Source organism: Halichoerus grypus, chromosome 11 (assembly GCF_964656455.1).
Source record: "Halichoerus grypus chromosome 11, mHalGry1.hap1.1, whole genome shotgun sequence".
Classification (NCBI taxonomy): Eukaryota; Metazoa; Chordata; class Mammalia; order Carnivora; family Phocidae; genus Halichoerus; species Halichoerus grypus.
This window is the reverse complement of record NC_135722.1, coordinates 77,718,075-78,294,790: the sequence shown is the minus strand read 5'-3', so window position 1 is coordinate 78,294,790 and position 576,716 is coordinate 77,718,075. Positions and strand designations below refer to the sequence as shown.

The 576,716-nt window shown below is 35.2% G+C and overlaps 1 pseudogene; it reads left to right on the top strand.

Moving 5' to 3' along the window:
- The first annotated feature begins 324,752 nt into the window (after positions 1 to 324,752).
- Positions 324,753 to 325,308, top strand: LOC118528577 (HIG1 domain family member 1A, mitochondrial pseudogene; annotated as a pseudogene).
- Positions 325,309 to 576,716: the final 251,408 nt, after the last annotated feature.

Below are 576,716 nucleotides of genomic sequence, written 5' to 3'. Positions count from 1 at the left end.
AATCATGTCACAATATAATCCTGCTGAGAAAGTGAAAGATCTAAGTTTGTAAGGGGATTACACACCACAAGAACTGTAGGGCCTAACATATACCAGCACTTAAAATGCTCTGAGTGAAGGGGAGGCTGGATCTCTACATGAAAGGATAGTACAACATCTTTACAAGAGTATATAATAATGATTTATCCAGTTCTTCCTCAAAGGGGCCTACAGCTATTTGACCATTTAACCATAATCCAGGAAAGAAGATTACCCAAACATTGCAAAAACTGTTAGATGCAGGACCTGAGTAGACATTGTAACCTGGGGAAGTGAATTTTCATCATAGTCATCATCCCCACTAAGATCACCAGAGGGCATTATCAAAGGAATGTAGTAAATGGAAGCCATGTAATAAATGAAGCCCTTGATCAGGCATGGCTCACAGTGGCTAATATGTCTAATAGGTCTACAGAACTTCTTGATGGTGATTTCTCTGCTATCCAAATGTATAATACTTGGTGGTTTGTACTCCTGTTCATTTGCAGAATCTTCATATTGCTTCCTTGATTTGTAGGGTAAGAGATCCCATAGAAAAAGCTAAGTGCAAGCTGCAGAAACTAATTCTCTTTCCACAAAGATAGCAAACCAAGAGCAATAGAATATCCTGGTGAGAGTCGTAGAGATAATAGCCACTTTTTAGATCTAAAGGATGCTAAAATTGTGGTCTCATATCCCATTCATTCACAAGTCTGGTATCTACAAAAATCAGATATATCCCAAGAGATGAAAGTGTGTTATCACAAACTTAAACACATAGTAGCCTCAATTTCAGTAACTGTTCCACTTGTGTTATATGCACTAGAGAATATTAATACAGATTCCTGTAGTTTGTACACAGTCATCAACTGGGCTATATATCCTTTCTCATTGCAGTCAAGTGATTGAGAAGAAGCAGAAGCACTTTGCATTCACATAGTGTATTAGTTTTCTGGGGCTGCTTTAAGAAATCACTACAAACTTGGTGGCTTAAAACAATAAGAACTTAGTCTCTCACAGTCCTAGAGAACAGAAGTCTGAAATCCAGGTGTCTGCAGAGTTGGGTCTTTCTGAAGACACTGAGAGAGAAGCAGTTCCATGACTTTCTCCTAGCTTCTGGTAGTTACTGTAACACTTTGCATTCCTTGTTTGTAGAAGCAGGCACTGCATCTTCACATGGAATTCCCATGTGTCTTTGTTTTCTGTGTTTTATAAGCAAAGAAATCATTGAATTAGAACCTTGATACAGTTATGACTTCATTTTAACTTACTGATTATATCTATAAAGATTCTATTTCCAAATAAAGTAACATTCTGATGTTCTGAGTAGACATGAATTTTAGGGAGATATTATTCAACCTAGTACACATAGTATTATCCATGGAACACATCCTCCATGCTACCTTCTGTAAAAATCCAATACTAGGGGTGCCTGGGTGGCTCAGTTGGCTGAACCTCTGACTCTTGATCACAGCTGAGGTTTTGATCTCAGGGTTATGAGTTCAAGCTGGGTGTAGAGCCTATGTAAAAAAAGTAATTCAAACACACATTCTACATAAATCAGGATTGACTGTATTGGCAATATCATTTGCTAGATGATGACATCTTGCTGTGCAAGCAAGAAATAGTATATTGGAGTCTTTTATAATACACATATGCCTCATAGGGTGGAAACTAAGTGCTATAAAATTTTGTGGTGGTGTCTACTACTCCAATTATATTTTTTTAGGTTTTAGTCATGTAAGTAATGGGGGATGTAGGCACAGTGTGTGCAAAGAAAAACAGCAACAACAACAATAACAACAAAATTTAATTATTGCTTTTCTCAGTCCCCACTATAAGACACAATACAATGCCATCTTGAATTTTTTAGGTTCTGAGTTGGAACATACCATACTTGCGTGGATACCTCTAGACTATTTATCAAGTTTTATGGAAATTTATCTATTTTGAAAAGGCCCAGAGGGGGGGGGAATAATTCTACTGTAGACAAGTCTGTTGTGCAAGTAGCCTGCAATATGGACAGTACCACCTTGCAGAGATGGGCCTCACAACCAGTGATTAAGCAAAATATTCCCGATGCGCAAAACTCTGGGAGCAGCACCTACATCTACCTACATTATGTAAAAATAAATATGTTCCAAGGTCAGAATACACATAGACACATGAAAAGTGGGAAATAGATGAGTTGTTTGGTTAAAGGTCTAGAAGAAAAAAATATTGGAAGGTATCAGACACAAAATCTGGGAAAGAGAAATGTAGATAGACCAATGGTAAGGGATATGAAATATGAAGATCTTTGGAAGGTATGAAAAACCCATCAGAGAACATTACCTTCAAAAAGTGATTAAACAGGGGGAGCTTGAGAAGATGGCAGAGTAGGAAGACCCTAAATTGACCCTGTCCCACATTTACATCTAGATATCACTCACATCCCTGTGAATAAATCAGAGAGTGATCTAAAGACTGGCAGAACAAACTCCAAAACTAAATGTAGAGAAGTCATATCTGAGAGTTTCGAGAGGATAGAAGTGTTGTTCAGAAGCTACCCCTAGGAGGGAGGGAACTGTAGGCATGGAGAGGGTAAGGAAATGGTCCCTCACACCAGGGAGCCTACACAGGAAGATGAATCCCCATAATGTGAAAACCAGAGGGACTGAATTTCCTGAGTTTGTATAACCAGCAGGACATGGAGCCTGGAACTTTAAATCAGCTGACTCAAAACTGGGCGAGCCAGGAGGGTGAGTGATAGGTGGATCCTCACCCTTAAAGAGATAGCAGCCCACAGAGAGGCAGAATGGAAGAGACAATTTGCATTATGCTTGGGGCAAACAAAAGGAAGAGCTGTTTATACTGATTTTAGAGTTGTTGGGGGAATTTTCTAAGAACAAAGGTGCTGGCAGGCACCATTTTCTTCCCCTACCCACACTCCCAGTCATAAACACAGGGCCAGCTATGGGAGGCAGCACTGCAGGGAAACTTGCTACCTAACCAGCTAATAGTGTGCCCTGCCCACACATTCTCCTGAGTACTTGTCCACTCCAAGCCTACTGGCCACAGTCCTGAGCTCAGCCCAAATTTCTGTGCCCCCTCTTTGTATCATGCCCCCTGCAGCCACTAAGCTTCTAGGAATCCTGCCCAGGACCAGCTGCTCAGCTCAAACTTTGCTAACACCACTACCTTACCCCTAGGCTCTACTGCAGTTACATCCCCTAAAAACCTGCCTGCTTAGATTTCACTAACACCACAGAGAGAAAGCATAGCCCACAACAGGGAGACTCAGTTTCAGACCTCTGGACTGAAAGAAAAAGCAACTCAGACAAAATAGCAAGACATAAGCAGTACACTTAGAAGACCCCCCTGAAGTTCCACGTTCTGGAGAAAAGGGGACACTGCACTGCAGGGCACTGTAGGATCTCTTCTTCAAAAAAGCCACTATTTTGAAGAGCAGAAGACATAGTTGACTTTCCTAACACAGAGAAAAAGACACAGAGACATAGAAAAAATGTGGAGACAGAGGAATATGTCCCAAGTGCAAGAATAGGACAAAATCACAGCAGGAGATCTAAACAAAATGGAAATAAATAATATGCCTAACAGAGAATTTAAAGTAATGATCATAAAGATACTCACTGGACTTCAGGAAAGGGTGAACGACTTCAGTGAGACCCTTGAAAAGAGATGAGAACATAACATATCAGAGATGAAGAACTCAATAAATGAAATTAAAAATATAATAGATGGAATAAATAGTAGACTACAGGAAGTAGAGGAATGTATAAGTAACCTGGAAGATAGAGCAATGGAAAGCAATCAGGCTGAACCAGTGAGAGACAAACAAATCATGCATAATGAGGATAGACTTAGAGAACTCAGCAACACCATCAAGTGTAATGATATTTACATTATAGGGATCCCAGAAAGAGAAGAGAGAGAAAGTGTAGGGGGGCAAAAAATGTATTTGAAAAAGCAATAGCTGAAAACTTCCCAAATCGAGGTAGGGAAACAGATCCAGATTCAGGAGGCACAGAGATTTCCCCAACAAATTCAAATTAAAGAAGTCCATACCAAGACATATAGTAATTAAAATGGGGAAAAAAATAGTGATAGAGAAAGAATTTTTAAGGTTGCAAGAGAAAAGAAGACAGTTACATATAAAGGATACCCCATAAGGCTACCAGCTGATTTTTCAGCAGAAACTTTGCAGGCTAGAAGAGATTGGCATGATATACTCAAAGTGCTAGAAGGGTAAAATCTGCAGCCAAGAATATACTGTCCAGCAATGCTATTATTCAGAATAGAAGGAGAGATAAAGATTTTCTCAGACAAACAAAAGTCAAAAGAATTCATGACCACTAAACCAGCCCTACAAAAAAATTAGGGGGAACTCTGAGTGGAAAACAAAACCACAGGTAAGAGTAAGAAAAATAGGAAGCAAAAAGAAAAAAAAAAAGTATATCTGTAAAAATTACTCAAAAGAAGCACAAAATGAAAATATGTAAAATATGATACCAAATATCTGAAAAGTAGAGTGAAGAGTAAAGAATGAGTTCAAAATTAAGCAAACATCATCTTAATATAAACTGCTATATGCAGGGGCGCCTGCGTGGTTCAGTCGTTAAGTGTCTGCCTTCGGCTCAGGTCATGATCCCAGGGTCCTGGGATCGAGCCCCGCATCGGGCTCCCTGCTCCACGGGAAGCCTTCTTCTCCCTCTCCCACTCGCCCTGCTTGTGTTCCCTCTCTCGCTGTGTCTCTCTCTGTCAAATAAATAAATAAAATCTTAAAAAAAAACCCTGCTATATGCAGAAGATATTGTATATAAACTGAATGGTAACCACATATGAAAACCACTAATAGGTATGCAAAAAATAACGAGTAAGCAATCCAAGTATATCACTCAAGAAAACCAATAAGCCATGAAAAAGATAAAGAGAAGGAAGGGGGGGAAAAAAACTGCAAAAGCAACCACAAAACAAGTAACAAAATTACAATGAATACATATCTATCAATAATTTCCTTGAATGTAAATGTATTAAACTTATCAAAATACATAGGGTGACAGAGTAAATTAAAAAAAAAAAAGTGTAACTATATGCTGCCTATAAAAGACTCATTTCAGACCTAAAAATAGCTTCAGACTGAAAGTGAGGGAAAGAATAAATATGCATCATGCAAATGGATATCAAAAGAAAGCTGGAATAGCAATACTTACATCAGACAAAATAGACTTTAAAACACAGTCTGTAAAAAGAGACAAAGAAGAACAGTATATAGTAAAAAAGGGGACAATCCAACAAGAAGATATAACATTATAAATATTTATGCACCCATATGGGAGCATCCAAATATATAAAACAGCTAATAACAAACACAAAGGAACTATCAATAGTAATTAAATAATAATAGGGACTTTAAAACCCCACTTACTTCAGTAGACAGATCATCTAAACAGAAAATCAACAAGGAAAGAGTGGCTTTGAATGACACACTGGATCAGATGGACTTTACAGATATAGTCACAACATTTCATTTGAACACAAGAGAATGCATATTGTTCTCAAGTGTACATGGAACATTCTCCAGAACAGATCACATACGAGGTACAAAACAAGCCTCAGCAAATTCAAAAATATCAAAATCATACTATGCATCTTTTCTGACCATAATGCTTTGAAACTTGAAATCAACCACAAGAAAAAAAATCTGGAAAGACCACAAATATGTGGAGGTTAAATAACAGGCAACTAAACAATAAATAGGTTAACCAAAACAAAACAAAACAAACAAACAAAAAGAAATAAAAAAAAGGTACATGAAAATGAAAACACAATGATCCACAACCTTTGGGATGCAGCATCAGCTGTTTTAAGATGGAAGTTTATAACAATACAGGCCTACTTCAAGAAGCAAGAAAAATCTCAAATAAACAACCTAACCTTACACCTAAAGGAGGTAGAAAAAGAACAGCAAACAAAAGCCAAACAAACAGAAGGAAGGAAATAATAAATATTAGGACAGAACTAAATGATATATAAACTAAAAAACAATAGAACAGATCAATGAAACCAGGAGTTGATTTTTTGAAAAGATCAACAAAATTCATAAACATCTAGCCAGACTCCTAAAGAGAGAAAGAAAGGACTCAAATAAAGAAAATCTGTAATAAAAGAGGAGAAATAACCACCATCACCACAGAAATACAAACAACTGTAGGAGAATATTATAAAAAAAAACTATCGAACTATATGCCACTAAATTAGACAACCTAGAGGAGATGGATTCATTCGAAACATATAAATTATCAAAACTGAAGCAGGAAGAAATAGAAAATTTGAACAGACCCATTATTAGCAAGGAGATTGAATCAGTAACCAAAAAACTCCCAACAAATGAAAGCTTAAGACTAGACAGGTTCACAGGTAAATTCTACAAACATTAAAAGAAGAGTTAACACCTATTCTTAGACTATTCCAAAAAAATAGGAGAGGAAAAAAAACTTCCCAAATCATTCTATGAAGCCAGTGTCACCCTGATACAAAACCAGATAAAGACACCACAAAAGAGAGACAGAGAGAGAGAGAGAGAGATTGAGAGAGAGAGAGAACTACAGACCAATATCTCTGATTAATGTATATACAAAAACCCTCAACCAAATACTAGCAAATTGAATCCAACAATACATTAAAAAAAATCATTCACACCATCAAGTGAGATTTATTCCTGACTTGCAAGGTGGCTCAATATTCACAAACCAATCTGTCAGAGAAAGGATAAAATCATATGATTATTTCAATAGAGGAAGAAAAAGCATCTGACAAAATACAGAATCCAGTCATGATAAAAACCCTCAACAAAGTAGGTTTAGAGAAAACATACCTCATCATAATAAAGGCCATATAGGAAAAGCCCACAGCTAATGTCATACTCAATGGGTAAAAATTGAGAACATTTTCTCTAAGTGAGGAACAAGATAAGGATGTCCACTCTTACCACTTTTATTCAACATAGTACTAGAAGTCCTAGCCACAGCAATCAGACAACAAAAATAAATAAAAAACATCTAAATTAATAAGAAAGAAGTAAAACTTGATACTCTCTATATAAAGCCCTGAAGAATCCACCAAAAAACTACTAGAACTGAGAAATGACTTAAGTCACAGGATACAAAATCAATTTGCAGAAATCTGTTTCATTTATATATAGTAATAATCAAGCAGCAGCAGGAGAAATTAACAAAGCAATACCATCACAATTGCACCCAAAATAAGATACCTAGGAATAAACCTAATGAAAGAGGTGAAAGACCTGTATTCTGAAAACTATAAAATGGTGATAAAAGAAATTGAAGACAACACAAAGAAATGGAAGGACAACACCATTTGTTGAAGACATTGTCTTTTTTCCATTGGACATTCTTTCCTACTTTGTCGAAGATTAGTTGACCATAGAGTTGAGGGTCCATTTCTGGGCTCTCCATTCTGTTCCATTGATCTATGTGTCTGTTTTTGTGCCAGTACCATACTGTCTTGATGATTACAGCTTATGGTGATTAACATAACATAATAAAATAAAATTTAAAAAAAAAACAGAAATGGAAAGACAATCCATGCTCATGGTTTAGAAGATCAGATATTAAAATGTCTATATTACTGGGGGGGGGAGGAGCAAGATGGCAGAGGAGAAGGCAACCTAAATTTCATCTGGTCCCAGAAATTCAGCTAGATAGGGATGAAACCATTCTGAACACTTACGAACTCAACAGGAGATTGAAGAAAAGAATAGCAGCAACTCTCTGAACAGAAAAGCAAACACTTTCTGGAAGGTAGGATGTGCGGAGAAGTGAATCCATGGGATATTCGGAAAGATAGACTGCGGGGGGAGGGAGCCTCTGTCAGCAACTACCAGTAAGTGATAGAGCCGTGGAGCACAAAATTGCAACTTTTAGAAATCTCCGCTGAGGGACATCGCTCCAGTGGCTAAGCTGGGGGGTGGAAATCTCACTGGGACGGTGTGGTCTCAGGACACTCAGGGTCACAGAAAGACCAGGGGTGCCAGAGTGCGGCAGAGCTCCCAGGTATCAGAACTGGGAAGCCAGATGCAAAGACGGAGCCGAGGAGTGGGCTCTCAGCTTGGGGTTGCGATAAACCATGATCAGCAGCACAGTCAGGCCACTGCTCTTCCAGGAGGGACCCAACAAGTGGCAGATCCGGGGAGACTCCCCTTCCCTGGGAGGAGCAGCGCAGGAGCGCATCGCAGGAATCTGTCTGGTGACAGAGATGGAAATGCTCCGTCACAGGCCGGGTGAGCATGGAGTGTGGCCGGAGACCGGGGAGACAAGATTGATAGACTGCTTTTCTCTGGGGACACAATGAGGAGTGGCGCCCCGAGCTCTTGTTTCCATGGGGTGGAGATTGGGAGAATGCCATTTCCTCCAAAGCTGTAAGGCAAGCTTGCAGGGAACAAACCCGAGCAGATTACTAAGCCTGGACCTGGCAAGGGCGGGGCAATTCCGCCTGGGGCAAAGACATTTGAGCACCACAGCAACAGGCCCCTCCCCCAGAAGATCAGCAAGAACAGGCAGCCAAGACCAAGTTTACTGATCAAGGAGAACAGCAGAATGCCTGCATTAGGGGAATACAGCACATAGAATTCATGGCTTTTTTCCCCCTGATTCTTTAGTCTTTCAAAGTTAATTTTTTTATTTTCTTTTTTTCTTTTTCTTTCTCTTTTTCTTTTTTTTTTGAGTTTTTCTTTTTCCCTTTTTCAACCAACACCTTATCAATCACTTTTTTACAAAAATCTTTTTTATTTTTCATTTTTAGAGTCACATTCTTTCCCTTAATAGTAGTTAACCTTATTTTTGGTGTGTGTGTGTATATATATATATAAGTTGTTCTCTCTTTAAAATTTTGAGATAGTTTCTTCTAACAGACCAAAATATACCCTAAATCTCTAGTGTATGATTTGTTCTAGTCTCCTGCTTGATCACATTCTCTCATTTTTTTTTTTAATTTCTCTTCTTTCTTTTTTCATCCAACTTCTTATCTTATCAACTCCTTTTAAAAAATCTTTCATAATTTTCATCTTTACAGTCATATTCCATCCCTTCATCGTATCAACCCTTATTTTTGTACATATATAAGCTTTCCTTTCTTTAAAATTTTGGGAGGAGTTTCTTCTAACACACCAAAATACATCGAAAATCCAGTGTGTGGCACTGATCTATTCACCAGCCTGATCATATTTGATCATATTCTTTTTTTTTTCTTTTCCTTTTTTTCTTTTCCTTTTTTTTTCTATTTTCTTTCTTTCCCTTTCTTTCCCCCTGGTCTCAGATCTCTTCTGATTTGTTTAGTGTATATTTTTCTGGGGTCATTGTTAACCTGTTAGCATTTTGTTCTCTCATTCATCTATTCTCCTCTGGACAAAATGACAAGATGGAAAAAATCATCTCAACAAACAGAAAAAGAGGCAGTACCGACTGCCAGGGACCTACTCAATATGGACATTAGTAAGATGTCGGAACTAGAGTTCAGAATGACAATTATAAAGATACTAGCTGGGCTTGAAAAAAGCGTGGAAGATATGAGAGAAACCCTTTCTGGAGAAATAAAAGAACTAAAATCTAACCAAGTCAAAATCAAAAAGGCTATTAATGAGGTGCAATCAAAAATGGAGGCTCTAGGGGCGCCTGGGTGGCTCAGATGGTTAAGCGTCTGCCTTCGGCTCAGGTCATGATCCCAGGGTCCTGGGATCGAGCCCTGCATCGGGCTCCTGGCTCAGCGGGGAGCCTGCTTCTCCCTCTCCCTCTGCCTCTCTCCCTGCTCATGCTGTCTCTCTCTCTATCTCTGTGTCTCAAATGAATAAATAAAATCTTAAAAAAAAAAAAAAAATGGAGGCTCTAACTGCTAGGATAAATGAGGCAGAAGAGAGAATTAGTGATGTAGAAGACCAAATGATGGAAAATCAAGAAGCTGAGAAAAAGAGAGATAAACAACAACTGTATCACAAGGGCAGAATTCGAGAGGTAAGTGATACCATGAGACAAAACAATATTAGAATAATTGGGATGCCAGAAGAAGAAGAAAGAGAGGGAGGGGCAGAAGGTATATTGGAGCAAATTATAGCAGAGAACTTCCCTAATTTGGGGAAGGAAACAGGCATCAAAATCTAGGAGGCACAGAGAACCCCCCTCAAAATCAATAAAAATAGGTCAACACCCCGACATCTGATAATAAAACTTATGAGTCTCAGAGACAAAGAGAAAATCCTGAAAGCAGCTTGGGAAAAGAGATCTGTAACTTACAATGGTAGAAACATTAGATTGGCAAGAGACCTATGCACAGAGACCTGGTAGGCCAGAAAGGACTGGCCTGATATATTCAGAGCACTAAAGGAGAAAAATATGCAGCCAGGAATACTAAATCCAGCTCAGCTATCATTGAAAATAGAAGGAGAGGGGACATCTGGGTAGCTCAGTCGTTAAGTGTCTGCCTTCAGCTCAGGTCATGATCCCAGAATCCTGGGATCGAGCCCCGCATTGGGCTCTCTGCTCCACGGGAAGCCTGCTTCTCCCTCTCCCACTCCCCCTGCTTGAGTTCCCTCTCTCGCTGTGTTTCTCTCTGTCAAATAAATAAATAAAAGTCTTAAAAAAAAAAAAGAAAGAAAATAGGAGAGATAAAAAGTTTCCAGGACAAACAAAAACTAAAGGAACTTGCAAACACAAAACCAGCCCTACAAGAAATCTTGAAAGGGGTCCTCTAAGCAAAGAGAGAGCCTAAAAGTAACATAGACCAAAAAGGAACACAGACAATATACAGTAACAGTCACCTTACAGGCAATACAATGGCACTAAATTCATATCTTTCAATAGTTACCCTGAATGTAAATGGGCTAAATGCCCCAATCAAATGACACAGGCTATCAGATTGGATTAAAAAACAAGACCCATTGATATGCTGTATGCAAGAGACTCATTTTAGACCCAAAGACACTCCCAGATTAAAAGTGAGGGGGTGGAAAACAATTTACCATGCTAATTGACACCAAAAGAAAACTGGGGAGGCAATCCTTATATCAGACAAATTAGATTTTAAACTAAAGACAATAATAAGAGATGGGGAAGGACACTATATCCTACTTAAAGTGTCTATCAAACAAGAAGATCTAACAATTGTAAATATCTATGCCCCTTACCTTGGGAGCAGCCAGTTATATAAGCCAATTCATAACAAAAGCAAAGAAACACATTGACAACAATACAATAATAGTGGGGGACTTTAACACCCCCCTCACTGAAATGGACATATCATTTAAGGAAAAGAATAACAAGAAAATAAAGACTTTAAAGCACACACTGGACCAAATGGACTTCACAGATATATTCAGAACATTCCATCCCAAAACAACAGAATACACATTCTTCTCTAGTGCCCATGGAACATTCTCCAGAATAGATCATATCCTAGGTCACAAATCAGGTCTCAACTGGTACCAAAAGACTGGGAACACTCCCTGCATATTTTCGGACCACAATGCTTTGAAACTAGAACTCAATCACAAGAGGAAAGTCGGAAAGAACTCAAATACATGGAGGCTAAAGAGCATCCTACTAAAGAATGAATGGGTCCACCAGGAAATTAAAGAAGAATTTTAAAAATTCATGGAAACAAATGAAAATGAAAACACAAGTGTTCAAAATCTTTGGGATGCAGCAAAGGTGGTCCTAAGAGGAAAGTATATAGCAATACAAGCCTTTCTCAAGAAACAAGAAAGGTCTCATGTACACAACCTAACCCTACACCTAAAGGAGCTGGAGAAAGAACAGCAAATAAAGCCTAAACCCAGCAGGAGAAGAGAAATAATGAAGAAATCAATGAAATAGAAATGAAAGAACGGTAGAACAGATCAACAAAACTAGGAGCTGGTTCTTTGAAAGAATTAACAAGATTGATAAACCCCTGGCCAGACTTATCAAAAAGAAAAGAGAAATGACCCAAATCAACAAAATCATGAATGAAAGAGGAGAGATCACAACCAACACCAAAGAAATACAAATAATTTTAAGAACATATTATGAGCAACTCTATGCCAGCAAATTAGATAATCCAGAAGAAATGGATGCATTCCTAGAGATGTATCAACTACCAAAACTGAACCAGGAAGAAATAGAAAACCTGAACAGACTTATAACCACTAAGGAAATTGAAGCAGTAATCAAAAATCTCCCAACAAACAAAAGCCCAGGGCCAGATGGCTTCCCAGGGGAATTCTACCAAACTTTAAAGAAGAATTAATACCTATTCTTCTGACAGTGTTCCAAAAAACAGAAATGGAAGGAAAATTTCCAAACTCATTTTATGTGGCCACCATTACCTTGATCCCCAAACCAGACAAATACCCGATCAAAAAGAATTACAGACCAATATCCTTGATGAACATGGATGCAAAAATTCTCACCAAAATATTAGCCAATAGGATCCAACAGTACATTAAAAGGATTATTCACCATGACCAAGCGGAATTTATTCCTGGGCTGCAAGGTTGGTTCAACATCCACAAATCAATGTGATACAACACATTAATCAAAGAAAGAACAAGAAACATATGATCCTCTCAATAGATGCAGAAAAAGCATTTGACAAAGTACAGCATCCTTTCTTGATCAAAACTCTTCAGAGTATAGGGATAGAGGGTACATACCTCAATACCATAAAAGCCATCTATGAAAAACCCACAGTGAATATCTTTCTCAATAGAGAAAAACTGAGAACTTCCCCCTAAGGTCAGGAACGCGGCAGGGATGTCCACTATCACCACTGCTATTCAACATAGTAGTAGAAGTCCTAGCCACAGCAATCAGACAACAAAAAGAAATTAAAGACATCCAAATTGACAAAGAAGAAGTCAAACTCTCACTGTTTGCAGATGATATGATACTTTATGTGGAAAACCCAAAAGACTCCACCCCAAAACTCATACAGGAACTCATACAGGAATTCAGTAAAGTGCAGGATATAAAATCAATGCATAGAAATCAGTGGCATTGCTATACACCAACAACAAGACAGAAGAAAGAGAAATGAAGGAGTCGATCCCATTTACAATTGCAACCCAAACCATAAGATATCTAGGAATAAATCTAACCAAAGAGGCAAAGAATCTGTACTCCAAAAACTATAAAATACTCATGAAAGAAATGGAGGAAGACACAAAGAAATAGAAAAACCTTCCATGCTCATGGATTGGAAGAACAAATATTGTGAAGATGTCAATGCTACCTAGAGCAATCTACACATTTAATGCAATCCCTATCAAAATACCATCAACTTTAAAAAAAGTAGCATCAGCTTTTCAAAGAAATGGAACAAATAATCCTAAAATTTGTATGGAACCAGAAAAGACCCCGAATAGCCAGAAGAATGTTGAAAAAGCAAAGCAAAGCTGGTGGCATCACAATTCTGGGCTTCAAGCTCTATTACAAAGCTGTAATCATCAAGATAGTATGGTACAGGCACAAAAACTGACACATCGATCAATGGAACAGAATAGAGAGCCCAGAAATGGACCCTCAACTCTATGGTCAACTCATCTTCGTCAAAGCAGGGAAGAATGTCCAGTGGAAAAAAGACAGTCTCTTCAACAAATGGTGTTGGGAAAATTGGACAGCCACATGCAGAAGAATGAAACTGGACCATTTCCTTACACCACCACAAAAATAGACTCAAAATGGTTGAAAGACCTCAATGTGAGACAGGAGTCCATCAAAATTCTAAAGCAGAACATAGGCAGCAACCTCTTTGACCTCAGCTGCAGCAACTTCTTCCTAGACACATCGCCAAAGGCAAGGGAAGCAAGGACAAAAATGAACTATTGGGACTTCATAAGATGAAAAGGTTTTTCACAGCAAAAGAAACAGTCAACAAAACCAAAAAACAACTGACAGAATGGGAGAAGATATTTGCAAATGACATATCAGATAAAGGGCTGGTATAAAGAACTTATCAAACTCAACACCCAAAGAACAAATGATCCAATCAAGAAATGGGCAGGAGACATAAACAGACATTTTTCCAAAGAAGACATCCAAATGGCCAACAGACACATGAAAAAGTGCTCAACATCACTCGGCATCAGGGAAATCCAAATCAAAACCTCAATGAGATACCACCTCACACCAGTCAGAATGGCTAAAATTAACAAGTCAGGAAACGACAGATGTTGGCAGGGATGTGTAGAAAGGGGAACCTTCTTACACTGTTGATGGGAATGTGAGCTGGTGCAACCACTCTGGAAAACAGTATGGAGGTTCCTCAAAACATTGAAAATAAAGCTACCGTACGACCCAGCAATTGCACTACTGGGTATTTACTCCAAAGATACAAATGTAGTGATCTGAAGGGGTATGTGTACCCCAATGTTTACAGCAGCAATGTCCACAATAGCCAAACTATGGAAAGAGCTATGATGTCCATTGACAGATGAATGGATAAAGAAAATGTGGTGTATATATGCAATGGAATATTATGCAGCCATTAAAGGAATGAGATCTTGCCATTTGCAATGATGTGGATGGAACTGGAGGGTAGTATGCTGAGTGAAGTAAGTCAATCAGAGAAAGACATGTATCATACGATCTCACTGATATGAGGGATTCTTAATCTCAGGAAACAAACTGAGGGTTGCTGGAGTGATTGGGGGTGGGATGGATGGGGTGGTTGGGTAATAGACATTGGGGAGGTTATGTGCTATGGTGAGCGCTGTGAATTGTGTAAGACTGTTGAATCACAGACTTGTACCTCTGAAACAAATAATACATTATATGTTAAAAAAAAGAAGATAGTAAGAAGGGAAAAATGAAGCGGGGGGGGAATCGGAGGGGGAGAGGAACCATGAGAGACTATGGACTGTGAGAAACAAACTGAGGGTTCTAGAGGGGAGGGGGGTATGGGGATGGGTTAGCCTGGTGATGGGTATTAAAGAGGGCACATAGTGAAGGGAGCACTGGTTGTTATACGCAAACAATGAATCATGGAACACTACATCAAAAACTAATGATGCAATGTATCGTGATCAACATAACATAATAAAATAAAAAAAGTCTATACTACTGAAAGCAATCTAGAGATTTAATGCAATCTCTATCAAAATACCAACATCATTTTTCACAGAACTGGAACAAATATTCTTAAAATTTGTATGAAACCACAAAAGACCCCAAATAGTCACAGCAATTTTGAACAAGAAAAGCAAAGCTGGATGTATCACAATTCCAGATTTCAAGTTATATTACAAAGCTGTAGTAATCAAAACATTATGGCACTAACACAAAAATAGACACATAGATCAATAGAACAGAATAGAAAATCTAGAAATACATCCACAATTATATGGTTAATTAATCTTTGACAAAGCAAGAAAGAGTATCCAATGGGAAAAAGTCTCTTTAACAGATGGTGTTGGGAAAACTGTACAGCTGCATGCAAATGAAAGAAACTGGATCACTTTTTTACACCAAATACAAAAAAATAAACTCAAAATGGATTAAACGTGCAAATGTGAGACCTGGAGCCCTAAATATCCTAGAAGAGAACACAGTAATGTCTCTTAGCAACATTTTTCTAGATACGTCTCCTGAGGCAAGGGAAATTAAAGCAATAATAAACTGTTGGGAATACTCCAAAACAAAAGTTTCTGCACAGCAAAGGAAACAACCTACAAAGCCAAAAGACAACCTACTGAATGCGAGAAGATATTTCAAATGACATATCAGTAAGGGGTTAGTATCTGAAATATAAAAAGAACTTAATCTACTCAATATCCCCAAAAATGAATAATTCAATTAAAAATGTGCAGAAGACATGAACAGACATCACTCCAAAGAAGACACTCAGATGGCCAAAAGACACACAAAATTATGCTCAATATCACTCATCATCAGCAAAATGTAAATCCAAACTGCAATGAGATACCTCCTCACAAGGGCTAAAATCAACAACACAAGAAACAACAGGTATTAAGAAGTGAAGAAAAAAGGAACCCTCATGCACTGTTGGTGGGAATGCAAACTGGTGCAGTCACTCTGGAAAAAGCATGGAGGTTCCTCAAAAAGTCAAAAATAGAACTACCTTCTGAAACTACAATCACACTAGTGGGTATTTATCCTCAAAATATAAAAACACTAATTCAAAGAGATACATGAACTCCTAAGTTTATTGCAACATTATTTACAATAGCCAAACTATGGAAGCAGCCCAAGTGTCCATATATATGGAATCGTATTCAGACATAAAAAAGAATGAAATCTTGCCATTTGCAATATCATGGTTTGAGCTCAAGAGTATAATCCTAATCAAAATAAGTCAATCAGAAAAAAAAATATTATATGATTTCATTTATATGTGGAATTTAAGAAACAAAACAAAGAACAAAGGGGAAAAATTAGAGAGAAAGGGACAAACCAAGAAACAGACTCTTAACTATAGAGAGCAAAGTGATGGTTACCAGAGTGGAGGTGGGGAGGCATGGGTGAAATAGGTGACAGGGATTAAGGAGTGCACTTGTCATGATGAGCACTGGGTAATGTATGGAATTGTTGAATTATGTTGTACACCTGAATCTAATATTACACTGTATGTTAACGATACTGGAATTAAAATTAAAAAAATAATATAAAAAAAGTTGTTAAACAATCAAGGACACAGACATTTAATGCTGAAAAAAATGAGCTTCTTAAGAGAGTACCAAATCGGCAAGAAATGGAGGGTGTATATATGCCTGACAGCATGGCTCTTACTCTTTAAGGTTGATCTAGGTACGGCTGCTGCTGAATCTCCAACCAAATTGGCAGAGGCCAACTCTTGGAGAACAGTATGAGACAAAACAGGCACTTTTTGGTTAAATTACACTTTCTCCTGGGTAAGGGGCAATGATTTATCATAACTGGAATTTACATTTATGCGAGGTATGGACTTGGATATTTCACCCCTAGCCAACATCAATACCAGCCTACTAATTGTTTGATTCACTTATTGCTGGGACTCAGTTCTCTGTGGATTTCTCACTTTTCTGCATGTCTTGTGAGCAGAGGCACTGACAGCCTGTGTTTCAATCTACCCATAATAATTATGGCGTGAATACAACTGTAATAGGATTGTATTTCTCTCTGGAACAAAGGGCAGCCATGTCTAATGCTTATGCGGAAGAGAGATTGAAGCTCTTTATCCAAAATGAATGGTAATATTCTAATATAATATAGAATAATCTCTTCTTTGATTGCCACAGAAGAAAGTAGGTTGTTGAGAGTTATCATTTTCCCATAACCCAGTCAGTTGTTAATCTTTCTTTCCCCACATACCTAGTCATTGTCAATTCCACAAAAGTGTCACCCTTTGCAAATGTGAAAATGGCAATGTTAAGATGCTATTCCTAAACAAAATAAAATTCTTGTGCAATGCCATTATGTCCCTCTTTGCTCTTCCTCATTCGTCTATACCTTCATGCTAATGGACTACCTAGAAATGAAGTTCAGTATAGCTATTCTGTGATAAATACAGAAACAAGAAAGAAGAGACTAAGGATACTAAAATAGGGAAACAGTTTGGAAAATCTTTAGTTTTGAATCTATGAGTAAGAGAAGACCAGTAACAAACTTTTGTGGTCATACATCAATAATTTATGCACACCTACAATATCTTGGAGTAAGATGTAAAGCTTCTTTTTTCTCAGACAAAAATATCTAATGTTAAAATTGTATAATACTGTTTCTCCTCCACAATATTCTCTCCTGACTTCTTTTTCACACCACTAGTTTGTCTTTTATAACATCAAAAGGAATACATTTTTGGGGCACCTGGGTGGCTCAGTCAGTTAAGCATCTGCCTTCGGCTCAGGTCATGATCCCGGGATCCTGGGATCGAGCCCCACATCAGGCTCCCTGCTCTGCGGGGAGCCTGCTTCTCCCTCTCCTCCCCACTTGTGCTCTCTCTCACTATCTCTCTCTCTCAAATAAATAAATAAAATCTAAAAAAAAAAAGGAATACATTTTTGAGTGTGTGTGTCTGTGAGTGTGTAGAGAAATGATCAAAACAGTCCTTAATATATGTAGATAATAGGTTGGATAAATTAGAAAAATATTAAATATCAGAGACAATTTAGAAAAACATTTCAGTTATCAAGAAGAAAGAAAATCAAGCCTTATTTGTAGTGCAGAAGATTAGAGAAATCATCACAGTGAAAAATATTATCAAGGTTGAATTAAGCTGTTTGAAACTGAATGCTGGCAGCAAAAGGAGAGGGGGTGTATAAGGAGTTAAAAATTACTTTCGAGAAGAAACTGAGTAAAGAAAGCAAAAGGCAAAAAGGTGCTTACTCTACCTCTATCAGAATTGTTAATCATAGTTTCAGCACTCTCAGCTTTTATTTTTTACATGCTCCATCTTCTTATCTACCCTAAGCAGCATTTTCATCATATGTAAAATGCTGATAGAATATCTGCCTAACAAGGTTGGTTTCAGTAGGGATTACATGAGATAAAATACATAAAGTGCATATTAAAGCATCTGCTGATTATAAGACTATAAGATTTCAAATTGTTCCTTTCAAAAATTAATTTTAAGGCAAACGTAAATTTCCACGAAGGTGATCACTTGTTCACTTCTGGATAATGCCTTATTCATCTCATTCTTCCTGAATGACTGTGAACTTTTTTGACTTAATAGTATTTAGAGCTTTTAGTGTATATTGTGTCTCATTAATAGTTTAAACAGTTGTGCTATTTTATTCTATGGTCGTAGGTTACCATTCTTAAAGCATGATATCGTGGGTATTTTCAAGCTAGCTTTTAAATAGGGCTAAATATGAAACCCAAACAAAAACAATTACCTCAAGGAAGTATATACCTTTGACAGGGAATATTTATATTATCTTCAGCTGTGTAAAGTAAAACTAAAACTTATTTTTTTTAAAGATTTTTTATTTATTTTTTGACAGAGAGAGAGAGACAGTGAGAGAGGGAACACAAGCAGGGGGAGTGGGAGAGGGAGAAGCAGGCTTCCCGCTGAGCAGGGAGCCTGATGTGGGGCTCGATCGCAGGCCCCTGGGATCATGACCTGAGCCGAAGGCAGACACTTAACGACTGAGCCACCCAGGCGTCCCTGTTTTTGCTAAACTAAACTTATTATATAATAAAGAAAAAGGAAAAATTCAAAATGGACCCAAAGTAGTTGAACCAAGCTTGCCATTTTTAACTTTTTATTAAAAGTAAACAATGTGGGCCATAAATGATGAAAACAAAAGATGACCTTTCCAAATGTGGCAAAAGTGAAATACTGAAGAAACTGTTGCTATGGATACTATGTGCCCTTACTAGTCTGCTATTTCTCTAGTAGTTAAAAAGTTTCAACAGCCAAAGAGGAACAGCACTTCAGTTGTGGCATCGTCTTACTTTTGAAATTAAAGTTACTCCCACATTTTCCAAAGAAGACTAAATACATTGTTTTAATTGCTTTTGCTCTGGAGTTTAAACAGTAATATGATACACCTAGAGCCTGGCACCTGCTTTTTCAGCAGGTTGTCAGCAGCTGAAATTTGCAAGCAGGATTTCTCCCTTTCAGTACTGGCAGCGTACAAGTTATGTATAGCATTTCTGACCTGGTTTCCAAAGAAACTGGAAAAGCTGTTTTGTCTTATTTCATTTTGCTTTTCTTAGCCCTGAAATTTCATATACAGCAAGTTTATCTTAAATAATGTAAATATAAAAAAGAAGAGAAGAAGTATATACATCCTGTGGACTTATTTTTCTATGTTCAACTTTTCCAAAGAAAACTCAGTTTATATAGATTTTATGGAATTGTATAATTTTTATTTAGAAACTTGCAATTAAAGCAGATATTTGGTAGCAACTATAAGTGAATTTAAGGATGAGAAAATAAAACATATCTATATTCATGTGGCTATTAGAAGAGAGATCATATACATGATTTCAAGGAATTTTAAATGTGTACATCATGGTTATTACTTACACTAATTCAGATTAGGAAGAAAATATAAGAATATATATTGAACACTGCTTGAAAGCAATTGGAACTAATACAAATATGTTGTATGACATATTATGACATATACATCATATGACAAAAACTGATAAATGTATTATGGATATACTAAAGTACACTAAAGTATCTCCCCATCTATATATATCTCCATCATACTCGTGTGTGTGTGTGTGTGTGTGTGTGTGTGTGTGTTTACTTAGAGCTTATTACATTGGCTAGAATCTCTAGTGAAACATTGAATAGAAACGGACCACCTTGTCTAGATCTTGATCTTAGCAGTATTCAGCATTTTTATTTTTTGTTTTTGTTTTTATTCCAATGTAGTTAACATACAGTGTTATATCAGCCTCAGGTGTACAATATAGGAATTCAACAGCTCCATATATTACTCACTTCTCTACAAGGTAAGTGTATTTTTAAATCTCCTTTACCTATTCCATCTATCCCCCCACTCACCACCCCCTGGTAACCATCCAGTATTTTACCATTGAATATGATGTTAGCTCTAGTTATTTTGTAGGTGCTATTTATCAGGTTGAAGCAGTTGTCTTCTATTCCTAGTTTCCTTACGTTTTTTTTTTTTTTCCCCAAAATGGATATTGAATATTATCAAATGATATTCTATATTAATTCAGAAGACTATAAATATGGAGTCATTTTTTTAAAATTTGGAGATAAGTGATTTATTTTGATTGACATTTTTTACTGTTAAAGAACTTTGCAACCTGCAATAAAGAACACTTACTTATGACACGGTCTAATGTTTCCATATTATTTTATTCAATTTGCTGAAATTTTAGTACAAATTTTGATGCTATGTTTAAAAGGAATATTGTTCTGTTGCCCTTTTTTTTTTCTTTTTATAATGTATTATCTAGATTAGGTGTTAAAGTAATGCTGACCTCATAGAATGAGTAGGAATGTACTATATTCCCACATCTGGTACTGTTTTCACATCGTGAATTTCTATGCTGATTTTTATAATCTCCTTTCTTCTTGGAGGGTGGGTGGGGAATATTGTTTTTTATGCTTTGTTTTGCTCTTTTGGTTTAAGATAGAAACTGATCTTTAATGCAAGTATTTGGTCCTGTAAGTTTTCCTCTAGCTACTGACTTAGTAAATCCAAAAATTTTCTTATGTTTTATTTCTATTTTAATTCAGTTTTCAGTACATTTTAATTGTTATTTTTAGTTCTTTGTCCTTCACTTATTTAGAAGTATATTTAGTTTTGAAATATTTAGGAATTTTTCATATAATTTTGCTATTAATTTACAATTCAATTTCATTGTTGTCAGACTGCATGCACTTTGTATGATTTGAATAATGTTGAATTTATTGAGACTTGTTTTGTGACCCAGAATATTTTGGTAAATGTTCCAAATATTAAGAAGAATGTATACTTTACTGTTGCTGGGTGAAATAACTTATGAAGTCATTTAGCTCTTACTGATCGATAGTGCTATTCAAGTTTTCTACATACTTACTGATTTTCCCTCCACTTTTTCTATCAGTTATTTAATAAAAAGTGTTGAAATATTTGACTACAATGGTGGACTTGTCTTTTTTTTCCTTGATATCTAATTCTTGCTTTACACATTTTAAGTATTTTTTCCAAGGTACATAGGTATTTATGATTATTATGTCCTTTAGATGTAATGATTTCTGTATCATATTTAAAAGTCATTTACCTTCCTTTTTGGTGATATTATTTGCTTTGAAATCTATTTTGTCCAGTATCAATGTAGCCACACACTTGCTTTTGGTTAGAGCTATCATGTCCTAGCCTATTTTCATCTTTTTCTTTTAACCTTTGTTTGTCTTTGTTATTTAAAGCGGGTTTCTTGTTGGCCAGATAGAATGTTTTATTTTGTTTTCTTTTTTAAAATCTAATATGACCCTCTCTCCCATTTAATTATTAAATCACTTATATTTAATGTGATTATTAGTGTGCCTGGGTGAAATCTACTATCTTGCATTTTGTTTTCCATTTATTCCAACTGTTTGTCATTCTTTTTTTTTGACTTTTAACTTTTTATTTGTTTTGGATTAAGTGAGTGGTTTTATAGTGTTATTTCATCTCATTTGTTGGATAATTAGGTAGAAACATTTGCTTTGTTGATTTAGTGGTTGCTTTAGTGGTATAGCATACATCTTTAACACATTTCTACCTTCAAGTAATATACCATTTCACTTATGAAGTAAAAACTTTACAACACTGTGATTACAAGTTTTTTGTTGTTGTTGTTGTTTTTCCTCCTGGATTTTGGGGTACTGTTGGGATGTGTATCACCTCAACATTTTTATAAATCCCATACTGCATTATTGTTAGTTTTGCTTTAAATGTGCAATTGTCTCTTAAAGAGATTTAAATGTATCTTTTAAAAATGTTTTGTATGTGGGGCGCCTGGGTGGGGCAGTCAGTTGAGAGTCTGACTCTTGGTTTCGGCTGAGGTGGTGATCTCAAGGTCATGGGGTCAAGCTCTGCGTTGAGCCTCGCATCAAGCCCCACATCAGGCTCTGTGCTTGGTGCAGAGTCTGCTTGGGTTTCTCTCTCCCTCCTCCTTCTGTCCCCCCCTTCTCCCCGACTCTGTGCTCTTTCTCTCTGTCTCTCTCAAATAAATAAGTAAATCTCTAAAAATAGGGGCGCCTGGGTGGCTCAGTCATTAAGCGTCTGCCTTCGGCTCAGGTCATGATCCCAGGGGCCTGGGATCGAGCCCTGCATCGGGCTCCCTGCTTGGCGGGAAGCCTGCTTCTCCCTCTCCCACTCCCCCGCTTGTGGTCCTTCTCTTGCTGTGTCTCTCTCTGTCAAATAAATAAATAAAATCTTTAAAAAAAATAAAAATATGTTTTATATGTACGCACATAGTAACCATTATTTTTTTCTTCTTCCCTTTCTGTAGATTCATATTTCCATTTGATATTATTTTCTTTCTTCCTGAAAAAAATTTCTTTAACATTTATTGTACTGTAGGGTAATTATTCTTTTCAGATTTTGCATACTAGAAATGTCTTTATTTTCCTTGCTTGTTTGAAATGTATTTTAACCGTGTATAGAATTCTTAGTTGAGAGTTTGCTTTTAGTTTTGTTTTTCTTTCCTCATTTTTAACAATTTTGGTCCATTGTCTTCTGGCTTGTATGGTTTCTAGCAAGAAGTAAACAAGATAATTCTTATCTCTGTGGTTCTATACATTATGTGTTTCACTGCTCCACTATGCTCTGCCCCCTTTGGCTGTATTTTAGATTTTATGTTTATCATTAGTTTTGATGAATTAGATTATAGCATGTCTTGGTATAGTTTTTTTTTTTTTCCTTGTGTTTAATATTAATTGAACTTCTTGGATCTGAAAATTTTGAAATTTTGCTCTTCCCTTTCAGATATTTTTCTGTTCTCCCCTACATTACAAATGTATTAGACTGCTTGAATTTTTCTGTCCACTTACCAATATTCTATTAACTTTTAATTTTTTTAAAGTAGGTTCCATGCCCAACGTAGGGCTTGAACTCATGATCCTGAGATTAAGTTGCATGCTCTATAGCCTAACCAGCCAGGTGACCCTTAACTTTTCTTTTTTACCCCTATTTTCCTCTGGGTTCCATTTGGGATTGTTTGTGTGTGTATTCATGTATAGTAATCTTTTGTTTTGCAAAATCTAATTTACTATTGATTCCATTCAGTGTATTTTTCACCTGAGACATTTTAACTTTTGCTCTCAATTGAATGTTTGTATCCTCTTAAAATTCATATATTCATATGCTGAAGCCTAATCCCTACTGTAATAATAGTTAAAGGTGGGACCTTTGAAAAGTAATTAGGTCATCAGGATAAAGCACTCATGAATGGGATTAGAGCACTTTTAAAAGAGATCCCAGAAAGCTACCTTGCTCTTTTATCCACCATGTGAGGATACAGCAAGAAGATGGTTATATAGGAGCCATCAGAGGACCCCAGCCAAATACTGACTCTGTCATTACCTTGATCCTGGACTTCCTAGACTCCAGAACTGTGACAAATAAATGCTGTTTGAGACACCCAGTCTATGGTATATTCTCTCAAAGCAGCCCTAAGCTTTTAATTCCTAGAATCATGAGATGGGTAATTTTTATATATTCAGTGTCTTATATTCAATTTTTCCTTTCAACTTTTAAACGTGTATAATAGAGCTATAACAACCGCTAATGTCCTTGTTTAATTTTATTTGTTAAATTTGTGAGTCTCTTTCAATTGATTTATTTTCCTTCTCATTATGAGTTATTTTATGATATTTTCCTACTTCTTTATATGTTTTGTAATTTTCATTTTACTTTTTGGGGTGTAAAATATTTTTTATATCTATAAAAATAGGTATTTGTTCAGTGAGGTAGTTAAATCACTTGGAAATACTATGCTTCTTTTGGGTCTTGTTTTCATTTGTTTGTTTACTTTTTTTTAGAAATAATTTTAGGTTTACAGGACAGTTTCAAAGTTACTATAGAGAGTTCCTATTTAGCTCCATCTCATCTTCTACTAATATTAACATATTACATTATGACAGTATAATTATCCAAATTGAAATAACTTTTAAAAAATATTAACAAAACCACAGAATTTATTCAGATTTCACCAGTGTTTTCACTATTGCTTTTTTTTTTTTTTTTTTGCCTCTCTCTTCCCAGGTACAATTTAGTGTGCCTATTTTTGTTTTTAAGATCAGTTAGGCAAGGGCACCTGGGTGGCTCAGTCGGTTAAGTGTCTGCTTTCAGCTCAGGTCATGATCCCAGTGTCCTGGGACAAGCCCGGTGTCCAGCTCTGTGCTCAGCAGGGTGTTTGCTTCTCCCTCTCTCTCTGTACCTCCCTCCTGCTCGTGCTTTCTTTTTTGCTCTCTCTCTCTCAAATAAATAAATAAAATCTTAAAGAAAATTGGTTAGGCAGGACCATAGCAGAGATTAATTAACTAACATTTCCCAACCACTAGGTCAAAAGTTTTTTGAATACTCTGTCCAATAAGCCTTGATTTATGAGATTTTGCACACTGATTGGGGGAAAGAGAACTATATCTGTTCCCATGTGTGTCTTGAAGTTTGTTTTCTCTAATACTTCTGAGTTTCTCCCCCAGACTTTAGTAGTTTTCTCATATACATATGCTGATTAGTACTCAGCTGAAGACTTGAGGTGGATCCTTTCAGATCTCTGGAGCTTTCTTTCTGTGTAACTTTCTTTTCTTTGCAACTCTGCCCTATGAAACCTAGCCTTATTGGCTTTGCCAAACATCCATCTTTGTCTCATCATCTCAGTGAGAAGACCAGATTCCTTGGAATCCTCCTACACTGCAGACTGCAAACTCTCTCCAGGCAGGAGGCTTGGGCAATTTTAAGTCGCACATTTTTGTGTCCTATCTCTCAATGACCACTGTCCTCCATACTTGACATTCAAAGTCTGGGAAAATGTTATTTTGCATATTTTCATTATGTTTTAAGTTTTTTTTTTTTTTTTTTTTTTAAGATTTTATTTATTTATTTGACAGAGAGAGAGATAGCGAGAGCAGGAACACAAGCAGGGGGAGTGGGAGAGGGAGAAGCAGGCTTCCTGCCGAGCAGGGAGCCCGATGTGGGACTCGATCCCAGGACCCTGGGATCATGACCCGAGCCGAAGGCAGACGCTTAACGGCTGAGCCACCCAGGTACCCCATGTTTTAAGTTTTTTAAAAGTAGGTTGGTAAATCTGGTCCCTGTTACTTCATGTTTTAAAGAAGTAGATGTCTGATTTTTATATTTATATTCATCTAAATAATTTTTATGTCTGTCCATGTCAGGCAACTGAGAGACATTAAAAAAAAAACAAAAAACAAAAAACAAAAAAAACCCTGTAGATTATTTGAAACTAAATTAAAAAAAATATTTTATTTATTTATTTTGGGGGAGAGGGGCTAAGGGAGAGGGAGAGAATCTCAAGCAGACTTCCTGCTGAGTACAGAGACTGATGTGGGGCTCGATCTCAGGACTCTGAGATCATGACCTGAGCTGAAATCAAGAGTCAGATGCCTAACCAACTGAGCCACCCTGGCACCCTTGAAACTAAATTTTAAGCTTAGCTTTTTAGGAATGTACACAAGAAAATCAAATTCAGATGAAGATGTCTTCAGTATCTTCTTCTACGGGCCTTTGGGGGATACTCAGCATTAGAATGGGAGAGAGGTTAGTCTGGCCTTCCATCCTAGTAGTATCCAAATTTGCCCTCTAACTGTATACTATTTATTCTATTAAATTTTAATTCCATGTCATTTGGGATTGGATAATCACTGATGAAATTAATTAATTTTTCCTTGTTTATTTTCAAATTTAAAATTTTATTTGGAAAATAGCCATGTACTCTTATAAAAAAGACAAGAGATAACAAATGCTGGCAAGGATGTAGAGGAAAAAAAAAGAATGCTTGTACATTGTCAGTGGGATTGTAAGTTGGTGCAGACACTATGGAAAACAGTGTAGACTCCTCAAAAAATTAGAAATAGAACTACTATATACTCTAGCAATTCCATTTCTGAGGATATCTCTGAAGGAAATAAAAACACTATGGCCCCTCCATGTTCATAGCAGTGTTTTATTATTATTATTTTAATTTTATTTATTTGAGAGAAAGAGAGGGAGAGAGCACATGAATGGGGTGAGGGACAGAGGGAGAAGCAGACTTCCTGCCGAGCAGGGAGCCCAATGTAGGACTCGATCCTGGGATTCCAGGATCATGACCTGAGTGGAAAGGAGATGCATAACCGACTGAGCCACCCAGGTGCCCAGAAGCATTAATTATAATAGCCAAGACATGGAATCAACCTAAGTGTCTATTGATGGATGAATGGATAAAGAAAATGTGACATACACACACACAATGGAACAGGATGCATAAAAAAAGAAAGAAATCCTGCCTTTTTTCATAGCATGCTTGTACCTTGAAGGCATTTTGCTAAGTGAAATAAGATAGAAAAAGACAAATACTATTATGATCTCACTTGTATGTGGAAAGAAAGAAGGAAAGAAGGAATGAAGGAAAGAAAGAAAGAAAGAAAGAAAGAAAGAAAGAAAGAAAGAAAGAAAAGAAAAGAAGAAAGAAAGGAAGAAAGAAAGAAAGAAACTGATTTAAAAAAAGGAAAAAGATCAGATTTGTGATTACTGAACTTATTGTGGTAATCATTTTACAAAGTGTTAAGTCAAATCATTATGCTGTATACCTTAAACTTATACAGTGCTATAAGTCAATAATATTTTAATAAAACTAGAAAAGTAAATATATATAACATATAATATATACAATGTTTTTAATAGTTCTCGACAAGATGGATTCCCTGAATATCTAACCTGCCGTACAGCCCTAAATATATTTTATAATGCTAAGTCATCTTAATTCTGTGGGTGAGAGGTAAAGAACAAACTCATGGGTTGTGATAATTGGTTTTATTATATATACTGCTGGGTTTAAATTCCTAACAATTTGTTAAGAATTTTGGCATCTGTTTATACATATGTTTATACAACCATATTCAACTCTTAAAATGTTGTATAAGGTTTTATAAAGTAAGTACAGCATTTAACTTCAGTTTTAGAAAGAATTTACCTGAGGGGTTGCCTGGGTGGCTCAGTCGGTTAAGCGTCTGACTCTTGATTTTTGGCTCAAGTCATGATCTCAAGGTCATGAGATTGAGTCCCACATCAGGCTTCCTGCTCAGCAGGGAGTCTGCTCAATATTCTGTCTACCTCCCACCCCCCAACTTGCTTGTGCTTTCTCGCTCTCAAATAAATAAATCTTTAAAAAATTAAAAATAATTTGCCTGAAAATCCTCTTACATGGATTTCTTTTTACCTACTCAGTTTAAGGTTTATTGTATTAATTAAATTTTAAGATATATGTCTTTCTTCATAAGTATGCATATATCTTCATATACATATATTTATATATGTATATATTTATACATATATATCTCAATCTCTATCTATATATACTCTAGTTCTCTCTCCATATAAGCCTCTCTCTACATACATATCACACAATATATGTCATACATATACACAGTTTTATATATTTTTATGTTTATATTTTTATATAATTTATATATTTATATATATGTTCTGTACTAAACAGATTCACTTTGATCTAGCACAGACATTTTTAAATTAATATGACTATTACTAAACTCATCAACTGCAAATACTCCCTCCACTTATACACAATGATTTATATCTTGAAATATGACAGTAACTGCCCAGGAGAGAAATGTGAACATCTCTTTTTCTTTTCTCTCTTCCTCATATCTATGCTGTTGCCTCATTGTATAAATCTCCAAAAATATTTTTATAAATCACAACCTACAAATATTCAAGATCTTTGTAATTTTCTTTATTATCACTGCCACTTCTTAAGGTCCCCTTGCTAATTGCCAACTCATCCTTTACAGTATAATTAGAGAGATCTTCCAAAATGCAAATATCATGTCATTCATTTTGTTAAATTGTTCAGTTTACAAATGCTTTTATTTGAAGTTCTCTGTGATGTTACTCTGAATTACCTCTTCAGCCATACTTCTATGCTCCAGCTATTCTGCACATCTTATAATTTCTCAAATTTGTTATGATTTCATTCAAATTCTAGCTTTCCATCAAGTCCTTTCTCCTTCCTCTAACACTACCTCTTTAAACTCTATTTTACCTTTTTCTTTAGATGTCCTTAGAGAATTCTCTCTAATTGTATATTTATGTTTATGTTTGAATAATTTACATAATTCCCTTAGAATAATCCCAATCATACTTCAGCATTATTACTTACTTAATGTCCATCTTTTATGCTATGATGTGAGGTCTACAAATGCATGATGCATATTAATCCTTAACATTCTGTCTTCTATGCTTAAAGCAGTGCCTGGAATATAACAGGTACTTGATTCTTGAAGTAATAGGACATAATTAGTAACATAAAAGAAGCACTGTTAAATTAATTAAATTAATGTAATACTATTGCGGAAAGATTAATTCGGGTAAAATTCTGGAGACTATGCTTTTAACTGGGTGTTGAAAGATAGATTAGGCACGTACTGAATGGAGCACTGGGTGTTATACGCAAACAATGAATCATGGAACACTACATCAAAAACTAATGATGTAATGTATGGTGATTAACATAACATAATAAAATAAAAAAATAAAAAATAAAGATAGATTATGAATATGAGGACATGTGAAAATCTAGGAAGAGAACTTAAAAAGATATGAAGTCAGTATAATATGGTTTACGTATGACAATAAAAAGTTTGGCTGGAATTTGGAGGTTGTGAAAGAAAGTAGTTGAGCAGTGTAAATTTGGAAAAAAAAAAGATTTTCCTACACACTTTGGAGATTATTGAATAATTAAATAATGGAAAGGGAAATTAGAGGGACCAGCTGACTTTTTTGACAAGGAATGAATTAAATCAACATCAATTTAATGCTATAGAATACTAACACGAAACTATAAAAATCCATATATAATATATATATGCATATTAGGTTGTAAACATTACCCTTGATTTCTCTTTTGAGAAATAATCTATAGAATGTGTAATGACTATTTATATCCCTATAATTCTGCTTAAATTAACTATTTGTTTTTATATCTCATCTTCCCGAATTCCTGTGCAAACATATTTATAGATCATGAATATTTAGAACATACCTGCTCTTGCTTAAACAAAATATTATCTTAGAAAATAACCTAGTATCCTTCCAAGCTCAAAATATAATAAAGAAGTTTGAGGTGAAATATAGGAATAATTGGCCAATTCTTCACTGTAGGAAATTTCTCCTTAGTAAGGCATAGAGTCTAAAATTTCAAATTATTTGAACCATAATTAATATCTTATAGCATTGTACAGATAAATCCAAAAAAAGGGAAACTACCCTAGTGACTTCACTTTTTCTTGGCCAAGCAGGCTTTGGGAAAACAATTATCTTAATTAACTCAAATAATGGTTTGCAGGTGCCAGAACCTAAGGCAGGAAGGCTGTCCTGGGAACACTGTGGAGGCAGCAGTGTGTATTTTAACAAAAGGTTTTTAGCAGTAGGTGTGATAAGCAGAACCATGTTCACCACAAACATTGGTCAAGATAAACTAGGAGACTTGAGATCCATTCTTCAAGCTAACCATCATTTGATGCATCTAAATTATGATTCTTAAAATGTGACTTATGGTTACACCTCCTATAAAAGTTCAAACTATTTCAAAACAATAGCATATCTCATAATATGGTCTCTGATTAATTGGGATAATTATACACAATTGAAGTGCAGGCATTTTAAGCTTAAGAAAAAATACACTTTAAATATTTGTTTAAATTGATATTTCCTCTATGAGCTACTGAAATTTAACCATGATTTTTTAAAAACGTATTTATGCCTAACACCATCTAAAATGCACAACAAACAGGCTGTCTTTCACATAGTTAAAATGTCATGTAATTGTCATTTTCATTACTCTTTTCATTATTCTTTTTCTTATTTATTGTTACCTATTGTATACCAAGTTTAAAAATAGATTACATACTCACTATATAGATATCCTGTGTAAATTAAAGAATAATTGGCTAAAGACAAATCAGAAAAGTTATCTCTTCTTTAGGTGCCCAGCACCCTAAACTTGCCATATTATCATACTTTTTCTCTTCTTGGAGAAGGTAAGGTACTTGACTTCAAGCATTATATCCATCTTTGTAATAACTGCTTTCTCAATTCTGAGAGTATATCCTGGAAAATTACCATAGTTCAATTAATATGGTTGAATGAATGAAGTACAATTCTCCAGGTATGAGTTTATAAGAACCCAAAGTAAATAATGAACTAAACCAGGGGGAGTAGGCAGGCTTGATAATAAAATTTGACCTAAAGTGATATGAGAGTTGAAGGAAAGTAATTTGCCAAAGAAATGCAAGATTGAAAATATGAGTAAAAGTATAAGAATGATAAAATAGATATAATAATAATGGGAAAATGATTTATGGCATGGTGGTAGAAGAGTTGAAGACAGGGTTTGGGCATGTTGATTGGAGATAGTTGTGAAACATTTAGCGGAAATGCTCTAGATACACTTAAAAAGTAGGATTGGATTTCAGAAGAGAGGTAGGACAGAAAATACTAATTTAATTATTTTTATTTTTTAACATATTAAAGAGTATGTGAAGTTTAAAGAGACAGTGATACCTGATAAAAGAGTGTGTAGGGTTAACAATCAGGAGCCTTAACACTGGGTGGGGGAGAGTCAATATCCAAGGAGCAAAATAAAGGACGTAAAGGAGATGGGAGCATATATTGAAGAAATGGAGCAGATGCAGACAGCATTAAGTGGTTCTACTTGTCTCCTTCGGAAAATGAAATGGAGTCACTGGGTAGAAGGAGTTGGATTGAAAATTTCAAATATGATGATACTAATCATTTTGCCCCGGGCACAAAATACTTAGTGTCAATATTCTTGGCCTCACAGTCTGTCAGCACTTTTGTTTTCTTCAAGTACTAGGAATAGCTGAAGCAGGTGAAAAATAGAGAAGAAAAAAATTATAAAGACTACTATTTTGTGAGCTGAGCAAAATGACTTTGTTCTGGTTGAGTTTGGCATGAAATTTGCATTACTTTTGACTATTTCAATCTCATATCTTTAATCTTAAAATCAATGTGATATTGCAGCCCACCCTAAAGTTCTGATTGCCTTTTTCTCTTTTGTACTTTTAAGTTGCTTGTCTGTGGGGATTTTGTTTTAGATAAGCCCAAATTCCTTTAAAACAGACAGTGAATCAGTAGAATATTGTAAATAATGACATTGTAATGTGTTTGAACTTTGGAGAAGGAAATGTCTGGTTGCAGAATTTATTTTAAAAAAATCACCCTGAAAACATTCAAAATGAACTGCCATTCAGTCCCAAGTTATGACTTTAGGTCGATACCAGCTTCTTATGAAAATACTATAAAAATAATAAAAAGTAACTGCATGTGTCATATTTCAAATAAAGCTCTTCTAATTCATTTTATTAGTATGTCAGAAGTATAATGACAGTATATTTTTGTGTCAAAAATACCAAAAATAAAGATTTATGTTTTATGATTTATAGATTACTGCATAGCCATTTGTCATATATAGAAAATGGGTCTTAGGTCAATCACTCAGGAAATACCCTGATGCAGTCTTGTGTGAGGAGATGTTTTTGTGTGGTATTCTCAAAAACATCAGTGAGAAAGAGAAGGAAACAGGTGTGGGGAGAGGGAGAATCTGAACTGCAAAGTAGTTTCATAGGAAACTCTAGAATTGAAATTGAAACTCAGCATCATCCCAATTTGAGTTGGAGAAAGTCAGGCCTTTGTCTCCCACACTGAAAAGTCATTGGATGTGATCTGCCCACAGAGGGTTTAAAATTTGAGTACAGAGATTTCCCTGGGGAGCAATTCCTGAAAAAGAACTCAGCTGTGTGCAATCATGAGGCAGCATTTCCTGAAGCACCAATGAGGCTTTCCGTTTTAAAGGCCTCTAGATGGCATATCACAGAATCTACTGTAAAGGAAAGCTGATAACACTGGATTTTGTGGAAATATTTCTTGCCATTTTCAAAATCCTGCATTTTGAGTCTGTTGTCCAAGAAATTTTTCATTCATTTTACTATGTGGATTAAGTAAGACTGACAATTCTTTGACATTTCTCCCATTGAGAAGTGAGATTCTTTTTTTTTTTTTTTTAAAGATTTTATTTATTTATTTGAGAGAGAGAGAATGAGAGACAGAGAGCATGAGAGGGAGGAGGGTCAGAGGGAGAAGCAGACTCCCCGCCGAGCAGGGAGCCTGATGCGGGACTCGATCCCGGGACTCCAGGATCATGACCTGAGCCGAAGGCAGTCGCTTAACCAACTGAGCCACCCAGGCGTCCCGAGAAGTGAGATTCTTGTTCTCTCCTTAAATCTAGGGAGGGCTACGGCTGCTTTGACCAATAAAATACAGCGGGTGTGACACCATGCCAATTCCAGGCCCAGCGTTTAAGAAGATGGCAGGTTTTACCTTATTTCTTAAAGGCCTGAGCTGCTATGTGATAAAGACTTATCACTACTGCAGAAAAGAAATGAATACCTCATGGATACCCTGATAGCTCATAGAGAGGATGAGCAGCACGATTGAGGTAAGTATTCTAATTATCATCACCAGAGAGCAAAACATATGAGTATGAACTCCAGTGTGGAAGTGGATCCCCTAGCCCTAACTGCTGCAGCTAATTCCAACTCAGGTAGAGAAAATTGCCCAAAAGAGACCTCCCTGAATTTTTTTTAAAGATTTATTATTTATTTATTTGACAGAGAGAGACACAGCAAGAGAGGGAACACAAGCAAGGGGAGTGTGAGAGGGAGAAGCAGGCTTCCCGCGGAGCAGGGAGCCAGATGCGGGGCTTGATCCCAGGACCCTGGGATCATGACCTGAGTTGAAGAAGGACGCTTTACGACTGAGCCACCCAGGTGCCCCTAGACCTCCCTGAATTTCTTGCTCACAATATTGTAGATAAAATAAAACAATCTAAATTTATACTTCAAGAAATTAGAATAAACAAAACCAAGCTCAACCTAAAGTTAGTAGAAGGGAGGGAATATTATAGATTAGAGCAGAAATAAATGAAATATAAAAAATAGAAAAAAAATCAATACAACTAAGAGTTGATTTAAAATAAAAGATAAAATTGACAAAATTTAAACTACCTACCTAAGAAAATTAAAAAAAAAGAAGATTCAAATAAATAAAATCATAAATTAAAGAGGAGACATTACAACTAATGTCAGAAAAATGAAAAGGGTCATAAAGACTACTATGAACAATTACACACCAAGAAATTGGAAAGCCTAGAAGAAATTGTTAAATTTCTAGAAATATAAAATCTCCCAGGAATGACTCATGAATGGGGGTGCCTGGGTGACACAGTCAGTTAAGTTTCTGACTCTTGATTTCAGCTCAAGTCATGATCTTAAGGCTGTGAGATTGAGCCCCACAGTAAGCCCCATGATGAGCCCCACGTTGGGCTCCATGCTCAGTGTAGAGTCCACTTAAGACTCTCTCTCTCCCTCTGACCCTCCCCTCAGTCTCAAAAATAAATAAATAAATCTTTAAAAAAATGAATCATGAAGAAATAGAAAATTTGAACTGACCAAAAATGAGTGAAGAACTTTAATCAGTAATCAAAAACCTCCCAAAAACAGAAGGCTCAGGACCAGATGGCTTCACTTGTGAATTCTACCAAACATTTCCATAGTTAATGCAATCTTTCTTAAGCTTTTCCGAAAATTAAAGAGGAGGAAAAACTTCCAAACTCATTTTAAGTGGCCAGGGTTACCCTGATACCAAAAGCAAACAAAAACACATCAAGAAAAGAAAGCTAAAGGCTAATATCCATTATGATACATATGAAAAAATCCTCAACAAATTACTAGCAAACCAAATTCAACAGCACATTAAAAAATTATACACCATGATCAAGTAAGATTTATCCTTGGGATGCATGGATGGTTCAACATATGCAAATAAATATATGTGAAGCATCACAATAACAGAATGAAGGATAAAAATCATATCATTTCAAGAGACACAGTAAAAGCATTTGGCAAAATTCAACATCATATCATAACGAAAGAAGAAATATATGTCACCATAACAAAGGCCATATTTAACAAGCCCACAGCTAACATCATACTCAATGGTGAAAAATTGAAAGCTTTTATTTAAAGATCAGGAATGAGATGAGAATGCCCACTGTTGCCACTCTTACTCTACTACTGGAAGCTTTAGCCAGAGCAATTAGACAGAAAATGAAAATAAATAAAAGGCATCTAGGTTGGAAAGGAATAAGTAAATTTATTTGCAGATGACATGATCTTGTATGCAAAAACCCCAAAGTTTCCATTAAAAAAATTAGAACTAATCAACAAATATAATAAATTTTCTGGATGCAAAATCAATATTACAAAAATCAGTGGTGTTTTTAAACACTAAAAACAAACTATCCCTGCCCACAAAAAAACCAAAACAACAACAACAACAACAAAACAGTCCCATTTATAATAGCATCTAAAAACAAACAAACAAATAAAATGTTTAGGAATAAACTTAACCAAGGGAGTGAAAGACTTGTATACTGAAAACTACAAAACATAGATGAAAGAAATTAAGGAAGAACAAACAAATGGAAAGACATCACATGTTCTAGGATTGGAAGACTTAATATTTTTTAAATATCCATACTACACAAAGTGATCTACAGATTTAATGTTCTCCCAGTGCTAAATGAATTGTCCATAGGGGAGTACCATCTTCCACAATGATGCACAGGCCAAGGATATAAAGGAAGACTGTAAAGATTGTCCACCTAGATATGGAAATTGAAAAAAAAATGTTGAGGAAACACAATCACATGTTTTTATGCACAAAATGAAATGAGGTAGAAGGTGGATAGCAAATGAAGAGAGTCTAGGACAAAAAAATCTTCATAAGTAAGTTTGGAGAAATAGAACAGGAATGGAAATACAAGAAAATTCTGACTCTGCCTCCTTGCTTGTGAGAGAAATCAAGTATAGAAATATAAGTGGATTCTACTTAAATTAGGGTTTCAAAAGGACCTGTGCCTTCACATTACAGACAGGATTCAATTAAGATAAACAGTTACAAAGAGCACAAATTAAGAGATTGAAGATGGGATTAAATTTATGATTGAAGAGTCTTAAATCCAGCCCTCTCCTCATTCCCACCATGTTATTCTAATGATGAGCCAAAGCTATGGTCACTTCATTAGAGCAGGAGTTTTCTACTTTCACTGCACATTGCTGTAATCTGATGATGTTTGGTTCCCATCCCCAGATTCCTGCTTTAATTTGTCTGGGGAATAACCAGGATTTGAGAACCATTGAACCACATGTGAGTTCCTAGTGGCCGATCTACATTCTTAAGATCTACAACCTCAAGATTAATCATTTTCCTGGAATAAAAAAATCATTAAATATATATGCATGTGTTCTTTTTTTTTTTTTTTAAGATTTTATTTATTTATTTGACAGAGAGAGACACAGCGAGAGAGGGAACACAAGCAGGGGGAGTGGGAGAGGGAGAAGCAGGCTCCCCGCGGAGCAGGGAGCCCGATGCGGGGCTCGATCCCAGGACTCGGGATCATGACCTGAGCCGAAGGCAGACGCTTAACGACTGAGCCACCCAGGCGCCACCTATGCATGTGTTCTTGAAAAAATTATGCAAATCTAACCTAGGTGAACCCCCAGACCTAGTGTGTACTGAGAAAGCAATGGCTACTATGATTAATGAGATTGTCACTTTCTCCTTTGGATTATACTGGGTTGATTTAAGAGACTTTCTTTCACTCTATCAATATATACCTTTGAACTATTGTACTGGGAAATGTGTTTTAGTAGTTTCTGCCTAAAGCTAAAAGATTGGTTCCATCTCCTCAGCTTCTGAAATTTTGAAAGATGCACATTGATTGGAACAGAACTTGGCAGAAAAAAAAAAAAAAAATCATAGAACTTCAACCCAGGATCTATAGCATCTTATTACAGATGTTGCTTATTTGATATGATTATTTCCAAATTCCACAAAGTATGAAAATTATGTTTATATAAAATCTAAAGTCTAGAGAGACTTAGGTTAAAACATAGTGGACATTTTGCGAAATCACTAAGAACATGTATTTTAGAGTCAGACAAATGTAAGCTTAAATTCACCTTTTACTTTCCAGGAAGAAAAGTTTTGTCATATCTGAATCTTTTTTCCTGGCTTATAAAATGACAATATGGATACATTATTCATTTGACCACTTTGAAAAATAAATGATACATATGAAATAAATTAATATTGTGCTTAGTAATTAGTAAATGTTAAATATTAAATATGTATGCAACATTTAAGAAAAAGAGAAAGTCTAAGCTCTAAGGTCAAGTAACAGAATTATAACAATGTTTCCCAAAGGTTACTTATTAACTCAAAAAATATTACAAAGTATTTACACAAAATGCCCTGTTTTATGAAGCTAAGCTCTAGTGAAAAAGACAGAAAATAATCATGAAATCTTTGAAACATATGTATAATTATAAATTCAAGGAAAATACCTTAATGTAAGCAAAGAAAAATGATTTTTTAAGATTATATTTATTTAGAGAGTGTGCAAGAGTGGGGGGAGGGACAGAGGGAGAGAAAAAGAATCTGAAGCAGGCTCCATGCTGAGCATGGAGTCCAACAGGGGCCTCTATCTCACGACCCTGAGACCATGACTTGAGCCAAGATCAAGAGTCAGATGCTTAACTGACTGAGCCACCCAGATGCCCCTAAGATAAAAAGATTTCTATAATAGAAAATAACAAAAGAAACTGAACTAAACTATGTGGGGGTTGAATCAGAATATTTCCCTAAGGAAGTGATGCTCAAATTTAAAGTATAAAGACACATGAATTCAGTAAATAAAGGATTGAGTGTGTGTGTGTGTGTTTATTTAATTCATTTAATTGAGCTTCCCAAACAACCTGAAGCTTTTGTTTTCTGCAAAGTACCTTTTCATAATACACACACACATTCAAAAATAAAGTTGAGAAATCTTGAGTATGAAAATTCTTTATCTGTATAATTTCCATGATAAGAAAAGAAGAAAGGGGAGAGATCAACAGGAAATGGAAATCTTATTTGGAAAAGAGTTGAGAACATTTGCAAAGACAAGAGTATGATGTAAGTCTAAAGATAAGAAATATGAGGAGAGGAAAAACAAAATGAAATTCACATTGGAAAGTGCAAGTTAATGTAACAGCTGAAATGGTTTTAAACAAGCATTGAATGAATTTCTTCCAAATTGATGGAAACCAAAATCTAAATTGTAGACAAGACTTACAACTCTAACTCTACATGACCTGAGGATGAATATTTATCCCCATCATAATGTGAATCTAGCCATCATTTTCACTAAATCTTCATCCATGTCTTCAAAACAACTTAATTTTCCCTACTCCTTGTATTCAAGGAAACATTTTTATTATATAATAGAAGTCATTCAGGAAAACTATTATAATTTTTAAAAATTTTATTGTTGAATGGGTTAGAGGATACAGGTTTTGTACAAAAAGATTATCTAATATGCATAAGATTTTTTCCCAAGACCATTTATGATAATATTGATTTTTGTGAAAGCTTCAAATAAAGAAAGAAAGAAGCAAGGTCCATTTTCTTCATCACAAAATTGCAGCCATCACTGGGATAACATGTAGCAGCTGCTTAACAGCTCTGCAGACTGGAAACTACAGGGAGAAATTTGGCAGGTGGAAAGCAATTACCCAAACTGGACCTTATCCAGGTATATAAGGCAAACACCCTCCTACTCATACAGATTGCTTTCAAATCTTTAATAATCATAAAAAGATTAGTGATCTCACTTTTTTTGTCTCACTCAAAATATATCTAGCTTAGTCATATTGAAAGAAAATTAAAATTAGTTGTTTTGTGCTAAGAAATAAGGCTAATAATACTATTTTACTGTTGGAGTACACTTACATAATGAAGAGTAGACATGTGTTATGGCTTTAATTAATACTGATTCTCTCTCTCTCTATATATATATGACACATACACATATACACACACATATACACATACATATACATTTTCTGTGTATATAAATAGTAGATATAGCATATAATGAATTACATATATGCTCTCCATATAAAGACATGATGAATTACAAAGAAAATTTCTTTTTTTTCAGGTTGTAATATGAGCTACTCAAAAAAGTCATTACTTGCAAGGGATATAGTTATTCACCTGAGATGAATATAAAATAATGTGTTTTAACGTATATATTTTATAGTACAGTGAGATATTAATTTGGTTTTTTTCTTTTTTTATTGTTATGTTAATCCCCATACATTACATCATTAGTTTTAGATGCAGTGTTCCATGATTCATTGTTTGTGTATAACACCCAGTGCTCCATTCAGTATGTGCCCTCTTTTTTCATAGCTTGAGAGACTGTTCATGGCTTTATAATCAATTCTCCCTTTATGTACTGATTATTAGGGTAATTCTAATTTAGGAACCAAATCTCTGATGTCTGGATTTTGGAAGAAAATGTACTTTTAAAAAAAGATTTTATTTATTTATTTGAGAAAGAGAGAGAGCACAGAGGGAGAGTGAGAGAGAGAAGCAGACTCCCCACTGAGCAGGGAGCCCAATGTGGGGCTCAATCCCAGGACCCTGGGATCATGACCTGAGCCGAAGGCAGATGCTTTATCAACTGAGCCACCCAGGTGCCCTGAAAATGGACTGGTTTTGATGCAGCTTCTACCACAATGAGACAGGGATAGATTTTTCACATTTCCTTTCTTCTTTGCCGTGCCACCTCCTACATGCACTTTCAGACTCTCATTTTATGTTCTAAATTTGATAACTTGCCTATTATCAGAGGAAGACAGTCAATATATTTTATTTATTTTGATTTTATGGGCAACAGTAAATAAGTATTTGTGTTCAATAGATTTTTAAAGTATTCTTAGAAATTACAATAAAGAAAGATTTCATACAGATATTAGTTTCAGGATAGATTTAAAATCAAGTTGTTCTCTTTGTCTTTTTTTTTTAATTTTTTTCTCTTACATAATATCTTACTTGTCTGACCATACCTTATTTCTTCAGAGTGTCTTGTGCAGCTTTTAACCCTTTGTTTTATGCTCATTTAAATTTATGTTTCACATGCTTTATTAACTTGTACTTTCCCAATCTGAATTTCATTTTGTTCCTGTGATTGTATTTGCTATTTTTAGACATACTTACATCATATTTTTGTCCATGTCAGTGTTTTTATTTCTTCTTAATTTAATACTGTCTGAAATTTGAAACAGGCTTTTTACTCTTCCAGTTTATTATAAGAGGCTGGAAGTAAGTGCAAATTTGATATTATCACATCAGCAACTTCCCCAAAACTTCCTAAATTGACTTCATTTATAGGCATTATTATTTCTTGTTTATATTTTAATTCTACTTCTATCTCTAAAGGTATAATTTTTAATGCAGAAGTTATTTTAATATCTAGAATGATAACTGTAATGTTCAGAGTAAATGCATTACAATGTAAACACCATGAGAGTGGATGGGATGGTATTTACTCTGTTTAAATCTATTCTGCTTTTGTACCTGATACCTTTGTCCTATCTCATTCTTTTCTTTTTTTCAATGATTTTATTTATTTATTTCAGAACAGAGAGAGAGAGCATGGTGAGGGAGGAAAGGCAGAGGGAGAAGGAGAAGCAGGCTCATCAGGTGCTCCTTATCATATTATTTTCTTTTATTAAAATTTATTTTATTATGTTATGTTAATCACCATACATTACATCATAAGTTTTTGATGTAGCATTCCATGATTCATTGTTTGCGTACAACACCCAGTGCTCCATTCAATACATACCCTCTTTAATACCCATCACCAGGCAAACCCATCCCCCAACCCCCTCCCCTCTAGAACCCTCAGTTTGTTCCTCAGAGTCCATAGTCTCTCATGGTTCGTCTCCCCCTCTGAATTACCCCCCTTCATTTTTCCCTTCCTACTATCTTCTATTTTATTTAAACATATAATGTATTATTTGTTTCAGAGGTATATGTCTGTGATTCAACAGTCTTACACAATTCACAGCGTTCACCATAGCACATACCCTCCCCAATGTCTATAACCCAGCCACCATCCCTCCCACCCTCCACCACTCCAACAACCCTCAGTTTGTTTCCTGAGATTAAGAAGTCCTCCTATCAGTGAGATCATATGATACATGTCTTTCTCTGATTGACTTATTTCACTCAGCATAGTATACTCCAGTTCCATCCACGTCGTTGTAAATGGCAAGATTTCATTTCTTTTGATGGCTGCATAATATTCCATTGTATATATATACCACATCTTCTTTATCCATTCATCTGTCGATGGACATCTTGGCTCTTTCCATAGTTTGGCTATTGTAGATATTGCTGTTATAAACATTGGGGTGCATGTCCACCTTCGGATCCCTACATTTGTGTCTTTGGGATAAATACCCAGTAGTGCAATTGCTGGGTCGGACAGTAGCTCTATTTTCAACTTTTTGAGGAACCTCCATACTGTTTTCCAGAGTGGCTTCACCTGCTTGCATTCCCACCAAGGGTGTAAGAGGGTTCCCCTTTCTACACATCCCTGCCAACATCTCTTGTTTCCTGACTTGTTAATTTTAGCCATTCTGATTGGTGTGAGGTGGTATCTCATTGAGGTTTTGATATGGATTTCCCTGATGCCGAGTGACGTTGAGCACTTTTTCATGTGTCCATTGGCCATTTGGATGTCTTCTTTGGAAAAATGTCTGTTCATGTCTTCTGCCCATTTCTTGATTGGATCATTTGTTCTTTGGGTGTTGAGTTTAAGAAGTTCTTTATAGATTTTGGATACCAGCCCTTTATCTGATATGTCATTTGCAAATATCTTCTCCCATTCTGTTGGTTGTCGTTTGGTTTTGTTGACTGTTTCTTTTGCTGTGCAAAAGCTTTTTATTTTGATGAAGTCCCAAAAGTTTATTTTTGCCCTTGCTTCCCTTGCCTTTGGCAATGTTTCTAGGAATAAGTTGCTGTGCTGAGGTCGAAGAGGTTGCTGCATGTGTTCTCCTTTAAGACTTTGATGGACTCCTGTCTCACATTGAGGTCTTTCAACCATTTTGAGTCTATTTTTGTGTGTGGTGTAAAGAAATGGTCCAGTTTCATTCTACTGCCTGTGGCTGTCCAATTTTCCCAACACCATTTGTTGAAGAGACTGTCTTTTTTACACTGGACATTCTTCCCTGCTTTGTTGAAGATGAGTTGACCATAGAGTTGAGGGTCCATTTCTGGGCTCTCTATTCTGTTCCATTGATCAATGTGTCTGTTTTTGTGCCAGTACCATACTGTCTTGATGATTACAGCCTTGTAATAGAGCTTGAAGTCCGGAATTGTGATGCCACAGCTTTGCTTTGCTTTTCAACATTCTTCTGGCTATTCTGGGTCTTTTCTGGTTCCATACAAATTTGAGGATTATTTGTTCCATTTCTTTGAACAAAGTTGATTTTTTTTTAAGTTGATGGTATTTTGATGGGGATTGCATTAAATGTGTAGATTGCTCTAGGTAGCATTGACATCTTCACAATATTTGTTCTTCCAGTCCATGAGCATGGAACGTTTTTCCATTTCTTTGTGTCTTCCTCAATTTCTTTCATGAGTATTTTATAGTTTTTGGAGTACTGATCCTTTGCCTCTTTGGTTAAATTTATTCCTAGGTATCTTATGGTTTTGGGTGCCATTGTAAATGGGATCGACTCCTTAATTTCTCTTTCTTCCGTCTTGTTGGTGTATAGGAATGCCACTGATTTCTGTGCATTGATTTTATATCCTGCCACTTTACTGAATTCCTGTATGAGTTCTAGCAGTTTTGGGGTGGAGTCTTTTGGGTTTTCCACATAAAGTATCATATCATTTGCAAAGAGTGAGAGTTTGACTTCTTCTTTGCCGATTTGGAAGCCTTTGATTTCTTTTTGTTTTCTGATTGCTGTGGCTAGGACTTCTAGTACTATGTTGAATAGCTGTGGTGATAGTGGAGATCCCTGCCGTGCTCCTGACCTTAGGGGAAAGCTCTCAGTTTTTCCCCATTGAGAATGATATTTGCTGTGGGTTTTTCATAGATGGCTTTTGTGATATTGAGGTATGTACCCTCTATGCCTATACTCTGAAGAGTTTTGATCAAGAAACGCTGCTGTACTTTGTCAAATGCTTTTTCTGCATCTATTGAGAGGATCATATGTTTCTTGTTCTTTCTTTGATTAATGTGTTGTATCACATTGATTTGCGGATGTTGAACCAAGCTTGCAGCCCAGGAATAAATCCCACTTGGTTGTGGTGAATAATCCTTTAAATGTATTGTTGGATCCTATTGCCTAGTATTTTGGTGAGAATTTTTGCATCCGTGTTCATCAGGGATATTGGTCTGTAATTCTCCTTTTTGATGGGGTCTTTGTCTGGTTTTGGGATCAAGGTAATGGTGGCCTCATAAAATGAGTTTGGATGTTTTCCTTCCATTTCTATTTTTTAAAACAGTTTCAGAAGGATAGGTATTAATTCTTCTTTAATGTTTGGTAGAATTCCTCTGGGAAGCCATCTGGCCCTGGGCTCTTGTTTGTTGGGAGATTTTTGATGACTGCTTCAATTTCCTTAGTGGTTATATGTCTGTTCAGGTTGTCTGTTTCTTCCCGGTTCAGTTTTAGTGGTTGATACACGTCTAAGAATGCATCCATTTCTTCCAGGTTATCTAATTTGCTGGCATATAGTTGCTCATAATAAGTTCTTATAATTGTATTTCTTTGGTGTTGGTTGTGATCTCTCCTATTTCATTCATGATTTTGTTGATTTGGGTCATTTCTCTTTTCTTTTTGATAACTCTGGCCAGGAGTTTATCAATCTTATTAATTCTTCCAAAGAACAAGCTCCTAGTTTCATTAATCTGTTCTACTCTTCTTTCAGTTTCTCTTTAATTGATTTCTGCTCTGATCTTTATTATTTCTCTTCTTCTGCTGGGTTTAGGCTTTATTTGCCATTCTTTCTCTAGCTCCTTTAGGTATAAGGTTAGGTTGTGTATTTGAGACCTTTCTTGTTTCTTAAGAAAGGCTTGTATTGCTATATACTTTCCTCTTAGGACTGTATTTGCTGCATCCCAGACATTTTGAACAGTTGTGTTTTCATTTTCTTTGGTTTCCATGAATTTTTTAAATTCTTCTTTAATTTCCTGGTGGACCCATTCATTCTTTAGTAAAATGCTCTTTAGCCTCCATGTATTCAAGTTCTTTCCAACTTTCCTCTTGTGTTGAGTTCTAGTTTCAAAGCATTGTGTTCTGAAAATATACAGGGAATGATCCCAATCTTTTGGTGCCTGTTGAGACCTGATTTGTGACCTAGGATGTGATCTATTCTGGAGAATGTCCCATGGGCACTAGAGAAAAATGTGTATTCTGTTGCTTTGGGATGGAATGTTCTGAATATATCTGTGAAGTCCATTTGGTCCAGTGTGTCATTTAAAGTCTTATTTCCTTGTTGATCTTTTGTGTAGATGATCTGTCCATTTCAGTGAGGGGGGTTAAAAATCCCCTACTATTATTGTATTACTGTCGATGTTTCTTTGCTTTTGTTATTAATTGGCTTATATAATTGGCTGCTCCCATGTTAGAGGCATAGATATTTACAATTGTTAGATCTTCTTGTTGGATAGACCCTTTAAGTAGGATATAGTGTCCTTCCTCATCTCTTAGTATAGTCTTTAGTTTAAAATCTAATTTGTCTGATAAAGGGATTGCCACCCCAGCTTTCTTTTTGTGTCCATTAGCATGGTAAATGGTTTTCCACCCCCTTACTTTCAACTGAGGGTGTCTTTGGGCCTAAAATGAGTCTCTTGCAGTCAGCATATAGGTGGGTCTTGTTTTTTTTATCCAATTTGATAGCCTGTGTCTTTTGATTGGGGCATTTAGCCCATTTACATTCAGGGTAACTATTGAAAGATATGAATTTAGTGCCATTGTATTGCCTGTAAGGTGACTGTTACTGTATATTGTCTGTGTTCCCTTCTGGTGTATGTTGCTTTTAGGCTCTCTCATTGCTTAGAGGACCCCTTTCAATATTTCTTGTAGGGCTGGTTTCGTGTTTGCAAATTCCTTTAGTTTTTGTTTGTCCTGGAAGCTTTTTATCTCTCCTTCTATTTTCAATGACAGCCTAGCTGGATATAGTATTCTTGGCTGCATATTTTTCTCATTTAGTGCTCTGAATATATCAAGCCAGTCCTTTCTGGCCTTCCAGGTCTCTGTGGATAGGTCTCTTGCCAATCTAATGTTTCTACCATTGTAGGTTACAGATCTCTTATCCTGATCTGCTTTCAGGATTTTCTCTTGTCTCTGAGACTCGTAAGTTTTACTATTGGATGTCAGGGTGTTGGCCTATTATTGATTTTGAGGGGGCTTCTCTGTGCCTCCTGGATTTTGATGCCTGTTTCCTTCCCCAAATTAGGGAAGTTCTCGCTATAATTTGCTCCAATATACCTTCTGCCCCTCTCTCTCTTTCTTCTTCTTCTGGGATCCCAATTATTCTAATGTTGTTTTGTCTCATGGTATCACTTATATCTTGAATTCTGCCCTCATGATCCAGTAGTTGTTTATCTCTCTATTTCTCAGCTTCTTTAATTTCCATCATTTGGTCTTCTATGTCACTAATTTTCTCTTCTGCCTCATTTATCCTAGCAGTTAGAGCCTCCATTTTTTATTGCACCTCATTAATAGCCTTTTTCATTTCGACTTGGTTAGATTTTAGTTCTTTTATTTCTCCAGAAAGGGTTTCTCTATCATCTTCCATGCTTGTTCAAGCCCAGCTAGTATCTTTAAAATCATCATTCTGAACTCTAGTTCTGACATCTTACTAATGTCCGTGTTGATTAAGTCCCTGGCAGTCGGTACTGCCTCTTGTCCTTTTTGTTGAGGTGATTTTTTCCTTCCTGTTATTTTGTCCAGAGGAGAATAAGTGAATGAGAGAACAAAATGCTAACAGGGTAACAACAACCCCAGAAAAATATATACTTAACAAATCAGAAGAGACCTGAAACTAGGGGAAAAGAAAGGGAAAGAATGAAAAAAGAAAAAAAAAGAAAAAGAAAAAGATTAAAAAAAAAGAATATGATCAAATATGATCAGGCTGGTGAATAGATCAGTGCCACATACTAGATTTTGGGTGTATTTTGGTCTGTTAGAAGAAAGTGCCTCCCAAAATTTTTAGGAAATAAAAGCTTATATATGTACAAAAATAAGGGTAAATACACTGAAGTAATGGAATATGACTGTAAAGATGAAAATTATAAAATATTTTATAAAAAGAATTGATAACAAGTTGGTTGAAAAAAAGAAAGAAGAGAAATTAAAAAAAAAGAAGGGGAGAATGTGATCAGGCAGGAGACTTGATCAAAGCCATACACTAGAGGTTTAGGGTATATTTTGGTCTGTTAAAAGAAACTGTATCCCAAAATTTTAAAGAAAGAACAACTTATATATATATATATATATATATATACCCCAAAAATAAGGTTAACTACTATGAAGGGATAGAATATGTCTCTAAAAATGAAAAATAAAAAAGATTTTTTTAAAAAAAGAGATTGATAAGATGTTGGTTGAATAAGGGAAAAAGAAAAATTCAAAAGAAAAAGAAAAAAAAAGAAAATTAAAAAAAATTAACTGTGAAAGACTAAAGAATCATGGGAAAAAAGACATGAGTTCTATGTGCAGTATTCCCCTAGTGCTGGAGTTCTGCTGTTCTCATTGATGGGTAAACTTGGTCTTGGCCGGCTGTTCTTGCTGATCTTCTGGCAGAGCGGCCTGTTGCCATGGTTCCCAAATGTCTTTCCCGGAGGCGGAATTGCCCCACCCTTGCCAGGGCCTGGGCTAAGCAATCTGCTCTGGTTTGTTCCCTGCAAGCTTTCCGTACAGCTTTGGAGGACGAGAGTGAATATGGCAGCCTCCCAATCTCCACCCTGGAGGAGCCAAGAACTCAGGGCCCCACTCCTCAGTTAGCCCCTAGAGAAAAACAGTCAATCACTCCTGTCTCCCTGGTCTCTGGCTGCACTCCGTGCTCACCCGGCCTGTGACCATGCATTTCTGTCTCTGGCACACAACCCCATGTGGGGTCTCCAAACTCAGCAGATTCCTGCGGTGCCCTCCCATGCCACTCCTCCCAGGGGAGGAAGGGGAGTCTCCCCGGATCTGCTGCTTGTTGGGTCCCTGCTGGAAGAGCAGTGGCCCGACTGTGCCACGGATCACGGTTTATGGCAACCCCGAGCTGAGAGCCCACTCCTCAACTCCGTCTTTGCAGCTGGCTTCCCTGCTCCAATACCTGGGAGCTCTTCCTCACTCAGGCACCTCTGGTCTTTCTGTGACCCTGAGGGTCCTGAGATCACACGGTCCCAGCAAGGCTTCCACCCCCTGCTTAGCCACTGGAGTAATGTCCCTCAGCGGAGCAGACTTCTAAAAGTTCCGATTTTGTGCTCCGTTGCTCTATCACTTGCCGGTAGCTGGCTGACGGAGGCTCCCTCCCCCTCTGTCTATCTTCCCGAATAGCACCTCAGATTCACTTCTCCACATGTCCTACCTTCCAGAACATTGTCGCTTTTCTGTTCAGAGAGTTGTTGCTATTCTTTTCTTTGATCTCCTGTTGAGTTCATAGGTGTTCAGAATGGTTTGTTCTCTATCTAACTGAATTCCTGGTACCAGACAAAATTTAGATCTACTCCTCCACCATCTTGTTCCTCCCCCTATTATTTTCTTATCTATTAATATCTGCATCACATACACATTTTTTCCCACTAAAAAATGAAACTGGTTGCAGTTTTGTTAATTGTCAACATTATGCTTATTTCTGAATTTTCAAATTTACCTCAGAATTATATTAAGTGGTTCAAGATGTTTACTCATTCTCTTAATTTCCTAAGAATCTTGTCATCTGGACCTGGTGATTTGCATATGTTAAATTTCCCAAGTATTCCTTTACAGGATTTTTTGTCAAAGCTGTTTTGCAAAGTCTTCATTATTCTCTAATTGCTTTATTTTTTTCTTAGTTATTGTCACAAAATTGAATTGGCACAAAGTCATCATTTTTTCCAATCCTAACATCATCAAAATAGCTTTTATAATGCAAACTAATTTATGAATAATTGTAAATAACAATATTTTGTTTTTAAGTGACAACCTTTGAAAAATGATGAAGGTAAATGATTTTATATTATCATTATCTTATGAAATGTTTATAAAATATTGACCAGACCACTTTGGAATGAACTTTTCATTTAATGAAATATGAAATTACATTGTATACAAAGAAAGATCTCTGTATCATAGAAATATTCATTTAAACACTTGAATTGGGGTAATTTAAAAATACACCAAGTTACCTGTTACATTCTGTAGATTGATGAAGATACTGTTATTTATTTAAAATAATCATTTGACTGTAGAGGGTCTTACAGGAGCTTTCTGCTTATGAATAATTAATAAGTTAAAGATTTATTATTATCTATTTAGTATATTACAAACTTTCTACTAGTAGTAAAGACTCAGCATTGAAAAAGGCAAACTATTTTTTTCTTTATCCTATAGCTTTCATTCTCCTGGATAGAACAAATAATTAATAAATAAAAAAATGACAATATGAAGTTATATATGATTTATGTATGTATGTAACTGTATCTATGTCATTATTAACATGAGACTGTTACACACAATATCATTCTCTCAGATAGTATATCAGGGAAGGTCTCCCTGAAAAGATGTTATTTGCCTTGATGTTTTAAGGGATAGATGGAGGTTTTGAGATAGTGGAAATATACTGAATGTTCCTGAAATAGGAAAGAGTTTGATGTGTTCTCAGAACAATGGAGATGTTGGATATTGCTGGAGCTTAAAGTGATTGAAAAAAACAAATTTTGGAGAAATAGGCAGGGACAGATCAATCGACTGATTTGTATTTTAAAGTTAATTTTAACTACTCTTAGAAGATAAATACTAGGGAACAATACTTGAAGAGAAAAAACAAATTAGAAAACAGTGTAATCCAGATGATAGTTTACTGTAGCTTGGACTAGGGTAAAAAATAATATGGATATGAATTGGACTGGCAATTCTCTCTGGCAGTGGATAAGAATACAGTGGCCACTACCATCACTTTTATTCAAAAGTACTGGAAATTCTAGCTAGAGCAATCAGGCAAGTTAAATAGATAAAAAGCATCCACATCAAAAAGGAAAAAATAAAACTCTCTTTATTTGCACATAATACAACCTTGTATGTAGAAAATCCTAAAGACTCAATAAAAAAAAAAACTGTTGAAACTAATAAATGAATTCAGTAAAGTCATAGGAGGTAAAATCAACATACAGAAATCTGTTGCACTTCTGTGCACTAATGATAAAATATCCGAAAAAAAAATAAAGAAAACAATTTCATTCACATTAGTTTTAAAAATAAAATACTTAGGAATAAAGTTAATAAAGGAAGTGAAAGATCTTTACAATGAAAACTACAAGACTTTGATGAAAGAAATTGAAGCAGACAAAAATAGAAATATATCTCATGTTTATAGATCAGAAGAATTAATATTATTAAACTGTCCATACTACTCAAAGCCATTTTATAGACTTAATTCAATCTCTCAAAATTTCAATTGTTTTTCATAGAAATAGAAAAAAAAATCCTAAAATTTTTAGTAAACTACAAAGACTTCAAAGCAACTCTTAGAAAAAAGAAAAAAGCTAGAGACATACCACTTCCTGATTTCAAACTATACTACAAAGATATAGTAATCAAAACAGAATGGTATTTTTTTTAAACATATAATGTATTATTTGTTTCAGAGGTACAGGTCTGTGATTCAACAGTCTTACACAATTCACAGTGCTCACCATAGCACACACCCTCCCCAATGTCTATCACCCAGCTACCCCAAAAGAAGATAGTAGGAAGGGAAAAATGAAGGGGGGGATATTGGAGGGGGAGGCGAACCATGAGAGACTATGGACTCTGAGAAACAAACTGAGGGTTCTAGAGGGGAGGGGGTTGGGGGGGATGGGTTAGTCTGGTGATGGGTATTAAAGAGGGCACGTATTGAATGGAGCACTGGGTGTTATACAGAAACAATGAATCATGGAACACTACATGAAAAACTAATGATGTAATGTATGGTGATTAACATAACATAATAAAACAAACAAACAAACAAAAAAACCAGAATGGTTATTGACATAAAAATAGACATATAGTCAAATAGATCAGAATAGAGAGTCCAGAAATAAGCCTACGCATATAAAGTCAACCAATATTTCATAAGAGAATCAAGAATACCCAACCTGGAAAAGATGGTCTGTTCAATAAAAGGTATTGAGAAAATTGGATAACCACATGTAAAAAATTTAAACTGGCTTATCACCACTCACAAAAATTAACTTGAAAATGGATTAAAGACTTAAACATAAAAACTGATACTATTAAACTCCTAGAAAAAAGAAAAAAAAAAAAAAAAACAGGGAAGAGTTTTCTTTACATTGGTTCTGGCAAAAAAAAAAAAATGATTTGTCACCAAAGTACATGCTACAAAAGCATACACGCAGAAACATAAAGCTTCTGCACACTAAAACAAACTACCTACAAAATGTAAAAGCAGTCTGTGGAATGGGAGAAAATATTTGCAAACCACATATCTCATAAGGGGTTAATATCCAAGATATAAAATACTCATTCAATTCAGTAACAAAGAACCGAAAAAATGTGATTTAAAAATGGGCAGAGAAAATGGATAGACATTTTTTTTTTCAAAGAAAGCATACAAATGGCCAACAGGTACATAAAAGGATGCTTAACTTCATTAATTATAGGGAAAATGTGAATCAGAACTTCACACCTGTTATTATGGTTATCATCAAAGACAAGAAATAGCAAGTGTTGGCAAGATTACTGAGAAAGGTAAACCCTTGTGCACTACTGGTAATAATGTGAATTGGGTCAGCTACTATGGAAAACAATATGGAGTTTCCTCAAAAAACAAAAAATTGAACTACCAAATGATCCAGCAATTCCACTTCTGGGTATATATCCAAAGGAAACGAAAACAGGGTATTAAAAATATATCTGCACTCCTATGTTTATTGAAGCCAAAATATGGAAACAATCTTAAAGTCCATCAGTGGATAAGAAGATGTGGTATACATATACAATGGAATATTATTAGCCATGAGAAAGAAGGAAATTCTTCCATTTTGGACAACATGGATGGATCTTGAGGGCATTATGCTAATTGAAACAAAGAAAGACAATTACTATATGACATCACTTATATATGGAATCTAAAAAAAACACCCTCAGGGGCACCTGGGTGGCTCAGTTGCTAAGCGTCTGCCTTCGGCTCAGGTCATGATCCCAGGGTCCTGGGATCGAGTCCCACATCAGGCTCCCTGCTCAGCGGGAGGCCTGCTTCTCCCTCTCCCACTCCCCCTGCTTGTGTTCCCTCTCTCGCTATCTCTCTCTCTGTCAAATAAATAAATAAAATCTTTAAAAATAAAATAAAATAAAATAAAAAATAAAAAACACGCTCAGAAACAGAGTAGAATGGTAGGTAGAATAGGGATTGGGAGAATTGAAAAGATGTTCAAAGGATAAAAATTTGCAGTTAAGAAATGAATAAATTCTGGAGATCGGATGCACAGCATAGTCAACAATAGTGTATTCCATAATTCAAAGTTGCTAAGAGCCTGGATCATAAATATTCTCACTTCAAAAAAAATGATAATTTTATGATGTGATAGTAATGTTAGCTAACAGTATGATGGTAATCCTATTGCAACAAAAAAGCATCAAATCAACATGTGTCCACCTTAAATTTACACAATGTTATATGTCAATTCTATCTTCAGCACACACACAGACACACAGACACACACACACACAACAGGGGTTAAATGGATTTGCCATCTAATAAATGAATCTCAATGAGAAAAGATGCCACATTTAGATGTGTTAGTTGAGGAGACTTTAACAAGCATTTAAAAGGGTGTGGGCAGTGTTAAGACAAATAACAAGGATGCTGTGGGACTCCAAGGTTAGAAATGTTGGTGAAACTTTACCATCACTGGAGGGCCTAAGGAAGCAGTAGAGGCAGTATACTATATACAGAGTTGTAGCTGTAGGAAGCAATTTCATGGGAAATGTAGCTTAGGTAGAGGAAAGTAGTCTTAAGTAGAAGAATGCATACTAGGGAGAGTCCAGGAGAAACACTTAGTCTGTCCTCTCTTCTCATATTCTGATCTTCTTTCTATCGTCTTCCAATGGCTAACCTCAAACACCAACACTGAAAATAGTTCCACAAATAATATGCATTTTTAATACATTAAAAATTATAGCCTCAGGGCGCCTGGGTGGCTCAGTCGGTTAAGTGTCTGCCTTCAGCTCAGCTCATGATCCTGGGGTGCTGGGATTGAGTCCCGCATCTGGCTCCTCGCTCAGCGGGGAGTCTGCTTCTCCCTCTGCCTGCCACTCCCCCTGTTTGTGCTCTCTCTCTCTCTCCCCCTCTCTCAAATAAATAAATCAAATTAAAAAAAATAATAAATAAAAATTATAGCCTCACTCTACTTACTGGATTTTCCCCCCTAGTTACTATATCTATCTTATTTCAGGTATCAATCCTAATTCCAGGAATGTTCTATAGGTTGTTGATTGACTTTATAAATTACCACAAACCTTGAGACTTTTAGCAGTGTTACCTTTTATTATATGTTCTCAACAGATAGAGACATCCTTCCCTACCTTTTTTTCCTTTTATCTCTTCCTCTATCCTCTTTTCTCTCCTTCTTCTACCTCTACCTTTTCTATCTCTTTTTGTCTTATCTTTGTTTTTCAGTGTGAGAGAGTAATGTTAACCATAGGGAGTAATTGAAAAAATTTGAATATTATAGGACTCTGAGAAAAAAAAATGGGATTTTTTTTTTCCTGTAAGTCTGTCAAACTACAGCCATGGGAGTAATAGGCCCCAAGCCTTCATATTTTTTACTGTACAACCATTTTCTGATTGAGCTAATGGAGACTTTAGAGTGATGGCTTATTAGGTGAGCATATTCTTGCTACTTGTCAAGTCATTTTTATTCTCTAAAAATGCTACAGATTAGTCATCCAGTTTCATTTGTAAAATCAGTGAGAAGAGGAATGGTGATAATTTTGATTCATACCGAGAAAAAAGGATATGAATATGTAATATAGCAAGCTGACTGTGATATCCTCCCTCCAAAAGAGAAATAATGTAAATATGAAGCAATCAAATTAAAGTTGAAACAAATTTATCTCAACCATATTAAATAAAACTTCAAAAATCAAATATGTATTTTTAAACATGATATCAAAGTTTCTCTGTGCCTAATGTTTTCCACAGGACTGAACCTTGGTTGGAATTCTCCCTCACTGTGTAATTTTTTGAGAATAGGGTTGTGGCTCAAGCAAGTGTAAATGATTATCTCATCTCATGAAGCATCATTTATAGAAAAGTCTTCTTAAGATATCTTAATATAAAAACTTAACATGTATATTTTGTGAGTTCAATCCAAATTATAAATTAGCATTTATTTGTGTTGTCTCTAATTCAAGCTAGTGTTCAATATATTATTACCAATCTGGGTAACTGAAGAGTCTGTATGGGTAAAAGCACAGGAAATAATTAGCAGTGTCAGTGCTCTGATTCCTCCTACTCCCCATAAAACCTGCCTCAATACCTCTATGTTTTTACCTGCACTGAGAGCACACAAGATGTCTACTCACTTCACATTGTTCCTCCTGGTAAATAAATAACTAACGTGTTTTTGTTTTTCTAGGCTGGTTTCCTAATCTTTACCAAGTCTCCAAAATCACTTCCATATATGAAGAAATAAAATAAAATCACCAATAAACTTTAAAACACTCTCTTGAAAAATAAGCAAGTAATTTTTATTCCATGTAATGTTACAATACGGCCTAACATTTATAGTTAACTGTTCACTTGCCTACTAGATTCATTCACTGTATGTATACTATAAAAGAGACCTCATGTTAGGTACTGGTCAAATTTATAGACCAGAATATCCAATTGCATAAAAATGGAATCTTGATCTCTTCTTCTCTCCTTCTTTCATCTAATAAACTGAACTTGAAGGCTAACAAAAACCTTTGCTTGTACCTCTAGTTCATAAAAATAAAGATAAATATAAAACTAAATTACTGAATTCATGTACAATATCACCTGAATTATCTACCATTTTTTAAGTTTTTATTTAAATTCCAGTTAATTAACATACAATGTAATAATAGCTTCAGGTATACAATAAAGTGATTCAACACTTCCATACAACACCCAGTGCTCATCACAGCAAAAGCACTCCTGAATTCCTGTTACGGATTCCATCCATCCCCCCACCCAACTTCCCTCCGGTAACCATCGGTTTATTTTCCATAGTTAAGAGTCCGTTTCTTGGTTTGTCTCTCTCTCTTTTTATTCTATTCTCATTTGTTCTGTTTCTTAAATTCCACATATGAGTGAAATCATATGGTATTTGTCTTTCTCTGACTTATTTTGCTTAGTGTAATACTCTCTAGCTCCATACATGTAATTGCAAATACCAAGATTTCATTCCTTTTTATGGCTGAGTAATATTCCATTGTACATACCACATCTTCTTTATGCATTCATAAGTTGATAGACATTTAAGGTTGTATCCATAATTTGGCTATTGTAGATAATGCTGCTATAGACATGGGGGTGCAAGTATCACTTTGAATTAGCATTTTTGTATTTTTTAGGTAAATACCTAGCAGTGCAATTGGGGTTATCTACTGTTTAATGCTTATACAAGGATGACTGGAATTCTGACTTCATGGTTTTGGAACATATTTTACTCTCCTGGTATCTCCTAAGTCTGGGGACAATTATCTTAGCTAATTCTGCAGTCTAAGTTCCAGCTTTCCTTAAATTAATTATATTTATGAATCTTCCAATAATACCAGTTTTGCTGCCATTGCTCTGTTTTGAGTAGATCGATACCTTTCTTTAGTATCCCTATTTAATAAGCCTCAATCAAGACAAACTATTATATCTATGTGATAGCTTTACATTATAGAAATGAAAGAACCTTTATATTCAGGATCAGATATACCTGTTTCTAGATGATTGTTGGACTGTCCCATCAGCAAGTGTTCACTGGCTTCCCATTTCCTATTATTCCTCTGCTTTTCTGTATTAACCCTTCACCTTTTCACTATAACCATGCATCTTACTTTTCAGTAGCTTATCCTGACATATCCTAGAGAAAATTACTTCCATCTCACTCTAATTTGAAAGTTCATCCAGTTTTCTGTAGTCTCTAATCCAAAACACAGATTGAGGGACATATTTTTTTATAACTGAAATCTGCCAACATGCATATCTCATACGTAGGTAGCAACAAAAAGTAGCAGCAGAAACCCAGAAATTCCACTAACAGTATTTTTTGCATTACATATAACAAGTAGCCATAAGAATTGTTAGACTCAGAATAATAGCTTTAAAGATCGTTGCTGATTATCTGTCACCTAAATCTATTCTTTATACACTTTGCCTATTCCATGATTGAAATCCTATGAAATATGAATTATTCTCCTATTCATTCATTTAACAGATATTAAAGTGTGCCATGGCCAGACTATTAGGCCAGGAACTAGTGGAGTATAATACAGATGTAACACTATACAAATGCATTAAATCTAAAGAGAAAGAAGGTCATCAAAGGCAGTAATGAGAAGCTGGATGAGGTTTTAGAGACGAAAGTAAAGTCCTAAGGGAGTGTGTACAGGCACTTAACCTACTCTAGAGGTCATGGAAATCAAGGGAGATAGACAGCAGGGTCTTTTTTTTTTTAAAGATTTATTTATTTATTTGAGAGAGAGAGAGTGCACACATGAGCACACAAGCAGGGGGAGGGGCGGAGGGAGAGGGAGAGAGAGAATCTCCAGCTGACTCCACACTGAGCATGGAGCTATGGAGCTCAATGCAAGGCTCAAACTCACTCACGACCCTGAGATTATGACCTGAGCCAAAATCAAGGGTCGGACACTTAACCAACTGAGCCACCCTGGTGCCCTGCACTGGTCTTTTTATTGGGTGGAAGAACATAGAAAATGGTGATAGCTGAGTTTTCCAAATGTCAATTATTTGAGCAGCATCTTCAAAATTATTATATAATTATAATTTTCCTTATTATTTAATATTTTATTTAAATTAATGGACTTTTAAATTTTGTTTTATAGAAAGCCATATTATCCGTTAAATCATGAGAATCAAACATTAATTTTTGCAATAAGATGATTATATAACCATTAAAATAGTTTATCTGTGAAAGTACTGAAAGTATTTTTTTTGAAGATTTTATGTATTTATTTGACAGAGAGAAAGTGGAGGAGAGAGAGCACAAGCAGGGGGAGCAGCAGGCAGAGGGAGAGGGAGAAGCAGACTCCCTCTGAGCAGGGAGCCCGATGTGGGACTTGATCCCAGGACACTGAGATCATGACCTGAGCTGAGGGCAGATGTTAAACTGACTGAGCCACCCACCCAGGCACCCCATAAGTACTAAAAGTATTTTAAAATCACTATTATTACTAGTGCAAGAGAGTAGTAGATTATATTGTAGGACAATATGGTTGGTGTCTGACTGGGTTTAATGCCCTCTTGCTCCTGAACCAAGAATCCGAAGACAAACAGAGGACAAGTCATTAAAGGAGCAGAATAAATAATTTTGTCAGTTCTCCACTTAATATTTCCCTACCTAACATTTATGGTCTGTACACCTCTGGTAGGCCATGAGATATCAGTCCTCCTTGATATAGAAAAAAATAGAGTTCTTTGCATGAATTCTATAATTACCTTTCCCTGGTAAACCTGTTAATAAGTTGAGTTCAGAAAACATCATGCCTGGGGCACCTGGGTAGTTCAGACCGTTGAGAGTCTGGCTCTTGATTTCAGCTCAGTTCATGACCTCAGGGTCATAAGATCAAGCCCCCATCTGGCTCCATGTTCAGTGTGGTCTGCTTGAGATTCTCTCTCTCCCTCTGCCCCTTCCCTGATTTGCACTCTCTCTCTCTCAAAATAAATAAATAAAATCATTAAAAAAAGAAGAAAAGAAAACATCATGCCTGAGGTATGTATCATTAGTACCCATAGGGTAGTTCCTAAGCAAAGATCCATAAGACAATCTGAAAAGGCCAAAACACTAAATAATCATTATAAGTATTAACAGAAGAGACAAATTAAATTGCAGGCCATGAAACTTGACCAACAATCCAAGAATCAGATCAACCAAGGTGTCAACAGTGGAGCTGGAACTGGAGCAAACTTTAATTTAGAATATTGAAAAGGGGAAGTCTGAACCTGTAGGGAAAGATTAAGGTACCAGTACATTAATGAATTATGCAAGTGTAAGATTTATGTTGCTACTACTGATTTATAGAGACTTTGGTATTCTAGACCTTAGGTTGGAAATTTACTTGTGAATAACTGAGTAGGGAGAGGGTAATTATTGCACAAATGAAGTCTTCAAGCAACTACAGGCTTTGAAATTGGAAACAGGATTGTGTTCTTCAAAGCAGACTAATGAGTTTCATGTGAAGTATGTGACTTGGAGCAGAGTTTCAGGAGCGCTCAGTAGGCAGAGGAGGTTTAGTTTTGTTTTTTGTTTTGTTTTGTTTTGTTTTTAAGAATTTATTTATTTGAGAGAGAGAGAGAGATAGTGAGAAAGAGCACGAGGTGAGGGCAGAGGGAGAAGCAGGCTCCCGGCTGAGCAGGGAGCTTAATGCGGGCTCAATCCCAGGACCCCAGGACCATGACCGGAGTCGAAGGCAGAGACCCAACTGAATGAGCCACCCAGGTGCCCCAATGGAGGTTTAGTTTTAGGAACACTTCTGCATACTGAAATGTTTCTGTGAACTCTCAAGATTAACAGACTGGGAATAGATATAATAATACAAAACATATTGAGTAGCCTTGACGGTAATGGCTTTACCTGAACTTGCTTATCTTTCCATCATCTTTAAGTGGTTGACTATTACACATTTTGTTTATTGAGACTCTGATTGCTCATGTGCTATTTATCATGTATGCCAGTGCTAACTGCTCCTTGCCCCAATTGAGAATATAAGTTTCTTGAGGGACAGGGTACTCACATTTACATCCCTTTTGCTAGAGACAGTGCCTGCATTTATTAAAAATGGTAAATATTGAAAGAATGGTTTTGAATGCATGACAGAATGGAATGTTAATCCTACAACTGTTTCAATTAGGAACAGATCTGCCATTACATTTTGTAGGTATTTTTTTTTTCTGAATTCAGAGGAAATAAATGGTATTTTAGGCATTTTAAGACAATTATTTTAATCTGTTTCATCTCAAGAAAAATGAGTTTAACATTTATTATGAAACATTGGATTTTATAAAATAAATACTGAAAAAAGCACTGTTCATGTGAATAATAAATTTTCATATTCATATACTACAGATATGATACTAATGTCAAATGGTAGGAGACTTTATTAGAATGGCTTAGATAGTATTCTCAAGGTGATAATGGTGAAACCAGGACTCAGATGCAAGTGTGTCTGACTTCAAAGAGTATGGACTACTACGTTCCTGGTATGTTCAGACTGTTTTAGATATAGCAAACAACATTTGTATAAAAATAAAGAAATGGTTCTATGTAGATCTCCTCATTTATTGAATGATATTTGTTATAACTTGCCAGGACTTTGCTGTCTTCAGGAGGTCAGAAGCTCTCCTCTGAATATATTGTATCACTTTAGAACTATAGATTTCTGTAGCTAGTAGCTATATGAGAACTTGGATGAACAAATTATTTAATTTGTTAGTCTCTAGTTTCTTCATCCATAAACAAATATAACATTCATTAGAAGTGTAGTATATGTACATATAAATATAAATATATATACTCCTTTCTAATTCTTGCTTTTTCTCTTATATCACTTCTTTGTATTGAAATGAGTATTCTTTTTTCCTATTTTCGCTATTCTTTTGTCAATGTTATCCAGGAAATAGGAAAATAAGGAGACTAGTTATAATTATCAATGAAAAAATAGCATTTTGTGTGTGTGTGTTTATAGCAGCGATCAGTATGTAGCTAGCAGTTGAGTCTCAGACTTGTGATTCTTGGAATTGTATGTACCTCACTTAAATATGCTAATGGCTCATAATGCCATGAATCTGAGCAGAGTAAGTGATGTCAATAGGTAGAAAACATGGACAAAATCAACATTATTCTACAGTAAAGTAAAGGTAACTATTCTGATATATTTAATATTAGTGTAATTCTACTCTAAGACTTAAATCTCAGCTTTTTAAAAATCATAGTCAGAAACAAGCATGAATAATGTGTAGATTATATGTGCTTCATAGAATACCAGGAAAGAACATGGTCATGGACCTGCTTCTGTTTCTGCAGAATTAATCCCTTTTAGTTATGATATGTAATAATCCAATTTTTAGAAAATTATAAGCAATAAAAAGAGCTTAAGGAAGAAAGCAAATATTACATGAAATCCTACCACTCAGATATAACTACTAATAACAGGTTATTGATCACTTACATTTCCATAAATACACACACAGACACAGATAGTTGTTTTATTATTTTTGTTCTTTTTATTAGAATTTATATTTGCAATCCTCTTTTCTTTTCTCCCTTCACCCCTCTACCTCTCAAGTATATTAATGAACAAAGAATACTTTTTTCACAATTTCCTGTTGCCATATAAACACACACACCCCTAAAAAATTGTGAGAAAAAAATAAATTATTTAATAAATATATATTTAATATATAGGATAATACTATGGAATAGAAATTATGATCTTTCTAGTTCACTTTTTAAGATTATACCAGTATAGTTCTAGAAAAATTTAAGATCCTCATGCAAATTCCGTGCCATAATGTTGTTTGATCTGACGAAAGGAGATATGACTTAAAATATAGTCATGATAAAAATTATATCCATGACCAATTATATTCCTTAAAAAAAAGAAAAAATAAAGAGAAATTGAGTAGATAAAATAAAAATATGAGAGCAGTTAAGGCTTAATCTGGAAGTTGGATGAATTTTTATATGACTGAAGCTCAGGCTGGTACAAAACTGGAAAAGAACATCCCATGGGACTGGAAAAATATATTTTTACCTTTCTAAACACAGAAAATTGAAACAAATATAATCTGTTCTTTCCTTTCCCCAGGAGTCGTGAAAACTCTGAAAATGCTAAAGGGTAAAGAAAGTATATAATATATAAATAAATGATATATAATATATGGGAAATACATATATTTATAATATAATATATATATTCCCAAGGTAAGGAAAAATAAAACACAAAGGAGAGAAAATCACCAGAATATTTAGAGGTAGAAAATAGGTAATAACAGCTTGAACATCTCAGGAATAGGTAAAACTTATGCATGCAGTGAGGGATTCTAAAAGCTGATGGATTCACACCGTAAGACTTCAAATGGCTTCGGCAATTTAAGAAACCTAGAACTTCTGAAAATAGGAGTGATAAAAATGGGGAAGTGTATTTGTAAGTCTATAAAGGAAGTATCAGAATTCAGGCAGATTCTTCCACACCCTCTGTACCTGCATGACTACTTCTCATCTTGGAAGAAACAAGGTGTTTGGTCTCTGGAGAAGTGGAACATGAAGGATTGGAGGAATATGAGAGGAAAAAACACATGAGTACATCTGAAGGCTATGTAATCTTCTGGAAATGAACACATCAATCAAACCAAAGGATGTAGTTTTGGCCTGTGTCCTTTCTCCCTTTCAGCTCATCATCATACACCCATCTATGATCAAATGATGTGAACTGCCTACCAAAGCTATCAGGATATCTTTATATTTGAAATTTCTTTCAAGTTTTTTATCAAAAAGTTTTTACTATTGGATTTATTCACCTTACATTTATTGATCACCTATATAGGCAAAACTGGATAAAGAGATTTGTATTATAAAAAAATAAAAATCATAGGACATGATAGAATGTGATGTTTTGTCCTTGTGATTCTTAAGATATAAGTTAGAGAGAACTTAGGGAATACTAGTGTTACAAGTGCGGAGTGAATTTAAGAAGATATTTCCTAACAGTATTTCATCTCTTCTAAAGAAGGTATTCAGGAATTCATCCTAAACATTCCATTTTAAAATTCCTTTTAAAAAGAACAGGATATGGTCAGTAGCCCAGAGCCCCACAAGCATCCAGAAGTCCAACCTTTCCAGCAGCAGTCACTGAAAGAGAACATGTCAGCATGGGAAATCGCTACCTTCCTGTCAGTGTGGCTGTGAACCTAAAACATGTCTTAAAAAATAAAGTCTTTATTACAAAAAATTAACAAGTAAAGAGAAATTCTAGTGAACAGAATTCTATGAACAGAAAGAATAATGTACAGAGAAAAAAGGAATAATTATAGCATAATGAATTGACAGCAACAGAGTTTATATTAGGAAATACTGAGGGTTAATGGAGTCTTCTTTGCTGGAATGTTGCTTACTGTGGTAGAAGAACTGAAGTCTCAAGGTACCTGGGTGGCACAGTGGGTTCTGAGGGTCCCACTCTTGGTTTCAGCTCAGGTTGTGATCCTAGGGTCACAGGATCAAGCTCGCATTGGGCTCCACATGCAGCACAAAGTCTGCTTGAGACTTCCTCTCCCTCTGCCCCTCCCTACCCCAAGCATGCTATCTTTCTCTCTCTAAAATAAATAAATAAACCTTAAAAAACAGAACTGATGCCTCACTAACAACTTTTTTCTCCAGAAAAACAAAAACAAAAGCAAAAAGTTAGCAAAGATTTGATGTGTCCACCAAAGTCCTACATATTTAATTTTACATCAGATAATAAGACAATGTACTCATAAAGTCAAATTGCAAATTTATAAAAAATATTTGGAAACAACCCCTAAAAAATACTCTCAACAGGTTTTTGGTCCATGTATATATTGTTTATAGAACACATTTTTAAAATGTTATAATTATTTCCCCTCCAGCTAGAATACTATCTGGATAATAGGAAAAATGCTTAATGAGGGATGAAAAGAAAGTATTAACCATATAGCCACATGATTATCTGTCCATCCTGCTTTGGCAGCAAGTGAAAAATTTCAGTCCTCTGTATTCAACAACCTTAGTATGTCAATATATGTATGTGAGTACTTTCAGAAACAAATCTCCTTCAGTTTGGGAAATGCATAGCACTTTAAGGTCATGCAGAAGACACTCTGATCTTTTAACTCTGAGTTTATAAGTTATATGATAGGACTTGAAGCCAAAAAAAAAAAAGATGATTATTTTTAATCCCTTGTGTAGGAACAATGAATCTCAAGGGAGGAAAATATAGTCTTGTTCTGTTTCCATTGTTGAGGAAAAAATAAAATGGCCAAGCTAATAATTCCCAAAAGAATATTGCAGTGTTCCACTATATAGAAGCTAATGAACTCAAGAAGAAAACCCACTGGGTGTTATACACAAACAATGAATCATGGAACACTACATCAAAAATTAATGATGTAATGTATGGTGATTAACATAACATGATAAATAAATAAATAAATAAAATAAATTACAACACATAGCTAAGGTCTACATCAACTTGGCTGTATCTCATTAAAAAAAAACCCTTAATATTAATAGTTGTTATTCCTTCAAGGAAATGGCTCAGCCACATCACAATATAGCACATGATAAACCTGATGTATTCACACAAAGCATTCATCCAAATATCACCAGCCATTTAAGAAATGGCATTAACATCAGAAAGAGAGTAAAAGAAACAAAAGTGGACAGGAAAAAGAAAAAAAATAAACTTGAAGGAAATTTGTACATTGAAACAGAAAAGGTTGAGGAAACATGTTTTCTCATTTAAGAAATGACAAAATGGAGATGCTGAAAATCTCTCTCTCCAAAACAAAACTAAATGTTTTAGATAAAGTAATAAGAAAATACATTTTTTGTAAGAATAAGTGACCTTCAAGAAAATAAGGAATATTCTTTGAGGTTAAGAAAAGAGGAGAAGTAAAGAGTCCAGAAATGATAGTACTAAAGTTTTCAGATGTTTTAGGAGCAACTAAGAAATTTTAATGCCTAGAAGTTGATAAGAAATTCTATGTCTTTTGTTTCTTTGTGGTATATTCAGAGGAGAAAGTTTGTTTTAAGGAAAAAAAAAAAAACCCTCCATAAAAACAAGATACAGGATGGGATATGCTTTCCTGAAATACTTTGAAATAGATGGGGAATAGTCCCTAGAGATGCGCTACAAAGAAAATGTCCTGTCTTGGGTTTGGCTCTGAGAGGAGTTACACAAATGTTTTTCATGATAATTCATGAACACTGTGGATTGTGTAGGTGGTTTTGAAATTGTCTACAAAAATTTAAGAAGAGGAAAAAAGGAATATTTGTTTGGACTAACATGTAAAAAATTAATAATTGATTATAAGAAGAGAAAAAGCCCTAGGACTTGACCAAGTGTGACATCTGTTTTTAACAAAAATTCTTAGCAAGTGAGCAATAGAAGAAAACTTTCTTAATCTGATAAAAGCTTTCTCCTAATAGACCTTAACACTTAATGGTGAAATATCCAATTTTTCTCCGTGAGATCAGAATGAGGAAATCATGTCAGCTATCACAGTTTCTATTAGCAATGTATTTGAGATCTGAGTCAGTGAAATAAACCTTCATTATGCCTTTGAGGTAGTCAATATAACTTAAATGAGACACATAGAGACACATGTATTCCTATACACCTGCATAGATCTACTTAAAGACTAAAGAAGAGAAATAAAATCTAGCTATTCAAAGATGACATTATTTTATATGTTAAATGTCCAAAAAGAATATATGGGAGAGCTATTAGAATTAATAAATATATCTAACAAAGTCAATGAGTACAGGTAGTTTTCAAAAATAATTTGTAGTTTGGTATATCATTAACAAATGTTTATAAAACAACTTTGTACAGACTATATCATTTAAAATAACATCAAAATATTACATGCCTAGGAGTAAATTAAATGCCTAGGAGGAATATGCTGAATAGGAGCAAATTAAATACCTAGGAAAATATGCTGAAGGCCTCTGGGAAGGATTAAAATGGTCACAAATTATTTTGATACTTTTCCTATTAAGAGATGAGTTTATGTCTCCTCTCTTTCATTCTGAGCGTGACTGCTTTGACCAAATAAATTTGACAGAAGTGACATTTTATTAGTTTCCAGACTCAGGCCTTAAAAGACTGGCAGCTTCTAGTTCTTGTCTCATGGAACACTTGCTCTCAGAATCTAGCTGCCATGCGGGGAGAAAGACACAAAGCCCTACTCATTTAAAGCTGAGAGTAACCAGAATCATAATTTATAACATCTTAGGTTTGTGTTGAACAATTTTAATCATTAAATAATGGAATTGTGTGTCTTGATTTTTAACTGAAATTGTACTGAATTTATAGATCCATTTGGGAAGAATATTGTTATGATATTGAATCTTGAAATGTTATTTTTTCTAGTTATCTAGTGCTGCATAACAAATTACAATAATTTATTTTGCTATGAGTTTGCAACTAGAGTAGGGCTTTGTGAATACAACTTCCTTTTCCTCAGTGTAGCTTCAGTTGGAGCCACTTCCAAAATGGTTTGATCACATTGTTAACAAGTTGTTGATAACTATCAACTGAGTACTTGGCTAAGGTTCTTGGCTCTGGGCCTCCCCATGGGGCTGCTTGGTCTTTCTCCTGAATAAGAGCTACACAAATGTTAAACTTATTATTTAGTGTAATTTTTCATAATATTAAAACATTTCATAGTTAAAAAAAAATGAGATGAACCTGGGGACTCAATGTTTGAATTGTCAAATAATTTCAACTAACAAACTTGGTGCATTCTCAACTCTAGCCCTGAATTTGAGTGCCCATTACTATATTACACACAAATCTTTATATGTTAGACAGCTGGCAATACTATAGTAGATCTCATAGATCTTGAATTTCTTTATTTTACTGCTGTGAATGAAAAAGGAAGAAAAGACCAAGATGGAAGGTGTCTAGATAGCTTCATTCTCTCAATCAGCTTGACTAGAATCCTTCTACTGTCCTTTCTCTGTTGAAAATGAAAGAGAAGAGACTATCCAGACATACTTCTCAAACAGGAAATTAGTAGCCTTGTGCTGTTTTTTTTTTTTTTTTCATGATCTGGAAGACAATGTTGTTATTTTTTCTTTCTTTTTTTTTCAGTTTTTTAAATTTAAATTCTAGTTAATTAACATAGTGTAATATTGGTTTCAGGAGTAGAATTTAGTGATTCATCACTTACATATAACACTCAATGCTCAACACAAGTGTTCTCCTTAATACCTATCACCCATTTTGCCCATCCCCCACCTACCTCCCCTTCAGCAACCCTCTGGTTGAGTTTCTTATGGTTTACTTTCCTCTTTTTTTTTTCCCCTTACCCTATGGTCATCTGTTTTGTTTCTTAAATTCCACATGAGTGAAATCATTTGGTGTTTGTCTTTCTCTGACTGAGTTATTTCACTTAGCTCTATCCACATTGTTGGAAATGGCAAGATTGGTGGATTTATTCCTGGGCTGCAGGGGTGGTTCAATATTCTTAAATCGATACAACACATTAGTAAAAGAAAGGATAAACCATATGATCCTCTCAATAGATGCAAAGAAAGCCTTTGACAAAATACTGCATCCATTCTTTTTTTTATCCATGCATTTTATTTATTTATTTATTTTTATTATTATGTTATGTTAATCATTATAAATTACAACATTAGTTTTTGATGTAGTGTTCCATGATTCATTGTTTGCATATAACACCCAGTGCTCCATGCAGAACGTGCCCTCTTTAATACCCATCACCAGCCCATCCCCCCACTCCCCTCCCCTCTAGAACCCTCAGTTTGTTTCTCAGAATCCATAGTCTCTCATGGTTCATCTCCCCCTCCGATTCCCCCCCTTCATTTTACCCTACCTACTATCTTCTTCCTTTTTTTTTTAACATATAATGTATTGTTTCAGAGGTACAGGTCTGTGATTCAACAGTCTTACACAATTCACAGCGCTCACCATAGCACATACCCCCCAATGTCTATCACCCAGCCATCCCATCCCTCACACCCCCAACCACTCCAGCAATCCTCAGTTTTAAGCTGGATAGTGGTAGGATCAAGAGATCACATTGGTTACTATATGAAAATAGTGACAAGTCCTAAATGGCACAGAATGCTTGAGAGGTGACGTAAGTATCTAAGGGTGATCATATTCAGAAAGCAGATTTTTTTAATTGACTTCTGTTAAATTTACTTTTCTATTGTTCTCCTCTTATTTTTTTCTGTTATTATTTTTTTCTTTTCAGTTATCAACAGCTTGTCTCACTCCATACAAAATTACTATTAACAAATAACTAAATATTAGAAGAAACAGTGTTGAAAACCTAAGCATGCAAGTCCCCACTTACTTTCAGCATGAGCCTAGTTTTTTTATAGATCCTTCTAAAATCTACCTTTTCAGCATATGTGGTTGTATATAATTCATACAATATAATATAATGAAAATGTAAGCAATGCTTGTCATATCAGGTATTGAAATTCACATTAGTTTTTATTCTTTCCTAAACATCTTATAACAAGAATAACATTGGGAAGTAAAATCAAAAGAGACTGCTTTTAAAGTCATCCTATCATAGGTAGCCTACCAATCAGAGGTTTACTACACACTTGCCAGTGGTACTAAAAGGATTAGGTCAATGTAATTTGATTTTTCTCCAGGCTCTTGACCAGATATCTGCTCTAGATAAACCATCAATGAGAAAAGAGCTTCCTCCTAAAAAGTGTTCAATGCTCTGGTGGTTGGAAATGAGTATAATGAAAACTAGGTCAATTTGAGGGCTTTTGTTTGCATTTAAAACATATTTAAGACTTACACAAAACAGCATTTTATATAAGAATTTAGCATCTCAGGATTATTTTAGTAGAGCTCAGTTGAAAAAAAGTGATTCACACAAAATATTTTCTTGATACAAAATATGGAATTCAAATTACATACCCACATGTATCTTGTAATTGTTATAACTGGTTATGTATAGGGTTCCTTTCATTATCTAAAATATAAATATATATATATATGTATTTATATATATATAATATAAATAATTTATAATTTTAAATTATGTCATTGTTATAAAATTATTAAATGTATACTTTTATATTATGATAGTCATATAATTTTTAGTTTATAAAATAAAATGCCCCACAAATCAAACTAGAAATGACTAAATGAACAAGGCAGTAATGTTTTAACTTATATTAATTGTTCATCTCCCTCACCCAGCCACCCCATCCCTCCCACCCCCCACCACTCCAGCAACCCTCAGTTTGTTTCCTTAGATTAAGAATTCCTCATATCCGTGAGGTCATATGATACATGTCTTTCTCTGACTGACTTATTTCACTCAGCATAGAAAAACAAACTGAGGGTTCTAGAGGGGAGGGGGGCGAGAGGATGGGTTAGCCTGGTGATGGGTATTAAAGAGGCACGTTCTGCATGGAGCACTGGGTGTTATACACAAACAACAAATCATGGAACACTACAACAAAAACTAATGATGTAATGTATGGTGATTAACATAACAATAAAAATAAAAAAACATATTAATTGAATACAAAATAGTTTAAATATACTAAAATATTCAAATTAAACATTTCTCAAAGAAAGTTTTTATGTAGAAAATAGCACAGATGTTATGGTGAATATATTGTACATACCTGAAATTTCTAGGCTGTTCACACAACATAACTTTTTCTACTACTGAATTTGCCTTCAATTCAGACTTCTGCATTTTGCTGTTTATGACCAAATGATTTCCCTTTACTTCCACATACAGTTAAATGTGTGGTAATAAAATGTAATGAGGGAAGAGCATGGTAATTATGAATGAGTAGATGTAATAGACAAACCAACTAATTGCATATGTATTTGAATGGATTATAACCAGACATGCAGTAATATAAACAGTTACAAAGCACTTCTAAAAAACTCTCTATAGATATTTGTATACTTCTCTGAATCAAAAACTATTCAATTTATTACATTTATCATGAATTTACGGAGATTGTCATATATCTTCCTTTTCCTTTATTATGCTCATTTTGATAAAAGTTATAACTTCATTTACTCATAGTCTTAAACCAAGTTGATCTAAAGTGGTGAAATCTGAAGCATTTATTTTAATCTTTCAAGCTGAATCACTCAATACTTTGTTTAAATATTTATGAGGTACATAAGAACAGTGTTTCATTAGTAAAATAATTTTTCCATTGATATCTCTATGGATTTATAACTTGGGAATGCTGTAGAAAAGGTAATTGGTTCTATGCTGAATCTCAGGTGATTAAATATCAAGATTTTGGTGACAGATAAATCCAGGTTCAAATTTCCATTTCTTCATTTTCTACTGTGTACTCTTTAGCAATTTACCTAAATTCCTTTCCTCATTTTTTCATCTGTATAAATGGGGTACGTCCTAGATATAGCAATAAGTGAGAAAAAAACATTAGGCATTCATATAGGAATGGAAGAAATGAAATTATTTCTTTTTTTTAAAGACTTTATTTACTTAAGAGAAAGAGAGAGAGCACAGAGGGAGAGGGAGAAGCAGACTCACTTCTGAGCAGGGAGCCCAATGTGGGGCTTGATCCCAGGACTCTAGTATCATGACCTGAGGCGAAAGCAGATACTTAACTGAGCCACCCAGGTACCCTGAAATTATTTCTATTTGCAGACATGATTTTCTAAATAAAAAACCCCAAAGAATCTATAAAAAGTAAGTTTAGCACCAATAATGAAGTTTAATAAGATTATAGATATCATAGTCAATATACTAAGCCCAAATTTATTTATATACACTAGCAATGAGAAATTGAAACTAATATCACCAAAAGCATGAAATACTTATAAATATAACTTGATTTTTGTTTATTAAAACATCAACTTGAAGAAAAAATGCATGCCTATATGTGCATGAGTGTGTGTGTACATACACACACATAGATTATCAGTACCCTCTTTACTTTCATAAATTAGGTCTTGGTGCTCTCATGTTTAGACATTTCTTATCCACTAAGTGAAATATACACAAGTCATTGGGGAAGATAAACTATTTTACTTTCCCTAAGATGCATCATAATTCATCCAGCTAGGGTAGTAAGATGTGAACAGAAAAGTCACTGATACATGGCATCAACATGTCGTAATGAGACCCTCCACAACTCTAGACTCAAAACATCTGATGTGCTCCAGATTTACTTACTTTGTCACTGTGTAAAAGTGTTCATATCTGTGGTATAATAGAGGTTATGCAATATTTACAGGACAAATAATCTCTTGGAAGAGTTTTGCATAAAGAGATTCCCTGCTCCTCCCATCTCAAATTCTGACCTAAGAGGAATGAGATGGGGAATCAGAGTCTGAATTTCACTGCTTGTGATTTGGATGAGGTATTCTCAAGACCACACTTTGGGAAACAATGAGCTAGTCCAAAAATGGATTTTGAATATGCATCTCTATCTCAATTATGAGCTATATAATAATCTATGAACCAATAGGTTTTATTTGCCATTTAAATATCTGACTTTCTGAGCAAGCATCAGCTAATTATTCATTTATTTTTCACAAGTACCTAGCATGTACCTTCCATATACTAGATATATAGCATATGTTTGCTAACTTATATTTAAAAAAATTTCAACTACACTGAAGAGCATTAATAAATATATAAAATATTTTAGTGGGAAAATATTAGTTATGATTAGAGGACTATGGAAAGATTTGTGGAAAATTTGAGAGAATGATACATATAGGATGGTAGCTAGAAGAGTTACTTGGGGAGGGAATTTTAGTTGAAGTCAGAGGTTGTGAATAAAACAAATCAAAGTGGTGCGCGCCTGGGTGGCTCAGTTGGTTAAGCGACTGCCCTCGGCTCAGGTCATGATCCTGGAGTCCCTGGATCGAGTCCCGCATCGGGCTCCCTGCTCGGCAGGGAGTCTGCTTCTCCCTCTGACCCTCCCTCCTCTCATGTGCTCACTCTCATTCTCTCTTTCTCAAATAAATAAATAAAATCTTAAAAAAAAAAAAAACAAATCAAAGTGGTAATCCATATTCAGAAAACGAAAACATAACATGGTTTGAAAGTAGCACATGAATGGCAAATAATGGTAGTTGGTTACAAAAGTACATGTCTATAACAGACGATAAATGACCTCAAATGCTAAGTAAAGGAATTTATGATCCACTCCATTAGACAAAGTTTTTGAGCTGGAGAAGAATTTCAGCATTGACATCCTCTATTACAAAATCCTTGGTAATTTAGAATAGACTTCAGAGCATCTCATGGTGGGAAAAGAGGGTTAATAGGTGGAGCCTTAAACTGTTGTAATTATAGCCATAAACAGCAACAAATAGGTTTGTCTTGCACTTATAATTTATAAAAGCATTTTACTGCAAATTGCCACGCTGCAAATTCATACAGTAGATATTTTTCAAATGTATTTTGCAAAGAGATTAAGTGACTTGCTCAAGGTCAAAGAGAATTAAAATGTCAAAACAAGGATGGACGCCCGGTTTCTCATAAATTTTCCTCTAATGTGTTTCCCATATCCATGGACCTTTTCATCACTCCTATATTTTAAGATTTATTTATTTGTTTATTTGAGAGAGAGAGAGGGAGAGAGTGAGTGCACGAGTAAGGGGAGGGAGAGAGGGAGAAGGAGAGAATCTTAAACAGACTCCATGCAGAGCACAGAGCCCCATGTGGGGCTTGATCTCATGATCCTGAGATCGTGACCCGAGCTGAAATTAAGAGTGAGTCGCTTAACCAACTGAGCCACCCAGGAGCCCATCGTCACTCCTATTTTTTAAAGAGAAGAGTATAATCAATCCTTGATTTTGTTTTGCCTTAAAATCTATATTTGCTTTTCTGATAAATGTTTCCAGAATGGAACTCTTGCTTCAGTCTTTGTGGTAGTACAAACATTTGTATTCTTCATACAGTATGGCTAGCTAAGTATTTCTGCCAAAAGTCCCACAGACCAGCTGCCTTTCACAGGCTGGAGTGTGGTAACATTTGTAGAAAGAAAAGTGTACAGATGGAACAATACAAACATTGTCAGAAATACTGTTGCAATCAGGATGGCAGTCAGCATTCTCCCACAGATAATTCCTGTACCCACTGAGTTTTTTTTTTTCTTGTAATATAATCTCAAAGTACAAGTATATTAATTTTTTAAGTTCTCTGTGGAGGAATGGAGAAAAGGGGGAACAACGTTTGTCTGAATTCATTGCTGACAGTGTTAAAAAAAAAACTATAAAGTACCTTTGGTACTGTTTCATTTGCTATTTGTGAATTTCTTTTTTTTTTTTTTTTTAAAGATTTTATTTATTTATTTGACAGAGAAAGACACAGCGAGAGCAGGAACACAAGCAGGGGGAGTGGGAGAGGGAGAAGCAGGCCTCCCGCCGAGCAGGGAGCCCGATGCGGGACTCGATCCCAGGACCCTGGGATCACGACCCGAGCCGAAGGCAGACGCCTAATGACTGAGCCACCCAGGCGCCCCTATTTGTGAATTTCAATGTAAATGCCAGTTGAATTTCAAAAGTATTTTTTTGAGAACTAATATCTGTTGAAAGCATTAGTCATAACTTTTCATTTGCTTGGATTTCCTTCTGGAAAATATCACCTCATCATTTTATATTTCTTATGACAAATCTTTTGAAGGCATTTTCCCTAATCAATTGTGAAAAACATTGTAATTCAATATTATCTTGGCATAAATATATTCAAGAAAGGAAATTAAAGGACAGATTCAGAACACCTGCCAGATTGTGATAAAGATAGTAAAAATGATTTAGTCTGACTCATTACCTTCCACTCAGGCCTATATAACTCAGAGCTAGTCAGCCTACTTAAATATAATTTGAATAGTCAGCCAAATGGAGTCTGACACATTACTTCATTTTCTATCAAATATTATTTTCTTCTTTCACTGTCATTCTGTAGACTTCTCAATTCTCAGATTAATCTTCATTACTAAAACACACCCATTTCACTGTTTTGTGTGATTATATAAAAACTTGCAATTAAAAAAAAAACTTGCAATTAAATTGCCCAGTCACAATAATTAACATTAGACATTATTAATTTGGTATAGGTATTTTTTACTATTAAGCAGATGTCTTAAGTTCAGTAGTCTCTCCTCTCCAAGTATAGTTGGATATGTAAGTGATTGTTAGCAATATATATGTGTGTCTATATATACATATATGTATATATATATATATGTATATACACATGTACACAAGTGATTGTTAAAATATAGTGCTAAATATCTTACAAAATATTTTAAGGAATCATCTACAATTCATTATAATTACTAGAAGTAGGCTTGTTTTTCTCTCTTACAGCAGGTACTAGCTCTTTACCACAAGTAACAGAGTTATGCTATAGAACAACAGATTACAAATGTAGTGAAGGATAAGTAATAGTTTCAGTGTGTGTGTATGTGTGTGTGTGTTTATGCATATTTTGAAGCTTCAATAAAAACTGTATATCCAGTGCCCAGTTCAGTGCTTTATAATTTCACAGACTATTGATCAAAATAAGAGACACTAAAGGAGAGCAAAGTAAGTAAATAAATTTTAAGTCTCATGCAGAATATTTTTAGTGTCTTATCTGAAATATGATCAATGCAAACAATATGACTGGGGTGGAAGTAAATGATCTGATTGAATATAATTTTCTACTCCAGGAAAATTAGGACATTCATAGAATTTTTGGCTATTTGGGGAGAAAAGGGGACATTAATAGATCTATATGGTATAAACAAGAAGAAAATGCGGAGAACTTCTTCTTTTATTTACTGCCTATTGAAACTAAGCATAACTAAAAGAAATAAGGAGAATTTGTAAAAAGATTTTCAGTGTGTCATAACTGTTTTGAATATGGTGTGACTGCAAGGGAACCATGGGGTTAAATATTTATTTCTTGAATTATAGCTTTCTTCCTTACATCGTGTTCCTTTAGACAAATACGATCTAATTTTAGTATGAGGCTTCTATTCTATTTTTTTCCTTCAGTTAAAACTTGAGAAAGAGAAAGAGATGATGGTCTAACTAAATGCCTAAAATAAGGGAAAAAAATGAATAAAATTATCTAAATAGAGATTTAACACTTCCTTAAAAATAGTTACAACAGCAAAGTGCTATAAATGTTCATATCAAAATAAAAAAACCAATAAAAATTTAAAAGAACAAATGCCATCCACTTCAAATTCTAATTTTCATCATTAGAACAATGAGGTTTGAACAATATGCTTTCTCCATTTACTTATAGTTATTAGAATCTGAAGTTGCCAATCATAGAAAAGTAGATGGAAAATGTGTACACTAACAGACAATATGTCAGTCATTTATTAGTTTTAATATTAGGGCCCAGAAAATTACCAGACATTTTGAGATCTAGGAGAAATATTATTATTAGAGAGTAAATGCAGGTCCAAATTAAGTAGTTGACTCTCCACATAGGATGGTGAAAGTTCTGGAAATAATGACTAAATTTCTCCCAGTATAAAGTACGTATGGCCCCCAACTTAGGATGATTTGACTTAGGATTTTTCAACTCTGTGATGGTGCAAAAGTAACATTCATACAGTAGAAACCACACCTTCATTTTTGAATTTTGATATTTTCTCAGGCCAGTGGCATGCGGTATCATACTCTCTCACGATGCTAGGGAGCAGCCGCAACCTCCAACTCCCAGGCAGTCATGGGATCATGAAGGGACACACTTATAACTATTCTGTACCAATATACCCATTCTGTTTTCACTTTCAGTACAGTATTCAATACATTACATGAAATAGTCAATACTTTATAGTCTGTTAGATGATTTTGCCCCAGCTATAAGCTAGTATAAGTGTTCTGAGAACATTTAAGGTAAGCTAAGCTATGAAGTTCAGTAGGTTAGGTATATTAAATGCATTTTCGAATTCAGATATTTTTAACTTACAATGGGTTTATCAGGACATAAACATACATTTTACAAACATACACATGCACAACACACAAACATGCACAGAGTGAAAAGTCTAAATGTGGCATATCAATGTAGGTTAAATGGGAGTGGAAAGGGGTTCATTTAAGTTCCTGAGTCCCATAAAATCTGCTAATTCAATTTCTCCTCTTAGAAGAATGAATTAGGGGTGCATGGGTGGTTCATTTAAGCGTCTGCCTTCATCTTGAATGATGATCTCCAGGTCCTAGGATTGAGTCCTGCATCAGGCTCTCTACTTAGCGGGGAGTCTTCTTCTCCCTCTCCCTCTGCCCCACCCCCTGCCTTGTGCTCTCTCTCTCTTTCAAATAAATAAATAAAATATATTTTTTTAAATGAATGAATTAGAATATCTTAAAAAATCTTAATTATAATACATACATATTACATATACAACAAATTAATATTTGTGATTTCTTCTTGTAAAGACTAAGACACAATGGTAAAGATAAAATCACCATTATGTTTTTAAAGTACAATGAAAACATAAAATCATGTGGAATATTATGAAGCCTTTAGTAATGATGTTTACAAAAACAAGAAATACCATGGAGTTGCTTTTGAAAATTAAAAATATACAAGATACTTAAGTAGATGTAAATATTTTTCATCCTTAAGAAATACTCATATAAATAAAATAATTTTGAGGCATTAATAAGTCAACAATAATTGTATTTCAGTGGTTGGATCATGATCAGGTATCTTTTCCTTTTTTTTTTTCTTTTATGATATATTTTGTGATTTAAAGTTTATCTTCTAACTTTTAAATGTTTACATGTAATTTAATAAGAGACAAATTATTTTAAACAATTTAGGGTAAGATTTCTTTATATTTTCCTTTCCCTTCCCATTCCAGAGTCTAGTCTGTGTCAAATGCAAAAATTATTTCATGTGTGTATTACTTTTAATTATAATTTTTACTTTCTTAAGCAAATATATTTAGACCTTTCTTTAGGTCTTCAATATGCTACTGGATTCTGGGAAACAACATTTTGCTATTTATTTGTTGTCTTTTTATCAGAATTAAATGGGCATTTTCTAGCTCTTTTTTATTTGATTATTTATAGGTTTTTCATAACAGATAAATGGGTATTAATAATAAAAGAGAAGGAGGGAGACAAAAAATAATAAAGGACAAATGAAATTGAGACCTTCTGGAAGTAATGATTAGATGGATTATCTTTCTGACTTATGCCTTCCTGTTTATAAGCAGTTTGTTTGTACAAGGTTAAATGTTCTTTTAAATTGTTATGCTCATTGAGGCATAATCTTCCCTGCCATTGTTACTGAGACCAGCTCTCCAGAAGCAGGTCATGAATAGGAGTGAAATAAAATACACAACATGGTATGCAATTACAAATTCAGAATCATTAATATCATTAGCTGTTCTAAAAATTCACCAGCTAAATTTCACTAAAGTATAATGGTCAATAGAGAAACAAAATTGAAATCTTAATTAGATTTTGATTCAATTGATTGTTCATCCCATGAAGGAAGTGAATTCTGAATTAGCTTTTTCCTAATAATAAAAGCAGAAGATAGTTATATCTCCTTTGTGAGTCATAAGGGTTAGTAAAAATACCCTTAGTAGTCAGAAAGAAGCTTATGTAGATTAATTCTTCTTAATATTAAAGAATAGTTTCCTTGAGGTTTTCAAAATATTGTACAAGATGCTTATTAATTCTAAAAGTCTAATATATAGTTACTGCATTTCTAGTCTGTATTTTTATATGTTGAAATGATGAGCTATTATAAGGAGACTGTTTTGGCAAATAAAACCAGAAAAGAGATATATATATTTTCTGAGTATTTGCTGATGGTAGAATAATGGAGGTTGTTACACCATTCTATTTTCATAACTATCTGAAAAACACCATTCAGTTTCTCACTTCTGTGTCTTTCACTGGTCTTCCTAATGGAACACGATCCTCCTCCTTACCCTTGGCACTCTGTTCACTAATGTCTATTCATATCCATTCAGTCAACAAGAAGCAATTTATAAATCAAGAGTACTAACATGACTCCCACATCCCTCTTCCCTACTTTAGCTGATAGTTAAGAATATTTGCCCTGAATTCTCTATTGCTAGTGGAAGAGCATTTATCACTTGTATTAAATTAATCAAGAACCAGGGGTGCCTGGGTGGCTCAGTTGGTTAAGTGTCTGCCTTCAGCTCAGGTCATGATCCCAGGGTCCTGGGATTGAGCCCTGCATCGGGCTCCCTGTTCAGCGGGGAGCCTGCTTCTCCCTCTGCCTCTGCCTGCAGCTTTCTCTGCTTGTGCTCTCTCTCTGACAAATAAATAAATAAAAGATTAAAAAAAAAGAAGAAGAACAATTACTTGTCCATCTCTGTATTTCATAATGTTTAATGGAGTATATGGCACACAGATGCTTATTTACAATCGTTGAATCACATTGTCCTTCTTAACTAGACAATGGATATTTTATCACAGTCTTCCATCAGTGTTATGGTCTGAATTGTGTTCTCCTCGAATTCATATGTTGAAGACCTAACTCTCAGTAATTCGGAATGTGATTATTTGGAGATAAGGCCTTTAAAGAGGTAATTAATTTAAAATAGAGTCATAATACAATCCCTAATCCAAAATAATTAATGTCCTTATAAGATGAGATGATTCGGGCACAGAGAGATAACCACGTGAAGATACAGTAAGAGTGTAGCCATCTACAACCCAAGGAGAGAGGCCTCAGAAGAAACAGAACCTGCCAACACCTTGACCTTGGAATTCTAGCCTCCAGCATTATAAGAAAATAAGTTCCTCTTGTTTAAGCCACTGTTCTGTGCTATTTTGTTATGTCAGCCCTAGCAAATTAATGTAATCAGTTAGGTCTTCACAGTGTTTAAAATAGAATACATTATTCTGTCATAAAATTCCCACTTCCTGAAGCAGGATGATGCACTAAAACTGGTCTAAGTATCCACTTCCTCACTTATATCATTGCAATAATTAATTATAACATAGCATGGTTTTTCATATAAATAATATAAATGTGCATAATGGAATTAGTTCATTGGTTGTCACCTAGTCATTTTTCAATAAATATGACCTGTTTCCTGTTATCACCTTCATGTTTATTCACATGTAATTTATTTTGGTATGATTGATATGTTTTTGTTCTTTGCCCTCTTTGTATTGGGTGTTGTTTTATTTTATTTTTTGAATTATGAATGTTCTTTGCATATTAGAAAATAGAATAACATCATAATGTTTTAAATATTATCCCATTTTTCATCTTCTAAATTTAGTCATATTTTTACTTTTGTTTTTAAAATTTTTGATAACTTATTCACTGATCAAAAATTGTGTGCTACTTTTAAATATTAGGTATCATTGTAGGCACTGGTGATATCACAATGTCTTCACCCATACAGTTTGTGCAAAATACAGAGAAATAACCCTTTGCAACACCATGTAATAAGCCTATTGTGATAGGCTGTGTAAGGAAGAGAACACAAAATGTGTAATACAACAAAGAATAAAACCTAAGAAACATTCCTTAAGAAAAGCAGGAATATATATTATTCCATAAAAATATTCCTGTCACTTCTGTCTTGTAAAACTGCATAACAGGAAGGAAACCTCTGGCTCAATGTTCCTCTGACATTGAGTATCTTTCCATCCTCATTTATCATAAGGTACAGTGATTGTCATCTGTCAGATGTTCCCTCATGAGGACATAGGAGAGTGCTGGTGATATGGCACCTGCTTACTTATTTTTATCTGTATTTCATATATCATTTGCCCTTTTTAAACAGTTAGACATGTCAATGCATGATGGAAAGATGAAAGGAAAGAATGGAAGGAAAGAAGAGAGGAAAGAGGGGGAAAGGGAAAGAAAAAAATGGAAAATTGAGGAATATAAGGCATCTAAAATATCTCTGAGAGAACATCTACTCCTTTCTTGAGTAAATAATATTAAAGTTAGTATACAAATTAAACACATTATCTAGAAATTTTAAAAGAAGAAAGTTATTGACAAAATTCATAATTTTGTAAGGTCCAGAAGTGGTAGAAAGCTCATAAGATTTTTTAAAAATCAAAATGACTGAAGTATTTATTGTGAAGTAACAGGAGGCAAAATATGAGACTCTGATTAACATGATCCCCATTTTCTTGCTCTCTTATTTTTGTTCCTTCTACTATAACAAACTCTTTAAGAAGGTAAAATTTTCGACTGTCTTGTTCACTATAATATACTTCTCTCATGGTAAAGTGCTAAGACATGGTTAGGTATTTCTATGGACAGTACTTATTTCTACCTCCTCTCTATATATTTACATATTTTTGTAACAGATCCTACAGGTACATATAAAATTTACTCAGGGGATAGAGTGAGGAAAAGTAGTAATGCCTTTGGGCTTAAGTAACTTCAAAATTTAACAGCTCTATAAAAAAAAAAAAAAAAATGACCAGAAAATGGGAAAAAGAAATTAATGGATAAAAGTCTTGGAACAAACCAAGATTTATCATGGAAGCCAAAGAAGAATGTTTAAAGAAAGAAAAAAGCTGAGCAATCTTAGTACAGATAAAAGATAAAGTAAGAAAATTGTGAAAAGGAGGAGATGAACAGAGAATTAGAAATAAGAGATGAAATAAGATGAAATAAGAGATTGAATATATATGAAACTATTGAGGAATAATATTTTGAATATTCTCAACTTATAGTATAATCTACTGATTCTTTTGTATATAGATAAAGAAAAAAATTGGGTAGTTGAGATAATATAGGGTTGAAAATTTTGGCAAATGCACTTTAAACAATGAAAAAGAGTCTAATAACACTGAAACACCTGTATAAAAAGGCAAGTGAGAAAAATACCACAAATGGATTGGAAATAAGTAAGAACTGTCAATGAATTTAAGGTTTAAATAAGTAAAAATTGATTGAATGAGTTTAAAATGGTGTGGGAAGAAGCATCATTCACCAATAGGAAATTCATTATTTCAACTAGTGATTTTCCAGTCGAAGGCATTGTAAGTAATGACAAGGTCCAATATATGATCATGAGAATTAGGGACCAATGTGTAATGTAAGATAAGGTCAGTATAGATGAAAACACCAAGCAACTAGAAGTTCATAGGGAATGAACTGTATGGATTTTGCAATGCCTCATGATTGTATTAAGGCTAGGGTGTAAAGGCCAAGTGAAGATGAGTAAAAGAGATCAGCAGATAACAACAATGAAGTGTTTTGAAGGTGGGATAACTCTACCTAAATTGTATTAGCTGATATTAGCCTCAAAGGAATCTAAGGAATAATATATATAATAATTATATATATATGTGTATGTGTGTATATATATATATATATATATATATATATATATATATATATATATGACTTTTATGGAGACCTTTACTTCTGGAAATAGCAAAACAAAACTATCATCAGCTACACTTCCTAACATTGAGTTATATGTAGCATAAGAAAATGAATGCAGCATAAGATGACTAGAAATGAACTTTTTTCTTTTTTTGATGCTAATATAAATAAGATCAATTTATTTATTTCTTTTTCAGAAAATTTCTTCTTAATATATAGAAAAGTATTAATTTTTTTTTTTAAGATTTTATTTATTTATTTGACAGAGAGAGAGACAGCAAGAGAGGGAACACAAGCAGGGGGAGTGGGAGAGGGAGAAGCAGGCTTCCCGCGGAGCAGGGAGCCTGATGCGGGGCTCGATCCCAGCACCCTGGGATCATGACCTGAGCCAGAGGCAGACGCTTAACGACTGAGCCACCCAGGTGCCCGAAAAGTATTAAATTTTGTAAGTTAGTTTTGTATCCTGCAACTTCACTGAATTCATTGATTACATCTAACAGTTTTTTGGTTGAGTCTTTAGGATTTCTATATATAAAATTATGGCATCTGCAAATACAGATAATTTTCATTCATTCTTTCCATTTTTGATAAATTTAATTTCTTTTTCTTGCTTGATTATTCTAGGTAGGACTTCCAGTAATATGCTGAATAGGAGTGGTGAAACTGGGCTTTGTATGCTGCATACTTTTGGATCTTTTTTTTAATTGAGCTATTATATGTCTTTTAATTAGAAAATTTAGTCTGCTTACATTTAAAGTAATTATTGATAAGGACTTACTATTGCCATTTTGTAAACTGTTTCCATTGTTTTGCAGATGCACTGTTCCTTGTTTCTTATTCTGTTGTCTTTTTTCATGTTTTGATGTCCTTTGGTATCAGAATGATTGAGTTCCTTATCATGTTCTTTTGGGTATTTATAAGAGAATTTTCCCTTGTGGTTACCATAAGGCTTGGATAAAATATCTTAAACTTATAACATCCTATTTTAAATTTATAACAACTTCAATAGAATTTGTGAACTTTACACTTTTACTTCTTCCTCTCGTGTATTAGATTATTTGTTATAAATTACATGTTTTTTATATTGTGTAACTAATAATAGATTATTGTAGTTATGGTTATTTTTACTCTATTTGGTTCTTTTGGAACTTTTAAACTAGAGTTGTAAGTGAAATATGAACCATTATTACTATATTGCAGAATTTAACTACGACTATATATTTAACATTACCAGTGAGATGTTTTCATAATGTTAAAGTTCCTTTACTAGCATTTTAAGTAATGCCTTTAGCATTTCTCATTAGGCAGATCCAGTGGTAAAGAATTCCCTCATCTGTGTTTGTTACAGAAAGTCTGTATCTCCCCCTCCCCTGCCTTTGCTTCTGAAGGACAGCTTTGCTGGGTATAGAAATCTTGCAATTATATATTTATTTTAGTATTTTGAATATGTCATTCCATTCTCTCCTGGTTGTGAAGTTTCTGTTGAGAAATTCACCAATAGTATGGAACTTTGGTTTTTTTCTTGTGCTGCTTTTAAAATTATTCCTTTGTCTTTGACTTTTGACAATTTAATTAAAATGTGTCTTGATATAGCCCTATTTAAGTTTCAACCTCTTGGGGTCCTTTGGTTCTCATGAATCTGAATGACCATTTCTCTACCCAGGTTTGGGAAGTTTCAAGACATTATTGCTTTAAATATACTTTCTATCTATTTCTCTTTCTGTTTGTTTTTGTTTTGATGGTTGCTATTTTCTTGACAAACTTCTCATTTTGTTCATGTGCTGTTTTTCTAATTTTATCTAATGTCTATTTATGTTTTTCCTTTTGTTTTGTTTTGTTTTGTTTTTTGGAGTTTACTAATCCTCTTTAAAAAGATTTTTCTGAATTTTTTTCCTGACAGTTCATAGATCTTTATTCCTTTGGGGTTAGTTATTGGAGCTTTATTAAATAGTTTCTTTTGATGTTGTCATATTTACTTGATTTTTCATGATCATTGCATTTGAGTAATTGGGCTCCTCTTTCAGCCTTTATAGATTTGTTTTTGCAGAGACCATTTTCACCAGTCAGCTCAGTTTGGGTTTCCAGGTATGTGTGATGGTAATGTCCTTGGGCAGGTGGGATTTATTATTATGGTATATTTTTGGGTGAGACCACTGATTAAGCTTTGAGACAGGGGTGGGGTGTGTGCCTGGCTTAAAACAGTTAGATAGAATTACTGGCTTGGTCCCCTACACAAGTGAGGGTCTAGGATAAGCTCTGTGGTTGCTTGGATTCTCTTACAGATGGTAAAGGCTGAGTACTATATTCAGTGATAGATAGGGCTATGGGTTAGCTTCCCTGCTATAGCAGGGCAGCAAGATGGCACCCCGGGCCTATACAGCTCATTGTTTGGGGACCTGTATCAGACCAGACTGTGCACTGAAATCCCTGGTGAGGTGAGGCCACTGGTTTTGCTCTACAGATGGGGGCAGCCACAGGCTGTGCTCTCTGTTCAAGGGCCACTGTACCTCAGGTTATTGAATGGCCTATGCAGCTTCCAAAGTGCTCTGGTTAGGTTTCTTGGTTGAATAGGCTAAAACTTATTTTCAGTAATGAGTATGATTTTGAATTAGATTCCCTGCCCACACTCAGTGGGAGAAACATTTCTAAGGATGGTAAAGTCCTTTGTTTGTTGTTTTGACTCAAGCCAAACCATGCCCCAAGTTCCCTGGTTGAACACAACCCCACACCATCTCTGTTTTGCAGATGATCACACCACCTGCTCTTCTCTAGGCTCAAGCACCACTGGGCTGCACAACTTTAAGAGCTGTCCCTAGCCCTTCTGGTTATATGGGGCCAGAAGACACTCTCCACTGTGGGTGTGACTGTGGCTCTGTTCCTTATGTGGGCATAGGCAATCGAAGCCCTAGTGCCAGGTGGCTCTCTACTCAGCCATGTTCCCCAGTCAGAGCGTGCCCCTGACTTGGCTGTGCGGGTGAACAAAACCACTGGTTGGGATTACTACTTGAACACTGCAGGTACGAATTCAGTCCATCAAGATCCATGTGCTGGTTGTTGCAAGTCCTCCCCCTCCATAGCTGCCACAGTCAGATTTCCCTGTAATCTCATTGTGTGGAATATAAGTAGAGGCTTCCACAAAGGGATCCCATGGCTTGGGGGGGGGGGTTGACTGTCCCCCATGGGTTCTCTTTCTCCACTGGAGGAATCAGAGGCTCAGAGGAGACTTCTTTATGTGCCTGGGAGAGGCACAATGTGATCAATCTCTTACCCCTCTAATGCAGTCTGTCATGGACTCTTTGGCACTGGGGTGTGCTTCAGGATTCTCTCAGTAGTGTCTTGTTTTTGAATAGTTGTTTTTCTTGTGAGGAGGAGCAAAGTCAGGAATGACTTGTTTCACCACCTGGTGACATCACTACCTAAGATTAGTATTTTTAAGGCTGTGTCAAATACTTATAAAATGTTATGTTTTCAAGAAATAGGGGAAATAAGAAAAAGAAAGGGCTTAAGGGAAAGATCATTTTGTCTTAGACAGTAAATTTGATATGATAGGAAGACATTTAAGTAGAGAGTCTGGGAGACAGACTCTCTGAGTCTGATAAGGGACTAGACAGAAAGAAAGAGGACAGAAATGAGATTTTTTTCTATCAGTGTAGATAGAAAGCTGAGGAGGAAATGAGAGCTTTAACTATATGATTATAGAGGGGTAAGAAACCTGAGAAAAGCCCATAAAATATAAAAGAAATTACCAGTGGCGCCCACCAAAGCAGACTTTTTGGTACTAATATCATTTGTATAGCTTTTTGCAATTTATGAAAAGCCTTCACATGCATTATATAATTGCAGTAATGTGTGTAAGAGTAATACTTATCATTCTTTCATAGACACTAGTGGTCTGGTCTATTGATTTACCAGCTATGTTTTTAATAGAGCATAAATGTCTCCGAAGAGTTTTTAGACTTATCCACTCAAGAAATATTATGATGGGGGAATACATTTGAATGAAGTTTCTACTACTTTTTTCTTTAATTTAGCATCTGCCTCACCCAGGAAAACAATATGTTGAATGTCCTCATGTTGTCTACCTCTTAGCCTAAGCTTCTCTGTCCACCTCCCCTATAAATACTGCCAAATTCCCCTAAATTTCTGAGCAAGCCTTATTTCCACTGATCCAAACCTGTCAATAATAATAATAATAATAATAATAATAACAAACAATTATATAACAATTGAATGCCATAGGGCTATTTTATGTTTTGTTTTGTTTTTATAGAGAATGAATTATGTACATCTCACAGCAACATACGAGTAAGAATTATTATTATTGTCTTTTATTAGAAGATGAAACCACTGCATTGAGAGAATAGTGATTTTTTTTCCCAGGACATATAGCTGGTAAATGTCAGAACTGGAATCTGAAACTAGGTTTTCTGTGTGCATGTATGTCATTGAGGGATGGTGGTTCTTTAAAAAATGGGCAGTGATTTATTGATCAATAATTTAAATTTTGCTTTCATAAAAAAACAAAGACTCATTTATTCTAGAAATAACTTGTAACCATCTATTATGTGATGGATATTCTTCTACACAGAGTAAATATAGTAGTTAGCAAGACAAAATCTTGTTTATCGTAGGTCTAATCTATTCTATAAAAAGACCCTGAGACCTTTTAACTAGTTGGTAACTAACTTTATTGCGGATCACTTAGCACATTTTAACATACAAATATAGAATAATTATGGTGTACACCTGAAACTAAAATAATTTTTATGCCAACTATACCCAATTAAAAAGGGGAATTCAAATAAACTCCCTAAAAGGATTTTTAGTACATGTACTAAAAAGGAGAAGAGCAAAAGAACTAACAAACACTTCACAAAAGATAACATAAAAATGATCAGTAATCACAGAAGAAAATGTACTCAACATCATTAGTTATCAGAAAAATTCAAATTAAAACCACAATGAGATGTCACTTCACTTTCACTTAGAAAGGTAAAAAACAAAACAAAGCTGACAAAAGCAAATGTAGGTAAGGATGAAGAGCAATTGGGATCCTGATACCTTGATGGTGTGAGTGCAATAAATAATGACTTTAAATAATGGTTCATGAAGAGAAAGCAAAATGAATGATAAACGAACAAAACAAAACAATACTTGAACTGGAATTCATACAGCACATTTATTCATGGGATCCAAAAATTGGAAATGCTTGATATGTCCATCAGCAGATTAAATATATAAATTATAGTGTAGCCAATACAAGGCAAAATTCATCAGCAATTAAAAAAAAAACATAAAACATGTGCAAAATCTCAAAAACATTATGTAAGCAAAGTAATTCAGAAAGATAAAAACAAATATATTATTCAGTTTACATGTAATAAAAATACAGGCAAAATTAAAACACTTTTGTGCTTATCAAAATCATATAGTTTCTGGGGAGTATAGAGATAGAATAGGGATGGGGGAAATAGAACACTAACAGGATAAGGAATTGCCTGTGGGAAGAGCAGAGAATCTTTGGAAAAGAGGAGATGGAAATATTTCACATTTTATTTTAGTAGCCATCACTCAAAATATAAGTATATATAATTGCCAAAATATCAACTGAGCATTTAAGGTCAATATATTTTGCTGCATATTGACAATATATGAACAAAGGACAACTCTTCATTCGTATTACATAACTTCATAAATTTTAGTTTAATTCTGATTAATAGCCTGATTTTTCCTCTGTTACTGAGTTCCTTAGATTAATTTTTTTCACCATAGTTATGAAGTTAACTATACCACTACTTTCTACAGTTCAGAGTACTACGCTAAGGAAATTGGTAGAGCATGAGACATGTATTAAATTGACATTGATTATAAGCTACCAATAAAGTCAGAACTATAGAATGAGTAATAACACTGCCTATAGAATGCAGATTTCCCATTAAAATCCCAGTGCTTAGTAGTGTGTAATCTTTGGCAAGCTTCTGAACTTTCTATGCTTCAGATTTCCTTACATGTTAAATGGGCATAAATATATTTTTTCATAAGATTACTAAACATAAAGATTCCTAAACAAACAAGAGTTTGTGTAAATTGACACCGTTACATGATCAATCCAGCCTGGCTATCAAGGATTTTTGTACTTTTAGTTCATTCTGTATTGACAATTCTCTTTTTCTTCATTTGTAGATGACATAATCTTAAACATATAAAACCCTGAAGAATCCACCAACAAATTATTAGAGCTAATAAACAAGTACAGCAAAGTTGTAGGATACAAGAATAATATACGAAAATAAGTTATAGGGGCACCTGTGTGGCTCAGTCATTAAGCGTCCTTCTTCGGCTCAGGTCATGATCCCAGGGTCCTGGGATCACCCCACATCGGGCTCCCTGCTCTGTGGGGAGCCTACTTCTCCCTCTCCCACTCCCCCTGCTTGTGTTCCCTCTCTCACTGTGCCTCTCTCTGTCAAATAAATAAAATCTTAAAAAAAAAAAAGAAAAGAAGTTATATTCCTAAACATTAACAATGAATAATCCAGAAATAAAGCTAAGAAAATAATTGCATTTATAATAACATTGAAAATAAATTAAAATACTTAATAATAAATTTAAGTAAATAATCGCAACACTTGTACATTGAGCAGTATACAACATTATTGAATGGAATGTAAAAGGATATGAAAACATGGAAAAATATCTGTGTTCATGGATTGGAAGTCCTAATATTGTTGAAGAGCCAATATCCCCAAATTCATCTGCAGATTCAATACAATCCCTATCAAAATTTCAACTACCTTCTTTGCAGAAATGGGCAAGCAGACACAAAAATAACATAAGAAAATTAAATACTAAGTAGTTAAAAGAGTCTTGAAAAATGACAAATATGGAGGGCAAATATGGAGGACTCACACTAACCAATTTCGGGACATATTGTCAATTTACAGAAATCCAGACAATGTGGTACTGACATAAGTTTAGACATGTAGATTGATGAAATAGAATTGAGAGTCTAGAAATCAACTCATACATAAATAAATACTTAGATTTATGTCAATTGATTATCAACAAGTGCCAAGACAACTCAATAAGGAAAGAACAGTCTATAACAAATGTTTCTGGGAAAACTGAATATCCTTATGCAAAAGATGACATTGGGCTACTATCTCAAACCATTTATAAAAGTTAACTCAAAATGGATCAAAGACTTAACACATGAAAGTATAAAATTCTTAATAGGAAACCCAAGTGTACATCTGTATAATCCTGGGTTAGGCAAAGATTTCTTAGATATGACACAAAAAGTACAAGCAATACAAAACAAAATAGATAAGTTGAACTTTATTAAAATTAAAAACTCAAAGTGAAACTCTTTTTAGAAGGAGCACTATGGTCAATGGTTGGGTATATACTTAAGAGAAATAATTTTAAAATATCCACATGACCAAGCAGGAAGATGGCAGCAGAATAAGAGGATTCTAGGCTCACCCTTGTCCCATGAAAATAACTAGATAATTATCAGATCATCCTAAATACCCTAGAAAACGACCTGAAGAATGACAGAACAAACTCCACAGTTAAAGGGAGTAAAGAAGCCACATCAAAGAAGATAGGAAGTGCAGATATATGGTTTAGGGGTAGCCATGATCACAGAGAAGGGTGAGAAAGGGAGAAGCACATGGAGGAATGCTCAAGGAGAACATTTCTCCTAAGCCACTGGCTTGGAAAATGAGAGGGGCTGAAAATCAGCAACACATGAAAGAGAGAAAGACAAGCAAGGATCAGAGAAAATCTCTAGAAATAATCACAAAACATGTAATAAAATGGCAATGAATACATATCAATCAATAATTACTTTGAATGTAAATGGACTAATGATCCAATTAAAAGACATAAAGTATCAGTGTGGATAAAAAACAAGACCCATCTAATGCTGCCCATGAGACTCATTTGAGATATAAGGACACCGGCAGATTGAAAGTGTGGGGATGGAGAAACAAGTATCATTTAAATGGAGGTCAAAAGAAAACCACAGTACTAATACTTATCTTGGACAAAATAGACTTTAAAACAAAGACTGTAACAAGAGACAAAGGAAGGCAATATATAATAACAAAGGGGACATGCAACAAGATATGTAACAATTGTAAATATTTATGACTCCAACATAGGAGCACCCAAATATATTAAAAAAATTATTAACAAGCATAAAGGAACTAGTTGATAATAATACAATAATAGTAGGGGACTTTAACACCCCACTTGCATCAATGAACAAATTATCTAAACAGAAAATAAACCAGGAAATAATGGCTTTGAATGACACACTGGTCCTGATGGACTTAACAGATATATTCAGAACGTTCCATCATAAAGCAAGAGAATACACATTGTTTTCAAGTGTGCACATAACATTCTCCAGAACAGATCACGTTAGGTCACAAATGCTGTGAAAGTAGAAGTCAACCACAAGAAAAAATCTGGAAAGACCACAAATACATGGAGGTTAAATAACATGCTACTAAACAATGAGTGGGTCAACCAGGAAATTAAAGGAAAAAAATGCATGGAAACAAATGAAAATGAAAACACAGCAGTCCAAAACCTTTGGGATGAAGCAAAAGTGGTCCTGAGAGGGAAGTAATTAGCAATACAGGCCTACCTTAAGAAGCAACAAAAATTCAAATAAAAAACCTAACCTTACACCTAATGGAGCTAGAAAAAGAAAAAAAGTGAAGCCTAAAGATAGCAGAAGGAAGGAAATAATAAAGATTAGAGCAGAAATAAATAATATATAAACTAAAAAAGTAAAAACAATAGAAAAGATTAATAAAACCAGGAGCTGGTTCTTTGAAAAAAATTAATAAAATTGATAAACCCCTACTGAGACTTATTAAAAACAAAAGAAGAAAAGACCCAAGTAGATAAAATCACAAATGAGAGAGGAGAAATAACAACCAATGCCACAAAAATACAAATAATTATAAGAGAATATTATGAAAAACTATATGCTAATAAATTGGACAACCTAGAAGAAATGGGTAAATTCCTATAAACATGTAAATTACCAAATCTGAAAGAGGAACAAGTAGAAAATTTGAACAGGTCAATAACAAGCAAAGAAATTGAATCAGTATTAAAAAACAAACAAATAAACAAACAAAAAACTCCAAGGAACAGATAGCTTCACAAGGGAATTCTACCAAACATTGAAAGAAGAGTTAATAACTATTCTTCTTAAACTATTCCAAAAAACAGAAGCAGAAGGGAAGCTTCCAAATTCATTCCATGAGGCCAGCATTGCCTTGGTACCAAAACCAGATAAAGGCACTCCATAAAAAGATAACTATAGAACAATAGCTAATGAACATTGATATAAAAATCCTCAACAAAATATTAGCAAACCAAATCCAACAATACATTAAGGAAACCATTCACCATGATCAAGTGGGATTTATTCCTGGGATGCAAGTGTGGTTTACTATTCACAAGTCAATCAACATGATACATCACATTGAGAGAAAGGATAAAAAACATATGATTATTTCAATAGTTGCAGAAAACTCATTTGACAAAGTGCAACATTCATTCGTGATAAAAATCCTCAACAAAGTAGATTTGGAGGGAATATAACATAATAAAGGCCACATAGGTAAAACCCACAACTAACATAATCAGTGGTAAAAAACTGGCAGCTTTTCCCTTTAGGTCAGGAACAAGATAAGAATGTGCACTCTCACCACTTTCATTCAATATAATACTGGAAGTCCTAACCACAGCAATGAGAAAAGAGAAGGAAATAAACAGCACCCAAATTGGTAAAGGAGCAGTAAAACTTTCACAATCTGCAGCTGACATGATACTATAAATAGCCCTAAAGACTCCACAAAGAAACCACTAGAACTCATATATACATTTAGCAAGGCTGCACGATACCAACTCAATATACAGAAATATGTTGCATTTCTATACACTATAATGAAGTAGCAGAAAGTGAAATTAAGAAAATTAACCCATTTACAATAGCACCAAAAATAATAAGATACCTAGGAATAAACTTTACCAAGGAGGTGAAAAATCTGTACTTTGAAAAGAGAAATTGAAGATGACACAAAGGAAAGATATTCCAAACTCATAGATTGGAAGAAAAAATAAATAGTTTAAAAAATATTGTTAAAATATTCACACTACTCAGAGCAGTCTACAGATTCAATGCAATCCCTAACAAAATACCAATAAGATTTTTCACAGATCTAGAAAAAATAATCCTAGTATTTGTATGGAACCATGAAAGACCTGGAATAGCCAAAGCAAACTTGAAAAAGAACAAAGCTGGAGGTATCACAATTCTAGATTGCAAGATATACTACAAAGTGATAGTAATCAAAACAGTATGGTACTGCACAAAAATAAACACAGAGATCAATAGAACTGAATACAGAGTTCAGGAAAAAAAACACAATTATATAGTCAATTAATTGTTGACAAAGGAAGCAAGAATATGCAATGGAAAAAAGACAGTCTCCTTAACAAATGGTGCTGGGAAAACTGGACAGCTACATGCAAAAGAATGAAACTGGACCACTTTCTTACACCATACAAAAAAATAAACTCAAAATGGATTAAAGACTCAAATGTGAGCTTAAAACCAAAGATATCCTAAAATAGAGCAGCATTTTCTATGACAGCAGCTGTAGCAAAATATTTCTAGATATGTTTCCTAAGACAAGGGAAACAAAAGCAAAAATAAACTATTGGGACTACGTCAAAATAAAAAGCTTCTGCACAGCAAAGGGAACTATCAACAAAACTAAAAGACAACCTACTAAATGGAATATGATGTTTGTTTAATGAGATATCTGATAAAGGATTAGTATCCAAAATATATAAAGAACTTAGACAACTCAACACCAAACAAAACAAAACAAAACAAAACCAATAATCCAAATATAAAATGGGCAAAAGACACAACTCCAAAGAAGATATACAGATGGGTCAACAGATGCTTACAACAGATGTAAAGATGCTCAACATCACTCAGCATAAAGAAAATGCAAATCAAAACTACAATGAGATATCACCTCATACCTGTCAGAATGGCTGAAATAAAAAACATAAGAAACAACATGTGTTGGTGGGGATGTGGAGAAAAACAAACCCTCATGCATTATTGGTGGGAATGCAAACCGGTGCAGCCACTGTGGAAAAAATATGGACGTTCCTCAAAAATTTTAAAATAGAACTATCAAATGATCCAGTATTTCCACTACTGGATATTTACCCAAGGAATAAAAAAACACTAATTTGAAAATATATATGCGCCTTAGCATTTTTTAAATAGCCAAATAATGGTAGCAGCCCAAGTGTCCATTTTCAGACGAATGGATAAAGAAGAGGTGATATTCTGTGATGTATAATAATATATTATTATATTATTTTTATATATAATTATATGTAGTTATTATATATCACAGAATATTACTCAGACATAAAAAAGAATGAAATCTTGCCATTTGCAACATGGATGGATCTAGAAAGTATAATATAAGTGAAATAAGTTATTCAAAGAAAGACAAATACTATATTATTTCACTCATATGTGATATTTAAGAACCAAAACAAACAAAGAAAAAAAGAGACAATCCATAAAACAGACTCTTAACTATAGAAACAAATTGATGGTTACTAGAGGGGAAGAGGGTAGGAGAGTGGATGAAATTGGTGAAGGGGTTTAAGAGTACATTTACCATGATGAACACTAAGAACTGTTGAGTCACTATATTGTACACTTGAAACTAATAAACACTGGTTTTAAGTATTGTGAATAAAAAAAAAAACTATTGACAGAGATTAGAGAAAATTGCTTTGCTCCTGTCATGTTGTAGATACTTAATAAATAATTTATACATTATCATTGTCTTATATATTACAAATCATTCTGAAATGCTTTTCATATCATGAAAAATGTAGCAAAATGTAGCAAACTACATTTGTTAAGTATTTGTAGAAATTTAATAAGATATTGATATAAAAATAGATAATACAACAAATGCCATATGATTTCATTCATATGTGGAATTTAAGAAACAAAACAGTTGAGCATAGGGGGGAAAAGAGAGGCAAACCATAAAACAGACCCTTAACTACAGAGAACACACTGAGGATTGCTGGAGGGGAGGAAGGTGGGGTGCATGGGTCAAATGGCTGATAGGTATTAAGGAGGGCATTTGGGATGAGAGCTCTGTGTTGTATATAAGTGATGAATCCCTAAATTCTACACCTGAAACTAATATTACACTGTATCATGACTGACAGGAATTTAAATAAAAACTTGAAAAGAATAGATACATTTTTTTCTGTAGAAAATTTAATTTTGATGTACAATAATTGAAACATAGAGTTATTTAGCAAAAATTTCAAATAAAAAATGAAATAAATTATGTGAAAGAGAGTTATGATGAAATTGTAAGTAGAGAGGAATTATAACCCCTGATTAGAATTTGGGAAGTTCTGGGATGTCTGGTTGGCTCAGTCAGTTAAACATCCGACTCGATTTCGGCTCAGGTCCTGATCTCAGTGTTGTGAGATTGAGCCCCATGTTGAGCTCATGCTGGGCATGGAGCCTGTTTAGGATTCTCCCTATCCCTCTCTCTCTGCCCTTTACCCCCACCCCCTCTCTCTCAAAAAAAAAAAAAAAAAAAAGAAAAAGAAAGAAAAGAAAAAAAGAAAATGTGGATAGTTCTGAAAATAGTCAATATAATAAATAAAATTTTTTCTGCCAGAATATTTGTATTTGATTCCGTTAGTTAAAAGTCTACCCTATGTCTTCGAAAGAAGCAACATTTATTTTTTAATTGAACGTTCAACCATCTATAGGTGGCATGATATATAAAGCACAATCAAGTACTTATTATCAGTAAAGACAATTTTAATTAGCTAGGACTAGGATCTGTGCAGAAGCTCTGTAGAAAGACTGTGTCAGCTGAGAATTCACTTAGTACCTGAAACAGGTGATAAGTTTACATTGTGGACATATCTTAATCTGACAGAATAAACACCTGCCATTAACAGGACTGTGGCACCAAAAACCTGTGCAGGTGGGTTGTGGCCTCAATTTGGCCTCTTAATGAAGCTAGAGACTTCAGTTCAGAAACTGCTGAGTTCTGTCCCTGACCCTGTGAACAATAACATTCTATAACTCACATTCCATCTCAAAAACACAGTCAATTAACTCTTAAGAAAAATGAGGGAGGTTTTCGACCTCAATTCCACAAGCACTTTCACCTTATTTCTGAAAGCATCCCACAATCACCAGGCTGGCCACATGTGTGGCAGCCGAATTCCCTAGCAGGTGCTTTATGGTGAGCTAAAGCCTGGCTGGTAAGTTGGAGAAGCAGTTTAAGGGCACTAAAGCAGAAATTAAAGTGGCACAGTACAGTGGCTTGTCTGCTGGGAAATAAGAGAGTAGCAGATGGAACAGACTAGAGAGAGGCAATCAAAGCTGTGTACTATCGGAAACCTGGAGAAGATATGATTCAGAGCAGGGAGAAAAGCAAATTTTGCCCGGCTCTGCAAAATGTGACTAGCATCAATGGACAATTCTCATGGGTTCTTTTGAAACTTTATCCCATTGATTATGTTAGCATAGCATTACACAAATAGATGGGGAAAGGCTGTTTGAAATCCTATTTGGTATTTTAAATGCAAAAGGCACTATGCTAGGTTTTGGAAGGAATCAAAATAAGCAATCTATATTCTTTTATTTTTAAGATTTTATTTATTTATTTGAGAGAGAGAGAGAGCACAAGCAAGGGGAGGTATAGAGGGAGAAGCAGACTCTCTGCCAAGCAGGGAGCTCGACACGGGACTCAATCCCAGGACTCTGGGATTAGGGTCTGAGCCGAAGGCAGACGCTCAACCAACTGAGCCACCCAGGCGCCCAAGAAGCAATCTATATTCTTAAGTACAACCCAAAAGAAAATGTATGGCTTCCACCAGACTATATTCAACAACTATATGGATTATTTCCTCATCTATATGCTTAGATCAGTACTGATAGGAAGGGCTAACATGGAACCATGTTTCAGAAAATCTGATATACCCTAGCCACCACACTGAACCATTGAAGGAGATCTGGCTTCCTGGGAATAATTATGGAGACAACTATGGCTATATAACTGGATATCTGTACTAAAAACATATCATACAAAACATAGGCAATAAAGATTACTCTTAAATATGTGCACAACCATTTTTAGGGACAAGGAGGATAAAATGAGGATAAATATATCAGGGTCTAGTTCTAAGTGAATACAACATTCAGTGATAGATATGGAAAGAATTACAAGAGAGCTATAGGTGAGATTTGCTCAATATAGTTAAAAAGTATAAAGCAAAATAAATTTGGAAAGCATAGAGATAATTTTTTAATAGACCTTAAATAATGAGCAGCAATTTGCCAGGCAGAAAAGAGAGGATAGCCTTCCTGGCATACCTAACTGTAAGTAGAAAGACACAAAATGTGGGCTGAATGACACTGTCATTCAATTCTTTGATACGCTTCTAAAATACTGCACTTTCCTAACATTTTTTTTTGTAGTTCATGTTAAGTTTTTTAAGCTCATAAACTCTCTAAACTTTATAAACTCTCTAAGGCAAATGTATCACTTGGATCTAGTACAATGCTTCTCATGCTTAGTAAATGTTTTCATTGATAAATAAGATAGTGAAATTTTTGTATAGTTATTAATGTTTGCTTGTGTTATGATCCATATGACAAATGCTCGTTGCTCTAGTGGATAAATCTCTAGATATCAGTGGCTTCACACAAACTTTGGTTCTACTCACATCACACATTCCAGAGCAGGTGCACCTTATCCCACAGCTCACCTCCAAGAGATGACATAGAATTCAGGCACGCTCCATTTTGTGGATGTTTGCTAGCTTCTGCTCATGGTTGCCAAGGTTATCCTGAGGATTTAATTACATTTCTGCCAGCTAGAAGAGGGAAAGGGAATGGTGGCCTGTGTGAGATTTTTTGATTGAGAGGATTAAAATTAATGCATATTCAGTGGTGTGCTGAAGCCAGTTTATATAGGCTCATGGACTGTAAGTGGGGATGATATCAACATGCTTTTTATCCCCAGCTTCTGACTGAGCTCAGTGAATTGGAGGAAAAGGTGGGAAACTGAAGAATTAGTTCAGATCAGAATACTTACTCCTTGCCAGGCCTTCATTGTTTGGTTCCACCCCCTCATGGGGGGCCACGATCCTGCCTGGACATACTTTGCATAAAACTGTCATGAGATATTTATTTCTCCATTATACATAGTGATTAGTGAAAGTGTTTAGGTCTTCTCCTATTTTTATGACTGGTTTCATCTGCTCTGCTTATTTGTATGTGTAGTTTTTGAAAGTTTGATGAGATTTAGAATTGAGTGCCCACACATGCACTTCACACTGTGTGGCTGCTTTGTGAGTAGCTTGCAAGTTCTATACAAATATAGTCTTTGGCTTCTGATGTGTTCAAATATATTTTGGGTTTTGATGACAAAAATGGACTTTTAGTAAATTATAATGCTTGGCAAACTGCCATAATTTAGATGGTAATTTAATGTCTGTAAATAAAAAGATGAAATGGAGGCAAGTATGAACCCTAAGGATGTTACTTAAAGTTATTAGTGAAATCCTCTGTCTTGTTATTGAGTCAAAAAAAAAAAACTTATTTTTTTATCAATAACTGCTCTAATTGTGCTTGAAAGTTTTAATAACTTGAGTTGGAAAACCAGTATCTTATTCTAAAATAACTATTGATATTTTAAGCAAGATGTACAATGGGTTGATATTATAACATGAAATTGATATTTTTTTAATTTTTTATTATTATTTTTTTAAATTTTATTATATTATGTTAGTCACCATACAATACATCATTAGTTTTTGATGTGGTGATCCACAATCCATAATGTGGCAGGAAACAAAATCAATGCACAGAAATCAGTTGCTTTCTTATACACTAACAACGCAACTGTAGAAAGAGAAATTAGAGAAACGATTCCATTTACAATAGCATCAAAAACCATAAGATACCTCAGAATAAACCTAACCAAAGAGGTAAAAGATCTGTACTCTAGGAACTACAAAACACTCATGAAAGAGATTGAAGACACAAAAAGATGGAAAAATATTCCATGCTCATGGATAGGAAGAATAAACATTGTTAAATGTTAAAATGTCTATGCTACCCAGAGCAATCTATACCTTCAATGTGATCCCAATCAAAATTCCAATGACATTTTTCAAAGTGCTGGAACAAACAATCCTAAAATTTGTATGGAATCAGAAAGGACCCCGAATCGCCAAGGAAATGTTGAAAAAGAAAAACAAAGCTGGGGGCATCACGTTGCCTGATTTCAAGGCTATATTACAAAGACGTGATCACCAAGACAGCATGGTACTGGCACAAAAACAGACATATAGACCAATGGAACAGAATAGAGAACCCAGATATGGACCCTCAACTCTATGGTCAAATAATCTTTGACAAAGCATGTCTGCTCTAATCTTAATTATTTCTCTTCTAATGCGTGGCTTAGGCATCATTTGTTGCTTTTTCTCTAGTTCTTTGAGGTGTAGAGCTAGTTGGTGAATTCGGGATTTTTCTATTTTTTTGAGTGAGGCTTGGATGGCTATGTATTTCCCCCTTAGAACCGCCTTTGCAGTATCCCATAGGTTTTGGACCGATGTGCTTTCATTCTCATTGATTTCCATGAATTGTTTAAGTTCTTTGATTTCCTGGTTGACCCAAACATTCTTGAGCAGAGTGGTCTTTAGCTTCCAAGTGTTTGAATTTCTGCCAAATTTTTTCTTGTGATTGAGTTCCAGTTTTTTTTTTTTTTTTTTTTTTGAGTTCCAGTTTTAAAGCATTGTCATCTGAGAATATGCAGGGAATAATCTCAATCTTTTGGTATCGGTTGAGACCTGATTTGTGACCCAGTATGTGGTCTATTCTGGAGAAAGTTCCATATGTGCTCGAGAAGAATGAGTATTCTGTTGTTTTAGGGTGGAATGTTCTGGAAATATCTATGAGGTCCATCTGGTCCAGTGTATCATTCAAAGCTCTTGTTTCTTTGTTGATTTTCTGCTTAGATGATCTGTCCATTGCTGAGAGTGGAGTATTGAGGTCTCCTACAATTAACGTATTGTTATCAATATGACTCTTTATTTTGGTTAACAGTTGGCTTATGTAGATGGCTGCTCCATGTTGGGGGCATAGATATTTACAATTATAGATCTTCTTGTTGGATAGACCCTTTAAGAATGATATAGTGTCGTTCTGTGTCTCTAATTACAGACTTTAGTTTAAAATCTAATTTGTCTGATATAAGAATTGCTACCCCAGCTTTCTTTTGAGGTCCGCTGGCCTGGAAGATGGATCTCCATCCCTTCACTTTCAGTCTGGATGTATCTTTAGGTTCAAAATGAGTCTCTTGTTGGCAGCATATAGATGGGTCCTGTCTTTTTATCCAATCTGCAACCCTGTGCAATTTTATGGGAACATTTAGGCCATTCACGTTGAGAGTGATTATTGAAAGATATGAATTAATTGTCATCATGTTGCCTGTGAAGACGTTGTTTTTATAGATTGTCCCTGTAAATTTCTGTTGTATATGACTCTTGGGGTCTTTCTCCTTTTATAGAACCCCCCTTAATATTTCTTGCAGGGCCGGCTTAGTGGTCACATATTCTTTCAGTTTCTGCCGGTCGTGGAAGCTCTGCATCTCTCCATCCATTCTAAATGACAGCCTTGCCAGACAAAGTATTCTTGGCTGCATGTTCTTCTCATTTAGTACCCTGAATATGTCTTGCCAGGCCTTTCTGGCTTGCCAGGTCTCTGTGGATAGGTCTGACGTTATTCTGATGTTCCTCCCTCTGTACGTAAGGAATCTCTTCCCCTTAACTGCCCTTAAGATGGTTTCCTTGGTTCTAAGATTTGCAAGTTTTACTATTACATGCCGGGGTGTTGGCCTGTTTTCCTTGATCTTGGGAGGGGTCCTCTCTGCCTCTAGGACGTGAATGTTTGTTTCATTCTCCAGATTAGGGAAGTTCTCAGCTACGATTTGCTCAAATACATCTTCTAGACCTCTCTCTCTCCACTCCCTCTGGGATTCCAATTATTCTGACATTGGAACGCTTCATGGTGTCACTTATTTCTCTGATTCTATTTTCATGGATTCTGAGTTGTTTTTCCCTGGCCTCCTCTTTTCCCTTTTTATCTCTTATATTTTCTTCCAGGTCACTTATTTGTTCTTCTGCCTTACTTACCCTAGCTGTTAGATTACCTAGGTTGGATTGGATCTCATTGATAGCATTTTTAAGTTCTGCCCATTCAGCTTTCATTTCTGCCCTTAGAGACTCTATGTTGCCATTAATTGATTTCTCCATTCTAGCCATTGTCTTCACAATTGCTAGCCTGAATTCCATCTCCGACATCTTGGTTATATCTGCATCCATTTGTAAATCTGCAGCATAACTCATAATCTGAGTCTTTTCTATTTTGGGGGTTGCTCCTCCTAGTCATTCTGTTGATGGGTGTTTGAGGGAATGTATAGAGTCCAAATTATTGACCAGAACCCAAGCAAGATGCACCTGTTTTCTTGGGACCTTATGGTTGCTGGCCTCTTGTTTTCCCAGCCTGTCTTCTTGGGGAGGGGCCTGTGGCGCTGTTACTCAGGCAACTCTGTTTGGGCGGAGTTGCCCTGCCCCCCTGTGGCGGGGGATGGGCTCAGTGGGTATCAGTTTTGGGGGCTTTTGTTCTCTGGTGGCTTTCCCTGGTGGCTTTCCACGTCTCTTCCACAAGTCAGAGCAGAAGAGACTGTTTCCAACGCTCTGCCTCAGAGCAGAGAGACAGCAGTCTGTTCTTCAGTGAGCTCTCCAGGCCACACTGTCTCCATTTCTGTCTGTGCTGCTATAAACTGCAGCGTCCTGGGTTGTGCGCCCCTCCGCAGCGCCCACAGTCCTGCCTCCAGGTGGGAGCACATCTCTGCCCTTTGTGCTTCTAAAACTGCCAGCTGTTCCCAGTTCACATGCATGACCCCACCGCTCTGGGTTTCCGACCCAGAGGCTGCCCCAAACTCCTTACCCTGCCACTACCGGTCTGCGAGTCTGTGCCCTGTCCCCAGCATGCAAGGCTGTCACTCACCAGCAGTGTAGGATCCCCATGGCCAGGCTCCCTCCCGCTGCCATTTATCCTCCAATATCTGCCCATGGAATCAGGTCTCCCCATTTCGTACCTCAAAACCAACTGCCTGCGATATTCTGTTTGTAGAGATCCAGATCTTCTTACATCTCAGGCTGGTTTTGTGCATGCTCAGAGTCGTCTGGTAGATGTCCAGCTCAATTTTGGGGACCAGTTGATATAGGGTCCCCTACTCCTCCGCCATCTTTCCTTATCCCCAATCCGAAATTTTGATTTAAATTAGTCCTCAGCTTCAATTAAAAAGCAATGTTTGCAGCCATATTTCTGACACTTTTTTTATTCAGAAAATAAAAACTTAATTGTTTATGAAAGTACTACATTGAAAGAAAAGATTTGAAATTCCGTATTAATAGTTAATCTAAAATATAATCAGAAAGACTACACATCAAACTTTTATAATATAGGCAATCTATTCCTTATATCTGACTAGACTTGGATATATTTACATACTCTAAAATTTTCTGAAATTTTTGCCAGAGACTTGAAATAAAATGGATTAGGTGGTCTCCAAAGAAAATAAGATTCTAATAACTGAGAGTATTCAACCATAAGCCTGTGACCATTGTAGGGAAGATACTTCATGGACAGCCCAAATGTTAACCATTTTGTTGGTCTTAGCTATTTTTAAGTTTAAGCCATTAAATCTTGAATTTCTTGAACCCTACTTCCATGGCCCATATGTAAAATTTAACTGGCATTTGAGTAGACATTGCCAATCTTGTAAAGATTCATTCAAAGGCATTCAAATCTAACTTAGATAAAATTTATAAAGGCACAAAGAAAATATTAAATTACATATTCTGATGATAAATTCACTGGAAGACAGCAAAATTTACCAAAAAAATATGTGAGAAAACATGAGGTGTATTTTTTTTCCAGTTAGGCTTAAAACACACATAACTTTTTCCTATTTTGAATTTTGATTATCTGTGCTTCTATATCCAGCTAGTCATTTAAACTGTATTTATTGAAAATATTGTGTATACAATACACTTTCTGAGTTCTGTGTATATTTTAAAAATAAACAAGTTACATACCTTTCTCAAAACATTCTTCCTCTATGTAAAGGAAGGTTTAATAAATATAGCTCAAGAACATATTCACTAGGAAGGCCTCATATAATTTCTAGGATGGAGTAAGCAGCTTTATTTTGTGCTTCAAAATAGCTTACTCATAGTTCTGTGATAAATTTATTGTATTATAAGGAATTATTTCTTTGTTCTACCAACTAACCTATTGGTTTCTAGAAGAGAGGGGATCTATTTTTTTTTTTTATTCCAATTATCTAGAACAAATGATAAAATATAGCAGGATCTAAATAAATATTCATTTCTTTTTATTTTCAGGCTGATCTTTTGTATTAATCATGTTCAGGCAGAAAGAAAGATATCACATTTAAACTGGATAATGTCTAAGGTGCTGAATCATGGGACAATTTACAAAGCTGTGGGTAGACATAAGGAACCTAACAAGGGTTAGTGCAGCACCTCGGGACTGGCAACAACAGTTGTTGTACCCCTCACTACCCAACCCCCAAAAAATAACTCTGTGGTGAGATTTGCATCATAGGAGTTGTGAACTAAAAACCAGAGAAATAATATCTTTATGTGCCTACAACTCTCAGTTTCTCCGCAATTCTTTGCATTTGTTGTATCCAAATGAAAGCCAGAAAGCAAGTCTGTTAGGTCAACATTTTGAGGAAAAGAGCAAAATGAACAATGGTAAAATGTGAATATATATAGACATTAGAAAATATCCATCACAATAATATGGTAAATATGCTATGTAAATGTCAAGATAACCCAAGATTATTAGCAAAAGAGGAAAGAAATACTAATACAAAGTTAAGGATATTAAGACATGACAACAAAAACAAAAACCTATAACGTTCTTTAAAAAACTATCACTGTAAGCAATTATTTTTTCTTAATAAAAAAATCATGTTTGCTAGCTCTAAACCCTGAAAGGCTTAGAAGCCATGGCGACCTAGCATCAATGAAGACCCTAATGCCCAACTTATCATCTTTAATACCATTTCTTAGAAAGAAGTTGGGTTCCTTAGAAATTTGACTGATTTCAGGCATGATGCACAGAATACACCAGATGAAATCTGGTCATGTTGTTGGGCCAGAAAACACAGAAAGAAAAGATAATTGAAGTTTTGTAAAAAGGATACAAGAAATAAGATGGATGGATTATGTCAATATCAGTTTCTTCATTGTGATATTGTACTATAGATATGTATACAATATACAATGCTGGTAGGCATTTATGGCAAAGAAAAAGAAAAAAGAGAAGAGAGAAAAAACAAGAACTTGATTTGAATGAACTTATTTAACAGAAAGAGGATAGTTTGAGCGTCAAAAAAGAATCACACCTGCAGTTTCTAAAAATATATGAAAGCTCTATAAATCCAATGATTATGATTCATAATTGAGGCACCGATTAGAAAATTAATAAATAAAATGAAAAATTCAAATATTTATACTACTCTCCTTGGTAAATTGTGTTTCAGTTAAGTAATTATATTGGGAAAATGTTTTCTAGATAAAGGAATTGGACCTAAAAATGGATTTTTTTATTATAATTTTGCAAATTATAGTGAGATAATTGACACATGCAATGATCAATGTGAACTAAAACTATTGGGAAATGGTTGTTGGGGAAATTTATTATAAATCAATCAGACTGAATATATGATACTATTAATAGGACATATGGCAAATAACACTGTAGGACTTCTGTTGTTATAAATAGAATGCAAACCCCCAACTTGTGGATTACTTGTCAAATAAAAGAAATCTAATCAAATAGCTACATCTAACTTCTTATTTCAGAGAAATAAGAGGTTAGTGGTGGAAAAAGTTAAGCAATTCTTTGAGGGAATCAGTTACAGTTTGTGGGAAATTTTGACACCAAAGGCCATTTTTGCCAGGACATGGATGGCATGATAAAAGGGAGAGATTAAATTGCTAAAATATTAGAATAACATAAGATCCATATCAACACAGTAAAATGTATGAGCTTTTTAATATTCTGATTATAACTGTGCAAATGACTGTATTTGATTTCATTTGAACATTCTATAATAAAAAGGGGGGAAAATTAAGAAAAATAAAACAAAATGTGATGTAAAGATGAATTGTAACATATTTCAAGCAAGGAAATTGGGAGTTACTGCAATCATCTCAAAAAACAAAAGAGAGAGGTTGGGAAAAAAGGAAAGAAAGAGAAGAAAGATAAGAAATAAAAAGAGGAGGAGAAACCTAGCAGAAAAAACAGTATGTACCATATAACTAAAGTTCAGAGTTTAGATATATCCTTGACCATTCCATTAAGGCAAAGACTTAATTCATTCAAGGTGAAGTGAATTTACTAGATGAAATAACTTTTAGTGACTTTGGAGGAAAGAAGCTTGCTCTTTACTATAACTTTTCTTGCTTTTGGATTTTGGAGCAGATAAAGAAAAAAAAGTTTAATCTTTTTTTGTGAAACTGACCTTTGATATGTTTGGAGCCATTTTGTGTATTCCTCTTCAGGTTTTTGGGCTAATCCATAACTCCAAATATCTGTGGTGGTCAAAGTAAAGATTCTTACTTTATTATAAAATATTTTTTAGAAGTCTAAGAGTTGCAGCATATCTTATCATGCCCCTTAAGAAACAGTTTGAACATTTTTGTATTAAGGAAGTGATCATAATCAGCCAATTTGCTGTAGCTTTTCTATTCCTACTCGATTTTGAAAATTTCTTTATACCACATTTAACTGAGGATCATTAACCTTCAAAGTGATTATTTCAATTCAGGTTTTGTTTGTCCTAACAATATTTAGAATAATTGTTGTGATGACAGCATTTAAGAGCCTATGATTTTTAATAGGTAAATTATGAGCACATAAGATAAAAACTACCTACTGTATAATCATTTTTTTCTTACATCTTGTTCTCTCAAAAATATAATTCCCCATTGGGGAAGGGAAGGAAAAATAAAATAAGATGAAAACAGAGAGGGAGGCAAACCATAAGAGACTCTTAAATATAGGAAACAAACTGAGGGTTGCTGGAGAGAGGGTAGGTGGGGGGATGGGGTAACTGGGTGATGGTCATTAAGGAAAGCACTTAATGTAATGAACACTGGGTGTAATATGCAACTGATGAATCACTAAATTTTACCCTTGAAACTAATAATACAATATATGTTAACTAAATTGAATTTAAATAAAAAATTATACATATATACATATGTATGTATGTATATATATAAGTTCGCTGTTTGGCATGTATCTCCTTTTTCTGAATATCCTCAAAATTAAAAGTGCCACCATCTCTAAAGGACATTTTTTACTTTTAAATTTAATGCCAGTGTTACTGAACCTGGACTGGATGTCCCGATGGAAGAACCAAGCAGAACTCAGGCATCTTGGAGGATAGGAGGTTTATTTAATGCCGGTGGGCTCAGAGGAGAGTGATCTCCAAAGGTCCGAGCTCTGAGCCAAAACAAAGGGGGTAATTTATACACTTCTACTACCGCATACTGGGCACTCTTGGCACGTGCGTGAAGTGGGGCAGGGAGAGGAACCCAGATTGACACGTGCGGGAAGCAGAGCAGAGAAAAGAACCTGGAAGAGCCCTGGGACAGGGGCTGGGACTCCCTTGCTGGCTCCATCAGCCATCTTAGGACACAGGTATTTCCTTATCACCAGTACAGTTAATGTAGAGTGTTATATTAGTTTTGGGTGTACAATATAGTGATTCAACAATTCTACACATTGCTCAGTGCTCATCATAATAACTATACTCTTAATCCCTTTCACCTATTTCACCCATCCCCCCACCTACCTCCCCTCTGGTAACCATCAGTTTGTTTTCTATAAGTAAGAGTCTGTTTCTTAGTTGGTATCTTTTTTTTTTGCTTTGTTGGTCTGTTTTCTTTCTTAAATTCCACATATGAGTGAAATCACATGGTATTTATCTTTCTCTGACTGACATTTCACTTAGCATTATACTCTTCCAATTCCATTCATGTTGTTAAAAATGACAAGATTTCATTCTTTTCTATGGCTGAGTAATATTCCACTGTATATAGATATACACCACATCTTCATCCATTCATCTATCGATGAGCACTCCGGTTGTTTCCATAATTTGGCTATTGTAAATAATGCTGCAATAAACAGAGGGGTGAAAAAGTCTATTTCAATTGGTATTTTTGTATCCTTTCAGTAAATACCCAGTAGTGAAATTACTGGATAGTATGGTAATTCTATTTTTAGCTTGTTGAGGAAACTCCATACCATTTTCCACTGTGGAAAAGTTGGCATTCCTACAATAATGCATGAAGATTCCTCTTTCTCCATATCCTCACCAACACGTGTTTCTTGTGTTTTTGATTTTAGCCATACTGACAGGTGTGAGGTAATATGGCATTGTAGTTTTTATTTCCATTTACCTGATGCTGAGTGATGTTGAACAGCTTCACATGTGTCTGTGGGCCATCTCAATGACTTCTTTGGAGAAATGTCTGCAGTGTCTTCTGCCCATTTTTAATTGGAATATTTGGGTGTTTTTGGTGTTGTGTTGTATAAATTATTTATATATTTTGGATACTAACCCTTTATCAGATATGTCATTAGCAAACATCTTCCATTCAGGATATTGTCTGTTAGTTTTGTTGATAATTTGTGTATGGTGTAAGAAAGCTGTCCAGTTTCATTCTTTTACAGTAGAGGGCCAGTTTTCCCAACACCATTTGTTGAAGACACTTTTTCCAATTTAATATTCTTAGCTCCTAGTTAAAGATTATTTAACCATATAATCTTGGGTTGATTTTTGGGCTCCGAATTCAGTTTTATTGATTTATGTGTCTATTTTTGTGCCAGTACAATACTGTTTTAATTACTACAATTTTGTAGTACATCTTGGATATCTGGGATTGTGATACCTCCAGTTTAGTTCTTCTCTCTCAAGATTGCTTTGACTATTTGGGGTCTTTTATGGTTCCATACAAATTTTAAGATTATTTGTTCTATTTCTGTGAAAAATGTTGTTCGTATTTGGGTAGGGATTACATTAAACCTGTAGATTGAGTTGGGTTGAATATTAAACCTGTAGATTGGTTGAGTTGAATATTTAAACAATATTTGTTCTTCAAATCCATGATTTTGGAACGTCTTTCCATTTGTTTGTGTCATCTTCAATTTCTTTCATTAGTGTTCTGTAGTTTTCAGAGTAGAAGTCTTTAGTCTTTCACCTCTTTGGTTAAGTTTATCTGTAGGTATTTTATTATTTGTGATGCTGTTGTAAATGGGATGATTTTCTTAATTTCTCTTTCTGCTGCTTCTTTATTAGTGTTTAGAAATGCAACAGATTTCTGTATATTGATTTGTATCCTGTAATCTTACTGAATTCATTTATCAGTTGTAGTAGTCTTTTTGTTTGTTTTGTTTTGTTGTTCTTTTTTTTTTTTTTTTTTTTTTTTGGTGGAGTCTTTAGGATTTTCTACATAGAGTATCATTTCATCTACAAATACTGAACATTTTACTTCTTTCTTACCAATTTGGATGCCCTGTATTTCTTTTTGTTGTCTGATTGCTGTGACTAGGATGTCCAGTACTATGATAAATAACAGTGGTAACAGTGCACATCCCTGTCTTGTTCCTGACCTTAGCGGAAAAACTATCAGTTTTTCACCACTGAATATGATATTTGCTGTGGGTTTTTCATATATAGCCTTTCTTATAATGGGGTGTGTTCTTTCTAGACCTACTTTGACCTACTTTGTCAAGGGTTTTTCTCATGAATGTTGTACTTTGTCAAATGATGTTTCTGCATCTATTGAAAAATATATATTTTTTTAATCCTTTCTCTTGTTTATGTGATATATTGTGTTGACTGATTTGTGAATATTGAACCACCCTGGAATAATTCATACTTAATCTCTGGAATAATTCACACTTAATCATGGTGAATGATTTTTTTGATGTATTGTTGGACTTGATTTGTTATTTTGTTGAGGATTTTTGCATTTATGTTTATCAGAGATATTGGTCTGTAGTTCTCTTTATTTGAAGTGTCTTTATCTAGTTTTAGTATGAAGGTAAAGCTAGCCTCATAGAATGAGTTTGGAAGTTTTCATTCTAATTTTTGGAATAGTTTGAGGAAAATAGGTATTAACTCTTTTTTAAGTGATTGGTAGAATTTACCTGTGAAGTTATCTGGTCCTGGACTTTTGTTTGTTGGGAGTTTTTGATTACTGATTCAATTTCATTGCTAGTAATCAGTCTGTTCAAATTTTCTATTTCTTCCTGATTCAGCTTTAGGATGTTATGTGTTTCTAGGAATTTATTTCTTCTAGGTTGTCCAATTTGTTGGCATATAATTTTTCATAGTATTCTTTTACAATCCTTTGTATTTCTGTGGTGTCCATTATTATTTTTCTTCTTTTATTTGTGCTTTTGTTTATTTGAGCCTTCCCTCTTTTTTTGTTTGTTTGTTTGTTTGATGAGTCTTGCTAAAGGTTTATCAATTTTGTTGATCTTTTCAAAGAACGTGCTCCTGGTTTCATCAATCTGCTGTAGTGTTGTTGTTGTTGTTTTAGTTTCAATTTCAGTTATTTCCACTCTAATCTTTATTATTTTCTTCCTTCTACTGGTTTTGTGTTTTCTTTGTTCTTTTTTTAGCTCCTTTAAATGTAAGTTTAGGTTGTTTATTTGAGATTTTTCTTGCTTCTTGAGGTAGGCCTGTGTTGCTATAAACTTTCCTCTTGGAACAGCTTTTGCTGCATTCCAAAGATTTTGGACCTTTGTTTTTTCATTTTCATTTGTCTCCATGGATTTTTGGTTTCTTCTTTGATTTCTTAATTGACCCATTCTCTGTTTAGTATCATGTTATTTAACCTCTATATATTGGTGGTCTTTCCAGATTTTTTTTTTTTCCTTGGGTTGATTTCTAGCTTCGTAGCTTTGTGGTTGGAAAATATGCATGGTAAGACTTCAGTCATTTTGAATTTGTTGAGGCTTGTTTTGTGGCCTAATATGTGATCTATTCTGGAGACTGTTCTATGTGTAATTGAAAAGAATGTGTATTCTGCCATTTTAGGATGAAATTTTCTGAATATATCCATTAGTCCATCTGGTCCAATGTGTCATTCGAAGCCACTTATTGATTTTCTTTTTGGATGATTTATCTGATGATGTAGTGGGGTTTTAAAGTCCCCTACAATTACTGTATTACTCTTGATTACTTTCCTGTATGGAATTACTTACTTTTATCTTTTATGTATTACTTACTTTACTTTAGTAGCATCGTGTATTTGGATGCTCCAATTTTTGGAGCATAAATATTTACAATCATTATATCTTTTTGTATGATTGTTCTCTTTGTGATAATATAGCGTCCTTCTTCCTCTTTTATTATAGTCTGTTTTAAAGTCCACTTTATCCCCTAAATGTATTGTCACCTCAGCTTGCTTTTCACTTATATTTGCATGATAAATGCTTTTCTGTCCCTTCACTTTCAGTCTGCATGTGTCTTTAGGTCTGAAATGAGTCTCTTGTAGGCAGCATATAGATGGGTCTTTTTTTTTTTTCCCCATGCTGTCACCCTATGTCTTTTGAGGGAGCATTTAGTCCATTTATATTCAATGTAATTGTTGATAGGTATGTACTTATTGCCATTTGTTATTTGTTTTATAGTTGTTTTCATAATTCTATTTTCTTTCTTCCCCTGTTTACTTCTCTCACAATAAGCTGGCTTTCTTTAATGATATACTTGGATTCCTTTCACTTTATTTTTTGCATATATATTGCTGCTATTTGATTCATGGTTACCATTAGATTTATATATAATATCATATGCATATAGCAGTCTATATGAAGTTGATGATCACTTATGCTTGGACCCATTCTTTACTCCTCTCTTCTCACCTTTTAGGCATATGGTATCATACTTTACACCCTTTAACTTTGAGAATCCATTGACTGATTTTTATAATATACATAAGTTTACTCCTTTTTTCCCTTGGAATTTTTCTACTTCTTATGGTCTTTCCTTTCTACTCAAAGAGCCCCCTTTAACATTTCTTGTAGGGTTGGGATAGTGGTCATAAATCTTTTAATTTTTGTTTGTCTTGGAAACTCTTTATCTCCACTTCTATTCTGAATGACAGCCTTTCTGAATTGAAAATTCTTGACTGCAGCCTTGTTGTTGTTGTTGTTGTTGTTGTTTCTTTCATTACTTCAAATATATCATGCCACACACTTCTGACCTGCAAAGTTTCTGCTACGAAATCAGCTGGCAGCCTGATGGGGTTTCCCTTGTAGGAAACTGTTTCTTTTCTCTTGCTTCTTTTAAAATTCTCTCTTTATCACCATTTTTATTACTATGTGTCTTGGTGTGGACCTCCTTGGGTTGGTTTTCTTGGAGGCACTCTATGCCTCCTGGACCTAGATTTCCATTTCCTTTCCCAGATCTGGAAGGTTTTCAGATATTATTTCTCAAATAAATTTTCTGCTCCTTTTTTCTCTCTTCTCCTTCTGGGATCCCTATAATGCAAATGTTATTGCACTTGATGGTATTGCTGAGTTCCCTAAGTACTCTCCTTTTGCATATATATATATATTTTTTTTCCTTCATCAGTGCAGCTTGCTTACTTTCCATTACTCTGTCCTCCAGGTCACTGATTCATTCTTCTGCTTATGCTAGTCTGCTATTTTTCCCCTATAGTGTATTTTGAATTTAATTTATTGTATTCTTCATCTCTAATTAGTTTTTTTCTCTTTGTTGGGGTTTCATTGATGTCTTCTACTCTTTTCTCAAGTCCAGTGAGTATTTTAATGATTCTTAATTTAAATTCTCTAACAGGTATATCACTTATCTCCATATTTCTTAGGTCTCTGGTTGTGATTTTGTCATATTCTTTCATTTGGGACATACTCCTTTGTGTCCTCATTTTGTCTAAGTCTCTGCGTTTGTTTCTATGTGTTAGGAAAGTCAGCCATGCCTCCTGCTCTTGAAAGTAATGGCTTTATGAAGAAGAGGTCCTGTAGTGCACTGCAGTGTCCCCTGTTTATCAGAACCTGGCACATCAAGGGTGTCTTCTATGTGTGTTTCCTTGTCTTGCTATTGTGCTTGAGCTGCACTTTCCTTGAGTCCAATCATCTGAAATGGCTCTCTTTGCCTCTTGTGGGCAGTTTGATCCCTGTGTTGTTAGTAGGCCGGTCTGGGTCTATCTTGGATTTGAGTTGAGTCAGACCAGTCATTCACAAGAGATGCGATAGTATCAATCTGCAGGGTGCTTTTTCCATGTCGTGTTTTCCTGAGAAGCTTTTGATGATGGGCAAGGCCTGCAATCTGACTAGCTGTCTGCCCCAGCCGACTTCTGCAGCCACAATATGACTTCTGTGTGTGGTCACCTTTCCCTCTCCTTGGGGCAGGAGTCACTTTTCATTTTTCAGTGGTGCTGGCCCCTGTTGGGGCTGCTTGCATACTGCCAGGCTTGTATGTATGGGCTCTGGCAAAGAGTATTGAAGGGGGCAGATCCTCAATATGCACAGGGTGGAGCATTTTTAGGAAGGTTTATCATTGGCCCCCTGTAAGAGGGGACTTGTCCCTCTTGCCACTGGAACCAAGGCCAGATTGTTTGGAGGGTGGGGATCTGAAAAAATGTGTGGGTCAGAAGATGTTGTGTTAGTAAAGTTTGCACTGATCTGGGCAGGGGACCTACAGCCCTGGGACTGAGGCAGGTCTGGCTGGAGGACACAGACTGCCAAAGCACAGGGGAGCAGAGGGCAGTGAAAGAAAGTTAGGTAGCAAATATGGGTGCTGCACTGGTTTCCATAGGTTGCCATTTGTTTATGCTTTTGGATGCCGGAGGGAAATGGGACTTGCCAGCTCTTTTGTTTCTGGAAGAGTCTCATGAGGATTTCTGACCCTCCATCTCATGCTCTGAGATTAGTAAATAACTCTCCCTTGTGTATTCCCCAGGCATTTTTCAAACTGTAGCTTCTTTGCTATATCTCTGAGGGCTGTTTGTTGTGGTGTCTCTTTAAAGGCAGGGACTCATTTCCTACACCCCTACCAGCTATCCCAAAGCAAAGCTTGCTGATTTTTAAAGTTCCAGATTTTAAGTCCAGATTGTTGTTAGAATTCACAAATTGCCCCACCCCCCCCCCGATTTTCAAAGCCAAATGTTATGGGGATTCATGTTCCCTGTGTGGACTCTCCAGTGTGAGAGAGATATTAATATCACACCAAATTTGATAATTTGCGGAGGACTATCACATTAAATACAAAATATTTTGAAAAAAGATAATTTTTAAAACACTATGGAAGTTTCAAAGGATACATTTGTTTTAAAATATGCCATCAAATAGAAAAGAATTTCCTTGTGTGAGTAATTTGATTATAATTAGGACAACATAATTGGTACATGCTATTATCAGAATATGAAATTACAGGATATAGGAGGGTAAAATTAAAATGAACTGTAATAATAAATAAAGATGTTATGGCAGAGTTGATGTGTGCTGAATCTTGAAATAGATATAGGATTTGAAATGATAGAGATGAGAAGAGGGAGCAATTTGAGACTGAGCTTATAAGCATAGCATGCAGGCAAGTGAAAAAGATGCCTATGAGTCTAAAAGAATAAAATGTTAATAATGAATATTGTAAAAGTGATTTTTATACCCATAATAATTATGACCTCATAAAAGTGACATAAATTGATTATAAATGACAAATTATAGAGGCAATATTAGTAGTAGTTGTTTTACTTGTAAGGCAATTATCAATGGTGATTAAGATTTAAGTAATTAAACCAAAGCTAAATTTCATTGATTTTACTAATACCAATGAACAACTGCTAATTTATTCTCAAACATATTTTATTGGGTGTCTAACATGGACCATAGAGTGGACCTAAATTAGGCTACTCAGAGTGCAAAGATCAGTAGGGCATATTACTCATGTTTAAACATAACTACATATTCTGTTACTCTATTACAAAAGGCACTTACACCCTTTCCTCAGCTGCTGCTAAGAGCTCCATCATTCTGAAGAAGCTATAAGGCCTTTCTCTGATCTGGGTGATCAAAGTTAATGCAGGCATATCATGTGTCCCCAGCCATGGCATCTGTAAAGGGAGACAATAACATCACTATGTAGTACTACAGTCTAAAGTATTAACCCCATATTAGAGAAGAAATAGAGAGAGACTGAATAAATGGACCCAGAATACATGGGTAGAAAGGAGCAAGACGAAAGTTATAACTCACATGAGTATCTCCAAATCTGTGTTCTTAACTTCCATTGGCATGAAAGAGAATAAAACTTCCTTTTGTTTAGAATTCTGTAGCATTTTTTGCCTCATTTTTTTTCATTTCTTTTTTACTTTTTAATTTCAAATTTCAAAGTCTCCCTCACTTTTCATCTTTTAGTCGATTCGGATCGAGAGCAATCAGGGCCCCAGTATTCTTTTTAAAAATTTTTATTATTGAAATATAGTCGCTATACAATGCTATATTGGTTTCAAGTGTACAACATAGTGATTTAATAATTTTATACGTTACACCATACTCACCATGAAAAGTTTAATTACCATCTGTCATTGAACTTTATTACAATATGATTGACTATATTTGCTATGCTGTAATTTTCTTCCTTGTGATTTATTTATAGCTGAAAGTTTGTACCTCTTAATCCCCTTCACTTATTATGCCCATCCCTCTGCCCTTCTCCCCTCTGGCAACATTAATTTATTCTCTATATTTATGAGTTGGTTTTTGTTTTGTTTGTTCATTTGTCTGTTTTTCAATTCTACATATAAGTTACTTTCTATGGTATTTGTCTTTCTCTGACTTATTTCATTTAGCATAATATCTAAAATACATAAAAACTTATACAACTCAACACCAAAACATGCTAAATAATCTGATTAAAAATGGGCATTGGACCTGAATAAACATTTTTCCAAAGAAGAGATCAGATGGCCAGCAGACACATAAAAATATGTTTAACATCACTAACCATTAGGGATAGCAAATTAAAACCAGGCCATATCACCTCACACCTGTCAGAATGGCTCAAATAAAAAAAATGCAAGAAATAACAATTGTTGGTGAAGATGTAGAGAAAAGAGGACCCTCGTGCATCGTTGGTGGAATGTAAATTGATGCAGCCACTGTAAAAACCAGTATGAAATTTCCTCTAAAAATTAAAAATAGAACTACAATATAATCCAGTCATTCCACTGCTGGATACTTATCCAAAGAAAATGAAAACACTAATTCAAAAAGATGTGTGCACCCCTATGTTTACTGCAACATTATTTACAATAGCCATAATACTGAAACAACCTAAGGGCCCCCATATTCTTGACCTGTCATACCTGGCTGCTACATAGAAGAAGTAAATCCCCTATCATTTGGCTGCATTTATCTAGAATTTAACCTCTGCAAAATGGCCATCAGCATTTCTCACACCCCCTTTCCTGATTAATTCTGTGTTGTAGATTAAATTCCAAGCAGGTATCTCGTAACTTTTATTTTATGATCTGCTAGGGACCCTACATTTTCATCCTCACTGATTGTAGTGCTGGGAAAAAGCAATATTAGAAATTAATTTTGTCTTAATTATATACTAATTTTATTTTCCCTGAATAAGTCCTTCTTAGTTGAATACTAAACCTGATCTTAATACTATCTTTAGAATTATATGTATTGTATGGTGACTAACATAACATAATGCAATTAAATTAAATTAAAAAATTATAAACTAATATTTCAGTCAGACCAAAATACCTGACTAATATTTCTTTCTTTCTTTCTTTTTTAGATTTTATTTATTTATTTGACAGAGAGAGAGCAGCAGGAGAGGGAGAAGCAGACTCCCCACTGAGCAGGGAGCCCAATGTGGGACTTGATCCCAGGACCCTGGGATGAGTCAAAGGCAGATACTTAACCAACTGAGCTACCCAGGTGCCCCTGACTACTGTTTCTAAGAAATCTATGATCTATGAATTCACCTAATTACTTTTCTATATTCCCTATTTCCAATTTCCAAAACCAACCTGTTATCTCCTTATCCACTATTCTTATGTTGATGAATGTCCATTGTATTCATTCATCCACTTACCTAACATGGAACTGTAGGTTTTATGACCCTTAAAGACTCTTCCCACTCAAACATCCCTGAAATTTTACCAAGCACCAAGTTCTGTGAGTTCTACCTTTACATAAATTTTTCTTTATCCTAGTGGTCAGTACCTAATTTAGATCACCATCTTCTGTATCCATATTTTATATTATGGCTAGAATGAGGTGTATAATTGGAAGAAAAGAGGTTACAGCTAGTTCTGAATGTGGCCTTTCCTGTAACTTCAGCAGCTCTTGAATATAAGATCCTTGGTCAATCCTCCTACAACAAAAATTCAAATTATTTATAAGAGTATATATTTAAAGGATTCAAGACAAATGAGAATATGTTCCCCTGCACCATAGTTCACTATTGGTTTTTCATTAATCACATAGTCAGCAGCAAGAATTGAGGAGATGCAGTTACTCTAGAGAATCGGAGTTAATTAATTACAAAATTGCAAGTTCTAAAAGTTTAGGCAATCTTAGTTAGTTACCTAACTCAGATGTTTTATTTACTTGGTTATTTTTGATCATTTTATTCCAAGTACAGAGTGACTGGGACATCAACCCCTGCTGGGCTATTGCCATGAAATCTGTATTGTTACATATCTTGTATTCTTTATTAAAGATAAGGGATCTTGGTAATAAGTGAAGTTTTCTGCTTGTTAATTTAATTAACAAATTGACAAAAGACCACTGTTGCTAGTCAACCGGAGAGGGTGATATACTAACATTTAAATTTGATTTGATTTTTCCCCTAATACCTGCCTAATGTTATCATGATAAACTCTAAACTTTCTAAAATATTGCTTGTAAGAATATTCATGATTTGGCCCACACTGATTGCTCCAACATCACCTCTTGTGACAACAGCATATTGGTTTAAATTCATAAATTCCTTCCTTACAGAAAGAATCTTGGAAAGAATCCATGTCTCTTCTGAAGTATAATATCACTTTATAACATTATGATGTAACTTCCTGTGTATGTGTGTGTGTGTGTGTGTGTGTGTGTGTGTGAGTGTGTGTGTGTGGGGGGGTGTGTATTATCATATTTGGTTTATCCTTTAACATGTTATAAGGTCCTTAGAAAGAGGAAAGTTTCATTCTTTATACATTATGGTATACCTACCTTGCACAGTATAGAAATCAATTAAGAAAGTATAAAGTAAGTAAAATATAAGTGAAAAAATATGCAGCATTTTAAATTCATTTTAAATTACTTTTATTTATTACCACACTATTTAGTAGATAGAATACTAAGGATGAGAGAATCAAATAAGTAAGTTATAAATAAAATTAATACAGAATTTCCACAAAAGAAAAAAGTGAAAGAGAATTAAGTCCAGATTCAGTGGACTTTTTCTAAGTACAAGTTTAGTTGTCAAAATGAGATATAGACTTAATGCGTTTAGTTTCCTATACTGTTAGTTCACCAAATCCCATAATTCCAGGAGTATAGCCAACAAAAATTGAGGAAACAGATTTTTTTCGTCTCAGCTGTTTAGAAGAGATTTAAGGTGCACTATTCAGCTTTTAATTCTGCTTCAGCTTTTAAATCACTCAGACCAGACTTATGTGTACAGTTGCCTGTTATCGATAGCGTTCACCACAGATGACCCAGGATATTTATTTTTCAATTGACACAGAGAATCTAGATCACACTTTAGATTTACCGTTTTTCGGTTATGACTAAAACATTGAATGATAGCCATTTTTCCTTTTCCTTCAAAAGTTTGGTGGTATACCATCTGTCATTTTATCCATGAAATAAGAGAAGTATACAGTTTTATTAAATACTCTGCTGTAAAAATAAATAAACAAACAAACAAATAAATAAATAAATACTCTGCTGCTAGTCAGGAAGAATACAGAATGCTAAATATCCTAAAAGTTATTTATATCAGTGGAATCTGCAAAATACATCTTAGTAAGGTTTGAAACCTATTGCAACCACTAACACTACCTCCAAGTTGCACTATTTATATAATGTGGTGTATAAAAGTGATTGTATCTCCAGTCTCTTCTCACATTAGTGTGTTTAGTGCAACAGTTCAGGTGGCCATTAAAATAATAATTTAAATTGCACATTCTCAAATTATGGTGTCACCCAAATATATACTGTACTTCAACCATTCAATTGAATTAATGAAATGAGTCCCATTATATATAGTGTAGTTTATTGCTGTGCATTGGAAAATTAATATTTTTATATCACTTCTCTGAAAATATTTCTGTCAATGTCACCAACATTCCACGTGTTGCCAAATGCAATTGTCAAATCTTAATTGTGAATTTATTTGATTTATCAGAAACTTTTCACATAGTGATTATGCTTCTTTTGTTTTGTTCCTCTCTTTATTTTTACCGCTCTCTGTTTTTCTCTTTGATTTCTTAAGTGTTTGCATGGCTTAGTCTTTCTCTTGAATATCTCCTACAATCCCATGACTTTTAATTAAATCTATACATCAAGCACTTGTGTGTGTTTTCAGAACTCTTTGTAATATCTAGGGTATTTAGCATCTTGATATCAAATCTTCAGTGAGTTAACATAACTATAGTTTATTCCTTGCTCATGCAAAGCCTACTACTGGTTTGGGTGAATCAACAAGGCAGCTTTCCTCCATAAGTAGGCTTAGAATCCCAGATTGCTTTGATCTTAAGACATCTCCAGAATATCACATGATCCTACAGTTCCCATGAGAAGCCTGGGGAGTTGAACTCAGACAATTAAGTAATCCTACCTTCAAGTAAAATAAATCATTTCCACTCACATTTAATTTACCAAGGTAAGTCATATGAGCATGTCTAACTTCTAGCTGATGGAGAAGTGAAACCTTCTGCATGCCTGCAACTATAGAGCTAGGTATTGATGAACAAATGGAATATCTCTCAAAGATGACTCTGTTATAGGGATTTCTTTATTAAGGTTTAACATGTTTTCTATGTAAAATGCTTAAAACGTGCCCAACCCAAATTAAATACATGTATTTGTTAGTAATTATTATGATTTAGGACAATGATGTTTCTTAGCTGAAGTGTTAAGGAAAGGATCAGGATAATATTCCAGACAGTGAGTCCGTAATATAGAATAAAAAGCTGTCAGTCAAGAAAGGAAAGCAGCAGGTTAATATCTGTAAGGGAAAAAGACTTAAAAGAACCAATTTCTAAGAGAGAGGACATGTCTGAAGTAGTGGAGAGAGAGGAAAGAACATTCTAAAACAAACAAACAAAAAAAGATATTAGCCCCAAAACATAATGGAATAAAGATTTTTCTTGTCAATCTAGGTACTGTAACTAAATATATTAAAATTAGATATTGTAAAGAATTATATTTTTGTATTCTGCACATACAAGGTATCATGAAGTAACAGAGAAGAATAAAAAACATCTATTGAGTATTACAAAATCTTCATCATTGATATATAATTATGCAATAATTTGAAAAGAGATCAGAGACAGAGACTCAAGCTACTGGATTTATGTAATGAAAAACTGAATTTTTAGTTGCCACCTTGGTTTTCTATTCTACAGACAGGTGAGACTTGTATCTTCATTCAAAGTTATCTCTAATAAATATTTGTTGATGAATGTATGAAAATAAATTACAAGGGAGATGGATAATAAAATTTGGTTAAAATCTATAAAAATTAATAGTAAAGCAATTAAGATAATATGATATAAGATTACTGGATGATTACATTAATGAAGAAGGATCTTATGTTTACTGTTTTTAATTCTATTTGTATGGATATTATGAGATATATATCCTTAGAGAGTAAAATGCTCAAGCCCAAACATATAATAAAGATATCCTTAGAGGACTTCTAGGGAAGATAAGGGAGTACGAGGATCCTAAGCTCACCTTGTCCCATATATACAACTAAATAACACCCACATCAGTGTAAATAACTCAGAAAATCACTCAAAGCCTGGCAGAACAGATCCTCTGCAGCTAATGTAGAGAAGAGGCCATGGTGAGGAGGGTAGGAAGGGCAGAGACACTGCTGGGAGCCAAAGAAACCACAAGACTGTTCACAGGATAAAAGGGACACCACAGGTGCTGAGAGGGAAGAGAAACAGACCTTCACACCAGAAAACCCAGGCATAGGGCCCTTACATAGTGAAGATGAATCCCCATACATGTGGCTTTGAAAAATAGAGGGACATAATCTAGCCAGTTCTAATAATCAACAAGGCTCAACACCTGGAACTTTAAAAATAAGTGCTCAGCTCTGGCAAGAGGAAGGAAGGCCATAGGAAACTGAGTCCCTACCCTTTAAGAGAAAACACAACAAAGTGTCCTTGAGATACATCATAGAAGCAGCAGTTTGAAAAATGTCTAGGGTATACTGGAGGGAGATTTATTTACTAATCTCAGAGTCTGTGCTGGATGGGCAGGGATCATTGGGAAACTTATCCAGGAAAAAAGCAGCTGGTAGTTGCCATTTCCCTTCCCTGTCTTCCAGCCTAGACACAAAGACACCTGTAGGAACAGCACAGCCCCAATAATGTCCATCTAACTTGCTAACAGTGTGCACTACCCCTAATTTTCTCCTGCAGACCTGCCCTGCAGCCAGGCCTCTGCTCCAATTCTTTTCCCACAGCAAAACAATACTAACTTTATTAACACCATGCACTTTAGCCCTACACAGTGCACCAGCAAAGACCTTGTCATCATGTACCTCACACCACACTCTCCTGTGGACTCACCCATTCCAGCCCCAGGGCAGGTGTTTTCTAAAGTCACCCTAGGTCCCTCCTGAGAGCAGACCTACACAAACCTTGCTAATACCACACTCCCCATCCCAGCATTCTCCTGCAGACATGTCCCTCAAGTTAACCCTTGGGTAGAGTCCATTTGAAGCAGTGACACAAGATTAGCAAGGTATAAGTAGCCCCAGGAGGGGACAAAACCACTCCAAAGTGACTTTTGCCCTGGGGAGAGGGGAAGTTAACCACACATACCTGTCTCACCGCAGCCCCAGCAGTGAACTAAAGGCAAACATCTGGTCAGATTGCAGGCCCCACCCACCAACAAAAGCTTCTCAGAGGAAAACAGAGGGAAAGCACCTTGCCATTCAGTACTACTGCATCCCTGACAAATGCCTGGTTTCACTCAACTCAAATCCAAGATAGACCCAGACTGACCTACTAACAACACAGGGATCAAACCCTGTCCACAATAGGAAAGAGAGCCATTGCAGACAACTGGATGTAAGGCAAAAGTGGCTCAGCCACAACAGCGGTGTGCATGCAACAGATATAAGAAACACCCCTGCAGAGCCAGTTCTGGTGAACAGGGGACACTGTACTGCGAGGCACTACAAGACCTCTTCTTCATAAGTCCATTACTTTCAAGAGCTGAAGACATAGCTGGATTTCCTAAGACACAGAAATACAGATAGTTAGACAAAATGAAGACATATTCATGTCCCAAATGAAAGAACTGAACAAAGTCCCACAAGACAGCTAAATTAAACAGACATAAGTAAGATGCATGATAGTGAATTTAAAGTAATGGTTATAAAGATGCTAACTGAACTTGAGAAAAGAGTAGAGGAACTCAGTGATCCCTCAACAGAGAGATAGAAAACATAAAGAACCAATCAAAGATGAAGAACTCAATAACTGAAATTAAAAATACACTAGATGGAGGACACCTGGGTGATCAGTCAATTAAGCATCCAACTCTTGATTTTGGCTCGGGTCATAATCAGGTCATGGGATCCAGCCCCATGTCAGGCACCACACTCAATGAGAAGTCTGCTTAAGATTCTCTCCTTCTGCTCCCCTTACTTTCTTTCTCTCTCTCAAATAAATAACTTTTAAAAATACAGTAGATGGAATAAATAATAGATAGAGAAACCAGACGAATGAATCAGTGACCTGGAAGACAGATTAATGGAGAGCAATCAAAATGAACAGAATAATACAATACAATACAATACAATACAATACAATACAATAATAAAATAAAATATAAATAAATAAAATAAAATAAAATAAATTAAGGAAACTCAGAGACACCATCATTATAACATTCACATTAATGGGATCCCAGGAGAAGAAAAGGAAAAGTGGGCAGAAAATTTATTTGAAGAAATAATAATTGAAAACTTCCCAAATCTAAGGAAGCAAACAGAAACCCAGATTCAGGAGGCACAGAATGCCCCCAAGAAAATCAACCCAAGGAGGTCCACACCAAGACACATAGTAATAAAAATGGCAAAAAGTAGTAATAAAGAGAGAATTTTAAAAGAATCAAGGGAAAAGAAAACAGTTTCATATAAGAGAAACCCTGTTAGGCTGCCAGCTGATTTCTCAGCAGAAACCTTGCAGGTCAGAAGTGTGTGGCATGATACATTGAAAGTTCTGAAAAGAAAAACAACAACAACAAAACAACAAAAAACAAAACGCTGCAGCCAAAAATGCTGTATTCTGTCATTCAGAATAGAAATGCAGATAGTTTCCCAGACAAACACGAGTTAAAAGATTTATGATGACTATATCAACCCTACAAGAAATGTTCCCCTTTTTCCACATCCTCACCAACACCTGCTGTTTCCCGTGTTGTTAATTTTAACCATTCTGACTTGTGTGAGTTAATACCTCAGTGTAGTTTAATTTGTATTTCCCTGTTGATGAATGATGAACATCTTTTCATGTGTCTGTTGGCCATCTCTATGTCCTCATTGGAAAAATGTCTATTCATGTCTTCTGCCCATTTCTTAACAGGATCATTTGTTTTTTGGGTGTTGAGTTTGATAAGTTCTTTATAGATTTTGGATACTAACCTTTTATCAGATGTGTCATTCGCAAATATCTTCTCCCATTCTGTAGGTTTCCTTTTAGTTTTGTTGATTGTTTCCTTTGCTGTGCAGAAGCTTTTTATTTTGATGAAGTCCTACTAGTTTATTTTTGCTTGTGTATCCCTTGCCTCAGAAGACATATCTAGTAAGAAGTTTCTACCATCCATGTGAAAGAGGTTACTGCCTATGTTTTCCTTTAGGATTTTTATGGTTTTATGTTTCACACTTAGGTCTTTCATCCATTTTGAATTTATTTTTGTGTATGGTTTAAGAAAGTGGTTCAGTTTCATTCTTTTGCATGTGACTATCCAGTTTTCCCAACACTATTTGTTGAAGAGACTGTTGTTGTTGTTGTTGTTGTTGTTGTTGTTGTTGTTGTTGTGTTTCATTGGATTCATTTTTGGGTTTTCTATTCTGTTCTAGTGATCTATGTGTCTGTTTTTGTGCCTTTACCATACTGTTTTGATCACTATAGCTTTGTAATATAACTTGAAGTCCAGAATTGTGATGCCTCCAGCTTTGCTTTTCCTTTTCAAGGTTGCTTTGGCTATTTGACATCTTTTGTGGCTTCATACAAACTTTAGGATTGTTTGATCTAGCTCTGAAAAATGCTGGAGGTATTTTGATAGCGATCTACTAAAGGTGTAGATTGCTTTGGGTATTATAGACATTTTAACAATATTTGTTCTTCCAATCCATGAGGTTGGAATGTGCTTCTATTTCACGTCATCTTCAATTCTCTCATTGGTGTTCAAAGTACAAGTATTTCACCTCTTTGGTTAGATTTATTCCTAGGTATTTTATAGCTTTTGGTGCACTTGTAAATGGGATTGATTCCTTCATTTCTTTTTCTGCTGCTTCATTATTTGTGTATAGATATGCAACAGATTTCTGTACACTGATTTTGTATTGTGTGACTTTACTGAATTCATGTATCAGTTCTAGCAAATTTTGGTGGAGTTTTTCATCTGCAAGTATAAAAGTGTTATTTTTTTCCTTATTGATTTAAATGTCTTTTCTTTTTGCTGTCTGACTGCTGTGTGTAGGACTTCCAGTACTATGTTAAATAGCAGTGTTGAGAATCAACATCCCTCTCTTGTTCCTGACCATAAAGGAAAAGCTCTCAGTTTTACTCAATTGGGGATGATATTAGCTGTGGGTTTTTTTATATGGCCTTTATTATGTTGAGGTATGTTCCCTTTAACCCTACTTTGCTAAGGGTTTTTATAATGAAAGTTGTTGCACTTAGTCAAATGTAGATGCAGGTTTAATTAGCAGATAAATGTACGTACAAGATTTGTCTTTGGTGGCCATAAGATGAGTACACCTCTGCACCCATCCACCAGAATATCAAAAATTTATATAGAGACCTTAAGGAGGTTTAATCATATATACAGTTCAGTTTGTCCCAACAGTATATTACTCTCTCATTGTTGCATACTTGAAATGGTTCTGGCTCTAGAGCCTGTTGACAGAATGTACATTTCAAGGACAGGGGAGCAGTTAAGGGGTCTCTGCCTGGGTATAGCTTCGTCCAGCTTGCAGGTCAATTGACAATCACATACTCTCAATGACCTCCCCAACACTTTACCCCCCTTGCTTGTCTCTTACAATCTTACATGTCCCCTATCCATAATATGCCCTGAGTGGTCATCAAGGGGTATTATTAGCATGAAGGTCATTCATTTGGTGGCTAGCTGATTACATTGGAGGCAGAGGCCACAGAAACAATATAAACACATGCAAGGAAAAGCACAGATTAAGATAATGATTCCCAAAACAAGTAACAATTTTTTTATCCACCAAGAACCCCTTGATCCAACCTGTGGTTATGTCCTCTTGATGACTTCTTCCAACAATAAGGAGATAGAAAGGAAGAGAGAGAGAGACAGAGAGAGAGATTCTGATTTTCAAATATGAAAATATTTAACTTCACTAAATATTTCCAAATTGGTTAAATGTTGATCTCTCACTTATAGTTTTTGAGAGCCCATCGTTCCCCATACCATCACTGATATTTGACATTTTTAGTGAAGTCACACTTTTCTCAGACCTCTCATTTTTCCATGTGAAGGTATTTCAGTTACATTAACTATCATTTTCATTGGGGAATCTGAGTAGTGGAGAAAGAACTGAGCAGTGATGTTTCCATTTGTCAGATCTGTGTGCTTGCAGAGAAGGTAAATTCTAATCTCTAATATAAGATGTTGTGGGAAAGGCTCTGCCCATTTGCATGTGGCCTGTCTTTGATCAGAGCTGCCTCTGACTGGGTGGGCAAGATTATCTAATTTACAGTGTGTTATTAAGTCCATTTGCCTGCACACTCAAGCCATGCCTTTCATTAAAGCCTTCAGCAGTCATTTAGTTGATTACTTGAAATCTATTACTTGATTTCCTATTTCGACTTTAGGTAAGGAATAAAAAATAAATAAATAAATCTCTTAAAACTCCACCAAGCATTATAACAATTTTAAAATTTAGTTAAGTTCATTTATTTTAATTTGTATCCCTGATTGTTGGTATGATTCAGTACAACTTTGTATTTATTTGTATTTGTTTTGTGTGTCCAAAAATAGTCTGGTCAGATGTTTTATCCAGTGAAAACAAAATTTGCAGATACAGACAGCACAGTTTCAGGAACTTTCTCATTTTTATAATGTTCAAACTAAGACAAATCTGAGTTAAGTTATTGAATATTGAGGCAAGGGAATTCTTTTTTTCTGCAATCAAAGCAGACTAAAGAAATTATCTACAAAAGGTAAAAATGAGCTATTCCCAAAGTTTTCACAATAGTACTCAATATCAGAAAATAATATTTATAGATTTCAAAGTGGAAGGAAAGATATACCAATGATATTATATCCAACTAAGATGTTATTTAAGTATAACTGCAATAGGCAAAAATTCTCAAACTTGAAAGAATTTAGATATATAATACATTAGATATTGTTGAAAAATTTAAGATGTGAATCAAAATATTTTAAGAATAGCAATGCCATAGTACAAGGACTAGTGATTAGCACAAACATTATTTAAGTCAATGAAAACTAAACAATTTCACTAATTATGGTTGCAGAATAACCTACATAATAATTAAAATAGCAGTTAACTGTCTCATAGGGCTTACTTCATGAGGCAGATATACCACTATTATTCCCATTCAATGGATAGAGAACTTGAAGAAAAGTTAGATGAATTGATGGCATTAACACAGTTCTATGTGGCAAACTTGTAATTGGATCTGGGAAGTCTGCCTCCAGATTCTATGCTATTAATTATGTTATATGGAACACAAAATAAAATATAAACCTTAGAGAGAGAAATAATTTAACTATTAAAACAATACTCAGGAAGAGAAAAGATGAGAGAAAAAATTTAGATTATCTATCTTAATCCATTATAATCAATAACAATAAATGCTGACTTTTTTTAAAGTTTAACTAAATGAATTTCATTTGTAGGTGTGTTTTTCATAATGTTTTTTTTTCCTAATTTTTCTGTAATCTCTTCAGAAATCATCTTTCATGGTGAAAATTATCTGAAGTTCAAAAATTTCTTCAATTTTAATTCAGTTGTTTTTTTCTTCTTTTACATACATAAAAATAATTTTACTTAATAGTTTTTAATAAAACATCATCCCTAGTGCACTTTTTTATTTTCATATGCAATATATATCTTTTTGCCTGGCATATGCATAGTAAGATACGAGGAAATGAATAATATTACACTAAGTTTAATGATGGTCTGTGTGGAGAAATCCGAGGTATTTAGTTTCCATTTTTTTGACTTTTATATGATAAATTACTTTTGATGAACTTGTGATATCTTTAATCTGTTCAAATTTTCTAAGTTATATTTATTATTGGTGCTTTGTATCAATGTGCTTTTACATATGTATTTATCTATATCTTTAGCCTGTGTGGCTATGTTTAAAAATCTTTTCTTGTTTAGTTACCCATTGCTTCCACATACACTTTGCCCTTAACCACTCTGTAAAGGGTATGTGCACTTGACTTTTTGTTTCAAAGTTTATATTCTTCACTATACGCTTTTAGTTTCCTCAACTGGTTTGCATATTTACCAAAACTATTCAAATGTTCTGCTTTGAAGTGTACAACTTTGAAAAACATAAAAAAATAAAAATTTTCTCATAATAATCAATGATAGCTAACAAAATTTACAATAAGAGAGTTTTCTTCACGGTAAAAATGTTTAAAAAGGTTTATTTTTAAGATATCACAATCTTGTTACCTTCTGTCAGCCTCTCAAATGGTAACCAAGAATGCTGATAAAGTTCTTTAAATATTTTTATTAGGATCATAAACATCTTGAAACAGAGTATTAAGCTGTCTTCTCCAAATTAGCTAAGATTTATTAAGCACTGATTATGTACCAAACACCATGTCAAGTATTTTATATATATCATTCAATTTATTCCTCATAGCAATTATATTAAGTAAACATGATGGCTCCATTTTATAGGGAGACTAATGGATAATTACTAAGTAAGTTGCCTAAATTTATATAGTTAGTAATTAGACACTAGATATTGGAATCCACATCTGACTCCAGAGTATGTACTTTTAACCAGTGCAATATATTGCTTCATAAATTTTGATGTTTACCCATGTTTTGGCCTCACATAAACATTAATGAAAGACAGCTGGGGAAGCATTTAATCCCTTAAGAGGTGTTTGGAGCTCCTGGAGAATTCTCAGTTATGGTAGACTGCATGTTCGTGGCTATGGCAAAGAGGAATGGGAATGAATGCAAAAGTATGCTATGTTAGAATTGAGTGAAATGCTTATAAAAGATGGTTTTCTGGGTATGAGGTTATGGCTGCTCTTGAAAGTAAAGATAAAACTGAAAAATTTAATCTTAAGAATAATAAAAAATTCAATGAATAGTTTCATAAAATAAGACAAGTAGTATATTTTGAAAATAAAAATGGTTTTTAAAAAAATTTGTACTTCTTGTTTTCTTAGCATCGGTTATCGCCTGAATGAGTGTGATAAATGAGAAAAGAGAGCACATGGTGAGTGACATCACACACAACTATTGTGATGATCAATTCTGAAAGCTATAATTAATCTACTGCTATTTTGCATCATCAATGACAGATTTAACCAGGAGGAATATGCTAACTGATAGGCAATAATGAAATTAAAAAACAGTGCATTGTAGAATAATTACCGTTTATGCCTTAGGTGGCATAATGAGCCATTAATCTAAAAAACATTGTTATTACCTAAGAATTGCATGAACGTTTGTGCAAATGATTTTGATGATACCTAATTGGATTATGATATCAAATTTGTAAATAAACATATGGGAATTAGCTTTTTCATGTTCATAATTGACATGGGTAGAATATTTTCACAGTCAATTAAAAAAACATTGAAAATTCACTGTTCTTATTTTGTTCTCTGGAAAGTTTCTGTTTGTATAACATAAATCAACCATCAATATTGTGGAGAATATATTTAAATATATTTGCCTATTTAACAGGCATTTGGTAAAATATGCTTTCTATTTAATTATTTCCTGGTGTCTTGTATTTGTAATGAAAGTTACGTAGAAAGCTGGCTGTAATATTGAACTCATAGAGAAATTTCTGAAATTTTGCCAACTTAATTTGAATTCTGAGTATTTCAAAATGTCCCCTTATTTGATGATATCTAATTAAGGAGATATATTAAATTACAGACATTAATGTAGTACTATCTGTTACTAACTCAACTTTTATGGTAGCTATCAGAAAGTTTTCTAACAGGGTTGCATATATAAATCACTGATAATGAGTCCTACTTTTTATCACTCTTAGCAAGTCTAAAGTTAAGAATTGCATTAGAAAATGCAACTTCTACACCAACTGTCCTTATGGCTATCCATAACATTTTAGACTTATGTAAAAGTTATCTAATAATCAGATGGAAATAATACTTGCATAAAAGATAGTGTGATGATATGAGTTTACTACAAAAAAAATGTATTCCTCACATTTTAGTTTGGTCTTATAAGTAAAATGTGAACACATTTACTATATAATTTCCATTCTTTCTAATATTCAAGTACATGAAATATGTGTAGAGGGAATGTGTAAGAGGTTATACATAAAGTAGGATAAATAAAAAACAAATACACCTATAGTACTATATATATTTACCTTAAAAGTGTAAGGTACTTACACCTAAGGACTTACAGTATCACATTGATTGATTTGCAAATATTGAACCATTCTTGCAACCCTGAAATAAAACTCTTGACTGTGGAGAATAATCCTTTTTATGTTTTGTTGAATTTAGTTTCCTAATATTTTATTGAGGATTTTTGCATTAATGTTCATCAGGGCGATTGGTCTACAGTTCTCTTTTTTTGTGCTGTCTGTCTGGTTTTGTTTAATGTATTTGGAAGCTTTCCCTTTTTTGGAAATAGTTTGAGAAGAATAGGTATTAACTCTGCTTTAAATGTTTGGTAAAATTCGCCTGTGAATCTGTCTGGTCCTGGACTTTTATTTATCAGTAGTTATTTGATTAACTTTGCCATTCAATTTTGTTACTAGTAATTGGTCTGCTCAGATTCTCTATTTCTTCCTGATTCAGTTTTGGAAGACTGTACGATTCTAAGAATTCATCTGTTTCTTGTAGGTTGTCCAATTTGTTGACATAATTTTTCACAATATTCTCATAATCCTTTATATTTATGTGGTGTCATTTGTTACCCTTTCTCTCTTGTTTCTGATTTTATTTATTTGGGTAGTTTCCCTATTTTCTTCATGAGTCTAGCTAAGAGTTTACCAATTTTATCTTTTCAAAGAACCAGTTCTTCCGTTCTTTGATTTTTTCTTTTTCTAATTTATTTATTTACTTACTTACTTACTTATTTATTTATTTATTTATTTATTTATTTATTATCTCCATGCCATTTATTTCTTTTCTGATCTTTATTATTTCCTTCCTTCCACTCACCCTGGGCTTTGTTTATATTCTTTTTCTAGCTCCTTTAGGTGTAAGATTCTATTGTTTATTTGAGCTTTATCTTGTTTCCTGAGGTAGACTTGTATTGTTATATATTTTCCTCTTACAATTGCCTTCACTACATCCCAAAGATTTTGGAATATTGCATTTTTATTTTCATTTGCCTCCATATATTTCTTGATTTCTTCCTTGATTTCTTAGTTGACCAATTGATTGGTTAGTAGTTTAGCCTCCATGTGTTTGCATTTGGGGATTTTTTTCTCATGACTGATTTCTAGTTTCATACCACTGTGGTTGGAAATGATGAATGATTTCTAAAAATAAAATTATTTCTGCTTAAATTTCAATAATTTGGACACTTATCTTAAATGAAGGCTATTAACATCTATAAAATCAATAAATATAGTGTCTCTTTATCCATGCGGTGATTAAAAACATGTATTTAGTTTTTTTAAGATTTTATTTATTTATTTGACAGAGAGAGACACAGCAAGAGAGGGAACACAAGCAGGGAGAGTGGGAGAGGGAGAAGCAGGCTTCCAGCTGAGCAGGGAGCCTGATGTGGGGCTCGATCCCAGGACCCTGGGATCATGACCTGAGCTGAAGGCAGATGCTTAACGACTGAGCCACCCAGGCACCCCATGTATTTAGTTTTTATTATTAATAGGCATTCTTATGTTTTAATAAGAATAAATAATAAAACTTATTTATAAATAATAAAAGTTCTTTACTAATCACATCCAAGTTCATGAAGTGAGGCAGAAAAATTAAAGAACAATTACTATATAGGTCTTTCAAAAAGGAAACCAAGAGTGATTTTGGATAATTCAAGAAGTGGTTCCAACTCAACCTGGTGAATTTGGTAAGGTCTCAAGAGTGAGACCTGAATTTCAATATCTTTTGCTTTAATAATTATATACATTCAGATAAATTACTTACTAAATATCTCTTGATTTCTATCTAAAGTGGAAATAATTATGATGATTACTTAATATAATTGCTACCAGAAATAATAAATAAATAAATAAATAAATAAATAAATAAATAAATAAAATGTATAAAGTACCTGTCACGGTCCTAAGCACATAATCAGTGCTTAATAAATTTTATTTATTTCCTATTATTAGTCATTATCAATTTTATATCATCATCTCTTCTTCTCTCCCTTTTTCCCTCCCTTCTAGAAAGAAGAGTCTTTGTTAATCTTACACACATAGACAGGCACACAGAAAATCTTTCATACAACATCTGTTCCCCATCCTAAGTTTTGACTGCCCTATTCCTTAAACTAGTTTACTCTTTAGATTATTTTAACAAAGCCTTATTTAACAAAATGTTCACTTGTATAGCCTGGTATACTAGGGTTAGACATCAGAATAAAAACAGATGTTAGATCACTAAACCTAACTTTGGATGAAAGTAGACGACGTTAGAAAAGTTAACAGTAGGGCAATGGAATGCGAAGAACTGGAAGGATCCAGTTTTGAAATATTCAATGTAGAATGTCAAGAATTCTATAATCTTTTTTTTCCCCAGTAGTCTTTAGAAAATAAATCATTACTCAAGTCATTGCCTGAGCCAAAAGGGGTAATTCAAAAGAGATAAGTGAGAGCCTGCTTCCATCCAATATCACCTACTCCCTTCTCCTCCTATAAAGCAGTAACAGAGTACTGCAGTGCCAGTGTCAAGTGTAATGTAGGATTTTTGATAACAGAAATGCTCCTTGGACCCTTAAATATTCTCCTTTTCTTTCCTTTTTTTTTTTTAAAGATTTATTTATTTATTTATTTATTTTTATTTATTTGAGAGAGAGAATAGAGGGAGGAGAGAAATCCTCAGGTAGACTCCCCACTGAGCACAGAGCCCATGGGGCTCGATCTCAGGACCCCAACCTCATGACCTGAGCTGAAATCAAGAGTTTGACACTCAATTGACTGAGACACCCAGGCATGTCTATGGTCCTTTTCTTAAAATGTATTTATGGGCACACAGCCTCTAGAGCTTCTATTTTTGAAAGCCAAAAATCAAATGTTTTCTTCCAAATGTATCAAAAATTTCTAAGATATCAGATGCTTACTTTTTTTAAAATTTAGAATAATGTTAAAAATAAAAAAAAAATAGCATCAGAAGTATGGGGGAAAGGATTAACTAAATGGAAAATGTAAGAATAATCAATTAATGTTTTAAGACTTCAAAATTTTACCTTGGACAAATCCTGTTTATGTTTAGAAATCTTGCTGGGGTTTATGTGTCTACTGACAGCCAAAGGTAAAATATGCATAGAAAAATATTCCATGTCTTGATGAATGTGAATAAAATATTTAACAGGAACCTCAAAAGTGACTAAGTCACTTCATCCAAAGCTAGGGATTACATAGTATCCTTGATTAATTCAAAAAAGAAAAAGTGAGAGAGATCAGTAATTACATACTGAGTATAATCAATGAAGAAAACTATTCAGGCTAATTTAGTTCCCCAATTCTTTTTTCCCTTAACAATGTTAGTTTGTTTTTCTCTCTGGAAAGCAGGGACATATATATTTATCTAGATGAAAGCATCTATTTATCATTTTTTCTTTATCACTATACATGTAGCTCTTTTTAATCCACCTACAGAGACAACATCTAAATCCCTGAAATAATCTATTTTTAAATTCTTTGATCAAGTCAATAAAAAAAATCTTAGAGGACTGTAGATTCCATCAAATATTCCAAACACCATACCAAGTTATTCTAAGCTTTAATTTATACACTAGAAGGGTATGACTAGACAGATATTTATTTTGATTATTTAGCTGATTTATAATAACACCACAGATAAAATCATATCATCCATGGTAGTCACAGCATTTTCATCTGTGGCATTAAAAAACTACTTTATTTTAAATTAGTATTTATAACATTTAGAGAGAACAGCAAAAGGTAAATTGGAGAAATCACTGGGGGTGAGAAGGGGTATATACCACAGACAAATTGAGTATTAAAGAGCTGAGAAAATATCTGCTAAATTCTTGTAGGGGGCAAACCTGGAAAATTACAATCAGTAAAATGAGAGACTATGATTTCTAAATTATGATGGTTTATTCTGGCAACTAGTAGGCTGTATGTTTCTTATCTAAAGTGTTAACATTGTGTTAGTGACTTTTTTTTTCCCTGTATAATTATTTAACAACAAATATTCTTGGAAGAAAACCTTTTCCCTACTCCAATTCTGTTAACTCCGAATTTACTAGATCACTTAACTGTTTTTCACCTTTCTTTGCAGAGGCATAAATTAACAATTTTTCATTTGCAAGTAACTATATGTAAGGAAAGAGCAACTTGTAAAATATCTTTGCTACCATTTAGATACCAATGTAATTCAATAATATATCTATATAGAATGTAGAAAAGCAAACATTAAAGAAGGAAGCATTGCTAAAAATGTCAAGTATTCAGAAAAAATTCCAGATGAATCAATTGCATAATCCTCTCTGTAAGAGTCTGAATAATCAGTCAGACTTATTTTCTTCAATATTGGCTAAACTCTAATGGAAACTTTATTACTGACTGCAAAAAAAGGGGTATATGTTGTGTACAATATTCCTTAAAAAATAAAGGAACTGTGCTTTATTATTTATCATTTGAAAATTGTTTCACTTATCTTTTAGATTCTGAAAACAAACAAAACAAAACATTTTAACAACATGTCTTAACATATAAAATATCTTTGTGTGGAAGGAAACTACTAAAAATAAATGCAAAACTAAATATTAACTATCATTTTCTTCATCTACTCTTCAAGAGATATGCTTTTAAACTCTAATTTTTCTCATAGTCAAGAAAGATATTTTTGGTTTTTGGGGAAGATGGTTGAGTAGGAAGATCCTAAACTCACATTGTCCCGTGGATACAACTTGATAACACCCTCATGAATGTAAATAACCCAGAAAACGACTCAGTGACTGGAAGGGTAAAGACATGATACAGAGCTAAATGGACCCATGGGATAGTCCATGGGAGGGAGGGACACTGTAAGTGTGGAGAGGGGAGAAAAACAGACCCTCACACCAGGAAGCCCACACAGGGGAAATGAATCCCCATAACATTTTGCTTTTAAAACCAGAGGGGCTGAATTTTATAAGGTCTTACAGTCAGTGGGACTTAAAATCTGGAACTTTAAAAATCAGCAGACTCAGTTCTGTGAGACCCTGGAAGGCCAGAAGAAACTGAGCCCCCATACTTAAAGAGACAGGAAAATAGCCTCCCAGAGATACAGCATAGAAGCAGCAGTTTTAAAAATGTCTGGGGTATATGAGAAAGAGATTATTTACTAATCTCAGAACATGTGAAGGGGCAGTGATCCTCAGAAGACTTCTCCAGGAGCAAAAGAGTTTGTGGGTGTAATTTCCCTCCCATACCCCCCAGCATAAGTCCAGGGATAGCTGTGGGAACAAGCTCAGGGCCAACATTGGCTACCTAAATTTCTAACAGCACATCCTGCCCACACTTCTCCTATGGACATGACCCCTCCAGCCAGGTCTTGACTCCAGGTCCCCTCCCACCACAGACCATTACAAACATTGTTAACACTGGGCTTCCTGCCCATGCACACTCCTATAGATCCATCCCATAAAACCCAACCTGCCTTGGACCCAGAGACTGCAGGTCCCTCCCTCAGAGCACCAGAGCAAACCTTGCTAACACCACACATCTCACCCCATGCCCTTCTCTGGATCTGCCACCTCCAACACTGTCTGTTTAGGTCCCCAGCAGCTGTAGGTCCCCTCCCATTGTCAAGGACCGTGCTGGCACTGCTCAACCCAGACCTGTGTTCTCCTGCAAGTCAGGGTTACTGCATCTCTGGCAAATGACTGGTCTGACTCAACTGAAGCCCAAGGCAGCCCCATACTGGCCAACCAACACATAGGGACCAAACCCTGACCACAACAGGCAAAGAGAAACATTGTTGATCACTGGACTGAAGGCAAAGGTGGCTCAGGGGGAACAGCAGTGTGCATGCAACACATATAGGAGAAACCCCTGAAGCATCAGGTTCTGGTGAGCAGGTGACATGACACTGCAGGGCATTGCAGAATCTCTTCTTCATAAAGCACTACTTTCATGAGTGGGTGTTGTAAGCTGTCTTTCCTAACACAAAGAAGCAAACACAGAGAGTTAGAAAAAATGAGGACACAGAGGAATATTTCCCAATGAAAGAATGGACAAAATCACAGAAAGAGAGCTAAACAAAACAGAAATAGGTAATATACCTGATAGAGAATTTAAATTAATGGTCATAAAGATACTCACTGGACTTGAGACTGGAGGACCTCAGTGAGACCCTCAACAAAGAGATAGAAAACATAATAAATAATCAATCAGAAATGAAGAACTCAATAAATAAAATTAAAAATACATTAGATGAAATAAATATTAGACTGGAGGAAGTAGAAGAATGATCAGTGACCTGGAAGACAGAGTAATGGAGAGCTATCAAACTGAACAGGAGAGAGAAAAATAATAATAAAATATAAAAATAAACTTATGGAACTCAGTTACACAATTAACCATAATAACATTCACATTATAGGCATCCCAGAAAGAGAAGAGAAAGAAAAGGGGACAGAAAATGTATTTGAAAAAAATAGTAGCTGAAAACTTCCTGAATCTGGGGAAGGAAACAGACAACCAGACCCAATAAGCATAGAGATACCACAACAAAAGCAACACAAGGAGGTCCATCCCAAGATGCATAGTAATAAAAATGGCAAAAACTAGTGATAAAGAAGAAATTTTAAAAGAAGCAAGAGAAAAGAAAACTGTTACGTACAAAGGAAACCCCATTAGGCTGTCAGCTGATTTTTTAGGAGAAACTTTGTAGGCCTGAAGAGAGTGGCATGATATATTCAAAGTGATGAAAGGAAAAAACCCACAGCCAAAAATACTCAATCCAGCAAAGCTATCATTCAGAATAGAAGGAGAGATAAAGAGTTTCTCAAACAAGTAAAAGATGAAGTAATTCATCACCTCTAAACTAGCCCTACAAGAAAATTAAAGGAAACTCTTTGAGGGGAAAGGAAAGACCATAAGTAGGAGCAAGAAAGTAGGAAATACAAAAGCAGTAAAAATAAACATCAGTGAAAATAAGTATATCTATAAAAATACGTCAAGGGATTTGCAAAATAAAAGGATGTGAAGTATGACACTATATACATAAAACATGGTGGGGAGAGAAGTAAAGATTGGGTCCAAACTTAAGCAACTGTCAACTTAATATAGATAGCTATGTGCATAAGATGTTATGTACTAACCTAATGGCAACCACAAATCAAAAACCAGTAATAGATATACAAAAAATAAAGAAAAAGGAATTCAAGAATATCACAAAAGAAAGCCAGCAAACAATGAGAGAAGACAGCAAGAGAATAAAGGGACAGAGAAGAACTACAAAAGCAATCATAAACCAAGTAACAAAATGATAATAAGTATATACCTATCAATAATTATGTTGAATGCAAATGCACTAAATGCTCCAATGAAAAGATATGGAGTAGACAAAATGGGGAAAAAAAAAAAAGGACTCATCTTTATCCTGCCTACAAGAGACTCATCTCAGAACCTAAGATACATGCAGATTGAAAGAGAAGGGGCAGAAAAAGATTTATAATGCAAATGTAAGTGAAAAGAAAGTCAGAGTAACAGTACTTATAATGGACAAATAGACTTTAAAACAAAGTAACAAGAAACAAAGAAGGTCACTATATAACCATAAAGGGAACAATCCAACAAGAATTGTAAATATTTATGCATCCAGCATAAGGGAGAACCCAAATATGTAAAAGCAGTTAATAACAAACATGAAGGAAGTAATTAAATAAGAATACAATAAGAGTAAGGGTCTTTAGGGGGGTGGAGAAAGATGGCAGAGGAGTAGGAGGCCTGGATTTCCTCTGGTCCCAGGAATTCAGCTGGATAGGGATCAAACCATTCTGAACACCTACGAACTCAACAGGAGATCGAAGAAAAGAATAGCAACAACTCTCTGAATAGAAAAGCGACCACTTTCTGGAAGGTAGGACGTGCGGAGAAGTGAATTGAGGCGATATTCGGGAAGATAGATGGCGGGGGAGGGGGAATCCGTTGACCACTTCTGGCAAGTGATAGAGCCGCAGAGCACAAAATCGGAACTTTTAGAAATCTGCTCCGTTGAGGGACGTTGCTCCAGTGGCTAAGGGGGGTGTGGAACCCTAGCTGGGACAGTGTGGTCTCAGGACCCTTGGGGTCACAGGAAGACCGGGGGGTGCCTGAATGTGGCAGAGCTCTCAAGTATCGAAGCAGGGAAGCAGGCTGCAGAGACAGAGCCAAGGAGTGGGCTCTTAGCTCAGGGTTGCCATAAACCGTGATCCGCAGCACAGTTGGGCCACTGCTCTTCCAGCAGGGACCCAACAAACAGCAGATCCAGGGAGACTCCCCTTCCTGCCCCGGGAAGAGGGTGCAGGAGCACACCACAGGGATATCCTGGGTTTGGAGACTCCACATGGGGTTGTGTGCCAGAGATAAAAGTGCTCGGTCACAGGCCAGGTGAGCACAGAGTGCGGCCAGAGACCAGGGAGACAGGCGTGACTGGCTGCTTTGCTCTGGGGGCGCACTGAGGAGTGGGGCCCTGAGTTCTTGGTTCCTCCAGGGTGGAGATTGGGAGCCTGCCATATTCACTCTCGTCCTCCAAAGCTGTATGGAAAGCTTGCAGGGAACAAACCAGAGCAGATTGCATATCCCAGCCCCCAGCAAGGGTGGGGCAATTCCGCCTCCAGCAAAGACATTTGGGAACCACGGCAACAGGCCCCTCTGCCAGAAGATCAGCAAGAAGAGCCAGCCAAGAAAAAGTTTACCCATCAATGAGAATGGCAGAACTCCAGCACTAGGGGAATACTGCATATAGAATTCATGGCTTTTCCCCCATGATTCTTTAGTCTTTCAAAGTTATTTTTTTAACTGTCTTTTTTTTTTTAATTTTTCTTTTTCCCTTTTTCAATCAACATCTTATCAATTCCTTTTTTTAAAAATATTTTTTATTTTTCATTTTTAGAGTCATATTTTATCCCTTCATAGTAGTTACCCTTATTTTCGGTATATATATATATATATAAATTCTTCTCTCTTTAAAATTTTGAGATACAGTTTCTTCTAACAGATCAAACGATACCTTAAATCTCTAGTGTGTGGCTTTGTTCTAGTCCCTGCCTGATCACATTCTCCCCCCCTTTTTTTTTTTTTAAATCCTCTTCTTTCTTTTTTCAACCAACTACTTATCTTATCAATTCCTTTCATAAAATCTTTTATAATTTTCATCTTTACAGTCATATTCCATCCCTTCATCGTATTAACCCTTATTTTTGTACATATATAAGTTTTTCTTTCCTTAAAATTTTGGGAAGCACTTTCTTCCAACAGACCAAAATACACCCAAAATCTAGTGTGTGGCACTGATCTATGCACCAGACTGATCATATTTGATCATACTCGGTTATTTTTTTGTTTTTGTTTGTTTTTATCATTTTTTTTCCTTTTTTCTTTCTTTCCCTTTCTTTTCCCCCAGTTTCAGGTCTTTTCTGATTTGTTTAGTGTATATTTTCTGGGGACATTGTTACCCTCTTAGCATTTTGTTCTCTCTTTCATCTATTCTCCTCTGAGCAAAAAGACAAGATGGAAAAAAATCACCTCAACAAAAAGAATAAGAGGCAGTACCGACTGCCAGGGACCTAATTAATACGGACATTAGTATGATGTCAGAACTAGAGTTCAGAATGATGATTTTAAATATACTAGCTGGGCTTGAAAAAAGCATGGAAGTTATTAGAGAAACACTTTCTGGAGAAATAAAAGAACTAAATAATATATATAATAGTGGGGGACTTTCACACCCCCCTCACTAAAATGGACAGATCATCTAAGCAAAAGATCAACAAGGAAATAAAGACTTTAAATGACACACTGGATCAAATGGACTTCACAGACATATTCAGAACATTCCATCCCAAAGCAACAGAATACACATTCTTCTCTAGTGCCAATGGAACATTCTCCAGAATAGATCACATCCTAGGTCACAAATGAGGTCTCAACCGGTACCAAAAGACTGGGTTCATTCCCTGCATATTTTCGGACCACAATGCTTTGAAACTAGAACTCAATCACAAGAGGAAAGTCTGAAAGAACTCAAATACATGGAGGCTAAAGAGCATCCTACTAAAGAATGAATGGATCCACCAGGAAATTAAAGAAGAATTAAAAAAATTCATGGAAACCAATGAAAATGAAAACACAACTGTTCAAAATCTTTGGGATGCAGCAAAGGCAGTCTTAAGAGGAAAGTGTACAGCAATACAAGCCTTTCTCAGGAAACAAGAAAGGTCTCAAATACACAACCTAACCCTACACCTAAAGGAGCTGGAGAGAGAACAGCAAATAAAGCCTAAACCCAGCAGGGGAAGAGAAATAATAAAGATCAGAGCAGAAATCAATGAAATAGAGACCAAAAGAACAGTAGAACAGATCAACGAGACTATGAGCTGATTCTTTGACAGAATTAACAAGATTGATAAACCCCTGGCCAGACTTATCAAAAAGAAAAGAGAAATGACCCAAATCAACAAAATCATGAATGAAAGAGGAGAGATCACAACCAACACCAAAGAAATACAAACGATTATACGAACATATTATGAACAACTCTATGCCAGCAAATTAGATAACCTGGAAGAAATGGATGCATTCCTAGAGATGTATCAACTACCAAAACTGAACCAGGAAGAAGTAGAAAACGTGAACAGACCTATAATCACTAAGAAAATTGAAGCAGTATTCAAAAATCTCCCAAGAAACAAAAGCCCAGGGCCAGATCACTTCCCAGGGGAATTCTACCAAATATTTAGGGAAGAATTAATACGTATTCTTCTGAAACTGTTCCAAAAAATAGAAATGGAAGGAAAACTTCCAAACTCATTTTATGAGGCCACCATTACATTGATCCCCAAACCAAAGACCCATCAAAAAGGAGAATTACAGACGAATATCCTTGATGGACATGGATGGAAAAATTCCTACCAAAATACTAGCCAATAGGATCAAACAGTACATTAAAAGGATTATTCACCATGACCAAGTGGGATTTATCCCTGGACTGCAAGGTTGGTTCAACATCCGCAAGTCAATCAACATGATACAATACATTAACAAAAGAAAGAACAAGAATCATATGATCCTCTCAATAGATGCAGAAAAAGCATTTGACAAAGTCAGCATCCTTTATTGATCAAAACTCTTCAGAGTATAGGCATAGAGGGTACATACCTCAATATCATAAAAGCCATCAATGAAAAACCCACAGCGAATATCATTCTCAATGGGGAAAAACTGAGAGCTTTCCCACTAAGGTCAGGAGCACAACAGGGATGTCCACTATCACCACTGCTATTCAACATAGTATTAGAAGTCCTAGCCTCAGCAATCTGACAACAAAAAGAAATAAAAGGCATCCAAATCAGCAAAGAAGTAGTCAAACTCTCACTCTTTGCAGATGATATGATATTTTATGTGGAAAACCTAAAAGACTCCACCCCAAAACTGCTAAAACTCATACAGGAATTCAGTAAAGTGGCAGGATATAAAATCAGTGCACCGAAATCAGTGTCATTCCTATACACCAACTACAAGACAGAAGAAAGAGAAATTAAGGAGTCGATCCCATTTACAATTGCACCCAAAACCATAAGATACCTAGGAATAAATCTAACCAAAGAGGCAAAGGATCTTACTCAGAAAACTATAAAATACTCATGAAAGAAATTGAGGAAGACACAAAGAAATGGAAAAACATTCCCTGCTCATGGATTGGAAGAACAAATATTGTGAAGATGTCAATGCTACCTAGAGCAATCTACACATTCAATGCAATCCCCGTCAAAATACCATCCACTTTTTTCAAACAAATGGAACAAATAATCCTAAAATTTGTGTGGAACCAGAAAAGACCCCGAATAGCCAGAGGAATATTGAAAAAGAAAATCAAAGTTGGTGGCATTACAATTCTGGACTTCAAGCTTTATTACAAAGCTGTAATCATCAAGACAGTCTGGTCCTGGCACAAAAACAGACACATAGATCAATGGAACAGAATAGAGAGCCCAGAAATGGACCCTCAAGTCTAGGGTCAACTAATCTTGGACAAAGCAGGAAAGAATGTCCAATGGCAAAAGGAGAGTCTCTTCAACAAATGGTGTTGGGAAAATTGGACAGCCTCATGCAGAAGAATGAAACTGGACCATTTCCTTACACCACACACAAAAATAGACTCCAAATGGTTGAAAGACCTCAATGTGAGACAGGAGTCCATCAAAATCCTAAAGGAGAACACAGGCAGCAACCTCTTTGACCTCAGCCACAGCAACGTCTTCCTAGAAACATCACCAAAGGCAAGGGAAGCAAGGGCAAAAATGAACTCTTGGGACTTCATCAAGATAAAAAGCTTTTGCACAGCAAAAGAAACAGTCAACAAAACCAAATGACAACCAACAGAATGGGAGAAGATATTTGCAAAGACATATCAGATAAAGGGCTAGTATCCAAAATCTATAAAGAACTTTTTAAACTCAACACCCAAAGAACAAATGATCCAATCAAGAAATGGGCAGAAGACATGAAGTGACATTTTTCCAAAGAAGACATCCAAATGGCCAACACACACACGAAAAAGTGCTCAACATTGCTCGGTATCAGGGAAATCCAAATCAAAACCTCAATGAGATACCACCTCACACCATTCAGAATGGCTAAAATTAACAAGTCAGGAAGCGACAGATGTTGGTGACGATGTGGAGAAAGGGGAACCCTCATACACCTTTGGTGGGAATGCCAGCTGGTGCAGCCACTCTGGAAAACAGTATGGAGTTTCTTCAAAAAGTTGAAAATAGAGCTACCATATGATCCAGCAATTGCACTACTGGGTATTTACCCCAAAGATACAAATGTAGGGATCCGAAGGGGTACGTGCACCCCGATGTTTATAGCAGCAATGTCCACAATAGGCAAACTGTGGAAAGAGCCAAGATGTCTATTGAGAGAAGAATGGATAAAGAAGAAGTGGTATATATATACAATGGAATAATATGCAGCCATCAGAAGGAATGAAATCTTGCCATTTGCAATGACTTGGATGGAACAGGAGAGTGTTATGCTGAGCGAAATAAGTCAATCAGAGAAAGACATGTGTCATATGACCTCACTGATATGAGGAATTCTTAATCTTGGGAAACAAACTGAGGTTTGCTGGAGTGGTAGGAGGTGGGAGGGATGGGGCGGCTGGGTGATAGACATTGGGGAAGGTATGTGCTATGGTGAGTGCTGTGAATTGTGCAAGACTGTTGAATCACAGATTTGTACCTCTGAAACAAATAATACATTATATGTAAAAAAATTTAAAAAAAGAAGAAGATAGCAGGAGGGAAAAAATGAAGAGGGGGAAATCGGAGGAGGAGATTAACCATGAGAGATGATGGACTCTGAGAAACAAACTGAGGGTTCTAGAGGGGAGGTGGGTGGGAGGATGGGTTAGCCTGGTGATGGGTATTAAATAGGGCACATTCTGCATGGAGTACTGGGTGTTATACGCAAATAATGAATCATGGAACACTACATCAAAAACTAATGATGTAATGTATGGTGATTAACATAACATAATAATAATAAAAAAAAGAGTAAGGGTCTTTAACAGCCCACTTATGTAGGTCATCCAGAAAATCAACAAGAAATAAATGGCCGTGTATAACAGACTGGACCAGATGGATCTAACAGATATATTCATAACATTATATCCTAAAACAGTAGAATACACATTTTTCTCAAGTGCACATGCAACATTTTCCAGAATAGATCGCATATTAAGCCACAAAACAAGTCACAAAATTCAAAATGATTTAAGTCATACCAGGTATCTTTTCTGACCACCATGCTATGAAACTAGAAATCAATCACAAGAAAAAATTGGAAAGGATACAAACACGAGAAGGTTAAATAACATGCTACCAAACAATGAGTGGATCAACCAAGAAATCACAGAGGAAATAAAAAATTCATGGAGATAAATGAAAATGGAAACACAATGGTACAAAATCTTTGTGATGTAACAAAAGCTGTTCTAAGAGGGAAGTTTGGGGGCACCTGGGTAGCTCAGTTAGTAAAGCATCTGACTCTTCATTTTAGCTCAGGTCATGATCAGGTTCCTAGGATCCAGCCCTCCACTGGGCTCTCTGCTCAGCAGGAAGTCCCCCCCACCCCTCCCCGTGCTCATGCACACTCTCTCTCTCTAATATAAATAAATAAATCTTTAAAAAAAAAAGAAGGGAATTATGCAGGCATACTTCAAGAAGCAAGAAAAATCACAAATAAACAACCTAACATTAAATCTAAAGGAGCTAGAAAAAGAAAGACACACAAAACAAAACTAACAGTAGGAAGGAAATAATAAAGATTAGAGCAGAAATAAACAAAACAGAAACTAAAAAAAATGCTACTAGAACAGATCAGTAAAACCAGGAGCTTGTTCTTTGAGAAGATGGACAAAAATTATAAACCTTTAGAGAACCTCAACAAAAGAGAGAGAGAGAGGACTCAAATAAAATCAGGAATAGAAGAGGAAAAATAACAGATACAACAGAAATACAAAGATTGTAGAGGAATGTTATGAAAAATTATATGCTAACAAGGAGAAATGTATAAATTCCTAGAAACATATAACCTTATAAAAGTGAATCAGAAAGAAATAGAAAATTTGAAGAGACCAATTACCAGCAATGAAATTGAATCAGTAATCAAAAAATTCCAACAAACAAAAGTCCAGGACCAGACAACTTCACAGGTAAATTCCACCAATCATTTAAAGAAGAGTCGATACCTATTCTTTTCAAACTATTACAGAAAAATAGAAGAGGAAGGAAAACTGAATTCATTATATGAGGCCAGCATTACCCTGACACCAAAACCAAATAAAGGAACTCCAAAAACAAGAGAACTACAGGCCAATATCTCTGATGAACACAGGTGCAAAAATCCTCAACAAAATACTAGCAAACCAAATCCAAAACCATACATTAAAAAAATCATTCACCATGATCCAGTCGGATTTATTCCTGGGATATAAGTGTGGCTCAATTAAAAAAAAAAAAGGCAGAAAACATGAACAGCCATTTCTCCAGAGAAGACATATAGATGGCTATTAGACACGTGAACAAATGCTCAACATGACTAATCATCAGGGAAACAATGAGATATCACCTCACAACTCTCAGAATGGCTAAAGTTCAAAACACAGGAAACAAGTGTTGGCAAGGATGCAGAGGAAAAGGAACCCTCATAAATTGTTGGTGGGAAAGCAAACTGGTGCAACCACTATGCAAAATAGTATGGAGATTCCTTTAAAAAATGAAATAAGACTACCATTTGATCCAGTAATTCCTCTACTGGGTATTTATGCAAAGAATATGAAAACACTAAATTGAAAATATATGTGCCCTGCTATGTTCATTGCAGCATTATTTACTATAGCCAAATTATGGAAGCAGCTCAATGCCCATCGATAGATGAATGGATAAAAACATGCTATATATAAACACACACACACAACAGAATATTACTCAGCCACAAAAAGAATAAAATCTTGACATTTGCAACAACATGAATAAAGCTAGCAAGTATAATGTTAAGTGAAATAAGTTAGTCAGAGAAAGACCATGTGATTTCACTCATGTGGAATTTAAGAAACAAAACAAAGAAAAAAAAAGAGACAAACCAAAAAACTGTCTCTTAAAAAGAACAAACTGATGGTTACCAGAGGTGAGGTGGACAGTGGGATGGGTGAACTAGGTGAAGGGTTTAAGAATACATTTATCATGATGAGCATAAGTAATATACATAATTGTTGACTCACTATATTGGATGCCTGAAATTAATATAACACTGTATGTTAACTATACTGGAATTAAAGTAAGAAAAAGAAAAATATTTTTGAGGGATTCAGAGGCAATACAAGCTCTAAAATTTTCAAATGCATTAACAAGGTCTGTCCATTTGTTATATGAGATGGTATAAATAAGCTTACATCAGGGGATATTTTTTTCCCAAATATTTCCCTAGTTAAACACTTAAAAGAGTTGCCAAGATTTTGACCATAACAAAATGTAAAAGTAATTGGTGTAGTGTTTCCAAAAATGTCCCTAAAGTGTTTTTTGGAATGGTAGCATTACAGCTACTTTTCAACTCTGAATTGGATAAGCTTATACAAATATTACCATAAGCTGCTCTTTTAATATAATTTTCTTGGAGTCACAGAGTTCTGTAATTTCTGGTCATGCACATTGTAAGCTTTTAATAACATCCTGATATTCCTTAGTGGTTTTGATTGTTAGTGGAACTATATACCAAGATCTATGGTCTAATCACATGCAATTTAAGTTACAGTGTAATTTTGCCATGACAATATATCAATACCCTGTAATTTTGATGTGTTGATTTATCTGGAATTTTTCATGAGAAGAAAATGTAGAAAAATAGGAGATGAACTAAACAGTGACAGTCTTGGTATTGCTGATCACATATATATAATTTTACTTTTAAAGAAGTGAATCCACTTGGAGATTGAGTGTCCAAGATTTAGTTTTTATGATGCCATTTAATATCATTAATTTGTATATGGAAATTATTATCTATAGATTTGAGCTAAAATATAAAAAAAGAAATAAGGTCCACTGTGACTCAAAGTCCTTTATTAACCACATAAAAACATTATTAGTAATATATTAATAAATATGTATTAAATAAAAATAGCCATAAAGTTTATTCTTTTTACAATTGTAGGCTTTTATGCAAACAATATTTTTGAAATGACATTTATGCATCTTATTAAAACTCACTCATAAAACCTTATTTTTCCCAATTGACTTGAAGAACCCAACAACAGAAATTTTTGAATTTCAATTAACTGTTTCAAATTAATCTTGAACTTTATCAAATTAGAGATATTGGGAAAATACAAGATAGAAAAAAATGAATAGGAGAGAAAAACCTTAGTGCTTCAGATTTCTTCACGTACCAGAATTATTTCTCAACTTTTGTTCTCTGCAAATTTATTTCCAACTCACTAAAACAAGTTGAATCAACAAATTTTGCTCTGGGCATATTTTGGAAATTTTTTTTTAATGAACTTAAAATATGGTTAAGGAAAGATATCTTATATACTAAGTAAATATAAAGTGAAATGACATGTGCTAAAAAATTTTATATACAAATAAAATTCTATATACACAAATCTTGTGTGTGTGTGTGTGATATAGTTCAGAAGTTCAAATGAAGATAAGATCAAATCCATTTTAGTTATGTAAGCTTTAAGCTAGGTTGTGAAAATACCATCTAATTTAGTTATTTCTATCTCTACACTTTTCCCAATGTGGTTTTTAGTGCCTGTAGTGCCTTCCTTATTTTCTATCAAATAATGTCTCTGTTATCCTTCCCAGAAATATACAGTGTCACTTCTTTCATGAGATTTTTCTAGTCTATACATTTAACATTACCTGATCCTCAAGCCAGCTTACATCAATATCCGCCAATTTCAGGATTTAATGTATGTTCTAGTGGAAGGATTACTTTTATATTTGGTTTTGACTTAGTTGAAATGAACTTTTCTCTATTATTTAATTCATCAAACATTTTTATTGAGACTTTGTTTTGATTATAGCAATAAAATGTATGTTTTTATATAATTTTTATTGTGAATTAGCTGAAAAACATAGAGACATGTAGTTTATATATCATGCTAGATAATTTGCATAAAGAACATTTTTTCACTCTAAAATAGGATTAATAATTTCTACTTCATAAATGCAAGGATAAAAATGAAATTTTTAGCACTTTTAGCACAAGACTTGGATATAATAAATAACATTAAATTAAAAGATATTAACAAAATCCAGTTTTGTGTAAATAATTCAGTTGAGTTCTAAAGAAAAAAAAATTAGACAATATGAAAAAGCAAGTTTTAAAATACCATAAACCAAAACCAAATATTAACATAGGAAAAAGTCCTATTGTTTTCTTGCAACATGGTGATGGATAAATAAATTAAGACCACAATTTTATTCCAGTCTTATCTAGCAAAAATTAAAAGTGGGCATAGTATTTCTTGTTGTAAAATATGCAATGAAATGAGTACTTTTTATAAACACTGTTGCTGGAAGGACATACATAAATGACTTTCTGGAAGGGAAACGTGGTGGTAATTTTTTTCAGAAATTGAAGTGGGTATAATTTTGGCTCAGAAAAGCAAATCCACTCTTATGAACCTATTGTGCTAAATCACATACTCAAAGAAATAAGTACATGCCTTTTCACATCAACATTTTTGATAGTTAATTTTTCTCTTATCTTGGGGTCAATAGCAAGAAATAAATGAGTAAAATATGGTTCATTTAGAATATTCAGTCATTTGAAAAGAAAACAGGTTTTTACTAATAATATGTGATCTCCAACATATATGCTTATACAGATCCCTTTTAGACTCATAATTTACCACTTATTTTTCCTTTTATCATTTACTTTTTTAAATTTTGATACAGAATTCAACTTTTGTTGTGTACATTAAAAAAACATAGAACTAATATGATAACCAAAATTTCAGGATCCATAATTATTTCAAACACATTCATTGGTTAAATATTTGTGATTCTTTTTTTTTTTTTTTAGATTTATTTATTTATTTATTTATTTGAGAGAATGAGAATGAGAGAGAGAGAGAGCACATGAGAGGGGGAAGGGTCAGAGGGAGAAGCAGGCTCCTCGCGGAGCAGGAAGCCTGATGCGGGACTCGATTCCAGGACTCCAGGATCATGAACTGAGCCAAAGACAGTGGCTTAACCAACTGAGCCACCCAGGCGCCCCTGTGATTCTATTTTTAATACGTCCAAATGTATGCATTGCCAAACACTTCAAGATTTGATTTATTCAAAACAATCTCCATGAATTGAAATATGCATATATGCCATTACTGTGCATATATAGAAATATAAATATAGCTACTCTCTTGCTGATCACTTAAAATATATACCATAATATTTCAGATTCAGTCATTGAGCAACTGTAAGTATACTCTGTAGAAATACAGACATGGTTTTAAATATTAATTGCACTTTGCTTCTTTATCTAATGCATTGAATGAAACTTTCTTTTTCCCTAAGTTCTTACCTCAAGGCACATTCTGATGTATGAATGGATTATAGATAATAATATAGAGCAAGTATTTTTAAATATTTTAAAATTTGTATAGAAATAGATACAAATATTTTTTGTGGGTGTGCTAAAGAACAGTCCTATGTGTGTTTTTACCTGCCCTTGGAATTATATATATTACTATCTATCACATATATAGATTATCAGTTTAGCTTAATGTAGAGTTAACACAAATTGATATATAAATATCAAAATATATATTTGAGGGGCGCCTGGGTGGCTCAGTCGTTAGGCGTCTGCCTTCAGCTCGGGTCATGATCCCAGGGTCCTGGGATCGAGCACCGCATCGGGCTCCCTGCTCAGCGGGAAGCCTGCTTTTCCCTCTCCCACTCCCCCTGCTTGTGTTCCCTCTCTCACTGTGTCTCTCTCTGTCAAATAAATAAATAAAATCTTTAAAATATATATATATATATATATATATATATATATATTTTTTTTTTTTTTTGAAAACATGTTGGGTAGTAATATTTACAAAATACCATTTTTATTTACAAAGATTTTATATGGTACTGCTCTTATTGAAATCAGAAGTGCTTATACAATATGATTTGAGTGTTAAAAATTATTCACCTTTTATATAAATATACAATATTTATAGTAAGACAACTGACAAGTCTGTATTTTAGCAAGCAATAAATCAGACAGTTGCTCTATCAACAACTGGTCTGACAAAAGTCATTTGTACAAGATACATTTTTATGGATGACATGAGCATGAATGTGTTACCTTTGTATTAAAATCAGAGGATTTTCTTTCATTTTTATAATTCATTTTTACCTTTCACCTCCTTCTAAAATTCAGTTGACTAATGTTTTATCAGAGCATGTTAACAATTCTTGTTTGAAACCATTAGACTTCATGCTCAAAAGTACAATGGTTGATGAAATTTTTCCCACAATCTGGATTAAATGTTAACAGGTTTGCAGACTTTATTAAGATCTCTATTTAAACTATCCTCTTTCCCAGTCAAAAGAATTTTCTTATGTGACATTGAAACTTTTTCCATTGTAAAATCAGGCAAGAATAAAATCATGCAATATAAATGATCTCATACTTCAGAATTTTTGAAGTATAAGGGTTTTCTATTAATGAAAAAGAGAGAAAAACTCTTTTTACAATGACTGAAGTTCAGATGCCAAGATAAGAGTGTGAGCATATAACTCATAACACATAATATTAATTTCATGATAATATTCATTTGAAATTAACTTAATGTCAATATATACAATATTTTATCTTTTGAGCTATAAAGATTAAACCAAATAATTTGGAAAGATTTAAAATAGAGGAAAAATCTACTGCACATATATAATGTATTCCATGTTTTTATTAAAATATCATTAAATTTAGTTTTATGCATGTATATATATTCACATCTTTTTAAAAAATAGAAATCATCTTAGCATATGATAGCTCTTGGTGTTATATTTCATAGAATTTCTAAATGGTTCATTGATTTTCTTGAGTTAATTACAATGTTATTTGCCTATATTTCAATTATATCCCTATTTAATCATTGTCTGCTTATCTTTTGTATTGGAATTACAGAAACCATTTTAACATTATTGTTGTATGGTGAACATCAAAGCTTTATTTAATCATTCAGGTTTACTATCACTATTTCATCTGGATAAAATCTTTCAAATTGTAAACCTTTGAACTACTCAAGTACTTTATTCTTTTTTAAGATTTGATTTATTTATTTGAGCGAGAGAGATCACAGAGCGAGAGGGAGAAACAGACTCTCCTCCAAACTACTCAAGTACTTTAAAAAAAAAATCTGTTCTGCTAAAAAATAGTATGTGTAAAATGAGACAAAATTTCTTTGTGAAAATAGCAGAGTAGATGATTTTTGCAATAACTCTTCTGTTGTGGACAATGAAAATAATAGAAAAAAGCAAAAACAAATTTTTTTTTGGCATCAGATGTTTGTCAAATGAGTGAAAAATTGATTCATGAGAAACAAGGGGATACATTTAGAACAATAGCCCGCATCAGAGACTGCTTTAATAAACCTTTAAGGAGTTTTGTAATTCCTAAAACAGTAATACATAACATGAGAGGAAAACAGAATGCTTTGCAGATTCATGAGATAGAGTTCAGGGCCTACCGAAGTTGAGTGATCTTATGATCTTGTGGGAGCATAATGTAGGGATAAGAATAAAATCCAAATAAGCTAAGTCTGTCTGGGATAGACACATATATTCAAATATTTTTTTTTCTTAAGTGTATTTAAGGTGATTGGATACTTTAATTAAAAACAGGAGATATATCCATATTTTATATGGACCATCCAAAACTCAATAGAAATAACAAGTCAACTAAGAAGACAAGATAAAACTAAAAATTAGTAAGCAAAGAAACCACAGGAATGACCTATTATCAGATAATAATTTTAGAATAACTTTTCCATAACATAAGTAGAAAATTTTAATGTCCTCAAAACTATTAAAGAAAAATGAAAACTGTAAAAAAATAATAGAAATTCTAGAGTTAAAACATACAATGCAAAATAACTGAATTTAAGAATTTGATCACAGGTTTAACAGAAGATTAAGCAAACTGTAGAAAAAATTAAGAAAAAAAGATGTACTTGAAGAAATACTTAGAATAAGTTTCAGAGTAATAAAACGTTAGAAAATATAGAAAAAGTTCAAGATTGATATGGAATATAGCCACAAATTTATGTGTCATATGATTTCCAGAATGATAGGAGAAAAAATGGTGCTTCCAGGAAGAAATACACCCAAAATATGATGATATAGGGAAGATAGCCTGCTAATATCATATAAACTTGTATGAGGATTCAGTTGGAAAATTTTAATGACTTGTTAAAATATGTGTTGCCTACTATATGAGTATGAAGCCTATGTAGACCTCAGATATAGGGAGATTGGCATACATTTTCAAGCCAGTCCTCCAGGAAACCCATGAGAAACTTACAGAGAAGATAGGGGAAAAGGTAGAGCTTAACTACTTTCCCTTTGAAAGTGGGGTGTACATAGGGACTTGCTTCTAGTGAACAGAATATAGGATTGTAAGAATAATAATCTTAGAAATCTGGAGAAATCTGGCAGGTACTGCCATAACCAAATAATCAAAGTGAACATCATGATGAGTTATGTTTATACCATGTACCACTGATGGGCTGCCATGAGATCATATACTCTTTGATATTCTTCCAAAAATAAATATCCCTAACCATAGTATAATCATGAGAAAACATCAGAAAAATTCAGTTTTAGGACATTCTATGAAAGACTTCTCCATTACTCTTCAAAAATGTCAAAAAGGGAAATTTTTTTAGGAAAAATACCAATTTTTAGCAACAGAAGCCCAGTCTAATGGTTATCATGGGAGTGGAACATGATGTTGATTGTGAAGGAACATGACTAAACCATGTAGAGTGATACAAATGTTTTTTTCTTGATGGAAGTGGTTGTGGTGGGTGCATTGATCTATACCATATATATTTATAAAAATTCAGTAAGCTATGCAATTGAGATATGTTTACTTTATACACCTTACTGCATATTTTTACATGAGTTATTTTATACTTCAATAAAAATGTTATATATAAAAGTAAGAAAATATTAATAAAATGAATTACTCCTAAAAGATACACAGATACATCTGGATAAATGAGAAGACTTCTTCCTTTCTTGGAGAGGATGGTTTAGTGGTGTAAAATGTTAATTTCTTCCACATAAATATACAAATTTAGTGTAATTCACATACAAATACAAACAAGTTTTTCTCTCTCCTAGAAATGGCACGATAATTTTAGAGTTTGTATAAAAAACAAATATTTACACATAATAAAGGACATCTAATAAAAAGGCTAATGAGAGGCCAAATATTCCCTTCATATTAAAATATTTATAAGGCCTCGGGGCACCTGGGTGGCTCAGTGGTTAAGCATCTGCCTTCGGCTCAGGTCATGGTCCCGGGGTCCTGGGATCGAGCCCCGCATCGGGCTCCCTGTTCAGCGGGAAGCCTGCTTCTCCCTCTCCCACTCCCCCTGCTTGTGTTCCCTCTCTCGCTGTGTCTCTGTCAAATAAATAAATAAAATCTTTTTAAAAAAAAAAAAATAAATAAAATAAAATATTTATAAGGCCTCTATAATTAAAACAGTGTACTGGTACATAAATAGATCAAGGGAACAAAATATGAAGTCTAGAAATAGAAATAAGTACATCAGGAAATGCAGTATCTGTTAAAAAGTTTATGGAAAATATTAATATGCTAAGTTGGGATATTTTGATAGCCATTTGCAAATGACAACACTTGATTCATAACTCATATTGAACACCAAAAAATTTTAGTATTGGTAAAAGATTTAAATATTAAAAACATAAATATCTTCATTAAAAACATCAGTTAATTGACATATCTGAGTATAAGGAAAGGCTTCCAACTATGACTCAGCATTGAAATTTAAAAAATGAAAAATTGACAAATATAATTACAACTTAAAAAAATTTCGTAATGAGAGAAAACCATAAACCATGTCAAAACTGAAATGTTCAATGAGCTGGGAAAAATATTTGTAATATTTATCACAAATTTTTTTAAAAGCCTATGTTCCATTTATATGTGTCTCTTACATATATGCATATATATGATTATATATTATATATACATGTACATACATATATATGATTATATACATTATATGCATATATATATGATTATTGTATATGTGTGTGTGTGCATGATTCTCAAAACTTGAGGAGAGCAAAGGACAAAAGAAATGAACAGCAGTTCATATCACAGTATACAAATGATTCCTACACCGATGAAAAATAAACTCCACATTATTCACAATAAGAGAAAAGCAAATTTAATTACATTGAGGTGCCACTTCTGAACTTTTTCTTTGGAAATTTTCGAACACTGGACACAGAACTATTTTAGTGAGACAGTAAAGGAAACTAGTATTCTCATACACTGTAAGTAACAGTGAATAATAGTAAAACACCTATGGAAAAAATGGCAATATTTAACTACGTATGCATTTATTAATGTGAATCTACTGGTTGTGATATAAAACTGTAGGTTTTCAAGATGTTACCATTGGGAGAAACTAAGTACAGGGTACCATTATCTCTCTGTAATATTTCTTACAGCTACATGTGAATATTCAATTTTCTCAAAGTAATAAGTTTAATTAAAACAAAACAAAACAAAACATTAGCTTAGACTAATGGCTACCTTTGAGGGAGGGAAAGATTTTAGTAAGGGGGGATAATGGATATTGTTGATTGATATTATTTGTTGGTAATTTTCTATTTCTTAACAACCTGAATTGTTGTTAAACAGGAGTATCATTTTGTGATATGTCATTAAGGTGAATAATTGTTAGATTTGGAAATCTCTGTATGAACATTATATTCCAATTTGTAATTTTTTTTAAAGTCAAGGTAGAAAAATTAATCTTAACTTGCTAGGCATTTTGGCTTATTGATAAAACTTTCATAACAAAGTAGGCATCATGAGTGGACTCTGTAGAAACACTGATATTTAGGGAGCAGGTAAGGAGTGACTTTCTCTTTTAAGCTTGTACACACAGAAAGAATTTTCTAAATTAGTTCTGGGGTTTCTTGAACTGGGTCTTTGATTAGATTTTAAAACACTAACCATTCTGTTTGTAGTTGTAAAGAGACCACTGATAGGCCATGGCATGATCTGACAATAAAAATCTGTAAAATTTCACCATTGGATACTTGCAATCAAACATTTATAAGAAGAAAAAAATCTTGGTGACCAATATTTTTAAATATATTTGTCAAGCTAATAAGTACAATGAAATTGTCTGGTTGTTCCTAATGTCACTGGACAAAATGGGGAAAGAAAAGGATGAGTTCCAGGATTTAAATTCCCAGCTAGAGAACCACATAAATGACCTGAAAGTTTCTACATCTGCCTTAAAAGAGACCTTCATCTCCAATAGACACAGGGCTGAGACTGACAAACTTCAAACTCAGAATCTTACCTGGCAAGTTGCTAAATTACCACACAAATTAAATTCCCAGGCTTTAAGGTAGCTACTGTTAAAAAGGAGACAATGATTGGGAAGGAATAAGATCCCCAGTGTTGGAATGGGATGTATGAAAGACATGATAGTACTGGAAAATTGAGCCCTTAAATTCTGATGAGACTTCCTTGCCAGTAGAAGCAGCTACTCTATCCTCAGTAGAAGCAAGCAACCCACTCCTCATACAAATCCCCTCTCCTCCCCCATCTGAAGGGATTAAACTGATATTACCTGAACAAACTCTAATGACTTTCCCTGGAGCAGTTGCTTTATATGACAATTCTGTTTCTCTTCAGGACCCATCCTACCACCCCTCTTTTTCTTCTAAACATGTAACTAGACTGAATTCCCATCAGGGCCCTAAAAGATGAGGTACAAAATATGATCCATGAGGAGGTACACTACATTCCAAAATAAATAGTTGTTTTCTAATTTATATAGACAGAAATCTGGGGAATATTGTCACATGACCCACTGAACTCAGGACAGACTTCCTGAACTCAGAAACTCCTAGTAGCTTTTACCTAACTGTCAGTCTTACCTTTTAGAAACTAACAAACTGCTGGAACAGAAAAAGAAACATTTAAGATGAACCAGAAAGTGCCAGAAGTGCCAGTTAACTCAACATCATTGTAATGTTAAAAATCTCCCTCTGAATATTCATCCCAAACCCTGATAAAAGGAGCCTTCTTCCCCCTTTTTGGGGAGTCACAACATTGACCTTATTTGTACACATAAAGATGATCTTGTGATGCTAAATTCATCTGGTGTAGTCTTTGTCTATAACTCACCAAGGAGCAGACCCACCTTGGTTCAGTAACAATATGTGTGGGGATGGATATTAAGGGTATGAAAAAAATGGTAGAAGGAATATAAATTTGGATGATGCTGAATTTATTGATATGGGTTCACTGATCAGGGATTCTACATTTACTATTCTAATGCTCAGGGAGTTAGAAAGGGCTCTGTTTGGCTTGTTGGTTGGCTGAAACATGTACCAAAGAGTGGCTTATAGTGAGTTAGACCTGCCTTGTTTCACATGAAGAACAGGATTCAAAGTCTTAGGGGAGTTGGAATGTTAGAGTGGATTTGTCATTTAAAACCTACTCCCTCACACTGGAAGGAGCCAGAAGGCACATTTTTACTAAAACTGTAAGAAATAAATTTGTGAAGGGAGCCCCAGCATTCTTGAAATCCTCTGTGAACTCTTTTCTCTGTAGCCCAGGTCTTAGAGTGGAAACTGCAGTCACTGAATTGGGAAACCTAAATACAATGGGACCAATTATACCCTAGGGCTGCAGGGGCTATGTGGTGGCTCTCAACCACCAAAAGCAACATGGTTATGGTTATGATTACCCTGATGGACAGTAGAATCATAGCAGCAATTAGAATAGCCTGACTTGCACAGACCTTTGGCATTGGCTAGTTGATTATGGCATTCCTAGAAGTAAAATTGATAGGAAGCCTATCAAAACTTCTCTGCATAAGCAGAGAAGTTTTAGGTCAAGCAAACAAAAGTCTAAGTTGAATCATAAAATCAGAGTCTTGGTTCCTGACTCAATTCCCAGTTGTAAGCCAGTTTATAGACCCAGAACTCCTTGAATGAAAGCAGGCTAGGATAGCCTTGAGGAAGGACCCCAGTATAGTATAAAAATTTTATACTGTTAATCTTTATCCCAGCTATCTCCAAAGGGATCTTTGACTTATTACCAGAGTAACTGGTATTGGGACAGAGGAAATGATTAGACCTTTGGAGGACTATAGAATACTGGCTTTGAAATACTTCTAATTCCAGGAGAAACAAAATAACACTGTGGTCTACCAATAGCAGTAACAGCTTATGAAGATCAGGTGATCAATAAAGTTTTAGCTCAGACCTATTGCAGAGCAAGCCCAGTGAGTTCCCAGACGTATCCTGTGGTCTTTTCCCCAGTTAAGAATGTATAATTGGAACAGACCTATTGAATAGCTAGAGGAATCCCCACATTGGTTTCCTGACCTATAGAGTGAGAGCCATTATAAGAGAAGAGGCCAAGTGGAAGCCAATAGAACTGTCTCAGCCTAGGGAAATAGTAAACCAAAAGCAACACTGCATTCCTTGAGGGATTGCAGAGATTAGTGCCACCACGAAGGATTTAAAAGATGCAAGGGTGATTCTATCACATTCCTGTTCAACTGGCCTATTTGTCCTGTGTGGAAGACAGATGGATCTTGGATTATTACACTGGATCATTGGAAATTTTAACCAGGTGGTGACTCCAGGTGCAGTTGCTGTACCAGATGTATTTTCATTACTTGAGCAAATTAACACATCCTTTGGTAAATGCTATGCAGCTATTGTTCTTGCAAATGCTTTTTGATCTGTCCCTGTTAATAAAGACCACCAGAAGCAGTTTGCTTTCAGTTGGTAAAACCAGCAATACACCTTCATTGTCCTTCCTCAGGAGTATATCAACTCTCTGTCCCTATGTCATAAATTAGTTTGCAGGGATCTTGATTGCCTTTCCCTTCTACAAGTTATCACACTGATCTATTACATTGATGACATTAAGCTGACTGGACCTAGTAAGCAAGAAGTAGCAACTATTTAGACTTATCAACAAAACATTCACATGCAAAGAAATAAGAAATGAATCTAACAATAATTCAAGAGCCTTCTACCTTAGTGAAATTTCTAGGGGTTCAGCGATGTGGGTCAAGTTGGAATGGCCCTTCTTAGGTGAAGGATATGTTATTGCATCTGGCCCCTCCTATAACTACATTGTATATATTGGAGACCACATATTCCTCAGTGGAGTGTGTTATTCTGGCCCATTTACTGAGTGATCTAAAAATCTGATAGTTTTCAGGGATACTCAGAACAAGAGAAAGCTCTACAATATAGGTTCTGGTTGTCATGCAAGCTGCTCTGCTGTTTGGACTACATTATCCAAAAGATCCAGTGCTGTTTGAAGTGTGTCAGTGGCAGATAGGAATGTTGTTTGCAGGCTTTGACAGGCCCTTATAGGTGAATTTCAGTTCAAGCTCTTAGGATTTTGGTAGCAAAGTCCTCTGATCCTCTACAGAAGATCTCTCTTTTTGAGAAGCAGCTCTTGGCTTACTAGTAGAGACTGAATGCTTAACCATGGACTACCAAATTGCCTTGCAACTGGACCACCCATCATGAACTGGGTATTATCTGACACACTAAGTAAAGTTGAGTATGTACTTCACTATAAAATAGAGTGGTATCTATGAAATTGGACCTGAAAAGGCTCTGATGGCATAAGTAAGCTATATGAAAAGTTGCCCAAATGCCCAGGTCCTTTCTCATACCACACTTCCCCTATGGTCTTCTGTGGAGTTTCCCATAATCAGTTGACAGAGGAAGAGAAAACTCAAGTAAGTTGTTACATATTTAAGAACAAGTAAATAATTTATTAACTGTGTGACTTAAAGTATGTCATTCAAATCTTTCTTGTCTCTGTTTTCTCATCTATAAAGTGATAATTTTAATCATTTCTGTGTCAGAGGAAAATTGTGAGAAATAGATGATTAATAAAGCATATGTAAAGAAATTAGAACACAGTCTGAAATATTTTGTATAAGCATACTTATTATCAAATTAGATTTGATTAAAAATTAAACAATTTAATTAAAAATTAAACAATTAGATTTGATTAAAATTAGATTAGATTAAAAATTAGATTTCTATTTTTATCAGAAATTTAGATAGAATTAAAAGATATGTGGAATCTTTGTCATTTAAAGTCCCTTCCAACAGTGAAATCTATGATTCTAAAAATAAATGCTGAATTATTTTGCCAATAAATTTGCCTAAATCAAATTCAATTATTTGGATGAGTATATAGACTTTATAGAAGAATGGCTTCCTAAATATATTCTTTTTAGGATAGTAGACATTATTCTAAATTTATTTTTCCTGGCTTTGTAGGGTCTAAAAACAATTCTGCATATTCAGCCAAATTTGAGCTGACTTTTTAATATCCCTCATTATTTTATTTCAGCATGAATGGCCATTCATACATTTCTCTGTTACCAAATATAGTACTCATGGGTCATGAAGATATTAACAGCTCACACTTTTTCCAAACACTGAAGCATTTCAAGTGTAAATAAAATATACTGGTTAAAATGAAGACTCTGACACCACACCATATGCCACAGTGCTATTTTTATACTGTGATAACAAACTCTGAACCCTAAAAAAGAAAAAACAAAAAAACAAAAAAAAACCCTGATCTTTCTCATTAATTTTTGCCAACTTCCTGAATAAGCCCTGCATATTTTTGCTTTGTCTTGCCTTTTCTCAGCTCATTACTTTATTCAACAAACATCGATTGAACAACTACTATATATCAGGAAATTTCCCATGCACTGTAAAAAACAAGCAAAAGACAAAAATTGTCTCAAGAGAATTTTATATATCTATGGGAGAAAGACATTGAAAAAAATGTTACACATACACACAGTGTTGGATAATGATAAGGATTTAGGAAAAAACAAAGCAGAGAAAAGGGATTTAAAGTCTGGAGAGAATGGACACTGACCTTTTATTTAAGTGATCAGGAAAGAACAAACTAGTCAGAGGGACTATGATATATTATACTTAGGTATAAACCCAACAAAGTTCGTACAAGATCTGTTGTTGAAAACTATAAAACTGTGATTAAAACAGTGATGAAAGAACAAAACAAAACAAAACTAAAACTGTACAGATATGCTGAATATATATATATATATTCCATTGTCTAAAATTCTTCGAGGCAATAGGAGCTAAATCATTGACCTAGTAATGTTTCCATTTACAATCCTGCATTGGCTAATACCATAGAGCTAGTGAGGACTGTCCGAGGACTGCTCTCAGACAAAACATGCAGTTAGCTTATTGCTAGACAACTGTATTAATCTGGCTTTGAGAACACTTTACAGTTTGTTATGATGCTACTATGCTGACACTGAGGAAAAAAATCCATCATTGATCTTCCACCATTTTTTAAGTTTTAATATTTTCCTGTGTTATAGTGAAAATGTTTAACATTGCCAAGTGGATTAACAACCATATAACTTTCTCCAAAACATGGGCAGGCTTGTAAGCATTCCTTTAAGTTTCTCTACCAGTATTTTCCACTCTTTTTTTTTTTTTTTTTCTGGGACCCTGAAGTTCAGCTGGCTTAAGGGTGGTAAGGATCTCAGTTTTTATCTGCTTATTTCCTGCAGATCTACATAATATTTTGAAGAAAAATAATTATTTAAAATATACTACATTAAGAAGAACAAAACTGAAATTCTAAACAGTGATCAAGATCTAAATATAAAGCTACCTTATTCAAGGGAGTGTAGTTGTAAGGACCTATAGATAAAGTAGAGTCCTGAAAACAAAAATTGCGCATTCATGTAATTATACCAATGTGATGTGGACTAGAGAAATAATGATTTTATACATTGTTCTGAGTCAACTTGTACTGTTTTTATGTTTAATTTATTTATAATCCTAATTAATCCATAATTTATTATTTCTTAGATTAAGCTTACAAATGTGTTAAAGGGAGTTTATACAAGTCCTTTCAGTAGCATTAATATGTAATCATATCTAAATCTTCATTTAGCCACAAAACTAAATATAAATAAAGTGGTATAACTATACATGGATTGATTCAGTTAGCATGTACTGAACTCTTACCTTGAGCAATAGTCAATCTAGAAAAACAATGCATAGTACTGACTCCCTGCCCTCACTGTGTACTGGGGTATTGATACACATCACTGAAAAATTCATTGCCCTAAAATTTATAGAGAGCAGAGAAAAGAATGGTATTTACTAAGTTCTCAGCATTTCAATTTATGGTATATCATTAATTTCAAAAGTTACATTTAGAAACGTCTTTGATCTTGGCTGTAGCAACTTCTTACTAGACACATCACCACAGGCAAATGAAACAAAAGCAAAAGTGAACTATGGGGACTTTATCAAGATATAAAATTTCTGCACAGCAAAAGGAAACAATCAACAAAACTAAAAGGCAGCCTACAGAATGGGAGAAGATATTTGCAAAGACATATCTGATGAAGGGTTAGTATCCAAAGTCTACAAAGAACTTATCAAACTCAACAGCCAAAAAAACCAAATAACCCAGTTAAGAAATGGGCAGAAGACGTGAATAGACACTATTCCAAAAAAAGACATCTGGATGGCTCACAGACATGTGAAAATATGCTCAACATCACTTATCATCCAGGAAATACAAATCAAAACTATGATAAGATACCACCTCACACTTGTCAGTATGGCTAAAATTAAGAACACAAGAAACAACAGGTGTCGGTGAGGATGCGGAGAAAGGGGAACACTCTTACACTCTTGGTGGGAATGAAAACTGGTGCAGCCACTCTGGAAAACAGTATGGAGGTTCCTCAAAAAGTTAAAAATAGAACTACCCTATGGATCCAGCAATTGCACTACTAGGTATTTACCCAAAGGATACAAAAATACAGTTTTGAAGGGATATATGCACCCTGATGTTTATAGCCACATTATCAGCAATTGCATATATATATATATATATATATATATAGCTTATGTATACATACACATACATACATACACAATGGAATATTACTCAGCCATCAAAAAGAATTAAATCTTGCCATTTGCAACACTATAGAGAGAGCTAGAGTGTATTATTCTACATGCTAAGTGAAATAAGTCAGTCAGAGAAAGACAAATACTATATGACCTCACACATATATGGAATATAAAAAAGAAAACATATGAACATATAGGAAGGAGGAAAAGAAAAAAAAGAGAGAGAAACAAGCCATAAGAGATTCTTAACTATATAGAGAACAGACTGAGGGTTGATGAGGGACGTGGGTGGGGGATGTGCTAGATAGGTAATGGGTATTATGGAGGGCACTTGTTATGATGAGCACTGGATGTTGTATGTAAGTGATGAATCACTGAATTCTACTCCAGAAAGCAATATTGCACTGTGTGTTAACTACCTAAAATTTAAATTAAAAAAATAATAATAAAAAAAATTACAAAAGATCTTAAGATGTCTTGAAACAATGATATTTTTGGCAACTTCATTACAATAATACCATGTAGAAATATACCTAGCCATGAGTACAAAGCAAGTTTTGCTTAGGAATGGTTTGCCTTTGAGTTTGGAAGCTGTCAGCATTAATTCTTTATATGTAGCAACACAAGATTCACTGTGCTGCCCCTGCTGTAAAAACACCTCTTGCTGCAATCCTACTCCTTTCTTCTATTCATTTTTGAGCTGAGTGATCGTCTCATAAATGACACTAGATAAAGTAAGGTATCTAATTTATACTGTTTTTTATTTAAACTACTGAATTTAATCCCCTATATTTCTCAAAGGAAAAAATGAGAGGGTAGCTGTCATATAGCATTCTTTGGTTGAAATAGTTAGATTGTTAATTACTCTTATGTTTTTCTTTGTTCTTAAATAAATTCTGTTAGATGTGCACTGAAATATGTTTCCAGTGACACATACAGATTGATTTATTCCTTGGTGATAGAAAGTTTACTTTGAAGAATTCTGAAAATAAATGTGATTGCTTTGAAATCTTGAGGAAATGGACAGTATTTGAGGATCAGATCCCTTCTAAAATCTTTTCCATTTTATTTGCATAATTTCAACTTTTCATATAAAAAATAATCAAAATTAATCTTTATTTCAGGTTCTTTGTAAATCAAATGTGGATATCACCTAGAGTAAAATTTTCTACACTTTGATTTCTCAGTTCAGTTCCTAATACCAACTATATATGCAGCCATTGTCAGATCACCATACACTATGTTTTCTACTCTTACTGACTCCAATAACTTTCATTCAGTGTTAATTTACAGACCTTAAGAGATAGTACAACAGTTGTGACAGAATGTATTTAATGGCTCTTGTAATTTTTTTCTAAGCACATTTATATGCAGAAAATTAAAATTAGTTTAACGAATCTTGCCTGTAAGTGCAAAAAGTATTTTTTAATAGGGCTCTGATAGGAGTGTGTGTGTGTTTGTGTGTAATCAATAAAGCAGGCACCATTTTATTTGAACTTAACAACAAATGATTTTAGTAATAGTTTAGGAAAAATTAATATACTTTTCAAAATTTTATTAAATGATTGTGAACCTCAAAGGAAAAGTTTGAGGAAGATGAGCAATAAAATAAACACATTGTGTATTAATGAATATACACGTTAGGAAAGTATAATTTAGTAGAGAAGAGTAGAGGAAAAAACAAGAGAAGAAACTCTAAAAGAATATCAAAAAGGGCTTGTCAATTTAATTTTCATGAAATTAAAAACAACAACAACATCAACAACTCCAACATATTGAACCACTGCTCTGATTAAGCATCTGAAACAAAGTGGTTTGAACATCTAGTACATGATGTTTGGAAAGCCTGCGGTGGCCTGCAGCTACAACTTTCATTTCTAAAGAAATTGTCAGCAGGGAAGGGAAACCAGTTAAGATAAAGTAAGAAATGAAAGAACCTTGACTCAGGTCTCTAAGCAATACATTTTAGACATTGGGGGAAAATGCTGCATACATCTATCTTTAGAAAGAGACCCAGGAGTCTAGCTTATTAAAGAGATAGACATTTTTTTTTTGAAATTTCTCCAATATTTGGATGAGATTGCCCTAATATCCAACTATTTTTGATGATTCCACATCTACAATTTTAAATCTTAGTTTTCATATCTGTAAAATTGACTCACTAATTTAACACATCTTATAGTGTTTTGAGAATTATGTAAGACGATGCATGTAAAAGGCTTAGCACAGGGTCTGACAAGTAACAAACAATAAATGGTAGGAATGTAGTCATAACATGCTAAAAAGAATTTACTATCTATTTAGTAGTCGTGGTAGTAGTAGCAGTGGTAATATAGTATTAGTACTATAAATAATATGAACTCTGAATGCAGTATCTCATTTGTTATACACAACAAATATATAGGATGCATGTCTTTATTTTACAAATATAGAAAAACATATTAATCCAAACCTGGCTCAATCTAGAATTCCTAAATTAACTCATCTTGCCTGATATGTAGTAGAGAGTGCTCTGAATAACAGATAAGAATATTACAAGTATTAGATAGCCATATCCACTCCTCACTTTAAAAATGTGTGAGGTTTTTGTTTTTTTTTTTAATTTTTAGCCATTTATGTTCAGAAGTAATTTTTTAGAACAAATTCAAACATCACATGAGCTCTTTTACATAAAAGCTTTAGAGCCTCTCCCAATCCTGATATTAAATAAGTATACAGTTTGTGGTCCACAGAATTTTCCTGTGTGGATATAAACCTCTGGAAGATATTAACCAAGGAGATGGTCCAGGCACAATATGCTGTTACACAGACTTTGTTTAGTGCTGAAGATGGACCAGGCAGGAAAAGAAAACAAAACAAATTAATTTCTTGTTTGTATGTGCCAGACACTAAGCTGGGTTTAGTATTAATTCACAAGATCTCTCAGTAATTTCAAGAAGCAGTTTTCATGAATCTCATTTTACTAAGAAGAGAACCAACTCAGGGAGGTAAGTAAAATTCCCAAAGACATAGAATTTCTGCCAAGGAATTTCATGATCTATTTTCAAATTATCTCCAAAGAGTAGGCACTCACCTTTTTAGTGATGTATGCTTTATAAAAAAATCAAAGAATATTGAACTTGAATTTTATTTTGTATAATGGCAACATGTCTACCATAACTCAATTATCAAATTCATAATTCTCAATGGTATTTAAGACTTAAAAAGTGAGATACTTTCCATTTTTCTGTGAAATATTTAAGTTATACCCAGCAGACTTTTTATGGGTTTCCTCATTTTAACATGCTTGGCAGAAAGCTGGTAAAATATATGTTAACATACCACAAACAAAATTACATCCTCAAAGCTCTATCAATAATTGTATCCAAGCATTTGGGATAGCTTCAAAAATAATTTGTTAACACAGAAACTGAAATTTTTATGCATGTGTCATTATTGCTTTCATAAAAGATGCCACAGCTAATGGCAAGTTAGAAAGCCAGAGCTAGAAAATATTTACTTAATTGCATAATTTACCATATTTTTATATTAAGTATAACTGTTGACATATGTGATATTGCATTAATGTAATGATTTACATTTACAAAGTAACTTTTAAATGTAAATGTATTTTATGCTCCCTGTAGTGAAATGTAGATAGCATTTTTCTTTTGAACTAAAAGTCAAAAGTAAAGAAAATTAAAAGAATCCATTGTTTATATCTCAAAGACATGCAGAATATTTGTGTTGCTTTTCATTGCTCTATTTTTACTTATCCTATATTCTCAGTATGGTTAGAATAATTGTTACTATTTAAGTAGCCATCAGAAATTTCCCTAGGAAAAACTGATTAAAGTGAAGCCAGAATAAAAAAAATCAGATACTCAAATCTTTATGAACTACGCTCATTATGTATCATAGTTAAGTACCAGTTCAAAGGCCTTTGGGGTTTATAATCATTATTATTCGTCTTTTAGACATGCTATTTTATCTATACTGATTACAAAGTAGAAACTATTTGATTTAATATTTCATACAGAGGACAAATTAGTATGTCCCTTAAAGTGGGGTTAATGTTAGTAGATGGACCAAATACAGTCCATCTCTTCCTCTCCTTTCTGTTACTTAAACATATGATGGCCCATTGTTTCTGGAGGTTAGAGAGTTTCCTATAAATCTAGAAACAAAAATTACATTTCCATAATAATTACTAGCAGTCTTTCAGTCTCTTCCCTTTTAAGAATTAATCTGTCTGCAGGATATATTCTGTTTCATTTAGATATAATAGTGAATTAGATTATTTTCATCTCAGATACTTTATTTGAAATAGTGAAATAATAATTGGGAGCTTCTTTAATTCCAGTAGACTTCTAAATAGATTTTTAAAGATATTGACATATTTTGATTTATTGCCAATCCTAGTCTTTTATTGGTACCCTTTCAGTCAGATATATTTCCAATTGAGAAGTTTTCAGATTTTGCAAGTGTAATAGTTTGTATGATGATGCATACCATTTTCAGCATGGGCTTCAAGAGCAGTTCCTAACTAAGCATATTTCATTTCTCAATAAAATGTTAATTAAAATATTAATTATAGATGAAATGTAAATAGGGTTATATCATTTCAAATTATTTTCCACAAAATGAGTTCCAGCAAGTCAGATTTTGCAGTTAAAGGCTATTTTAAAAAAATTTCTACTTTATAAAAGAGAATTTTAGATATTGAAGAAAACAGATTTTTTTTAAATTTTTTTATTGTTATGTTAATCCCCATACATTACATCATTAGTTTTAGATATAGTGTTCCATGATTCATTGTTTGTGCATAACACCCAGTGCTCCATGCAGAACGTGCCCTCCTCAATACCCATCACCAGGCTAACCCATCCTCCCAACCCCCTCCCCTCTAGAACCCTCAGTTTGTTTTTCAGAGTCCATTGTCTCTCATGGTTCTTCTCCCCCTCCGATTTCCCCCCCTTCATTCTTCCCCTCCTGCTACATTCTTCTTCTTCTTTTTTTCTTTCTTAACATATATTGCATTATTTGTTTCAGAGGTACAGATCTGAGATTCAACAGTCTTGCACAATTCACAGCGCTTATCAGAACACATACCCTCCCCAGTGTCCATCACCCAGTCACCCCATCCCTCCCACCCCACCCCCCACTCCAGCAACACTCAGTTTGTTTCCTGAGATTAAGCATTCCTCATATCAGTGAGGTCATATGATACGTGTCTTTCTCTGTTTGACTTATTTCGCTCAGCATAATACCCTCCAGTTCCATCCACGTCGTTGCAAATGGCAAGATCTTATTCCTTTTGATGGCTGCATAATATTCCATTGTATATATATACCACTTCTTCTTTATCCATTCATCTGTTGATGGACATCTTGGCTCTTTCCACAGTTTGGCTATTGTGGACATTGCTGCTATAAACATCGGGGTGCACGTACCCTTTCGGGTCCCTACTTTTGTATCTTTGGGGTAAATACCCAGTAGTGCAATTGCTGGATCATATGGTAGCTCTATTTTCAACTTTTTGAGGAACCTCCATACTGTTTTCCAGAGTGGCTGCACCAGCTTGCATTCCCACCAACAGTGTAGGAGGGTTCCCCTTTCTCCGCATCCCCGCCAACATCTGTCATTTCCTGACTTGTTAATTTTAGCCATTCTGACTGGTGTGAGGTGGTATCTCATTGAGGTTTTGATTTGGATTTCCCTGATGCTGAGCGATATTGAACACTTTTCCATGTGTCTGTTGGCCGTTTGGATGTCTTCTTTGGAAAAATGTCTGTTCATGTCTTCTGCCCATTTCTTGATTGGATTCTTTGTTCTTTTGGTGTTGAGTTTGATGAGTTCTTTATAGATTTTGGATACTAGCCCTTTATCTGATATGTCATTTGCAAATATCTTCTCCCATTCTGTCAGTTGTCATTTGGTTTTGTTGACTGTTTCTTTTGCTGTGTAAAACCTTTTTATCTTGATGAGGTCCCAATAGTTCATTTTTGCCCTTGCTTCCCTTGCCTTTGGCGATGTTTCTAGGAAGAAGTCGCTGTGGCTGAGGTCGAAGAGGTCGCTGCCTGTGTTCTCCTTTAGGACTTTGATGGACTCCTGGCTCACAGTGAATGTTACTGTATATTGTCTGTGTTCCTTTCTGGTCTCTGTTGCTTTTAGGCTCTCTCTTTGCTTAGAGGACCCATTACAATATTTCTTGTAGGGAGGGTTTCGTGTTTGCAAATTCCTTTAGTTACTGTTTGTCATGGAAGCTTTTCATCTCTCCTTCTATTTTCAATGACAGCCTAGCTGGATATAGTATTCTTGGCTGCATATTTTTCTCATTTAGTGCTCTGAATATATCATGCCAGTCCTTTCTGGCTGGCCAGGTCTCTGTGGATAGGTCTGTTGCCAATCTAATGTTTCTACCATTGTAGGTTACAGATCTCTTCTCCTGAGCTGTTTTCAGGATTTTCTCTTTGTCTCTGAGACTTGAAAGTTTTACTATTAGATGTCAGGGTGTTGACCTATTTTGATTTTGAGAGGGGTTTTCTGTGCCTCCTGGATTTTGATGCCAGTTTTCTTCCCCAAATTAGGGAAGTTCTCTGCTATAATTTGTTCCAGTATACCTTCTGCCCCTCTCTCTCTTTCTTCTTCTTCTGTGATCCCAATTATTCTAATGTTGTTTCGTGTTATGGTATCACTTATCTCTTGAATTCTGCCCTCATGATCCAGTAGTTGTTTATCTCTCTTTTTCTCAGCTTCTTTATTTTCCATCATTTGGTCTTCTATATCACTGATTCTTTCTTCTTCCTCATTTATCCTAGCAGTTAGCACCCCCATGTTTGATTGCACCTCGTTAATAGCCTTTTTGATTTTGACTTGGTTAGATTTCAGTTCTTTTATTTCTCCAGAAAGGGTTTCTCTAATAACTTCCATGCTTTTTTCAAGCCCAGCTAGTATCTTTAAAATCATGATTCTGAACTCTAGGTCCGACATTGTACTAATGTCCATATTGAGTATGTCCCTGGCAGTCGGTACTACCTCTTGTTCTTTTTGTTGAGGTGATTTTTTCTGTCTTGTCATTTTGTTCAGAGGAGAATAGATGAATGAGAGAACAAAATGCTAACAGGGTAACAACGTCCCCAGATAATATACTCTAAACAAATCAGAAAAGACCTGAAGCCAGGGGAAAAGAAAGGGAAAGAAAGAAAAAAGAAAAAGAAAAAAGATAAAGATAAAAACAAAGAAAAACAGAACAAAACAAAACAAAAAAACAGAATATGATCAAATATGATCAGGCTGGTGCATAGATCAGTGCCACACACTAGATTTTGGGTGTATTTTGGTCTGTTAGAAGAAAGTGCCTCCCAAAATTTTAAAGAAAGAAAAACTTATATATGTACAAAAATAAGGGTTGATATGATGAAGGGATGGAATATGACTGTAAAGATGAAAATTATAAAAAATTTTCTAAAAGGAATTGATAAGATAAGAAGTTGTTTGAAAAAAGAAAGAAGAGGATTTAAAAAAAAAAGAGAATGTGATCAGGAAGGAGACTAGAACAAAGCCATACACTAGAGATTTAGGGTATATTTTGGTCTGTTAGAAGAAACTGTATCTCAAAGTTTTAAAGAGAGAACAACTTATATATATATGCCAAAAATAAGGGTAACTACTATGAAGGGATAGAACATGACTCTAAAAATGAAAAATAAAAATGTTTTTTAAAAAAGGGATTGATAAGATGTTGGTTGAAAAAGGGAAAAAGAAAAATTAAAAAAAAAAAGACAGTTAAAAAAAATTAACTTGAAAGACTAAAGAATCATGGTAAAAAAGCCATGGATTCTATGTGCAGTGTTCCCCTAGCGCTGGAGTCCTGCCATTCTTATTGATGGATAAACTTGGTCTTGGCTGGCTGTTCTCACTGATCTTTTGGGGGAGGGGCCTCTTGCCGTGGTTCTCAAATCTTTGCCGGAGGCAGAATTGCCCTGCACTTGCTGGGGTCCGGGCTAAGCAATCTGCTCTGGTTTGCTCTCAGGAGCTTTTGTTCCCTGCAAACTTTCCGCACAGCTTTGGAGGATGAGAGTGAAATGGCAGCTTCCTGATCTCTGCCCTGGAGGAGCTGAGAACTTGGGCCCCCACTCCTCAGTAAGCCCCCAGGGAAAATCAGTCAATCACTCCCATCTCCCAGGTCTCTGGCCGCACTCTGTGCTCACCCAGCCTGTGACCAAGGATTTCTATCTCTGGCGCACAACCCCTTGTGGAGTCTCCAAACCCAGCGGATCCCTGTGGTGCGCTCCTGTGCAGTTCCTCCCAGGGGAGGAAGGGGAATCTCCCCGGATCTGCCACTTGTTGGGTCCCTGCTGGAGGAGCAGTGGCCCGACTGTGCTGCAGATCACTGTTTATGGCAACCCCGAGCTGAGAGCCCGCAGCTTGGCTCCGTCTCTGCAGGCAGCTACCCCGCTCCGATACCTGGGAGCTCTGCCGCACTCAGGCATCCCTGTTCTTTCTGTGACCCCAAGGGTCCTGAGACCACACCGTCCCAGCGAGTGTTCCACCACCCTGCTTAGCCACTGGAGCGATGTCCCTCAGCGGAGCCGACTTCTAAAAGTTCCGATTTTGTGCTCCGTGGCTCTATCACTTGCCTGAAGTGGCCAACGGAGGCCCCCTCCCCCGTCGTCTATCTTCCCTAATATCACCTCGGATTCACTTCTCCGTACGTCCTACCTTCCAGAAAGTGGTTGCTTTTCTGTTCAGAGAGTTGTTGCTATTCTTTTCTTCGATCTCCTGTTGAGTTTGTAGGTGTTCAGAATGGTTTGATCCCTATCCAGCTGAATTCCTGAGACCAGAGGAAATCCAGGTCTCTTACTCCTCCGCCATCTTGCTTCACCCCCTCCCCATGTAAATATTTCATATCTTGTCACAAGGTCTAAAACTTAATTGCTTTTTTAGTGCAAATAACAGGATCTAAACAACTAAATTACCAGTCAATCCTTCAATCCCCCACCACACACACACAGCCAACCCCTGTATCTAGGATTTCCAATGTGCAATTTCTCTGCAATATAAGGAAAATGCTGATTCATTACCAAAAGAAAAAAAAAAGAAACACGTTTTCCAAGAATTCCTCTTAGATCTACATTTCATCCAGATCTTTTTAATTGAATATATGCCTCTGTCATAAAACAATTGAGTGTTGTCTTGTTGTTACTGTTTTGGTGAATTCAAAGTATATTTTTATATTCACTGTATTATTCATTTTCCTTTTTGCCCTATTTGGCAGGTAATACAAATTATGGGTCTTAATCCTAGAAATTCTTTAACCTCCCCAAGCCTATTTAGTCAGTACATGGCAGAGACAGATTTAGAAGTATGATAGAATTAAATGTCTTATTGAGTCTTATGCTTCAGACAAATAGTACTAAGATAGAGGAAGCAAGGTAATATGAATTAAAACCAAAAATAAAAAAAAAGAAGAGGAGGCTGTGGAGTCATTATCTGAAGCTGAATTTAGATCTATCTCTCTGAAACTGTGTAACATTGGACAAATTATGCATGCTCACTTAATCTTACTCTACTTCTTCCTTTTACTCTTTGAACATTTTAACCACAGCCTATTTTAAAATCTCTTTCATATGCTTTTATTATCTGTGGCTCCTTACCTTTTAATTTTCTCATTTCTTTTAACTTTTGAATTCATTTCATATCTGTGGGTTTCCTAATGTGCTTTGTCATTTTATCTGTGAGATCACTTTTAATGCAAGTTCCTCTCTGATGAAGAAATCAGCCCCTCTATTAGACATCACTGCAACTCAGTAGTTAGAAAAAGAAATGATCGGCTCTTAATGTTTCATGGGACAAAGTTGAAATCTTTACATTATGCCATTCAAATTCCTTTCAAGTGGCTTTTTACAATTTTGCTCCGTTAGGCTACAAAGCTTACCCTCTCCTTACTTGGTGACAGTCCCTAAATCTTCTTCACATTACTAAAGTTCCATAATATTCTTTCTTCTTTGCTAACCCCTAGGCAATTTTAAGAGACATTTGAGGTTGTACCTATATATAAAAGAAAAGCTCCAAATATACTATTTATTTATGTGAAATGTGAAAGGGAAATTTTCTCAGTTACTGTCTTGTAAACATGTTTATCCTTTTCTTATGCAATGCATTTTTAAAGTAAATAGTAAAACATATATTAAATTTGGTACCTGTGGATTTTTTCTACAATACTTTCATGGAAATCAACTATATGACATGTAAAGTAAAAGTTTTAGTATACAGAAGTTGCATATTTTGTATTTATTTTGCTAGAGCCTAAGAGTTTCATAAGTTCCAGATCTCTGTCTCTCTTTCATTTTGCTTTTTTGTGTTTTAATTTTGAATCAGAATTTCTGTGGTGGCAAGTGATAATCAGGGTCCAAAACTTATTCAAGGAGCAACATTGTGTTGTTGTTTTTTTTTAACTTTCTTTCCTTCTTTTCTTCCTCTTTTTTTTCTTTCTTCTTTCCTCTTTATTCTTTTCTTTTTTCTTTTCTTTCTTTCTTTCTTTCTTTCTTTCTTTCTTTCTTTCTTTCTTTCTTTTTTCTTTTCTTCCCCTTCCTTACTTCCCTCCTTCCTTCCTTCCTCTCTCTCTTTCTTTCTTTCCTCTTTACTTTGAAACAAAATCCAGTTTACAAAAATTTTTGCAAAGCAGCCCAAAGAACACTTTTTTCCTCATAATTTCAGAGAAAGTTGCCAACATGGTACTACATCAATTTCAATTATGTTTTAGTGTGTATTTCCCATGCACAAGGAAAGTGTACTACATGATTACAATTTAACCATCAAAACTGCCAAAAATAATATTGATACAATAAAGCCAAGAAAATTTCACAAAATTCCCCATTAATATCTTTATAACAAAAATATTCAGGCCAGAATCATTTTTGTACTTAGTTTTCATGTCTTTAAGTCCTCTTCAATTTGGAATAGTTGCTCAGGTTTCCCCCCCACACACACAATTTTGACCTTTTTAATCATTATTGGCCATTTGTAGAATATCTCTCAGTTTGGGCCTGTCTGATATCCCTTCACAATTAGATAAAGATTATGCACCTTTGGTAGTAACATTACAAAATGATGCTGTATTTTTCTCATTGCATCCTATAAAGTAGCATGGGATTGTAGATTTGTTTTTAATCCTATTATTGGTGTTAATTGTGATGATTTGCTTGACTAATTTGTTCACATAGTTCAAATAAAAAAAATATATTACAGGAAAAAATTTGTGCAGCAAATATCATCCTTTGCTTACTCAACAGGCTTTGTTTCCAATCACCTTTTTCCTATATATAATACCCCTCCACCAACTGGATCCTTCAGTTAATCCGGGGAAAGATTTGTGATGGATCTTACCCATTTTGGTGATACATCTAGGCATGAATATGTAATTTGATTCTGGCCAATGAGAAGTCAGAAAAGTCTTCTTGGCAGGTATTTTGGGAAAGTTTTTTGTTTTTGTTTTTCCCTGACAAATGAAAGAAAAGGAACACAACATGTTAATCCCCCCTCCCCCTGCCTTTTGTTTTCTTTATGCTTGAAATGTCTATCTATTTTGATTAGAGGTGCAATAGACATCTTGAAAACTTAACCAAGGAAGCAATTTAGGATTGTGGAGCAGAAAGACTGAAGGAGCTTGAGACCTCTCTGAAATCATTAAGCTATCATAATTACCTTTGGCAGCTCTAAACTTGTTTTTACATGAGACAAACACTCTAAAACCATTCACAAGTAATTATTGAAAATTTTAAAATAAGTTAATCCACTTAAGTTGAATTTTCACAGTATTTGACCAATGCTACATAATCAATATATATTAACTGTTTTGTTATTGTTATTCTAGTCTATGAGTTATCATAACAGAATAAATAGTTTAAAAGACTAACATGGCATAGAAAAATCAGAGATGAAATGAAATGCATGAAAATATACCCTTAAGGATCCTACATTTTAATGAATATTGATTGGAACACTAAGACAATCATGGATGGTTTCCTTTCTATCACCTATACTTCAGTTTGAGGCCACAATTTCTATTGGTATTGTTGTCGGTTCATAGGTCCCTGAACATTTTGTCTAAAGCCTTTTCTCATAGAAACATGATTTTGTTCAACTATACAACAGGATAAAAATTCCTGTCTTTATACTTCCTGAATTTGCTGTAGAGTGGGTTGTTAATATTTCAATATACATATCATATTTGCTTTAATTTTTAAAATTTTACACTTGAACTGAACACACCAAAGAAATTAATAGTACTCCCAAAGCTCCTTTAGTGGGGGTTTCCCAGGGAACTCACCAATATCATCTGGACTTCTAACAGAATAAATTAGTTTTAACTATTTTTCCACTAGATATAAACAGAATTACACAGTTTGTATTTGTTTATCTCTGACTTCTCTCAATATCCTGTTTATGAAATTTATGCTTATTGTTGCATGTAGTTGCTAATTCATTCTCATTACTGTATATAACACATTTTATAAATGTATTCAAAATGTATCCATTCTACTCTTGATGGATATTTAAGTAGTTTCCACTTTTTAGATATTGCAATAGTGTCATTATAAACATCCTAGTACATCTCTTCTGGTGAACATATGTATATATGAATATTCAATACATATTCATATACATATACATGGAATTGCTAGATAATACATTTATATATGTTACAGTTTAGTAGATACTGCCAAGGACTTTCCTAAGTGGTTGTCAAATTATTCTCCCATAAACTGTAAATGAGGGTTTTAGGGTCTCAGCATTCTGGCCAACATTTGATGTTTACAGCCTCTACCCCCCTCCCCCCCGCCATTACCATTTGCTGTGTTGTATGATGTTGTGGTTTTACTATGCATTTCCCGAATGATAAAATATTAAAAGGTTACAAAAAGTGACTTATGCAATTATATAGTGAATGTATGTCAAATATTTTATTTTTATAGTTAATTAATGAGGTAAGCAATAGGGTGTTGAAACCAGTTCAAAGTTCATTTGAGCTGCTGGGGAGTCATGGAAATCTAATAAAAGAATGTTAAGATAAAATTGAATTTTTTTAGATACAAAACTGATTCGTGTCATTTAGGGCAATATACTATAATCTTTGGACTTATTTTTTTCCATGACAGAAATTTTTTGTATCTTTCCTTGAAAATAATTACAAAATAAATCCACCCTTACAAAATGTGAAATAACCCAATCAGCAGAAAATCAATTATTAAAGGTGCAAGACGAGAAATGTCCTATGGGAAGAGCTAGCAATCTTTTGCCTTTTTCCAAACTTCAGGTAACATTTCTGACAGTCTCTCACTGCCCCCTCTTTTTTCTTTCTTTCTTTCATTCATTCTTTCTTTCATTCATTCTTTCTTTCTCTCTCTTTCTTTCTTTCTTTCTTTCTTTCTTTCTTTTTCTTTCTTTCTTCCTTTCTTTTTTTTTCTTTCTTTCTTTTTTTTTCTTTCTTTCTTTCTTTCTTTCTTTTCTTTCTTTTCTTTCTTTTCTTTCTTTCTTTCTCTTTCTTTTCAAGAATTCCTTCCCATTAAGTAGAAAGGGGGAAAAAAAAAAGAGACCTAATGGTTTCATTGTTGTTATAGGAATCTACTTCAAGGTCAAATTCTGTGAAAAGTCTTTATTTGACTATAGAATATACAGAGTTTATGGAATGTATATAGGGTTTATGCTAATAAACCAAGTTTCTGAGAGACTATAAAAAGAGCTATCAGGAAGTAGAATAAGTCATAAAATATGCTTTCAGGGTATACAAGTACTAAGTTTTTTTTTTTTTTTTTTTTTTTTTTTTTTTTTTTTTTTTTTAAAGATTTTATTTATTTATTTGACAGAGAGAGACACAGCGAGAACAGGAACACAAGCAGGGGGAGTGGGAGAGGGAGAAGCAGGCTTCTTGCCGAGCAGGGAGCCCGATGTGGGACTCGATCCCAGGACCCTGGGATCATGACCTGAGCCGAAGGCAGACGCTTAACGACTGAGCCACCCAGGCGCCCTACAAGTACTAAGTTTAAAATGTTCCAGCTTGCTAAGAGAATGGACTTTAAATTAACACTAAAACTTTATGAAAATTGATGAATATGTTTTATTTAAATTGTATGTTACTATTAGGGTACACGGCATAATTTCAAGGGACAGTTCATAACCATTCTAAAATGTCTGAGTGGTTACAATGTTAAAAGTCATATTTTATTATATTGTGATTTTAGGTGTGATGATTTTTATCAGATCCTTTTTTTATGGGTATGTTAAATTTTCTCTATAATTCAAATGAGAATTAATTTATTTATAAAAGAGAGAAGAGAAGGAAGATGAAAATCATTACTGTCAAAGTCCTTGGATTAGTGCAAATTTAATTTGGTCCCATTCCTCTGTCAGCTGGGGGAAACTCAAGGACCAGATTCTCACTTTATGTAGATTTTTTTTTCTCTTTTGAGTGAGTATTATCTGTATGACTTTTTTTTTTTTAAAGAGAGAGGGCACGCACAAGTTGGGATGGGGGAGGGGAGGGGCAGAGGGTAAGGGAGAGAGGAAATTTTAAGCAGACTCCATCCTCAGCATGGAGCTTGGCTGGGCTCCATCTCATGACCCTGAAATCATGACCTGAGCCAAAACGAAGAGTGGGATGCTTAACCAACTGAGCTATCCAGGCACCCTATGACTTTTTAATTAGCTTTTAATCTGAGATTTTTCTTTCTCTTAATATATTAAATGTTGTCAACTTTGGTAAGGAGTGCCATCACCGTATGTTTTAGTCATATATTCATGTTTTCATGCTTCCATATTCTTCATTCATATATTTATTATTTATTCAACAAATATTTATTAGGGCCAGGCACTCAGATAGGGTCAGCAGGAAGGAATCATAGGGTTATTAAAAGAACATGAAGTCAATATATTTAAAGTTAGAATACAAGAAAATATCTCAATTTTGTGTGGACATTTGATTCACGTTATCCAAATGCAGCAGCTCTATTTTGGGCCTGTGACATCCTAGGTGGAATATCTTTCATAAATATGAAATTATGCAAATGTTGGTCCTGGGACCAAAAGGGAAGTTGTTGATCCATCTTTTTTCCACAGAAGAATTTTCCCCAATTTTTTTTAAATTACAACATTGTTCACTTTCATTAACCGTGAGATTTCTCTATTACACACATTATTAATATTTTTTCATTGTATTCTTCAAAGTCCTTAATATAGTCACTTATTTTGTTAGTTCACCACGGAGAGCATATTTGTGAATATTCTTTTCATGCATCTATTATCATATTCCCTGCTAAAAGAATGGCACAACATCCTAGTTACCCATATGCTAGAGATTTGCAGAGTTTTATGGGTAAACTGTGTCCATAATTTTACTCCAGCTAATTTTTTTCAGGCAGAAGAAGCAGTCATACTTAAAACTGGAATTCTGGAGTGACAATAACATTAATAGGGCTTGAGTTAGTATTAAGTATTGGCCTTAGCCTGATAATTCCTCTGGATTTCGTTACTTGGGTTCCTTAATAACACATTTAAGTTTAGATCTTCTCCAGTCACTGGCAACAATTCTATATTTAAGAACAGATACGTAAGGAACTCAAGGTCAGGATTTTATAACCTTAGCATCAACTCATTCTTGGCATTACTTTGTCTTTTTTTTTTTTTTTTTTTTTTTTAAAGATTTTATTTATTTATTTGACAGAGAGAGACACAGCGAGAGCAGGAACACAAGCAGGGGGAGTGGGAGAGGGAGAAGCAGGCTTCCCGCTGAGCAGGGAGCCTGATGCGGGGCTCGATCCCAGGACCCTGGGATCATGACCTGAGCCGAAGGCAGACGCTTAACGACTGAGCCACTCAGGCGCCCCGGCATTACTTTGTCTTAGTACATTGATTTTAGTAATTAAGCTCTTGCTTTGACCTCTTTTAATCAAGCCACTTCTTACATCCATCTCTAAGAGTTGAATCCCTATTTTTCATTTATAAATGAATCTATTCTTTGTTTTCTTGCACATTATACTAGTTCTTTCTAGTTTAAGTTGCTATTTTGTTTTTTTATTTGTTTATGATGTTATTTATTTATTTTTTTCATCATGGTAAGTGATTTCCTTAATCCCCATCTTCTTTATCCATTCATCTATCAATGGACACTTGGGAAGCTTCCATAGTTTGGCTATTATAGATAAGGCTGCTGTAAACATAGGGATGCCTGTATCCCTTTGAATTAGTGTTTTGGATTTTTGGATAAATACCCAGTATCATGATTACTGGATCATAGGGTAGTTCTCTTTTGAGAAACTTCCATATTGTTTTCTAGAGTGGCTATACCAGTTTGCATTCCCCCCAACAGTGCATGAGAGTTCCTTTTTCTCCACATCCTCACCAACACTTGTTCTTTCTTGAGTTTTTTTTTTTTTTTAATCCATTCTGACAAGTGTGAGGTGATACCTCATTGTAATTTTGGTTTGTATTTCCCTGATGATGAAGAATGTTGAGCATCTTTTAATGTGTCTGTTGGCCTCTGTATGTCTTCTTTGGAAAAATGTCTGTTCAAGTCTTCTGCCCATTTTTTAATTGAATTATTCATTTTTGGGGTGTTTTGTAAGTTATTTATATATTTTGGATACTAACCCTTTATTGGATATGTCATTTGCCAATATCTTCTCCCATCCAGTAGGTTGCCTTTTAGTTTTCTTATTTCCTTCCCTGTGCAGAAAATTTTTATGTTGATATAGTCCCAATAGTTTATTTTTGCTTTCATTTCCCTTGCCTCAGGAGACATATCACTGCCATTTTGATGATAATCTCCAAAGATTAATCTTAATTATATTAAGACTCATCTCAGGGCACCTGGGTGGCTCAGTCATTAAGCATCTACCTTTGGTTCAGGTCATGATCCCAGGGTCCTGGGATTGAGCCCTGCATCAGGCTCCCTGTTTGGCCGAGAGCCTGCTTTCCCTCTCCTGCTCCCCTGCTTGTGTTCCCTCTGTCTCTCTTTCTCTGTTAAATAAATAAACAAAATCCTAAAAAAAATAAAGACTCATCTCATAATTTTTGGTTAGATTATTACATATATGGGTCCAACAAAAGTGTTAATTAATTATATAAGCTTCTTTGATCATGCAATGTTGAGCCAGAGAATTAACTTTCATCTGCAATTTTCATAAAGAATCTGGAATGCACCTCTAAAAGCCTATGTTATTTGTTCTTGTATGTTAAAGCTACAAAAACCACATATAAAACACTCTCTACCTGTTCTTAGCCACAGTCCCTTTAAGTTTGGGTAAATTGCACTCTTTTTAAGGCCCTCAAAATTTGCTAAGGTTAATGTACTCCCTAACTGCTTGTGAAAGTGAGGTCCTGAATGTCAGGTACCAATAAAACAATAAAAACATTGCCAACAATATTCCGAATAAATAAGAAGAATTGCATTTTTCTCATTAGTTAATTTAGTTTCATACAATTAATTCTTGCTTCTCTGGATCTTGAGTTGGTAGTCTCTCGGCTTCTGAACTAAAAATCCTAAAATCTTAAAAAAGACCACTTGCACAGTCAAAAGTTGTATAAGCAACATTAGGTAGGAAGCCTGTACCAAAGTCTATATTCTCTGAAGTAATAAGAGTATTTCAAAGAACCTGATGCAGTTCTTCCCACAGAGCTCTGGACTGTGAAGACAGCATTTGAACTGTAGCAGGGAATTTACAGGGAATAGATAAGGAAACAGAAATCTGTTTGAGAGTTAAGACCAAATGGCTGTGGTTAATTTATTTCAATAACTATATAAAAATGGAAAAACATAAAATTATCTTTGAATCACTATTTCATAAGGATGTGACCCATGTTTCCCCAATGATAAGAACATAGTATGTACAGGGAAGGCATTGGAGATATACAGTGTCCTCTCAAGAAGCATACAATTTCTGAAATATTTATATTAATAACATTTAACCTTACAAGCTCAACTTAGTAAAGGTTGATTGTGTCTTTTGATTTTACATTTCTTCTCATGCAGCTCTTCCAATAGTGATGAAATAATATATGTCCAGTACATATGAAACATTGCTATCATCTTATTTTATGCAGTGAAGAAAAATCTTTGTGATTTCTAGAACTTTGGGGAAATCTCAAAGGTAGTTCTTCATACAATTTTTTTTCCTATATATAGTATCAGATATTGGAAAAACAGATAACAAGAGTTTTGAGAGGAGGTATCATCTTGTCTAAAAGTCACGAGTGCATAGGAAACAACTTGATTACAAAATGACAATTCATTTAAAATAAAAAGAAAGATAGCACAAATATTAAAACCTTAGTTCTTTGATAAGCAAGGACATTTTGTTCACTGTTTTTTGCTTTTGTAAATAATTAAGGGACTGGTAAAGTCAACACAAGCAGATAAAATTATTCTTCGGGTGAGATATAGAATCTTTATCTGAACAGATTACATATAAGTGTTACATAAAGTGTTACCTTTTACTTCCCCCTAATTAAGAGTTTTGGAACCAGTTGAGTTTTTTAACAAAAGAAAGCTAACTTCTCATTTTTCACTAATATACTATTTGATACAAAAGTTGTCATGAGGTCCTTTTCTCTTGAATTTTTCATAAATAAGCTTAGCAAAAATAGTGAACTTTGCCAAAAAGTTAACACAATTAATAATAACATCTTTGCAGATTCAGATATTATGAAACAAGCAAAAAAATAAAATAAAATAAAATAAAATGAAAGAATTCACTCCCTTGAATGTTCAACAACTTTCTGCCATCCCTCAAAATTTTATCTTTTATTATCTTTTCAAATTCAGGAACAAAATGATACTTTATAACAAAGTAGGTTTTCTTTTTTCTTCAAAAAAAATTCACCCCATTACCTTGCATACATGGTGATATTTTTCCACTGGTAGTGCTTCTAGATAGGCTCAACCACCATATCCATTATAACTTTTAAACAAGAAAATAACCTTATCTCACAGAGAAAACAGACATTGCACACATATTAGCAAACTAGCAAAATTTATGAAAAACCATAACACAATTTATCATAGCTATACCATCCTTGTACATTTTGTAACTGAAAAAATAAACATGCCCATTCCTATAACCCAGTAAAATAGTCATGATATAGCATATATATAGGCATATATATAATATATGCATAATGCTTATTTATCAGCCCCCTGTATTACTTAGAAATTATGTAATTACTTAAGAATTATTCATTAATTATCCCAGTTTAATACTCATTTAAGATTTCAAATGTCCAAAAGACCTTAGAAATTATTTTCAAGTTATTATAGTAAAAATATAATTGCTATTATTAAAAATCCATACGAATATTATTCAATTTGGTTGAACAAAAATTTATATTTTTCATAATTCTAGTGATTATACAGGAGTATAGGTCAATATTTTAATCATGAAATTAGTTTAAGAAGCTTAGAAATTTAAGATTAATGAGCTTATTATGAGTAAACAACCCAAAATATAACTAAAAAACAAAATGTATCACATTCTATATTGATAAATCTGAAAAAAGATATCAAAGAAAAGTTCTTAAAAAATTTCCTAAACCAAAAGTATTAAACCACCTTAATTATATGAACTTGATGTAAAAAAAATTATATTAACTTGATTAAAAAATATTTCAGTAAAAAATGATTTTTCTTTCAAGTCTAGCAAATTTAAATATTAAAGGCTTATTTTTCTTATTTTCTGTTGATTTGGAAAATGTTGAATTTATATACACATTTATTTCTATAAACCTGTAGGAATATATATATATATAAAAATATATATTATAAAAATTTAATTTATACATACCTTCCATAAATAGAAAAAGCCTTCACACTGAGGTAAAATGTTTTCTGAGTTATGGACAAAGAGAGGAACAGAGATGCAGAATGCTTGTAGTTTCAGTTCTACAACCTCAGTCACATGTCAAAAGTATAAACAGAAACACAAAAACTCAAAGTTCCAGATATCAAAGAACTATTCTCCTAATTGGGCACAAAATATTTTCTTGATTCTGTTTACTGATCAGAAAGGAAACAAACAAGAGTAAAAGCTGGGTTTTCTGTTATCTCTTATGTGGTAGGGTAGATATATCCATCATTCACCTGATGGAATTCTCCAAATTATCAGTCTAAAAACAAAATTCTGAATTATGCCACCATTAGAAAAAGACTTATTGGCCATGAAAAAATTGTCAGTAAAAAATGAAACAAAATTAGTAGGAGTAGGAAGGGAAGAGAGAAACAAAGAGTTAGGAAATGAAAATTATGTTGCTTCTTAGATTTTCCTTGGAAGCCAAGAAAAAAAAGATATGCATGGACTTAAGGGGCTTGTGAGGTACTCTATGCATGCAATAAAAATTGCTTGACTCCATCAGATAAGTTCACTAGGACAATTCAGTGGGACACCTAAAACTGCAAATATAAAATAAATATGTAACAAAAGTTTTATTTAAACAATTTAATTTAATAAAGGAATGGATAAGGTGAAAAACCAGTTCAAAGTGCATTGAAAGAACTGGATATTTATAAATAATTTAATAAATGCATATGCCTGGTTGATATAAACTTGTTCATGTCCAACAGGACAATAAACAATTATCTTTTGGATTATCTTTCCTAATGGCAGAAAATATTTGAATTTTTTCCAGTTAAAAATTTATAAGTTAGCTTCTGATCCTATACATGTAAAATAGCTTATTCAATAGTAAATCCATTAACATCTGATAATTTCTGGTTTATTTGCAAGTTTCAGATAATGTTTAGACAATCTTTTTATTAAATTTTTGACTGTTTATCTTCCATGAAAAAGTATGCAATTTTTTTGTCCATGATATTTCTGTTGCATTCCCTATATTTTTAATATTAATTTTCAAAATAAATATATGTACAATGTATATATGCATTCTTTTTTATTTGTTTTCATTCTTGTTTGTTTTTTCATCAGTGTCATAATACTTAGCATAATGGTCATTTTCCCAAGGTTTCTTTTTAGTTTCTTGTTGTATGTATAGATTAACAACAAGGTGCTAGGCTGATTTATAAAAGACTAAATAAAATACAAAGGTAATATTTCTTATTCCAGCTAATCCAACAAACCAGTGTTAACACAAGAGTTCAGACTTGTATTTCATATATCTGAATCTTGTTTTAATACTCCAACAGTATCTTAAATAGCTTTATTCTGAATTTTTACAATGTTAATTATACAGAAAGGAAAACTATAAATTTTATAAGCTATTGTAATTTTGAATTCAATTCACATCAAGAACTGAGAAATAAAAAGTCCCAAGTCATGTTTATATGTCAGAACTTCATATAATTCTACATTTTAAAATTCAGTTTTTGTCTTACTGAATATGGGAATATATTTAATGTCCTTTCCTCATAGCAATAGCCAGGAAGAGATGTAGGGGAGATTATAAAAAAAATGAATTTTAAAATGTCACATTTTTAAGGAGAATAAAAATAATTCGGCCAAGGGAAATTATGCAGGTGTCATTTCAAATACGTATTTAGTGTTAAGTATTACTAACAATGCCAAAAATATTACCTGCAACTGTTCCAGAAAAATTAAGGGTCCAAGTAATCACAATAATATGAAAATTACTGCGTCAAGAAATACATTTGAAAAAGTCAAGTAAAAATTGTTAGAGTATAGAACATGAAAAGAAAAGATCTTATTTGGTCTGTTGTCCTGCATGGAAACACATCTTCTAAGATATCGGAATATAATGATAGTGTTCTAAATTCAAAGAGAGCTTTACAGTTTACAATGCAATTTTACCCTTATTTTCTATTTCTTTTTGCCTTTATTAGCATTCCAAAACCTTTCATTTTGCATTTAAATTAGAATTACCTTTTGAATTTAGTGAGATGCTATAATAAAAAGTACCTAATCTGAGGAGATTAGTGATATTATCTGATTAACTATGAAATTAGCTAAATTGTTAAATTCTGGTAAATAATCTACACTTGATCTTTATTCATCACCATCATAGCTTTGGTAACAAGAATAAATAAGAAACTAGAGGTTTGGCATATGATTTTTCTTGTATATTCATAATGTAATATCATATAAAATTAAGAGCAAACACAAAAATGTGCATATGACAAAAATAACTAAATCCACACACAAACTATATTTCTATAATTCAATATACTCAAGTATCTTAGAGATGACTGGTTCCCAGATAAGTATGTATCCATATATATTCATAGCAGCCTTCCTTACAGAATCTGTAGAATGCCATTGAACTTTTTCATTCAAAGTATTTATTGTCAATATAACTATTTTGGGAACACTATGTTATGAGAAAAAAGAGAAATAAAATGAAAACCTTTTTTTTTTTTAAGAAACATCGATTATATATGTACACACATACACATATAAACAAATCATTAAAATTTGACATCATGTGTCAGCATTTACAAGAATGAAAAATACATTTTATAATCCAGGATATGGATTATGTTTATGTTTTATAAAGAAGACATGATTTGATCTGGGTCTTGTTAGTTTAATAGAAATTTTGCATGTAGAAATTCAGCGAGGGGCGCCTGGGTGGCTCAGTTGGTTAAGCAACTGCCTTCGGCTCAGGTCATGATCCTGGAGTCCCGGGATCGAGTCCCGCATCGGGTTCCCTGCTCGGCAGGGAGTCTGCTTCTCCCTCTGACCCTCCTCCCTCTTATGCTCTCTGTCTCTCATTCTCTATCAAATAAATAAATAAAATCTTAAAAAAAAAAAAAAAAAAAAAAAAAGAAATTCAGCGACAACTTTTGAGTAGGGGAAACTGAAATAAAGATGAAAGGTAATGATTAGCAAGATGGGGTACTTAGGTAGTGCTGAGAAAAGGCAATCCCTGCTTTTCAAGCTTTCAAAATCAATATAATCTATTTTATGTGTATTGAGAATTAATATAACTATGTTTAAGGGTACAGGATTTAGAAACATTGTCTGGGTTGAAATCTATCTTAACCAATTACTATTTTGTTGTTTATATTTGAACAGGTAGTTTAACTTCTCTGCTCTCCAGTTTTCTCAGATGTAAATGACACCAATGTTAACATTTATATCATAATTTATTGTGAGGATTAAAATGGTTAATATATGTAAAACATTTTGAATAATACATGGCACAGAATAAGTGCTATATGTTTGATTATTGTTATTTTTATCATTACTATTATGAGAGAGAAGTTATATACATAGATATCTATAAGTCAAATTCACAAATAGACATTATTATTGTGGGAAATATACACAACATGATGATGAGTTGAAGTTATAAATAAGTATGCTTTAAATAAGAAATCAGGGATTTGGCCTATAATTTTTCTTGTGGATTCATAAAATGTTAGACACTCCTCCTATCTGGTTGATTAGCACCCTACTTTACCAATTGTTAACTTTATGCCACATTATCATGATTTCTTATTTAAATATATGTCTTCCATGATAGATGTTTTTTGTGAAGGAAGGGATTATTTTTGTTCATTTTTGTATCATCAGATATAATTATGGTTCTTGAGACATGACAATTTTCAAAACTTATTTATTTGTTGGCTTACCTGAGAATTTTACTCTTAGCATATAGCCTTTAATTGTGTGTAAAATGAAAATGTGTTCATTTGTATGTGTGGTTCAGTGGATGAGAGGGGTTTTGATGAAGCCATTGTTTGCCAAAGGCTTTTGCTACTTAAGTTAGAAAGTGCTGCTATGACCTTCCTGCAATTTCTCATTTCATGTCATCTGAGACTTATACTATCTAATGCTGACTCAATAACCTCCAAAAGCCCACAAAAGGATCTATAGAGTATCTGTACATGAAAACTGGCCAAATGATCTACATGTATCTAAAGTGTAGCTTTAGTCAAATGAAATGTTAAAATAGTATAGTAATGATAAGACATGGATATTGGTAAAGATAGAATGGAACATAATTAATAAAGATTTATTAAGTATATGCAGAATATCCAGAATGGTGTTAATTACTGTAGAAAAATAAAAGGAGTAAGAGTCTCTGTCTCCAAGAAATGTTTAACTGGTTGATAAAAACGTATGAATAATATAGTCATAAGTGTTCTTTTATTGTATTGGTATGAAATGCAAAGTTATAGTTTTTAACAAGAAAAACAAATTCCACATATAAGTAAATTCCTATGATATTTGTCTTTCTCTGTGACTCATTTCACTTAGCATACGTCCATCTATGTATTATTACAAATGGCACGATTTCATTCTTTATTATTGCCGAGTAACATTCCATTCTGTATATACACCACATCTTCTTTATTCATTCATCTATCAAGGGACACTTAGGCTGCTTTCATATTTTAGCTATTGTAAATAATGCTGCAATGAACATTGGGTGCATATATCTTTTTGAATTTGTGTTTTAGAAGGAGACTTTTGTAAGGTTCAAATTATCCTCTTCAATTAAATTTCAAAACCACCTGAGGTGACCTTAACTTCTTTTATTAGATCTCTATGATAGCTGCACATTTTAAAAATAATAGATTACCCAATAGCTACATAAAATGAGATTGCAAGATGATCTCAATTTGATAAACTTAAATGCTGAGGATAAAAAAAAAAATTCTATTTCTTCTTAGTTATTGAAAATTCCTGATTTATGGTAATAGAGAACTTTGCAGGTTCATTAGACAAAATAAAACAAAAGTGATTTTATCTCTTTGGTGCTATCTTCCAAATTCACTGTGAATGCCATTACTTGAACATCACTAATATCTAGGAAAATAGCATTAGTCATTTCACTTTTTTAAATATTTAATGATTTTTAAGAACTTTTTTTTTTACATTTACTGCTTCACATAACTTGTAGGCTGCTCTGTGTAGTGCAACATTGGATAATTTAAATTAAACTACCCATGAAACTTAATGACATTTAAAAAAGGAAGAGTCAGATAACATAATATACTTTTATTACCTAAGGTAGATACTTTTTAACAATATACTTTTATTACCTAAGGGCAAAAACAACATATATAGAAATACTGACACTTTGATGGATAATCGTTCAATCTCTTTAGAAGGGAACATACCACATATAAAGTAATTCTGTTATTTATATTTATAATTCTATTCTATTATTTTGCCCTGATTTTATATATATATTAGTTTTCTGGGTCCAGAATTTTTTCATATTACCTTTCAAGGACAAGTTTTGAACATGAACGAATTTACTAATAAATTTCTACATAACTGATTACTTCAGAGTCAGGATAGAGATTTTTTTCTCTGATAATTGTTTGAAAATGAGTTAAGAAACAATAAGGAATTAATTCAGTCTCATAACTAGCTATAGAATTGATATTTAAAGGGATTGGGTGTTTCTTTTGAGGACAAAAAGAAATAAGCCATTTAAAAATTAATGATATAACTTCTAAGTAAATGTGATAATTTGAGCATAGGCATTGATACTCTATCCTTCTAAATTCCCACTAATATGACTAAGTGAATATACAATCAAGAAAAGAAGCTATGAAATCTATTGTGATATTTATGCACATAAGTTACATTGAAATCACACAGTGTGACATAAATAAAGAGAATCAGATCAACTTTGGTAGGGGTTTGGATCTCCTCATTAAGAGAAGAGTAATCTTAGTTACATGATAAATTTGTGTCTGCATCTCTGCATCAGCAGAATGCATTTGAAAATTTTGAAATAAAATTTAGAATAGTGTGCCCAAATAATTTTAGAAAGTACTATATAAAAGTTTGCCAAGATAAACTTCAAAATCAGTAAAATGGTCATTTTTGTGCATAAGATATAAATTGCCAAAATTACCTAAGTAAAATGAATATTTCAAGTATGTACAAGTACTTCAAAAATTTACTAGGAAATTTTCTTCTCTTACCCTGAATGTAGAGGATTCATGAAGTTTTAAGAAACTATTTTCTTTTCTTTTCTTTTACAATGTAAATAGTAAACATTTAATATGTACATACTAAACAACATGCTATTGCATAAGCAATGGGCAGAAGAAGAAATTGAACAGTAAATCAAAATATGTCTCAAAACAAGAGCTCTGGTCCAAGATGGTGGAGGAGTAGGAAACCTTAATTTTGTCTGGCCCCAGGAATTCAGCTGGATAGCTATAAAACCATTCTGAACACCTGCAAACTCAACTGGAGATCAAAGAAAAGAATAACTGCCACTCTACAAATAGACAAGCGACCATTTTCCACAAGCTGCACGGAAAGCCTTCGGGGAACAAAAGCCATGGAGAGCAGACTGGAGCAGATTACGTAGCCTAGGCCCCAGGCAAAGGTGGAGCAATTCTGCATGAGGTGAAAACATTTGAGAATCAATGAAACAGACCCCTCCCCCAGAAGATGCAGGAGTCTGTGGAGTTTGGTACAGGCAGAGGTGGAGAGGGATTGACCTGGAGGATCTGTTGAGGGGGGTGGACCACAACATTGTAGCTCTAGGCCAGAATCTTTGGCATGGCCACATTTGCTCTGACCCTCTAAAGAGAAGTGTAAAGAAGCCAGGGAAAAAAACCACACAGCCAACCACCTCACATTAAGCCCATACCCCTGACAAGGGTTGGGGCAACTCCACCCAGGGAAAGATGTCTGAGAAGCCAAGCAACAGGCCCCTCCCCCAGAAGACAGACTGGAAGAACAGGTGCATTTTGCTTGTATTGTGGTTGATATTTTGGACTCTGTACATTCCCTCAACCACCCCTCAACAGAAAGACTAGGAGGAGGAACTCCCAACAAAGAGAAGAACCAGAGACAATGTCCTCTGCCACAGATCTAATGGACATAGATATAAGCAAGATGTCAGAGATAGACTTCCAGGTAGCAATTATGAAGTCAATAGTTAGGCTTCAGACAATATAGAATCTCTAAGGGCAGAAATGAGATCTAATCAGGCTGAACTTAAAAATGCTATGACTGAGATGCAGTCTAAACTGGGTACTCTAACAGCCAGGGTAAATGAGGCAGAAGAATGAGTTAGTGATTTAGAAGATAAGCTGATAGAAAGGAAGGAAGCCAAGGAAAATAGGGATAAACAGCTAGAAGCCCATGAGAAGAGACTTAGAGAGATCAATGATGTCATGAAACATACTAATGTCAGAATTATTGGGATCCCTAAGGGGGTGGAGAGAGAGAGAGAGCACTAGAAGATATATTTGAGCAAATCATAGCTGAGAACTTCCCTAATCTAGGTAAGGAAACAAACATTCATGTCCAAGAGGAAGAGAGGACCCCTCCCAAGATCAGTGAGAACAGACCAACGCCCCAGCATATAATAGTGAAACTTGCAAGTCTTAGAGTCAAGGAAGCTATCCTGAGAGCAGCTAAGGGGAAGAGGTTTCATATGTACAGAGGGAGGAACATCAGAATAATGTCAGACCTGTCCACAGAGACCTGACAAGCCAGAAAGGGCTAGCAAGACATATTCAGGGTACTAGATGAGAAGAACATGCAGCCAAGAATACTTTTTCCAGCCAGGTTGTCATTCAGAACAGACTGAGAGACAAAGAGCTTCCAGGAACAGCAGAAACTGAAAGGATATGTGACCACCAAGCCAGCCCTGCAAGAAATATTAAGGGAGAGTCTATAAAAGAAGAAAGACTCCAAGAGTAATATAGACCAGAAATTTACAGAGACTATCTATAGAAAGAGGGACTGTACAGATAATATGATGACAATGAATACATATCTTTCAGTAGTTACTCTCAATATGAATAGCCTAAATGCTCCCATGAAATGGCACAGGGTTTCAGATTGGATACAAAGACAGGACCTATCCATATGCTGTATACAAGAGACTCATTTTGAACCTAAAGATACCTCCAGATTGAAAGTGAGGGGATGGAGAACCATTTATCATGCGAATGGACCTCAAAAGAAAGCTGGGGTAACAATTCTCATATCAGACAAATTAGATTTTAAACCAAAGACTGTAGTAAGAGATGTAGAGGGACATTATATCATACTTAAAGGACCTATCCAACAAGAAGATCTAACAATTGTAAATATCTATGCCCTCAACATGGGAGCAGCCAACCACATAGGCCAGCTGTTAACCAAAATAAAGAATCATATCAATAATAATACATTAACAGTAGGAGATCTTAAATCTCCACTCTCAGCAATGGACAGATCATCTAAGCAGAAGATCAACAAAGAAACTAGAGCTTTGAATGACATATTGGACCAGATGGACTTCATAGATATATATAGAACATTCCACCCCAAAACAACAGAATACATATTCTTCTCAAATGCACACAGGACTTTCTCCAGAATAGACCACATATAGGTGACAAATCAGGTATCAGCTGATACCAAAACACTGAGATTATTCCCTGCATGTTATCAGACCACAATGCCTTGAGACTGGAACTCAATCACGAGAAAAACTTTGGAAGGAATTCAAACCTTTGGAAGTTAAAGAGCACCCTGCTAAAGAATTATTGGGTCAACCAGAAAATTAAAGAAGAACTTAAACAATTCATGGAAACTAATGAGAATGAAAACACATCTGTCCAAAACCTATGTGATACTGCAAAGGTGGTCCTAAGGGGAAATACATAGCCATCCAAGTCTCTCTCATAAAATTAGAAAAACCCCAAATGCACAAGCTAACCTTACACCTAAAGGAGCTCAAGAAAGAACAGCAAATAAAGCCTAAACCAAGCAGGAGAAGAGAAATAATAAAGATTAGAGCAGAGGTTGATGAAATAGGAACCAGAAAAACTGTAGAACAGATCAACAAAACTAGGAGCTTGTTCTTTGAAAGAATTAAGATTGATAAACCTCTGGCCAGGCTTATCCAAAAGAAAAGAGATATGACCCAAATTAATAAAATCATGAATGAAAGGGGAGAGATCATGACGAACACCAAAGAAATAGAAACAATTATTAGAAATTATTACCAGCAACTATATGCCAAAGATTAAGCAACCTGGAAGAAATGGATGCCTTCTTGGAAACTTATAAGCTACCAGGATTGAAACAATAAGAAATAGATAATTGCAATAGACAAATAACCAGTAATGAAATTGAAGCAGTCATCAAAAACCTCTGAAAAAACAAGAGTCCAGGGACAAATGGCTACCCAGGGGAATTCTACTGAACATTTAAAGAAGAAATCATGCCTATTCCACTGAAGCTGTTTCAATAAAGAGAAACAGAAGGAAAACTTCCAAACTCATTCTAAGAGGCCAGGATTGCCCTGATTCCAAAACCAGCAAAGACCCCATCAAAAAGAAGAATTACAGCCCAATAGCCCTGATGAACATGGATGCCAAAATACTCAACAAGATCTTAGCCAATAGGATCCAACAGTACATTCAAAGGATGAAAAGGATTATCCATCATGACCAAGTGGGATTTATTCCTGGGCTGCGAGAGTGGTTCAACATTCTCAAACCAATCAACATGATAGAGCATATTAATAAAAGAAAAGATAAGAACCATATGATCCTCTCAATTCAGGCAGAAAAAGCATTTGACAAAATACAACATCCTTTCCTGATTAAAACTCTTCAGAGTGTTGGGATAGAGGGAACATTCCTCAGTATCATAAAATAATCTATGGAAAGCATAGAATGAATTTTATTATCAATGGAAAAAAGCTGAGAGCTTTTCCCTTAAGGTCAGGAACATGACAGGGATGCCCACTCTCACCACTATTGTTCAACATAGTGCTAGAAGTCCTAGCATCACAATCAGACAACAAGAAGAAATAAAAGGCATCCAAATTGGCAAAGAAGAAGTCAAATGCTCGCTCTTCACAGATGACATGACACTTTATGTGGAAAACCCAAAGATTCCACCCCCAAATTACTCATACAGAAATTCATCAATATGGCTGGATAAAAAAAAAAATCAATGCACAGAAATCGGTTGTGTTTCTATACACTAACAATTGTGCTTGTGCATTTGAGATTTTTCTAATTTTATGAGAGAGACTTGGATGGCTAGCCATCTCTTTGAAGAAAGAGAAATTAAGGAATTGATACCATTTACAATTGCACCAAAAACCATAAGATACCTAGGAATAAGCCTAACCAAAGAGGTAAATGATCTATACTCTAGAAACTACAGAACACTTATGAAAGAAATTGAGGAAGACACAAAAAGATGGAAAAACATTCCATGCTCATGGATTGGAAGAATAAACATTGTTACAATGTCTATTCCGCCCAGAGCAATCTACACATTCAATGTCATCCCTATTAAAATACCATTGGCATTTTTCAAGGAGCTGGAACAAACAATCCTAAAATTTGTATGGAACCAGAAAAGACCCTGAATTGCAAATGGAATGTTGAAAAAGAAAAACAAAGCTTGGGGCATCATGTTGCCTGACTTCAAGCTATATTACAAAGCTGTGATCACTAAGACAACATGGTATTGGCACAAAAACAGACACAAAGATCAATGGAACAGAATAGAGACTTCAGAAATGGACCCTCAACTCTATGGTCAAATAATCTTACCAATCAGGAAAAAATATCCAATTAAAAAAAGACAGTCTCTTCAATAAGTGGTGCTTGGAAAATTGGATAGCTACCTACAGAAGAATGAACCTGGACCATTCTCTTACACCATACACAAAGATAAACTCAAAATTGATAAAGACCTCAATGTGAGACAGGAATACATCAAAATCCTAGAGGAGTACACAGGGAGTAACTTCTTCAACATAGGCCACAGCAACTTCTTTCAAGACACGTCTACAAAGGCAAGGGAAACAAAACCAAAAATGAGATTGATAAACCCCTGGCCAGACTTATCAAAAAGAAAAGAGAAACAACCCAAATAAATAAAATCATGAATGAAAGAGGAGAGCTCACAACCAACACAAAAGAAATAAAAACAATTATAAGAACATATTATGAGCAACTATATGCCAGCAAATTAGATAATCTGGAAGAAATGGATGCATTCCTAGAGGTGTATAAAACACCAAAACTGAACCAGGAAGAAATAGAAAACCTGAACAGACCCATAACCAGTAAGAAAATTGAAGCAGTAAACAAAAATCTCCCAACAAACAAGAGCCCAGGGCCAGATGGTTTCCCAGGGGAATTCTACCAAACATTTAAAGAAGAATTCATACCTATTTTTCTGAAACTGTTCCGAAAAATAGAAATGGAAGGGAAACTTCCAAACTCGTTATATGAGGCCACCATTACCTTGATCCCAAAACCAGACAAAGACCCCACCAAAAAGGAGAATTACAGACCAATATCCTTGATGAACATAGATGCAAAAATTCTCACCAAAATACTAGCCCATAGGATCCAACAGTACATTAAAAGGATTATTCATGGGGTCCCTGGGTGCTCAGTTGTTAAGCATCTGCCAGAGTCCTGGGATCAAGCCCTGCATTGGGTTCCCTGCTTTACAGGAAGCCTGCTTCTCCCTTAGCCACTCCCCCTGCTTGTGTTCCCTCTTTCACTGTGTCTCTCTCTGTCAAATAAATAAATAAATAAATAAAAAGGATTATTCACCACAACCAAGTGGGATTTATTCCTGGGCTGCGAGTTTGGTTCACCATCCGCAAATCAATCAATGTGATACAATACATTAAAAAAAGAAAGAACAAGAGCCATACGATCCTCTCAATAGATGCAGAAAAAGCATTTGACAAAGTACAGCATTTTTTCTTGATTAAAACTCTTCACAGTGTAGGGATAGAGGGTACATACCTCAATATCATAAAAACCATCTATGAAAAACCCACAGCGAATATAATTCTCAATGGGGAACAACTGAGAGCTTTTCCCCTTAGGTCAGGACCACAGCAGGGATGTCCACTATCACCACTGGTACTCAACATAGTACTAGAAGTAATCAGAAAACAAAAAGAAATAAAAGGCATCCGAATTGGCAAAGAAGAAGTAAAACTCTCACTCTTTATAGATGATATGATACTTTATGTGGAAAACCCAAACGACTCCATCCCAATACTGCTAGAACTCATACAGGAATTCGGTAAAATGGAAGGATATAAAATCAATGCACAGAAATCTGTTGCATTTCTACACAGCAACAACAAGACAGAAGAAAGAGAAATTAAGGAGTCGATCCCATTTACAATTGCACCCAAAACCATAAGATTCCTTGGAATACATCTGACAATGAGGCAAAGAATCTGTACTCAGAAAACTATAAAATACTCATGAAAGAAATTGAGGAAGACACAAAGAAATGGAAAAACGTTCCATGCTCATGGATTGGAAGAATAAATATTGTGAAAATGTCAATGCTACCTAGAGCAATCTACACATCCAAAGCAATCCCTATCAAAATACCATCCACTTTTTTCAAAGAAATGGAAAAAATAGTCCTAAAATTTGTATGGAACCAGAAAAGATCCCTGATAGCCAAGGAATGTTGAAAAAGAAAAGCAAAGTTGTTAGCATCACAATTCCGGACTTCAAGCTCTGTTACAAAGCTGTCATCATCAAGACAGTATGGTAATGACACCATATCAAACTCAAACCTAAAGAGCAAATAATTCAATCAGGAAATGGGCAGAAGACATGAACAGACATTTTTCCAAAGAAGATATCCAAAGGGCCAACAGACACATGAAAAAGTGCTCAACATCGCTTGGCATCAGGGAAATCCAAATCAAAACCTCAATGAGATACCACCTCACACCAGTCAGAATGGCTAAAATTAACAAGTCAGGAAATGACAGATGTTGGTGAGGATGCGGAGAAAGGGGAACCCTCCTACACTGTTGGTTGGAATGCAAGCTGCTGCAGCCACTCTGGAGAACAGTATGGAGGTTCCTCCAAAAGTTGAAAATAGAGCTACCTTGTGACCCAGCAATTGCATTACTGGGTACTTACCCCAAGGATACAAATATAGTGATCTGAAGGGGTATGTGTACCCCAGTGTTTATAGCAGCAATGTCCACAATAGCCAAACTATGGAAAGAGCCAAGATGTCCATCAACAGATGAATGGATAAAGAAGATGTGGTATATATATACACAATGGAATATTATGCAGCCATCAAAAAAACACAAAATCTTGTCATTTGCAATGACGTGGATGGAACTAGAGGGTATTATGCTAAATGAAATAAGTCAATCAGAGAAAGACAAGTATCATATTATCTCACAGATATGAGGAATTCTTAATCTCAGGAAACTGAGGATTGCTGGAGTGGTGGAGGGTGGGAGAGATGGAATGGCTGGGTGATGGACATTGGGGAGGTTATGTGCTATGGTGAGCGCTGTGAATTGTGTAAGCCTGATGAATCACAGACTTGTACCTCTCAAACAAATAATACATTACATGTTAAAAAAAAAAGAGAGAAGATAGTAGGAAAGGAAAAATGGAGGGGAGGAAATCGGAGAGGGAGAGGAACCATGGGAGACTATGGACTCTGAGTAACAAACTGAGGGTTTTAGAGGGGAGGGGGTGGGGGGATGGGCTTGCCCAGTAGTGGGTATTAAGGAGGGCATGTATTGAATGGAGCACTGGGTGTTATATGCAAACAATGAATCATGGAACACTACATCAAAAACTAATGATGAAATGTATGGTGATTAACATAACATAATAAAATAAAATTTTAAAAAAGGCAAAAATGAACTTTTGGAACTTCATAAAGATAAAAAGCTTCTCCACAGCAATGGAAACAGTCAACAAAACAAAGAGGCAACCCACTGAATGGGAGAAGATATTTGCAAATGACATTACAGATAAAGGGCTGATATCTAAGATCTATACAGAACTTCTCAAAGTCAACACCCAAAAGACAAATAATCCACTTAATAAATGGGCAGAAGACATGAACAGACACTTCTCTAAGGAAGACATACAAATGGCTAACAGACACATGAAAAAATGTTCAACATCACTAGCCATCAGGGAGATACAAATCAAAACCACAATGAGATACCACCTTACACCAGTTAGAATGGCAGAAATTAATAAGTTAGGAAACAACAAATGTTGGTGAGGATGTGGAGAAATGGGAACCCTCTTACACTGTTGGTGGGAATGCAAGGTTGCATAAGCCACTCTGGAAAAGAGTATGGATGTTCCTCAAGACGTAAAAAATAGAGCTACGCTATGATCCAGCAATTTCACTTCTAGGTATTTACCCCAAAGATACAGACATAATGAAAAGAAGGGGCACATATACCCCAATGTTCATAGCAGCAATGTCCACAATAGCCAAACTGTGGAAGAAGCCAAGATGCCCTTCAACAGATGAATGGATAAAGAAGATGTGGTTCATATATACAATAGAATATTACTCAGCCATCAGAAAGGATGAATACCCTCCATTTGCATTGACATGGATGTAACTAGAGGGGATTATACTAAGTGAAATAAATTAAGCAGAGAAAGACAATTATCATATGGTTTCACTCATATATGGAACATAAGGAATAGCATGGAGGACCACAGGGGAAGGGAGGGAAAACTGAATGGGAAGAAATCAGAGAGGGAGACAAACCATGAGAGACTCTGGACTTCAGGAACCAAACTGAGGGTTATAGAAGGAAGGGGGTGGGAGAATGGGGTAACCAGGTGATGGATATTAAGGGGGGCACATGTGGTGATAAGCACTGGGTGTTATAGGCAACTAATGAAACATTGAATACTACATCAAAAACTAATGATGTACTATATGCTGGCTAATTGAACATAATAATAAAAAATAATAAATAAAACAAAAAATATGTCTCAAAACAAAAGAAAAAGAAAACACAATATTCCAAACCCTATGGGATATGGCAGATGTTAGAGTTAAATTTCTGCTGTATATGCTTGTATAAGAAAAAAAAAATGTTCAAATAGCATTACACCACAAGACACTAGAAAAAGAAGAAACTTAACTGAAATTTAGTAGAGGAAGAATATAACAACAAAAAAAATGATAAATAAATAAAATGAGACCAGAATGAATACTAACAAATCAGAACTTAGAATAAAAACAGATAATTCCTAAAAAACATAAGTTACCATGAATGAATCATGAATCAAGATTGAAGAAGTAGGAAATTTTCTTATACCAATAAAATGAATGAAAGGTGAATTAGGAATAAAAAATCTCCCAGCACAGAAAAGCCCAAGACCATATGGTTTCATTGATGAATTCTACTAAAATTTTAAAAAATATTAATGACAATCTTAAAATCTATAAATAATGAAATAGAGCGAACATTTTCAAATCATTCCATGAGGCCAATACTACCCTGATAAAAAAGCAGGATAAAAACAACACAAGAACAAGAGTCTATCTAACTGATATAAGTATTGCTAGTCAGAATTTCTTTTGACATCCATTTGCATGATAAATATTTCTCCACTGTCTCACTTTCAACCTGCATGTGTCTTTAGTTCTAAAACGTGTCTCTTTAGACAGCATATAGATGGGTCTTTTTTTTTTTTTAATCCATTCTGATACCCTATGTCTTTTGATTAGAATATTTTGTCTATTTACATTCAAATTAATTATTGATAGATATCTATTCAGTGCCATTTTATTACTTGTTTTGTCATTGTTTCTCAAGATTTTCTCTGATCCTTTCTTGTCTTTGTCACTTTTTGTCTCTCCTCTGCACTCAAAGAATCACTTTTAATATTTCCTGCAGTGCTGGTTTAGTGGTTATGAACTCCTTTAGTATTTGTTTGTTTGGGAAACTCTTCATCTGTCTTTCATTCTGAATGTGATAGCCCTGCTGGATAGAGTATTCTTGGCTGCAGATTTCTTTTCCCATTCAGCACTTTGAATACATCATGCCACTCCCTTTTGGTTTGCCAAATTTCTATTGATAAATCTCCAGCTAGCCTTATAGTTTTTCCCTTGTAAGTTAAGGATTTCTTTTGTCTTGCTGCTTTTACAATTTTTCCTTATCACTGTATTTTGCAAATTTAATTACAATATGTCTTGGTGTTGCCCTGCTTTTGTTGATTTTGATGGGAGTTCTCTGTGCTTCCTGGATCTGGATGCCTGTTTCCTTCCCCAGATTAGGGAAGTTTTCTGCTATTATTCCTTGATATAAATTTTCTGCCTCCCTTTCCCTCTCTTCTTCTTTTGGGACTCCTATATTACATTTGATGGAGTCACCAAGTTCCCTAAGTCTATTCTCATGTTGCATAATTCTTCTTTCTCTCTTTTGTTCAGCTTCACTATTTTCCATTATTTTATCTTCTAGGTCACTAAATCCTTCCTCTGCTTTTTCCAGCTTGCTCTTTGTTGCATCAAGCCTATTTCCAACCTTGTTTATTGCATTCTTCACCTCTGATTCTATTTTAACACTTTTATCTCTGTGGTAAAGGTCTGACTGATGTTTTCTAGTCTTTCTTCAATCCTTATAATTGTTGCTTTAAATTCTCCATCAGAAAAGTTACTTATATCTATTTTCTCAGATCTCTGCTTGTGGCCTTATCTTGTTCTTTCATTTGAGATAAATTCCTCTGCTTTACCATTTCGTCTAAGTCTCTGCCTTCTTCTCTGTGTTTGAAAAGCCAGTTATATCCCCTGCTCCTGAAAGTAAGCCTTATGAAGAAGAGGTCATGTAGTGCAGGGCCTAGTGCTTCAGGGAATGTCTCTGGTGTGTGCTGTATACACTCTGCTATTGTGGTTTGGCTGCTCTATCCTTTAGGCCAGTCATCTGCAGTCTCTCCTTGCCAGTTGTAGGCAGTGTTTGGTCCCTGATCTGAATGTGTCATGTTTTAACTAGGTGTGCTCTGACCTGCTTGTGAAATGAGACCTAACGCTAACTCCACTGGAACTGAGGACCTGCAGAACTCTTTGGTTGGGAAATATGGTGTGGGCAGGGCTTTGTGCTGATCTTATGGGAGAGGTGTCTGTCACACTGGGACTGAGGCAAGCTTCACCAAGAAGGGCAGTCCTGCCAGAGTGCATGGGAGTGGGGCTTGGTGTAAGCAAGTTAGGCAACCAGTGTCCAAGCTGAGCTGCTTCCCTCAGGTGGCTCTATGTTTATGCTGAGGTGTAGAGTAAGGAAATGGTGCCAGATGGTGTTCTCAGATGTTGCAATCATAACTATGAAAGTATTTAACTGTAACTAATAGAATAGTTCAAACTATAGTACTGTTGGTAATATGTTTTTATTATCAGAAAACTTGTATATGAATAAAATAACCCAACTCTTATTGATATTAGCCATAGAGATCAACTAATGGTAGTAATTTGCAATATTCATGCAGGATAGTCATGTATGTGGTGGGGATAGAGGTGAGGGAGGAGAGTTTTGTTATTAAGACATTCCTTCATCTAATTCAATCCATTGCCCATATGGTGAATTTTATTTTATTTTATTACTATTATTTAATTTGAGTATATTTGACACACAATGGTACATTAATTTCAGATGTATAACTTAGTGATTTGACAAGTTTATACATTATACTATGTTCATCACAAGTGTAGCTACCATCTGTCTTGTTAAGTTGCTATTATAATATCATTGCCTGTATTCCTTATGCTGTGACTTTTATTCCTATGACTTACTCATTCCAGAACTGGAATACTGTATCTCCCCTTCATCCATTTTTTCCAACTTCTCATTTACCTCCCCTCTAACAATCATCAGTTTGTTTGCTGTATTTATACAATTGATTCTACTTTTTATTTGTTTATTCATTTTTTTTAAGATTCCACTTATGAGTGGAATTACATGGTATTTGTCTTTCACAGTCAGACTTATTTTACTTAGCATAATACCTTCTAGGTCCATCCATGTTGTCTCAAATAGCATGATCTAATTCTTTTTTTATGGATGAGTAGTTATCTATCTATAATCTATCTATTGTCTATCTATCTATCATCATTATCTCTCTATCATCTATCTATCATCTATCTATCTATCATCTATCTATCATCTATCATTTTTCTATCTATCTATCTATCTATCTATCTATCTATCTATCTATCTATATCATCTATCTATCATCTATCTATATCTATCATCTATCTATCATCTGTCATCTATATCACATTGTCTTTATCCATTTGTCTATTGATATTACCTTAGGTTGCTTCTATATCTTGGCTATTATAAATAATGCTGCAATAAGCATAGGGTGCATATCTCTTTTCAAATTAGTATTTTCATTTTCTTTGAGTAAATACTCAGTAGTGGAATTTTTGTACCATATGTATTTCTCTTTTTAATTTGTTTTTCAATTTTTAATTCTTTTTTTTAAGTTTTTATTTTAATTCCAGTTAGCTAACATGCAGTTTTCTATTAGTTTCAGGTGTATATTTTTAATTTTTGAGAAACCTCCATACTGTTTTCCAAAGTGACTGTACCAATTTGCATTCCCACCAACAGTACACAGGTTTCCTTTTTCTCTGTATCCTTACCAATGTTTGTTATTTCTTGTCATTTTGATTTTAACAATTATAACTGGTATAAGGTTGTATCTTATTGTGGTTCTGATTTGCATTTCCTTGATGATAAGTGATGCTGAGCATCTTTTCATGTGTCTGTTGGGCATCTATATGTCTTCTTTGGAAAAATGTCTATTCAGGTCCTCTGCCCTTTTTTTTTTTTTTGGTGTTGAGTTGTATCAGTTCTCTATATATATTTGGATATATATAACACTTTATCATATATATCATTTGCTAATATCTTCTCCTACTCAGTAGGTTGCATTTTTGTTCTGTTGATGATTCCCTTTGCTGTGCAGAAGCTTTTTGTTTTGATGTAACGCCAATAGTTTATTTTTCCTTTTGTTTCCTTTGCCTTAGGAGACATATCTAGAAAAAATGTTGCTATGGCTGATGTCAGAGAAATTACTGGCTCTGTTCTCTTCTAGGATTTTCATGATTTCAGTTCTCAGATTTAGAGCTTTAATCCATTTTGAGTTTATTTTTGTGTATGGTGTTAGAAAGTGGTCCAGTTTTATTCTTTAACATGTAGCTGTCCAGTTTTCCCAGCACCATTTACTGACAAGACTATCTTTGCTCCATTATATATTCTCATCACCTTTGTCATAGATTAATTGACCATATAATCATGGGTTTATTCCTGGGCTCTCTGTTGTGATGACTGACCTATGTGTATATTTTTGTGTCAGTACCAAAGTGTTTTCATTACAACAACTTTGTAATATATCTCAAAATCTGGTATTGTGATACCTCCAGGTTTGTCCTTCATTCCCAGGATTGCTTTGGCTATTCAGAGTCTTTTATGGTTCCATACAAAGTTTAGTATAATAAAGCCTACCTTTATTGCTACTTATATTTTCTGTGAAAAATGCTCTTGGTATTTTGATAGGTATTGCATTGAATTTGCAGATTGCTTTGGGTAATATGGACATTTTGGGAATATTAATTCTTCTAATCCATGGAATATCTTTCCATTTCTTTGTGTCATCTTCAATTTCTTTCCTCAGTGTTTTATAGTTTTTGGAGTACTGATCTTTCACCTTTTTGGTTAAGTTTATTCCTAAGTATTTTGTTATTGTTGGTGCAATTGTAAATGCTGTTACTGTTTTTTTTTTTTTTAATTTCTCTTTCTGCTCTTTTGTTATTAGTATATAGAAATGATACTTACTTCTAAGTATATTTTGTATTGTTCAATTTTACTGAATTTGTTTATTACCTGTAGAAGTTTTTTGGTGGAGTCTTTAAGATTTTCTCTGAATAGTATCATATCATCTGAACAGTGCCAATTTAACTTATTTTTTTTACCAATAGGGATGCCCCTTATTTCTTTTTCTTGTCCGATTACAGTGGCTGGGGCTTCCAGTACTATGCTGAATAAAAGTGGTAAGATGGGACATCCTTGTCTTATTCCTGACTTTAAAGAGAAACTCTCAGTTTTTCACCATTGAGTTTGAGGTTAGCTGTTGGTTTTTCATATATGGCCTTAATTATGTTGAGGTATGTTCCTTCTAGCCACACTTGTTGAGAATTTTTATCATGAATCAATGTTGAAAATTGTCCTATGCTTTTACTTCATCTATTGAGATGATCATATGATTTTTATCTTTGTTTTGTTGATATGGTGTATAATGTTGGTTGACTTATGAATATTGAATCATCCTTGCATTCCCAGAATAAATCCTACCTACTCATTGTAAATGATCTTTTTAATGTATTGTATGTGGTTTGCTAGTATTTTTCTGAGGATTTTTTTAATATAATGACCTATAAAAATAGATATATATTATCTTCATTGTCTGTGAAGTGATGATGAAATTAGGGAACAGAAACACACTTGAAAATGTTATTCTAAATTCCCAACTGGGACCCAGACTCCCTCAAAACAAAATGAAACAAAATAAAATATAAGCAGAAAATGAATGTATATTAAATTTTTAGAATGAATATATTTGTATTTCTTGTTTTGAGCTATCCCACTTATAGCTAACTTTTTAAGCAAACATTTATAAAGTACATTAAAGATTTCCAAGTATTTTCAGTTAACTTTTTAAAAATATGATCCTCACAGAAAGTGTATGAAAGAGAAAGGAATTTTTATTATCATTTTGTTGCTGAGGAAACTGTGGGTTTGGGAGTTTCCACAATGGGTGTATGGCCCTACAATTGACAATGAAAAAGCAAGGACTTGAACCTGCCCTCTTCTCATGTTATCAATCTATTATATTTTTCATAATAGTTCACAGTTACATGAGTGTTTGCTGGTAATATTTGAAAGAGAGATTTAGGGCAATTCATATCAATATCCTACTGCTAGTATGTCAGAATTCAAACTAAAGCCTACCTTTATTGCTACTTACATAGTATAATTTTACTGTAGTGCCTTTTCCTTCTTACGCTTATGTATTATTTTCTCTTAGGAACTGAAGCACTTTGCAGGCATTATCTAATTAAACCTCACAAATTTCCCTTTGAGGTGATATGGAGGAACTGTTAATTCATTTTTTGCTTTTATATTTATATCTCTGTTAAGAGCTACAGAGGTCTTAGTGAACTGATAGCTTATAAATAGCCTTCTTGAATTTAAAGAGGAAAAAAGCTCATACCACTAGGGCAATTTGCATTAAATTTATATAATAACAATAGAAAGGGGGAAAGCTTAGGAATTACATAACAATATAAAGTACGAGTCTGGTTTCATACTGTGAGAGCTAATGCCTGGAGAGAAATCCATCATTATTGTTGGCTATGGTAGAAGACTTGTACTTTTTGCATCATATTTTCCTTTTAATGCAGATCAACAAATGCAAAAAAAAAAAAAAAAAAAAAACTTACATGAAATCTCTTCAAATGTAGTGGACACTATGGAATCTTTTGATACATTGAAAATCATAATATGACTTCTCTAATAATCCAAATAGAGTTTTTTTAATGTTTCATATTTAACTATCTTACATATTATTTTATTTTTTTTTAAAGATTTTATTTATTTATTTGACAGAGAGACAGCGAGAGCAGGAACACAAGCAGGGGGAGTGGGAGAGGGAGAAGCAAGCTTCCCACTGAGCAAGGAGCCCAATGTGGGACTCGATCCCAGGACCCTGGGATCATGACCTGAGCCGAAGGCAGACGCTTAACGACTGAGCCACCCAGGCGCCCTTACATATTATTTTAAAACTACCGAATGACAACATACTTATCTTGGGAATATAACTGCAAAACCTAACTTGTTATTTAACAGCAAACACTCTTAAATATCTAGTTTAACATTTGATATATTGACTCTATCTATATATTATTGGATTTTCCTTGCTGTTTTTGTTCTATTGCAGATATTCCAAGAAATTCCCAGAAATCTATATTACTACTCCATTACATTCTCTATTCTTCCTTTCTCTAATTCATCTTGTATTCGTTATTATTTATTATGTAAAATTTCTTCAGGATTATTTTATGCATTAAATCTGAATGTATTTGTTAACATATATAAGATTTCAAGATAAAAACTGTGTACTGTAATATTTAATCATGAACTTAGAGGTAATTAGTTTGAAGCAAATAAATAAAATCCAATTCATTTATGAGAATATTAAATATATTTAGTTGTCTTGTCTTTTGGTAGTCTTCAGTATGTTAGAATGCTATCTCTACTTCCATTAGGCTGTTTTCCTTTTTTTTTTTTCTTCTATACAAATAAGACTACCATATAATTACTTACCCTAATATTAAATTTTATTTCTGCCTTCAGCCATACCTCTATTCTATTATTTTCTTCTACATTTTTATTATATAGCTTCTTATCATCTAACTTGTCATAAACCCAAGTGTATTCATTAAAAGTACATATATAGAATTATAAGAACATAGCAAGAACAGATGGAATAGTCAAAGTAGGCAACTGGAAGAGGGTTTAATAAGTTTCCAAAGTTTATAAAAAGATGGACAGGGGAGGAGCTTGAGAATATGGCAGAGTAGGAGGACACTAAGCTCACTCTGTCCCACGTTAACAACTAGATATCACTCATATATCATGTAAATAAATTGGAAAGTGATCTGACGACTGGCAGAACAAACTCCACAAGTAAATATAGAGAAGAAGTTGCATCTGAGAAGATAGAAAGGGCAGAAACATGGTCGGGAGATGGCCACAGGATAGAGGGAGCTGCATATGGAGGGGAGAGAAAAGGTCCTTAGCCACTGGGGAACACACATGGAGATGAATCCCCATGACATCTGGTTTAGAAAACCAGAATGGTTGAATTCCATAAGTTTGTATAACCAGCTGGACATGGAGCCTAGAGCTTTAAAAGTCAGCAGACTCAGCACTGGGTGAACCAGGAGAGTGATGGATAGCTGAACCCCTATGCTTAAAGAGACAGCAGCCCACAGAAAGGGAACACAGAACAGAGAGTTTGCACAACACCTGGGGCAAACAGGAGGAAGATCTGTTTATATTGATTTTGGAGCTTGTTGGTGGTCTTCTCCAGGAAAAAAAGAGCTGGAAAGTACCATTTTCCTCTCCCACTCCCCAGCATAAAAACAAGGCCACTTGTGGGAGTAGTGCTGCACAGACACTTGCTACCTAACCTGCTAGCAGTGCCCCACTACACATTCTGCTGAGGACTTGCCCAATCTAAGCTTGGACCTGAGTTTAGTTCAAATTTTGCTAATGCCACATGTTCCTGCCTTGCCCAGCCACCACAGGCAGATGCAGAGCCCCCCTGGCCACTGCCACATGCCACACTTCTAGCCACAGTGCTTCAGGAAATTTGGCCCAGGTCTAGGGGCTCAGTGCAAGTTTTGCTAATACCCCTCCTCCTGAGGTCATGCCTCCTCAGCCAGTCTGCCTGGATCTCATTAACACCAGAGAGAAAACACCCCACAACAGGCAGAGATTCAGTGCAGTCTTCCAGACTGAAAGAAAAAGCAACCCAGATACAACAGCAGGGTGCAAGTAACACATGTAGGAGACATTCCTTGAAGTGCCAGGTTCAGGTGAACAAGGACACTGCACTGCAGGGCACTACAGGACCTTATTTTCATAAATATACTACTTTCTAGAGTACAAGAGGTAGCTGATTTTCCAAACACACAAAAACAGACACAGAGTTGTAGACAACATGAGGAGACAGAGGAATATGTCTCAAATGAAAGAATAGGACAAAATCACAGCAGGAGAGCTAAGCAAAACAGAAATAAGTAATATACCTGGTAGAGAATTTTAAGTAATGACTATATAAATACTCACTGGGCTTCAGAAAATGGTGGAGGACATCAATGAAACCCTTGACAAAGAGATAAAAAATAACATATCAGAGATGAAGAACTCAATAAATGAAATAAAAATGCAATAGATAGAATAAAAATTAAACTACAGGAAGCAGAGGAATGTATATGTGACCTGGAGGATACAGTAAAGGGAAGCAATAAAGCTGAATAGATAAGAGACAAACAGATATTTCATAATGAGAATAGATTTAGAGAACTCAGTGACACCATCCAGCATAATAACATTTGCATTATAGGGATCCCAGAAGGAGGAGAGAAAAGGGGTCAGAAAATGTGTTTAAATAAATAACAGCTACAAACTTCCTGAATCTGGAGAGGGAAATAGAGATCCAGATTCAGGAAGCACAGAGATCCCCCCAATGAATTCAACCCAAGAAGGTCCATGCCAAGACAAATAGTAATTAAAATGGCAAAAAAAAAAAAAAAAAATAGTGATAAAGAATTTTAAAGGTTGTAAGAACATAAAACAGTTGCATACAAAGAAAATCCTGTGAGGCTATCAGCTGATCTTTCAGCAGAAACTTTGCAGGCCAGAAGAGAGTGGCACAATATATTCAAAGTGCTACAAGAGAAAAATCTGCAACCAAGAATACTCTATCCAACAAGGTTATCATTCAGAATAGAATGAGAGATAAAGAGTTTCTCCCACACACAAAAGATAAAAGAATTCATGACCACTAAAGCAGGCCTAAAAGAAAGCTAATGGGGACTCTGTGAGTGAACAACAAAAAACAGGTAAGAGTAAGAAAAATAAGAAGGACAGAAGCAAATATATATATATATATATATATATATATATATATATATATACACACACACACACACACACACACAATTATATATATATATAATTGTAAATACTTATGCACTTAAGACAGGTGCACCCAAGTACATAAAGCAGTTAGTACCAAACATAAAAGACCTAATCAATAGTAATACTATAATAGTAGGATATTTTAACCCCTCCCCTACATCAAGGGATACCTCATCATATATAACCTCCCAAAACTGAAGCAGAAATAAATAGAAAATTTGAACAGACTGATTACCAGCAAATAAATTGAATCAGTAATAAAAAGAAAAACTACCAACAAACACAAGTCCAGGACTACATGGCTTCAAAGGCAAATTCTACCAAATATTTAAAAAAGAGATAATACCTATTCTACTCAAACAATTCTAAAAATAGAAGAGTGAAAAATTCCAAATTCCCTTCTGATGCCAGTGTGACTCTGACACAAAAAACAGATAAAGACATCACAAAAAAAGAGAACACATGTGTATATCTCTGATGAACATAGATACGGATGGCCAGAAGACACATGTAAAGATACTGAACATCACTCAGCATCAGGGAAATGCAAATCAAAACTACAATGTGATATCACCTCACACCAGTCAGAATCACTAAAATTAACAATACAGGAAACAGCAGGTGTTGGTGAGGATGTGGGGAAAAAAAAGGAATCCTCTTACACAGTTGGTGGGGATGCAAACTCTGGAAAACAGTATGGAGGTTCTTCAAAAAGTTAAAAATAGAACTACCCTATGACCCAGCAATTGTACTAGTAGGTATATACCCAAAGGATACAAAAGTGCCAATTGGAAGGAATGCATGCAAACTAATGTTTATGGCAGTGTTATCAAAAGTAGCCAAATTATGGAAAGAGCCCAAATGTCCAACAACAGATAAATGGATCAAGAAGATGTGGTATATATATATGGAATATTACTCAACCATAAAAAGGAATAAAAGCTTGCCATTTACAACATGGATTGAGCTAGAGAGTACTATGCTAAGTGAAATAAGTCATAGTATATGATTTCATTGATATGTGGAATTTAAGAAACAAACAGAGGAACATACGGGAAAAAAAAAAGAGAAGCAAGCCAGGAAAAAGACTTTTAACTATAGAGAGGAACAAACTGAGGCTGTATTCAATAGATGATGGGTATTAAGGAGGACACTTATATAAATGATGTTGTTGTGTATAAATGATGACTCACTAAATTCCTTACTTGAAACTAATATTACACTGTATGTTAACTAACTGGAATTTAAATAAACCTTGAAGAAATTTAGATAAAATAAAATGTGTAGCTTCTCCATAATTATGCACTCATGTTTCCATAAATCAATCTAGTTAATGAATAATTTGGTAAAATCCATTGTATTGATCAAATGTTCTACATTACAAAGAATATTACCAAATCTTATAAAAAATGAAGTAGTATATATATATATATACACACACATATATATAGAGAGAGAGATATACAATAGAATATTATTTAGCCATTAAAAAGAATGAAATCTTGTCTTTTGCAACAACATGGATGGATCTAGAGAATATAATATTAGGCAAAATAAGTCAGTCAGAGAAAGACAAATACCATATGATTTCACTCATATGTGGACTTTATTTAAGAAACAAAACAAACAAGCAAAGGAACAAAATAAGGAGAGACAGACAAACCAAACCATACAGAACAAACTGATGGTTACCAGAGGGGAGGTGGGTGGGGGGATGGGTGAAATAGATGAAGGGGATTAAAGAGTACACTTATCATGATGAAAATGAGTAATGTATAGAATTGTTGAATCACCACACTGTACACCTGAAACTAATATATGGAATTAAAATAAATTAATAAAAATTTTGGACACGGTCTTGGGAGGAGGATAGGAATAATAGAGTAATCCAAGAATTATAAATTTAAGGTGCCAATACCATCCTAGACCTAAAGGATAAGGAAGATAACAGTAACTAAAACCTGGAGAGGATGGTTGTTTGAAGAAGGCTGTGCTTTTTTGTACAGAGATGCAACAAACCTGTGACAAAATAGAAGAAATGGAAACAAGGAGATTAAACATCCTTTTCTCCCACTCTCTGACCCCTGCTGGTTCCTTGCATTGACAATTTACAGTAAAAGTCATAAGACAAAGAAGCTCATTGATATATCCCATGTGAGTCATTCCTCTGGGGCATATAACATGATGTGGGAGGGTGGGGTGGGAATATGAAGTAGCAAATAAGATATATATAATACAATATATCTGTATTATCTAATATATCTTTACATCTTCTACCACTGTCATGATTGAGCTGCTACATATGAAATGCATTTATCTTGTTATGATTTACTCCTCTTTTTTCTCCCTTATAATTCTTATGATATTTTTCTTCATAGATGGAGATAAGTAGGTTATATAACCTATGAAATACTTTCACAGAATATAAAGGGAGTGCCATAAGATGAGAACTACCATTTTGCAGAGCATTAACAAAGGTACTTTGTATAAATAATTTCAGGATTTCAAGTTGAAGACTTTTTCTCTGGCCATCAAATCTAATAATTTAGACAATAATTGACAAGCCTATGCTCTAGTCACATGATCTCTCTTTCTTCCAGTATGTTCATCATGATCTTTTTGTGACTTAACTCCATGGGGCTTTTTCTTCATCCTCTAGGTCTGATTTCTGTTTTGCTTTGCTCTCTAGTCTTCAAATTGATTTCCGCTAGAATTCATAGTAAATACCTTGAGACTCTCAGGTTATTGATTCTTTATTCTTCTGAATCTTTATTTACAGCTGTATTATTTTTCTCACCCTGTACAATATAATTTCTACCTCTGCCAGCCATTGTGCCTAGTCTATTAGAGATGTCAACATTTCAGTCAACTTGGATTCCATAGTAGATTTGTCTTTTAATTTTCAATTCTCACATATGTAATTGAGATACTGTACTTTGTTATTTGTCTTTGGGTCTCATCTCCATATCTGCCTTTACATGTTCCCCTCAGTATCACCAGAGTGTAGAAACCTGAAAACTACATTTCTCATACTTCCTTGCTAGCCAATGGAAGACAATAAATGAAGATCTGAAGTGAGAAGAAGAAAGAAAGAATTTTTTCCTTTCTGGTTCTGTTGTAGTGTCCAGTAACAACAATGGCAATTTCTTCCTTAGGCAGTGTGGTGCAAGTAAGAACAGCTGAAGGACCTCCCAGCAGCCTCAGCCAGCAACATAGTTCCCATGTAGTTGGTTCAGACAGTGAACACATTAATCTCAGTATCAGAGTCCATAGAGGGGCTTCTGCAGTAACAATGACAGTAAAATCCTTTGTAATCTGAGACTGAAAGGCCTAATGAGCATAATGGGATTATAAATTTCTGGGTCCTGCAAAGCTTTAACAATGTTGATTCTAACAGCCACAAAACTCACAGAAGCTCTAGTAGCCCCAGTGGTAAGCATCACTGATTCTGGGCAACATTCCTATTATTTTTCTTTCCTTGAAAGAGGATAGTGTTCCCTGCAGTTTCTTATCATTACCTCACTTTTTTCACTTATATCTTTCCAAAAGTTTTGTACCTAATTTATACATTAAAATCCTTCTGAAATGCTTAGAGTGATATTCTGAGAGCATTTTGATAAATATACCTTTTCTTAATTATCCCTTTGTTTGACTATTTTAGCTATATTTAAAATAAATTAAAAATAAAATAAAATAAAATAAATTTTTATTACATAATGTGCCATTGTATAATTTGAACACAGTTTAGTATCTGTATCATTAAATTTGCTAAGAACTTGAAGCAACTGTCTTCTCTTTGCTAACATTGGATTGAAATACCATTTTATTTTCTCTCATCTGTGAATCCAAATATCCTAATTATCTCTCATGTAATTTAGGGTGTTTTCTTAATGTAGAGGTTTATTTTCCAGCACTCCCCAGATTAGGAAGTGCTTTTATCGCAAACCTTCTGAGCATAAATTTATATTGAAATTATTATGTCATAATCACAAATCATTAATCTATGAAGAAATCATTAAATATTAATAGTATAGCTAAAAAAAACAAAATTAGTTTCTCTTCTTTAATAAATATTTGCACATGCAAATTCATGAAACTTCTCTCATCTTTATCTACTGTATTGTGGTATTCTTCCAATTTAGTGTTCTCTGAAATGACATTTTAAATATCCATATACCCTCACCTAGGTAAAAACTTACTAGACTCTAATGTACATAAGAGTATCATGGGTAAACAATTATTTATAGATAAATTATCTCTGGAAAAAATAATCAATGTAAATTCTCTCATTCTCATTTTTACAAATATTGTTAATGTAAATTTGCTACACCTTCAACTGTCACATATATCTCATACATATTATAGATTTCTGAATGTGCTTTGTGGAATTTTATTATTCATAGAACATCACTACATCTATGTTTAAACTCATGTGGATCCAAACATCAAGCCAGATCAAATCTTCTTTTGTAATTTGGATACCATCATAAAAATTTTGTTACATTTAGAAATCTAAACTGATAAAGATTTTGCAAACACTGGTTTATATCCAAGCTCTTCTCCATAATTCACTTATTTATTTCTTTTACTAACCATTATTGTGTTTCTGTAGATTCCATTTGATTCCCTGATTCTCACAAAATCAATCTTAAGCTCCATCTTATCTTACTGCTCTGCTATTTCAAGTTCTTTCATGGATAAATAATAAATCGCTGCTCCTAGTAATGCTTGGTATTCTACATCTTAATCATTTTTCTCCCACATTATATAACTACAAATGGCACAATTTTGCCATAATAATAACAGTTAACTTACTTACAGTTGAATGCACAGCCATCACCATACAGGAAACATTCTATTATATAATTTATGCAAATGGAAAATCTAAGAGAATATTTTATTGCTTCCTTTCCACATCCAATGATGCCATTAATCCTACTTTTTACTGTTATATACAAATGGGCACTTTTTCAGTGTCTAGTGTTTTGTATAAGGAATTATTTTAGTATAGTTCTCTTTTGACAGCATAGTTTATCTGAGATAAGTCACAAACATTTTATGCAGATAGTGAAGTACTATACTTTACTCACAGAATTGCATTTTTCTCCAACATCCTAAAAGTTTACATTAACAATTTACTTTAACTAAAGGGTTCAATTGCCTCTAGAGATTTGCTAAAAGTTAAGCAAGAACTGAGGCACCTGGGTGGCTCAGTCGTTAAGCGTCTGCCTTCGGCTCAGGTCCTGATCCCAGGGTCCTGGGATCGAGCCCCGCATTGGGCTCCCTGCTTGGCGGGAAGCCTGCTTTCTCCCTCTCCCACTCCCCCTGCTTGTGTTCCTGCCCTTGCTATCTCTCTCTCTGTCAAATAAATAAATAAAATCTTTAAAAAAAAAGTTAGGCAAAAATTATTTCACTTTATGATGTATATTCTCAATTCACTTGACCATACAGCCACATAGAATAGACAATGAATGTGCTTTATCTGCCGCAGACTAACTGCCTTAAACTTATCCATCAATCAATAGTGTCACCAAACACTTGATTTTTCCAGTTAAACTGCTCTTACAAGAAATTAAGTAAAAAGGAAAATAAAAGCAAGATGGTCCATAGGAAAAGAAATTTTCACAAAATATCCTGTTAGTACAAAAGAATATAAAGAGGAAAAACAAATTTTTCACACATAAATTAAAAATCAAAATTTCCAAACAACACTTAATTGTGAAATTGTCTAAATATTAAAAAAATATATTCAAAGAATATGCAAAATATTTCAATAACATAAGGATTTTAGGGTAAGTTAAGAAAGTTTCTGCCTATTTTTCATGACTAATATTTCACTGTCTGTCCATTAGTACTGTCATTCTTTCTTTTATCCTATTAGTTACAAGAGGTGGATTTCCTGGTAAAATACCTTCAAATAGAATTCAATTTTTGTGTATTTTTCTAGCCTTGAAACTCTAGCAGTAGCTTTGATATTACTAAATTACAGGCATTCTCTCTGAAAGATTCTGATTTGAATTAATCACTCTCTGAATGCTCAGAGGTTTTGTTTTTTCATCCAAATCCATCATTTTCTAAGACCTGAAGATAGAGATATTTCTTATCTATCTTCAAAAAAAAAATACAGGTCTTTTCTACCTTAAAAATATTTCTGAACTTGCATATTTTTGGAAGAAATATTTTAGTTCACTACAACATAGTAATCAGACTACCAGATTTAAATTTATGTCCTTCTAATACACACTATCACTGGCTTGTTATTACTCTCTAACCCTGATAGTTTCATCTGTGCAGTGGGGATAATAATAGACTTGTATTTGGATTTGTAACTAGAATCAGATGAGATAATGTATATGAAATGTTTATCAGAGTATATTTAGTATTTAAAAAAAGAACATATTTAATATACATTGGCTCTAGGTAGTCTTAAAGTTATACCACTCTCTGATATACATAGCATTTTATTTTTTCATATACATACTCCAAATTTTGATGAATTATAAGCTCATTGGTGATAACTGTTCATCCTTTATTCAACTTTAAAATTTTCATTATGCCTAAAAATGTGCTGTGAATATCATTTTAATTAAACAAATACATATCTTTACTTGTGTGGTATACCATAATGAGAACACACTATAAAATGTGAGGTTTTAGTTGTATGTATGAACATAATTCAATCAACACATTAATATCTCAGTAGAGAAAAGCTATTTGATTCAACTGGTTATGGATCATTTTAATAAGTGTAATATTTTGTCCCTTCAAACTTGTCTTGACCACTTCTTTTTATTTTTATTTTTTTATTTTTTTATTTTTTGACCACTTCTTTTTAGTGATTTGTATGTAATTTAACAGAGTTTGAGCTACTAACTTTAGAACTACCACTGTGGACTCAAAGTGAATTCACTTATTTGGTGATGTGCATTACATACCTAATCATCATTTCTAGAAATGTATTGATATTTTCTTATGTTTCATTTAGATAAAGCTTACTATGTAATGGATGCTTTTGTAGATTTTGTGTCGGTAGTAAATACTTTTTGGTGAGCTCTCTTCAGTAAATAGTGTAAGTAATATGCAAACTTTTAAAGTGCTCATTTTGCAAATGCTCCATTATTTCATTGGGTTCAAATATTTTTGCCACTCGAAATTTTGAAGTTATTAATTTTATTTCTACCTTATTTTAAGGGCTTATTATTTATATTCACACAACCAATTTCTTTTGGAGTGTGTGCGTGTGTGTGTGTGTGTGTGTGTGTGTGTTCCAGAACTGTCCGGATTTTTAGATTGTATAAATTATCACACTGTACCATTATTTACCCGGGCTTTTTCCTAGTAGTATCCTTTTTACTATGTCTGGCTACTCTCATTTATGATAGTAAGTTAATAAAATACTTATTATATGATAAGAAGATGTTGTGCTATCCAAGTAATGTTTTCATAGACATTTAGAGGATAAAGTTTAAATGCAAATTTTTGACTGAACTGGCTATTATGTTAAGTGCCATGAAAAATAAATCTATAGAAAAAGAAACATATTGTAGTGAGAATAGTCCACTTCGTATATGCTTTCAGCAAGCTCTTCATTCATGCATTGGATTCATTGGGTGTTTAATATATACCAGGCACTGCTTTAGGCATGGGGGAAAAAAAGAGTGATGAAAATCTCTGCCCTCATCAGACTTAACTTCTAATGAGCAGATGTCAACAATAAAAGTAAGCATAACATATAAGTGATTCAGTCGTCTTTAATAATAGCATAAGTGATGTTATCAGAAAACAAAAACAGAAAAAGTCATCAGAACAGTGAAAGAAGGCTTATAGTATTATTAGGATAGCTTCATTGAGAAGCTGACATTTATGCAGAAGCTTGGAGAAAGTGAGAGTGTGGATATATGGGACAAGAACATACCAAGCAGGGAGAACAGCATGTGAATGCCTGGTATGTTTCAAAAACAATAGGGAGGGCACTATAGCCAAAGAGATTATTGTAGGAAATGAGACCAGAGCTCTAAGAAGGAACAAAGTGTTGCAAGCATTGCAAGCTATTTTATATATATATATATATATATATATATATATATATATATATATATACTGTTTTTACTCTCAGGAAATGGTAAGCCCTTGGAAATTTCTAAGGAGATAAATGACAGTCACTGATAAAGATTTTAGAAGATCACTCTGGCAATCATGTTGAGAGTCAAAAGTGGATGATGGGAAGGTATTTTGTGTCTTTTGCAATATCTCAATGGAAAGATTATGGTGCTTGGGTGTCTGGTATCCATGGAGATAATTAAGAAATGATATAATTTGTAATTTATTTTGAAGGTAGAGCTAGCAGAATGTCTTAATTGATTGAAGAGGAGATGTGAAATAAAGAGGGAAAATTAAGAGGATGCCAAGGCTTTTGGTCTAGCAACTCTAAAAATGGAATTTTAACCAAATGTGAGTGGGAATTCTACAAATGGTGGAGAATTTGAGGGACAGTTGAAAGTACGAAATTTGGTGTTGGAAAAGTTAATTTAGAGATGCCTATTTTACATCTAACTAGAAGCATATAGTTAGCATTAGGTTACTAGTATGGAATTCAGGTTGATGCAGCAAATATAAATTTGGAAGTTTTTGGCATACTACTGGCATTCAAAATTGACAAAATCACAAAGGGATGGGAATAAATAACAAAAACCAGAGGTCCAAGTAGTGAGCTCTGGGAATTCCATCAAGAGGCAAAGAAAAAGAAGATCCAGTAAAGATGCCTATGAAGAAAATAACTAAAGATAAAGGAAAATCAAGAATACATAGTATTCTGAAAACCAAGAATTAACCATAGACTAACTTGAAAAGTCCAAGATTTAAAGGCATTGGGTGGGATTTGCTTGTCTATAACCTCCTATCTCTAAATTATTCACAACAAACTGACAAGTCTAATCAGTACAAGCATACATAATTTTATTGTGCTTTGCAGATATTGCTATAAATTTGTAGCAACCCTGCATTAAGCAAGTGTATTGTCACCATTTTTCTGATAGCAGTTGCTCAATTTGCGCCTCTGTATCATGTTTTAGTAATTTTTGCAGTATTTCAAACTTTTTTTATTTTTATTATATTTCTTCTGGTGATCTGTGATCAGTGATCTTTGATGTTACTATTGTAATTGTTTTGGGACACCATGAATTGTACCTATATAAGACACAATGTTAATTGATAAATTGTGTGTGTGTTCTCACTGCTCCACTGACTGGCCATTCCCCCATCTCTCTCCCTCTTCTCAGGCCTCCCTATTCCCTGAGACATAACAGTATTGAAACTAGGCAAATTAATAACCTATAATGGCCTCTAAGTGATCAAGTGAAAAGAAGAGTTGTATGTCACTCATTTTAAATCAAAAGCTAGAAATGTTTAAGCTTAGTGAGGAAAGCATGGTCAAAGCCAAGATAAGCTGAAAACTAAACCTCTTATGCCAAACAGTTAGCTAAGTTGCACATGCAAAGAAAAAGTTCTTGCAGGAAATTAAAAAAGACACTCAAGTGAACATATGAATAATAAGAAAGAGAAATAGCTTTATTGCTGATATGGAGGAAATTTTAGTAGTATGGATAGATGAAACCAAACACAACATTCCTGTAAGCAAAGCCTAATCCAGAGTAAGGCCTTAACTTTCTTTAATTCTATGAAGTCTGAGAGAGGTGAGACACCTGCCAAAGAACATTTTGAAGCTAGCTGAAGTTAGTTCAGGAGGTTTAAGGAAAGAAGACATCTCTATAACAAAAGTGCAAGATGAAGCAGCAAGTGTTGATGTAGATGCTGCAACAAGTTATCCAGGAGATCTGGCTTAAGAGAATTGATCAAGGTGGCTACACTAAATAACAGAAACATATTTTCAATGTAGATGAAACAGCCTTTTATTGGAAGAAGATGCCATCTAGAACCTTCACAGAAGTCAGTGCCTGGCTTCAAATCTTCAAAGGACAGGATGACTTCTCTTATTAGAAGCTAATTCAGCTGGTGACTTTAAGTTGAAGCCAATGCTCATTTACTGAAAGTCCGGGGGCCTGTAAGAATTAAGCTGGATTGGGGTGCCTGGGTGGCTCAGTAGGTTAAGCGTCTGCCTTCAGCTCGGCTCATGATCCCAGGGTCCTGGGATCGAGCCCCACATCGGGTTCTCTGCTCAGCAGACAGCCAGCTTCTCCCTCTCCCTCTGCTGCTCCCCTGCTTGTGCTCTCTCTCTCTCTCTTTGTCAAATCAATAAGTAAAATATTTAAAAAAATATTAAGCTGGATCTACTTTGTCCTCTCTAAATGGAACAGCAAAGCCTGGATGACAATGTATCTGTTTACAACATGGTTCACCGAATATTTTAAGCCTACTATTAAGACCTACTGATCAGAAAAAAAATAAAAATAAAATATATATATATATATATATATATATATATATATATATTCCTTTTAAAATATCACTGCTTATTGACAATGCACCTGGTCACCCAAGACTGACGGAGATGTACAATGAGATAAATGTTGTTTTCATTCCTGTTAACACAACATCCTTTCTGTAGCTTTCAAGTCTTATTATTTAAGACATACATTTCATAAGGCTATAGCTGCCATAGATAGTGATTCCTCTGATGGATCTGTGTAAAGTAAATTGGAAACCTTTTGGAAAGGGTTCACAATTCTAGATGCCACTAAGAACATTCATGATTCACAGGAGGAGGTCAAATATCAATATTATCAGGAGTTTGGAAGAAGTGTATTTCAATCCTTATAGATAACTTTGACAGGTTCAATCTTTCAGTGGGGCAAGTAATTGTAGATATATTGGAAATAGCAAGAGAACTAGTATTAGACATGGGACCTGAAAATGTGACTAAATTGCTGTAATCTTGTGATACAAATTTAGTGGATAAGGAGTTGCTTCTTATGGATGAACAAAGAAAGGTTTCTTCAGATAGAATCTACTCCTGCTAAAGATGCTGTGAACACTATTGAAATGACAATATTGAATATTCCATAAAGTTAGTTGATAAAGAAGCAGCAGGGTTTGAGAAGATTGACTTCAATTTTAAAAGAAGTTCTATTGTGGGTAAAATGCCATCAACAAGCATTTCATGCTACAGAGAAATCATACATGAAAGGCAGTCAATCAATGCAGGAAACGTCATTGTTGTCTTATTTCAAGAATTGCCACAGCCACCCATACCTTCATAAGCCAACATCCTGATCAGTCAGCAGCCATCAGCATCAAAGCAAGACTCTCCACCAGCAAAAAGATTATGACTTGCTGAAAGCACAGATGATGGTTAGCATTTTTTAGAAATAAAGTATTTTTTTATTTTTTTTCAATTTAAATTAAATTAATTATCATACAATGTATTATTTGTTTCAGGGGTACAAGTCTGTGATTCATAAAGTATTTTTAAATTAAAGTACATATATTGTTTTTTAGACATAATATTATTGCATACTTAAACTATAGTATTGTAGACAAAACTCTTACATGCACTGGAAAGCAAACAAACAAACAAAAAAGAACTCACTTGATTCACTTTATTGTGAATATGCTTTACTGTTGTGATCTGGAACTGAACCAACAATATCTTTCAGATATGACTGTATAGACATTCTTAAGTCTCAAAGTGTGTATACACCAACACATTTTATATGAGTAAGCTCATCGTAATCTAAAATGATAATTATCAAATTTTTGTTTTACAAGATTAATATTTGGAAGGGAGGGAAGAGGGTGTACATTGAACTAAAGGGTTATTTCTAAGTATCTTATGTACTGGCATGAGTTTTTTTAGTCCTCTTTAGAAAAACTTAATTGGCATGAGATAGTTATTTTCAGGTTCAACTTAACGTCTTTATTGTCTTTGCTTTGATCTCGTCAGTCTTTCAGAGAACACACATGACTAACTTCTAGCTAATTATTTTGGTTTGGAAACTGAAAACTGAGTTCAGGAGAGAGATAGATGGTTTTAGACTAGGATGGGTTCTGAAAGGCATCACTATTATGGAATAAAACTTGTAATTTTTCTCTCAAAAAGTTTTTTTTTTTCAACTTGAAGACATATTTATCCTATTTTTTTAAGATTTTATTTATTTATTTGACAGAGAGAGAGAGAGAGAATGAGAGCAAGAACACAAGCAGGGGGAGTGGGAGAGAGGGAGAAGCAGGCTTCCAGCCAAGCAGGGAGCCCGATGCAGGGCTTGATCTCAGGACCCATGGATCATGACCTGAGCCGAAGGCAGACGCTTAATGACTGAGCCACCCAGGAGCCCCTATATTTATCCTATTTTTGTTCATATTTTATTTATTTTTAGTCACCAGATCTCGATGCATTTATCTATAAAATATATCTCAAACCTGTTTAGGGATTTACATTTTTAATTAAATCACCTTATAATTTAGTTAAGTCTTTGTTTTTTGGAAATTATTTTCTCTCTTAATCTTCTTTGAGCCCTTTCAAAGCAAGGACTGTTTTTGATTCTTCTTTGTGATAAAACTTCCAGTGAAGGTCTCAACATGTAGATGCTGAGGGTAATTTTTCTTTAATGAGCTAATAGTTCTGACCCTTATCATCAAAATCTGTATTGTTGAAATAGCTTCATAATTTGCCTTCCTATCATGTGTTGTATTTAAAATGTCTTGGGTTCCTCCTCACATTCTATTGGCACACCTTTTACACCAGACATTGTGCAAGATATAGCTTTTAAAAGTCATTACCTGACAACATTCCCCATCAACTGTGGTCCTTGTCTCTTATATTCTGTATCAGTGCTTCTCTGTTCCATTATGTATGATGTTACTAGGAACTACCTGGCACTCATGCATGTGCAACCTAGAAGCATGGTGAAATGAATGTGTTATGGTTAAGTCATTGTTCAATGGAAGAAAATGTGAGTATGTATTCCCACCTTCTGTTGCTCAGGTAGGAAGTATTAAGATACATTATAGACATTCCTTTAGAAGGTCCTGGTGGAATTCAGCCACAGTTGCTCATTATGGTGACCAAACTTGAGAGTATACATTTGTACTGTTTTTCCTTTTCCCTTGCTTTGCTTTCCCCAGACTCCATTTATATATACCCTGTAGGATCTCTTTACAAATAAATTAAAGCATTAATGCAGTCACTTGTTAGAGGCTTCAATTCTTTGGGAAAGGTAAAGTAAGACATGTGCCCTCTACTTGTACATATGTGATCCATTGTGTAGATCCTGCCAGATCAAGCTTCAGAGGATGCAATATTCACCATGCCTTTTTTTTTTTTTTTTTCTGCCTAGAAAATGTCTGGGCTTTCCACCTCCATCACAATAGATACCATGCCTTAATGTATACATAGGAATTCAAACAATTTTTAATATATATAACTGGTTATGTCAAGATGGCAAATGTTATTTATTATCTTATTAAAATTACATTTTCTCTTCAAGATGATAGTTTTCTGAGAGGCAAGAAATAAATTCTTTGATTAAAAAACTCTTTCTTACAGAGCCTAGCAACATGTTCCCATACATTAGGCACTAAATAGTTTTTGATGGATTGAATTAATGTCAAACTTTGGAGGCTGGAATTTTATAAATTTCTAAATCCTACCAAAACCTATCATTTTGAGAAAAATAGCCTTGGAAATGGATAATAAAGTTGTAAATGCCACCTGATAGTTCTAGAACATTTTAAGATTTTTTTAATTAAAACTTCCATTTTTTTTCAGAGGCAGATTAAAAATAAGAAACATCATAACAAATACAGCAGATTACAGTTGAAATGGCATTGTTTTTTGAGCCATGGAACATGGATCTATGTTTTGTTTGTGATTTGGTGAATCATCTATTTTAGAGTCTCATTTTTTCATCTCTGAAATGGGGAATCAAAAACTATCTTTTCTACTAGATAGGGTGCTGTTAAGATCAAATGCAAAAAAAGTTTGTGAAAAAACAGTTCTGTGATCTCTACAGATATAAAATGAAAATTATTATTATAGATAAAAGCTTTACTCTAGATTTATGCTTGAGAATTTATTGCACTCTTGGTTAACAAATAGTCTTTAAAATGCCTGACAACATCTAGATATTGTTAAAAAAATAAATTCATAATTTTTAAAATTATCCTTTCTCCATTAAAAAAAACCTTTAAAAAAAAAAACTTTTAATTTAATTTTTTTTTAGAGAGATAGTATGGGGAGGGACAGAGGGAGAGAGAGAGAATCTTAAGCAGGTTCCACGCCCAGTGCAGAGTCCAACCCAGGGCTCCATCTCACAACCTTGAGATCATGATCTGAGCTGAAATCAAGAGTCAGATGCTCAGCCAACTGAGCCACCCAAGTACACCTATTATGTCAGTTTTATAAACTGTTTCAATTTATCTTTGGAAACAAGCAATATATAAATATATAGTAAGAATAATAATAGTATGACAATAATTAGTTGTTTGTTGTTGGGTGTTTATGGAGTTTTATTTAGTATTATGTTTTTTCTTGCTTTAGATTCATTAAGTATTAGTTGTTATTGTGGTTTTTCCTTTTTATTCCTCATAGCTCTATGTATAAATATCAATGAAAGAAAAAATGAATTTTTTCCAACAAAATCAACCAAGTTCTGGAATTCCATGCCAACCACAAACTCATTTGGTACTGTGGACATTTTTGATGTTTCTTCAATGTGAACCTGGGACATAAATGAGTCAGTGGACAAAAGAAATATTGAGCAAGTCCAAACAGCCTGCCTGACCATAGGGAGATAACGGCAGTTAATGTACATGTTTAATCATGAGACAGAAGGTAATAAAATCTACTAAGGAACAAACAAAACAATAAACTTGGTTTCAATTAAGTGTTTTAAAATATTGATATATTTAGTCCTTCCTTCAATCAGACTCAAATAGGTGGTGAAAAAAAAATCCATCATGTCTGGTAAAGTGTGACTGTTCAACTCATTAAATTGTTTGAAAAATGCTCTCAAATTCGTTAGAAAGGAAAAATGTACAACCTACAAAATATCAGGGTGTTTGGAAATAAGGCTATCTCCTGATTCCAGACAACAGAGTTTAGTGGAGTTTATAATAAACTTATATGTAATAAGGAAGCATTATACATATTTTTAAAAGTTAGAAAATGAAAAAAGCATAAATGTCCTCAAACATGGAAACATGGCAAGATGTGAAAATTCTAGATATATACATTCCCATAAATCTGCACAGCAAGAAATGGCACCTTTTACATTATAAGATTTTCTGAAAAGTCGATTACACCAATGTGTTAGGGAATTTTAGTTTTAGATTCCCTGTCAATTGGAAATATGATGTCTTAAAAGCGGATTTTAAATGAATGGTCTGAAACACAATAGTTTTGAATAAGGGGAAATTGAAAACCTAAAATCCTTAAAATAATTTGAAATATATATTTCATCTCTGCTACCAAACACCTCAATTTTTGGCTGTTATATTAGTAAAAGGTGAAACAAAATAGCTTTCTTACCTTTTGTATATCATAGATTCTGTGATGTGAATATGACCTGGTTATTTCAACAATCCTGATACCAAATAGTTTTTTTTTTATTAGAGTTTTTCAATAATTATATCTTGTGGTATGGTATTAGTACTGTCTAGTCCTTAATTGTCATATGAGCAAAACAGAAGTCATGACTGCACTAGCAATACTTACTATCCTATGGAGAGACAATTATTAATTAAACAACCAGACACATTTAATCCAGCAAAGTACAGTGGTAGGATTTTAAACCAGGTTTACCTGAATCCAAAACCAATGCTCATAACTAATATATCTATGATTAGTTATGCCCCGGGGACCTTGCCCCAGGTTCAGACTCCCCATTCTCAAGATTTCTGACCTGGTTCTCTCACTTAGATGAAATTTCCTAATTAAAAACAAGTTGTTGTTGTTCTTGTTGTTGTTTTCCATTCTGATATTCTAATGTTTTATTGCTAGCCTTTATAGGCTTTGATTTATCTATTTTGATAAGATTAGATTTATATATATATTTTTTAATACCTAAATGTATGGACAGAAATCAAAACATATTCTATTTAACAAAGAACATACTTCATCAGTATCTTGACATTTCAAGGAATAGGTACAGAAGTAAAATGAATTGAAATTTATAACATGTTTTCAATTGCATTGGTTTGTAAGAATTAAAAATAAATCAAATTATAAGTATGTCATATTTTTAAGAAAATATCTCAGAAATAAATACTAAGTAGGCAAGATAAGTTTTTAAGTCTTTATTTTTATTATGGTGGATTTTTTTATTGAATAAAATATGAATGAGAGGATTTGTAAATTTGTCCTGGGTCCAAAACAATCTTGAATAAACCTTTTATAAAACATGGATGCTACTAGAGAAGAAGATCTCATCATTGGCAATGACATGAACAAAATAGTTTCATATCAGAAAATACATGTCTGGAAGTTTGAAAATTTAAATATAGATGTATCATTAAGTAATGTACATTTAATGTACATAGTACAGTTTGTTTTCTTGCTTGAATATTTGTCTGTATATTTATTTCATTAAAATATAATAAATTATGTAGAAAAACCTTTAACAGCATTATTTTCTTCTATGACTTTGAAACATACTGAACTTTCAAAGGAGCATGTATATATTCTTTGTTCTTTTGAATCTGCATCTTATTTAAGCCTTGCAGGAGAAGGTTCTGTAAATGTTTAACAATTCTGATCAAAAGTAGTAAAAGTATATTTATTCTAAAACAGAGATAATGATGTCTGAAAAGTTGAATATTAACAATAAAAAAGCCACTGTATTCTAAGAAAGACAACAGCACCTCTCCTTTTCTTCTCTTCCACAAAAAGAAATTATTGAACATGACAGCAATTAAATCGAGTTCATAAAATATTTACAGCAATCCAAGAAAATTTGGTCTTCATAAATTTTGCCCATTAGGACAGGTAAGGGTGAGGAACACTTTTAAAATCAAACATGGAATATGCTCTTAAATCATTGAGCTGTTTTACTTAGATGCAGGTCATGTATTGTGTAAATCACTGTTTTCAACATATAAGGAATATTTGATTATGAACTTTCAACATTGTTTTCCTAATGGCAGAAAGTGTTTATATTAAAACAAAAAGGGACACACTTTACTATACTGAACTGCAAGAAGGATAGTACATAATGCATGCATAATCAAATGTACATACACATCCACAAACAAACACACACAACCATGCTTCCTGAATTCATAGAAATCAGTAAATCTGTTTTAATTGTGTCTATACATCATGCCCATTATATATAAGCATTTATTAGTTTTTCAGTAAAAACATCTCCTATTTGAATTTTTCTCTCCTTTGCATAGATGCATCACTGTGGTAACATTTATTTAGATTAGTAAGACCTCAATGAAAAGCAAATATTTATATTTTTAAGATTTTTTTTTTATTTGAGAGAGAGAGAGAGAGCATGGGTTGGGGGGAGCAATGGGAGGGTAAGGAAATAGACTCCCTACTGAGTAGGGAGCCTGATGCAGAGCTCAAGCCCAGAACCCTGACATCATGACTTGAGCCGAAAGCAGATGCTTAATTGACTGAGCCACCCAGACATCCCTATATTTTTATTTTTGTACATTTTTATCATCTTTGTTAGTAGAAAAAATAATACTGTATTATTTAGTTGTTAGGGCTGCTGATAATTAAACTAATGACTTTTGCTTATTTTAAAACCATCTTTTTCTTCAAAGGCCCACTACCTTACACATGTTTTGCCCTAAAGTATCATAATGGCACTGTCTTGTGTCAGCACATTTAGTTAAGTTCTATATAATTCTCATCAAACTTACTCTTAAAAACTCGGACCTATATTAGAAAAATGATCTGTAAGGAAGATAATAAAGAAGCAATTTCTTGAAATATGTAAGATTTTTAAAAACATGGATGAAGAATAATGGTGACACATACTCATCTGAAAGACAATATAGCTTAGAAGTTCAGAAAGTGGGTTATGGAAACAGACTACTTAGTTTCAAGTACCGACTCTACTACTTAATAACTATATACCTTTCTCTGCACCAAAGTTTTCTTTCCCTTAAAATGGTTATCACACTCTATTTCATACAGGTTTGTGGGGATTCAGTAAATTTCTACAACTAAAGCACTTAGTATAGTACCTGGTACATTGTGAGAGCTCAAATACTACTGAAAGCTTCCATTATATTTTTCCAGCTTTATTAAGGTATAATTGATAAGCAAAACTTCATATATTTAAGGTATGTGATATGATGATTTGATTTATGTATACATTATAAAATGATTACCACAATCCAGTTAATTAACACATCCATCACTTCACATTGATATTATTTTTTGAGAACACTTATTCTCAGAAACTTTCAAGTACACAACACAATATTATTAATTACAGTCATCATGCTGTACATTAGATCCCCAGAACTTACTCATCTCATAAGTGAAATTTTCTACTCTTAGACCAATATATCCCCATTTTCCCCACCCCTAGTTCTGATAATCATTGTTTACTCTGTTTCTACAGGATAGACATTTTTAGGATCCACATACAAGTGAGACCATACAGTATTTGTCTTCCTGTGTCTGGCTTATTTCACTGAGCATAATGTCCTCCAGGTTCATCCATGCTGTTGCAAATAGTAGAATTTCCTCTTTGTTAAGGTTGGATAAAATATCACATTTTCTTTGCCCATTCACCCATTGACAGACATTTAGGTCATTCTGTTATTTATTGTAACATAATTATTACAATCTCTTCTAAAGCAGGTCTTACTTGCTAAGCATTGCACTATTTATTTCATGTATGTTAAGTTAGGAAAAAAAAAAAAGCTTCAAGATAAGTAGTTAGAACTATGCCTACCATCTTGCCCACATCTTTTCCTCCATGTTTACAAACCAGATATTTTTTATCTTCTTGAATGTGTTTTTATACTTTTTTTACTGTCTTGAATACTCTTCTCCCGCATCATGAAGTAAAAAAGTAAAAACAAAAAACAAACAAACAGAAATGCCCCTTGGGTGGCAGTAAGGAATGCAGAGTAGCATGAAATGGTTAAGAGTGTGGGCTTCAGACACAGTTCAATTTGGTTTGATATTAGTTTTGCCATTAATCAGTTAAATGATATTGGACAGGTTATTTAAACTATATTAAATCCCATTTCTTTAACTACAAATCAAAAAGTAATAGTAAACTTACCCAAATTGTGTTAGAGAGGCTTCAATAAAACATTAACAGGAAAAGTTCTTAGCAAAACACAAAGCAAATAGTACATACTCAATACACAATTACTTGATCTTTCAAGATTTAGCCACAACCTCCTTTATAATGTCTTTACCAATTCCTCCTTTCAAGAATGACCACACTATAATATTAAATGTGTAGTGGTACATTTTCCCTGTATAATCCACAGCTCTCTTATCTCTTCTTCCTTTTTTTATATATGTGCCAATGTTTTTGGACTATGGCATCCAGAAGTCCAAACTAGATATTCCTTTGTAATTCTGCTACATAATCATTACTCAGTAATATTTAGTTTCATGAATAAACCAAAAAGGAAAATTTCCCTATTAAAACAGTGATATAGTTATATAACTTAAAGTATTAGAGAAAAGGACGTACATGTTGGATTTTGAAAAAGACAGATACATACAAAGATTTATACATGTATATATTTATACATTATTAAAGAAGATTTATCCTTAAAATTATACTAATATCTTTTAAACTATAGGTTTGGGGAAATAGTTGTATTTTGGCTAAACAATTTTAGTTTAGAATAAGAAATGATCATTGAACTGTTTTTTAAATATCTATACTGAGTTGCTTACTATAAAATTATCAAGTTCAAGGAATATTTTATTTTACATCCCAAACTGTTACTCTATAATGATGGTTATTTTTTCATCCACTTGTGTCACAAATTTTTATTGAAGTATTTATTAACATTAAATTATGGACAAAGTTCCATGCCAAGTACTTTGGGGATATAAAGATTAAATAAAGTAGAGACACTCTGAGAAATTTATAATCAAGTTAAAAGTGAAAATATCTACACAGAAATAATAACAAAATGCAAAAATTTGATTTTGTAAAAGAGGGAAGATTGAGTACTATTAGGTGTGTTTGGGTGAACAAAGCTAGAGAATTTAGAGAACTCATGCAGAAAATCCTTAGATTTTTGATTGACAAATAAAAGAGGCTTATTCACATAAAGATACATTTGAAAGGAATACCATGTTGAACAATGACATAAGATGTGAAGTTCCCAAAAAAGATGGCTTTCCAAGGGTATTGTTGGGGTTCAGAATAAAAATAAACAATGGTATGTCCAAGTGTTACAAGTAAGTTGTAGTTTAGAAATAAGCAAACTGAAACAATAAATTTCATATCATTCTGTTGTCCGATAGAGCAAAAGGCAGAATCATTTCAGAGAAAATGCAAGAGAAATAAGTAGTTCCAAACCATGTAATATCTAGAATCAAGACTGGTTACCTAGCTTGTGAGGCACAGTGCAAAATAACAGTAAGAGGCCCTTTGCTCAACAATTAAGAATTTCAGGACAATAGTTATAGAATATTAAAGTATCCCCATAGCACCTAAGAGCAGGATCTTGTGCAACTCCATAGGTCACGTGCTCTTGAAACCAACGCTGACCAGAGCAGCCTGAGGCTTTCTAATCCCAAAGACTAAAGCCATTTAAATGAAGAATAGCCTGAAGACATTTAGTAATACATAAAACCATCCCACAAAATTTAGAGACGAAGGCTGTTACTACTGATGGAGCAACATAAAATTTTCTTGGCTTTCCATTTCTCTGAAACTTGCTCTGGAAAAAGGTGGAAAGAGAAAGGGGAGGGGGAGGAAGGAAGGAAGGAAGGAAGGAAGGAAAGAATAGATATATGTAAATTTGAATGTGGTTATGCATACACAGTTTTTATTGAGGTATAACTGACATAAAGCCTTATATTAATGTGTTTCAGGTGTACAACATTATTGAAAAATGATCACCACAGTAAGTCTAGTTAAGGTTCATCACCATACCTAGTTACAAATGTTTTTCTTATGGTGATAACTTCTAAGATTATCTGTCTTAGCAACTTTCAAACATACAATACAGTATTATTAACTAAAGTCACCATGCTGTACATTATATGCTCATGAAATTTCTTTTATAACTAAATATTTGTGACTTTTGACCACCCTTATCCCATTTTACCCACGCTCAACTACCACCTCTGACAACCACTAATCTATTCTCTGGATCTATGAGCTTAGTTTTTGGTGTATTCAGATTCCATGTAAAAGTGAGATCATATGGTATTTGTCTTTCTCTGTCTGACATTTCACTTACAATACAACAATATCCTCAGGGTTCATCCCTGCTGTAAACAGCAAAACTTGCTTCCTTTAATGACTGAATAATATTCCATTTTATATATATATATATATATATATATATTTTTTTTTTTTTTTCTTTATCCATTCATACATTGATAGACATTTAGGTTGTTTCCACATCTTGGCTATTGTAAATAATGCCGCAATAAACATGGCAGTTCATATATCTTTTGAGTTAGTGTTTTTATTTTCTTTGGATAAATACCCAGAAGTGGAACTGCCAGATCAAGTGGAAGTTTTATTTTTAATTTTTTGAGAAACCTCCATACTGTTTCCCATAATGCTGCACAACTTTACATTCCCACCAACAGTGCACAAAATTCTCTTTTCTCCACATGCTCACCAACACTTGTTATTTCTTGTCTTTTTGATACTGCCATTTTGACAGGTGTAAGGTGATATCTTTTTGTGCTTTTGACTTGCATTTCCTTGATGATTAGTGATATTAAACGTATTTTCATGTATCTGTATGTCTTCTTTGGAAAAATGTGTATTCAGATCTTCTGCCCATTTTTAAATCAGATTGTTTTCTTGCAATTGAGTTGTAAAAGTTCTTTATATATTCAGATACTAACCCTTTATCAGATACATGATTTTCACATATTTTCTCCTATTCATTAGGTTGCCTTCATTTTATTGATACTTTCTTTTGTTGTACAGAAGCTTTTTATTTTTTTTTAAAGATTTTATTTATTTATTTGACAGAGAGAGAGAGCAAGCACAAGCAGGGGGAGCAGCAGAGGGAGAGGGAGAAGCAGGCTCCTTGCCAAGCAGGGAGCCCAATGCAGGACTCGATCCCAGGACCCTGGGATCGTGACCTGAGCCAAAGGCAGATGCTTAACTGATTGAGCCACCCAGGCACCCCTGGAAGATTTTTATTTTGATGTAGCACGTTTTTTTTAAAGATTTATGTATGTATGTATGTATGTATGTATTTTAGGGAGAGAGAGAATGAGCAGGAGGGGCAGAGGTAGAGGGAGAGAATCTCAAGCAGAATTTGTGCTGAGCATGGAGTCCTATGCAAGGCTCGATCTCACAACCCTGAGATCAGGACCTGAGCCAAAACCAATTGTTAGATGCTTAACCAACTGTGCCACCCAGGCTCCCCTAGCATGTTCTTCTAATAGAGAATTGTAGCCTAATAGTTCATATAATCATTTTTTATTGTTTGGAGAAACATAGATAAATAATACTTTGTTCTTAGTCTCAATAAATAAACAGTTGGAGAATAAGATAGAAAAAAAAGAATACGCTTACATTTCTTAATGTTTCTGATAGAGATATGCTCAAAATGATGATAAAGAAGGTCAGAGAAGGAGACCTAACCAAACTTTATGGGTTAGAACATGGATCTGAAAATAGTTCCCCAAAATCCTACCTGGATAGATTTTCTTCTTTTTTCCTTTCATCTCGGTAATTTTTTTTTTTTTGTCTTTTATTCATCACCCATAATATTAATAGCTCTATGGAAATCTAAATGCATTCTTTTATCATTTTTTTTCACATTCAAATTATAATCCAGGAAAAAGAAAATATGTTATTTTATTTTATGTTTCCCTTTGTGTCAATAGAAAGTAATATATATCTTGGCAAGTATTGGACCTCAGAAAATATATGATGAAGGAAAGAGATAATTAAATGAGATGGGTGCTAATAGTCAATTGAAATTACCAGGGCAAAATTGGGATAAAGAAACCTATAGGTTCACTGAATGTGTGAAGTCATGGAGATATGAGAAGAAAGGAAAATGATAATAAATAAAAAGTATTTTACTCTACTCTGTACATAATTTAATGTTAATAAATACTTCAATAACTCCAATATAGTAAATCCAAAGGAGTCCACATAACAACTATTAGAATTAATAAATAGATAATAATTAGAATAAAGATTTAGATAATTAAAATAAATAGAATTAACTTCAAAAGGTTTCAAGTTCTAAGATCATATAAAAGTCAAACATATTTTTATATATTTGCAACAAGTAAACTAAAAATGAAATTAAGAATGTAATTTATTTGCAATAGCATAAAAAATACTTAGGAATACATTTGAGAAAATAAATACAATATTTGTACATTAACATAGATACACATTGTTAAAAAGAATTTAAAAAAAAGAATTAAAGAAGACCTAAACATATGGAAAGACAGCTTATGTTTATACACCAGAAATATAATATTAAGATAACAATAATCCCCAAATTCATCAGCAGAGTCAAACAATCCACATCAAAATCCCAGCTGGATTCTTAGGAAATTAACAAGATGATCTTAAAATTTATATTAAAATCCAAGGAACCCAGAATAGCCTGAAGAACTTTGATATGAAACAAATTTGAAGGACTCACATTTTCTGATTTCAAAACTTACTACAAAATGTATAGTAAAATTAAGATGGTATGGTACTAACATAAGAGTAGATATATAGAAATAGAATTGAGACTCCAGAATGTTTGCATCTGGCTGACTTTTGGTGAGGTTTAAAGACAATTCAATGCAGGAAATAATCTTTTCAACAAATGATACTGGCACAACTAGTTATCCATATGCAAAAGAATGATTTAAATACTTATTCAGCACTATATATAAAATTAACTCAAAATCATCAAACTTAAACGTAAAACATAAAACTATATAAATCTTGGAAACAAATATACACATATGTTTATTAACTTAGATTAGGCAACGGTTTCTCAGAATAACACCCAAACATGAGAAATAATGACAGCAAAAAGATAAATTGAACCTCAACAAAACTAAAAACTTTTATGCTTCAAAGGACACAACTGAGAAAGTAAAAAACAAAACAAAACCAAAATAAAAAGAAACCCATAAGATAGAAGAAAATATTCAAAAACGATTATCTGATAAGTCACTTGAACTCAGAATATATAAAGACCTCTTCCAAACCAATAATTAGAAAAAATAGAAGTGAGAATATAATCTGAATAGACATTGTTCAAAAGAAGATATGGAAATAATGAACATTATTATTCATCTGAGAAATGCAAATCAAAACCATAATTAAATACAACATCACAATCAGTGGTTTCACTATAATCAAAAGACAGATAATAACAAACCTTACATGAGTGTGGAGAAATTGGAATCCACATACACTGCTTTTGGGAATGTAAAATGGTGCATCCACTTTACAAACACCTAGCAATTAGACATAAAGTTACCATATGACCCAGCAATTCCACTCAGGTATATATCCAACATAAATGAAAGAAAAGTCCACACAAATCTTGTACATGATTATTCATATTCATAAAAACCCAGAAGTGACCATGATACAAATGTCCATCAACTATGAATAGAGAAATAAAATGTGAATTATTCATACAATAGAATATTATTTGACAATAAAAAATATGAAGTAGAGGAGCAAGATGGCAGAGGAGTAGGAGACCTAAATTTCATCTGGTCCCAGGAATTCAGCTAGATAGGGATCAAACCATTCTGAACACCTATGAACTCAAGAGGAGATAAAAAAAAAAAAAAAGAATAGCAGCAACTCTCTGAACAGAAAAGTGACCACTTTCTGGAAGGTAGGACGTGCAGAGAAGTGAATCCAAGGTGATATTTGGGAAGATAGACAGCGGGGGAGGGGGCCTCCATCAGCCGCTATGGGCAAGTGATAGAGCAGCAGAGCACAAAATTGGAAATTTTAGAAGTTGGCTCTGCTGAGGGACCTTGCTCCAGTGGCTAAGCAGTGGATGGAACCCTCGCTGGGACAGTGTGGTCTCAGGACCTCAGGGTCACAGAAAGACAGGGGGTGCCTGAGAGTGGCAGAGCTCCCAGGTACCAGAGCAGGGAAGCTGGATGCAGAGATGGACCTGAGGAGTGGGATCTCAGCTCGGGGCTGCCATAAACTGTGATCCACGGCACAGTCGGGCCACCGCTCCTCCAGCTGGGACCCAACAAGAGGCAGATACTGGGAGACTCCCTTTCCTCCCATGGGAGGAGTGGCATGGGAGTGTGCTGCAGGATTCTGCTGGGTTTGGAGACTCCACACAGGGTCGTATGCTAGAGATAGAAATGCTCGGTCACAGGCCTGGTGAGCACAGAGTGCAGCTGGAGACCAGGGATACGGGAATGATTGACTGCTTTTCTCTGGGAGTGCACTGAGGAGTGGGGCCCTGAGTTCTTGGCTCCTCCAGGGTGGAGATTGGGAGGCTGCCATTTTCACTCTCATCCTCCAAAGCTATACGGAAAGCTTGCAGGGAACAAACCCAAGCAGATTGCTTAGCCCGGCGCCCGGCAAGGGTGAGGTAATTCTGCCTCCAGCAAAGACATTTGAGAAACACTGTGACAGGCACCTCCCCAAGAAGATCAGCAAGAACAGCCGAAGTTTACTGATCAATGAGAATGGCAGAACTCCAGCACTAGGGGGCACCTGTACCTCTGAAACAAATAATACATTATATGTTAAAAAAAAAAAAAAAAAGATAGCAGGAGGGGAAGAATGAAGGGGGGGAATCTGAGGGGGAGACGAACAATGAGAGACTATGGACTCTGAAAAATAAACTGAGGGTTCTAGAGGGGAGGGGGGTGGGGAGATGGGTTAGCCTGGTGATGGGTATTAAGGAGGGCACGTTCTGCATGGAACACTGGGTGTTATAGGCAAACAATGAATCATGGAACACTACATCAAAAACTACTAATGTAATGTATGGTGATTAACATAACATAATAATAATAAAAAAAAGAATTCATGGCTTTTCCTCCCATGATTCTTTAGTCCTTCAAAGTTAATTTTTTTTAATTTTCTTTTTCTCTTCTTTTTTTGGTGAATTTTTCTTTTTCCCTTTTTCAACCAACACTTATCAATCCCTTTTTTTAAAAATCTTTTTAATTTTTCATTTTTAGAGTCATATTCTATCCCTTCATAGTAGTTAACTTATTTTTGGTACATATATATATAAGTTGATCTCTCTTTAAAATTTTGGGACACAGGTTCTTCTAACAGACCAAACTATACCCTAAATCTCTAGTGTATGGCTTTGTTCTAGTCTCCTGCCTGACCACATTCTCTCCCTTTTTTTTTTTTTTAAATCCTCTTCTTTCTTTTTTCAACCAACTTCTTATCTATCAATTCCTTTTATAAAATTTTTTATAATTTTCATCTTTACAATAATATTCCATCCCTTCAATGTATTTACCCTTATTTTTGAACATATATAAGTTTTTCTCTCTTTAAAATTTTGGGAGGCACTTTCTTCTAACAGAAAGAAATACACCCAAAATCTAGTGTGTGGCACTGATATATGCACCAATCTGATCATATTTGATCATATTCTGTTATTGTTTTTTTATCTTTTTTTTAATCTTTTTTATTCTTTCTTTCCCTTTCTTTTCCCCCGGTTTCAGGTCTCTTCTGATCTGTTTGGTGTATATTTTTCTGGGGTCATTGCTACCCTGTTAGCATTTTGTTCTCTCATTCATCTATTCTCCTCTGGACAAAATGACAAGTTGGAAAAATTCACCTCAAAAAAAGAACAACAGGCAATACCGACTGCCAGGGACCTAATCAATACGGACATTAGTAAGAGGTTGGAACTAGAGTTCAGAATGACGATTTTAAAGATACTAGCTGGGCTTGAAAAAAGCACAGAAGATATTAGAGAAACCCTTACTGGAGAAATAAAAGAACTAAAATCTAATCAAGTCAAAATCAAAAGGACTATTAATGAGGTGCAATAAAAAATGGAGGCTCTAACTGCTAGGATAAATGAGGCAGAAGAAAGAATCAGTGATATAGAAGACCAAATGATGGAAAATCAAGAAGCTGAGAAAAAGAGACATAAACAACTACTGGAACACGAGGGCAGAATTTGAGAGATAAGTGATACCATAAGACAAAATAATATTAGAATAATTGGGATCCCAGAAGAAGAAGAAAGAAAGAGAGGGGCAGAAGGTATATTGGAGCAAATTATAGCAGAGAACTTTCCTAATTTGGGGAAGGAAACAGGCATCAAAATTCAGGAGGCACAGAGAACCCTTCTCAAAATCAATAAAAATCAGTCAACACCCCAACATCTGCTAGTAAAACTTACGAGTCTCAGAGACAAAGAGAAATCCTGAAAGCAGCTCAGGAGACGAGATCTGTAACCTACAATGGTAGAAACATTAGATTGGCAAAAGACCTATGCACAGAGACCTGGCAGGCCAGAAAGGACTGGCAGGATATATTCAGAGCACTAAATGAGAAAAATATACAGCCAAGAATACTATATCCAGCTAGGCTGTCATTGAAAATAGAAGGAGAGATAAAAAGCTTCCAGAACAAACAAACAAACAAACAAACAAAAAAAACTAAAGGAATTTGCAAACATGAAACCAGCCCTACAAGAAATATTGTAACGGGTCCTCTAAGCAAAGAGAGCCTAAAAGTAACATAGACCAGAAAGGAACACAGACAATACACAGTAACAATAACCTTACAGGCAATACAATGGCACTAAATTCCTATCTTTCAATAGTTACCCTGAATGTAAATGGGCTAAATGCCCCAATCAAAAGACACAGGCTATCAGATTGGATAAAAAAACAAGACCCATCGATATGCTGTCTGCAAGAGACTCATTTTAGGCCCAAAGACACCCCCAGATGGAAAGTGAAGGGCTGGAAAACAATTTACCATGCTAATGGACGCCAAAAGAAAGCTAGGGTGGCAATCCTAATATCAGACAAATTGGATTTTAAACCAAAGACTATAATAAGAGATGAGGAAGCACACTATATACCACTTAAAGGGTCTATCCAACAAGAAGATCTAACAATATAAATATCTATGCCCCTAACATGGGAGCAGCCAGTTATATAAGGCAATTAACAACAAAAGCAAAGAAACACATCGACAACAATACAATAATAGTGGGACTTTAACAACCGCCTCACTGAAATGGACAGATCATCTAATTAAAAGATCAACAAGGAAATAAAGATTTAAATGACACACTGGACCAAATGGACTTCACAGATATATTCAGAACATTCCTTCCCAAAGCAACAGAATACACATTCTTCTCTAGTGCCCATGGAACATTCTCTGGAATAGATCACATCCTAGGTCACATATCAGGTCTCAACCAGTACCAAAAGTTTGAGATCATTCCCTGCCTATTTTCAGACCACAATGCTTTGAAACTAGAACTCAATCACAAGAGGAAAGTTGGAAAGAACTCAAATACATGGAGGCTAACGAGCATCCTACTAAAGAATGAATGGGTCAACCAGGAAATTAAAAAAAAGAAATTAAAACTTCATGGAAACAAATGAAAAATGAAAACACAAATGTTCAAAATCTTTGGGATGCAGCAAAGGCAGACCTAAGAGGAAAGTCTATAGCAATACAAGTCTTTCTCAAGAAGCAAGAAATGATTCAAATACACAACCTAACCCTACACCTAAAGGAGCTGGAGAGAGAACAGCAAATAAATCCTAAACCCAGCAGGAGAAGAGAAATAATAAAGATCAGAGCAGAAATCAAGGAAATAGAAACCAAAAGAACAGTAGAACAGATCAACAAAAGTAGGAGCTGGTTCTTTGAAAGAATTAACAAGATTGATAAACCCCTGGCCAGACTTATCAAAAATAAAAGAGAAAAGACCCAAAGAAATAAAATCATGAATGAAAGAGGAGTGATCACAACCAACACCAAAGAAATACAAACAATTATAAGAACATATTATGGGCAACTATATGTCAGCAAATTAGACAATCTGGAAGAAATGGATGCATTCCTAGAGATGTATCAACTACCAAAACTGAACCAGGAAGAAATAGAAAACCTGAACAGAACTATAACCACTATGGAAATTGAAGCAGTCATCAAAAATCTCCCAAGAAACAAGAGCCCAGTGCCAGATGATTTCCCAGGGGATTTCTACCAAACATTTAAAGAAGAATTAATATCTATTCTTCTGAAACTGTTCCAAAAAATGGAAATGGAAGGAAAAGTTCCAAACTCGTTTTATGAGGCCACCATTACCTTGATCCCCAAACCAGACAAAGATGCCATCAAAAAGGAGAATTACACACCAATATCCTTGATGAACATGGATGCAAAAATTCTCACCAAAATACTAGCCAATAGGATACAACAGTACATTAAAAGGATTATCCACCACGACCAAGTAGGATTTATCCCTGGGCTGCAAGGTTGGTTCAACATCCACAAATAAATCAATGTGATACAATACATTAATAAAAGAAAGAATAAGAACCATATGATCCTCTCATTAATGCAGAAAAAGCATTTGACAAAGTACAGCATTCTTTCTTGATTAAAACTCTTCACAGTGTAGGGATAGAGGATACAAACCTCAATATCATAAAAGCCATCTATGAAAAACCCACAGCGAATATCATTCTCAATGGGCAAAAACTGAGCGCTTTCCCCCTAAGGTCAGGAACACGCTAGGGATGTCCACTATCACCACTGCTATTCAACATAGTATTAGAAGTACTAGCCACAACAATCAGACAACAAAAAGAAATAAAAGTCATCCGAATTGGCAAAGAAGTCAAACTCTCACTGTTTGCAGATGATATGATACTTTATGTGGAAAACCCAAAAGACTCCACCCCAAAACTGCTAGAACTCTTACAGGAATTCAGTAAAGTGGCAGGATATAAAAGCAATGCACAGAAATCAGTGGCATTCCTATACACCAACAACAAGACAGAAGAAAGAGAAATTAAGGAGTTGATCCCATTTACAATTGCAACAAAACCGTAAGATACCTAGGAATAAATCTAACCAAAGAGGCAAAGAATCTGTACTCAGAAAACTATAAAATACTCATGAAAGAAATTGAGGGAGACACAAAAAAATGGAAAAATGTTCCATCCTCATGGATTGGAAGAATAAATATTTTGAGGATGTCAATGCTACCTAGAGCAATTTACACATTTAATGCAATCCCCATCAAAATACTATCCACTTTTTTCAAAGAAATGGAACGAATAATCCTCAAATTTGTATGGAACCAGAAAAGACCCCGAATAGCAAGAAGAATGTTGAGAAAGAAAAACAAAGCTGGTGGCATCACAATTCCGACTTCCAGCTCTACTACAAAGCTGTCATCATCAAGACAGTATGGTACTGGCATAAACACAGGCACATAGATCAATGGAATAGAATAGAGAGCCCAGAAATGGACCCTCAACTTTATGGTCAACTCATCTTTAACAAAGCAGGAAAGAAAATGCAATGAAAAAAAGACAGTCTCTTCAACAAATGGTGTTGGGAAAATTGGACAGCCACATGCAGAAGAATGAAAGTGGACCATCTTCTTACACCACACACAAAAAGACTCAAAATGTGAGACAGGAATCCATCAAAATCCTAGAAGAGAACACAGGCAGCAACTTCTGTGACCTGGGCCACAGCATCTTCTTGCTGTACTTGCTGTAAGTCTCCAAAGGCAAAGGAAACAAAAGCAAAAATGAACTATTGGGGCTTCCTCAAGATGAAAACCTTTTGTACAGTAAAGGAAATAGTCAACAAAACTAAGAGTCAACATGTGGAACAGGAGAAGATATTTGAAAATGTCTTATCAGACTAATGTTTTAGTATCTAAAACCTAGAGAATGGAGTGGAGCAGTGCCTCTAAGTGAGAGAACCTGAAAGCTAAGTAGAAGCAGTTTGGGTCAGGCCTGGTCTTGCAGATATACCAGTACTTTTTGTGTGGAGGTCCTTGATCTTCTGTTGATAGATGGTGTGGTTTTTTTTTTTTTTATGAACTTACCAAACTCAACATCCAAAAAAACCAAAAAATCCAGTCAAAAATGGGCAGAAGACATGAACAGACATTTCTCCAAAGAAGACAAACAAATGGCTAGCAGACACATGAAAAAATGCTCATCACTTGGGATCTGGGAAATCCAAATCAAAAGCACAATGAAATACCACCTCACACCAGTCAGAAAGGCGAAAATTAACAACTCAGGAAACGACAGATATTGGTCAGGGTGCAGAGAAAGGGGCACCCTCTTACACTTGGTCGGAGTGCAAACTGGTACAGCCACTCTGGAAAACAGTATGGAGGTTCCTCAAAAAGTTAAAAATAGCAATTGCACTCTTAGGTATTTATCCAAATGATACAAACGTAGTGATTCAAAGGGGCACATGCACCCCAATGCTTATTGCAGCAATGTCCACAATAGCCAAAATAAGGAAAGAACCAAGATGTCTATGGACAGATGAATGGATAAAGAAGATGCAGTTCATATGTACAATGGAATATTACTCAGCCATCAAAAAGAATGAAATCTTGCCATTTGCAACTATGTGGATGGAACTAGAGGATGTTATGTTAAGCGAAATTGTCAGTCAGAGGAAGACAAATATCACATTATTTCACTCATATGTGGAATTTAAGAAACAAAACAGATGAACATAGGGGAAGAGATGGAAAAATAAAATAAGATGAAAACAGAGAGTGAGGTTAACCACTCTTAACTCTAGGAAACAAAGTGAGGGCTGCTGGAAGGGAGGTAGGTGGGGCAGATCAAGCAATCGTGTGATCAGCATTAGGAGGGCACCTGATGTAATGATAGCTGGGTTTTATATGCAATTGATGAATCACTAAATTCTCCCCCTGAAATGAATAATAATGATAAAATGAAAAATAAAAAAGAAGAAAGTTCAAAGACAGCGTTAGTAGAAGTATTTGTCTTTATCTCCTATGAATTAATATCATTAATTATAGAAAAGGTCTCTTGATTAGAGGACTCTCTCCAAAATATTTCCCATTCTTGAACAAAGCAACACATAAGAATCTCAATTTTTTACCTTCCAGGATGTTTCCTGACATTAGATTCCTAAACTTCCCTGTGCTTACAGGTTGCCAATTGCTACAGGAATTCTGCCTCCAGAAAGTTCTTGATCTTCCTGTTTTGAATCTTCCATTTAGTGTGATTGTTTACTTAAAATAACAGATATATGAGACATAATTTATGCTATAGAGCAAATTATATGACCATTTTGTATCTACTTCTTAATAAATGTTTGTGTATAAGAATTTGATGTAAGATTTGCTTTTATAATAATTTGAAAGAAAAATATGGAGAAAACTTAACTTCTGTCTATACCTGTACCTAATATTTGTGTCTTATTGAATAGGCCTAAGTCAGTTCTTTTGATTTGATCATATTGATTACAATTCATTTGGCAGCATTTTTGTTTCCTACCACAATATTAGATCTGTAATTTCAGGAGACATCTTTTAGTTTTTTTAGGTCTAGCACCTAGTATATCATCAGACACATATCAGAAACTCAGTTTATGTTTATTTTAGATTAAATGGGCTCATTGTTATCTATGCAAAGAAAATGAGGAGTAAGATTATTTTATTTCCTATGAAACAACATAAGCAATAATAATATTGAATATGATATAATGCCTAATATATTACAAATATTCTTTTAGACTTTTTCCAGTTATTTTATGATTTGTTCATCATCACCACCATCTCTCACCATCTAATTTAGGTGTTTATATTCAAATAAATTTGTGAACTAAATTGCCTCAATTCAAATCCAAATGTATTTGATTCCCCAAACCATATTCCAATCCTATGTCCTTACTTCTTTTTTTCACTTTGCCACCAAATTACCCAATTATCTCAATTTGATGGGGTATAACTATAAGAAATTATTTTTCACCATTTATTTTCCTAACTATCATGTCAACCTGTTACCCAATGGGCAAGAAGATCATTTAACAATATCTTGAGCATATTCCAAACTCACATCAATTTCAATTATCAAAAGTTCATCAAGGGGCACCTGGCTGTCTTAGTCAGTTGAGTCCCTGACTTGATTTTGGCTCAGGTCATGATCTCAGGGTCATGAGATCAAGCCCTGTGTTGGGCTCTGTGCTCAGCATGAAGTCTGCTTGTCCCTTTTTCTCCCTCTCCTCCCCTCCCCCCACTTGCTCACATCCATGCTCTCTCTCTCTCTGAAATAAATAGATAGATGATAGATAGATAGATAGATAGATAGATAGATAGATAGATAGATAGATAAAATCTTAAAAATTTTCATCTGGTTTTATTTTATTTTATATTTTTAATTTAAATTCAGTTAGCTAATGTTAGTTTTTGATACAATGTTCAATGATTCATTAGTCACGTTTAACACCCAGTGCCCATCACATCACATGTCCTCCTTAATGCCCATTCCCCCACCCACCTCTCTATCCACAACCCTGTTTGTTTCCCAGAGTCAAGAGTATCTCATGGTTTGTCTGCCTCTCTGATTTCTTCCCATTCAGTTTTACCCCAAATTCATATCTAATTCTTAAAACTTGCCTCCCCCAAACACACATACACATACACATTCTGCTTGCAAACAAGATAGCTCAAGTCCAAATGGTAAATTAACATATATAACACACATACTTTCTATGCCAAAAGATAATTTTATAAACTACTGCATTGCCATATTTTATCTTCATTTTTTAAAATGTCTTTTCCTATTGCTCAAATAAGTATTAGATCTGTTATCCAAATCAGCTGTCCCTAAAAAATTCCAGGTGAGAAAAATATGTTAATCGTTGATTTTTACTGCCATTGGCAATCTCTATAAGTAGTTTTCTTGAACTCTCCCTAATTTGTCCCAACTTGAGATAGACAAAGGGGGGGTGTTGGTGCAGAGTACTCCTCTTGAAAGGGCCACAACTCAAGATTCTTTTTCAGGCTTTTGTTTGAGTAATGTTATGGTTATCAGACAGTGTGTAATCACCTCTGAATGGTAATAAAGGGAGGTGACTGCAACTAATTTTTTGCAGCTCCTGTTATATATCTCTCATTATAAAAGGAAACATTTAAAACCTCATTTTTCTCAGGTTTTGGCCACAATAGACAATTGTAGGGCAAGAAAAATAATCTCTCTTCACATTATCTTACATATGAATACCAATGGTGACATGTGAGATTATTTTATGTGATATAGATGAGCATTTAAAAAATTTTTAAAGATGATATATCCACTTTAACACATATTAAAATAAATATAGCTGATATAGAAAGCATAATTTCATAAACACCAAAGCTTAGAATGAATCTTGTAAAAGATATTTCAGTTACAAAAGAGTATTAAGAAACTATTAATAAACATAATAATTAAATGTTGCAGGAATATAAGGGAGATATGTGAATAAATGAAGGCCAATATCCCACAAGTGCTTGTAATGTAAATCCAAAAATACTTCATTATTTCCATTAAAGAAAAAAGCCACTTGATCTACCAGATCAGATTTTTAATCAGGCAAATCAGAAACATATTACCTACAAATAGATATTGTATATGCATCCTTATTATTTTCATGAGGATCGAATAGTAGTTTCTGGTAATTCATATGCTTCAGTACATCCAAATAAGACTAAACAGAGGTTTTCTCCTACAAATAAATCATAACAGAGATAGAATATAAAATGTTTTTATTTTCCAAATTTTTAATTAGAAAAATATTAAATAGTTCTTATAGATTATGACCAATAACTCAGTAATGTGGTATCATTTTATTTTTATAGGGATTCAAGTGCACTTATAAATTTTACTTCAGAGGCAGTCATGGGGATATCTTTAATATGCAAAGCATGTCCTGCACTCTCGAAATACAAACATAAATAAGATAGGGTCTATGCCTTCAAAAGTGTTTACATATCTCCTTCAAAAAGAAACCAACCAACCAACCAACCAACCAACCAACCAAAAAAACCAAGCAACAAAAAATGTGTTTTCAATCATATAAAGAAAAAAATGCAAGTTAAAAAATTTATATAAAGGAAAAAAGTTTGTGTAAAGGAAAGAAGGGTGGGGTTACAGAGGGCTTTTTGAAACTGAAATGGACACATGGAATATTAATACTATTACATGTTTTGTATTTGTCTTTCATCCTGAGAGAGTGATCAACATGAGAGACACCTCTCTTGTAAACACAAGTGATGTAGAAGAATCTAAAGAAACTATGACAAAAACAAACTGACCTGAGCTTGAGAAATGGCTTAAAATGATTATATGTGACTTAGACTGATATAGATGAAGATAAGACCACTGGCTTCAATAATTCAAATAGCACAAAAAATTATTAGACTGGTTATTCCTATATCAGAATCAGTGGATAAGCAGGAGAGGTTCATGACCATCTTTAATAATAGTAGATCTGTCCAGAAACATAAAATTCTGCTTTGGAAAAGTAATCAATTCTCTATCTAAAAGAGATTCAAATGGAAAATGGATGATCACAGAAGCAGGCACAATATTGCTAGGATGATTTAGGCATCAGATAAGAGTATGGTCTTAATGACCTCTAAAACTCTATCCATATATTTGGTACTATGATATTTCACTAGTACAATAGATAAAATAAATTAAAATATTTGCACCTGGAGTTCTTGTATGCATTTGTCTCTGAAATGTAGATCAGTATAAATATCACAGCCTAACAGTGCCAAAATAGCACACATATTCCATGTGATCAGGAAAATATGGCTTATGAAGCAATCATTCAGCTATTTGGCTGCATACCTACATATGAATATTCATGCCAGTTCAATCATAAACCTTGATAAATCTAAGATTGATTCAAAATAAATGTAAAATTTCCATAAAGAATATAAGGTTGTAGTACAATGTCTGACAGATTTTATTGAAACATCATAAAGAAAAATTGTTACAAGCCATTTTTGAGTTTTGTAAACCAGAGGAAGGAAACCTTTCTGCCAAAGGCGTCTGACCTCAATGAATCTGAAATGTAATTTTAAAATAAATTTACTGCAGCCAAAGGAGAACATGATGGATGTCAGAATACAAACTGTGTGACATATAATAAATAAGGAATAAAGATGCTAGATTATTCTGAAGTATTAAAATAATAATTTTATGTGAACAACTTTCATGAGAAAGTAAACTTAGATTAATACTTTGAAAATGAATAGAAGTGGATTGGGCACTGGTTCAGCCTTATGATGGGGACTACATCGAAGACAGAGACATTTATAATGTCAGAAATGAGCTCCCTAAGCTCTGATTTGTCATAACGCATTAAAAGGCCATGCTTAAAACTTATCAGATGTACAATGGATTTAACCATTTTGTGGAAGGGTGTTATAGAAATAAAAGAAATGTTAACAAGAAGTTCATCTATCTCGAGAGACTATGGACTCTGAGAAACAAACTGGGGGTTCTGGAGGGGAGGGGGGTAGGAGGATGGGTTAGCCTGGTGATGGGTGTTAAAGAGGGCACGTACTGCATGGAGCACTGGGTATTACATGCAAACAATGAATCATGGAACACTACATCAAAAACTAATGATGTAATGTATGGGGATTAACATAACATAATAAAAAAAGAAAGAAATTCATCTATCTCTTAAATCTCACAGAGGTAGAGACTAAGGAATTCACTAATTTGGTTTCTTACCTTCTCTCTTTTTTGGTTATACAATTTTACATCTGCTTGGAAATCTATTTAAGTTACTAGTATACACTGAGCCAGCACTCAATAAATATTTATTGTAAAAACAGTTGAATGAATGAATAAATGAATCATTAAGCTACACTTTTTTTTTAATTCAAGATATTGATGTTCTGTATTTTGGCTTATCTCTGGAAATATTTCAAGTTGTTATTTTATTTTATTTTCATTTAATTAAATTTATTTTATCTTTATTTTCATTAAGTTAAATTTATTTGAAATCTGTAGTTCATATCAGTAAATACTAGAATAATCATAATTCTGTGAACTTTTTTGAAACTATAATTTATTACTAACTTTAGTACACGTTAGTGCTCTGTAATAGCACTAAGAATGGTCTATTAAGTATATTTACTAAAACATTGAACATTTACATATTTCTGTAATAAGTTTTATTGAACACTTATTTAATTAACTATGAAGGTTATGAGAGATCAAGACAAACTTCCATCCTCTACTTAGGGAATAAAGACTTTATAACACAAACAAAAATATTTTAAACAAGGCAATATATTTTAAATTTCTACTGTGTATATTGTGCAAAAGTGACTACCTACCTTCTCCAAAATTCTCATAGACAAGAGAATGCTATAGTCCCTCTATGCTATAGTCCCCAACAGATCCTCCCATTGCTATCTGCCCATCTAAATTTTTCCAGTGCTTGTTAATACTCTATGTTACTCTAAACAGATAATCTATCATCCCTTTTTTTTTTTTACTAAATGATTTATTTGTCTTCATGGAAACTTGGCTTTGTCCCTAAAACCATTTTGCATTCTCTTCTATAGATGCTGTTTAGATATTGGTATCATTGTTTCCCAAAGTATTATCCCTTCATCTTTCTAAAACAGAATAAATTAAAGAAAAAGGAGGATGGGAATGAGATACAGAGAAACAGAGACATAGAGAGACAGAGTCAAAATAACTAGTGAAAGTAGGTAGAATTTAATTCCATCATAATTTGTGATGGCTTCTAAATCCCCCAGATAATTCATCTGGCCTCCTAGAATTATATTTCTTTAACCTACTCAACTTTGTTTTTACCACACTTTTCTAGGACCATGAACATAACCTTTCCCTCATCAGAAGAGAACTGTACCATCATTGTCATTCTACTATAGGAAAAAAATCTTATAGCTGCCATAAATCCAATCATCATAATTAATTATCTGTTCAAATACTCTGCTGGATAAGTACGTAAACTGCTTATTGAAGCTAATATAACTTTGTTTCATAGTCTTTATCCTTTTCTAATTTCTAAAATAATTTTTTTTTAAGATTGACAAAGAAGTAAAGAATGACAAAGAGCACCCATTATACCAAGAACCATAACACATAACCATAATGTTTGGACTCTCTTGTGCAGTTTTCCCCTATTGAACCTCATCACTGACCCGTCTGCCAGAGTAAACATTACCTAAGTACAAAGTTTTATCATTTCCATGGGTTTATATGTACTTTAATTCAATTTATATATAGTCTAAGACTTATGCATGTTTTTAAATGCTATCTAAATATCATAATGAATATATTTTCTTTTTTTAATATTTTATTTATTTATTTGACAGAGAAAGAGAGAGAGCACAAGCATGGGGAGCAACAGAGGGAAAGGGAGAAGCAGGCTTCCCATGGAGCAGGGAGCCTGACTCCATGGGGCTCAATCCCAGGATCCTGGGATCATGACCTGAGCCAAAGACAGACGTTTAACCGACTGAGCCACCCAGGTACACCATGAATATATTTTCTGAAATTATATGCCATTTATTTGATCTATGTTGATCTTTTTTCCTCCAGCTTTATTGTAGTTAACTGACAAAAAGTTGTATATATTTAAGGTGTACAATATGATGATTTGATATACATACACCTTGTGAAATGATTACCACAATTAAGCTAATTATCACATCCATGATCTCACATAGTCACCATTAAAAACATTTAAGATCTACTCTCAGCAACTTTCAAATCTACAATATTGTATTATTAACTGTTATCACAATGCTGTATATTATATCCCCAGAACTTATTCATCTTATAAGTGAAAGTTTATGCCATTGACAAACATTTTCCCATTTCTACCAACCCCCCTCCCTGGCAACCACCATTCTACTGTGAGTTTGACTTTTTTAGATTCTACATATGAGTGATACCATACAGTATACACCTTTCTGTGTTTGGCTTATCTTCCTTACTTAGCATAATGTCTTCCAGGTTTATCCATGTTGTCATAAATTGAAGGATTTCTTTTTTTTATGGCTGAATTATATTCTATTATATACTTATACCAATAATTATAATACATAATATATAATATTATAAAATGAATAATATATTACATGTATAAATACATATGTATATGTGTGTGTAATATTTTCTTTGTCTATTCATCCATCGATAGACACTTAGGTTGTTTCAATGTCTTAGTTATAGTGAACAATGCTGCAATGAAGTTGGGAGGGCATTTATGTCTTTAAGATACTGATTTCATTTTTTTGATACATACCCAGAAATGGGATTGCTGGATCATATGATAGTTCTATTTTTAATTTTTTTGAGGAAACTTAATACTGTTTTTTTATAGTGGCTATACCAATGCTTACTGACAAGGTGCAAAGAGTCTCTTTTCTCCACATCTGTGTTAACATTTGTTTTATATATATATATATAACTTAATTATATATTAATTATATATATATTTATTATATATATATATGAAATATATATGTTTCATTTGATTTTTATTACTATGTAGTATTACACTTATCAATATTGTAGTTTATTGAGTCAATTTCTTGTTGATGGACTTTTATGTTGTTCCTATTTTTGATATGTGTTTTTACATATATGTATAAATGTAAGGTATTATTTAAAATAGATCCCCATGTTTAGAACTCCGTGGCATTTAATATGAGCATGTTTAACTTTATTAAATATAGTCCAATTTTTCCTCAGAAAAATGAAGTTTATAAAGTGTATACCTTTTGTTTTGTTTTACTGCTCTATTCTCAACACCTAAAGTAGTGTCTGACAAAAAATAATTGCTTCATGAATTGACCATAAATGGTGATTGTCAGATCTACCCTGGCCATTTCCTTGAATTAGGGCAGAAGTATAAATAAAGGCTGACATTTCATATGTCTCAATATTCAAAAGTTATAATTAAGTTAATGAACTATTACATAAAATAAGCTCTATTCTTTTATCTTGACAGATATATTTTTTAAGTGACCTGAATGGCCAGATCCTCTTTAGGTACATGGCAACTGGAAGTGGCTACTTCCAGAGGAAGAAAATTCTCTGCCCCAACTCCAGGTCAATATCTTGTCCTACTTACCTTATCAACTTGGTTTGTATATTGCAGCCTTTCCCACACATATACAGACTCCCTAGTCCACAAATGCAAGCTCTTTCAATAGTCTCTGAAACATTTGCCTTTTAAGCATTTTCAGAATAAGAGATGCACAAATCAAGGGTGTGATTTGCCCTTGTGAGGTTAGACCAAGAAGGGAGGTGAGCAGAGGATTTGGAAGTAGTCTGGGAACTTTTTGGTAGGGGAGTCAGGGGTCTCAATTTCCAGGGATTTTTGTTTAGCAGAGGAGGTTGTGAGTTTTTGGTGGGTACATTTTTGCTTTATCTTACAAGAAAGCCTTTGGCGAGAGGAGGGCCAGAGCAGGTGCCCTTTTATGGATTATTGTTTGAACATCTGTGATAAACAGCCATTTTAAAAACAGTTTCCAGTCTGTTTCATTTTTCTTATAGCATATAAAAATTACTTGCTGGAAAAAGTGGGTTGAAAAAGAGAAACTTAAAAATTATAAGCAGAATCTTTTATTATAAAATTCTACAAAGAGAAAATTACACTTTAAAAAATACAGTCAATACTATGTAACAGAAAACTGTAAATACTGTTTTTTGAAAGCGCAAGCACACATAAGCAATTAATGGAGGGAATCACTATAATACTTGAAACATTTAATTGTTCTGCAATGTTAATTGAATGCAAATTATAACTGAAACAATGATTTATCATATTAAATGAATATGCACACTTTGAGCAAACACTGTGTGTCAACGTTTAAAGTGGTTTAATGTAATGATGAGTTTGCTTTTTGTACATTAACTTATCTAATCTTGGGTAGATTGATGACAGTGGTATTCAGAAGAGATAATGTATATCTAAACTGTTTCTATGTTTTGTTTTACTGGCATTCAATGAGAAAAAATCATTCTCACATATGTATGTTGATGAGATTGGAAGAAGAGATTTAATGTAATTTACTCACAAAAAAAGAAAATGATGCTGTATTTTCAAAATTAATATTCAATCCTTCATCAGTAGCCACTTCCAGTTACTTAATTTGTAAATTGTATTTAAATGTTTATCTTTCCAGTGAAAGAAATGGATATTGGATCTATAAATTTTCTACATGTTTTCTTTTAATGCATATGCAATTTAAATTTTCAAATTGTATGATTTCATATTAATGGAAAATATAATTTTTAATATTTTATCAAATTTATAAGGTGTTCATTGAGAACTTTCATAGATCATCACCTACCTTTTTGATAATAATTGCTAAAAATTATGTAGCATATAGTGACAATCTAGAGAAAATCTTTTTTTCTAACTTTGGGGTCCTTTTAAATCTTATCTGTCGTTAAAAAATAAATTCTGTTCCTTACTTATATGGAAGTATAAGAATCATTAAAAATACAAAAGACAATGAAGCAAATCTGCATGTCTGGTTCATATCATTAAAACATTAAGAACAGTCTGGTTTCTTATTCTGCATAAAGTCAATTGTGTAAACTTTTCATAGTTCAAAATTTTCAACATAATTTATCTTCTAAATAGCCACCAGTACACTGTATGTACCTCTACAAGTGTGTATGATTAACTCTCACATAATAAAAGAAAAATTAAAATGTATTAGCTTGAAACAATTCACAAGTATTACTATGTTACTAAACACTATTCTCTTGCTTCTTCTTTTTTCATTTTCCTTTTTCTTTTCTCTCTCTCTCTTTTTTTTAAGGAAGGCAGAGAAATGGAGCAGACGTGAGGAGCAAAGCTTTCCCCAGGAAAAAAACGACTGATTTATATTCCAGTAACTGCACTATCAGTACATAGTTTTACAAAAAACATAAAGCCTAAAGACTTCTTACACACATTGGTACTGCAGTTGATAAAACAACATTATATATATTAAACATTGCAAAATGTCTACTTTAATTGACTAATAAGCAGCAGACATGTGCTCTTCACTACATAGTTTTAACAAGTCCTAACTTAGTCTATCCTTAGGATGTTATAGCAACGTCAAATTGCTATAAAATGTTTAAACACTGTTCTCAACATTAGGTTATTAAATTGGCAAAAGATAGGGTAGTCCTAGACTTTAAAAATATATCTTGATTTTTTATTTCCTTTTATTTAATGATACATAATTTTCATATACTAAATGTCTTTTTCATGTGTACCTTTTGATGTCTGTTAGTATATGTGAACAATGCAAAGTTTTATATAGTTCAGACTAGTTGCCTTGGTCATCAAGACAGAAACAGCAATGTGTCAGCATTAAGAGTTTCATGGAAGTGATACCTGTTCATTATTGAGTAGCAATGAAAAATACTTTCCTAATTTTATTTTTTTCAGTGAGTTGATCTACAACATATTGGTTATATTTTTTAATACATTAAGATATAGGTGTCACTGTAAACTGGTATTTGAACTTCCTTCTTTGCCGCCCTTTCTCTCAATAATATTAAGAAAACATTTCTGATACAATATTTGACTAATGTTAGCAATTTATTATATAGATATTGATATAAATATTTAATCACAACAAGTGGAAGTAATGCTTTTAAGAAACCACAAATCACTGAGGTTTTATGTAAAATATTAAACATCTGTTGAATGTTTTTTAAAAGAGATTTACTGAGATACAATTCAAATGCCATATGATTACATTTAACATGTACAGTAAGTAGATTTTTAGTATATTCTAAGTTGTATAACCATCACAACAATATAATTTTAGAAAATTGTTCTTACTCCAAATAGAAGTCCTATTTCCTTTAGTAGCCTTATAACATTCATTCTTTCTCCCTATGTCATAAGTCAAAACTAATTTACTTTATGTCATGACAGATGTGCCTATTCTGGACCTTTCATATAAATAGAATCATAAAATATGCAGCATATTGTGACTGACTTCTTTTGCTTAGCATAATATTTTCAAGATTTATCCATGTTGTATTTACTAATGATTTTTATATCTATACCATATGAAGATACCATATTCTGCTTATCCAATCATCAGTTGAGGAAAATTTGGTTTGTTTTCCCCTTTTTATTCTTGTGAATAATCCTGCTATGAACATTAGTGTACACATTGTTGCATGGCCATTGGATATTATTTCTTATGAGTATATATCTAGGAGTAGAATTCCTGGGTGACATGTATTTATATTTTGAGGAAGTCTCAACCTCTTTTCTAAAGTGTTTGCAGCATTTTACATCCCCATCAGCAGTGCATGAGTATTCTAAATTTTCTATACTCCAAAAAAAAAAAAAAGTTATTGTTTTTTAATTATAGACATCCTAGTGGGTGTGACGGAGTGTCTCATTATGACTTTAATTTATATTTTCCTAATCAGTAGTGAGATTGATCATATTTTCACTTTACTGGCCATTCATATATCTTCTTTGGACAATAGACATTTGTTTCCCTTGCCCACTTTTTATTTGGGTTCTTTGAATACTATTGAATTGCAAGAATCCTTTATAAATTGTACATACAAGTCCCTTGTATATATATTACGTATATTTCATTTCTTTACTTTGGTTGGCTTTTCACTTAATAGTGCTCCTTAAACCTGATACATTTTTTTTCTATTTAATTGTAAAATTGCGTATGTTTTGTTTTAAATTAAGTTCAATTAATTAACATATAGTGTATTATTAGTTTCAGAGGTAGAGTTTAGTGATTCATCAGTCCTATATAATACACAGTGCTCATTATATCATGTGCCCTCCTTTTTTTTTTTAATTTTTTATTTATTTGACAGACAGAGGGCACAAGCAGTCAGAGGGCATGCAGAAGGAGAGAGAGAAGCAGGCTCCCTGCTGAGCAGAGAGCCAGACATTGGGCTCAATCGAGGACCCTGGGATCATGACATGAGTGGAAGGCAGATGCTTAAATGACTGAGCAACCCAGGCACTAAGCAAGGTGTATTAAGTGATAGTAAAGTGATAGTACAAAGCTCCCAAGGAGGGAGGGCCCTCATGTGCCCTCCTTAATGTCCATCACCCAGTTACCCCATCCTCCACCTCCCACCCCTCCAGCAACTCTCAGGTTGTTTCCTATGATTAAGAGTCTCTTATGGTTTGTCTCCCTCTCAGATTTAGTCTTCTTTTATTTTTCCCTCCCCTCCCCTATGATCCTCTGTTTTGTTTCTTAAATTTCACATATGAGTGAGATCATATGATAATTGTCATTATCTGATTGACTTATTTCGCTTAGCATAACATGCTCTAATTCCATCCATGTCATTGCAAATGGCAAGATTTCATTTTTAAATGGCTGAGTAGTACACACACACACCACAACTTCCTTTTTTTAATTTATTTTTTATTATGTTTAGTTAGCCACTGTATAGTATATAATTAGTCCTTGCTGCAGTATTCAGTGATTCATTAGTTAAGTATAACACCCAGTGCTGATCACAGCTTGTGCCCTCCTCAATACCCATCACCCTGTTACCCTATCCCCCCACCCACCTCCCCTCTGAAACCCCCAGATTGTTTCTCAGGGTCCATAGTTTCTCATGGTTCATCTCCTTCCCTGATTTCTCCCCCTTTGGATTTCCCTCCCTTCCCCTATGGTTTTCTGTGCTATTGCTTATGTTCCACATATGAGTGAAACCATATGATAATTGTCTTTCTCTGTTTGACTTACTTCACTTAACATAATCCCCTCCAGTACCATCCATGTCAATACAAATGGTGAGTATTCATCCTTTCTGATGGCTGAATAATATTCCATCGTGTATATGTACCACATCTTTAGCCATTCATCTGTTGAAAGACATTTCAGGTCTTTCCACAGTTTGGCTACTGTGAACATTGCTGCTATGAACACTGGGGTGCCCCTTCTTTTCACTACTTCTGTATCTTTGGGGTAAATACCCAGTAGTGCAATTGCTGGGTCGTAGGGTAGCTCTTTTCTTAACATCTTAAGGAACCTCCATACTCTTTTCCAGAGTGGCTATACAAGCTTGCATTCCCACCAACAGTGTAAGAGGGTTCCCCTTTCTCCACATCCTCCCCAACATTTGTTGTTTCCTGTTTTGTTAATTTTTGCCATTCTAACTGGTGTAAGATGGTATCTCATTGTGGTTTTGATTTGTATTTCCCTGATGGCTACTGACGTGGAACATTTTTTCATGTGTCTGTTACCCATTTGTATGTATTTTTTAGAGAAGTGTCTGTTCATGTCTTCTGCCCATTTTTTGACTGGGTTATTAGTTTTTTTTGAGTGTTGAGTTTGAGAAGTTCTTTACAAATCTTGGATATCAGCCCTTTATCTATAATGTCATCTGTAAATATCTTCTCCCATTCCATGGGCTACCTCCTAGTTTTGTTGACTGTTTCCTTTGCTGTGCAGAAGCTTTTTATCTTTATGAAGTTCCAAAAGTTCATTTTTGCTTTTGTTTCCCTTGCCTTTGGAGACGTGTTTTGAAAGAAGTTAATGTGGCCAATGTCAAAGAGGTTACTCCCTGTGTTCTTCTCTAAGATTTTGATGGATTCTTGTCTTACATTGAGGTCTTTTGTCCATTTTGAGATTATTTTTGTGTATGGTGTAAGGGAATGGTCCAGTTTCATTCTAGGTAGCTGTCCAATTTTCCCAGCACCACTTATTGAAGAGACTGTCTTTTTTCCACTGGATATTTTTTTCCAGATTTGTCAAAGATTAGTTGACCATAGAGTTTAGGGTCCATTTCTGGAGTATCTACTCTGTTCCACTGGTCTATGTGTGTTTTTGTGCCAATACCATGCTGTCTTGGTGATCACAGCTTTGTAATATAGCTTGAAGTCAGGCAACATGATGACCCCAGCTTTGTTTTTCTTTTTCATCCTTCCCTTGGCGATTAAGGGTCTTTTCTGGTTCCATAAAATTTTAGGATTTTTTTTCTTCCAGCTCTTTGAAAAATGCCAGTGGTATTTTAATAGGGATGGCACTGAAAGTATAAATAGCTCTGGGGAGGATAGACATTTTAACAATGTTTATTCTTCCAATCCATGAGCATGGAATATTTTTCCATCTTTTTGTGTCTTTCTCAGTTTCTTTCATAAGTGTTCTGTAGTTTCTAGAGTATAGATCATTTACTTCTTTAGTTGGCGTATTCCTAGGTATCTTATTGTTTTTGTTGCTATTGTGAATGGAATTGATTCCTTAGTTTCTCTTTCTACAGTTACCTTGTTAGTGTATAGAAAAGCAACTGATTTCTGAGCATTGATTTTGTATCCTGCCACATTGTTGAATTGCTGTATGAGTTCTAGGAATTTGGGGGTGGAGTCTTTTCAGTTTTCCACATAAAGTATCATGTCATCTGTGAAGAGGAAGAATTTGAATTCTTCTTTGCCAATTTGGATGCCTTTTATTACTTTTTGTGGTCTGATTGCTGAGGCTAGGACTTCTAGTACTATCTTTTTTTTTTTTTTTCTTTTTAAATTTTTTTATTGTTATGTTAATCCCCATACATTACATCATTAGTTTTAGATATAGTGTTCCATGATTCATTGTTTGTGCATAACACCCAGTGCTCCATGCAGAACGTGCCCTCCTCAATACCCATCACCAGGCTAACCCATCCCCCAACCCCCTCCCCTCTAGAACCCTCAGTTTGTTTTTCAGAGTCCATCGTCTCTCATGGTTCTTCTCCCCCTTCGATTTCCCCCCCTTCATTCTTCCCCTCCTGCTACATTCTTCTTCTTCTTTTTTTCTTTCTTAACATATATTGCATTATTTGTTTCAGAGGTACAGATCTGAGATTCAAAAATCTTGCACAATTCACAGCGCTTACCAGAACACATACCCTCCCCAGTGTCCAACACCCAGTCACCCCATCCCTCCCACCCCAGCCCCCACTCCAGCAACCCTCAGTTTGTTTCCTGAGATTAAGAATTCCTCATATCAGTGAGGTCATATAATACATGTCTTTCTCTGTTTGACTTATTTCGCTCAGCATAATACGCTCCAGTTCCATCCACGTCGTTGCAAATGGCAAGATCTTATTCCTTTTGATGGCTGCATAATATTCCATTGTATATATATACCACCTTTTCTTTATCCATTCATCTGTTGATGGACATCTTGGCTCTTTCCACAGTTTGGCTATTGTGGACATTGCTGCTATAAACATCGGGGTGCATGTAGCCTTTCGGGTCCCTACTTTTGTATCTTTGGGGTAAATACCCAGGAGTGCAATTGCTGGATCATATGGTAGCTCTATTTTCAACTTTTTGAGGAACCTCCATACTGTTTTCCAGAGTGGCTGCACCAGCTTGCATTCCCACCAACAGTGGAGGAGGGTTCCCCTTTCTCCGCATCCCCGCCAACATCTGTCATTTCCTGACTTGTTAATTTTAGCCATTCTGACTGGTGTGAGGTGGTATCTCATTGAGGTTTTGATTTGGATTTCCCTGATGCCGAGCGATATTGAACACTTTTTCATGTGTCTGTTGGCCATTTGGATGTCTTCTTTGGAAAAATGTCTGTTCATGTCTTCTGCCCATTTCTTGATTGGATTCTTTGTTCTTTTGGTGTTGACTTTGATGAGTTCTTTATAGATTTTGGATACTAGCCCTTTATCTGATATGTCATTTGCAAATATCTTCTCCCATTCTGTCAGTTGTCTTTTGGTTTTGTTGACTGTTTCCTTTGCTTTGCAAAAGCTTTTTATCTTGATGAAGTCCCAATAGTTCATTTTTGCCCTTGCTTCCCTTGCCTTTGGCGATGTTTCTAGGAAGAAGTTGCTGCGGCTGAGGTCGAAGAGGTTGCTGCCTGTGTTCTCCTTTAGGATTTTGATGGACTCCTGTCTCACATTGAGGTCTTTCAACCATTTGGAGTCTATTTTTGTGTGTGGTGTAAGGAAATGGTCCAGTTTCATTCTTCTGCATGTGGCTGTCCAATTTTCCCAACACCATTTGTTGAAGAGACTGTCTTTTTTCCATTGGACATTCTTTCCTGCTTTGTCAAAGATTAGTTGACCATATAGTTGAGGGTCCATTTCTGGGCTCTCTATTCTGTTCCATTGATCTATGTGTCTGTTTTTGTGCCAGTACCATACTGTCTTGATGATGACAGCTTTGTAGTAGAGCTGGAAGTCTGGAATTGTGATGCCGCCAGCTTTGCTTTTCTTTTTCAACATTCCTCTGGCTATGCGGGGTCTTTTCTGGTTCCATACAAATTTTAGGATGATTTGTTCCATTTCTTTGAAGAAAGTGGATGGTATTTTGATGGGGATTGCATTGAATGTGTAGATTGCTCTAGGTAGGATTGACATCTTCACAATATTTGTTCTTCCAATCCATGAGCATGGAACGTTTTTCCATTTCTTTGTGTCTTCCTCAATTTCTTTCATGAGTATTTTATAGTTTTCTGAGTACAGATCCTTTGCCTCTTTGGTTAGATTTATTCCTAGGTATCTTATGGTTTTGGGTGCAATTGTAAATGGGATCGACTCCTTAATTTCTCTTTCTTCTGACTTGTTGTTGGTGTATAGGAATGCCACTGACTTCTGTGCATTGATTTTATATCCTGCCACTTGACTGAATTCCTGTATGAGTTCTAGCAGTTTTGGGGTGGAGTCTTTGGGATTTTCCACATAAAGTATCATATCATCTGCAAAGAGTGAGAGTTTGACTTCTTCTTTGCCAATTTGGATGCCTTTGATTTCTTTTTGTTGTCTGATTGCTGTGGCTAGGACTTCCAATACTATGTTGAATAGCAGTGGTGATAGTGGACATCCCTGCCGCATTCCTGACCTTAGGGGGAAAGCTCTCAGTTTTTCCCCATTGAGAATGATATTCGCTGTGGGGTTTTCATAGATGGCTTTTATGATATTGAGGTATGTACCCTCTATGCCTATACTCTGAAGAGTTTTGATCAAGAAAGGATGCTGTACTTTGTCAAATGCTTTTTCTGCATCTATTGAGAGGATCATATGATTCTTGTTCTTTCTTTTGTTAATGTATTGTATCACGTTGATTGATTTGCGAATGTTGAACCAACCTTGCAGCCCAGGGATAAATCCGACTTGGTCGTGGTGAATAATCCTTTTAATGTACTGTTGGATCCTATTGGCTAGTATTTTGGTGAGAATTTTTGCATCCATGTTCATCAGGGATATTGGTCTGTAATTCTCCTTTTTGATGGGGTCTTTCTCTGGTTTTGGGATCAAGGTAATGCTGGCCTCATAAAATGAGTTTGGAAGTTTTCCTTCCATTTCTATTTTTTGGAACAGTTTCAGAAGGATAGGTATTAATTCTTCTTTAAATGTTTGGTAGAATTCCCCTGGGAAGCCATCTGGCCCTGGGCTTTTGTGTTTTGGGAGATTTTTGATGACTGCTTCTATTTCCTTAGTAGTTATAGGTCTGTTCAGGTGTTCTATTTCTTCCTGGTTCAGTTTTGGAATGCATCCATTACTTCCAGGTTATCTAATTTGCTGGCATAGAGTTGCTCATAATATGTTCTTAAAATTGTTTGTATCTCTTTGGTGTTGGTTGTGCTTTCTCCTCTTTCATTCATGATTTTGTTGATTTGGGTCATTTCTCTTTTCTTTTTGATAAGTCTGGCCAGGGGTTTATCAATCTTGTTAATTCTTTCAAAGAACCAGCTCCTAGTTTCGTTGATTCGTTCTACTGTTCTTTTGGTTTCTATTTCATTGATTTCTGCTCTGATCTTTATTATTTCTCTTCTCCTGCTGGGTTTAGGCTTTATTTGCTGTTCTTTCTCCAGCTCCTTTAGGTGTAGGGTTAGGTTGTGTACTTGAGACCTTTCTTGTTTCTTGAGAAAGGCTTGTATTGCTATATACTTTCCTCTTAGGACTGCCTTTGCTGTATCCCAAAGATTTTGAATAGTTGTGTTTTCATTTTCATTGGTTTCCATGAATTTTTTTAATTCTTCTTTAATTTCCTGGTTGACCCATTCATTCTTCAGTAGGATGCTCTTTAGCCTCCATGTATTTGAGTTCTTTTCGACTTTCCTCTTGTGATTGAGTTCTAGTTTCAAAGCATTGTAGTCTGAAAATAGGCAGGGGATGATCCCAATCTTCTGGTACTGGTTGAGACCTGATTTATGATCTAGGATGTGATCTATTCTGGAGAATGTTCCATGGGCACTAGAGAAGAATGTGTATTCCGTTGCTTTGGGATGGAATGTTCTGAATATGTCTGTGAAGTCCATTTGGTCCAGTGTGTCATTTAAAGTCTTTATTTCCTTGTTGATCTTTTGCTTAGACGATCTGTCCATTTCAGTGAGGGGGGTGTTAAAGTCCCCCACTATTATTGTATTGTTGTCGATGTGTTTCTTTGCTTTTGTTATTAATTGCCTTATATAATTGGCTGCTCCCATGTTAGGGGCATAGATATTTACAACTGTTAGATCTTCTTGTTGGATAGACCCTTTAAGTACGATATAGTGTCCTTCCTCATCTCTTATTACAGTCTTTGGTTTAAAATCTAATTTGTCTGATATAAGGATTGCCACCCCAGCTTTCTTTTGGTGTCCATTAGCATGGTAAATGGTTTTCCACCCCCTCACTTTAAATCTGGGGGTGTCTTTGGGTCTAAAATGAGTCTCTTGCAGACAGCATATCGATGGGTCTTGTTTTTTAATCCAATCTGATAGCCTGTGTCTTTTGATTGGGGCATTTAGCCCATTTACATTCAGGGTAACTATTGAAAGATAGGAATTTAGTGCCATTGTATTGCCTGTAAAGTGACTGTTACTGTATATTGTTTGTGTTCCTTTCTGGTCTATGTTGCTTTTAGGCTCTCTGTTTGCTTAGAGGACCCCTTTCAATATTTCTTGTAGGGCTGGTTTCGTGTTTGCAAATTCCTTTAGTTTTTGTTTGTCCTGGAAGCTTTTTATCTCTCCTTCAATTTTCAATGACAGCCTAGCTGGATATAGTATTCTTGGCTGCATATTTTTCTCATTTAGTGCTCTGAATATGTCCTGCCAGTCCTTTCTGGCCTGCCAGGTCTCTGTGGATAAGTCTGTTGCCAATCTAATGTTTCTACCATTGTAGGTTACATATCTCTTCTCCCGAGCTGCTTTCAGGATTTTCTCTTTGTCTCTGAGACTCGTAAGTTTTACTATTAGATGTCGGGGTGTTGACCTATTTTTATTGATTTTGAGAGGGGTTCTCTGTGCTTCCTGGATTTTGATGCCTGTTTCCTTCCCCAAATTAGGGAAGTTCTCTGCTATAATTTGCTCCATTATACCTTCTGCCCCTCTCTCTCTTTCTTCTTCTTCTGGGATCCCAATTATTCTAATGTTGTTTCGTCTTATGGTATCGTTTATCTCTCGAATTCTGCCCTCGTGATCCAGTAGTTGTTTATCTCTCTTTTTCTCAGCTTCTTTATTTTCCATCATTTGGTCTTCTATCTCACTGATTCTTTCTTCTGCCTCATTTATCCTAGCAGTTAGTGCCCCCGTTTTGATTGCACCTCATTGATAGCCTTTTTGATTTCTACTTGGTTAGATTTTAGTTCTTTTACTTCTCCAGAAAGGGTTTCTCTAATAACTTCCATGTTTTTTTCAAGCCCAACTAGTATCTTTAAAGTGATGATTCTGAACTCTAGATCTGACATCGTACTAATGTCCGTATTGAGTAGGTCCCTGGCAGTTGGTACTACCTCTTGTTCTTTTTGTTGAGGTGATTTTTTCCGTCTTGTCATTTTGTGCAGAGGAGAATAGATTAATGAGAGAACAAAATGCTAGCAGGGTAACAACGTCCCCAGAAAATATACTCTAAACAAATCAGAAAAGACCTGAAGCAGTGGGAAAAGAAAGGGAAAGAGAGAAAAAAGAAAAGGAAAGAAAAAAAGAAAAAAGAAAAAGATAAAGATAAAAACAAACAAAAGCAGAACAAAACAGAACAAAACAAAAACAGAATGTGATCAAATATGATCAGGCTGGTTTATAGATCAGTGCCACACACTAGATTTTGGGTGTATTTTGGTCTGTTAAAAGAAAGTCCCTCCCAAAATTTTAAAGAAAGAAAAACTTATATATGTACAAAAATAAGGGTTGATATGATGAAGGGATGGAATATGACTGTAAAGATGGAAATTATAAAAAATTTTAAAAAAGGATTTGATAAGTTTGAAAAAAGAAAGAAGAGGATTAAAAAAAAAAAAGAAAGAAAGAAAAAAGGGAGAGGATGTGATCAGGCAGGGGAGTAGAAAAAAACCATACACTAGAGATTTAGATTATATTTTGATCTGTTAGAAGAAACTATCTCAAGATTTTAAAGAGAGAACAACTTATATATATATGCCAAAAATACAGGTAACTACTATGAAGGGATAGAATATGACTTTAAAAATGAAAAATAAAAATGTTTTTTTTTTTTTTTTAAAAGGGATTGATAAGATGTTGGTTGAAAAAGGGAAAAAGAAAAATTCAAAAAAAAAAAAAAAGGGAAAAAAGAAAAAAAGACAGTTAAAAAAAAAAATTAACTTTGAAAGACTAAAGAATCATGGTAAAAAAGCCATGAATTCTATGTGCAGTATTCCCCTAGCGCTGGAGTTCTGCCGTTCTCATTGATCAGTAAACTTGGTCTTGGCTGGCTGTTCTCGCTGATCTTCTGGGCGAGGGGCCTGTTGCCGTGGTTCCCAAATGTCTTTGCCGGAGGCAAAATTGCCCCGCCCTTGCTGGTCCGGGCTAAGTAATCTGCTCGGGTTTGCTCTCCGGAGCTTTTGTTCCCTGCAAGCCCTCCGTACAGCCTTGGAGGCGGAGAGCGAAAATGGCAGCCTCCCAGTCTCCGCCCCGGTGGAGCCGAGAACTCGGGGTCCCGCTCCTCAGTGAGCCCCCAGAGAAAAGCAGTCAGTCACTCCCATCTCCCCGGTCTCCGGCCACACTCCGCGCTCACCCGGCCTGTGACCGCGCCTTTCTATCTGGCACCCGACCCCGGGTGGAGCCTCCAAACCCAGCAGATCCCCGCGGTGCGCTCCCGCAGCTCTCCTCCCGGGGGAAGAAGGTGAGTCTCCCCGGATCTGCCGCTTGTTGGGTCCCTGCTGGAGGAGCAGTGGCCCGACTGTGCCGCGGATCACGGTTTATGGCAACCCCGAGCTGAGAGCCCGCGCCTGGGCTCTGTCTCTGCAGCCGGCCTCCCCGCTCCGATACCTGGGAGCTCTGCCGCACTCAGGCACCCCCGGTCCCTCTGTGACCCCGAGGGTCCTGAGACCACACTGTCCCGTGAGGGTTCCACCCCCCACTTCGCCACCAGAGTGACGTCCCTCAGCGGAGCAGACTTCCAAAAGTTCCGATTTTGTGCTCCGTGGCTCTATCACTTGCCAGAAGCGGCCGACGGAGGCCCCTCCCCCGCCGTCTATCCTCCCGAATAACGCCTTGGATTCACTTCTCCGCACGTCCTACTTTCCAGAAAGTGTTCGCTTTTCTGTTCAGAGAGTTGTTGCTATTCTTTTCTTCGATCTCCTGTTGAGTCTGTAGGTGTTCAGAATGGTTTGATCCCTATCCAGCTGAATTCCTGAGAGGAGACGAAATCCAGGTCTCCTACTCCTCCGCCATCTTGCTCCACCCCCCAGTACTATCTTGAACAATAGTGGTGAGAGTGGGCATCACTGCCATGTTCCTGACCTTAAGGGAAAAGCTCTCAGCTTTTCCCCATTGATAACAATATTCACTGTGGGCTTTTCATAGATGGTTTTTATGATATTGAGGAATATTCCTTCTATCCCTATACTCTGAAGAGTTTTAATCAGGAACGGATGTTGTATTTTGTCAAATGCTTTTTCTGCCTGACTTGAGAGGATCATATGGTTCCTGTCTTTTCTTTTATTGATGTGCTTTACCATGTTGATTGATTTGAGAATGTTGAACCACTCTTGCATCCCAGGCATAAAACCCACTTGTTTGTGGTGAATAATCCTTTTAATTTACTGTTGGATCCAATTAGCTAGGACCTTGTTGAAAATTTTGGCATCCATGTTCATCAGGGATATTGGTCTTTAAATCTCCTTTTTGCTGGGGTCTTTGCCTGGTTTTGGGATCACGGTAATGCTGGCCTCATATAACAAGTTTGGAAGTTTTCCTTCTGTTTCTATTTTTTGAAACAGCTTCAGTAAAATAGATATGATTTCTTCTTTAAATGTTCAGTAGAATTCCCCTGGGAGGCCATCTGTCCCTGGACTCTTGTTTTTTGGGAAGTTTTTGATGACTGCTTCAATTTCATTACTGGTTATCAGTCTATTCAGATTGTCTATTTCTTCCTATTTCAGTCTTGGTAGTTTGTAAGTTTCCAGGAAGGCACCCATTTCTTCCAGGTTGCTTAATTTGTTGGCATACAGTTGCTGGTAACAATTTCTAATAATTGTTTCTATTTCCTTGATGTTAGTCGTGATCTCTCTTCTTTCATTCATGATTTTATTAATTTGGGTCCTTTCTCTTTTCTTTTGGATAAGTTTGGCCAGTGGTTTATCGATCTTATTAATTCTTTCAAAGAACCAGCTTCTAGTTTCGTTGATCTGTTCTACTGTTTTTCTGGTTTCTATTTCATTGATCTCTGCTCTAATCTTTATTATTTCTCTTCTCTTGTTTGGTTTAGGCTTTTTTTGCCTTTCTTTCTCCAGCTCCTTTAGGTATAGAGTTAGCTTGTGCATTTGGAATTTTTCTGCTTTTTTGAGAAAGGCTTGGATGGCTATGTATTTCCCCCTTAGAACTGCCTTTGCAGTATCCCATAGGTTTTGGACCAATGTGTTTTCATTCTCATTGGTTTCCATGAATTGTTTAAGTTCTTCTTTAAATTCCTGGTTGACCCATTCATTCTTTAGCAGGATGCTCTTTAACTTCCACGTGTTAGAATTCCTTCCAAATTTTTTCTTGTGATTGAGTTCCAGTTTCAAGGCATTGTGGTCTGATATCATGCAAGGAAAAATTTCAGTCTTTTGGTATTGGCTGAGACCTGATTTGTGACGCAGTATGTGGTCTGTTTTGGAGAAAGTTCCATGTGCGAATATTTGAGAAGAGTGAGTGTTCTGTTGTTTTAGGGTGAAATGTTCTGTATATATCTACGAAGTCCATCTGTTCCAATGTGTCATTCAAAGCTCTTGTTTCTTTGTTGATCTTCTGTTTAGATGATCTATCTAGTGCTGAGAGTGGAGTGTTAAAATCTCCTACTATTAATGTATTATTGTCATTCTGATTCTTTATTTTGGTTAACAGCTGGCTCATGTAGTTGGCTGCTCCCCTGTTGGGGGCATAGATATTTACAATTGTTAGATTTTCTTGTTGGATACACCATTTAAGAATGATATAGTGTCCCTCTGGATCTGTTATTACAATCTTTGGTTTAAATTCTAGTTTGTCTGATATGAGAATTGCTACCCCAGCTTTCTTTTGAGGTCCATTGTCATGATAAATGGTTCTCCATCCCCTCACTTTCAATCTGGAAGTGTCTTTAGGTTCAAAATTAGTCTCTTGCAGACAGCATATGGATGGATCCCGTCTTTGTATCTAATATGCAACCCTGTGACATTTCATGGGAGCATTTAGGCTGTTCACATTGAGGGTTACTACTGAAAGATATGTGTTTATTGCCATCCTACTGTCTGTAGAGTCCCTGTTTCTGTGGATTGTCTCTGTATATTTCTGGTCCATATTATTCTTGAGGTCTTTCTTCTTTTATAGACTCCCCCTTAGTATTTCTTGCAGGGCTGGCTTGGTGGTCACATATGCTTTCAGTTTCTGCAGGTCCTGGAAGCTCTTTGTCTCTCTGTCCATTCTGAATGACAGCCTGGCTGGATAAAGTATTCTTGGATGCAAGTTCTTCTCATTTAGTACCCTGAATATGTCTTGCCAGCCCTTTCTGACTTGCCAGGTCTCTGTGAACAGGTCTGATGTCATTATGATATTCCTCCCTCTGTACATAAGGAATCTTTCCCCCCTAATTGCCCTTAGGATGGCTTCCTTGGTTCTATGATTTGCGAGTTTTACTATTACATGCCAGGGTGTTGGTCTGTTCTCATTGATCTTGGGAGGGGTCCTCTCTGACTTTAGGACATGAATGCTTGTTTCATTCCCCAGGTTAGGGAAGTTCTCAGCTATGATTTGCTCAAATATATCTTCTAGTCCTCTCTCTCTCTCCACCCCCTCAGGGATCCCAATAATTTTGACATTGGACTGTTTCATGGCATTGTTGATTTCTCTAATCTTGTTCTTATGGATTTTAAGCTATTTGTTCTAGGCCTACTCCTGTTCCTTCCTTTCTATCAGTTTATCTTCTAGATCACTAATTCATACTTCTGCCTCATTTACCCTAGCAGTTAGAGTATCTAGTTTAGACTGCATCTCATTTATAGCGTTTTTTAAAAAGATTTTATTTATTTATTTATTTGATAGAGAGACACACAGCAAGAGAGGGAACACAAACAGGGGGAGGGGGAGAGGGAGAAACAGGTTTCTCGCTGAGCAGGGAGCCCGATGTGGGGCTCGATCCCAAGACCCTGGGATCATGACCTGAGCTGAAGGCAGATGCTTAACAACCGAGCCACCCAGGGACCCCTCATTCATAGCATTTTTAAGTTTGGCTAGATTAGCTCTACTTTCTGCCCTTAGAGATTCCATGTTGCTGTTAATGGTTTTCTCAAGGCTACCTATTGTCTTCATAATTGTTACCCTGAAGTCAATTTCAGACATCTTACTTATATCCATATCCATTAGGTCTGTGGTAGAGGCCATTGTTTCTGGTTCTTTTCTTTGCTGGGAGTTCCTCCTCCTAGTCATTCTGTTGAGTGGTGGTTTAGAGGATGTACAGAGTCAAAAATATCAACCACAATCCAGGCAAGGTGCACCCTGGGAAAGTTCAGAACAATCAGAAGCCACCACCAAAAAAAAAAAAAAAAAAAAAACCCAGCCAAATGAAACCCAAGAATAAGACTTATAAAGTACAAAAAAAAAGGGGGCGGGTGAGGGGAAGGGGCCTATAATCCCTTGGTGTGGGTGAAGTAGGGTGTTTCAGTTCTTCCTGGGTGTTTTTTGTTCCCTTTGTTAGAGAACACTACTTCCCAGAGATACAGGGAAATTAAAACTGCTATATATATGTAAAGGTAGTATTGAATAGAGAAGAAAAGGACTACATTGAAGCTTGTATCTATCTATCTATCATCTATCTATCTATCTATCTATCTATCTATCTATCTATCTATATAAAGAAAAAGAAAAAAGTATACGTGTGAAAAATTTCAAATTAAAAAGTTACTATGGAATATGTTGTATTAAACATCTAGTTGAAATGATAAGTAGGTAAAAAGAAAAAAAACAGAAAAAACATGAGAAAGAATAAAAAGAAGAAAAGAAAAGAAAAGAAAAAAAAAAGAAGGTTGTATCTAAGAAATACTCAGGCCGTGAGGCAACACCAGGAGCTTAATATGCTATTTTCCCCTGGTGTTCGGGTTTTACAATTTTATGGGGACCCTCGGGTTGTCCTCTTGTTCTTCCAGTTTGTCTTCTGGGGGAGGGGCCTGTGTGTTGTTTTTCAGTCAATCTGCTTGGGTGGAGTTGCCCTGACCCCTATCAGGGGGCTGGGCTCTGTGGAAACTGGTTTTTTTGGCTTTTGTTCTCTAGCGGCTTTTTGCACCTTTTCGGAGGATCAGACCAAAGGAAAATGTCTGCACCCAGACCTCCACCCCAGGGGAGAGAAACCATAATCTGCTCCTCTCTGAATCCTCCAGAACACACAGTCTCCCCCTCTGTAAGCACAGCTGAAAAACGTAGCTTCCCACAGGCAGTGCACACCCCCAGCGATTCTCTCGGCAGTCAACCCCAGCCCCACTTCTCTCTGCCTCCTGTGCCTCCAAAACCACCAGCGATCCTAGTCTGGGTGGGCCAGGCTGAAGTGGTGGTGGGCCCCAGGTCTGCGGGCACAGGTCCCCGCCAGGTCCTCTTGGGCATGGGTGTAGGTGGCAATGGCCGCCCAGTCCCACCATTTGTCCCTTAAGCCCCTGTGTTCTGTTTGCATGCAGTTATCACTCCCTTCCTGTCCTGCCACCACTGCTCTCCAAGCTATTGCTGGTCCCCAGGTGCAGGACACTTTTGCACTGGGGTATTATTTTCCAGTGGCTCGCTTCTTGTGGTTCCCTTCCCCTTCTGTTTATCTTCTGACATCTGACCATGCAATCACTACTCTGTCCTTCGTACTTCTTGACTGATGATCCTTTGTCCCCGTAGAGATCCAGACATATAATTTTACATCTCAGGCTGATTTCGTGGGTGTTCAGAGTGGCTTAGTAGATATCTAGCTAAATTCAGGGGACCAGTTGAAACGGAGTCCCCCACTCCTCCACCATCTTATCCCCCTATCTATACCACTACTTCTTTATCCATTCATCTGTTGATGGACATCTGGGCTGTTTCCATACTTTGGCTATTGTGGACATTGCTGCTATAAACATTGGGGTGCAGGTGCCCCTTCAGTTCACTACATTTGTATGCTTGGGGTAAATACCTAGTAGTGCAATTGCTGGGTCATAGGATAGCTCTATTTTCAACTTTTTGAGGAACCTCCATATTGTTTTCCAGAGTGGCTGCACCAGCTTGCATTTCCACCAACAGTGTAAGAGGGTTCCCCTTTCTCCACATCCTCGACAACATCTGTCATTTCCTGACTTGTTAATTTTAGCCATTTTGACTTGTGTGAGGTGGTATCTCATTGTGCTTTTGATTTGTTTTTCCCAGATCCCAAGTGATGGTGAACATTTTTTCATGGGTCTGTTGGCCATTTTTATGTCTTCCTTAGAGAAACTGCTATTCATTTCTTCTGCCCATTTCTTTTTTTTTTTTTTAAGATTTAATTTATTTATTCATGAGAGACAGAGAGAGAGAGAGAGGCAGAGGGAGAAGAAGTCTCCCAAGGAGCAGGGAGCCTGATGCGGAACTCGATCCCAGGACTCTGGGATCATGACCTGAGCCAAAGGCAGACACTTAACCATCTGAGCCACCCAGGCACCCTCTTCTGCCCATTTCTTGATTAGATTATTTGTTCTTTAGGTGTTGAGTTTGATAAGTTCTTTATAGGTTTTAGATACTAGCCCATTATCTGATAAGATATTTGCAAATATCTTCTCCAATTCTGTCTGTTCCTGGTTTTGTTGACTGTTTCCTTTGCTGTGCAAAAGCTTTTTATCCTGAGGAAGTCCCAACATTCATTTTTGCCTTTGTTTCCCTTGCCTTTGGAGACGTGTCTAACAAGAAGTTGCTGCAACCGAGGTCGAAGCTGTTGCTGTCTGTGTTCTCTTCTAGGATTTTGATGGATTCCTGTCTCACATTGAGGTCTTTCATCCATTTTGAGTCTATTTTTGTGTATGGTATAAGAAGATGGTCCACTTTCATTCTTCTGCATGTGGCTGTCCAATTTTCCCAACACCATTTGTTGAAAAGACTGTTTTTTTTTTTTCCACTGGATATTCTTTCTTGCTTTGTTGAAGACATAGAGTTGAGGGTGCCCATAGAGTTGAGGGTCCATTTCTGGGTTCTCTATTCTGTCCATTGACCTATGTGTCTGTTTTTGTGTCAGAATCAAACTTCCTGGATGATTACAGTTTTGTAATAGAACTTGAAGTCCAGAATTATAATGCCTCCAGCTTCAGCTTTCATTTTCAACATTCCTTTGGCTATTCAGGGTCTTTTCCAGTTCCACACAAATTTTAGGATTATTTGTTCCATTTCTTTGAAAAAAGTTGATGGTATTTTGATAGGGATTGCTTTGAAGGTGTAGATTGCTATAGGTAGCATAGATATTTTTAAAATATCTGTTCTTCCAATCGATAAGCATGGAATATTTTTCCATTTCTTTGTGTCTTCCTCAATTTCTTTCATGAGTGTTCTATAATTTTCTGAGTACAGATCCTTTGCCCTTTTGGTGAGGTTTATTCCTAGGTATCTTATGGTTTGGGTGCAATTGTAAATGGGATTGATTCGCTAATTTCTATTTCTTCTGTCTCATTGTTAGTATATAGAAATGCAACTGATTTCTGTGCATTGATTTTATATCTTGCCGCTTTGTTGAATTCCTGTATGACTTCTAGCAATTTTGGGGTGTAGTCTTTTGTTTTTTCCACATAGAGTATCATGTTATCTGTGAAGAGTGAGAGTTTGACTTCTTCTTTGCCAATTTGAGTGATATTTATTTCTTTTTGTTGTCTGATTGCTGAGGCTAGGACTTCTAGTACTACATTGAACAACAGTGGTGATAGCTGACATCCCTGTCGTGTTCCTGACTTAGGAAAAAAAGGTCTCAGTTTTTCCCCTTTGAGAATGATATTCTGTGTGGGCTTTTCATAGATAGCTTTTATGATACTGAGTTATGTACCCTCTATCCCTACACTGTGAAGAGTTTTAATCAAGAAGGAATGCTATGCTTTGTCAAATGCTTTTTCTGCATCTATTGAGAGGATCATATGGTTCTTGTTCTTTCTTTTATTAATGTAGTGTATCACATTTATTGATTTACAGAGGTTGAACCAGCCTTGCAACCCAGGAATAAATCCCACTTGGTCGTGGTGAATAATCCTTTTAATGTACTGTTGGAACCTATTGACTAGTATCTTGGTGAGAATTTTCGCATCCATGTTCATGAGGGATATTGGTCTGTAATTCTGCTTTTTGGTGGGCTCTTTGTCTAGTTTTTGGATCAAGATAATGTTGACCTCATAGAATGAGTTTGGAAGTTTTCTTTCCTTTTCTATTTTTTAAAATAGCTTCAGAAGGATAGGTATTAATTCTTCTTTAAATGTTTGGTAGAATTCTCCTAGGAAGCCATCTAGCCCTGAACTGTTGTGTGTTGGGAGATTTTTGATTAGTGCTTCAATTTCCTTACTGGTTATGGGTCTGCTCAGGTTTTCTATTTCTTCCTGTTTCAGTTTTGGTAGTTGATACATCTCTAGGAATGTATCCATTTCTTCCAGATTGCCTAATTTGTTGGCATATAATTGTTCATAATATGTTCTTATAATTGTTTATATTTCTACAGTGTTGGTTGTGATCTCTCCCCTTTCATTCATGATTTTATTTATTTGGGTCCTTCCTCTTTTCTTTTTGATAAATCTGGCCAGGGGTTTATCAATCTTATTAATTCTTTCAAAACACCAGCTCCTAGTTTCATTGATCTGTTCTACTGTTCTTTTGGTTTCTATTTCATTGATTTCTGCTCTAATTTTTATTATTTCTCTTCTCCTTCTTGCTTTAGGCATTATTTGCTGTTCTTTCTCCAATTCCACTAGGTGTAAAGTTAGGTTTTGTATTTGAGACCCTTCTTGTTTCTTGAGAATGGCTTGCAGTCCTGTATACTTCCCTTTTTGGACCACTTTTGCTGCATCCCAGATATTTTGAACAGTTGTGTTTTCATTTTCATTTGTTTCCATGGATGTTTTAAAATCTTCTTTAATTACCAGGTTGACCCATTCATTCTTTAGTAGGATGCTCTTTAGCCTCCACATATTGAAGTTCTTTCCAACTTTCCTCTTGTGACTGAGTTCTGGTTTCAAAGCACTGTGGTCCAAAAATATGCAGGGGATGATCCCGATCTTTTGGTACCCGTTGAGACCTGATTTATGACCCATTATGTGATCTATTCTGGAGAATGTTCCATGTGCCCTTGAGAAGAATGTGTATTCTTTTGCTTTAGGATGGAATGTTCTGGAAATATATGTGAAATCCATCTGGTCCAGCATGTCATTCAAAGCCATTATTTCCTTTTTGATATTCTGCTTAGATGATCTGTCCATTGCAGTGAGGGGGGTTTTAAAGTCCTTTACTATTATTGTATTATGATCAATGTGTTTCTTTGATTTTGTTATGAATTGGCTTATGTAATTGGCTGCTCCTATGTTAGGGGCATAAATATTTGTAATTGTTAGATCTCCTTGTTGGATAGACCCTTTAATTATGATATAGTGTCTTTCCTCATCTTTTATTACAGTCTTTGTTTTAAAATTTAATTTGTCTGATATAAGGATTGCTCCCCCAGCTTTCTTTTGCCATCCATTAGCATGATAAATGGTTTTCCTCCCCCTCACTTTAAATCTGGAGGTGTCTTTGGGTCTAAAATGAGTCTCTTGCAGTCAGCATATCAGTGGGTCTTGCTTTTTTATCCAATCTGATATCCTGTGTCTTTTGATTGGGGCATTTAGTCCATTTACATTCTTAGTAACTATTGAAAGATATGAATTGTATTGCCTATAAAGTGACTGTTACTGTATATTTTTTCTGTTTCTTTCTGGTCTATGTACTTTTGGGCTCTCTCTTTGCTTAGTGGATCCTTTTTAATATTTCTTGTGGGCTGGTTTGGTGGTCACAAATTTTTTTAGTTTCTCTTTGTCCTGGAAGCTTTTTATTACTCCTTCTATGTTGAATGACGTCCTAGCTGGATAAAGTATTCTTGGCTGCATTTTTTTTTTTTTTCTCATTTAACACTCTGAATATATCATGCCAGAGCTTTCTGTCCTGTGAGGTCTCCGTGGATAGGTCTGCTGCCAATCTAATGTTTCTAGCTATGTAGGTTACTGACCTCTTGTCCTGAGCTGCTTTCAGGATTTTGTCTCTGACATTTGTAAGTTTCACTATTATATGTTGGGGTTTTCACCTGTTTTTATTGAATTTGGGGGGTTCTCTGTGCCTCCTGGATTTTGATGCCTGTTTCCTTCCCCAGATTAGGGAAGTTCTCTGTTATAATTTGCTCCAGTATGCCTTCTACCCTTCTCTCTCTTTCCTCTTCTTCTGTGACCCCAATTATTCTAATATTGTTCTGCTTTATTGTATCACTTATCTCTCAAATTCTCCCCTCATGATCCTGTTGTTGTTTATCTCTCTTTTTCTCTGCTTCTTTATCTCCATCATTTGGTCTTCTATATCACTAATTCTCTCTTCTGCCTCATTTTTCCTAGCAGTTAGAGTCTCCATTTTTTTATTGTATCTCATTAATATCCTTTTTGATTTCAACTTCATTAGATTGTAGTTCTTTTATTTCTCCAGAAAGAGATTCTCTAGTGTCTTCTATACTTTTTTCATGCCCAGGTAGTATCTTTATAATCATTATTCTGAACTCTATTTCCAACATCTTACTAATGTCTATATTGATTAGGTTTCTGGCAGTCAGTACTGCCTCATATTCTCTTTTTTGGGTTGAGTTTTTCCATCTTGGCAGTCTCTCCAGAGAAGAATTGATGAATGACAGAACAAAATACTAAAATGGCAACAACGACCCCAGAGAACTATAGACTAAAGAAATCAGAAGAGACCTGAAAATGAAAGAAAAAAAAAACAAACTAATTTAAATTAAAAAATAAAAAGAAAGACAATATAATCAGACAGGTGAACAGACCAGACCACACTGGATCCTGTGTGTATTTTAGTGTTTGTTAGAAAACTAGATCTTAAAATTTTAAAGAAAGAAAAACTTATATATGTACAAAAATAAAATTAAATACAATGAAATGAATGAATCTATTTGTAAAATTGAAAATTAAAAGACAAAATACAAACAAAAAATATAAACAAACAGGTGAACAGAACAGAGCAATACACTATATCCTTGGTGTGTTTTGGTCTGTTTGTTAGAAGAAAGTGTATCCCAAAATTGTAAAGAAAGAAGAATATCTATCTATCTATCTACAAATAAATATAAATATAAATAAATAAATATATATACAAAAATAAAATTAAATTCAATGAAAGGATAGAATGTAACTGCAAAATTGAAAATTGAAAAAGACATAAAGAACTGATAAAATATGAAACTGGTTGAAAAGGAAAGACAAGGAAAAAATTAAAATTGAAAGACTAAAGAATCATGAGAAAATAACCATGAATTCTATACACTATTTTCCCCTATGGCTGGAGTTTTGCAGTTCTGTGTGATTGGGAAAGTTGTTCTTAGCTGGATATTCTTGATTATCTTCTGAGGGAGGGACCTGTTGCGCTTACTCTCAGGTGTTTTTGTCAGAATTGCACCACCCTTGCCAGGGGGCTAGGCTAAGTATCGGCTCTATGCGGCTTTTGTTTCGTGAAGGCTTTCCACAAGGTTTTAGAGGATGAGAATGAAAATGGTGGTCTCCCAATCTCCAGCCCTGGAACTAAAACCTTGCCCCCCCAACTCCTTAATGCACCCTCAGGGAAAAGCAGTCAGTCACTCCTGTCTCCCTGGTCTCCATCTATACTCCATACTCACTTAAACTGTGTTTCTATCTCAGGTATGTGACCCTACTTCAGGTCTCCAAACCCTGTAGACTCCTGTGGTGTGCACCTGTGCCACTCCTTCCGGGGGACAGAGGAGTGTCTTGCCACTGTTCTGCTGATTGCTGGGCCGCTGCTCAGATAGCAGTCACCTTACTGTACCATGGTTTGTGGTTTATGGCAACACCAAGCTGAAAGCCCACTCCTGGGCTTGCTGATTGCATCTGGCTTCCCTTCTCTGATACCTGGGAACTCTGTCACACTCAGTCACCCCCATTCTTTCTGTGACCCCACAGATTCTGAGACCACACTGTCTCACCTAGCATTCCACCCCACTTTGCCACTTGAGAGCCTTTCAGGCAGTGATGTCCCTCACTGGAACAGACTTCTAAAAGTTCTGATTTTGCTCCACTGTTATATCATTTTCCAGTAGCTGGCTTACAGTGGCTCCCTCCCTCTTGCAGTTTATCTTCCGATATATCCCTTCAGATTCACATCTCTGTACCTCCTACCTTGCAAAAAGTGGTCACTTTTCTACTTGTAGAATTGCAACGATTCTTTTCTTAGATCTCTGGTTGACTTTGCAGGTGTTCAGAATGATTTGGTGACTCTTTAGCTGAATTCCTGGGACCAGATAAAACTAAAGTCTCCTACTCCTCTGCCATCTTGGACTCTATTCCAAAACTGATATATATATATTTTTAATTTTGATGAAATCCTCTTTCTTCTTTCTTTCTTTCTTTCTTTCTTTCTTTCTTTCTTTCTTTCTTTCTTTTCTTTCTTTCTTTCTTTTTCTTTCTTTCTTTCTTTCTTTCTTTCTTTCTTTCTTTCTTTCATTCTTTCTTTTTTGTTGCCATGTTATTTGTGTCTTATATTATAATCCACATTTTATTCAGTGTCATACAGATTTGCCCCTGTGTTCTCTTCTGCCAGGTTTTGCTCTTAAATTATCTATCATTCACTTTTTGTTAATTTTTATATATTGTGAAAGATAGAAATTAAAATAATTCTCTTACTTGTGGACATATAATTATCCTAATACTATTTATTAAATAGACTATTTGTCCCATTGAATTGTTTCCTTACTCTTGTCCTAAACCAATTAACCACTTATTTCTGGATCTCAAGTCTGTTCAGTTGATTTACATATCTGTCCGCATGCCAATACCACAATATTTTGATTATTGTAACTTTTTAGTAAATGTTGGAATCGGAAGTGTTCCAACATTATTCTTTTGTATACTGTTTTGGCTATTCTGGGTCCCTTATAATTCCATATGAACTTTATAATCAGCTTGTTAATTTCTTCAAAAGAGGTAGCTGGAATTTCTAAAGAGATTGTTTTCAATCTGTAAATCACTTTGGGTAGTGTTGCTATTGCGATAGTTAATTTTACATGTCAACCTGACTGGATCATGGGTTGCCCAAATATCTGGTTAAATATTATTTCTGAGTATGTGAGAGTGTTTCTGGAAGAGATTAGCATTTTAATTGGTAGACTGAGTACAGGGAATTACACTCCCCATTGTAGGCATGCATCATCCAGTCCACTGAGGGTCTGAATAGAACCAAAAAGATAGAAAAAGGGAGGATTCTATCTTTCTCTCTATCTGACTGGTTGAGTTTGGGCATAAATCTTCTGTCCTCAGAATTTTTGAACCTTAGGCCTTCTGACTTAGACTGGAGTCTATATCACTGGTTTTCTACCTCTCAAGTTTTCAAACTACATCATTGGCCTTCCTGGGTTTCCAGCTTGTGGTGAGCAGATTATGAGACCTCTCAGCCTCCATAGTTGGGTAAGCTAATACCTTAAAATAGATCTCTTTATAATAAAATTATATATATATTATATATATAATATATATTATATATATATATATATAAAATCTCATATTGGTGCTCTTCTCTGGACAACCATCTTAACAATGTCAAATCTTCCAATCCATGAACATGTGATCTTTTTTCCATGTTTAGGTCTTTAATTTCTTTCAACAATGCTTTGTTGTTTTTAGTATTAAATCTTGTACTTTTGTTAAATGTATCCTAGATCTTTTTTTAAATTTTATTTTTAAAGATCTGCTTTATTTGACAGAGAAAGACACAGTGAGAGAGGGAACATAAGCAGGGGGAGTGGGAGAGAGAGAAGCAGGCTTTCTGCTGAGCAGGGAGCCCAATGTGGGGTTCGATCCCAGGACCCCGGGACCATGACCTGAGCCAAAGGCAGACACCTAATGACTGAGCCACCCAGGCACCCCTGTATCATAGATATTTTATTTTTTGGTGTGTTGTAGGTAGAATTGTTTTCTTAATTATGTTTTTTTTAGTTGTTCATTTGAAGTGTTTGGAAATGAAATTTGTGTATAATTGATCTTGGATCATGCCTCCTTGCTGATCTTGCATTTGTTAGTTCTAATAGTTGTTTAATGCATACCTGAGGATTTTCTATATATAAAATCACGTTAACAACAAATAGGGATAATATTACTTTTTCCTTTCCCATCTGGATACCTTTTATTTCTTTTTTTCTTGCCTAACATATCTGGCTAGGACCTAGAAGAATATGGACTTCTAAAGTGTTCATGTATCTGATAGCATAAAGATGGGACTGGGGAATATGATATTCATTATAACTACCACAGTACAGACCACAGTCAATTTTTACTAGAACTATAGTAGCCTTCATTATAATCTCCCACTATTCTTTCCTCTCACATGTCAAACCATCTGGAACATGCCAAGGTAATTCTATGGAGCCATAAATTGATCATGTCATGTAAAAAAAAATGGCCTCCCAATATAAAAATTTGAATTTGTGCTATATGTAAAGAATGGTTTAACTTGATAGTAATTTTGAGATCATGTGGGTAAAAGCAAATAATAAAAATAATATTTATGCATACCATCTCAAAGCAACAGAATACACATTCTTCTCTAGTGCCCATTGAACATTCTCCAGAATAGATCACATCCTAGGGCACAAATCAGGTCTCAACCAGTACCAAAAGATTGGGATCATTCCCTGCCTAATTTCAGACCACAATGCTTTGAAACTAGAACTCAATCACAAGAGGAAAGTCGGAAAGAACTCAAATAAATGGAGGGAAAGAGCATCCTACTAAAGAATGAATGGGTCAACCAGGAAATTAAAGAAGAATTTTAAAAATTCATGGAAACCAATGAAAATGAAAAGACAAATGTTCAAAATCTTTGGGATACAGCAAAGGCAGTCCTAAGAGGAAAGTATATAGCAATACAAGCCTTTCTCAAGAAACAAGGTCTCAAATACACAACCTAACCCTACACCTAAAGGAGCTGGAGAGAGAACAGCAAATAAAGCCTAAACCCAGCAGAAAAAGAGAAATAATAAAAATCAGAGCAGAAATCAATGAAAGAGAAACCAAAAGAACAGTAGAACTGATCAACGAAACTAGGAGCTGATTCTTTGAAAGAATTAACAAGATTGATAAACCCCTGGCCAGACTTATCAAAAAGAAAAGAGAAATGACCCAAAACAACAAAATCATGAATGAAAGAGGAGAGATCACAACCAACACCAAAGAAATATAAACAATTATAAGAACATATTATGAGCAACTGTATGCCAGCAAATTAGATAACCTGGAAGAAATAGATGCATTCCTAGAGATGTATCAACTACCAAAACTGAACCAGGAAGAAATAGAAAACCTGAACAGACCTATAACCACTAAGGAAATTGAAGCAGTATTCAAAAATCTCCCAAAACACAAAAGCCCAGGGCCAGATGGCTTCCCAGGGGAATTCTACCAATCATTTAAAGAAGAATTAATACATATTCTTCTGAAACTGTTCCAAAAAATAGAAATGGAAGGAAAACTTCCAAACTCATTTTATGAGGCCAGCATTACTTTGATCCCCAAACCAGACAAAGACCCCATCAAAAAGGAGAGTTACAGACCAATATCCTTGATGAACATGGATGCAAAAATTTTCACCAAAATACTAGCTGGTAGGATCCAACAGTACATTGAAAAGATTATTCACCACGACCAAGTGGGCTTTATCCCTGGACTGCAAGGTTGGTTCAACATCTACAAATCAATCAATGTGATACAATACATTAATCAAAGAAAGAACAAGAACCATATGATCCTCTCAATAGATGCAGAAAAAGCATTTGACAAAGTACAGCATCCTTTCTTGATCAAAACTCTTCAGAGTATAGGCATAGAGGGTACATACCTCAATATCATAAAAGCCATCAATGAAAAACCCACAGCAAATATCAATCTCAATGGGGAAAAACTGAGAACTTTCCTCCTAAGGTCAGGAACACGGCAGGGATGTCCACTGTCACCACTGCCATTCAACATAGTATTAGCCACAGCAATCAGACAACAAAAAGAAATAAAAGGCATCCAAACTGGCAAAGAAAAAGTCAAACTCTCACTCTTTGCAGATGATATGATACTTTACTTGGATAACCCAAAACACTCCACCCCAAAACTGCTAGAACTCATACAGGAATTCAGTAAAGTGGCAGGATATAGTATCAATGCACAGAAATCAGTGGCATTCCTATACAGCAACAATAAGACAGAAGAAAGATAAATTAAGGAGTTGATCCCATTTACAATTGTACCCAAAACCATAATATACCTAGGAATAAATCTAACCAAAGAGGCAAAGATCTGTACTCAGAAAACTATAAAATACTCATGAAAGAAATTGAGGAAGACACAAAGAAATGGAAAAACATTCCACGCTCATGGATTGGAAGAACAAATATTGTGAAGATGTCAATCCTACCTAGAGCAATCTACACATTCAATGCAATCACCATCAAAATACCATCCACTTTTTTCAAACAAATGGAATAAATAATCCTAAAATTTGTATGGAACCAGAAAAGACCTCGAATAGCCAGAGGAATGTTGAAAAAGAAAAACAAAGCTGGCAGCATCACAATTCTGGACTTCCAGCTCTATTACAAAGCTGTCATTATCAAGACAGTATGGTACTGGCACAAAAACAGACACATAGATCAATGGAACAGAATAGAGAGCCCAGAAATGGACCCTCAACTCTACGGTCAACTAATCTTTGACAAAGCAGGAAAGAACGTCCAATGGGAAAAAGACAGTCTCTTCAACAAATGGTGTTGGGAAAATTGGACAGCCACATGCAGAAGAATGAAACTGGACCATTTCCTTACACCACACAAAAAATAGACTCCAAATGGTTGAAAGACCTCAATGTGAGACAGGAGTCCATCAAAATCCTAAAGGAGAACACAGGCAGCAACCTCTTCGACCTCAGCCGCAGCAACTTCTTCCTAGAAACCTCGCCAAAGGTAAGGGAAGCAAGGGCAAAAATGAACTATTGGGACCTCATCAAGATAAAAAGCTTTTGCACAGCAAAAGAAACAGTCAACAAAACCAAAAGACAGCTGACAGAATGGGAGAAGATATTTGCAAATGACATATCAGATAAAAGGCTAGTATCCAAAATCTATAAAGATCTTTTTAAACTCAACACCCAAAGAACAAATGATCCAATCAAGAAATGGACAGAAGACATGAACAGACATTTTTCCAAAGAAGACATCCAAATGGCCAACAGACACATGAAAAAGTGCTCAACATCACTTGGCATCAGGGAAATCCAAATCAAAACCTCAATGAGATATCACCTCACACCAGTCAGAATGGCTAAAATTAACAAGTCAGGAAACGACAGATGTTGGTGGGGATGTGGAGAAAGGGAAACCCTCCTACACTGTTGGTGGGAATGCAAGCTGGTGCAGCCACTCTGGAAAACAGTATGGAGGTTCCTCAAAAATTTGAAAATAGAGCTACTGTCTGACCCAGCAATTGCACTCCTGGGTATTTATCCCAAAGACACAAATGTAGGGATCCGAAGGTGTACATGCACCCTGATGTTTATAGCAGCAATGTCCACAATAGCCAAACTGTGGAAAGAGCCAAGATGTCCATCAACAGATGAATGGATAAAGAAAAGGTGGTATATATATACAATGGAATATTAAGCAGCCATCCAAAAGAATGAAATCTTGCCATTTACAAAGACATGGATGGAACTGGAGGGTGTTATGCTGAGCGAAATAAGTCAATCAGAGAAAGACATGTATCATATGACCTCACTGATATGAAGAATTCTTAATCTCAGGAAACAAACTGAGGGTTGCTGGAGTGGTGGGGGGTGGGAGGGATGGGCTGGCTCGGTGATAGACACTGGGGAGGGTATGTGCTATGGTGAGCGCTGTGAAGTGTGCAAGACTGTTGAATCACAGATCTGTACCTCTGAAGCAAATAATACATTATATGTTAAGAAAAAAAAAAGAAGAAGAAGAACATAGCAGGAGGGGAAGGATGAAGGGGGGGAAATCAGAGGGGGAGACGAACCATGAGAGACAATGGACTTTGAAAAACAAACTGAGGGTTCTAGAGGGGAGGGGGTGGGAGGATGGGATAGCCTGGTGATGGGTATTAAAGAGGGCACGTTCTGAATGGAGCACTGAGTGTTATATGCAAACAACGGATCATGAAACACTACATCAAAAACTGATGATGTAATGTATGGTGATTAACATAACATAAAAAATAATATTTTTAACATTATAGCAATAATATTAAACATAAAAACGCACATATATTAACTAGGTACCAATCAACATGTGCTGCAACTTCAGTGACTGAATTGCTCCTCACAACTTGACAAGGTAAGTACTATTTATCATTATGCTTATTTATAGATGAGGAGAATAAACATGAAGAAGTTAAGGTCCTATGTCACAGAATTCAAACTCAGATTTGTTCTATTATAAAAATCTCCTGAAAAAAAGTCCTATGTGATAATAATAACACCAATCGCAATGGATAGTTGAAATTTACAATTATTTCATTTGATTCTCAAAATACTGTGAAACAATATATAACAAAGGCTCAAAAAGTCTAAGGGATGTCCAAGGTCTATAGAAAATACTAAATAGGTTAAGACAAAAGTTACTTTTCTAATCAACAAATGCAGTGATTTCAAATTTTAATTTTGTTATTCAATAGTGTATGAAACCTTTCACCTTTAGGTCATTATTTTCTTTTTCCAAGCCAAGTTAGTGATGTGTAAAATTGATCTTTGAAAACATAATGGGATTTATTATTTATCATGGAAGTATATGGCATTGAGGCTAAAAGCATGGTCTTTGCTCTGAGAAAGCCTGTATGACCTTGAATAAAATATTCCAATCCCCCTTCCCTAATATGTAAAATGATGTAAAATGTATATAAAAATATGACCTGTTAGTGATGTTGTGGGAGATTCAATGAGATAATGTATGCTAAAATTTAGCACAGTTGCTGACACATAACATAGCCTGATTGGATGATAAATTTTAATAATGGATAAGTAATAAGGTAATATGGGTTGATAATAAAGTAGAATTGCCATTTATATAACTCATCCAAAAACACACATTAAGTACCTTTTACTTGTTTGCAATTGTGGCCAAACTGGGAAGATAAAATGAAAGGTCCAAGGCACAAGCAGTTTATTATGTTTTATATGAGAAAGCATACATTCTAAGTTGAGTAGTATTGATGAAGGCTCATATATAATGACGGTTTTATCATAGAATAGCTAGAGAGAGAAGGAGTCAAATAGGAATTGTAAGAATAAATTTAGAAGCAGACCATTAATGCCCTTAAAAACTTTTCTTAGGAGATTGAAGTTTAGCTGTGGGCAAAGGGGAAATACCAAACGTCATGCAGCAAATAATTGATTTTTCACAAAGATAGATCTTGTGGAATGTGAATGGATTAAAGTTAGGAGACATTGGTGAAAGGAAAAGCTAGTTAAAGACCATCTAAATAGTACAGGAAATAGATGATGAGCATAGGAATTATGATAATAATGGATTTGTAAAGAGATAATTAATTTGATAGATATTTAGGATTTATTTGTAACTTGATTTAATGTCATATTGGATTTGGAGATTGATCATATGAATATGTGACTGGCATCAGGTTTTCTTTTTCAGGAAGCTAAATGACTGATGATGCCATTTAATCCTATTTTAAGGGATTATCTATTGGAAACCAACAGATTAATGAGTTTGTTTGAACTATGTTGATTTTCTTATACTTATGGGATAGCCACTAAAGATACCTAATGAACATTTGGAAATACAATAGTGAAACTTAGAAGGAACATTGGAGTTGGAAATACAGATTGACAGCTGTTAGTATAATGTTGTGGTTGCAGCATGGAAATGAATGATACAGTTCAGGCAGGATGCATAGGAAATTTTGACAGAATCTAACATTGAAGCTACAAAAAAATATGCCAGTGTTTCTTCTTTTTTCCCTGGTCATTCTAATTATATATATCTTGTGGTACAGGATCCATCTTGCCTATAGAATTGGACTCAACTATCCTAAAGAATAGAAAATTTTCACCGGTGCTTTTGCACCAAAACAAGCAAACAAACAGAATAGAAAATTTTCACATCTCTCTTTTCTCCTTTTTTCAAATACTTGGCAAGCAGTTTCCTTAATATTCATACTTTTCATACATATTTCTGAAATATAAACTATACTAGTAATAACAATACAGCATAAGTATACTTATTGTTTTCCCAGATGAGTATTTTAAAATGCCCAAATTCCAAGCATTTGTATTTCCTGAGCCAGTTTTAAAAAAATGAACATACATACACTCTTACAGAAACACTTCTGGGATTCTGGGACAGCCATCAAATTGGCAATTTAATTTTGCCAAGTATGAATACTGAAGGGAAAAAAGCAGGAGGTAAACTGAAAATCTGACATCCACTTTAGTGATCATTATGCAAAGATATTTTAATATTCCAAAAAGAAGGCATTAACTCAAGATTAGAAGAGTTCTTCTCAGGAAAGGGCAATTATAAATTATAAATTGACAAAAGCCTTGTGGTTGTTTTACTCATCTTATAGTTTGAATACATTTCCAAGGGTAAGACCTTTGCTGTTCTTTCTGTGGGGAATCCTCCATAGTGCTTTTGCCTTTCATCCTTGATGATAGCTTCTCCAAAACTGAAAATGTATTCATGTGTAAATATCCAATCTACATAAAAATAATGAGTTCATCTTTTCAATTTTTTTTGTTTGTTTTATTTGTTGTTGTTGTTGTTGCTGTTGTTGTTTTGTATTTCTTAGGAAATATATTATGGCCTCTAACCTGATGAAATAATTTTACTAGCTCTTCTTCATAGTCACAGTCATTTCTTATTTTAACTGTTTGCTTATGTATAATTAGCTCACTACATAATAAATTCCTTGAAGATGTATGTATGGCTCAATTGGTATTCTCATCAGTACCTATAACAATAAGTCTAAATTGAAAGAGAATAATTTCTTTCTTAGAAAAACAAACTGAGGATATTCATTGCTTGCAGATATGGTCTACAAGAAATATTCTTCAGGTAGAAGAAATATGATATAGGTCAAAAATCTGCATCTAATTAAAGAAATGAGTGTTGAAAATGGAGGTAAAATAATTTTTATGTTACTCTTAATTGCCTTAAAAGAAAACACTTTTTTTAAAGATTTTATTTATTTATCTGAGAGACAGAGAATGAGCAAGGGAGAGAGCACAAGCTGGGGGAGAGATAGAGGGAGAGGAAGAAGCAGACTCCCTGCTGAGTAGGGAGCCCAACTCGGGGCTTGATCCCAGGACCCTGGGGTCATGACCTGAGCTGAAGGCAGACACTTAACCGACTGAGCCACCCAGTTGCCCCAGAAGACTAATTCTAAAAATCAAATTAGTAGTTTTGTGTGTGTGCATATGAAAAATGAAATGTATGAGAATAATAACAGAAAAGTAAGAAGGAGAAATAGGTAATATAACATTATAAGGTTCTTTTTTTTTAAATTTTATTATGTTATGTTAGTCACCATACGATACATCATTAGTTTTTGATGTAGTGATCCACGATCCATTGTTTTCGTATAACACCCAGTGCTCCATGCAGTACGTGCCCTCCTTAATACCCATCACCGGGCTAACCTATCCCCCCTCCCCCCTCCCCTCTAAAACCCTGTTTGTTTCTCAGAGTCCATAGTCTCTCATGGTTCATCTCTTCCTCCAATTCCCCCCGCCCATTTTTCCCTTCCTTCTCTTAATGTCCTCCATGTTATTCCTTATGTTCCACAAATAAGTGAAACCATATGATGATTGACTTTCTCTGCTTGACTTATTTCACTTAGCATAATCTCCTCCAGTCCCATCCATGTTGATGTAAAAGTTGGGTATTCATCTTTTCTGATGGCTGAGTAATATTCCACTGTATATATGGACCACATCTTCTTTATCCATTCGTCTGTTGAAGGGCATCTCGGCTCTTTCCACAGTTTGGCTATTGCGGACATTGCTGCTATGAACATTGGGGTGCATATGGCTCTTCTTTTCACTACATCTGTGTCTTTAGGGTAAATACCCAGTAGTGCAATTGCTGGGTCATAGGGTAGCTCTATTTTTAAGTTTTTGAGGAACCTCCACACTGTTTTCCAAAGCGGTTGTACCAACTTGCATTCCCACCAACAGTGTAAGAGGGTTCCCCTTTCTCCACAACCTCTCCAACATTTGTTGTTTCTTTCCCTGTCCATTTTTGCCATTCTAACTGGTGTAAGGTGGTATCTCAGTGTGGTTTTGATTTGGATTTCCCTGATGGATAATGATGATGAATATTTTTTCACGTGTCTGTTAGCCATTTGTATGTCTTCTTCAGAGGAGTGTCTGTTCATCTCTTCTGCCCACTTTTTGACTTGATTATTTGTTTTTTGGGTGTTGAGTTTGAGAAGTTCTTTATAGATTTTGGATACCAGCCCTTTATCTGTAGTGTCATTTGCAAATGTCTTCTCCCATTCTGTGGGTTGCCTCTTTGTTTTGTTGACTCTTTCCTTTGCTGTACAGAAGCTTTTTATCTTGATGAAGTCCCAAAAGTTCATTTTTGCTTTTGTTTCACTAGCTTTTGGAGATGTATCTTGAAAGAAGCTGCTGTGGCCGATGTCAAAGAGGTTACTGCCTATGTTCTCCTCTAGGATTTTGATGGATTCCTATCTCACATTGAGGTCTTTCATCCACTTTGAGTTTATCTTTGTGAATGGTGTTAGAGAATGGTCGAGTTTCATTCTTCTGCATGTGGCTGTCCAATTTTCCCAGCACCATTTACTGAAGAGACTGTCTTTTTTCCATTGCAAGTTTTTTCCTGCTTTCTCAAAGATTATTTGACTATAGAGTTGAGTGTCCATATCTGGGTTCTCTATTCTGTTCCATTGGTCTGTATGTCTGTTTTTGTGCCAGTACTATGCTATCTTGGTGATCACGTCTTTGTAATATAGCTTGAAATCGGGCAACGTGATGCCCCCAGCTTTGTTTTTCTTTTTCAACATCTCCTTGGTGATTCGGGGTCTTTTCTGATTCCATACAAATTTTAGGATTGTTTGTTCCAGCACTTTGAAAAATCTCATTGGAATTTTGATCGGGATGGCATTGAAGGTATAGATTGCTCTGGGTAGCATAGACATTTTAACAATGTTTATTCTTCTGATCCATGAGCATGGAATATTTTTCCATCTTTTTGTGCCTTCTTCAATTTCTTTCATGAGTGTTTTGTAGTTCCTAGAGTATAGATCCTTTACCTCTTTGGTTAGGTTTATTCCGAGGTATCTTATGGTTTTTGGTGCTATTGTAAATGGAATCGTTTCTTTAATTTCTCTTTCAACAGTTGCATTGTTAGTGTATAAGAAAGCAACTGATTTCTGTGCATTGATTTTGTATCCTGCCACATTACTGAATTGCTGGATGAGTTCTAGTAATTTGGGGGTGGAGTCTTTTGGGTTTTCCACATAAAGTATCATGTCGTCTGTGAAAAGAGAGAGTTTGACTTCTTCTTTGCCAATTTGAATACATTTATTTCTTTTTGTTGTCTGATTGCTGTTGCTAGGACTTCTAGTACTATGTTGAACAACAGTGGTGAGAGTGGGCACCCTTGACGTGTTCCTGATCTTAAGGGAAAGGCTCTCAGCTTTTCCCCATTGAGGATGATATTCGCTGTGGGTTTTTCATAGATGGATTATATGAGCTTGAGGAATATTCCCTCTATCCCTATACTCTGGAAAGTTTTAATCAGGAAAGGATGTTGTATTTTGTCAAATGCTTTTTCTGCATCAATTGAGAGGACCATATGGTTCTTCTCCTCTTATTAATGTGTTCTATCACATTGATTGATTTGCAAATGTTGAACCACCCTTGCATCCCGGGGATAAATCACACTTGGTCGTGGTGGATGATCCTTTTAATGTATTGTTGGATCCTATTAGCTAGGATTTTGTTGAGGATTTTGGAATCCATATTCATCAGGGATATTGGTCTGAAATTCTCCTTTTTGATGGGGTCTTTGCCTGGTTTGGGGATTAAGGTAATGCTGGCCTCATAGAATGAGTTTGGAAGTTTTCCTTCTGTTTCTATTTTTTGAAACAGCTTCAGTAGAATAGGTATTATTTCTTCTTTGAATGTTTGGTAGAATTCCCCAGGGAATCCATCAGGCCCTGGACTCTTGTTTATTGGGAGGTTTTTGATCACTGCTTCAATCTCGTTACTGGTTATTGGCCTACTCAGGTTGTCAATTTCTTCCTGTTTCAGTCTTGGCAGCGTATAGGTTTCCAGGAGGGCCTCCATTTCATCCAGATTGCTCAGTTTATTGGCATATAGTTGTTGATAATAATTTATAATAATTGTTTCTATTTCCTTGGTGTTGGTCGTGATCTCTCCCCTTTCATTCATAATTTTATTAATTTGGTCCTTTCTCTCTTCTTTTGGATAAGTCTGGCCAGTGGTTTATCAATCTTATTAATTCTTTCAAAGAACCAACTTCTAGTTTCATTGATCTGATCTACTGTGTTTCTGGTTTCTAATTCATTGATTTCTGCTCTAATTTTAATTATTTCTCTTCTAATGCATAGCTTAGGCGTCATTTGTTGCTTTTTCTCTAGTTCTTTAAGGTGTAGAGTTAGTTGGTGAATTCGGGATTTTTCTATTTTTATTGAGTGAGACTTGGATGGCTATGTATTTCCCCCTTAGGACCGCCTTTGCAGTATCCCACAGGTTTTGGACCGATGTGTTTTCGTTCTCATTGATTTCCATGAATTGTTTAAGTTCTTCTTTGATTTCTTGGTTGACCCAAACATTCTTGAGCAGAGTGGTCTTTAGCTTCCAAGTGTTTGAATTTCTGCCAATTTTTTTCTTGTGATTGAGTTCCAGTTTTAGAGCATTGTGGTCTGAGAATATGCAGGGAATAATCTCAATCTTTTGGTATTGGTTGAGACCTGATTTATGACCCAGTATATGGTCTATTCTGGAGAAAGTTCCATGTGCGCTCGAGAAGAATGAGTATTCTGTTGTTTTAGGGTGGAATGTTCTGTAAATATCTATGAGGTCCATCTGGTCCAATGTATCATTCAAAGCTCTTGTTTCGTTGTTGATTTTCTGCTTAGATGATCTGTCCATTGCTGAGAGTGGAGTATTGAGGTCTCCTACAATTAACATATTGTTATCAATATGACTCTTTATTTTGGTTAACAGTTGGCTTATGTAGATGGCTGCTACATGTTGGGGGCATAGATATTTACAATTGTTAGATCTTCTTGTTGGATAGACCCTTTAAGAATGATATAGTGTCCTTTTGTGTCTTATTACAGACTTTAGTTTAAAATCTAATTTGTCTGATATAAGAATTGCTACCCCAGCTTTCTTTTGAGGTTCGCTGGCACTGAAGATAGATCTCCATCCCTTCACTTTCAGTCTGGATGTATCTTTAGGTTCAAAGTGAGTCTCTTGTAGACAGCATATGGATGGGTCTTGTCTTTTTATCCAATCTGCAACCCTGTGCTGTTTTAAGGGAGCGTTTAGGCCATTCACGTAGAGAGTGATTATTGAAAGATATGAATTAATTGTCATCATGTTGCCTGTGAAGATGTTGTTTTTATAGATTGTCCCTGTAAATTTCTGTTGTATATGACTCTTGGGGTCTTTCTCCTTTTATAGAACTCCCCTTAATATTTCTTGCAGGGCTGGCTTAGTGGTCACATATTCTTTCAACTTCTGCCGGTCGTGGAAGCTCTGCATCTCTCCATCCATTCTAAACGAAAGCCTTGCGGGATAAAGTATTCTTGGCTGCATGTTCTTCTCATTTAGTACCCTGAATATGTCTTGCCAGGCCTTTCTGGCTTGCCAGGTCTCTGTGGATAGGTCTGACGTTATTCTGATGTTCCTCCCTCTGTACGTAAGGAATCTCTTGCCCCTAACTGCCCTTAAGATGGTTTCCTTGGTTCTAAGATTTGCAAGTTTTACTATTACATGCCGGGGTGTTGGCCTGTTTTCCTTGATCTTAGGAGGGGTCCTCTCTGCCTCTAGAACTCGAATGTTTATTTCATTCCCCAGATTAGGGAAGTTCTCAGCTACGATTTGCTCAAATACATCTTCTAGCCCTCTCTCTCTCTCCACTCTCTCCGGGATTCCAATGATTCTGACATTGGAACGCCTTATGGTGTCACTTATTTCTCTGATTCTATTTTCATGGATTCTGAGTTGTTTTTCTCTGGCCTCCTCTTTTCCCTTTTTATCTATTATACTGTCTTCCAGATCATTTATTCTCTCTTCTGTCTCAGTTACCTTAGCTGTTAGATTATTTAGATTGGATTGGATCTCATTGATAGCATTTTTAAGTTCTGCCAATTCACCTTTTATTTCTGCCCTTAGAGTCTCTATGTTGCCATTAATTGATTTCTCCATTCTAGCCATTGTCTTCACAATTGCTAGCCTGAATTCCATCTCCGACATCTTGGTTATATCTGCATCCATTTGTAAATCTGCAGCATAAGTCATAATCTCTGAGTCTTTTCTGTTTTGGGGGCTCCTCCTCCTAGTCATTCTGTTGATGGGTGTTTGAGGGAATGTATAGAGTCCAAATTATTGACCAGAACCCAAGCAAGATGCACCTGTTTTCTTGGGACCTTAGGGTTGCTGGCCTCTTGTTTTCCCAGCTTGTCCTCTGCGGGAGGGGCCTGCCCCGCTGTTACTCAGGCAACCCTGTTTGGGCGGAGTTGCCCTGCGCCCCTGTGGCGGGGGATGGGCTCAGTGGGAATCAGTATTTGGGGCTTTTGTTCTCCGGCGTCTTTCCCTGGCGGCTTTCCACGTCTCTTCCATGAGTCAGAGCAGAAGAGACCATTTCCAACCCTCTCCCTCAGAGCAGAGAGACCTCAGTCTGTTCTTCAGTGAGCTCTCCAGGCCACACCGTCTCCATTTCTGTCCGTGCCACTATAAACTGCAGCGGCCTGGGTTGTGCGCCCCTCCACAGCGCTCCCAGTCCTGCCTCCAGGTCGGGGCACGTCTCTGTCCTTTGTGTTTCTAAAACCACTAGCCGCTCCCAGTTCGCGTGCATGCACGTACGACTCCGCCGCTTGGGGTCCTGTCCCGGGGACTGCAGTTCGCATGTGCGCGACTCTGCCGCTCAGGGTTTCCACCCCGGAAGTTGCAGTTCACCGGCGGGACCCCGGCGCACCGGGTTTCCATCTCTGAGGCTGCGGTTCGCGTGCGCGCGACCGTCGCTCCGGGTTTCTGTCCGAGCGGCTGCGGTTCGCGTGCGCGCGACCCTGCCGGTCTGGTTCTCCACGCTGGGGGGTGCCCTAAAGTCCTTTCCCGACGCTACCGGTCTGTGAGTCTGTGACCCGTCCGCAGCATGCGAGGCTGTCACTCACCAGCGGTGTAGGATCCCCACGGCCAGGCACCCTCCCGCCGCCGTTTATCCTCCAATATCTGCCCGCAGAATCATGGCTCTCCGCTTCGTACCTCAAAACCAACCTCCTGCGATACTCTGTTTGTAGAGATCCAGATCTTCTTCCATCTCAGGCTGGTTTCGTGGGTGCTCAGAGTGGTCTGGTAGATATCCAGCTCAATCCCAGGGACCAGTTGAAATAGGGTCCCCTACTCCTCCGCCATCTTTCCCAATACATTATAAGGTTCTTAAACACATATGTAGCATGAGAACATCATTTAAAAGTACATATGGATTATAAAAATGTATATTATTAGTTTCTGAAAACTAAATAATAAGAAAAACAAATGGTCCAACTTAAAAATAAAAGGCCAGAACATTTCAGCAGAAATTTTATAAAAAAAAGTTTGGGGGATGGCAAATAAACATGTGAACATGATCAACCACATTAGTCATTAGGGAAATAAATGCAAATTAAAACTATATTGAACAATCCTGCATTGCTAGTAAAAATATATAATGGTGCTATTTTACTATTTAAGAAGAGTTTGCCAATATAAATTTATCATATAAGAAATAGAACTTTCATAATTGTGCAACAAGAATTTCCAAATATCCACTCCTCCATAAAGCAGTGAGAACATTGGCCCAAACTGTCAAAATCATATATTGTTTTAGAGCTTTAGCAACACTGATTTTTTTTTTTTGCATTTTAACCTTATTCCTTTAACGAAAGGTCATATATACATGCAATGAAATACTATTAAGCAATAAAAAGGGATAAAGTATTGATAGTATGTAACAATATGGATGAAACTCAAAAATATTATGTTAATTGAAAGTAGGCAGTCATAGGGTGTCTGGGTGGCACAGTTGGTTGAGCATCCGACTCAGTTTAGCCTCAGATCATGATCTCAGGATTTTGAGATCGAGCCCTGCCTGAGGCTCTTCGCTCAGCACAGAGTCTGCTTGGATTTCTCTTTTCCTCTCCCTGTGTCCCTCACCCCAATTCTCTCTCTCCCTCTCTCAAATAAATAAATAAGTCTTGGGGATAAAAAGAAATTAGGGGAGCACCTGGGTGGTTTAGTTGGTAAAACAGCTGCCTTCAGCCCAGGTCATGATCTCAGGCTCCTGGGATTGAGCCCCACATTGGGCACCTTGCTCAGTGGGGAGTCTACTTCTCCATCTCCTTCTGTCCCTCCCCCCCCACTTGTGCTGTCTCTCTCAAATAAATAAAATCTTTAAAAAAAAGGAAAGTAGGCAGACACAAAAGACTACATATGATTTCATTTATATGAAATGTCAATAAAAGGCAAATCTATAATTAATATATTCACTATTTTGACTGTAATGATGGGTATATCCATTTGTCAAACCTTCTTAAAGACTAGGAACACTTACATTCATAAAAGTTTCACTAAATTATTGAAACACCTCCAAAAAATGTCCTCAAAATCCTTCAAAAATAATGTTTTTTTCTCCCTTACTTTTGAGTTACTGTTGATTCTGTGGTAATTTATATTTTAAGCCTTATCTTCAAAGTCATATTATTTTCAACTACTACAGTTGTTCTTTCATCTATTAATTGCCCTAGTTCTTTAGTTTGAGAATTTAGTACCTATTTACCCAATGTATTTAATTAGCACTTTAAAATTTTTAAGTGGGGCGCCTGGGTGGCTCAGTTGGTTAAGCAACTGCCTTCGGCTCAGGTCATGATCCTGGAGTCCCGGGATCGAGTCCCGCATCGGGCTCCCTGCTCAGCAGGGAGTCTGCTTCTCCCTCTGACCCTCCTCCCTCTCATGCTCTCTGTCTCTCATTCTCTCTCTCTCAAATAAATAAATAAAATCTTTAAAAAAAATAAAATAAAATAAAATAAAATTTTTAAGTGGTTTTAGAAATCATATGTTATTAGATCCTTTTAGGTTTTTAATTATAAAAAATATTAACATACTTAGATTCTATTTTTGATCAGTAGATAAAAAATTTCTAAATATACATATCGTTAGTATTTTATAAACTCAACCTAGTCACGTTATAATTTTTTTTTATATTTTATTATTTCATTTTATTATTCTATGTTTTCATTGCCCATTAAAGATTTAATAATACTGGGGCACCTGGGTGGCTCAGTCGTTAAGTGTCTGCTTTTGACTCAGGTCATGATCCCAGGGTCCTGGGATCAGGCCCCACATCGGGCTCCCTGATTCTCCCTCTCCCACACCCCTTGCTTGTGTTCCCTCTCTCATGTGTCTGTCTCTGTCAAATTAATAAAATCTTAAAAAAAAGATTTAATAATATTACTTACAGTAATTTGTATTCTTATTCTGTTTCTGGTTATTTATATCTATTAATCTATGATCATATTTGATATTTATGATACTATCCCGAAGAAGATATCATATCCTCGTTTTATAGATGAGGAAATTGAGGCTCATTATAGTTGAAATAATGTTCGTCTGTTGCCATGCAGGATACATATTTAGTTTGGTTTGATTTGAAGATTAGGGCTACTAAATTCTAAGGTATTTTTATGTCATTTTAACTCTTTCTTGCAATAATAAACTGTATTTCTACTTTCCAAAACATTAGCTTTCTTGTCATACCATGATTTTTTTTTTTTGTCGATTTCCTCTGTTTAAGATAGTATTTTTCAGTTTTTTTTAAACATAATCTTGGCCAAATGATCTCCAAAGTATTTTTCTATTTCATATTCATCACTATCAATGAACTCTCCTTACCCTCCTATCCCTGCTTTCTTTTCATTCGTTTTCTCCTACCATATTTTTCTCTCATACTTCTGAACATTCTGTTTTTCTCCATGTGTTTGCTATGTGAGAGTCTGGTTTCTTCTAAAAAATATTTCAGCCTCTGAATGATCTATTTAATTTTCTCATTCTGAAATACTTTGCATACTATAAGATCAGTTTTTTTTTACCTCCTCTTTTCTGCTTTTCCTTTTAAATTATCAAATTTATAGTCCTCTCTGTCCTTTACTTCAATATACCAGTTACCATATGGACATCAAGAATAATCCCATTCTCTCAGACACCTGAGACATCCCCTTTCATTCCCAAATTCAGACCTATGAGACACACTGCTTTTCAAGGTAAGTTGTGTGTGTGTGTGTATGACTCTCCTATATTTAGGGGTATGAGACAAGTGTCCTAGAACTATATTTTATTTATTTTGGAAATAATGACATGAATGGCCTCTTTTCAATATATATTTATAATGTCAGAAGTATATATATTTCCCCAGGAGGAGTTTAACTGAGTGTTCTGTTACACTTAATAAGTATTGTTATGCACATATGAAAGATAATATTTGGAACTCTTTAGGAAAATTTTAAAAGAGCAGAGTGAAAGATAGATTATTGAGGGAGAAAGAGGAGATAAAAGCAGTACATAATGGGAAGTGGTGTGGTTATATCATCTTCCCTCCCCCATGGTCTCCAAATAGTTAAGTTTAATAAACCTTTGAAATTCTTGATGAGTGTTTATATTGTTTTTACTGGAAAACCAGAGGTGTGGCTTACTTCCATCTTGGGTTAATATATTAAGAAAAATAAAAAAACAGAAAGCTGGAAAACTGTAACTTTAGAAGAAGAAGAAGAAAAAAAAAAAGAACAGAAGAAATAAGGCAGTATGAATTAGCATAAGTGATGGGGAGTATTTAGGGCTCTCACTGATTATAGAATTATACTTGGATATCTGAGAGACAATGTAACTTCAAAATTATGTCTGGTTACATGTATAATGTAAAATGTGCATATTATATATTCACACTGCATATTATGAAATTCTAATATTCTAATTTACCTAGACACGTCATTCTCGGTCTAATCCAAACAACATATGAAAATAACCATAAAAATCTACTCATTAATTATCACCACTATTTGTTTTCCAAATGAGGTAATTAATGAAGATTTAATTACAAGGTTAAAAGTATAAAAAATAACTTCTTTCTAATGACAAAAGCAGGCAGTTAGCAACTTAGATACATGGGTTTTCTCAGTATTATGCCTCAGAATTTCTGATGAACAAATAAAATTAGCTGAGAATTGTCAAGAATATGTCCTAGAGTCATAAATTTGAATTTAAAAACCTCACAGTTCCTTTTTTATTATTATGTTATGTTAATTACCATACATTACATCATTAGTTTTTGATGTAGTGTTCCATGATTCATTGTTTGCGTATAACACCCAGTGATCCATGCAGAACGTGCCCTCTTTAATACCCATCACCAGTCTAACCCATCCTCCCACCCCCTCCCTTCTAGAACCCTCAGTTTGTTTCTCAGAGTCCATACTCTCTCATGGTTCATCTCCCCCTCCAATTTCCCCCCTTCATTTTTCCAAAACCTCACAGTTTCTTTTAATGAATTGCACAAAATAGCAGAAGGCTTGTTAAATTTTCTCAGAGAAGCCAAATAAATAATAAAATGTTAAATTATTTCTACCTATTGTGAGTGCTAGAATTGTCACAGGACAATTTTATTTATTAGTTTATGTCATCGGTTGTGCTGGTTATTCTCATGTAATAACAAAAATCCAGCTCATTCTGCAGGGACTGCGGTGGGGTGGAGCGGAGGAGAAGCTGTGGTGAGTGCTTGCATGCTTTGTTCTTTGTAGTCCCCAGGGTACTTGTGTATGCAAGTCTTGATCAGCTCTCTGAAACAGATGGGGTAGAAACCAATCCCTCTGTTAACCACCTGGAAAAGTTGAAGTCTTAGATGTGAAGCCTAACTTCTTAACTACTCAGGGGGCATTTGGGAACTGGGGGTTCTCTTGATCACATGACACTGCACCAGATGTGGAGATTTTTATAAGAAAGTGTCTTCACTTGTTCCACTTGTTTCAATGTGGCTGACTTCACACTTCTTAGGGGTTCAGTAACCTCCCAATTAGTTTCTAAATTTGTCATAAAGGGAATTGATCTATGTGAGGAGAATTGAAAGCTGTCTATTCAGCGGTCTTGCTGACCCTGGGTAAATTATTTAAACTCTGAAAAATTCAGTATTATGGTGTGCAAAATGGTAATAATAATTAATAATAATAATAATAATAATAAAGCTTACCTCGGAATGTTGTTGAGATTAAAAGAGCCCTGAAACTATTTAAGGCACTCGGCACAGTGTCTGACAAATAGTAAGTGTTCAAGGAATATGAAGTATTTTTAGGTATCAATATTGACACCTAATTAGTGCTTAAGATGTTAGCTCAACTATAACAGCTCCTGAATCCCTACTGCAGACATATATTCTCTTAATGGACAGTAATGAATTGTTTCTTTTTCTTTCTATTTATGTTGAATCAATTCTTCCCCGTTTTTGTTTTTTTTTTTTTTTCCCTGAAAATTTGTCTGCTGTGTAAATGACCAGTCTGGCACCTAGTCCATTTTGTAGCTTTTATACTAGGAAATTCTGGGAGAAGAAATGTTTTGTTAGGGTTCGTTTTGATCATATATTTCCTATATGAGAAGGACTACCTTTTCCATGAGTATACAGTGTGAAAGGAGACAAAGGGTAATCTAACTAACACTGACACTGTATGACATCCAGATCATTCTAAAAAGAGGTTTAGAGATTAGAGGTAACCTTAAGGCAAATGTCATATTAAACACCCATAAACTGCAGGAAACTAGTTAGGACAAATTGTTTGGTATGCAATCTAGAAAAATATCCAAATTTTATATCAAAATATGAAACATTTTATGTCAATGCAAGGAGTTTTTCACTGTTGCTGTGAAGTGAGAGAACTAATTCACAGCTAATTAGATTCAGAAGCAGCAGGGAGAGATCAGGAATGGGATAAAAAAAAAGAAAAGTATATTTTTTCTGAACTCATCAACCTACTGGGAATGGAAGCCAATACAATTAAATTCCTTTAAAATGCACTAAAAAACCCCACTAGAACAGATCAATGAAACCAGGAGGTGGTTCTTTGAAAAAATTAATGAAATTGATGAACCCCTAGCCAAAATTGTCAAAAAGTAAAGAGAAAGACACAAATAAATAAAATCACAAATGAGAGAAGAGAAATAATAGCCAACACCACAAAAATACAAATGATCATAAGAGAATATTATGAAAAAATATATGTCAACAAATTGGAAACCCTAGAAGAAATGTATAAATTCTTAGAAACATAACCTACCAAAACTGAAACAGGAATAGAAAACTTGAACAGACCAATAACCAGCAAAGATTTAATCAGTAATCAAAAAACTGCCAACAAACAAAAATCCAGGGCCAGAAGACTTCATAGGCGAAATCTACAAAACATTTAAAGAAGAGTTAATACCTATGTTTCTCAAACTATTCAAAAAAAAAGAAATAGAAAAGGAAGTAAAACTTCCAAATTCATTCTATGAGGCAAGCATTACTCTGATACTAAAACCGGATAAATACTCCCCTAAAAACCCTGAAGAACATGAATGTAAAAATTCTTAATAGGGGCACTTGGGTGGCTCAGTTGGTTAAGTGTCCACTCTTAGTTTTGGCTCATGTCATGATCTCAGGTTTGTAGGATTGAGCTCCGCGTTGGGCTTTGTGCTCAGCAGAGAGTCTGCTTGAGCTTCTCTCTTTCCCTCTCCCTCTGCTTCTCCCCCCACTTGTTCTCTCTTCCTCTCTCTCAAGTAAATAAATAAATCTTTAAAATACACTCTCAGTAAGGGGTGCCTGAGTGGCTTAGTCAGTTAAGCATCTACCTTCAGTTCAGGTGATAATCCCAGAGTCCTGGGATCAAGCCCCATGTCAGGTTCCCTGCTTGGTGGGGAGTCTGCTTCTCCTTTTCTCTCTACCCCTCCCCTGCTCGTGCTCTGTCTCTCCCTCTTTCTCTATCTCTCAAATAAATAAATAAATAAATAATCTTAAAAAAAATTCTCAATAAAATACTAGTAAACTGAATCCAGGCATATATTAACAAATCATTCACCAGGATGCCTGGGTGGCTCAGTTGGTTAAGCATCTGTCTTTGGCTTAGGTCATGATCCTGGGCTCCTGGGATCAAGGCCCACATTGGGCTCCTTGCTCAGCAGGGAGCCTGCTTGACCCTCTGCCTGACCTCCTCCTGCTTGTGCTCTCTCTCTCTCTGACAAATAAATAAATAAATCTTTAAAAAATTATATCTTTCACCATGATCAAGTGGGATTTATTCATGAGTTGCAAGGCTGGTTCAATATTCACAAATCAATCAACATGACACGCCACATTAATAAAAGAAAGGATGAAAAAAATAAAAAATAAAAGATGAGAACCATATGATTATTTCAATAAATGCAGAAAAGGCATTTGATAAAATACAGCATTCATTCATGATAAAAATCCTCACCAAAGTAGGTTTAGAGGGAACATACCTCAATACCATAAAGCCAATATGTGAAAATTCATGGTTAATATCATCCTCAGTGGGGAAAAACTGAGATCTTTTCATCTACAGTCAGGAACAAGACAGGAATATCCACTCTCATCATTGTTATTTAACATAGTACTGGAGATCTTAGCTTCAGCAGTCAGACAACCAACAGAAATAAAAGGTATCCGAATCAGCAAGGAAGAAGTCAAACTTTCACTGTTTACAGATGACATGATCCTCTTTATGGAAAACATGAAAGATTCCACCAAAAACTGCTAGAACTGATAAACAAATTCAGTTAAGTAGCAGGATACAAAATCAATGCAAAAGAAATCTGTTGCACTTCTATACATCCATAATGAAGCAACAGAAAGAGAAATTAAGAAAACAATCACATTTGCAATTTTAACTAAAATAAACCTAACAGAAGAGGTGAAAGACCTGTACTCTGAAAACTAAAACATAGATGAAAGAAATTGAAGATGACACAAAGAAATGGAAACACATTCTATGCTCATGGATTAAAAGAACAAATACTGTTAAAATATCTATACTACCCAAAGCAATCTACACATTTAATGCAATTCTTATTGAAATCCACCAGCATTTTTCACAGAGCTAGAACAAACAATCCTAAAATTTGTCTGGAACCAGAAAAGACCCCAAATAGCCAAAGAAACCCTGAAAAAGAAGAGCAAGGCTAGAGGTATCACAATTCTGGATTTCAAGTTATCTTACAAAGCTGTAGTGATCAAAACAGTATGGTACTGGCACAGAAGTAGACACATAGATCAATGGAACAGAATAGTAAATCCAGAAATGAATCCACAACTATATGGCTAATTAATCTTTGACAAAGCTGGAAGGAATATCTATTGGGAAAAAGAGAGTCTCTTCAACAGTGTTGGGGAAACTAGACAGCAATATGCAAAAGAATGAACGTGGACCACTTTCTTACAACAAGCACAAAAATTAATTCAAAATAGACGAAAGACCTAATTATGAGACCTGACACCATAAAAATCCACAGTCAGTAACATCTTTGACATCGGCCATAGCAAGGTTTTTCTAGAGATGCCTCCTGAGGCAAGGAAAATAAAAACAAAAATAAATATTGGGAATTTATCAAAATAAAAAGCTTATGAACAGAAAAAGAAACAATCAACAAAACTAAAGGCAACCTACAGAATGGAAGAAGATATTTGCAAATGACATGTCTGATAAAGAATTGGTATCCAAAATATATAAAGAACCTGTAAAACTCAACACCCAAATAATGAATAATCCAATTAATAATCCAAGTGAATAGACATGTTTCCAAAGAAGACATATGAAAAGGTGCTCAACATCACTGATCATCAGGGAAATATACTTGCTAAGTATATGACTTATGAAAAAATTAATATTTATAAACCTCTATTTTCCAGATATTTAAATTGGCATAACATTGATATAAGGATTAAGTGTGTTTAAGAGTGGAAATCTGTTAGCATACTCTTTGGCACATACTAAGTGCTTAATAGTTGAGAGATAGCATGCCATAGCATTGCAGTTAAAAGTCCAGACTCTGCAACAAGTCTGAGCTCTTATCCTGGGTCTATCACTTATTAGTTGAACAACCTTGCAGTAATTGCTTATTCTCTATGTACTTGATTTGACCTCTGAAAATAAGCATAATAATAGTAAAACACCCAGCTAGTGTACGTACAGTGAAGGCTGTATGTGTTAACTATTAGTATTGATAGGGTGGCAGGGTATATATATATATTTTAGGTTAGTTTGTGATGTTTTCCATCATTAGCATTATTCCTTACTTTGTCTTGCTCTTAGAGCTAACAAGAGATAAGAAACATGGAAAGATAGATAAATCTTTGTATTCTGGCTTGTGGGCTCACTGAACCCAAGAAAGTATTAGTGACTTGTATATCTTAGTGCCTGAAACAAAGGTTGGCAGAAAACATTCTTCATCCAGCCCTCTATTTGGGAGTTTCACCTCACTTAAAGGGATAAAACCGCACTTGCCATTGAAATAGAAGATTAAAGTAGGCTAGAAGGATGTAGCTTTAACCAAAATTAGATGAGGAGGGTGTTTTGGGGATTTCTATGAGTGGGTTAGGTGGAACCTCAAAGATTACTGTGGTATGCATCAAAGGAATAACTCCTGATATCTTTTCCAAACAATATCAGCAAGTCTTTATGTTAAATATGCTTAGTGGTGAGGAAAGCGGAGCGAACAGCTTTGAGGCAATATAGCACCAGTGCTGTATTGAGTAGAGAGGACCAGCATTTGTCAGCAGTACCATCTAACAGAAGGACTAATGGTGATGATGGAAACATCAGGAACTAAATGCTACAGCCATGTCCCATTTTTCCAGGTATTATTTAAGCCCCAAGACCTTTTCTAACCATTTCAAGGCAATAATAATAGTGATGGTTCATGGGCCAAACTTTAAGTAGCAAATTATTAGATTCTCATTTGTCCTTTAGGACAATCTTTTAATATCTAGATATTTTCTGCTCAAGTTCTCCAACTTTTATCCTTGTTTCTTGAAAAGAACCTAAAATAAATGGTCTCATTAGCTGTACTTTTAAGTGTTCTGATTCTCATGAAGCACTCTACAATACTATGTAAATATTTATAATTTATTTGCTTATCATACATTGATTAAATAATTAAATATTAGTTATTATTAATCTCTTATGATATGCCAGACAGTATTTTAAGCACTGAAGATAGAGTGAGGACAGAGAGAAGGAGTAACATCTTTTTTTTTTTTCTTTAGAGGGAGAGTGAAAGAGAGCATGGCATGAGGGGAGGGGCAGAGGTAGAGGGAGAGAGAGAGAGAATCTTAAGCAGACTCAATGCGCAGCATGGCCAAGCTTAATCTTACAACCCTGAGATTATGACCTGAGCTGAAATCAAGTCGGATGCTTAACCGAGCCACCCACATACCCCTGGAGTAACATCTTTTGATTTCGGCATTAGAAAGATAACTTTTTAACAAGTACATAAAAAATGCTCAATGTCATGAGTCATTAGGGGAATGCAAATCAAAACCACAATAAGATATCACTTCACATTCACTAGAATGACTAGAATCAAAAGGTCAGATAAAAAGTTTTGGTGAGGATGTAGAGAAATCAGAAATTTCATATGCTGCTTGAAAATGTAAATGGTGCAAGTGCTTTGGAAGATGGTGTGGTAGTTTCTCAAATGATAAACATAGTTACCATATGATATGATAAATATTTCCAGTCTTTGGCTTATACTCAAGATAAATGAAAACATATGTCCACACAGAAACATACATAAATATTCACAACATATTCATAATGGTCAAAAAGGTAAAAACAACCCAAATGTCTATTAATGGACAAATGTATAAACACACATGATTTATCTATACAATAAAATATTATTCAGTCATAAAAAGAAGGAAGTATTGATACATATTATAATATGAGTGAACCTAAGTTCAGTATACTAAGTAAAGGAAATCAATTTCAAAGGACCACATTCCTTATTATTCCATTCCTATGAACAACCAGATCAGGTAAATCTAAGACAGAAAGTAGATTAGAGGTTGCTTAGGGATGGGGGAATATAGGAGTGATCGCTGAGGAGCATGCAGTTTCTTTTCGAGATAATGGAAATTTTCTAAAATTGACTGTGATGTGGTTTCACATATTTGTGAATATACTAAAAAGCACTGAGTTGTACACTTTAAATGGGTGAATGTTATGAAAATCATATTTCAGTAAAACATTTTTTTTTAGATCTCTTTTACTGTTTGGTGAATTGACTAGGGGAGGGAAATCATGGAAACTGGGAGGGTACGTATGAGATAATTTCAGCAGCCCAATGAACTACAAGGAAAACATTGACCACTGGGGTGCCCAGGTGGCTCAGTTGGTTAAGTGTCTAGTTGGTTAAGCATCTGCCTTCGGCCCAGGTCACGATCCCAGGGTTCTGGGATCAAGTCCCACATTGGGATCTCTGCTCAGTTGGGATCCTGCTTCTCCCTCTCCCTGTTCCTACCTCTCTACCTGCTTTGATCTCTCTCTGTCAAATAAACAAATAAAATCTTTTTTTAAAAAAATGACCAGGGGCGCCTGGGTGGCTCAGTCGTTAAGCGTCTGCCTTCGGCTCAGGTCATGATCCCAGGGTCCTGGGATCGAGCCCCGCATCGGGCTCCCTGCTCGGCGGGAAGCCTGCTTCTCCCTCTCCCACTCCCCCTGCTTGTGTTCCTGCTCTCGCTGTGTCTCTCTGTCAAATAAATAAATAAAATCTTTAAAAAAAAAAAAATAATAAATAAATAAATAAAAAATAAAAAATAAAAAAATGACCAGAGTGGTAGCAATGGGGATAGAGAAAAGTGAATTAATTCCAGATTTATTTTGGAGAAATAGCTGGCAAAACTTGCTAAAGGATTTGTTATTGATAATGAAAGAGAGAGAGGGGGAGAGATTAAGGTTGACTGACACATTTTTGGTCTCAGCAACTGTATAATAAGGATGTGGTTACCGAGAAGAGATTTTTCTAGGAATGAAGGCAAGGTGAGACAGGGTTGGGTTAGATATTCTACAGGGGAAATCTAGTTTACTATGTCATAATAACTAGCCAGATGAGTATGTGAATCTAAATCTCAAATAAGATTAAGGCTGGGATATAAATGTCATTTATTTATTGGTTATTCATGTTAGTAATTTTTTTTCTGCATATCAGTGGAACACCAAAGAAAACTAAGATGTATTCCCGCCTTTAAAGAATTTACAATGAAGAACACATGATCCTCTTTAAACTAAAAAATTAAATAAATGTGTGAGTACATTAAGTGTAATGCAGTAAAGCATTTGCTATTTAGTAATAGTAATGCCAGAGCGGCAATGTCATCACCATAGATAGTGTCAGTGACAGGGATGGATGTCAATGTGGGTATGACGAGGATGACAGTGATGGCAATGGAGGAAGTATCCCAAAGCATCATGGATTTGTCTCTGTTCCCAGAGATGAAGTCTTGACTTCAGGTAAATTTCTAGCAGAGGGAAGAATCTCCTGGACGCAGCCTGGATTTGGTGAGGGGATGACTCAAAATACTGTCCGTTTTTTGGTAGTATAAAAGAAATCAGACATAACTTAGGGCTTATTAAAGTATGGCAATGGTGAACAATTTCAGCATGCCCAGGAGTTTTATTTTTAAACATAATTTGTATATATGTATGTTAGAGAATAATTATAAAAGTAAAGATAAGAATAATAAAGACAAACGATACTTCCTGTATTTGTCCATATTTGAAGGTTCCAAATATATCAAATAATAAGCACACACTGTTACAAAGACATAAGGGGCAACTGGGTGGCTCAGGTGGTTAAGTGTCTGCCTTTGGCTCAGGTCATGATCCCAGGGTCCTGGGATGGAGCCCCATGTAGTAGTCCGGCTCCCCTCTCCCTCTGCTGCTCCCCCCACCCTACCCTGTGCACATGTGCTCTCTGTCTCTCAAATAAATAAATCTTTTAAAAAAATAAAATAAATAAAAAGGACATGATTCGGTACTGTGTTTATATATGTGTTTGAAAACAATGCAAAGAAAGTCATTGAAAATATTAATAAATAAATAAAATGAGACTAGATATTAAAATACCCTGAAAGCTTATTAATTCAAATATTAATGTTATTTTGCTCCTGTTTTTGTCATTTTTAAAAAAAAATTTAGTCAGTCGCTTAATTCATTTATTATTATTCTTTTCAAAAGTAACATATTTTGTTTTTGTTTTTGCTTTTTCTGCATGCTGTTTTATCAATGGATTTATCCCAGATATTATGATATATCATGTTTTCATGACTGTTCTTTACTAGGAAATTTTACTCAGCAGTTAGAAGTTTTAATTTCCAGATGAAAATTATTTTATTTGTTATTATTTAGTTTATTTGCTATCCAATTTTGTTATTGCTTCATTACACTATAATCAGAGAACACTTTCTGGATTATTTCTACTTTTTGAAATTTATTGAGACTTCTTTGAGATTTCTTTTTGAAATTTGCGGAGATCTTTCTTTGGTCTAATGTATGGAAATTAAAGAAAATACATCACCAGACATCAGAAAGAAGTTGCTTTTTTGAGGGGGGGGGCATACATAGATTTCCATATATATCCAATAAAACTGTCCAACAAGTTGTGGAATTGTGCCATTTACATTTTTCCATGTGGGACTCTTAGCTGACTCTGTTGGTTTAAGTGCTATCAGCATCACTTACACAATTTGGGGTTCGCATTTTCTTTCTTTGTTTCACTAAATATGTGATTTGTGGTATGTTTTGATTTTAGATTTCCTTCAATCCATGAAAAGTGAAAAGACTCAAACCTAATATTACATGCTTACTGAAACCTAATAAGATCCTGCTAATTGGAAAATTGCTAAAAAATGTGAACAGTGACTGAGCTGAAGTTTAGCTACGACTAATCTAAAGAACAACAAAAATAATTTTCAATTTCTTAAAACCGCTAAGGTAGAATAGTTTCCTATTTAATAGGGCTATATTGTTAGGTTTATCCATATTCCTAAATTAATAAAATGTGGGTTTATTTTTAAAGTATATCTTATAACACAGATATTTTTACTATATTAAATTGCCTTTCCATTGGGACATCTGGGTGGCTCAGTCAGTTAAGTGTCAGGCTTCTCCTCAGGTCATGATCTTAGGGTCCTGAGATCGAGCCCTGCATTGGGCTCCCTGCTCAGCAGGGAGTCTGCTTCTCCCTCTGCCTCTGCCCACCCCTCCCCACTGCTCATGCTCTCGTGCTCTCTCTCTCTCAAATAAATAAATAATATCTTTTTAAAAAAATGCCTTTCATTGATTATTCTGAAATAAGGAGATTCTCAACTTCATTTATTGTATGATGCCTAAGAATGCATATATCAGGGCGCCTGGGTGGCTCAGTTGGTTAAGCGACTGCCTTCGGCTCAGGTCATGATCCTGGAGTCCCTGGATCGAGTCCCGCATCGGGCTTCCTGCTCGGCAGGGAGTCTGCTTCTCCCTCTGACCCTCCCCCCTCTCATGTGCTCTCTCTCATTCTCTCTCTCTCAAATAAATAAATAAAATTAAAAAAAAAAAGAATGCATATATCAGGGCACCACTGTTCTCAACATGTTAGAGTACATCAAATCCACATCTTGATGATCAAATAATCTGTGAATTGACATTAGATTTTTCAGGGAAATTTTCTTAAACTATATGGGAACAAATTTTCCACTGTCCCTTGGTTATATAAAGAAACAGCATCAAAATCCTGAGGATATTCAAATAATTCTGCTGAATTATAATATGAATCAGAAAACCAAGACAACACTTGATCCTCTTTTTTCTACTTATATAATTATTACCATCATTAAGAATATGAGTTTATGAGACAAAATACCTTAGGACTTTAGATTGCATATTCCCTTGCTTCAGCTAAACAATTAGGGACATCTCTAAGTTGGCTGATTCAAGTAGGATCAATTCTTTAAGTGACTTTCCTGCTGTTGCTATTTCTTTGCCCCTTGGCTGAGCCAGCCTTTGCCAGTGGCATAAGCACTTTGTTGCAGTCAGTGAAGTTGATAAATGAAGCACCCTTATGTAAGCAGGAACTATTAATAAAACTGCTCTTAATGGGTGGTCTGACTGCTTGTACCATGCAAGCTCATATACTGACATACAGGAAGAAATAAAATACTTATTCATCATTTTTTTATTGATCAGCATGACAGTCTCACTTTGTGGACAAATACTACAGCTAAATTTTGTAGTTTATGGTCTTGGTCAAAATGTTACCATCTTTCTAATATATGCAATAGATCATTAAAAAAAAACAAAGAAAATGTATTTTACTGTGTCTATATGAGGCAATGATAGCATATGATTTGTGGCAAACAATTCTTTCTTCATTCCTTTTTTTTTTTTTTGGCCAGTAGAGGATAAGGATTTATATAGTTCAGGCATAACTTGGTGATTTAATAGTCAAATCCCACCTGTCGTTAAAACAATATATTCAATTACATGGTATATATTATTTTACAAGTTCCTTTGACTCATAGATCAGCATTGAGATGTAAATTCTTAATTTTAGTAGTAAATTGTTATTTTTCCCCCTGATAATTTTTGTGGGTTTGTCCCGCTTCAAAACACTTCATTTACAAGGTCATAAAAATAGTCTCTTCTACAATATTCTATAATTTTTTTAACTTTCAAATTTGGATTTGTAATCCAAACTGTTGTAAATTGTTTTATGACCAGAAAATGACAATTTCTTAAATATCCCATGTGTACTTGAAATGATAATATTCTCAGCAGTTGCTAAGTATAGAGTTCTATTTAGGTAAATTCAGCCAAGTTTATTACTTGAGTTGTTTAGAACTTCTTATTTTTGTCTATTTATCTTATCAGCTAATGAGAAGTATATTAAATTTTCTTACTGGGGTTTTAAGTTTATTTCTTCTTCATATCTGTAAATGTTTTCATTATATAATTTGATGTTATTTTGTATGAACAAACATTTAGGATTTTGGTATCTTTTTTATGGATTGATCCTATTATTGCTATTAAATATCCCTCCTTTTACGTAGTACTGCTTCTTGGCTGAAAAACTGCTTTACCTGACTGCTAGTCTCCTTTTCATTAATGCTTGCAGAGTTTCTATCATTTCACTTTCAAATAATCTTTGCTTTATATATTTAAAGTTTGTTTCTTAAAAATCAGTATATGGTCAGCTTTTGTTTTATTATCGAATCAGATAGTCTTTGTAATTTGTTTGGATTATTTTGTCCTCTTACTTTAGTGGGATTACTGATTTATCCATGCCTTAATCTACTATTTTACCATTTGTTTTTTAGTGTTCTTTCTTTTCCTGCTTTTTTCTATTAATGATTTGTTTTTATTATTTAGTTCACTCTCATTTAGCTTGTTGGATATACCATAGAGAATACAACATGCATTCTTGATTTATTAGAATATATTAAAAAGTACTTATATCTCTTGTAGACAATACCATGGACCTCAGACACTTTAGTTCAATTATGCTACTACCTTTGGTGCTATTATTATGAATCTCAATTTACATAACAAAATATATCTTAGTAATATTGTTTTACAGTTGACATGTGTATACATTTATCCAGACATTAATATTAGAAGATTCTGATGAATTCCAAAGTGGTTGTTTCATTTTATAATTCTACCAGTAATGTAGGAGAGTTCAAGTTCTACATTTTTGCTTACAGTTGGGTTTAACAAGTTGTAAAAAGTATGCATGTACACATGCATCAAAACGGAAATGAAGTCTCATGACATCTTATATTGTTCTTAGTGGTTATTCATATATCTCCTTTTGTGAAGTGTTACTTCATGCCTATTGCTCATTTTTTAAGTTGGGTTATGGACATTTTATTATTGATTGATAAGAGTTCTTTAAATACTAAGGAAATTTGTTTCTTGTCATATATATGATATGTATATTTATATGTACATATGCAGAGAATGAATATTTATTAAATTTGATGTCGCTGTATACATTTTATTTTATTTATATATTTTATTTATTTTTTTTCAGAGAGGGAGAGAAAGAATCTTAAGCAGGCTCCATGCCCAGAGGCGAGTCCAATGAGGGGCTTGATCTCACAACCCTGAGATCATGACCTAAAGCAAAAATCAAGAGTTGGACACTTAATACTGAGCCACCCAGGCATCCCTATATTTTGATTCTAAAATTCATTTTCCAATAGCTTTTTGATAGTATATAAGCATAAAATTAAATTTTGTATATTGATACTTTACTCATCAAATTTTTAAATTCAATTAATTCTATTCACTACTTGTAGATTCTTTTGTATGTGTGTTGTATACAATCATATCACTTACAAATAGCTATACTTCTTCCTTTCTAATATATAAATTTCTTTTTTTTTCTTTCTTAAACACTAGCTAGGAATTTCATTCAAGTTCAAATAAGCATAATGATAGTAAATATCTTTGTCTTATTCCAGACCTCAGACCTCAGGGGAAAGTATTGAATTACTACATCATTGAATATTACTGTAGAATTTTTGTATATAATATTTGTCAGACTGAGTTCCCTCTATTCCTATGGTGCTGAAAGTTTTCATAATATAGTGGTCTTGAAATGTGTCAGATTTGGGGCACCTGGGTGGCTCAGTCGTTAAGCGTCTGCCTTCGGCTCAGGTCATGATCCCAGGGTCCGGGGAACGAGCCCCATATCGGGCTCCCTGTGCCGCGGGAAGCCTGCTTCTCCCTCTCCCACTCCCCCTGTTTCTGTTCCCTCTCTTGCGCTGTCTCTCTCTGACAAATAAATAAATAAAATCTTAAAAAAAAAAAAAAAGAGGGCGCCTGGGTGGCTCAGTTGGTTAAGCGACTGCCTTCGGCTCAGGTCATGATCCTGGAGTCCCTGGATCGAGTCCCGCATCGGGCTTCCTGCTCGGCAGGGAGTCTGCTTCGTCCTCTGACCCTATCCCCTCTCAGGTGTTCTCTCTCTCATTCTCTCTCTCTCAAATAAATAAATAAAATCTTAAAAAAAAAAAAAAAAAAGAAATGTGTCAGATTTGTTTTCTGCATCTAATATTATGATATAATTTTTCACCTTAACTATGTTAATGTGTTGCTTTATATTGACTGATCTTTTAAAAATTATGAAGCATTCTTGCATTCCTGGATAAACATTACCATTTTAGTTAGTATTGCTTTAATGTTTAACATTTGTTGTATTATTGGGCTGGATCCCACTTGGAAATCAGTATTCACTTAAAAAATTGTTTCTAATCTTTTTACTAATATTTTGTTTAAGATACTGACATATTTTTTTGCATGGTGTTTGCCTGTAATTTTCATTCTCAAAATGTCTTTCTTGTGCTTTGGTACTAGGGTTTTTCTAGCTACATAAAATAAATACATCAAGATAAAAAGCTTTTGCACAGCAAAAGAAACAGTCAACAAAACCAAAAGACAACCAACAGAATGGGAGAAGATATTTGCAAATGACATATCAGATAAAGGGCTAGTATCCAAAATCTATAAAGAACTTATCAAACTCAACCCCCAAAGAACAAATAATCCAATCAAGAAATGGGCAGAAGACATGAACAGACATTTTTCCAAAGAAGACATCCAAAGGGCCAACAGACACATGAAAAAGTGCTCAACATCGCTCGGCATCAGGGAAATCCAAATCAAAACCTCAATGAGATACCACCTCACACCATTCAGAATGGCTAAAATTAACAAGTCAGGAAATGACAGATGTTGGCGGGGATGCAGAGAAAAGGGAACCCTCCTCCACTGTTGGTGGGAATGCAAGCTGGTGCAGCCACTCTGGAAAACAGTATGGAGATTCCTCGAAAAGTTGAAAATAGAGCTACTGTCCGACCCAGCAATTGCACTACTGGGTATTTACCCCAAAGATACAAATGTAGGGATCTGAAGGGGTATGTGCACCCTGATGTTTATAGCAGCAATGTCCACAATAGCCAAACTGTGAAAAGAGCCAAGATGTCCATCGACAGATGAATGGATAAAGAAGAAGTGGTATATATATACAATGGAATATTATGCAGCCATCAAAAGGAATGAGATCTTGACATTTGCAATGACGTGGATGGAACTGGAGGGTGTTATGCTGAGTGAAATAAGTCAATCAGAGAAAGACATGTATCATATGACCTCACTGATATGAGGAATTCTTAATCTCAGGAAACAAATGGAGGGTTGCTGGAGTGGGGGGGGGTGGGAAGGATGGGGTGGCTGGGTGATAGACATCGGGGAGGGTATGTACTATGGTGAGCTCTGTGAATTGTGCAAGACTGTTGAATCACAGATCTGCACCTCTGAAACAAATAATGCATATATGTTAAGAAAAAAAAAAAAAAGAAGAAGATAGCAGGAGGGGAAGAATAAAGGGGGGAAATTGGAGGAGTAGATGAGCCATGAGAGATGATGGACTCTGAAAAACAAACAGGGTTCTAGAGGGGAGGGCAGTGGGAGGATGGGTTAGCCTGGTGATCGGTATTAAAGAGGGCATGTTCTGCATGGAGCACTGGGTGTTATATGCAAACAATGAATCATGGAACACTACATCAAAAACTAATGATGTAATGTATGGTGATTAACATAACAATAAAAAATTGAAAAAAATAAATAAATTGAAAAGTTTTTCCTCTTTTTCTCTTGATTGGATATATTGGTAAAAGACTGATACTATTTTTCCCTTATGGATTTTAAAGTGTTTGCCACTGAATCCATCTGGGCTTGAAATTTTACATCAAAAAGTTTTAAATTTATATGTTCAAAATTTTAATAGTTATAAGACTGCCTCTATTATTTTGTTTTATTTTAATTCAAGTCAGTTAACATATGGTGTTATATGAGTTCAGGGTACATATAGTGATTCAACACTTACATAACAGCATCCAGTGCTTATCACAAGTGCCCTACTTAATTCCCATCACATATTTTACCCATCATCTCACCCTTCTCCCCTCTGGTAACCACCAGTTTTTTCTCTATAATTAAGAGTCTGTTTCTTGGTTTGTCTCTCTCTCTCTCTCTCTCTCTCTTTTATTCCCCTTTGCTCATTTGTTTTGTTTCTCAAATTCCACATATGAGAAATCATATTGTACTTGTCTTTCTCTGACTGATTATTTTGCTTAGCATTATACTCTCTAGCTCCATCCATGTCCTTGCAAATGGTAAAATTTCATTATTTTTTATGGCTGCATAATATTTCATTACATACACACACACACACATATGTTATGTCTTTTTTATCCATTCATCAATTGATGGATATTGGGCTGCTTCCATATTTTGGCTATTGTAAATAATGCTGCTATTAACATAGCTATGCATGTATCCCTTTGATTTAGTGTTTTTGTATTCTTTGAGTAAATACTTAGTAGTACAATCACTGGATCATAGGGTAGTTCTATTTTTAACTTTTTGAGGAACCTCAAACTGTTTTTCAGAGTGGCTATACCAGTTTGCATTCTGACTAGTAGAGCACAAGTGTTCTTTTTCTTCTCACCAATGCCTGTTGTTTCTTGTATTGTTTATTTTAGCCATTCTGACAGGGGTGAGGTGATAGCTCATTGTAGTTTTGATTTGCATTTCCCTGATGGTAAGTGATGATGAACATCTCTTTATGTGTCTGTTGGCCATCTGGATATCTTCTTTGGAGAAATGTCTGTTCACATCTTCTGCCCATTTTGTTAATTGAATTATTCATTTTTGGTGTGTTGAGTTGTATCAGTTCCTTATATGTTTTGAATACTAACCCTTTATCAGAAATGTCATTTGCATATATCTTCTCCCATTTCATATGTTGCCTTTTAGTTTTGTTGAGTGTGTCCTTCACTATGCAGAGTTTTTTGTTTGTTTGTTTGTTTTTGTTTTGTTTTGTTTTGTTTTGTTTTGTTTTTGATGTAATCCAAAAGTTTATTTTTGCTTTTATTTCCCTTGCCTCAGGAAACTTATCTAGTAAGAAATTGCTATGGCTGATGTCAAAGAGGTTATGGCCTGTGTATTCTTCCAGGATTTTTGTGGTTTCAGGCCTCACATTTAGGTCTTTAATCCATTTTGAGTTTATTGTTGTGTATGGTGAAAAAAGTGGTCTAGTTTAATTCTTTGCATATTGCTGTCCAGTTTTCCCAACACTGTTGAAGAGACGTTTTCCCACTAAAAATTCTTTCCTGCTTTGTCAAAGATTAATTCACCATATATTTGTGGGGTTATTTCTGGGTTTTCTATTCTGTTCTATTGATCTATGTGTCTACTTTTGTGCTAGCACCATACCGCTTTAATTACCACAGCTTTGTAATAGAGCTTGAAGTCTGGAAATGTGATGCCTCCTGCTTTGCTTTTCCTTTTCAAGGTTGCTTTGACTATTTGGGGTCTTTTCTGGTTGCATACAAATTTTAGGATTGTTTGTTCTAGCTTTGTGAAAAATGCTGGTGATATTTCTATAGGGATTATATTAAATGTCTAGATTGCTTTGGGTAGTATAGATATTTTAACTATATTTGTTTTTCCAATCCATGAACATGGGCTGTCTTTCTATTTCTTTGTGTCATCTTCAATTTCTTTCATCAATGTTTTATAGTTTTCAGAATACAGGTCTTTTACCTCTTCTGTTAGGTTTATTTTGGTTACAATTGTAAATGGGATTGGTTTCCTATTTTCTCTTTCTACTGCTTCATTATTGGTGTAGAAATGCAACAGATTTCTGTAAATTGATTTTTTATCCTGCAACTTTACTGAATTTGTTTATCAGTTCTAGCAGTTTTTTTGGTGGAGTCTTTCAGGTTTTCTATAAACAGTATCATGTCATCTGCAAGTAGTGACAGTTGTATTTCTTCTTTACTGATTTGATTTTTCTGATTGCTGTGTGTAGAACTTCCAGTATAATGATAAATAAAAGTGATGAGGGTAGACATCCTTGTCTGATTTCTGACCTTAGGGGAAAAGCTCTGTTTTGTTTTTTTTTTTCCCATGAAGAATGATGTCAGCTATGTTTTTTTTTTTTTTTCCACATATGGCCTTTATGATGTTGAGGTATGTTCCCTCTGAACCTACTTTGTTGAGGGATTTTTTTTTTTTTAAATTATGGATTGATGTACTTTATGGAATATTTCCTCTGCATCTATTGAAATGATCATATATAACGTGGGGCCACTAGCAGATGGTCAAGAAAGAATTCTTGAGACATTTTCAGTGCAAAAAGGTGCATTTATTATAGTTTGGGTACAAGACCCATGGACAGAGAGAACTGTACTTTGCTGTATGAAGCCAGTGGTTATATGCTTAGTGCTTAAGGAGAAGAGAACATGCAGGGACTTAGATCATAAATGTCTTCTTTGAATTTTTACTCATAAAATTACTTTTGCAAGATTTCACTGGTGCTTATCATTCAGTTCAATATTAACTATTTGGGAGATTTGCAGGCAGTCAGGAGACCTTTTAAGAATGTAGGAACCAGCTCTTATTAGATCCTTATTGAAACAATGCAGGCTATAGGTCAGCATTTTGGGCTAAATGTGAATATTTTTTCTGCTTCTAACCCTCATCATTTCCTCCCTGACTAAATTTTTGGTCCATAAATCTTTAAAGTTGTTGAAGTGTGAAGAGCTCATCTCATGGAACTTCTTCAAGCTGAGAAAGGGCCTAGAGATGTCCCTACCTATGGACTGAAATCTGTCCCTACAAATAACTATTATGGGGGACACCTGGGTGGCTCAGTCAGTTAAGTGTCTGACTCTTGGTTTTGGCTCAGGTCATGATCTCATGGATCATGATAATGAGCCCCATGTTGGGCTCCACACTTAGTGGGGAGTCTGCTTGAAGATTCTCTCCCTCTGCCCCTCCCCTACTCATGCTTGCTTGCTCTCTCTCAAATAAATAAATAATAAATAAATAAATAAATATTTAAAAACAAACAAAGAAGTAACTACTATGGAAGGCCATTACTATAGAGTCAAGAGTGGACACTGGGGTGAATTTGTTTCTAGTAGTAAGGAACATCTGTTGGCTTGGTAAAGGAATCAGGAACTGCTTGCATGTATCTTGGCAATAAAAGAGAACAAAGCAAAATAGACAAAACATTAGGATTATTATTATTATTATAAAAATAAGAGCAATGAGAAGCCCTTTCAATATGGACCATAGTCCACCTCCTGACCAGGAATGTAACCAATCATTAAGTGTCAATGTTGGGTCTTTAGGAGCACCAATTTAGTTATTTATATCAGTAAATAATCCTGTTATATTTTTGTTATAATCTGGAATGTAGACACAACAGTCCACTTTAATAATGACATGTGTTCCTCCTTTTGCTGCTATTAAGACACCTAATGTTATTCTATTTTGTGGAATTGCTTTACACATTTGAGTGACTTTAGTTTTTAGTAATGTAACGCTACTTTGAGAGTCATTTAAGGCCTTCATTGTGTATTTGTCAAAGGCTTCCATGTGCCATATGTCGTCTTCTAAACCTACTGATGGAAGAAAAATAGATGTCAGATAGTCATACCAATGGAACACAGATCTTGCCCATCATTGTTTTAGATGTGGAAGATAGGCTGGACTTGTGATAGTCTTAGTGTTATAGCCATGCATCTAGGAATAACCTATAGTACATCTTCTAATCCAGCCTGGTGTAAGCCATGGCCATAATTTTTACCCATATAACCATTGTGTTCCATTAGGTGCTAGACATTTTATGCCTGGTTGCCTGGTCCAGTCAGTAGCAAACCAACTGGTTGCCTCTAAAATAATGGTATGTTCACAGGCTTCTGGGAGGAGACATCCCATATTTGATGTAATCCTTCCCTGAGTGTATCGATGAAGGACTACATAAGAAATTTGTCATGAGCCTATATGTGGGTTGGCATATTCAACTAAAATTTTGATAGTTTGAGGATAAGAGAAAGGTCTTTTAAGCCCTGGAGGGTCCCATGTGACATTAACCATAGGCTAGCAAGAAAGATTTTTTTAGTAATAGAAATATCCTTATATGTGCTGGTATTGTGGTGATATATTATATCAGCTATTTATTGATATAAATAATGCTCATCTATACCTTTTAATGGCGAAACCCACCAGGGGAGGGCTGAAGTGCTTGATATGGGCAGTAAGCCACAAATCCAGCACAAAGATAGGTTTTATACCTCAGCATAATGTTGTGCCTAATGTAAAAAAGGGTTACCACTAAGGTATGGTGTGCATGTCTGCTAAAACTTTGGATACATTAGCAGAGTCATCTCGGATATATACATAACGTTTAGTCTTGATGTTAGCATAGTAACTTTTTCGACTTGCAGTCAGGATATCAAGGGCCATTAGGTTTTGGAGGGCCACTTTTCAAATTTGTGGGTGGCTTTATGTTGGGTTTGGTTAACGGTGGCTGCTACATGCTTGGCTAAAGCCTTAACTTGTAATTTTCCATCAATAGACATGACTCCCAAGACAAATATGGCTAAGGGATAAAACCATCAAGAAGCCTTCTTTGCCTGATATCTAGTCTTAATATCCTAATTTTGAAGAATCACTGCAAGTGGGAGATGACTTGTTCTGGGAAATAAGGGTACCCCCAAGTGTATTAGTCAATTCAGTGATAAGGAAGATGGGGCCATCTATTATTTCTATAAGTCCATAGTTAACCACAGGGAGTGAGGTATGCTTTGGTTTTTAAGGAGCAATTTTGTTATACCAGCCAAATAGAATTGATCAAAGTGACAGCTGGGGAGTGCATCCCATTGTCCAGCTGTTTAAATAATCATATGCCCATAGGGTCCTTTTATTTACCCACAGAGTGACAAGCAGGAAGATTGTCTATACATGAGCTGTTATGGCAATCTCTCTGAAGTTTACCTCAAGTTGTCTAGCTTAGGCAAACATTTAAAAGCAATCAAAACTAGAATCTAACATCCATAAAGATGCATTATTGAAACATAATTTTTCCTCTCTAATTTCACCCTCATTTCCAGAGATAGCCAAGTCAAGACTAATTTCTAAAACAAGTCCAGTTTTAACAAACTTGACCTAATTATTTACATAAGCTCAGCAAGAACAGTGATTAATCATATAGATCCTTTAAAATCTGCTTTTCTGGAATTTTTATAAGGAATCTCTAGGTTGACATTTTAATAGCCTCTTCAGGACAGAGTCAAGCCACATACTTGTTATCAGATTTGCCTGCACTACCTGTTGAGTATTCACCTGTTGGGTGAATTCCTCTTCTTGAAGTCCCCAAAGTATCCTGAAGTTCTTATACTTTCCAGGAAGTGATGTTCTTTACTCATCCAGTAAGGCTGTGGGAAACTCTGTAAATAGGGTATCAGGTCAATATTTCCAAGTGGTTCCATTGGCTCCATAGAGTCAACCTTAATTCCTTAAAGCTGTTTGTTGGGAGATTTTTGATGACTGCTTCAATTTCCTTAGTGGTTATAGGTCTGTTCAGGTTTTCTATTTCTTCCTGGTTCAGTTTTGGTAGTTGATACATCTCTAGGAATGCATCCATTTCTTCCAGGTTATCTAATTTGCTGGCATAGAGTTGCTCATAATATGTTCTTATAATTGTTTGTATTTCTTTGGTGTTGGTTGTGATCTCTCCTCTTTCATTCATGATTTTGTTGATTTGGGTCCTTTCTCTTTTCTTTTTGATAAGTCTGGCCAGGGGTTTATCAATCTTACTAATTCTTTCAAAGAACCAGCTGCTAGTTTCGTTGATCTCTTCTACTGTTCTTTTAGTTTCTATTTAATTGATTTCTGCTCTGATCTTTATTATTTCTCTTTTCTGTTGGGTTTAGGATTTATTTGCTGTTCTTTCTCCAACTCCTTTAGGTGTAGGGTTAGGTTGTGTATTTGAGACCTTTCTTGTTTCTTGAGAAAGGCTTGAATTGCTATATACTTTCTTCTTAGGATTGCCTTTGCTGTATCCCAAAGATTTTGAACAGTTGTGTTTTCATTTTCATTTGTTTCCATCAATTTTTTAAATTCTTCTTTAATTTCCTGGTTGACCCATTCATTCTTTAGTAGGATGCTCTTTAGCCCCCATGTATTTGAGTTCTTTCTGACTTTCCTCTTGTGATTGAGTTCTAGTTTCAAAGCATTGTGGTCTGAAAATAGGCAAGGAATGATCCCAGTCTTTTGGTACCAGTTGAGACCTGATTTGCGCCCTAGGATGTGATCGATTCTGGAGAATGTTCCATGGGCTCTAGAGAAGAATGTGTATTCTGTTGCTTTGGGAAGGAATGTTCTGAATATACCTGTGAAGTCCATTTGGTCCAGTGTGTCATTTAAAGTCTTTATTTCCTTGTTGATCTTTTGCTTAGATGATCTGTCCATTTCAGTGAGGGGGGTGTAAAGTCCCCCAGTATTATTGTATTGTTGTTGATGTGTTTCTTTGCTTTTGTTATTATTTGGCTTATATAATTGGCTGCTCCCATGTTAGGGGCATAGATATTTACAATTGTTAGATCTTCTTGTTGGATAGACCCTTTAAGTAGGATATAGTGTCCTTCTTTATCTCTTATTACAGTCTTTGGTTTAAAATCTAATTTCTCTGATATAAGGATTGCCACCCCAGCTTTCTTTTGGTGTCCATTAGCATGGTAAATTGTTTCCCAACCCCTCACTTTCAATCTGGAGGTGTCTTTGGGTCTAAAACAAGTTTCTTGCAGACAGCATATCGATGGGTCTTGTCTTTTTATCCAATCTGAAAGCCTGTGTCTTTTGATTGGGGCATTTAGCCCATTTACATTCAGGGTAACTATTGAAAGATATGAATTTAGTGCCATTGTATTGCCTGTAAGGTGACTGTTACTGTATATTGTCTGTGTTCCTTTCTGGTCTATGTTACTTTTAGGCTCTCTCTTTGCTTAGAGGACCCCTTTCAAGATTTCTTGTAGGGCTGGTTTCGTGTTTGCAAATTCCTTTAGTTTTGTTTGTTTGTTTGTTTGTTTGTTTGTCCTGGAAGCTTTTTATCTCTCCTTCTATTTTCAATGACAGCCTAGCTGGATATAGTATTCTTGGCTGCATATTTTTCTCATTTAGTGCTCTGAATATATCATGCCAGTCCTTTCTGGCCTGCCAGGTCTCTGTGGATACATCTCTTGCCAATCTAGTGTTTCTACCATTGTAGTTTACAGACCTCTTCTCCTGAGCTGCTTTCAGGATTTTCTCTTTGTCTCTGAGACTCGTAAGTTTTACTATTAGATGTCGGGGTGTTGACCTATTTTTATTGATTTTGAGGGGGGTTCTCTGTGCCTCCTGGATTTTGATGCCAGTTTCCTTCCCCAAATTAAGGAAGTCCTCTGCTATAATTTGCTCCAATATACCTTCTGCCCCTCTCTTTCTTTCTTCTTCTGGGATCCCAATTATTCTATTGTTTTGTCTTATAATATACCTTATCTCTTGAATTCTGCCCTCATGATCCAGTAGCTGTTTATCTCTCTTTTTCTCAGCTTCTTTATTTTCCATCATTTGGTCTTCTATATCACTAATTCTCTCTTCTGCCTCATTATTCTTAGCAGTTAGAGCCTCCATTTTTGATTGCACCTCATTAATAGCCTTTTTGATTTCGACTTGGTTAGCTTTTAGTTCTTTTATTTCTCCAGAAACGGTTTCTCTAATATCTTCCATGCTTTTTTCAAGCCCAGCTAGTATCTTTAAAATCATCATTCTGAACTCTAGTTCCGACATCTTACTAATGTCCGTATTGATTAGGTCCCTGGTAGTTGGTACTGCCTCTTGTTCTTTTTTTTGAGGTGATTTTTTCCATCTTGTCATTTTGTCCAGAGGAGAATAGATGAATGAGAGAACAAAATGCTAACAGGGTAACAATGACCCCAGAAAAATGTACACTAAACAGATAAGAAGAGACCTGAAACCAGGGGAAAAGAAAGGGAATGAAAGAAAAAAAAGAAAGAAAGAGAAAAAGATAAAAAAAAAAAAGAAAAGAAAAACAAACCAATTAACAAAAAGTGAATATGATCAAATATGATCAGGCTGGTGCATAGATCAGTACCACACACTAGATTTTGGGTGTATTTTGGTCTGTTAGAAGAAAGTGCCTCCCAAAATTTTAAAGAAAGAAAAACTTATATATGTACAAATATAATAAGGGCAAATATGATGAAGGGATGGAATATGACTGTAAAGATGAAAATTATAAAAGATTTTATAAAAGGAATTGATAAACTAAGAAGTTGTTTGAAAAAAGAAAGGAGGATTTAAAAAAAAAAGAAAAATAAAGGGAGAGAATGTGATCAGGCAGGAGACTAGAACAAAGCCATACACTAGAGATTGAGGGTATATTTTGATCTGCTAGAAGAAACTGTATCCCAAAATTTTAAAGAGAGAACAGCTTATATATATATCAAAAATAAGGTTAACTACTATGAAGGTATAGAATATGACTCTAAAAATGAAAAATAAAAAAGATTTTGTAAAAAAGGATTAATAAGGTGTTGGTTGAAAAAGGGAGAAAGAAAAATTCAAAAAAAGAAAAAAAGAAAAAGAAAAAAAGAAAATTAAAAAAATTAACTTTGAAAGACTAAAGAATCATGGGGAAAAAGCCATGAATTCTATGTGCAGTATTCCCCTAGCAGTGGAGTTATGCTGTTCTCATTGATCAGTAAACTCGGTCTTGGCTGGCGGTTCTTGCTGGTCTTCTGGGGGATGGGCCTCTTGTAGTGGTTCTTAAATGTCTTTGCCAGAGGCGGAATTGCCCCGCCCTTGCCGGGTCCAGGCTAAGTAATCTACTCGGGTTTTCTCTCGGGAGCTTTTGTTCCCTGCAAGTCCTCTGCAGAGCCTTGGAGGCTGAGAGAGAAAATGGCGGCCTCCAAATCTCTGCCCCAAGGGAGCCGAGAACTCAGGCCTCACTCCTCAGTGAGCCCCAGAGAAAAGCAGTCAATCACTCCCGTCTCCCCGGTCTCTGGCCACACTCTGTGCTCACCCGGCCTGTGACCAAGCATTTTTATCTCTGGCACCCGACCCTGTTTGGAGTCTCCAAACCCAGCAGATTCCTGTGGTGCACTCCCATGCTGCTCCTCCCAGGGTAGGAAGGGGAGTCTCCCCGGATCTGCCACTTTTTGGGTCCCTGTTGGAAGAGCAGTGGCCCAGCTGTGCTGTGGATCACGGTTTATGTCAACTCCAAGCTGAGAGCCCACTCCTCAGCTCCGTCTCTGCAGCCAGCTTCCCCGCTCTGATACCTGGGAGCTCGGCCACACTCAGGCACCCCCAGTCTTTCTGTGACCCCAGGGGTCCTGAGACCACACTGACCCAGCGAGAGTTCTACCCCCCGCTTAGCCACTGCAGTGACGTCCCTCAGCAAAGCCAACTTCTAAAAGTTCCAATTTTGTGCTCTGCTGCTCTATCACTTGCCAGTAACGGCTGACAGAGGCCCCCTCCCCCACCGTCTATCCTCCCAAACATCGCCTCGGATTCACTTCCAGAAAGTGGTCGCTTTTCTGTTCAGAGAGTTGCTGCTATTGTTTTTTTCAATCTCCTTTTGAGTTCATAGGTGTTCAGAAAGGTTTGATCCCTATCTAGCTGAATTCTTGGGACCAGTCGAAATTTAGGTCTCCTACTCCTCCACTATCTTGCTCCTCCCTCCTAAGCTTTCTTTTGGTACTGATGTAGCTGAATATTTGAAAATTACTGCTGGTAGATTTCAGAGGTTAGAGATTTCTTGCTGTCAGTCCATGGGGAGTTCTTTGTGGTTGTGTCGATGTAGGATATGGAATAACATAATGATCACCATTGTTATTGTCATTTGTGCTCCGATATTCAATTACATTGCTTCTCCTCCATTTCCAGTGAGATGTTGTACCATATTCACAATTGTTCAGCTTTATCTCGTTTTTTCTTCTTTTTTTAAATAATTTTTTATGACTCATCTAAGAATGGAATATGTTTTTTTGTTTTAACCATTTTGCATTTTTTAATATCCCATTTAAATATCTAGGGGGAAAAAGGGAGCATTTTTTTTTATTATGTTATGTTAATTACCATACATTACATCATTAGTTTTTGATGTAGTGTTCCATGATTCATTATTTGTGTACAACACCCAGTGTTAAAAAGGGAACATTTTTGTCATGCTTAGAGTGAGCTTGAATATTACACCAGGCTATCTATTTTAGGAGTAATTAATTTCCAGTGATGTGCAAAAATATTTTCTGCCTATCAATGTTTACAACTTTATCTTCTGCAATGCTCTAAAGAGCAACCATTGTTACAGTGATATAGAATGACTTAGTATTCCTCAAATATGCCATGTTATCCCAGGCCACTGAGTCTTTGCACATGCGGTTCCCTGTGATAACTCCCTGGTTATTACATTAATTGACACTTTAAAACTGAGCTCTTGGAAAATATGCCTGACTCACAGATACACAGGTTCTCCATATATACATCCAATTATCCCACTCATCATACTGTATTATAATTGTCTGTAATTCTTTGATAGAATACATATGTCTTTTTAATCTTTATTGTAGAATGCAACATAATTTCATACATATAAATATACCTTCTTAAATGAGAGAATAAATAAATATTTGAAAATATGCTTTTGTTTCTAACTAAAATAAGACTGCAATGAAATACTCTCAAGTGCATTCTAAAATATGTGTTGTCTTCTTTTCTTTGTTAAATAAATTAAACATGATGTTAATAAAAGTTAAGAATTCCAAATCAAGGGTTAAACACAATGTGTCTCATGTTCAGTAATACTGAAGTAAGTTTGGAGAATGCTATGTATTTTGAATAGTGAGATAAAAGCTATAGCTTAAAGTTAGGACCATGAGTTTATATTGCTGAGTTTTCTACCACAATTGTAGAAACACTGATTCCAGTGTTTATGGCTATTACACACTCTCAACAAAACACAAATAAATGCTTTCCCATAAGAAATTGCTTAAAGACAAAAAGCTTATTTTTTTCATAAATAACAGAATTACATTGTCTTTAAAGAATTTATTACTGTACCTCATTTCTTCAGAAAGATACACAGAGAGGTTACTCACCTAAGTCCATTGCTATCCTGATATGAATGACTGCCATATATAGGAGTGCTAAAAATATGGGTTGTTATTAATTTATGTACTTATGCTTTCTCCATTTTCCTTTCACAATATGAAATTGGAATGCAATGAATCGCAGTTTTTTTTTTTTTTCTCAACAAGCATTTATTAATCTGACTTTATTCATTAAAAATTATCAATCGACTCTGTGGCTTTGTCTGAATGTTAGTCAAGCAAACATTTGACAGCCATTCCCTGAGGCTGAAGAAAATTTGGTCTAGAAATAGAATTTGGTGGCATTTGACTTGCATGATGCTCCAGGGGCTTTTTCACAGGCAAAACTTTTACAATGTGCAGAGTTTCATTATTCTTTTTAAAGATTTGTATCATTATTATTTTAAATTTATTTTGATTGAGAACAAAGCATTTCATGCTGTTAAAAATCACTAAAAGCAAAATCCATAGTTCTTGGCTCCATATCTTAAAGCATTTTATACTTAGCTGTTCTGACAATGTAGCTGACAACTAATATTTCTTCTACGTTCTTGTGTTTCTGTCTTGCTGTTTCTGCTATTCCCTAATAAGGTCAACATTCCAAACACTATCTTAGTATTGAAGAAGACCTATCAGACATGATTGCTTTGGGTGACTGGTAAACCAGCTTAGGAGGTGTCCATGATGCAACTGTCAGATTTTCACAGAAGCATTGTTTTCAATAAAATCTTAGCTTCAGTTTGCTGATTTGAATGCATTTCTACCTCCATGCTAGAAAAATGAACTTTTCTTGCTTAACATTATTATTTTGTAAGTCATTTTTCTCTTGCTTTGATCTTAAAATTTTACTTACACTATAATTCATAAAACTTTTCAGATAATAAAACAGAGGAATGAGAAAATTAAATAGATTACCTATGTCACAAAACCAACAAATGCCAGAGCTGTTGCTAGATCTCTTGTTTCCTGGCTTTTATCCCAGTTGTTCATTCCACTTCTTTACCCAGGACTGACTTCACTAACCCCTCACTCTGGAAAAGAACCCTCAATTATATACCATAACACTTTGTACATTTCCTGCAAGCCACTTAGCAAAGTATTATTTAAATACTTGTTTATATTTTTCCTCCTTACTAGAAAATATGTTTGAGAGGAATGTTCTATGCTGTTCACTATTAGAAACATAATATCACTCAATGATATTTGTTGACTAATTCACAGCAGTGGAAACCAAGCAGCTCAAAACATTTTTCTTGATATTGATATTTAAGAACTGCTCTCTGCCTTGCTTCTCCAGCTGGCATGCCCACATATCTGGCTGCACTCTGTCTGTCTCCCTAGCTCTTGTTTTTGATATTCTGTCTCTTCCTTCCTCCTCCATATGAGTCTTCTCCCATACTCTACTTCTAACAGTCTCCTCCCCACAAACAGTACATTTAGGAGTGACTCTTAGTTCTGCCTTCTCCTATGGACATGCCAAATGAACTAGTACTAAATCAAAAACACATCAGTTGCTATCTTCATGCTACCAAATTCTCTCTACCCAGAAATTGTGTAGTTGCAGCCTAATTCTTTTTTTTTTTTTAAAGATTTTATTTATTTATTTGAGAGAGAACACAGAGGGAGAGGGAAAAGCAGACTCCCCACTGAACAGAGAGTCCAACGTGGGGCTTGATCCCAGGACCTTAAGATCATGACCTGAGCTGAAGGCAGACTCTTAACCAACTGAGTCACCCAGGTGCCCCTAAACTTATTCTTACATCCAAAGGAATTAATATAGTAAAGTGAATTAGTAAAGGCTTTGTGACTAGGCAGATCTGTATTCACATTCTAGGTGAGCCTCTAGCCTCAGTTTCCTCAATATAAAATAAGAGTAGTAATACCTAACACAAAGGGTTGGTAAGAACTGAATATATCCAGCACCTGATACATATAGCAGGTTGTTGTTCTACATCTTTTATTTTCTACATTGATAAATCATAACCCTTTTTCTAACAATGCTCCTTACATGTAGAGGAGTTAATTCCCTAGAAGTCTCCACAAACACTGAGGGATTAGAACTAACAGAGAAACACTCCAATCTCCCATATCTTAAATGCATATCCCTGACACTTTTCAGGGGTTCCCTGGATCAAGCCTCCATTGCTCACATAAGTGACCTCAGTAATAGATTCTGATGTTGGGTCTTCCTATTTCCTGGTCCCAATTTATTGTTTCCTCACTTTGCTTCTTGAGATCATTTCTCAAATAAATTACCTGCACTCATATCCTTGATATAAGTTCTCCTGATAGAAGAATACAAACTAAAATGCCCATACACCCTCAGGGATGTGAGTATGTAACCCATTATCTTTATTCCTATTTTCCCTTGCTGTTACATTTCTTTTAGCCTACTAACATAATCAAGTACATTCTCTATTCCTTCCTATTTTTTTTTTTTTCTCCAAAAAGAGCTACAAACTTCACTTTGTGTTTAGGTGTATTGAAGAAGTAGTTGTATATTAATATTTGCTACTTCTTCACCACTTGGAATCCAGTTTTCTCCCTTGCTACTCTGAAACTGCTTCCTGAAAGTTATCAAATGCATTCTAGTTGCCAAATTCTATAAGTCATTTTTCTGTTCTTATTCTCCTTGACATTTTGGGGTTTTGATCATGTAGGGTTCAAAGGTAGGCTGCCCCAAGATGGGACACTTTGGCATAAAGATTATTTTGAGTTAAAAATAATTAAAACCCAGCAGATGCAGGAAAAGCACTCTGATTCCCCCTCAACTGCCCAAACTTAGATTGAAAAGGAAAGCCTGTATCAGGAAAAGAACTAACAGAGACTCTCCTTTACCTAAGAAACTTACCTGCATAATATGGCAACCCTTGTTTTTCTAAACATCTCCTTTCACCTCCTGCTAATGGCCTCCCTCTCCTTTGTATCCTCCTACGGAGAGTGGCCCTACCCCTCTGTGCAGCTCATATAGGCTTCATGTTGCCTCAGGTCTTTGAAATTTCATGTCTGTGTAAATTCCCTGTGCATACACCTATTAAATTTGATTTTCTCCTGTTAATCTGTCTCATAGCAATTTGATTCTAAGTCCAGTTAGAAGGACCACAAAGTAGAGGAAGCTCTTCCTCCCCAACAATCACAATGTCAGGTGTTCCTTCCCTTGGTCATGGGACATAGTTCTCTTTTTACCTATAGATCCTCTTCTCTGATCATTTCACATATCCTATTGGATTATGTCCAAATGGTTTTCCTTGAGATTTAAGTTCTTCTACACTGTAATTAAATCTATTTTTCCTCTCAGAATGTTTAGTTTTTATTTTTTATACTCTAAACCAGTGGTTCTCAAAATCTGCTGCACACTGGGATCTTCTGGGGATCTTAAAACAATATTAATACCTAGCTCATCTCTCAAACATACTAATTGGTATAGATAGAAACCTAGGCATTGGGATTTTTAAAGGCTTCTCAGGTGGCTCTACTATTTAGTAAAATTTAAGAACCATTGTTTTAAGTAAAGATAAATTTAACTCTTAAATTTTTCAGTATTTGCCAACATCTTGTCATCATTAATTTTTGGTTTACATTGTTTCTAAAAATGTTTTCCCAGCCCTATTTCCACTTTGCCAAATCTTACCTTTCTTTAAGGTCCATTGGAAATAACATTTTATGCATTAAATGTATTCTAGTTGTTTCTGCCCTAAGCAGTTCTGACTAATTGTGAGCTAAACACATTATTAGTAAATCTTTTATGGACTCTTGCTTCCATAAGAATAAATTTATCTTCTTTTGTGTCCACTAATGTATCACAGAGTCTAGCAAAATACCTGAAAGTCATATTTGTGTATCTCAGGAAATACATGTTGAATGACTAACTTACTAACTGGCTAACTGAATAAGCCAACTGAAGAAAGACAAATGATCTCAAATGTCTTTTTTTTTTTTAAGATTTTATTTACTTGACAGAGAGAGACACAGCGAGAGAGGGAACACAAGCAGGGGGAGTGGGAGAGGGAGAAGCAGGGTTCCCGTGGAGCAGGGAGCCCGATGCGGGGCTCGATCCCAGGACCCTGGGATCATGACCTGAGCTGAAGGCAGACGCTTAATGACTGAGCCAACCAGGCGCCCCTCAAATGTCTTTGTTAAGGCCCTACTTTGTGAGAGAAATATCTATGTCTAATTTATTTAATATGCCTATCAAATCTTGGGGACAACTTTATCCATATATGTGGCTAATTACTTTTGGATGGATAATTTAATGAATGTATGAATGGCTTTAAGCTTAACTACTTTAATTTTTTAAATAGTAGATTCATTTGAAATTGACCACGTTACAACTTATCTAGAATTCAGTTTTTGAATAGAAAGATTTTGATGGGATATTTCTTTTCTAGTTTTCAAATATCTACTGTTCTATTAATTTAAGATTCTATAGCTAGCTATCATTTATTGAACACTACCTGTGTGCCAACCATTGGGATGAGCTTGCTGAAGTTATCATTTACTTAATTCTCAGAAAGGGTGACAGTAGTGCATGAGGTTAAGTGCATGAAGCTGGGATCCAGACTATTAGGTACAAATCCAATTCTCATCACTCAATTATTCATGGTTGCCAATAAATTAATCTTTCTAATTCTCATTCACTCACTATAAAATTAAGATAATAATACAATTCATTGCAATGTGTTGTTGTATGAATTAAATGAAAGATGCTTAGACAGTGCCTGGTTCTGAATAAATGCTTGTGATTTTGAGCTATTAATTTAATAGTTATCATTTAATGCTGATTACCTGATGAAAAATGGTGATTAGAAAGTGGGTTTTTCTCAGGGTCTCAGAGCTTTAAATGGAAGAGTCTAAATTCAAACCAGATTAGCAAAGTTTAGAATCTTAAACACTATACTGTACTTCCAACTAGATTTTTGTGCTCCCCATTTTTGAAATAGAGAGCACTGACTCTAATTATTTTTTCCACACCAAGCATCTAGTATAGTGTCATAGATAGGAAGTAATAACATCAGAGGAAAAGCAAAGGTAAAAAAGATTGATTTTCTCATAGTAATACACAGGAAGGTATATGAAGCAGTGTTTTGCAATATGCACAAGACTTACTCAAATGATGTTTAATCATCCTGTGTCCACCAAAATCCCTCAGAAATGACTACGTGAGAAGTGAGAAAGCTCAGCCTTCAAGTGAATAATACAAAGAAGCCCAATGTGCATCCTTACAAAGGTTAAAACCCACTTGGGGATTTGTTATTTCTCATCAGAAATCACCATGCCCCATGGAAATATTTCTGGACTTTTTTGGTGTGCAGTACTAACGTGGGGAGAAATTCAGTGTTGCAAGTTTGCCATGGTTGATAAAAACATTTCCACCATGAAAAAAATGGAATATTTTAAGTGTAGAATTGGTGAGAAAAGAGGAAAAATCAAGAGTGAAACTCAATATATGGACTAACCATACACAAATAACAATTTCTGGTAGACAAATTAATCCAAATATTGGGTGGGGAATTGAACAAATATAGCATGGATAAACTTGATTGAGAATTTGAAAGTGCTAATTCAAAGAATCTAATCCTGCCTATAAATTTCCATGGAACCTCCCTCCTGTCAGCCTATGTCTATGAGTGTCAGTCATTCTTTTTCCCAAAAATTATACTTTTAGGGGGGCCCTTGTGTGGTGCAGTCAGCTAAGCATCTGACTCTTGATCTCAGCTCAGGTCATGATCTCAAGGTCCTGGGATCAGGCCCTGCATGGGGCTCCATGCTCAGTGTGGTCTGCTTGGAATTCTTCCCCTCTGCCCCTCCTTGCACTAGTGCTCTCTCTCTCTCTCTCAAATAAATAAATAAATCTTTTTAAAAATGTGTGCACCTGGTGGCGCCTGGGTGGCTCAGTCATTAAGCGTCTGCCTTCGGCTCAGGTCATGGTTCCAGGGTCCTGGGATCGAGCCCCGCATCGGGCTCCCTGCTCTGTGGGAAGCCTGCTTCTCCCTCTCCCACTCCCCCTGCTTGTGTTCCCTCTCTCGCTATGTCTCTCTCTGTCAAATAAATAAACAAAATCTTAAAATAAATAAATAAATAAATAAAAATGTGTGCACCTGGCTGGTTCAGTTGGGAGCATGTGACTCTTGATCTCAGAATTGTGAGTTTGAGCCCCATGTTAGGTATAGAGATTACTTTTAAATATTGTACTTTTGTTGTTTACCTACATTACTAAAATAGCTTTAAGCTCCACAGAAATAAATTATGTCCTTCCTAATATTGGTATGTTTCCTTAGCCCTACATATTTGGCCTCCTTTTTCTCTAAAGCTATGTTGCTTGATATTCTTCAGAAAAAAATTTGGGTTCAGTCCGTGATTAAAACTATTACAAAGGTATTAAGCCCTGAAAACAGGTTTATAATGGAAATCCTGACATAACTTTAGCTATAGGTGACGTTAAAATAAAACGTGTCTCTACTTTGGCTCCCAATCTACTCAGTTAAGTGTAAAATGGCCATGTTAGCTGGGTGTGCAGTCATACAAAACAGCTCGGTAAATTATAAAGAATGTTCCAGCACCATCGCCTGTGCAAGTGCAAAATTTACTCAGGATTGTACATATTTAAATTAGAGATTAACTTGCTGATTCTGTGTTAACATTTATGACAAGCTTTGAAATATAGTTAATGTTTAATTTCCATTTCTACTGTTACAGTCAAAGCTTATTATAACTAAGGTAAAGGATATGTAGTAATACATAATCCCCTTTTAAAAAAAATTGTGAATCATATCTGCTCAAGTACAGAGCTTATCTACTTAGGCAAGATCCTACCTATAAGCAGGAATTGTCCACTGTCGCATAACATTTTGAAGTTCAGTAATTGTGTCACCTTCAAACCCCAAGAAGTTTGTAGGAGAATGAAGAGTGCATGTCTTCTTAGGTCTGTATTTCAGAAAATACATCAGTTCTTACCTCATCACATCCATATAATTTACAAAGAGATTATTAATTTCCAAATTAATTCCAAAGAGTTACATTAGCAGAAAAATTAATTACCCACTATTCACAGTGTTTCCTCACATGACTACAATGTAAAACAAATAAATATAATTCTCAGTAAGGAATGCCCAACTTTAGCACAACTTAAGCCAAGTTTTACTTAAAGAATTTTCTGTTTTCCTTCTTAGGATTTATCTGATATATGTTCTGCTGGTACTCACATTATTGGTAGAATACCTTTCATTTATTAAATCTCTAAGACAATGGTCAATGTGCTTCAGTTATATGTTATTAATTTTTGGACTTTCTGATACATGGGTAAATATCATCTAAAGTGTAAAATGACACAGAAATGCAATGAATTATTGAAATAACTTACAGTTATTCCCCTTATGATAAATAAAGGAAAGTTAAATATCAACCACGAGTAATAAACATTTCTTTGGGCCATGGCTAATAAGCATTCTATTATGAGAAGATTTCATTTTGTGTATATAGAGTTCACTATCCTTACCACTTTCTCAAATCCATCATGGTCTTCATTTCCCTCCTAATACAGTTTAGAATCCATGTTATATTACTAAATTCAATATCTAACTGTTAGAATAGAATCCATGGTATATTACTAAAATCAAATTCCAACTGTTGTTAAGTATCAGGAATGTAATCATGAAGTTGAATGCTGCCATCTTTGTTTCTGTGGGGACCTTGACTGTCACACTAAGTCACTGTCCTCTTACTCTCATTCTGCTTTTCTACTAGACATCTAAAAATTCTCTATTTGTCCATCAACATTTTCTTTCTAGATATCTCATCTAACCTCTTCCAATTGTGTACTCTCTATAGAAAGGCTCCCATATTTTTCCATCAATTTCTGCCTTCTTAAATCCCTACATACATTTTTATTTACATATCCACTTGGGAATCTAAGAGCTATCCCAGACTTATTTTATCCCTAAGAGCCACATATGCTCTCTCCCTTCCAAACTTTATCCCTAATATTCCCTATAACATCAATTGCTCAAGTTATAAACCTAGGAGTCATTCTTGATTTTTAACTTTCTCTCACCGTCTACCCACTATGTTAGCAATTTCCATTTATTATAATTTCCTTCTTTCCAATGTTATCTTTTTTTTCAAACCTGTATCCTTCTTACTTACACTGCTGTTAGACCATCTAATTCTTCTCTATGCTTCCACTCTTGCTTTCTTATAATTTATTCTCCACAAAATAGCTCTAATAGTTCTTTGAACACTGCCCTAATTAAAAATATTCAAAAATATCTATTCACACATAGAATAAATCTAAAACTTTTATCATGACCTTCAAGACACGGATACAATAGGAATCAAGCATTTGCCTTCTTATCAGACTTACAATAAAAGCCAAAGTCTTTACAATTGTCTCAAGTAGGAGCCAGCAAAGGGCCTGATAGTAATATTTTGTACTTTGTGTGCTCTATGGTCTCTATTGCAACTACTCAACTCTGTTTTATAGTGTGAAGTCAGCCACAGACAATACAAAGCAAAAGGTTATAGCTGTATTCTAATACAACTTCATTTACATAAACAAATGGCAGGTCCCCAGGTATAGTTTGCTGATCCTGGCCAAAAGGACGATATGTATTGTATCTCTTCCCACAACACACACACAGTCACACACACACACACACACACACACACACACAGGTCATCTGATATATTTCCCATTCTTAACTCCCTTGCTTCCTCTCTTCCAGTGATACTTGCTTCCATGTTATTCCTAAAAATGCTAAGTACATTCCTGACTCAGGGTCTTTGTAATTGTTGTCCTTTTCTGAAATATCAGCATGATTTTCTATTTCAATTCCTTTCGATCTAATTCTCATCTCTTCAGTGAAGCATGTTCTGCTCATCCTATTTTAAATAGCACATTTACTGTCCTGACTTGTTACTCCTATTCCTCTTCCTTGTTTATTTTCTTTATATCACATGTCAACATTTGACACATATTAGAATTTACATTTTTGCTTATTGTATCTATCCTTGCACTATGAGAGCAGGGGCTTTGTCTATATTTTTTGTTTGTTTTTTTACTGTTACCTTCCCATATCTTGGAAGAGTGACTAGCATATAATAGATGTTCCATAAATATTTTTTCTTCTTTTTTAAATTCTTCTTCTAAAATCTTCTTCTTCTAAAAATCTTCTTCTTTTTTAAACTGCAAAGTTTAAATTTTAGAAAACTATATATATATTTAGAAAACTATCATATATATTATATGTATATATTTAATATATACATATTAGAAAGTGCTTCAGTAGAGAAGAAGCAGACATATTTGGTTTCAAGTAATAGTAAGAAATTACAAGGGAAATAGAAAAAAAAGTAGTAGAAATATATAGTAGTCCCCTCTTATCTATGTGGGATGCATTCCAAGACCTTCGGTGAATGCCTGAAACCATGGATAATGCCAAACCCTTATATACTATGATTTTCCTATGCATACATACCCATGATAAAGTTTAATTTATAAATTAGGCACAGTAAGAGATAAACAACAATACCTGATAATAAAATAGAACAATTTTAACAATATATTGTATATTATATTTTATTATATTTATATGTATATTGTATATTATTACAATGTATTGTAATAATTGTTATGTGCAACAGGTCTCTAACTTTCTGTCTCTCCCAAAATATCTGACTGTATTGTGCTCACTTGTGATGATGTGAGATAAGATGCCTATGTGATGAGATGAAGTGAGTTTAGTGACATAAGCATGGTGACACAGCATTAGGCTACTACTGACCTTCTGATAAGTCAGAGGGAGGATTATCTGCTCCAGGACCACAGTTGACCACAGGTAACTGAAACCAATGGAAACAAAGTGGATAAGGGGGGACTACTGTAATCCTGGATGTCCTCTAAACTTTGAAGTCAACTTTATTTGATCCTTGATAATTCCCATTAGGCAAACTGGTGTAAAGAGTTAACTATTCCTTGTTCCCTGTTCTCGTGTTTTTGTAAGATTTTGTTGCACTTCCCAGAGGGGGCAGTAGTGAGCGCGTTGTCCAGCCCTTTATTAAATCTTTCCTAGAGAACCTCTATGATCACTGAATTCATTGATAATCACACTCTAGCATTTACCAAGAATTTAAGCAAAAACATTTTGTGGTTAACTCATTTCATTCCTCTTCTGTTAAATTTCATTTTTTAAAATTGTCAATATGTACTTACTAGTTAATATTAAAAAAATACAAGATAAAAAGTGAAAATACCCAGGCTATCTCTTTTATTCTGCTCTTTAGTTATGACTAATGTTGTTAATTTGTTGTGTAGGCTTCTACAACTTTTTACTCATGTGGTTACAAATACTTTTTTCATAAATAACATCAAGCGTTTATATTATCTATGATTTACCTTTTTACCTAACCACATAGTATAAACATCATTTCACATTAGTACTTATGAACCTATTTCATTATTTTTACTTTTTAAAAATTAAATCCCACATAATGAATAAACCACACATATGTCGGCATTCCTTATAGAAAGATTTTTTTCCTCATATTTAAATAATTCAAACAACATCACAAACAAGTGCTTTGAACATGTAATCATTATAATTATGTATTAGTACTACTTTGGTTTAGACTCCTAGAAGTAGAATTGCTAAAGCAAAGAGTTTATACTTTTTAATAAACTCTAAAACTATTTCAATTATAATCTCACTATCAGTGTATGAGAAAAACCATTTTTTGACAACTCAGTGTTTCTCAATACTTTTATTTGCTATCTGAGAAATAAAATTTGAATTTTACTTTAAATTCCCTATTTTGAATTTCCCTGATTATGAAAGGTATTGATCATCTTTTCTTATGTTTATGTCTGTTTTAAATATTTTCTGTAATGAATATCCTATTCATATCCTTAGCATATATTTTTTATGATACAGATTTTTAATATTGATATGTATATATGTTGACATTAAAATTTTGTTTATTATGTACAGATAATTTTCTTTGACCTGTACTTTTTTCTTTTGTTTGATTTATTTGTCCTTGCAAATTTTTTAATTTATATAATATAAAATCATATACATATATAATTTTTAGTGTAGAAAAGATTACTGTATACACATATAATACATGCAAAGTGCATATGTGTAATTTTTACTGTTGCAATTTGTTTGGTTAGATTTATATGATAATCTTAAATTTGACAGAACTTGATTAAATTCAGAGGCACATGATTGAATATAGAAAAATCTAACCTAAAGATGTGTGGGATACAATTTCTCTTAACATTAGAGTTCCTATGAAACTCTTAGGTTTTTGGTTTATATGCATAAATCATTATGAAAAATGGAATATATTTATGGCACATTTATTTTTTAATTTTCTGATTTTCAATATATAATGCAATATAAATAAGTAAATTAATGCATAGAAAAATCATTGGTTGAAAAAAATAAAAAGAAAAACCATTGGTGGGAAATGTTTTCATGTATATTCTTGGGGTCGTTCCCAAATTTTGATTCAGTTTGCCTAATAAGTCTAGGAATTTATATTTTAACAAGCACCCTTGACCTTTTTTTTTTTTTTTTTTGGTATACATCTCTAGAAATTTCTAACTTACACACAGTTTTGATTATTAATGAGATTACATTAGCTCTGGTATAAGCAATTAAAAAATAATTGTATAAAATGTGTATTCAGAAGAACCCGGCTGGACGGCGAGCGTGGGAGAGAGCCAGAAACCAGTTGGAGCGGAAGTCCTGTCATTGTAGGAGAGAGATTGCCATCCCCTTCCTTCCTGAAGGAGGGAGAAAAAACTTCTGCTCTGTTGACCAGTTGAACAATTTACACTGATCCAGAGGAGGATTCTTCAGCCACTTTGTCAACCGGCACAGATGTTTCTCTTTCTTCATAGGATGAAGATCAGGGATCTAAACTTATCCGAAAAGCTAGAGAAGCACCGTTTATTCCCATTGGAATGGCGGGGTTTGCAGCAATCGTTGCATATGGATTATATAAAGTGAAGAGCAGGGGAAATACTAAAATGTCTGTTCACCTGATCCACATGCGTGTGGCAGCCCAAGGCTTTGTTGTGGGAGCAATGACTCTTGGTATGGGCTATTCCATGTATAAGGAATTCTGGGCAAAGCCTAAACCTTAGAAGAAGAGAAGCGGTCTTGGTTTTGTTGGTGGTGCTTGCTTTAGCTAGGCATCTCATATTGAGTTTATGTTTATGTTGAAAATAAATCGTTTGAATGGGTCACACAATAACACAGTAATTTAAATATTGGCTTCCTTTCTTGCAGGCTTGATTTGCCTGGTAACCAAATTACTAGTGACCAGTTAACTAGCTAGGTCATTCAGCGGAGTCAAATTAGAACAAAAGAAACATGTCACTTTTATTTATTTATTTTTTTAAAGATTTTATTTATTTATTTGGCAGAGAGAGACAGAGCGAGAGAGGGAACACAAGTAGGGGGAGTGGGAGAGGGAGAAGCAGGCTTCCGGCAGAGCAGGGAGCCCGATGCGGGGCTCGATCCCAGGACCCTGAGATCATGACCTGAGCCGAATGCAGACACTTAAGGACTGAGCTACCCAGGCGCCCCAACATGTCACTTTTAAATGTACTTGACAGTGATAAAATATGCTCCTTCTTAAACTCTTCTGATAAAATCAGTTATAAAGAGGACAATTTGCCAATTCTGAGTACTTCCACTTGCTGCAGAATATCACATTGTTTTGATGCTATGTAGGAATCCCATTTAACTTTTTTCTGCTTGTTTTGCAGACTGATTGAGTACTTCAGTTTTTAGGGCTGGTTGGCTCTTAACCCTTTCAGAACAGTGCATGGAATATAATATAATAAGCTTCCCCACAACCGAAAATACGTGTATTTAAACCAAACCTAAAAAAGCTGATAACAGCTGCTTAGAAGTAGTATTTATTTCGGAATCATACTTGTAAACATGAGAATAACTTAACTGTGGATCCCAGTTTAGCTTTTTTTGTAATTACAGAGTTATATTTATGCTGCTGATGTATTAGAATAATTTTTAAATGTTATCTTAAAATAGAAATGTGTATTTTAAGTACTAATGCAAAGGTTAAATGAAAAACACTTTTTAAATGTATGAAGTTTATTTTCTCTGTAAGAATCATAAATGTTAACAAATTACCTATAATTGAAGTGATTAATGATTTATCAGCAAGGTGGTTTGGTCAGACATTATACACAAACTTTGGTATACTCCAGAGTGCTTTATTACACTTGTGAAATTTTCTTGTCTAACCTGAATTTACATTCCATGGTGATAACATGGTAAATGTAGTGTTAGTAAAGTTAGTGAACACATCAATTGCCTTGTATTTATTTCAGTTTGGAAAAAATCAATCATTCCTCAACGTAACACAAGGATTAAGTTCCAAGAAGAGAGAGAATGTTTTGTACCTTTGGTAGGAACTATGGTTATTAAATAAGAATAATAGTATCTATTATTTACTATTATTTACTATGTGCCACACACTATTCTAAGTGCTTTTCATGTATAATGTCATTTGGATTTCCTAACAACCCTAAGAGGTAGGAACTATGATCCTTATTTAACAGAAGAGGAGGCTGAGGCATGAACAGCGTAAATATCTAACCCAGGATCACATAGCTAGAGAAGGGTGTAGGTTTGGGACTGGAACCTGGGCAGTCAAGTCGTAGATGCCAACAGGTATTAGAGATATTGGCCTTTGTGAAATTAATACTGGAGTGGCAGCAGTTATCATAAATTAATAAAATTAAGCAGGAGGTTACAGCATGGTCTTGACTCACCACTGACTCTATAACTTGGATCAAATCCAAGTTTTCTCAATCTTAGCTATAAAATGAGAAGTTGAGCTAGGTAATTTCTACTGTCCTATATAGCTCATTATATGAGTCTGAAAAGTGCTTTAAAAATAAAGCTATTACGATTAACATAACATAATAATAAAAAAAAAGAAAAAGAAAAAAAAAATAAAGCTATTACTAGGAACTATTTTCTCAGGTTCCAATAGACCTGATAGGAGATCCTGGTAGGCAGTCCCAACAATTGTTTCATGAAGGATAAGCCTCTGTAGAACAAATTTGGGAACAATATTCAGAAAATTGTGCTAATAGATGAGTACATTATCGATTTGTTAAACTAAATAAATACTCATTTGAGAGAAGTTGATCTAGACCAATGCCAGAGGATAGGCCAAACAAAAGTGAAGTGTTGAAAGAGTAGTGAGCATTATGTTATTAAGGGTGGGGTTGCTCATTCAAGGAAGAGAGTGGTAAATTAGCTGGATGAATAGATTGGCATCAGATAATGGAAATTCTTAAAAGTGGCTCAGGTGGATCTGATATTACATGTTATTAAGTCAGTCCTGGGTTCACAGTTCTGCCACCTACTAGTAAAGTAGCCATGGCTTCCTCATCTGTAAGATAGGGACAGTATCAGTGGCTGAGGGTCACTGGGAAGATAAAATGTAGTGGTGACTGTAAGGAGCCTGTCATAGCACCTGATGCATAAGTAAACTCAGCAAATGACCGCTACTTCCGTCGGTACTGTGGTAAGCTTGGGAAAGCAGCAGGGCCGGTGCGAGGGCCCTGTCCTCACGACTGACAGTCCAGCAGGGAAGGCCGTCATTAAGTGATTATAAAAAGCATGTTGAATGCTAGGTATAGGTAGCAGCAGTAACATCCAGCGGGGGAACTTAACCCAGGGTTCGAGTCAGAGAAAGTATCCCTCAGGAAGTGATGTTATACCTCAAAGAGATGGTATGTTGATTTTCACTGAGAGTTTGATTCCTTGGCTTAATGTTATATGTTATTGGGGCATTGGTGTGTGACTGCTTCCATGTCTCCTCCAGTATCTTTGAGGCCATGAATATCTTTTTCATCCAAAGCACCTGGCATTAGTGCCTGGCTCATATAAATACTCAATAAATATTTGTTTAATTAATTGGGAAAAAAATGTGTATTCAATGTTCCAGTGAAAACATAGAATAATAAATAGGAGACAATACACAGAAGAGTTACAGCATATGTCAGAGATTTTTTTTTTTCTTTCCTATATTTGTACTGGTACACAACAAATGAGTTTGTATTTTTTTAAGGTCTTATTTTAATTCCAGTTAGTTAGCATTATATTAGTTTCAGGTGTACAATATAGTGATTCAACAGTTCCATACATCACCCTGTATTCACCACAAGAGCATTCCTTAATCCCCATCACATATTTTAGCCATCCCCCCACCCAGCTCCCCTCTGGTAACCTTCAGTTTGTTCTCTATAGTTAGGAGTCTGTTTCTTGGCTTCTCTCTCTCTCTCTCTTCCATTGCTTGTTTGTTTTGTTTCTTAAATTCCACATGTGAGGGAAATCACATGATATTTGCCTTTCTCTGCCTGAATTAACATGCTTAGCATTATACTCTCTAGCTCCACCCATGTCATTGCAATTGGCAAGGTTTCATTCTTTTTTTATAGCTGAACAATATTCATATTTTTATCCATGCATCTGTTGATGAACACTTGGGCTGCTTCCATATCTTGGTTATTGTAAATAATGCAGCTATGATCATAAAGGTGCATTTATCTCTTAAATTTGTATTTTTGTATTCTTTGGATAAATACCCACTAATGCTATTGCTGGCTCCTAGGGTAGCTCTATTTTTAATTTTTTAGGAACCTCCAGACTGTTTTTAAAGAGGCTGCACCAAGGACAGAGTCCAAGATGGCAGAGGAGTGGGAGACCTTAATTTCATCTGGTCCCAGGAATTCAGCTAGATAGCTATCAAATCATTCTGCTGTGAACTCAACCAGATTGAAGAATAGAATAGCTACAACTCTACAAATTGAAAAGCAACCACTTTCTGAAAGGTAGGAGATGCAGAGAAGTGAATCTGAGGTGATATATGGGAAGATCGACTGTGGGGAGTGGGAACCTCCATCAGCCAGCTAACAACAAGTAATATAGCAGTGGAGCACAAAAACAGAACTTTTAGAAGTCTGCTCCCATGAGGGACATTTCTCAGGCTGCTAAGTGGGGATGGAACACTAGCTGGGGCAGTGTGGTCACAGGAAGACTGGGGGTGCCTGAGTGCGGCAGAGCTCCCAGGCATAGGGATGAGGAAGGGGGCTGAAATCAGTGAGCCCAGGAGTGGGCTTTCAGCTCACAGTTGCCATAAACTGGGAACTGCAGCACAGTTGGGCAACTGTTCTCTGAGCAGGGACCCAACAGGCAGCATAACCGGCTAGATCTAGATCCCCCTTCCTCCCTGGGGAGGAATGGTGCTGGAGTATGCCACAAGAGTCTGCAGGGTTTGGAGACTTGAAACGGGGTCAGGCAAATTAGATTTTAAACTAAAGACTGTAATAAGAGAGGAGGAAGGACACTATATCATAATTAAAGAATCTATCCAACAAAAAGATCTTAACAATTGTAAATATTTATTCACCTAACATAAGCACAGCCAATTACATAGGCCAATTCATAACAAAATCAAAGAAACACATTGATAATAATACAATAATAGTAGGGGACTTTAAAACCTTCCTCACTGCAAAGGACAGATCATCTAAGCAGAAGATCAAAAAGGAAATAACAGCTTTGAATGACACGCTGGACCAGATGGATTTCACAGATATATTCAGAACATTCCATCCTAAAGCAAAAGAATACACATTCTTCTCAAGGGCACTTGGAACATTCTCCTGAATAGATCACATACTGGATAACAAATCAGGTCTCGAACAGTACCAAAAGATTGGGATCATTCCCTGCATATTTTTGGACTATAAACTGGAACTCAATCACAAGAGGAAAGTTGGAAAGGACTCAAATACATGGAGGCTAAAGAGCATCTTACTAAAGAATGAATGGGTCAACCAGGTAATTAAAGAAGAATTTAAAACATTCATAGAAACAAATGAAAATGAAAACATAACTATTCAAAATCTTTGGGATGCAGCAAAGGTGGTCTGAAAAGGGATGTATACAGCACTACAAGCCTTTCTCAAGAAACAAAAAATGTATCAAATACACAACCTAATCCTACAGCTAAAGGAGCTGGCAAAAGAACAGCAAGTAATGCCTAAACCCAGCAGGAGAAGAGAAATAATAAAAATTAGAGTAGAAATCAATGAAATAGAAACCAAAAGAACGATAGAACAGATCAATAAAACTAAGAGCTGCTTCTTTGAATGAATTAATAAGATTGATAAACCCCTGGCCAGATTTATCAAAAAGAAAAGAGAAAGGACCCAAATTAATAAAATAATGAATGAAAGGGGAGAGATCACAACGAACACTGTAAAAATACAAACAATTATAAGAACATATTATGAACAACTATATGCCAACAAATTAGGCAATCTGGAAGAAATGGATGAATTCCTAGAGACATACAAACTACCAAAATTGAAACAGGAAGAAATAGAAAACCTGAGCAGACCCAAAACCAGCAGGGAAATTGAAGCAGTAATCAAAAATCTCCCAACAGACAACAGTCCAGGGCTGGATGACTTCCCAGGGGAATTCTCCCAAACATTTAAAGAATTAATACCTATTCTTCTGAGCTGTTTCAAAAAAATTGAAATGGAAATAAAATTTCCAAACTCTTTCTATGAGGCCACCATTACCTTGATCCCAAAACCAGACAAAGACCCCCCAAAAAGGAGAATTACGCACCAATATCCCTGATGAATATGGATGCAAAAATTCTCACCAAGATACTAGTCAATAGGATTCAAAAGTACATTAAAAGGATTACTCACCACAGCCAAGTGGGATTTATTCCTGGGCTGCAATGTAGGTTCAACATCTGCAAATCAATAAATGTGATACACTACCTAAATAAAAGAAGGTACAAGAACCATATGGTCCTCTCAATAGATGCCAAAAAAGCATCTGACAAAGTACAGCATTCATTTTTTTAAGATTTTATTTATTTATTTGACAGAGAGAGATACAGCGAGAGAAGGAACACAAGCAGGGGGAGTGGGAGAGGGAGAAGCAGGCTTCCCGTGGAGCAGGAAGCCCGATGCGGGGCTCAATCCCAGGACCCCGGGATCATGACCCGAGCCGAAGGCAGACGCTTAATGACTAAGCCACCCAGGCACCCCACAACATTCATTTTTTATTAAAACTCTTCACAGTGTAGGGATAAAAGTTAGATACTTCAGTATCATAAAAGCCAGGTATGAAAAACCCACAGCAAATATCATTCTCAATGGGGAAAAACTGAGAGCTTTTCCCCTAAGGTTGGGAACATGACAGGGATGTCCACTATCACCACTGTTGTTCAACATAGTATTAGAAGTTCTAGCCTCAGCAATCAGACAACAAAAAGAAAATAAAGAGCATCTGAATCAACAAAGAAGTCAAACTCTCACTCTTCACAGATGACATGATACTCTATGTGGAAATCCCAAAGACTCCACCCCCAAATTGCTAGAACTCATACAGGAATTCAGTAAAGTGGCAAGATATAAAATCAATGCACAGAAATCAGTCGCATTGCTATACACAAACAATGAGACAGAAGAAAGAGAAATTAAGGAGTTGATCCCATTTACAATTGCACCCAAAACCATAAGATACCTAGGAATAAACCTCACTAAAGAGGCAAAGGATCTGTACTCAGAAAACTATGGAACACTCATGAAAGAAATTGAAGAAGACACAAAGAAATGGAAAAATTTCCATGCACATGGAGTGGAAGAACAAATATTGTTAAAATGTCCATGTTACCTAGAGCAATCTACACATTCAAAGCAATCCCTATCAAAATACCATCAACTTTTTTTACAGAGCTAGAACAAATAACCCTAAAATTTGTGTGGAACCAGAAAAAACCCTGAATAGACAAAGGAATGTTGAAAAAGAAAATCAAAACTGGTGGCATCACAATTCCTGGACTTCAAGCTCTATTAGAAAGCTGTCATCATCAAGACAGTATGATACTGACACAAAAACAAATACATAATGAATGGAACAGAATAGAGAACCCAGAAATGGACCATCAACTCTATGGGCAAGTAATCTTCAACAAAGCAGAAAAGAATATCCAGTGGAAAAATACAGTCTCTTCAACAAATTGTGTTGGGAAAATTGGACAGCCACATGCAGAAGAATGAAACTAGACCATTTCCTTACACCATTCACAAAAATAGACTCAAAATGTATGAAAGACCTACATGTGATGTCAAAAATAGAACTTTAGAAGTCTGCTCCCATGAGGGACATTGCTCAGGCTGCTGGGAATCCATCAAATCCATCGTGTTTCTCTCTCTTCTCCTCCTGGGATCCCTATAATGCAAATGTTATTAAGCTTGATGGAGTCACTGAGTTTCTAAGTCTATTATTATGCTGTATTTGTTTATCTTTCATCTGTTCAGTTTGATTGCTTTCCATTATTCTATACTCTAAGCCACTAATTAGCTCCTTAGTTTACTGTGGCCTATGATTTATTCTATCTAGTGTATTTTTTAAAATTTCATTTATTGAGTTCTTAATTTCTGATGTTATTTTTTATCTCTTTGTAAGGGTCTCACTGATGCCCTCCATCCTTTTCTCAAGTCCAGTGAGTTTCTTTATGATCATTACTTTAAATTCTGTATCAGTAGGGGGGGCAAGATGACAGAGGAGTAGGGGACCCTCTTTCAACCAGTCCCCTGAATTTAGCTGGATATCAACCAAACCATTCTGAACACCCACTAAATCAGCCTGAGATGTAAGAATAGATATCTTGATCTCTACAAGCAGAAAAACACCACCTGTCGTGAAGTAAAAAGGGAGGAATCATGAATCTACCGGCAGATATAGGAAAATAAGCAGAAAAGGGAGGAAGCCGCCATAAGCTGGCTCCTGGAAAGTGATATAACACCAGAGCGCAAAAGCGTCCTGTGCCAGGGTACCAGGCAAAAACTCACAGAGCAGTAGGGGCCAGGAAAGGCTTTAGAGCAGCGCTCAAACAGGAACCAGTAGCTGCGGGGGCATGCGTGTGAACCCAGGGATGCTTGGGGTTTTAGAAACACAAAGGGCAGAAACAAGCCTGGGCTCCTGGGTTGAATGCTCAGAAGGTTGCTGCAGCACACACCACTCGCAGGACGCTGTGGTGTTCAGTGGCGCATACAGAAACGGAGACTGTGTGTACTGGGGGGTTCAGAGTAGAGCAGACTGCAATTTCTCTGCTCTGGGACAGAGGTCTGGGTACAGCCATTTTTTCTCTAACCCTCAGAAAAGGTGTGGAAAGCCGCCAGAGAACAAAAGCTCAAAAAACTGGTTTCCACAGAGCATTCATGTCCAAGAGGCAGAGAGGACCCCTCCCAAGATCAATGAGAACAGACCAACATGCCGGCATATATAGTGAACCTTGCAAATCTTACAGTCAAGGAAGCTATCCTAAGAGCAGCTAGGGGGAAGAGATTCCTTACGTGCAGAGGGAGGAACATCAGAATAACGTCACACTTATCCACAGAGACCTGGCAGGCCAGAAAAGGCCAGCAAGACATATTCAGGGTGCTAAATGAGAAGAACATGCATCCAAGAATACTTTATCCAACCAGGCTGTCATTCAGAATGGACAGAGAGACAAAGAGATTCCAGGACCTGCAGAAACTGAAAGCATATGTGACCACCAAGCCAGCCCTGCAAGAAATATTAAGGGAGAGTCCATAAAAGAAGAAAGACCCCAAGAGTAATATACACCAGAAATTTATAGATACTATCTATAGAAACAGGGGCTGTACAGATAATATGATGGCAATGAATACATGTCTTTCAGTAGTTACTCTCAATGTGAACAGGTTAAATGCTCCCATGAAATGGCATAGGGTTACAGATTGGATTCAAAGACAGGACCCATCCATATGCAGTCTACAAGAGACTCATTTTGAACCTAAAGACACCTCAGATTGAAAGTGAGGGATGGAGAACCATTCATCATGCCAACGGGCCTCAAAAGAAAGCTGGGGTAGCAATTCTCATATCAGACAAATTAGATTTTAAATCAAAGGCTGTAGTAGGAGATGTAGAGGGACACTATATCATACTTAAAGGGTCCATCCAACAAGAAAATCTAACATTTGTAAATATCTATGCCCCCAACAAGGGAACAGTTAACTACATAAGCCAGCTGTTAACCAAAATAAGGAATCACATCAATAATAATACATTAATAGTAGGAGATCTTAACTCTCCACTCTTAACAATGGACAGATCATCTAAGCAGAAGATCAACAAAGAAACAAGAGCTTTGAATGACACATTGGACCAGATGGACTTCATAGGTATATACCAAAAGATTGAGATTATTCCCTTCATGTTATCAGACCACAATGCCTTGAAACTGGAACTCAGTCACAAGAAACACTTTGGAAGGAGTTAAAACACTTGGAAATTAAAAAGCATCCTGCTAAAGAATGATTGGGTCAACCAGAAAATTAAAGACGACTTTAAACAATTCATGGAAACTAATGAGAATGAAACACATTGGTCCAAAACCTATGGGATACTGCAAAGGTGGTCCTAAGAGGGAAATACATAGCCATCCAAGCCTCTCAAGCTTACCTTACACCTAAAGAAGCTGGAGAAAGAACAGCAAATAAAGCCTAAACCAAGCAGGAAAAGAGGAATAATGAAGATTAGAGCAGAGATCAATGAAATAGAAACCAGAAAACCTGTAGAACAGATCAACAAAACCAGAAGCTGGTTCTTTGAAAGAATTAATAAGATTGATAAACCTCTGGCCAGACTTATCCAAAAGAAAAGAGAAGGGACCCAAATTAATAATATCATGAATGAAAGGGGAGAAATCACAACTAACACCAAAGGAATAGAAACAATTATTAGAAATTATTACCAGCAACTATATATGCCAACAAAATAAACAATCTGGAAGAAATGGATGCCTTCCTGGAAATTTATAAACTACCAAGACTGAAGCAGGATGAATTAGATAATCTGAATACACCAGAAACCAGTAACGAAATTGAAGCAGTCATCAAAAACCTCCCAAAAAACAAGAGTCCGGGGACAGATGGCTTCCCAGGGGAATTCTACCAAACATTTAAAGAAGAAATCATACCTATTCTACTGAAGCTGTTTCAAAAAATAGAAAAAGAAGGAAAACTTCCAAACTCATTGTATGAGGCCAGCATTACCCTGATCCCAAAACCAGGCAAAGACCCCATCAAAAAGGAGAATTACCGACCAATATCTCTGATGAACATGGATGCCAAAACACTTAACAAGATCCTAGCCAATAGGATCCAACAGTACATTAAAAGGTTATCCATCACGACCAAGTGGGTTTTATGCCTGGGATGCAAGCGTGGTTCAACATTCACAAATCAATCAACGTGATAGAGCACATTAATAAAAGAAAAGACAAGAACCATATGATCCTCTCAATTCATGCAGAAAAAGCATTTGACAAAATACAGCACCCTTTCCTGATTAAAACTCTTCAGGATGTTGGGATAGAGGGAACATTCCTCAATATCATTAAAAAAAAAAAAAAAAAAAAAAAAAAACTATGGAAAGCCCACAGTGAATATTATTATCAATGGGGAAAATCTGAGAGCTTTTCCCTTAAGGTCAGGAACACGACAGGGATTCCCACTTTCATCACTATTGTTCAATATAGTGCTAGAAGTCCTAGCATCAGAAATCAGACAAGAAGAAGAAATAAAAGGCATCCAAATTGGCAAAGAAGAAGTCAAACTCTCTCTCTTCATAGATGACATACTACTTTATGTGGAAAATCCAAAAGACACCACCCCCAAATTGCTAGAACTCATACAGCAATTCAGCAGGATACAAAATCAATGCACAGAAATTAGTTGCTTTTCTATATGCTAACAATGTAACTGAAGAAAGAGAAATTAAGGAATCGATTCCATTTACAATTGCACCAAAAACCATAAGATACTTAGGAATAAGCCTAACCAAAGAGGTAAAGGATCTGTACTCTACAAACTGCAGAACATTTATGAAAGAAATTGAGGAAGACACAAAAAGATGGAAAACCATTCCATTCTAATGGATTGGAAGAATAAACATTGTTTAAAACTTCTATTCTGCTCAGAGCAATCTACACATTCAATGCCATCTCTATTACAATACCATTGGCATTTTTCAAGGAGCTGGAACAAAAAATTCTAAAATTTGTATGGAACCAGAAAAGACCCCAAATTGCCAATGGAATGTTGAAAAAGAAAAACAAAGCTGGGGCATCACGTTGCCTGACTTCAAGCTATATTACAAAACTGTGATCACTAAGAGAGCATGGTAGTGACAAAAAAAAAAAACAAAACAAAAAAAAACAGACACAAAGATCAATGGAACAGAATAGAAAACCCAGAAATGTACCCTCAACTCTATGTTCAACTAATCTTTGACAAATCAGGAAAAAAATATCCAATGGAAAAAAGTCTCTTTAATTAGTGGTGCTGGGAAAATTGGACAGCTATCTATAGAAGAATGAAACTGGACCATTCCCTTACACCATACACAAAAACTCAAAATGGATGAAATATCTCAATGTGAGACAGGAATACATCAAAATCCTAGAGGAGAACACAGAGAGTAACCTCTTCGACATTGGCGACAGCAACTTCTTTCAAGACACGTCTCCATAAGCAAAGGGAAACAAAAGCAAAAATGAACTTTTGGAACTTCATAAAGATAAAAAGCTTCTGCCCAGCAAAGGAAACAGTCAACAAAACAAAGAGGTGACCCACAGAATGGGAGAAGATATTTGCAAATGACATTACAGATAAAGTGCTGATATCCAAGATCTATAAAGAACTTCTCAAACTCAACACTCAAAAAACAAATAATGCAGTCAAAAAATGGGCAAAAGACATGAACAGACACTTCTCAAAAGAAGACATACAAATGGCTAACAGACACATGAAAAAATTCTGAACGTCAGTAGCCATCAGGGAAATACAAATCAAAACCACAATGAGATACCACCTTACACCAGTTAGAATGGCAAAAAAAATTTTTTTTTTAAGATTTTATTTATTTATTTATTTGAGAGAGAGAGAGAAGCAGCATGAGAGGGGAGAGGGTCAGAGGGAGAAGCAGGCTCCCCGCTGAGCCGGGAGCCTGATGTGGGACTCGATCCCAGGACTCCGGGATCATGACCTGAGCCAAAGGCAGTTGCTTAACCAACTGAGCCACCCAGGCACCCTAGAATGGCAAAAATTAACAAGACAAGAAACAACAAGTGTTGGCGAGGACATGGAGAAAGGGGAACTCTCTTACACTGTTGGTGGGAATGCAGGCTGGTACAGCCACTCTGGAAAAGAATATGGAGGTTCCTCAAGATGTTAAAAATAGAGCTGTACCCTACAACCCAGCCATTGTACTACTGGGTATTTACCCCAAAGATAGCGCAGTAGTCAAAAGAAGGGGCACATGCACCCAATGTTCATAGCAGCAATGTCCACAATAGCCAAACTGTGGAAGGAGCTTAGATGCCCTTCAACAGATGAACGGATAAAGAAGATGTGGTAAATATATACAATGGAATATTATTCAGCCATCAGAAAGGATGAGTACCCACCATTGCATCAACACGGATGGAATTGGAGCGGATCATGCTAAGTGAAATAAGTCAAGCAGAGAAAGACAATTATCATACGGTTTCACTCATATGTGGAACATAAGCAATAGCATGGAAGACCATAGGGGAAGGGAAGGAAATCCAAAGGGGGAGAAATCAGGGAGGGAAACGAACCATGAGAAACTATGGACCCTGAGAAACAATCTGGGGGTTTCAGAGAGGAAGAGAGTGGGGGAATGGGGTAACAGGGTGATGGGTATTGAGGAGGGCATGTCCTGTGATGAGCACTGGGTGTTATACGCAATGATATATAATGAATCATTGAACACTACATCAAAAACTAATGATGTACTACACAGTGGCTAACTGAACATAAAAAAATAAATAAAAAATAAAAAAATAAGAATAAATAAAATTTAAAAAAGATAAATTCTGTATCAGGCATATTACTTTTATACATTTTGTTTAAATCTCCTGCTGTGAATTTGTCTTGTTTTTTTCATTTAGGACATATTTCTCTGTCTCCTCATTTTTTCTGCCTCTCGGTGTCTGTTTCTGTGTAGTAGGAAAGTTAGCTATGTTTTCTGCTCTTCAAAGTAGTGACTTTATAAAGAAGAATTAGTGGAATGCCCTGCAGTGCAGTGTCCCCTGTTCATTAAAACCTGGCACTTCAGGAGAGTATCCTATGTGTATTGCCTTTGTCCTGCTGTTGTGTTTGAGTCATTTTTCCTTTCAATGTAGTTGCCTGAATTGACTGTTTTCATGTTTTGGGCTGTGCTTGCTCTCTGTGGTGTTAGTGGAACCCGGACAGGCCATCTCTGTGGGCGCATGCCCAGTAGGGAACTTAGGGGCAGCAACGTTAGCAAAATTTGCACTGCACAATAGTCTTAGACCTGATCCCCAAAGCACAGTTGCAGGTGGGGGTTGTGTATGGGGATGGCTATAGGCACACACCTGGGTGCAGAGCATGCTGGTGGCTGGGCAGGGTGCAGCAGTTGGGTGTGGTGTGGGGTGGCAGCTGTGCACTGGATGGCTGGGCAGGGCACATGCACATCTTTAATAAAATTTGCCCTGAGCTCAAGGCTGAAGCTAGCAGCCTTGGAGTGGGTGAGTCCTTAGGAAGAACTCATGGGCTTGGCGCACTGCTAGCAGGTTAGGTAGCAAATATCTATGCAGCCCTGCCTCCTTCAGGTGGCCCTATGTCTATGCTGAAGGGGAAGGGAGGGAAAGAACTTACCAGCTCCTTTGTTCCCTGAGAAGTCCCCCAACCACTCCCCAAAATCAGTATAAAGAGATCTGTCTCCTGTTTGCCCCTGGTGTTATGTAAATTGCCATTTTTATGTTACCTCTCCACATAGCTACTCTCTTTAAGGGCAGTGACCCAGCTATCACTAACCCTCCTGGCTTGCCCAGTGCTGAATCAGCTGATTTTTAAAGCTCCAGGATCCAAGTCCCACTGGTTATACAAACTCACGGGGAATTCATCCCCTCTGGTTTTCAAAGTCAAATGTTATGGGGATTAGTCTTACCCATGTGGAAGTCCTGGTGTGAGGGCCTGTTTCTCTGCCCTTTCTGTGCACAGCTCCCTCCCTCCTGTGGGGTGCTTCCCTCCACCTTTCTGACCTTTCTTACCTTTCAGATGCAGCTTCTTCTCTATATTTAGTTGTGGAGTTTGTTCTGCTAACCTTTGGATCATTCTCTGGTTTGTTGACTTGGATGTGGATGATATCTAGGTGTAAACATGGGATGGGAAGAGCTCAGGATCCTTCTACTCTGCCATCTTCCCAAGCTCCTAAAAACACTTATCAAGTCTGAAAGTTTTTTGACTTCCCTATATATAAACTAAATTTTTCCTCTAGAAAATATAGCTCAAACATAGAAAAACCTTACTGCTGACTGTGATATTGTTATTTTGCTATTGTCTGGCTTGCTTTCTAAAACACAAATAGACATGAAAAGAGATTTCCTACCAGGATCTTTGTAAGTTTTGTTAAGAGAGTACATGTGTGGATCTACATGTTTGTTTTTTTTTTTTTTTCCTTGCCAAAGTACTACTGGAGATATTGCAGAGGATATTGTGATAGTTTTAAATTATTGTAGCAATGGCCATAAGTGAATTATGAGATGTAGAAGTAACTCCAGAAGAGAGATACTAAACTATTTGGAAATACTATCATTTGATTTTAAAATGTGTTTCCATTTTATGGTTCTAGAAAGCTATAAGAAAAGAGGAATGTGAAACTCAAGAGATATTAGTGTGATATGTCATAAAGGATATTATGAAATAAAGCAAGGCCTTCTTGAATTGGCTAATGGGCCATGCAGTTCTGCTACTTGTCTCTCATATGTCCAATAAGAAAAATAATAGGACAACAGAAAAGTAAAGCAATTTTTAAAATAAAGTCATGTAATGGATATTGTTGCCATTTTTCTCATTTCTCACCGTGATTGTACCCAGTTTTTTCTTAGATATATATTAGATATGGTAATAAATAAAATAATGATAACTGTCAGTTACTGATACTTTATATTCCACTTTTATTCCTCATAATGATCCTGTGAAGTTGGTCATTTTAAGCAAGGTTTGCAATTTGGAAACAAAAGCTAAGAACAATTAAGCAACTAGCCTAGTCTTGTAAATGCCAGAGCCACTATTCTTATTAAATTATGCCTGATTTTTAAACCCATGCTTTTTTATAGTATGATAGACTTTTAAACACTATAATTGTGCAAATTAAAATAGTATTTTTATAAGTCAGTCAGAGAAAGAAAAATACCATATGATTTCACTCCTATGTGGAATTTAAGAAACAAAGAAATAAAACATAGGGGAAAAACATGAACATAGACGGGAAAAGGGAGAAGACCAAAAAAAAGACTCTTAACTACAGAGAACAAACTGAGGGTTGCTGGAGGGGAGGTGGGTGAAGGATGGGCTAAATGGGTGATCGGTATTAAGGAGGGCACTTGTGATGAGCACTAACTTATATGTAAGTGATGAATCACTAAATTCTACTCCTGAAACTAATATTACACTGTCTATTAACTAACTGGAATTTGAATAAAAACTTGAAAAAAAGAAAAAAAATTGTATTAACTAAAGGTTTTAAGTATTTGTGTCTTTTATAAATTTATTCATCTAATTTTCACAAATGTACCTTTTAATAGGGGATCTATAAATTAGGCAATATATGTCCAACATATTAAAAATTATGATTCTAAAATATTATGCTTCAATATAATGGTATGCCCCTCTGATCTTTGTAGATGTGATATCTGTTTTCTAGGTTTTAGTCCCTTCAAAAGTAATACAATATATAAATCAACAGTCCATAAAAGTAATTCCTAATCTTAGATTTTTAGTCAAAATATAACACAAGAAAGGGTGAAAACCTCATCTTCTTTTAATATTCTTTATTTTTAAAATATTATTGATTACTCATGCAGAGAATGGTATACACATTTAACATTTCTAAGAGGTTATAATTGTTAATTGTTTTGTCCAATTTTTTTTAGATTTCTGAAGAACCCTACTTTAGCAATTTTAATACCATCAAAATTATTAATTACATTTAAACTCCATTAAGTTATTGTGAGTAAACAACATATCTAAAGTGTACCATGAGGTTATCTTGCATCCACATATATCTAATGGCTAAAGATTTTGTAAAAGAGCAGCTACAAGAAGAAATATTCTACTATGCAGAAGGAATACAGAAATTATAATAAAAATTATCACTAATGATGTGAGGCACATTTGAATTTGGAAGAATAGTAACTATAAAATGATGTGCAAAAGAGAGGAAATGCTAATTTGGACATTGTTTCTTAAAACTGCTGAAAAGAACAAAAGAAAATTGAATTATTTAAAAATGTATGCCTTTATGTCAAAATTTAAAGCAATGAAAGAAATAAGAAACAAAAATGAACAGCTGCTTTTTAAATAATCATATTAACAGGAAAATAGAAAGTGTACACAAAGGTGAAGCATGATGGAAAGCAAACACATAAGCATGGAGAACTGATAACCCAGTATAAGAGAGAGAGTGCTCCCCTAAAATGAAACTCTTTGACATGTAAATTAGAAAATATAAAAAGTTGGAGAAGAGACAAATAAAACCACAGAAATTCCACAAAGGTCACAAAAGACCTCTAAATCATCAATCAGTCAATTAATCCAGACATATATACATGCATTTTTTTAAATGTAATTAATATTTGCTACACATCATTATATGCATCACTATGATAGGATTTTCATAGTCATAGGGCTGGTGGAGTCCTAGGTTCATTATGTAGGTGATGTCATTGTAAACTCACTATAATTTAAGATGAGATTCTATAAAGTCTACACCATAAGGTGGAGAGTGATTACCTTGAAAATAGCCCAACTTTCTAACAGCCTGAAGGCCTGAAAGGGATCAGTTTAATCCCTGTAAATAGATCACAGCACTCATTGTTTGCTAGTGCTTTTCTTTAATTAACTTGTAAATTTAAGAGAAGGAATGGGAAACCAGAAATTTGTTAACATTATTTTCTTACTATTGTATATATTGACAAATATTCCTAGAAAATGATGCATTCAGGAATGATTGGCCACTTGGCAAGCAGAAAAAAAGGAAACAGAGAAAGCCAGCAAATGCCAGGATTTGCCATGCTACATTATATAATGTTTCTCAGTTCCAAGTGGTAAAAGATAACCTAAGAAGGCACTTGGACAACTTAGATTAATAAATAAATAAAACTCAGTCTCAAGCAAGAACTACTTCAAAATTATATCCACTAAAATTTTAAAATAAAAAATCCTCTAAATCCACTAGTGTTGTTTCAGGTAAATCCTTTTAGTTACATAAAATGGTGGAGGAGAAAGAGACTAAGTAAGGAGACCTCTCAGAGAAGACTTTTAGGCTCAGCATAACTCGATTCAAACCCAGAGGGAAAGAAAATCTCATGACGATTTATTGGTGCTCTTATTTGTACATTGTAGTAGCTTGGAATCAAATAGATAAAAAGTCCACTATGCTTTTGGGAAAAAAAAAATTTTTTAAAGGTTGTACTGTCAAGAGAACCAACAACTTTGACAAATAACCAAATATTCTGGGTTAAAAATATGAACTATGGAAATTGTATTAGGATTCCATTTAACTCCTGTTCCTAGGTGGGGCTTTTCTGTAAAAGAAACAATTTTCACCCAATTTGACACCAGGTTTGGCCATATAACTCGCTATGTGAATGAAAGTGATGTAATCTTTTTTGCAGTGGAAGTTTTAAGATGCAATCAAATGACTCCCATTTTCCTTTTTCCTGTGCTTAAGTCTGATAATATATATATATATTTTTAACCTGAATCCTGGCATGACGAAGAAGAGCCGTAGATCCATTGGAAGCTGAAATGAAATATGGGAATGATCTAGATCTTCCCCATCATATTAGACTAAAGCTAGTCTCCAACTAAGGACAAATTTTATTTAGCTTATACCTCTGCCTTATCTTGCTTCCCTGATTCCAAACCCATTCTCTTTGAGGGCATTGCCTAAATAAATCCCTTGAGCTAGAATCCCCATGTTTGGTTTTTCTTTTAGGAATTTGGACCTAAGCAATAGGTATCAGAAACAGACTCTCAGGAAGGGATTCTAGAGTTGGATAAGAGTTCCTTAAATATATTCAGATGCTGTGGGGTTGACTTATTTAAAAGTTGACTGACATTGTTTCCACCAATTGTATCCATTTGAAGGGATTTAAATGTGGAATTGCTGTAGGGAATGAGATATTTCTTTTTGGATACCATTTAAATGTTAAATTTCAATTTTACTTAGAGTCATACATGCATATTATAGTCTTAAAGGATAAAGAATAACTATTAGTACTTTTGTTGATAAAGCTGACCATAGAGGCTGCCTTACTAGCCTCAAATAAAAGTAACAATAGTAATAAAAATAATGGGTATTCACTATTACCATATGCCAACCATGTTGTAAACATTATCTCTTTTAACAGTCATAGCAATCTTACAAGTTAAGTAATTATGAAAGGAAATATACATGTATAGATCTAGAGATTACTTTTTTTAAGTTAGAGGGTGTTCTCCTAGGTTCAGACCAATAGTGATCTGTTAATTCAAAATAAAATAAATTATACCCTCTAGGAAATTAAAATACATGCACACTGCACTAATAGAGATTATGAATTGTTTTGTTTCAACATAATAAATTCTGTCTATCCACCCCCTAATTCTATCTCCCCCTGTCTTGTGTTTGTATGTATCCATCCATCCATCCATCCATCCTCTACCTACTTATCTATTTCCATCAGAAACTGTATTTATATAAACTCAATCTCCTCAGAAAGTACAGAAGGTAGTTTTTAATTCCAGCATAATGTTCTAATTAATAAAAACAGTGTGGGGCTTCTATCCTTGCTTTCTGATGCTAAACAAAATCTAGCAAGTTAAATTACATGACCTGTTACAAAGCACAGCCATTTGGTTGCTCAAACAACTGAGGTTAATGAGGCTCTTACTTCTTTGTCTTCTACAGATTTTTCAGTTCAGATTAAGCTGGTTAAAATCAATTTAACTCCAGCTTTGCAGATAGGAACATAAATGTATAAAAGACCAGATTACAGTAAGTCAGTCAGAGAGAACAGCAGTGCAAAAGCCTTAAAGAAGGAACAAGCTGTGGTGCTGGAAACCTTATCAAAGAAGGAAAGAAGGTATGAGACTGAGAGATAGCCAGAGCCCGCTGAGGTGGAGGCTTGTATACCTTGATAACTATTTCAGAGTTCCTCTGATTATGACAGGAAGTCAATGGAAGATCTCTGCAGGATAAGAGTGACAGGTCTTAATTTGTATTCTAAAAGGATGAACAACCATGTTAACTGTTGTTGATTACTTCAGTAAAATGTTTACAGAGAGTTCCATTTGGCAAAAGAGGTAACTGCTGACCTAGACAAGAAGTGAGTGCATAGCTGGAGAGCAGTGTGGGAATCAAGAGAGGGTTTTCTTTTATTTTGTTGTTGTGATTATTGGTGGTGGTATTTTAAGATGGGAGTTTTATAGTTGCTTTATGCAGCTACAGATGAGAGGCAAAACTGTCCCTTTTTAGGTCATGTGGAGTCTCAAGCTACATTGCCTGGGCTCAAATCCTGACTTAATTTTCTTATGTGTAAAATGAGTTTGATAATAGTAAATTATGGGATTAAATGAATCAAGACATGTGTAAAACACTGAAAATTGTTCCTCACACATTGTAAGCACTATATTATTAGCTATACAAAGGGAACGTTTTTGATATAGGAGACACAAAAAAGCAGCCAGAGAAAATTAATAGAATGGGAGACAAAAGATGGGTATCAATGTACAGTTAAGGATTTGATATTAGGTTGGAACAGGCAAAGCTATCCATTTTAACAGGAAGAAAATCAAAGTGTGTGTGATGAGGTATGTAGGTTGATTCTCTCTTGCTTGAGAGATGATTTATGAGGAAAAAAGCTCTTGTCTTATATTTGGGTATTTATGATGTATATCTTCCCATAGAGTGGAGCTATTTGATTTATTCAGGTCATTTTTATTTGGATGACAAAACTAAAATAAAGTATGTCTTAACTTTATATATTTATGTTGGTCTTATCCCAAAATATATCTTTCTGCTATTTTCTGAAAGAGTAAAGCACATGTCTAAAATGTCTGCTGTGAAAAAGTAAAATAGGCTAATTTTATGAATTTGCTAATTTTCCATCTGTTTTAAATAATTTCAACATAGTATAAATAATTATTGAAATGAAAGCATAAATAATTGTGTATGGCCATTCAGTCTTTTATTTTTATTTTCTTTTTTTAAAGATTTTATTTATTTATTTATTTGGGAGAGAGAATGAGAGAGAGAGAGAGAGAGAGAGAGCTTGAGATGGGGGAGGGTCAGAGGGAGAAGCAGACTCCCCGCCGAGCAGGGAGTCCGATGCAGGACTCGATCCCGGGACTCCAGGATCATGACCTGAGCCGAAGGCAGTCGCTTAACCAACTGAGCCACCCAGGCGCCCCGGCCATTCAGTCTTTTAAGGATAAAATCTTTATATTTATATTTGCAATTTCTTAAGTAAGAAGAAAATGACATTAAAACCAACTATTTTTTCCTTAGTAGTTACCTCAAAACATCCACAGATTCACAATTAAATTTTTAGCAAACACTTCTCTCTGTTTTTTTTCATACACAACTATAAGAATACAATGAAATAATAATTAAATACACCAGTTCATTTAATCCTAACCTTTTTATTGCTATTTGTGTTTTGCTGTGGCAATTAAAGTTAGAGATGCTTTCCTTTCAAACACCTGATTCAGCACTTGACTTATGCCATTATGGTTAGGTAGTTTTTCAAGTTGAGCAAAGATGTCATTAAGTATTAGACAATAAAATATGAGTGGGATATTTTAAAATTTAATGTCAATAATTATGGTTAGTTTTATGTAGTTTGTTGCTTATGATTTACAAGGTAATTATTCCATAACCCATTTGAGGAGGTGGTTGTGAACATTAAAAGAAAAAAGTTATATTTCCAACTCCAGGTGCTGCTCAGAGGATTAACATATGATTTGAAGACAGAGAAATCTCTAGGTTTCTCATGATTTATTTGGGATCATTAGCAGCTTGTTGTTAAAGATGTTTATAGAAAAAAAAAATTACAAAAGCATACTAAACTATGAGATTACTAATATGATATTGCTCAAAAACATGCTTATTAAAAATAAAACATGGAGCCTATACCAAGCAATGGTATACTAATATATTATTTGTTATAAAAAGGAAGAAAATAAAATCACCTTAGTACACAAACTAGTGTAAAAAGCAAACTGCTGATATAGTTTTTGAACTTGAACTGTTACAATTGAACCTACCTTACATAGCCATAATAATCTTTTTATTAATATTATCTAGTGCAAGAGTTGGTGGACTTTTACTCTAAAGCACAAGTTAATAAATTTTGTAAATTTGGAGGCCATGTGGTCTCTGATACAACTACTCCTTCTATGGTTGTACTGTGAAAGCAGCCATGAGTAACACGTAAGTGAACCAGCATAGCTGTATTCTAATAAAATTTTGTTTACAAAATGAGGCAGAAAGCCAGCCATAGTTTGCCTACTCTTGATCTATTAGAATTTCAAAATGGATAGTAATTTAGAAAACTTGATTACAATGCTTTTAAGAATCTGAAAAACAATAATACAGTTCAAGATATTAGGACAAATAGGACATTGCAAATGTATCTATATATAGATATAATTGTAGATTTGGCTATAGTTATAGATTAAGATGTTAACGCCAATATTATTTTGCAGAAAATAAGGGTAAGGGAAGACTTTTATTCATTTTATTTATTTATTTATTTTTATTTGTTTGTTTCTTTTGCTGTACCTGACTCGTCATCATATAGTTTTCAAAATAATTGTACTATGGGTGAAATTTTGAGGCTTGCCATCCTGAAGTGAAATTATACAAATTGTTACCTGGGAAACAAATACACACTCACTCACAATCACACACACAAGTACTTCGATTAAATCAAATATATTTATCTTACCACTTGTCTTTCAATTTTTCAAAACATTCTGCCAGCAAAGGCAGTCCTAAGAGGGAATTATATAGCAATACAAGCCTTTCTCAAGAAACAGAAAAGGTCTCAAATACATAACGTAAGTTACACCTAAAGAAGCTGGAGAAAAACAGGAAATAAAGCCTAAACCCAGCAGGAGAAGAGAAATAATAAAGATTAGAGCAGAAGTCAATGAAATAGAAACCAAAAGAAAAGTAAAACATATCAATAAAACTAGGAGCTGATTCTTTGAAAGAATTAATAAGATTGATAAACGCCTTGCCAGACTTATCAAAAAGAAAAGAGAAGGGGGTGTCTGGGTGGCTCTGTCGTTAAGCGTCTGCCTTCAGCTCAGGTCATGGTCCCGGGTTCCTGGGATCGAGCCCCGCATCGGGCTTCCTGCTCCGCGGGAAGCCTGCTTCTCCCTCTCCCTCTCCCCCTGCTTGTGTTCCCTCTCTTGCTGTGTTTCTCTCTGTCAAATAAAAAAAAAAAAAAGAAAAAGAAAAGAAAAGAGAAGGGACCCAAATAAATAAAATCATGAATGAAAGAGGAGAGATTACAACCAACACTGAAGAAATACAAACAATTATAAGAACATATTATGAGCAACCATATGCCAACAAATTAGGCAATCTGGAAGAAATGGATGAATTTCTAGAGACGTACAAACTACCAAAATTGAAACAGGAAGAAATAGAAAACTTGAACAGACCTATAACCAGCAAGGAAATTGAAGCAGTCATCAAAAATCTCCCAACAAACAACAGTCCAGGGCTGGATGGCTTCCCAGAGGAATTCTATCAAACATTTAAAGAAGAATTAATACCTATTCTTCTGAAGCTGTTTCAAAAAATTGAAATGGAAATAAAATTTCCAAACTCTTTCTATGAGGCCACCATTACCTTGATCCCCAAACCAGACAAAGACCCCATCAAAAAGAAGAATTACAGACCAATATCCCTGATGAACATGGATGCCAAAATTCTCACCAAGATACTAGCCAATAGGATCCAAGAGTACATTAAAAAGATTATTCACCACAGCCAAGTGGGATTTATTCCTGGGCTGAAATGTTGGTTCAACATCTGCAAATCAGTAAATGTGATACACTACATAAATAGAAGGAAGGACAAGAACCATATGATCCTCTCAATAGATGCTGAAAAAACATTTGACAAACTACAGCATTCTTTCTTGATTAAAACTCTTCAAAATGTAGGGATAGAGGGTACATACCTCAATATCATAAAAGCCATCTACGGAAAGCCTGGAGTGAACATCATTCTCAATGGGGGAAAACAAAGTTTTTCCACTAAAGTCAGGAATATGATAGGGATATCCACTCTCACCACTGCTGTTCATCATAGTACTAGAAGTCCTAGCCTCAGCAATCAGAAAACAAAAAGAAATAAAAGGCATCCAAATCAGCAAAGAAGTCAAACTCTCACTCTTCACAGATGACATGATACTCTATGTGGAAAACCCAAAAAACTCCACCCCCAAATTGCTAGAACTCATACAGGAATTCAGCAAAGTGGCAAGATATAAAATCAATGCACAGAAATCAGTTGCAATGCTATACACCAACAATGAGACAGAAGAAAGAGAAATTAAGGAGTTGATCCCATTTACAATTGCACCCTAAACCATAAGATACTTAGGAATAAACCTAACCAAAGAGGCAAAAGATCTGTGCTCAGAAAACTATAGAACACTCATGAAAGAAATTAAGGAAGACACAAAGAAATGGAAAAAATTTCCATGCTCATGGAGTGGAAGAACAAATATTGTTAAAATGTCTATGCTACTGAGAGCAATCTACACATTCAATGCAATCCCTGTCAAAATACCATCAACTGGGGCACCTGGGTGGCTCAGTCGTTAAGCGTCTGATTTCAGCTCAGGTCATGATCCCAGGGTCCTGGGATCGAGCCCCACATCAGTCTCCCTGCTCCACGGGAAGCCTGCTTCTCCCCTCCTACTCCCCCTGCTTGTGTTCCCTCTCTCGCTGTCTCTCTCTCTGTCAAATAAATAAATAAAATCTTTAAAAAAAAAATACCATCAACTTTTTTTCAGAGCTGGGACAAATAATCCTAAAATTTGTGTGGAACCAGAAAAGACCCCAAATAGACAAAGGAATACTGAAAAAGAAAACTGAAACTGGTGGCATTACAAACACAGATACATAGATCAATGTAACGGAACAGAGAACCCAGAAATGGACCCTCCAAAATCCATTGATTTTCAACAAATCAATGGTATTGACATATCAATTTTGTATAATCAATTTCTCATACATAACTATGCATCATAGATATTAGGGGGTATTCTCAAATTCACACAAGTATCATGACAGAGAAAGAGTTCTCATGATAACAAATATGGCGTAAAACCTGACTAATGAGGGCCTTCAGGGAACACTAAAGATACTAAATTAAATGTCCCCACAATTGATATGTGTAGAATTGTGGACAGAGGAATTGTCAGAGAGGCAATCCTAATTTTCTCATATGCCTTATTAAGTGCACATAACGTGTATCTCAACTTATTTATACTTGGGGTTAGAAACCAGTATTATATATTCTTTGTATGCGGTCTGCCTAAGCTTGGTTCCTATGCTAATGGGTCCCCAGAATATGAGGCTCCTCTTTGTTTTTTGGCATGACTTTCCCCAGACTACTTGGGATCATCCTATGACCAATCATAGCATTTTCTGTTAATTTTGAATTTGGACATTAAACAGCCTGTAGGTCAATCCTATCTGAGTAGATGTTGCGAGATGTGAAGTTAAAAACCTCTTGGGGACAATGTTTCTTACTATATGGGAGGGGCCAGCCTGCAGAGAGAAAAGTGTTAAAAGGATCCATTGAGAGAAGCACAGGTAAAATGTATAGAAAGTGCTGACATTATTCAACTTCCTGAGACCCAGTTAAATCTCTTTTTATTGAGCTTTGATTGATGTACTCTGTTTTTAATTGCCAATATACTCTCACACTTTCAATAACCCCCTCTATGTTTGTCTAAAATATTTAGAACTCCATTTCTCTCACTTATTATCAAGAGGGTCTTGCCAAACACTACATACGTTTGTCTTTCTCCTGCCATATGAAGACATGTATTTTCTCCAATATATCACAAAAAATGTGACTTCAATGGAAAAGTTTGAAGAAATGGAAATTCAAACTAACTGGATTATTTTCTGCCAGGTCTTTAATCTAAGTCCAGTGACCATGAAATACTAAACTTGGTGGAAATGGTGGTGTGAGATGAAGAGAAGTGGGGAGAAAGATTTCGAAGAAGGGGGGCGCCTGGGTGGCTCAGTTGTTAAGCGTCTGCCTTCGGCTCAGGTCATGATCCCAGGATCCTGGGATCGAGTCCCACATCGGGCTCCCTGCTCGGCGGGAAGCCTGCTTCTCCCTCCCCCCCTCCCCTTGCTTATGTTCCATCTCTCGCTGTGTCTCTCTCTGTCAAATAAATAAATAAAATCTTAAAAAAAAAAAAAAGATTTCAAAGAAGGGGAAAATATTAGTATAGCACTCATAGATTGATGTCCTATGCTCTATGAATATCTTCAGTGGAATGTGGACCTTTGCTACTTAGAATCTTCTGAAAAGAGGATGGTTTTTATTCTCCTCCTCAGAGACATTAAGGAAAAGCACCATCTTAAGTCTTTCTCCATCATTTTCCCTATAGGGCCAACCACAATGGTTTGAAAAAACAGGTCACTTTGCTAATTCCCAACAATGAGATCTGCAGACGCCTAAGTGAGTTGATTGCATATTGCAACATATACATTTTATTATTGGGAACAACTATCATTATTTTGTGGTTCTATCTGTACACATAGAAAATATAGAGAATAGTTCAAAGATTACAAAAGGAGACAGATTCTACAAATATTAAAAGGATAAGGAAATATTATGAAAATCTTTATGCCAATAGAGTCAACAAATTAGGTGAAATGGGGTAATCTCATGCCAATAATGCTCAAGAAGAAATCTATTACCAAGATAACACCATTTTTATTAAAGCAGAGATTAGCAAGTGAATCTTTGAGTCTCCAATTCTCTATAGCCCTGTGTCCTGGACGTAAGCCTTGTTGGTTTTTGAACTACACAGTTTGAGGGCTCATCTTTCTGGTGCAGGTCTCGAGGGATGCCTGATGTGGGGCACAAACCCTTGCTTTTCAGAGAGAAGTTCCATATTTGTGATATCCCTCCCAATCATGTGTTGCTGTTCTAGGGGATGGGGCTGTGTTTTTGGTAAGACCTTGTTTCTGCCTCTCCTACCCTTTTCATTGTGGCCCTTTTACCCGTTGTTGTAGAGATGCTGTTCAGCTTGTTTTCAGGTCTTTTTCATAGGGAATTTTTCCATTTGTAGCTGTAGATTTGTTGTGTCAGTGGAAGGAGGTGATTTCAACATCTTTCTATACCACCATCTTGAACAGCTTCCATGGCTTCTGTCAGTAATCACTGAGTATTTATTAAGTGCCTACTATATTCCAAGGACAGGGCTACATGTTCAAAGATTATTTGTTGCAACTCTATGGGAATGGACATTGTGAATCTAAAATGAGTGTCTTGTTTGTATTCCATGTGTTTATTCTTATAGACCCAATAATTTGTGGCAGATTTTATGTCACATAAAATCGTAGTGTAGCTCTTCTATACTTCATCATACAGAATGTAGTTCTGGGCACTAAGTGTATATACACTGCATGGAATTTAGGAGTCTGGAAGTGAAGAGTCACAGCTTTTGTAAGGTCCCAAATTAGTGCAAAATCCCTCATGTTGAGGTGAGACCTGCCGGTGTGCACACAGCTGCAGGGTACGTTTGAGGTCTTCATTGGAGAGAAAACTCACAGGGAAGAAAACTAATATTGGCCAAATACCTGCTGTTTTATACTGAACTTTTAAGGAAAAGTTGCATGACACCATCTCTTTATCACTGCTGCCTTTTGAATTTAAAAAAAAAAATAATTAACTATCCTAGTTTCAGTAAAAGGTCATAGAAAGGTCATGGGATGAAAAGCTGCGATACGATCCCAGAGCATTTTTCTTTAAAGAGCTCTAAGCCCATTACATAGATGATCTAATGAATCCCTGCAATGGTTTATGAAATAGATATGGGATAAGTATTGTTATTCTTTTAGTGCTTTTCAGGAGAAATACAAAAATCATCAAATAGCATTTTCAAGCCCCTCACTCAAAAAGCTTCAGTGTTGTATTTGTCTTCTTAGCTTTGGAATGCTCCCCCAGATGTCAGAAAGGATGAACCATAATCTCTCAGGGGCATGTTTGATGTGATTCACGTAGGGTAAAATGGATTGCAGAAATTTATAACCTCTTTGGAGGAGAAAATAGAAGCTATATTCAACAAGAGATGGAGGAAAGTGAATGCTATTGAGCAATAATCACCAGCAAGCTGAGAGAACTGCAAAGGCTTTAACTCAGACTTTTGAACAGAATAATTTTTGATCATACACAAGGTAAAAATAATTCTTAAGAGCTATAGAGAAACTTGAGAGAAGCATCTAAGATTTTGAAATATAAAGATATAGAAACTCCCCCAAGGGGGTGGGGGGAATGTGTGCTTAAACCATATTAGTGGAGCAGACAGTTCCTGGATTTTTAAATTTTAACAAAGGAATATCTTCCATATTAAGAAAGGGGTATCAATTTTTATGTGAAGATAAAATAGAAAGAAAAATAGAAGGAGTCCAATGTTTGCCACTTCTAATGGACTGTATAACTGAAATAGAGTTTCTAGTCTGGTTTCAAAATTAATTCTATCTAAAAAGGGATGTTACATTGTCTTCCTTTCAATATCTACATATAAGTACCACACACACACACATGCACAGATTCATATTACACTAAAACGTATTGAATATATGGAGCAACTTCTATGTGCTAGTCATGTGTTTGCCATTATTATGTGTATTTCCTTATTCTATCCCCATACTAACACAGTAACTCATTTTAACCATTTTGAAGTTCCATCAAACCATTTAACTGTGGTGAATTAGCTACAATTCGGGTATTATTGATGTAACAACATATAATCCTTATATTCGGCACTGTATACCTAGGTAATTTAGACTTATAAACATTTCTGTGTGGTTTCCACACTTTTAATCTTTTTCACTTTTTATTTATTTATTTTTGCCAACTGAATAGTTTTTCCTTCTTATCTGTCATAGTCATTTCTCCTCTTTTTTTATAAACAAATTTGGAGAATCCATGATATTACCATTCTGGTGACTATTTATATCTGAATGGCTGTCATTTCTTTTCCTGAGCCTACCAATACTAACATTAATTGTAGGGGAACACAAGAAAAGTGTGGCTAGTTTACTGGTCGGCAAGAAATTCATGTTTTCTCTTTCTTGTGAAGCCTCTACCATGGAAGAAAGATTCAGTTCAGGGCTAATGGAAAATTTTGCTGCTCACAGTGGACGTGCTTAGCCCCAGATTCATGCCCAAGAATATGTGTTTGTCAATTGTTTCTTCTACTGATCAGGAACAGTTGCTGCAGAGCTAATTGTTAATCATTTTTTTCCACCAACTATCCACCCAAGACTTGTATGAGTAAATATTTCTTCTATAAGTCCCATTTCCTGCCAATGTAAAGAAATAACCATGGATAATTTCTAATTGTACTAAACACTCAACCTGCTGATTCCAAGTAGATGTTTTGGTTTTGGTTTTGGTTTTTAACCCTCAGGATGTTTATCCTAAAATAGTATATCTTTGCCTGCAACCAGAAATCTACTTCATCATGTGTCCACTGTCAAATTCATCTCTCAACAAATTTGTTCCTTCATTTGTTCATTCAGTAGATATTTACGGAACATGCACCATTTTAAATATCCCGTGTGCAGCGCTGGACGTTCTATAGTGAGGCAAAATACTCACTTTTTATTGCAGATCGACTTCTTTTTATTGTCTGAGACTATGGTTTGTAAATGCTTTCTTGTTTGATGTAAGATAGAGTTTTTGACACTTTTTCAATGTCCTGATTTCTAAAGGCTGCTTTTAGTGTAGAGGTAGAATCAAGCTGTTTATTCTGCACCACGATCCATGTATCTATCTATCATAGATCATAAACAAACCTGAATTTTCATTCGACAGGGAAATAATATTGAAGTAGTTGAGTAATTTCAAGATGTTTTGGAAATTTATTTTAATTAATGGATTACCGAGCTTCAGTGGGTTTAGCACATACATTCCCTCACCCCCGCATTCTCAATAACTTATATGTCCCCCAACCCGTAATAAGTCTTACATTACTGCTTATGAAATAAATGTTTTAAAATAAATAGTGGAGGGGCACCTGAGTGGCTTAGTCATTAAGCGTCTGCCTTTGGCTCAGGCCATGATCCCAGGGTCCTGGGATGGAGCCCCACATCAGGCTCCCTGCTCAGCGGGAAGCCTGCTTCTCCCTTTCACACTCCCCCTGCTTGTGTTCCCTCTCTCGCTGTCTCTCTCTCTGTCAAATAAATAAATAAAATCTTTAAAAAAATGAATAGTGGAAAAGCTAAATATGAAGTTACAATAGTGAAAATATTAATCTTTCTTGTTATGTAAATTAAACGTTATCTTAGATATGCTTCTATAGACATAAATTATGTCAATATATATTTTAGTTTGAGTCACATAATCTTTAGATTATCTCAATTAGATATCTCAAAGCTTCAATTTGTAATAGTTAACAAATATGTTAAATATATCATATGTAGGGATAATTCATTTCTTGATGCTCATGCAAGCTTCTAATCTGGAATTAAAATGCTTATGTTTAAAAAAATGGATTCTGGATATATAGAAAATCAAGTAGAAAGAAATTTCTAAAGAAGGAAGGAAGGGAGGAAGTTAGGAAGGAAGAAAAAGAAAAGAAAAGGGAAGAAGGAAAGAAAGAAAACTACCACTCTAAATATTTCATTCTAACTTACTTTATCCTCAGTAAACTCTTACAAAGTGGATACAATTACTACTGCCATTGAAAAGATGAGAAAACAAAACAAAACAAAAAGAAGAAAAGATGAGAAAATTATCATGTAATTCCCCAGAGTATATAGTCAGAAAGTGATAGAACAATAATTTGAATCCAGGGAATCTCATATGAAAGCTAGAACTCTTAACCACTATATGCTGCTGTCTCTACAAAGGTTAAGAAAGTACAAGTTGCACTGACATTATCAGCATCCTTCAATTAGTAAGTACATTTTAAATCATGTTTCAGCATTTTCCTCCTTAATGAAGTGATTTCCCCAATGGAAGATACTTGGCTTTTGAATTTCTCTCCTCAAGTTGACACTTAACAAAGATTTTAAAGCTGATTTAACTTAACTTAAACTGATCTAAAGATATATAATCTGTGGCTCTTAAGTGTCAAGGTGTTTCAGAATTCTTTAAGAATAATAATAATGAAAGCATATGCTCACTCAAGATGTATACATCAATTTTCATAGCAGCTTTATTTGCAATAGCTCAAAAGTAGAAACAACTCAAATATTCAACAACAGGTAAATGGATAAACAAATTAACCTTTTGGCTAATAAATCTATCAGTTACAGAGAAGTGTATTAAAATTGTCCACTATATTATCTATATGCTTTATATGCTAAATTTTTATTTTAGTAGAGTTTTAAAATTTTTATATATTTCTTGTGGATTTAACTTTTATCAGTATGTGAATAAAATGTTTTCTTTATAAATAACATATAATTTGACTTTTTAATTGTTTCTTTTTTTAAAAAGATTTATTTATTTATTTATTTATTTATTTATTTATTTATTTATTTTAGAGAGAAAGAGGGGAAGGGGCAGAGAGAGTGGGAGAAAGAGAATATCAAGAAGACTTCCCACTGAGCACAGAACCTGATGCTGGTCTCCAGTCTCATGTACCTGAGATCATGACCTGAGCCAAAATCAAGAGTTAGACGCTTAACCACTGAACCACCCAGTCACCCCACCATTAGATTTTTAAACTTTTGGACATAGCCTCTCTCTTTTAACTGGAATGTTTAACCATTTATTCTGATTGTTATTCTCTTTGAATTTTCTTATCATAATATTTCATTCATATTTTTATATGTCTGATTTTTTCTATGTTTATCTTCATCTATCATCTGTTTTTGAGAGTAATGATATTGTCATATTTTTTTCTCCCTCTTTTTAGTTGTTCATCTCTACTAACTTGAAGTTGTAAACAAAAGGCAGTCTAATTGTTGTTTTTATTTTTATTTTTTTTAAACATTTTATTTATTTATTTGACAGAGAGAGAGACAGCAAGAGAGGGAACAAAAGGAGGGAGAGTGGGAGAGAGAGAAGCAGGCTTATTGCTGAGCAGGGAGCCCCATGCGGGGCTTGATCCCAGGACTCTGGGATCATGACCTGAGCCGAAGGCAGATGCTTAATGACTGAGCCACCCAGGTGCTTCTAATTGTTGTTTTTATTTTTTTTAAGTTTTATTATGTTATGTTAATCACCATACATTACATCATTAGTTTTTGATATAGTGTTCCACGATTCATTGTTTGCGTATAACACCCAGGGCTCCATTCAGTACATGCCCTCTTTAATACCCATCACCAGGCTAACCCATCCCCCGACTCCCTTCCCCTCTAGAACCCTCAGTTTGTTTCTCAGAGTCCATAGTCTCTCATGGTTCATCTCCCCCTCCGATTTCCCCCCCTTCATTTTTCCCTTTCTGCTATCTTCTTTTTTTTTTTTTTTTTTTTTTTTTTTTTTTAGATGGGGTGGCTGGGTGATAGACATTGGGGAGGGTATGTGCTATGGTGAGCACTGTGAATTGTGTGAGACTGTTGAATCGCAGACCTGTACCTCTGAAACAAATAATACATTATATGCTAATTGTTGTTTTTAAAGTAATTGTCTCTACCCCTACCAACTCTCTCTGCTACTACTTTTTAAATTTTTCCCATTTTCCTGCTATTTGCTTTGTCTCTACAATGTGGATCTTATAAAAATTATCTGTGAGATTCATTGGGCTTCATACCTTGAAGATTCGTAATTGGTCCATAAATCAAATTGTCTGACTACTACCCACTTTTGTTTATTATTACAGCTTTGAAAAGTCTTAAAGTGAGATAATGTGTCTTCCAACATTGTTCTTATTTAAAAGTTATTTAGATTGTTCTAGATATATTGTATTTCCATACAAATTTTAGATTGAGCTTATAAATTTCTAATGAATCCTGCTGGAATTTTTATTGAAATGGAGTTAAAACTGGAGATCAAGGGGTGTGTGGGTGGCTCAGTCGGTTAAGCATCTGCCTTCAGCTCAGGTCATGATTACAGGGTCCTGAGATCGAGCCCCACATCAGGCTCCCTGCTCAGCAAGAAGCCTGCTTCTCTTTCTCCTCCCCGCTCGTGCTCTCTCTCTCTATCTCTCTCTCAAATAAATAAATAAAATCTTTTTTAGAAAAAAGTGTAGATCAATTTGGGAAGAATTTGACATCTTAAAAATAGCAAGTCTTCTGATTCTTAAGCACCATATGTCCTTCCATGTATGTGTTCTTTAATTTCTCTCAGTAATGTTTTACAGCTTTCAGTTGTACAGTTCTTTCATTTACTGTCAGCTTTATCTTTTAATATTTCGTATTTGTTCATACTATTGTAATTTGCTTTTTAATTTGTATTTTCTCTTTCCAGTTGTTAGGGATCATTGTTAGGATATAGAAACACAATTGCTTTTTGTAGTTGATCTTGAGGACTGCAACCCTGATAAATTCACTTACTAGGTCTAGTAGCTAATTTGGAGATTTCATAGAATTTCCTACATAGATGGTCAATTTTTATTTATTTTTATGTCTTATTTCTTTCTTATGTCTTTTGTCTTTCCAATTTATATCTGTCTATTATCTATCTATTTTATTGCATTGGCTAGAAACTCCTGTATGTTCATAAAAGGAAGTGTTGAAAACAGTCATCCTTGGCCTGTTTCTTATCTTTAGGGAAAGTATTCAGACTTTCACTTTGAATTCCTGGGATAAGGCCAAATTGACAATGATTTAGGAACATTTTTATATATTGTTTGATTTAATTTTCTAAAAATTAGAATTTTTTTCCTCTATGTTTATGAGGGATATTGTTCTATAGTATTCTTTACTTGTAAAGCCTGTGCCTGATGTTAATATCAGGATAATTCTGGACTCATAAGATTAGTTGTGTATTCCCTCCTCCTCAATTTTCTGGAGGAGATTTTATAAAATTGGTAATTTTTCCTTAAACATTTGTTATAATTCACCAGTTAATCCAACAGAGTATAGAATTTTCTTTGTGAAAATATTTTAACTAGAAGTTTAATTTATTTTCTAGAGATAGAGCTACTCTAGTTTGTTATACACACTTGTTTCTGTTTTGCTTGCTAAGAGCACCTTAGTTTTGATTGGGTATGAAAACACACCCAGCTAAACCTATTTGACCTCCCAGCCGCTTTTTCAGGTAAAAATGACCCATGTGACATATTCCTCACCAGTGAAATATAAGCACAAATCTGGTAGGCATTTTAGAGGAAGGCTTTCCTTTCATAATACAAATTCTACTCCACTTATTCCATTTACATTCTCTAAGGACAAAAACTAAGTTATATGCATGATGAAACATAAAGAAGAAATCTGTCTTTGATGATATACTTCATCAACTATAATATCTCTGCACTGGTATATTTCTTATATGAGTTAAATAAGCTTGTACTTTTAAGCCACTGCTGAAAACCCAGCTTTCTTTAATCTGAGTTTTTACTTAATGATACATTGGTTACATATAACTACTCATATCTAATACTTTAACTGGATTAATTCTATAAGCTATTACTCTTCATTTTAAGTATTAATCTTTCTTTGTTTTTATTGTCAGTTGCGTATTTTTTTAAAGATTTTATTTATTTATTTGACAGAGAGAGACACAGCGAGAGAGGGAACACAAGCAGGGGGAGCGGCAGAGGGAGAAGGAGAGGGAGAAGCAGGCTTTCCACTGAGCAGGGATCCTGATGCAGAGCTTGATCCCAGGACACTGGGATCATGACCTGAGCCAAAGGCAGACACTTAATCAACTGAGCCACCCAGGGTCCCCTACCAGTTGCATATTTAATAGAGTTTTATCTCAAAAGTAGTTTGATCTTTTCCTTATAATTTCAATATTTTATCAGTCTTTTTGCATTGGTTTGGCTATTTGTTTTTGTATTATCAAAATTTAAAAACAAATAATTAAATAAATATTCAAAATACATACCATTCTCTGAGATAGTAAACAAGTGCTCAGGATCATAAAAAATCTCAGAATCACAATATATTGTTTAAAGCTATCACCATTTATAAAATAAATAATAAAATATGACCAGGTGAATTTTAGGAAATTTATTGGATTTGTATATATAAGTAGATATTCACTGAGAAATACAGGTAGGGATTGTGACCCCATTTTCTATGAATTTTTTAAAAAAATGGAATTAATTTACTTGAACACGTTATATTATAGTATACAAAAAGAATGGGAAATTTGTAGGCTCTAAAATGATGTTGTAAATCTATTTTCATTGACATAAAAAAATGTCTACAAAAAAAAAAAAATCATTAGGGGGAACCTGGTTAAGCATCTGCCTTTGGCTCAGGCCATTTTTTCAGGATCCTAGAATCCAGCCCTGCACTTGGCTCCCGCTCAAGCGGGGAGTCTGCTTCTCCCTTGCTCCTCCCTCACTCGTGCTCCCCCCCTAAATAAATAAATAAGATCTTTAAAAAAATCATTAAATGGAAAATCAGGTCACAACTGGTATGTTTCATATAATTCAATTCTTAATGAAAATATGATAGAAATGTATGAAAATTAAAGTTTTACAAAAATTATATCATATTATGTATTTGCTATATTATTTAGAATAGGTTATAAAAGAGAACACCAAAAATATCTGGAAGGAATTTTATCAAATTGTCAGGTGGTATACCTTTTTGTTCTTTTTCTTTTTCTTTTTCCTTTTCCTTTTTTAAGTATGCTCCATGCCGAGCATGGAGCCCAATGCAGGGCTTGAACTCACAACCCTGAGATCAAGACCTGAGCTGAGATCAAGAGTTGAACACAACCGAATGAGCCACCCAGGCACCCCTGTTTATTTTTAAATTCTTTAGATTTTCAGTACTATCTGCATATATGTTTTTAAATATATTACTAATTAATCATCCAAAGAGTGGGGTTAAAACATTCAAATGCACTTTAACATTTGTTTATAATCAAAAAGGTCAAGCCTAAAGTGTGTCCGTGCACTGGATTGCTGATTTAAAATGAAGTCAAAGAGTACTGGAGTTGAACATATAAGTATCTAATAAACATGGGTTTTAGAGGGCTCAATGACTATTGGAAGGATATAACGCAATTTGTTTAGGTGTAATTGGCTTCCAGAAGGCACAGAGCAAAGTTGACATAGAAGGAAGTAGAGAGAGGATGAGGTAGCAGAAGAAATAAGACCAGACTTGTCCAATGGAAGAACGATAGAGATAACTGATATCCGGAGAAGTGATGAGAAACATAGCTTGCTATTTTTCAAACTTAAAATTCTCATTAGAATTAGATATTTTCATTCTCATTCACTCAGAGACTTTCTAAATGACTGTCATTATTGGTAGTTCCAGTCAGTAACCTAGCCTTTTCAGTCTTGTCTCTCATTACCTGCCCAACAAACCCTGCCCCACTGATTCATCATTTTATTTACCCCCTGCCTTGTTGCTTCCAACCATACTGTCTTTCTGAAACCTCTTTAACCCATTTTCCAACTTCCAAAGTTATATTTCTACTATGAAGACTTTCCTATCACCCTAATGATGAATCATTTATTCCCTTCTCTGCACCCAGCAGCATTTGCAGAGTGTCTTATTATAGAAATTGTATATTAAGTCATGTTATAGTCTAGGGAAAATATGGCACTTGTCGAGAACCTACAATTGGCAGGCACTAGCCATTTTAAATAAATAACCTCATTTAAATCAGTGGTAATTCTGCACATATGGACTAATGCATTATGTCAATTTTGCAGATAATAAAATGAGGCTTAGAGAGTTGAATAAACCTGCTCAAAATCACAGAGATGATTAATGGTAAACAAGCATTTAATGTCAGGTGCATTTGCCACCAAAGCCTAAGATTTTTATAATTTACTCTCCTTAGTTACATATCCACTTCCTCTGATTGATTGTAGGTCTTTCCAGGGTAGAGTTTTGGTCTTATTCAGCTTAATATTCTCAGCACTTGTCTTAGGATCTTGAACATTGTAGTTGACCTATTTTTTTTTTTTTTAATGATTTAATTCCTACAATAACTGTAAAATTTTTGTTTTGCTTCTCTGGATACTTTAAGGCCAAACAATAAGTCATTTAGTTCTATAAGTAAACACAAAAATTAAATAAATATCATATCGTCTATAGTTAGATTTTGAAACAAAAATCAGTTTTATTGGCATTGTGTCAATGAATGTAGGTCAACATGGAGCAGGAATAAATTTTGTGAATAGAGAAATAAATCCAATTTTTAAACAAAGATACTTTATTTATTTGGAAATTACACATTTCTGGTTTTAAAATAGTAAAGTTTATTAAGACCAAAGATTACTTATCACTTGTTATGTTTCTTAAAAAATCACCAAATTTATACTAGTAAGCTAAAATGTAATTTTAAACAAGCCATAAAAAATCGATCCAGTATAACTTCATATTGCATATCTATCTGCTTTAATACATATCTTGAAGACAGTTGGAGTCTCTTTCCTTTCCTCTTCCTTAACTGCTGTATTCTATATGTTGCCTTAAAAAAATACAAATGTCCTTTCCTAGAAGAAAGCTTCAGAATCATAATTGAAACATCTTGACTAACGGAAAGCAAGATGAAACATTCTTTATTTGATTATCCAGACAATACGATATCCAGTACAATAGCAATAAACATAGAAAAATAATGCCAAATTAATAATTCTTATAAAACCTTTAAACTTCATTTTTCTTCTCTTTCAACCCCAACTCTCATACTACAAACATAGGCAGGGGACAGAAAAGAAGTAAAGACCGATGCTACAGAGTTTCTTAAAATGACTTACCTTCATTCTCTCCAGTCTATATTGACAAATCTAAGGACTCATGCTTATATGAAAGAGAAAGGGATAGGAAGGAAAATAAACACATTAAAATGTTATATGTGGGACAGTGATTCATTTCAGTGTAGAGTTCAGCAGTATTGAGAGAGAGGTTTATTACTTGCATTTAGTAAATTGAAAAACTGAAGCATTAAAAATTATATGTAATTTATTTAAAAAGTTTTGACTGAGATAATAAAGATTGAAAAATAATTAGTGAATAATTCTAATCTCCACTAAATCATTTATATTTTAGAATGTACAAATTCATAAATTTACATGTTGATGAAACTATATGAAATAATAACCTCTTAAAAATGGTGACAGCAAAGGAGAATGAATATTTAAGTTCACTATAAATAAAAAAAATTAAAAAATTTCCAATTATTTTTCCAAACACTGAGTTATTGTCCTAAAAATGTTTTTCTGTTGAAAAACACAGATGATTTATAGTAGTGCATGCCAATTGATTACCAGAAAATATAATCATCTTGGATCTACATCATTTTGTTATATTTTCTAAAGCCATAATATGTTATTACATATTTAGAATGAAATGCGAAATTCTAAGACAAGCAACAGTTATAATTTTGTCAGGCTGACAGCGCATAATTGGTTAAAAGCATCCATAGATTAAATAAATATTGGTTTTGAACAGAAGTGTCAAACCCAGGCTTACTTTATGAGGGTTTTTTTTGTATTGATTATTTATTCATATGAATATCAGAGTTATCAAGCATTTTCTTAAACTTCTGAGGAGTCTCCACTTCCCGGCTATATAAACTGTGACAGTTTACTGATCGCAGACAGATATTCATTGACCAAATCCTTCTTCGAGAAGAGCCTTTTTAGCCAACTGGAGGAATGTGTCTAGTCAACAGCCTCTTACCTCCTTTTGGTTTACCTCTGCTTTTGAGTGTAAATTGCACTCTAGGGGTGGCCCTAGCCAGTGACCAAACAGGACTGAAGTACAAGCACCTGGCCATTAAAGCAAATGTGACACTCCTTTTATGAGCAATCTTTGATGCAAAGTTCTCCTTTGATCTAGCAGAGACTATCTCAGACTTATTCATGACCCAATAGCTCCTCCTCCCAAACTTGCTTTCTCCCTTTTCTTTTTTTCAGGTATAATCCCTAATAAACCTTGTGTACTCTTAGCTGTATTTCAGCATCTCCTTTCCAAAGGACAAACCTGACACCAAAGTTCAGGGAGTAAGATAGAATTCCAGGCCTTGGTGACTCATCTGCCTGACAATGAGGACAATATGTGAGTAGGTTATGTGAGGTAGAAAAGTGCAGCTCAATTGCTAAAGCTTTCACAGGTGGTGATTTGAAGGAATGTCCCAAGAAAAGAGAAGACAATCTGTGCAATGATATAGGCATTGGGAAAGTATGGGGATGTAAGAGTGAGAGGAGGAGGAGATAAAGAAGTTGCATAAAAGGAGAATAGAGTAGGCTGCCTGTTGTTAAGTTTTAGTGATGCTCTACACAAGGACAATGGAAAGCTTAACAAACAACTGTAAAGTAATTAAGAAGGCCAGAGGCTTTCTTGGGTAGTTTACAAAAAGAGGAAAAAGAAGCTGAACACCAAACTTAGGATTTAGTAATTGGAGTGGGTAAATTTCAAAGATGACATAATGATCATCTAAAGCATATCTGTAATGACAAAGTCTGGGCCTGAACAGTGACCAAATGCCTGACTAACTGGTTAAGCATCTGAAAAAGAAAATGTTGCAAGATTAGAGAAAAGGAGGTATGACAGTATACACCACAGAGAAAGCACTAAGCAGCCAAACAGATATAGTGAAATGAGCCAGTTTTTGTCATCAGCCACTACAGAAGTGACACAATGCATCCATGCAAGGAGTGTCTACAAAAGGGTCAGCAATTCATTTTAATAGGAATAGATAACTATTCCTAGTATATATTTGCCTTTCCAATTGGCAGAGCTTCAACCAGAATTATTATTAGAGTACTTACAGCATTTTACACCTCATAACATTCAATCAGGGGACCTCTTCACAGCAAAAGAAGTGTGGGAGTAGAATCAACTGGTCCTATGACATGCTGCAGGACCCTGAGGCAGCTGGGCTTATTGAAAGCTGGGATAACCTTCTAATTGTGCAATTGAAATGACAGCTCAGAGAAAGCACTCAGGATTTATAAAGTGTTATCTTTTAGGTCACAATGTATTTATAAAATCAGATTCTCACATGGTGTTGTATCCCCAAGAAGAAGCATATATGGAGCAATGAACCAATGAGTAGAAACATGCCCCACTTATCATCATTTTCAGTGACTCATTGGAGAATTTTTGTCTCCTATCACCACAAGTCTGGACTCTGTAGGGATGGAGTTTCTGGACCCAAAAGGCAGCACACACTTGCCAAGCAACACAGAAAATTTCCCATTGAAACTACATGCTCCAGTTGCTACCGGTTCACTATGAATTTCTTGTACCCAGAGACCAGCAGACAAGAAGAGGTATCACTATATTGGCAAAGTTAATTGACCATGGTCAACAGTAAAAAAGAGGGTTGATTTTCACATTGAGGACAGAAAAGAATATGTTTTGAATCCAGATGATCACTTTGGGTGCATCCTGACATTCCCATGTTTCATAGTAAAGGTCAATAGACACAGGCAGTAACTTCAAATTGAGAAGACATGATTCAAAGGGTTCAGATGCTTTAGAAATGAAAATTTGGATCATATTGAAAAATAAACCACCAACTAAACTATTATATGAAGGTGAGGAAGTTTAGAATAGATTGTGGAAGAGAAAGAATATGAGTACAAGTGGTGGTCCTGAGATCAACCACAGGGAGTTCATATCACTCACTATGCTTCCACTTCTGAGTTTCCTTTCAGGAAGAAAGGCCCACAGAAACCATGAAGAGCTGAGTCTTGAAATTGTGCAGAGAAGATATGCCTTGTATAAAAAATTGATACATGAGAATATGTATTATGGACCTCAGATTTTGGGGGTTATAATTGATAACATGTCCTAGTTGCTACATCTTCAGTTTACACTAAGGCTGCACTTGCCACAGATTGTTACTAGCCAATGACTGAATGTGGCATAGGGGAAGGCCAATTCTTGAAAGAGGTATGACTGTTCTAAGTGTCTGATTTGGCTTGAAGATCCCACAGAGTCTTGTCAAGCTTTTCTGATACTGCATGACAGTGAAGGACATTTCTATCCAAACTTATTTTCTTCTTCCCTTCCCTCAGGGTCAGATTTGCATCTGTTCTGTCAGTTCCCTACCTTCTAAAATCCCATCCCCATTTTCTCCCATAGAGGCATTTTCCATAATAAAATACCTGCAGTGTTTAATTTGGTCTTGGTGTTGTTTCTTGGAGTACCCAGACTAACTACCCATTCTATAAGACCACGATATCCACTAGAGGGTTATGTTCCATGGAAAAGCCCAGAGGATACAATAGTAAATCAGATCAGTGGATCAGAAATTTGCTGCTGAGAGACATACAAACATCACTACAAAATTCAGTGGTGGCTCACTTCTGCAGGCTAAGGTTGATACAATGAGAAGTGGTCATGGAAAGTGGTTTATTGATTATAATTGGGATGATGGAACCATTATGCAACAGACGCCAGATGCCAGAAGGCAGGTAAATTGGAATTATGATAACCAAGTGGATTTTATCTTTAGGGTTTTGGTGATGGTTAACAGAACACAACATTATTAGATGTCAGTGGTGGAATGGTATAGGTAGATAGATGATAGATTAGATAGCTAGCTAGCTAGATGATGATAGATAGATGATGATAGATGATAGATAGATAGATAGATAGATGATAGATGATAGATAGATGATAGATGATAGATGATAGATAGATAGATGATAGATAGATAGATAGATATAGATAGACGATAGATTGATGATAAATATAAATAAATATAGATGATAAAGCATAATAAAAATTCAGGATCTTTTGTCCAGTTTTCAGACATGAATCAGTTTTCAGACACTGAATCTGTTGTTGATTGAAAAACTAAATAGATTCCAGGAATACATCAGTTCTTGCTACATCATGGAAAATATGCACAGTTTTATTCATCTTGTCTTACTTGAAAGGGACCAATAGACAAAACTGAATATGGAATTTGTGGGACCCAATGCTAAATAAATGTGAAGAAACCAGTGTTTTAAAAGTATTAAGATTTCAAGACAGTAACAGGAGAGCATTGAACCAAGTGCAGGACCCTCTGATCATAGGCTCTGTGTGACTGCACAGGTCTCATGCCCATACAATTGGCCCTGCTCACAGTTCTTATCTTGTACAACTCTACATTGAGGAATGGTGATAATAAGACAATTTGAAGACCATTGGATGACGGGTCTGACTTCCTGTTGATACTCAAATCCTAACATGTCACACGGTTCAGTTGAGTGGGAAAAATTGAGGTTAGATAGGAAATGGAGTCCTAGCCCCAAATTCAGCATACAGTTGGTCCATTGGATTCTTAGATCTACTTAGTAATCATTTTACTGAAAGTCACATCTTCTATAGCTTAGTATTTTCATTCATTCATTACTATCAGTAGTGATATAGCAAAAATTTGGTGAGAGGAGTCAGTGGAAAATTATGAACTTGCTCTTATTTCATTATATCATAAACTGTTCATATATTTAAACATAGGAAATAATCCAGGTGCCTGCAGGACACTCACATTTAATTTGGGGGGAGAAGGATGTATAGAAAGAGAACATAAAATTTAGCTTACTGCACCTATTTATCAGTCAGATCTTTCATCAAAATATTAGGATGATTGTAAAATAGCCATTCCCATTTTTAAATAGAATCTTGTGTTACCTCATTTTCTTCTTCTTTTTTTTAAGATTTTATTTATTTATTTGAGAGAGAGCAAAAGCGAGAAAGATCACAGAGGGAGAGGGAGAAGCAGACCTGCAGAGATCCCGGGCCCCTGGGATCATGACCTGAGCTGAAGACAGACGCTAAACTGACTGAGCCACCCAGGCACCCCCTCATTTTTCTTTTTTTTCTCATGTTATTCTTTCACATAGAAATAAAAATAAAATTTTCCCATTTTAGTAATAATTTAAAATGTTCTTTTCTAACTGCACATTTTTTATCCACATTAATCTAGTTCAGTTTTTAAATATGTGAAACCATGCATTCTTTACTTCATATAATCTCTGTGATTTAACTTGATGTATTTGCATGTCCTAAATTTGTGCTAAAAGCTATTTCAACTTTTTTTCTACAAATAAATATGACACTCCCTAAATGTTCAGTTAAATTCATAAATCTAAATATTTTACTACATGCTAACATAATTATTGATATTCTCAATATTTGCCAATTTTATTTGGAATTATATTTCAGATAATTATATAATCACTTTTTTTAGCTGTTTGGCCAATTTTGATCTGTATTTGCCTTTGTTTTCCTTATTTCTTTTCTCTAGAAAAACTAATAATTTTAGACAATTCTGGTAATTCTTTCCTAACCTTGTACTTACACTCTCAAACCATTTTTTTTTTTTAAAGATTTTATTTATTTATTTGAGAGAGAGAATGAGACAGAGAGAGAGCATGAGATGGGGGAGGGTCAGAGGGAGAAGCAGACTCCCTGCCGAGCAGGGAGCCCGATGCGGGACTCGATCCCGGGACTCCAGGATCATGACCTGAGCCGAAGGCAGTCGCTTAACCAACTGAGCCACCCAGGCGCCCCCTCAAACCATTTTTGACATACTGCTTCTTAGATGGGGATACACTAAAAGTACAAAATACTAGGGTGCCTATTGGCTCAGTTGGCTAAGCATCTGACTTTTGATCTCAGCTTAGGATTTGATCTCAGGGTCATGAGTTCAAGCCCTGCAAAAAAAAAGGGAAAAAAAAGTACAAAATACAAATCTAAATTTCACAGTCTCAATTTTTGAATCTTGTTATAATCAGCATTCTCAAAATATATAAAAAATGTTAGTACCTTTTAATTATACAGTTGTATGTGTTCACAAGGGATATTCAAAGTGTCATTCTTCAGAAAGTTTGCTATTAAGTTTCAAATTAAAAGCATGGTAAGTATATCTTGCAATAAAAAAATAAATATTCTGATATGAAAACACTATTTGAAAACAAGAAACAGAAAAGATGTCTCTTTATTATTTTAGATTTTAATTTTCTTTTCAGATTTGAACAGAAAGAGAATAATAGTTCATCCTTTTTCATTCAGACTTATTGAACCAATTTATTGTTTTAATCAAGTACAAAATAAGACACATTATAGATAAATGGGAAAAATATGATAGATTCTTTGGTGATGTAAACACCTCACTTCAGATTTGTATTAAATATGAACATGTCAACAGAGTTTAAGGGAGGAGAACAATTTCACAAAGTGAAGAAATGAAAACTTGACTTCAAAAACATTTCACTTTGTATCTTTAAACAAAATAGTCCTCTGTCCTTCTCCTTAGCAATTATTTTCATACAACTTACTTTTCTCTGCATTTGGGTGGCTTGTTCTATCCTACTAAAATTGGGTTTTCTTGACATAGTGGGAAACTATAACCAGATACACCAAATCGTATAACCTCCTGCCTATGTCATCCTAATCCCAATCTAACCACAATAAAAATCAAAAGCCAATCTTCTTTCTCAAGACTTTTCAGACCTGCTTTGGGGGACTGCTTTGCTCTCCCCAGAAAAGGCACAATTATGGAAGTAATAAACCTTTACATATCTTCCTGGTGTGTGTGTGATGTCTTGACATCTGAACCAAATTTTGGGTGGTATTCTCTCCTGTTTATATAAAGTGGGAATTATATATTCTCCTGTACCATATATATATATTTGGATTCAAAGTTATGAATTTATATATCAAAATATATGAGAAATGATGCAAGTTAGATAAAGTATTTTGTAGTGAAATAAATAAAAATAAACCCAAAGCCATTTCAATTTATCACTCAAAGCCAGGCTTTCTGCACATTTTGTAAACTTTTTACATGTATCCCCAAGAAAGGAAAAAAAAAAACCTCTGATTTTGTTGCTAAAGAAATAATTACACTAGCTTTTTGCCTACCATACACCTTATCCAGCTATTCAATATCTTTCTTCCAGCAAAAACATATATATTTTTTTTTTTCCCAAGGCAAAAAATAGAACCTACTGCAGTTTGGTTCTGTAATAGAATAAATTATAACCACATATAAAAATATATAGTTTTATTATACAAATAGTTTTAATATCAGATCTTCTGAATTCAATATAGAAATCTATATTGAATGACCTCATTATGATTAAGTTATTTAATTTAATTTTGTAGTTGAGAAAATCTCATTTTCTTGATCATTAATTGAATTTACAATACAATGACATAAAAAAAAAGAAGAAAGGCTATATTTTCTGGGCCTATATTTTGAAATGTATTTTACATTTTTTAGTCTTTTAATTTTTTTTCTTTTATCTACATCAATGGAAACCATTGTGTCTGCTCACTAGAGACATATAATTTTATTAATCTTTTATAGGCAGGTTAGATACCAAAAATATTTTTTTCTTATCTATGAGATTCATTTATCTGATTTGTTTATTTATCTGATTCATCTGATTTGCTTAATTGTTTTTTCCATTCTTCATTTGAAAAAAAAATTCTGAAAAAGAAAAGCACTATTTTATTATTTTTGTTTTACTCAAAATTTTTGTATTATTTTTTAATAATTGTTTTCCAGATTCCAAAATATTGTCTCTATTTTCATAGGAGAAAATTCCCTTTTATTCATGAATTCATTTGAATTTACTAACTTGGTTTCATTTCTCAACATAAATAATCACAAAGATTTTTTCTTTTTTTTTTTGTAAATTCAATTAGCTGAAGTAGAGTACATCATTAGTTTCTGATGTAGTGTTCAATGATTCATCAGTTGCATATAACACCCAGTGCTCATCACATCATGTGCCACCTTAATGCCCATCACCCAATTACCCCATGCCCCACCCCCTCCCTTCCACAACCCTCAGTATGTTTCCCAGAGTCCAGAGTCTTCCATGGTTTTTCTCCCTTTTTGATTTCTTCCCATTCAGTTTTCCCTTCCTTCCCCTATGATCCTCTGTGCCATTTCTTATATTTCACATATGGTTGAAACCATATAATTGTCTTTCTATGATTGACTTATTCTGCTTACCATAATACCCTCTAGTTCCATATACTTCAATGTAAATGGTAGGTATTCATTCTTTCTGATGGCTGAGTAATATTCCATTGTATATATGAGTGACATCTTCTTTATCCATTCATCTGTTGAAGGACATCTTGACTCCTTCCACAGTTTGGCTATTGTGGACATTGCTGCTATGAACATTGGGGTGCATGTGCCCCTTCATTTCACTACATCTGTATCTTTTGCTGAGTCATAGGGTAGCTCTATTTTTAACATCTTGAGGAAACTCCATTTTGTTTTCCAGAGTGGCAGCACCAGCTTGCATTCCCACCAATAGGGTAATAGTGCTCCCCTTTCTCCACATCCTCAGCAATATTTGTTGTTTCCTCTTTTGTTAATTTTGGCCATTCTAACTGGTGTGAGGTGCTATCTCATTGTAGTTTTGATTTGTAGTTCCCTAGTGCTGAGTGATGTGGAGCATTTTTCCATGTGTCTTCTGCCCATTTCTTGATTGGATTATTTGTTTTTTGGGTGTTGAGTTTCATAAGTTATGTATAGATCTTGGGTACCAGCCCTTTATTTGATATGTCATTTGCAAATATCTTCTCCCATTCTGTCAGCTGCCTTTTAGTTCTGTTGACTGTTCCCTGTGTTGTGCAGATTTTTTTTTTTTTTTTTTATCTTGAAGAAGTCCCAATAGTTCATTTTTGCTTTTTTTTCCCTTGCCTTTAAAGATGTGTCTTGCAAGAGGTTACTGCAGCCAAGGTAGAAGAGGTTACCCCCTATGTTCTCTAGGATTCTGATGGATTCCTGTCTCACATGTAGGTCTTTCATCCATTTTGAGTCTATTTTTGTGTATGGTGTAAGGAAATGCTCCAGTTTCATTCTTCTGCATGTGGCTGTCCAATTTTCCCAGCACCATTTGTTGAAGATACTGTCTTTTTACATTGGCTATTCTTTCCTGTTTTGTCGAAAATTAATTGACCATAGAGTTGAGGGTCCATTTCTGGGTCTCTATTCTGTTCCATTTATCCTTGTGTCTGTTTTAGTGCCAGTACCAAGCTGTCTTGATGATCACAACTTTGTAATATAGCTTGAAGTCCAGGAATTGTGATGCCACCCACCCGTTTTGGTTTTCTTTTTCAACATTCTCCTGGTGATTCAGGGTCTTTTCTGGTTCCATACAAATTTTAGGATTATTTGTTCCAGCTGTGTGGAAAATGTTGATATTATTTTGATAGGGATTTCTTTGAATGTGTAGATTGCTCTAGTTAGCATAGACATTTTCACAATGTTTATTCTTCCAACCCATGAACATGGAAATTTTTTTTTCCACTTCTTTGTGTTTTTCTCAGTTTCTTTCATAATTGTCTTGTAGTTTTTAGAATATAGATCCTTTACCTCTTTCGTTATGTTTATTCCTAGGTATCTTATGGTTTTGGGTGCAATTGTAAGTGGGATTGGTTCTTTAATTTCTCTTCCTTAAGTCACATTGCTAGTGTATAGAAATGCAACTGATTTCTGTGCATTGGTTTTATATCCTGCCACTTTGCTGAATTCCTATATGAGTTCTAGCAATTTTGGGGTGGAGCCTTTTGGATTTTCCACATAAAGTATCATGTCATCTGAGAAGAGAGAGAATTTGACTTCTTCTTTGCCCATTCAGATGGCTTTTATTTCTTTTTCTTTTCTGATTGCTGAGGCTAGGACTCCTAGTACTATGTTGAACAATAGTGTTAGAGTGGGCATCCGTGTTGTGTTCCTGATCTTAAGGGAAAAGCTCTCAATTTTTCCCCATTGAGAGTATTTGCTGTAGGCTTTTCATAGATAGCTTTTAAGATATTGAGGTATGTTCCCTCTATCCCTACATTTTGAAGAGTTTTAATCAAGAAAGAATGTTGTACTTTGTCAAATGCTTTTTCTGCATCAATTGAGATGGTCATATGGTTTTTGTCTTTTCTTTTATTAATGTGCTCTATCACATTGATTGACTTGTTAATGTTGAGCCACGCTTGCAGCACAGAAATAAATCCCACTTGGTTGTGGAGAATAATCCTTTTAATGTACTGTTGGATCCTATTGGTTAGTATCTTTGTGAGTATTTTGGCATCCATGTTCATCAGGGATATTGGTCTGTAATTCTCCTTTTTGATGGGGTCTTTAATTTTGAGATCAAGGTAAACTGGCCTCATAGTTTTCTTTCCAGTTCTATTTTTTCAAACAGCTTCAGTAGAATAGGGATTATTTCTTCTTTAAATGTTTGGTAGAATTCCCCTGGGAAGCCATCTGTCCCTGGACTCTGATTTTTTGGGAGGTTTTTGATTACTGCTTCAATATCCTTGCTGGTTATTAGTCTGTTCAGATTTTCTATTTCTTCCTGTTTCAGATTTGGTAGTTTATACATCTCTAGGAATGCATCCATTTCTTCCAGATGGCCTAATTTCTTTACATATAGTTGCTCATAATATGTTCTTAAAATTGTCTGTATCTCCTTGGTGTTGTTCATGATCTCTCCCCTTTCATTCATGATTTTATTAATTTGGGTCCTTTCTCTTTTCTTTTGGATAAGTCTGTCCAGAAGTTGCTTGATCTTATTAATTCTTTCAAAGAACCAGCTTCTAGTTTTGTTCTTTTGGTTTCTATTTAATTGATTTCGGCTCTAAACTTTATTATTAGAGCTTGGGTTAGGCTTTATTTGCTGTTCTTTCTCCAGCTCCTTTAGGTGTAAGGTTTGCTTCTGTATTTGGGATTTTTCTAATGTTTTGAGAGAGGCTTGTATTGCAATATACTTCCCTCTTAGAGCCACCTTTGCTGTACCCCAAAGGTTTTGAACAGATGTGTTTTCTTTCTTCCTTTTTTTTTAAGATTTTATTTATTTGACAGGAAAGACATGGTGAGAGTGGGAACACAAGCAGTAGGAATGGGAGAGGGAGAAGCAGGCTTCCCGCAGAGCAGGGAGGCCAATGTGGGGCTCAATCCAGGACCCTGAGATCATGACCTGAGCTGAAGGCAGATACTCAATGACTGAGCCACCAGGCACCCCTGAACAGATGTGTTTTCATTCTCATTAGTTTGAATAATTTTTTTTAAGTTCTTCTTTAATTTCCTGGTAGATATTCATTCTTTAGTAAGATACTCGTTAACGTCCAAGTGTTTGAGTTCCTTCTAAATTTCCTTTTGTGATTGAGTTCAAGTTTCAAAGCATTGTGATCTGAAAATATGCAGGGAATAATATCAATTTTTTGATATTGGTTGAGACCTGATTTGTGACCTAGTATGTGATATATTCTGGAGAAAGTTCCATATGCACTAGAGAAGAATGAGTATTGTATTGTTTTAAGATGGAATGTTCTGTATATATCCATGAAGTCCATCTGGTCCAGTGTGTCATTTAAAGCCCATGTTTCTTTGTTGATCTTCTGTTTAGATGATCTGTTCATTGTTGTGAGTGGGGTGTTGAAGTCCCCTACTATTAATGTATTATTATCAATGGGTTTTTTACTTTGGTTATTAATTGGTTTGTATAGTTGGCTGCTCCCATGTCGGGAGCATAAATACTTATAATTGTTAGATATTCTTGTTAGATAGACCCTTTAAATATGATATAGTGTCCCTTTTCATTTCTTACTACAGTCTTTGGGTTAAAATCTAATTTGTCTGATATGAGGATTGCTACCCTAGCTTTCTTTTAAGGTCCATTATCATGGTAAATTGTTCTCCACCCCCTCAGTTTCAGTCTGGAGGTATCTTTGTGTCTAAAATGGGTACTTTGTAGACAGCATATGGATAGGTCTTGCTTTTTTATCCAATCTGATACCCTGTGTCTTTTGATTGGATCATTTAGCCCATTTTTATTCAGAGTAACTATTAAAAGATATGAATTTAGTGCCACTGTACTGCCTGTAAATTCCCTGTTTCTGTAGATTGTCTCTGTTTCTTTCTGGTCTTTGTGACTCTTGGGCTTTCTCTTCACATACAGGATCCCCCTTAATATTTCTTGCCAGGCTGGTTTGGTGGTCACATATTCTTTCAATGTCTTTCTGTCCTGGAAGCTCTTTATCTCTCCTTCCATTCTGAATGACTGCCTTGCTGGATAAAGTATTCTTGGTTATGTTCCTCTCCTTTAGTACCCTGAATATATCATGCCAGCCTTTTCTGGCCTGCCAGGTTTCTGTGGTTAGGTCTGATGTTAGTCTGATGTTCCTCCCTCTGTACGTAAGGCTACTCTCAGGATTCTCTTTTTTTCTGTAAAATTCACAAGCTTCACTATTGTATGTCAGGGTGTTCTATTTTTATTGATTTTGGGAGGGGTCCTCTCTGCCTTTTGTACATGAATACTTGTTTCCTTCCCCAGATTAGGGAAGTTCTCAGCTATGATTTGCTCACATATACCTCTGGCCCCCTTTCTCTCTTTCCCCTCAGGCACACCAATAATTCTGACATTGGTTCTTTTCAGGGCAATATTAATTTCTCAAAGCCTTTCTTTATGGGCTATTAGTTGTTTTTCTCTCTTTTCCTCAATTTCCTTCCTTTCAATCAACCTGTCTTCTAGATCACTTACTCTGTCTTCTGCCTCATTCATCCTAGCTGTTAGAGCAGCCAATTTAGACTTTATTTCAGTTACAACATTTTTAAGTTCAGCCTAATTAGATCTCATTTCTACACTAAGATTCTCTACTGTCTTTTATGCTTTTTTCAAGCCCAGCTATTAACTTTATAATTGTTATCCTGAATTCCATCTCTGACATCTTAATTATATCCATATTGATTAGATCTGTGGCAGAGAACATTACTTCTGGTTCTTTCTTTTGTTGTGAATTCCTCCTTCTCATCATTTTGTCCAGAGAAGAGCAAGTGAGCAGAATCAAAAATATCAACCATGACCCAAGCAAAATACACACTATACAAATCTGAAGTGGTTGGAAGCCAAAACAGAAAAGCAAACAAAAACAAAACAGAACAGAACAAAAAAGAAAAAGAGAATAAGAAAAGGTGGGGGGAAGAGAATATAATCTCAAAGGATGGACAAAGCAGGGTGATCTACTAGTTCCTGAGTGAATTTTGGTCTGTGTGTTAGAAGACACCAAATCCCAAAATTGCAAAGAAAGCAAAACATATATATACAAAAATAAAAGTGGGTAGAATGAAAAAAGTCCAAAAATGAAGCATTATATCTATAAAATGTAGATGTAAAAAATAAAGTTAAAAAGCAACTTAAAAACAGAGTTGATGGAATAAGAAACTAGTTGAAATTGGAAAAGAGTAAAAAAAAAAAAAGAAGAAGGAAATGGAAAATTTTAGACTGAAAGAAAAAGGAATCATGAGAAAAAAACCTCGAGCTCTATGTACAATTTTCCCCTGTGCTAGAGTTTTACAGTTTTGTGAGATCCATAAATTAGTTTGCACATGTTCTTATAGTTTGTTTTCTGGGAGAGGGGCCTGCTGTGCTTCTTCTCAGGTGTCTTTGCCTGAGCAGAGTTGCAACGTCCCTTGCCAGGGGCTGGGCTCAGTGTAAGCTGGTCCTCTGTGTGGCTTTTGTTCCCTGAAGGCTTTCCCACTTCTTTAGAGGATCAGAATTAAAATGGCTTTGCCCCAATCTCTGGGCCCAGAGCTGAAAGGCAACAGTCCCCCCTCTTCAGCAAACCCTTGGTACAATCAATCTTCACCTTTGTATGTACCAAACTCCACAGACTCCTGTGGTGTGGGCCCACAGCAATCTTCTGGGGGGGTGGTGTCTGAGGGACCCATGTCACTGTCCTTTGTGGGCCCTGGAGCTGAGAGTGGTAGCAGGCTCTTGCGTGTATCTGCTCCACTGCTCCCGGGGGACAGTTGAGTGTCTCCCCACTGTTCTTTCTGGGACCGCCACCCTGAGAGCTGTTGCCCAGTCCTGGCACCCGTTTTGCCCTTCCTGTGGGATGGCAGATGGTCAGTGCATTCCACTCCTTTTCAGGGTGCTCAGGGGACAGTTGTCACCCGACTGGCCCAACTCATGGTTTATGGTGACTAGAGCTGAGCCCCTCCTGGGCTCACTGACAGTAACCAGTTTCCGCACTCCACTGCTTGGGCACTGTATCGGCTCAGGCACCCACGTTCATTCTGTGACTCCTGGGATCCTGAGACCACATTGACCAACCTAGAATTCTGCTTTTTCATCCCCTGAGCCTCTTTCAGACAGGGATGTCTCTCATTGGAGCAGGTTTCTAAGGGTTCTGATTTTGCACTCTAGGGCTATATCACTTTCTGGTAGCTGGCTTATGAAAATTCCCTGCCCCTCCATTTATCTTCTGATATCTCCCCAAAGATTCATATCTCTGTACCTCCTACTTTGCAAAAAGCAGTCACCTTTCTACTTGTAGAGTTCCAGATATATTTTCTTACATCTTTGGCTGAATTCATGGGTGTCCAGAATGGTTTGATAGTTAACCAGCTAAATTCAAGGGACCCGATGAAACAAGTTCCCTTACTCTTCCTCCATCTTGCCTCCTCCCTCCAATGACAAAGATTTTTATTTTTAATGTTGACTCTTAGATCCCTAAAATGACATGGTGAGTTTGAGGTTTTATTACTTTTTTTTTTAATTCGTAATACTTTTTACCCTGAAGTAACTTTATCATTGCTTTGTTAATTTTTTAAATTAAAAGTTCTTTCATTCTGAAGTGTGGCTTGGGAATCATCCATGTACAATATATGCTGATTAAAAAATAGCAAAAGCAGAATTATCTTTCAAAGTCCAATAAATATTCAGCATTTCTATTATGAAATAGAAAAAATATTCTTGGCAATAAAAACAGCATTTATTTATAAAGAAGAAATTACAGTAACTACTGTCCATCTTTAGGAAATCTAAAGTATCCTCCCACTCACGAAGGAAAATAAGCTCTTTCTCCTCCTCTATCTCTCCAGGCTCCCTCTGGAGATCTCTTGTTAGAACCCACTGAATATTTGACCTGTCAGAGAGCCCTCACTCCTGTTACACTTAACATTTGCAAATCTTTCTAGGAGTAAGCAGCAATAGTCATGGATAACTTAAGGAATCACTGTTTAATTCATGCAAATTCTTGTTTTCATCTCATTATTTGTTCCTTTAGATAACAAGTACTCACTAGTCACCTAATATGTTTCTGGAATTTTGCAAAAGCCAGTGGGAACATAGGATAAGGGCCACTAAAGTCTTCCCAGAAATGGTAGGCAAAGAAAACGTGCTTGGACTAGATTTGAGAAGTAAAGGTCATCATAAGTGTCCTCCTCAATCCAATACCTACTGCAGGAGGGTTGGGATGGTGCATGGAGAAGCACTCCAGACAAATGAAGCATCATAGATCAAGTAGTTAATAGTATTACATGCAATAGAGACAGGATTTGGAAGAAACTCTAGGCTGCTAGGATTTCACTGGCATGGCTTAGGAAATTTCAAAAGGATATATTTAGTTAAGATATAAAAATAAAATAATATCCATAAAGCAAATATGATCAGTTTATATTAAAGAATATACTATTTTTCCACAGAGAATTTTTGTAAATGAGTTTCATAAAAAGGTGATAGCAACATGGAAAAGAGACAGAATAGGAAATTAAAAGACATCTGAGTTAAAGCTCACTTTCCTTGCATCTTTCTTTTCTTTTTTTTTAAGATTTTATTTATTTGACAGAGAGACACACAGCGAGAGAGTGAACACAAGCAGGGGGAGTGGGAGAGGCAAAAGGAGAAGCAGGCTTCCTGCGGAGCAGGGAGCCCCATGCGGGGCTCGATCCCAGGACGCTGGGATCATTACCTGAGCTGAAGGCAGACGCTTAATGACTGAGTCACCCAGGTGCCCCTCCTTGCATCTTTTCTTTCTTATTTCCTCTCATTTTCATTTGCTAGCTGTTAAGTGCACAGAATAGGAATTCAAATAACATTGAAAAAAATGTTTATAACAAACTCACATTTCAGTTATTGAACATAGATATGTAATGTTACAGAAATGTAATAATTATTTTAGCCCATATTTTAAACTATTTATTATGTGATATTTTTCTAATTGCTTTTATCTATCAATTGATCAATCTATAGATAATAGCTCTTTTAATTTTTATTAAATATCACAATATGAAATATTGATAAAAACTACTGTTATCTCCATATTACAATTTGATAGAGAGTAAGGCTGGGGCAACTGGGTGGCTCGGTCGGTTAAATATCCAACTCTTGATTTCAGCTCAGGTCTTGATCTAATGGGTCATGATCTCTTGGGTCATGAGACTGAGCCCCAAGTGGGCTCGGTGCTCAGCAGGGAGTCTGCTTGAAGATTCTCTCCCATCACCCCTCCCTCCCACTCACACATGCTCTCTCTCTCTCAAATGAATAAATAAATCTTTTTTAAAATTATAGAAAGTAAGGCAAAGGAAAGTTGGGTGTATTGCCAAATTTACACAGACAATATTGTCTAGAGCCAGGATTTGGAACTCAGTGTAATTTATCTGGAGTCAAAACACTTGATCTCACTCGATCTCTAAACTTTAAAAAGCTATGATAACAAGAGGAATAAAATAATTAATTTTGACTATACATCAAGAAAGTGTGGTAGCATTCAATATAAAGCACAGAATATTTAAACTTTATAAGTTTATTATTTCATTCAGATATTTATTCATCATGTTATCTCACCTGCATGTGCCAAACATTATGCAGGCAAGATATTAGTAAGTTGGAGTCCTTGATCACCATGTGCCTACATTAAAGTAGGAGAAAACAATTATATCAACAAATAAGTAAAATAAAAATTCTATCCAAGTGTTTTCCTGATATAAACAGAATGGGTACTAACCAGCCATCTTTGCCATAGCTACTGTTCTTAATTCTTAAGATAAATTTGTCTAAATGAACTTTCAGGGAAATAAATATTATGAGGAGTAAATTAGTATTAGAATTCTAGTTCTAAACTCTTATGTAGTCTTCTCTGTTAATGAATTTGGCTGGTCCAATCCTTAACCGCAAGAATTTATGTTAATCTAGATGAAGGCAAAAATCTTAGTAAGGTTAAGGGAACTATTGTGAGCCTCTTTTCTCCTAAATCTCTAACCATCTTCTCTCTCTTAATCTAAATGAAATAGGAGCAACTTCTAATTTGATTCTGGGGTTTAGTATTAGGGTGCTGACTTGTGCACACATGCATAGCATATATCTCAACATTAATATTCTTCTTCCACCTGCCTGATACCTTGATACACCTGCCTATCTTTCAATTCATTTTCAACTCAAGCAAGAAAAATGGTACTGCATTTTTGGTCCCTCAAATCCCAATAAACTACATGAGAGATTAAGTAAATTATAAAATACATGTTGCTGAGTGACTATGTTCATACACAAAGAAAGAACCAGATAAATGGATACATTTTATGTGTGCTATCAAGCAGGTGGATGCATGGAGATAGGATGACCTTTATCTTAATAAATACAGTGTTCACCAGGGTGAATTTCTGTCAAGATGCTCACAGAGTTTAACAAAAGTCCTTATTTTAGAGCTTAGACCAAATTGCTTGTTCCCATTAAGAAAGACCTTTATGGCCTTTCTACATTTCTTTCCACAAAACTAAAAGCAGACTAAGCATTGGTGACAGCACTTGGTAAAAGTGATTATAGTGACATTTTAGATCTGTCAAGTCTTTCTGTAACTACTGCGCCGTAGGTAGCCTAATGAGACACAGTGCATAGTAACACAGTGAGAAAAACCCTTTAGAACTCTTGTTACAGTCATTTGAAGGGGGTTATAACTCTGAAGGCCATCATTTCCTGCTGGGTAGTGGAATCTTTTGGTAGCTACTGAATTGTAGCAAAATGTCTTGAAAGCAATTCTCTTTCAGTCATAACCACAGAAAGATTTAGATACACTGGGCTTCTGTTGATGATGGATACAAGTTTGGCATCTCTGGAACTGGAATTGAAATCCATGGCAGTGATTTCTAAGAATTCAAAGGTTTATTTAAATAACTCATCACTCCTATGCATATAAAGTGTAAATTTGCAGTGAATGGACTTAGACTATTTCTTAAATCACTTAGCTTTTTAATACCATGACCTTGTATTTTTCTGTCACAATAAGGTTTCAACTATTGAGAATGGTGCTGGTGATTGGACATGTCCTATAGAAAGGTGATTGCAAAAATATATAGATTCAGAATAACTGAATATACAAAGTTTCTGATTTAGGGGAACTCTAGGAAAAAAATATGTCATTTTAACAAATATTTAATTAGAATTAACTTTATGTAACGCAGGCACCATGGTAAGAACGACGATTAAGGCATGATTGCTGTCTCAAAATAGTTCAAACTATACTGAAGAAGTAAGATATAATATAGTTATAACACAAGGCAGAATAAAATAAATGTGAAAATTTAGATGTCACATTTAAACATCTATTATTTGTTACTGTTATTCCCTTTATAACCCCTCACTTTTCAAAAAAAAAAAAATATTCAAGGAAACTCACTATATATGAGTTAGTATGTGTTTGTATGATTGAATGTTTCATTTGTCTGTAGGATTCTTATAAGCCTGGAATAAAAGGAAGATGTGAAGGTATAAATAATTCATTTTAGCTCATGGAAAGATTTTCTTGCTATTTACTTCTAAAAGGAAATATCCATGTAATCACGTAAGATTCTATACCAGATATTGGTTATCTGTGTGAGCAATATCTTCTACATCTTTGCAGTTAAATTAGAAACGATTTTATTAAGATTTTTTGTTTATTATCTCCAAAAAAATCAATGCATATCATTAAACCATAACAAGTCTGAATGAACTCATTTAAGGTAGACTATGAATGTATTTTTCTAGTGAATTTGGCATGCTGGGAAATTGGAGTGGTAGTGAAAGAATGTTGTATACACAACATCTAGAGCAAGAAGTGAATAGGTCATGACTGCAATGGAAAAATTAAGATATTGATGTAGAATTTAATTTCAATATTAAGAATTAAAAAAGAGAGAGAGTATGTGTATTTTTTTCCTTGTGAATGATAATTAGTAAAATGTAAGGTTAGGAAATGGACTACATCTTGTACTATAACATTTATGATACTATTTAGTTTTTTAAAACACAGGACATGTAATACTTTAAATGTATTTATTTATAACTCCACTGGATATCTGATTCTCCAAATCAAATCTTATCTGGATTGTTTTTAATTCTGATTGTGTGTCCCATACATCCCCTTAACCATTTAAGAACAAACTCATCAAAAACAGGAAAAAAGTATTCCTTTTATTTTCAATATACCCAATCAAAATTTGTCATTTTTTTTCTTTTTTAAAGTAGGGGGGAGATACATGCTTCCAGGTATGAATGAATAAGCCATGGGGATAATAGGTACAACCTAAGGAATATAGTCAATGATATTGTAATAGTGTTATATGATGACAGGTGGTAGTTACATTTATCGTGAGTATAGCATAATGTGTAGACTTATTGAATCACTATGGCATACATCTGAAACTAATTTAACATTGTGTGCCAACTATACTTCAATAAAAAAAGGAAAATCTGAATAGAAAGTAAAAAAAAAAAAAAATCCCTGAAACTAATATAACATTGTATGTTAATTATATTTCAAAGAGTATAAAAAAATTCAAAAGACTGGAAAATCACCATTTTCTTTCAAGTAGATTCACTTAACAAACAAAAATACAAAATTTACTCTGTCCAAGACACTATGTACTGTACAAACTTTGATTAATTTAATAAGCACAACAACCCTACAGTAAATACACTAAATATAAGAGAACAGAGGCACAGAAAGGTTAAGGAATTTCCCCAATATTACACAGAGAGTTAGCAGCAAAGGCTGATTGAAATCCAGTGGGTACCTCCAGCGGCTTTGCTCTTATACACTGTGCCTCCTCTCCATTGATATTTTATATCTGTTGCTCACTATAGTCATTAATTATAGTCACATTTCACAAGAGGATGATTTCTGTTTTCATAAAATTATCCTGTATATCTGTCTTCTTCAATATAAAATTTATAATAAACTTTATGGTTACAGTGCACAATCAATTGAATTTCTTGAGACTAGAAGTACAGCAAATTCTATTTCAAAGTAGAAAGTATAACCACATAGAATAAACCACTTTCTCCTTAAGTCTATTATAGCAACAGAGATCTTGCCTCTAAGCCTGGTTAATGCCAAGATATAATAGCTTCTCAAAGAATGAAGGAACTGAATGAACTATAGTCTCATAATAAAACTTGCCTAAATCATGCACTTGCCATTTACTAACTACATACCATTTATCTATCATTGTGCTAAGTAGATTATATACATTATCCACTATCCTCTCAACAACACTGCAAATCATATGTCATTATTAATATGTTATACAGAAAAGAAAAAAAAACAAACTCTGAAATGTTATATAACTTGGGCAAAATCACACAGTGATTAAGAGGCAGAGCTGTAATCCAAACCTAGCTCCATCCATCAGTGCACTTTGGAGTTGCTTACAGGGAGTACTTTTTTCTGAGTGCCCTTTAAAAGGAAACCCATGGGTTTAATGTGAACTTCATCCAGGTTATCTCAGGAAAGCTTAATTCCATTATCATTTCAATTCAAATTCAATTGATAGGGGAGCAATTAACATACCATATTATCCCTTTTTCTATATTAATTATCATTGACAGAACAGACTCTGAAACAAAGAGAAAATATTCCATTTTCTTCTTCAGCTGGGCATAATCATAAAGATGGCTTCATTTCAGAATAAGTTAGATAAGCAGAGCCTTCATGCGTAGCCAGCATCCCAAATGTACCCCTTGAATTTGCTTATATCTTATGGAATCCTAGTATTTCATCTTGCATGGTATGAACAATTCAGAGATGTAACTCTAGAATATGTAACCCTTCTGAAAACCTGGAGTGTTTTTCAGATTTTCTTTCAAATCATCCCATGAGAGATAACCTACTAGTCATGTTTGAGATTCAAGCTTTACTCTACTCCCAGCAGGATGGATGGCTTCATCCACTAAATTGTGGAAGGGATTAAGAGATACCCTTTGTTGTTTCTTTTGACATGTTTCAGTCAAGTAGATGGAAAGCAACTTATAAGAGAGAACTCTCACCCACTGTGACATATTGAAGAGCCAGTCACTGTGAAGCTACTTAAATTTTATCTATTTTTCTTTAGCCCACACTGTTTCCTAAGAAGGATTCCCTTCCTTTCCTCTTTTCTTGGGAACGAAGTCCATATGCTGAGTAGAAACCTCATTTCAGACCTCTCAGAACAAGTTTATTTTTACTGTTCAGTTAAATGTTATGGGGAGAATCAAAAGTCCATACTTGAAATATAAAGTGAACTTGTGTTTGAGCATTTTACGTGATCTCACTGTATTTGCTAGCCATTCTTATCTGGAATGGGATTACTTTGGTTTAGGAATTTAGAACTTTCAAAATAGTCTTTAATTCTACATGTTGGATTACAAATGAATTTTTCTTTGAGAATAGAAATATACTCACCCAAAGAAAGACTTATCTTTGTCATTATATTTCACCCATTTTCTGTTTAGTTATTAAAATTTATACTTCCTACTGGAATAATCAGAATGTCCTACTTGGCTATATTGATATTTAGTTTAATTGTCTTCCTATGATGATCACTACAGTATTTAAGATTTTTTTCACGCTCCAAGGATATTTTCTTAGCAATCGCTTAGATGCGCTTCAGTAGTTTCCAAATTTTTCAATATCTTTCTGCTTTTATCTACTTTAGAAATGAATGCATTTTGAAATTTCATTATGACACACTCTTTTATATACTCAAAATTTAGAATTATTTTTCCTCTTTAATCTTTGTGTTTATGATATGACAATACCATTCATTACTATTATTTATTTAATTCATTTCATTTTTGGGACAAATGTGTTTTTTTTTTAATTTTATTTTATTATGTTATGTTGATCACCATACATTACATCATTGGTTTTTGATGTAGTGTTCCATGATTCATTGTTTGTGCATAATACCCAGTGCTCCATGCAGTACGTGCCCTCTTTAATACCCATCACCAGGCTATCCCATCCCCCACTCCTCTCCCCTCTAGAACCCTCAGTTTGTTTCTCAGAGTCCATAGTCTCTCATGGTTCATCCCCCACCGCCCCCGCTCCGATTCCCGCCCCTTCATTTTTCCCTTCCTACTATCTTCTTCTTTTTTTTAACATATAAGGGACAAATGTGTTTTATAGCATTTTTGACATTCTTTAACCGAACAAGTGTTTCTTTTTTTTAAATTTTTTTTATTGTTATGTTAATCCCCATACATTACATCATTAGTTTTAGATATAGTGTTCCATGATTCATTGTTTGTGCATAACACCCAGTGCTCCATGCAGAACGTGCCCTCCTCAATACCCATCACCAGGCTAACCCATCCTCCCACCCCCCTCCCCTCTAGAACCCTCAGTTTGTTTTTCAGAGTCCATCGTCTCTCAGAACAAGTGTTTCTTTAAATCATATTCACATTTAATACTCCAAAATTATTCAGAATTAAGCATCCCTTTTGTTAATAATTATGCAGGTTATAATGAAAATATCAATGTCTTTGGAATCAAATTATTTGCATTTAAGTATGGGCAAAGCCAGGACAGGCTTCAACTGGTGGAGAATCCTAAACCTAGACAGACTTAGATTCAAATCCCAATTCTATGACCTACTAACTGTGTATGATCTTGGATAAAAATGTGATCACAGTTCCTTTCTCTATTAATGGAGATAATAACCCATAATATTCGGAGTCAGAATGAAAAGAAAAATGATAACATATGTGTTTTGTATTCTTTACTATGCTTAAATCAATTACGACTCCATCTAGTCACATTCCAAGGCTCATAACTAAGGCTCAAAGAAATTCAGAAATATGGTCACATTTACACAAATGTTTCTTAATTAACAAGTTCAGGACTGATATAAAAGACATTTGTCTCCTAGGCTGGTGTTTCTACTAATGTATTCTAACAGCTATTTATAAATGAATGAAAGATAAGAAACTTTATTTTCTTGAGAGAAGTTAATGCAGAGAAAAAAATCATCAAGTTTGCTTTTGATCTTCATTTTTAGAACATCAGATCACATTTGTTTCTGCTTTTAAGGAAATGTAAAGCTGTATTCTTACTGTGGCAATTTCTTGCTTCTTTCCTTCTTCCTTCCCTCTTCTTTTCTTCCTCCTCTGCCCACCACCTCCCTCCACACTTTCTTCTCTCTTCCTTTCTTCTTTCATTCCTTCCTTCTTTCATCTATCAATTTATTATTTATTTTCTTTAACCCACAATAGCATGTTGAACCCATTGTGAGACAGTAATTTTGCTATTCTGGTAATGCAAAGACCAATAGGGTAGAGACCCTGACCTCAAAATGCCCTCAATCTAGTAATACATGATCTAAGCAGGAGTAGGTGGGGTAAGGTTAATGGCAGATGTAGAGAAAGAAAGTTCATATTTATAAAAGACTTTAAAGGTGCTTGGAATTTATAATTTTTACATATGTTTTCAGTTTTAACACACCAAGAACTCTTTCATGTTTTATATATTAAGACATTGGGTTAATATGATTAAATAAATTTGTTGTATTCTCTCCATAGGTGGCAAATCTAGGGTACAAAAACTAGTTTAGCCTACTCCTAAACATATAATTTTACTTCATGTCTATATTAAATCCTAACCCCCAACACAACAAAAGTGTAACCTGCTGAATCAAAGAAAATATTTACAGATGATATAACCAATAAAGGTTAATATCCAAAATATATTAAAAAATAACATGGGGAGCTTGGGAAGATGGCAGAATAGGAGGATCCTGAGCTCATCCCATCCCACATTTACAACTAGTTATCATCCACATCCAAGTGATCTGAGTGATCTGAAGACTGGCAGAATAAACTCCACAACTAAATATAAAGAAAAAGTTGCATATGAAAGGTTAGGAAGGGCAGAAAAGCAGAGGGAGACTGCCTGCAGAAGGGAGAGAGCTTTGCGTGAAAAGAGGGCAATAGCCAAACTGTGGAAAGAGCCGAGATGCTCTTCAACAGACGAATGGATAAAGAAGATGTGGTCCATATATACAATGAAATATTACTCAGCCATCAGAAAGGGTGAATACCCAACTTTTACATCAACATGGATGGGACTGGAAGAGATTATGCTAAGTGAAATAAGTCAAGCAGAGAAAGTCAATTATCATATGGCTTCACTTATTTGTGGAACATAGGAATAGCATGGAGGACATTAGGAGAAGGAAGGGAAAAATGAAGAGGGGGAAATCGGAGGGAGAGATGAACCATGAGAGACTATGGACTCTGAGAAACAAACTGAGGGTTTTTGGGGGGTGGGGAGATGGGTAAGCCTGGTGGTGGCTATTAAGGAGGGCACATATTGCATGGAGCACTGGGTGTTATACAAAAACAATGAAGCGTGGATCACTACATCAAAAACTAATGATGTATGGTGACTAACATAACATAATAAAATAAAATTTAAAAAAAAGGAAAGAAAAGAGGGCAGAAAAACAGACCCTAGTACCAGGGTGCTCACGGGAAAGACTAATCCCCACACTATTTGGCCTTAAAAACCAGAGGAGCTGAATTCTGTGAGTTTGTAAATTCAGTGGGATATGGTGCCTGGAGCTTTAAAAGACAGCTGACTCAGCAGTGGGCAAGTCACTGCCTTTAAAGAGACAGCAGCCTGCATGGGAAGGCAACATAAAAATGGCAGTTTACATACTGCAAGGGCAAACAAGAGAAAGATTGTTCATAGTGATTTTGGAGAGTGTTGGGGGACTTCTCTGAAAATGAGGTAGCTGGCACTCACCATTTTCCTCCCCTGCACACTAGCAGAAACACAGAGCCACCTCCTGGAGGCTAGACTGCACAGAAACCTGCCACCTAACCTGCTAGCAGTACACCACACCCACTCTAGGATTGCTAGTCTCTGCCCTGGGTTCAGAGCAAATTTAGTTAAAGCCACACAAACCTAGCCCAGCCTCCACTCTGCACCCAGCTATCTTCCAGTCCTATGCCCAACCTTGAGCCCTGGCCACACTAGCATAGAAAATCCAGCCACTGCAGTGCTTCAGGGAATCTGGCATAAGACTAGTGTTCTAGCTCAAAATTGTTAGCACCTTGGCCCTGATCCCAAGTTCCCCAGGACCTCTTCATAAAGTCACTCCTTTTTTTTTCTTTTCTTTTCTTTTTTTAAGATTTATTTATCTATTTGAGAGAGAGAGATGAATGGAGGGAAGGGCAGAGGGAGAGAGAGAGAATCTTAAGCAGGTTCCCTGCTGAGAGCAGAGCCCAACATAGGGCTCGATCCCAGGACCCTGAGATCATAACCTCAGGCAAAATCAAGAGTTAGGCACTTAATCAACTGAGCCACCCAGATGCCCATAAAGTCACTACGTCCAGGAACACAAAACATAGCTGACTTTGCTAATAGACAGAAACAGACCCCGAGAGGCAGACAAAAGGAGAAGACAGAAAAATTTATACCAAATGAAAGAACAGGAAGAGGCCATGGCTTTGATGAACAGATCACCTAAACATAAAATAAACAAGGAAAAAATGGCTTTGAATGACACACTGGACCAGATGGATCTAACAGATACATTCAGAACATTCTACCATAAAACAGCAGAATACGCATTCTTTTCAACTGCATGTGGAACATTCTCCAGAATAGACCACATATGGCCCACAAAACAAACTTCAACAAATTCAAGAAGATTTAAGTCATACCATGCATCTTTTCTGAACATAATACTGTGAAAATAGAAGTCAACCACAAGATAAAATCTGGAAAGACCACAAATACATGGAGGTTAAACAACATGCTACTAAAAATGAATGAGTCAACCAGGAAATAAAAGAAGAAATATAAACATGTGTGGAAACAAATGACCATGAAAACACGATGATCCAAAACTTTTGGGACACAGCAAAAGCTGTTCTAAAAGGGGAGTTTATAGCAATACAGGCCTAACTCAAGAAGGAAGAAAAATCTCAAATAAACAACCTAACCTTACACTCATAGGAACTAGAAAAAGAACAACAAGCAAAACCTAAAGCCAGCAGAAAGAAGAAAATTAAAAACAACAATAACAGCAACAACAGAATAGATCAATGAAATCAAGAGCTAGTTCTTTGAAAAAAAATCAATACAATTGATAAACTTCTAGCCAGATTTATAAAGAAAAGAACAGAAAGGATTCAAATAAATAAAATCATAAGTGAGAAAGAAGAAATAAGAGCCGACATTGCAGAAATAAAAGCAATTATAAGGGAATATTATGAAAACCTGTATTCCAACACATTGGACAACCTAGAAGAAATAGATAAATTCCTACAAACATACAACCTACCAAAACTGGAAACAGGAAGAAATAGAAAATTTGAACAGGCCAATAACCAGCAATGAAATTGAATCAGTAATCAAAAAACTGCCAACAAACAAAAGTCCAGAACCAGATGACTTCACAGGAGAATTCTACCAAACATTTAAAGACAAGTTAATACCTATTCTTCTCAAACTGTTTCAAAAACAAAAACAAAAAAATAGAAAAGGAAAGAAAACTTGGGAATTCATTCTGTGAGGCCAGCATTATCCTGATACCAAAACCGGATAAAAACACCACTTAAAAAGAGAACTCCAGGGCAATATCCCTGATGAACATAGGCACAAAAATCGTCAATAAAATACTAGCAAACTGAATCCAACAGTACATTAAAAAAAATCATTTACCACAATCAAGTAGGGTTTATTCCTGGGTTGCAAGCATGGTTCAATATTCACAAATCAATCAAGGTGATACATTACATCAATAATAAAAAAAAAAAAGGATAAGAACCATATGATCATTTCAATAAATGCTGAAAAAGCATTTAACAAAGTATAACATCTTTTCATGATTAAAAACCCTCAACAAAGTAGGTTTAGAAGGAACATACCTCCACATAATAAAGGCCAGCTAGGAAAAACCCACAGTGATACCATTCTTACTGGGGAAAACTGAGACCTTTTCCCTAAGGTAAGGACCAAAGACAAGGATGTCCTCTCTCACCAGTTTTATTCAACATAGTACTGCAAGTTGTAACCAATGCAATTCGACAACAAAAAGAAATAAAAAGAAACCAAATTGGTAAGGAAATAGTAAAAGTTTCACTATTTGCAAATGACATGATATTCTGTAGAGAAAATCCCAAAGGGGTACCTGGGTGGCTCAGTCCATTAAGCATCTGACTCTTGGTTTTGGCTCCTGTCATGATCTCAGGGTCTTGAAATCAAGCCCTGCATCAGGCTCTGTGCTCAGCACAGAGTCTGCTTGAGATTTTCTCTCGACTTCTTCCTCTGCCCCCTCCCCAACTTGTGTGCTCTCTCTCTCTTTCTAGAATAAATAAGTAACTCTTTGAAAAGAAAAAAAAAAGAAAACTCCAAAGACACCACCAAAAAACTGCTAAAACTGATAAATGAATTTAGTAAAGTTGCAGGACACAAAATGCAATGTACAGAAATCTGTGGTCTTTCTGTATACCAATAATGAAAGAGCAGAAAGAGAAATTAAGAAAACAGTCCATTTACAATCTACAAAAAATAATAAGATACCTAGAAATGAACCTAACCAAAAGATGAAAGACCTGTACTCTGACAACTATAAACAGCTGGGACTGGCCAGCAATCCCTGTACAGAGGGATGAAAGATTACTCCAAACTTTGCTGTGAAAGCGAGAAGGCAAGGGGGTCAATGCTTAGAGGCGAAGACCCTTTGACCTTCTTTGCTCCTGCTTTTATTGGTCCTTCAGGATAATCGCAAATCCTTATCACTGTTTCTCAAGCACTTGATGTGTGACAAGAGGTCTTTCTGGAAGTAGGAGGATCTGTTTATGCGAAAGATATGATATGCTGATCTGCGTGTTCTATGAGTTCTGCTAAACAGAGCCTAAGGGACAATGCATACATCTCTTAGATCATAGGGCAGCTGTTTGGGCTAAGAAAGCTTCGGGGAAGGCAACTCGCTGCCGCATTCCAATGGCAGAGTGTTCACGCAGACCTCGGCATTCCAAAGGCCTACGCCCTTCTCCCAAAGCTTCCCTGCCCTCAGTGGCCTCCATGTTATGTTTTAGCAAGCCAGGTATTATGGCTGATTTCATGCTCTACGTTAACACCAACAATAAACCACTGATGAAAGAAATTGAAGATGACACAAAGAAATGGAAATACAATCCATGCTTATGGATTAGAAGAACAAATATTGTTAAAATATCTATACTACCCAAAGCAATCTACACATTTAATGCAATCCCTATCAAAACACCAACAGCATTTTTCACAGAACTAAAACAAAAATTCTAAAATTTGTGTGGAACAAAACAAGGACCAGGCATAGCCAAAGCAACCTTGAAAAGAAAAGCAAGGCTGGAGGTATCACAATCCAGAGTTCAAGTTGTATTACAAAGGTGTAGTAAGCAAAACAGTATGGCACTAGCACAAAAATACACACATAGATCAATAGAACAGAATAGAAAAAAACGAAATAAACCCATAACTACATGATCAATTAATCTTTCACAAAGCAAGAAAGAATATCCACTAGGAAAAGGACAGTCTCTTCAACAAATGGTGTTGGGAAAACTGGACAGCAACTTGCAAAAGGAAGAAACTGGATCACTTTATTACACCATACCAAAAATAAATCCAAAATGGATTAAAGACCTATATGTGAGACCTGAATCCATAAAAATCCTAGAAAAAAACAGAGACATTAACCTCTTTGACATTGGTTGTAGCAACATTTTTCTAGATATGTCTCCTGAGGTAGGGGAAACAAAAGCAAAAGTAAACAATTGGGACTACATCAAAATAAAAAGCTTCTGCACAGTGAAGGAAACAATCAACAAAATTAAAGGCAACATATGGAATGGGAGAAGATATTTGCAAATAACATATCCAATAAAGGGTTACTATTCAAGTAATATAAAGAACATCTACAACTCAACACCCAAAAATCCAACAGTTCATTAAAAAATGGGCAGAAGATATGCAGATGTTTCTCCAAAAAAGACATACAGGATGCCAACAGACACATGAAAAGATGTTCATTTTCACTTACCATCAAGGAAATGCAAATCAAACTACAATGAGCTATTGCCTCAAACCTGTCACAGTGGCTAAAATCAACACAAGAAACAAGTGTTGGAGAGGATTTGGAGAAAAAAAACACTTGTGCACTATGGATGGGAATGCAAACTGGTGCAGCCACGCTGGAAAACAGTATGGAGTTTCCTCAGAAAGTTAAAAATAGAACTACCCTAGGATCCAGTAATTGCACTACTGTGTATTTTCCCAAAGAATACAAAAACACTAATTCAAAAGAATATATACATCTCTATGTTTATTGCAACATTATTTACAGCAGCAAAATACCCCAAGTGTCCATCAATAGGTGAATGGATAAAGAAGAGGCATAGATATATAAAATGGAATATTATTCAGCCATAATAAAGAATGAAATATTGCCATTTGCAATGACATGGATGAAGCTATAGAGTATAATACTAAGCAAAATAAGTCAGTCAGGGAAAGACAATAGCATATGCTTTCACTCATACATGGAATTTAAGAAACAAACAAAACAAAGGGAAAAAAAAAAGAAAGAGGGAGCCAAGCTAAGAAACAGACTCTTAATTATAGAGAACAAACTGATGATTACCAGAGGGGAGAGAGGTGGAGGGATGGCTTAAATAGGTGATGAAAATTAAAGGGTCGACTTGTGATGAGCAATATCTGAAACTAATATAACACCGTATGTCAACTAACTGGAATTAAAATAAAAACTTCGATATAATCCTACAACACAGTATTGAAAAAAAATTAAAAATGGGCAGAAGACCTTAATAGACATGTCTCCAAAGAAAATATACAAATAGCTAACACACATAAAAACATGCTCAACACCACTAATCATCAGGGAAATGTAAATCAAAACTAACAAATCAACAAAATATAATCTCACATCTGCTAGTATGGTTATTAAAAAGATAAGAAATAACAAGTGTTGGCAAGGATGCAGAGAAAGGGAACCCTCGTGTACTGTCGGTGGAAATGCAAAATGGTTCAACTACTATTGAAAACAGTATGGCGGTTTCTCAAAATATTAAATATAGAACTAGCATATAATCCTGCAATTTTAATTCTTGTTATTTATATGAAAAAAACCCACTAATATGAAAATATATACACACCCCTATGTTCATTGAAGCACTATTTACAATAGCCAATTTAGGGAAGCAACATTAAGTGTCCATCAATAGGTGAATGGATAAACAAGATGTGTGTGTGTGTGCGTGTGCGTGTGCGTGTGTGTGTGTGTGTGTGTATACACACCTAGAGGGGATTATGGAAGTTAAAATAAGTCAAACAGGGAAAGACAGATACTATATAATTTCACTTATATGTGGAATTGAGAAAAACAAAATAAATGAACAACAACAAAAATTAATAACAGAAAAACAGTAACAGACTCATATGCAGAAAGCAATCCAGGGGTTTCCAGAGAAGAGAGGGATGAGGGTCTGGGCAAAATGGGAGAAGAGGAGCAAAAGATACAAATTTCTAGTTATAAAATAAATAAGACACAGAGATACAATGTACAGCATAAAGAATATAGTTAATAATATTAACAACTTTGTATGGTGACAGGTGGTAGGTAGATTTATCCTGGTACTTATTTCATATATATATATATATATATATATGAAATTTATATATATATATATATATATATGAAATTTATATATATATATATGTATATAGATATATAAATGTTGAATCATCATGTTGTCCTTCTGAAACTAATATAATATTATGTGTCAACTACAATTCAATAAATATATTAAACCCTAAATTATCAATCATTATTACTTGTGTCTGCATTTACATAAATTTCCACATTAAAATCACAACCCATGGAATATGCTTTTCTGGATATTGTAATTTTGTTCATTCTTAAACACATTATATATACTTATATTAACTATAGTATTTGTGATTTATATTATATATATTTAGATACTCTACATGTAGAATATTTCATTTCATAAAATTCATGAATAATGACCCTGTATTTTTCTTCTTCTAGGTTATCAAACCTTGTATTTTGTCCTCATATTAAGCCTTGTTATCACAGATGTTTTATGTCTTTTGATATAATACCTTAAACCCCTTTGAAACTTTTAACAGCTGACTCCCACTGTTCAGGAAAACATTGTGTTCAGAGGCAAGTTGATTTTACTTAGTTTTGTTACATGGAAATTTACTCTAACACTTTAGTAAATATCTAGATCTTAATCTGAATATTTTAAATGTTTGAGAAAGCCCATGTGCTACTCATTCAAGGAAGCAGGGGGTAGCTAATGGCTAGAAGTAATGACTTTTTTAGATGGCAGTGATAAATTCAACTCAAATGAGAAGCATAGTGTTGTTCAATAATAGACCTAAAAACAAGTCCTCTAAATAGTGGTGATATATTTTGGGTATGAAGAATTATTTCAGGTCTATATAGAATCTAATGTTAGTCATAAGCTAAGATGGGGGAAATTAATAAAAATAAAATTTAGATGCTAAAAATAACAATTATATTTCTTACATTTTTCCAAACTCAATTACTTGTATTGAGAAAAAAATCTCAGAATAACAGTATCAAGAGAAAATTATTAATAATAGGCATAAGAGGAAAATGTTATGAAAATACATTGAAGAAAGTATAATTTAATTGCTTTGCAAGACAGGTTTGGTAAAAGAACAGGTTTGGTATAGAGTATGAAATCACTATGTTGTACACCTGAAATTAATGTAACATTGTGTGTCAACTATACTTCAATAAAAAAAAGAAGGGATAAATATGTCAGAATGTAAAACTGTCTTTATGGAATTCAAGAAGATGAACATAGCTACTAAGATAACCACATTATGTTCCATAGCAAATATCCAACAGGTACCCCAGTTATAGTAAATGGGGCTAGAATAAGCTATTTGGAAATATTAGGAACTTGACCAGCTATCTAGGATAACCAATAACTTTCTATAGACTTCAATGGTCTATAACAAAAGGGAATGCCTAAATATTGAAAAAGGGGTAAAAGAGAGCTGTTGAGAATTTTAGGACACCCATGAAACAAGTAGCTTGGGAAGTTGATAGTCTGATGCTACATGATATTCTATTCCTTTTTAATATTTCAGCCTTGAGACCAACAGGAGAATATCATTTATCACTTACAACTTCCACTGCATCTCCTACAGCCCCACTTCTTTCTCCCACCAGCTATGGCAGAGGACCATCCCTAATGTTCAACTAGGCAGAGATCGTATTAATTCTAGGACACATCAGACACATTACATGTAAATAATATGGTGCTAAAACTAGCAACATCATGGTCATGAAGGTCTTTGTACTGACACACACACAAAGCAGAAACCTCTTAGAAGAGGACTTGACTACTTCAGGCATAGGCTCCTGTGAAAGGTACACATTCTACTTTCCAAAGATACACAGATTAACAAAGCTGTAGAGGGTTTGTTTCTTTGTTAACATCTGTTTCTTTTTTGCTCTTAATGTTCTTCTATTGGAAGTTCATTCTTGTCTTTTGACCTCTTCCTGGTTATTGAAATTGGTCTTAATCTATCATGACCCAGCTGAACCACGCATAACCACATAATGTTTTCCTGTATTGTTTAGCCTGTGGACTCTCTATACAACCAGAAGGATGATATTTATAAAGTATACATACTATGGTTATGGCTTCATGTCATCTGTTTAAGAAACAAACATAAACTGATACTTTGTTAGAGTGTCCAAGTTCCTGTACAATCCTTCTTTAGATTCTCAGCTTTGCCACTTCTTGATGTGAACATTACATTCAAGCACCGAGTCCTAACTCTTGGAACTCTTCCCCAAACCCCCTTAAAAAGTCAATTTATCTCTAATTTCTCTACTTATCTGTCATACTCATACAGAATAGCACAGGGTAGCTAACACTGTCTCCATGAAGTCTTCCCAAACACACACACACACACACATTTTTTGCCTACATTCATCACTCAAATATAAATTTCTTGATTTCAAGGAAATGTCTTATTGTATGTAGCACAAAATAGGTATTTGTTGAAAGACTGAGTCTTTTCTTGTTGTATTTGAAATTTCAGTTTGAGTTTTTAGAATAAGAGGATCAGGATTTTTTTATTATCCAGAACTTTACAGATTACTTAGTGTATAATAAACTTTGACTAATATTTGATGATTTAGGAAAAAAAAAGAAACAATAGCCTTTTAGTGGTTATGAAAATGTCTCTCTCCAGCAAAAGAACTTAAACTTCTTTAGATTGGAGGCAATCTTTTCCATCCTTTCTCATAGTCTTAACATTTATAATAGCTTCAACTCTCAATAAAAGTCAATTGGATTAAATGGAATTTGCTGTCAGTCATTCCCTTAAATATCATTTACTGTACACCCACAGCATACTTAGCCTTCCACTAGAAGCTTATCTTATTTAAATCATTTTCACTACATAAACACATTTCGCAGAAAGTGCTGATGATGTGACTTCTGTTGAGAAAAATAAATGCTGTGTAAGAGTCCTTATTGAATACATGACTTTATAAAGACATCTGGAAAACCTCCCAAATTAAACAGTAGATTTTTGCTGTGTTGTTGCTGTCATTCAACACTAAGAAAAAGCTAAATAGATGATTAAAAATTATTAATACTGAGGGTTTTTTTGAACATTCTTATTTTATAATGAAATTATTTAGGAATTAATAAAATATATAATTCACCACAACAGAGTGTTTAAACTTCAAAAAAAAAAAAAAAAAGAGAGAGAGAGAGAAAGAGAACAGTTGACTTGGAGGGTTTAAAAACATGATTCATATGAGAAAAGAAAACATAGGCCAGTAAAATATCACATGGCTTCTCTGTGATTGATATTCCATTCTTTTTTCTCCTGTTTCTGTGTTTTTTATCATGTGTAACTAGAGTTTAACGCCAATGACAATACAAATAATTCAAGTGGTAACCTTTCAATTTCTATCATCTTTAAAAGCCTGATAACCCCACTCAATTTTCTTGGATGTAAGATAATTTGAGTTATGAAATTGCTATTGATTATGTTTTTAAGGAACAGTGTCTTAGAAAGAATATGGACTGCCATTTTCATTTGAATTTATAGTTAATCAAAGACTTAATCAACATAAATGTTCTGTGGATAGATAATTTTTATTTCATTGTAGAATTAAACATAAATTCACACAAAACTTGTTCACAAACGTTCATAGCAACATTATTCATATTAACTAAAAACTGGAATCATGCAAATGTCTATCAGTTGATGAATAAACTAAATGTGGTAAATACATAATGGAATATTATTCAGGCACAAAAAAGAATAAAGTACTGTTACATGTTATAACATTGATGGATCATTATGTTAAATGAAAAAACCCACAGTAGGCCATGTAATGTATGATTTCCTTATATGAAATGTTCACAATAGATAAGTCCATGGAGACAGAAAGTTGATGAGTTGTTGTTAGGAAATTAGGAAAAAGGGGTATTGAAGCTAACTGATAATAGATACAGAGGTTTTTTTTGGGGGGGGGAAGGTGGGTTATGGAGATGTCCTGGAATTAGACAGATATGATAGTTTCACAGCACAGTGCATATGCTAAAAATCACTGAAGACTATGCTTTAAAATGGTATATAAAAATGTCCACACTAAATAACAGCAAACACATATGATTTTACATACACGCTTTACCAGATAGCCAAGAAATAATTACTTCAAATTATCTATATAAAAATTTGCTCATAAGAAAACAGATCAATGTATCACATTGAATAGATTAAGATGAAAAATATCTGTAATAAAATACATAAAATATGACATGATTTATATAAAAGCAAACATTGGAAGCATATTTATAGTTACATAGATTTTATATTTCAACTATGATTATCTAGTTACCTAGTCATATCAATATATATATTAATACTTACTGATTTGTATCAATTCCATTATCTATTTATTATCTATCATCTGTCTATCATCTATGTATCTATCATCTATGTATCTATCTATCATCTACGTATCTATGTATCTATTTTCTATCATCTACCATCTATCTATCTATCCCTCTATCTATTTATCAAGAGAGGATGGTGATCAACTTGAGGGAAATGTCAGGTTTTCCATGCAAACTGGAATGTATGAAATGGTCTTTCAGGTGTTCTAATTATATTTTATTTTTTAAAGCTGATTAGTTGGTATATAGTACTTGTGTACTTTATCCTTTATATCCTTTGTATGTCTACAGTATTTCATAATAATTTTTAAAAATCAAATGCACACACACATAACAAATGCACAAATCTGACATTTTTGTGATTTCTGTTGTTTTAATTTTCCAAAATGTCTAATACCCATACATGTACACAATACAATCATAATACATAGTTTTCCAAGCTACTAACATTTCTATATACAGAAAGAACATTCAAATTATATATTTGACCCCAAAATTTATTGATGTGATTAGAAGGAATGATAATAAACATTCTTATGATAAGGAGACTTACCTCATGCCACTATAGAGTTTCCTTTTGTTGTACATAAAATGATTACCTGTGAGTTGGGTTGAAGGAATTATTATCTTACTAGATGGAACTAGAGCTGCATTTATATGCTGCTTACATTCATATGTTGCTTTTATTGAGGAAGACAAAGCATTAAAAAAATGATGATTTGAGCTGAAATAAGAAGGATGAGAGTGCCAAAATAAGAGTAAAAGAAAATAATCAAGAGAAATGACAGTGAGGAGAGAGACAGATAATGGTTCAGTGACAACTCCGGATGAGGCATTAAAAGGAAGGAAAGGAAGAAAAGAAGATAGGAAAATAAATAAGAGAAGTGGGGAGAGGAAAAGCAGCCCCACAAGTAGTTGGCAAGAAGGCAACTACTACAGAGAAAGATAGCCAATAAGATCTTTCAAGTGTGAGATGAACAAGCACTCCACAGCTAGAGGAATTTAACATTCAATTCCAAGTTATTTGCATTGCTTTGAACTTCCTCAGTCAGTCAGTAATGTTTGATAATTTTGTGAAGTCTTGTGTGGAGGATGTGAAAAATAATTAGAACATGCACTAAAGAGAAGCAGAGTTGGCCCAGTATTCGACTTCTTACGGACACCTGTGCGGAGAGCTTAGCATCCTATTTAGGGTGCACTTTCCAGTAGTTCTAAGCAATGGTTTACACATTATGAGAGAATGCAACTGGCAGGTGGATTTACTCAGTCATAAACACACACACACACACACACACACACACACACACACACATTTTCTAAATATATAAGAAAAAGTTGACCAAGTAAGTTAGATAAATTAGGTTATATTTGTATACAAAAACTGAAACAATGATTTTAATTCAATTCTTAAGTTCTGTTTATTTGTTTGTTTTTCTGTAAAAATAATTTAAAACACTAATTTAAAACATAGGTATGTTTCAGTGCAAGCCTTCATTTCTACATTCTTTCAGAGTCTGCCAAAGTGAATGTTGTCAGAGAAGTTATTATACCATTTTTTTTCAACAAACCCTAGCTATAGCATTGTCTATATTATGTAGAAATTCCTCCAGTATTCTAAATTGGAAGTTTATACTAAGTGGAAGTTTCTCTGAAATCACCTTTAAGTTGCAGTTTCTCCATTTCCAAAGAGAAACCTCCACATAGCTCATCAGTGAAATCCATTTGCAGGTGCTCTAAGGGGTTCAAAGTCAAACTGCACATTTAAAAAAGTGAACAGTAAAGTTTTCATTTCTGGGATGAAGCTATGTTTCAATATTTTGGCATTGTTAGCAAGTTTACTTTTTTTCTTCATAGAAGCAACAATACTACATATCACTATTAATATTCAAGAAGGCCGTGTTCTCCAGAAATCTATTGCAATGCTTCCATATTTATGATTAGTTTAGTACAACAATATTTCTAACTCATTTGATTCTTTCCACCACTCTGTTTTGTCATGTTACTTTAAAGTAATGTTCTAGATATGAAGGAAAGGAAACAGTTAATGTAATACATCCCTCTTCCAAAATAAAAATGTTGACAAGTAAATAAAAGGAATAAAAATAAATGATCGGTGGTGGGGGGGTGGATGTGGGTAATTTTAACAAAATTTCCCATTGATTAAAATGTTCTGTTTATAAAGCAAAGGATATTTAAGGTTATTTTTCTATACCTTGAAAAGTTGCACCTTATTCCAGAGAAACTCTCTCTAATAACCTTTCTCTAATAAAATATAATTATAAGAATTATGGAACCATAGTTTGAATTAAGACTCTTTTCTCTTAGAAAATGATCAATGTTGACCCAGTAGTTGAGTGAAATTTTATGGATGGGCACAGCACCTGGATCATTTAAAATTTGATGATAATATCCCAAATGCCCAATTTGGCTCCATGTGATCTCCTAATAAAAATGAAAAAGTTCATGACATATAAACCAATTTACCGGCAACTAATGATTCCAGTCTGTTAGAACATTCAGCTTTATAGCTCTGCCTTTCATTTCTCAAAATTAATGGTTTGGACTTTCAGTTCCTTAAGATTTTCTGGAGACAAAAATTTAAAACATTATTACTACTAGTTATTATTCTTCATTCTTTATTTTCATTAATTTGTCTCAGTGTTCACCTCAAATAGGAAGATTTCTAATAGGAAAAATATGGGAAATAAGGGATTTTCTTTAATAAGAACATATACACACATTGATATGATTGTATGCACATTGATTAAAGAATTGAAAACAAATAAATGGAAAGATATTCCATGCTTACAAACTGGAAGAAATAATATTGTTAAGATGTCCATATTACCCAAAGCAATCCACAGATTCAATGCAATTCCTATCAAAACTCCAATGGCATTTTTTCATAGAAATAGAAAAAAAAAATCCTAAAATTTGTATGGAACCACAAAAGACCCTGGATAGCCAAAGCGATCCTAAGAAAGAATTACAGAACTGGAGGCAACAAACTTCTTGATTTTAAACTACATTGCAAAGCTTTAGTAATCAAAACAGTATGCCCTTGACATAAAAACAGATACATAGACCAATGGAATGGAATAGAGAGCCCAGACTAAACCCAAATATATGTGGTCCATTAATTTACAACAAAGGAGCCAACAATATACAATGGAGAAAGGATAATCAATTCAATAAATGGTGTTGGGAAAACTAAACATCCACATGTGAAAGAATGAAACTGGACCCTTGTTATACAACATTCACAAAAGTTAACTTAAATGGATTAAAGACTTGAATGTAAGATCTTAAACTATAAAACATCTAAAAGAAAATAAGGGGTAAGCTCCTTGACATAAATCTTGGCAATGATTTTTTGGATTTAGCATCAAAAGCAAAAGTGAACAAGTGGAACTACATCAAACTAAAAAGCTTCTGCTCATGAAAAGTACCCATCAACAAAATGAAAAACAACATACTGAATGGGAGAAAATATTTACAAATCATATATATAATAAGGGGTTAATATCCAAAATATATAAAGAACTCATTTAACTTAATAGCAAAAAAAATGCAATCTAATTTTTAAATGGAGGACTTATATAGACATATAAACACTTTTCCAAAAAAAAAAAAACGTATAAATGGCCAACAAGAACAATAAAAGGGGCTCAATATCAATAATCATCAGAGAAATGAAATCAAAATCACAATGAGGTATCATGTCATATCTGTTAAGATGGCTAGTATAAAAAAGACAAAAGATAACAATTGTTAGTGAGCATGTAAAGGGAACCCTTATGTACTTATGTACTGTTGCTGGAAATGTAAGTTGGTGCAACCACTGTGGAAAATAACGTGTAGGTTTGTAAGAAATTAAAAATAGAACAGCCATATGATCCTACAATTTCACTTTTGAGTATATATCTGAAGAGAATAAAATCACTATCTTGAAGAAATACCTGCATTTCCATGTTCTTTGCAGAATTATTTATAATAACCAAGACATGGAGACAACCTAGGTATCCATCAATAAATGAATGGATAAATTAAATGTGATACACACACACACACACACACACACTGGAATATTATTCAACTATTAAAAATTAGGAAATCCTGGGCGCCTGGGTGGCTCAGTTGGTTAAGCGACTGCCTTCGGCTCAGGTCATGATCCTGGAGTCCCGGGATCGAGTCCCGCATCGGGCTCCCTGCTCGGCAGGGAGTCTGCTTCTCCCTCTGACCCTCCTCCCTCTCATGCTCTCTGTCTCTCATTCTCTCTCTCTCAAATAAATAAATAAAATCTTTAAAATAAATAAATAAATAAATAAATAAATAAAAATTAGGAAATCCTGCCATTTACTACAACATGGATGGACCTTGGGGACATTATGCTAGTTAAAATAAAACAGACAGAAAAAAATAAATACTGTATGATCTCACTTATATGTGAAATCTAAAAAACAGAAACAAGAAAAAACCGCATGGATACAGAGAACAGATTGGTGGTTGCCAGAGGGCAGGGGCGTAGGGATTGAGAAATGGGTTAAGATTGTCAAAAGGTACAAACTTCCAGTATAACCATTTATAAGGTAATGAGTTCTGGGAATGTAATGTAAGCACAATTACTATAATTAACATTCTGTTGTACCACAAACTATACAAGTAACCATTTATAAATGTATTTTTTTAAAGCTTTGAAAGTTCTTACTGAGATTTGGTGAGTCTGGAAAATTGTTTACAGTGGATAGAAACAGAAAAAGAAGGGGAGTACATGGAGGCACTACTGTTGCTTAACAGCACAGAGGTCCTAATAATAGAAGCAGTGCAATGACAGAAGAAGGTATGTATTGTTTAATGATCTCTCATCAGGATAGTTCATAATCTGAGTATTGTGCTCCATTTAATTCTCAACAAAAACCTGTAGTACAGGATGCTTCTCATTTAGCTCATTAGAAAATTGCCTTTATAACTAAGCTGTAAACTCCTAAAGAATATTGTATCTTTTATTCTTACTTCTTCTGTGATATATACATAGCACTTTTAGTGGTCATTTAAGAAATACTTGTAGATGAAATTGTTTATCAAACAGCAAAAAGCTTGAGATTAAACTCTGAACTAAAGATATTAAATAAAATTTCCTTTACTGAGGATTTTTTTTTTTTCCTGTAGGATACAGCTTAGTGATTGGAAAGAATTAGGTGGTAGAGGATGGGAATAAGTTTGGCATCATAGCTTTATGTACTCTGTCTTCATCTACTTGGACATGCTGACTGAATGAGAAAAATTAGTGGTTAGTAATGCTTTTTACAAAACCAGAACTGTCTATGGATCCATTGGGGGGGGGGGTTGGTTAATGGGAAAGACACAATTGTCTCCTGAGTAAATAACCCTTTGTTTCATTAAACATAACACACACACACACACACACACACACACACACACACACACACACCAGAACATTGATGAACAGATTGCTATTAGAGATTTTCTACTCAGACCCTGGCATGGATGACAGAGAACTGAAATACAGAAAGGAAATTGGTCTTCATAATAAAATAAACATTTTTTTTTTTCTTCACTGCTAGGTCATAAGGAAGAAAGCAAGGTGTAAAGTCACATTTAGTACAAATGATGGAGAGATTTTTTTAAGTCTTTAATCCAGTATATTAAACCTATATTTATTTGCCAAAGATTGTCCTTAATAGACATATAGTAGAGACCCCAAAACTCTCTTTCTTCATGTTCCTTACATTCTAGAGAAACAAGAAATAGATATATTAAACAAATAAATTAATATATACAATGTCAAGTGACAATATTCAATATGAAATGATAAGTGCTATGGGGAAGATCCTTTTTCATATTTTAAAATTGACCTCATTTTTAAAAGTTCTTTATATAATAAATATATTAATACTTTTTAGTCATATGTATTTCAAATGCTATTTTCTCCTGAAGTTATTTATTTTTTTCTAAAGAAAGAAAAAGTAAATGCAATTTGACTATATTCTTCCGGGAAATAATACCTTTAATCCATGCAGATAATCAAGTGTTTCTTGTGCTCCAAACTCAAACATTAATATCTTTAAAAGTACAGACTGTAGAGCACTGTAAAAGCAAATAACAAGTATTGTAATTCATTTTAATATGGTTTCACTGAGAGTGCTATTGTTTATTTGCTTGGTAGTATCCTTGTCAATGGTAAATTTTTATTGTTATAGTCCACATGAAGTTTCAACTAAATCTTGCACTTTATTTTCTGTCAATTCTGGAATGACTAAAAAATCTTGTTTTCTTCATTAGTGTTCACGAAAGCTAAGTAAAATAGCAATTTACATGCACTGTGATTGACATATTCAGATAGGCAACATGCTGCTTCCTGACTTCTAAAAGGGTATGTGATTTTTTACAACATTTATGGAAAATGAGAGCTTTTAGACTTACTGTATTTCCTGTGCAGCCATGCAAACTTGACATCACCACTGACTGACCTCCAATGGTCATTAGGAATTTGTATTTTAAAGAATTAGAGAAGAAATTAAAATTTAAACATGAAATAGTATACCTTATTCTAAGAAGCACAAATTAAATAAAGGATAACATTGCATGAAGATAAAGTAATTAGAAATGTATTTTAAGATGTGCATATGACCTATGGTTTAAAATCTCCATTTTAACCCTGATTATATAAATGTGAATTTGAATATGTTCAGAACTAATGAGCAGGGTAGGATCAGTTGTAGTTCAAGAAATACTGAAGAGTTCCAACCTTAAGATTATAATGCACCATGTCTGCCAGGAAGAATACCACACTCTAGTACAATTAGGATATTTATTGATGACAGTCTAAAATATTTCCAAAGTATAAACCAGTTGAGATCTTTCTACAAAATTTTTATTATAGCCCTGTACAATGGCAGCAATTTTTCTAGCTGAGAGAGGATGTTAGGACTTTGAATTCTCTATGTGGGTGAATCATGCATGCTTGCAAAGGTAATGTGAGGTGTTCTTTGAAAATAGATTCATCATACTGTATTAGTGAAAATAAATATATGTCTTGTAATTTAGCTTTTATGGATAAAGTGAATTCTAATCAAGAATGAGTATGCAACTTGGAAATATGTACTTTTTTATAATGAACCAAAATGAGGAGGTAAGGACTCAATTCCTTTGCAACAATGTAGTGTTCTACAGACAAAGAATACAGGTTTGAGATCAAATGATAATTTTCAGGGAAGTGCAGTTTAGTAGAAGTGTCTCTCAGCCACTGAATTTTTCATAAATCTTTATAAGGTATCACTGTTAGTCTTCGTTATTTTTAGTTTTAAAGCTTCTCCTCGGTGTATTTTTATTCAAAGAGAAAAGAAAAGGTAGGCAAATAGAAGAAGCTGCTGTAATCTGTAGATGCCCTGGCAGAAAAGAAGGATCATAGCTAGCAGTCATCATAATAGTGGTAACAGCTGCAACAGCCACAGTGGCAGGAACAAGAGTCCTCCCTCCCTCCCTCCCTTCCTTCCTTCCTCCCTCCCTGCCTCTCTCTCTCTTTCTTCCTTCCTCTTTCTTTCTTTTCTTTCTCTTTCTTTCTTTTTTCTTTCTTTCTTTCTTTCTTTCTTTCTTTCTTTCTTTCTTTCTTTCTTTCTTTCTTTCTTTCTTTCTTTCTTCTTTCTTTCTCTTTCTTTCTTTCTTCTCTTTTCTTTCTTTCTTTTTCTCTTCCTTCCTTCCTCCCTCCCTTCCTTCCTCCCTCCCTGCCTCTCTTTCTTCCTTTCTTTCTTTCTTCTTTCTTTCTTTCCTTCCTTTCTTTCTTTTTCTTTTTCTTTTTCTTTCTTTCTTTTCTTTCTTTCTTATTTTCTTTCTTTCTTTCTTTCTTTCTTTCTTTCTTTCTTTCTTTCTTTCTTTCTTTCTTTCCTTCTTCTTCCTTCCTTCCTTCCTTCCTTCCTTCCTTCCTTCCTTCCTTCCTCCTTGCCTCTCTCTCTCTTTCTTCCTTCTTTTTCTTTCTTTCTTCTTTCTTTCTTTTCTTTCTTTCTTTCTTTCTTCTCTTTTCTTTCTTTCTTTTTCTCTAACTTCCTTCCTTCCTCCCTCCCTGCCTCTCTCTCTCTTTCTTCCTCTTTCTTTCTTTCTTTCTTTCTTCTTTCTTTCTTTTTCTTTCTTCTCTTTTCTTTCTTTCTTTTTCTCTTCCTTCCTTCCTTCCTCCCTCCCTGCCTCTCTCTTTCTTTCTTTCTTTCTTTCTTTCTTTCTTTCTTTCTTTCTTTCTTTCTTTCTTTCTTTCTTCTTTCTTTCTTTCCTTTCTTTCATTTTGATAGTTTAAAAGATGGTAGGTTATCAGTACCAGATGCCTTCCTCTGAAGGGGAATGCTTTTATTTCATTTCAGCTGGAAGTTCCCAGAGAGGCAGAATAGAGTACCTCTGAAGTCTAACTGACAGAATTTCAAAAATCCCACCTCTGTCGCTTAATAGTTTCTTTGTTGTTGTTGTTTTTTGTTTGTTTTGTTTTGTTTTAATTTGGTCCTTCCAAACAATTTTTATTAGTTTTTTCCCAGTCTTGTAATAAAGGAAGAAATAATACATCCTGATTTATAGGTTTCAGTGAGGACCAAATTTAAAAATATGTTTAAAATAGACCATGCCTGACACATATTAAGCACAGAAATGCAAAGTTAACTTCTATTATACTTTCTTTTATTGTTGAGGAAACTAAAACTTAAAAATTTTAAATAACATTCTATATCACATAACCAGTTTCAAAGCTAGGATTGCCCTCAAGTTCTCTATGATTCTAGAATGCAACTTGTTGCTTTTTTAGTTTGTCATTTGTAGGCATCATAATTATGAGCAATTTAAAATTCATGGACTTCAGGTATTGTTTTTATAATCTAATTTAAATAATTTTGCTCCTTAAAAAGTAAAAAAAAAAAAAAAAGAAGAAGAAGGAGAAAAAACTACCCTACACCCTTGTAATTGCACTATTAGGTATTTAACCAAAGATACAAAAATACTAATTTGAAAGGCTACATGTACCCCTATGTTTATAACAGCATTATCTACAATAGCCAAATTATAGAAACAGTTCAAGTGTCCATGGACTGATGAATTTATAAAGAAGAAAGGGTATGTATATATAATGGAATATTACTCAGCCATAAAAAAGAATGGAATCATGCCATTTTCAATGACAGGGATGGAGCTGGAGAGTAAAATGCTAACTGAAATAAGTTAGTCTGAGAAAGACATACCACATGATTTCATTCATATGTGGAATTTAAGAAACAAAACAAATGGCAAAGGGAAAAGAAAGAGGTGCGGGGAGGCAAACCAAGAAATAGACTCTTAACTACAGAGAACAAACTGATGGCTACTGGAGGGGAGGTGGATGGAGGGATGGATAAACAGGTGATGGGGATTAAGGAGTGCACTTGCTGTGATGAGCACCAGACATTGTATGAGAGTGTTGAATTACCATATTATACACTTGAAACTAATGTTACACTATCTGTTAACTAACTGGAATTTAAATAAGAACTTTTTAAAAATGTCATGCTGTCATTTTATAAACACAGATGATTTATGTTTTTCGTTATTGGCATAAGATTATTTTTTTGCTCTAAGTTTATGGTAAATTATCAATCTTTTCTCCAAGTGAAAGTTTTTCTATAGCTTATGTTCACAACCCTCTGCTTTATTGTTTTTAGTCACTGATAAAAGCAAAGCTTACTTGGTCGTCAACAAGCAACTCTGTTCTATATATGCCTACATTAACTCTGGGTTATATATTTATTTACTTTGCTGTATTTATGAAAAACAGCGAATAGAGGGGCACACTTTTCTGAGTAAAAAAAATAATTTTGCTCGATATTAATAAAGAAAATAAGGAATTTAAGAAAATATTACTGAACTCACTATGGAGTGAGAACAATGAATTATACATTAAATAGCTTATACCCAAGTGCACATGCACACACAGAGTAAATTACAAGAATTATATAATATGATTCTGGTGCTAATGTAAATGATTTGGAACTAGTGCAATAACACATTTCAAATCAAACAAGACAGACTACTTTGTATCTGTTGTTAATTTTCTACATTTTTATTTACAATTTATCCAGCTAGACTCTTTTTTTTAATTAAATGCTAAAAGTGTGTGTGTGTGTGTGTGTGTGTGTGTGTGTGTGTGTGTGTGTGTTGTTGTTGTTGTTGTTGTTTTGTCTATGGAAATCTGTATGGAAAATTGATAATATGCCTCGGGTCATACAGTGGGAAACTGAAAAATACTGTACTTGAACGTGGAACTTTTGACACATAGCCCAGTACTTTTTACTAAACTATCTTCACAAGCCAAATTACTGACTTTTGGGAAATCAGGAGTGTAACAGAAATGAATATTGTATACGATGCAGGATTTGGGCACATTTGGAGTCCCCAGTAAATATGTAAATAGCTCCCTTTCAATTAAAAAACTTTGAAAATTGTTCTGAGGTAATTTGCAAGTTGTTACCTTACCCTATCTTATCTGTGCATATCAGATTATGCTAGCATGCTTGAGAATTAGATACAGTCTGTCTGCTGAAGCACAGGTGTTTGTGTATGTGTCTATGTTTGCTGACAGGTAGTACAAGAATGATCATTGGAATGGATTTAATTTTTTTAAAGATTTTATTTATTTATTTGAGAGAGAGAATGAAAGAGAGAGAGCACAAGAGGAGGGAGGGTCAGAGGGAGAAGCAGACTCCCTGCCGAGCAGGGAGCCCGATACAGGACTCGATCCTGGGACTACAGGATCATGACTTGAGCTGAAGGCAGTCACTTAACCAACTGAGCCACCCAGGCGCCCCCATTTGAATGGATTTAAAATCACTCTCAATTCAAAAATGTTAAATTAACTTTCTTTTTTTTTTTTTAATTTTTATCACCATATTTTATTGCTTTTTTATTTTATTTTTTTTTATTTTTTTATTGTTATGTTAATCCCCATACAGTACATCATTAGTTTTAGATATAGTGTTGCATGATTCATTGTTTGTGCATAACACCCAGTGCTCCATGCAGAACGTGCCCTCTTTAATACCCATCACCAGGCTAACGCATCCTCCCACCCCCCTCCCCTCTAGAACCCTCAGTTTGTTTTTCAGAGTCCATCGTCTTTCATGGTTCTTCTCCCCCTCCGATTTCGCCCCCTTCATTCTTCCCCTCCGGCTACATTCTTCTTCTTCTTTTTTTCTTTCTTAACATATATTGCATTATTTGTTTCAGAGGTACAGATCTGAGATTCAACAGTCTTGCACAATTCACAGCGCTTACCAGAACACATACCCTCCCCAGTGTCCATCACCCAGTCACCCCATCCCTCCCACCCCACCCCCCACTCCAGCAACCCTCAGTTTGTTTCCTGAGATTAAGAATTCCTCATATCAGTGAGGTCATATGAGACATGTCTTTCTCTGTTTGACTTATTTCGCTCAGCATAATACCCTCCAGTTCCATCCACGTCGTTCCAAATGGCAAGATCTCATTCCTTTTGATGGCTGAATAATATTAAATTGTGTATATATACCACATCTTCTTTATCCATTCATCTGTTGATGGACAACTTGGCTCTTGCCACAGTTTGGCTATTGTGGACATTGCTGCTATAAACATCGGGGTGCATGTACCCTTTCGGGTCCCTACTTTTGTATCTTTGGGGTAAATACCCAGGAGTGCAATTGCTGGATCATATGGTAGCTCTATTTTCAACTTTTTGAGGAACCTCCATACTGTTTTCCAGAGTGGCTGCACCAGCTTGCATTCCCACCAACAGTGTAGGAGGGTTCCCCTTTCTCCGCATCCCCACCAACATCTGTCCTTTCCTGACTTGTTAATTTTAGCCATTCTGACTGGTGTGAGATGGTATCTCATTGAGGTTTTGATTTGGATTTCCCTGATGCCGAGCGATATTGAACACTTTTTCATGGGTCTGTTGGCCGTTTGGATGTCTTCTTTGGAAAAATGTCTGTTCATGTCTTCTGCCCATTTCTTGATTGGATTCTTTGTTCTTTTGGTGTTGAGTTTGATGAGTTCTTTATAGATTTTGGATACTAGCCCTTTATCTGATATGTCATTTGCAAATATCTTCTGCCATTCTGTCGGTTGTCTTTTGGTTTTGTTGACTGTTTCCTTTGCTTTGCAAAAGCTTTTTATCTTGATGAGGTCCCAAGAGTTCATTTTTGCCCTTGCTTCCCTTGCCTTTGGCGATGTTTCTAGGAAGAAGTTGCTGCGGCTGAGGTCAAAGAGGTTGCTGCCTGTGTTCTGCTTTAGGATTTTGATGGACTCCTGTCTCAAATTGAGGTCTTTCAACCATTTGGAGTCTATTTTTGTGTATGGTGTAAGGAAATGGTCCAGTTTCATTCTTCTGCATGTGGCTGTCCAATTTTCCCAACACCATTTGTTGAAGAGACTGTCTTTTTTCCATTGGACATTCTTTCCTGCTTTGTCAAAGATTAGTTGACCATAGAGTTGAGGGTCCATTTCTGGGCTCTCTATTCTGTTCCATTGATCTATGTGCCTGTTTTTGTGCCAGTACCATACTGTCTTGATGATGACAGCTTTGTAGTAGAGCTGGAAGTCCAGAATAGTGATGCTGCCAGCTTTGCTTTTCTTTTTCTACATTCCTCTGGCTATTCGGGGTCTTTTCTGGTTCCATACAAATTTTAGTATTATTTCTTCCATTTCTTTGAAAAAAGTGGATGGTATTTTGATGGGGATTGCATTGAATGTGTAGATTGCTCTAGGTAGGATTGATATCTTCACAATATTTGTTCTTCCAATCCATGAGCATGGAACGTTTTTCATTTCTTTGTGTCTTCCTCAATTTCTTTCATGAGTATTTTATAGTTTTCTGAGTACAGATCCTTTGCCTCTTTGGTTAGATTTATTCCTAGGTATCTTATGGTTTTGGGTGCAATTGTAAATGGGATCGATGCCTTAATTTCTCTTTCTTCTGACATGTTGTTGGTGTATAGGAATGCCACTGACTTCTGTGCATTGATTTTATATTCTGCCACTTTACTGAATTCCTGTATGAGTTCTAGCAGTTTTGGGGTGGAGTCTTTGGGATTTTCCACATAAAGTATCATATCATCTGCAAAGAGTGAGAGTTTGACTTCTTCTTTGCCGATTTGGATGCCTTTGATTTCTTTTTGTTGTCTGATTGCTGTGGCTAGGACTTCCAATACTATGTTGAATAGCAGTGGTGATAGTGGACATCCCTGCCGCGTTCCTGACCTTAGGGGGAAAGCTCTCAGTTTTTCCCCATTGAGAATGATATTCGCTGTAGGTTTTACATAGATGGCTTTTATGATATTGAGGTATGTACCCTCTATCCCTATACTCTGAAGAGTTTTGATCAAGAAAGGATGCTGTACTTTGTCAAATGCTCTTTCTGCATCTATTGAGAGGATCATATGATTCTTGTTCTTTCTTTTGTTAATGTATTGTATCACGTTGATTGATTTGCGGATGTTGAACCAACCTTGCAGCCCAGGGATAAATCCGACTTGGTCGTGGTGAATAATCCTTTTAATGTACTGTTGGATCCTATTGGCTAGTATTTTGGTGAGAATTTTTGCATCCATGTTCATCAGGGATATTGGTCTGTAATTCTCCTTTTTGATGGGGTCTTTGTCTGGTTTTGGGATCAAGGTAATGCTGGCCTCATAAAATGAGTTTGGAAGTTTTCCTTCCATTTCTATTTTTTGGAACAGTATCAGAAGGATAGGTATTAATTCTTCTTGAAATGTTTGGTAGAATTCCCCTGGGAAGCCATCTGGCCCTGGGCTTTTGTGTTTTGGGAGATTTTTGATGACTGCTTCAATTTTCTTAGTGGTTATAGGTCTGTTCAGGTTTTCTATTTCTTCCTGGTTCAGTTTTGGTAGTTGATACATCTCTAGGAATGCATCCATTTCTTCCAGGTTATCTAATTTGCTGGCATAGAGTTGCTCATAATATGTTCTTATAATTGTTTGTATTTCTTTGGTGTTGGTTGTGATCTCTCCTCTTAAATTCATGATTTTGTTGATTTGGGTCATTTCTCTTTTCTTTTTGATAAGTCTGGCCAGGGGTTTATCAATCTTGTTAATTCTTTCACAGAACCAGCTCCTAGTTTTGTTGATCTGTTCTACTGTTCTTTTGGTTTCTATTTCATTGATTTCTGCTCTGATCTTTATTATTTCTCTTTTTCTGCTGGGTTTAGGCTTTATTTGCTGTTCTTTCTCCAACTCCTTTAGGTGTAGGGTTAGGTTGTGTACTTGAGACCTTTCTTGTTTCTTGAGAAAGGCTTGTATTGCTATATACTTTCCTCTTAGGACTGCCTTTGCTGTATCCCAAAGATTTTGAATAGCTGTGTTTTCATTTTCATTGGTTTCCATGAATTTTTTAAATTCTTCTTTAATTTCCTGGTTGACCCATTCATTCTTCAGTAGGGTGCTCTTTAGCCTCCATGTATTTGAGTTCATTCCGACTTTCCTCTTGTGATTGAGTTCTAGTTTCAAAGCATTGTGGTCTGAAAATAGGCAGGGAATGATCCCAATCTTTTGGTACCAGTTGAGACCTGATTTATGACCTAGGATGTGATCGATTCTGGAGAATGTTCCATGGGCACTAGAGAAGAATGTGTATTCTGCTGCTTTGGGATGGAATGTTCTGAATATGTCTGTGAAGTCCATTTGGTCCAGTGTGTCATTTAAAGTCTTTATTTCCTTGTTGATCTTTTGCTTAGATGACCTGTCCATTTCAGTGAGGGGGGTGTTAAAGTCCCCCACTATTATTGTATTGTTGTCGATGTGTTTCTTTGCTTTTGTTATTAATTGGCTTATATAATGGCTGCTCCCATGTTAGGGGCATAGATATTTACAATTGTTAGATCTTGTTGGATAGACCCTTTAAGTATGATATAGTGTCCTTCCTCATCTCTTATTACAGTCTTTGGTTTAAAATCTAATTTCTCTGATATAAGGATTGCCACCCCAGCTTTCTTTTGGTGTCCATTAGCATGGTAAATGTTTTTCCACCCCCTCACTTTAAATCTGGGGGTGTCTCTGGTTCTAAAATGAGTCTCTTGCAGACAGCATATCGATGGGTCTTGTTTTTTAATCCAATCTGATAGCCTGTGTCTTTTGCTTGGGGCATTGAGCCCATTTACATTCAGGGTAACTATTGAAAGATAGGAATTTAGTGCCAGTGTATTGCCTGTAAAGTGACTGTTACTGTATATTGTTTGTGTTCCTTTCTGGTCTATGTTGCTTTTAGGCTCTCTCTTTGCTTAGAGGACCCCTTTCAATATTTCCTGTAGGGCTGGTTTCATGTTTGCAAATTCCTTTAGTTTTTGTTTGTCCTGAAAGCTTTTTATCTCTCCTTCAATTTTCAATGACAGCCTAGCTGGATATAGTATTCTTGGCTGCATATTTTTCTCATTTAGTGCTCTGAATATGTCCTGCCAGTCCTTTCTGGCCTGCCAGGTCTCTGTGGTTAAGTCTGTTGCCAATCTAATGTTTCTACCATTGTAGGTTCCATATCTCTTCTCCTGAGCTGCTTTCAGGATTTTCTCTTTGTCTCTGAGACTCGTAAGTTTTACTATTAGATGTCGGGGTGTTGACCTATTTTTATTGATTTTGAGAGGGGTTCTCTGTGCTTCCTGGATTTTGATGCCTGTTTCCTTCCCCAAATTAGGGAAGTTCTCTGCTATAATTTGCTCCATTATACCTTCTGCCCCTCTCTCTCTTTCTTCTTCTTCTGGGATCCCAATTATTCTAATGTTGTTTCGTCTTATGGTAACGTTTATCTCTCGAATTCTGCCCTCGTGATCCAGTAGTTGTTTATCTCTCTTTTTCTCAGCTTCTTTATTTTCCATCATTTGGTCTTCTATATCACTGATTCTCTTCTGCCTCATTTATCCTAGCAGTTAGCACCCCCATATTTGATTGCACCTCATTGATAGCCTTTTTGATTTCTACTTGGTTAGATTTTAGTTCTTTTACTTCTCCAGAAAGGGTTTCTCTAATAACTTCCATGTTTTTTTCAAGCCCAGCTAGTATCTTTAAAGTGATGCTTCTGAACTCTAGATCTGACATCGTACTAATGTCCGTATTGAGTAGGTCCCTGGCAGTCGGTACTACCTCTTGTTCTTTTTGTTGAGGTGATTTTTTCCGTCTTGTCATTTTGTGCAGAGGAGAATAGATTAATGAGAGAACAAAATGCTAGCAGGGTAACAACGTCCCCAGAAAATATACTCTAAACAAATCAGAAAAGACCTGAAGCAGTGGGAAAAGAAAGGGAAAGAGAGAAAAAAGAAAAAGAAAGAAAAAAAGAAAAAAGATAAAGATAAAGATAAAGATAAAAACAAACAAAAACAGAACAAAACAAAACAAAACAAAAACAGAATGTGATCAAATATGATCAGGCTGGTTTATAGATCAGTGCCACACACAAGATTTTGGGTGTATTTTGGTCTGTTAAAAGAAAGTTCCTCCCAAAATTTTAAAGAAAGAAAAACTTATATATGTACAAAAATAAGGGTTGATATGATGAAGGGATGGAATATGACTGTAAAGATGGAAATTATAAAAAATTTTATAAAAGGATTTGATAAGTTGTTTGAAAAAAGAAAGAAGAGGATTTAAAAAAAAAAAGAAAAAAGGGAGAGAATGTGATCAGGCAGGGGAGTAGAAAAAAACCATACACTAGATATTTAGAGTATATTTTGATCTGTTAGAAGAAACTATCTCAAAATTTTAAAGAGAGAACAACTTATATATATATATATGCCAAAAATACGGGTAACTACTATGAAGGGATAGAATATGACTTTAAAAATGAAAAATATTTTTTTTTTTTTTAAAAAGGGATTGATAAGATGTTGGTTGAAAAAGGGAAAAAGAAAAATTCAAAAAAAAAGAAAAAAAGACAGTTAAAAAAAATAATTTACTTTGAAAGACTAAAGAATCATGGTAAGAAAGCCATGGATTCTATATGCAGTATTCCCCTAGCGCTGGAGTTCTGCCGTTCTCATTGATTGGTAAACCTGGTCTTGGCTGGCTGTTCTTGCTGATCTTCTGAGGGAGGGGCCTGTTGCCGTGGTTCCCAAATGTCTTTGCCGGAGGTGGAATTGCCCCGCCCTTGCCCGGTCTGGGCTAAGTAATCTGCTCGGGTTTGCTCTCCAGATCTTTTGTTCCCCGCAAGCTTTCCCTACAGCTTTGGAGGCAGAGAGTGAAAATGGCGGCCTCCCAGTCTCCGCCCCGGAGGAGCCGAGAACTCAGGGTCCCGCTCCTCAGCGAGCCCCCAGAGAAAAGCAGTCAGTCACTCCTATCTCCCCGGTCTCCGGCTGCACTCCGTGCTCACCTGGCCTGTGACCGCGCGTTTCTATCTCTGGCACCCGACCACGGGTGGAGTCTCCAAACCCAGCAGATCCCCGCGGTGCGCTCCCACACCTCTCCTTCCAGGGGAAGAAGGTGAGTCTCCCCGGATATGCCGCTTGTTGGGTCCCTGCTGGAGGAGCAGGGGCCCGACTGTGCCACAGATCACGGTTTATGGCAACCCCGAGCTGAGAGCCCGTGCCTGGGCTCCGTCTCTGCAGCCGGCTTCCCTGCTCCGATACCTGGGAGCTCTGCCGCACTCAGGCACCCCCGGTCTTTCTGTGACCCCAAGGGTCCTGAGACCACACTGTCCTGCGAGGGTTCCACCCCCCACTTAGCCACCAGAGTGACGTCCCTCAGCAGAGCAGACTTCTAAAAGTTCCGATTTTGTGCTCTGTGGCTCTATCACTTGCCAGAAGCGGCCGATGGAGGCCCCTCCCCCGCCATCTATCCTGCCGAATATCGCCTCGGATTCACTTCTCTGCAGGTCCTACCTTCCAGAAAGTGGTCGCTTTTCTGTTCAGAGAGTTGTTGCTATTCTTTTCTTCGATCTCCTGTTGAGTTTGTAGGTGTTCAGAATGTTTTGATCCCTATCCAGCTGAATTCCTGAGAGGAGACGAAATCCAGGTCTCCTACTCCTCCGCCATCTTGCTCCGCCCCCTGTTAAATTAACTTTCTTATCTAATTTAGAACATCAGAAGACACAAATTTACCAATACCTATTATCGTCTCCACTTAGAAGCATATATAGGCCAACATCATTAAAGCTTAGATTCTTTCTGTGTTTCCACTTCATTTTTCTTTATAATATCATTGATTGTCCTTGTAAAACAAACATCCTCTGCACAGATTCTCCAAGAAATGATCATTTGTGGGAGATTGTGAGTCAGTGGTGAAGAGGTTTGGAGATGCAGAGAGAAGGAATGGTTGATACATTATCTTATATTATCATTGTGTGAGTTCTTGTACCATTTTTCTCATCTTTTTCTTCAAACATAGACTCCTTACATCATCATTTGCATTTCTTTTTTTTTTTAAATTATTTTAAGGAGGAGTTAAGATGGTGGAGGAATAAGGGGATCCTAAGCTTCCTTATCCCTCGTACACAGCTAATTATCAAATCATTCTGAACACCCAAAAAATCAATCTGAGGTCTGAGAGAACAAAACTACAAGTCTACAAGTAGAAAACTGGTGATCTTCTGGAAGATAGGAGTTGTGGAGAGTTGATTTGAAGGAGATATAACAGAGGGTACTGCGGAGGGGAAGGAGCCATACTTATGGAGGTTACCACAAAGTATTATAAGTAGTGGTGAGTAAAATCTGAAATTTTAGAAGTCTGCCACCACTGAGGTCATGCCTGGTTTAGAGGTGCTCAGGTGGAGAAGAAGGGCAGAGACCCAGGAGGGACAGCATGGTCTGAGGATCCCCTGGGTCACAAGAAGAATGGGTGGTGCCAACATGCTGCACTGTTCCAGTCATAGGAGCAGGGACTCCAACTGAAAGCAGCTAGGCTGGGTGCCAGTTCTCTGCTCCACCTTGTCATAAATATTGAACCACTGTACAGTCATGCACCAGACAGCAAATAGCAAAAACAAATGGCAAAAAAAATTAAAAATTAAATTTAAAATAATACACACACACACACACACACACACACACACACACACACACCTGAGCTCATTCCCTTTGATTATGTTGGACTTTACCATATAGTTCATTGTCCATCTGGGTATAAATGGTCCTTTCGGAAATAAGTGAGCAGTCTATTACAGCAAATGTGTTTCCATTTCTATGTATCTCCTGAACTTTATTTAATGTTCCTTTGAGTATCCTCTGGGAATCACAGGTAGGTATGATGGATTTTAGAAACAAAAAAGTTTTGAAATGGGTTAAACCAATATATCACTTGAGTAAAATCCAAGGACAATTTGTATATATGTCTGAAAATTAATCATTTATGCTGTTACTCATCTCGTATTTTCTGCTACTATGTTGCACAGCATAGTACATTAGTTTATGTACTGTAGTAGTTTAACATGACTCCAACGATAAATGCTTAAGAGCTTTAATAGCTTAATGACAACATTTTATATAAATGTAAAATTAGAATATAAACTCTTTTATATCATCAAAATGTCAGAAAACTTATAAGACTAAAAGGTTAGTTCTTTTGAAAGTAAAAGTCCAAAGACATTCAAGCACATGCAAAAAAATAAATAAGTAAATGAAGGCCAAAAAAATACTTAACTCTGCCAAGTTAAAAGCATTTACTTAATTTACATCTTTACATAAATGTCTTTGCTTAAACTTTTAAAATTTCCCCAAAGTTATTTTTCTATTCAGTCTCAGAGTGAAACTTCCCTCATGCCTTGAATAAAACAAAACTACCTTCATCAACTGCTTTTTCTAAAAACATTTCATTCAAGGTCGCATATATTGTATTAGTCTGACACCAAGTAGTTAATGAAGTTCACTACTAAATTTTTCAAAAAAGGTTCTAAAGAGTTTTAAAAATTGTTTAAAGGCAGACATTTTCATATCTACCAAATTCATACCCATGCCATAGAATTGTCATACCAAACATTTGTGTTTTAAAAACTCATTGCTTTAAATTGTCCAAAGACCCTAGCAGAAATTTAATAGTATCTGAGGTCAGGAAGGTAGATGTGTGAAATCTTGTTGCCAGTTGCCTAAAAATTCAATTTGTGTGAAGCCAGTTGACTAGAATCCATAATCTGTAGACTTAAACTCAATTAGTAGACTCTTCTAAGAAAACAATAAATTTGTCTCTGGGCATTTTTTCCTAATTCTAGAGGTGGTGTATTTATTTCCTATTGCTGCTATAACAAATTACCACACATTTAGTAGCTTAAAACAACACAAATTTATAATTTTGCAATTCTGAAATTCTTAAGTCTAAAGTGTGGTAGCACAGCTATCTTCCATTTGGTCTGAGGAGAATCTGTGACCCCATAACTTTTCAGATTCTAGAAGCTGCCTGCAGTCTTTGGATCATTGCCCCATATCACTCTGACTTCTGTTTCTGTTGTTTTTATTCTTTTTTCCACTCTGACTTTCCTACATTCTTTTAAAATCCTTGTTGTTACATTGAGCCTACTTAGATGATTCAGGATAATCTATCCAACTCAAAATCCTTAAATTAGTCATATCACAAAGTCACTTTCACCATATGAGGTTAAATGGCCACAGGTGCTGAGGATTAAGACATGGACACCTTTTAGGAGCCACCATTTAGGAGCCATTATTAATCCCACCACATGGGATTTGGAAATGCACCAAATTGTTTTCTCATTGATAACTGGAAATCGTTCCTACCCTGAGTATTAAAAATTATTAATTCCCTTTTACTGTTGAACATTAATTTCTAGGAATTTCAGTGCTGTTTGAAATTGATAATCTAGATCATACACACACATAAAATTTTTTTTATTTTTATTGAAAATGTTAAATAACTACAAAAGGTATGCAAATAATGTATAGCTTGATGACATATATTAGTTTCCTTACTACTACTTTATGTAGCAAATTACAGCAAAGTTAGTGGTTTAAAATAATGAACTTGTTATCTCACAGTTCTGGAGGTCAGAAGTCAGAAATGGATCTGACTGTGCTAAAATCAAGATGTCAGTAGGGTCCTGCTCTTTTTGTAGTTTGTGGAAGAGAGTGCTTCTAAAAACCACCCACCTTGGTTCATGGCCCCATGACTCCATCTTCAAAGCCAGCAGTGTAAGGCAAAGTCCTTCTTATGCTGCCATTTCTCTGGTTCTCACTCTTCTGACTCCCTCTTCCACTGTGTGGTTACATCTCCCAACCCACTCATACACATAATCCAGGATAATCTTTTCATTTCAAGATTAGTTGATTAGTAACCTTAATTCCATCTGTACCTTTAGTTCTCCTTTGCCATGTAACTTACATGTTCACAAAATTGAGGAATTTGGACATGAATGTCTTTGTAAGGGGGGCTTTATTTTGCTTACTAGTGGTTGTTACTAAGTGACTATACCTGAGAAATCATATAGATCAAGAAATTGTTTATTACCAGCACATCCAAAGCATTCCACATGCCACTTCTAGATCACTCCTTCCTCCTCCTTCTCAAATGTAAACATTATCTTGAATTTTTAAATTATAGATGTTTGTCATTTTAGGGACTTTAAAAAATGGTACCATATGGTGTCTATTCTTTTGTGTGTAGCTTTTATTCATTTAACATTTTGCATATGATATTAATCCATGTTCTTACTGGTATATGTTTATTTTTGCTGCTAAGTCATATTTCATTGTATGAATAAAAACACAATTTATTTATTCATTCAAATGTTGATGGGTATTTGGATTGCTTCCAACTTGGTATTCTTTCAAATGGTGCAGCTAAGAAAATTTTATACATATATTTTGTTGCTTGTGTGCGTGTATATTGAGTATAAACCTAGGAGTAAAAATTCAGGGCCATTGGGTAGGCATATGTGCAAAGTTGACAGACAATGTCAAAATAGTTTTCCCCAGTGGCTATACCTAATTACACTCCCAACAGACGTGCAGGGAAATTAGTTTGCTAAAACTGTTTATCATGAATGGGTGTTGAATTTCATTACATGTTTTTTCTGAACCTATTGTAATAATCAATTATTTTTCTTCTTTATTCTGTTAATATGTTGAATTACACTGATAGATTTTCAAATGTCAAAACAATACTGCATTCCTGGAGGGAAAAAAAAAACTGGTTTGCTTATGGCATATTATCTACCTATCATCTATCTATCCATCTATCTATCATCTATCATCTATCTATCATCAATCTAACTATCTATCTATCTATCTATCACCTATCAGTCTATCTAATCATCTGTCTATTGCTGTATATATAGTTAGTGTTTATATTTTTCTAAAGACTTTATTCATTTGACAGAGAGCACAAGCAGGGGGAGTAGCAGGAGAGGGAGAGCAAGAAGCAGCCAGAGGGAGAGGAAGAAGCAGGGTCCCCACTAAGCAGGGAGCCCGATGTGGGACTTGATCCCAGAACCCTGGGACCATGACCTCAGCTGAAGGCAGACACTTAACTGACTGAGCCACCCAGGTGCCCCTATAGTTAGTATATTGACTAAGATTTTTGCAACCATGATCAAAAGTGAGATTAATGTTCTTTTTTTTTTTTTAATTTCCTGTCATGTCTATATCAGGTTATGAATTTGTTTACTGTTCCAGTGATCAATTTCTGGATAAGAACATATGTCAAAATTTAGCAGCTCTAAATGATAATTTTATATTGTGGGTCAGGAATTTGGGGACAGCTTAGCTGGGTTCATTTATGGGATAATATCCAAATATTGGCTGAGAATGCAGTCCCTTGAAGTTTCAGTTAAGTTGACATCTAACATGGTTCACTTACGTTGCTGTGAGTTGATACTGATTTTCTGTAGGGAGTTCATCTGAGGCTTTCAAGTGTTTATCCATGGTTTCTCCAGACAGCAGTCTCAGAATAGTTAAACTTCTTACATGATGACTGGCTTCTCCCAGAGCAAGTGTCCCATGAGAAACAGGCAGAAACTGCATAGCCTTGATTTTATCTTGATGAGCTATCAGTTACTGAGGGAGATGTGTTAAAATGTCTCAGTATGATTATATCTTTGGCTATTTCTCTCTGTAGTTTCTCAAATTAAAAAAAAAAAAAAAGTCCTTACATCTTTTTTTTTTTTTTTTCTGTCTGCTTTCTCACTTCTCATTTTGGGACTCAACGTCACAAAAGTTAGACTACTTGATATTGTCTCACAGACACTGAGACTCAGCTCATTTCTTCCAATCTTGTCTTTCCATTTTAGTCCATGGTTTCTATTATTATGTTTTCAAGTTACTGATATTTCCTTCTGCAACATCTAATCTGCAATTCATCTGTGCCAGTGAACTTCCTTAGTACAGACAATATATGCTCATCTCTGGAAGATTCACTTAGTTTGGTTTCAAGTCTTCCATTTCTTTATTCTATTCTTTTTCTTTAAGTCAGTGAGCATATTTTTAATACTTTAAAGAGTGCCTGCTAATCTCATAATTTTATCACTTCTGTATCTCTTTCTGGTTACTGGTTTTTCTCCTGGTTGTGGGTCACATTTTCCTGATTTTTACAGGCCTAGTAATTTTTATATCAGAATCTTCACATCATGAATTTTACATTTTTGAATAGTGTAATTTATTATTTTACTTTATCAATGTTGGGCTTTGTTCTGGTAGGAAGTGATTTTATTTGCAGAGCACCCTGATTCTTTACTGACTTGTTGTTTTTTGTTTTTTAACTTTTGTTGGGAATAGAACTTTTACCTCAGGATTAGTTTAGTCACTTAAGGAACAATGCTTGCAGTTTCTCTATTGAATGTCCTTCGTTTTTATGAGGATTTTCAACATTGGTTGGTAGAACTTGAAAGTCTCTAAGTCCTGCACAGAAATTGTTCAACATACAGCTTTCTGATCATTCTTTTCCAGCTTTATGGAGTTTCATCCTATGTATGCATGGTTTGACATTTACCAACAGACTCAGAAGTCTTCTTTTCAGATTTCTGGATCTTTTTATCTATCTATTTCCTTTCTCTCCTTACTCTATCCCATAGATTCCAACTGCCACAGCCTCCTTGAATCTGATCTCTGTCTCTTTAATATAGAAAAATGACCATGCCTTACTAATATGTCATTGGGCATTAGACTTGAATCTCTGATGATGTGGGAATGATTCAATGTTGCCTAGTCATATTTGGGACAAAACAATCATAAATAAAAACAGAAACATGATTATAAATTTTACAGTGACCACTGGCCAGTTATAACATTTTAATTACAAAATAATTTATTGTAAAGATTTTTATAGTCAACCTTAAGCCTTTTAATACAAACTTATAAAGCAATTCATATTTCTTAAGCTGAATAAAGTCAAAAAAATATTTGGGGTAGATAGCATTAGTGTATTACTATATAAAAATTATCTTATAAATTTATCTAAGTAATAAATGTAAACAATACTTTAGACTCATTAGTGAGACATAAATATTAGATTCAAATGAAAAAGATGGTTGTGGTCTTCCATTATTGTGAATATTATTTTTATTGATTTTTCTACTGTTGAAGGCTTACTAGGTACTTTGTCTTCTAAACCTTATTAAGCCCGGATAAAAAATTAAAATGGTCAGTGTTAATCTTTAATAATATATTACTTCATTCCAAATGCATTTTCAGAACAAAGGATAAAAAAAGCTGAACAGTGTCATGTTAGTATGAAGAGAAATGGTATACTGCCATGATTAAAGACTCACTATGCAGTAGTTTAAGACCAAAGGTTCAGAAGACAGCCTAACTAGGTTTAAATCCTGGCTTCACTCGTTATTAATATGAAATTCACAATGTTACTTAATTTTTCTTTTCCTATGTTATTATTCTCTTATAATTGTTTGTATTTCTGTGGTGCTGGTTGTGATCTCTCCTCTTTCTGTCATGATTTTACTTATTTGGGCCCTTTCTCTTTTCCTTTTTATAAGTCTGGATGGGGTTTATCAATTTTTTTTTTTTAAACATATATTTGTTTTTTTTTTTTTAAAGATTTTATTTATTTATTTGACAGAGACAGAGATAGCGAGAGCAGGAACACAAGCAGCGGGAGTGGGAGAGGGAGAAGCAGGCTTCCCCTCGAGGAGGGAGCCCGATGTGGGACTCGATCCCAGGACTCTGGGATCATGACCTGAGCCGAAGGCAGACGCTTAACGACTGAGCCACCCAGGCGCCCGGGGTTTATCAATTTTATTAATTCTTTCAGACAACCAGTTATTAGTTGAGTTGATCTGTTCTGTTTTGTTGTTGTTGTTCTTGTTGTTCTTGTCATTGTTTTTGTTTCCATATCATTTATTTCTACTCTAATCTCAGTCATTTCTTTTCTTGTATTGGCTTTAGGTTTTATTTACTATTCCTTTTTAGTTCCTTTAGGTGTAAATTTAGGTTGTGTATTTGATACTTTTCTTGCTTCTGGAGGTATGCCTGTATTGCTATATATTTCCCTCTTATGACCACCTATACTGCATCCAAAGGTTCTGGACTATCATGTTTTCGTTTTCATTTGCTTCCATGTACTTTTTTATTTATTCTTTAATTTCCTGGTTAACCCATTCATTCTTTAGTTAGGATGTTCTTTAACCTCCATGTATTTGTGTTTTTTTCCAATTTTTTCTTGTGGTTGACTTCAAATTTCATAGCATTGTGGTCTGAAAATATGCATGGTATGATCTCGATCTTTTTGTATTTGTTGAAGTCTGATTTGTGACCCAGTACGTGATCTATTCTAGAGAATGTTCCATGTGCACTTGAAAAGGATGTGTATCCTGCTGCTTCAGTATGAAACGTTCTGAATACATCTGGTAAGTCCATCTTGTCCAGTGTGTCATTCAAAGCCATTGTTTCCTTGTTGATTTTCTGCTTAGATGATCTGTCTATTTCTGTAAGTGGATGTCAAAGTCCCGTTCTACTATTTTATTGTTATCAATGAATTTCTTTATGTGTGATATTAATTTATATGTTTGGGTGCTCCCAAGTTGGGGGCATAAATATTTACAATAATTTGATCTTCTGGTTGGATAGACCCCTTTATTATGATGTAGTGTCCTTCTTCATCTCTTGTTACAGTCTTTGGTTTAAAATCTTTTTGTCTAGTTTGTTAAGAATGGCCTCCTCTGGCTTTCTTTTGGTGTCCATTAGCATGATTGATGGTTCTCCATCTCCTCACTTTCAATCTGCTAGTATCTTTATGTCTAAAATGAGTTTCTTATAGGCAGCATATAGCTAGGTCTTGTTTTTTGTTGTTGTTGTTTGTTTGTTTTTGTTTTTCCATTCTGATATGCTATGCCTTTTGATTGGAGCATTTAGTCCATTTACATTCAGAGTGATTATCTATAGATATGAATTTAGTGCTATTGTATTACCTGTAATGTCCTTGTTTCTGGAGATTTTCTCTGCTCCTTTCTAGACTTTATTACTTTTGTTGTTTCTTTCCCACTCAAAGAGTCCCCTTTAATATTTCTTGTAGGGCTGGTTTAGTGGTCATGAACTCCTTCGGTTTTTGTTTGAATGACAGCCTTGTTGAGTAAAGTATTCTTGGCTACAAATTTTTCCCAATCAGTACATTGATTATATCATGCCACTCTCTTCTGGCCTGCCAAATTTTTGTGGAGAGATCTGTTGCTAACCTGATTTGTCTTCCTGTGTAGGTTAGTGATTATTCTTTTTTTTTTTTTAAGCTTGCTGCATTTTAGTGTTCTTTCCTTATCTCCATATTTTGCAAATTTTACCAATATGTCTTGGTGTAGGCTGGCTTTTGTTGATTTTGATGGAAGTTCTCTGTGCCTCTGGGATTTGGATGTCTGTTTCTTTCCCCAGATTAGGGAAGTTTTCAGCTATAATTTTCTCAAATAAACCTTCTGCCCTTTTCCCCCCTCTTCTTCTTTCAGGACTCCTATGATATGAATGTTATTATGTTTTAATGGAGTTGCTAAGTTCCTTAGGTCTACATTTGTGATCCAATATTTTTCTTTCCCTCTTCTTTTCATTTTTCATTATTTTCCATAATTTTATCGTCTCTATCACTTATTCATTCCTCTATTTCTTCCATCCTTATGGTCATTACATCCAGTCAGTTTTGCCTCTCAGTTATAACATTTTTTATTTGGGCCTGACTAGTGTTTAGGTCTTTTATCTCTGTGGTAAGGGGGTCTCTTTGGTTTCTCCTATGCTTTCTCAAGCTCAGCTAGTATCCTTATTATTGTTGTTTTAAATTCTGATTCAGACATATTACTTATCTCATTTTGATTAGTTCCCTGGCTGTGAACTTTATTGTTCTTTCTTTTGGGATGAATTCCTCCATCTTGGCATTTGTCTACATCTCTGTCTTTTGTGTGTTAGGAAAGTCTATACCTGGTCCTATTTCCACTAGAGTTCAAACATTGCAACACTCTATGAATAGTAGACCTGCTGTGTGCAGGGTTGTGGGGATTGTGCTGGTCCTCTGAGGGAGGGATCTGCTGTTGCTCTGGCTCTCAATCACTCTTACCCTATCAAAAGTGGCACTTACAGAGCACAGGAGGGTGAGAGTTGGTGAAAGTGGTTCAAGACTACACTGTGGGCTGTGCTGCTTGCTGAAGTCTGTCCATGCTGATGAGAAGGTTGAAAATAGTGTTGGCCACCTCTTGTCCCTGGAAAGGGGAGTTCACACCTGCTACAAATAGTAGGAAGCCCTCACAGAAGAGCAAATAATTTCCTCTCTTGGTCCCAGAATTCTGTCAGTCAGATCCCTGCCTTTATCCTGCCTGTGTCTGAACTGTCTGCCCACCTGACAGCACAGTGCTCTGGTGTTTTATCTCAGGTGGCCACTGGGTTTCAAAACTCCAGATTTTAGAGACTCACCATGTCATGGGCATACACTGATCCTCTATGGGGGGAGGGTCTTATGAAACATTTCACAATTTAAATGAACTTCATTTGCCCCTTTGCTTTCCCATTTTCCTGATAAGAAGCTTATTAAAAGAAGGAAAATGCCTCTAATATCTACCTACCACAAAACCTCAAACATTTTAGCTGTTTAGCAAATGTTTATAAAACAGAATAATGAATTCACTAATACCTGTATGTGACATCTAAATATATTGGTTTGGTATTTTAATACAAAACTGTGGTGGGTAGAAAATGATTTGTTTTACTTGGTATTTTCTCTTTTTGTTTTGTTAATAAGTATTTTATACTGAAAATGCTAATTTAAAATATGCATATTTTGAAATAAAATAACTTGTTTTCAACTAATTATTAATAAAAATATTTTTTAAGGATTTTATTTATTTATTTGTCAGAGAGAGAGAGAGAGAAAGCGCAAGTAGGGGGAGTGGCAGGCAGAGGGAGAAGCAGGCTCCCTGCTGAGCAAGGAGCCTGATGGGGGACTTGATCCCAGGGCCCCGGGATCATGACCTAGCCAAAGGCAGATGCTTAACCAACTGAGCCACCCAGGCGTCCCAATCCAAATAACTTTTATGTAAAATGTATTTATATTTCTTAAAAACATTGCATTGTGCTAATTTTTTTATTTCAGGAAGAATAAACACATTTATTCATAAAGGCACTGGTCAAGATATTAAGATCAAGGGAGGCAGTGAGAGAACTAATGAAGATTACTTCAAAATAAAAAGACTACACAATAATGAATAGTCAGAGGAAAATAACATTTAGAAAGCTTAACTTGGGTTGGTTATGATTAGAAGTAATTTTCAAAATATTTTACACTAGGAAAGATATGGGTTCAGACCAGTCAGAATAAAGTCAGTCTATAGCATAAATATAGTGATATAAATATCATAATACATAAAGAGTTATTATTTTTTGTATTTGAACAAATCCAGATTTGACCCAAATTTGATCTGAAAAAGGTTGCAGAGATTAGGCTATTGGCTATTTACCAACTGGTATAAACAAATCTCATTATTTGAATAATTTGTATAGCTGTACCAGTGTGTACAGGCTGAGTAGCAAAACTGGTTATGATAATAGTAACATCCTGACATGATGGAGTCCAAAATATTAAATCATATATATTTTAGATCACATTGTTGCTAAGTTAACTAATATTCTGGGGGTGAATTTATACTGTTAGCAAACTAGGTGTTCTAGAATTCACATACACTCTTCCAAATCTGTTTAATCCCAGTTGCAGTTTGGTACAATCTTAAGGCTATTGACTGCTTTGACTTATATATTGATGGGGAAGATTCTGTATTCACTATCTGACTGAGACTTCTAGGAAATTGGTAGCTATTCCAAGAATCTTTTTCTCACTGGACATCCATTTCTTCACCTCAAAGAATACAGGGAAGAATCAGCTCAAAGTATGCTGGGGACATAGATACTCATCTATCTTTCAAATTCCCAAGATGAATTTGCTTCTCTAATTCCCAACATCTTCCCCACATCAGTCTGTCCTCTGAAAATATGTAAACTTCAGCCACAATTTGGATAATGGAGTCTGAACAAAAAATGACAGCCAATCAATAATAGCTTTTTTTCCACATTCATATTACGGTGGGCATACAGACTAGACAGTAAGCTGAGCCCTCTTATTTAAATGATACCATTATTAAAAACCTAACCTGACAGCATGTTATAAAATAAAAAGCATAGGAAGAGATGAGAATGGTATCCACTCCCATCTCTTTTACTACCTAGCATTGTGATTTTGAGAATGACATTTAAAAATCTATGCACTTTAACTTCCTTGTTTATAAAATAAGGAATTGGAATTTAAAAATCTCCAAGACCTTTTTAATCACTAAAATCTTATGATCTAATAGTATTGTTATTATAATATTAAGAATACTCATCCCTCTCTCATCTTAGCTGCACAAGACTGTTAAATGTATTTTCAGTAAAATCAAATAGACAAATTTGTTTAATTTTGCTCTAGTTATATAATCTTAAAATCTGCACTATTACTACTACATGATTTGCAAAGATTTTCTTTATTATTTTTTTAAATTTTTTTCAGTAAAATTACTGTAGGCCACTCTGTCTATTTTTAAACACCCAGGAAAAGAAAATTGAACAGTGATAGAAGTTAAAACCATGATAGCACTTTTTTGGTTAATTCAGGACTTTTCAACTTCATTTTTTTCTAGATATTAAACCCACCAAATTTTAGCTTTTCATATCACTGCCCAGAAAAAGTGATATTTCCCTATCTCTCTAATAGCTAGATATGGTCAATGAAATAGAAGCCAAAATTATCCAGGCAACTTCTAAGAGGTAACTTTCATGTCAGGGAAGCAACTCCTTTTCTTCTGTTACCATCTCTGCTGGATGAAATACAGATATGCATTGGAAGTAACTTAAATCATAAGGTTGAGAGTGACCCCTTAGGAGAGTTAAGTAACAATACAAAAGAAGACTAGATCTATCATGAATTTACAGAATTTCCAAATCATTCTTGACCTTAATAAGTGGAGAGAATAAAACTTAACATTTTAATGTCAATTGTCTTTTAAGTAGTTTTTATTTACTGGGCATTAGTGGTGAAGTCATGAGTACAGTATATCTAGAACAAGTTATAGTGTGTGTGCTGCAAGTACTATGATGGAAATAAACAAGCTCATATGATCTACTGTCAATTGTAGTGAAGGTGGTGGTTAGGATTAGGGGTGGCAGCAGCCTCAGTGGGGATGGGTTATCTAGATTACCTAGAAAATATCAACTTTTGGGGCACCTGTGTGGCTCAGTCAGTTAAGCATTTGACTCTTGATTTTGGCTCAAGTTCAGGGTCATGAGAGTGAGCCCTGCATTGGGTTCCTCACTCAGTGGGGAGTCTGCTTGAGATACTCTCTCCCTCTCCCTCTGCCCCTCCCCCACTGTGTTCTTTTCCTCAAACTCTCTCAAATAAATAGATCTTAAAAAAAAAAAAAAAAAAGGAAAAAAATGTCAACTTTCCTTGGAGCAAATCTAAGAAGGAAGGTCTCTGGTACTTTTTTTTTTTTTTTTTAGTTTTTAAAATTTCCTCCTTTAATATTATTAAATATTTTTAAGGAAACACTTAAACTATTTCATTTGAAATTTTAACACCCATCATTTGAAGTTGAAATAGAATACTTAATATATGCTTGTTATGTGCCACATTGAGAGAAAAATAATTTAAAAACCAGTGACATTTTAAATGCATTTTGTTATTTAAGAACTGGGTAAAATTACAGAACCAAATATGAAGTGAATCAATAAAATCCTAATTAATCCTCCCAATTCTTTTTAAAATCTTTTTTCTTTGTTCCTCTATGTTTACTTTAGGCTTTTGTTCCTTAGGTCAGAAAGTTGTGAGTGGGATTTTGTGCTTTTTCCGAGTGGTGACTGCACCCTCCTCCAGTTCTGCACCACCCAGGAATGCCTTCTCCTGTCTTCCTTCTTTCCCTCAATCTTTCTTGTGAATACCTCAGGAGAACCAATGGAAGAGTGTGTAAATAAATAAGAATTCTTATGTCAATGGACCCCTGAGGTTCTACACTCTTCTGTCAAGCAACATCCAGCAGTTAGCAATTCACTGAAAATTTTCACTGAGGCCCACTTATACAAGACCCACTTGTACAATGACTGTCTTCCTCCCATGCTCACCACATGGAAGCAAATACTCACACCTTGATTCTCCTTGGAAGGAGACTGACTTTCCTTAAATTCTAGCTACTGTCTTGTCATGCAATTTCAGCTCTCTGATGGGTTCAAAAATTGTTAATATTATAGATTATCTGCTTTTATATTATCATCAGGTTGGGAGCGTTAGATTCTTAGCTTTCTACACCTTAGGCAGTAGTTGGAAGTTTCTTTAAATCATTGTTAACATGTGTTTTTGATTCTATGCTTCCAATTTAGTCTTAACTAGTATGCAGTGTCCTGGATATACTCACAAGCTTTGTTTCTTTTTTCACCTCAAATATTTTTTACAAGCTTGATTTCTTTCTTATATCTTTTAGAAAAAATAAAATTTGTCTTAATCATTAATTTTACTTTACCACTAAAAGCTAACTTGTCACTCTCCTTATTACCAATTTTAACTCTATTTAACCTATATTTATTGGATAACAATAAACTTAGTATTTTGTGCATTTATGTAACAAGCCCACAATGTTAGAATGCTTATTCAATTACAGACTTTGTTTTCATGCGCATCCATTCTATGTGAGTGGAGTTATTTTATTTTTTTTCAGTTTCTGAGTAATAGTTGAATATTTCTCTACAACAAAGCCTTATTTTAAAAACTAAGACCACTACTTGGCTGGAGCCCTGCCTTCATGTTTAGCCAGTATTAACTATTTTTCCCTCAGAGCAAGACTTAGTTTCCATAGTATCTATTTGGGAGTATAATAAATTAGTATTCTACCTCAGACCATAGGTGAAAATCATCTCTCTTAACTCAAGCATTGCTTTATATTATAGGCCACTTTTGATATATCTAACCCAATATTTATGATTCCTCTGATAACAGTCTCAGCTTAAAGAATGTCTTCACTACAGTATATCTTTTAATTTTGAAATCTGTTTTGCTACTTATCAAGAAACCTACCTAAAACCTTCATTTGGTTTAGATTTATTTCCTAGGGTCATTTCAAAATATTGTTGGAGCATATCTATGACACTTCTTTTTTAGGTGCAGATTTTATAATGATGCTAGTAAGAGATATATATCAGAGCTCCATGAAGTCAGGACTGGGCATTATATTTCCATGCATCTTGAGCCACTGATGGAAAGCCTGGCAACTTAAAAACCAATAATATTATTTGTTGAGTGAAAGATTATATCTCCTACTAAGCATATTATTTTATTATAAAATTAAACTAAAAATAATGATTTTCTTGATCTAAAGATCTTTTTTTCCCTACATTTATGATGTCAAATTTTATCAAAGTCATGGTTGGAGGAGGGGAATGACCTTTTTCTTTCTAAAACTTAGGACTCTGGTTAAGTCTTACATTACATTATCTCTTATTACCAAGTAAAATGTATTTCAGTGATACTTCCTTCAAAATTCACTAGTTTCTTCTTCTTTTTTTTTTCTTTTGCAAGAACACATATTTAAAATTTGAAATTCCTGGGATACCTGGGTGGCTGAGTCAGTTAAGTGTCTGCCTTCTGCTCAGGTCATGATCCCAGGGTTCAGTGATCAAGTCCCACATCCGGCTCCCTGCTCAGCGGGGGGCCTGCTTCTCCTTTTGCCTGCCACTCCCCCTGCTTGTGCTCACTCACTCTCTCACAAATAAATAAATAAAATCTTAAAAAATAAAATAAAATTTTAAATTCTAGGTAAATAAATAAATAAAAGTATCCACTAACTTTTAATAAGAAGTTACTAATATTAAAAAAAGAGCTACTAGTATTAAAAATATCAATGCTAGGGTGCCTGGGTGGCTCAGATGGTTAAGCGTCTGCCTTCGGCCCAGGTCATGATCCCAGGGTCCTGGGATCGAGCCCCACATCGGGCTCCTGGCTCAGCAGGGAGCCTGCTTCTCCCTTTCCCTCTGCCTCTCTCCCTGCTCATGCTCTCTCTCTCTCTCTGTATCTCAGTGTCTCAAATGAATAAATAAAATCTTTTAAAAAATACATTTAAAAATATATCAATGCTAATTCTCTCACATATTGAATTACACCTCTTAATTTAATGATTTCATGTGCTGATAAATTAATCTTATACTCAAACCATCTAATTTTCCTTAACTACCTAAATTTTGCTTTTCTTTCTACTATTTAATTCCTCAAAAACACCACTAATATTCCTCTTCACTTTCTTTTCTTGATTCGTTTCTTCATTCTTCAAGAGTGTTTAAGTGGCGGATACAGGGTACTGGGAAAGATTTAGGTACACATTGTGTGAAAATAAACATTATCTTTTCCCTCACAGTACTTACAGACTAATAGTGGAAGGAACAAGGGGATATTATTTAGAAGGATAACTTATTCCCTATCCTTCCTTAAAAGGGATGAAATCCATTTTCCAAACCTAATAAGATTGGAGCTGAGCATGTTTGACTCAGAACTTTTCTCTCTTCTTTGGGGGATTTTATTATCTACAAACAAGGTCAGAATTTCTGCTTCTATATGTATTCAATTCTGCAAGGGTTACCTCTCATGGAGAGGCCGATACTAGTCTTCTGTGGCCTATGGCTGTACATGTAAGTCTATCTACTTTAGGAGAAACATGTTAGTGTACCCTCTTGTCTACAGACCTATGTCACATTCTCCATCTAGCTTTTATCAGAAATAATGCTAACATTTTTATATCCATCTCTTTGTCTTCTGCAATTATCTTCCAATTTGTTTTAGACTGGAGAAACTTAAATAAATTATTTGAATACTTTAAGTGCACAACTTCTGTTGTATTAACTATGAACTTTAAGAAATGTTCAATTGAACTTGTGGAAAAAATACATGAAAGGCCAATTTGGGTAACATTAATTATTAGGTTTTTGAAAGCAGGTGGCCTTAATAATAGGACTTTAATAAAAAGACAGTTGCAGTTTGATTTTGAATACACAAAAAGGTGACAAAGGTTAGTTATATCTCTAATAAAGGCTCATCTTGAACCAAGCAGAACTTCAGTAACAATATTTTTTTTTTCTTTTACTCTGCTTTTCAGTCAGTACTACAAACCAGACCAAGACTTTTTAAAGTTTTAAATGCAGCTGTTTTCTCTGTGTTATCCAGGAGCATAGTAAGTGCCTAGTTTTAAATTGTTAAAGCTAAGTATGGGGCATGCAATGCAAGAGTAGTGTTTTCAAATTCTGTTTTCCCTTTCAATGTTTTGACTGGCAGTGCCCACTCTGCTCAATCAGCAGCAATGATTTTGTTCAAATTGGCAATCAAACTTACAAAGCACAATAAGCTTCACCAGTGTCAAGTTTACTTATCATCAATATAAGAAAAAGGACAAGCAACACACAATATGCATGGTGATAACATAATGTGAAGGCCATAGGTGCAGTTTCTGAATATCCCCAAGTCACTCCATACTTGGAATGCATATGTTACAGAGAACAAGACAATTGGGCATGGACCAGTTTTAGGGTCTCTTGGGCTTTTATAATTTCCTAGTCATGTAGCTGCCTCAATCGTATCTTCTAATCTTCAGTGAAGCTACACTTCATCATTTACATGTAATTCATAAAAAACAGGTTATCAATAAATAATATTGACAAGAAATACACATTATCATTTAAATACACAGTATTTATCTTGGATGCAGTATATTGCTAATAATTTCTTGAATTATTGTTGCAAGGAGGATTTGAAGTAGAGTATTAATGCATTTTTTTGAACATGACCTAAGATTTCAGAGCTTAAAATTGTGGCACTGATAAACCCACCATAGATATTTATTAGTAATTGGATGAGTAAGTTTGGATGTCTGTTATTAAACACACACACACACACACACACACACACACACACACACACACACATGCCATTAAAGAAAAACAGATTAAAAAAATAACAAGAAGAAATCTCTGAATTATCATAAGTCTAAAAGGAGGAAATCCAACAAATCCTTGAGACTGGGTCATTATATCTAAGGAAAACAAATCTTTTTGCTTTCGCTTTTTTTCCTGAAAAAAAGAAGAACTAGAATGATTTGAAATATGCTTTAGTCTTCCTATAGGTTGAAAAGCATTGGTGAGTGAAAAAAAGAAAAAAGAAAGAAAGAAAGAAGGAAAGAGTTTTGTTAAGTTGGATAAAGAAAAGATTTTTCCATGGGGAAAGCTGAGATCTTATAACAGAGGTAAATACATATGAAGGTGAAATTATCTTAAAAGCCGAAATAAAGCCAACAAAGATCATAGAAAGTGGACTAGAAGGACTCTCAGCAGAAGCCAATATTCTGGAAACTTTTGAGATGTGACCTTTTAAAGCTGTGGACAGAGTCCACTCTAAGAGCAATTGAAGTGCCAATCTATAAAGTTTAAAACAGCTATTCTAAGTTATTAATGACACTGGGTAGATTTAGGATACAAATAGTAGGAAGAGTAATATAAAATACTCCAAAAAGTTTCTGAGTGAGTTTGAAGGTAACATAGTTATTGATAAGGGTTATGTTCTTTGACAGAATATGTCTCAAAATTGATGTAGCTGAGGCTCTAATTGAAAATAAGACAACAATAACAAAAAAGATAAAGAGAAAACATGCAGACAATCAAATAGGGAACAAGACTGGATTAGATGTTCATTTAATTCAGATGGGATATCCAATATGTGTAATATTTTTTTATAAAACTTTAAGGATACACAGAATTTGTTCATTTGCTAACTTTGATTATGAGAAACCCAATAAGACAAACTCAGGGGATCATGTTAAGAAGGCAAATATTTGAGTCAGAAAGCAAATAAAAATTGAAAGAAAAACAGAAGGCATTCAATGCTAACAAACACATTAACTGACATGTTTTAGATGGAAAGCAAATTTAGCTTAAAGAAAGTGATTAAGCTTTTCAGTCTTAATAGACCCCTATTTGAAAACAAATAAACAATGTTAACACAAGAGTCTCACCTCAGAGCAATTAATCCTAAATAAAACTGAGGATGTATAGGCTTCAGAGACAGTGACTGTAACTTCATTTCCCTTCAAACAAAGATGGTGCCTCAGGTGCAGGGGAGGCTTAACCTAGAGGCAGCTTTCACTGGTATAAATAATCTCATAACAAAAGCAAATTCCAAAGCAGCAGATACTATGGTATAAAAATTTTAAATGTTCAATTAAAAAAGAAGATGTATGACACTAGATAAGAGTACACACTCAAAATACCATTAGAGTACCAAAAATATAGGGTTCAAAAGAAAATGAAAATTAGGAAATTTCACTTATGATAAATGTGAAAGAATATTTCAAATATGATCTGGTGACATGCTAGCCACTGCTTATTTTTCATTAGAACAGAAAATCTCTAATAATCACTCTCTGAGACAAGAAGTAGTACTCTAGGTGTACCTTCTTCCCATTGGGGAAAACCAGGACAACATTAACTTCTTTGGGGGGCATCTCTACCAATTTTAAGTTCAAAGATAGTAAACTGGACAACTAGCATTGACTTAAATGGTGAGACTAAATAAGTATGATATCTCCATTTAAACTTCTCTTAAAAATCTTTGAGTTCCTCCTATATTCTTGGAGCTGAGAGACAACATTTGGAAACACTCATATTGTAGTCTGTAAGATGTCTCTCATTGCAGCAACCAAAGAAGGCTTTTTTTTTTTTTTTTTTTAAATTACCCTTCCCTGGTTTGTGTTGCATTTTCTCCCAATACCTTTAGTTTAAGTTTCCCATGTTTGATTTACATTTTAGCTTAAGCCTAAACTTGTGATATCATAAAGCACACATGTGAAGTAGATTGACTTCAAAGGTAGTCATATTTTAAACTGTGTTCAGGAAGGAAGGATGGAACTGAAAACAATTGTCAAGTCAAGCCATTTTATTATTTCATTTTAATTATATGCACAGAGTAAAATACATCTTGTCAATATGCCGTTAACTTGGTAAATACTGAAGGTATTACTTAATAATTATTATTAAGCTTTGTGAGAGTTGTCAAGCTCTCTATAACTTGTTAAGCTGATAGAAAATTTAATTAATTTAATTTCTACATGTTTAGCATACTTTCTGATTTTGCTCATTTTTAGAATAGATAATTTGAAAGGACAAAATTAAAAGGATAATATTTAATTTGTTTTATGACCACACGTCCATTTCAAATAGATCATTTGTATAGAGCCTTGTGCCACAGAAAGCATATTCAAAAAAAGTTATTAATTTCACAGTATCTTTATACAATCATCAAATATTTTTACATTTTCTTAAAAAGATGAGTACAGGGGGAGGAGCAAGATGGCAGAGGAGTAGGAGACCTAAATTTCCTCTGGTCTCATGAATTCAGCTAGATAAGTATCAAACCATTCAGAACACCTATGAACTCAACAGGAGATCAAAGAAAAGAATAACAGCGACTCTCTGAACAGAAAAGCAACCACTTTCTGGAAGGTAGGACCTGTGGAGAAGTGAATCTGAGGCGATATATGGGAAGATAGACAGTGGGGGGAGGGAGCCTCCATCAGGCGCTACCAGCAAGAGATAGAGAAGCAGAGAATAAAATCTGAAATTTTAGAAGTCGGCTTCACTAAGGGACGTCGCTCCAGTGGCTAAGTGGGGGGTGGAAGCCTTGCTGGGACAGTGTGGTCTCAGGACCCTCAGGGTCACAGAAAAACCAGGGGTGCCTGAGTGTGGCATAGCTCCCAGGTATCAGAGTGGGGAAGCTGGCTGCAGAGACAGAGCCAAGGAGTGGGCTCTCAGCTGAGGTGGGCCCATAAATCGTGATCCGCGGCACAGTCGGGCCACTGATCTTTGAGCAGGGACCCAACAAGTGGCAGATTAGGAGAGACTCCCCTTTCTCCCCCAGGAGGAACGGTGCGACAGTGCACTGCAGGAATCTGCTGTGTTTGGAGACTCCACACTAGGTCGTGTGCCAGAGATAGAAACTCTAGGTCACAGGCTGGGTGAGCACGGAGTGAGGAGGGAGACTGGGGAGACGGGAGTGATTGACTGCTTTTCTCTGGGGCCTCACTGAGGAGTGGGGCCCCGAGTTCTTGGCTCCTCTGGGCGGAGATTGGGAGGCCACCATTTCACTCTTGTTCTCCAAAGCTGTACAGAAAGCTTGCATGGAACAAAAACTCCTGAGAGCAAACCCGAGCAGATTACTTAGCCCTGACCAGGCAAGAGTGGGGCAATTCCATCTCCAGCAAAGATATTTGAGAACCACGGCAACAGGCCCCTCCCCCAGAAGATCAGCAAGAACAGCCAGCCAAGACCAAATTTACCGATCAAAGAGAACGGCAGAACTCCAGCACTAGAGGAATACAGCACATAGAATTCATGGCTTTTTTCCTATGATTCTTTAGTTTTTCAAAGTTAATTTTTTTAATTTTCTTTTTTTTCTTTTTCTATACTTTTTTTGAATTTATCTTTTTCCCTTTTTCAATCAACATCTTATCAATCCCTTTTTTACAAAATCTTTTTTTATCTTCATTTTTAGAGTCATATTCTATCCCTTCATATTAGTTAACCTTATTTTTGGTATGTATATAAGTTGTTCTCTCTTTAAAATTTTGGGATACAGTTTCTTCTAACAGATCAAAATATACCCTAAATCTCTAGTGTGTGGCTTTGTTCTAGTCTCCTGCCTGATCACATTCTCTCACTTTTTTCTTTTTTTCTTTTTTCTTTTTTTTTAAATCCTCTTCTTTCTTTTTCAAACAACTTCTTATCAATTCATTTTATAAAATCTTTTATAATTTTCATCTTTACAGTCATATTCCATCCCTTCATCATATTTACCCTTATTTTTGCATATATAGGTTTTTCTTTCTTTAAAATTTTGGGAGGCACTTTCTTCTAACAGACCAATATACGCCAAAGCCTAGTGTGTGGCACTGATCTATTCACCAGCCTGACCATATTTGACCATTGTCTTTTATTTTTTTTATTTTTTCTTTCTTTCCCTTTCTTTTCCCCTGGTTTCAGGTCTCTTCTGATTTGTTTAGTGTATATTTTTCTGGGGTCATTGTTACCCTATTTGCATTTTGTTCTCTCATTCATCTATTCTCCTCTGGACAAAATGACAAGATGGAAAAAATTACCACAAAAAAAAAAGAACAAGAGGCAGTACCAACTGCGGGAGACCTAATCAATACAGACATTAGTAAGATGTCAGAACTAGAGTTCAGAATGATGATTATAAAGATACTCGCTGGGTGTGAAAAAAGCATGGAAGATACTAGAGAAACCCCTTCTGGAGAAATAAAAGAACTAAAATCTAACCAAGTGGAAATCAAAAAGGTTATTAATGAAGTGCAATAAAAAATGGAGGCTCTAACTACTAAAAGAAAAGAGACAGAAGAGAGAATTAGTGATATAGAAGACCAAATGATGGAAAATAAAGAAGCTGAGAAAAAGAGAGATAAACAGCTACTGGATCATGAGGGCAGAATTCGAGAGATAAGCGATACCATAAGACAAAACATTTTCAGAATAATTGGGATCCTAGAAGAAGAAGAGAGAGAGGGGCAGAAGGTATATTGGAGCAAATTATAGCAGAGAACTTCCTTAATTTGGGGAAAGAAACAGCCATCAAAATCCAGGAGGCACAGAGAACCCCTCTCAAAATCAATAAAAATAGGTCAACACCCTGACATCTAATAGTAAAACTTACAAGTCTCAGAGACAAAGAGAAAATCCTGAAAGCAGCTCAGGAGAAGAGGTCTATAACCTACAATGGTAGAAACATTAGATTGGCGAGAGACCTATCCACAGAGACCTGGCAGGCCAGAAAGGACTGGCATGATATATTCAGAGCACTAAATGAGAAAAATATGCAGCCAAGAATACTGTATCCAGCTAGGCTGTCATTGAAAATTGAAGGAGAGAAAAAAGTTTCCAGGACAAACAAAAACTAAAGGAATTTGAAAACACAAAACCAGCCCAACAAGAAATCTTGAAAGGGGTCCTCTATGCAAAGAGAGAACCTAAAAGTAACATAGACCAGAAAAGAATACAGACAATAAACAGTAACAGTCACCTTAGAGGCAATAAAATGGCACTAAAATCATATCTTTCAATAGTTACCCTGAATGTAAATGGGCTAAATGCCCCAATCAAAAGACACAGACTATCAGATTGGATAAAAAAAACAAGACCCATTGATATGCTGTCTGCAAGAGACTCATTTTAGACCCAAAGACACCTCCAGATTGAAAGTGAGGGAGTAGAAAACCATTTACCGTGCTAATGGACATTAAAAAAGCTGGGGTGGCAATCCTTATATCAGACAAATTAGATTTTAAACCAAAGACTATATTAAGATATGAGGAAGGACACTATATCCTACTTAAAGGGTCTATCCAACAAGAAGATCTAACAATTGTAAATATCTATGCCCTTAATGTGGGAGCAGCCAATTATACAAGGCAATTCATAACAAAAGCAAAGAAACACATTGACAACAATACAATAATAGTGGGGGACTTTATCACCCCCCTCACTGAAATGGATAGATCATCTAAGCAAAAGATCAACAAGGAAATAAAGACTTTAAATGACACACTAGACCAAATGGACTTCACAGACATATTCAGAACATTCCCTCCCAAAGCAACGGAACACACATTCTTCTCTAGTGCCCCTGGAACATTCTCCAGAATAGATCACATCCTAGGTCACAAATCAGGTCTCAACAGGCACCAAAAGATTGGGATCATACCCTGCATATTTTCGGACCACATGCTTTGAAACTAGAACTCAATCACAAGAGGAAAGTTGGAAAGAACTCAAATACATGGAGGCTAAAGAGCATCCTACTAAAGAATTAATGGGTCCACCAGGAAATTAAAGAAGAATTTTAAAAATTCATGGAAACAAATAGAAATGAAAACACAATTGTTCAAAATCTTTGGGATGCAGCAAAGGTGGTCTTAAGAGGAAAGTATATAGCAATACAAGCCTTTCTGAAGAAACAAGAAAGGTCTCAAATACACAACCTAACCCTACACCTAAAGGAGCTGGAGAAAGAACAGCAAATAAAGCCTAAACCCAGCAGGAGAAGAGAAATAATAAAGATCAGAAATCAATGAAATAGAAACCAAAAGAACAGTAGAACAGATCAACAAAACTAGGAGCTGGTTCTTTGAAAGAATTAATAAAATTGATAAACCCCTGGCCAGACTTATCAAAAAGAAAAGAGAAATGACCCAAATCAACAAAATCATGAATGAAAGAGGAGAAATCACAATCAACACCAAAGAAATACAAACAATTATAAGAACATATTATGAGCAACTCTATGCCAGCAAATTAGATAATCTGGAAGAAATGGATGCATTCCTAGAGATGAATCAACTACCAAAACTGAACCAGGAAGAAATAGAAAACCTGAACAGACCTATAACCACTAAGGAAATTGAAGCAGTCATCAAAAATCTCCCAATAAACAAGAGCCCAGGGCCAGATGGCTTCCCAGGGTAAGTCTACCAAACATTTAAAGAAGAATTAATACGTATCTTCTGAAACTGTTCCAAAAAATAGAAATGGAAGGAAAACTTCCAAACTCGTTTTATGAGGCCAGCATTACCTTGATCCCAAAACCAGACAAAGACCCCATCAAAAAGGAGAATTACAGACCAATATCTTTGATGCACATGGATGCAAACATTCTCACCAAAATACTAGCCAATAGGATCCAACAGTACATTAAAAGGATTATTCACCACAATCAAGTAGGATATATCCCTGGGCTGCAAGGTTGGTTCAACAACCGCCTATCAATCAATGTGATACAATACATTAATAAAAGAAAGAACAAGAACCAAATGATCCTCTCAATAGATGCAGAAAAAGCATTTAACAAAGTACAGCATTCTTTCCTTATTAAAACTCTTCAGAGTATAGGGATAGAGGGTACATACCTCAATATCTTAAAAGCCATCTATGAAAAACCCACAGCAAATATCTTTCTCAATGGGGAAAAACTGAGAGCTTTCCCCTTAAGGTCAGGAACATGGCAGGGATGTCCACTATAATCACTGCTATTCAATATATTATTAGAAGTCCTAGCCACAGCAATCAGACTACAAAAAGAAATAAAAGGCATCTGAATTGGCAAAGAAGGACTCAAACTCTCACTCTTTGCAGATGATATGATACTTTATGTGGAAAACCTGAAAGACTCCACCCTAAAACTGCTAGAACTCATACAGGAATTCAGTAAAGTGGCAGGATATAAAATCAAGGCAGAGAATCAGTGGCATTCCTATTCATTAACAACAAGACAGAAGAAAGAGAAATTAAGGAGTCGATCCCATTTACAATTGAACCCAAAACCATAAGATACCTAAGAATAAATCTAACCAAAGAGACAAAGAATCTGTACTCAGAAAACTATAAAATACTCATGAAAGAAATTGAGGAAGACACAAAGAAATAAAAAACGTTCCATGCTCATAGATTGGAAGAACAAATATTGTGATGATGTCAATGCTACCTAGAGCAATCTACACATTTAATGCAATCCCCATCAAAATACCATCCACTTTCTTCAAAGAAATGGAACAAATAATCCTAAAATTTGTATGGAACCAGAAAAGACCCCGCATAGCCAGAGGAATGTTGAAAAAGAAAGGCAAAGCTGGTGGCATCACAATTCCGGACTTCAAGCACTATTACAAAGCTGTCATCATCAAGACAGTATGGTACTGGCACAAAAACAGACACATAGATCAATGGAACAGGATAGAGAGCCCAGAAATGGACCCTCAACTCTATGGTCAACTAATCTTTGACAAAACAGGAAAGAATGTCCAATGGAAAAAAGACAGTCTCTTCAACAAATGGTGTTGGGAAAATTGGACAGCCACATGCAGAAGAATGAAACTGGACCATTTCCTTGCACCACACACAAAAATAGACTCCAAATGGTTGAAAGACCTAAATGTGAGACAGGAGTCCATCAAAATCCTAGAGGAGAACACAGGCAGCAACCTCTTTGACCTCAGCCACAGTAACTTCTTCCTAGAAACATCACCAAAGGCAAGGGAAGAAAGGGCAAAAGTGAACTCTTGGGACTTCATCAAGATAAAAAGCTTTTTCACAGCAAAAGAAACAGTCAACAAAACCAAAAGACAACCGACAGAATGGGAGAAGATATTTGCAAACGACATAGCAGATAAAGGGCTAGTACCCAAAATCTATAAAGAAATTATTAAACTCAACACCCAAAGAATAAATAATCCAATCAAGAAATGGGCAGAAGACATGAACAGACATTTTTCCAAAGAAGACATCCAAATGGCAAGAGACACATGAAAAATGCTCAACATCGCTCAGCATCAGGGAAATCCATATCAAATCCTCAATGAGATACCACCTCACACCAGTCAGAATGGCTAAAATTAACAAGTCAGGAAATGACAGATGTTGGCGAGGATGCAGAGAAAGGGGAACCCTCCTACATTTTGGTGGGAATGCAAGCTGGTGCAGCCACTCTGGAAAACAGTATGGAGGTTCCTCAAAAAGTTGAAAATAGATCTACTGTACAACCCAGCAATTGCACTACTGGGTATTTACACCAAAGATACAAATGTAGTGATCTGAAGGGGTACATGCATCCCAATATTTATAGAAACAATGTCCACAATAGCCAAACTGTGGAAAGAGCCAAGATGTCCATTGACAGATGAATGGATAAAGAAGAAGTGGTATATATATACAATGGAATATTATGCAGCATCAAAAAAACCTAAATCTTGCCATTTGCAACGATGTGGATGGAACTAGAGGGTCTTACGCTAAGTGAAATAACTCAATCAGAGAAAGACATGTATCATACGATCTCACTGATATGAGGAATTCTTAATCTCAGGAAACAAACTGAGGGTTGCTGGAATGGTGGGGGGTGGGAGGGATGGGGTGCCTGGGTGATAGGCATTGGGGAGGGTATGTGCTATGGTAAGCGCTGTGAATTGTGTAAGACTGTTGAATCACAGAGCTGTACTTCTGAAACAAATAATACATTATATGTTAAAAAAAAAAAAAAAAGATTGTAGGAAGGAAAAAATCAGCAGGGGGAGATGAACCATGAGAGACTATGGACTCTGAGAAACAAACTGAGGATTTTAGAGGGGAGGGGTTGGGGGGATAGGTTAGACTGGTGATGGGTATTAAATAGGGCATGTATTGAATGGAGCACTCGGTGTTATATGCAAACAATGAATCATGGAACACTACATCAAAAACTAATGATGCAATGTATGGTAATTAACATAACATATTAAATTAAAATTAAAAAAAAAAAGGATGAGTACACTGACTGGTAAAATTAAGTAACTTACCAAGCCGTCCTTGTTAATGAATGGTGAAGCTAATATTGGGAATCTAGTCTTGTTGGTCCTCAAAGTAGATTTATGGTTAGTTAAAAGTATGGTAAGTGTCTGCCTTCTTTCTTTATAATTTTTAAGTTGTTATTGATAATATATCATGTAGGCATGCTGATTTTTCAAAATGATGATAAAAAATCACTAATGATATAATTTGGGGGAAGATTTGGAATGTAAGTTTAGACATTCACCACATTACAAACTATTTGTTCATACCGAGGGACATTGATCTTTCAAAAATACATATAATGTTAAAGATCAACACCTCAAATACCCACATTAAAATCCTTCAGTAACATTCCATTTTACTAAGAATAATATCTAAAACCCTTAATATGATCAATAAAACTTTATTTTAGATCTCTGCCTACCTGTATTAATTAGGAATAGCTTTGACAATTAAAACAGAAATCCCAAAGTAATGCCCTAATGAATGAGAAAGTATTTATCTCTCACTTAAAAATTCCAAGTTAGGTAGCCCAGGGTTGGGTTGACATGACAGATGTGTGAATTTATTAGCAAAACCTGTTCCTTCTAGCTCACCTCTCTGCCATCTCCTGATGACCCAAGATGGGTGCTAGAGCTTCTTATTTTTAAGACAGCAGAGTAGAATGATGTGTCAAGAAAAAACTTGGATTCTGTCACTAGAGGAGAATGAGAATATTTGAGGACAAGTAGAAGGCACAACTTCTATTAACCACCCACATCATTCTGCCTCTTGATCACTGTTTTCCCCCCATTCTGCCCTCCTTCCAGTTCCTTGAGCCCATTCACTTATTGCCTTGGCTTTCCCAGCTCTGCTTAAAAACACATCCCGCCATTATACACATGTTTTGTTTTTGTTCATCTTTTTAATAACAGCAAAACTATAATTTTGCTGTTGTGGGTAACACTTTTTATATATTTTATATCATATTTGATATTTGACCATATAATATAGCATTTCACCTTACCACCCAGTCTTTCACTTTTATGCGCACTTTCTTCCTGCTTTTTGTATCACTTTCTTCCTGCTTTTTGTAGCATTCATCAGGTTCTAATTAGAGATTCCAACAATAGGTAGATATAGACATAGATATATTTCTCTATAGGCGAGGACAGAAATAGGGAGAGGTAAAAATATAGGTCTAAGTATGTTCATATAAACAGACTATTAGTGTAGAAGTCAATTTTGAGGATGATCTAATCCATTATTCTCTTTCTCTCTCTCTTTCTTTTCTTTTTTTCTTTCTTTCTTTTTTTTTTTTTTTTTGCTAAAGGAGTTTGAGTAAAGAGAGATAGCATCCAACTGGGGTCATAAGTACAGGCACACACACATACACACACACACACACAATTGCTTAACCATGGTCAGAGAACATTAGCTTTCTCCACGAATTCCCCAATCCCAATTCCATCAGGGCACGGTAAAGAGGACAAGGAGATACTTGCATATGCAGTGTGCCTGTTACTCTGGAGGGAGACATTTTCTTTATTATTCAGGACAATTATCATGCCTTTACTTTGTTCCAGAGTGAGACACTATCTCTTTTTTCCCCAGACTGTTCTCTGTACTGATATCCTTGAAAAAATAATTTTTAACAAAGGGAAATCAATGCCTAATTCACAAGATGTGCCAAAATATGAGAAACCCATTGGAGAATTATCTCACATCAGTATGCAAAAATGCCTAGTAAAACACTAAGCAGTAAATATAAATATAGGGTATTAAAGTAAGTCAAATAACTGAACTTAGAGAATATCTAAGTTTAAAAGCTTTATATTTAAAAAAGCAAACAAACATGAAAGAGTGAAAGAAAATATAGCCAATGAGGTGGGATTAGTGGTTAGATACTTTCTCTTATGGAAACCAATGTAAGAGAGAGTTTACAAGCTTAACAGACAATTGTTTGTTTACATAACACTTCTACCGTCACTGGGAATTTTAATCCCTTCTTTCTCATCTTTCATTGCAGCTACATGTCAATCAATAAAGCTGTCACATTCTTGTATGACTCCTTACTACTGGGCTATAGGTGATTGTAGAAGCCCAGTAACTGAGCCCGAGTTTGAGCATCTGTCCCTTCCAAAGACCCTCTCCTCTGGCTACAAGAGACTGACCAATAACAGAGAACCATTTACCACAGAGAAGCATGTTTTGAAGAACAATGAGGACTGACTGTAAACATTTGGACTTATCAATCAGAAATGTATCAGTTCTACAGAGAACATTGCTTCAATAGGTAATGTAGTGTCATTGCATTTTTGATGTTTGACTGCAAACATCTTATTCCCTCCTCTTCTTCACTTGCTCCATATCTGGGTAAACTGCATCTGAGCAATCTGATAGGAAAACCCCATTGCTCACTTTCTTGATGCTGTGGAGAAATTCAAACCCCACAAAATCCAGCCCAATGTGGGAACCCTAAACCCAGCAACCACTGCACTCTAATGACAATAAAAACCAAAACCACTTTGGCCCTCCTTTGGCTCCCAGAACATCTCGAAAGATATCTTTTGGAACTCTCTTGGTGTGTGTATGATGTCACTGGTATGGACTTCTCTACCAATCTTGGGTGAGAAGCTGATCCTGTCCTACTCCTAGCAATTGCAAGAAATAGTAGAATAGTAAAAATGCAAGCCGTATTACTAGAGGTTAAGGATAAAGTAGTTAGTGAAAAAGTAGAGAGAGTAGAGAATTCTGGAACAGATTTTGAGGTGAAGAATAGGAAAAGTAGAGCAACATTTGTTGAAGGAGTAGCCATGTTACAGGGATGTGTTTTAAGATGGGGGAATTATAAAGAAAAACCTTCTGAAAAAGTAGTGATTATAAAAAGTTGTCTCTGATATGTGACATTTAATATATAATTTCTATCTAAAACACATGGAAATTTGCAAAATAAGTTAGCTATTAAAAGGTATTGTTATTTCAGTATAAGTGACTGGAGTAGGACTTACTCTATTGTGTCAGAAATAATCACTTGTAGAAAAGCTTTACATGCTGAAATCTTACATGTAGTTATCATCTGTCATAGTTGTTTGGGTTTTTATTTTGTTTGGTTGCTTGTTTTCTTGCTTTTGTTTTATTTTTTGGCTTTTATGAAGTGCTCAAAATGCTTCGTTTTTATGGTTTCCCTAGATATCATTTTCTAAAATTTGCTTTCTTAAATTGAGTATTTCGCAGGCATTTTGTGCTTATTCAACCTCTGCTTGCCTGTAGAGCATTTCCATAAACTGACCTCTTTTTGAAATCAGTGGGAATTAAATATCTAAGGTGCAGCTGCAGGAGTGTGAAAGTGTATAAAGTTTAGTGATCATGATTTTCACAATCCTCCCCTTGTATTCGTATTTCTCATAGGGGAAATTTTTAAATTCATATTAATTGCAAAATCATCATCCAAATTGACACCTGGATAAAAGAACTATATTAAAATTAAATGGTGAATAGACATTTGTGACTGTGGTAATGAAATCTTGTAGGTGGTTATATTTGAAATAGGTCTTATATTTTGCCTGAAAAAAAGAAAAATTAAATTTTTGGCTTAGTATTTTGAAATGATGGCAATGACTTCACATTCTGGACTTCTCAGATAAAAGAAAAAAAACAAAATGATTTAGGTTAGCATTCCTAAAACATATAGTAAGAAGCTTATTTATGAATCCTCTAATTTTATAGCTATAAAATAATCAAAAATCATGAATTCTGTTTTTCCTTGATCTAGTTTGTTTCAGATTATGTTTCTGCCCATCCTAGACTGTTTGAATAGAATATCAGGAAACTGAAAAAAGCACTGATGAAATGTAATAAGTGTGGTTTTACAAACCTAAAAAACAGTATAATAGAAGAAATATGATTATTATTAAGGAGAATTTGTAATCTAATTGATGCAAATTATTCTCCAGAGACCATTAGATTATCTGTAGGATACAAGATTTTAAAATTAATTTTGTGGTGAAAAATCACAAAAAAGTTTAATCAGTGTAACCACATGCCAAAATTGATTTTTAATCACTTTTATCAGGTGGGTAAGGGTCTTGGGAAAAATAGATGCAAATTCAGGATAAAAAAATAACACATTCAGAATAAAAAGTAATAAGAGCAATGAATTTCTGAAAAATTGTTATAATTATGATTTAAAGGGTATTCATACATCAATTAGGATTTGGAGAAGATGACTTTTCTTATAAATTATATTACTGTATAATATGGTATGTTCAGTTTGTCCTTTTGTGTTGAGAGACAGAAAGAGAAAGGGAGATAAAGAGAGAGGACTGACAGAGAGTCAGATACAAAGAGGAAGAGAGCTGGGTATTAGTGATGTTCTGTGAGCAACATGAGATAATCTGGAAATAAGAACAAAGCAAGAAAATATAGTATATATAATTGCTTTGAATAACCCATGCCCTGGCTAGGGAGTAAAACAAAATGTAGTCCTTTTGTTGCAGTTTGGGGTTTATTTATTTCCTTCGTGTGCAGATTTCATCTTTTCTGACAAGAGGAAGAGCAATGTACTCCATGTGGAATGGGTACACCAGTTATTGCTTCTACAAAGAGTCTAGAGTGTATATCCTGACGGTTCTAAGATCTCAGTTCCTTAAGGAAATGTGCTATGCTTCCTTGGTCCTGACAATAATAGTTATTAGTGGCTCACATTTTTATTAAGCACCTACTATGCACTAGAAATTTCCTTGGTCATTGAAGTTGCCTAGCTCAAACTTTTGGGAACCAGAAGGCTGGTTCTTTTCTGAAAAAACTGTTGATTTCCTTCTATATGGTATTGGCAACAGTGAACTGGGAAAATAGACACAAAATAATTCTCTATTAAATAATATAAACAAATTAATAAATGTTTCTTGTTTTAAATTGGGACTAGGCTACTGACAAAATGGTAGAACTCATTAGAGAATTGGGGCATTTATTAATTATATAACCAATCTAAGCACTCTGAAAAATAAGCTAACATGAGCTTTAATCAAAAAATGGCCAAGGGCAAATAGATCATTTTTTAAACAAAGTAAATATGACCCTCAGTCTTCCCCTGTCCACTCTACCTGCAGAGATATAAGCACAGAGGAACAAAAGAGCCAGGTTTATACAGAGCTAATCACTGAAATCATTCTATTGATATAAATAAAACACACTCTCCTGAGGAAAATGGAATCACAGTTGAATGTCACAGTTGCAGACAGCTAAGTATACAAATGTTAGAGTTAAAATGTATTTTATTGAAGAATTCACTATTAAAATGAGGAAATAACCAAAACTTCAGTAGGAAATCTGAACAAAAATATGAAAGAAAATGTCAAGTTTCTTTTTATGTATTTCTAAACAAAAGAAGTTGCAAGGAAAGAAGTCATAGGGCGTAATTTCATTGTTGAATTCTAGCTGGGCATCTAAACCTATCATCATCTTTAAAAATGGAGACAGAAAGCTTAGCTGAAACGTAAGTAATTTTCTTATAATTCAAATACAAGAGCACAACAGCCCAGGGGCATCTGATTTGAGCTGTAGTTTATAAACAGTAGTATTTCAATTCTGAGGTTTAAGCCAATTTCCAAAATTATTTGGAAAACCAAGTCTCTAATTTCTAATTAAGAGATCTGAAACAGGATGATTAGAAGAATACTTCATTATGGCAAGAAGTTGTGACATAATGTGATAGTATTATGCAATTTCCTAGGAGAGGTAAATTAAACATTTAAATATGTGACTTTGTATTTTGTTAGCATCCACCTAATAAATTTAATTAAATATTTCAGGTTTATAAACTCAAGAAATATACTTTGTTGCATGTGGGTTGAGCAAAATAAATATATGTATATTTAGTTTTTGCTAATTAGATGGTGAATCTTATACAAAAGATTCCAAATTAGCAATTCAAAGCTGGAGTAATCAGCATTTTAATAAGGCCCTGAGTAATTCTGAAGAAGTTGTCCCTAGACCACATTTAAAGAATCATTATTTTTAGGGGGGCTCCTGGGTGGCTCAGTTGGTTAAGTACCCAACTCTTGGTTTCAGCTCAGGTCATGATCTCACAGTCATGACCTCGCGGTCATGAGACAGAGCCCCAAGTTGGACTCCTCTCTCAGTGTAGAGTCTACTCCAGATTCTTTCTCCCTCTGCCCCTCCTTGCTCCTGCATTCTCTCCCTCTGTCTCTAAATAAATAAATAAATAAATAAATAAATAAATAAATAAATTATTTAAAGAATCATTATTTTATAGATTTAAAGTTTTTAGACTAAAGTTGTTTCTATTTTAACTTTATAAATGCAGAAGCATTATTTTCTCTTGCAATATTTCCAATGCACACTCATCATATAATGGTCAGCATTTCACTTTAGATTTATTAATTATTCATTTTCCATTCATTCATTCAATAAATATATTTTGAGAATCTACTATAGTAGATTCCAGGAACAATGATGTGCACTGAACATTTTGTGATGAGCAAGAGGCGGGTAGCTATTCTTGCACTTGCGAAGAGTAAACGATGACTTAAGACTAGTAAAATAGGGGAACCTGACTGGCTCAGTTGCAAGAGCATGCAACTCAATCTCAGGGTTGGGAGTTCGAGCCCCACATTGGGTGTAGAATACTTAAAACTAAATAAATTTATTTTTTAAAAAAGAACAGTAAGACAACAAAGATTAAAATATAATAAAAATAATATCATTCCATATCTCCATTAGAAATCTATAATATTTACTTACAACAAGATTTCAAAATTAAAACCAAAATTACCTAAAGTAGCATCAAAATATCTAGTGCCTCTGAATAAATCTAAGAAAATATATGCAAGATATCTATGCAGAAAATAATGCAACTCTTTTGACAGATATTCCAGAAAACGCAAATACATGGAGATAAACGTACTGTTTATGATTTGGAAAACTCAAGATGTCAATTTATATTAAATGGAAATACAGATATATTGCATACCCAGTAACACATCTCCTTAGAATGTTTGGAAGGTGGATGAAGAAATCTAACATGCTGATTTTAAAATTAATGAAGGGATACAAAGTTTTGAGTCTGGCCCAAATACTCCGAAGAAGAATAACAAAATGGTAAGAATGCTCTACCAAATGGTAAGATTTATCATACAATATAGCTGTTAAATAGGACTATACTACAGCAAGATTAGACAAAACTAAGAGTTGCAAGCATGTGACCTACAGGCCAATCATCACTTTTTGTAAATAAAGTTTCATTAGAATATAGCTATTCTATGCTACACCAATTTGTCACCACAGAATGTATGGCCCAATGCCTAAAATGTTTTCTATTTGGTCTTTTAAGAGACAGTTTGCCAATCCCTGAGCAAGAACAGTGAAGCAAACTAGAAAACCCAGAATTATGCACATGTGTATATTTGTATATGACAAAGATATAATTGAAGAGCAGTTGAAAATATGGAGAAAATGACCAAACTTCATGCCCTAAACACACACACACACAGCTCTATATGTAAATGAAAAGGCATGTAAATTTGATTACATTGAAGTCATAAACTTCAGAAACATCATTAAGAAAAGGAAGCCATGTGGTAGAAGATATTTGCCACACATGTAACTGGCAAAGGGATTATATTCATAATAGTTTTAGAATTGAAATGTATTAGTAAGAAAAGTCAGATAACCTAATATAAATTTTTGCAGCAAAGAAAAAATGAAAGAGAAAAGGGAAGGAGAGAGAGAGAGGGAGATTTCTTAAAAGGCAACTCTAAAAAGTCTTCAGAAAAGAGGATACATAAATAGCCAAATATTTTAAGCAGGTGGTGAATCTAACTAGTAATGAAATGAATGGCAAAGCCACGAATATATACACACTACAAATCTAAAAGACTATAATTAAAAAATACAAAGCCTAACAATACCATGTTGGGAAGAATTTGGAGCAATTAGAGCTTATGCTGGCAGTGAAAATATAAAAAGCCCATAAAAGTTATACTTCTATTTTTAAAGCTGAAAATAATAAGAACAGCAAAATCAAACAACAGGTGTTACTTTATATAGCTGAGAATTCATATACTCTTCAATTAGGGAGTTTTACCATAAACATTTATTCTGTGGAAATAGTTCATAATATCATTATTCATGACAAATAAAATGAAAGCAACTCAAAATGAGATCAAGAATAAAATGAACAAATAATGATACATTTATACAAGGGAATATACCAGAGCAACCAAAAATTATAAACTATAGAGTAACTTAGATGAATTTTTAAATATTATACTGAATGGAAGAAGACAGAAACAAAAATACTGAATGATTTCATTTCTATGAATTTTGAAAACAGGTGAAACTGCAGTATAGAGTAGTTACATTGTTGTTGCTTTTGCAAATTTGTTATTCTGTACATCTGGATGTTTTTACACATTCTCGTGTGATATATTTTATGATTTAAAATGTTTAGAAATTAAAATCTTCAGTAGAAAAATGGTAAAATGTATCACAGGCAATTCATGGAAGGGGAAATCTGAATGACTATTAAACATATGAAAGAACACTCAACATCAGTAATGATCAAAAAAATTCAAGTTAGAACTAGACATAGTTTTCACATCTGTCAGTTCTGCAAGATTTAAAGTCTGATAACTTATTTCTTTTACCAGTGTTGAATATAATGTTAAAAATATAACTCATTTAAATTGTTATTGGGAGTGTAAATTGTTAAAATCACCTTGAAGAGAAATTTGACTCTAATCCATTAAAGTTTTGACAATGTGCATACTTGGGAATCCAATAATTCTGCATTCAGAAATCTACACTGAGGAAAACTTTTTCATGTGGCAGACAAGGGGACAATTTTATGAATGTTCACTGTAGGCCTCTTAACATTGTAAGTATACTGATAATGCAACCATCTTTCAGTAGAAGTATGAAAAAATAGATACATATTTATTTATTCAGCAAAATAATGTATTTAAGCCAAAATCAATAAACAAACACCATGTATATTGGTATAAATAAATTTCAAAAACCTAATGTGGAATAAAAATGATTTGTAAACTATTTCAAGTATGGTAGGCAAATTCACCCTTTTTAAGAGCATGGAAGGGAGATTAAATGCATAGCTACAGATAATTAGTTCCTTTATTTTCTCAACATGTCAAGAGAGGTGAGTTCAACTCAAAATGAGAAAGGAAGATAGTACTAGAGATTTGTGTATTAGAAGAATAGGTATGAAATCATCTTCTTGAAAAGCAGAAGAGTGAAATCCTTGGGGAAATTGCACTTTCATCACTGGTACTGAGTTCCCATCTGAGGTTTATGGTACAATTAAATGGAACCCAGTTAGCAGGGACCTATGGTTTTCACTAGCCATGTTCAGCTACTGATGTGAAGATGCAGAAAAGGTGAAATTTGTTCATCACTGGGGTTTAGAATTTTCCAGGCTAGGTGCTGGAGTAGGGAGTGAGGTACAAGAGAGTAAAGAGTTTATGAACTGCATGGTTCTGGTGGGGAGGCATGAAATCTAAGCTGGAAAACAAGAAAAGAAAACAGGAGGAGTTGACAAATGGAATAACTGGATTTGTTTATGGGACAGAAAAATGTGTGCAGTGCTTGCACTCATGTAAAGGAGCAGAGAAAATAGTAAATTTGGTGAAAGAATTGAATGTATGAAGTTAGGATTTCAGAGATGATGTAGTAATTGGTAACAAAAATATCTACCACAAGAGAGATAAGTAAAGTGGAATTAAGAAGTAGGTTGGGAAGTATAGATGCCAAAGACCTAGGAGGCCAGGGAATTGAATCAATCATTAATATAAATTTAGAGCATGTCAAGAATAATGACAAAAATGGTGATGTAAGAGAAAATGGTAAATTAGGTGACAGAATGAGGAAAATTCAAGAATGAAGAGGTGTGATGGGGTGTCTGCATGGTTCAGTGGGTTAAGCATCCAACTTTTGATTTCAGCTCAGATCATGATCTCAGGGTCCTGAGATTGGGCCCTGTGTTGGGCTTGGGCTCCATGCTCAGTGTGGAGTCTGCTTGTTGCTCTCCCTCTTCTCTTCCTCCTCTCTTTCTCTCAAATAGATAAATAGTCTTTTAAAAAAAGAATGAAGAGGAGGGAGAAATATTAGTAGATGCCAACATCAAAGACAGATAGTAAAGACTAATGGCATAACTTGAAAGAATTCTTGGTTTTTGAGATATAACAAATGGTCTGTATATTCAAATGAGATACAAGGAGATACACCATCTTCGGGCCTTGTAATACACGGAGTATAAAGCTTACATTTTGAAGGCTGCATTGGCCGTCACATCTTCAGCAAAATAAGGTGATAACACGGGAGTTCAAAGAAGGGTTTGAAACTGGGTGGGAGATGGGGACTGCAGTTGACAAAAGGTGTTACAAGGGGAACAGTGGTAAGGTTTGGAAGTAGGAGAATGAGGAAAATTGGGTCACTAGGGAATTTACAGAGCCATAGGGGATGAGATTCAGTGGTGAGAGATTTATTGGACGTTTAGGCTTGCTAGCAACAGGAGGTATACAGAGATAGTTCATGATGAGATTTTCTTGAGTTTTCCACAGGAAAGATAAATCATCAGTTGAAATAGAGCTTCTCTCACATGTTTTTTAAATTAATATTAGTGTTATATAAAAATTTGAGATATGAAAATATGTAATATACTTATAAAATAAAGTTGGTGGAATTGGAATACTTTTTATGTTCCTTAAAATAATTTAATATTTGTAAGAAATAGAATCAAATTACAAAATGCCAGTCTTCTTCTGTTTTATGTTTAAACACTTGAATTTATAAAATTAATTTTTTAATTTTGTTTCATTTTACTCACTTTTACTTTTGCTACAAAATCTAAAGTAACTTTTATTTTATTTTATTATTGATTTATTTTTATTATGGTAAGAATATGTAACACAAGATCTACCCTCTGAACAAACTTTTTAGGTACAATATAGTATTGTTAACTATGAACACAAAGTTGTACAGCAGATCTCTAAACCTTATTCATTGTGCATAACTGAAACTCATATAAATAGAATTATGCAGTATGACTGGCTTATTGCACTTAGCATAATGTCTTTCAGGTTCATCCAGATTGTTGCATATGACATTTTTCCTTCTAAAATTTAAAGTTTAAGATTAAAATTTAAAGTTTAAGATTATTTGATAATGCCTTAAGAGACTTTCGATTTCCCCAAGGCAACATGATGATTTTCAAAGGCCATTTATCTTAAAGTCAGACTGAGATTGTACTCCATGTTCTTCCATTTAATGATATAATCTTTTCAAAATTACTAAATCTGTTTTTTCATTAATAAAATGAGACCATATAAGTATTAGAATTAAATGAGTCATGTAGAATCCCTGGTCCCACTTGGTGCTCAAAATTTTAGTCCATTTGAAGTTCCTGGAAGTTAAACAGGTGGTACCTAATTAGGGTAGTATAAAGAAAATCATTTAAGCTTATTTAATGTGAGAACCAGGCTTATACCATTGAATACAATCTCCACTTAATTCTGAAAAAAAAAAAAAATATATATATGTATTCATTCAGAAATCACATTATACTTTTTCAGTTTCTACTTAATAAAGTATTAAATGTCTCAGCTAAAGAAAAGATTAAAGGAAATTTTAAATAATAAGTAGGACAAAATGCTATTCTCTTAGCAATAAGTAAGGAATTCCTCTTAGTGAAAAAAGATGCTATCCACTTCAATGGAAAAATTCCCAAGTAGGCATGATTGAGTTAGCAGCTGGCCTCTAAGTGGTTTTACCTGATTTAGATGACATAGGAGCCTAGGGGAGGGAGAAGTGTTACTAATTTTTGAAGAGTCAGAAGGAGGAGGGAGGAGATGAGACTGCATTGTACTTCAAAAGCTTGGGCTTAGTAAAATGTTACCATTCTTTTCACCCTTAAACTCTTGAAGAAAGTTACAAACTCATAAAACTTTGCTGTAAAAAGACATTTTGTGAGTAAAGTAGGGAAAAGGTGAGTGTATGGAGCATATGACAGAAAAGAATCAGTACTTCTTTTTTCTAGATTAGAGACAAGGGTCAGAAGAATAGAAGGGACACTCTAAATTTTAAGTAAGTTTACCCAAACCTCAGACGGCCAGAGGCTCCATCTGATAATGGGATGGTGGGAGTACACTAAATCCTTTTTCTGTTTCTAAACAGAGAGCTCTTTGCATGATTGCACTACACTTTCTTCTACTCAAATGTCCTTTTGAGGACTCTTATAGTTGTTATTTTTTACTTCCGTTAGTAATTGTAAACATTGAATTTCCTGTAGGCATATTTTCTCTACTTTATCAGAAGCTGACCTGTATAACCTGTCTCTGGGGAATCACTAAAGCTTGTAATTCCTTTCAATGTGTTCCTCATAATAAGACAATGTCTAGCCACCTCTCCTGATCCACTTGCACAGATCACTTGTCTCTGGGAGTAGCTATTTATTATTTTTTTTAATTCACAAAAGCATCTTATAAGTTTCTTCTTATAAAGTACATAAATGATAAACTTAAAGGCTACATTTTGACTAACTTTATTGGACACTAGGGAGCTGATAGGAATTAACATATGTGTGTCATGTTTTACCACCAAAAATTTTTATTCATTTATTTTATCTTGTTTTATTTTTGCAATACTCCTGTTAATTAGTTAGAGCTGTATTTTTATACTTATTTTGCATGTGAAAAGACAGAGCTTCAAGATGCAATGGGCCTGCTCAAGATCGCAGAACTACTGAGACTGCAGAACTCCACAAATTCTCAAGTGTACTGTTCCCAAAGCCAGAGATCTCTAGACAGTACAGCGAGCTCTCTCTCTGTACACCAATTACCAATATGTAAAGTTCTGTGGTCATTTCTCTTCACTGGCCAGCCTTAATTAATCTCTTATTTTTTACTTTTCTTTTTTCAAGAAATAGAGAAATAATGCCTAAGTGAAATGATGCTTATTGTTTCTTATGTACAGTCTATCAGTGACTTTTTTAAAGCAATTTTAGGTTTAAAATGATTTGATTATCTGATCCTAGCCTGCATATTTGAGTAAGACAAGATGAAGATATAAACAAATGACAGCTTCTAAAATAAACTCTAAAAGGTGAGTATTTGATTTTTGGTTATTTTGAACAGGAATAAATGTACAAAGGAAAATCTGTTCCTGAACCAAATAGTGCTTGATTTATGAACAAAAATTCCTAAGTAAAAGATAACAGAATATAACTCTAGGAACCAGGAGTTCAAAAGGAATAGCATAGTTTAGTCTTCATTTGGTCAAACATAATATTTATTCATATTTCTATTAGTCTACAGAAAATCAGTGTTATAAACTTTGTTAAGAATACACTGTAATATTTTACTTGTGCTAAGAACAAGTTTTTTGGAGTAAGTCTAGCAAGATGTAAACCATCCCAGGGCACCTGGGTATCTCAGTCAATCATCTGACTCTTGATTTTGGCTCAGGTCATGATCTCAGGGTCATGGGGTTGACTCCTGCATCGGGCTCTGCACTCAGTGAGGACTCTTCTTGAGATTCTCTCCCTACCCCAATCTCATTCTCTCTCTTTCTAAAATAAATAAGTAAAAATCTTAATTAAAAAAAAAGATGTAAACCATTTCTGAACTCCTAATTGCAAAACTTTGGATATAAGACATTAATATTTCTAATTATTCTTATTTTAGACTGAAGACAATAATACTATCTACCTTATAATATCATCATGAATCATGAATGAGTCAATGGATGTACAGTGCTGAACACAATGGATGCAACATGGCTTATGCTAAATAAATAATACTCCTTCTCCTCCTCCATCTCTCTTTCATTTTCCTTCTTTCAAAAAAAACAATTTCATTGAACTTCCTTTCCCCTTGTGTTTAGGACCATTATTTGAAAGGATTTCTTAGCTCTCAGTTCTTTGTCTAAATAACTTTTTGAAAATAATCTGAGAAGGAAAATATAACTTATCATCTCAATGTCTGTCCATCGCTGAATTTACGAAAGTTAAAAGGGGATATCTTTACCACACTAATTCAAACACCAGTAAATAAAGAGGAGTACAGTAATACAGATTTCTGCCTTAAAATGCGACTTTGCAGAGACTATTCAGATGTGTCCTCACTGGATTCTGTATTTGATGATATTTCTAAAATTAGAATTTCAAAACTGTGTTCACCCTGATTTTTTCATGTGAAACTTATTATTCCATTAAAGATTTGTCATATGTGATTTCCTATCTTTTCAATATCAAAATCATTTTGCAACATTATGAAAGCTCAAAATACATTTTGTCCTAGTCAATCTACAAATGTTATTTGTGTGCAAAGAATCTTAGATATTGCCAACACCATCTGAGGCCTGCAACCTTGGTATTACTTAATCCTATTCTCAAATAATATGAAAATATCAATTCTATCTCTGATAAATGTATGAATCATTTAAGTCAGCATAGTAAATTTCCATTTCCATTTTACAATGTTGTTAAATTCCAAAAATCTCATTTATATATTAATTTTGATCTTTTTGACTATTAGTATTTGTCATGCTATTCATCTTTGAGTTTTAGATAATGATAAAGCTCATGGAAATAGCTATGATAAATAATCTGCATGGTTTGACTATTGAAGGCATAGTTTGATTTACTGACCATATAGAAATCCAAAAATTCAGTCTTTTCTATGTTCTTAACTTAAAATTAATACATTTGTTCAAGTAATTTGCATGAAACAAACATCTGATATATACTGAATTCAAATGTTTTATCCAGATGGCTTAAAAACTCCATCATATGTGACTCTTACAAATAATCTTGTATCTTTATTCAATAACTAAGTCAGTGATGTAGTTTCATTATTTTCCAAAGCAAAGAGCAATTTTTTCCTTAAAAATAACTTTTCCTTCACAAAATTTACACTTAGAAAGTATCATATAGTTGGGTCAACCTCTTCTCCAGCAACTGTACTGTAAATCAAAAAATGATAAAGTTAATCACCTGTCACTGTTACAAATGTTTCACTTCTAAAAATGACATGTGAAATACCTTAGTAATTAATGAATCCTAGTTAATAATAATTTTTAGTTCTTTCATATAATTCAGAAGGCTATTTGGAGAAATTATGTAGATGGAGTTAGATCTCTTTTAGAAAACTGTCTAAGAACTTAAATTCTAAATCTTAGAGAATATTTTAATGATGTAATCAGAGATATGATCAAATATTTATGCTGTGATAATTATGAAAATGAACTTCATTTTAGTAGATATTAGAAATTATCTATATGTCAATTATATATCAACATACTAGTGATTTGTCTATTATTTAGAAAATCCTATCTAACCATGCACTAGAATATCATGCAGTCTTTTTTCAAAAAGATTTTTATTTGTTTATTTGGGAGAGAGAGAGCACAGAGGGAGAGGGAGAGGGAGAAGCAGACTCCCCACTGTGCAGGGAGCCCAATTTGGGACTTGATCCCAGGACCCTGAGATCATGACCCGAGCTGAAGGCAAATGCTTAACTGACTAAGCCACCCAGGTGACCCTATCATGCAGTCTTTCATGTTTTCAAAGATAATTTGATGATATGTAAAATTTTCATGACATAATTTAAAGTATAAAAGTAATGAAAAGATACATATACATGCATGCATTATTATATAGCTCTGTGTGTGTGTGTGTGTGTTTGTGTGTGGGGGGGTAGGTGGGTGTGACATGAGAGACAGAGAAAAAAAGCTGTCAAAATTTGGTAATGGAGTTACTTTCTTGGGGTTTATTAAGAGGTGCCACCTTGATTCAGTACCCCCAATATCAACTCATCCTTTTGTAGAAAACAAACACTAGAGAAAGAGGGTAAAACAATCAGTGATAAATATAGGTGGTGACAGCAAAAATAGACAATTGGCTTCACTTTCTTTGGTTGAGCATCCTGTGAAGCACAGGAGAAAGAATAAGGACATTATATCAGCCTAGATCAGCTTGTTCTCTGGTTTGTTGGCTGAATAGGGATGAACTAAGGGTTTCCTGTGTGTTAACTGAGTATCTTAGAAAGTATCTGGGTTTGAACAACATAAGCTTCCCCCAGCAGCAAAGATTTATGAAATGTGGCCCTATGAGCAGCTGTTAAAAGTAGTTAGAGAAAGTCAAGAAGAAGCCAGATCACCCACATCCGGGAAATGTGGATTGCAAAAGATTTTTGCATGGCACTTCGAAGGATTAGATATTCTTTTAATATGTCCCTATTGATTTTGAGCCCTTCTTTGATTTCTGGCATAAGAAGAGGTTCCCAGCTCACCTTTGTGAATTTCCTGCATCAGTCTTGGACTTAGTAATTTTCTTCAAGAAGTCCTACTTATGACCTGAACAGTACTTAGAATCCAAGGTCAAGATGCAAAGACATAAGGTATCTTAGGTTGTTCAGATTGTTATCCTGAGAGTACCATAGACTAAGTAGCATAAAAATAACAGAAATTTATTTCTTATAGTTCTGGAGGCTGGGAGGTGCAAGATCAAAGTGCCAGCAGGTTCTGTGTCGTCTGAGGCTCCACTTCATGGTTCATAGAGGGCGATCTCCCTATAACCTCACATGGCTGAAGGAAAAAGGTGGCTCTCTGAGGCCTGTTTTATAAGGGCCTTCACCCCATTCAGGAGGGCTCCAACCTCAGGACATAATCATGTCCCAAAGGCCCACTTCCATATGCTATAATACTGGAGATTAGGTTTCAACATTGAATTTTGGGATACACCAATTATCTATAGTACTGGGCATGCTCATTTGTTACTGGGTTATCGTTATTTCTTACTCTTTTCAGCAAAGCTAGGCATGATTATTTATTATATATATAAAACATATTAATTCTATTATATATTATTATATATAAATCATGAGTTTATACTGAAACATTAGATCTCTTTCCAGTACCACATATTTCTTCCCTTGTATTCCTCCTATTGCACTTTTGTATTCTCTTCTCCCACATTGGGAATTCTGGCTGCCAGTGATACCAGTGTATTCACTCATTTACTCAATTCCACAATGTATACAAAATAGTCACAAAATTCATAGATCCATACCACTAAAATAAACAAAACTACTAATTAATGTTTAATATTTTTTTGTAGTTCTTTTAAATTTTTATAGGCAGTGTATATATTTACTTGGATTAGTAAAAATTATTTGGATTAACTTTACTTCTTCCTTAGTGGATATGTTATTAATGTGATATATATTTATATTAATATATTTGTTTTCAGAAGTCAAACGCATAAGAAACGAATGGAATATTATTCAGCCATCGGAAAGGATGAATGCCCACAATTGCATCAACATGGATGAAACTGGAGGGGATTATGTTAAGTGAAATAAGTCAAGCAGAGAAAGCCATTGTCATATGGTTTCACTCATATGTGGAACATAAGCAATAACATGGAGGACCATAGGGGAAGGAAGGGAAATCCAAAGAGGGAGAAATCAGAGAGGGAGATGAACCATGAGAGACTACGGACCCTGAGAAAAAAGTCTGGGGGTTTCAGAGGGGAGGAGGGTGGGGGAGGGGGTTACAAGGTGATGAGTATTGAGGAGGGCATAAGCTGTGATGAGCACTGGGTGTTAACTAATGAATCTTTGAACACTACATCAAAAACTAATTATGTACTATACAGTGGCTAACTGAACATAATTAAAAAAAAAAGTGGCACTCACTCATGTAACTGATACTACTCATCTCTAGGCAACCAAATTAATGGTGTATGTTTTATCTTTATTTCCATTCTTTTTACAAAAATAAGCAGAATTTCCCCCTTCTTCCCGAAAATATGACCTGTATGACTTTTTTTTAAAATAGGCTTTATTTTTTAGAGCAGCTTCATTTTTTTTTGGGGGGGGTATTTATTTATTTATTTATTTATTTATTTATTTATTTATTATTTTATTATGATAGTCACCATACAATACATCATTAGTTTTTGATGTAGTGATCCACTATTCATTATTTTCATATAACACCCAGTGCTCCATGCAGTACGTGCCCTCCTTAACACCCATCACTAGGCTAACCCATCCCCCCACCCCCCTCCCCTCTAAAACCCTCAGATTGTTTCTCAGAGTCCATAGTCTCTCATGGTTCATCTCTCCCTCCAATTTCCCCCCCTTCATTTTTCCCTTCCTTCTCCTAATGTCCTCCATGCTATTCCTTATGTTCCACAAATAAGTGAAATCATATGATAATTGACTTTCTCTGCTTGACTTATTTCACTTAGCATAGTCTCCTCTGGTCCCATCCATGTTGATGTAAAAGTTGGGTGTTCATCCTTTCTGCTGGCTGAGTAATATTCCATTGTATATATGTACCACATCTTCTTTATCCATTCATCTGTTGAAGGGCATCTCGGCTCTTTCCACAGTTTGGCTATTGTGGACATTGTTGCTATGAACATTGGGGTGCATATGGCCCTTCTTTTCACTACATCTGTGTCTTTGGGGTAAATACCCAGTAGTGCAATCGCTGGGTCATAGGGTAGCTCTATTTTTAATTTTTTTTTTTTTTAAAGATTTTATTTATTTATTTGAGAGAGAGAGAATGAGAAACAGAGAGCATGAGAGGGAGGAGGGTCAGAGGGAGAAGCAGACCCCCCGCTGAGCAGGGAGCCCGATGTGGGACTCGATCCCAGGACTCCAGGATCACGACCTGAGCCGAAGGCAGTCGCTTAACCAACTGAGCCACCCAGGCGCCCTCTATTTTTAATTTTTTGAGGCACCTCCACACTGTTTTCCAAAGTGGCTATAACAACTTGCATTCCCACCAACAGTGTAAGAGGGTTCCCCTTTCTCCACAACCTCTCCAACATTTGTTGTTTCTTGCCTTGTCAATTTTTGCCATTCTAACTGGTATAAGGTGGTATCTCAATGTGGTTTTGATTTGAATTTCCCTGATGGCTAATGATGATGAATATTTTTTCATGTGTCTGTTAGCTATTTGTATGTCTTCTTTGGAGAAGTGTCTGTTTAATGTCTTCTGCCCATTTTTTGACTTGATTATTGGTTTTTTGGTGTTGAATTTGAGAAGTTCTTTATAGATCTTGGATACCAGCCCATTATCTGTAGTGTCATTTGCAAATATCTTCTCCCATTCTGTGGGTTGCCTCTTTGTTTTGTTGACTGTTTCCTTTGCTGTGCAGAAGGTTTTTATTTTGATGAAGTCCCAAAAGTTCATTTTTGCTTTTGTTTCACTAGCCTTTGGAGATATATCTTGAAAGAAGTTTCTGTGACTAATGTCAGAGGTAGTAACCTATGTTCTCCTCTAGGATTTTGATGGATACCTGTCTCACATTGAGGTCTTTCATCCATTTTGAGTTTATCTTTGTGTATGGTGTTAGAGAATGGTGGAGTTTCATTCTTCTGCATGTGGCTGTCCAATTTTCCAGGCACCATTTATCGAAGAGACTGTCTTTTTTCCATTGCATATGTTTTCCTGTTTCGTTGAAGATTATTTGACCATAGAATTGAGGGTTCATATCTGGGCTCTCTATTCTGTTCCATTGGTCTATATGTCTCTTTTTGTGCCAGTACGATGCTGTCTTGGTGATCAATGCTTTGTAACATAGCTTGAAATCAGGCAACGTGATGCCCCCAATTTTGTTTTTCTTCTTTAGCATTTCCTTGGCAATTCGGGGTCTTTTCTGATTCCATACAAATTTTAGGATTGTTTGTTCCAGCACTTTGAAAAATGTCATTGAAATTTTGACCGGGATGGCATTGAAGGTATAGATTGCTCTGGGTAGCATAGACATTTTTTTTTTTTTAAGATTTTATATATTTATTTGACAGAGAGAGACACAGTGAGAGAGGGAACACAAGCAGGGGGAGTGGGAGAGGGAGAAGCAGGCTTCCCGTTGATCAGGTAGCCCGATGCGGGGCTCGATCCCAGGACCCTGGGATCATGACCTGAGCCGAAGGCAGACGCTTAACGATTGAGCCACCCAGGCGCCCCTAGCATAGACATTTTAACAATGTTTATTCTTCCAATCCATGAGCATGGAATGTTTTTCCATCTTTTTGTGTCTTCTTCAATTTCTTTCGTGAGTGTTCTGTAGTTCCTAGAGTATAGATCCTTTACTTCTTTGGTTAGGTTTATTCCGAGGTATCTTATGGTTTTGGGTGCTATTGTAGATGGAATTGTTTCTCTAATTTCTCTTTCTACGGTTGCATTGTTAGTGTATAAGAAAGCAACTGATTTCTGTGCATTGATTTTGTATCCTGCCACATTACTGAATTGCTGTATGGGTTCTAGTAATTTGGGGATGGAGTCTTTTGGGTTTTCCACATAAAGTATCATGTCATCTGTGAAAAGAGAGAGTTTGACTTCTTTGCCAATTTGAATACTTTTTATTTCTTTTTGTTGCCTGATTGCTGTTGCTAGAAATTCCAGTACTATGTTGAACAATAGTGGCACGAGTGGGCATCCTTGACGTGTTCCTGATCTTAAGGGAAAGGCTCTCAGCTTTTCCCCATTGAGGATGATATTCGCTGTGGGTTTTTCATAGATGGATTTTATGAACTTGAGGAATGTTCCCTCTATCCCTATACTCTGAAGAGTTTTAATCAGGAAATATGCTGTATTTTGTCAAATGCTTTTTCTGCATCAATTGAGAGGACCATATGGTTCTTCTCTCTCCTCTTACTAATGTGTTCTATCACACTGATTGATTTGCAAATGTTGAACCACCCTTGCATCCAAGGGATAAATCCCACTTGGTCGTGGTGGATGATCCTTTTAATGTATTGTTAGATCCTATTAGCTAGGATTTTGTTGAGGATTTTGGAATCCATATTCATCAGGGATATCAGTCTGAAATTCTCCTTTTTGATGGGGTTGTTGCCTGGTTTGGGGATTATGGTAATCCTGGCCTCATAGAATGAGTCTGGAAGCTTTCTTTCTGTTTCTATTTTTTTGTAACAGCTTCAGGAGAATAGTTATTATTTCTTCTCTGAATGTTTGGTAGAATTCCCCAGGGAATCCATCAGGCCCTGGACTCTTGTTTTTTGGGAGGTTTTTGATCACTGCTTCAATCTCGTTACTGGTTATTGGCCTATTCAGGTTGTCAATTTCTTCCTGTTTCAGTCTTGGCAGTTTATAGGTTTCCAGGAAGGCCTCCATTTCATCCAGATTGCTCAGTTTATTGGCATACGGTTGTTGATAATAATTTCTAATAATTGTTTCTATTTCCTTGGTGTTAGTTGTGATCTCTCCCTTTTTATTCATGATTTTATTAATTTGGGTCCTTTCTCTTTTCTTTTGGATAAGTCTGGCCAGTGGTTTATCGATCTTATTAATTCTCTCAAAGAACAAGCTTCTAGTTTTGTTGATCTAATCTACTGTGTTTCTGGTTTTTAATTCATTGATCTCTGCTCTAATCTTAATTAGTTCTCTTCTAATGCATGGCTTAGGCATCATTTGTTGCTTTTTCTCTAGTTCTTTAAGGTGTAGAGTTAGTTGGTGAATTCAGGATTTTTCTATTTTTTTGAATGAGGCTTGGATGGCTATGTATTTCCCCCTTAGGACCGCCTTTGCAGTATCTCATAGGTTTTGGACTGATGTGTTTTCATTCTCATTGGTTTCCATGAATTATTTAAGTTCTCTGATTTCTTGGTTGACCCAAACATTCTTGAGCAGAGTGGTCTTTAGCTTCCAAGTGTTTGAATTTCTGCCAAATTTTTTCTTGTGATTGAGTTCTAGGTTTAAAGCATTATGGTCTGAGAATATGCAGGGAATAATCTCAATCTTTTGGTATCAGTTGAGACCTTATTTGTGACCCAGTATGTGGTCTATTCTGGAGAAAGTTCCATGTGCACTCAAGAAGAATGAGTATTCTGTTGTTTTAAGGTGGAATGTTCTATATATATCTATGAGGTCCATCTGGTCCAGTGTGTCATTCAAAGCTCTCGTTTCTTTGTTGATTTTCTGCTTAGATGATCTGTTTATTGCTGAGAGTGGAGTATTTAGGTCTCCTACAATTAACGTATTGTTATCAATATGACTCTTTATTTTCGTTAACAGTTGGCTTATGTAGATTGCCACTCCCATGTTGGGGATGTAGATATTTACAATTGTTAGATCTTCTTGTTGGATAGACCCTTTAAGAATGATATAGTGTCCTTCTGTGTCTCTAACTACAGACTTTAGTTTAAAATCTAATTTGTCTGATATAAGAATTGCTACCCCAGCTTTCTTTTGAGGTCCGCTGGCCTGGAAGATGGATTTCCATCCCTTCACTTTCAGTCTGGATGTATCTTTAGGTTCAAAATGAGTCTCTTGTAGACAGCATATAGATGGGTCCTGTCTTTTTATCCAATCTGCAACCCTGTGCCGTTTTATGGGAGCATTTAGGTCATTCACATTGAGAGTGATTATTGAAAGATATGAATTATCACCATGTTGCCTGTGATCACCTTGTTTTTATAGATTGTCCCTGTAAATTTCTGTTGTATATCACTCCTGGGGTCTTTCTCCTTTTATAGAACCCCCCTTAATATTTCTTGCAGAGCCAGCTTAGTTGTCACATATTCTTTTAGTTTCTGCCAGGCTTGGAAGCTCTGCATCTCTCCATCCATTCTAAATGACAGCCTTGCCGGACAAAGTATTCTTGGCTGCATGTTCTTCTCGTTTTGTACTCTGAATATATCTTCCCAGGCCTTTCTGGCTTGCCAGGTCTCTGTGGATAGGTCTGACGTTATTCTGATGTTCCTCCCTCTGTATGTAAGGAATCTCTTCCCCCTAACTGCCCTTAAGATGGTTTCCTTGGTTCTAAGATTTGCGAGTTTTACTATTACATGCTTGGGTGTTGGCCTGTTTTCCTTGATCTTGGGAGGGGTCCCCTCTGCCTCTAGGACATGAATGTTTGTTTCATTCCCCAGATTAGGGAAGTTCTCAGCTATGATTTGCTCAAATATATCTTCTAGTCCTCTGTCTCTCCACCCCCTTAGGGATTCCAATTATTCTGACATTGGAACGTTTCATGGTGTCACTTATTTCTCTGATTCTATTTTCATGGATTCTGAGTTGCTTTTCCCTAGCCTCCTCTTTTCCTTTTTTATCTATTAAATGGTCTTCCAGGTCACTAATTTGTTCTTCTGCCTCACTTACCCTTGCTGTTAGATTATCTAGATTAGATTGGATTTCATTGATAGCATTTTTAAGTTCTGCCCATTCAGCTTTCATTTCTGCCCTTAGAGACTCTATGTTGCCATTAATTGATTTCTCCATTCTAGCTATTGTCTTCACAGTTGTTAGCCTGAATTCCATCTCTGACATCTTGGTTATGTCTGAATCCATTTGTAAATCTGTGTAAGTCATAATATCTGAGTCTTTCTTATTTTGGGGGTTCCTCCTCCTAGTCATTCTGTTGAGGGGTGGTTGAGGGAAAGTATAGAGTCCAAATTATTGACCACAACCCAAGATGCACCTGTTTTCTAGGGACCTTAGGGTTGCTGGCCTCTTGTTTTCCCAGCCTGTCTTCTGGGGGAGGGGCCTGCTGCACTGTTACTCAGGCAACCCTGTTTGGGCAGAGTTGCCCTGCCCCCTGTGTGGGGGATGGGGTCAGTGAAAACCAGTTTTGGGGGGCTTTTGTTCTCTGGCAGCTTTCCCTGGAGGCTTTCTGCATCTCTTCTGAGAGAGCAGAAGAGACTGTTTCCAAACCTCTGCAGAGAGATCACAGTCTGTTCATCAGTGAGCTCTCCAGGCCACACTCTCTCCATTTCCTATCTGTGCTGCTATAAACTACAGCGTCCTGGGTTGTGTGCCCCTCAGCAGCACTCGCAGTCCTCACCTCCATCTCTGCCCTTTGTGCTTCTAAAACCACCAGCCACCCCCCATTTGCAAGCATGCTCTGCCCCTCCGGGTTTCAGTCTGTGGGGCTGCCCTAAAGTCCTTTCCCCGCCCTACTGGTCTGCGAGTCTGTGCCCGGTCCCCAGCACGGGAGGCTATGGATCACCAGCAGTGTAGGATCCCAACCACTGGCTCCCTCCCGCTTCCATTTATCCTCCTATACCTGCCCGCAGAATCATGGTTCCTGCTTCATACCTGAAACCAACCGCCCATGATATTCTGTTTGTAGAGATCCAGATCTATCTTCTTACATCTCAGGCTGATTTCATGGGTGTTCAGAGTGGTCTGGTAGATATCCAGCTCAATTCTGGGGACTGGTTGGAATAGGGTCCCATACTCCTCTGCCATCTTTCCCCCCACCCAGAGCAGCTTTAGATTGAAAGCAAAATTGAGCAGAAATTACAGAGTTCCTATATGTCTTCTGGCCCCACAAGTCTCCCCCACTATCAACATCCTGGACCAGAGTGGTACATTTGTTGCAGTTGATGAAACTGCACTGGCACATAATTTCACCCTCAATCCATAGATTACATTAGGGTTCACTCTTAATGTTACACATTCTATGGGTTTTGACAACCATATAAAATGATATGTATCCACTATTATAGTATCACATAGCGTAGTTTCACTACCCTAAAAATTCTCTGTCCTTTGCCTATTATCCCTCCATCCCCTTAACCCCTGACAACTACTGATCTTTTTATTGTCCCCATAGTTTTGCTTTTTCCAGATTGTCATGTATAGTCACATAGTAGGTAGCATTTTCAGTTGGCTTTGTTCACTTAGTAATAAGTACTTAAGTTTCTTCCATGTCTCTTCTTCTCAGTATTTTTTATGGCTTGTTAGATTTTTTTTTTAAATCACTGAATGATATTCCATTGTCTGGATGTACTACACTTGATTTACCCATTCATTTACTGAAAGATATCTTGGTTACTTCCAAGTTTGGTAATTACGGACAAAGCTGCTATAAACCCAAGTGCATGTTTTCATGCAGATACATTGTCTATTATTTTAGGTAATTACCTAAGGGAATGATTGCTGGATCACATAGGAAGAGTATGTTTACTCTTGTAAGACTTCCAAAGTGTTTGTACCATTTTGTATTCCCATCAACAATGAGTGTTCCTATTCTTCATTTTGCTTTCTTACTTAGCAATATATTCTTTAAATCACTCCATATTAGCTTTTAGAGATTTTTTCTTATTTTTATAGGTGCAAAACATTTCAGTGTATGAGTGCACATACATTTATTTAGCCAAAGTAGTGTGTGTTTGGTGTGTTTGTGTATGCTGTGTGTGTAACCACTTCACAAAGTAGGCAAACTTAATTCCAGGGAAATAGATAAGTGAAGATGTTTATCTTAATATAGGGTGAAACTGTTCACAAATTAAATGCCACCTGAATCAAAAGTCGTTCTAGGGAAGTTTGCATGTACCCATCGTGCTCTGACTCTCCACTACATCTTCTCCAGATATAATATCTATAAGAATTGATTGATATTTATTATTCCATTTCCATCTCCATCAGCCTTTCTTATTCTAAATAACATATAGTTTTCCATATATGGTCAAACATTGACATGTCTGTAGATTATTCTGTTTCACTGAAATTATGTTGTTATTTTTCTTCTTATTGTTAGTGGTGGAGAGTCTGATCCTTCTATTGATTTATAGAGCTTACTCAATGGCAAACAATCTGCTATACTGTACTTGTTTGCACATACTGTATTATCTCTGTGACTTGGGACCTTTAGCAGTTAGGTTGATTTTTTTCTTCTTTTAATTTTCTCCATCTCTCTCTTTTTCCTAAGGAAATGGAAGATTATTTATAATTCTAATCAGAAAAAAATTCAATTGTATTTGAGAGTTTTCTGTTACTTACATATACATTTATCTTTATGAACTGTTAAAAGTGAATAGAAAGGTAACTTAAGTATCTGTCATTTTTTTTTTTTTTTCCTGACCAAGGGATTGTTTTGTTTTGTTTTGTCTGGTCCTCACTGTTGTTGTTTCAGGTATTGTGCTATGGGGAACTATGCACATGATAGCCACTGCTCTGAAGTTAAATAATGTGGAAAACAATAAACAATGTTATTTGTATGTATGGTATGTTGGGCAGGGTGAGATACCAAAATACATAAGTCTTCCTTCCTTCCTCCCTCCTTTCCATCCTTCCTTCCTTCCCTTAGTTTTTCTGTCTTCCATATATTTATTCTTTAAGTGTTTATTCCTCAAATATGTACTATTCTCAAGGTACTGTGTAAAATGTCTCAATTAGGTAATTCTTATATGTGTTTTGAACACCGATGTTAGATCATAGTTTCAACATTGAATGAAAGAAGTTTATAGTGTTGTGTTCCTTAAATGGATTTCAATTGAGAATATAACAAATGATATTATAATATCTATCTCAATGAATTTACAGACTTGAAACTATAATGGAATTTTTATTTGGCATTATAATGTAAAAGAGTACATGAATTATTAGCCTAAATTTTTATATATACATACCTCACTCAAAATATGGAAATTTTACTTGAGAGGAAATTTACTATATAATGAAAATGTATTTCCTCAAATCAAGTTTAGTGAATCAAGCCCAAGGCTTCTTGCTTCAATTTTCATTTATTTCCTTATGTTGCCATGCACAGCAGGAAAAAAATGTCCCATAAGCACAGGACCTTTAAATAAAAAACATTTCATTGAAAAACCTGTGCTTAAAAAGGATTATCTGATCTACAATTTGGGATTCTGCATGTTGTTAGATGACTAAGGTCCAAGTCTCAGTAAAGCAGCATTTTGCTAAATGCATATAGGGATATAAAAACTTAAACACAACAACAAAACAACAGCAGCAGCAACAACAACAACAACAGAGAATATCATGATTCAGAAAAACAGTACAATGAGGACTGAATGGTCTCCTGACCAGCAACATAGTTTTGCCAAAACATGATTGTTTTTCTCTAGGGAAAATCACTTCAAATTGCCAAAGATCTATCACCAAAAAAGATGTTACCTATTTCATGCATTTATTATCATAATATATAAATTTAATACCCAAGATGTGCAGAATGCTGAGTTAATTGATATGATGTGCATACTGGGTCCCTCTTCACAAAAACAAGTGTGAAAATTTTTCTATCAATTGCTTATACCTGTAGTTCATCATCTCAGATCAAGGATGATAAATATGGCAGCAGTAGATTATTAGCTTGCAACAGTAAAAGGACAAACATGAGACTCGTCCTAAATTGCATAGGATGAAAGGAAAGTGTGTTGTAGTATATCAAACTGTGTATTTGTAACCAGACTGAATTGGGTTTAACATCTTGCTCTTTATATTACTATCTGTGTACCCTTGGGCCATCTATATAACTTCTCTCCAAACTAATTTCTTTTATATGTAATATAGAAATAAACACATCCACATTGCAAAAATTAATTAGACAATGAAAATTAGAGATCATGAAATTCCATTTGATTCAATTCTGGTGACACTGGTGTCATATGTTCATAGTTGTCATCACTTGTATACCTAATTATCCAGTAGAAAATTTCAAAAATATATATAATTTGATCCTCAAAGTGATTCCGCCATCACCATCATTACCATTATCCATTGACACTTAATTCAAGCACTAATCTAAAACTCTAATTCTAGCTGCTTTTCCTTTTGCATAATATTCTCAACAGCACTATTAATTTTGAGTTCCCATACTATTATTTTATTTAGGATATGCCTTCTGATTCAGTTTGTGAATATTCCCATATAATCTTAATTTACATCAATAAAATAATCTACAGTAGTGCAACATTGTAGGTATATATTTGACACTATTTCTTGCTTACCTTCAATGTGCTATGTATGATGCTGGATAATACAGCCCCTTAATGGAGATGATGGTGCAAGGATTCAATTATCAAGTCAAAATCTTAACTACATAGATTCCAGTATCTTTTAATCTGAAAAATGATGCTAATGCTTAATCAAAGAAGGGAGAAAGTGGCCTAGAGATCCCTTACACTTTTGAGGAAATAAAACACCATGGAACTCTAAAAGATGATATAGCCCAAATTGTATGTCTTTTGTCTTTATTGCCTTATAAATCTTTTTAGTGTCTAATTTTAACAAAGTTATATGAATATGCTTATGGTCAGTTATTTCTGCAAGGATTTTAATGAAAAAAGCTCCTCTATTTCACTTTTTTTTTCCATTTCACTCTCACCAAAGGTGACTATTTTTAATGTCTTTTAGTCAATTATTTTGGTATTTATATATATATATATATGCCCCTGAAAATACAAACTAATGTTTCTTCCTTAGATTTTTTGGTGTAAGGCATGAATTATTTGTTCCTAGTATGGAACAAACATGTTTCCATAGACACACCCTTCCCCTTAACCTCACTCACCACACAAGCATACTTTCCCCATTCAATTATCCTTGAAACATGGTCATGTTATAATTTTGGCTAGACCATCATTCATTGTTTAATTTGCTATAACTAAATCCTATTTACCTCTGAGCCATTTAGTTAACTATGATTAACTTTCTTCCTACACCACTTTTTGTTTCCTGGAAGCTAGTCATTTGAAATATTTTCATTAACTTTGTTTTCCATGTACTTTTCACTAAAAAAAAAAAGAAAGAAAGAGAGAAAAGAAAGATATCAACAATCTTCATCAGTTATCTAAATATCCCCTTGAAGTTTAGACATATCAAGTGTCTCACCAATTAATATGCCTATGAAAATCCTTTCTGGAGACTATAATCCCACTCTAAACAGATTTGCAGGCCTTCTCCATCTGTCGCCTATGGATCCTTCTTCACTATAATCTAAAGGGTTCCTTTATCCCCTATTTATTTTTGAGTGTCCTGTGTCTGTTTCCTCTGTTTCTCTTGATTTTCTTATTTGCTGATAAAGTATATCCTCCAATAACTATCTTTTATCCTTTTTCTTTTTAGATATGGTATGTATTAAAATCAATTTACTCTCATATATGTTTTGGCCAGAAAAAGAATTTTTAATTATATCTAAAGGAGCTAAAAAAAGAACAACAAACAAAGCCTAAAGCCAGCAGAAGGATTAGAGAAGTAAAGAGTTTCTACTAATAAAGATTAGAGTAGAAACAAATGATATAGAAATAAAAAAACAATAGAACAGATCAATGAAACCAAGAGTCAGTTCATTGAAAAAATAATTAAATTGATAAACCCTAGCCAGACTTACCAAAAATGAAAGAGAAAGGATCCAAATAAATAAAATCACAAATGAGAAATAATAACCAACCTTACAGAAATACAAACAATTATTAGAGAATGTTATGAAAAACTATATTCCAACACATTGGACGATATGGAAGTAATGGATAAATTCCTAGAAACATATAAACTACCAAAACTGAAACAGAAAGAAATAGGAAACCTTAACAGACCAATAACCAGCAAAGAAACTGAATCAGTAGTCAAAAATCTCCTCCCAAAAAAAGTCCGGGGCCAGATAGCTTCCCATGGGAATTCTACCAGGCATATAAGAAGAGTTAATACTTACTCTTCTCAAACTACTCCACAAGATAGGGGAGAAAACCTCTAAATTCAATTTATGAGGTCAGCATTACCCTGATTCCAAAGACCACACTAAAAAGGAGAATTACAGGCCAATATCCTTGATGAACATGGATGCAAAAATCCCCAATAAAATACTAAAAATTGAACCCAAGACTACATTAAAAGAATCATTCACCACAATTAAGTGGGATTGATACCTGGGTTTCAGGGGTGGATCAATACTTACAAATCACCATGATACACCACATTAATAAAAGAAAGTATAAGAACCATATGATCCTTTCAATAGATGCAGAAAAAGCATTCAACAAAGTACAATATCCATTCATAATAAAAACTCTCAACAAAGTAGGTTTATAGGGAACATACTTCAACATAATAAAGGCCACCTATGGAAAACCCACAGCTAATATCCTCAATGGCAAAAAACTGAGAGCTTTTACTCTATGGTCAAGAACAAAATAGGGATGTCCACTCTCATCACTATTATTTAATATAACACTGGAAGTCCTAGTCACAACTATCAGATAACAAAAAGAAATAAATCATCAAGGAAGAAGACAAACTCACAATTTGCAGATGACATGATGCTCTTTACAGAAAACCCAAAGGACTCCACCGAAAAATTGCTAGGACTGATGTACAAATTCATTAGTCACAGGATACAAAATCAATGTACAGAAATCTGTTGCATTTCTGTACACTAATAATGAGGCAACAGAAAGAGAAATCAAGGAATTAATCCCATTTACAACTGCACCAAAAAGCATTAGGTACCTAGGAATAATCCTAACAAAAGAGGTAAAAGACATTACTCTGAAAATTATAAAACACTGATGAAAGAAATTGAAAATGACACAAAGGAATGGAAAGACATTCCATGATCTCAGAGTGGAAGAACAAATATTAAAATGTCTATATTACCCAAAGCAATCTACACATTTAATGCAATGCCTATCAAAATATCAATAGGATTTTTCACAGAACTAGAACAAACAATCCTAAAATCTGTATGGAACCACATAAAACCCCAAACAGGCAAAGCAATCTTGAAAAAGCAAAGCAAAGTTGAAGGCATCACAATTCTAGACTTCAAGTTATATTACAGAGCTGTAGTGATCAAGACAGTATGGTACTGGCACAAAGATCAATAGGACAAAATAGAAAACCCAGAAATGAACCCAAAACTATATGGTCAATTAACCTTCAACAAAGCAGATAAGAATACCCAATGGAAAAAAGAGTCTCTTTAACAAATGGTGTTGGGAAAATTGGACAGCGACCTGCAGAAGAATGAAACTGGACCACTTTCTTACACCATATACAAAAATATATTCAAAATGGATGAAAGATGTAAATGTGATACAGGAAACCATCAAAATCCTAGAGGACAACACAAGCAGTAATCTCTTTAACATCATCTGTAGCAACTTCTTCCTAGATATGTCTCCTGAGGCAAGGGAAACAAAACAAAACAAAACAAAAAATTATTGGGACTTCATCAAAATAATAGCTTCTGCACAGTGAAGGAAATAATCAACAAAATTAAAAGGCAATCTATGGAATGAAAGAAGTTATTTGCAAATGACATATCTGATAAGGAGCAAGTTAAAAAAAATGGGCAGAAGACATGAAAAGACATTTTTCCAAAGAGAAATACAGATGACTAACAGACACATGAAAAGATGCTCAACATCACTCTGCATCAGGGAAATACAAATCAAAACTACAATGAGATATCACCTCCCACCAGTCAGAATGGCTAAAATTAACAATACAGGAAACAACAGGTGTTGTCAAGAACTTGGAGAAAGGGAACCCTCTTGCACTGTTGGTGGTAATGTAAACTGGTGCAGTCACTGTGGAAAACAGTATGGAGTTTCCTCAAAAAGTTAAAAATAGAACTACCCTAAGATTCTGAAATAGCACTACGAGGTGTTTATCCAAAGGATACAAAAATACTGATTTGAAGGGACACATGCACCCCAATGTTTATAGCAGCATTGTCAGAAAAAGCCAAATTATGGAAAGAGCCCAAATATTCATTGACCAATGAATGGATAAAGAAGTTGTGGTATATATGTAAACCTCAGTTTGTTTCCTAAACTTAAGAATCTATTATTGTTTGTCTACCTCTCTGGTTTCATCTTGTTTTATTTTTCCTTCCCTTCCCCTATGCTCCTTTGTTTTGTTTCTTAAATTCCACATAGCAGTGAGATCATATGATAATTGTGTTTCTCTGATTGACTTATTTTGCTTAGCATAATACCATCTAGTTCCATCCACATCATTGCAAATGGCAAGATTTTGGTTTTTTTGATGGCTGTGTAATATTCCACTATGTATGTGTGTGTGTGTGTGTGTGTGTGTGTGTATATATACCACTCTTCTTTATCCATTCATCTGTTGATGGCCATCTGGGCTCTTTCCACAGTTTGGCTATTGTGGAAATTGCTGCTATAAACATTGGGGTGCAGGTGCCCCTTCAGATCACCATATTTGTATCTTTGGGGTAAATACTCAGTAGTGCAATTACTGGGTCATAGGGTAGCTCTATTTTCAACTTTTGGAGGAACATCCATACTGTTTTCCAGAGTGGCTGCACCAGTTTGCATTCCCACTAACAGTGTAGGAGAGTTCCCGTTTCTCTGCATCCTCACCAACATTTGTCATTTCCTGACTTGTTAATTTTAGCCATTCTGACTGCTGTGAGGTGATATCTCATTGTGGTTTGATTTGTATTTCCCTGATGCAAAGTGATGCTGAGCATTTTTTCATGTGTCTGTTGGCCATTTGGATGTCTTCTTTGCAGAAATGTCTGTTCATGTCTTCTGCCCATTTCTTGATTGGATTACTTGTTCTTTGGGTGTTGAGTTTGATAAGTTCTTCATAGATTTTGGACACTAGCCCTTTATCTGATATGTCATTTGCAAATATCTTCTCCCATTCTGTCAGTTGTATTTTGGTTTGGTCAACTGTTTCCTTTGCTGTGCAAAAGCTTTTTATCTTGATGAAGTCCCAGTAGTTCCTTTTTGCCTTTGTTTCCCTTGCCTTTGAAGACGTATCTAGCAAGAAGTTGCTGTGGCCAAGGTCACAGAAATTGCTGCCTGTGTCTCCTCTAAGATTTTGATGGACTCCTGTCTCACATGTAGGTCTTTCATCCATTTTGAGTCTATTTTTGTGTATGGTGTAAGAAAATGGCCCAGTTTCATTTTTCTGCATGTGGCTGTCCAATTTTCCCAACACCATTTGCTGAAGAGACTGTCATTTTTCCATTGTATATTCATTCTTACTTTGTCGAAGATTAGTTGACCATAGAGTCGCGGGTCCATTTCTGGGTTTTCTATTCTGTCCCATTGATCTATATGTCTGTGTTTGTGACAGTACCATACTGTTTTGATGATTATAGCTTTGTAATAGAGTTTGAAGCCCAGGAATTGTGATGCCATCTATTTTGGTTTTCTTCTTCAACATTCCCCTGGTGATTCAGGGTCTTTTCGGGTTCCATACAAATTTTAGGATAATTTGTTCCATTTCTTTGAAAAAAGTGGATGGTATTTTGATAGGGATTGCATTGAATGTGTAGATTGCTCTAGGTAGCATAGATATTTTAACGATATTTGTTCCTCCACTCCATGAGCATGGAACATTTTTCCATTTCTTTGTGTCTTCCTCAATTTCTTTCATTAGTGTTCTATAGTTCTCTGAGTACAGATCCTTTGCCTCTTTGGTTAGGTTTATTCTTAGGTATCTTATGATTTTGGGTGCAATTGTAAATGGGATTGACTCCTAATTTCTCTTTCTTCTGTCTCATTGTTAGTGTATAACACTGCAACTGACTTCTGTGCATTGATTTCATATCCTGCCATGTTGCTAAATTCCTGTATGAGTTCTAGCAATTTGGGGGTGAAATCTTTTGGTTTTTCCACATAGAGTACCATGTCATCTGCAAAGACAGTTTGACTTCTTCCTTAATGATTCAGATGCCTTTTATTTATTTTTGTTGTCTTATTGCAGAGGCTAAGACTTCTACTACTATGTTGAACAGCAGTGTTGATGGTGCACATCTCTGCCATGTTCTTGACCTTAGAGGAAAAGCTCTCAGTTTTTCCCCATTGAGAATGTTATTCCCTGTGGGCTTTTCATACATGGTATTGAGGTATGTTCCTTCTAGCTTACACTGTGAAGAGTTTTAATCAAGAAAGGATGCTGTACTTTGTCAAATGCTTTTTCTGCACCTATTCAGAGGATCATGATTCCTGTCATTTCTTTTATTTATATACTGTATCACATTGATTGATTTATGAATGTTGAAACACCCTTGCAGCCCAGGAATAAATCCAACTTGGTTGTGGTGAATAGTTCTTTGAATGTATTTTGGATCCTATTGGCTAGTATTTTGGTGAGAATTTTGTCATCCATGTTCATCAGGGATATTGGTCTGGTAATTCTCCTTTTTGATGGGATCTTTATCTGGTTTGGAGATCAAGGTCATGCTGGCCTCATAGAATGAGTTTGGAAGTTTTCCTTCCATTTCTATTTTTTGAAACAGCTTCTTGTTGGATATACCCCTTTATTATGATGTAGTGCCCTTCTTCATCTCTTGTTACAGTCTTTGGTTTAAAATCTAGTTTGTCTGATATAAATATTCCTACCCCAGATTTCTTTTGATATTTATTTGCATGGTAAATATTTCTCTACCCCTTCCTTTTCAATCTACAGGTGTCTTTAGGTCTAAAATGAGTCTCTTTTAGGCAGCATATAAATGATTATTTTGTTGTTGTTGTTATTTTTAAATCCATTTTGACAGGGACTCCTGGGTGGCTCAGTCATTAAGCATCTGCCTTTGGCTCAGGTCATGATCCCAGGGTCCTGGGATTGAGTCCCACATCGGGCTCCTTGCTCAGTGAGGAGCCTGCTTCTCCCTCTCCCTCTGCTGCTCCCCCTGCTTGTGCTCTCTCTCTCACTCTGACAAATAAATAAAAATCTTAAAAATAAATAAATAAATCAATTTGACACTCTATATCTTCTGATGGAAGCATTTAGTCCTTTACATTCAGAGTAATTATTGATAGATATGTATTTACTGCCATTTTATTACTTGTTTTGTCATTGTTTCTGGAAATTTTCTCTGATCCTTTCTTGTCTTTGTCACTTTTGGTCTTTCCTTTCCACTCAAAATGTTTCCTTTGTATTTCTTTCAAGACTGGTTTAGTCATCACCAACTGCTTTAATTTTTGTCTGTTTGGGAAACTCTTTGGCTCTCCTTCTATTGTGAGTGATAGTCTTGCTGGGTAGAGTATTCTTGGCTGCAGATTTTTCCCATTCAGCATGTTGAATATCATGTCACTCCCTTCTGGCTTGCTAAGCTTCTGTTGAGAGATCTGCCACTAGCCTTATGAGTCTTCCTTTGTAAGTTAGGGACTTCTTTTGTTTGCTGCTTTTAGGATTTTTTTCTCTATTGCTATATTTTGCAAATTTAACTACAACATGTCTTGGTGTTGGCCTGCTTTTTTTATTTTTGGGGAGTTCTCTGCTTCCTGGATCTGGATGTCTGTTCCCTTCCCCAGACTGGGAAAGTTTTAAGCTATCATTTCCTTAAATAAATATTCTGCCCCCCTTTTCTCTCTTCTTCTGGGACTCCTATGATACAAATGTCATTGCATTTGATGGAGTCATTGAGTTCCCTAAGTCTATTCTTGTGTTCCATAATTCTTCTTTGTTTCTTTTGTTCAGTTTCATTATTTTCCATAATTTTATCTTCTGTATCACTTATTTGTTCTGCTTTTTCCATCCTTGTGGTCATTACATCCTGTCTATTTCGAACCTCAGTTATTGTATTTTTCATTTCTAACTGTCTTTTTAACTCCTCTATCTCTACGGTAATGACCTCCCTGAAGTTTTCAATTTTCTCAAGCCCAGGGAGTATCCTTATAATTGTTGCTTTAAATTCTCCATCAGGCATGTTACATATATCTGTTTGATTAGATCTCTGGCTGTGACCTTTTCTTGTTTCATTTGAGATGAATTCCTCCATGTTGGCATTTTGTCTAAGTCTCTGACTTCTTCTGTGTGTTAGAAAAGCCTTGTTTATGTTTCCTGTTCCTGAGAATAATGGATTTATGAAGACGTCTTATAGTGTCCAGAACCTAGCACTTCAGGGAGTGTCTCTAGTGTGTGTTGCATGCACTCTGCTGCTGTGTTTTGGCTGCTCTATTCTTCAGGCTAGTCATCTGCAGAAGCTCTCCTTGCCTGCAGTGGGCAATGTTTGGACCTTGGCCAGTATGTGGTATGTTTTCACAGGTATGCTCTGCTCTGCTTGTTAAATGGGACCTGATGCTACTTCCACTAAAACTGAAGCCTTGCAGAACTCTCTTGTCAAGGAGATGTGGTGTGTGGGGGCATTTCTGCTGATCATCTGAGAGAGGGGCCCACTGCAATGGGTGTGAAGCACAGCTGCTAGGGAAGGGCAGTACTGGCAGAGTGCAGGGGCTGGGACTTCGTGTAAGCAGGTTAGGCAGCCTGTGCTGTCTACTGAAGCTGGTTTATGTTGTGCTGGTTTATGTTGGTGCTGTGCTGTTTACTGAATCTGGTTTATGCTGAGAGATGGGGAAGGGAAATGACTCTGTCCAGCTCCTTTGTCCCCAGAGAAGGTTCTCCAGGCTTGCTGCTCTCAGGGAAGCACTCCGAGAAAAGTAAATAATCTCCCTGCTTGTGTCCCAGGCATTTTTCCAGTTACAGTTTTCATGCTGTTTATCTCCAGGTTGCTTGCCTGTCAGGAACAGTGCACTGCACTTTGGGCTGTGTCCCAGCCAAGGCTGCTGACTTTTAAAACTCTAAACTTTAGAGACCTGATGTGTTGGGGGCCTGCAATGGTCTTCTAGTCCCTGCATTGGGACTGATGTAGGTTTGCCTGAGAAAGGCAGCATTGCCACAGTCCAGGGGCTTGGGACTTGGAGCAAGCAGGCTAGGCAACCAGTGTTCAGGCTAGCCTCTCAGCAGGTGGTTCTGCATCTAGGCTGAAGGGCAGGGGAGGGAAATTGCATCCACCAGCACTTTTGTCCCCAGAGAGGCATCTCTGGAATGCCACCTCTCACAGATGTGTTCTAAGAAGAGTGAACAATCTCTCCCCTATGAGACTTAGGCATTCTTCAGATCACACCATCTGCCCCCAGGTTGTTTGCCTGCCTTCTACCCAGGAGTAAGACAGTACCCTCAGGGCTCTATCTCAACCAAATCTGACCTATAAAACTCCAGTCTTCAAGCCCCTGTGGTTTCAAAAACTCATGAAAATCAGCCCCTCTCATTTTCCACACCAAAGGTTTTGGAAGTGTTATCCTTTGTGAATTCCCTGTGTGCTCCCCTCTCTCTCACATTTCTCTGTGACCAGGGCTCCCTCCCCTCTGCAGCACCCATGATCCATTTCTCCCCCAAACCACATCTCTGCACTTCCTACCTTCCTTGATGTGACCTCTTCTCTCCCTCTAGTTGTGGAATTTTTTTTCTGTTAGTCCTCAGGTCAATTTCTTGGGTATTCAAAATGATTTGATAGTTATCTAGCTGAGTTCCAGGGATGAAACAATCCTAGGTCCTCTATTATGTCACCATCTTAGCTTCCCTCCTAGCCCAGATATTTTTATCTACCTAAGAAGAGAAAGGAAAGAAAATTAAGACAAAAATTATGCAATTTTCCTACTATATTATTTAGGTTAAAAGCCAAGTTAAACTTATTTTGTTCCGACTTTCTGCCTTCCTTCTTTAAAGCATGAATATATATTAACTACACAAAATTATAGCCAACCACTTTTAAGTTTCACATAGAAACCCTGTCCACGTGAGTGAGGCAAAATATAAACCAAAAATCAGAACAGGCCACTCTGATCACAATATAACAAATAAACAAAAAAACAAATAAATGTATGTATAATATTTGGGGGTTTTTGCTCATGAGATTTAGGAATAAGGACAGATTTTGGAATGAAGTTGCCTATAGACTGAATTTGGTAAATAATATTGACTGTGTCTGGTCTAATTGATTTCAAGAAGCTTAATCTTCCCCACTTTAACAATATAATCATGGCAGATGAAATTGATTTTTAATTATCAGCAATCCACCTAAATATGGTAAAAGCAGAAACTGTGATTTTTGAGATAGTTTTTAAACATAATAAGGAGAATTTGGAACAAAATGTCAAAAAAAAAAAGGTTTAAAGTCTCTGAGTGTATCTTATTACTTCTAGTTCTTTATTGTTCATCAGGTTAATAAGGAAAGATGATAGTTCTAAGACAGCTATGTCAAAAATTAAATAGAAATAGAAATTGATTCCTAGGAATGAGTGTAAACTGTAAGGATCTTACTATGATACAATCCAAAAACTTGGACCCCACAGTAGTAATAAAAATACCAAAAAAAAAAAAAAAAAAAAAACCTTTAACACTATGTGCAAATTATCATCATAAGTGCTTTATATATGATTAGGCCTTTTAAATCTTCAAAATAGCCTTTTGAGGTGTGTGTAATTACTATACCGATTTTATAGATGATGAAAATAGGGACAAAGAATTAAGTAACTTGTCCAAATTAAAAGGTCTGATGAAAATCCCAAAAACCTAGGCTATCTACTCAAAGGAATCCTCTATGTTGACTCAGTATAATGATATTGGTAAAATATATCATTAAACACCAGTTTTATATATCTATAATTTCCCCGTTAAGTTAGTACATGTATTTCTAACTAAAATAATGGCATTTTTCTAGTAAAATCTATTGACATAATCATATTGGCATACAATTGTGCACAAATATCTATCTGGATAGCCCAAACCTTCATAAGTACATGTTATTTTAACAAATAACATCCATTTTTGCCAGAAAACTGACTTAAGACTAGAGGAAGTTTCTATCATATAAGATGTTGAACTCATCTCTGGCCAACACTATGCAATTTTTATTTTGAATTCATAGAAGAACTTGTAATGATTGTAAGGACACATTTAGGAAATTTCACTAGATTTAAAAATACACACCAGGTTTTCTCTTCTCTGGCACTCAAGGCAGGCTGGGTGTGTGTAGTTTCAGAAGTAAAGCTATAGGACATCTCCTGGGCCTTGCTCAGTAACATTGAGCTGTTTTCAAAGTTAATCCCAAATAAGATGTTTACAAATATCTAATATGATTGAGTTTGAAAGACAAGGTTTCTCAAGTTTTGATATTCTGAGAAAATTAAAACAACTATGCCATTTACAGAATGTATAACTATTGGCTTTTAGAAGACAAATCTTATAGCTTGATGACAATTTTAGCAGCCATATCATACCACTGTCATAAATCAAAATGCACCTTATTAAAACCACTTACAACAAAGAACTAGCCCTAGTATTAGCAATTAGTGTTATTTCCATTCAGAACTTGTTTGCTAATAGAGGGAAAAATTGCTAAGCATTTAATCATCTAACATATTGAACATCTAAGATTTGTTTGTTTGTTTTTAATTTGTCTTCCCTGTTAATCAGAAACCAATATAAGTGCATTACTCCTTGTGCCAGGCAATTTAGATACATTTCTTCACTTAATCCAGAAAACAATCTCACCTGGTAGATTATTATCTACATGTTACAGTTAAGGAAAATGAAACAAAGAGCAATGTACCAAGGGTCAAAGGGCAATAGTAGACAAAACCATCATGCTGAGTTATAGTGATCTGAATTAAAGTCTTTGGTTAAAATAACTATGTGTACATGTAGTGTAAGGTCCTTACACATAAATGATTACCCTTGAATAATTTATTCTTACCTGAATTTGATGCCACAATTGTCTTGACAAATGTTATGTGATATACCTTATATTTATTTCAAATAAAATACCAGATGCTGGGAAGAAATAACTTTTAGATTAGCAATTAAGTGTAAATTTCAAATAAAAGCAGGTTAAAGCATTTTTAGCTTGATAAAATCTTGTAATGTGTTACAATTAACATAATTTCTTATTATGGTTTCACCTCAATGTTTTCATGACATGTAAATAGTTTAGCTATCACTCTATGCAGATGTTCATGAATTATTGATCTAGTCTCTGTTTACCAAAATCACTTTGCTCCACTTTTTCTTTAAATGGTATATATTATGTAAAAATACAAAGAACTCAATATTTCATGAATTAGAATGATGATTTTAAAATATACCAATATTCTTTAAAATATATTCAAGCAATGATCAGTGGATGAACATTATTGAATTTCTAAAAATAAGTATAACAGTCATATTTATTAGTCATATTTTGTGAGTTAAAACAACATAAGAACTATAGAACAAAAGAAGACTTGATTACCAAATTAAACAAATTATACTCCAGTTATCAGGTATAAATTTCTCAGGCATCCCTTCTAGTTAATCTTTATATAAACATCTAAGATAGGATGCAATGAATTAATATCTTGAAGATTACCATTCTTTAAAATAAAATATGCAAATGTTAAAATTGGACTTTTGTAAAATGTTAACTTTGAGCCTGTGCCATAAATCTATTTTGGGAAGGCAAAAATTGGTTTTCTTGTAAACTTTTGTTCCACTTGAAGTGTTCCAGTATATTCAAGGACAAAGATGTGTCTCTAATTTAAAGGGTATCTATATTTAGATGCATGTGAAATGTTTCCTGCAGCTTTTCTATGTAATTCAATTCCTCAGTATGCTGCAAAGTCAGTTTGAAAACCTTCCTTTCTTAATATAACAGTAAAGGTTGTTTTCAAACTAAATCTCCTGAAAAGAGAACTTAAGTATCCAGGAGAAGAGAAAAGCATTATTTAGTTGATTGGATAAGAAATAAGTGTGACATACTGTTCTGGTTTATTATTTTCTTTTTTAGATGGAAAATGTTGAATATGTGATGTTTCTTTTCCTTTCAAAGCAATGCCATATACAATCAACAGGTTCTTACCAGCATGTACATTACTTTTCAAAAACATGATGAAGGATCAGAAGTTCCCTCCTATTCACTGAGTTGATAAAAATAACTTCTACATAATAACTCAGTTGAGAAAATCAGGAAGGATTAGGTTTGAGCCTTTAATTTGAAAATCATAAACGATGAAAGTAGAGAAGGATTGAGAAAAGAAGGATGAGGATGCACAGTGGAGGACAAGGAGGTAGAAGAAGTCATGTAAGGAAAAACTGAATATATATTATAGCTGCTTCTCTTTTTTTTAAGGAGAGTGTTGTTGCCTTTATGAATACACTCTTTAGGGAACTCTTACCAAGCACTTATTATCCACAATGTAATTTATATAAATTATCATGTTTAATCCTCATAACAATGCATTCTTCATATAGAAGTATTTATTTCAGATCATGAAAACTAAAATTAAAAACAGCAACAACAACAACAACAACAAACCTAAGTCATTTACTCCAGATTATGAAAACTGGTTACAAACATATTTCCTAAACTCATTATTTTTTCATTATGTCAATCCCTTTGGTTTTAGGTCCTGTTGTTTTGAGTCATAAACTGCTTTCACTTATTTTTCTGTCTTGTGTTTGCTATTCAAATGTGTGGCTCTCTTCTATCCCATCAAGTGCAGCTCAAACACCACCTTCTCAGTGAAACTTCCCTGATCCTTCCAGATGAAGAAATTCTTTTACTTCAGAACTCAGTTCTCAGTTAAGATCCTTATTGAAATATAGCTTGCACAATAGTTAGTTTTGCAAATATCTCTACTAAATTGTAATTTATTTGACAGGTGTTCTTTTGTCTCTTATTTTAAATTCCCTACATCTCTACAAATGTTAGATATATAATAATTACTGAGGCTCTGACTTCTTGAATGAAAGACAAAAGAGATGACATTAGAATGAATAAAGCAGTTAATCAATTGTCCTTCACATAGTTGATCTGATCACACGGTCTTTAACTTTAAAATTCGAGGTAGAGGGGTGCCTGGGTGGCGCAGTTGCTAAGTGTCGGCCTTCGGCTCAGGTCATGATCCCAGGGTCCTGGGATTGAGCCTCGCATCGGGCTCCCTGCTCTGCAGGAAGCCTGCTTGTCCCTCTCCCACTCCCCCTGTTTGTGTTCCCTCTCTCACTGTGTCTCTCTCTGTCAAAAAAATAAATAAAATCTTAAAAAAATTAAATAAAATAAATAAAATTCGAGGTAGAATTCTATTCCATAGTAAATTCCAGATTTTCAAGATTTACTAATAGCTTTATGGAGCACCTGGGTGGCTCAGTCGTTAGGCGTCTGCCTTCGGCTCAGGTCATGATCCCAGGGCCCTGGGATCAGCCCTGCATCGGGCTCCCTGCTTGGTGGGAAGCCTGCTTCTCCCTCTCCCACTCCCCCTGCTTGTGTTCCTGCTATCCCTATCTCTCTCTCTCTCTGTGTCAAATAAATAAATAAAATCTTAAAAAAAAAAAGATTTACTAATAGCTTTAATTTTGCATGAAATTTGCATATTTGAAGGACATAATTTCCTAATATTATCAAATTTTTTTCATCACCAAAATTAAAGAATAATATTGTTTATATTTGTTAGTATTCAAAGAAAATTGTAATATCAATGGAAAAGTTGAATGGGGAGGAAAAGTGACAGTTTGCCTTTAGGTTGCTCTTTGTGTACAAACTTATTAGTGATTTTGCTTTAAACTGCTATAGAGAAAATACTACTACTACTACTAATAATAATAATTATGTATGTAATCATCAAATAGGATTCACACAAACATTTGTAAATGTTTCAAGCCAATTTAATAAGAAAGATTTAATTTTCTTATCAATAACATGGAAATAGTTTCTGCCTCAGTTCCACAGATTTGAGGTAATTATATATAAAATATATTCATGAAATGTATGTTAAAATATAACTATTATTATGAATACATTTTAGTTTATAAGGAAATAATTATTCACTATATGAAAACAGACTATAACAATCCACAGAATATACCAACATCTTGTGAAAGAGAAACACTATTGGAAGAAGAAATTTTTTGATGTAAATGTATCTTTTTTGCATGAAGTAAAGAAGGAATTGATTAACTATAATAACAACCCATGATTAAAAAACAAACAAAACAGGGGCACCTGGGTGTTTCAATCCTTAAGTGTCTGTCTTCAGGTCATGATCCTGGGGTCCTGGGATCGAGCCCCCACATCAGGCTCCCTGTTCCATGGGAAGCCTGATTCTCCCTCTCCCACTCCCCCTGCTTGTGTTCCCTCTCTCGCTGTGTCTCTCTCTGTCAAATAAATAAATAAAATATTTTTAAAAATTAAAATTAAAAATAAAAATAAAAACAAAACAAAACAAAACAAAACAAAAACACTTTCTTCATCACCTACTACTCTCTAGATACTCTATAAGTAACAGAGAAATAAAATTCTATGTGACATTTCAACTCTGGAGAATATACTGAATGTAAGTCTGAGTTACTAGTAAGAGCAACTTATATCATATTATATATAAAATAAAGGTGTCAATAATGCTACTGGAACAAAAAGGATACCTTTGGGTGGGGCAGGAAAGTTGTGAAAAGTTAGAAAAAACTTCATGGATGTGGATGGCATATCTGTAAAGAGTCAATACCAAGAATCATTTTGCAGAATCATCTTAAAAAATTTGCAAGAATTTCTTAGTCAACCAAAAATGGGAAGGACATTCCAAATTTAAGAGGGAACAGGAGAAAATCAAGAAGGCATGAAGTACAGTGTATTAGAAATGACATCAACTATTTCCCACCTACAAGGTGCTCTTCTGCAAACCTCCATTATATTTGGCTTTACAAATACTGATTTATTTTCATTCATTTTTTATTTTTTTTTTTAAGAGAGAGAGAGAGAGAGAGTTGGGGGAGAAGAGACAGAGGGAGAGGGAGAAAGAATCTTAAACAGGCTCTAGGCCCAGCACAGAGCCCTACATGGGGCTTGATCTCACAACCCTGAGATCATGACTTGAGCGGAAATCAAGAGTCGGAGCTTAACCAACTGAGCCATCCAGGCACCCCTACAAATATTTGTTTACTATTTTTATCAAACACTTATTTATTAACTAGAAAATATGGGATTCCTGAATAGGCACGTTGCAAGCAATTTCTCATTTTGAGTATATTTTAAATAAGAAGAAAAACCCTGAAATGTTATATTAATGAAGAAATATTAAATGAATTGTACTAAATCAACTGTATAAAATGGCATTGTTAATGATTATATATGAAGTGAGTTGTCAAGTGACTTTATATAAATGAAAATATTAAGTAATAAGGACTATTATAGAATGACTAAATTAATGTCTAATTAACCTTTTACCTACTAGCACACAGAGAATAAGAACAGTTTACAAAAAGAAGAACAAATATAAGAACTCTATCAGCTTATTTGTTTAAATCTGTGTAAACCAGAAGATAATAGATTGACTTTCTTTTTTGAGAAAGCATGCATGTGTGAGGGGTGAGGGACAGAGGGAGAGGGAGAGAAAGAATCCCAAGCAGGCTGCATGTTCAGGGCAGGGCCTGATGCAGGGCTCGATCTCACAAGCCTGAGATCATGACTTAAGCCAAAATCAAGAGTTGGACACTTAACAAACTGAGCCATCCAGGGGCCCCAAACTGACATTTTTTAAATACTGAGAGACAGAAAGAAAAAAGTCAACTTAGAATTTTATACACACCCAAATTTTCTTAGGAATTTTAGTTTTTAAAAAACCCAAAAGCTGAGAAAATCCACTGCCAGCAGAGAGACTTGCATTAAATAACAATACAAAACAAAAACCTCCAATCTTCAAAGAAGATTTTCGACAGCTTAAAAATTATAATAGATAAAAAGATGGAAATTTAGGTTTATACAAAGGAAAAAGAGTGATGAAAATGGCAAAAATATGAGTAATATATTATTCTCATTTTTAATGCAAATGTGGTAATGAATCTTGAGTTTAAATATATATGTGGAAATTGCATAACAAGAACTGTACAAAGAATGGGAATGAGAAAATTAAGGTATACCCTTGCAGGATTTTTACACTATAACTAAAGTGGAATATTATTTAAAAGTTAACTCTAATGAAGTAAACATGTATGGTACAAATTATAGAAAAATAATTTTAAAAAAGTAGAGCTAATAAAAAAATAATGGATATAAAATACAATCTTAATACTCAAATAAAAGGATATAGAAAAATAGGAAAAAAAACAGAAACAGATTAAACAATTAAAAATTAAATAGCAAAATTGAAAATTTGTGACTAATCATATTGGTAATTATATTAATGCTAAATATTCTGGGCACTCTGATTAAAGCCAAGGATTGTTAGATAGATAAAAATGCAATTCATAGAAAATGTAGACAAAAATCTATATAGAAACAGGACTTGATTAATACCATCAACCAGGGTGGGAGGAGAAGATGGCAGAGGAGTAGGAGACCTGGATTTCCTCTGGTCCCAGCAATTCAGTTGGTTAGGGATCAAACCATTCTGAACACCTACAAACTCAACAGGAGATCGAAGAAAAGAATAGCAACAACTCTCTGAACAGAAAAGCGACCACTTTCTGGAAGGTAGGACGTGTGGAGAAGTGAATCCGAGGTGATATTAGGGAGGATAGACAACGGGGGAGGGGGCCTCCGGCAGCCGCTTCTGGCAAGTGATAGAGCCCCGGAGCACAAAATTGGAACTTTTAGAAGTATGCTTCGCTGAGGGATGCTGCTCAAATACACAACCTAACCCTACACCTAAAGGAGCTGGAGAAAGAACAGCAAATAAAGCCTAAACCCAACCGGAGAAGAGAAATAATAAAGATCAGAGCAGAAATCAATGAAATAGAAACCAAAAGAACAGTAGAACAGATCAATGAGAGTAGGAGCTGGTTCGTTGAAAGAATTAATAAGATTGATAAACCCCTGGCCAGACTTATCAAAAAGAAAAGAGAAATGACCCAAATTAACAAAATCATGAATGAAAGAGGAGAGATCACAACCAACACCAAAGAAATACAAACAATTATAAGAATATATTATAAGCAACTCTATGCCAGCAAATTAGATAACCTGGAAGAAATGGATGCATTCCTAGAGATGTATCAACTACCAAAACTGAACCAGGAAGAAATAGAAAACCTGAACAGACCTATAACCACCAAGGAAATTGAAGCAGTCATCAAAAATATCCCAACATACAATGAATCATGGAACACTACATCAAAAACCAGTGATGATTAACATAACAATAAAAATTAAAAAAAAAAATATCCCAACAAACAAAAGCCCAGGGCCAGATGGCTTCCCAGGGGAATTCTACCAAACATTTAAAGAAGAATTAATACCTATTCTTCTGAAAGTGTTCCAAAAAATAGAAATGGAAGGAAAACTTTCAAACTCATTTTATGAGGCCATCATTACCTTGATCCCCAAACCAGACAAAAACCCCATCAAAAAGGAGAATTACAGACCAATATCTTTGATGAACACGGATGCAAAAATTCTCACCCAAATACTAGCCAATAGGATCCAACAGTCCATTAAAAGGATTATTCACCACGACCAAGTGAGATTTATCCCTGGGCTGCAAGGTTCATTCAACATCCGCAAGTCAATCAACGTGATACAATACATTAACAAAAGAAAGAACAAGAACCGGGGCACCTGTGTGGCTCAGTTGGTTAAGCAACTGCCTTCGGCTCAGGTCATGATCCTGGAGTCCTGGGATCAAGTCCCGCATCGGGCTCCCTGCTCAGCGGAGAGTCTGCTTCTCCCTCTGACCCTCCCCCTGCTCGTGCTCTCTCTCTATCTCATTCTCTCTCTCAAATAAATAAAAAATCTTAAAAAAAAAAGAAAGAACAAGAACCATATGATCCTCTCAATAGAGGCAGAAAAAGCATTTGACAAAGTACAACATCCTTTCTTGATCAAAACTCTTCAGAGTATAGGGATAGAGGGTTTATTCCTCAATATCATAAAAGCCATCTATGAAAAACCCACAGTGAATATCATTCTCAATGGGGAAAAACTAAGAGCTTTCCCCCTAAGGTCAGGAACATGGCAGGGATGTCCACTATCACCACTGCTATTCAACATAGTATTAGACGTCCTAGCCACAGCAATCAGGCAACAAAAAGAAATAAAAGCATCCAAATTGGCAAAGAAGAAGTCAAACTCTCACTCTGCAAATGATATGATACTTTATGTGGAAAACTCAAAAGACTCCACCCCAAAACTTCTCGAACTCATACAGGAATTCAGTCAAGTGGCAGGATATAAAATCAATGCACAGAAATCAGTGGCATTCCTATACACCAACAACAAGACAGAAGAAAGAGAAATTAAGGAGTCGATCCCATTTATAATTGCACCTAAAACCATAAGATACCTAGGAATAAATCTAACCAAACAGGAAAAGAATCTGTACTCAGAAAAATGTAAAATACTCATGAAAGAAATTGAGGAAGACACAAAGAAATGGAAAAACGTCCCATGCTCATGGATTGGAAAACAAATATTGTGAAGATGTCAATGCTACCTAGAGCAATCTACACATTCAAAGCAATCCCCATCAAAATACCACCCACTTTTTTCAAAGAAATGGAACAAATAATCCTAAAATTTGTATGGAACCAGAAAAGACCCCGCATAGCCAGAGGAATGTTGAAAAAGAAAAGCAAAGCTGGTGGCATCACAATTCCGTACCTCAAGCTCTATTACAAAGCTGTCATCATCAAGACAGTAAGCTACTGGCACAAAAACAGACACATCGATCAATGGAACAGAATAGAGAGCCCAGAAATGGACCCCCAACTCTATGGTCAGCCCATCTTCGACAAAGCAGGAAAGAATGTCCAATGGAAAAAAGACAGTCTCTTCAACAAATGGTGTTGGGAAAATTGGACAGCCACATGCAGAAGAATGAAACTGGACCATTTCCTTACACCACCCACAAAAATAGACTCCAAATGGTTGAAAGACCTCAATGTGAGACAGGAGTCCATCAAATTCCTAAAGGAGAACACAGGCAGCAACCTCTTTGACCTCAGCTGCAGCAACTTCTTCCTAGAAACATCGCCAAAGGCAAGGGAAGCAAGGGCAAAAATGAACTCTTAGGACTTCATCAAGATAAAAAGCTTTTTCACAGCAAAAGAAACAGTCAACAAAACCAAAAGACAACTGACAGAATGGGAGAAGATATTTGCAAATGACATATCAGATAAAAGGCTAGTATCCAAAATCTATAAAGAACTTCTTAAACTCAACACCCAAAGAACAAACGATCCAATCAAAAAAACGGGCAGAAGACATGAACAGACATTTTTCCAAAGAAGACATCCAAAGGGCCAACAGACACATGAAAAAGTGCTCAACATTGCTCGGCATCAGGGAAATCCAAATCAAAACCTCAATGAGATACCACCTCACACCAGTCAGAATGGCTAAATTAACAAGTGAGGAAACAACAGACATTGGCGGGGATGCAGAGAAAGGGGAACCCTCCTACACTGTTGGTGGGAATGCAAGCTGGTGCAGCCACTCTGAAAAACAGTATGGAGGTTCCTCAAAAAGTTGAAAATAGAGCTACCATACAATCCAGCAATTACACTACTGGGTATTTACCCCAAAGATACAAATGTAGTGATCCGAAGGGGTACGTGCACCCCAATGTTTATAGCAGCAATATCCACAATAGCCAAACTATGGAAAGAGCCAAGATGTCCATCGACAGATGAACGGATAATGAAGAAGTGGTATATACATACAATGGAATATTATGCAGCCATCAAACGGAATGAGATCTTGCCATTTGCAAAGACATGGATGGAACTTGAGGGTATTATGCTGAGTGAAATAAGTCAATCAGAGAAAGACATGTATCATATGACCTCACTGAAAGACATGTGTCATATGACCTCACAATCTCAGGAAACAAACTGAGGATTGCTGGAGTGGTGGGGAGTGGGAGGGATGGGGTGGCTGGGTGATAGACACTGGGGAGGGTATGTGCTCTGGTGTGCGCTATGAATTGTGCAGGACTGTTGAGTCACAGATCTGTACCTCTGAAACAAATACAATATATGTTAAAAAAAAAGAAGAAGAAGAAGAAGATAGCAGAAGGGGAAGAATGAAGGGGGTTATCGGAGGGGGAGATGAACCATGAGAGACGATGGATTCTGAAAAACAAACTGAAGGTTCTAGAGGGGAGGGGGTTAGGAGGACAGGTTAGCCTAGTGATGGGTATTAAAGAGGGCACGTTCTGCATGAAGCACTGGATGTTATACGCAAACAATGAATCATGGAACACTACATCAAAAACTAATGATGTAATGTATGGTGATTAGCATAACAATACAAAATTTAAAAAAATACTATCAATCAACTTAAAGTTCACATTTATAGAACTCTCCACCTGATAATAGCAGATTTCATACTGTATTCAAATGCACATGGAATACTCACCAAAGTCAGCTAATTAATTGGCCACAGTTTAATACATTCAAATATATTGAATTCTTAAAATCTTAAAGAGGTAGATTCTTTAACCAGAAAAGGACTAACTAACTTAGAAACCAATGATGAAATCACTCCAAAATATGTGGATATTAAATAGCAAACTTAGAAAGGAATACAAAACACACACACACACACACACACACACACACACACACAAAGAACAATGGAAAGTATATATTTTCAATGTAGGAAAAATGGAAAACAAATTCAAAATTTATGGCATGTACCTGAAACAGGGCTTAGATGTAAATTATAAATTTATATGCTTAGCAAGATGATAGAATAGGAAGTCCCAGCCTTCATCTCTTTAGGGTGAGCACTAATCCATCATGACCAATGTCCTTATAAAAAGAGATTAGGAGACAAAAAACATACAGACTCATCATGTGAAGACACCAGCAGATGGCCATCTGTAAGTCAAGAAAAGAGGTCTTAGAAGAAACCAACCATACCAACAACCTGATCTCAGAGTTCTACCCTCCAGAATTGTTAAAAGATTAATTTCTGTTAAGCTACCAGTCTGTAGAACTTTGTAATGGCAGCATTAGCAAACTAATACATGAGCCTAAGAAAAACATTCTCAGCTCTAAAGATCTGATTACATTACTTGGCATCTTCTTCATTTCCTTCTGCTTTTGGCTTTCTGCCAATATACTTCTACCGGGACCACCTTGTTTCTCTCAACAATGTGGATAATTTTCCATATTGTAATTTTCTTAAACTTGCAGAAAAGATCAAGTTCCAACTACTCAAGTTTTCATTTCTAAACTTCCAAAAAGACAAATAGTTGGGAACTGGGATCATAGCGTTACACTGTCTGATTCAAATCTACCTTTGATACTCATACTTCTCAACTTTAAGCTTCAGCTTTTTAAATCTTTAAAATAGAGGTAATAATAGTGCCTACCATAAGATATGATAATAATGATTAACTGAGATAGTAATATTAGGCACATAGAACTGTGTATGAAAATAGAGTAAGCACATAATTTATTGTCAAACCAGGAAGATCCTTTTCAGAGTGATAAAAAGTGCTCTTCATAATCATGCCAGTAATAGCCATAAACTGGTACTATCTGGGCAAAAGTAAACATAGTAAACATTTAGTGAATATTAGTTGCTTTTATTATTAATAACTGATAAGCAAGGATGTCAAAATAGATATAGTTAATGTCCCTATAGTTCCTATAGCTCCTGGCATAGTTGTAAGTTTCATTCACTTTCATATAATTTCATGACTCCTTTTACCCATTTTGTAACATGACCATGTTCATTTTGAGCTTTCAATAAGATTCCTACAATCTTAAAGAGATATGTTCTTTAACCAGAAAAGGACTAATTAACTTAGATATGTATGGTGATTAACATAACAAAATAAAATAAAATAAAATAAAGAAATCAATAATGAAATCCACTTCAAAATATGTGGATATTAAATAGCAAACTTAGAAAGGAATCCAAAAAAAAAAAAAAAAAGAACACTGGAAAGTATATATTTTCAATGTAAGAAAAATGGAAAAGAAATTCAAAATTGTGGGGTGCTTTTTCTGAGTGTAGCATCTCTTAAAGTTTAAATTAAACTGCATGACAAAACTCACATATGGCACAAATGAGATATAATCATATGTATAAGGATAAAAGTCTGATCTCCACGACATGATCAAAGACTTAGCAGATTCTTCTCTCTAAAGGATGTAAAATTAGGTATAAACTTGTTTGGCAGTGTGTATTGGGCTTATGCAGATATGTTAATTCAGGGTTGGCATACAAGATCAGCCTTGCGCACCCAGGGGGGGTCATACATTAGTGCCTGTGTCTTAGGCTGCTTTCTCAAACCTGACAATTAACCCCATTTTACTTGAATGGTTTACATTGTGTGATTTGCTTCATCTTTCAGCCCAAGAATTCCTAAACCAGTCAGATGAAAACTGTTTTAACAATAAACAACTATTACTAGCATATACTAAGAATAAACATGTATACTGTAAAGGAAAATTCAACATCTCAACCTAGACAGGCTTAACTATAACAATATATAAGGCTGGTTGTGTATAAAACTGGCAATAAACCCATGGTGAACCAATGGTTTTTTGTTTGTTTGTTTCTTTCTTTTTGATATGTTACTTTAACATTTTACTCATCCCCACACAAAGCTTCCCATCTTAAAAAAAAAAAAAAAAAGAAAGAAAGAAAGACTTTGGCAGGCTTTCCAACTAAACATAGGAAATGATGCATCTGAAAATACTTTCAGGATGTTCATAAAGGCATGATAAATGAACAAAGAATTAACGATTCACCTTACTCTCTAGTCATTACATTAATGGTTTGTGGATAAGAAAAGCTTCAAATTCATGAATACTGTGCCTCAATGTTTAGACAGTTTATACTTGCCAAAGCTGACATAAATGTAGATAAATACTGTTTTTTGACAGATTTGGATTTGCTTCAAAAATTATCTGTCAGGAGGTTGGAATGGGTCAGGTTAAAAAAATATTTATTCTTAAAACAACCACTCATACCAAAATTAGACTCTATTGTTTTCAGTGTTAGTGTCTGGAAAAAATATGAACCTATAAGACCTTTTCTATATTTGCAAGTAAAAATCACACAATTTAATCTTAAGTAGCCTTACTATTTTTTTTTTCATAAGCACAGGATGTGTCTGCTTAGAAATTGCAATCTTAGGCCTCAGAAAAACAGTATTTCATGCTGTGAGGTCTCTATTTTATGTGACTGCATTTGACATGTTTCCTAAAATTCAGATCTAGAAAAATAGTTTTGGGGAAAAAAAAAACAGTTTATTTGGGAAATAATTTACCTCTTTCAGAATATCTTTAAAAGAGCTCTTCTCTCTAGCTTTGAATGTCTATGTTAATAATTAATTATTACCCTTATGTTGTACAATTTTTTTTATCTTTAAAACTCCAAAGCCATGTGATCGTGTAATTTATATTATTTGCATCAGTGTGTTATAAAAAAATCTGGCACAAATGACTTCTAATAAAATTTGTGTATAAAAATAGATAACTGATCCAAAGATTTCTGCTATCCCAACACTTCATTTGTTTCTTGTGAGCTCTTCCTGGTACTTTTCTAAAACTGCCATCTGTGGTGAAGAGACATGATGATTGATGGATGGTTAATATCAGGCAACTTGCTTATCCTTCATTCCTCCTTTTCAAACTGCTAGTAACTAATGTAGTAATCATATACCTAGGCAGTTCGGAGATAGGGAGGAGGGTTTTTCCATTATCTTCCCACATTTCCACTTTTTGCATTCCCCATAACTGGTGTTAGATTGTCTGACTTTATTGAAAAATTTATGAAAATATTAACTTTAAACATATTTTAAATCTTTAAAAATTCTTCAACAACAGTAGCAGTAATTTCTCAGGAGTTCTAAAGTTCTCTGAAATCTATTCTCTCTCTTACTGTTTAAAAAGCCAATGTGAAGAAGTAGAAATCAGCTCAGGTGGTAATACCTGTATATTTTCCCAACAACCCTGTCTTACTTGTATAACATCTGACTCATACTTTAACTTCTGATACCTATGTTTAAAGTGTTTAAGGGCAATCATCTCCTCACTAGTAATAATTCATCCCAGCTATCTTTTATGAGTTTAAACCACTCAAAAATAAACAAAACTCTCCAAAAGGAATTGAAATATCAGCCTTTTTAATCTTTAAATGCTAGGCTGCAGAGCAAACTTGAATCTACACATTTATGTTACATATTGTGAATTTAGGTACCCTATTTACAGATTTCTCACTGGTAGGAACAATCCTACTCTGGTAATCTTACCTTATTCAGAAGAGAGAAGCTTGAATGTTATGGGAAGCCAACTGCCCAGAGAAAAGAAAGACAGAGATAAGAACAGCAATGTTTAATACCTTTGTTCTATTCAATAGTGAAAAGTGGGCACATAGATGATGGATTCTTAACACCTGATAAATCACTCCTCTCGTGGGGGAATAAAGTGTAATAGATGTAATAGAGGGCAGAAATATTACTCCAAGGTTGATTCCTTACAGGCATGGAAATGACTTCATTGAAATATAAGGAATGGTGAATATTATTACTTTAAAACTTTGACATGTGTGCTTCTAGGTGATATACCATTGGTTTCCCTTAAATGGTTCAATGATCTTGGAATCCAGGTTACCTCTTACATTTGCACGTTCTCTCCATTTCACTGCCCACCATCATCGTGTTATTGCCACTTCGTTCCCTAGCCTTAATTCCATCAAATCCATTTTGGCTGGGACAACTAAGTGACTCCATCAAATGGAGAGGACATGTGTATATTTGTTTTACTATTTTTAGCATGCACTTCAAGATCAGCTACACAATTTGCATGACCCAGTGCAAAATGTAAATGCAGGGCCCTTTGTTCAAAAAACAGAAAAATAGTGCCATTAAAGGTATTAAAACATAAAGCTTTTTCTTTCTTTCACTGTCTTTCCCTTGACCTGACATACTGTTTTTAATTTGACTTTAATATTGTTCTAAGCAAAGAAAAGTTAAAATGTTAAATTATTAATATGAATTTTACCATTCATCTTTACATTTCCAGTTTTAAATGCAAATATAAGAGTGTTCAACTAATGTGCAGAATCACCTAATGACACAATTCATATTTTGTAGCTCATTCGTGCATATGTATTTTGTTCTTACCAGGATAAGGAAATGTTACACAAACTAATTCAATTGTTTTTCTTTCACTTCTTAATATATGCATATTCTGCCAACACTTTCTACCTTTGCTTTATTAATGACTGAAGAAGAAACTAAAGGAAAGGGAGCCATGGGTTGCTTTATCTTTCCCTTTCCTTCCATGTCATCATTTCCAGTGTAAGTGGTTGACTAATGAAGGGAAGTAGTATGAGTGAAAAAGAAAGGAGAGCATTCCTAGGCCATTTGCATTTCTTAGAATGCCATTGTCTTCTTTCTGCATTCAAAGTAAGTTCTGATTCAAAAAGAAAGTATGGTCCCTTGAGTTTGTCAGTGTTCGGGCTTAATCAGTTATTGATTTAACACATTTACCCTGTAGTTACTTCCAGATTCATTGAACTCCCACAAGAATCCTGTGCAACTACAAGAATTCTGTGCTCATGTGACATGGTGAACACTACATGTAAATGGGACATCAAGGAATGATAGATAAACATGATGCATACCTCTTCTGCTCACACATAAGCTCTACTGTACCATTGGAAAACCACAAGTTCAAAGATAAAATTATTAAGAAATTCAAGATTGAGAAAGCACATTATTAAACCAAGTGTGGTCCTGAGCAAGGGACCCTGAGAGACTACACAGGTGGCACAGTCATAAAGCCAGCAATGGTAGGCTTTCTGGTCTTTCTTTCCATTTGTTAAGTATTCCCCTTCATTCTACAAATATTTTCCTGGCTTCTCAAAACTGAAGTCACTGTCCCCTACAATAGATGCCTGATTATTCCTCTGTCCTCTATGAATCCCCTTTTTGCCGTCAATATGACTCCAAACTGCAGAATCACCTTCTACTTATTCCTATTTCTTCTTTGCTTTCATGTCTAAACAGTCAAGAACTATATTTGTTGGTACAACTTTATTTCTAATATTAGCAAACTATCTCAGAGTAGCTTAAAGAAAAATGGGATTGTTGGCTCCCGTACCTAGAAAGACATTTTGGGAACTCACAGAAACAAAAGAATGAGATGCAAGAAACAGGCCCATATAAACTACAATTGTGGTCTTGATATCACCAGGCATCTGCATCTCCAACTGTGTCTCATTTCTTCTCATCCCCACTAACAACATAAGCCTGGATAACTTTGTGTTTAGAAATCCCTTGGAATGTCTCACACACAGTAAGTGTTCAATTAAAAATATTGTCAGTCATTGTTATTATTATCATTATTATTATATCCATGAAGACTAAGAGGAGGCTGCCACCATTAACACCAGTTTGGCCTTTTTGGAAAGAAAGACTTCCATTGCTCAGGTTGGATTGAGTTTGAACACCATGAAGAGAGAGAAAGAATTGGTATAAAGGAAGAATTTGGATTGTTTGCTCCCCAGAATCACATGAATCAAGATGAAAACCCACATCAAAGGAAAGAAGTCTCTTTTTCCTGAAAAAGGGAGCAAATCAAAAACAATGGCTATGTCAGTTTATTATGTTCCAAATGAATGTTGCCACAAACACTTTGTATTTCAATTTTCTCTTTCCTTTTACTAATTCAGGAATTTAATCCTTCTTATAATGTTCTGCATGATAGTTTAATTTATTATCTGACCTTCATGATCCCCCTACCAAATAAAAGTTGTTATATGAATATTCCTGTATTCAGATCTGATTTGATTTCCACATAACCTAAAACCTAATATGTAAACTCCATACATTTCCTAGTTTTGATTCTAATGTTTTTCTCAGCCAAAATAATTAGCCTGTAGTTTCGCTAAGTCAGAGAATTCACTTACTCCCCAAATATGCATTGTAGATCCTTGGTTTCTTACCTTTGTTCAAATTGATTTCTCAGCTTCAAGTACAGTGCTTGCAAACATATCTACCTATATTAGACATTTAAGTGCACAACAACAAAAAGTCCACAATTACTTTTTAACTAAATATACAATATAATTGTTACCATTATTATGATTCCTACTTTAAGGTCTATCTCACATCCTAAAATTTTCTGATAAAATCTTTACTAATATATTAACTCAAAAATAATATCTTACTTTAAAGTTTTCATAGCAATATATTTTTTTTTATGATGTGGCTTTTTATTCCCTTCTTTGAGTGAAAAATCAATTTTGTACATATTATCACTTAGAAGAATAGGTTCCTTTGTTTTACATATTCTTTTAAAGTAGAAATTTAATTGATACAGCATTATTTACAATGGTCAAGATGTGGAAGCAGCACAATTGTGTATATATACACAATGAAATATTACTCAGCCATAAAAAAGAATGAAATCTTGCCATTTGTAATAGCTTGGATGCAGCTAGAGAGTATTATGCTAAATGAAATAAGTCAGACAGAGAAACACATATACTATATGATTTCATTCATAAGTGGAATTTAAGAAACAAAAGAAATGAGTAAAGGGGAAAAACTGAGAGAGAGAGACAAACTGAGAAACAAACTCTTAAATATGGAGAACAAATGGATGGTTACCAGAGCAGAGGGTGGAGGGGTGATGGGTGAAACATGTAGGGGGGATTAAGGAGTGTACTTGTGATGAGCACCAGGTATTGCATGTAAGTGTTGAATCACTATATCATACACCTGAAACTAATATTACACTGTATGTTACATAACTAGAATCTAAATAAAAACTTTCAAAAACAAAGGTAATAAAAAATAAAGGTAAAAAAAGAAAGACAAAAAAATTAATAAATAATAAATTCGCTATCAGGCATATAACTTATATTGGTTTCACTTAGATCTCTTGCTGTTGTTTGTCCTATTCCTTGAGACTTTTTCCTCTGTCTCCTCAATATGTCTAACTTTCTGTGTCTCAGGAAAGTCTCTTCATCTTGAAGGTAGTGGGTGGGGCATGCACTTTTAACAATGTGGTACCTATCATCTTCCATAGCAGATGTGTAGCTGCTGTAGAGACTGAGGCCATTTGGGGCCGTTCTGCACAGCACGTGTAGGTGGGGGTGCAGTTTTAAAAAAGGTGGGTGTGTCCTCCCCAGAAGGTGACCAGCACCATCCCAGAAGCAAGGCCCTATAAAACCTATGGGGAGAAAGACCTGCTATTGGTCTTCTCAGAGAGGGGATCCACAGCATTAGAATCAAGGCAAGCGTGACTAGAAAGGGTGGATCTGACAAAGCATGGGTGAGTGGGGCTTGATATAAGCAAATTACCTAGTAAGTGTCAACACCACGCTGATTACCACAGGTGGCCCTGTGTTTATGCTGGGGGGCAGGAGAAGGAAATGGCACATGCCAGCTCCTTTGTTCCTGGAGTTGTCTCCCTGTGATCCCTACCTCTCAGGGATGTGCTCTGAGATGAGTAAATAACATTCCCTCCTGTATGCCTCAGGTGTATTTCAAACTTCTGCTTCTACGCTGTACCTCCATGAGCTGTTTGTCATGCTGTCTCTTTAAGGGCAGAGACTAAGCTTCCTAAGGCCCTCACCATGCTCTCCCAGAGCAGAGCTCCCTGATTTTTAAAACTCCAGGCTTTAAGTCCTGTTAGTTGTAAGAATTCACAAAATTCGGCCCCTCTCATTTGCTTTCAATGCCAAATGTTTGGGGAATTTTTCTTCCCTGTGATGACTCCCTGGTGTGATAGTCTTTCTCACCCTTTTCGGCACCCCCAGCTCCCTCCTGACTATGGAAGTCCAGGGCCCTTTTAGCTCCCCACCATGTCTCTGCTCTTCCTATCTCTTTAATGTGGCCTCTTCTATACCTTTAGTTGTGGCGTTTGTTCTGCCAATCTTTGGGTCCTTTTCTGGATTATTTACACAATGTGAGTGTTCTCTAGTTGTATCCATGGGATGAGGCAAGCTTAGGGTCGTCCTACTTCACCATCTTCCCAGACTCCCTGTGTACTGTTTATTTTTAAATAGAATATAATTTTTCTCAATATCTATCCACTTAACCAACTGAAATATATATAGAATATATCTTGAATCATGTTCAACAAATATCATAAAGTCACTACTGGGTATTGGAATTTTAGCTGATATGTAGTTGTTTTGCTTACATACTATGCTATGCATCTTTTATATAAAATGATTAATATTTTTAGAAAGCATATCAAATATATGAAAATAAATACAATGACCATGTCTATATATACTGACCTAATCACCATGTCTAATCCATTTTGTATCTCCTAGATCAGGCCTTGTGGGCCAAATCCAGCCAGACACCTGCAAGTTTTATTGAAAACAAAACAAAACACACACCCATTTATTTATGTATTATTGGTTCACTGTTTTCCATTGTAATGGTAGAGTTGAGTAGTTGAGACAGAGAAACTAAGACCAACAAAGCCTAAAATATTTACTATCTGGCCTTTTTCAGAAAAAAAAAAAAAGCTTGCCAAACCTGGTCCATAGTCTGGTACAACATTTAGCAGGTAGTCAATGAACTTGAAATTGATTTGAATAAATCTATATATATTTATTGAAAATTTATTTTAAACTAGGCTGAAAACATGCTATTTGCTGAAAGTTTATGGAGAACGTTTAAATTTTCTATAGGCTTTGAAATGGGCTTTCTTTGGAACCCCACAGGGTTTAGTTTAATACTACTTGGACAAATAAAGTTTAATATGTTTTTTGAATTGAATGGTACATATTATATTTTATAAATTTGTTATATAGGTTTTATTTCAAGAAAAATTATGAAACAAGTGGAGCTCTAGGAAGAAATGAAAGTTTTGACTATTACATGAGAAATGCATACTGCACAGTTCTCTCACTGAGACTTAGATCAGAATGGTGAATGTCATTTATTTTGTAGCTAAAATGCCAGCATAAATTAATGTTTATTTCATTCATGAGCAATCAAGATACTCTATAGTAGGAGATGCATAAATCAAAATCACTTCATCTTTCTAAATTATATTGCGTTTGATTATGTTATTTTTAAAATCCAAAAATATCAAAAATTCTCTAAAGAAGAAATAGCCAGTATTCTCAATAATGTTATAAAGTTGGCTAGTAGACTTTGAAAAGGGACCTGCCAAAATCCTGATCTCTATAGCATATAGATTATAATTCAAGTACCATTTCTTACTATAAAAAAAATCAGTTACTGGTTTTCATCATATCTAAAATTTGCATGACAGAGCATAGTGAAGAATCAATAAATGTGTATTATCTATAATTCCTGGTAAAGATGGGGGACTGAAAGGTAATCACAAATGCTCCTTCCATGAATATTTAACAAAATTACAATAGAAAAGGGAAAAGGAAAATGAAGCCATAAAACAAGTTAGAAAAAAAAAAAAAAGCTAGTCAAGAAGAAAGCAAGATATTAAATAAGAGAATGCCAGAAAGAAAAGAAGGGAGTAGGAAGAGAGGGAATGAGAAATGCAGGAGGGCAGAAAGAAGGAGGGAGATACTGATGTGATTGAGTTTAAGTCTATGATCTTATTAACTTCATATTTTCTTATTTTTTGTTCTCTTTCCTGCATTTATTAAACTTGGTATTTCTGTTTTTGTTTTTCAGTTTTCCATTTTATCATTGTCATTGACATATTACCTATGCATCTTTGCTTTATTTTTTTAGAATTTTCTGAGTGATTCACATATACATCTTTAACTTAATACAGTTTGCTTTGAAAAACTATCATAGTATGTCATGTATAGTGTAAGAACTTTATGACAGTATATTTTCATTTCCCACTTTATCCATTGTACTCTTTTGTCATATATTTCACTTCTACATATATTATAAACTCAATATCTTTTTTTCAAATTTACCTTAGTAATTAAAATAACTTTTCAATGAATTTGGAAAGGACTCAAAGTGAATGTTTATATTTGCCCATTTACAGTGTTCTTCCTTCATTCTCGCAGTTTCCAATTTCTAATAATTATTTCCTTCTACTTATAATTATTGCCCTTCCACTTATAATTATTCCCTTCAGTCCAAAGAACTTTCTTTAGCATTTCTAGTAGTGCAGGTTTGCCAGTGATCAATTCTTTTTTTTTTTTAAAGATTTTATTTATTTATTTGACAGAGAGTTACACAGCGAGAGAGGGAACACAAGCAGGGTGAGTGGGAGAGGGAGAAGCAGGCTTCCTGCTGAACAGAGAGCCCGACGTGGGACTCGATCCCAGGACCCCGGGATCATGACCTGAGCCGAAGGCAGACGCCCAACGACTGAGCCACCCAGGCGCCCCTGCCAGTGATCAATTCTAACAGCTTTTTTGTATCTCTAAGTATCTTAAATTATTTTTCAATTTGTAAATATTCTTCCTTTATTTGATAAAAAAATATTCTGGCCTCTATTTTTCTGGTCAAAATCAGCCACTCTTTAATCTTTATTCCTCTCAGTGTATAGGGTCTCTACTTGCACTGTTTTTTAAAAACTTCTCTTTATTTTTGATATTTCTCTTTTGCCAGTATTTTGGTTAAGATTTACATAGGTGATATTTACTTTCTCTTTATCCTGTTTGGGGTTTGCTGGATTTCTACAGCTGTTAATTGATATTTATCATATTATGAAAACTATTGGATATTATGTTTTAAATTAATAAACATTATTTTTAGAGTAGTTTTAGATTCACAGAAAAATCAAGCAGAAATTACAGAGTTCCCATATATCTCCTGTCCCCAAACATGCACAACCTCCCCAATATTGACATTTTTAACCATAGTGTATATATATATATTTTTTTTTTTTTAAAGATTTTTATTTATTTATTTGAAGAGAGAGACACAGCGAGAGAGGGAACACAAGCAGGGGGAGTGGCAGAGGGAGAAGCAGGCTTCCCGCCGAGCAGGGAGCCCGATGCGGGGCTCGATCCCAGGACCCTGGGATCACGACCTGAGCCGAAGGCAGACGCTTAACGACTGAGCCACCCAGGCGCCCCCATAGTGTATATTTTTTAAATAAATGATACAATATTACTGACACAACATTACCCAAAGTCTATAATTTAATTAGGGTTCACTCTTGGTGCTGCACATTCTGAGGGTTTTGACAAATGTATAATAACATGTATCCATGAGTGTCCTGTCTTAGAGAATAGTTTCACTGCCCTCAAAATCTTCTGTACTTTGCCTGTCCATCCCTCCCTCTCCCCTTTCATAACAACCACTCATCTTTTGTATTGTTTCCACATTTTTTCACTTCCCAGAATGTCATATAGTTGGTATCATACAATATGTAACCTTTTCAGATTAGCTTTTTGCATTTAGTAATACACACTTAACTTTCCTCCACGCCTTTTCATAGCTTGATCACTCACTTCTTCTCAGCACTAAATAATGTTCCATTGTCTGGATGTATAGCAGTTTACTTATCCATTCAGCTACTGAGGGATATCTTGGCTACTTCTAGGTTTTGGCAAATATGAATAAAGCAGCTATAAATATCCATATGTACATTTTGTGTGGACATAAATTTTCAATTCATTTGGGTAAATACCAAGGAGTACAATTGCTGGGTCATATGGTAAAGAGTGTGTTTAGTTTTATAAGAAACTGCCAAACTGTCTTCCAAAGTGGTTATGCCATTTTGAAATTCTACCAGTAATAAATGAGAGTTCTTAAAATTCCACATTATCCCCAGTATTTGGTGTTCCTAAGTGTTTTGAATTTCAGCCGTTTTATTAAGTGTATAGTGGTCTCATTGTTGTTTTAATTTGCAAGTCTCTAATGACATAGCATGATAGACATCTTTTTATATGCATAGTTTGCCATCTCTCTCTGTCTATCTTCTTTGATGAGGTTTCTGTTCAGGTCTTTTGCCATATTTTTTTTTTTTTTTAAGATTTTATTTATTTAGAGAGAGAGAGAGAAAAGAGAGAGAGAGCACAAGTGGAGGGAGGGGCAGAGGGAGAAGCAGACTCCCCGCTGAGTGGGGAGCCCAACATGGGACTCAATCCTATGACCTAAGCTGAAGGCAGATGCTTAACCAACTGAGCCACCCAGGGGCTTCTTGACCATACTTTTAATGGTTGTTCTCTTATTGTTGACTTTTAAGCATTCTTTATATAACAGTCTTTTCTCAGATATTTATTTTCCAAACATTTTCTTATAATCTGGGTCTTCTCATCTCTTGACTTTATCTTTCACAGAGCAGAACTGTAGGTTATCCTATCTTTCATAGATTATGTCCTTCATATTGCATCTAAAAAGTCATTGTCATACCCAAGGTCACCTAGATTTTCTCCTATGTTATCCTTTAGGATCTTCATAGTTTTGGGTTTAACATTTAGGTCTATTATCTATTTTGAGTTAATTTTTGTCAATGCTATAAGGTACGTGTATAAATTCATTTTTTTGCATGTGGATATTAAATTGTTCCAGCCCTATTTGTTGAAAAGATTATCTTTGTTCCATTGTATTGCCTTTGCTCCTTTGTCAAAAAAATCATTCGACTATATTTACATGAGTCTATATCTGAGCTCCCTATTCTGCTGCATTAATCTATTTATCTATTCTTTTCCCAATATCACACTGTCTTGATTCCTGTAGCTTTATAGTAAGCCTTGAAGTAAGTGGGTATGTCATCCTCCAGCTTTATTCTTCTCCTTCAATATTGTGTCAGGTCTTTTGCCTCTCCATATAAATTTTAGAATCAGTTTGTCAATATCGACAAAATAACTTGCTTGGATTTTGATTGGAATTGTATTGAATGTATAAATCAAGTTGAGAGGAACTGATAGCTTGATAATGTTGACTCTTCTTTTCTAGAGCATGGATATCTATCCATTTATGTAGCTCTTCTTTGATATCCTTCATCAGAGTTTTGTAATTTTCCTCATGTAGATCTTGTACATATTTTGTTAAATTTATACATAAGCATTTTATTTATGGGGGTTCTAATGTAAATGGTAATGTGCTTTAAATTTCAAATTCCCCTTGTTCATTGTTGGTATATATGAAAATGATTGATTTTTGTATATTAACCTTATATCTTGCAATATTAATATAATCACTTACTAGTTCTAGGACTGTTTTGTCACATTTTTTCTTGGATTTTCTTGATAATCATGTCATCTACAAATGAACACAATATTATTTCTCCCTTCCCAATCTGTACACTTTTACCTTTTTCTTTCTTACTATATTAGGTAGAAGTTGAGTACAATGTTGAAAATCAGTGGTAAGAGGGAACATTCTTTTTTTAAAAAAAAAGGTTTTATTTATTTATTTGACACAGAGAGAGAGAGAGTGAGCAAAACAGGGGGAGCGGCAGAGGGAGAGGGAGAAGCAGGTTCCCCACTGAGTAAGGAGCCCTATGTGGGGCTCGATCCCAGGCCCCTGGGATAATGACCTGAGCCGAAGGCAAACACTTAACCAACTGAGCCACCCAGGTGCCCCAAGAGGGAACATTCTTGCATAATTTCTGATCTTAAAAGGAAATCAAGTGTTTCATTATTAAATATGATGTTAGCTATAGGTTTTTATAGATGTTCTTTATCATATTGTGGAAGTTCTCCTCTATTCTTAGTTTGCTGGGTTTTTATGATGAATAGAATTTGGATTTTGTCAAATGTTTTTTTCTTTTTCTTTTGATATGATCTCCCCACTGCCTTGTTGTGCTTAGGTGATGGATTACATTAATTGATTTTTAAATATTGAACCAGCCTTGCGTACCTAGGATACATTCCACTTGGTCATGGTATATAATTTCTTTTTATCTTTTTTGGATTAGATTTACTAATATTTCATTGAGAATTTCTACATCTCTATTCATGAAAGATATTGGTCTGTGCTTTTTCTTTCCTGTAATGTCTTTGTCTGGCTTTAGTGTTAAGGTAATGCTAGTTTCATAAAATGAGTTAAATGGTATTTTCTCTGCTTCTATCTGTAGAAGAGATTGTATAGAATTGGCATAATTACTTCCTTAAATGTTTGGTAGAATTCACCAGTGAACTCATCTCAGGGCCTGGCACTTTCTGTTTTGGAAGGTTATTAATTAGATATAGGCCTATTTACATTCTAATTACTTATTGTGTGAGTTTTAGCATTGTGTCTTTCAAGGGATTGGTCTATTTCATCTAGGTTATCAAATACGTGGGAATAGAGTTGATCTTAATATTCTTTTATTATCATATTAATGTCTATAGGATCTCTAGTGATGTTCCTTTTTTATTTCTGAGATTAGTAATTTGTGTCATTTCTCTTTTTTTCTTAGTTACAGTTATAGTTCAGGTTTTCATACTCAGTCTTTAGTTCCTATGGAGGTTTCCTCTGATTCCATGCTTTTTCTCTCATATATTGTGGATTTTCTCAGTCTGTCTGTCTTTATCTGCCAAATTTGGGGGCGGCAGTTTGCCCCATAACCTCACTTCTCTGTCAGATCTAAGAAGAATTGTTAATTTTTCGGTTTGTCCAGTTTTTACTTTTTAGAATGAAGTGGTGACTTCTAAGCTCCTTTAATGCCAGATGAAAAAAGAGCTATTATTATTTTTTAATATTCTATCTGCTCTTTTATGTAACCCCTCCTTCCCAGACTTCAATTACATGCATATTAAACCTCATGATGCTGTTCCATAGTCTATTTGAGGGTATCAAATATTTCTTTGGTATTAATGATCATCCTAGCTTGTTGTCATCACTTATATTTGTCATGGCCATGATGTTTATGTTTTGTTTTTTTTATTAAATGGTTTACTTTATCCCTTTTTAGAAATGTTTCTGGTTTGCAGCAAAATAATTATTTCAATTCTTAATCCAATGACCTTTCTTTTACCTTTTTATATATTAATTAACTCTTTTGTTGATGATAATAATTTTTAAATTTGTCCCATTTTTGTCATTATGGGGTAATAGATTTTTATTGTAATTCTCAGACCATTCTGATAAAATGTATTAAATCAGTCCAGGGAACTGTAGGATAAGGACCTTAAGCTGAATAGCTGTAAACAGTAATGTTTGAAGATTCTGGACATTAAGTTGGCTTTCTCCTTCTAGATGAAAACATGGCTTTTGGGGCGCTTGGGTGGCTCAGTTAGTTAATCGTCTGCCTTCAGCTCAGGTCATGATCTCCAGGTTCTGAGATCAAGCCCCACATCAGGTTCCCTGCTCAGTGGGAAGTCTGCTTCTCCCTCAGCCCCTCCCCCTGCTCCTGTGCACCCTCTCTCTCTCTCTCAAATAAATAAATAAAATCTTAAAAAAAAATGGCTTTCTTGAATTTTTGGCTCAAGAATAATGAGTTGATTCAATGTAAATTTTATTTTGGGAACATATCTTATAACTTTTTCTGAATATATACATAAGAACAATGCACAAAGAAAGTATAGTAAAGCAAGAAAACATACTTGCTAAGTTTGGATGGACCTTCATTTCAATATATATCATTTCAATATATATTTATTTATTTTTATGTAATATAAGCAATGGAGAGCTTTCACTACTTCATCTTTTATATTTTTCTCATTTTCCCATATTAACATTGTTGATCTGAGATGGCAAAAACAAGCAACCAAACAAACAAACAAAAACACAATTTAATATGTATTCTCTTTTTATCAAGGTCGACCAGATTTTAGGTATTTTGAAAGTAGCCAATTCACCATCATCCAGTCCCTGTTCCTTTAATGATTCTTGTTTAAAATATGTATTTTATTTACTATAGTGGGAACTTATGATTTATCTGTCTGAGATTTCTATGTAGTCTCTTTATAAAATGATCTTCCTCTGACTCCAACTTTGTAACTTTGGGTAACATCAGTTTTACTGACTCAGATCTAAAACTGGAAAGAGATCCTCTACTGTAAGGCAAGGTTTGTAACCTTAGCACAGAAGAGACATTTATTAAACTCTAGTAATTCTGCCTACTTTTATATTCTTATTTAAATTCCATGCCAGGGCACCTGGGTGGCTCAGTCAGTTAAGCATCCAACTCGCAATTTCAGCTCAGGTCATGATCTCATGGGTGGTAAGATCAAGGCCCTCGTTGGGCTCCACATTCAGTGGGGAGTCTGCCTGAGATTCTCTCCTTTGCCCTCTGCCCTTCTGCCTCCTCTCATGCACACACTCTCTCTCTCTCTCTCTCTAAAATAAATAAATAAATCTTAAAAAAATAAGTTCTTTGTCATAATTGAGGGGCACCTTTAAAATTTACTTATTCTATTAGTAGAATTTCAGTGTTTCACAAATCAGATATCTAAAAGTATGTTGAATAACTTAAAAATTTTCCTCAGCTCCTAAGCTTGTTATAAAAGCATTATGGTTATAGCTCTTAATTAAACATAAAACCAAGAGATCAAGAAAATCAACTTTAAAGTAATCTTAAAAAAAAATAAAATTAACATGAATACTCAGATTGTTAGATTCTTAAAGACTGCATCTTATATAATTTTATTAATCAATTACATTATATTTGAAATTAGCTTTTTAGCTAAGATTTCAAATAGTGGAAGAAGCAAGAAGTTGTATCCCAAGGTAAAATCTCTTAAAAGAGAATCAAAATACAAAGTTATAAACAGACACACTTGCAAATAAGCATTACTAGCAACAAGTCCCTGGATTTTTCTCTGTCAGTACACTTGTTAGCTGCCAAATGGTTTGAAATGATGCTAGTAGGGGCTAGCCCACTATGATCTGTCAGATACTGCTAGGTTGTAATACTTTAGATTTTTCACCTGTAATACCTAGTGATGCTGTGGTTCATTCAGCATTCTCAGAACTCTGGGTGAGGGGTAATCAAGAAAAAGAAAAAGAAAAAAAGATTTTTAAAAGTGCACCTGTTCCACTGTGAATAGTGAGTATAAAGGAAAAAAAGAAGAACTGCAAGCTTGTTTTATCACATGTATGAACTGCTATGATTTATAAAGAATAGTCCATGAAGTATGCTTTAAAATCTTGTTAATACTGGAGAAGCTTTAAAAACGGATTTAACTGTTTCAGGGTAATGAAGGTACAGATGTAGTTTCTGTGACTTCTACCTGGCTCCAGTTTTAAGTGGTACAAATGTTGTATTTTTACTGTTAAAAGACAATCCACAATAATAAAACAAGTAGACACTGTGGGTGCCCAGCAGTGCTGAGATGTGACGACTCTATTGCAAGCTTTGGAAACACAATTTGTGGAACAGATGTCTAGATACAATCCTACTTATAGAAAAAAAAGGTCATATGTGTCTCACAAATGGTTTTACTGTCTTATATTAAAAAAGGTCTTTTGATTTATGTGCACTATTTTGTCTCTAGTAAGCACATGTCATGTGAATTTAATATGTACATCGGTAGTATGAATCCATTAGTGCAGTGTGTATAAATGTGAGATGTGGTGAGATTTTATCTTATAAGTGTAACCAGGTAAAATAACTCTTGACAGAAAGTAAGAAAGCAAAGAATGTTTGCCCTGATTACTGATGTTGTATGATTTATGTTAAATGTATATGATTTTAATCAATGAATAAAACATTAAAAGTAAAAAAAAATCAAATTGACAAAGTTAATAAGTTTTGACAAACAATGTTGTCTTACTGAAAATATGTCATCAATACTGAATGTATTAGAAAGACGAATTTGCACATTTTTATGATTTTCTTATTTTTTACTTGATTATTTTTATTTTGGAAAAATAGATCATAATTGAGACATTGCTACTCTACACATTTTTTTTTAAGATTTTATCTATTTATTTTATTTTAGAGAGTGAGAGTGTGATCAGGGGAGGGGCTGAGGGAGAGAATCTCAAGCAGACTCCATGCTGAGCATGGAGCCTGATGTGGGGCTCAATCTCATGACCTGAAATCATGATCTGAGACAAAACCAAGAGTCCGATGCTTAACTGATTAAGCCATCCAGGCGCCCCTCCACATTTTCTTTTTACTTCAACTTACCTATATTATTATATGCTATGTTATGCTTCAATTCTCCCACTTTTTTTCTATATTCATGTTACTGTGAATCATTTTCTGATACATTGTGCCAAACATCTTTTGGTTCCATTAGTGACATTGCAATTATAAACACAAAAGTGGGGCACCTGGGTGGCTCAGTTGGTTAGGCACGCGACTCTTGATTTAAGCTCAGGTCATGATCTCAGGGTCATGGGATCAAGCCCCACGTTGGACTCCACATTCAGCATGGAGTCTGCTTGAGATTCTCTCTCTCCCTCTGTTCCTCCTCCAGTCTCTCTCTTTCTCTCTAAAATAAATAAAATCTTTAAAATATAAACACAGGGACACCTGGGTGGCTCAGTTGGTTAAGCATCTGCCTTTGGCTCAGGTCATGATCCCAGGGTCCAGGGATCCAATCCCACATCAGGCTCCTTGCTCAGCAGGGAGCCTGCTTCTCTGTCTGCCTGTTGCCCCCCATGGTTGTGCTCTCTCTCTTTCTCTCTCTTTCTCTGACAAATAAATAAATAAAATCTTAAAAAGTAATAAACATAAAATAAAAATAAAAAATTATAAACACAAAAGTAAATGCAGGCACTGAAATCTGATAACTATACTTTGTCAAAGAAAATATGGTGATGGGAAAAAATTGACTCATTAATATCTTTTTAAATTTTCATTAGAATAAAAATACAAAATTATACATACATGCTCACACACATACATATATACATACTAATAGTTCATTGGATCTAAAGAATGTATTTACAGGTCTTAGTCTGAGATACAAAGAACAAATGATATCAGAAACCAATGTTGTACAACCAAACAAGTATGGAGTGAACTGAAGATTCATCCATCAGGCAAAGATACTGATTCAGGCTAATGTTATTTCATGAACATCAGTGCCAAAAAAATGAGAGCCAAGTTTGTAATAAAAAAGCACATGTAATGAGAAGAAAGGAAGAAAATAGAAGAAAATGCTGGTTGAAATAAGCTAACTTTACATTTGTAGATAGTCAAGTCTGGCCTTAAATGTTTTTTAATCAAGGTAAACATGCAACTCTAGCTTTTTAGTGTCTTAAATTAGCACTGATAGAAGAAACACATTTATATTCATTTTGTCCCCAAATCAAACTGAAATATTTCAGGTAATTAAATAGTAAATGTTAATAAAATGTACTGATTTTGTAAAAAATTTTAAAAAATCAAAACATAAATTGATTATTTATTTTTGGCAGGTGGATGGACAGTGTTGGGACTCAAGAGGATGGCCCAGGCCAGTTTTAAATTCATTTCAGATATGTGCAGCAGACGGCACAGGGGCTACTCCATTTACACTAAAATGATTCCATTATCATTTTATTTTTCTGGCAGTAGAATAATTTAGAAGTTAATTTTGATACACACAGGAAAACATTTTCATAAATTATACACTTGATCAAGGTATAAAAGACACAGTCAGCTATAGGAAACACCAGTTGCTCTTAACCATGATTCTATACTTTTAAATAAGGAAAAAAAAAGTTCTTTATAAAGAAATTAAAAAAAAAATACAATTTTATATAAATAATTCTCACTGGAAGCCCTTGTTTAACTCAACATCAGGAAATTATTAATACTTTAGAAAAAGTAATAGGAGGCGATTTTATGATATCAAAGGGAAAATTATCAAATATGTTAAATATGATTTAATATTGAATATACTAAATATGTGGTTATTGCCATACTGAATTTTTCTACTCCATTGCAATTCAGGTGTTTAAACATGGAAAATATTTATCATTTTATTTATATGATTGTTAAATATATATTGCAAAAATTGACTAGGATTTATGCACCCAGTAATATAACAGATTCTCTAGTGTTAATGCTGCACAGAGGTCAAATGACAAAAGAGCTGAAATTTTTCTACGGGATTTACAATCCAGCAGTGATTAGTAGTATCATCACAGCAGCATCAGTAAAATAGAGGGAAATAAATGGTGAGAACTAAGGGATAAGATATTGAAAAGTTGAAACAATAAATATGGATTTCTTTTTCCAGAAATTTTACTGTGAATGAAAAGTTTAAATAAGGTAGTATGCAGAGCAGAAGTCAAAGTTAAGTGATAGTTTTTTAAGCGTGAAGAGCTTATTTTCAAGTATGCTGAATAATATACATTTTCCTTGTCAATATGACATCAGTTATCTAACCTATTTTTTACTTTTGTAACTTTTAATTCCACACTGGTTCCATATTCATAACAGTATACTCAAATGAAGTAATTTCCTCTCATTTATAATGGAGATGAGAGGCAGTAAGAGATGTTGGAATTCACATATTATTGAAAATCAAATTTTAGAAAGGGCTCAGTTTTAAAGAATTCTGATATATATTTAAGAAATCATCACCACAAGTTTACTGTAAATCTAATGGGCCACATGTTGAGTTCCTTGATATCTGAGTAAATCTTAAGTATACAAGTAATTCAACACACATATTCTGAGAGCAAGGTAAGTCTCAGAAAGGTAGCTACAACATAAAAATATATCTGGTTGTCACTTATTAATGAGTCCAACAATCCCCCATACATGTGTGTCTTTTATGAAATGTTCCACTGAATGCTTTATGCTATTGATTTTTTTTTGCTCAATACAGACGATTTGGGAATAAGCATAAAAGTCCATGTTGTATTCAAGTAATCATTTTTCTGGTGCTTGATTCCCTCTGCCACTACATTTTTATCGTGTTTGGGCTTTGAGTGTAGAAATAATTAAAAGGATTTTCATTTTCTGTGCTCACTGTGTCTAGAAAGCATCAAATTATTTTTTTTTAATATTTTCCAAAGTTGATGCTTGCTGAAGAAGCAGGGGAGGGGGGATTTTTATAGGAAGGCTCATTGTATCTGTTATCAAAATAATGCCAAAGACTCCATTGTTTTGAACATTTGCTGCCCATACTTAAATTAGCAAACATATGCAAGACCATTCAAACTTGAGGAAAAATGCATTATTTGGGATCTTTACAGAAGTTAATTGAAAGCTTGGCTGGATTAATTACTATCTGACATTTTCATATAGATGAGACCAGAGAAGCTAAGCTGCTTAAACATGAGATTCTCCGCCCACCCCCCCACCCCCGTCCAGTTCACTGTGTATCTCGACATTCAATGAAGATTTTGGAAAAGTATGTGCCTGCTATCATGGGATTCTAGTGGCAAAGCAAGTATATTTAGTCATTGCACAAGCATTAACATTTTTTTATTATTATGTTATGTTAATCACCATACATTACATCACTAGTTTTTGATGTAATGTTCCATGATTCATTGTTTGCGTATAACACCCAGTGCTCCATTCGATACGTGCCCTCTTTAATACCCATCACCAGGCTAACCTATCCCCCCACCCCCTTCCCCTCTAGAACCCTCAGTTTGTTTTTCAGAGTCCATCCTCTCTCATGGTTGGTCTCCCTCTCCGATTTACCCCCTTTCATTCTTCCCCTCCTGCTATCTTTTTCTTCTTCTTCTTCTTCTTCTTTTTTTTTTTTTTAACATATATTGTATTATTTGTTTCAGAGGTACAGATCTGCAATTCAGGCAAGCTTTAACTTTTAACCAAAAAAGGTTTCATTGTTATTATTAGTAGTAGTATTACAGGAAACTCACCCTTATTGGACAATGCTAATACTGACCACTGTGCTAAGTATTTTATTGTGGTGTTTAATTTAATTCTTGTTGCACCAGAATTAATACTTCTGTTTTACTAATGAAGGGACTAAAAAACAAATATGTTGGATAATTTGCCCAAGAAACACATCTGATACCATTAAGAACAGAGAATAGGACTAATTTTGTCTCAACATTGAGCTTGATCTCTTACCCCCTGTTGCTTACTGTCTCTGATTGAACGTGGTATAAAATCCAGCCTAGCACAACCTTGTGGATCCCTCCACAGGTAGAAATGCAATGCCATGGTGTTTTGTACATGACAAGGAATGTCATTAGCTTATGCTATTTATAAAAGCTAACATAGTTTTGTGTATATCTCAAAATGTGTGTGTGCACATACAAGGCAGGAGCAGTTTAGTGATTTCTAAGCCATTATTAACAAATATAGGCCAGCCTATATAAATGGACAAGACTGATGATGAAAAAAGACAGTGAATTTTAGCTTAAAAAATTAAGATAATTTTGTCCATGGGGATATAGTTTCCTTGAGAAAATTTTATATATATATACATATATATATATATGTTTGTGTGTGTGTGTGCGCCATATATATATATGCTAATACTAATATATATATATATATATATGGCACGGAGAAAGTTTCATATATATATATGGCATTGAAACTCTATGTCAAGACCTAGAGCCTAGAGCAGAAAATAATAGGTATAAAGCTTTCATAGTGAGATGGAAAAAAGAACAGACTCCTATCCTAAGTGAATTATCTGACATCTTATATGAAAATCTACATTCCTAGTTGTCAGTCCATATGTCACAGGAAAAAAATTCGGTGAGGAATTAAGATATTCCTAGTAATACCAAATGAAGCAGCTTAATAGAACATTTTGCTCTGACCTGTCACCTGCTTATATTTGACAGCCGTAGCAATTTCTTTGGGCTAATAAAGAAACTATTCTTGTCTTTAGTCTTTATTCCCTCTCTCCTTCCTTTTGTTGTTATGGGAGAGGGTGGAATAATTATACTTAAATTTTTTCTTATGTAGCATTGGTGTAAAAACTGTAAGCAAATAAATTATTAGGTGATAAAATTAGTTATTTTGTTTGGGTGTCTTCAGACATAAAGATTCAAGTAAAATGGCTTTACTTGGTACATGAAGGAAAACTCAGATAAGGAAGTGGAAAATGAGACAAGATAGAAAAGGCAGCCATAAAATGTGTGTTATCAAGCCAGATACCACTTTGGGCACCTGGAGCTTAATTGTGCTGGAAACCTCATGCACTGAAGCATAAAGCACCTGGCTGAGATTTATCTCACCTGTAGCATGAGGGAAATGAGGAATTTATACAACTTTCTTCAGTTATTGGTTGAAGGTTTTTGGGGGTGGGGGCACAGTGGTGTTAATAAAGCAATGTGTGTGCTTTCTTTCCTTAGGGAAGATTTGTTCTGCAGAAGGCAGGGATGCTTACAGACAATTGTCTTTATGAATTTTGTTAAACAAAGCTTAAAAACATTGGAGAGATTGTAATTGATGTTCTGAGCATGTAGCAAAGCAGGGTCTAGCAGTCAAGACAAAGTCTTTAGACAAATGCTAGAGCTACAAGTTAGAAATTAGGTTGCTAATAGGTTGCTAAATACTGAAGTGGTAAGGACGAGAGGATATGGGCAGGGTACCAAGAGCATCTGATAGCACTTATGTTAAAATTCCATATGCAGGGGCACCTGGGTGGCTCAGTCGGTTAAGCGGCTGCCTTCAGCTCAGGTCATGGTCCCGGGGTCCTGGGATCGAGCCCCGCATCAGGCTCCCTGCTCGGCAGGAACCCTGCTTCTCCCTCTCCCACCCCCCTGCTTGTGTTCCCTCTCTTGCTGTGTCTCTCTCTGTCAGATAAATAAATAAAATATTTAAAAAAAAAAAAAAAAAAAAATTCCATATGCAAAAATTATTTAAAGGATATTTTTTTTAATTAAAAGGTGTAATATATGTTAAGAATGTAGAGTTTAGAAGGTGATCAATTTAGTTTCCTTCATCACTTTTTTTTTTTTTTTCTGTAACTCTGGCCTTATGAAATTTTTGCTAATTGATCTGGGATTCCTCAAATCTTTAGCTTTCTCAGTGCCTAACATAAATAAAGCCTATTTCTGAGCACTTGCACAGCTGATAATCCATTTAAAGTCCCATAGTAATTAGAAGGTTATATCTTTTTTTTTTTTTTTTTTTGGTAAAGTTCCCATTCTCCTGCACTTCAGATTCAAAATAAAACATTAAGATATCAAGAAGGTGCATAAGAGATTCAATTATGGCACCTATGATGACATTAAGAAAAAGAAATAAAATGCATTTAAATCAGTAATGAAGAAGTAAAATTTTTACTATTTGCAGATAACATGATACTATGTATAAAAACCCTAAAGACTCCACCAAAAACTACTAGAACTGATAAATGAATTCAGTAAAGTCACAGGATACAAAATTAATATACAGAAATCTGTTGCATTTGTATACACTAATAATGAATTAGCAGAAAGACAAATTAAGAAAACAATCTCATTTGCACCAAAAAGAATAAAATACCTCAAAACAAACTTAACCAAGGAGGTGAAAGTCCTGTGCTTTGAAAACTATAAAACACTGATGAAAGAGGGGTGCTTGGGTGGCTCAGTCATTTAAGCATCTGCCTTCAGCTCAGGTCATGATCGGGCTCCCTGTTCAGCAGAGAGTCTGCTTCTCCCTCTGCCCCTCACCCCACTCTATGCTCTCTCTCACTCTCTCTCAAATAAATAAAATCTTTAAAAAAAAATTGATGAAAGAAATTGAAGATGACACAGAGAAACGGAAAGACATTTCATGCTCACAGATCAGAAAAATAAATACTGTTAAAATTTCTATATCACCCAAAGCAATCTACAGATTTAATATGATCCCTATCAAAATACCAAAAAAAATTTTCACAAAACTAGAATAATCCTAAATTTGCATGAAACCACAAAGACCCCAAATAGCCCAAGCAATATTAAAAAAGAAGAAAAAAGGTGGAGGTATCACACTCTTAGATTTCAAGTTACACTACAAAGCTGTAGTAACAAAAACAATTTGGTACTGCCACAAAAACAGATACATAGATCACCAGAACAGAAAGAGAAACCAGAAGTAAACCCATCCTTATATGGTTAACTAATCTATGGCACTGGAGGCAATAATGTACAAATAGGGAAAAGATAGTCTCTTCAACAAATGGTGCTGGGAAAACTGCACAGCTACATGCAAATTAAAACTAGACCACTTTCTTATACCATTCACAAAAATAAACCCCAAATGGATTAAAGACCTAAATGTGAAACTTGAAGTCATAAAACTCCTAGAAGAAAACATAGGCAGTAATTTATTTGACATAAGCCATAGAAGCATTTTTCTACATGTCTCCTAAAGCAAGGGAAATAAAAGCAAAATTAAATAAATGGAACTACATCAAAATAAAAAGCACAGTGAAGGAAATAATCAACAAAACTAAAAGGCAACCAATGGAATGGGAGAAGATATTTGCAAATATCATGTCCAAAAAGGGTTAGTATCCAAAAAATATAAAGAACTTATACAACTTAACACCTGAAAAACAAATATTCCAATTAAAAAATGGGCAGAAGACATAAACAGACATTTCTCCAAAGAAGACATGTATGGCCAACAGACACATGAAAAGGTGCTCAGTATCACTCATCATGAAAATCAAAACTACAATGCCGTATCACCTTACACCGGTCAGAATGGCTAAAATCAGAAACACAAGAAAAAACAAGTGTTGGTGAGGATGTGGAGAAAAAGGAACACTCATGCACTGTTGATGGAAATGTAAACTGGTGCAGTCACTGTGGAAAACAGTATGGGAGTTCCTTAAAACATTAAAATAGAACTACAGGGGTTTCTGCGTGGCTCAGTCATTGGGCATCTGCCTTCTGCTTGGGTCATGATCCCAGGGTCCTGGGATTGAGCCCCACATTGGGCTCCCTGCTCTGCGGGAAGCCTGCTTCTCCCTCTTCCACTCCCCCTGCTTGTGTTCCCTCTCTCACTGTGTCTCTCTCTGTCAAATAAATAAATAAAAATCTTTAAAAAAAAATTAGGAAAAAAGCATGATTCAATTATAGTAACTATGACTGCAGTAGAAAAAAAGTCCAAATAGGCTATTTTTGATATTAAGAATATTTAATATCCATAATATTCTCGCTTCTACCTCTTTCCTTAAAAATATTATTATGAAATGTACTGTATGCCAGAAAACATGGCGTGGTGTCTGGAGGATCAGTGAGCACCTTCATAGCTTACTGTATCTTTATAGCTTGTGGTAAAAACATGAAAGAATGTTATTGGGAATGAAGTTATTTTAAGCATTGATCAACATATGGCATATGACCTCTTTGTGTTTGACCTCAGATCAAATTATTTATGAAGGTCAGAGTATTTATGTGACAGAATATTGCTTGATGGTTGGTCTTTAGTGACAATTATGAGACAGTCCAGCTATTACCCTGTTTAGATAGTGAATGTACATTATATTCTGTATTTAAAAGGCTATTTGGTGGGACAAGTGACCACTGACCTTTCTAACTGGACTATTTGCTAGTCAAACTCTTTTCATGATAAAATACAGCATGATAATATTTTCATACAAATATATTTTTATTTATTTGTTTCCTGATGAAAAAATCCCCAATCTAATCTGTGTAGCTATTTCTGTGTTTCCGTGTGTGTATGTGTGTCTAAATCTGTCATAGAGCTGCATTCAGAGTAAGACATCAAAAATTTTTAGATATACATATAAAAGATGCTCTGTTCTTCTGTGCTAGGTGTTTTGCTACAGAAATATGGACGTGGAAAAATGTTGTAATTATCATATAGGACAATGAATAGAAAACCTAGAGGACAAATTCCAACATGACCTAGGAAAGAAAGAAAGGTTAACAGGTGATTTGAGTATATTCCTATTACTGGATTCCTCCATCTTCTTCTGTACTCTGGGAGCTTAAACTATGTAGACAAACTAGAAATGCCAGAATTTTAGTTTCTTTTTTAGGGGAAAGTAAAGGTCTAGAATTGAAACCAAAATTGGCATAGATTCCAGCCAAACAATGACATAGATCCAAGGGGAAAGGTCAGTGTCTTGTTTATTGTATTTATATATTCAGTGATTTTCATATGTAGAAAAATGTCCTCTTTGTGATAAAATCACCTCAGAGTACAAGTATGAATTAATGGTGTTTAAATAAATGTTTTATTTCAATTTACTTCAATAACCCATGTTTAATAAAGCCAACTTTAAATGTTTGAATGTAAACCAGAAAATCAGAGCTCCACAAACTGGATGCACCACTGGGACTCTGGGCATGAAGTGAGGCAGGCAGTAACTAGGCTCTTTAATAACTATGTGGGTAAGAAATGACTACATTTTTAGCCCAGTGCCCTTTCATACAGTGTAAACACTTAAAAATCAAATGGATGAATGATGGAACATTTTTGTTTTGCTTTTAATTGGCCAACTTTTTTTTCTTTAGTTTATCTTACAATTGGTTAGAAAATGCCATTTAATTTTCAGATGTTCACATTATATATCTCAATAAAAATAACCATTTGAACCATTTAAACTGCACTTTCCTCGTTATGAGTGCTTCCACATATGACAGAAAAGGAGTGATTATGAAGTTAATTTGAAGTCATACAAAGCAATAGATTCATGAGAAAAAGGCAGGAAGTAATTAGGTAGAAAAGCTTCAAGGGCAGATTTTGAAGCTGACCTGCCTTTTGGCTCTGGAGGTTTATCTATTCATTTCCTAAATATGTGTATATAGAGAGATGTATATAAGAATATATACATCTTGACATATGTATCTTTGTATGTCTATATATCTTCATTAAAACACACTGCGAAAAATGAGAGAATTGCTTTGTTTTGTTTTCCTCCAAATATTTTTTTGATTATCTCTTCCATATTTAGGCAAGTGCTTGTTTGTAACTTTCTCAAACTAGTGTCATGGGGAGGAGCAACATGGCAGAGGAGTAGGAGACCTAAATTTTGTCTGGTCCCAGGAATTCAGCTAGATAGGGATCAAACCATTCTGAACACCTACGAACTCAACAGGAGATTGAAGAAAAGAATAGCAACAACTCTCTGAACAGAAAACTGACCACTTTCTGGAAGGTAGGACATGCGGAGAAGTGAATCCTAGGCGATATTCGGGAAGATAGATGGCAGGGGAGGGGGCCTCCATTGGCTGCTTTTGCCAAGTGATAGAGCTGCGGAGCACAAAATCGGAACTTTTAGAAGTCGGCGCTGTGGAGGGACGATGCTCCAGTGGCTAAGCGGGGGGTGGAACCCTAGCTGGGACAGTGTGGTCTCAGCACCCTTGGGGTCACAGAAAGACTGGGGGTGCCTGAGTGCAGCAGAGCTCCCAGGTATTGGGAAGCTGACTGCAGAGACAGAGCCGAGGACTGGGCTCTCAGCTTGTGGGGGGAGCCATAAATCATGATCCGGGGCACAGTCGGGCCCCTGCTCTTCCATCAGGGACCCAACAAGTGGCAGATCCAGGGAGACTCCCCTTCCTCCCCTGGGAGGAGCAGTGCAGGAGCGCACTGCAGAGATCTGCTGGGTTTGGAGACTCCACACGGGGTCATGTGCCAGAGATAGAAATGCTCTGTCACAGGCCAGGAGAGCATGGAGTGCGGCCGGAGACCGGGGAGATGGGAGTGAGTGACTGCTTTTCTCTAGCGGTGCACTGAGGAGTGGGGCCCCGAGTTCTCAGCTCTTCCGGGGCAGAGATTGGGAGGCTGCCATTTTCACTCTCAGCCTCCAAAGCTGTACGGAAAGCTTGCAGGGAACAAAAGCTACAGAAAGCAAACCCGAGCAGATTACTTAGCCTGGCCTTGGTAAGGGCGGGGCAATTCTGCCTCTGGCAAAGATTTGAGAACCACAGCGAGAGGCCCTTCCCCCAGAAGATCAGCAAGAACAGCCAGCCAAGACCAAGTTTACCAATCAATGAGAACAACAGAACTCCAGCACTAGGGGAATACTGCATGTAGAATTCATGGCTTTTTCCCCATGATTCTTTAGTCTTTCAAAGTTAATTTTTAAAATTTTCTTTTTTCTTTTTTCTCTTTTTCTTTTCCTTTTTTTTTTTGAATTTTTCATTTTCCCTTTTTCAACCAACATCTTATCAATCCCTTTTTTACAAAATCCTTTTTTATCTTCATTTTTAGAGTAATATTCTATCCCTTCATATTAGTGAACCTTATTTTTGGTGTATATATAAGTTGTTGTCTCTTTAAAATTTTGGGATACAGTTTCTTCTAACACACCAAAATATACCCTAAATCTCTAGTGTATGGCTTTGTTCTAGTCTCCTGCCTGATCACATTCTCTCTCTCTCTTTTTTTTTAAATCCTCTTCTTTCTTTTTTCAACCAACTTCTTATCAATTCCTTTTATAAAATCTTTTATAATTTTCATCTTTACAGTCATATTAGATCCCTTCATCGTATTTACCCTTATTTTTTGAACATATATAAGTTTTTCTTTCTTTAAAATTTTGGGAGGCACTTTCTTCCAGCAGACCAAAATACTTCTAAAATCTAGTGTGTGGCACTGATCGGGTACCAGCAATGATCATATTTGATCATATTTGGGGTTTTTTTTGTTTTTGTTTTAATCTTTTTCTTTTTCTTTTCTTTTTTCTTTCTTTCCCTTTCTTTTCTCCTGGTTTCAGATCTCTTCGATTTGTTTAGTGTATATTTTCTTGGGGTCATTGTTACCCTGTTAGCATTTTGTTCTCTTATTCATCTATTCTCCTCTGGACAAAAAGACAAGATGGAAAAAAATCACCCCAAAAAAGAACAAGAGGCAGTACCGACTGCCAGGGACCTAATCAATACGGATATTAGTAAGATGTTGGAACTAGAGTTCAGAATGATGATTTTAAAGATACTAGCTGGGCTTGAAAAAAGCATGGAAGTTATTAGAGAAACCCTTTCTGGAGAAATAAAAGAACTAAAATCTAACCAAGTCTAAATCAAAAAGGCTATTAGAGGTGCAATCAAAAATGGAAGCGCTAATTGCTAGGATAAATGAGGCAGAAGAGAGAATCAGTGAGATAGAAGACCAAATGATGGAAAATAAAGAAGCTGAGAAAAAGAGAGATAAACAGCTACTGGATCATGAGGGCAGAATTCGAGAGATAAGTGATATCATAAGACAAAACAATATTAGAATAATTGGGATCCCAGAAGAAGAAGAAAGAGAGAGAGAGGGGCAGAAGGTATATTGGAGCAAATTATAGCAGAGAACTTCCCTAATTTGGGGAAGGAAACAGGCATCAAAATCCAGGAAGCACAGAGAAACCCCCTCAAAATCAATAATAGGCCAACACCCTGACTTCCAATAGTAAAACTTACGAGTCTCAGAGACAAGAGAAAATCCTGAAAGCAGCTTAGGATAAGAGATCTGTACCCTACAATGGTAGAAACATTAGATTGGCAAGAGACCTATGCACAGAGACCTGGCAGGCCAGAAAGGACTGCCATAATATATTCAGGGCACTAAATGAGAAAAATATATAGCCAAGAATACTATATCCAGCTAGGCTGTCATTGAAATAGAAGGAGAGATAAAAAGCTCCCAGGACAAAAAAAAACAAAAAAAAAACTAAAGGAATTTGCAAACACGAAACCAGCCCTACAAGAAATCTTGAAAGGGGTCCTCTAAGCAAAGAGAGAGCCTAAAAGTAACATAGATCAGAAAGGAACACAGACAATATACAGTAACAGTCACCTTACAGGCAATACAATGACACTAAATTCATATCTTTCAATAGTTACCCTGAATGTAAATGGGCTAAATGCCCCAATCAAAAGACACAGGCTATCAGATTGGATAAAAAGACAAGACCCATTGATATGCTGTCTGCAAGAGACTCATTTTAGACCCAAAGACACCCCCAGATTGAAAGTGAGGGGGTAGAAAACCATTTACCATGCTAATGGACACTAAAAGAAAGCAGGGGTGGCAATCCTTATATCACACAAATTAGATTTTAAACCAAAGACTATAATAAGAGAGGAGGAAGGACACTATATCCTACTTAAAGGGTCTATCCAACAAGAAGATCTAACAATTGTAAATATCTATGCCCCTAACATGGGAGCAGCAAATTATATAAGCCAATTATATAAGCCAATTCATAACAAAAGCAAAGAAACACATAGACAACAATACAGTAATAGTGGGGGACTTTAACACCCCCTCTCACTGAAATGGACAGATCATCTAAGCAAAAGATCAACAAGGAAATAAAGACTTTAAAGGACACACTGGACCAAATGGACTTCACAGATATATTCAGAACATTCCCTCCCAAAGCAACAGAATACACATTCTTCTCCAGTGCCCATGGAACGTGCTCCAGAATAGATCACATCCTAGGTCCCAAATCAGGTCTCAACCAGTACAAAAGATTGGGATCATTCCCTGCCTATTTTCAGACCACAATGCTTTGAAACTAGAACTCAATCACAAGAGGAAAGTCGGAAAGAACTCAAATACATGGAGGCTAAAGAGCATCCTACTAAAGAATGAATGGGTCAACCAGGAAATTAAAGAAGAATTTAAAAAATTCATGGAAACCAATGAAAATGAAAACACAACTGTTCAAAATCTTTGGGATGCAACAAAGTCAGTCCTGAGAGGAAAGTAAACAGCAATATAAGCCTTTCTCAAGAAACAAGAAAGATCTCAAATACACAACCTAACCCTACACCTAAAGGAGCTGGAGAAAGAACAGCAAATAAAGCCTAAACCCAGCAGGAGAAGAGAAATAATAAAGATCAGAGCAGAAATCAATGAAATAGAGACCAAAAGAACAGTAGAACAAATCAAAGAGACTAGGAGCTGGTTCTTTGAAATAATTAATAAGATTGATATACCCCTGGCCAGACTTATCAAAAAGAAAAGAGAAATGACCCAAATCAACAAAATCATGAATGAAAGAGGAGAGATCACAACCAACACCAAAGAAATACAATTATAAGAACATATTATGAGCAACTTTATGCCAGCAAATTAGATAATCTGGAAGAAATGGATGCATTCCTAGAGATGTATCAACTACCAAAACTGAACCAGGAAGAAATAGAAAGCCTGAACAGACCTATAACCACTAAGGAAATTGAAGCAGTCATCAAAAATCTCTCAAAAAACAAGAGCCCAGGGCCAGATGGCTTCCCAGGGGAATGCTACCAAACATTTTAAAAAGAATTAATACCTATCCTTCTGAAAGTGTTCCAAAAAATGGAAATGGAAGGAAAACTTCCAAACTCGTTTTAGGAGGCCACCATTACCTTGATCCCAAAACCAGACAAAGACCCCATCGAAAAGGAGAATTACAGACCAATATCCCTGATGAACATGGATGCAAAATTCTCACCAAAGTACTAGCCAGCAGGATCCAACAGTACATTAGAAGGATTATTCACCACGACCAAGTGGGATTTATCCCTGGGCTGTAAGGTTGGTTCAACATCTGCAAATCAATCAATGTGATACAATCCATTAATAAAAGAAAGAACAAGAACCATATGATCCTCTCAATCAATGCAGAAAAAGCATTTGACAAAGTACAGCATCTTTCTTGATCAAAACTCTTCAGAGTATAGGGATAGAGGGTACATTCCTCAATATCATAAAAGCCATCTATGAAAAACCCACAGCGAACATCATTCTCAATGGGGAAAAGCTGAGAGCCTTCCCCCCAAGGTCAGGAACATGGCAGGGATGTCCACTATCACCATTGCTATTCACCATAGTATTAGAAGTCCTAGCCACAGCAATCAGGCAACAAAAAGAAATAAAAGGCATCCGAATCAGCAAAGAAGTCAAACTCTCACTCTTTGCAGATAATATGATACTTTATGTGGAAAACCCAAAGGATTCCACCCCAAAACTGCTAGAACTCATACAGGAATTCAGTCAAGTGGCAGGATATAAAATCAATGCACAGAAATCAGTGGCATTCCTATACACCAACAGCAAAACAGAAGAAAGAGAAATTAAGGAGTTGATCCCGTTTATAATTGCACCCAAAACCATAAGATACCTAGGAATAAATCTAACCAAAGAGACAAAGAATCTGTACTCAGAAAACTTTAAAATACTCATGATAGAAATTGAGGAAGACACAAAGAAATGGAAAAACGTTCCATGCTCATGGATTGGAAGAACAAATATTGTGAAAATGTTTATGCTACCTAGAGCAATCTACACATTTAATGCAATCCCTATCAGAATACCATCCACTTTTTTCAAAGAAATGGAACAAATAATCCTAAAATTTGTATGGAACCAGAAAAGACCCTAAATAGCCAGAGGAATGTTGAAAAAGAAAAGCAAAGCTGGTGCCATCACAATTCCGGACTTCCAGCTCTATTACAAAGCTGTCATCATCAAGACAGTATGGTACTGGCACAAAAACAGACACATAGATCAATGGAACAGGATAGAGAGCCCAGAAATGGACCCTCAACTCTATGGTCAACTAATCTTCCACAAAACAGGAAAGAATGTCCAATGGAAAAAAGACAGTCTCTTCAACAAACGGTGTTGGGAAAACTGGACAGCCACATGCAGAAGAATGAAACTGAACCATTTCCTTACACCACACACAAAAATAGACTCAAAATGGTTGAAAGACCTCAATGTGAGACAAGAGTCCATCAAAAGCCTAAAGGAGAACACAGGCAGCAACCTCTTCGACCTCAGCCACAGCAACTTCTTCCTAGAAACATTGCCAAAGGCAAGGGAAGCAAGGGCAAAAATGAACTATTGGGACTTCATCAGGATAAAAAGCTTTTGCACAGCAAAAGAAACAGTCAACAAAACCAAAAGACAACCGACATAATGGGAGAAGGTATTTGCAAATGACATATCAGATCAAGGGCTAGTATCCAAAATCTATAAAGAGTTTATCAAACTCAACACCCAAAGAACAAGTAATCCAATCAAGAAATGGACAGAAGACATGAACAGACATTTTTCCAAAGAAGACATCCAAATGGCCAAAAGACACATGAAAAAGTGCTCAACATCGCTTGGCATCAGGGAAATCCTAATCAAAACCTCAATGAGATACCACCTCACACCATTCAGAATGGCTAAAATTAACAAGTCAGGAAATGACAGATGTTGGCGGGGATGGGGAGAAAGGGGAACTCTCCTACACTGTTGGTGGGAATGCAAGCTGGTGCAGCCACTCTGGAAAACAGTATGGAGGTTCCTCTAAAAGTTGAAAATAGAGCTACCATACGACCCAGCAATTGCACTATGGGGTATTTACCCCAAAGATACAAATGTAGGGATCTGAAGGGGTGTGTGCACCCCGTGTTTATAGCAGCAATGTCCAGAATAGCCAAATTATGGGAAGAGCCAAGATGTCCATCGACAGATGAATGGATAAAGAAGAAGTGGTATATATATATAATGTAATATTATGCAGCCATCAAAAGGAATGAAATCTTGCCATAGGCAACTACGTGGATGGAACTGGAGGGTATTCTGCTCAGCGAAATAAGTCAATTAAAGAAAGCCATGTATCATATGATCTCACTGATATCAGGAATTCTTAATCTCAGGAAACAAACTGAGATTTGCCCGAGTGGTGGGGCGTGGGAGGGATGGAGTGGCTGGGTGATAGACATTGGGGAGGGTATGTGCTATGGTGAGCGCTGTGAATTGTGTAAGACTGTTGAATCACAGATCTGTACCTCTGAAACAAATAATACATTATATGATAGAAAAAGAAAAAGAAGATGGCAGGAAGGGAAAAATGAATGGAGGGAAATCAGAGGGCGATACGAACCATGAGAGACTATGGACTCTGAGAAACAAAGTGAGGCTTCTAGAGGGAGGGTGGTGGGGGGATACGTTAGCCTGGTGATGGTTATTAAAGTGGGCACGTACTGAATGGAGCTCTGGGTGTTATACGCAAACAATGAATCATGGAACACTACATCAAAAACTAATGATGTAATGAATGGTGATTAACATAAAATAATTTAAAAAAACCTAAAATTAAACTAGTGTCTTGTTTGTGCCTTAGGGAAGATTTATGTCTTGGCAGAAGGCAGAGGTGCCTATAGGCACTTGTCTTTCTGGCTTTTGTTTATAAATGTTTAAAGCCATTACAGAGATTATAATTTGATCTGAGTCCAAAAATCTAGGAAAATAGATTTTGAGAAACAGAGAAAAAAATGTCTATAAATATAAAGAAAGAATAATTTATTCCCGATTAAAAATATTCCCATCGAATGAAGAGAGGATATGTTAGGAGTAGTAGGTGCAGGTAGAACACTAGTATTTAAGGTTCTCAGCAACACCAAAAAATTTGATGCCCCACTTAGGACACAAAGGCGACAGAGCTGATGAACTTGATAGGGCCATGTTGACCAAAACAACAGTGTCTTAGCAGTTTCATCTTATCATCAATGATACACGATTGGAAAAGTACAAAGAGGCAGCTCAAATATTGACTGACATTAAATGCTCTGTATGTCCACATATATAGAGGCTTAGAGAGTAAAATTTAATTACGCAGAACTTTATTTCTGTTCTATGCTAATCATCTCTTTCTTTCTCTCCAGTGTATCATAACCAGTTGCATACAAACATTTATCTACCATTTTAAAATCCCTTCCTTTCTCCCAAGCTTTTCAGCTATTTCCCTATTCCCTTCCACAAATTATTTCCTGAATCTCCATTTGCTTTCTCCATATCCTATCTTCCTTTTGCTTTCAACTTACTTTAGTCTGAATCCTTCATACCATTCACTCACTTTCCACATGGCAAAGTCACCAGAGGTCTTTTTGTTGACAAACAAAATTTTCAATTCTCTCTTTTCACCTGAACAGATCTCTGAACACCATTCAACACATTTAACTCTTGTTCCTTCTTGAAATATATTTCTTTATTGGCTTTTTAAATGTCAAATACTCCTGGTTTTTGTTGTTGTTTTTGTTTTGATTTTTTTACTTCATGCTTTCTCAAGTTCCTCAGTTATCTCTTCCTTTTTTATCAAATCTTTTAATTATTTTAATTACTCTTGTACTTTCTTCACTTTTTCCTCTGTTTTTTGACTGATAATTCTATGAAGATGTTCTAGTTAATAGGTGTTACTTTCTAGTAGAATAATGATTCCATGGGCTGTAAGATAATGCTGCCATCTGACCTCTTCAGGTTTATCTTACCCTTTAAACAATATATATATATATATTTAAAAAAAATGTGTTACTTTATTGACTGGAGTGATTAAGCTTGATTATGGAGGGAAAATAGAATTGATGTTTAACCTCTGGAACAGAGAAGATTCAGCCTAGGCTTAGAGAATTCTCAGAGTACCCTCTTAAAACTCTGCTATTCCAGGATAAATTATTAAAAAATACTATAACAACCTAATAAGGCAGGATTGGTAGTAGCTCAGACCTTCAGATCTTTTCAGAATAAAAGGATCACTCCACTAAGACAAGTACCCTAGGGCTTCTGGGTGTCTCAATTGGTTAAATTTGGGACTCTTGATTTCCACTCAGGTCATGATCTCTGGGTCGTAGAATTGAGCCCTGCATGGGGCTCTGCCCTTAGTGCTGAGTCTGCTGGAGATTCTCTCTCTCCCTCTGCCCCTCCCCCTGCTCATGCACAGGTGTTCTCTCTCTCTCTCTGTCCCTCAAATAAATAAGTAAATCTTAAAAAGAAAAGAAAAGAGGGGAAGGGAAAGTGAAGAAAGAGAAAGGAAAGGAAAGAAGGGAAGAAGGGAAGGGAAGGGTAGGAAAGGGAAGGGAAGGGAAGGGAAGGGAAGGGAAAGGAAGGGAAGGGAAGGGAAGGAAAAATTGTACCCCAGCCAGCAGAAGAACTGGCTGACAGCACAGGGAATATTGGGTTGGTAGTAAAAGAAAAGTTCCAACTACAGCCCTGTATTCAGATGCAGACATGCCTGCTATAACAACTATACATATTTTTCCTTGATTTATTATTATATTTGAATATATTGACCAATTTCCCCCTCATCTTCTTTCCTTAATATTTTATATAAGATGTTCTAGTATTGGTTATGCCCATAATTCAGTTTTTAAGTTAAAGGATCTCAAGTGGGATTGTGACTATTCCAGTGAAGGAATTAATATCATTTAGATATATGTGACTTATGGACCATTGCAGTCCCCCTTTTAAGGGAGAAAATGCAGTCATGCCTATTTGTCCAAAGGATAGTAGAATTATGTTGGGAAAAGATACAATGTTGCTTTTTTCAAATTAAATTTAAATGATATGTAAAACAAACTATATCCATTTTTAAGAAATGTACAATTTGATGCATTCTGACAGTTGTATATACCCATGAAACTATAATCATACACCCTCAAACCAATATTTTTAAAAGCTTAATGACAACCAAAATACTTTCATTCCCATTTGAAGTCCATTTCTTCCTCTGTCCACAGCCTGAGACAACCACTGATCTATTTTTTATTGGTATACTTTAGTTTGTATTTTCTAGAATCTTATATAAATGTAATCACTTAATATTTAATTTGTGTGTCTAACATTTTTTTCCCAGTATAATAATTTCAAGATTTATCCATGTTACTGTATCCGCAGTTTCTAATTTTGATTCTAAGTAGGATTCCATCTTCTGGATATACCACAATTTATTTATCTACTGAGCTATTGAAACAACATTTGAGTTGTTTCCTAATTTTAGCCATTGTGAATAAAGTTGCTATCAACGTTTCTAATGATTCTTTATACAGACATGTTTTGATTTCTCTTGGTAAGTACCCAGGGCTAAATATCTCTATGATATGGTAGATTTATGTTAAACTTCTGAAGCAATTGCCAACCAGTTTTCCAAAGTGACTATCATTTTTTATTCCCACCATCATTGCATGAATGTTCCCATTGTACCATATTCACATCAACAATTGGTATAGTCAGGTATTTTTTATTTTTTATTTTTCTTTCTCTTTGTCTTTTTTCATCTTCTCTTTGCTCTTTTTTTTTTTTTTTTTTTTTTGCTTTTTTAATGTGTGTGAAGTTGTATCTCATTGTGGTTTTTGTGACTTTAATTCATATTTTTCTAATGACTGAAGATGTCCGTGTTTTCCATGTGCTAATAGCCATTTCTATATCTTTTATAGTAAAGTATTTGTTCAAATCTTATGTCCATTTTGGTATTGGGGTGTTTCTGTTCTTATTATTGAGTTGTTAGTGTTCTTTATGTTTTCAAGATACTACTTCCTTGTCACATACCTATATTGTGAATATTTTATCACTTTTGGTGGCTTCCATGTTTGTTTTCTTTCTTTTTTTCTAAGATTTTATTTATTTATTTGACAGAGAGAGACACAGTGAGAGAGGGAACACAAGCAGGGGGAGCGGGAGAGGGAGAAGAGGCTTCCCACGGAGCAGGGAGCCCGATGTGGGGCTCGATCCCAGGACCCTGAGATCATGACCTGAGCTGAAGGCAGATGCTTAATGACTGAGCCACCCAGGCATGCCTTCCATGTTTGTTTTCTTAATAGTGTCTTAAACAATAACAATTTTTAACTTTTATGAAGTCAATTTATCATTTTTTTCCTTTTTGTTTAGTGCTTTTTGTGTCCTAAGGACACAAAATATTTGCCTATTCTGACTGCCAAGATATTTTCTCATGCTTTCTTTTAGAAGTTTAATAGTTTTACCTTTTATCTTTAGATTTCTGATCTATTTTGAGTTGCATTTTGTTTATGGTATGGGGAATAGTTTGATATTTATGTTTATTTCCATATGCACATCTAGTGTTTCTAGCAATTCTGTGGGGGGAAAAATCTCCCTCCTTTCCTCATTGAATTCTTTTGAAACCTTTGTCAAAAGTAATTGACTAAATATGTGTGGGTGTTTTTCTGGATTCTGTACTGTGTTTCAGTAATGAATATGCTTGTCTTTTTGTCATTACTTTTCATACTTGTTCCAGTTTTAAAGTAATTACTCAAATTCAGTAGTTTAAGTTCTCGAACTATGTTCTTCCTCTTTAAGATCACTTTAGTTATTCTTAGTCATTTACATTTCAATATAAATGTTAAAATCAACTTGTCAGTTTCTATTTAATAATAAAATACACTGGAATTTTGGCTGAGATTGCACCAGATCTCCACATCAATTTAAAAATAAGTGACATCTTTATAATATTGAGTCCTTCTAATCCATAAATATAATATGTATCTCCATTTCTTTAGGTATTTTTTTACAGTTCTCTCTTAATACTCTGCAGTTTTCAGTGATAAGATCTGATACATGTTTTGTTAAATTTATTTCTAAGTAATTTGTTGTTTTTAAAAATGTTATTTGAATCACAATTTTTTTTAAAATTTTGTCTTCTAATTGGTTGTTGCTGGTGTACAAATACAATTGTTCTTTTTATGTTAACACGTATCTTGTGACTTTGTTACATACATTTTTTGACTGCAGAAGTTATTTTGTAAATTCCCGAGGATTTTCTTCTAAGATAATTATACCATATACAAATAAAAACACTTACTTGGGGTGTATATCCTGTGTATTCTGCATATCTTTTATTTTTGTCTTGCCTTATTGACATGGCAAAAACCTCCAGAACTATGTGCAAGACATTTGGCAAAATCAGCATCCTTGCATTGTTTATACTAGTCTGTTTTTTTTTTAATATATATGGATAAAATAAAATACATGGATCTGAATTACCCAAAACATTGGACCGCAGTACCAACACAGAACTTCTAAGCATTTCTCTATATACCTCAGGAGTAGAAAGCCTGATAAAGAAATTTTTCAGACTTTCTTATCAGCAGAAAATCTGGCTAGAACTCACTGGTGAGGGACACATGCAAAATTGAAAAGGCAATGTTATGTACTGTATGTTTCTGCACACCTGGCCCCCAAATTCTTATGTTGAAGCCCTAACCTGAATGTGATGGTACTTGGAGATGAAACTTTTGGGGGCTAATTAGGATTAGAGGAGGTCATGAGGGTAGAGCCCTCATTACGGAATTACTGACCTTATAAGAAGAGATAGAGATTGATTTCTCTCTCTCTCTCTGCCATGTGAAAAACAGAGAGAAAATGACAATCTGCAAGTCAGAAGAGGCTCCCACTGGGAACTGAATCAGCCAGCACCTTGATCCTAGACTTCCTAGCTTCCAGAACAGTGAGAAATAAATGCCTGTCACTTAAATTACTCAATCTTTAGCATTTTGTTATAGCAGTCCAAGCAGAGAGAACTAGGGGAAGCATTCTTTACTAGCAGTTACTGTGGGTAGGTAGCTGAATGACTGTCTTTCAGCAGCTCCAAAACAACTTGAAAAATCATCTCCTTTGGGCTTTAAGCAGGTAGATCCTTCTGGCAGCATCCCTGAGCTTTCTGAATTACCAGGTTTCCTTCTTGAAACCTGCTTTGCTCTCCTTTGCTCTCTCAGCCTTCTTATTGATTACTTAAGTTTCTATTTACCCATATTAAATCACTTCCTACTTAAAATAGCTATGGGATTTAAATTTTCCTTACTCACTAATACATTTCTACACATAAAGGTATTTGGAAGTTTATTGTCTTGCATCAAGCACCCAGCTTCCTAAGTGATATATGTGGTACAGTGATGAGGAGCAGACATGAGTCACTTCAACACATCTCATGTGTTTGACCTTGAGTATCCCTTGTTAAATAGAATTTATCTTTTTATTTTACTTTGTAGGAGAAGGATGGGGAAAAGAGAGGCATTTCTGGGCTTCTATCGTTCATCAATATATTGTTTCTATATGAAAAACAGCTAATTTACAAATTAACTTAAAAATAAAAAAACTTACAAATTACTTTTTGGAACATGCTGTTTTGGTAAAATTGAAATAGTCTTTTTAATTACTACATAACCTTTTTTTAATAGACTAAATGATATATTCATTATGGACAGTTAAGTGAACACTAATCCAAGTTAATCTTTTAGGTACTCTTAATTCTCCATTTCCTGTCACATTATTCTCCCTGAATTAGTTCTAATTATGGTACTGCTCATCCTTCCAAACCTTAATTGGATTGGATTTTTATTCTATACACACACACACACACACACACACACACACACACACACACACACACTGTTGATAGTAATTAATGTTTTCTCATGAATCAACTGGGAGTTCAGAAGATAGCCCGGTTGAGTGAGCTTCAAAAGCACCTCACTCAAGAAGTCTTCCTTTAGGGAATGAGGCATCCTCAATGTATTTCAGAGGAAACATAACTAAGAGAGGATACATATCTATATTGATAACAATAAAATATAGACATAGATAATACACAATAGATAGATAGCTGATAGATGATAGATAGATAGATAATAAATAAGTAGGTAGATAGATCAATGTTGATATAGATATATAGATAATTTGTTATAAGGAATTGACTCACATTATTATGGAGGCTGGGCAACTCCCAAGATCCTCAGGGTGATGTGCATCAAAAGCTAGAGACCCAGAAACCCTATGGCGCAGCTCCAATCTGAATCCAAAGGTCTGAGAAACAGGAATGCTGATTATGTAATTCTAGTCTAAAGGCTGACAGGCACAAGACTCTGGAAAACTAAATGTTTCAGTTCCAGTTTGAAGGCAGAAAAAGTAAAAGTCCTAGTTCAAGGTCCAATAGGCAGGAATAATTATTTCTTACTTGGGAGGAAGACTCTTGTTATATTCAGGTCTTCGACTGATTGGATGAGGCCCATCCACATTAAGGAGGGCAATATGCTTTACTTAGTCTACTGATTCAAATGTTAATTTCATTCAAAATCACCCCCACTAAACCACCCAGAGTAATGTTTGACCAAGTATCTCTTCACCCCACAGCCCAATCAAGTTGACAAAATTAATAATCACATTCAGTAAGCAGAAATAAAGGCTTACTCCTAGATGTGGACACTCACTGGTAAAAAAGTAGGGCATGAAGAGCGGCCAACCACAATGTGCCTCACATTCTTCAGGTCAGAGAGATCTTTCAGGAAAGCCTAAAACATGCAATAGGTAAAAGAGCAAGCATTTAGACATCTAGCATATTCAGAGGGCACCAACACTAAATCATAAGTTTAGAGTCAATTATAAATTGTTCTTTATTCCTGAATGCCATCCTTTAAAATTGTGTAAGAACCAGAGGTAGTGTTGTTCTGCTAATAATTTCTGATATGATTGTGACCCAGGTTAAAAGAGAGTAGAGGCTTTAAATCAGACAAGAAAAGGAAATGTTACTAGTGGGATGGATTTGTGTTTTAATCACTGAATAATCATCCAGTTGAATCAAAAAATGAATCTCAGAACTATAAAAAGTCCAATATCTTTTACTTTGTACCCAAGTTAGCCCAACTTATTTAATAATCATGGTATATGTTCTTTTTTTTTCTCCTAGTATATGCTTCTTAATTACAAAATCAGTAGCATCTATATGTTCACCTTGCAATAGATTATCTTACGTATTAGAAATATAAAAGCTTAAATATAAGATGAAATTTATGAAAGACTAATAAAAATAATAATCATTTCAGCTTTTACTGCTGCAAGGTTCTCCTATCATCCTTAAGGATACATTCACCTCAGTAGATAAATTATCTTATACCTTGCTCTTCGCTATCTTTGTTATTAATGCCACATGATGATATCCAAGGCTGAGCTACCTCATATTTACTCTGTTTCTATAAGGATTCTCTTCATTATCCTTTACTGAATACCAGTCATTTATCAGGGCATTGTAGATACAAAATTAATTTCTGATTTTAAGAGACAAACATATGAGAGTTACTATATAAAGAGATAATTATATTAGAGACTGATTACAGTGATCAAATAAAACCTAATTAGTTATTAAATATCACAATACAGTATGAGTGCTGTTAGAATTACTAGCACTACATAACAAACCTCTCCAAAACTCAGTGGCTTAAAACATTTATTTACCTGATGTGTATGCAATCTGAGCAGAAATTGTTGATGGCAGGTCCCTTGTCGTTACCCAATATTAGCTAGGGGCTAGAATCTTCTGAAGGTGTGTGGTCCAGGAACACTCAAACAGCTGGGGACTGAAACAATCGGAGCTGCTCAGTCATCTCCATCTCAAGATCACAAGACCCTCCAGCATGGCCATTTAAGCAAGGGCAAACTTCTTACTTAGAGTTGCAAGTCTGTGAGTACATGGTGATACATGTCACCAGCGAGAGCCCTGTGAAGTCTATATTGCCTTTTATAACCCTGTCATGCAGTGCCACTATTACTGTAATTCAGCTGTCTGGGTAGAAATCATAGACGTCACCTCACAATGGAAGAGTGTTAATGTCACATTGTAAGAATATGTAGACTGGAATATTACATTTGGAAAATGCAAAAGAACACAGGTGCACAGAGAAGGCAGAACTATTTCAGGACTGGAGAAGTCAAAGTCTTCCAGCAGTGGGAGACGGGAATCTAGGTTTAGGAACCACCCAGTCACCCTGCCTCTAGTCTCTCTCTCTGTCCACCAATTCATTCTTCACATTGCCTCTTAAACAAATTATCTAAAATTCAAAATGGATGCCACCCCAATGCCTAACACCAAGCACTTTTTTTCCAAATTTCAAGAACCTATATCAGCACTGTCACATAGAACTTACTGTCCATTAGAGTAGCTGCTAGCCACATGTGGATCTGAGCATTTAAAATGTGACTATCGCAACTGAAGAACTGAATATCTAATTTTATTTAGTATAAATTAATTTTAATTTAATTCAAATAGCCACATGAGGCCAATTGTTGGGGAAGGTCATTGAAAAGATGGGACCAACAGTTGACCTGTGAGTTGATCCTGGCACTCGGAGTTCCCTCACCCCTCCCCTGTCCTTGGTGTGGGTCCTGTTTGCCTTTCCCCACCCCCAGAAGCTGCTCCAAGGATATGGTCTTGAGAGAGTGCTGTGGTGCTGAGAACACCTGCACAGTACACAGACTAAATCCAGTTATGGCCTCCTTATAAACTTTTAAGATTTGGCAGGTGGGTTCAGGGATCCATTTGTCTTGCTGCCACCCAAACAAGCCTCATATGTAACTTCCCTTTGCTTATTAAAACTGCCACCTACCGGGGCACCTGGGTGGTTCAGTAGTTAAGCGTCTGCCTTCAGCTTGGGTCATGATCCCAGAGTCCTGGGATCGAGCCCCACATTGGGCTCCCTGCTCCGCGGGAAGCCTGTTTCTCCCTCTCCCACTCCCCCTGCTTGTGTTCCCGTTCTCGCTCTCTCTCTCTGTCAAATAAATAAATAAAATCTTAAAAAAACAAAACAAAAACTGCCACCTACCACCTGGAGTGGCCTGTCTCTTCGGTCTCTCCCTGCCCAGGTTTGAGACACCCAGGAAGCTCCTGAGAGGGTTGTGAACCAATAACAACTGAGTAACATTTTAAATAACATAGGCATTCCAAGATAAACTCCCAAGTCCTTAAAGTTATCTTTTTAAAATCCTGTAACATCAAGGTGCTGTGTTATCACACTCTTTGGAAGGAAAGAAAACTGAAGTGAAACAGAAATAATTTCTATTTAAGATGGTACATTATGCATTGTAATCCAAAGTTGCTATTTTAACCTAGGATAATGCAAGTATTGAGAATTATATACAACATTCAGTGTCAACTAGAAGAAACACTTTTATTGGGATCTGCTTTACTGGCATTCTTTTTTATAATGTCACATTTTAAAACCTCACATACTCCAAGAGGTTGACCAACCATGAAGAAAAAAAAATCAAGGTTGTCCTCTAATCCTCTGTGCACTATTGCTGATTTCTAAATGTTGTTAATTTAATGTCACCCCTGCAAGACTTTATAAGTGATTACATTGTTCAGAGTCTACAGGTTTTGCATAACTTATTAGACCTGTGCACTTGGTCTTAGGGGCAATGCAATTTTAAGCATTGTTAGTTCTCTTTAGATTACTTCCCCTGAACAAGGTAGTGAAATAGTCCCTTTGCAGACCTTGAACAATATGGTGATTTACAGATCCTTTCTATGAAGCAAATTTAAGTTGGAATTCTTCTTGAAATAAAAACATGTGGTCAAATATTTTAGACAGAATGCTAAAATTTCATATATATTCTGTGAGTTCTAATATATACATAAGAAAGACATTTATTATACCTCTTTAATGAAAATGAAGATATCCAATTGAAAAAAGGTCAGATATTGAGTTGGGCTGGAAGAAATCTGTAGTATTCCCTTATACAGAGTGATATATTCTATTTTCTGGTCTATATAATCTGATCCAAACATTAGTCATCTTATTTTCAACTCACGATTTCTTTTTACATTTTCTAGATGAGAAATGAAACTTGGCAGGCAAGATGAAAAGTAGCAATTAAGATTCTGTTTATTCCATAAGTTTTAATTCACAGTTCCTGCTGATTAGCAAAGAGCAATATTTGAAAGGTTGACTGTTATTTTGATGTTTGTTTGCTACACTTAAGAATAACTTTTCCCCATGTGTGGCTAACCAGTGAATGCAAAGCATGCATTTTTGTAAGAGAGAAATATTCTGCAAGAGCCATAAATTTAAATATCCAAATCTAAATTCCCCTGCCTCTTTTTTTTTTTTTTTTTTTTTTTTACTGAGAATTTCCTTATTCATTAGTGGTATACCTGTGGAGGTCAGGCCACAACTTTAGCACCTTGGATCCTCCAAATGTCCAGATTGACTAGAGCACACAGCTTCAAGGCAGAGCATAGAGGGAATCAGAATGCCCTGGCAGCTGATGATGTTGATGTCTGGGGCTCGATATTGGCTTTTACTGCTATATCCAGCTTGAGAAGACAAGAAATAGAAAAGGCAAGTGAGATACATTCTAGGTAGATGAAGTTGGTGGACTACATGTTATTTGTTTTCGTTCATGAAACAGTAAATATTGTATCAAGTGACATAAGTAAATTTTTGGTTCAACTCTGCCATCAACTCAGTGATTTAGTCTAATTAGTCAGTTCACCTTGAGCCGTCTGACCAGTAAAGAAGGAAAAAATGTTAATGTCTAAATGATTGGCTTGCCTCAAGAAATAAATGGGTAATGCCAGTTAAATCACTTGTTAACTCTAAAGTAGTGCTTCTCAAACTTGACTAAGTATCAGGATAACCTGGAGAAGTCGTTGGAACAGTGCTTTAAGACACTGTACTAAAGACTGTTAACAACTTAAATTGACATCCTGTATCTAATAGGAGAATTAAGTGCTCCCCACCCAGGAATCTGTAATCATTTTTTTTCATTAAGAATAAAAAAATCCGGGGTGCCTGAGTGGCTCAGTTGGTTAAGCGTCTGCCTTATGCTCAGGTCATGATCTTGGGGTCCTAGGATCGAGGCCTGCGTTGGGCTCTCTGCTCAGCAGGGAGTCTGCCTCTCCCTCTGTGATCTCTCTCTCTCTCTCTCTCAAATAAATAAATAAAATCTTTAAAAAAAGAATTAAAAATCATAGATTTTGTAAATATATTTAGTTCTTTTGTAAATTGGGTCACCTACAAGCAATGCTTTATAGTATTAATACAGGTAGTTACATAACTATTCTGATGCCACTTGATTACAAATATGATTTAAATTTCCATTATATAGCTTTAATTATTAAATATGGAAACAAATAGTTTTCCTCTAAGCAATCTCAGGAAATAACTGATTGATATGCTTCTAGACTTTGAAAGAAATCATAGAAGTAGGTTTTATAGTGTTTCCCCAAAATTCATACTTACCCTGAATCTGAGAACATGACCATATTTGGAAATAGAGTCTTTGCAGATGTAACTAAGAATTGAGATATGATCATACTAGATTATAGTGGGTCCTAAACCCTTATAAGGAAATGTCCTTATAAGAGACATAAAAGGACACAGACAAAAAGAAGAAGATGATAGATACAGAGTGTCTACAGGCCAAGAGATGTCAAGGACTACTGGCAATCATCAAATCTAGGAGAGAGGCAAGGGAGAGTTTATCATACAGACTTCCAAAGGAACCAAACCTGTCAGCACCTTGATTTTGGATTTCTGGTCTATCGAAGTGTGAGAGAATAAATTTCTGTTTTAAGGCACAAGCTTTGTAGTAATTAGTTCCAACAGTCTTAGAAAATTAATACATCACTGTAGACATAAAAGTAGACATGCAAGAAGTTTAAAGTATTTAGCCTCTATTTTATTTTATTATCAAGTATTTTATTACATGCAGAGACTCTCGACAATATTTCTGAATCCCATTGAAAATAGAAATGTTTTCACTGGTCATGATCTGATCCCTGAAAGACCTCCTACTTTTCTGCATTCAATTTTCTTTGATTTAATGGCTTCTTGTAACTCTTTGGTTGACTCATTTTCCACTCTGACCATTTGGTTCTTACGCCATCTACTCTGCCACTACTCTTCCCACAACAAGGTTATGCTTGCATTTTCTTTCTTTTTTCCTCTCCCATGCTAAGCACATACAGGGCTTTTTATCTCAAATAGCTTGCATTAGTGCTGAGTAACACTTGTGGTTTCTGTTTCTGCCCAAGCATGAAAACAAATCTGCATGCAGATTTCAGGAGGCTGAGTAGTTTCTTAAAAACAACTCACCGACAAAACTACATATACTATACCTACACATGGATATGCACATGTGTGTATTTCCTACATTCTGAAAAACAGTTTTTTCAGTATGTCTACTTAAACTTTATTGTTATGATTTTCTGCTTTTCAAAGGTCCAATGAGAAATCAGTTCCTTAGCACAGCTGCTACACCAGCAAGAGAATAAAAAAGAGATGGCTTAAACATATGCTAATCGACGTGGTGCTGGTTCCATCTGGGCTACAAAATAGGCAATATTACAATACTCAACTGCTCTACTAAATAGCTATTACTGAACACTTTAAGGTCATATCAAAACTGTCCTTCCTGGTGGACTGGCAATACAGAGTCCCATCTGCATCCATCAGAAATGTGTGATCTATGCTATTTTAATTAGTTTATAAATAATTCATAAAAGAATATGCCTGTTTACCAAGACCTGAGAACTGAATTCCTACAGCTTTAGATTTACCATTTGCCTTTTCCCTCATAATTTTTTTCATCCCTTTAAGGAATGAGTGACTATTTAAAAAGTGTAGTTTATTCCTGATTTAATCTTCATTTAACTCTGTGATATTGAATCAGAGCAATTAATGCACTAATATTTTTCTGAACTGGTTATAGAAACAAAATAAGGTTTATCAGAGAATCATTGATATAGCATAGGCTGCATCATGTTATCTGGGCATATTTAGACCATTGTTCCAATGTCTAACCAACTCCCCATCCCAATTTATTTATTCAGTAGTACATGCATTCATTCTACTCTTTAAGAAAAGTCTCTATGTAAGGTTTTGCTGGAGCTTCAAATATGATTAACATGGCACTCAAGATGCCTAAATTCTACTACAGAAATTCCAAAATGTTTGTGAGTTAAATACCACAGATCTGTTTGTTTTACCTGAACAGTGTTTCCGTTAGTGTTTTAAATTTGCATTATGATTGTTCTTCAAAATTTAACAACAGAAAGTTTTCACAAAATAATTCACAATTATGCCTTCTGTTGATAAAATATCCTTGTAGGCTAGATGTAAGTTCCTGTTGATTGATCAAATGTACATTCATATTTTGCTCATAGTATTACCTTTGAGCATAATTACTATTACCTTTAAGAATAATTGGAGAACAAGTACATTTGTGATGAATTTGTAATATTTCAAGTTGGCTAGGTTGAACCCTATTTCCCCAAATTATCTTCCCTATATTTTCCAGCTCAGGCAATACAAGAGAGATTCCTGTGGGAGATTTGGAGCTCAGAAGGGAAGCAGTGGCCACTTTGTAGCTCCCCTGTCGACTTACTTGGTGTGAATCAGCAGCTGGGTACAATGCTCTACCTTCCCCTGGATCTTCTTTAGGTTCTCCAACTCCTGGGCCAGGTGTGTTTAGGTTTGTGACAAAGGGTCCCAGCTTCTGCAGGATACCCTCCTTACCAAGGTCAGAGGCAGCAAGATCTTACACAAGGTTCAGTCCATCTTTGTGAACTGCAGCTTATACTTATGGGTTCCTGTTTGCCCTTACTCTTCCCACTTTACCTTAGTTTTCCCTTCCTTATTTCTTGCTCTGTGGATCTCAAGCTTTAGCATCAGGTCTGAAGATATCAACCTTACAAAGACTGGTTAATGAGCTCTTACAATTGAGTAAGGTTAAGTCCCTTAATAAATGTATGTGTGTGTATACATACACACACACACACACACACACACACACACTTAAGATACTTAAAAGATACCAAGGAACTTCAATGGTCTATACAATTGCTATCAAATTTGTTCTGTGAAAACTGCCAACAGTCTGTGAACTGTTACTTATCCTTACTGAAATAATATATGCTTATTCTAACAATAACACCTTGAAATTTTGAAAGCTTTTATTTTATCTATCTTTACATTTTGTTTTCTTACAAAATACTTGTACTTTACAAGTGCATCAGGTTGCAATAGATTGAGAAGCAAGCAAACAAACTGGTTTCTCAACACAGTGTGGCAAGCACTGATCTAAGTGGCTTGTACTTAGCCCTTCTAGGCATATGAATCTCTTAACCCTTCTCTAGTAATAAAGATGCGGTGTATAATAAATCATGATAAAAGAAGGCATCATGTAAGAAATTGCCATCAGAGTGGTAGAAGTCTCTTTGTTTTGACTGATAATAGGATACTTCATGGAAGAGTCAAGATTTGAGTTTGGTGCCTTAAATAGGCAGCTATAACAACCAAATATCTTTCTCAGCATTTAATTTCAAATATAATATATTTTCTAGTTAGGGTGGTCATTTCTTTGCATATAGTTTCTTCTGTGTTTATCCTAAATACATGAATTCTTCTCATAAATTATGGAGTATAGTTCAGTTTTATTACAGAGTTCCCCCAGTGTAAGTCTATGAAACTATGATAATAAGGGTATTTCATTTCAGTAAGCTATAAACAGAATGGCAATGAGTATTTACCTCGATAGCCAGTTCTATTTCCTCAATAGTAGCTGTATAAATGGTAACAGTTATAAAGCCATGTTCAGGATCAAAGACATGTCTGCCATTGGTATAGCAGGAAGGAGTTGTAGTAGATATGTTTAGCATTTTCTTTTTCTGATATCCATAGTATCTGCATTGTAGAAAAATCTACAACTCTTTTAACTGCCTAACTCCCAGAATTCTTTTGAAAATTTCTAAACAAGTTTGTTGTGTTCTCTGTAAACCACCTATTTTCAGTATCCATATCCAGCATGCAAAAGCTGACTGGTCAAAAAAACAGATCATGATCTATGGCTATTTTATTATTTGAAATACAAAGGGCTTATCAAGATGATCTCTTGAACTTCTTTGCATCTGTAAGTTCTGTGATTGATTGTTTTAATCAGTCATTCTTTCTAAAGTACTTGTGGTTAGTCTACAGCTACATAAATAGAGATTTCTATTCATGAGATTACAGACAAGTTAAGACAAAGATGTGACCCTATAGTGTATTTTAGTACAACCCAAAGCTGTTTAGATATTGTTGAGTCAAGCAATTGTTTAGAATTTGGAAAAGCTAAGATCATATTAAAAATTTTAATGGAATATGCCACTTGGTGAAATATCATGGTCATTAGTTGCTTTGCTCAGTGCAACATTTTTTTTTTTTTTAGCTCTCCCTTCTCCACTTCATGGAAATGCCTATCACATAGGTTGGGCCTCCCTTCTACAGGAGTGCACATATAACCAAAGCTGGGCTAATCTTCATCCTCTAGGGAAATTTGCTGGAATGATCAAAAAATGGGGGGAAAACATTTTATTTTCTATATGATTTCTGGCTTTGATGACAGTGTATTCTTGCATTTACATAAAATGAATATATATATGTGTGTATACACACACACACACACATATATATACACATCAAATATATACATAACAAAGCCAAGAGAGAAGAAATCTGAGCCAAGAAAAGAGGAAAGACAATTTTCTTTGAACCTGTGGATTTAGCCTCCATCATTCAGAAAGCAATTAGAAGGGCAGTATCACATTGGGAATAATAAGTTTCACTTGGTATTCCATGGAGTAACTTAAATTAGGAGCTGCCCTAACCTTTGACTGCTGTCTGCAAGAATTACCTTACTTATTATCATTCTAACATGATTTACCTGCCCCATACCAAAGACCACACCTTGAAATTGACTTCTTCATTAGCAAAAAGATCAGCTTTAAGGTTCATGTGTTTTTTTGTTTGTTTGTTTGTTTGTTTTGAAGCTGGTGCTGACTGGGTAATGTCCTTACTTACTGGCCCACCTTGACTTACAGCCTTCTATGATCTCTGCATCATGTTACTTTCCCGTCTCTTAATTCCTCTTCCTCTACCACCCTCTGGGAGCTGTGCCTAGAGCAACTTTTATGTACACAGATTTGATTTTATGCTCCTGGTTATGCTTGTTCATGTTGTGTTTGTAATTTAAACTGCCTTTGGGCTCAGTATGACATGTACACTAGGCAGGAAATCTCTGTTCTTTGTAAAGCCCACCTTATGGTCCATCATGGTGGGAAACTGCCCTGCTAAGAAAATAATAGTCTAATATCTGAACTTTATTTGGTTAGCTTTGTTCTTGCCACTGCACTTGCATCATCCTTATTTCAAAAAATATATATGTTCTGATTAGCTGTCTCATTCTGGCAAAAGAAGCAATAGCAGTGATACTGGATTAATACCCCTGAAGTGTCCTTAAATAATAAAAATTCAAATGAGAGTAAATTGGATGGTCAGTTTCTATGAGGAATAATATAGGTCAGTATTGTCAAAGCCATTTGGCATGGGAGCATTTGAAATCTCCTTGACCTCCATGTACCTGCAATTTAATTTTACTACGGCTAAGACTTTTAGACCAGCTGGCATGATAATTCAGATCAAGGTCTTTGGAGTAACTAATCTTTCTTGATTTGAGGAAACTTTAGTCATTTCCTTTTTAAAGCAAGCTATTAAGCTCATTTTTTTTCAGACTCATCATTCACACTCACATAGACACCCAAATAGCTCCCCCCCATACATATACGATTATGTGACTGCTTCATTATTTCATAGATATTCAAAAATATTAATTTGCAATCTATTGCTTAGCTTTTACTCCCAAAGTTTGTCTCTTCTGGGTTTGGAATGAATTTCACAGTATCTCACAGTATCAAAATAGGTTTATTGGGGAAATAGAAAATCATCAATGGCAGAGTGAGCATAAAGAAATCCAAAAGCACAGGTCCAGACTCTCCCATTATTCCATAGCAAAGGAGTCTGGACCAGGGTATTGCTGGGCCAGCGGTGTGGGTCTGCATTCCAATGGAAGAACTTTGTCTCTTGTTTTTCTTCTTTTTTGTAGGTCCAACATAACAGTGCAGATTTGTCAATAGTATCATACATAGAGTCTATATTTTATAGACCAGGTGACTGTAGAAGTTATCTAGAAACTCCAGCTGGCAAGGATGTAGAGACCTTAGGGTTCATAGAGCTTGGCAATGCCATCTGCTGAGATGGGCATGTGAGAGGGGAATGAAGATCCCCCAGTTTGAAGGGAAGCTGAGCCTGAATACAGCATTTCCTGCTGCTAGAAGGGGAAGTCTTCCTCTGAATGTGTTTGGGCATCACAGATGTAACTCCCAGAATCATACTCAAAATAATTCTGCTTGTTGCTCCACATCTTTCTGGGCAAAGCATTTTATTTAATTATTATGATAACAAACCTCACACTGAAGCTTCACTGTGCCATTATGATAGGTCTTTTCTGTAGTAATGAGTTATAGGTTAGAGTCATGGCATAACAAGGATGTCTTTGATTCTACTAGCAACCACCTTAAATAGAGTCCAAGATAAACTAACATTAAATTGGCTACTCATTTTGAATTTTCATTATATGAAAGGATCCAGGTACACTAATTTTAACCCATTCTGGGCTTATATCCAGGTTCACAACTGAACTGTCTAGCCAAGTCGTAAGTCTCAAAAGCTAACTTTCTTTTTATATACATAGATATAATAGCTGGTATTAATTCATTTACTGTGTATTTACCAGATGCTCCAGATATGTACCTGATATTGTGAGTGGGAATTGGAAATCAGAGAATACATGTATCCTGTGTTAAATATGAAAATTCTAAGCAGCCTGAATTTTGGAACACACAAATCTATGTTCTGTTTTTGGCATTTTGAAGGAGATTATTCACATTTTGAATCAGATCAATTGCACTTAATTTTTGTTTTTATTAAAGTGCCTGTACTTCAATAAAAACTCGATTTTAGAGCTGAATGTAAGCTGAAGTACTGTTACTGACTAGTAATTTTATGATTCTGGATTTTACCCAAAGCAGGAATATTTCAGTTTAATACAATGTTTGAAGAATTATATTGAAGTTTTGTTTAAAAAGGCTCCCATGAATTTTTATTGTAATACCTGTGACTATGCAAATATAAAGCACTGCCAATATTCAAGTGTTCAGCTAGGGGATTAACAGATATAAAATAATAAATTCTGAACAAAAACATTTCATGTAAGAAAAACTAGACACATCAGAAGGTATGAATAAAATATCAAATAATAACATGCAACTATTGATTGACAGTTGTCGAAATTTTTATGTCTGCTGTGAATGAAACTTTTATAATGACATCAGAATATTTTTTCACATTTCATCTGTAAACATGCTAAGGAATTAATACTATCTGAAAGCTATGTGTAACTACCTAGTTTTTCAGCACTGGAGTGACATATTTGTGTGCTAAAAAAAGTCACTGTATCATCAGGGTGAAGGATATGAAGGGGAGGGGCAGATATGTTCTGGTCTAAACAGTCTCTTTTTCTCTTACTCAAGAGCTAATTTGCTAAAAGGTATCCTTTTAATATTAGTCTATGAACATAAAGCAATGTGTTAGAAATTAATCCTAACATTTGGTATGGAAATTTTGACCAGATAGTATGTAGGTTAGACTCTGTGGGCCATAGAGTCTTCTCTCCCAACTATTCAACTCTGTCATTATAGTGCAAAAATGGCCATGGACTTTATGTAAATGAATAGGCATGGCTGTATTCCAGTGAAAATTTATTTACTCAAACAGGCATCTTTCCTAAGAACTATAGTTTGCCAATCCTTGGTGTAGAAATTGCCCTTAGTCAAAACCACTAGGTAACTACTGGGATATATAGCTCCTCCTGTCCTGATGTACACAAGGTGTTTAGAGAAATGTGATATTCATCATGAGCTATGTCCTGATGTACACAAGGTGTTTAGAGAAGAAATGTGATATTCATCATGAGCTATCAATTGTTTGGTTCTATAATGCTACTAGTATAACACAGTTCTCCAGTTATAATTTGCTATATTTTAGCATTTAATTTTTAAGTTGTTTGTTTCTAGAAGGAGGAATCAGAATAATTAAAAATATCATGATATATCAACTAGATAAATTTTATTCAGCTAGTATATATTTAATAACAAAGAACTAGGTTAAATGTGGAACTTAAGAAATAAGGCAAAGGATCATAGGGGAAGAGAGGAAAAAAATAAAACAAGACGAAAGCAGAGAAGGAGACAAACCATAAGAGATTCTTAATCATAGGAACGAACTGAGGGTTGCTGGAGAGGAGGGGGGTGGGGGTAGTTGGGTGAGGGACATTGGGCGGTTATGTGTTGTAATGAGCACTGGATATTATATAAGACTGATGAATCACAGACCTGTACCCTTGAAACAAATAATACATTACATGTTAAAAAAATGTATTAATATTTTAAATGTAAAATCAATTACAAAGAACAAAATGTATAACTAGAGGAGAACAAGGATTGCATCTGTGTGGAAAAAAGTCATCTAGGCAAGTAGGTAAAGCCTGTAAAGTGGTAATAAAAATAATTAGAGATGATTACATTTTCTTAAGAATCTTCTATAATATTATTGTTATATTATGTATTAAATACAATGTTTAAAATTAAAAATAAATTTCTTGCTTAAAACCCAAAGAAATTTTTAATAGAATTTAATAGACATGAGCAAACTTTTTTCAAATAGAACATGTTATTTTTTGACAGAGGATAAGAGATAGAAATCACAAAAGAAGATTTATGGGCACCTGCGTGGCTCAGTCGGTTAAGCATCTGACTCTTGATTACAACTCAGGTCATGATCTCAGGATCCTGGGATTGAACCCCATGTCAGGCTCCATGCTCTGTCCCTCTCCCTCCGCCCCAGTCCCTGCTCGCACTCACTGTCTCTCTCTCTCTCTAAAAATAAATAAATCTTTAATAAAAAAGGACTTATAAGTATAATGAAACAGGGTTACAGATGACTATTGATACTAAGATATGGCATAGACTATATAGACTAGTACAATTTTGTTTTTACTTACAAGATTTAGAAATAATTTGACCAACACTCTGTTCTATATATCTATCTTCACCTACAGAGGAACATAAGAGAATTATCTCTGTTCTGTGTTTAGGTCCTGCGTTAACTCTGTTTGTTCATTAACAGTTTGATGTAGCAATAGTTTGTTGTGATAAATAAATAATGATAATCAATATTTAGATAGCATATGATGTGTTTCTTTAAACAATCAAAATGCACAGGCTGGAGATGCAGCTACTATGTGAATCTTTGCTTCCCTCCACACCTGGTAGATATTTCTCAATGTGAGTGATTGAGATTTTAAGAAAATTAACCTGGAGTGTATGTGACAAGTGAATTTGTGAGGGGAATACCTATGAGTAAGGCAGTCCTAATTCTCTTTTAATAGCAAAGATATAAGACAATAAAGATATGGCTGAACATCTAATCAATAGAAAAGAAAAGAGAGGGATACATGTGTAGCTACTTAAATCGGCACAAGTTTCAGAGAGAAGCAAATGAATTAGGAAAGTTTTCTTCATTTTCTTGCCAAGTTTAAAATATTTTTAAATCAAAATTTACACAAGTTTAGCAGAAAGGAAAATAACTATAAAAATATTGGAAATAAGTTAAAATGTTACATTTTTCAGTAGTTGAAATGTGGATGTTTGCTCTCTTAATAGTGAGCCTATATTCCTATAAGGGAAAAAAATACACTTCAAAAACTTCAAAGTGTGACCCTTTATTTTGTTTGTTTGTCTTCTGAAACCAATATACCTATTCATTTGTTCTAGACAAAACTGTTTGAATGATTTTTAAAAATCTACTTTATGTAGAGCAAAAATATATTAGCATTTATTTGAACATCCTTAATGTTACTTTAAAAATTCTTCTTAGTTGGGATATTGCACTTGGAATTTTGGTAAGGGAATGTGAAGTAGAAGAATATTTAGATGTATTCCTACTTCTTCAAGTGTGCCTCATATACTTGCTTTTATTCTTTATCCTTTAATACTCTCTCCTTGAACATTCAATTTGGCTTTTGTTGTGCCCACTCAACTGAAACAACAACTCCATTTACCCCCTTTTTTTTTTAACCACAATCCCAAAGCTAAATATATTCTCTCTTTTCATTCTTTTTGTCCTCACTGTTATCATTGTGGTACAGTACATCAGGATTCTCTCCTTCAAATGATAGATACACGATAGATGGATGGTAGATAGATAGATAGATGGATTATAGATACATAGATATAGATAAAGAAAATGACAGTATGGATTAGCTGAGAGATTATCCTCCTAAATCACTGCATTGGTTAATTAAATGGCTACAATAGAAGTATTTGGAGAAGTTAGAAGAGCAATCAGAAGTTTTGAAAAATAATTTTCAAAGATTATTTAGCCTAAAAACAATATTTATTTGAAAAATCTATCAATCTATCTGTCTAATCTTCGGTATGTTAAACAATCACTACTAGTGATATAATAAAAACACGCTTGACTTTGGTTTCACAGTATTCCTTTAAAATATATTAAGTTTCTATGTAGGCTGGCTTTGTACTCTATAGGCATGGAAGACAAAACTGACATTTTATTTTCTGACCATATCCATGGACTCCCCAGGCATTTCCATAGCTTAGTACTTTTTTTTTTTTTTTTTTTTTTTTGAGTTCCCTTAATACAAACAAATGATGTCTTATCTGGATAGTCAATGTTAACTTCTTGAAATTCACTATTTACCACCAGCTTCCTGCAGCTGTATCTTCTAGCTCTCTAAAAAGGCCTATTAATGCAGGGTAATAATTATCCCACTCTAGCTCTCTTTCTCTTTTGTATTCACAGAATATACTCACATGTCCTTGACTTGATAACCTTTGGGAGAGCATATTTATGCTATCAAGAATTAAAGAAGAAAAAAAGCTGTCCCTGGCTCAGTCAGCAAATCAACTAGTAAAATTTTTACTCTCCCTCTAGATTTTGCAGTTTAGAGTGAGACTAGAGTGCAGAGTATCCCCTATCTACAGAGACATATCAGTGTGTGGTGATTCTCACTATTGATGCTCACTCTCTCGAGAATTAAGATGAAGGTGGTAGCTCCCCAAACTTCTGAACCCAAAAGGAGGCAACTGTGGTCCACAGCATCAACTTTCTCCAAAGAAATATCTCTATATTTTTCTTTATTGCTCCTTTAGCTGCCTAAAACACTGAGAATAGCAAGATTCATAAAACAGATCCTCTAAGGGGTGCCTGGGTGGCTCAGTCAGCTAAGCATCTGACTCTTGATTTCAGCTCAGTTCATGATCTCAGGGTTGTGAGAGAGATCCCAACGTTGGACTCCATATTCAGTGGGGAGTCAGCTTGAGATTCTCTCTCTCTCTCCCCCTCTATTTCTCCACCCCCCCACACTGTTTCTCTCTCTCTCTCTTTCTCAAATAAATAAATAAATCTAAAAAAAACAACAACAACAAACTCAGATTCTCCAAGATTTCTTTAAAAAAAATCAGCATACAGGGAAAAATTGACAAGGGAAGAAACAACAAATGTTGGAGAGGTTGTGGAGAAAGGGGAACCCTCTTACACTGTTGGTGGGAATGCAAGTTGGTACAGTCACTTTGGAAAACCGTATGGAGGTGCCTCAAAAAATTTAAAATAGAGCTACCCTATGACCCAGCAATTGCACTACTGGGTATTTACCCCAAAGACGCAGATGTAGTGAAAAGAAGGGCCATATGCACCCCAATGTTCATAGCAGCAATGTCCGCAATAGCCAAACTGTGGAAAGAGCTGAGATGCCCTTCAACAGATGAATTGATAAAGAAGATGTGGTCCATATATACAATGGAATATTACTCAGCCATCAGAAAGAATGAATACCCAACTTTTACATCAACATGAATGGGACTGGAGGAGATTATGCTAAGTGAAATAAGTTAAGCAGAGAAAGTCAATTACATGATTTCACTTATTTGTGGAACATAAGGAATAGCATGGAGGACATTAGGAGAGGGAAGGGAAAAATGAAGGGGGGGAAATCGGAGGGAGAGATGAACCATGAGAGACTATGGACTCTGAGAAACAAACTGAGCATTCTAGAGGGGAGGAGGGTGGGGGAATGGGTTAGCCTGGTGATGGGTATTAAGGAGGGAACATACTGCATGGAGCACTGAGTGTTATACAAAAACAATGAAGCATGGATCACTACCTCAAAAATTAATGATGTATTGTATGGTGACTAACATAACATAATAAAATAAAATTTAAAAAAAATCAGAACACAGGGAATCTCTGTCTTATACTTATTCCAGTTTCTTATATCTATTGCATTGGTACCACAGTAGAAATAAGACATAAATAGTTCCATTTTCTGTCACACATATAAATAAACCTGGAGAAGAATTTCATCAGATTAAAAGACCTTAAATACTGGAAAATTATACAAAAAAGTAATGACTGGAAATCTTTTAAAGAATTGACCCTGATTGATCCTGATCTGACAAAGGCGATTTGCATAGTTTACATATATAAAGTCAGAGAGGACATTACTTTAAGCACTATGACTCTATAAAGTGATTTCCTTTTTATTGGACATTTCACAATAGTATAACATTATGATATGGTTAGTATATTATTGAGCTGGTGTGTAAGGAGGGACAGGAAATTAAGAGCAGTTGCAAATTAGAGGTCAAGATGTCTTCTCCAAGAACAGAATTACATCTAAAATGACATGAAGATGGATACTGTTATGTTTTCCTTTTTTGAAAAAAAAATATTAATTTTACTTTAATCTCTGAATCCCCTTTACTCCGATGAAAATTTCATGTACTCTTCACCCATTTTCCCCCAATGGCTATATCTTATATAACTATAGTTCTGTATCCATACCAGGAATATTAATGTGTGTATCATCTTGCGCCAATTTATCACATATATAAATTTATGTAACTATCACCAGAATCAGGATACATCACCACAAAGAGCTCTCTCATGCTGCTACTTTATGGCACACCCACCCCCTAAGCACAGTTAACCACTAATCTGTTTCATTCTCCATAACTTTGTCATTTGTAAGAATGTTATATAAATAGAAACATCCGTATATGACATTTTGGGATTAACTTTTTCATTCAACATAGGACCCTTGAATATAGTTGGGTCATGTTTTTTTTTAATTTATTTACCAATATCTGTCTTTTAATTACTGTATTTAGTCTATTTATATTTGAAGTGAGTAATGATTTGTTAAGGTTTAAGTCTGGCATTTTATTTATTTTTATTTTCTGTTTTTTGTTACTCTGTTTTTTTCCCTTCTATTCTGTTTGTTACATAAACATTTTTACTAGAATACTGTTTTGATGTATAATATGTTTTGGTCTAACTTTTATATAATATTTTAGTGGTTTCTCAGGCTTAGCATTTCACAGACATAACTTATTAGAGTCTACTGATAGACTTTGGAGAACAACATTTTAATAGTTTGTGTCTAGTGTAGAAATCTTTCATTACATTAAGTCTCTTAATCCTCTATAGTGTATAATTGTCTTAAATATTTCATATATATGTATGGTGATTAACATAACATAATAATAAAAAAAGAAAAGAAAAAATAGACAAAGGAATTGAATAGATATTTTTTCAAAGAAGATATACAAAAGACCAATAGGTACATGAAAAGATGCTCAACCGTAAATCATCAGGGAAATGCAAATAAAACCACAATGAGATATGACCTCACACCTGTAAGATGGCTAACCACATCAGAAAATACACTTTTTGTTTCAGCCATTAAACATAATTTAGAAAACTTAAAAGGAGAAAGACAACCTCTGTTCCTTTCATTGTTCTTCCTTCCATTCTGATGTTCTTAGATTCCATATTTTACTATGCCTTTCTACTTAAAGAATTCCTTCTGGATATTCTTTTAGAGTATATTGACTTGTGACACATACTTTTAGTTTCCTTTGTGTGCAAATGTCTTTATTTCCTTTCCATTTTGCTGGATATAGAATTCAGCGTTGACAGCTGTTTATTTTAAAGAATTTGAAAAATTTTGTACCACTTCTGGGCTCCATGACCTCAGATGAGAAATCCACTCATTTTAATTGTTTTTCCTTTATATCATTTATCTCTCACTGCTTACAAGATTTGTGTTTGTCTTTAGTTTTCAGAAGTTTGATTATGATGTGTCTTTGTGAGTTTATTTTTGGATTTATCTTGTTTAGCATTCACTCTGCTTCTTGAATCTGAAATCGAATTTGGGAAATTATTGGCAATTATTTCTTTGAAATTTTTTCAGCCTCCACTTATTTTATCTCCTTCTAAGACTCTAAGAACATGAATGGTAGGTCTTTTGTTATAGTTCCAAAGGTCCCTGATATCCTGCTCATTTTTTTTTTTTTCTGGCCTATTTTCTCTTTGTTGTTTTGATTAAATAGTTATTGTTCTATCTTCAAGTTTGCTGATTTTTTTTCTTAGAGAAGAATTTCTTTTTTCCAGCTTCTATGATATTATTGGCATAAAACATATGTAAGCTTAAAGTATACAACAAGGTGATCCAATACATGTATATAATGCAAAATGATTACCACAATAATGTTAGTTAACATCTCCATCCCCTTATATATATATATAATTATACATAATTATACATAATTACATATTTATACAAATTATTATACATATATACATATTATAGAAATTATGCAAATATACACAATTACCTTTTTGTGGTAATAAATTTTAAGATTCACTCTCTTAATTTTCAAATAGATAATATAGTATTGTTAGTTACAGTTATTATACAGTATAGTAGATCCATAGAACTTATTATCTAGGTAGAAGTTTATAGCCTTTGTATAACATGTCCCCATTTTCCCTACTCCCCAGCCTCTGGCAACTACTATTTTATTCTTCATTTCTATTAACTCAATTTTTTAGATTCCACATACAATATATGTCTTTCTTTGTCTGACTTATTTTACTTAGCATTATGGTCTCAAATTCCACTCATACTGTCACAAATGACAGGATTTCCTTCTTTTTCATGGCTGAATAATATTCCATTATGTATATAATATATATTTTATATTATATATTACATTATATATATAATATATATACACATTTTCTTTATCCATTTATCTGTCAATGGACATGTAGCTTATTTCCATGTCTCAGCTGCTGTAAATAATGTTGCAATAAACATGGGAGAGCAGATATCTCTTAGAGATACGGATTTTATTTCCTTCAAGTATAAACCCAGAAGTACATTTATTGGATGATATGGTAGTTTTATTTTTAATTTTTTGAGGAAACTTCATAATGTTTTCAATAGTGGCTATACCAATTTACATTCCCACAGCGTACAAAGGTTTCTTTTTTCTCTATAGCCTTCCCAACACTTGTTACCACTTGTCTTTTTGAAAATAGCCATCTTACAGGTGTGAGGTCATATCTCATTGTGGTTTTATTTGCATTTCCCTGATGATTTATGGTTCAGCATCTTTTCATGTACCTATTGGTCTTTTGTATATCTTCTCTGAAAAAATATCTATTCAATTCCTTTGTCTATTTTTTCTTTTCTTTTTTTTTATTATTATGTTATGTTAATCACCATACATTACATCATTAGTTTTTGATGTAGTGTTCCATGATTCATCGTTTGCATATAACACCCAGTGCTCCATGCAGTATGTGCCCTCTTTAATACCCATCACCAGGCTAACCCATCCTCCCACCCCCATCCCCTCTAGAACCCTCAGTTTGTTTCTCAGAGTCCATAGTCTCTCATGGTTCATCTCCCCCTCTGATTCCCCCCCTTCATTCTTCCCTTCCTGCTTTCTTCTTCTTTTTTTTTTTAACATATAATGTATTATTTGTTTCAGAGGTACAGGTTTGTGATTATTAATCAGATTTTTTTTGGCTACTAAGTTGTAGGAGTCCCCTTTATATATTTTGAATATTAACTCTTAAACTGATAAGTGGTTTGCAAGTATTTTCTTTGATACTATAGGTTGCCTTTTTCTTTATTTTGTTTCTTTTATTATGCAGAAGATTTTTAAGTTTGATGCTGCCCCCTTGTTTATTTTTACTTATGTTGCTTTCACTTTTGGTGTCACATCCAAAAAATCATTAATAAGACCAATGTCAAGGAGCATTTTTCTATGCTTTCTTCTAGTGGTTTTGCAACTTTGGGTCTTCAATTTAAATCTTCAATCCATTTTGAGTAAATTTTGGTGAGTGGTATAAGATAGGGGTCATATTTCATTTTTTGGCATGTAAATATAGTTTCCCCAACACCATTTATTTTAAGAAGAGTCTATCCTTTCCCAAATGACTATTCTTGGATTCCTTGTCAAATACTAGTTACCTCACATGTGGGTGTTTCAGCTCTTGATAGTGTTCCATTAGTCTATGCATCTCTTTTTATGCCAATACCATGCTATTTTGATTATATAGCTTTGTAATGAAGTTTAAAACCAGGAATTGTGATGCCTCCAATTTTGTTCTTTCTCAGGATTGCATTGGATATTTGGGGTCTTTTGTGTTTCCATATGAATTTTAAGATTTTTATATTTCTGTGAAAAATGTCATTGGAATTTTGATAGGGATTGCATTAAATCTGTAGATGGCTTTGAGTAGTGTGGAAATTTAACAATATTAATTCTTCTGATCCATGAATATGTGATGGCTTTCCATTTATTTGTGTCTTCTGAAATTTTTTTTCATCAATGTTTTATAATTTTCTGTGTACCAATCTTTTACCTCATTTGTTAAATTTATTCCTAAGTATTTTATGCTTTTTGTTGCTATTGTAAAAGGGGTTGTTTTCTTTATTTCTTTTTCAGATAGTTCATTGTTAGTGTTTAGAATGCAACTGATTTCTCTGTGCTGTTTTTGTATCCTGCAACATTACTGAATTTGTTGGTTAGTTCTAACAGATTTTCAGTGGTCTTTAGGATTTTCTATTTAAGAGAATATTATCTTGAAACAGACAATTTTACTTTTCTTTTCTGCTTTGGATGACTTTTCTTTCTTTTTCTTGCCTAATTTCTCTGGCTATGACTTCTAGTACTATGTTAAATAGGAGTGGTGAGAGTGGGCATCCTTGTCTTGTGCCTGATCTTAGTGTAGAAGCTTTCAAACTTTCACTATTGAGGGCGCCTGGGTGGCTCAGTTGGTTAAGTAACTGCCTTCGGCTCAGGTCATGATCCTGGAGTCCCGCATCGGGCTCCCTGCTCGGCAGGGAGTCTGCTTCTCCCTCTGACCCTCCTCCCTCTCATGCTCTCTGTCTCTCATTCTCTATCAAATAAATAAATAAAATCTTTAAAAAAAAAAAAAAAACTTTCACTATTGAATAAAATGTGTGTTTGCCATCTGTGGCCTTTATTATACTAAGGTACATCCCTTCTGTACCCAATTTCTTGATAATTTTTATTATTATAGGATGTTGAATTTTGTGAAATGATTTTCTGCATCTAATGAGATGATTATTTTAATTTTTTATTCTACTAATATGGTATAAAATATTTACTGATATGTGCATGCAGAACTAGCAATGCATAGAGGAATAAATTCTGTTTGATCATGGCATATGATCTTTTTGTTGTACTTTTTTATTTGGTTTGCTAGAATTTTGTTGAGAACTTTTACACCTATATTTATCAGGGGTATTGTTTTCTTTTCCTGTAGTGTCCTCATCTGGCTTTGGTAACAAGGTAATGCTAGCCTTATAAAATAAATTTGGAATTGTTTTCTCCTCATTAATGTTTTGGAACAGGTTGAAAAGGAATGGTGACATAACATAATAAAATTAAATTAAAAAAATAAATAAATATTTAGTAGAATTCACTAATGAAACCATCTATTCCTGAGCTTTTCTTTGGTGGGAGCTTTAATCTTCTTACTCATTATTGGTCTTTTCAAATTTTTTGTTTGTTTGTTTCTTCATGTGTCAGTTTTGGTAGGTTGTGGGTTTCTAGGAATTCATCCATTTCTTCTAGATTACCCAATATTGGTGCAAAATCAATCATAGTAATCTCTTATGATTCTTTATATTTCTGAAGTATCAGGTGTAGTGTGTCCTCTTTCATTCCTTATTTTATTTATTTATGTTTTCTCTCTTTTTTTCTCTTTAGGCAAAAGTTTGACAATTTTGTTTATCTTTTCTATTCATTAATTTTTTTCCTCTTGTTTTTTGGGTCTCAATTTCATTTAGTTCTGCTTTGATCTTTGTTATTTCTTTCCTTCTACAAACTTTGGGCTAGTTTATTCCTTTTTTTTTTTTTTTTAAGCTCCTCAAGGTGTAAAGTTAGGTTGTTTACTTGTGATATTTCATTTGTTCTTAATGTAGGCATTTATTGGAGTGTATTTAATTTCTGCACATTTGTGAATTTTTCAGTTTTTCTTTTGTTATCCTTTTCTAGTTTCATACCACTGAAGTTGCAAAAGATACTTGGAGTGACTTCAATCTTCTTTAATTTGCTAAGGCTTGTTCCATGACTTATCACATGTTGTATGTATTCTGGAGAATTTTCCATGTGTGCTTGAGAAGAATGGGTATTTTGGTGCTGTTGGGTGGACTGTTCTGTTAGCTCCACTTTGTCTAAGATGTAATTCAAGTTTAATGTTTCCTTATTGATTTTATGTCTGAATTATCTATCTGTTGTTGAAAGTGTGCTTTTGAGGTGTCCTATTTCGTGAGTATTTGGTTAATATACTTAGATGCTTCACTGCTACATGCATATATATTTTACTGCTACATGCATATATATTTCAATTGATTTTCTCTCTGAATTATCTCTCTGTTGTTGAAAGTGTGCTATTGAGGTCTTCTACTCTGTATTTGGTTAATATACTTAGGTGCTTCACTGCTACATGCATATATATTTCAATTGTTTTATCCTCTTGATGAATTGAACTCTTTAATTGTGTAATGACCTTCTTTATCTCTTGTTATAGTTTTTGACTTAAAATCTATTTTGTCTGATATAAATATCAGCTGTCTTTTGTTTTCACTTTCATGGAGTGTCTTTCCCCATCCCTTTATTTTGAACCTATATGTCTCCTCAAAGCTGGTTGGTCTCTTGTAGGTAGCATATAGTTGGGTCTTGATTTTTAATCCATTTAGCCACTTTTATGCTTTTTGATTGAAGAATTTAATCCATTTGCATTTAAAGTAATTATTGATAGTTAGGGACCATCTTATTACTGTTTTCTGGATGTTTTGTTGTCCCTTTGTTCCTTTCTTCCTGCTGTCCCTTTGTGATTTGATGTTTTTCCATAATGGTATGCTTTGATTCCTTGTCTTTCTCATTTGTACATCTGTTTTTCCTACCCTCTTCAATATGTTTCTCCTTATTCATGTGCTTCACCCAGGTGCTGTATTCCTCACCTGGAGTCCTTAGCTCTTGTAAAAGTATTTTTGTGCACAGAGGTTCTAATTGATGCTTCTAATGGGAGGAGTGTTAGAAATTTTGCACAGTTCACTGAATTTTTGTCTTTCTATTGTCTTGTTTTTGCCATTTTGCACAGTTCACTGAATTTTTGTCTTTCTATTGTGTTGTTATGTCTGTTCAGTAAATTTTTATTTGTTATTTTATTTTTTGTTTTTTAAAAAAATTAGTTGTATTTGTCAGTTTTAAAATTTTCATTTGTTTCTTCTTTATATCTTCTGTCTCTTTGCTGAGACTTTTTTTTCCATTTATGTCAAGCATGCTTATAATTGATTGTGGAATCTGTTTATGCTAGCTACTTTAAAAATCTATCACAATTCCAGTATCTGTCTCATCTCAGTGTTGGCATCTGTTGACTATCTTCTTACATTCAAGTTGAGACTTTCCATGTTTTAGTGGAATAAATGACATTTCATTGTTTCTTAAACATTACAGGTATAGTACTTTTCATTATTATTATTTACTTTTGGGAGGAAGGGGCAGAGGGGGAGGGAGAGACTCTCAAGCAGATTCCCCACTAAGCATGGAACTGAACACAGGGCTCAATCTCACAACCCTGACATCACAAGCTGAGCCAAAATCAACAGTTGGAGGCTGAACTGACTGAGCCACACATGTGCCCCTACAGGTATAGTATTAAAAGACACAGGATCTTATTTATTTATTTATTTGACAGAGAGACAGAGAGAGCACAAGCAAGGGGAGTGGGAGAGGAAGAATCAGGCTCCCCATCGAGCAGGGAACCCCAGATGGGGTTCCATCCCAGGACCCCGGGATCATGACCTGAGGCAAAGGCAAACACTTAACCAACTGAGCCACCCAGGCACCCCAACAGTAGATCTTATTTAAATCTTCTGTTTTAATAGGTCTTCTTTGATACTGGGCCAGTGAAGGTAGGTGTGGAGAGTACTGCCTTGTTACTTCTAGATGAGGGTGAAAGTTCAGGTTCCCTACTAGGCCCCTTTGATACCACTGGTGGAGGAGGGTTACTTCATTGGATGGATGGAGCTTGCTTTCAGGCTTTCCACCAAGTCTTCATTGATACTTCACTGATAGTACCTTCTCCAGGAGAGAGAGGAACTCCTGGTTACTGTTTCCGAAATGGTCACCACTAACACAATGGGAAGAGGGAGTACTCATTATCATGGTATGATAGTGAAAGTTTCAGCTTCCCCCTCAGCCTCCTCTAATATAGGCCATGCAGGAAAAGTGCTGAGTTATGGTGGTTAGAGTATAGGATCCCCACTGTGCTCCACTGATACTGCAGGGCGGGGAACCTTGTTACCACTAGACTGGGATGAAAGCTCCAGCTTTCTACTCTGTCTTCTCTAAAAGCAGCCTGGGGATAGGCTACAAGGGTGACTTCTTATAGCCCAGAAAGAATGGAGTCTAGTGTCCTTATTCGGCTTTGCTAATGGGGAGGAGATGGTACCATAAGTATTTTTCATCTTGTTTGCCTGGGGTAAAATATTGCCTAAAATTTCTGCCCCGTGAGGTTGCCTCTGTCCAGGTTTCTCTTGGGGCTTTTTTGTTGCTTTTGTTCCCAATGGCTTTTTCAAGTTGCCAGCTTCTTTAGTACCAAGTCTGGGATATATGAGGCAAACAGAAAACCTAGGTGTAGTGCTCAGCTCAGCTTTATGTGTCAACATGGCTATGCTATAGTCCCCAATTGTTCAGTGTAATATTAATGTAGGTGTTATGGTGAAGGTATCTTCTATATGTTACTAAAAGTCTATAGTCAAGTTTGCTTAAAGTAAGGAAGGTTATCCTAGATAATCTGGATGGGCTTGATTTACTCAGCTGAAAGGAATTAGGATCAAAATCAAAGCTTCCATGGAAAAAAAAAAAATCTGCCTGTAGATGCAGCTTCAGCTTGTGCCTGACTATTCTAGTCTGCCTTTGCTGATGGTCTGCCCTGTGGATTTTGACCTGCCAAGTCAACCCCCACAATCACACAAACCAATTTCTTTCAATAAATATTTTGGTACTAGGAAGTATTATGCTGCTATAAGAAATGTCTGAAAATATGGAAGTGGCTTATAACTGGATAATAGGTAGGGGCTGGAAGAATTTTAGAAATCATGATATAAAAAGCCTAAATTGCTGTGAAGATACTGTTGGTAGGACTATGGATGTTAAGGACTGCTAGTAGGATTCAGGAGGAAGTAAGGAGCATCATAGAGAAATCCTATATTGTGTTAGAGAATACATGTATCATCATAAACAGAATGCTGGTGGAAATATGAATGTTTAAGGTTCTTCTGATGAGGTCTCAGTAGGAAATGGGAACATGTTATTAGAAACTGGAGGAAGAGAGAGCCTTATTATGTAGTGGAGAAAACTTAGCTGAATTGAGTCCTATATTTTAATTCAGGCTTTTAAAAATCCCACAATGAGCAATCATTTATCTTCCTGTGTGTCTGCATTGGCATTTCAATGCATCACAAATAAACTACAAGTTCTCAGCTTTTAAACACCTATCTCTGTTCCTACCTGCCATTCTGCCTCCAGAATCCTGTAATTTCCTGGCTTGATCTCATCTCAAAAGTGAGAATACTTTCTTATAGATTTGTGTCTCTTGATTTCCTTCTCCCATGTTTTCTTTTTTTAAGTTAATTTTCATGCTGTCGTATTTTTTGAATGGCCTCCAATTTATCAATCATTTGAAAATCCTTCCTTCTTATTCTAAGAACAGTTTGAATAGCTTTCTTTCAGAAGTGCCTCTTTAGACACATCCATTGCATGGATGGATTTAGAAACTATTGTTTCCTCAGCCATATTTTATGTCATCCTTCTTAATATTCAGCCTTTAAAAAAAAGTTTAAATTCAATTTTTAAATGTATTCTGTGTTTAGATGTTATTATGGACTGAATTGTGTTCCTATTATTTATATATTGAAGTCCTAACCCCTAGTACCCAATAATATGACTATATTTGGAGATAGGGCCTTTAAAAAGCTAATTATGATAAAATGAGACCATATTGATGGGCCTTACTCCAAAATGGTGTTCTTACAAAAAGAGAAGCTTAGAACACAAACACAGAGGAAGGACAATGTGAAGATACAGGGAGAATATGATGATCTACAACCAATGGAGAGAGGCTTCAGAAGAAACCAACTCTAACAATACTTTGATCTTGGACTTCAATTCTCTAGAATTGTGAGAAAATAAATTTCTGTTGTTTAAGTCACCCAACCTGTGGTGTGTTAGGGAAATCCTAGCAAATACAATTTTTTGTATGAGTAATGCAGCTTTTTTTATGAGTTTCCACTAAATATATTATGTTTTCTTTTCTTTTTTTTTTCCTGGGGAAAAGTTTACCTTTATAGAATGATGATTATCATTATCTGCCTCAATCAGTGAGCTGTGCACTTGCTTCCACAGAAAAACAAATTTATAATACAAGAATATTGATTGTTGCTGATCCCAATTTCATTTGAATTTTTATTTAGATGGAGGCCTCTCAGTTCATTGTTTCTCCCCCTTAAATGATGGAGTTGTTCTTAACCATTAATTGAAGACCAGGTTCCAAATGGCCAAATTTGAATTATTCAGCATAGTTGATATTGAAGTAAACAAGATGAAAATATTTAATAGACTCTTTGGAAGGATTTTTTTAATGTCAACAATATTGTATAAGCAGTTCTGAATTACTCAAAAGTAGACAAAACATGTCAATGAAGGAACACTAATTTTTTTTTAAATTTGAAACTTCTGAACTTATACAGAAATATGCAATCACATAACTTAGAAAGTATTTTAATTTTAGTGTACATGCAATTTTTTGTTTTATTTTTAATATTGTCTTTCTTTTGAATTAAAGAAGAAAAAAGGGACAATGGAATTTCTTCAATTCTTAGCTTTTTCTGAAATTTCTGGTCCAGCCCTGGGTGCCAGTTATCTATTATGGTGTGTGAAATAAGAACGTTTATCAGGCTTTTGTTTTCGGTTTTTGTTTGTTCCTTGCAAAATTTAGGATTATGTTCCAAGAGAAGTGACTACCCTACCAGCAAGTACTTCTCACTTTGGTCTCATCACTTCCAGGTTTGTCTTATAACTTTAAGAAGTCTTTAAATTTTTCAAAACTATCCTCCCATAATTGTCAGAGTAATCTATTTATACTATAAATCTAACATGTTATCAAGGCATGGCCCCTACTTAGGCCTCTTCAATAATTCACATTGCTTATAATCTTCCTTCTCAAACTCTGCTGAGATTCTTGCATGTCCCATTCCAAGTCAGACCTCTGTCACTGCTAGTATTATTTCCTCTGTGTTCATCTTTTTATACTCCCCATCCTATGTTTAATTGCCATTCATTTTCTTCTTTTTTATAAATAAGCAAAAAAATATATATATATATCAAGCATCTTTCCATTTTATAATGACCTCTCCTCTCACAACCATTGCCTGTGGGTTAGGGAACTGCCTTCTTTTTTTTCTCCATTTATAACTTTGGTAACTTTTATCATTTGATATTGCAAGTATCTCTTTCCTTTTCTGTCTCATCTTTAGCTTCTTGAAGATAGTGACCATATTTGATTGCTTGTATCTCTCCTGCTTAGTATAACACCTTTACATAGTTGTCACCCAATATTTTGCTGAAATAAACTTATTTAAAAAATTGTATAGTCTGTAATATACAAACATGCTACCACATTTCTAAAAAAATCTATGTATATATCATATAGTGTTGCACTATAATAATAGAAACTCTCTTAATTTACTACAGAATATCAATAGACCTATAAGGAAATATTTCATATTTAAAATACACATTCAATTTACTCAAATGTAGGTACTTATGGAGTGAAAGTTGGCAACAGTTTAATCTGAAAATAGCCAAAACTGTAGTTTGTGGCATAAATGTTGAGAAGAAACTGTTTCTTGTTGTACATACATAGAGAATTTGGGTGGCTAGACCATCCTTAGTTAGATTGGAACTGGGCCATGATGTAGGCTAACCATCCTGCTCTCTAGCAAAATGTGTCCTGGGATGCTTAATGACCACAAATGGTCAGGACTTGAGCTTTATGTCTCATTCAATAATATCTCTTGTCTCTTAAGAAACTAAAATGAAGAGTGAGTCATAAGGAAATCAATAGTGTTATACTCAAACAAGGCTATTTAGACCAAAACACATTCCATTTTCTCATTAACCATGGAGCCAAAGCAGGGAGGGGGAAGAATTTGTATTTGTTTGAAATTGCACACAGATGGAACTGTTGCTTCCCACTGCCTGGTGAGGCTCCGAAGTGCATACAATTAAGTGTATTTTATTAAAACTAACTTTAAAAATGCATGCTGTTTCTTCCCATTTACTTAATAATTGATTAATTACAGCCTGCTTTACTTCTCTTAGAGATATTTTTTCAGATTCATTTGCCCATTACATTTTTGAAGTTTCGTTGGCTTTGGGAATTGTATTTTAACTGAATTTTTAAAAGATTAGAGGAAATTTAATTCCCGTTAAAAATGATAATACATCAATTTTCTAAAGTCCTTAGCTGGGAGATACTGATTTATTATTTCTCATTCTTTATGCTTTCCAATGCAAAACAAAAGTCTTACAATTGGAAAGGCAAGATGGTTGCTTCTATTTCTTCCTGGCACCTTAAGACATACTCTGGTGCTAAACAATACAGATATAATATGAGTCACATATATAATTTTAAATGTTCTAGTAGCCACATTAAAAAGTATAAAAGAAACAGGTGAAATTAATTTAGTGCTATATATTTAGTGTTTAACTTAGTATATCTAAAATGATATCAACATGCGATCAATATTAAATACCATTAGTGAGATATTTTACATGTTTTTCTTAGTGAAATATACTTGAAATCTGGTGTGTATTTTACACCTATAGCACATCTACATTTACACTAGCCTCATTTCAAACATTCAAAGTAGCTACCATAGTGGACATTGTGCCTCCACTTGATCTAACATGACAGTGATACAGAATCCTTTTGGAAGTTACCTCCTTCGATTTCACCATCATCCAAATTTTAAAATCTCTTGAACATTTCCTTCTCCCACCATCACTAACACCACCAAAACAAATACCATTTTACTTAAAATGTCTGCAAATTGTACAGGATGTGGTAGGTTTATGATCAGTGCTCAGAGAGCAATTGGCATTTGAATTAAAGCACATGAAGATAACAACAGGCGATTACCCATTTTAACAGCTGCTAAGTGGTGTTAATTGCTGGCTGTAGACCACAAGCTGAGCAATTTTCTCTGTATTGTACAAACAGAACAAAGCAAAATAGAAGTTAAAAGAAAAAGTATTATCCGCATTATAATAAGGTATAGTACTTGGTAATATAATGTATTCTTATAAACTATGTTATTTATGAATTTGACAATGAACAGGTATGAGAGAAATGATATGTGTAATTGCTCACTTTTATTTTCAAATAATAAATATTTGAAATATTTATACATGCATACAATTAGAAGTTTTCTAAACATTTTGTAAGTTTATAAAACTGTCAATGGATGGAGTTCTTGATATTTAAATTAATTAGAAGGAGATGTGGTTAAATGTTGAAGGATGATGGAAGACATGAAGTATGGCTAAACTAGTTCTATTAAAAACTGTCCAAAAGAAGTGGAATTTATTAGATCATTAGACTATGCTGACTGAGCTAAGTTCTGTCAATATTTACTAATGCTGCAGTTTTTTATTTTTGATTTAATAATTTATTTTTAAAGATTTTATTTATTTATTTGACAGAGACAGACACAGCGAGAGAGGGAACACAAGCAGGGGGAGTGGGAGAGGGAGAAGCAGGCTTCCCGCGGATCAGGGAGCCCAATGCAGGGCTCGATCCCAGGACCCTGGGATCACGACCTGAGCCGAAGGCAGACACTTAACGACTGAGCCACCCAGGCACCCCTAACGTTTCAGTTTTTTAGTTCCTAAAATGATGGCTACAAAAATATTCCATTCCAATCAATGAGACAGTAAAACAATAAACTGATCACATGCTCAATTATTTAAAATAGTAAACATAATCATTCTAATTTATTCTTATGAATGTGTACTGTTTAAATAAAGATATGGATTTGATGTAGAATATTTCATGGTCTAGTTTAGAATATAAATTGGTATTATTTTGACCAAAACTATTTACATATAGAATTCCCTTGATTTCTTATGCTGTATAATCATCTGTTGATACTTTGGCTTTAGGATATGAGTTTGTAGGCCTGTATTGTATCATGTACATTTCAGAAGGAGCTAAACGGGTTGTGACATTTGCCACCTGATACCTGCTGGAACTTTATTTTTTTGCCAAGTCATTTCCTAACTGTAGCCAGGTTATTAACTATTTATCAAGATGGACTCAATATTCCCCTTGACTTGACTAAATTTTGTACATGTATCTTCCCTTCTATAGATCACTGACCCCTCCTTTACTTAGAACATTTACTTTAGAAAACATGCAATTATAAATTCTTCCTCTGCCCCTTTGAGATGTAAATATTCTCCCAAACTCTTGTCAGTTTTACAATCCAAAGTTATCTTTCTCAATGACTAAGGACCCATTTTTAAATTGTCATCAAAAAAGATGGGGTCTCTATATATCATTTTCTATGAGATGATAAATGCCTAACTTTGATAAACACAAATTAGCAAATACAGATGGCCTAATTATATTGACCAACCTCTCCCGTAATGTCCTTCAGTACCTCTCCAGTAATCCATCCACTTTTAAACTCTTCTGCCTTTTGTTTCAAAGGAGTTGGAGTTGAGTTCAGTCTTTCTCCCCTATTGCAGTAGTCTTAAATTCTGGTATAATGGTCTTGTATAAAATCTTCCTTCCTGTTTAACTTTATCCTGCTTAATTCCATCTGGTACAATTTTTCTTTGACCCTATCAAAAGCCCCACATCTGGAAATAGAGATGGAGACCTTGGAAATTTACTTTGTCTAATTAAGTCTTGCACTCACGGTATTCTAGAATCATTATACTTAATCTAGTATTATACAGCTTACAGAGATGTTTTCTTTGTATGGGATTATAGGAGCATGGAGTATGCTATGGAAAAGAATGTCAGCTGGTTGCCATGGTTACTTCAAGGCTATGGAGGTGCTGAAGGGAAGAAAAGGTAAAGCTTAACTCCTTTATGCCATCCTTTGTATTTTTTATATCCTAAAATTTGTATTTGTTAATCTTGTAAGTAAATACACATACACACACATACACACACACACACACACACACACACACACAAAAGCAAACCTCTCAAAAATAAAAAAAAAATTTAGGGAAGTACCTTTTTCCCAAAATATCTGTCCAAAAATATCTCTGTGGCTGGTAATTTGTTAGACGAAATGATGGTTATCCATAAAAGACAGATTTTAAAGTGAATTTAAAAAATCATTTTGAAGGTATGAATTGTTGGGGAAATATTCAACCCAGACATCTCTACAAAGGTGAGGGGGCTAAAAATATTGTTGAATGAATATTAAGCTAAAAGACTGCAAAGACAAAAAGAAACCTCACCCTTTTATATGAGCAAGCAGATTCAACCCATTCCATATATTTCAAATATTCTCAAGATAAACAATAACTTTCTCTCCCAGGAGGACTTGACACCATTATTTGTCACAGGTAGTTCGTCCTAAACTCACTTGGTAACTGAGTTGACCATTTATGCTAGTTAATTGGTTTTATTAACTTCTTACATTTATGACAGGAAGTAGTTTTGCAACATGTAGCCAAAAACCTACTGAAGCTAGGCTCCTATCCTTGCACAGAAACTGAGAAATAGAGTCATTATCTTTCTTAGATCTTAACTTTCCAAAGCAATGATTCCCAGGTCCTTCAGAAATACATCCCTGCTCATAAAGCTGGCAAAAAGCTTATTTGGTTTTTAAGAGGATTTACATATATTTCAAAGTGACAGAGAAATAACTTAAAAGTTTTCTAAAAGAAAATTCTCAAAGTAAATGGAGAGCAAGAGAAGTTTCTTATTTTCAACAGGTAAAGTCTCCTATGTTTAATTTGTATTTGCACTTACAGTATCACTATTCTCCTTAAAATAAACAAACAAAAAAGTAAAGAAAGAAGCAAAAATAATACTTTACCAGAAATTTTAAGAGTCATCTATGTAGAAATTGAAGGCATACAATTTGAATGGAATTATCCTGACCTAGTTGACTCTTAAGTATCCATATGACTGAAGGCTTATGTACCCCTCAAATTCATATGTTGAAGCCCTAACTCCCAAAGGAATGGTATTAAGAAGTAGGGCCTTTGGGAAGTAATTAGGTCATAGGGATGGAGCCCTCATGAATGGTCTTTGTGCCCTTATAAGAACAGATACTATAAAACTCATTTTCTCTCTCCCTCTCTCTCTCTTTCTCTGACACATAATGATGCAATGAGAAAGTAGACATCTGCAAAACAGAAAGAGAGCCTTTACCCAACACTGGCTATGCTGGCACCTTGATCTTGAACTTCCCAGCTTCTAGAAGAGTGAAAAATAAATTTCTATTGTTTAAGCCACACAATCCATAGTATTTTTGTCATAAAAGCCCAAACTGACTAAGACGATCAAGTTGGAAATTTTCAGTTGCCTAGAACACAGTTCATGAGACACTCCTCCACTAATCCATGCATTTTTGGTTTAAGTAATATAATTTTATTTTTCCTCTATTTATTCTATAATATTTGTTAAGGGATTTTCTAGAAAATAAAGCATATATCTATAAGGAAGAAAATAAAAAATAATTTATAATCAAACATTGTTAACATTTTTGGTGTATTTTCCAATAGTATTTTGTATTTATACATTTTAATAAACCCTAAATCATATCTTATATATATATTTTGTTAGGCTTTTAAATGCAATGTTATATATGTGTAGATGTCTGCAGTTAATTTTAAATTTTTTATGTATAGACAATGATCATGTTATCTAAGCTATGCTCTAGGGGCTGCTAATTCCTAAATCAGTAATTCACACTCCAGGAATAGTTGGCATTTTATCAGCAATATCACACTATACACTATACAAGCTGCTACAATGAGTGATCTAGCTATCTCTATGCCCCATCTGCACCAGCTGCTTTATAAAATGTATGGGTGTTTATTGGTGAAATTACTTAACAAAATGAATGTTAGAAATGGTATTGAAGATATAAAGGATTATCTGAAATATTGTAAAGACACTTCCTCATCTATGCATTAGTATGGTATAAAAATTTAGGAAGCACCTTGACATGTAAAGTTAGGAAGGCTCCCTAGGCTCAATTTCTAAATGGTTAATATGCTGCTTCTTGTTCTGAAAATGCCTAATTACATGACCCTGATGTGGCCCCATTTGCCTCAGATGAACCTTTAACAGAGGATGTTTTGAGAACTTTGAAAAATTATAGAACACTTTGTTTTATTTTTTTTTATTAAAACTTGCTTAAAATAAGTCAGTATGTATGGCAGAAAGGGTCAAAGACTTGCTGTCATTATAACTTTTTAGTGGGATAATTCTAGAGGAGCAACTACCCCTCACCCAAAGCTACTAAAAATGCCAACATAACTTATAGTTGTCTAAGACTAAATTGGCTAATGCTGGTTTGGGATATAAATATCTATCTTATTGCATTTCTTTACAAACACTATTTTATTGGCTGAATCTTTTGTAAAGATACACCACAGTTTACCTCATCAGAATCAATTGATAGGCATATGGGTGAGAAACAAAGTAACAAAGAACATCTTTGCTCATGAGTCTTTGAATTTCCAACTATTTCATTGTGATATAATGCCAGAAGTCATATTACTTCTTCAAAACATGATCATAGCTTTTTATATAGTGGTAAGTTGTTTTCCAGAAAATATGTGCTAGTTTATAATCCCTCTACTTCTCTGAAAGTTAGAAAGTTACGTCAGCTTTCTCCAAATCATGTTTTATTTTGAATGTAATGGGAAAGGGGAAAAAAAGGCAAACCTCCTGACATTTCAGGACAGACTCTCTTCAAACATTTCTTTACTCTATTTCTGTTCTCCAGACCTACTGCACACACACTTGGATAAGCAGTAACCTATGGGAAAGGAGGGGCTTATGGGGGCATCATTTTAATCACTAGGATGATCAAGGAATAAATTCTTATTCCTTTACTCAAGAAAAACCCAAACGAACATCTAGGATATTTTACCTATCTGGAAAGGGCAATAGCTAGAAGAAAATATCAGGGTATTAAGTGCACAGAAGCCAAGTTATGAAGTCATCCCTGAAGGAAGTAATAAACAGAGCACACTAAAGGAAAAGAGACTGCATCAAAAAGTGGGTACTTAACCTAAGTTGGAAAATTTGGAAAAGATATCCATGCATGTTTTATGAATTCCCCTCTGTGAATTACAACAGCTTTTGTTTATGCTTTCTCTGGCGTGACTATTGAATTTGTGAGGATGTCCCTAAATAGTTAGTATAGACCTGGGGATGGGAGCTGAGTATAAAGCACAGAATTTAATTCTTTCTATGTCCTTTGTATTTTTTTTACATCTTACAATTTGTATTTGTTAATCTTATAACTAAAAAAAAATATAAACCAGGAAATCTTAAGCCAGAAACTGTATGGTAATTAAAATAATTATATAAAGGGGGGTGGCACAGCAAGATGGCAGAGGAGTAGGAGACCTGGATTTCGTCTGGTCTCAGGAATTCAGCTGGATAGGGATCAAAACATTCTGAACACCTACAAACTCAATAGGAGATCAAAGAAAAGAATAGCAACAACTCTCTGAACAGAAAAGCGACCACTTTCTGGAAGGTAGGATGTGCAGAGAAGTGAATCCGAGGCGATATTCGGGAGGATAGATGGCGGGGGAGGGGCCTCCATCGGCCGCTTCTGGCAAGTGATAGAGCCGCGGAGCACAAAATCGGAACTTTTAGAAGTGGGCTCCGCTGAGGGACGTTGCTCCAGTGGCTAAGCGGGGGGTGGGACCCTCGCAGAAGAGTGTGGTCTCAGGACCCTCGGGGTCACAGAAAGACCGGGGGTGCCTGAGTGCAGCAGAGCTCCCAGGTATCAGAACAGGGAAGCCGGCTGCAGAGACAGAGCCAAGGCACAGGCTCTCAGCTCAGGGTTGCCATAAAACGTGATCCGCGGCACAGTCGGGCCCCTGCTCCTCCAGCAGGGACCCAACAAGCGGCAGCTCCAGGGAGACTCTCCTTCCTCCCCCAGGAGGAGAGGCGTGGGAGCACACCGCAGGGATCTGCTGGGTTTGGAGACTCCACACGGGGTCGGGTGCCAGAGATAGAAATGCTCGGTCACAGGCTAGGTGAGGACGGAGTGCGGCCGGAGACCGAGGGGATGGGAGTGACTGACTGCTTTTCTCTGGAGGCGCACTGAGGAGCAGGACCCCGAGTTCTCGGGGGCGGAGATTGGGAGGCCGCCATTTTCACTCTCATCCTCCAAAGCTGTACGGAAAGCTTGCAGGGAACAAAAGCTCCCGAGAGCAAACCCGAGCAGATTACTTAAACCGGACGGGCAAGGGCGGGGCAATTCTGCCTCCGGCAAAGACATTTGGGAACCACGGCAACAGGCCCCTCCCCCAGAAGATCAGCGAGAACAGCCAGCCAAGACCAAGTTTACCCATCAATGAGAACGGCAGAACTCCAGCGCTAGGGGAATACTGCATATAGAATCCATGGCTTTTTTACCATGATTCTTTAGTCTTTCAAAGTTAATTTTTTTTTAACTGTCTTTTTTTTTTTAATTATTCTTTTTCCCTTTTTCAACAACATCTTATCAATCCTTTTTTTAAAAACATTTTTAGTTTTCATTTTTAGAGTCATATTCTATCCCTTCATAGTAGTTACCCTTATTTTTGGCATATATATATAAGTTGTTCTCTCTTTAAAATTTTGAGATACAGTTTCTTTTAACAGATCAAAATATACCCTAAATCTCTAGTGTATGGCTTTGTTCTACTCTCCTGCCTGATCACATTCTCTCCCTTTTTTTTCTTTTCTTTTTTTTTTCTTTTAAATCCTCTTCTTTCTTTTTTCAAACAACTTCTTATCAATTCCTTTTATAAATTTTTTTATAATTTTCACCTTTACAGTCATATACCATCCCTTCATCATATCAACCCTTATTTTTGTACATATATAAGTTTTTCTTTCTTTAAAATTTTAAGAGGCACTTTCTTCTAACAGACCAAAATACACCCAAAATCTAGTGTGTGGCACTGATTTATACACCAGCCTGACAATATTTTATCATATTCTGTTTTGTTTTGTTTTGTTCTGTTTTTGTTTGTTTTTATCTTTTTCTTTTTCTTTTTTTTCTTTTTCTTTTTTCTTTTTTTCCCTTTCTTTTTCCCCAGCTTCAGGTCCTCTCTGATTTGTTTAGAGTATATTTTCTGGGGACGTTGTTACCCTGTTAGCATTTTGTTCTCTCATTCATCTATTCTCCTCTGGACAAAATGACAAGATGGAAAAAATCACCTCAACAAAAAGAACAAGAGGTAGTACCAACTGCCAGGGACCTACTCAATACGGATATCAGTACGATGTCGGATCTAGAGTTCAGAAACATGACTTTAAAGATACTAGCTGGGCTTGAAAAAAGCATGGAAGTTATTAGATAAACGCTTTCTGGAGAAATAAAAGAACGAAAATCTAACCAAGTCTAAATCAAAAAGGCTATTAATGAGGTGCAATCAAATATGGGGGCGCTAACTGCTAGGATAAATGAGGCAGAAGAAAGAATCAGTGAGATAGAAGACCAAATGATGGAAAATAAAGAAGCTGAGAAAAAGAGAGATAAACAACTACTGGATCACGAGGGCAGAATTAGAGAGATAAGCAATACGATAAGACGAAACAACATTAGAATAATTGGGATCCCAGAAGAAGAAGAAATATAGAGAGAGCAGCAGAAGGTATAATGGAGCAAATTATAGCAGAGAACTTCGCTAATTTGGTGAAGGAAACAAAATCCAGGAAGCACAGAGAACCCCTCTCAAAATCAATAAAAATAGGTCAACACCCCGACATCTAATAGTAAAACTTACGAGTCTCAGAGACAAAGAGAAAATCCTGAAAGCAGCTCGGGAGAAGAGATCTGTAACCTACAATGGTACAAACATTAGATTGGCAACAGATTTATCCACCAGAGACCTGGCAGGCCAGAAAGGACTGGCAGGACATATTCAGAGCACTAAACGAGAAAAATATGCAGCCAAGAATACTATATCCAGCTAGGCTGTCATTGAAAAAAGAAGGAGAGATAAAAAGCTTCCAGGACTAACAAAAACTAAAGGAATTTGCAAACACAAAACCAGCCCTACAAGAAATCTTGAAAGGGGTCCTCTAAGCAAAGAGAGAGCCTAAAAGCAACATAGACCAGAAAGGAACACAGGCAATATACAGTAACAGTCACCTTACAGGCAATACAATGGCACTGAATTCCTATCTTTCAATAGTTACCCTGAATGTAAATGGGCTCAATGCCCCAATCAAAAGACACAGGCTGTCAGATTGGATTAAAAAACAAGACCCATCAATATGCTGTCTGTAAGAGACTCATTTTAGACCCAAAGGAAACCCCAGATTGAAAGTGAGAGGATGGAAAACCATTTACCATGCTAATGGACAGCAAAAGAAAGCTGGGGTGGCAATCCTTACATCAGACAAATTAGATTTTAGACCAGAGACTGTAATAAGAGATGAGGAAGGACACTATATCCTACTTAAAGGGTCTATCCAACAAGAAGATCTAACAATTGTAAATATCTATGCCCCTAACATGGGAGTGGCCAATTATATAAGGCAATTAATAACAAAAGCAAAGAAACACATTGACAACAATAGAATAATAGTGGGGGACTTTAACACCCCCCTCACTGAAATGGACAGATCATCTAAGCAAAAGATCAACAAGGAAATGACAGCTTTAAATGACACACTGGACCAGATGGACTTCACAGACATATTCAGAACATTCCATCCCAAAGCAACGGAATACACATTCTTCTCTAGAGCCCATGGAACATTCTCCAGAACTGATCACATCCTAGGTCCCAAATCAGGTCTCAACCAGTACCAAAAGATTGGGATCATTCCCTGCATATTTTCAGATGACAATGCTTTGAAAATAGAACTCAATCACAAGAGGAAAGTTGGAAAGAACTCAAATACATGGAGGCTAAAGAACATCCTACTAAAGAATGAATGGCCAACCAGGAAATTAAAGAAGAATTTAAAAAATTGATGGAAACAAATGAAAATGAAAACACAACTGTTCCAAGTCTTTGGGATGCAGCAAAGGCAGTCCTAAGAGGAAAGTATATAGCAATACAAGCCTTTCTCAAGAAACAAGAAAGATCTCAAATACACAACCTAACCCTACACCTAAAGGAGCTGGAGAAAGAACAGCAAATAAAGCCTAAACCCAGGAGGAGAAGGGAAATAATAAAGATCAGAGCAGAAATCAATGAAATAAAAACTAAAAGAACAGTAGAACAGATCAACAAAACTAGGAGCTGGTTCTTTGAAAGAATTAACAAGATTGATAAACCCCTGGCCAGACTTATCAAAAAGAAAAGAGAAATGACCCAAAACAACAAAATCATGAATGAAAGAGGAGAGATCACAACCAACACCAAAGAAATACAAACAATTATAAGAACATATTATGAGCAACTCTATGCCAGCAAATTAGATAACCTGGAAGAAATGGATGCATTCCTAGAGATGTATCAACTACCAAAACTGAACCAGGAAGAAATAGAAAACTTGAACAGACCTATAACCACTAAGGAAATTGAAGCAGTCATCAAAAATCTCCCAAAAAACAAAAGCCCAGGGCCAGATGGCTTCCCAGGGGAATTCTACCAAACATTTCAAGAAGAATTAATACCTATCCTTCTGAAACTGTTCCAAAAAATAGAAATGGAAGGAAAACTTCCAAACTCATTTTATGAGGACACCATTACCTTGATCCCAAAACCAGACAAAGACCCCATCAAAAAGGAGAATTGCAGACCAATATCCTTGATGAATATGGATGCAAAAATTCTCACCAAAGTACTAGCCAATAGTATCCAACAGTACGTTAAAAGGATTATTCACCACGACCAAGTGGGATTTATCCCTGGGCTGCAAGGTTGGTTCAACATCCACAAATCAATCAACGTGATACAATACATTAACAAAAGAAAGAACAAGAATCCTATGATCCTCTCAATAGATGCATAAAAAGCATTTGACAAAGTACAGCATCCTTTCTTGATCAAAAATGTTCAGAATATAAGGATAAAGGGTACAAACCTCAATATCATAAAAGCCATCTATGAAAAACCTACAGCGAATATTATTCTCAATGGGGAAAAACTGAGAGCTTTCCCCCCAAGATCAGGAATGCGGCAGGGATGCCCACTATCACCACTGCTATTCAACATAGTATTAGAAGTCCTAGCCACAGCAATCAGACAACAAAAAGAAATAAAAGGCATCCAAATCAGCAAAGAAGAAGTCAATCTCTCACTCTTTGCAGATGATATGATACTTTATGTGGAAAATCCCAAAAGATTCCACCCCAAAACTGCTAGAACTCATACAGGAATTCAGTAAAGTGGCAGGATATAAAATCAGTGCACAGAAACCAGTGGCATTCCTATACACCACCAGCAAAACAGAAGAAAGATAAATTAAGGAGTCGATGCCATTTACAATTGCACCGAAAACCATAAGATACCCAGGAATAAATCTAACCAAAGAGGCAAAGGATCTGTACTCAGAACACTATAAAATACTCATGAAAGAAATTGAGAAAGACACAAAGAAATGGAAAAACGTTCCATGCTCATGGTTTGGAAGAACAAATATTGTGAAGATGTCAATGCTACCTAGAGCAATCTACACATTCAATGCAATCCCCATCAAAATACCATCCACTTTTTTCAAAGAAATGGAACAAATAATCCTAAAATTTGTGTGGAACCAGAAAAGACCCCAAATAGCCAGAAGAACATTGAAAAAGAAAAGCAAAGCTGGCGGCATCACAATTCCAACTTCCAGCTCTATTACAAAGCTGTCATCATCAAGACAGTATGGTACTGGCACAAAAACAGACACATAGATCAATGGAACAGAATAGAGAGCCCAGAAATGGACCCTCAACTCTATGGTTAACCATCTTTGACAAAACAGGAAAGAATGTCCAATGGAAAAAAGACAGTCTCTTCAACAAATGGTTTTGGGAAAATTGGACAACCACATGCAGAAGAATGAAACTTGACTATTTCCTTACACCAAACACAAAAATAGACTCCAAATGGTTGAAAGACCTAAATGTGAGCCAGAGTCCATCAAAATCCTAGAGGAGAACACAGACATCAACCTCTTTGACCCTAGCCGCAGCAACTTCTTCCAAGAAACATTGCCAAAGGCAAGGGAAGCAAAGGCAAAAATGAACTATTGGGACTTCATCAAGATAAAAAGCTTTTGCACAGCAAAAGAAACAGTCAACAAAACCAAAATACAACCGACAGAATGGGAGAAGATATTTGCAAATGACATATCAGAAAGAGGGCTAGTATCCAGAATCTATAAAGAACTTATCAAACTCAACACCCAAAGAACAAATGATCCAATCAAGAAATGGGCAGAAGACATGAACAGACATTTTTCCAAAGAAGACATCCAAATGGCCAACAGACACATGAAAAAGTGCTCAGCATTGCTCGGCATCAGGGAAATCCAAATCAAAACCTCAATGAGATACCACCTCACACCAGTCAGAATGGCTAAAATTAACAAGTCAGGAAATGACAGATGTTGGCGGGGATGCGGAGAAAGGGGAACCCTCCTACACTGTTGGTGGGAATGCAAGCTGGTGCAGCCACTCTGGAAAACAGTATGGAGGTTCCTCAAAAAGTTGAAAATAGAGCTACCATATGATCCAGCAATTGCACTCCTGGGTATTTACCCCAAAGATACAAAAGTAGGGACCCGAAAGGGTACGTGCACCCCGATGTTTATAGCAGCAATGTCCACAATAGCCAAACTGTGGAAAGAGCCAAGATGTCCATCAACAGATGAATGGATAAAGAAGAAGTGGTATATATATACAATGGAATATTATGCAGCCATCAAAAGGAATAAGATCTTGCCATTTGCAACAACGTGGATGGAACTGGAGGGTTTTATGCTGAGCGAAATAAGTCAAACAGAGAAAGACATGTAACATATGACCTCACTGATATGAGGAATTCTTAATCTCAGGAAACAAACTGAAGGTTGCTGGAGTGGGGGGTGGGGTGGGAGGGATGGGGTGACTGGGTGATGGACACTGGGGAGGGTATGTGTTCTGGTAAGCGCTGTGAATTGTGCAAGACTGTTGAATCTCAGATCTGTACCTCTGAAACAAATAATGCAATATATGTTAAGAAAGAAAAAAAGAAGAAGAAGAATGTAGCAGGAGGGGAAGAATGAAGGGGGGGAAATCGGAGGGGGAGAAGAACCATGAGAGACGATGGACTCTGAAAAACAAACTGAGGGTTCTAGAGGGGAGGGTGGTGGGAGGATGGGTTAGCCTGGTGATGGGTATTGAGGAGGGCACGTTCTGCATGGAGCACTGGGTGTTATGCACAAACAATAAATCATGGAACACTCTATCTAAAACTAATGATGTAATGTATGGGGATTAACATAACAATAAAAAATTTTAAAATTTAAAAAAAAAAAAAAGAAAGGTAAAGTCTGAACCAATGAGGAAGTAAAGGGCTGAACTATTATCAATTAATTTGATTAAAAACCAAAGAACCAAATGGAGCTTTTCAGTCTCCCAGTGTATGAGTTAATAATCAATACATTTATCTGTATGGGATAAGTTCTTGAGGCCCTTCTTATTCTTATGTGCCAAATAAATTTTATTCCTTTAATTTCAGGGTTGGTTTTTTTTTTGTTTTTTGTTTTTTTTTCTAGCATGTATTGTCTCTCACTCTGAAGAGATTAATAGGAACTGAGTAAATAAGTAATAACATTGTATCACCATTTCCTAAGATGCAATATTGCCAATTCTTTTTATTCTTGAACTTAGTATGTGGTCTGAAAGAGTTGTTCAAATATGCAAATGTCTGCAGAATGAAGACAGACAGGGATAAGAGGAGGAGCTCATTTATATGTAAATGACTTTGTAAAGAAGTAATAGAGCATGTATTTCTCCTTGTTATAAAAAATTTCAGTACCCTGAAAAATAGTCTTGTTATAAGAAATTAAGGAAGGGAAAACACAGTATCTTAATGGGTGAAGCAATTGTCTGGCTATCTGATATGCATGAAAATTTCTGTGAGACCCAAATGCAACCACTTAGACTAACAAGAAGGAATCTGATCAA